This window comes from Eretmochelys imbricata, chromosome 3, assembly GCF_965152235.1.
Source record: "Eretmochelys imbricata isolate rEreImb1 chromosome 3, rEreImb1.hap1, whole genome shotgun sequence".
Taxonomy (NCBI): domain Eukaryota; kingdom Metazoa; phylum Chordata; order Testudines; family Cheloniidae; genus Eretmochelys; species Eretmochelys imbricata.
The window spans coordinates 8,848,165-9,424,880 of record NC_135574.1 but is presented as its reverse complement, the minus strand read 5'-3'; the positions used below and the strand labels follow the sequence as shown (position 1 = coordinate 9,424,880).

The 576,716-nt window shown below is 43.8% G+C and overlaps 2 protein-coding genes across 3 annotated transcripts; both read right to left on the bottom strand.

Moving 5' to 3' along the window:
• Positions 1–79,219: 79,219 nt before the first annotated feature.
• PRSS55 (serine protease 55) lies at positions 79,220–98,535 on the bottom strand. 2 transcript variants are annotated; one of them, XM_077812362.1, is made up of 3 exons: positions 96,260–98,535; positions 89,320–89,462; positions 79,220–79,543 (listed from the first exon to the last, which is right to left on the bottom strand). In XM_077812362.1, exons 1-3 carry the CDS (start codon positions 96,633–96,635, stop codon positions 79,226–79,228), a joined length of 837 nt encoding a protein of 278 aa, XP_077668488.1. In that variant the 5' UTR covers positions 96,636–98,535; the 3' UTR covers positions 79,220–79,225. The 2 variants fall into 2 exon arrangements, with proteins under 2 accessions (XP_077668488.1, XP_077668489.1); XM_077812363.1 differs by having other exon boundaries at positions 79,387–79,543; positions 89,315–89,462.
• A 6,587-nt stretch (positions 98,536–105,122) lies between these two features.
• Positions 105,123–547,344, bottom strand: MSRA (methionine sulfoxide reductase A). Its single transcript, XM_077812365.1, has 6 exons — positions 547,142–547,344; positions 352,670–352,738; positions 314,611–314,730; positions 271,888–271,992; positions 236,629–236,735; positions 105,123–105,640 (listed from the first exon to the last, which is right to left on the bottom strand). Exons 1-6 carry the CDS (start codon positions 547,269–547,271, stop codon positions 105,476–105,478), a joined length of 696 nt encoding a protein of 231 aa, XP_077668491.1. The 5' UTR covers positions 547,272–547,344; the 3' UTR covers positions 105,123–105,475.
• Positions 547,345–576,716: the final 29,372 nt, after the last annotated feature.

Below are 576,716 nucleotides of genomic sequence, written 5' to 3'. Positions count from 1 at the left end.
TCAGGCCATCCGGAAATTTGATCCACTATTACAAGGAGGTGGTGAAACCCCGAGCTTTTAGGCATTTCTGCATAGTCCATCCGTAATCGCTGAAATGGGAAGTTAGCCCAAGGTCTCCCCCCGTAGTGTTGGCATTGAGCCGAGACCGAGCAGAGAAGGCCAGGTAAGTAGAGCAGGAGCCAAGAACTCGTTTCACCGCCGGATAGACATGAGGCGCTGCCCAACGTTTAAGAATAGCAGCTGCAGTGGCCTGAATGCCGGCATGTCCCAAAGAATGAAAATAGTGGGCGGCCGAGAGCAGATAGCGACGGGGGAGAATAGGTTTGTTCCCGATTTGCCAAACCTTATTGATGCCTTCAGAGCCTTCCCAATGTTTCCAGTCCTGGAGCTTGTCAGGCGGCACATCAGCATACAAGTGCGTCCAGTCCATCGGCGGGAAGGACGCATCCAAAAGAAGAGTTGCTGACACCGGGAGGGGCTGAAGGGCAGCAGTCTTTGCGGCTGCATCAGCCAAAGCATTACCTTGAGAGACAGGATTCTCAGACTGCTGGTGAGCATAACAGTGGACAACAGCCAGTTCGAGAGGACCTTGAATGGCGCCCAAAAGTGCAGAGATTAAAGGGCCGTTTGCAATCTTAGTGCCTGAGGAGGTTAGAAACCCTCACTGTTTCCAGAGCTGGCCCGTAGCATGGCAAACCCCGAAGGCATATCTAGAGTCTGTATAACTGGTAACAGATTTCCCAACAGACAACAAGCAAGCCCTAGTAAGAGCGTGCAATTCCGTGCCCTGAGCACTAAAGGAAGGTGGAAGGGGGGCTGCTTCTACATTGGTTGTCTGAGTAGTGACGGAATAGCCGGATACCCGCTGGCCCTCCAAATAGAGGGAGGATCCATCGGTAAAAAGGGACAGGTCCGGGTTTTTCAGAGGAAGGTCGCGTAAATCCGGGTGAGGCTTACCGCTCTCAACGATGACGTCCATACATACATGGTGAGGCGTGCCATCCTCCGGAAGGGGTGTCAGTGTAGCAAGGTTGAGGATGTTGCAGCGCAAAGGGTGATGTTGTCAGCGGCCAGCAGAATCAGCTTGTATTTGTGTGCCCGCTGCGGAGACAACGCCTGCATTGTATGCTGTTTTAAGAGAACCTCAACCTCGTGGGGGACCCAGACAGTCAAAGAGTGCTCCAGAACAATAGGGCGTGACCGTTCCACCATAAGGGCCGCAGCGGCAATGGACCGCACGCAGGAGACTGATTCCCGAATGACAGGGTCTAATTGTATGGAATAGTAAGCTATGCGGTGTGGGCGATCCCCTAGGTACTGCAATAGGACACCGCTGGCCACTCCCCGCTGCACGTGACTGAAGAGAAAAAATGGTTTATCGTAATCCGGGAGTCCCAAGGTGGGTGCAGAGATCAGGGCTTTCTTTGTGGATGTGAAAGCGGCTTCCATCTCCAGGGTCCAGAGAACAGGATCGGGGTTAGAAGTTGTGGTGGCCTGGACTAACGGTTTCACCAATTCCCCGAAGGCCACTATCCAGGGTTGGCAGAACCCCGCAGCACCCAGGAAAGCCCACAACTGTTTTTTTGTAGTCGGGCGCGGGTAATCCTGGATTGCCTGCACCCTATCAGGGGAGAGTAAACGCTCTCCAGGCCGAATCACAAAACCTAAATAGATCACCTGGGTTCGGCACACCTTCAGCTCGGATGGAGATGCACGGTGGCCCTTATTAGCTAATGCAGTAAGCAGAGTAACAGAATCAGCTAAACATGCATTATAATCAGAGCTAGCAATCAACAAATCATCCACATATTGGACTAGAACAGAGATGCTAGGCAAAACAATGTCTTTCAAATCATCGACTAGAATTCAGGAAAAAATAGTGGGGGAGCCTGAGAACCCTTGGGGGAGGCACATCCAAGTTAGCTGCTGACCCTCCCCAAGTGAACTCAAACAGATACTGGGAGTCGGGGTGCAAAGGAATACTGAAAAATGCAGCACACAAGTCTACAACTGTGAAACAAGTAGCTGACTGGGGAATCAGTGTCAGGATAGTACTCGGATCAGGGACCACTGGGTGGGGGGTTATAACATAACTATTTATTGCACGCAGATCTTGAACGAACCGATAAACTGAGCGCCCATCTGGGCCCAGTTTTGGCTTTTTCACAGGAAGGACAGGAGTATTACAAGGAGAACTGCACAGAACCAAGACCTCCTGAGTTAAGTAGCTAGAGATAAGAAGGGAAATACCTTCCTCCGCCTCCTTCGGCAAGGGATATTGTTTTACGGAGGGAGGCGGCCCATCCCTCACCTGCAGACTGACTGGAGCGGCTGATTTAAGGAGGCCCACATCGGTGGAACTCACGCTACACAAATTGGGTGGAATGCTGGACAATTCTGTGGGGAGATCGGGAATCGGAGTAACCGAGACCATAAGAGAAGCAACTGCTGAGTCTGGGACGGACATGCGAAGCCTCTCGGGGGCACAATATATGTGGGCTCCCAGCTTGCTAAGGACGTCCCGCCCAAGAAGGTTAGCAGGGCCTTCTGGCATGACAACAAATCTATGTGACAACTTTAAAGAACCCAGCTCCAGAGGGACGGGGCAGGATAGGGGAGCCAGGCACGGGTTGCCCTCAATACCCTGCACCCAGACCTTGGTAAAAGAAAGAGAGCCCGGAACAAAAGTTAAAGTGGAAAGGGTGGCTCCGGTATCCACCAAAAAGGGCACAAACCGTTCCCCAATTTTCAAGTAAATTTGCGACTGCAATCCAAGATCCCATTCCAACTCTCCCACGGCTCCCAAAATCTCCTCCTCTAGTCACTGGGGATTAGCGAAGTCCTGGGGAGCGTTAGGGGGAAAGGAAAAACCAGTCTTCGGCTGATCCTGCCAAGGAGCCCCTCGTGGAAGCAGGGGGCATTCCCTCTTCCAGTGCCCCGGTTACTTACAATAATTACAGTTCCCATTCCTTGTCCCACCCCAGCCTCCTCCCCGTCCTGTTCCGCGTCCGCGTCCCCTCCCTCTTGTATTCCTGTGTCCCTGCCATTGGTGAGTCCCCAAGGAAACCTGCAGTGCGGCTGCCAACATACTTATTTCCTCCTTCTTTTGCTAATGTTTTTCCTTAGCTTTCTCCTTGTCCCTACCATTAAACACAAAAGTGGCCAGGCGAACTACTTCGCTTAGGAGTTTCCCTGGCCAATCGGGAACATGTTTAGTTAAATACTTCTTTATGTCCGGCGCCGCTCGATCAAAGTGAGAGACCATCATCGTGCAGCTAACCTCGGCTTCTGGCTCCACCCCTCCCCCATACATTCTAACCTGCTTAAACAAGCGGGCCAAAAATGCAGACGGATGCTCATTTAGGTCTTGCTAGCACTCTAATTTTTGACCAATTTGCCATCTTACTACCCGCCCTATGGATGCTCTCCAGGAGCCATTCCCGGGCAGCTGAGAGGCGGGCCCGGCCATCGAGGTCATTAGGATTCCAACCTGGATCGGCTTCGGGCCAATGGGTGCGATTCTCAGTGTCCCCTGCCCAACGCCGATTAGTGTCTAGAATAGAATACCTCTCGTCAGGGGTAAGTAGGGTTTGCAAAATAGCCTGGACGTCTGCCCAGTTGGGGTTAAATGCCGTAAAGACTGAACGGATAGTCTGTGGGACTCTTTCCAGATCGTTGCGCAACCTCAGCATCTGTGACTGCCAGGTTACCAGGTCCCCAGGGCCAAAAGCATGGTGGACCGTGATAGTAGTGACACGGTCAGTGCCCGTCGCAACGGGCTGTTGTATCAGGGGCGCTTGAAGCGCAACAGGGGGTAGGGTTAGAGACGGGTATAGAGGGGCAACAGGAGCAGGAGCAGGGGGAAGAGATGGAGGAGGGAAAGCAGCATAGGGCGGAGCGGAACCCTCAAGCGGCATGCAAACCTTAGATCTGGTACCAGAGCCCGAAGTCGAGGGGTGCCCCTTATCTCGGGTATATGCCCAATTATCCCATACATACCAATAATCCATTTGAGCTGGATGCTTGTCCTCCAGCTGTTGTCTCAGGCAGGTTAATTCATCCTGCCCAAAAGTTCCGTCGGGTGGCCATCCAAAGGGTGTCTGAATAGTCAGTGCTGGCCATTCGACTTTACACAAAATTACAGCTCTCCTTTTACCTAACCCATGGGTGCCAGAAATATTTTTCCAATTCTCGAGAATCTCAGCCAAAGGGGTTCCCTGCTCACGCTCTGCCCAGAGCCCATTCTAGGGCTACCAAAAGAATGCCTAATGTGCCACCTTATCGCCTAAGCGACAGCCCACACTCCCGTTCCTCCAAGTTCTCAAAGGTGAACTCACCCGGTGCCGGCTGGAGTTGTCCGAGGGAAGGAGTGTGGCTTCACTTACAAGGGCGAGCCTAGAGTCCCATCTGGGTCGCCAAAACTGTTACGAATTATTCCAGTTAGGACACGTACAGTTTGTTTCTAAGCTGAGGCAACCAAATAAAGACAGATTGCAGAGTATCTCAAAGTTTGTAGGTTTATTGATGTAAGCAGAGTCAGGATGAGCTCTACCCTGACATCTGGTGGCGAGTCATGGTGGCTTGTGGAAAAGAACTTTAGGGGCTGATCTCATTTGCATAGGCACACCCACCCTGCCTAGATGGTCACTTTGGCTGCTGTAGGAGCCCCAGTTTCTCTGTTATCGGGGCAGGAATAAACTGTTATTATCCTGATTATGTGACTCAAGGACAGTGGAACTGTACTTGGCCTTTTGTTATGATGGAGGGACTCACTATCAACTAATCAGCACTCGCTAGGCAAGGGTCATGGGTTCCAAAACCCAGTGAATGGAGAGCAAGTGAGGACAGGTATTAATATTTGGTGGTATGGGCTTGCTGGTGGGGGTATTACAGACTAATTGCACTGCCTCCTCTCTCCATTGTAGAATATCAGAGCTAATTTTGATTCTATTAGGAGTCTAGTTACAGACTGCTGAGCTGAATTCACTTTAGGCTAATGGTGCACCAGCACTGAGGCTCCCCTACTACAAACTGAAATCACAAAAGAGCTAAACTTACTAAGAGCTGAAATCACTGAGTCTTGTGTTAAGTAGTGGGGGAGCCTGAAGATATATGGCGGAGCAGTTTGTGGGACGGCAAGCAGAGCGGCTGGTGGAGCAGAGCAGTTTGTTGGATGCCTGGAGCAGCTCATGGGGAGGTGGGGCAATCAGCTTTGGACCACATAAGGTGCCCCGTGACACCCCCCACCCCCAATCTCCACCCAGGTTCGGAGGTAAAACTCTGCAGATAAACTTTTGAACTCTGGGGCTGCCCTGACCAGGGACAGAGACTTTTGGGTCGTTGGACTTTTGGGACTTTGGGTGATTTTGGGTTGCTGGACTCAAGAACCAAAGGGAAAGGACATGCCCCAATTTGCTTGGGGTGGGTTTTTTGCTCATGAATTGTATTATGAATCCTGTTGGTGGTGTTTCCCCAACATAATGCCACATTGTTTCTCTCTGTTATTAAAAGGCTTTTTTGCTACACTCAAACTCTGTGCTTGCGAGAGGGGAAGTAGTGCCTCTTGGAGGCGCCCAGCAGGGGTGGTATATAGTTGTCCCAGGTCACTGGGTGGGGGCTCGAGCCAGTTGTGCATTGTGTTCTTGGAATGGAACCCCTAGATACTGAACCCGGCCCTTGTTGCTGCCAACTCTGACGGGCAGAAGGGTTACATTATGCTCGAGCGTGGTGCCGCTCTGTTAAGCAGAACGGGACCCCGATTACAGGTTACACAAAGATTATATACTGTTGGCAAAACATCCTGCCTGTGTGCCTCGGGGGGCCTAAACCAATAAACAGGCCTTCTCCTTATCTAGTACCAATCGCCTGCAGCCACCTTCCCCCTGCAAAAACGCTGAATTAGCAGCTATTTCAGGTTTCAGAGTAGCAGCCGTGTGAGTCTGTATTCGCAAAAAGAAAAGGAGGACTTGTGGCACCTTAGAGACTAACCAATTTATTTTCCACTTTTATGCATCCAGTGAAGTGAGCTGTAGCTCATGAAAGCTTATGCTCAAATAAATTGGTTAGTCTCTAAGGTGCCACAAGTCCTCCTTTTCTTTTTGCAACTATTTCAGGCATGTCGGCTGGTTCCTGTCTCCTTTGTTTCCCTTACATTGAAACTGTCCAGCTGTCCACCCTGAAGGATCCTCCCTTGGTACGTGATGTGCTCGCTTCTAGTTAATGGCCGAGAGGAAACTCAAAATGGAGTCACATATGCGAACTAGGTTGATTTCCCCTAACAAAATATAGCTAAATTTCACATTTCTTTTCTTGTCGGTGGGGCGATTTTGAAATAGAAACAGAACCATTTCCAAGAGGAGGTGACATTGCCTCAGCATGATTTGAAAATATAAATTTTTACACGTCTTTGGGATACACAAAGCCATTTTACCAAAATTCACAGAAAAAAGAAAAATTGGTAAAGTGTGAAAATGCCTTACACAAAATGGATAAAATGTGTGTAGGCAATTTTCTGCAGCTATCTACAAACCACAATAAAATAAGGCCTCAAAGCATCACGTTCAAGATTATTTTCTAAATCAGATACAATTAATTGACTTCAGTGCATGCTTAAAGCTGACTCTGTGCATAAGTGCTTTACTGAATCTGGGCTTAAAAATGTAGAAAAATCAGATAACCCAACCCTCCCCTGTCCCAAAAACAGACTTGCATTTTATAAGAACCCAGTATTACAACAGATGGTCTAAGTTCTTACATCTCAAGTGAATATGGGCCTTGGTCTATGGGGTAAATTACACTCCTGTGCAAGGGTCTATGCATGACAAGTTTATTTAGAGGGCCTAAGTATGAATGAAGTGGTGCATATACGTCATGCTGGGACTCTGCACAGATGTGACTTGCACCCTACATGAATATTGATTAACTGCCGCATGGTAGGAAGTCAAGTTTGAGGTTACATGTCACCAGCAGAAAACACTGGCATGCTGGAACTATGTTGTGACTGCAAAGGTCATGAAATCCAATGCATGGATCTTCCAGGGTCCAAGACTGCACCGTCCCCATTTCTGCTGAGAACTGACGAACACCGCAGTAACTTTATTCCCCGAGGTCATCTCTTTGTAGTAAGTGGGACTATCACATCAGTCATTCACAAGCACGTCTGCTGGCTCGGGCCCAGAGTTTCAAGTCTCAGACTGAGCAAGAGAACTTAAGATAAATAGAGAAGGCTTAGCCTGTACGCTCTCACTTCTACAAGCAGGTTAAAGAAGCACAAAAAGACAGGCATGAGCAATGTCTAGCTATTCCTTCCAGAACTCCTACTTCCCCTTTCCAGATCCTTCAGCCTGCTGCCAATGATCCTGATCCAGCAAGGCACTTAAGCATGTGCTTAACTTTAAGCACATGACTAGTCCCATTAACTACTCACATGGTTAAAGTTAGGCATGCGTTTAAGTGCCTTGCACAGCTGGAGCCAGCAAGCTTGCTTTCTGGGTCAGAGACAAACAGCACATCTCATCGGTCATTTTTCTTACTACTGTGGTGTCCTATGACACACCAACTTTATGATTGTGAATTAACCCCTTGTAACTAGGTAGACAAAAGCAGACATCACATAGCCAGCCAGGAGAACATCCTACATTACAGACAGCTGGGAGAACTTCTTATTAGAGGTGTATTTTTTAAAATGTAACCGTAAAACCACAAAAATTGGCAGGGGGACATGGGATGACAAAATTATTTTTAACTTGTATTTACATTGATGTCAACTTTGTCCCTATGAAAGAGAAAACCTGCACAGATATTTGAATTCTGCACTGTTTGTATATCATCGTAATGCCTAAAGCGTGCACATCCACCCACGTAAGAGCCCAATCCTGTTATGGCCAACTCACACAAACAACCCTGTCAACTTCAGTGGGGCTATTTCCATGAGGAAGTGTTCCAGGATTGGACCCAGAGACTTATGTTGTTGAACCAGATCTTTTTCACTGATTCCCACTCCGGTCTTCTCTCCCTCAAGAGCCCTGAGTTTTTGTGAACGGAAAAAGGATACATTGTGATTATGTTTCTCACCCTTGCTATGCTACAAAAGTTTACATTTCCCTTTGGCTGATATGAATCACTTGCATGTTAAATCTTGCCACTGCCCTCTCCTTTTGCCACAGGGACGCATGCTAATGGCAGATAAAAAGCCCTCACATTCTTGCTGGCTGGGAAGATAACGCATGTCAGCACCCCAGGGGGGATTATAGCTGCTCGCTTTCAGTGCGGAGTTGAGGCTGAGGAATTATGAACAATATGGCATTTCCACAGTTGTGTCAAATGTGTCTGGCTGTACATAGTTGGGTGGTTTTCTTTGCAAGCAGGACAAATTGTCTTTGAACGTTGTTTGGGTTTTTTTAAAAAAAGACTATGTAGTAAAGGGTTAAGTGAAATGATGAAGCATGTGATGGAAAATGAGATTGCAAACCACTGAAATAAAACAAAACTGCTTTCTAACTCTTGGGGTCTTCTCCAGATGTATGCCCATCACAAACCAGTCTCACACGGGGAGCACAGTGATCACACTTGCCTGGTGGTTCCTTTCTCACACAGTGCTCTGTGCAGCTCTGGTCCTTTACATTCCCAGCTGCCTTGCAGGAAGGGAGGGTCCTGTTGTTATTACAGGACCTTATAGTTAGCCAATGGGATTCTGCAGAAGCTGGGAATGGGTGACGGGTTGGATCACTGGATGATTACCTGTCTGGTCATTCCCTCTGAAGCACCTGGAATTGGCCACTATTGGGAGACAAGATACTGGGCTAGATGGACCATTGGTCTGACCCAGTGTGGCCATTCTTATGGTCAGAGCTGGTTCTGCACATTGCACGACTTCTTTAACTTTTCTTGAGTTAAATAGTCACTGGATCAGTGACATTCAGACTGAGGCTTGGGAGCTGCAAGTGGCTCTTTAGTGCGTCTCCTGTGGCTCTTTGCTGCACACGACATTGAAACCCTGTGATTGAATTATTAACCACTCTTTTAGGGAATGTTGGTTGCTAATTTGGCTCCTGGACCACTGAGGTCTGAGTATCACTGTGCTGGCTGTACACAAAATGGCTTGATGGCAGATGTTGTAAAGCCCTCTAGCTACCCTGAGGTTAGGGCGGTGGAGGTAATGGGATAACACAGCTGCCTTGTCACCCAGGGGTGTCCTCACACTACCCAGCTCTCCAGGGCACACTGTATACCAGGCACCTGGAGATGATATTTCCTTCAGTGTCAGCCCCAGAAAGTACAGGACTGCAGCTTTCCCCAGCAGCGACACCAATGGAAGTGGGCTTACTGCATCTGCCACTCAGCGCCTCTGACAAGGCCGTATACTCCTGCAAAGGGGCACCCCGGCTAGCTGAGAGGAAGGATGGTCCCGTGGCTGGGGCCGTCATTTGGGACCTGCCCTCCCCCGGGTACGAGTCCCTGCCCTGTCATAGAATTCCTGTATGACCTTGAGCTTGGGCTTGCTGTGTCTCACTTCCACATCTGTATAATGATAAATGATGAAGGATTCTGACGATAAATCCGTGCAAGGCTGTGAGGTACTTAGCTACTCCAGGGAGGCGAGCTTATAAGTAGAGCCTGGTGACAGTCTTTATCTTGTATACATTTTTGTTTTATTTTTTCAGGAATTGTGTGTGATTTTTATCCATTTTACCCAGAACACCTGGGGTGGGGGTGGGGAGGGAAGCAAGGTTGCGTTCTGCCCCTGGGATTGGGGGATTGGGGGGGGGGCAGCGGCAGGCCTGGCTGGGAGAGAGATCAGGTCTTGTCCCCAAGGGGGAGAAGGGAGGCCCTGGGGGAGTTGGGTCCTGCCCCCTGGAGGGGGTTGGGTCTTGCCCTGAGGGTGTGGGGGTTGGAAGGCCCTGGGCGGGTTGCAGCCATGGCTTCTGTTCCACGGGACTGAGTCCAACTCCCTGCTCTGGATATTGCAACCTGGCACATGAGGCCACAGCAGAGCTCAGGTTTGGCCTGGCTGCCCCCCCTCATGAATTTGAGTGCATGGACGCTGTTCAGTCAAATTTGGCCCTGCGGTGCCCCTGGGTCAGGATGGAGGGGATGGGGGCGGCCAAATCCGAGCAGTGCTGTGACCCTGTGTACAGGTTGCAATGCCCAGGGCAGGGAGCTGGGCCCAGCCCTGAAGGACAGGAGCCACAGGCTCCATGGCGGCGAGTGGGTTTTTCATTTTATTTCACATTTGCAAACAAACACAGGGCTCTACTTACAAGTGCTACAACCAGGAGCAATAATTCTCAGAGGGAGGCGGAGAGGCGATGGGGCCACACTGCTGTCACACACAAGGATCATGTTTTCACAGTACGTAGCACAGTTCATAGTTGAGCCCTGGATAGATGTAAGTGCCAGGATCCCTTCTCTTTCCTTTGTCACACATTGCTATTACACTTATTTTTTCCTCCCATCATTGGAATCACCCTAGTTTTCCATGAGTCCTCAGAAATAATTATGAGTGGTCCACTAAGTTTGTTTGCTAATTCCCTTAATAGTCAAGGGCACATTGTATGGAGAGGCTGATTTGCATATGTTCCTATTCATACAGGAATGATTTCTGGGAAGTTCTCTGGCCTGTGTTGTAGAGATCAGATAGATGATCGCAGTGGCCAATTGATTTTGGTTGTGGGTTTTTTTTTTTAAATCCCTGTTTAAAACGCAAAGGACCAATTCCTGCCCGCTGGCTGCAGGGTCTGGCCCAGCTGAAGTGGTGCAATACGGCTGCAGAAAAGAGAGGGATGGGTAGGAGCTGGGGTTTCTGCTCCAAGTACCCAGGGGAGCTCTGCTGTACAGGGTCTCTCCAACACCCTGCACACAAGGGCAGGGAGCAGGCCAGCTGTAGGTGGATCACTGACTAGGTTGCTCCACAGGCCAGACCCACGTGCAACTGAGCCACAAAAGCCAGCAAGGCTACAGCTTTGTTGCCTCTTTAGCTGTGCTGGACAGGCTGGTGGTTAAGGTGTTCGCCTGGGCAACGGGAGACCTGTGTTCAATGCTCTGGTGTCTCACAGCCTTCCTGTGTGCTCCTGGGCAAGTCATGTAGGCCCATAAGATCCAGGGTATTTAGGTGCCTAATTCCCATAGATTTCAATGGGTGTTAGGCACCTGGATACCTCTGGGGACCTGGGCCTTAGAGAATATGCAATGGGAGAATAAACTAGGATGTGGGGATCAGGTTTAGAGCACACACAGGGGCGTGGGCCTAAATTAGCCAAGATACTGTGAGATCTTGCTTAACGCTTTATCAATAAGACTACCCTTGTATTAGAACAGCCTTGAAACTCACCAATACCGTCCATCTTCAGCCGAACCATTTGACAAACATTTCCCCCGATGTTCACCCGCCGTAAATGGAGGCCAAGCATCTTTGCTTCTCTTGCAAGAGCCGCCGACTTGGCAGCTCCCTGCTTCATTTTACGTACTGGGGGCCAAACCCTGCTCTCAATTGCACTGCACACAACTGGAGTCACTCCAGCAGAGTCACGCTGGATTTTCACCAGGGAAATGGACAGCCGACCTCAGGGATCTGAGAGGGGAGCATAAGTCTTAGTGGAAGCAAGTAGAAGTCAAGCTCCTAAGTCACTTATATGCTTCTGGAGCTGAAAATTCCTAGTGATTTTAGTGCAGGGAGAGGGGGGCTTGCCGCGGTCAGAAGGGCAGAGCTGGGTCTGTTACGCTTGCAGGAGAAATATGTACATGAACGAAGAGCTTGTCAGGTTAAAAAATCCCTTTTGTTTAATTTTGAAAAGGCAGGGATTAGTAATGTGACAGCTCCCCCTGTGGTCTGGGAAGGGGGTAAACTGGAGGGGATGGCTTGGTTTGCTAATCCTCATGTTTCAAACCCTGGGAGTCCGTAGAACCCCAAATCCAGTGAAGTGCTGGAAGCGGCTCCCGGGAGACCCTGGTTCAAATCCCACCACCAGACTAAAGTGAGAGGGACTGAGGTTTCCCTGCTAAAGACAGCACTCCCACTGCCCCCCCGCCCCCAGTTACTGCTAAATCTGCCCCTGCCAGAGACTATTGTTTATGCATCAAGCTCAGCCACACATGGCTGAGGACCAACTTACATTGCTTTATGAACAGATCAGATTGTACTGAATGGCAGGGACATCCCAAAATACCACCTGGAGGAGGACACCCCTTGTTCCATAACATCTTCCTCATGCCCCATTGTTTCTGCAGGATTCACATCACTAGTGCTGTCTAAAACAAATATCTGACGCACGCATGAAGAGAATGGGCTGGCAATGGGCGGGGGGGGGGGGGGGTCCCTGCACAAACAAGTCTGTGCTTTTGTGGAAAAGATGTGCCCAGGCAGGCATAGGATCTTTATTATCTTCCATAGCAGTTGCCTACACTGACCCACACTGACTTAATTACACCGGACGTCTCTTGTGACTGCCAACTAACCGTGGAAAGGTTCCCACTCTAATCTCATCAGCTTCACCTTCCCGTGACATCTCTTGAGCAGAGACAGAGGACTGGGGATCTCTGGCAACATCTTTGAGCCACAGCTGGCAGCATCTGGGGACAAGCCATCAGGCGTACTGTTCGGAGGAGGGGAGGGCAGAGCAGATACTAGAAATGAACCAATAAACCACAAGGCTGCATCTTCTCCATCCCTGGTCTCCCTCTTCTTTCTCCTGCCTCTCTTCTCATCTGTTGATCCTGGTGAAGATTTCCTATCCCGACCGACCCAGCAAGTGCTGCATGTTCTTTTTGCTCACCCTTCCTATGAGCCCTACATCCTGCTGCTCCCTACCAGCTAACCACAGGTCATCCACCAGCATGTGCAAGGAGCAGTGCATGGAGCCTGGACCTGGGGTCGGGGCGGGGAGTGGACGTGACGGATTCGTCTCTTCTCGGACTGACCACGCCAGCCAATCCAAGCCTGGGGCCTGGGCGGGGGGGCAGAAGTGACGGATTTGTCTCTTCCGGCACCGACCGCACCGGCCAATCACACCAGCCCACGGGGGCCCCCAAAGTTCAGGGCTCGGAGTGGTTGCCCCGATTCGCCCTACCCAAGGGACAGCTCTGCATACAGCCATCCCTGGAAGAGTATGTTTACTTCTGGATGCCGTCTCTCCAGACAGCTATGTGAAAACAATGAAGGGCCTAGACAGGGATGTCGTCGAAAGAGAGAACCTGAGACATGAGGCCTGGTATAAGGGGCTTGCTGTAAGGCCTAAGGCCTGAACTAAAGTCAGGCGCTGCGGCTATAAAGCAAAGTTAGCAAGAGTCAAGCTCTGAGCAAAAGTTCTATATTATATATGTTACAAAGCAGATGCCTGCTTGCAGGTTCATGGCTCAATACATGAATTTGGCAAGACCAGGGCTGATGTTGCAAAAACACAAACACTCCTAGGCACCAAATATTCACATAAACACATTCCAGAAGGGTAGCACCACAACACCCCGATACAAGGTTATGGTGTAAACACACTCCCCGAAGACGATACAGGGTCACACTGATCTTTCCTAAGGATAAGAGCAGGATGATTGGGTAGAGATGGCTTGATTGGACCAACAGCTACAAGGTAAAGGGCTACATGTAACTTCTTGTATCAGTGTATAAAAGAGGGGGGTCACAGAGCGGGTGTCTTTGTCTGGCCAGGGTGGGGGAGCAGAGGGTCCGGCTGCTCACTGAGCCGAGTCCGTTGTCACAGGCCTACACGTTTCACTGTACCTGTGTCACGTACACGCAGCCAACAACTGACAACAGCGGGTAACTTATGAGGAAAGATTCGAAGAGCAAAGTAGAACTGAGAGTGGCTAAGAGACAACCAACCTGCTGGCCCTATTCTGCTCTTCTGTTTGCCCATTTAGTGCCATTGACAGCAGGAGCATTACTCCTGATTTAGAGCCGCGTGAGCTCAGTAGCCAGCCCATTAAACCTATAAAGCTTCACAGGGAGTAAAGACCCAGGATGGGAATACTTTGAGTGGGTTTGTTGTGGGGATAGGAATGTGAGGAAACTGACTGGGATTCTAGGGGAAAATTTGTGCCAAGGAAACGGATGATGTTGTAGAATAGTTTCCCAGGGGAGCCCCCATCAGTTGGGCTATTGAACGCTAACCTTGTAAATGTACAAGAGGGAACCAGCCGGCATTGACTGGGAGACAGACCAGATGACTCCCTAGGTCTCTATGCATAGAGCGGTAACAGCTTTCTGGACCTGGAAGCTAATTCCATGAGCATGGCTAGGCAACAAGCAATACTGTCAACAAGGCCAGATGAAAACGATCCTTCTGCCTTGAAAACACTGAAAAACTAAAAATCCTATTGGTAGAAGGGTGGAGGTGGGGTAGGCAGACAAGGATTTTAAAGAAACTAGTTTTAGCTGAGGATGTTTTGGAGGGATGTAGAGGGGAGATACCGTCTGCCCCCATCCATACTAGAGTTGGAGCCAGGCTGGTGGCAACAGAACCGTGGCCACTGATGGCAGAGCTCTAGAATGGTTTTATTGAATCAGTGCAGACAGGGATTGTTTGCTTCTGAAAAAAACACCTTATAAAACCAGGCTGTTCACTACAGCTGTACATGCGTGAACAGCGCCTCGCCCAACGTAATCCCTGTGAATCTCCAACTGAGGCCTCTCGGTGCTTCTGCAGTACAAACAGGGTCAAGGAGGTGTGGTCTCCTAAATCCTTTCTACTGCCTCTATGTGGAAGATGCTCAGATTCTGTGGCGATGGGCAGTGGCCAAAAACCCTGAGATGGTAGAACAGGGCCAGTGTTAGGCAAAGGTCACCTGGAACGCTGAGTTCTTGTCCCGGGGCACCACAGCCTGCTGCCCCACCCCATGCCCCAGCATGACTCTGGCCTGACCATCCCTTTAAGGGTATGTCTGCACTGCAGGTGGGAGCGGTAACGTCCAGGTTGGGCCGACCTACACTCACTAGCTCTTCTCAAGCGAGCATACTAAAAATAGCAGTATCTCTGAAGTGGTGTATATAAACCAATGAAGCAGTGAATTCAAAGGAGCCCTTAGGAGCTGGGCATTATGCACATGGCAAAAGCAAGAAAGTCATCATCATCATCATAAAGAGAGGCTGCACTAATTGCCTCCCAGGAGGGGGAATCCACATGCAGGGCTTGCTATTGGTGGATTTCACCGTTCCCTGGAGACCCAGACTGTCATCCCCTGGAATAACCCATGAGCATGAAGATACATAATAAGGGTAAAGCAAAAAAATCTTCTCTCATCAGGTGGAAAGAAGAAACGTCATGTCTGACCCACAGCCAGGCAAACCCCAGCAGGTTCCGTCCCTGGGGAAGCCACGGACACATCATTTTGCTTTCTGTCTATGCGGGTCTGCAATCCCTGACATTTTGCATTGAGTTTAGGAGTTAGAATCCAAAAAGCTGCTGAGACACCTGGCCGAAACTGGTGCGTTTTCAGTTTTCTTGGTGACTACAATGTTGTGGTCCTTTAAAACCTTTGTTATCTCCCATTGGACCTGATCCAAAGTCTACTGAAATCAAAGGAAAGATTCCCAGTGGCTTTGGATCAAGCCCTATCTGCGGTATTTCCTGGTATGTTCATCTCCATTTTTACTACACAGGGCACTGAGAATAAACCAGATTCTGAGTTTAACGAACTGCAAATACCTGTGCAAAGGCAGATGATTGGGATACCCTTATTCATACTCTGAGCAGCATTACAGTAACAGCTAAAGGCTCTAATGAGCTCAGGCCCCATTCTCTTAAGCACAGAACAAACACATCATAAGAATCGGCCCCCAGCTCCAAAGAGCTTCCAGTCTGCACAGACAAGGGCATGGACAGGTGAAATGACTTGCCCAAGGTCACACATGAGGTCAGTGGTATTCCCTAGAAGGGGGAGCAATAGCTCAGTGGTTTGAGCATTGGCCTGCTAAACCCACGGCTGTGAGCTCAATCCTTGAGGGGGCCATTTAGGGATCTGGGGCAAAAATTGGGGATCGGTCCTGCTTTGAGCAGGGGGTTGGACTAGCTGACCTTCTGAGGTCCTGTCCAACCCTGATATTCTATGAATGCAGATCTCCTGCTTCCTAGTCACTGGACCACACTGCCTTGCCAGGAGTAATACCTTACTCATGTGACCCTAGACAATTCAGATGGGAAATAAGGTGGAAATTTTTAATGGTGAGAGTAATGAGCCACTGGGACAATTTACCAAGGGGCGTGATGGATTTTCCATCACTGCAATTTTTAAATCAGGATAGGATGTTTGTCTAAAAGCGCTGCTCTAGGAATTATTTTGGGGCAGTTCTCTGATCTGTGTTATTCAGGAGGTCAGATTAGGGGAGCCCATTGGCCCCTTGTGGTCTTAGCTGCTATGAAGCTGCTCCATAACTAGGTCCATTAACGTCAGTAAGACCACTAGTGATGTGAGGTAGGAGTTGGCTGCCTATCTATCTGTGAAGAGCTGGGCCCAAACATCTCACCAGCTAGCCCTTCATGATCTAATAAGGCAATTGTCAATATTTCAACATCACTTCCCTCATCCTGTGGTGATAGCATATTAGGCCTGCTAGACGTAGCTTGGGAGACAGACAAACAGGCACATTGCAAAAGGGCCCATCTGAGAGGGTTTAGACTGGGAACCGTCAGCTGATCCCATCGCTCATGAAACCATTGTGCACTTTTGCAGACATTTTAAAGAACCCACAGTGAGTTTGGAATAAAACTGCCACCGAGCCAGGGGCTGTAGATTCAGATTTCATTGCAAACACCCCACTTACTAATTACATTATTATCAATAAACATTTATCATGAAGCATGGTGGGAGCACACAGAGGTGAACCAGGCTGGGGCCCCACTGTGCTGAGTGTTGCAAAGACATTTAGGAAATGCCAGCCCCTGTCCCAATGAGCTTACAATAAAAAAAACAAGACATCATAATAGCTAGCTGTTACATAGCGCTGTTCATCAGCAGATCTGAATGCACTTTATAGTGGAGGTCAGTATTGTTAGTCCCATTTTACAGGTAGGAAAACTGAGTCACAGGATGGTGCAGTGACTACACAGTTGCTGGCTCCAACAGACAGCACTGTAAATGAACCATGTCAATTAGATATGGACGAGACCACTGTAGGATCTTCCAGTCCATCTGAAATGCATCTGAGAGTCTATTCTTCTCTGGTCTACTTTTACATCTCATTGTCTCACTTATTTGTAATTCAAGAGTGCTGTCTAAGTTTTGCTTGGCTGTCCATGCTTGTGTTCAAAGTACAGCAGGTTGGGAAAGAAAGCCCAGATTTATAAAGCTGAAAAATATTATATAAAGAAAAAGAAAGAAAGAGCAATGCAGAGAAATGCAAATAGGCAGCCAGAAGTAGCTGGGGATCAGCTGTAATGGGAAGGTTTCAGTTTGATATATAGTGTCACAGCTATTATTAATGGTTTGCTGGTTTTTACCTTTAAAACTTTGGCTGGATTATTTATTATGTCACCCCAGTGTAGAGATGATCTATGGAAGGGGCAATAATATTTGTTCTTGGCCTCTTGGATTTACTGGGTTTTTACAGACTTTAATTAGGTTTAATTCTGCCCTCCCAACACATAGAAAGAGTATGTGAATGCACATACATACATACACACACGCACATATACCCCACGATTAAATGACAAAACATAAAGTAGAAAAAACAGTTTTAAAAAAATCGTCACATTTTAAAACCCTTTTCACCATAACGAGCAGCTCTGCTGATGGACTTCGCATATTATGGATGGGTCAGAAGGTTTGTTTTCATTTGCAAATGATCAAGAACTCAGGAAATCCAATAGGAGAAGAAACTCCACCAGAACCATGGAGTTGGGATCTTCCCGTTAAATTTGTTGTATTTTCCAAAATCTACAGATTTCATCTGAAAAAGTGTCAAGCCTCTGTGGTTGCCAAGGCAAGAGCCACCTCCTTGAGGTAAATGGATGGAGGAGCTGCTTCTGGGTTCAGGACACAGACTATTCAGTCCTTGCCTCACCGTGTGTTCCTTCCATGTCCCTACACTCCAATCCTTTGGCTCTTTCTACTCTCTTTGCAAGCTTGCCGCTGAATTCCCAGATCCGTTGCAGCTCACTACATTCCCGGACTCCATCCTCAATCCCTTAATGCTGCCCTTCCATCTTTCTAAACTGATGCCTCAATGCCCCCTGCCCATGCTTTGCCAGCTCGCGCTGCTTTCCCCAGTCAGGGATGATGGAGAAAAGAAAAGCAAGCTCAAATAACAGACCAAAATCTTCCTCTCTCAGTTACACCTGTGACTGAGACCTAGGTGACCTGGGTTCAAGTCTCCAGCTCTGCTGCTGCTTTGCTGCGTTACCTTGGGCAAGTCATTTCCCACTCTGTGCCTCAGTATCCCCTTCTGTAAAATGGGGGATAATGATAAAAGACCTCCTTTGTAAAATGCTTGGAAATCCACTAGTAAGAGCTAGGTGTTACTACTGTTTTCCCATACGTTCTGCATTATGATTCTGCATTGGCCACGCAAGTGATTTGTAACCACGGAAAGTGGGGTAACACTGGCATGGGCAGGGCAACAGCTTGCTTGGGCCTACAGAAAGGGATGACAGTGATGAAGGAGGGCAGGCATGAGAGAGGATGATGCTGACCTCCCACTGCCAAGGCTGAGACCGCGTCTAGATTGATCTTCAGTGGAACTATGCTATGGCAGAGACACTTGGCTCCCGTGGGCCCACTGCCCAGTGTGGGACATAACAGCCATGGGGGAGCTGCGTGCTTGTCTGCATGCTGGGTCCAGTGTTGGACGGACTCCGCGGCAGGACACTGGGGAGCCCTCCAAGCAGTGATGGTCAAGACACTTGGCTCCCCTCACCCACATACAGACTGAGACCCTCCTCTACTTCAGCCCCTTCCCCACCCCAACTCTCACACCTGCTTACCTCTTGGCTCCCCGCACGCCCCGATCAACTCCCACCCCTCTGCAAACCATGCAGCAGCTCTGTGGGGCGCTGGTGAATGGCTGTGTAGATGGGGATCAGGGTGAGTAGGGATATGTAGGAGTTGGGCGGGGGTTTTGGATTGGAAAGGGAGCTTTGCTCGGATGAGTCATTTGGGACTCCTCTCACCACTTCTAGTCCCCACTTTACCCTCCATCATCCTTATGCACAACCCAAATTCCCTTGTGATCCCACCCTCCACAGCCTCACTCGGGCTCCCTGCCTCCCTTGCAGGCCCACACACCTCCCGTGGCTCCTTACCCCCGCCACCTCCCTAGAATTTCCACAGGATCGACTGGCACAGCCCTGCCCCATCCGAGCCCCAACGGGAATCCTCGTCACTCGCATCCCCCACACTGCCCTACAGCCTCACACTCCTCAGCACACAAGGGTGGACGTGGCAGAGTGTCCAGCAAATTTCTCCTCCTGCCTCCCCAAGCAGGCTGGGGAATTCCATCAACCAGAAGATCCCTCACGAGCTGCATGGGGCACTTGTGGACGCCAGAGCCACCCACCTGCAAGCCCTGTGGCTCTGCACTGGGTCTTGGCTCATCCCCTTCAGCTCCTTGACAGCACGGCCCTGCAGGAAGTGTCCCACCAACCACCGCCTCAGGAACCCGGGGACTCCATGACCAGCCTTATTTTACCTACTAAATCCCCCAGGGTTTTGGGGGGTAGCAATGCCTTGGAGAGTGGCTACCCCTTTGACTCCATCCCCTATGGCCTGGCTTGCCCCTTTGCAGAGCACAAAGCTGGACACCTGCAGGACCCACAGGCAGAGGGCGTTCTGAAGGCTCCAGGGAGGGATACAGTTTTGTGGGGGAAGCTCTCTATTGAGGTATGTAGCTAGTCCACATCACAATAACACCCCCTGAGGGGATGATATAGACCTTCAGTAGCTCAAGCTTCTTTCTGTGCATGTGTGCGCTCGTACCCAGAGGCGGAGAGATGGCTTGTCTACAGTAGGATCCCGGGGGTGCGACTGCAACTCAGGTAGCCATCCCCAAGCCAGCATTATTCGAGCTAGTTGGGGCCCAGATCAGCAAAGCCGTGGCAATGCAGGCTCCAGCATGGGCTAGCTGCCCAAGTCATTACCCAGCAGCCTGGGGGGCAAAGGGGGGGGGCTGTACAGCCTGCACTGCCGGTCGTGTGGCTATGGCTTAATCCAGCTAGATTAAAACTAGTTGGGCTACTGTCAAGGTTCCTCCCCCACTCTGAACTCTAGGGTACAGATGTGGGGACCTGCATGAAAACCTCCTAAGCTTATTTTTACCAGCTTAGCTTAAAACTTCCCCAAGGTACAAACTATTTTACCCTTTGCCGTTGGACTTCCACTGCCACCACCAAACTTTATCTGGATTCCTGAGAAAACGTTGTTTGGAAACGTCTTTCCCCCCAAAATCCTCCCAACCCTTGCACCCCACTTCCTGGGGAAGGTGTGGTAAAAATCCTCACCAATTTGCATTGGTGACCATAGACCCAAACCCTTGGTTCTTAGAACAATGAAAAAGCATTCAGTTTTCTTACAAGACGACTTTTAAAAGAAGTAAAAAAGAATCACCTCTGTAAAATCAGGATGGTAAATACCTTACAGGGTAATTAGATTCAAAACATAGAGAATCCCTCTAGGCAAAACCTTAAGTTACAAAAAAGACACACAGATAGGAATATTCGTTCTATTCAGCATAGCTATTTTCTCAGCCATTTAAAGAAATCATAATCTAACACATACCTAGCTAGATTACTTACTAAGTTCTAAGACTCCATTCCTGTTCTGTCCCCGACAAAAGCATCACACAGACAGACACAGAGCCTTTTTTTTTTTTTCCCTCCTCCCAGCTTTTGGAAGTACCTTGTCTCCTCATTGGTCATTTTGGTCAGGTGCCAGGGAGGTTACCTTTAGCTTCTTAACCCTTTACAGGTGAAAGGATTTTTTCTCTGGCCAGGAGGGATTTTAAAGGTGATTACCCTTCCCTTTATATTTATGACAGCCACAATTGCAAGGCGATACCTTCAGAGGGGAATAAAGACACAATGGCTACTACTGCAAAAAAGAAATAAATAATAATAATAATAAAGGAACATTTGTACTTTTTCAAACAGGCAAAGGAATACCTGTGAATAACGGCGATACCCCCCAAACCCCCAACATTCCCACTGAGAAACCCACAAGGGTTGCTGATAGAAAGGTTCGCAGCACGGTGAGAATACAACAGCCCTCTGCTCAAAGCAGCCTCTTGCAACATGCCATGTCAGCATTAAAAGGTTAAACAAATGCCTCGACTGACTTTAAAAAAAAAAAACCGCGGCCCTGTTTTATTAGTTGTAAAACAATCTTTTTCTCTTCATCATGAATCATTATTAATAAAATACCAATAGCTGGGGGCCTGCAGCGAAATGTGTTATGGGAATTCTGTTCTATTGCTTTTACTGGCCAAAAGGCCAAAGCCAAAAGCACCCTGGCATCATTTTTCAGTTTCATCTGTTGATGCACCAATTGGGATGATAGAACACCCTCCATAACCTGTCTGTCCTGGGAGAATCTGTATTTACTCAGTACCCTGTCAAGGTGAGAAGTCCAAAATCCCATGGCAGGTCTTGATGGATCATCTATGCTAGATTTCATACATCTCCTGCTTCAGGAGGGGACCTGACACAAATAATTGGTGTCACCGCTGCTGGTGCGATGCCAAATGATGCCCGATGCTGGTCCGATGCTGACAAAACAGTTCAGAATAAGCAGCTCAGCTGGTTTGCCCCGATCGGGTGGGGAAAGCTGCTGGAGAAGGCACAGGATATCATCATGATAAGGCTATGGGGATAAATTCTGCCCTGGGGGGCTTAAACTCAGCTGCCACTTTGGACAATGGATGATTTCAGCATCGTGTGAGGACTGAGTAGGATGACACAGAACTCAGCAGAGCCTGGGTGCAGGCACAACGATGAAGAGGTAGGTCAGGGCCGAGCTGTGGAGGGCTTTGAAGGCAAGGAGGAGAAGCTGGAGCTTTATGCAGAGGAAGAGGATTGGGACCAAAGCACCCGGTGGCCCTCTCAGGGTTGCTATTTCTGAATGCAGGGTGCTGTATATCCCTGCATGGAAGTCTTTCACCCCACTGAGGTAACCTTGTCCCTGGCACCCCTCCGCCTTGTCCTAATAATGTTCTCCTCCCCCTCCTCCTTTAGGGCATGTCTACATTGCACCCTAAACCCGGGCTCTGACACAGGGCGAAGCCCAAGCCCGTTCGATCCACACACAAATGAGTCTGACTTGGGTCAGCAAACCCTCAGGACCCAGATCCTAGGCTCCTACTACTCAGCTGAGATTCGGGTCCAAGCCTTGTCATTCTGCAGTGCAGATGCAGCTCACGCCACAGAGGTGGTCTGCGTAATGCAGTACAGATGTGCTAGCACGGGTGTGAGGCCCAGATCCAGCAAGTGTAAACCCAGGGTTACAATGCAGTGTGGACACTCAAGCACAGGCTTGGAAACACTGATAAGCACGGGTCCCAGACTTGGGTTTACAATGCAGTGTAGACATACCCTCAGACTCACTTCAGCTAAGATACCTGCAGGACACTGACTTTTAATAATGGCTAAGCAGGTAGCATGCTACACTGGGTACACAGCTAGTCCATGCAAAAATATGCTTCTCTCATGGTTAATTACTTCATTACAGTAGTCCTGGGCAGCGGGTAAACTCCCCCTTCAGGGAGGCTAGCCTTCCAGCCCCGCCCCATTTGCCCGAGCCGCCCTTCTCCATCCCCCATGGCCAGAGGAGCCCAGGGCCACGCGCCCTAGCCACCCCAGGCCACCAGCCCCAGCTTTGGGCCGCCAGTCCCAGCTGCTGACCCCAGTGCCAGGCCGGCCCAGGTTGCCCAGCCCCTGGAGGGCCCGAGCTCCGGGCCACTGGCTAGAGCTAAGCCCCCACTAGCTTCAGGGAAGGGAGGGAGGGAGGCGGGATCTGGGGGCAGAACATGGGCGGGGCCACAGCCTGGGTCAGCAGAGGCTTAGCCTGCCCCGGCCTTTGATACCCAGCACCCATGACAGGGCCAACTTTCTGACCGAACAAAACCAAACACCCTTGCCCCACCCCTTCCCTGAGATCCTGCCCCATCCACAGCATCCCCCCTCCCTCACACACTCGCTCATTTTCACCGGGCTGGGAAGGGCCCCTTTTCGACTGGGTGTTCGGTTGAAAACTGGACACCTGGCAACCCTAACCAACAGGCCCCAAAAGAGATCAGGGCCCTATTGGGCCAGCTGCCCTACAGACACATAACTAGACACATTCTCTGCCTTCCAGGGCTTACATCTAAATAGGCAAGTCAAAAGGGAGGAGAGAGAAAGCATTAGCAAAAATAAGTGACTTTCCCAAGATGAGTCTCTGGCTGAGTCAAGAATTGAACCCAGAGCTCCTAAATCCTATTCCAACAGCTTAACCCCAGCACCCTCAATCCCCATGCTGCCACTGGCATATTTTATTCATCACTTTTATCTGGTCATTAACCAGCATTGAGCATTTCAGGGCAGAGACTGCCTTTACTCCAGGTCTGTCCAACACCCAACACAACAGGGCCCCATCCCTGCCTGGGCCCTCTGTGCTATTGGACCACAAGAATAAGGAGGGCTGGAGCACCCAGGAGGGAAGCTGGTCTGACATATGGGTTTGGACAGTACAGCTAAGCCTAGGAGTTTGCAGGGTTTTGAACCTGCTAAAACAGATTATGATGTGAGAAAGTTAGTGATGAATTTGGTTTACACACTAATTCGTCAGCTGCCCACACTCTCCACCTCAGCCAGTAGCACTGTCATTGTCATACAGCCAGCGACTGTCCTGCCAACAGGAACTTTAAGTTACTGTAAAAAAACAAACAAAACAAAAACAGACCCTCCCAAAACCCCCAAAGGGCTCAATTCTCCTCTCACTTGTACTGGTGTGAATCAGGAATACCTCCACGGAAAGCCAGGGAGTTATGCTGGTGTCATGTGATTCAGAATCTGACCCAAAGGTCTCGGGCCCAGAGAGTCAGCTGATAACTACACCCATGTTTCTGTACTTGGAAACCTGGACATGGTGACACATGAATAGTGGGAGGGTATTTTACATGTCCCCAGAGCTTTCAAAGGCTGTTTAATTGTCCTTCATCTATACCACTTTTCCTTTGCTGTATTGTTAACGTTATCGACAATTCCCATGCACTATCCCCCTGCGCAGGAAAATAATTCAGCGCCTGGCACTGGACTCGTATCCTGTCTGAAACGGCTTCAATTGAACAATTAGCTCTGCCCCACACATGGCTGTTCTGGGAAGGAAGCTGGGGGCAATTGGACAATTGATAGGGGAAGCATCAGCCACGCTCGGTGAAATTGTTAGCTGTTGGCAGATTTGTTGTGCACTTCGGACTTCAAGGAACAAGTGTGCATTGGACTCCCTCTGCTGGTTCTATGACAAATGCCGATGTACAGACTCTGTATGGGACACTGCAAAGCAAAAGACAGGCCCTGTCATCGTGACAGTGCAAATAACCCAGTGGGAGCCAAATACAGTAGATCTAGGTTCTGACTCCACCTGCATGGGATGGACAAGGGAAGGAGAGGGGCAGCTGAAGAACCCCCTACCCATGGTGCTGCTGCAAAAGGGCAGCCCCACTCCCACCATTTGTGCTGTCAGTTCAGCAGCTGAGTTGTTAACCCATCACGTCACCTGACAGGGCGTGAGGTGAGGGGATAGCTCTGGCCCTGCTTCTGTACCAGGTGGCAAACCAGGAGGGGGAACAAATGTGACATCTGTGAAGGGCTGTCACAGCTGCTGTTCCTTCATATGCTCCTGCAACAGCCTGTGAGGTAGGGAAGTAGTTTTACACATGGAGAAACTGAGGCACAACATGTCCTCAGAGAATGGAGCCCTGATGCCAGCATATGAGAAACTCCTATTGATAGACAGTGGTGAATAGAGCTCCAGGAGTGCTGACTCCCAGCATCTCTCTTCCCCATTTGGCCAGCGTTACGGTGGCGGAGGGAAGGGTGTCTACAGCTACACAGTCTGAGCACAGGGCCCAGAGATGGGGCCCTATTTTGGAGGGGTTCTGCTCTGTGCAGGGGTCCAATCATCACTTTCCATGTACCTTATTCTGGGTAAATTACATGAAAGGAATCCATGCTTGTAAAACTAAACTGGCTCTTTCCTAAGAGAGCTATTTATGGAGGTGCTAGCTTTCCAGCCATGTGCATTCAAACTGAGTTCATGGCCCCCCTCCAGACTCTTCCCTCCTACAATCTGTGCTCCTCCCTGCACATTCCACGCTGGTTGCTACAGCTTTCCTTTTAACAAATTTTTATTGTCTTTCGGGCCAGCAGTTGCTGACTTGCTGGGGCCAGAGGTTACTAGTACCTAGCCCACCCTCGCAACATGACCTTTACCACCAGCCAGTTGTGGCCTCAGACCTTACAGACCAGCACACTTGCAGGACTTTGCACCAGTCTTCTTTTTGTTTGTGTTATGACTCTTGCTTCCACCCTACTTCTGCCCCCGCAAGCCTGAATTCGCTGGCACATGCCAGTTCCTGGTGTTTCGTTTCTGTGCAGACATAGCCGGTGTTGCTCTCATACCTTGTTTCCTTCTGACCCTCTTACATCAGGCCAGCTGATAGCAGAGGCTCTTTCTAAGTCCTCCTGGTCCTGACCTTGGCCCTGCCTGTTCAGGTATGCCAGCCATCTGCCACTACTCCACATGTCTCTTCAGTTCCTCTCCACTGCTGTCCTGAGTCAGCGGTGTCCCATGCAGCTTGGATCATTGCCATTTGACGTGGCTTTGTGCAGCTTCTGGATGGATGGCCCCGGACCTGCCCATCTGTGTGTAGTGGCCTCAGGTCCTTGGCGCTTCCGTTGTAGCAGGCTGCCTGCTTTTAGCTTGGCATTCGCCTGACAACTCTCCATTATTCCTCTGTTGTGCTGCAGCAGACTACCCTCATGGGAAGCAGAGTCTTGGTTCTCCAACCCACTAGCCTGTGCTAGGCTACTCTCTAGTCCCTACAGGATTGTATCGTGATGGTGTAACATTGCCAGGTAGGGATCCCTTCGTGGCTGTTTTGCCTTTGGCATCAGTTTCTTGGCTGTCTTTACTGCCCACTCTGCCTTCCCATTGCTTTGTGGGTACCCAGGGGAAAGACATCTTCTACTCCAATTCTCATTTGGCACTGAATTGTTTGAATTCTGCTGCAGTGTCCGATGATGTGTCAGGTACGTCCTCACTTGCAAAACGTGCCTCCGGTTCTTGCCTTAGCTGCCTCCAGAGAATCCACCTCCCAGAAACAGGAGCAGCACTCTACTGTGACCACATAGCTCTTGGCATTAAAAGCTAACAGGTCTGCTTGCAGCCTTTTCCCAGGGCGGGGCTGACTGTAGTCTCCTTCCGTTGTCAATTTCACATTGTCCCATGGGTGCTCAACTGGGCCTTCATGCCTGGCCAGGAGATATACCCTCCCTGGCTCGTCTCAGCAAGACCTCTCTCCCCAGCTGTGAACGGTGTATCCATCTCAAAATATCAGCTCCCAATTGGCTGGGATTACTGCCTTGAAACAAGATCCCATCCTGCACACAGCTCCTTTCTCATCTGGGAGTAGGGGGAAAACATCCTGTTCCACTTGTCTCTTAGGATCTAGCCAACCCTGGCGTAGGAATCATTTTACTTCCTGTAGCACCCCATCCTTTTGTGGAATTGCCTGGCGCCTCCCATCACAGTCTGTCTACATGCTACAGTGCCTATCTGTGTGGAAGGTGTCTGGGAGGTACGCCCGGTACAGGTGTAGCTGCCACCAGTAGTGACTTTCCTAGCTGCACCTGACCCACACATCAAAGTGCTGCAGTCTCAGTATCATGCATTTTAGTCACCTGGGTGCACGCAGCAGCTTCTTCATGATGCTTTCTAATGGCTTGTGCTCAGACCGCACATCCACCTTGTGCCCAGAGCTGCTGGAATGTTCCACCCCAGAGATCACGGCCCATAGCTCCCTTTCTAGCTGAGCACATCCCCTTTCAGGGTCTACTGGCACATTCTTTGGGCTGCTGGCTTCACACCAGTGCGGCACCTAGGCCTCCTGAGGCATCCCACTATCGCTCTACCTACTCCACTGGGGCGTTGCACTTCAGGACCAGTGCAGCGCTTATGATTTTCTGTACTCTTTCAAACACCAATTCTTGGATCTCTCCCCATTCCCAGGCTGCATCATTGTGTGGTAACTGTCTCAAGGGTAAACAAGTTTCGGAAAGGTGGGTGCAAAAATCTGGAAAGGTAGTTGGCCATCCTTCCAAATCATTGGACCTCCTCAAGCCCTTTGGTCTTGACATTTCCTTAATGGCTCTCAGTTTCTGTCTAGAATCCTTTAGAAGTCAACAGATGTCCAATATAGGGAACTTCAGTTCTTCTCAGCTTGTCTGCATTCAGCCTAATATTCTACACACAGCCCCTGTTTAGGAGTTGTCTCAGCAGGGTATCATCATCATGGGTTGTCATCTCCTTCTACAATAAGAAGGTCATCAACTACAATCTTGGTTTCTGGGAGTCCCTCTAGTTCCCGGGTCAGCTAATACTGGAAAACCTTGGGGCCAGGCCAATGCCCATAGGCATTAATGCCCTACTATACCTGCCAAAAGATGTGGCAATGGCTGTCAAGGTGGCTTGATGGCTCATCTAGCTTGCTATGCTAGAAGCCATTCTTGACAATGAACGAACAATGAATATTTTTGCCCTGGACAGATCAGGTAGTAGGTCCTCAATTGCTGGTAACAAGTAGTGACTTCTTTACCATGCTGCGTCAAGTGGTTTTGGATCAATGCAGATCCTCCGTTTACTAGTTTCTCTCACCACTACTAAACTGCTGATTCACTCTGTGCTAGTTTCAAACAGGTGTAATGATGCCTCTTCATTTCAGGCTGGACAGTTCCTTCTCCAACGGCTTCACCAGAGCTAACGGAACTCTGCATTTTGGTAACCTCTTGGACTGCACGCTGGGGTCCGTTACTGTTAGAATGCTCCTGGATAGGGCCCACAATGGCTATTCTCCCTCCTATTTCACAATGAGGATAATGGTGGTGCTATACCGCGATCAAATCCATGGCTTGCACTGCCCTGCTGCCCGGCAGTGGGTGCTATTCCTGTCTGTCGTCCACTACAGACTCCAGGCAATGACATCTGGTTTCAGGTCTCAGAATGATTTTACTGTTCATCACCAGCACTTGGCCTCATTTCTCTAGTCTAATACTGCTGCTTCCTAATGTTGCTGGGATTACATGCAGCTGGCTCCACAATCCAGTGGGAATCAAACAGGTTGTGGACCAGATGAATGGCTGGCAGACTTCTTCTGCAGTGTGGATACATTGAGAATCGTGGGATCCGCCCCTTCAATGAAAGGTTTCAGAGTAACAGCCGTGTTAGTCTGTATTCGCAAAAAGTAAAGGAGTACTTGTGGCACCTTAGAGACTAACCAATTTATTTGAGCATGAGCTTTCGTGAGCCACAGCTCACTTCATCAGATGCATACCGTGGAAACTGCAGCAGACTTTATATATACACAGAGAATATGAAAGAAGTTACCTACTACAGGACAGGCCTAACAAAGAAAATAACAGAACGCCACTAGCCGTCACCTTCAGCCCCCAACTAAAACCCCTCCAACGCATTATTAAGGATCTACAACCTATCCTAAAGGATGACCCAACACTCTCACAAATCTTGGAAGACAGGCCAGTCCTTGCCTACAGACAGCCCCGCAACCTGAAGCAAATACTCACCAACAACCACATACCACACAACAGAACCACTAACCCAGGAACCTATCCTTGCAACAAAGCCCGTTGCCAACTGTGCCCACATATCTATTCAGGGGACACCATCACAGGGCCTAATAACATCAGCCACACTATCAGAGGCTCGTTCACCTGCACATCCACCAATGTGATTTATGCCATCATGTGCCAGCAATGCCCCTCTGCCATGTACATTGGTCAAACTGGACAGTCTCTACGTAAAAGAATAAATGGACACAAATCAGATGTCAAGAATTATAACATTCATAAACCAGTCGGAGAACACTTCAATCTCTCTGGTCACGCAATCACAGACATGAAGGTCGCTATCTTAAAACAAAAAAACTTCAAATCCAGACTCCAGCGAGAAACTGCTGAATTGGAATTCATTTGCAAATTGGATACTATTAATTTAGGCTTAAATAGAGACTGGGAGTGGCTAAGTCATTATGCAAGGTAGCCTATTTCCTCTTGTTTTTTCCTACCCCCACCCCAGATGTTCTGGTTTAACTTGGATTTAAACTTGGAGAGTGGTCAGTTTGGATGAGCTATTACCAGCAGGAGAGTGAGTTTGTGTGTGTATGGGGGTGGTTTTTGGAGGGGGATGAGGGAGTGAGAGAACCTGGATTTGTGCAGGAAATGGCCTAACTTGATTATCATGCACATTGTGTAAAGAGTTGTCACTTTGGATGGGCTATCACCAGCAGGAGAGTGAATTTGTGTGGGGGGGTGGAGGATGAGAAAACCTGGATTTGTGCTGGAAATGGCCTAACCTGACGATTACTTTAGATAAGCTATTACCAGCAGGACAGTGGTGTGGGAGGAGGTATTGTTTCATATTCTCTGTGTATATATAAAGTCTGCTGCAGTTTCCACGGTATGCATCTGATGAAGTGAGCTGTGGCTCACGAAAGCTCATGCTCAAATAAATTGGTTAGTCTCTAAGGTGCCACAAGTACTCCTCCCTTCAATGAAAGTCTCTGCATCCTCATCACTGCATGTATTTGTGCTTTTTTCCTCCTAAGGTGGCTGCAGCATTGAGACACAAATTAGTTTTGTTTCTCCCATCCCTTGCACCCCTGCCCATAGACCAACCATTTTTATTTGGGTTTTTTTTGCTGTTTTCCAGAGTGTATTCACTGGATCATGATGCCTGCATTCTCAGTCAGTCTCTGGTCTGCTTCCTGGGTTCCTTTAGCTTGACACTGTGTAATTGTTCTGCACTAGTGCCTGTCATTGTTTTGATCCTGTCTCTGGACAGTTCAGCTACCCTTGCTATTTGGGAGCATTTCTCTGGCCTTAGCTATGTTTCTATCCATGATCTGTCCTGTAAGCTGAAAGCACAGGTCCCACAAATGATTCTGCCTCTACTTTGTCTACAGAGTTACATATGGATGCCAAAGTTCTCAGCTCTGCAATGTAATTATCCATTCCCTCTTCTCTTTATTCATTTTGGGGTGACGGGGCGGGGGGGAGGAGGGGGGAAGATGGGACTTGTTCTCTCTCCAGAGTCTCATGCTGTCTAGGGTCACAATATTCAAACACCTGTATCAGCTGCTCTAGTTTTCAGGCATTATTTTTGGCTACAGTGTCTCACTCACTTCTTGTCCTCACCCACCGACCCCAATCAGATGGAAAAAATAAAGGTAAAGTTTTTCTTACTAGCTTGCCCCTGATGGCCAGCTCTGTATACAGAATCAATTCTTGCTTCCACGCTGGTGTGGAGTATTTTGTCTGGAAATCCAGCATTCCTGGTGGGCTGAGTCCCTCCATGCTGCCTGTTTGCTGTTTCTAGGTGTTCTTTTGTTTGCTTGTTAATCATACTCTGTTCCTTGGTGTGTGTCTCACCAGACTGCCCACTATGACCATGTTTCATGTGCTGAGTAATAACATGAAAGGACACATACTTGTATGACAGAGTGCTGGGCAACAGCACTGTATCGCCAATTAAATCATCCCAGAGTCAATTGGACTGGCAAAACTGTGCCTATTTAGCAGATTAGAATGGGCTGGGGAGAGTTAAAGCACAAATTAGCCTGTTAGCTCCAGGAGTAGAAGATGACACAGGAAGGCAGTGAAGAGGGAAGAGAGCCAGAGTGAGGCAGGCTTTGAGAGACAGAGCAAAGACAGCTCAGAGAGCGATATCTTTTCCCTCTCCTATACTTGGCCTGAGTGGCTGAGGAATAATAGGTTAGAGTAGATATGGTGTGCCACAAATCCATAAGGGTGACTGGGGAAACACTGTAAATAAGCCACACATGATGTTTATTGCAGAGAGTCTCTAAGGGTCTGTGTGTGCAGAGGAAGACAGGAGCAGAGGGGTCCCCTGTCACAGCTTGTAAAACTAGACTGGTCTTTCTTAAGAAAACTATTTACAGAGGTGCTTCAACTGCAGCTAGAATTCTAGCCATATGCATAGAGACTGAGCTCCTGGTGCCTCCTCTAAAAACTCTTCCCTCCTGAAACCTCTGCTCCTCTCTCCAAGTTCCATGCAGGTTGCTATTATCACCGCCTGTAATAACAGCTTGCAGGAGGGAGCAGAAAGGAGGGTCTCTATCTGGCCTGCAATGCCAACAGATCTCAGCCTCACAAGAAGGGGTGAGATCAGATATAAGGAGAGTGGGTCTCAGGAGTTTTGAGGTTTTCAGAGATACGTAATTCTCAAGGGCTTTTAAGACTAAAGTCTCTTAGGTTAAGAAATTCCTATGCTAAGCCTGTGTTCCTTACTCTGCTATGTTATTCTTGATGGAGTTAAATTATTAGCCCAGACAGCCCGCAGTCATGGTGGAACTATGGGGGGCAGGAGCAAATGACCAGGGGGTCTGAGACACTGATTTGGGGGACTAGAGCAGTGGTATCCCCTGTCCCAAGGAAGGGCACCAACAAGAGGTCTGAGCCTGGCAGTTTGCCCTAGACACCCAGAGTCAGAAACAATGACTAGACTCTGCCCTGACCCAACTGGCTTGAAAGTACATGGAACCCAGTGACTGGGTCCCCTTGCAACAAAGTGGTGTCTGTACAGTGGGGTATTAGGCCAGGTTGTAACAATGAGCATCTTCAACTTCGGTCAGTGGGAGCTCAATGCCTCTGAAAAATAAGTGTGTCTGGTTAGGCAACCAAAAGGGAAGGCACCCCAGATCAGTGGATGCTTATGAAAAAGTGTTAATATTTAGTTTTGATGTTGGGAAGTATCGAAACTTGATAGGAGGACAGCTGTATTTCCTGTATCTTAGGCCAAGAGACAACATGCACACGTGTAGCAAGTTTGTGTATCTATACAGAATTTTGCCTTACAAGGAACAAAAGCAACTTGAGTCAAGGGAAGTCACCTAACCAATGCAGTCTGTTTAGATTTTTGCTTTGGAAAATATTGTGCACATGGGAGTTCCTTAATATGGCAAGACAGCCAGCAGCTTCCTGTTATGAAAACAGTCAATCTATGCTCTACACATGATAAACAATACAGATAAAGATCTGCTGTAATCGACACAATAGCAAACAGCCCTATCAATGGGGAGTGTTAGACATGAAATAACCCCTGACAAACTGAATACCATGAACTGTCTCACAAGGTTTATTTAATATTTAAGATCAATAATCTCTCCCCTTCACACACACACTTTCCAAAGGTAAAACTAATCAATGTCAGATAATACTGAAACTGTATGGAGTAGGATCCAAGCTTGAAGCTCTCTTCTTAGTTATAAGTAGGCCTGGAAGGATTACATTTATTGGTAAATGTCAATACACTTCAATTTCACTGTACAGCCACAAAGCAACAAAAAATATTTCTATTGATAATTAAAGTTTACAGATTAGCAGCATTTTTCTTATGTTGCCTGAGATCTTAGAGTTTGACTTAAGGAAATTTACTTTGCATATTTTGACATATGATAGGACAATTTGTGTTTTACTGGTTAAGATTTAACTTTCTGAATCTCAAAATCTATGGTCATTACATAATTCTCTGACCCCACCCACCCCTCTTAATTTCCCACAATTATGAAAATTTAAAAGGATAAGAATAGAAACTCATAATTATGCATAACTGAAAATAGATAAAAATAAAAAATGCTTAAATAAACATAAACATAATCTGTTGAAATGATATAAAAATTGAATTCTGCCAAGCCTAGTTATAACTTAGTGAGACAAAATTAAATCATGAAATAGGGAAATTGTAAATAAACCTCTCCCTTGCCATTTATGGTCCACCCGCCCTTTCAAGACAACAGCTGTTGAACTCATCCAGTCTGTCCCCAAATTAACCTTTTCTATCTGAATTAGACTTTAGAAGCAAAAACAGAAGAGACTGGAATTTTTTCCCCTTCCCTGTCCTTGCTAATGCAAGTTCTTTGCAGCTGTGGATGCCTTTTATTACATGTGCACACAGTGCCTAGCACAAGAGGGCTCTGATCCCTGAAGGGGACCTCCTGGTGCGAATGTAACACAACAAATAATATCAAGAAGAATTCACCACAGGAGGAGACCTGTTGAAAGATGTAGCTCTGCTCTGAAAAGCAACTAGAAGAGGGTCAACACAGGGCTCCCTGTTTATTGACTCCCAGCTACTCCACAGCAAACGTGCTCTGTTTATAAGTTTAAAAGATTGTTTTTCCCCCTAACTACCAGCCCTTAAGCCTCTACCATGAGGTCTGGGAGTTGAGCTGGGTCCTTTCCTTCTCACACTTAACAACATCCCTGCAGGTCAGGTTCTGCCCTCAGCGATGACTGAGCCACCTGCCATCATATTCTGCCCTCTGTGAGGCTTCCACCATCCCACGGCCTTCAAGCCCTCCCAACTCCTTTTGCTCTCCTGAATTTTGCTCTGAGTTTGGGAGGTTTTGCACTGTCAGATGGGAACTTGGGAGAAAGCACACATATTCTTAACTGGAATGGCTCAAGCGCCATTGCATCATCTCTCTTCACCATCTCCCCACGTTCCAACAAGTCACAGACCTCCTCGCTACCTTGAACTAGATTCTAGAGCAGCGAGGACAGATGCATGGGCCTGCTTCCAGTGCCTGTGGGATACAATCAGTGAGCAAGATACTCTGATCTCTAGTTTTTGCCTTCAACCAGAGGGCAAGCTTCCCCACATCCTCTGGGGAAGAAGGTCTTCAAAGGGAGCGTGGATGCCATTCTACAGCATAGGAGAGTCTAAAGGCTCCTCTGAGCACAGCCTGCTCCACACTATTCTAAGGAAAACTGGTCTGGTTTCAGATTGACCCCAACTCTCCCTGAGATTTACCGAAAGGTTCACTGCACCTTGACTAAAGCTTTGCACACCTGGCTGCAGAGTGCTCCTGTGTTCCCCACAGTGGGGTTCACACTGCATTACACATTTCAGTATCTACGAGATGCTCTAAAACAAAGCCAGTGTCCATTCTTGAAATAATGGAAAGGGCAAAGACAGGCCCAGATGGGCTCAAACCAAAACCCTGGACCCAAAGTCTCAAATATTTGAAATCTCTATCCTGATCCAAAGTTTTCAGCTCAAGCCCATGTCCAGATAGAAAACTGCAGGCTAGTTCCAGTCTACGAAAACTGGATTGAAGAGCTGTTCAGCGAGATCCAGCAGAGAAACTTCACACACTAAGCACATCTCTGGGAGCAAGGAGGATAGTGGATGCAGTTACCCTGCAATAAAAAGCCCTACAACAGCAAGTCTTGGGGCCTGGGCCAACTGACTTGGGCTTGAACAGCTCATGCTACAGGGCTAAAAATCGTGTAGGCATTTCCGCTTGGGCTTGGAGACCCACCCCCCTCACCAGGTGCACTGCTGTTTTTACCCCCATAGGGCAAGTCTCATTAGCTCAAGTCTGTAGACCCAGGCTCAGAGACTTGCTGCCACAGGGTTTTCATTTTGCAGCATAGACATACCCACTATGGAAAAGGAGGCGTGCAGCCAGACATCAGCAGCTGGGTGGAGGAAGCATCAAGGCACAGCGAGGGGTCAGTCATCTCTGTTGGAGTCACACTGCAACGTGACCTCTTGCAGATAGAGTGAGGAACACCCTTGCAATGTATTATCACTTCTCACTTAGACCCATGTAAACGCCAGCACTCTGCACATTCATGAATTGTAAGTGCAGGCTAAATGAATGATAATCATACATGAAACGCTGCTTACGAAACACTCGGTAATGGCTAAACCACTGGCCTGCTGCCCCTTACGCTAAGCCATACCATCCATCAGAGGTACTTATATACCCCTCATTAGTGTAGTATCTGAGCACCTCATAACCTTTAAATGCATTAATCTTCACAACACCCCTCTGAGGTAGGGGAGTGCTGTTATCTGCATTTTACAGATGGGAAACTGAGGCAGAGTGACTACGACCTAGACTGTCAAAGGACCATAGTTTGTTCTGGGCTCAGAGTTCATAGAATATGAGGGTTGGAAGAGACCTCAGGAGGTCATCTGGTCCAACCCCCTGCTCAAAGCAGGATCAACACCAACTAAGTCATTCCAGCCAGGGCTTTGTCAAGCCTGGCCTTAAAAACCTCTAAGGAAGGGGATTTCACCACCTCCCTAGGTAACCCATTCCAGTGCTTCACCACCCTCCTAGTGAAAAAGTTTTTCCTAATATCCAACCTAAACCTCCCTCACTGCAACTTGAGACCATTACTCCTTGTCCTGTCATCTGCTATCACTGAGAATAGTCTAGATCCATCCTCTTTGGATCCACCTTTCAGGTAGTTAAAAGCAGCTATCAAATCCTCCCTCATTCTTCTCTTCTGTAGACTAAGCAATCCCAGTTCCCTCAGCCTCTCCTCATAACTCATGTGTTCCAGTCCCCTAATCATTTTTTGTTGCCCTTCGCTGGACTCTCTCCAATTTCTCCACATCCTTCTTGTAGTGGGGGGCCCAAAACTGGACACAGTACTCCAGATGAGGCCTCACCAATGTCAAATAGAGGGGAACGATCACGTCCCTCAATCTGCTGGCAATGCCCTTACTTATACACCCCAAAATGCCATTAGCCTTCTTGGCAACAAGGGCACACTGTTGCCTCATATTCAGCTTCTCGTCCACTGTCACCCCTAGGTCCTTCTCTGCAGAACTGCTGCCGAGCCATTCGGTCCCTAGTCTGTAGCGGTGCATTGGATTCTTCTGTCCTAAGTGCAGGACTCTGCACTTGTCCTTGTTGAACCTCATCAGATTTCTTTTGGCCCAATCCTCCAATTCGTCTAGGTCCCTCTGTATCCTATCCCTGCCCTCCAGCGTATCTACCACTTCTCCCAGTTTAATGTCATCTGCAAACTTGCTGAGGGTGCAATCCACCCCATCCTCCAGATCATTAATGAAGATATTGAACAAAACTGGCCCCAGGACCAACCCTTGGGGCACTCCACTTGACACCGGCTGCCAACTAGACATGGAGCCATTGATCACTACCCGTTGAGCCCGACAATCTAGCCAACTTTCTACCCACCTTGTAGTGCATCCATCCAGCCCATACTTCTTTAACTTGCTGACAAGAATACTGTGGGAGACTGTATCAAAAGCTTTGCTAAAGTCGAGAAACACGTCCACTGCTTTCCCTTCATCCACAGAACCAGTTCTCTCATCATAGAAGGCAATTAGATTAGTCAGGCATGACTTCCCCTTGGTGAATCCATGCTGGCTGTTCCTGATCACTTTCTTCTCGTCAAGTGTTTCAGAACTGATTCCTTGAGGACATGCTCCATGATTTTTCCGGGGACTGAGGTGAGGCTGACTGGTCTGTAGTTCCCAGGATCATCCTTCTTCCCTTTTTTAAAGTGGGCACAACATTAGCCTTTTTCCAATCTTCCAGGACTTCCCCCAATCGCCATGAGTTTTCAGAGATAATGGCCAATGGCTCTGCAATCACATCCGCCAATTCCTTTAGCACTCTTGGATGCAACGCATCTGGCCCCATGGACTTGTGCACGTCCAGTTTTTCTAACTAGAAATAGTTTTTCTAAATAGGGTAGAGCAGCAGGGTGTATATTCAACTACGCTCTGTTAGTTTAGATTAGTACAAGATGTTAAGGAGCACCTATCCAGGGCTCTAGGTGCCTCTGCTATCTATTAACAGCAGTACTAAATATGGCAGCCACTTCAAAAACCCAGCAGGGAAAAGAAAAACCCACTCCAGTCTTGTTGCACAAACCCCAGCTGTCAGCACACACTTCCATCCCCAAAACGCTGAGGAAAGAAGTGAGTTGGGGGGTTTTGATTGTGTGCACACACATGTGTGTACAGGGCAATTTGCCAGGACACTGTCGTCTTCAGGGGGAGGCAGCCATCTTGTGCTTCACTTCAGCGTGGGCTGTCAGACACACGCGCGCATGCTGGGACGCTGCTTTTCTTTCTTGTTTTGGTCTCTTCATCTAAAATAAAGGCCATTCAGACTTTCTGTGTAGGGAGCAACATCACGGTAAGGAGATGAGGAAGAACCCCAAGTCCAGTGGAAACTGGAAGGGAAAGTTAGGAACCAGAGTGTAGTCACCTAAATAGGAATTATTTAACCAGGATTAACAGACTTGTTCTTGCGAAAAGTGGCATGGGATCTCTAGAAGCCCCATGTGATTATTCACTATTATTTGTATTGTGATAGCACCTAGGAGCCCAATCCTGGATCAGGACCCCATTGCACTAGGTGCTGTACAAAACCAGAACAGATGATCCCTCTCCTGAAGAGCTTGCAGTCTAAGTATAAGACAAGATACAACAACCCAGGCAGGGGAGCAGCAAGTAACGATGAGCCAATGCGTATTGGCATGAGATGCTGTGGTCATAGCACCCACAGCTGCCAAGATTTTTGTAGGCATAATGTCAGGTGAGACTTAAGGAAGCATTTGAAGGAGGACCATGAAGTAGCTCTGTGGCTGTTTATGTGGAGCTCCTACCATGCCTAAGGGGGAGGATGGGAGAAAGCACAAAGCATGTTTATGTCCCTGGTTCTCCACTGAACTGCACCTGTGTAGACATTTACACCTTGTAGCAGGGTGGTGACTCACCCCTGCGGCGCCTCCTGCTGGTCATCCAGGGAATTAGCGTTTCCAGCCTCCGGAGCGCCCTCTGCAGGCTAGTGTTCTGCTTGCTGCTGGGCCCCAAGTCCCTCCTGGACCCCGGTGCCTCTTTCACGCCAGGGTACTGCCCCCTGGCCAGTACCCCCACAGATCTGGGTCTCCCCACCCTGGGGAACCCCTCACCTTCTATCCCCACCTCGCCTCAGTCTTTGGCTACTGCCAGTCACCATCTAGCCCCTGCTCCCTGGGCGGACTGCAATATAATGGGCAATCTACTGCTTCTGCCTACCCTTGGGCTGCCCTTTGCAACCCCAGTACCCTTTTCCTAGGCCTTCATCAAGGCCTGCAGCCTGGGGGTTTCTCAGACTGGAGCTCCTCTGGCCTTTCCCCAGCCCTGCTCCACTTTATGTAAACCTGCTCAGCTCCCAGCAGTCAGGCCCCTCCCTCTCAACATCTAGAGAGGGACTGTGTCCTCCTGGCCCACTGCCCTCTTATAAAGGCCAGCTGGGCCCTGATTGTGGCATGGCTGCAGCTGTTTCCCCAGTCAGCTGAGGCTTGCTGCTTTCCCTAGCAGCAGCCGTCCTCTCCCAGGGCTGATTTCAAGCTGGGAGCTGAAGGGCAGGAGCAGGTGACCACCCCATTACACACCTGTTCACAATCGGGTCAAATTCTACCATTCTAACTGGGGAGTGTTTGACACCTAGTTTGCACCAGTGTAAATGACCAGGCAGAACAAATATTTTGGCCCAAATGTGGCCCATGATGCAAATATTTAAGATATAATATAAGTCAAAATATAAGCTCTCCATGGTTTTTTTTTTTTTTTTTTTAAATAGAGAGAGAGAGCGCGCACATATATATTAAATAAGCAAACTCAGAGCCCTCCCAGTGTATTCAGGGTCATTCTCCAGATGAGCCCTTCGCAATCCTGCAGTTGAGCAGAGGAACACTGGGTTTCTCTCTTCGCCCACCTGGGCAGCTCTAGTTACTTTGAAAATGGAAAGACTGCCATGGACTTCAGTGGGGATCAGAGCAGGTGGATGCAAAGCCTATATGAGGCTACACAATAGGAGTTTTTTCTATTTCCTTCAGGGCACTTTGAATTAGCATAGATCACGCCGATTATTTGTCAAAAATAACCTACAGCTGAGGTGGTTTAGGAGCTCTGCTTACCTTCTTTTCTGGTCATTTATTGAAAGGGAGCTTTTGTTAAAGCATGGACAGGATTCACCCTCATGTTCCCCAGCACAAGCCGAGAGAGAGCGAGACACAGGGAGAAAACAAAAAACCACCAAAAATCCTCCAAACAATTGCAACACTTTGCAAATAATTCACCGGGGAATAAAGTTTAAAAATAAAGTTCTGTTGTCCAGGGCTTTTATAAGCTCCGGTTATATTCTCTGGCATATAACTCAAAAGCACAATAGGTTCTCTCATTGTGAAGGAGTGTGAAGTACCACAAAAGGAAAGAGGAAACCCCTAATGTAGTCCTGAATAGACCTGTGAAAAAGGATAATAAAAGTTGTCCTGGATTTCCTTCAGCAGCAGGTGCTTCCTTTGGTGTTTCTATTCATTCATACTTCGGACAGATAGAGGCTGCCAATTTTTTTTTTTTGAAGGCCTAGAGTTCAGCTGATGTGAGAAAAGGTGACTGTTAAAATGGCGGCTCCCCACCACTGCTGTCAGTGACTGCATGAGCACAGGCTCTGCAGGCTTTTGATCTGGATGGGAGCTTCCCAGTACTCGGGGGTGTCTGGGGCCCAAAGTTCTCATTTCAGGCATACTTCCCCTTTCTAACGAACCTCTACTCTAGCCTCAGGAGCAAGACTTCTGCCCGTCTCCCATTCATGTCTCATTCTACATTCCAGTGTAGCTTGGACCATGGTTGGAAGGCTGAGGTTTGGAGTCACCCAGCCTCAGAGAGTACAGAGTTGAGTAGGAGACATTTGGCACTGACCAGTGCAGTCCAGGTCTTAGTCTGCAAAACCCAGATAATTTAGGTAACTTGCCACACAGGTTCCTATCTGACAAGAAGGGGGAATATGCTGATCTGTAATTAAACTTCCATGGCCACAAGGAGGACCAGTGGGACTCTTACCGGAATGTTTTGCCATCAACTCAGACTTCACACAGCCAAACTTAAAGTCCTCGTCTTCCCTCCCAATCCCTTCCCACAGCCTTATTCTTTATCACCATTCCTTCCATCACTGGTTTTTTTGAATCCCTAATTCCTGTTCCGTCACCGTCACATCATCTCTAAATCCTGTTCTTTTCTCTCCAGTCTTCTTTGAAAGCTCTTGTCCAGGACTCCCCTCTTGCCTACTGTAACTGCCTCCTCATTGCTCTACTCCCATCCATACAAAGGCTGCCACTATATGCTCATCTTCCTTGCTGTGACCAGGTTGCCTTTTCTTTGAATACCTCCATTGGCTCCCTGTCTTCCAATGCATCAGGCTCAAGCTTATCAACTTCAATACCTTTCATTACTGTGTCTCCTGCCTTATTCTTCCCCGTTTCTTTTCATCCCCCACCCCTCACTCCACAAATGAGGTCAGCCTTAATGGCCCTTCTGTCAGCTTTTCCACACAAATATCCTTATGTTTTGTTCCTTGTCACCCCCTATGCATGCAGCTCATTCACAAATTCACCAAACTCTCTGCATTCGAGTCCCTCCTGAAGGCCAAATTAGGCCATGATACTAATGGGAATCTAGTTGTCCAATGACGACAAGTCTGAAGAGTCATTGGCAATAGTTTATATACTCCATTTAAATAATAATTACTCTTGACTTCCCATAGTAAGGCCACTCACCACCTTGACCACTTGGCCCTCCCCCTTCCCCTATGTTGGTCTGTCTTTAGAGGAGAGTTCTTTGGGGGTAGGGATCACCCTCTCTTTTCTGGTTGGAAAGAGCTTAACATGTTGTGGATGCTGTTGAAAATAAATCTACTAATAGATTCTAAAGCAAGAAAGGACTATTATGATCCTCTAGTCTGACTTCCTGACTAGCACAGGCCAGAGAATTTCACCCAGTAATCCCTAAACCAAGCTACAGTGTATATTTTAAATGGCCATCCAATCTTAAAGACTTTGGGTTCCACTGTAGAGTGAATCCAGCACCTACCTTGGCAAGCTGATCCAATGGTTAATGACTCAGTTCTCTCGAAGGGAGTGTGTAGTAGCTAAGGTGGAGCTCCTCTTGGGAAGATTTTTGGAAGCCAGGAAACGGAGGGAAACACAGCTTGAAAAGAAATGAGAAGACGAAATCAGCCAAAACCCTGATAACATTCAGCATATAAAAAGCCATTTGCTGCAAAAAGTGTCAGTTCACCTATGGCAGGTGGGTCTGCCCGTTCAAGGGGAGTAGGCAATATTTGCAGAGTATGGCCTGGGGACAAAGTGGGTATATATTCCCCTTGCCATAAGCACCTCTTCATCAGGTCTGTCCCTAAACCACCTCACCAGCTTGTTCCTGTGTCAATGGCACAGAAATGGTAGGAGCACATTCTGAGTCCAAAGCCACTGACAGACTCTCAGAAACAACTATCCGCCTTTGTAGCCTCCAACACACAATTTTCAGACCATAGTAATGATCTCACTGGGAGTCGTCTCCCGTCCCCCCCCCCGAGTAAGAACACCAATATTTGGCCCACTGTTCAAGGAATGGTGTGCACACATCACGGAAAGAACATATTCCCATTGCCAAGTGCAGTTGACTTACAGGACTGCAGTGCCATTGACATCAACGTTGGGGTACACCAGTACTGAATTTAGCCCTTTCTTCATGGTTTTAAATACCATTAGTGGATGAGGTCCTGAGGTTTTCCTGAGTCAGGACTGAATTTAAACTGGGTGAAGACCTCAGGCCGGTGTCAGGAGAAGTTACCCACTGAAAAGAATCAGGTCAAATCTTCCTAAAAAGCTAGCAACTTAGGCAGCTGGTATGCTGTTCCTTTTACTGAGGAAGATAATTAGGATTGGTTCACTGTTTATTTTCTCCTTCCCCCAGTTTGTTTCTTCCATCGGCTGTTGTCTCATCTTAAATATAGATTTGATTTGGAGCATGGACTGTTATTATATGTGCATACAGTGCCTAACACACTGGGCCCTGGATCCCTGGTTGGAATCTGTAGGGATTATCAGGATAGAAATAGTAGTGTGTAAAATAAGGTGCATCCTATAATTTTATCTGGAAAAGTCCTTTTTGGTCACCTAGTTCATTCCCAGGGTCCACTGAAGGATGGTTTGCTACAATACAATCAGTCTCCAGCACTTTGCCCAATCTAGTTTTAGAGGATGCACATGAGGATGTTTCTATCACTTCCTCCTGGAGATTCTTCCTAACGGTGAGGTCTTTGAGGCTGTGGCAGAGTCCCCAGATATTGAGCCTAAATTGTCCTTTGCTCCTTGTTGCATCTTTTGAGGATCATGCCTTCTCTCCAGTTGTTGGTGCTGCGCCCTTGAAAAACTTGGCCCTGAGCAATTTTGAAAAATCTGGCCCTAAATCTTGGCCATATCTACTCCAGATATAACTCCACTGCTGTCAAATGGGTTACAGGGATGAATTGGGCCTATTTAGTTCTTTAATCATTTCTCAGTTTATGAGCATCTTTCTGATGCTGAGACACCCAGAACTGCACCAAGTATTTCAGGAACAATCTCACACAGACAGGGTCTACTGCCTTCCTACCCCCGACTCATCTGAATTGTGGTTCACACAGATATTGTGAGGTAACCTGGGTTATTCTGAAGTTTAGGTAGATGAGGCTGTATTGTATTTTCCAACCCTAAGACAGTAGTAGTAACCAAGGATCAAATATACTGTACTAGGAATTTTAATACAGAACCAACATAACCTACAACTAAATTTCCTCATTCACTTTCAGCCATAGACCAATAAAGGTTTTTAATATATTCAAATAATGAGCTTTCAGATCAACCCTTCTCCCCATTTTTATTTATTTATTTTTTTGGCCAGTTTTCCTCTGACAGTTTCAGTGCAGAGAAAGTTCACCAGGGACTATAGTTCTTTCCCATTTTTATCAGAACCACCAAGGAAACCCAGATGCAATCCATTTATAGCAAGGAGAGAGAAAGCTAGTGCAAGCTATTCCTGGGTTTGGTGCCTGTAACTGGATTAATTTACATAGGTTGTTGGTGCAAGAGCATGCTGGACCTGCTAACACTTTGGCAACTGAATTAAGGATTTGTACAGTGTGTTGGGGGAGGGGGTTCTCCACCTTGAAAGGGTGTTTGTTTTATGCCTATGATAACTTGTCATCAAGCTGTAGATTTCAGTTTTATCTGTTACATTTATTTGCAAAGCATGTTCTGATACTTTCATCCGAGTTTTCCTCCCTCTTGCAGTTCTCAGTTGGGAGAATTCTCTTTTGCTTAATGCAGGAAAAGGTGTGAAACCACATTAATTAGCTCCTCCATCTCTAAATATACTATTTAACTCCCCAGTACTAAGTTCAGGGAAAGGAGTCAAGGGAAAAGTCAATTTAAAAAAAATAGCTAAAAATCCATTCTTTTTAAAAAACAATTGAATTGTAAAAAATGGTTATATTGGCTAACCAATAACAGGAAACTCTGTACATAATCTCTCTGCACTGGTAAGAGGAAAATAAATTAGTTAAGCCCCAACTGAGCTCAAGGCCCCATTGTGCCAGGTGCTGTATTATTTGTATTTCTGTAGCACTTAGGGACTGTAGTCACAGATCATGTCTCCATAGTGCTAGGCACTGTGCAAACAGAGTAAAAGACTCCTGATCTAAGAAGCTCACTGTCTAAATAAAGACAAAGGGTGGGGGTGGGGAAGAGAAGTAGTATTTATCTCAACTGAGGCACAGAAAGATTAAAATGACTGCCCCCAGCTCACACACAGGAAATCTGTGGCAGAGCCAGAAATTGAGCCCAGTTCCCCTGAGCCCCATGCCTTAACCATTTGACATCTTCAGCCACAAAGCACACCTTTCACACAGTGGACCTTATTCAGTCAGCTGCATCATAGTCTGACATTATATGGTCTGTTTTAGATTGAAAAAATATAAACACACAGTGGGAAATTTACTTAAACTTCAAATATAGCAGGACTTTAAACATCTTCCACTTGTTTCAGCCTTTTTAAAAAAAAAAAAAAAAAACCATAAAGACCTTTCTGCAAGAAAGGAAAAATAAAGCCACCCTTCTAATCCATGTGCTAGTCAAACTGCACAATGTGACAATGTTCTAGCAGACCAGAATGAGTACAAAACGCTGAGCAGATTATCCCTCTCAAAAGGTGTTGCTGAAAGATATTCACCCTGTCTGCTGCAGAGTTAATCATTCTCAATTAGAAGCCAGCTGCAATAAGCCGTAGCATGCTGGGAAACCCTCTGCTTCTCTGCACAGCTCCTGACTTATCCGTCTCTGTATCAACCCAGAGGAGGGAGAAAGGAAGCTGGTGAGAACCTAATGTCCTTGACTGTACTGCTTCCGCCCATGGCAAACGCAGTGAGAGGATGATGTGTCAGGGGAAAGGTCTCGTGCTGTTTTCTAGGAAAAGAGATAATAACCTACCACACTCAGACTGACTTAGACACACAAAGACACATACACACAGGGCTTGACTGTCCTCTCACTTTCACCAGCTTAAATCAGGAGTAAACCCTCTTTAAGTCAGTGGAGCTACCAAAGGTAAAAATCAGGGCCCTGTTTACTTCAGGGGCATTGCTCTGGATTTCCACCTACATAGATCAAAGCAGAAAACTCAGGCCACTCACACACCACCTCCCTCTTATACACTTATGCAGAGGGCCCAATTCACTGGTGCGGTGTGGCTATGCTGGCCAAGGGGGCACAGGGCAGGCAGAAGGACCTTACAGCGAATATCCCTGGTGCAGGAAACCACAGTGCCAAGGGCAGAGCTAGCTCTACGAGGATTCTTCCAGGGAGGGCATGGAAGAGAGTAGAAGCATGTCTAGGGCAGGTAGGGGGCATGATTACACATGCAGGGCCAACCCGTGTGGATTCTGCACCCATGTAGTTGCCTATAGGGGCCATTTTTACAAGGGCATAAATTGGGCTAGGCTTAAGCTTGCCAACTTTCTAATGGCACAAAACAGAACACCCTACCCCGCCCCTTCCCCAAGGCCCCACCCCCTGCTCACTACATTCCCTCTCCTTTGATGGCTCGCTCTCCCCTCACTCACTTTCACTGGGCTGGGGTAGAGGCTTGGGGTGCAGGGCGGGGGTGTTGGCTGCAGCTGGGCATGCCAGCTCTGAGGTGGGACCAGGGATGAGGTGTTTGGGGTGCAGGGGGGTGTGGGCTCTGGGGTGGGGCTGTGGATGAGGGTTTTGAGGTGCAGGAGGGGGCTCCAAGTCTGGAGGGACCCAGGGCTGGGGTGCAGGAGAGGGTGTGGGCTCTGGGGTAGGTCTCAGGGCTGGGAGCAGGGTTAGGTGGCTAGGGTTAGGTTAGGTTAGGTTAGCTCAGGTGGCTCCTGGGTCAGTGGTGCAGCAGGGCTAAGGCAGGCTGCCGGTCCTGACACCATGTTGCGTGTGCCCCAAAAGCGGCCAGAAGGTCCAACGCTAGTAGGCGGGGCAGGAGGTGGGGGCAGCGCGTGGAGCCCTGTGACCCCTCCCCACCCCCACCTAGGAGCTGGGCCTACTGGCCGCTTCTGGGGCGCAGGGCAGTGCCACGACAGGTAGGGACTAGCCTGCCTTAGCAGTGCGGACGGGACCTTTAACAGTCTGGTTGGCGGTGCTGACCAGAGCCGCCAGAGTCCCGTTCAAAAACTGGACACCTGGTCACCCTAGCCAGGCCTCAGGGATGGCCTTGCCTGCTCCAGGGGATGATCTGGCCCCTGGCAGGCAAGCCCTGAATAGGGGAAGGGCAAGTCACCTGAGTAAGCCTCCCCAAGCCCAGTACCTATACCTGGTCTGACACACACCCCCACTTCCAGGGCCCAATACCCAGACACCGCAGACAGCTGCCCAGTTCCTTTCCACCCCCAGCGCGCAGACATGCTGCCAGCAGCAGCGCAGGTAGAAAGAGGTACAATCAAGGGACCAGAATGCCCCTGGCGGGGAAGAAGTCCCAGCAGCCTGGGAAGAAAGGAAGCTGATCCCAAGCTCTGGCTGCTGGGAGTTCTTTCCCAAGGTGGGGGATTCGGGTCCCTTGATTGTTTATCCCTGGATTGCAAAGCCCCAGCGAGGCAGGTTGTTGTTGGTTGCCAAGAGGTGATATTTGTTCTGACACATATGAGAAAGCCGGGCCATCCGTGCAGATGTTGCCCAGGGAAGCTGAGGTTCCCACACCGAATAGGAAACAGGGCCTCACAAAGCCTGGACTGGGAGCAAGGAAGTGGCAGTGGGGCTGGATTTGCAGTGGCAGGCTATCCAGGGATGAAGGGAGAAGAGAAGCCGGGCCCTGGTGGGGGGGGGGGAAGAGGGGGGAATCTATTCTTAGAGAAAAAGGGGGGGCAGAGGGGGATTTTATTGTGAGACCTTGTTTACACTGAGAACTGAATGAATCAAATGACCTTGTTTATTGTCAGCCATCTGAATGGACGGCAGAGGGAGAGGGAGGGGTAGTATGGGGAGGCGAGGGGGGGGTCCTCTTTATATTATTGTTAATTTGGCCATTCACAGACTTTTTCCCAGCACACACACGGTGTGTATTGTTGCCAAGATGAAAGAATAAAAGGTGAAACTCTATTCCTTCCTCTCTCTGCCTCCGCAGTATTCTCCAGCTCCCCAGACAGACATCTATTATGATTTCTTAAGTGCCAATCCACACAGCCCCATGCAAGACACAGAGCCTGATTCTGCTCTCATTTAATCCACTTGTTTGGATTTTTAAACCCCAGAGACTTCAGTGGAGTGGCTCCCAGTTGCCAGCAGAGATAGTCACTAATAGATTGGGGCCACACAGTTTCCTCATCTGGTCTGAAAGTTAGCACAGTGACCCCTAACTCTGTGGTAGGATGTGGGTTCATTGCTATCAGGGAAGCCAGACCCCCTTGGCCAAGATTTTCATGTGATGACAAATTTGGGGTGTGCAACTTGAAGCATCTTAAGACGGCCTGATGCTCAGAACAAGCTGAGCACCTGCCCTTTGAGAATGAGGCACTTTTAAGGTGATTCAGGTTTGGGGCCCCGCCCATCATTATAGAACATCTTGGCCCTCGGTCCTAACCATCACTAAGGGTTCTGCATGGTAGTTTCTCATCCAAGGACTGAAAAGGTTAATGCGGTTTAGCTTTACAAAACCAAACAACTTCATTGTCTGAGTTAGCAGACAGGTTACCATTACCATGCAGGGATTGTTGTTCTGATTTAGGTCTCACAGAGCCTGGGATGTGCATGAGGAAGGGGCAGTGAATTAAGTTAGCATAAGCTTCCCCACCCTTTAAGAAAATCCTTACCTGCTTTGGACAGGTTGAGCCAGGAGTGAGGTTTCCCAGCTCTCTTCCCTGCATGGCCCTCAAGTACTGATCACAAGGGCACAGCTCAGTTTCTAATGGGAGTCAGCCCCAGGTGTGACTCACGCAGGAACTCATGACCTCCTGTCTCTCCCTGGAGCCAGTCTCTTGCTGTCTCTGGTTGAATGGCTCAAAGGCATTTCAATTTCAGTAGCATTATGTTCCCAATTCTCAGTGGGAATTAGACCATCTCAGTGAGTGTCACACCTGACTGGATGCAAGACAACCTAGTCTACTTGTGGTCTTACTTAGGGTGACCACATTTCCTTATGTGGAAGGCACCTAGTAAAATTACTCATATTCAAGTGAGTTCAGCTGCAATCAATCCATCAGAACTATGCAGTACAAATGTTCAAACATTAAGTTGACTGAGCCCCTGTTAAAAAGAAATACAGTGTAGCTGGATTCTTTTTATTTACCTTCTTATCTGTAAGGCTTTAGGGTTCACATGGGGAGGGGTGACAAACACATGCCTACTCCCTCCCCCCCCCCCCCCCACACACACACACGGGGAGAGGTCACACACAATCCTGTACACCTCACATGGGGGAAGGGGTGTGACTGACTGCTCTGACCCTCCCTTCCCAGTGCCCTCCACGCTTGGCTGGGCCCCCGGGATGGACCTGCCTCTCCTGGTACCACGTCTTCCAGAGGCAACACATGCAGGGGGGGGAGGGGAAAATGCAGGGTCACATGACTCCCCCTTGCCAGATTTCTGCCAGGGTTCACACCACAACGTGGCCAGCAGCATCCTTTCAGCACTGTGCAGGAGTGAAGGGACAGGAGCTGCTTCCAGCTGCAGGGGAGGAGGAGGTGAGGAAGGGATGACCTGGCCCATGTCTTTGCAGAGCTCATTTCTCCTCCCCCCCGCATCCCTTCCTGAACACACAGCGTCGAAAGACAGGTAACACCTCCAGGCTGCTGCTGGCCACGACATAACCCATCCGCCTCTGGCTACAGCATGGGCAGGAAGGGGGTTAAGCTTTAAGGATGCACTGTGCACCAGGGCCCAGGGAACCTGCCTGCAGGGGCTTCTGTGAACCTGGCCAGAGAGGTGGCTCAGCAGGGGAGGGTACCGTGGGATGGAGCAGCCTCCTGCTCCCTGGGGACAGGACCTGGGGAGGGGGAGAGGTAGGTGAAGAGGGTGCTAAGCCCCTGCCCCAGGGGCTGCTGTGGAGCCTGCAGATTCAGGGTGTGAACAGGCTGGAAAAAAAATAGCTTCCCCTTCCTGCTCCAGAACTTAGCTGAGGGGTGGAGAGGCTCCCCCATGCCAGTGCTATGCAGGGCTTTGGCACATGCTGGGCTCGGCTCCCCCTGGCCAGCACCCTGGGCTGGTGGGTCTTGGGCTTTCCCAGGGCACCAGCCCAGCCAGAGGCAGTGGGGGAAGGAAGGAGCCTGCCAGCCAGGCTGCTGGTGAGCTGGGTGCTCTAACCAGGGGCTGGTTCTCCACACAGTGCTGGGAGCAGGATGTGCCCTGCCGGGGGGATAGGCAGAAGGCAATGGGGCAAAGCAGGGAGAGGACAGTGAGAGGAGGGAGCATGTAAAGGGCCAATGGGTGGGCAGCAGAGGTGACAAGTAACCAGCCACTGCCGGCCCACACCTCACCAGCCATTGCAGCGCGCAGCCCATGTCGGCCAAAAAACAGGGTGGAGTCCTGCTGGCCAAGAGCCAGCATGCAGTGGGGGCTGTGCTGCTGGACCAGCAGCCATCCCTGTGCGCTGTATCTTCGCTCAACCACCAGCCTTACGCACCCACCCCCATTGCTGGCCACTGGACCTCCCCGCTCACCCCTGTTGGGCAAATAGTCCCATATTCTCTGTCTTGGGCAGCCACCTGGCCAAAAGGGATCCAGCCAGCAGCAGGTCCTGCTGGTACGGATCGGGGGGTAGGAGGGGGGTGGGGGTAAGACAGAGAATATGGGACTATTTGCCTGTTTTGAAGAAAAGCTGGGACACCTGCAGGAGGGCTTAAATAAGGGACAGTCTGTTTAAAAATGGGACGTCTGGTCACCCTATGCTGACTCCAGCGGCCTTCCTCACATTCCCATGCATCTTTCACTCCATGAGGGAGTTTTTCCTAACCAGCAACATTGGTGCCATTGGAATGGCTTTAGTTGAAGCAGGAACTGTGGGATTTTGATTCAGAAGCCAGACATCACCCATGGACTCCGTTTGGCTTTTCCTGACTCCTTTCCCAGTTCAGAGGGGCTGGCTTGAAAAGGCCACTCTTGGCTCTTTTCTAGCATTATGCTTGCAATGAAACACAACATCTACTTGTATTGCTCCCATCACCTTACTCAGAGTTGCTCCCAGGTATTCATGGCTTTCTCCTCTCATCACAACTGTGAAGTAGGGAAGTACTTCTCCCCATTTGTAAAATGGGGAAACTGAGGCAGTAGGCTTTTAAGTGACTTGCCCACAGCATAGAATCACTGGAAATTAAACCCAAATTTTCAGAGTCCCAGTCTAGTGCCTCAGCCACAAGAGCATACTTTCTATGTAATTGTTAATTTAACCAAGCTAATATAGAATTATGCTGTTTAGTCCTGTAATGTTGCTAACTGAGGGTTAATACTTAAGTAACTGTTGGTGGTTATCAGTCAGATTCAGAGCTGTTGTGTTCCAAGTACCATCTGATGAAGTATCTTTTCGTTTACTCTTGGTTTCATATTGATTGAACTGTTCTCTGTATAATGAGGAATAGTTTGACTAAAAAGGTTTTGTAGAACTTTAGTGCCAATTAAACATGCCAGCCTGACACCTGTGGAGACTGAGGGTCTCTAGGCAGAGACAGCAAGCTTCCCTACTAACCTGAAACCAGGATACTGAGCTGCAAACAATGGGAGCCGGACCACATGAGAATGCACAAAACATCAGGCATGTTGAGAGGAGCAGGATGGTACAGAGCTGGGAGAGAGAGGGAAATGTCACTCTTCTGTCCTTGTTTCTCTCAGAGGCTGTAGCTGGACAGATACCATCACTCACCACAACTGATCTCCAACCACCTAGTATTTATCCTCCCATTCCTGAGGAAGGCAGCTGAGAATTGCTCCCAGGTCATGTCCAGCTCCACCAGGGTGGTATCAGAATCCTGAACCCCTTTCAGTCAGGCTTCAGGCCAGGGTGGGAACAGCAATAATGCTCTTGGCCCTGATGGAGGAACTCCTTGTGGCCATGGACAAGGGCTGTATGTCCATGCTCATGACTGGACCTCTCCCCTGGATCTGACACATCTGACCATGGACTCCTGCCATTCCTCGTCAGAGATGGAGCAAGCACTAGATGAGATGGGTTCAGCTGTTGCTGTCAGACCCAACCCAGGGAGACAATCACCTGCTTCTCCTCTTCCAGAGCTCTTGCCTGTAGAGTCCCACAGAGATTCATCCTCCTGCCAAGACTGCTACAGTCTCCATGTGGAGTCACCAGGGGAGACTGTGAGAAGACATGGAGGGGACACTCAGCTCCACAGCACCTGCCCATCAGATGCAAGTGACATCATCTCACAGCTGAGGTCAGCAACTGGATCAAGAGCAGCAGGTTGAAGCCTAAGGAGACGTGTGGTGGGGGTGCCCCTTGGTGGTAGTTCATGCCAAACTCCCACCCCTGGCCTTGGGATGGAGACCCCTCCTTGTTGCCCTTGGGTAGGCAGGGATTCACCCAGAAATCACCCCACCACTGTAATCAGCAACAGTCATGTCCATCAGCGCCAAGCAGACCCTCAGTCACAGAGGTGGGGCCTCCTTCTGTCTGATCCTCACAGTCACTGTGGTGCAGGCTCATCAGGGCCCCAGGCTCAGGCTGCTCCCTCAGCCCAGGCCACAGCCCAGAGCTTGGACACCTGGCCTGCTAGCACCCTTCAGCTGCAGCTGTCACTGCACAGGTGCACTCTCAGCAGCCCATACAACTGCAGTTCCTTGCAGGAGAGCTCACAGCAGGAAGTATGAGCAGGATTTCCTGCCTGCTCTCTAGCCCACTGGAGCTCTGTGAGGTTGGATTCTCCTGTTTGAGCAAATCCCGCCAGTCAGGGCTCCCTGGGAGTGGGGGGCTCTGTAATACAGAAATGTTACATAGACACTTCCATCACTAGATCTCAAAGCACTTCAATCTTTAATGTATTTATCCTCACCATGCCGCTGGGAGGCAGGGTAGTGCTGTTTATAGATGGGGAACTGAGGCACGGGATGGCTAAGTGACTTGCCCAAGGTCACAGGAAGGTTGTGGCAGAGAAAGACTTGAACATGGGCCTCTCACATGCTAGTGTCCTAACCACTGGCCCATCCTTCCACCTGCAGTTCACAAGACAACTGTGCCCTGTCTTGGTGGATTTGGACTTGGCTGTGGTGATCATTCGTGACCTCCGGCTCTTATTACTGCACATTATTGGGCTTGACTGTGTTTGCTTCAGGAAAAAAGGAAGTATAATTCCCTCCCTGCAGGACTTGCTGGGTGGAATCCCCTCACCTGTGCTGTGCAGGTGCTCAGACTAGGCAACCATCATGAGCCCTTCAGGCCTTAGCATCTAGGACTCTATTCCTGCAAATGTAGGAATGCAACTGCCAACCTTAATAAAATAAAAAGCTACATCTGGTTCAGATCACTGCAGCAGCACATCTGCTCTGCCCCAGAGCTCACATCACCCCTGTGCTCTGCTCTCTGCACTGGCTCTGCATAGAATACTGGGTCACATTCAAGGTTTTGGTTCTCATCTTCCTTGTCATACATGGGATTGGACCAGCAGGTTCCCCAAAGAACCACCATAGCTCTATTCCACTGTCAGCCTCCAGAGTCAAATTCCCCTGTGCAGGAGGCAGAGCTTCCTCAGCAGCCAGCTGACATACCTGGGACTTGCTCCTGGGAGGCCTTGGGATGACACAAACCTCAGCACCTCCACAGCAAAATGGAAACCCACCTCTATGACACAGTCTTGGGAACCCCATGTCAGAGGTTAAACAAATCCAGAAAGGGGAAGAAAAAAAATGCATAAAACCAGGTCAAAAATGAAATCCTCTGCTGCCCAGAGAAAAAGAACCCTATGCCTCTGGGGGGATGCTCAGATCCTTGGAGGCCATGGAAAAGCCCAAGGAGATGTATCAAGAATATCAGGTTGCATGGAGTAAGGTATTGTACTTTTGGGAGGGCAATTTGAGCCTAGGGTTTCACTTATGGCAAGAAAAGCACCAGCTTTCAAATAAAAAAAAGCTATGTGTCAGGTCCCTACCCCAAGCACTTATAAACAGCTCAGGGCCTTTCTGGGTATGGCGGGCTTTTGCAGAATATAAATCCCAAAGTTTAAACTATGGGCTAAACTGTTATATAACAGCATCAAACAAATCACAACCACTTTCACTGGTCCCCAAAAGCCAACAAGGCATTTAAAAATCTTTAAAAAAGCTAATAAAAGCTCCAGCGCTGGGTCTGCCAAATCTCTAAGCCATTTCAATTGTATAATACATGAACAAAAAGGGGTGGCCCTGAAAGTGCTAACCCAGTTGTTGGGGACCTGGAAAACGTCCTGTGGCTTATTTTTCTAAACAACCTAACCAGGCTGCAAAGGGTTGGCCGGCATGTTTACGGGCGGTCGCGGCTACTGCCCTAGTACTTAAAAAAGCCAAAAAGCTAACATTGGGAGGAGTCATGCAAGTGTATACTCCCCATATGGTCCAAGCACTTCTGGACACCAAGGGTGGCCTCTGGCCCACCCAGGCTCAGATAGCTCGGTATCAGGCTAAGCTGTTCGAGAACCCCCGAGGTCACCCTGCAGTCTTGCCCCACCCTTAACCCAGCCACCCTCTTGTCAGAAAGAGGTACAAAAACACAACTGTTTAAAGATCATAAATGCCCAATACTCCAGCTGCCAAGACTTAAAGAATCAGCTGCTCCCACATGCAAATTATGAGTGGTTCACTAATGGTAGCAGCATTGTCATAAATGGGCAAAGAAGGGCGGGTTATGCTGTCGAGACCCTCCATGATACTGTAAAGGCCGAGGGGTTGCCCACTGGGACCTCTGCCCAGCTGGTTGAGCTAGTAGCCCTGACCAGTGTGCTCAAACTGTCAAAAAAAAAGCGGGTCAACATTTTTACCAATTCAAAATATGCTTTTTGAGTGCTACATGCCCATGCTGGCCTGTAAAAGCCAAGAAAAATGCTAACGGCCCAAGATATCACCAATCTCTGCTGACAAGGCCACCGGTGGTGCTAGTTGTGATTTACCCAGTGGGCAAGTGGCTAATGGAGCCAAACCCCTGAACTCATTTCACCAAGGCACGCCTCAACCTGGGAATGTTGTACTGTGGAACCAACAAATAAGAACCTGTGAGGAAAACAGACAAGTCTGTTTTCATTTCCCAGGCAGAGAAGTGAGATATTTTAAGATGCTTTCAGTTTGAAGAGAAACGCGCACTAGAATTGTATTATCTCCGGCCACATTTTTAAGGGTTCAGAACCTACAACTGGGGCCCAGAGTTTGAAAAGAAAAGGGCACAAAAAGTGGGAGTGTGCTAATAAAGTTTGCAGATGATACAAAGCTGGGAGGTATTGCTAATTTAGAGAAGGACAGGGATACCCTACAGGAGGATCTGGATGACCTTGTAAACTGGAGTAATAGGAATAGGATGAAATTTAATAGTGAGAAGTGTAAGGTCATGCATTTAGGGATTAATAACAAGAATTTTAGTTATAAGCTAGGGACGCATCAACTAGAAGTAACGGAGGAGGAAAAGGACCTTGGAGTATTGGTTGATCATAGGATGACTATGAGCTGCCAATGTGATATGGCTGTGAAAAAAGCTAATGTCGTCTTGGGATGCATCAGGAGAGGTATTTCCAGTAGGGATAAGGAGGTTTTAGTACCGTTATATAAGGCACTGGTGAGACCTCACCTGGAGTACTGTGTGCAGTTCTGGTCTCCCATGTTTAAGAAGGATGAATTCAAACTGGAACAGGTACAGAGAAGGGCTACTAGGATGATCCGAGGAATGGAAAACTTGTCTTATGAAAGGAGACTCAGGGAGCTTGGCTTGTTTAGCCTAACTAAAAGAAGGCTGAGGGGAGATATGATTGCTCTCTATAAATATATCAGAGGGATAAATACCAGAGAGGGAGAGGAATTATTTAAACTCAGTACCAATGTGGACACAAGAACAAATGGATATAAACTGGCCACTAGGAAATTTAGATTAGAAATTAGACGAAGGTTTCTAACCATCAGAGGAGTGAAGTTTTGGAATAGCCTTCCGAGGGAAGTAGTGGGGGCAAAAGATCTATCTTGCTTTAAGATTAAACTCGATAAGTTTATGGAGGAGATGGTATGATGGGATAACATGGTTTTGGTAATTAAATATTCATGGTAAATAGGCCCAATGGCCTGTGATGGGTTTTAGATGGGGTAAGATCTAAGTTACCTGGGAAAGAATTTTCTGTAGTATCTGGCTGATGAATCTTGCCCATATGCTCAGGGTTTAGCTGATCGCCATATTTGGGGTCGGGAAGGAATTTTCCTCCAGGGCAGATTGGAAGAGGCCCTGGAGGTTTTTCGCCTTCCTCTGTAGCATGGGGCACGGGTCACTTGCTGGAGGATTCTCTGCTCCTTGAGGTCTTTAAACTACAATTTGAGGACTTCAATAGCACAGATATAGGTGTGAGGTTTTTTTTGTAGGAGTGGTGGGTGAAATTCTGTGGCCTGCGTTGTGCAGGAGGTCAGACTAGATGATCATAATGGTCCCTTCTGACCTAAATATCTATGAAACCTGCCCCATTGCACTAAGCCCTGTGCAGACAGAGACAGGGACAGTCTCTGCCCGTAAGAATTTACGGTCTAAATGGGGTAAGCAATTTCTGCTATAACCTTGGTTTCAAGATTCTGCACTTGGCCATAATGAAAGTGAGGGGGTCACCAACTGTGGGTGGAATGCAGGGTACTTTGACCCTCATGTAAAGGACACTTGAGATGTGTGCACTAAACCATCACTTGCTAGATTGAACTGGTGAATTAAAGAAGAAAAGACCTCTAACCCCAATAGCAAGTTGCTGAGCCACCTATTCTCAGACTACATAGATCTCAAAAAAGGTATCTTATATCAAACTCCGTTGCAATAAGTTTAGTTCTGTTGAATGGAAGTGAGCAGCTAGAGACAATAAAGCACAAAAGAAGGAAACTCTGCCATCTAGAGGTCATATTCCTCAATTACAAACATTAATTAAAAGGGACACTGTCAGGTGGTTTGCCCTACATTTATGTATTAAAAAAATAAGCGTTTACAAGACATAAGGCCAACAACAATTAAAAAACCAAATAGACTTTTTTTCAAAAGACAAAATAAACAATCCTGGCAACGAGTCTAACCGGAATGTTGTACTGTGGAACCAACAAATAAGAACCTGTGAGGAAAACAGACAAGTCTGTTTTCATTTCCCAGGCAGAGAAGTGAGATATTTTAAGATGCTTTCAGTTTGAAGAGAAACGCGCACTAGAATTGTATTATCTCCGGCCACATTTTTAAGGGTTCAGAACCTACAACTGGGGCCCAGAGTTTGAAAAGAATTCAGCTCCCATTTAAACACCTAAATGAGGGCCAGACTTAGCAAAGTGTTGGTGCACCCCACATCTCCTATTGTGGCATACGATGGCCAGTGTCTCAAAACAGCTCAGCAGCCAATGGGCCTGTGTGGCATCTATGGCCTGCACTAGGCACAAGAGGTCTCTAAGGTGTCACAAGTACTCTTGTTCTTTGTGGATACAGACTAACATGGCTACTACTCTGAAAAAAGATCAAACTGCATGATAATGGTCCCTTCTGCCCTTAAAAAACCACTATGAAAGTAGGAGCCTAGCACTGTTGAATGTCTGGATTCAGTTGTGATTGCTGAGCCCTTCTGAAAAATCAACCTTATTGAGTTAGGGACTTGTGCTCTTAATGAAGATGGAACCGTCATCCTGTAGATCGAGATACAATGCAAAGGATTCCTTTTGTATGTCATACTAAAGGCCACTAACAAAACAAAGTTTCAGCAAGCACTTGTGGACACATGCCACATTGCTCATAAAAATCTCTGGCTGGAATGTGTCTAGCCATGTAACCAGTGCATCAAAAGCTACTGCATGTCATTCTCCTCCCATATCCTATAGACACTAGAGCAGGAATGGTAGATAGGACATTTAGGCCACATACCAGCCAGCACACTATGGTCTTTAATGCTTTACCCAGCATAATTTTAAAAATCTCAGGTGATGGAGTTTCTAGTGTTGCCAGTCTAATAGCTCTCCTCCTTAGAAAGCTTCTTCCTGATATACAATTTGAAGTTACTCGGTCTCAAGGGATGAAATGGCTTTTCATTTTTTTAAAAAAAAAGAAACTGCAATTTGAAGTTAGATCATCCATCTGCTCGGAGAGCAGATTTTCAAGAGCACTTTGGCATCAGATTTTTGAGTGTTCAGCACCCATAATACATGGCTAAAAATCAATAGCTCCCAAAACTGGTAAAAAATTATCAGGGCTGTCATGATGTTCACACATGGCTATCGCAGTGGTCTTGAAAGAAAAAGAAATCACTCCAGGCAGTAGCATTTGTGCTTCACTTGCTGTTAAAAAAGGGTTACAAATGCTTTCTAGCAAGGCCCTTAGCAAAGCTTCTCTGGTCCGAGAGCTGCTAGAATGAGCTCTGGGTCAGAGCTAACACAAAATACATGAGGGACCAAATGACAGATTTAATGGCTGATAACCCTGATCCACCAGAGCAAAAAAGTGAATAGCTGATACCACCTGAGAGCAGAGTATCTGAACTTTCAAGTGGTATAAAGGATTCCACAAGAGGCACTTGATACATCCCTGTATAGTAAGCAATGCTGCTTGCTGCTGCAGCAACCAAGTTATTGGCACCTGTAACCATTCTGCCAGATACAGAGGCCAGCAACAGAAGCCAGGTTCAGTCAATCTAGGGGACCTCTTCTAAATGGAATGAAACATGGCTTGAGCCTCCTCTCAGAGCTGCACTCCCAGGTCTGGCACTAGGAAACCACAAAGCAACCTTGCAACCTCCCCCAGTTACCTTTCCAGTTCAGGAATCCCCTGGAATGTGAAGTCATTTCAAGCCCTTTCTTCGGTAGAACACAGCAAGTGGATATTTACAGAATAAAAATCAGCAAAATCCAACTAAGGTACATGGGTAGGGCCTTGAGTGCCAGGTTTATATAATTTTTGGTGGTGCTGAGAATGGGTCCAAGCAGAGCTGTCCTGTCTGTTGGGCTGACCGGGGCAACTGCCCCAGGCACTGTGCTTTGGAGGCCCCATGCTTCAGGGGGATGCAGGGTCCAGGGTGGCCTGGAGGGTTAGCAGGGGCCTGCAACCGGCAGCAGCAAGCAACCTGGCCCCAGCCTGCCCTGCTCTGCCCCACCGGCATCGCTCGAGGGAGGGGGCAAAAGCCAGAAAGGAGTGGGGCAGAGGCTTGTGGGGGGGCAGGGGCTGGGTTGCTTGCTGCTGCTGGCACTGGACCCCTCTGCTAGCCCCCTAAAGCGCAGGGCCCAGGGTGGTTGCCCTGGTCCTTCCTAGGAACAGGACGACTGATTAAATATAAGCCCAAACATTGGAGCCAGGCCCATATTCCTGCATACTGGTGGAGAAAGGACCCCACTGGGCCATATCATTTGCCGCCTATGGGTAAGGCCCACTATACAAACTCCATCCCACCTACAACCCCTGATTAGATCAAGTGGTGGTCAAGTGGATGGTGGGAGGCAGCTCTCCCAACCTGGGTGCTTTAGTCTAGAGTCCAGCAGCAGTAGATCCCGCTCCACTTCACTAGGGCAGTCTTGCAGAGTCACTACTAGTGTGGCAAAAGAACATCTCACAGGGTTCCAAAGTTCTGGGAAGGAAACCCAGTTCCTAGCATAGCCCAACACAAAGCCTGAATCTCTGAACAGAACCCCCTTGTCTCCCAGATAGAGACTATGGAAGGATTCTGTCTCCTTGAGTTTTGGGCCACTCACTACCTTTTAGAACAGGGTGACCCACTTTTTGCCAGGCTTTAACTTTCATAGCTCTTCCCCCTTTATGTACATAGGGGTGTAGGACTGGAGGAGACCTCGAGAGGTCTTCTAGTCCAGTCCCCTGCACTCTTACGTAACATTTCATATAATTTCCAAAACAGACAACCAATCTCCAAACAGGTTTCAGAGTAACAGCCGTGTTAGTCTGTATTCGCAAAAAGAAAAGGAGTACTTGTGGCACCTTAGAGACTAACCAATTTATTTGAGCATGAGCTTTCGTGAGCTACAGCTCACTTCATGAAGCACTGAGCAGAAGTGTACAGGGATGAAATTACAATATGTAAATTAAGCCTGCCAGAGCTAGCTTTTCCCCTTTCTTCCACAGGGGGAAGTAAAGAGGTCTATCCCTCCAAGCCTTCTTGCTCTGGGGCCTTACACCCTATTAGCCTTTTTTCAGTTTCACTGTCTCTCCTGTATTGACAAGGCTTTTCTATGCCACAACACTCTAGCATGTGAGTGCCAGACAAACACTGATGGGGTTTATCTTCACAGCAGGACTCTAAGATCAGGTCTACACTATAAACTTACATCGGTAAAACTATGTTGCTCAGAGGTGTGAAAAATCCACATGCCTGAGTGACAGAGTTATACCAACCTAAGCCCTGGTTTAGACAGTACTCTGATGGGAGGGTTTCTCCCCTCGACCTAGCAACCACCTCTCATAGAAGTGGATTAACTACGCCAACGGGAGAAGCTCTCACATTGCCATAGGTAACATCTTCACTGAAGGGCTACAGAGGCACAGCTGCATTGGTGTAGCATTTTGAGTGTAGACCTGCCCACAAATAAAGCAGACTTGTTTTCCCCATTTTACAGACTGGGAAGTGAAGCAGAGAGAGATCAAGGCCCATCCAGGAAAGTACTTAAGGATATGGATAACTTTGAGCATATGAGGGGTCTCTTTAGCAAGTCAGTGGGACTATTGTGTTTAAAGCTATACCTGTATAAGTGCTTTGCTGGACCAAGGCCTTAGGCTTGGTCTATAGTCTCAACTTAAGTCAGTATAACAGTCACTCAGAGGGGTGGAAAAATCCACCTGCCCGAGAAACCTAGTTATATGGACCTAACCCCCAGTGTAGACAGCTCTAGGTCAACAGGAGGGCTTCTCCCATTAACATAACCTCTTGGAGGGATGCAGTACCTACACGGATGTAAGCAGCTCTCCTGTTGGCTTGGTAGCCTCTTCACTACACGCTACAGCAGCACCGGTGCAGCACTGAAAGTGTAGATAAGCCCTTAGTTACTTGCCCAAGGGCCTCTGTGCCAGAGGCAGTAAGAGAACCTAGATCTCCAGAGTCCCATTCCAGAGTTACAAGTAAAGCAAAGCTTGTACATATTTCATATTTATAGAAAGGCCCAAAGTGGAGCATCTGCCATACCAGGAATCAGAAGAACAAACCTGATTCTGTTCTCATTGGCAAGGGTTTTATAGTGCTGTGACCACACTGACTTCAGTGGAGGTACTCCGGGTTCACACCAGTATAAGAGAAAAGAGAATCAGACCTAGTGTTCCATCAGGTGGTCACTTATGGAATTGCTGCAGCAGCAGGAGGTAGCAAATAGCTCCTTGCAGAAGCTTCTTGCCAGCTGACCATTCTAATCACCACCTTGTGGCTAATCCAACTCCCCAGAGTTGCTTGAGCAGCTACGATGAGTGTTTAGAGGTTTCCACACACATAGAACATCAAAATGTATGGAGCCGACTTTCACTTGACTGAGGGAAGCTGCCTGCGCAGTCTTCAGCTGTGATAGAATAGCTGCAGCCCTCTCTGCTACATCCCCTGAGCTACAGCTGCAGGTCTGAAAGGTTTCCCAGGGCTGCCACTCACTTACTGGTCCTTTAATATCCTGGGGCTGAGCTTCTCCAGAGTGTACTAGTTTCTCTAGTTACCCAACTGGACTGTCAGGCTGCTATGTTTCTAATGAAACGAGGAACACGCGTGACTCTACTGCCATTAATGTTGGACTGAGAAAATACTGATGAAGTATAAACATTTGACAATTGAATCATAAAAGATTGTTCTTGCCACTAAAGTAGTTTTTATTGTCTGTAACCCTCAACGTGACCAGGAGTGTTTGGTTCATCCCAGCATGAGACAGGCAAACTAGATAAGTTCATGGAGGATAGGTCCATCAATGGCTATTAGCCAGTAAGGGCAGGGATGGTGTCCCTAGCCTCTGTTTGCCAGAAGCTGGCAATGGGTGATAGGGGATGGATCGCTTGATGATTACCTGTTCGGTTCATTCCCCCTGGGGCACCTGGCATTGGCCACTGTCAGAGGACAGGATACTGGGCTAGATGGACCTCTGGTCCGACCCAGTATGGCCGTTCTTATGTTCTAGGTGAGAGCAGTGCTGTGCGGGTAATGGGAGCAAAAGCTGTTGAAGCACAAACAATGGGCTCACAGGAAAATTCTTGCCTTTGGACGTCTACCGCCTTGTGCAAGAAGCCAGCTGCAGAGGAGAAAGGGAGAACTAACTGAGTTGCAGTGGATTGTGTGTGAGGTCTGCAAAACGTCTGTACTGTGCTCACCGCAAGGGTGAAGGGAACAAAGTTGCTGGAGTAGACTGGTAGTTCATCCCCACCCCATTCATCCATACTCATCTCATTGACTGGGCATTGCAGGGGGTCTTGCAGTTGGGTCCGACTGCATCGTCTATTATTTACGATGTACTACTCAGGCATGGCAGGGGCAGCAGCATCAAGGAGCCCTGTGCCAATGGCACCAGTAAGAATGCCCGCTTTGAAAACTTGTATTCCTTCCAACTCCATGCAGCAAAAGGGTGGGCTCCGGTTGATAAGTGGAGCCCTTTGGCTTCCTTCTGCCAAGTGCATGAGGCATCATTTGCCTTTGCCAAAAGTACTCTTTATATAGCACCAGAGCCAGCCTGTGCTCCTCTAATGTGTGATTAAAGTCCATGTTCCTGCTAAGGAGATGTCGTCATGGTGATACACAAGCGCTATTCTTAGCTCCTCAGGGCTGCTCAGTCAAGTTGGCTGCATCTAAAGTTCTGTTTCTTCCTCTCAACTACTATTCTTTGGGGAAACTTGGACACGGGAGGGGGCACAAAAGGATGACCTCTTTTTGGCAGAGGGAATTTGCTGTAGAGACTAGGTTAGTCAACAGCTTGGGGCAGGGGGAGAAGGACTGTTTATCAGCTACAGAGGCCCAGAGACCCTTAAAACTAGCATGAGAAGAGCAGCCTGGTTTTTCTCCTTTCTGTTAATGCATGGGTTTCTTATGCCTTCCTCTGAAGCAGCAGGTGCTGGCTGCTGTCAGAGACAGTATGGAACAAGCGTCAGATCCAGTCTAGCAGTGCCTGTGTTCCTTTCAATATCACAATAGGAAAGCATAACCTTAATTGGGAGGAACAATGCATCAACAGTAGTGATGATGCACGGTCAGGAAAGGCACCAGCCTATATTTCCATTGGAACATATGGGTATGGGACTTAGGGTTGCCAACCCTCCTGGTTTTGCTGGGAATCTCCTACAGGCTACTGAAGCCAAAACCAGGAGATTTTAGGCTTCTAAAATTCCAGCAGCACAGTTGGGCTAAGGCAGGCTCCCTACCTGCCCTGGCCCTGCACTACTCCTGGAAGCGGTCGGACCATCTCTGCTGCCCCTGGGGAAGGAGAGGGTCTCCATGTGCTGCCCCCACCACAAGTGCAGACTCTGCAGCTCCTATTGGCCGGGATCTGTGGCCAATGGGAACTGCAGGGGCAGCGCTTGCAGCAGGGGCAGCGTGCGAAGATCACTGCCATCCCCTGCAGGGGTCACAGAGACGTCCCGGCTGCTTCCGGGAGTGGTGCGGGGCCAGGGCAGGCAGGGAGCCTGAGGCAAGCACCTCCTGGCCAGAGCCTGCACCCCAACCTGCTACCCCATCACAGAGCCCCCTCCTGTACCCAAACTCCCTCCTAGAGCCCACACCCCTCAACCTCTCCTGCACACCAACCCCATGCCTCTGCCCTGAGCCTCCTCCAGCACCTAAACTCCCTCCCACAGCTTGCACCTCAGGCTCAGCCCAGAGCCTCCTTCCATACTCTGAACCCCTTGGCCCCAGCCTAGAGCCCGCACCCTGACTCCCTGCCCCAGCCCAGTGAAAGTGAGTGAGGGTGGGGGGAGAGCAAGCAATGAAGGGAGGGGAGTGAATGACAGGGGACAGATCACTAGATGATTGCCTGTTCTGTTCATTCCCTCTGAAGACAGGATACTGGGCAGATGGACCATTGGTCTGACCCAGTATGGCTGTTTTTATGTTCCCACTGGCCACTCCTTTCCTTGAAGCCACAACTTCCTCAGCCTTTCTACCATCCCCTTTTGCCACTCCAGCTGCTGCACTGTTTTTTGCATGTCCTGCAGTCAGTGCGGATGCTGCTGCTCCAGACAGTGCTAGTTCTGAATTAGTTTTCAACTTGATAGCTTGTGACCCAAGGCAATTAGTGAACCAAGGAAACCAGAGAACACATAGGCCAAGACCCCAGGGTGCCCACCACGGCACTGTTAACCCAGGCTTCCATCAGAAGCCTTGCATACAAAAAACTTCCTTTCTGTCAGGGTCCCAGTCTATCAGTCCTACCTCTCCAGCAGCTTTCTTTAGACTGCTTTAACGTTTAGAGCCTTCCTAATTTCCCAGAAGGCCTGCAGCTAGCCAGAGTGTAAAAAGCAGCCTCCCTCTCTAAAGTTACTCCCCAGCCAGTCTCTTTCTGGTTTCCTTTCCCCTTCCCAGCTGATCAGTGTGGTTCTAGTCCAACAGCAAAGAGTTGCCAGTCCTCTGCTCTAACCACCACAATGTGCAGCTGGCTCCTAGCCCATATGGGAGCAGGCATTAAGGATGGAATGGGGGTGCCATTCAGACCCCTAAGGATAGCCCCTGGATGTCCCAGTCAAGATCAAGGGCCTATTGTATTAGGTGCTGTACAAACACAAACAAGACAGACAAAACACAGGAGAAAGAGAATTATTATTATCACCATTTAACAGATGGAGAACTGAAGCACAGAGAGGCTAAGTGCCAGATTGTGACACAAACACCGCCGCGATACCCACCCTCCTGATAAGGATTTTCTTATGTAAGCTGTCCCATAGACTTCAGTGGGAGTGCTCATGTGAGGAACTGCTCACCAGTGGGAGTAAGAGACTGAGAATCTAGCTGTAAGAGATTTGCCTAAGATCATGCTGGTAGTCCACGCAGAGATAGAAATTGAACTCAGACCTCCTGAGCTGGGGTGTCGTTCCCTGACCACAAAACCATCTGTTCCTCTGCCCACTTTGTGCCCCACCCTAGAGACATCTGCGCTGGCTTGCTTTTGCTTAAGTTGTGCATAATGTCCACAGAGAAGTTTCAGAAACAGCACCAATTTTTAAATTCTTGAGAGAGACATGATTTTTACGATCCAGTTGCATCCTGAAGTTCAGAATCTACTAGAGATGCCAAATGTAATACGTTCCACTGCAACCACCACCTGCTAAATCATTCAGTCAAAGTCCCAGCAGGCTGAAGAGCTCTCGAAACAAATGCGTCACGCAGCAGAGAGAGAGCACAATTGCTAGAGCAGAAGATGCCAGTAAACACAGCCCTCTACCAAGGAACAGTGCTTCACTTAGTCACATTAATGGCTGGTACCGTTAAAACAAAGACAACAAGATATTCAGCCTGAGGAATTCCCCCATGCAGGATGCTGTCAAGCAAAATGCTATGGGCTGAATAATTGTGCAAACCGTAACATTGGTAGTAATGTACACCAATGTTAGAGTAATGGAGAAGCATGGGCTAGTGGATACTGGCCAGAATGTTGATTAAGGACTGTAGCTGGGTGACTATCCCACTCCTGCCCTGAAGGGATTAAAGCATGGGAGAGGGCTGTGAATGGGAAAAGCAGGCTGATTGGGAAAGCAGCCACAGCTGTGGCCAGCTTAATCAGGGTCCAGCTGGCCCTTGTAAGAGGGCTGTGGGCCAGAAGCGAGGAGACACTTGCTCTAGCTTCCTAGAGAGAAGGACCTGGCTGCCTGGGAAGCTAAGAAGGGTACCTAGGGTGGAGCAGTGCTGGGGAAGGGCAGAGGGAGCTGGGAAGCTCCAGCCTAGCAACGCCCCAGGCTGCAGGCCTAGTGAAAGACCGATGAAAGGGTACTGGGGCTGCAGAGGGGCAGCCCAGAGATAGGCAGAGGCAGTTGGTCCAACCCCCCTTGCCAATGATGAGTGGTTCATAGTCTGCAGTCTGCCCCAGGGAGTGGGGACTAGATGGTGACTGGCAGTGGCCACTGAGGCAAGGCGGGAGGGGTAGAGGGTTGGGGGGATCCCCTGGGTGGGGAGACTTGGATTGTGGGTTACTGCAGGGGCAGAACCCTGATGGAGGAGGGCACCAGGGTCTGGGAGAGACACAGGGGCCAGCAGCAGGCGAGACACCGGCCTGCAGAGGGTGCTCCTGGCCGGAAGAGCTAATTCCCAGGACGACCGACAGGAGGCACCTCACTGGCAAGTCATTGCCCTGCGACAAGGGCCTTTCAGATTCTCCCCCCGACTCTGCTACAGATTTACTGAACAGTCTTAGGCAAGTCACTTAAGCTCTGCCTGCTTCAATTGAAAAATGCTAATGCTTTTTTCACAGTGGTGTTTTGAGACTTACTTTGTAACGAATACACAAATTCGGACAAAGCATCTTTGTGCTTTCTACTGCACTGCCCTTCATACCGAACACATTATCCTGCTGCAAATCGCTGTTTAAGACTCTTTGACATGATGCCACCATAAAATTTAACAACACTTCAGCTGCTGGTGTGCAGAGACCATTGCCGATCATGCTGACCAATACTAGCTCACTGTTTACTTGTATTCCCCTCTGTCTGTGTGTATCAATCTACTGGCTCATGGTTCAATTGTAGATTGAAAGCTCCTTGGGACAGGGACTGTCTTTTGTTCTGTTTGTAAGAGCCTAGCACAATGGGATTCTGGTCTATGACCAGGGGTCTTAAGTGCCATATTATTGCAAATGAATAATTTATAATTGTTACAAACTGGTTTGCAACTGTCATCCATAAGGCTCTGTGCAAATTATCAGTCTTAGGGCTAGCCAAAAAATTTCAAATGAAACATTTTCCTCATTGTACAAGGGGGTTTGGTCAAAAATGTTTTGCTTTTGAAAGCTCAATTTGGTGAAATTGTCAATCAAGAAAATCTTAAACATTTAGACAGTTCTGAAGCCAACTTTTTCAGGCATTTTTAAAATTAATAAAAATGTGGCTATTTAATCATTTTTCCCCAATTCAGCCAAAAAACTAATGTTGCAAGAGTGGAATTTCTCCTGGGAGGCCCATTTTGTTTTCCAATGAGTTCTAATTAATATAGATTAGATTTCATGCTTTTGGTTGCAAGGGGGCACTTGTAGGAGCTGTTTATCCCGAGATGTATCATTGCACAACTAATTATAAAAGACATATTGAGCATTTTTGGAGCCTCAGGAATCTATCAATTCTAGGTTATTAGAATAGAACGGCCAGTTGTCTGATCTATGGCAAACCTTTCATTCTCATTTGGGCCTCCCCCTTTCTGCCAAGCTAGCACTAAGCATGAGGCAGATACCAGAAACTAGACTGAAAACTATCAATCTTGCAACAGGCATCATCAGTCTGGGTCCTCATTCAAATTAGCATTCTGGAAGCCTCCTGTCCAGATAGCAGTCTTCTGAGCTACTTCCAATGGTGCTAGCCTCCCTACAGCATGGCAGTGATGTAACTAGACAACCATGACTTATATTATCCTCTCCCAGGAAAGAATGAAGGTGTGCTCAAAGCAACAGCACAGAACACTGGAATCAGAGCGGCATGACTTGAGGATGGCCATGACCATCGTTACAATAAGGACAGCCACCAAGAGAAGTGTTAACGGAAGCCAAGCCACTTCTGTGCCAGAAGGCAAAGCCAACGCACTTGTGCAGTGAAGAATGCCAGGGAAATGCACAGACGCTCCTTACTATTGTGTCTCAGGAAAGATTTATGAATGTGCTTAGCTAGGAATGCTTATCTTCCAAATTATGCTTGGTCCCATGTCTGGATCGCCTCCAGATTTCATCCCATCCTCCTAAGACAATCTTGCCGAGAGACGGGCTGTGATAGTGCACACTCACCTCTCCTGAGCTCCTCCTGGCAGGTGTGTGTGAACCTTCACTCTCTCTGCTCATGGTGCCCCCGCCATCGGCAATTCCCTCATCAGGCAAGTCTTCAGTGGCTCAGCTCTCCAGCCAAGTCACACACAGTCAACATGCGCCAACAAACAAGGTCCAACAGAGCTTGACCCCTGTGTCGTTGGTAATGTCTGCAGCCCTGTCTCTGAGCTCAGTTCTCAGCCCCTCCTAGGCTAACTTTAAGTCTGTCCCTGCCGTGGTTTAGAGCCATGCCCCCAGAGCTTCCTCCCTGGAGACTCTGTCCTCAGCGAGTCTCACTGACCCTGTTTAAACGCAAGCCGAGTGGTTCTCAAACTTTTTGTATTGGTGACCCCTTTCACACAGCAGGCCTCTGAGTGCAACCCTACCCCCTAGGCCTGGCAGGGCTGACAGTGCCCGCTCTGACTCCTGACAGCTCACAATCCCCACATAACCACCTTGTGACCCCTTGAGGGGTCATGACCCCCAATTTGAGAACCCCTGTTCTAGCCCTTTTCCTGGGCTTTTAGTACTGAGTCTTATCCCCTTTTTCAGGCTTTGACAGCTTCCCCAGCGACTGGTGGGGGGACCCAGGCTCACTCACTACTCTGGATCCCAACCCAGGGACCCTACAAACAGGAAGCCACATGCTGCTTCCTTTAATAGTTACTACTGCTGCTATTCCCTGGACCACTTCCCACATAGTCCCTGTCACTCCACCCTTACCTCAGGGCGGAAGTTCTCTGTTGACCAGGTCTCCCACAGGCCACTTCACCTGGAGACTCTCACAATCTGCCTCATCCTTCTGGTCCCAGCCAGCAACTGACCTGGGTACGCCCTGCACCTTCTTTTAACTGAGCCTGCTGCATTCTGATTGGCTGCTTCCCCGCAGCCTTTCTAGGCATGCCTGGAGGACCCAACTTCACTGCTCCTTCTCTGGGGCGGGGTGTGGTAGGACAACAAAGCCTCCAGCGGGGAGCCTCAAAGGACCCAATACACCCCGTCACACTGGCATTCTTCATATTGCCGTGCATTGTTAAATATCTACTGCCCTCTGTCCCGGAAATGGCTTGGCTTCAGTCAGCATTTCTATTTGGTCAATACATCTGGATGATCATCTCAAGAGAAGTGAATGTCTGGCGATGATTCGCATGCTTACAGGTGGGTAAACTGAGGCGCTGAGCTGCTAAATGACTTGCCCGTAAGGTCACTCGGCAAGTCAGCGGGAGACACAGGAATAGAATTTCTCTAGATCTAACCACTAGACCACACTCCCTCTCATTTTGACCTTGGAATATAAATAAAATACATAAAAATAAAGGGCTGCCCTATTAGTTTTAATATATGACCATGTGTCACTTATGATTCAATGACAATATTCTCGCAAACTGATGGGTTTAAAGAGGGTTGGGGCGGGGGAGGCATTTTCCTGCTGGAAAAGAATAAGTGCTCTGATATTTGCGCCTGCTGAAATAAAATGTCTACGCTGTGTTAAATCAGCATAGTTCTTTTGTTTTATTTGAAAGTACAATGGGAAGATGCTGTTTGAAGAAACAGACCGAGCGTGCCGTGGGCTGGCTTTGTGTCTGTGAGGCAGATTAGCACTCAGAGGAACAGAGAGCTATCTGGGAGGGAGGGGGAATTGGAAAAAGACATTTGTACGCAGTCAGGGAAAGAACAGGAGTGTTTCAGTATTTGTTTAAGTGGCTAAGGACCCAAGCCTGCCAGCGCTGAACGCTCGAAGTGACTATTGCAGGAGGTACTCAGTGTTTCATCCTGCTCAGATCCTGAGGCAGGGTCGGATTGTGTCCTGTCCCTGTGTGGATGTGCAGGGCAGGGAAGATGACTACAAGAGGTCTCCCCTCCCCCCTACATTCCCTGCACAAGGACAGGGTACAATCACAGCCGCATGCTCTCTCCTAGAACCCCCAGGGCGCAGGCTACCCAGAATGGGGTAGGGAGGAGATGGGGCCAAACTCCTTTCCCAGTCTGCACTGGCCCACAAAGCTGACCAGATGTGGATAGCCACAGGCGAATTGCCATAGCGGGTCAGGCCATTGGTCCATCCATCCAGTATTGCCATCTCTGGCAGTGTCCATGACCAGCTGCTTCAGAGGTAGGTGGAAGAAACACCACAATGGACAATTCACTTACCTGTAAGGGAGGCTTCTTCTTAACACCTGGAAATTTATGGGCTGGTTAATCCTGAAGCACGACAATTTACATCACTAACAGAAACCTATTACTCCAGCTAACATAATTGTGGCCATTCTCATTACCCACAGAGATGTCCAATCCTTTTTGGAATCATATTAAGTTCTTGGTCTCAATGATATCTTGTGGCGATGAGTTCCATAGGCTAATTATACGATCCGCAAAACAGTATTTTCTTGTCTTTGTTTTTATTTTGTTGCCTTTCAGTTTCATTGCATGTCCTCTTGTTTTTATATTATGAGAAGGAATATAGAGCAGGGCCTGGTTTACCTCCTCTATACTATTAATTATCTTGTATGACTCTATCAAGTCACTTATTTGTCTCTTCTCTAAACTAAACAGTACCATTCCTTTCTAATGGATGTCTCACCAATCCTCTAAACCATTCTCGGCACATGTCTCTAAATCCTCTGTTTCTGCCATCCACTTTCAGGGTATGTCTACACTACGGAATAAGGTCGAATTTATAGAAGTCGGTTTTTTAGAAATCGGTTTTATATATTCGAGTGTTTGTGTCTCCACAGAAAATGCTCTAAGTGCATTAAGTGCATTAACTCGGTGGAGTGCTTCCACAGTACCGAGGCTAGAGTCGACTTCCGGAGCGTTGCACTGTGGGTAGCTATCCCACAGTTCCCGCAGTCTCCGCTGCCCATTGGAATTCTGGGTTGAGATCCCAGTGCCTCATGGGGCTAAAACATTGTCGCGGATGGTTCTGGGTACATATCGTCAGGCCCCCGTTCCCTCCCTCCCTCCGTGAAAGCAAGGGCAGACAATTGTTTCGCGCCTTTTTTCTTGAGTTACCTGTGCAGACGCCATACCACGGCAAACATGGAGCCCGCTCAGGTAACTGTCACCCTATGACTCCTGGGTGCTGGCAGACGCGGTACGGCATTGCTACACAGCAGCAGCAACCCCTTGCCTTGTGGCAGCAGACGGTACAGTACGACTGGTAGCCGTCATCGTCATGTCCGAGGTGCTCCTGGCCACATCGGCCAGGAGCGCCTGGACAGACATGGGCGCAGGGACTAAATTTGGAGTGACTTGACCAGGTCATTCTCTTTAGTCCTGCAGTCAGTCCTATTGAACCGTCTTATGGTGAGCGGGCAGGCGATATGGATTGCTAGCAGTCGTATTGTACCATCTTCTGCCAGGCAGGCAAGAGATGAGGATGGCTAGCAGTCATACTGTACCATCTTCTGCCGAGCAGCCATGAGATGTGGATGGCATGCAGTCCTTCTGCACCGTCTGCTGCCAGCCAAAGATGTAAAAGGTAGATGGAGTGGATCAAAACAAGAAATAGACCAGATTTGTTCTGTATTCATTTGCTTCCCCCCCTCCCCCGTCTAGGGGACTCATTCTTCTAGGTCACACTGCAGTCACTCACAGAGAAGGTGCAGCGAGGTAAATCTAGCCATGTATCAATCAGAGGCCAGGTCAACCTGCTTGTTCCAATAAGAACGATAACTTAGGTGCACCATTTCCTATTGGAACCCTCCGTGAAGTCCTGCCTGAAATACTCCTTGATGTAAAGACACCCCCTTTGTTGATTTTAGCTCCCTGAAGCCAACCCTGTAAGCCGTGTCGTCAGTCGCCCCTCCCACCGTCAGAGCAACGGCAGACAATCGTTCCGCGCCTTTTTTCTGTGCGGACGCCATACCAAGGCAAGCATGGAGGCCGCTCAGCTCACTTTGGCAATTAGGAGCACATTAAACACCACACGCATTATCCAGCAGTATATGCAGCACCGGAACCTGGCAAAGCGATACCGGGCGAGGAGGCGACGTCAGCGCGGTCACGTGAGTGATCAGGACATGGACACAGATTTCTCTCAAAGCATGGGCCCTGCCAATGCATGCATCATGGTGCTAATGGGGCAGGTTCATGCTGTGGAACGCCGATTCTGGGCTCGGGAAACAAGCACAGACTGATGGGACCGCATAGTGTTGCAGGTCTGGGACGATTCCCAGTGGCTGCGAAACTTTCGCATGCGTAAGGACACTTTCATGGAACTTTGTGACTTGCTTTCCCCTGCCCTGAGGCGCATGAATACCAAGATGAGAGCAGCCCTCACAGTTGAGAAGTGAGTGGTGATAGCCCTGTGGAAGCTTGCAACGCCAGACAGCTACCGGTCAGTTGGGAATCAATTTGGAGTGGGCAAATCTACTGTGGGGGCTGCTGTGATGCAAGTAGCCCACGCAATCAAAGATCTGCTGATATCAAGGGTAGTGACCCTGGGAAATGTGCAGGTCATAGTGGATGGCTTTGCTGCAATGGGATTCCCTAACTGTGGTGGGGCCATAGATGGAACCCATATCCCTATCTTGGCACTGGAGCACCAAGCCGCCGAGTACATAAACCGCAAGGGGTACTTTTCGATAGTGCTGCAAGCTCTGGTGGATCACAAGGGATGTTTCACCTACATGAATGTGGGATGGCCGGGAAAGGTGCATGATGCTCGCATCTTCAGGAACTCTGGTCTGTTTCAAAAGCTGCAGGAAGGGACTTTATTCCCAGACCAGAAAATAACTGTTGGGGATGTTGAAATGCCTATATGTATCCTTGGGGACCCAGCCTACCCCTTAATGCCATGGCTCATGAAGCCGTACACAGGCAGCCTGGACAGTAGTCAGGAGCTGTTCAACTACAGGCTGAGCAAGTGCAGAATGGTGGTAGAATGTGCATTTGGACGTTTAAAGGCGCGCTGGCGCAGTTTACTGACTCGCTTAGACCTCAGCAAAACCAATATTCCCACTGTTATTACTGCTTGCTGTGTGCTCCACAATATCTGTGAGAGTAAGGGGGAGACGTTTATGGCGGGGTGGGAGGTTGAGGCAAATCGCCTGGCTGCTGGTTACGCGCAGCCAGACACCAGGGCGGTTAGAAGAGCACAGGAGGGCGCGGTACGCATCAGAGAAGCTTTGAAAACCAGTTTCATGACTGGCCAGGCTACGGTGTGAAAGTTCTGTTTGTTTCTCCTTGATGAAACCCCCCGCCCCTTGGTTCACTCTACTTCCCTGTAAGCTAACCACCCGCCCCTCCTCCCTTCAATCACCGCTTGCAGAGGCAATAAAGTCATTGTTGCTTCACATTCATGCATTCTTTATTCATTCATCACACAAATAGGGAGATGACTACCAAGGTAGCCCACGAGGGGTGGTGGAGGAGGGAAGGAAAATGCCACACAGCACTTTAAGCACAGCACTTTAAAAGTTTACAACTTTAAAATTTATTGAATGACAGCCTTCTTTTTTTTGGGCAATCCTCTGTGGTGGAGTGGCTGGTTGGCCAGAGGCCCCCCCACCGCGTTCTTGGGCGTCTGGGTGTGGAGGCTATGGAACTTGGGGAGGAGGGCGGTTGGTTACACAGGGGCTGTAGTGGCAGTCTGTGCTCCAGCTGCCTTTGCTGCAGCTCAACCATACACTGGAGCACACTGGTTTGGTCCTGCAGCAGCCTCAGCATTGAATCCTGCCTCCTCTCATCACGCTGCCGCCACATTTGAGCTTCAGCCCTGTCTTCAGCCCGCCACTTACTCTCTTCAGCCCGCCACCTCTCCTCCCGGTCATTTTGTGCTTTCCTGCACTCTGACATTATTTGCCTCCACGCATTCGTCTGTGCTCTGTCAGTGTGGGAGGACAGCATGAGCTCGGAGAACATTTCATCGCGAGTGCGTTTTTTTTTTTCTTTCTAAGCTTCACTAGCCTCTGGGAAGGAGAAGATCCTGTGATCATTGAAACACATGCAGCTGGTGGAGAAAAAAAAAGGGACAGCGGTATTTAAAAAGACACATTTTATAAAACAGTGGCTACACTCTTTCAGGGTAAACCTTGCTGTTAACATTACATACATAGCATATGTGCTTTCGTTACAAGGTCGCATTTTGCCTCCCCCCACCGTGTGACTACCCCCTCAACCTTCCCCCCTCCCTGTGGCTAACAGCGGGGAACATTTCTGTTTAGCCACAGGCAAACAGCCCAGCAGGAATGGGCTCCTGAGTGTCCCCTGAAGAAAAGCACTCTATTTCAACCAGGTGACCATGAATTATATCTCACTCTCCTGAGGATAACACAGAGAGATAAAGAACGGATGTTGTTTGAATGCCAGTAAACATACACTGCAATGCTTTGTTCTACAATGATTCCCGAGTACGTGTTACTGGCCTGGAGTGGTAAAGTGTCCTACCATGAAGGACGCAATAAGACTGCTCTCCCCAGAAACCTTTTGCAAAGGCTTTAGGAGTACATCTAGGAGAACCGCGAATGCCAGGGCAAAGTAATCCTTTCACATGCTTGCTTTTAAACCATGTATAGTATTTTAAAAGGTACACTCACCAGAGGTCCCTTCTCCACCTGCTGGGTCCAGGAGGCAGCCTTGGGTGGGTTCGGGGGGTTCTGGCTCCAGGTCCAGGGTGAGAAACAGTTCCTGGCTGTCGGGAAAACCGGTTTCTCCGCTTGCTTGCTGTCAGCTATCTATAACCTCATCATCATCATCATCTTCTTCGTCCCCAAAACCTGCTTCCATATTGCCTCCATCTCCATTGAAGGAGTCAAACAACACGGCTGGGGTAGTGGTGGCTGAATCCCCTAAAATGGCATGCAGCTCATCATAGAAGCAGCAAGTTTGGGGCTCTGACCCGGAGCAGCCGTTCGCCTCTCTGGTTTTCTGGTAGGCTTGCCTCAGCTCCTTCAGTTTCACGCGGCACTGCTTCGGGTCCCTGTTATGGCCTCTGTCCTTCATGCCCTGGGAGATTTTGACAAAGGTTTTGGCATTTCGAAAACTGGAACGGAGTTCTGATAGCACGGATTCCTCTCCCCAAACAGCGATCAGATCCTGTACCTCCCGTTTGGTCCATGCTGGAGCTCTTTTGCGATTCTGGGACTCCATCATGGTCACCTGTGCTGATGAGCTCTGCATGGTCACCTGCAGCTTGCCACGCTGGCCAAACAGGAAATGAGATTCAAAAGTTCGTGGTTCTTTTCCTGTCTACCTGGCCAGTGCATCTGAGCTGAGAGTGCTGTCCACAGCGGTCACAATGGAGCACTCTGGGATAGCTCCCGGAGGCCAATACCATCGAATTGTGTTCACAGTACCCCAAATTCGAGCCAGCAACGTCGATTTAAGCGCTAATCCACTTGTCAGGGGTGGAGTAAGGAAATCGATTTTAAGAGCCCTTTAAGTCGAAATAAAGGGCTTCATTGTGTGGACGGGTGCAGGTTTACATCGATTTAACGCTGCTAAATTCGACCTAAAGTCCTAGTGTAGACCAGGGCTCAGGGATGGGGTGATCAGGATTGAACTTGGTTCCTAGATGGCATGATAATAGAATCATCAAACCATAGGGTTAGAAGGGACCACCAGGGTCATCTAGTCTAACCCCCTCCCACGATGCAGGATTTGTTGTGTCTAAACCAGGGGTAGGCAACCTATGGCATGCATACCAAAGGCACACACGAGCTGATTTTCAGTGACACTCACACTACCCGGGTCCTGGCCACCGGTCCGGGGGGCTCTGCATTTTAATTTTAAATGAAGCTTCTTAAACTCTTTAAAAACCTTATTTACTTTACATACAACAATAGTTTAGTTATATATTATAGACTTATAGAAAGAGACCTTCTAAAAATGTTAACATGTGTTACTGGCGCGCAAAACCTTAGATTAGAGTGAATAGATGAAGACTCAGCCCACCACTTCTGAAAGGTTGCCGACCCCTGGTCTGAACCATCCCAGACAGTTGGCTCCAGACTCCTTTTGAAAATCTCCAGTGAAGGAGCTTCCACAACCCCTCCAGGCAGTCTGTTCCATTGCCCTACTGGTCTTACCGTTAGGAAGTTTTTCCTGAGATTTAATCTAAGTCTGCTATGCTGTAGTTTGACCCCATTGCCTCTTGTCCTGCCCCCTGCGGCAAGAGAGAACAACATCCCTCCATCTTTTTTGTGGCAGCCTTTCAAATATCTGAAGACCACTATCATATCTCCCTTAATCTTCTCTTTTCCAAACTAAACATACCCAGTTCCTTCAGCCTTTGCTCACACGGCTTGCATTCCATCCTTTTGATCCTCTTTGTCGCTCACCTCTGGGTCCTTTCCAGTTTCTCTAGATCCTGTTTATACATTGGTGACCAAAACTGGACACAGTACTCCAGCTGAGGCCTCTCCAGCACTGAGCAGAGCAGCTCTATCACTTCCCATGGCTTGCACGCTGTGCCGCTGTTATGCAACCCAAAATTGCATTTGCTTTTTTCGCAACAGCATCACATTGTTGACTCATGTTGAGGTTGTGATGCACCACATCTCCTGGAACTTCTCAGCAGAGCTGCTGCTAAGCCAATTTTCCCCCAGTCAGGATTCGTGCAGTTGGTTTTTCTTCCCTAAGCAAAGCACCCGACATTTGTCTTTGTTGAATTTCATTTCTACAATTTATCAAGAACCCTCTGAATTTTAGCTCCATCCTCCAAAGTATTGGCAACCACCCACCCCAACCTTTTGCCATCTGCAAACTGGATCAGTGCGCTCTCTATACCTACCTCCAGGTCAGTAATAAAGACGTTAAAAAACACTGGACCCAGAACAGATTCCTGGGGAACCCCACTTGAGATCTCCCTCCAATCCAACAGCATTCCATTAATAGTTACTCTTTGTTTGCAGTTGTTTAATCAATTATGTATCCACTTAATGGTATTCTCTCAAGCCTGCATTTCTCCAGCTTATTTATCAGAATGAAATAGAGGACTGTGTCGAAAGCCTTACTAAAGTGCAGGTATATTATGTCCCCCTCTATCTCCCTATCCACGAAATCAGTTACCCTGTCAAAGAAGGGTAATAACGGCAGGATTGTTCTCCATCCCATTCCTTAGGTACCCTAACTTTCAGGACCGACCGCACCAGCCAATTGCACTGGCCTGCAGGGCCCCCCCAAAGCACGGGGCCCCAAGCAATCACCCCGATTCACTGTCCCCTAGGGACAGCTCTGCCTGTGTGGGCAACACATGATCTGGCTCTTGGCATGCAACCCTGGTAAACATGGGTCCAAACCAAAACGTTGGGTCTGACTCTCCCTCCTCCGCAGACTTTGAATCTACTTAGAACTCAAGTGTGCTGGTAGCACTGTGGAGTGATTTAATTGGCCATCTTAATATTTCACCTGCAGTGACCAAGAAAGAAAAATCAGCATTTGCTAACATTTTAGAGCTGGTCGCGAAAAACCAATTTCAAAGGGAACATCCTTTCGACCCAAACCGTGATGAGAACTCAAAACCTTGAACAATTGTGTGGAGTGGAAATTCTGAAACATTACGTCAGAAACATCAAACTGACCTTATCAAAACGTTTCAGTTTGATAATGCCAACATACAATAATATGTATGCAGAAGATTATAATCTATAGATAGCAATATTACAGGTATTAATCTGATACTAAAATTAATTAGAAGGCAAAACGTTTTAAAAGAATGAAACAGAGTCAAAATGAAATACTCCATTTCTATTTCAAATCAGTAAAAAAAAAAAAAATCCATGGAACATTTTTTGACAACATTGCGTTTTCCCATGGAACTTTTCTGTCGCAATTTTTTCAATCAGTTCTACTTACCACCCAGAGCTATCTGAGATACCCCTGGTATTCCCTGCTCTAACCGTAAGGGAAATCTGTGGTAACTCAGCCACATCTGTTGGTAATGGTGAGCCCTGTGATATCATAGACTGAGAAAAGACACCACGACTTACTACTTAAAAAGCCATTTTCATCTGTGGAGTTTAACATGCATTGCCAAGGGGATGAGTATTATCATCTCCACTTTACAAATAGGGAAACCAAGGCACGGGGAGTTGATGTGACTTTCCCAAGGTCTCTCGATGACTTGGCATCAAAGCCGGGATTAGAACCTTGATTTGCTGTTTCCAAAGGTCCTGCTCTAAACACTGGCTCATACTGCTTTACATCCTTCATTGTTCTTATAGTCTCATAGAATTGTAGATGTTAGAGATGGAAAGATCTACAAGGTTAGCCAATGTCTCCCTGTAAACTCAGGATTCTTCCATGCAGCGTGCTATAGATTAGCACTTTATGGAACCTCTCCATAGCAATGACACAAGTGATAAACCTTCCATCATTTCCCTTGGGGAAACAATTCCACAGCTGATTAGACTGCAGCATTAGGAAACATTGCTTGACAGCCAACCATTGCTACAGCTTCTATAATTGGCTGATATATTATTAATGGGAGGCAAAATAAATACAGGTATTAATGCTAGTGGACATCATTGCGTACGAATAGCTGTTAGAGTAATGTGTTCCCCTTGTTTTTAGTGTCTATTAGTCTTTTTATAGAGTGTTACAAGGCCCTTGTGAATCCATTAGCCAGCCAGCCATGTGAAATTAATGTAGAGCAATTTTCATAAGCGTTACTCAGTACTAATAATAATTAGGCATTATTTTCCCTGCAGATGACACACAAAATAAAGTCTGACTCTTATGCCAAGATGGGTTTGCATTAGCTTAAGGTGGATGAATTAATTCTCATTTACAAGGCTGCTCTGCTAGCTAGCCAGAAAGCACCCAGGTAATTAAAACCAATTTGCTTCCCACAATCCTACTGCAGAGTTTTATCATTGCTGTAAGTCCTTGGGCTTTTATAGTGTTGCACAGGGTGGGATATTGAACAGCCATTACTGCATGACTAAGCATTCTCTTTCAAGACAGCTCAAGAGAATCTAAGAAAGGTCTCAAAATTGAAAGGACCAGAAATCATTTGGCAACATGCCTAGTTGAGAGGTAAGGGACAGATTGTGTGAGGGTTCTGAATGCCTCCGGTCATGTGCTGATTTAACCCACACACCTCTAGGGTGTGGTGTTCTGTCCCATCTAGTAGCACCGAGACACAAGAGAGAGCAAGAGAGAGGTCATGCAGTAGAGACTCATGCACTAAGCTGCAGAGATCTTAAATTCAATCCTGCCTGATGATGACCGTGGTCTGTCAGTTTACACTGAGCACCTTTAACTCTCATTTGTTTTGCTGAGCGAATGTAAATGCGCTCAGGAGAGATCCCTTAATATAAATAAAATGCTATTCACTTTTGCCTTCCTTTGTGCTATGATCTGTTTACTTGAAGTAGTTTATTCAGCCACTAGATGTCTCTCTGTGCTGCACAGAATTCCCAACACGGTGTAATCCCTGGTAAACAAAGGAGACAAAGCTAGAATTCAAGCTTTGTTGTTTGAGCTCTTTCTTTGAACCTGCAGTTAGTAACTATCTTTTTTTAAAAAAAAATACCTCCTGTTTAGAAGGACTGTGTATCGATATTAGCACTTTGTCTAATTACCATAACGGATGCCTTCTTTATACGGTGACTAATGGGCAAATCGCAGAAGGTTCTCTGCTACCTTAATTTTTTCTGGTTTCAGAGTAACAGCCGTGTTAGTCTGTATTCGCAAAAAGAAAAGGAGGACTTGTGGCACCTTAGAGACTAACCAATTTATTTGAGCATGAGCTTTCATGAGCTACATAGGGTATGCATACATCGGGTATGCATCCGATGAAGTGAGCTGTAGCTCACGAAAGCTTATGCTCAAATAAATTGGTTAGTCTCTAAGGTGCCACAAGTACTCCTTTTAATTTTTTCTGTAGCACCTTGTCCCAAGTAAGCCCAACATTCAAAAGCAATGACAGTGGTTAGTCATAGGCCAAATTTGAAATTTCAAAGCATCTTCAGTGGCTGCAATTGAAAGACTATTTACCAGCAACTTTTCCTGCAATGATATCTCAGATACCCCTTGCATAATGACAGGTTTCAGAGTAACAGCCGTGTTAGTCTGTATTCGCAAAAAGAAAAGGAGTACTTGTGGCACCTTAGACGAAAGCTCACGAAAGCTCATGCTCAAATAAATTGGTTAGTCTCTAAGGTGCCACAAGTACTCCTTTTCTTTTTTCAGATACCCCTGTATTTCCTGGAACTGTACTTAGACTAGGAAATAACTGCTTGTTTCTGATGCAACTGTTTGGGAAGTGCTGACTTTTGAAAGGGTCAGGACTTCTGTTTTCCAGATTTTCTATGTTTATTGATTTAGTTTCTGACGGTCTCTCTGCTGTATCTCTAATTCATCATCCATCACATTGTCATTAGCTCATATCATTAACATGGAGCTTCACTGGATGATCCCACACAAAAGCATATTGGTAACTAGTAATTCTCAGCTCCTCCGTACTCCCTGTCTGACCTTAAGCAAGTAACTTAGCCTCCTGATGCCTCAGTTCCCCACCAGGGCTGTAGTGAGGATAAATCCATTAAAGATTGTAAAGGCAGGGGGAGGCGGAGGGATAGCTCAGTGGTTTGAGCTTTGGCCTGCTAAACCCAAGGTTGTGAGCTCAATCCTTGAGGGGGCCATTTAGGGATCTGGGGCAAAAATTCAGGATTGGTCCTGCTTTGAGCAGGGGGGTTGGACTAGGTGACCTCCTGAGGTCTCTTCCAACCCTGATATTCTAAGTGCTTTGAGATCTACTGATGAAGTGTCTCTGTAAGCGATAGGTGTTGTTATGAAGATTTCTATAAAGGAGAGGAGAATCAGGATGGTGAAACTGATTTTTAGTATGATTTGAAAATCATCATGAGCAAAATAGTAAAATAGAAAAACAAAAGGAGCGAAGAAGCAGGAGATGCAGGCTGCTTCCTAGCGCCGGAGCGAAGCCGCTTTGAAATTGTGATGTTATCCAGCCCTTCGGGGATAAAAGGCTTCCCTTCCCTGGCTGTCTCTGCCTGGATCCACTCCAAGTAGTTGAAAATGAAGGTGTACATTCCGGGATGCTGTTTTTCCCCGCAGCCTTCTCTGCCGCTGACTATGCCAAGTGCGAACCACTTCATGACGTCTCCATAGGTGCAAACCAAAGGTCCCCCGTGGTCTCCCTAGGGGTTACAAAGAGAGCACAAGGGGATGATGAACAGCATCTTTTACAGCAGCTGGATCCCAGAGTTAAGCCAGGGCTGGGCCTGAATGGGGAAAATCAAACACAGAGCCCTTCCGAGGGTGAACATTTCACAGAGCAGGCCCACCTCTGTGAGATCTCCCTGGAGCAATTCAGCAGGGAAGGTGTTTTCTCAGTGTAAGATCAGGATGCTGGTCAAGGATCATGGGCAGTAGCAATGCAAGCTGCCGCCACACCACCCCATCAATGTGCTTTAACCTTAAAAGACAACCTCTAGGAGAGAGGGAGAGAGAGAGAGAGAGGGTAGCTCAGTGTATGGGAGAGACCATTCAATGCTTGGGCCTTCCACAGAGACTACTAATGCAGCCAGAGGCAGATTAAGGTTTTGTGGGGCCCTGGGCCAGAGCAAGTGGGGGGCCTCTCCCCACCCCTTCTGCCTGGGTGTGGTTCTGCCCCTTCCACCTGTGGACCCACCCAAGGCCCCACCCCATTCTTACCCTTCTCCCTGTGGCCCCCACCCCTGTTCTACCCACGGTCCTGCCCCATTCCACCCCCACTGGTGCCAGGCAACCCATTTTCTCCTTTCTGCCCCCCTCCTCACTGTGGCCCCAAGACTGAAGAAGCTCTATCTCCCACCACCACCACCACCACGGTCCCAGGGCCGCAGCGGGGAGTGAGAGCTCCCCTAGCCCCGAGGCCGTGGCAGGGAGCGAGAGCTCCTCCAGTCCCGGGGCCACAGCGGGGCTCTGGGCCCTGGGGCTTCCCGCACCCCACCCACCCAGCGCTCCTTCCCCCGCCCTGCTTGCCCAGCGTTTCTGCTGGGGGGCAAGTTGGGGTGCCCATTTTTATGCCCCTCCCAATTGTCCGGGGCCCCTGGGTAGGGGCCCAGTCGGCCCATTGGCTAATCCACCACTGAAGGAGGGGGCCAGCTAGGTGCCAGTCATGGCTGGTGGGGGTGGGGGTTGAGATGACATTTCAGCAGCTCATTAGCAAACTATGAACAATCAATCCCATCAAACCTTTCTGTAACCCACCGAAGGGCACGGAGACCAAGCTCCCATTTACAGAGGAGACCAGCTGATGCACACAAACCTCCACCCTGCATTACTGCCACACTGAAAAGGCAGGTGCCTGCATTTGCTGATGTGGCTTGAAAGAGAATGATTTGTTGAGTTTCCTGTGTGATCTATAAGTACAGATGTAGCCAGGCCCCCCTGTGTAAGAGAGAGGGAACCAACATGCTGTACTGATCAAAAAGCACTCGGGAAGCTACAGCCTCGCTCTTGTAAATTTCAGACGACTTCATTTCAGTCTAAGTGCTTTCAAGGCGGTGCTGTAAATATTCCAGACATATCTCTCTCACCAGGCCCCACCATTTTACTTTCTTGTCTCCAATAATTGATGTGGCATGTAAGGCATGCCATCTAAACACATTTCCAGAGCAAAGCGAAGGCTTTCCTGGGCAGTGCTGTCTCTCACTTTCATCCCCGTTTGAAAACGTCGGCACATGCGGCCTCCTCCATCCATGCAGCTCCCCAGAACCGCTGCCTTGGATTCACTAATGAGCAAGGAAATGGGCTTGCGGCTCCCACCGAAATCTATAGCAGAGATCCTTTTGGCTTCAACCGATGCAGCGTTCAGGCCCACAGGGTGTTCATATATTTTTTTTTTCCTGGTGCCTTTTAACTGCCGGGAAAAATACTGCTAAATGCGGAGTCAATGTTGCATAAACTCATCATGAGTATTATTTATTAACATTCATTTGCAGTAGCACTTTGGAGCCTCAGTCACGGACCAGGCTCCCATCTGAGCTGGGCTCTACACAAACACAGAAGCCAAAGACGGACCTCGTCCCCATTTGAACCCTATAGGTCAATGGGTCATACTGATGCTCTCCTTGCAAAGACCTCTGACTCACGCACTCTAACTAGCCATAGGCACAACGTCCCATTTGAACATACCTCTTCTAAGGCCCACGCTCTTTGAAATCAATGGGTACTTCGCTAGCGACTTCAGCAGACGCAGGATCAGGCCCCACATGCCTTATTCTGTAGCAATGAGGCTGCATGTCATGCATCCTACTGCAGTATGAAAAACAAAGCTCCTAGTGTGGGTGTAATTTACAAGCTGCTGTATATTCTCAGAGGCTGCCTGCTAACAATGGCTTACGCTTATGAAGGGTTTTTTACAAGAGAGCATCAGAATGGCTTGACACAGCTTAGGGGGGTAGGTCCCTCTTTTATAGCTGGGGAAACAGAAGCAGAGAAGTGATCTGGTTTATACAAACTAGTGGGTCAATGGCAGCATGGGGAATAAAACCCAGGAATCCAATATTCAAAGCTCTAGATCACACAGTCAAGGCTGCAGCTCGTCAAGTTTTCATTTTATACAGTCGCTATTTCCCCCCACAACCCCAGTTAACGATGGTGCACGTTTGTCTCTTCCTTTGCACTGTCCGGTGTGCAGCGTGCATTCAGTCAGGGCTTAGGTAAGGGGAGAGAGCTGGCTACAGTGCCTGATACATCAGCAGCAGAGACAGGCACCTGAAAAGCTGCAGTTGGAGAAAGCTAGGCAATGCCCTGCAAACTCACTGGATGGATGCAGATCCATTTTGCCTTATCTCCTTCCTGCAGATCCTACCTCTAATCCCTTTCCCAGTGGAAGAGCCTCAAGGTACCAGATTTTGAAGGCATCTAGGCACCTAAGATGCAGATAGGGACCCAGCAGGATTTTCAAAAGGCCTAAATGCCTACGGTTCCAAGACCCTCCACCTCGGGGCTTTTGAAAACCCCACTAGGCACCTATCTGCCTCTTTAGGTGCCTAAATCCCTTTAAACATCTGTCCCAAGGTGCACCATTCTTATGGGTGTGAGAAGCACAGAGTCCTGCTGAGCAGAACACTGTCCCCAAACCAGGCTCACTGCAACGGGACTAATTCCATCAGCATTTTTCGTGACATCTCTGACCATACCAAACCCAGCTCCATGGGAACTTTCAGCTTCCAGCCTGCTGTGGAGTAACGTGGGTCAGCAATACACACCAGGCATTTGCTGCTGCTAATTAGTTAAAGCATCCAGTCCCAGGGCACTGAGTTAGCTAAAAATAGCCTCTTTGCTTCAAGTGCTCTGCATTCCAGCTTAGGGACAGGTAAAAACAACCACATTAAATCAGATCTCATGCTTAATTCATGCACTCCGTGTGAATCCTCCCATTCGAAAAGGAGATGGGGATGGCATAGTTGCTGGTAAATAATTTTGAGTTTTGGCAGAAACGGCCCTTAAAAAAGGCACCTTACTTCTTGGAGGCATCCAACTATTATCTCCTTTGTCCAATGAGGTCAATGGGCTTCCATGAGGCCCCAAGTCACATTCCCCCTTATTTTTATTTATGCCGGCAACATTGTAATTTATCCAAAGAAACACATTCAGACATCTTTTTAGGTGGGAGAACAACCCACTTGCTGCTTATTGGGTGAATACACAGCCTTTGCAAGTCATAGCTGGTTTCATTTCTGGGTTGGTCTACACATCGACTAAGACCGGCATGTGAACCGATAACATTTGCCATTGGCGGGGAGGGAGGTAAAGGCTTTTGCGAATGGATGACTGTCACAAATAATTTTGTTTCTGAATGCATCATCTCTAGGGAAAGTTGTGGGGAGGGGAAATCGAACCTGCCACACAAATGATATTTTGTAACATGTGGGCAGGAAGGATTGATCTAGTGGTTAGGGCACTAGCCTGGGGCTCATGCGATTGGGGTTCCCGGCTCAGCCACAAGCTCCCTTTGACAGCCTGGACAAGTTGCTTCATCTACCATGTGCCTGAATTCCCCATCTATACAATGGGGATAATAGCACTGCTCTGCTCACAGGGATGTTGTAAGGACAAAATCCATTAGTGACCACAAGGTGCTCAGAGGCAGTGCTTAATTTGTGCCAGGGCTTGCCAGGGCTGAGCCCCGGCACCTCTAGGCTTGGCACTTCTGGGTGTGCTGCATCAGTTATGAATGTAAAAACATTGCTTGAGTCCCAGCACCTAATTGCTTGAATCCCAGTACCTCTTTCATTATAAAGTAAGCACTGCTCAGATGCTACAGTGATGAAGATCATGTAAGCTCCTAGACTAGATTTCACAGAGAACATTTGGAGAAAGAGCTCATCTTTGAGTGCTTTAGTATCTAACAGTGAAAAGGGCTATGTAAGTGCTTGAGAGTAGCTAGATTCCAAGGCCAGAGGGATCGTTTCAATCATCTAGTCTGACCTGCATAACATGCCTCTTATCTGACTTCCCCAAATTAATTCCTGTTTGAACAAGAGCAGATCTTTCAGAACAAACCTCCAGCCTTGATTTGAAAATTTCCAATGATGGAGAATCCACCCCAACCCTTAGTAAGTTGTTCCACTGGTTAATTACCCTCACGGTTAAAAATTTGTGCCTTATTCCCAGTCTGAATTTGTCTAGCTTCAACTTCCAGCCATTGATTCTTGTTATATCTTTGTCTGCAAGACTGAAGAGCCCTCTATTATCAGATTTCTGTTCCCCATGTTGATAGTTGTAGACTGTGATCAAGTTGCCCCTTAATCTTCTCTTAGATAAATTAAATAGATTGTTCTTCTTGAGTCTTCCATGATGAGACATGTTTTCCAATCCCTTTATCTTTCTTGTAGCTTTTCTCTGAACCTCTTCAGTTTTTCAATAGGTATCATTATCATCGGTCATTTGCAGATTTGTTATTTAATGAATATTCCCTCTTTCACAAGGCTTTCTGTTCCATTTATGTGCCAGCTCAGTTTGACGCAAAGTGTTGTGGGTCTTTGCCACTTGTGTGAGGGATTAGCACGCATGACCACCAAGACACAAAGCAGGAATGTTAGCGTTAGACCACCAAGCCACTGAACCGTGTGCTTGTTTGAGAGGGCAGATTAGACTCCACGGGCTGCTCAAATCTGGGCCTCCCTGCTGAGATTGCCAACAGCTGGCCATCTGTGATGATGTTGTTTGGTGAGCTTGCATTCATCACTAGGGTATCTGACTGCCTGGTCCCGGGGAACTGGAGTGAGACCCACCACTTCACATAGACTAGCCACGAGATGGGAACAATGTTTGTTATTATTATTTGTATTTCAGTAGTGTGTAACGGCCCCAATGTGCTAGGCACTGTAGAGTCAGTCCCTGCCCCCCGAGACCTTACACCATAAATCACCAATATAGGAATATTACCCCCATTTACAGATGGCGAACTAAGGTGCAGAGTGGTTTGCCCAGAGTCACACTTGGAGTCAAACAGTGTTGTCCTGTGTCCCAATCCAATGCCTTATCCATAAGATCATCGTTCCTTCAGTTATGATCTGAATAAGATTTTAACTGACGTCAAAGTAAACAACTCTCTGTTCCATTTGCCAAAGCACTGGTCTATCCAGCTCCTCTCGTTTCCAGAAACCTTCCAAAATAAAACCGGGATATTTCCCAAATCTTCAATGAGGGATAAATCCATCAACAATTATTAGCCAGGATGGTCAGGGACACGACCCTATGCTCTGGGTGTCCCTAAGCCTCTGAGTGCCAGAAGCTGGGACTGGACGACAGGGGATGGATCACTCGACAATTGCTTTGTTCTGGTCATTCCCTCTGAAGCACCTGGCACTGTCCACTGTTGGAAGACAGGATACTGGGCTAGATGGACCACTGGTCTGACCCAGTATGGCCATTCTTATGTTCTTATGCTCACTAAATAAGCAAGGAGTTTAGCAAGCATTTTCCCTTAAAGACTTTAATTATTGCTAATGCCTTTCATAGAATCATAGAAGATTAGGGTTGGAAGAGACCTCAGGAGGTCATCTAGTCCAACCCCATGCTCCAAGCAGGACCAACACCAACTAAATCATCCTGGCCAGGGCTTTGTCAAGCTGGGCCTTAAAAACCCCTAAGGATGCAGATTCCACCACCTCCCTAGGTAACCCATTCCAGTGCTTCACCACCCTCCTAGTGAAATAGTTTTTCCTAATATCCAACCTAGACCTCCCCCACTGTAACTTGAGACCATTGCTCCTTGTTCTGTCATCTGCCACCACTGAGAACAGCCAAGCTCCATCCTCTTTGGAACCCCCTTTCAGGTAGTTGAAGGGTGCTATCAAATCCCCCCTCACTCTTCTCTTCTGCAGACTAAATAACCCCAGTTCCCTCAGCCTCTCCTCGTAACTCATGTGCCCCAGCCCCTTAATCATTTTCTTTGCTTCAGAATCTAACAAAGGGTGCTTAAGAAAACAAGGAACTAAACCCAATATGTGATTCAGGGGTCATGGGAGAAAAGGAGCACATATGAACTACACAGGAAATCTGTACAGCCTGTTCTGAAGTGTATGTGTACCTTGATCAGCCTAGTATTTACGGCTAAATAGAGCCAGTCAACTACCGATTCTATTAGCATTCATTCAAAGCCATTCTGTAGACGTCTAAAGAACCTTTAAGTAGCTGGCGTTCAATAGATTTGTTTAATTGAATTGATTTTTTTAAAGGTAAAAAGAGCTGGGACATTCACTACTGAATATTCCTGGTATATTATAGAGACACCATCAATAACCCACAAAATAGTTATGCTTCTGTCACGGCATAACAGATGAGATTCTCTATAGTTTGCCTCAACAAAACCTGTTACAGTCACATACACTTTCTAGCAGTCCAGCATTCGCGGAGGCTCCCTCCTTAAAATGTCATCATTCATGACAGTGATGACTAGTAACAAATCGGCCTGTGATGCATAAGTACTATTATGTTGTAACACAAGATGGAGAGCCAGGGCGGTACACACTTGGGATTATCCATCCAGGGGGAAGCAGTGGCATACAACATCTGGGGAGGCAGACAGAGAAGTGTACCATTTCCTGTGCTGCACCTAAGTGGCTATGTTATGTCAGCAGTAGGTATATCCAGACCTGAACATCCCCAATGTGTGGAGGTGTTTGGATCCAGGATTTTGGTTCCAGACCATCTCTAAATGAGACAGATTAGAGTGCTTCCCTACGGTGCACCTGGACAGCACTCAGAACCCTTTCATGACACTGAGAATGCGTCCATGAAATAACATCCTTTCCCCTCCTCCTTGCTCTAAGTTTACTGGGTCCCATCCGTACTGGGGCTCAAAGAATAAAAACAGGTTTAAACACAAATTCCAGACTAATGAATTCCTACCCCTGTTTGAACAGGGGCGAATCCATGTTACTGCGGTGCTGCTGTCTGCGTCCTGGTTTAGGTTCTTTCTAGAGCGGAGTAGAGAAAGGCAATTCCATTTGGCAGAAGATTTCGATATTTCAAAATTTTCCACAAAAGAGAATGGAGCCTTGCCTCTGGGGCACTCTGCCTCATGGGCTGCCCTGGAGCCAGGGACCTTAGAAGCCCTGGGAACCCAAGGTGCAGAGAAGCCATGAGTCTAGGGTCCGGGGTTCCCAGAGATTCCAGGCTCTCATCTCCCCACTAGCTTACCAGCCAGACAGGCCAGTTGGCAGGAAAACTTCATCGAAACTGAACCACCTCTGCAAAACATTTCATTTTGGACAAATTGGCAAATTACAATTTAAAAGCATTTCATCGGATTTTTTGCCACCAGCTCTAGTTCCTCGCCTAGGATTTTCCCACAATTTCAAGCTACAACACATTTCTCCCTGGCCAAGCCATATTAGTAACTTGCCAAGCTTGTGCTGAAGATGGACAGTAGCAGGAACATTGGGCTCATGTTAATCTCAAGACTCCTGGCATTTCACACACATGAGGGTGGTGAAGCACTGCAATGGGTTACCTAGGGAGGTGGTGGAATCTCCTTCCTTAGATATTTTTAAGATCAGGCTTGACAAAGCCTTGGCTGGGATGATTTAGTTGGGGATTGGTCCTGCTTTGAGCAGGGGGTTGGACTAGATGACCTCCTGAGGTCCCTTCCAACCCTGCTATTCTATGATTCTATGATTCAGGGCATGGGGAACGTTTTCTTGTACGCAGGCCCTTTCTGTTCAGTTCCACATTACTTCCTCATTTCTCACTGTACTCTAGCGTGTTATAGATCAAAATAAAGACCCAGTCAACTTTTTGGCTACATGAGATTCATTATGCTGGTACGGATAGTCTAGCTGTTGCAATAGCATAAATCAAACGTGCAATTTATGGCAAGAATAGACAAGGGCATTATTTAATTATATTAATGCTACTCCATGGCAGTTTTCTTTTTAAAAATTTGAAAGGAATTTCATGTAGGTGAAAGCTGACAGATTAATAGCTCTGGAGACTGCAGTTCTCCGTCTCTCCAAAGACTGATTCCTCAAAGCAAAGCTGAGCCATGCGACTCTTTCAATGTGACTCAGTCCTGAGCTGGAAGCATTGCTTCTACGGATGGCAGAGTCGTCCAGTCTCCAAGGCTCCTTCAGCCTTGATACCTCAAACTGGGATAGCCATCAAGAGGGCGGGGGAGGCTGTCTACTTGCTGCCAGTTCTGCTGGTGTTTCTGTGGTGTCAAAGCCTTGTGCGCTCGGAGCTGGACCGACCTCCCAGTTAGGAAGGGTTGCTGATATTCAGCCTGAACTCTCCTTTATTGAATTTCTTCCCGTTTCTTCTGCTCTTACTCTCCTTCCCCCCTCCCTCCCCTCCGCGGACAAACCTGACCAATCCCCAGCACTTGGTGTTTACACCCTTCTGGGATTTATACACACGTACGTCTTCTGCAGCATTGACCATAGGAGAGGGAGAGGCATTCTCCATTTGTTACCACTGGTGCAGAAGCCAATTCTCCACTCACGCCTCATACGCTGGTTTTCTGTATCACAATAAGAGACCGTCACGTCCTGTCTATGGGAACTGGACTGCGGCCGGGTCTCCACTGCCAAGTTTAGACTTGCTCAGAAACCAACAACAAGAAAAAAGCACCTCTCCTTGGCCGACTTAGCTACGCCACCAAAGCTCCCGACATAGACGCAGCTATGCCGACCCAAGAGTACTTTTGTCAGCAAAGCTAACCTTGTTCAGGCAGGTTGTGTAGATATGCCAGGAGGAGAACTCCTTCTGCCAGCATATGCTGCCTCTACACTAGGGGCTCTGCTGGCATATAGATACACTGGCATACTAACAGGGCCTGAGACCACCACACTCCTTGTCACATCAGTCGCCAACCAGCCAGCAGATAGTAACAACTCTTGGTCTGTACCTACTTTTGGTTTGAGCCAGCTGCTTTGCTACAACAGGCTCCATCTCACCTTCCCAGTCCCCTGAGCTGTCCAAGCTACTCCTCCCCATGTAATATATAGTTCTGGGAAGGGGTAGTCTGAGATCATCTCATTTTTTCCTCCTTTTGGTTCTCCATGCCCCTTCCAACACCCTGCATCAAGTCCACCTGTCTTTTTAGCTGAGGAGGATGAAAACAGCTCCATGAGTTCTGCTCCTGGAGTGACAGATGGGGGGTTGCTTACGAGCAATGCAAGGTGCAGTGTCCTCCGTGGAACTGAGCAGGCTGTTTCCACAGCACTGCGAGCACCTGCTCACCCAGGGAGCCCCGCATCCTGCTGTCCTCTTCAATATCCCTTTTTAACGAGGCAACGAGATATTCTGCCAGTTCCTTGGCTGCACTCTTTGGAGTTTCATGCCCTGAACACATGCGGTGAAACATTAGCAACCCCAGGGAGCTGCGGAAGGGATCAATGTTCATTCCCATAGCAAATCAGCTTCCATTGTGATTTTTTCTGCTGACGTCAGCAGCACAGTGGCCTGCTTACTTTACCTGGCAGGCATCCTTCCCTCCTTCCGCAGAGCCAGCACACAGTGTGTTCTCCGTTAGCTCCGGGACCCACTCGGAGCACTGCTTCTTGCTGATCAGCTTCATCTCCATTTTCTTTAGCCTCTTGGTTAATGTCGTCTTGTCCCCTAGCCGGAGAAAGGGAGGAGAGAGAGAGAGTGTGTAGGGGTTATGGGTGGTTAAGGAACAATCTAAAACCATATAATTCACATATCTGGAGTCGGATCAGAGCCACGGCATATCGACCCTCAGGCTAAACTGTGGGTCTCCAACCCCAACCCTGCAGTGGGGGTGCAGAGGCAATCACTGCAGCAGAAGTCCCTGGAGGTGATAAGCACCCAGATGAGCAGCCCCTTCTATGCCCTTTAACAAGCAGCAGTGTACAGGAGGGTTATCTAGATAGCACTGCTCTGAAGAGGAAGCAAGGGCTATAAGTACCAATTAGACAAATAAAAGCAACGCAGGGAGCAGAACAGGCAATCAGGGGGGCAAATGAATGCCTAGCAAATCTCCATCGACTTAGAAGAATAGTGAGTTCAGCCCAGTAGGTTACTCAGCTGCAAAATTACTGAATTTAGAGCTCCCGACAACTGCAAGCCTCTTTGACCTCCAGCTGAGAGGGACAGGCGAGGTCCCTACCCAAGACACTGTAACTGCAAAGCATGACAGTCCTGGAGAGTGAAGTCCCCTCTTTGTGTGTTTCACGTGTGGGAATGCAATCCAGACCGGTGAGGGGTTGTGTCACCGCCTGCCCTGTAACCCGCACAAAGCTCTACTGCTGTAACTCACTGCCTGGGATGCTCCCAGCCAGCCTCCCAGCATGCAGGTCACAGCCTGAGTGTCTGTGTGTAGACAGCCCTGGTTCAGCAGCTCTGACTCCAGCAGCCTGTCTACAGCCCCACTTTGACTTCCACCAGCCTGGGTTACAACCAGCAAGGTGACCCCAACACACTGCAAGTCCTGAATTTGCCCCAAACCTTGTGCTCTGCAATGTCCAGCCTGCTCCTGGACAGGTCAGGGAAATAGTATGGTTCATTTGTTCATTTAAAGACACAAAAACACATCACAGCTTATTAACTTAACTGGGGTGAATACACCCTTTTCCTTAAACACCACACTAAGCTGGTTTGTAGTAAAATAAAACACAATACGTTAAGTGATGCTAAATAAAAGGAATCAAGTTAGAAAGGGTTACAAGCAAATACAAGTGAAAACAAGCATCTAAAAGGCTACGTCTTGATCTAGGAAGATACAGGTAGTTTCTTTCACCAATCTTCCTTCTTCCCAGCCAGGGCTGACTTTCCCTCAGTCAGGACCTTCCACAAGAATACAGGACGCTTGCTTCCCTTGTCTTCCTAGGTGAAAGATCTTTGCCTAAGCAGGTTTCTCACCTATATTCAGTTCCAGAGTTTTCAACCCTTCCCCCCTTGGTAAGGATCCATCTTTCTCGGCTTGCAAGAGCTCTCTGTTCCCTTGATGGATGCCAAAGGTGGTTTCTTGTCCTCCCTTATATCTCCCAAAGTTCAATGCCTTGCTGCAGGAGGCAGGAAGCTCTCCTGTGTGCTCAGCTTGCTGTGTCCACTGGGAAGCTGGCCTCATGCTGTTCTTCCCATGCTGTGGGCTTCCCCTGCATGTAAACGGGGCTTCCATTGTTTCGATTCTGCCATGCTTAATTCACACAGGAGACAGGTAAATAGCTGCCCCCCTCCTGTCTGGGTGAGAATTGCTCCTTCCTTGGTTTGACCACACACTATCAAACATAGTATAAGTGAGTATTCATAATTCCTCACATAGTGTTAATATGTACATTTCACAGTGATATTAATCACCAGTGTGTCATTAGCTTGCTGAAAAGATCTCACTCTATATATACACCCTGATAAGACAGTAATATTTTATACAGTCAGTTGCTTATCACTTGAGGTTCAGCCCGCTCTGTCTTTGTAGCTCAGAGAAAGAGTCTCTTCCCTGCTGGGGTGTAGTCATGCTGTCTCTTCTCCACACTCCTTAGCTTGATGGGTCTGTTTACGCTCTTTCTATGTAAATTGAGGTAAATACACATTTCTTGGTAGGACAGATCCGTGTAACAACACCCCTGACACATCTTGTTTGCACACACTTTAGTTCTACTTCCAGGAGCTATTCATAACTCTCAGTACCCCCTGCATGCAGACATCACACAAGAATAGTAATGATCAGTGAGCTATTCATTTTCAAATGATACCTCACAAGGCCTAGTGTGTACAAAGATTGTTACAATAGTGTGTAGGGTGTGAATACAGGGATGTGTAGAGTGAAATTCACTCATGTGTAGAGGGTGCAGCACAAGCCTTAAGGCCCACAGGTGTGAATTTCACCCTTTCATTATAAAACAGGGAGGACAGCTTCCCCAAGCCACTCTTCCAATGTTTCCCAGCCCTGAGGATCTCTGGGGAGCTGACATTTCACTCTCTGTTGTCAATTCAGTCTAGGGATTCTTGGGTGAAACCACAAACCAATGGCACTTGTGCTTTGCCTTCTTAGTAGATAATTTAAAATTCTGCTTGTCTTTTTTTTTAGGAACACCAATTTTTCCTGTTTTTGCTGGAGAACGTCTTGGAGGACCAGTGACCTGGAACAGGAGATTTCTCACCGCTCGGTGGAAAGGGTAGAAATGCTGAACTTTTTACAAAGATCCTTTCTTGTTCTTTGTCTTCTTCTTTAGTTATTTGTAGTGCCTTGGAGACCCAGTTGTGGGCCAGGACCGCACTGTGCTAGGCGCTGTACAAACACAGAACAAATTGACTGTCCCTGCCTCGAGGAACTTACAAGCCAAGTATAAGAGACAACAGATTGTATTGCACTTGAGTTAAACAGGGATGAAGGAGAAACAAACCAAAATCCATCCTCTTCTACAAAGACGTTTGAGGCCAAGCTTTTATAAGTGCTCATTATTGTTAGCGACTGTAAGGCTAATTTGAGAAGAGCAGGAGTAAGCACATGATCCTGTGGCGGGGTCTATTGAGGCTGTCTAGATGTTGGCAGGGAGGGTGTTGAACTTCTGCCTCTGATCTGAAGGAAAACCACAACTGCCTTTTCTGAGACTAGGGATCTCCAGAGTAACAGGCCTGGGCCAGCTGCGGTAACGACATAACCCTAGAAAAAACGGGTGATGGTTGGGTAGAATCCTGTGGCTGGCTGCGAACTGGCCATGAGGAAATTCTGGTGTGGTAAGGCTGAAACAAGCCACAGTTCAACTCTGGACTTAGGCATAGAAAAGCCTCTTTTGGCCCTTAGAGGGCCAGTACCCTCTTTTCTTCTTTGTGATGTTCTGCAATGAATTGCACTTGACTGGTTGCTAAGCCCCAGCTCAGCATCTAGAATCTATTGTTGGACTCACCATGGGGCTAAGTGGCAGGTCACAGAATCACAAAATAGCAAAGTAAATTGAATGGTCAATATGTTCTCTGAACAAGAGATGATCAAGGTCTAGACATCAGCCCTGCTTGTCCTTTGGTGCCTTTGCGGCATCTCCAAGACCTTGAAGGACTCATCACCTTTTTCTCTTACTAAGTGGCAAATAGACTTGAAATCCATGTTAGCAAACTGGTCATTTCCCTTTTCAAAAAGAAACCAGAAAGTGTTTGCATGCACCAAATTCCTATGGAGCCATGAAAAGGCCTGAAATATTCATGGCTACAAGAAAAGTACATTCCTTTAAACCACATTCCCCTTCAGAACCCATCAGGAGCAAAGGAAGAGAAAGGCCCTTTGAAGGTGTCACAGTGGGAGGCATGTCAGCTGTAAGGGACTCACGCAGGGCAGGAGACACGTGCCCCTCCTAATTAGCCCTTCCCACGTGCATGCTGGGAGATCTCATAAGTACCTGGTTAAAGTTAAAGTTAGGCCCAAAATTGGCCCTCGGGCTGTGAATCCCTCCTCCCCTCCCCACACAACACATGGACTCAGTGTTGCCGAGGGGCAGTGTGTAGCCCTGAATTTGACCTGGGAGATGTTTCTGCCTGTGCGGTGGATTGTGTATGATGGAAGGGTCTGATTCAGCTCTCACTGATGGTGTGGTAAATCAGAGCTGAAGTCAATGGAGTGACACCAGTGTTAAACCAGACTGAGGAGAGAATTTTGCTGGGGGTCACCACTACGCTGTGGCCATTAGACGCAAAGTGGCTACAAGGCTCCCCAGTGAATGCTTCTTGGCACTGAACACCCCCACCCTCAACCTTGTGCCACTTCCTAGTGCAGGGGGCTGTTTGTGTGGTAGGCTGGTGGTGGAGTGGAGGTGGGGTGAGGATGGAGAGGCTGCTGGGGCAGTTGGACTTGCCCCATGCTGATCCCCTGCTGCTGAAAGCCTCAGAGAGGCTATAGCAGAGGGAAGCACAATGAGGGCACCCCCTAAAGCTGCCGTAGTTTGCACTGAGGGTGATCCAGACCCCACGGTCCCTGAACAGAGGAGATCACCCCCCTTGAGTCCCTGTGCAGTGAGGAACCTGGGTCTCTTTAGGTACTAACATGGCCCTGATCACAGCTCAGCATCTACAGTGCTTCTTCCAAGACAAACCTTGCCTCCCTGTGGGAGGGGTGGGCAAAGTGGTTTGATACCAGCCTTGTGTCCTTCTGATTCCGGGCCGATCTTGGGGCCAAAATAGCTCCTGGCATAATTTCCGCTTCCAAGGGACTCTCCAAAGTTACACCAGCCTCCCCAGGCTGACCTATAGGTGGCAGTACACTGGCAGCACCCAAAGTGCTGGGCACTAGGAGTTGTCCCCAGGAGTTGTCCGTAGGCCATTGTAACTTCAGCTTCTTCACGGACCCCAGGGTGAGCTCAGCGTCCGTATGGGAGCTCAGCTAACGCGGCATTTTGCCAGCCAGACTGTACAGAGGCTGACTAGCACCTGACTAGGAGAAATGAGGCTGAAAACACTGCCCCCCTCTGGCCATTTTGCGAGGCAGCTTATTAAAGACTCGCTGCTGAGGAAACACGTGTACACAAGAACAAAACATTGAGGAAGCCCCTATGCCCAGAAACAACAACTGAATAACCCCCAGGGAAATCACCCCTTCTATTTACTACTTTCTGGGAACCAACTCCCAGAAAACCCCCCCATGTGCCCAACATTCGTCTGCTCCCATGCTTGGCCTTTCTGCTTGTACGCTGCTGTTACCACAAGTAAAATAGGATCATATGGTTTATGGGGGCAAAAGGGATAGCAAGGAAAATACAGCCCCTCTACTATAAAAAGTGGGAGTTCAGAGAGAAGACGTGGCTGAGACAATAGGCTCAAGTAGAGTGTGGGGCTGTTATACACTCTGGGTTGTTGTCACCATCCTACCCAAATGGTCTCCTTTCTTGAGTAAGTCTCAAATATTTACTCAAGATCTCTCTTCAGCACTGTTTAGCTGAGCTAGGAATATTGGGCCAAATTCAGTTCTGGTGTGGATTCTCTTACTTCAGTGGGATTTCACCAGAGAGTAAACTGGGCCATTTCACAGTTTTATCCTGTCCGCCTGTGACATAGTGGGGATTTTCCCTTGTTACGTTGTATGTGAGACTATGTGAGTCTTACTGGTTTGCATGAATGCGGTGCATGCCTCAGTTTCCCTGTGTATTGCACCAATGTCTAGGTGGTGGGAATAAGGGTGTGTGACTTTTGCAGGGGCTGCTCCAGCTGCCTGCATGGATGCTATGGCCATCCCTTCATAACCTGAGACCCAGGAGGGGGATGCAACCAGGTGACTCTTGGCCTGGGAAGCAAGGCAAAAGCCAGAGGAGTAGTAAGGGCAGGGTAGGGGCCAGGCAGCTGGAAGCAAGTCAGTCTCGGCTGGCTTGGGGCGCAGGGGGAGGACTAGAGCCTTGGCTCTGGGCTCCCCTCCCACTCAAGATGGACTTGGCTGAAAGTCACTGACTTCTGCGCTAACAAGTTCCGCCCTACGCTGTGTTCCTGTTGACTAAAATCCTTCTGTTTTACCGGCTGGCTGAGAGTCACATCTGACTGCGGAGTTGGGGCGCAGGACTCCCTGGCTTCTCCAGGAGCCCAGCCTGGGCAGACTTGCTGCGGGAAGCACACGATGTGGAAGGGGATGCTGAATGCTCCGAGGTCAGATCCAGGAAGGTCGAAGCTGTGTAAGCTTCTTGCCCTGGAGACGGTATGTTTAGAGAGAAGAGGCTCCCGCCGAGTGCTGGCTGGCTTCGTATGGAGTAGTTCCAGAGCACTGCCCCAGTGACTCCGTGACACCGCCTAAATCGGTCCCTCCAGCTGGAGAGGAGCGAAGAGGCTGGAATCCACGGGAACAATCAGCCGGTGAACATATTTTCACCCAGGATGGTCCTAGCTCTCAACTCCCATTCATTATGAACCACAGCTCACAATTTAGGCCCAGATTTACCTGCATCTCAGCCAAATCTGTTGTGTGTCTAGCTTTTGGGACTGAAAATTGGGGCCTTCGTGGTCTCCAGTTGGAACTATCTTTTCAAGGTGTGAGGTGTCTCATGTTGGAGGCGGGGAGGGGGCTGCCTCAGACTGAGGGGAGCTGCTGTATGTGAAGGAACCTGGGTGTCATAAATTGGGGAGGGGGCTGCTCTTTGTAAGGGTCAGGCTGGGTGCCTAGCACCTTTCACCTTCATCTCCTCCCTCCCCCACTCCTCCTGACACACCTACCTTGCTATCTCCAGCAGAAGGGAGAGCAGGCTGCCATCACAGCCTCCCTCCCAAACTTACAGGGCCTGTGGGTGCCCACTAGGTCATGTATATTTGGTTTGGGCCTTGCCCCACTGAGAGGAATGGCAGCTGCAGGCTTGCTGAAACCCCAGCTTCTTGCCTGGGCTATATATACCCCTCCCCTGTTTTGCTGTAGGGGGGTTATTTTAAAGTAAGTGAATGCAGACTTCATTGGCAAATAGCCCCCTACCGCCCGCCCCACAGTACAGTACCTGCAACCGGGGCTCCCCAACCAGCAACCCAGCAGCCCTTCCATGTCTGAAGGTCACGAATGAAGGGCAAGCAGATGGGCAGTTTCTGTTCACTGAACTCTATCGGTGAGTCGAGCAGGATCAAGGCTACGTCGTTGTCCATGTTCGCGCTATCGAAGTGCTCATGCAGAATCAGCCTGTCCAGCTTTTTCTTCTCTACTTGGTGGCTTTCCAAGTCGGCTCCCCCAAAGGCTATGTAAAGATCTGGTGGACTTAGTAACAAAATGGAGTCAAAGCGTGAACAAGGGGAGCAAAGTCCTTCTGCAAAGGTGGGGGGGACCCTCCTTCGGAGAGGGAGCTCAGAGCACGCTGCACATCGCAGGGTTGGGATAGCCATAGAGGCCGTGGGTGGAAACCCAACCTCATCGCTAGCGCTGGCAGCATTGCAAAACCATTTTCACAAAAGGCTGGATTCTGCCTCCCTCCCTCACAGGGAGTAGCACCTTATTCCAGGCGGAGCCAGACTGATTTCTTTGGACGTACTTGTGGAGAAAGGGGGTAATTCACCCTTGTTCGAAAATGGGCTTAGTTTTGCTCAAAACGTTTCCGGTTCTGTCACTAGATGTGTATCGTCTGGCCCCCATCACCTCCCAATCTGTAATAGATTTATCCTCACAACACCCCGGTGAGGACAGGACGTGCTGGCATCCCCAGAACACAGATGGGTAAACAAGGCACAGGGCGACTAAGGGGCAGGCCTTGTGCTCATTGACTGTAGTACAGCAGGGCCAGGTATTTAGTGACTTACTCAAGGTCCCAGAGGAAGTTGTGGCAGAAAAGGGAAGTAAACCTGTCTCCCAAGTCCCAGGTTAGCACCTAACCATTGGACCATCCGTTTTCCTGACCTACTGTATGAACTTAGGCCAGGAGCACCCCCTTTTTTATGCCTCTATTTCCCTCCTACCCTTTGTTTTGTCCATCTGGTTGGACGTACTTCGGGGCAAGAACTATCTCTCACTATCTTTGTGCAGCGCCTAGCACACTCCTAATCTGTGTGCAGTTATTTGCATCTTTTTGAACCATTTTTGAGTAAACACCATTGTTCTGGTTTTTGTTGGTGCAAGAGCAGAGCCATGTTTGATTTCTCACCAAAGGGCAAAGACACTTCCATTGGGAAGGCGTCCTAACTTTCGTGCAAAGTTTTTGCCCAGGACCGCACATCATGCACCTCATGTGGAAGCCAGGCAGGCTGCAGGAAGACAGCAGAGCTAATAGTGAAAACAGGGGGTTGGGAGCAAGGAGGTCTACAGGCAGCTCTACCACCGATTTCCTTTATGACCTCGGGCCAGTTCCTGAATGTCCCTTTCCCTACCTGTAAACTGAGAGTGATAGTTGGCTCGTAAAGTGCCTTGAGATCCTTGGATGGAAGGGGCTTTACAAGCACAAAGGGCTATTGAGGAGCACTGTTACTCTAACAGGGGTGATGGGATTTGCGGTGGGTGGAGCTAAAGCACACTAGCTCGTCCTATTGGCAAGAGTTGATAATGAAAAAAGTAGGGATGCGCACAGGGCCACCACTCAGCCGCTTCACTGGTATTTGAGGCCAGGGTACTTGGGTTTCTCCGAATCCCACCCTGGTGTCTTTTTCTCCTCCCTGTTTGGATAAGGTGAGACGCACCAAGAGACCTGCTTCTTCCTCCTCTCAGAAGACGAGAGGCGGCTGGTTGAGGCAGACTCTTCATCCCCGGCCTCCAAAGTGGGGCTGGGAAATGTGTCCTCACCAGACCAGACCAGGGGACAAGGGAGAGGATGGATTCTTCTCTCCCCTCCACTTCCTTGATATGAAACGTCCCTGACCCCTGAAATGCCACCCGCTGGCTAATGCGCTCACTGCAATCTCCCTTGCTTTTGATGGAGGGAGGGGATGTAATTTACACCATCCTATTATTATTACCTAGCGTGATACGTTGCAGGAAAGGGGTGAATCTGGCCTAATAATAGTTGCCCTCTTAGAGCAGCCAGAAGGTAAGGATGCTCACCCAGAGTAGCAAAGGCTTCATGGTTGATTAACATGAGGTCAGCGTGGTCAGAGATGTGGTCTGATTGTGCAGTGAGGCTCTTCTCCATCCCTACATCATGGGGCTGGAGGGGGGTGAAGGCCGGAGGTGTGGAAAGTTTCTATGTGGCATATACTTATTTCCTTGTCTGTCCCTAGCTAATGTGGCTGACTCACCTTATTTGAGGACTGCTCCCTGCCTGGTGTTGCCTCTACACAACAGCTGCAATGAGAAGGATTCCCTGTCCCCCCAGTCCCCCAGTACTCACAGTTCATTTGTGAAACAATGTGCCGCGGATAAAATCCACCAGCTGCTTATAATTGACCCGCTGCAAAAATGCTTCTCTTTGGTCTGGATGCTCACTTGCCAGGGGAACTCACTGGACGTGGCACCCATGCCTCCTACGGTCTTTGACTTTTTCAGCGTGGATGGTTTGTAAGAGGGTCTGAGGCCACATTCTAAAAACAAAAGGCAGTGCACTCTGTGTGTGTGTGTGTCTGGATACAGGTCACTTAAAATCACCCTGCAAAACAGATACAACCACCCGCGGGGCCCCATTCTATGTTCACACCAGTTCTACACTGTTGTCTCTCTCTTGGCCTCAGTGGAGTTTTTCCTGACTTACATCATGTAAGAGGGCATAAAGCCCAGGGTTTATCTTCTGCAGTGACGCACCTAACTTGGAGGGGACAGAATCACTTTGGGTCTTTAGAGGTGGGCACAAGAAACAACCCTTTGGATCGGGATTTCAAGCACCCCAAAGTTAAAAGCAGTAAGGAAGAGGATTTGGATCCTGGGGTTTGATTCAGCCTTTCTAAAGAGACAGGATATTTGCAATGGTGTGAATAATGCCAATACTATGCATTCTGTATTGGGCTCGCTCTCCTTTACCAGACTGCAGTGCATGGATTGATGTTCGCCTGGCTAATAAAAGTAATAAAAGAGAACGGTGTTGTCCTGGTTGTGCCCCGAGGGGTCCACCTTCTGCTGATAACCTGTCTACTGCAATCATTCTTGGGGCTGAACGCTCACACGTTCACCTAGATGTAAACCCTCACCTTGAGGTGGGTAATTGGTTAAAGTAACTCACAGCTATACATACGATTACACATAGTTTAAAAAACACCCTGAACTCTTCCCCCCCCCCCAAAAAAAGTCAGTTGTCTTCAAATGCTATTACAGGGGTGGCCAACCTGAGCCTGAGAAGGAGCCAGAATATACCAGTGTGCATTGCCAAAGAGCCACAGTAATACCTCAGCAGCTCCCCACTTGCCCCCAGTGTCTCCCACCCGCCAGCAACACCGCCGATCAGCACCTAACCCTCCATCCCTGCGCCTCCCATCCGCCGTGATCAGCTGTTTTGTGGTGTGCAGGAGGCTGGGGGGTGGGGCGGAGGAGCAAGGGCGCAGCAGACTCAGGGGAAGGGGCTGGGGCCTTGGGGGAAATAGTGGAGTGGGGCTGGGGCCTAGGGCAGAGCCGGGGGTGGAGCCGTGAGCACCCCCAGGCACATGGGAAAGTTGGCGCCCGTAGCTCCAGTCCCGGAGTCGGTGCCTAGACAACGAGCCGCACATTAACCTCCGAAGAACCGGATGCGGCTCCAGAGCCACAGGTTGGCCACCCCTGGGCTATAAAGTCAGACTTCGGACCCAGTGGCCTTTACTTCGCTGTCTCATTGTGCCTATGGAAATTGCTCAGTTATTGCACCTATTAGGGCTGTGAACACAGATGTCCTAGACTGCACACAAGCAGCTGAAATGCTGTTTCTGGTTGAGGCTGGAGAATGACACTAACGCACTGACAGCCTACGAGGCAGTGCCTAATTCTCCGCTCACTCACGCTGGGGCAAAGCAGACGGAGTTATAACACGAGGGCAGAAGCAGGCTCCCACTGAGGACAGTGCTCAGGGTTTATAATCCACCTACCTGTATGTGTGCTCCTCATTAGGGCAGTTAGAAGCCAGAGGGTAAGGAACAGCATTTTAATCCCATTCTAACTTGATGCTCCTTGTTCATGATCAAAGAGGCGAGGCTGCGGCAGATACCGAGGGGCAACCTCCCCACACCATATTCTAGCTAAAGGCAACAATTCCCTCTGCCTAGAGGTCACCACAATATTCCTCATCATCTGCATGTGACCTCACACAATCTATTCACTTGAGGTGACATCACAATGGGATGCCTGTCTGGGGGGAATCGAAGGAGTTTTCAGCAGGACCAAGGACAGCTAGACCTGAGCTATAGGGTTGGCAACCAGGTGGGAAATTTCCCAAGTCTCATAGTTGGTTCAGCCCATGATAGGGATGGAACAGCTTGGAAATTCGCTTCTGGGTCCTGATCTCAGTTCCGGCTAGGTCTTGGTGTGTTTGACTCCTTTGCTCCAGTTCAGGTCCAGCTCTAGTAATGGGTGCTGTAGTTTTTCCTCATTCCTGTACCATTTTGTCTCTCTGTGTAAGTTTCCAGCTCTGCCTTCCCTGCAACAGTTTTTTCTTTGCCCATGAGAGGAGCTGATCCATTCTTTCAAACCTCGGAAGGACTTTCTCTTCCCTCTCTACACCTTCCATGTCGTCTCTGCAGGAAGTGGAAACTCGTTGCGAAGGTAAGTGCTGTCAAAGAGAAATGTGGCTGTGGTGATGTCCAAACAGCCGACCATCTTCCCCTTGGTGAACTTCAGGCTAAACACAGCTTATACGGCCAAAGCCATCCCTAATGTCACTCCACTGAGCTGAGTTCAGTGAAGTTCCACCAGTAAAGAATTTAGCCCAATTTCCATCTTGCACCTTCAACAACAGCTGGAAAGTTGCAGGGCCAAAATTCACCTCGGGGGTAACTCCACATTGAATTCAGTGGAGCTCAATATTTTTGGGTCAGATCCTAGCTTGTGTAACATCAATGGAAATATGCTGATTTACATCATCTGGAGAATCTGACCCCTTATTTCTATCACAGCAGCCCCCAAGGGCCCCAACTCAGATCAGAGCTGAGCCCTGCCATGCTCCGAGTTGGACAATCACATATGGAGACATTGTCCCAGCCCCAAAGAGATTACAGTCTAATTTGAAACAGGGTGAAAAGAGTAGGAGGAAAGCGAGGAGGGAGGACTGGGTACCAGTGTTAAGAGTGTCTGACGACATGGGCTAACAATGAGCAAGGCTCCAAATCATGTAAATGGTTTTTGTGTTTTACTCTTGAGGATCAAAAATGAAATCATTGCCCCCAGTAAAGAAATTTGCATCTCAACATGACATGGATCAGAGAATCAGAACCTGGTTCTCCTCTTGCACACAGGTGCAGACCAGGAGTCATTCCACTGACTTTATGGAGTTACACTGGGGTAAAAGACAAAGAATTAGAAAGGAGAATCAGAACTTTCATTGTCCTCTCCCCTTTGCTTCCATTTCACCCCATGCCCAGAAAATCAGAGAAAAGTGCCAGTTTCCTTGACAGTGAACAACAAAACAATTCAATGGTGTGATATTTAACAAAATGCAGTCTGTTACTATAGCAACTGGAAATTCCAAGCGGGATGCTGGAGCATATGGGAGCATCTCCAGAAAGAGCTGCACATTACAATCATACCAGGAACAGTCTCTTTTACGCCCCCGCCCCAGCATAAATGCGATGACAAACAAAAGAAATTTCCTCTTGCTTTTGAAACTGGACTGGGATGAGCACAGAACCAGGAGGAAGGAGTTTCTGGGTGCTGATTCCAGTTGTGGCACAGACTCTCCCTGTGGGACCTTGGGCAAATCACTTCTCTCTGTGCCCTAAATCCCCATCCCCTTCTTTCTCTCACCCTAGATCTCTCCTGTCTATTTAGATTGCAAACTCATCTGGGACTGTCTCTTACTATGTATTTGTACAGCACAAGAGGGTTCCAGGCACTTAGGTGCTATTGTGGTATCAAAAAGGTCAGTAATAATTATTTTACAATTCATTAGCTTTTAAAGCCAACCTGAAATCTACTCCACTGTACAAGCATACACAAGAATACAGATGGAACACCAGGTTTTTTTCATTAGCACGTTGCAGCCTTTTATTATGTTTGCGACATTTTTCAGATCTAATCTGTCATATATTTCAGTTCACAAAACACCCGTGATGTGCTCTATCATAGTGCAGGAAGCCAAGCGGAATCTTTTTGTATTTACACACTTTTTGGCCCAGTAGGAAAAAAAAAAAACCCTTACATTATACTTTTCTTTTTTTTAACTAAAATTGTTTCAGGAAATGGGCACTCCAGGTAATAATGTATATTGCTGTGAACGTGGAACTGTGAGAGATTAAATTCCCCACCCCACCAAAGACATCAAAGCGCAGCTACTATTGTTAAAATAACCCCTAGAATACTTTCTAGAAATCAAAGCTCTGCATTTTCATGCTGAAGCCTATCAAGTTCATCAGATTAAGACAACAAACATTAACATGAGTTACAAAAAGCAGCTGGTAGTCCAGGCACACCCCCTATTTACTCTGGCCCTGGCTGGGATGATTTAGTTGGGATAGGTCCTGCTCTGGGCAGGGGGTTGGACTAGATGGCCTCCAGAGGTCCCTTCCAACTCTGTTATTCTGTGATTCTATACTCCTATTACAATACACTGGGCCAAACTTCTGAAAATCTTTCTCCTGAAATTAACAACTGCAAGATTGCATGTATACTTATTTAAGTGCACAAATTGGGCAACTGCATTTCCAGCCATGGCATGAGGCGCAATTTCAGAAACAACTTTGACCTTTCGCAAATGTGAAATCAAGGAACGCCACGCACTCAATGTACAAAATGCTGTTCCTTCATTGGTGCACAAATTTTGGTGTAATAGTGCTGCATTAGTGTAGTATATTCGGTGATGCTCTGTACCTTGGGGGAACACCCTGCACCCCCATGGTCATCTTTATAAAATGACTGTGTGGTATCCAATGCCAAGTTTGTCCTGTTGGGTGTCTTCAGAAGGCTTGTGATGCACTGAATATTGTTGTTATAGTGATGTTATGGTAATTGTTACAGTAATGTTATAGTGAGGTTTATAATTTCATGTATATAGTTATGAGACTGAAAATGTATCCTCATGGCTTAAAGCAAGCCCATGCAAAAACTCTCCAAGAACAGAGGGGCAGTTCACACCTCATCAGGGCATGGATGGGACAAACCCAGCCCAGCCTCACAGGAACAATGGACGCTGGCTTAGGCAGCAACAAAAGAATCTGTTAGACCCTTGAGGGAGTCACCCCTTTCCTTTGGTCAGTTTGGGACTGCGATGAGGTAATGCTCACCTGACTCTGAAAGGGTGGGAGGGTGGGGGCAAAACCAAGCGGAAAGAAAGGACATGATAAAAGGGAGAGACATTTTGCCATGCTCTCTCTCTCTTCCACCTACATCTACAGACACCACCACCATCAAGTGACTGAAGAGCTGATCAAAGGGGAGAGCCTGGCTGAAGAGTAGCCAGCCTGTGGTGAGAAGCATCTAAGTCTGTAAGGACACTGAAAGTGTTAAGATCAGCTTAGAATGCGTTTTGCTTTTATTTCATTTGACCAAATCTGACCTGTTATGCTTTGATTTATAATCACTTAAATCTACCTTTATAGTTAATAAACCTGTTTGTTTATTCCACCTGAAGCAGTGCATTTGGTTTACAGTGTGTCAGAGACTCCACTGGGGAGAACAAGCCTGGTACATATCAATTTCTTTGCTAAATTGATGAACTTATATAAGCTTGCAGCGTCCAGCGGGTATAACTGGACACTGCAAGACAGAGGTTCCCAGGGTGGTGTCTGGGACCAGAGGTATTGGCTAGTGTCATTCGCTTGTAAGTAGCTGGGAGCAGCTGACATGCCAGAGGCTGTGCGTGAACGGACCGGGAGTGGGGGTTCTCACAGCAGAGCAGGGTAGGGCTGGCTTCCAGAGTCAAGGACTGGAGAGGCCTAGCAGATCACTGGTCCAGATAACACCAGAGGGGAACGTCACATACTCCTGTTGGAATTCTGTGCCACTGAGCAATGCAGAATTTGGGCAGAATTAATGTTCTCCGCACAATTTTATTTTTGTCACACAGAATTTGTGATTTCCACCAAAATGCTTCCTTTTTCCAGTTTTGCATGTTTAAAATGTATTAGTTATGTACACACGTAACGTCTTCTATGTGTATTGTAAGGCTTTTGGGTCATACTACTGTAGCGGAAGGGGGTTAGTGAACTAGCGGAGTTTAGTTGTAGTACAGTGGGTGGTTAGCCTGGGGAAGGGAGACTGAGGGTAGAGTGTGTTTGTCTTCACACGCACATGAGCACTCTTCACTTAAACTCCACTCCACATGCATCTGACACTAGTGGTGCTGCCCCCCCCTTATACTCCCTGCCAGCCTGAACCTGCCCTCCTTCGCTCCCAGTTGTCGCCACATCCCGCCAGCGCTCCCACCTGTACCTGGCGGGGGGGCGTGCATACTACCTCTGGAGATGAAGGGGTGTTGTCTGGCAAACTATGTACGTGACCCATCCCACACAAACACAAACCCCCACGCCCCGTATGTAAAAACACACTCGCCCTGACACCCACATTCTACCCTAGGTCTCCCTTCCCCATGCTAACCACCCACTACTCTGCAACTAAACTCTGCTAGCTCACTAACCCCCTCCTGCTACAGTGGTGTGACCCAAAAATCTTACAATACCCATAGAAGCTTGAACTTGGACAAGACATGACAGACAGACAGACACAAAACTGTCCCTAAGGATGCTAGCGCCCGCTTTGGCCAGGTGGTTACAATAATTTGTGTAACATACATTTGTATAATGACTCTTTTTAAATTAAATATATAATTTCACTGAACCAGAATATAACTGTCAACAAAGATACATCAAGTTCTTTATTAATATGCCTAGTAAGGAATCGATTTGTCAAAAAACATTTCCTGAATCTTTTTGTTGTCTGTATTGTTACAGACATACTTGCTGGCAGGTATTTTGAAATAAATTACCAAAATAATTGGAATGGGCGTGAGTATACTGTGTTCTTTTGACAACAAAAATATGCAGAATTTTGCAGAACTGTAAAATATTGTGCAAAGAATTTTTAGTTTTTTGGCAAAGAATTTCCCAGGGAGTAATCATCAGATAACACGTCAAGTTGCTTTACTTTATGTTTCTAGCAGAAACATAATACAATGTTGGTGCAGTAGTGCGTGCACAGATTATTTTTTAATACTAACAGGACAGGATACCCCAGTGCCCCCAAGTCCACAATAGCCACGGGGGTTCTTGCTTAGATACTGTTGATGGTAATCTTCAGCATAATAAAACTCCGGAGCCTCACGGATTTCTGTTGTGATTGTGTCAAAACCACTCTCTGTCAATACCTGTCAAGACATGGTACAGAATTCCATTAGAGGTTTGTTTGCGTCTGTGTGAGAAATAAACCTGATGATAAACCAACATTAGGAAATCTTATTCAAGAGATGCCCTAGACTTTTACAGTTGCTTGTACAACAGTTACAGAACAGCCTTGATTTTACCACGTAGATTAGAAAGACATCCTGCTTCATCTGTGCTTTTATATTATTTGGGCAGCAGACACTCGAGGCATCAGAGTGTGTCTGTGCACGGAGCAGTGTGCGTGTTTTAGCGTACTTCTAACTGGTTACATTTTGAATGGGATGTTCTTGTTTATTAAGTTTTGAGGAGGGGAGGGAGGAGCACCTATGAATCTTAGGGTATGCCTATGCTGCAAATAAACACCCGCAACTGGCCCATGTCAGCTGACTCATGGGGCTTGGGCTATGGGGCTGCTTAATTGAGGTGTAGATGTTCGGTCTTGGGCTGGAGCCTGGGCTCTGGGACCCTCCCCTACACCGATTTATATGCAACAAATTAGTGTGCTTTAGAAATCCCCCTAGTGCACACTGTTGCACCACGTAGAGATGCCCATGAGCTCTGATTAGTTCTATCGACAATGAATTCCTTAAGGTGGAGCTACAGTCCTGGGGTGAAATCCTGGCTAGAAGTCTGCTCGGGCCTAATTTCAAAGTCCAACCTGAACCCAACTAGAACACAGCCAATCTGAAGCCGACCCGAGCCCTGGCATGTCGGCTTGTCCTCAGACCTGACCCAAACCGGACACTTGTAGTCAAATCTCTTTGGGTTGGGTTGGGTTGCCAAGGTCTAGCCACCATCCCGGACACCATTTTCTTTACTTTGTTTCCGCCACATTGCTGCTGAGGCTAATTACTGCCCAAGCTTGGGCCGGCTGGCTGGCCGTTCCCTGGTCCAGCCCAGCACCCGTGCACCAGTTTCCCGGGACTGCTCCTCCTGAATCTGTGTCAGCGTCACCGAGAGAGCCTCGATCCTTGGCCTCTGCGTAGTGGGGCTCCGTGCGCCCCATGTCGACGATCCGCCGCCTGCCAGTGGAGTTGTTGCAGCGATGGCTGGCTGCCTTGCTCCTGCTGCCGCCCGCCACGCTGCATGTGCTGTGGAGTGAGCGGCACCGCGACGCATCGGCACGCTCACTCTGCAGCGCACACAGCGCCCTCTGGTGGTGGCATCTGGCTGGTCACAGTCACCGCTGTGCCCAGCTGATCAGAGACAATCTGATCCTGAGAGCGAGTGCCAGGTTTTTTTCTCACCCAACCCAACCCTGTAGTTGGGTCCCGTTGTGTCGCAAGGCTCTCACCCTAGCCTCACTGAAGTCCAGAGGAATTCTGCTACTGACTTCAATGAGACCTGGATTTCACCTCTGGTGTCTTAACGTACCATCTGTCCTGCTGAAAAGCAGCCTCTCTATAAGAATGTTCAGTCGTTCAAATAAATTCACCCCACAGGGGTTGAAAGTTCTTGCAGGAAAGGAGGAATGTTAGGGTTGCAGTACTGTAGGATAGCACTGATTTTCAACAAACTGACAAAAATGTGTCTATTTCAAAGCATTTTACAAAAGGTAATCAAGCATCATTACCCCTGTTTTACAGCAGGGGAAGCTGAGGCACTGAAACAGTCTGGCACCGTTTTGTAAAAAAGTGGTCACTGATTTAGAGTGTCTTAATTCGCAGGTGCCAAACTTGACTAGAGTCCACTCGCAGTCAATAGGAGCAATGGACACCCAGCACCTCAGCGAATGAACTGCGCCTTTCAGGATTGAGCCTCGAAGCCTGAGCCAAAGAAGTCACTGTTCTCTATTGATATAAAAATGTGAAGGTGGCTGAAAATACATTTGGAAACCTCGTAAAGGTGGAAATACCTGCAGGTATGGCACTATTCTGGATAACACCGTTAACTCTGAGGTATTGTTCGCTGGCAAATAAAATGGCCATCAAGACAATTACTTTGACTAATGTGGAAAATACAGAGATGGCCCCCAGAGATTTGAAGACCACGCTCTAAAAAAAGTTAAGAGCCACATTTGGGTTCCATTCACAGAGCCTCTGGAGTTTCTTCTCCCAAGGCACATAATTCCATTAGGATCAGAAAGATATTTCAAGGCAAATTGTGTACAACTGGACAAGAAGATTTGCCAAAGCCCAGGCCAATGGCAATGGTGCACAGTTCGCAGATCAGGGAGGTGGGTGTAGGGGTGGATATTTTAAATTAGACTTGGAATTCTTCAGGACTGAGCCCCAAAATGAACGTGAAATCCCTCAAAGGCTCCTAAAAGCTGAAAGTTTTTCTTTTTAATATTAAGCTGCCATGCAGTTTTAACTATCACATTTTTCTTTTCTAAGCAAATCGACAAGTGCTGACACTTTGGACCCAATTCTCCTCTGATTCAGGGCTTTATTGTACGCTCATTGAAGTCAATAGCAAAGCTCCAATTGACTTTAATGGTGCAGGATAAGGACCTTAAACTGGTGTAGCACAGGAGTAACTTTGTGAAGGCAAATGGAGTTACACCAGTATAAGACAAGTGTGACAGCAGAATCAAGCCCGAGAACAATGTATGGCTAAGCACTTATCTTACCAGACAAACATGTACTAAGCCTCACAACACTGACAACAAAACTGATAAAAGGAAATTCTTTTTCAAAGACAGCACTAAGGCCAAGGTCTCAGCAGGATTCAATAAGAGGACAGGCCGTTAGAAAGATAAGAATATAAGAACGGCCACACTGGGTCAGATCAATGGTCCATCTAGCCCAGTATCCTGTCATCCGACAGAGGCCTGAGCCAGATGCTTCAGAGGGAATGAACAGAACAGGTAATCATCAAGTGATTTATCCCATCGCCCATTCCCAGCTTCTGGCAAACAGAGGATAGGGACATTTCGGAGCATGGTTTTGCATCCATTGGTGGACCTATCCTCTATGAACTTCAGCTCTTTTTTGAACCCTGTTATAGTCCTGGCCTTCACAACATCCTCTGGCAAAGAGTTCCATAGGTTGACTGTGCGTTGTGTGAAGAAATACTTCCTTTTGCTTGTTTTAAACCTGCTGCCTATTAATTTCATTTGGTGACCCCTAGTTCTTGTGTTATAAGAAAGAGTAAATAACACTTCCTTATTTACTTTCTCCACACCAGTCATGATTTTATAGATCTCTATCATGTCCCCCCCTTAGTCATCTCTTTTCCAGGTTGAAAAGTCCTGGTCTTATTAATCTCTCCTCATATGGAAGCTGTTCTATACTCCTAACCATTTCCCCCCCTTTTCTATATCTTTTCCAAGTCCAATATATCTTTTTTGAGATGGGGCGACCACATCTTCATGCAGTATTCAAGATATGGGTGTACCATGGGTTTCATATAAATGCAATATGATATTTTCTGTCGTATTATCTATCCCTTTCCTAATGATTCCCAACATTCTGTTCACTTTTTTCACTGCTGCTGCACACTGAGTGGATGTTTTCAGAAAACTAGCCACAATGACTCCAAGATCTTTTTCCTGAGTGGTAACAGTTAATTTAGACCCCATCATTTTATACTTATACTTGGGATTATATTTTCCAATGTGCATTACTTTGCATTCATCAACACTGAATTTCATCTGCCATTTTGTTGCCCAATCACCAAGTTTTGTGAGATCACTTTGTAACTCTGTGCAGTCTGCTTTGGACTTAACTACCATTTTGTACCCTCTGCAAATTTTGCCACCTCACTGTTTACCCCTAGAGTTATAATAGTAAAGGTTCAAAATAGAACAGAGAGTTTTGGAAGGAATACAAACCCCTCCTGCTCCAGGCATGAGCCAACATCTATCTAGTGGGGTTGGGAGGAAATTTTCCCTGGGGAAAAGTTATGCCGTAATTACCCACTGCAGGGTTTCTAGCTCCTACCTCTGAAGCAAGTTGTCCTGGCTGCTGTCAGAGACAAGATATTAGGCTGAATGACACACTGGCAGTTTTGTATGTGCCTGGGTATATTACTACTAAACTCATTTTACAGATGGTAAAATGAGGCACGGAGTCAGGTCAGACAGAGTAACATGCCTGAGATCCCAGAAGAAGTCGGTGGCAGATGTCGCACTAGAACTCAGGAATCCCAATTCCCAATTCTAAAATCTAAATACAAGGGAATTAGGAGGAGCCTGGAGGATAATCCTAGCTAACCTGCTAACTCAGTGTGAGGTCCTGGGCAAGTCCCATCATTGCCTTTTGCTTCAGTCAATGTATGTTGGAATACTGGAGGGCTAAAAGGCAAGTTCTCACTGGGAACTGGATGCTGCATCTTAACTGTGCTTTCCTAGGCAAGAACATTTCAAACACGGAAAATGGGTACTCTCTGGGGAAGCAGAAAAACAAATCTGTCAGAATTGTGAGTGAACAGTAGAGAAAGCTGAATGTATATTTCCCCACAGAGCCTGCAATGAGTAACTCGCAGAGTCTGCGTCACACAGCTGAGGAATCAAGCATAATGCACTTTAGAAAGCATTGTTTTGTTTAGTTTCTTGCACTGAGGTGTTCCGAAGAAAGAATTTTTAAAACTGTCTCCACTTCAGAAAGCCTGGCACAAACATTGATCATCATCATGATTATTAATTCATCTAGCACTGTAAATGTACGTGGTACTTCATTACTTCCTGTCTCAGTCAATGGATATACCAGGACTGTATGTAACTATTCTTGTAGCAGATTTCTATCTGGGACGTTTCCATCAATCGCCTAATTTTGTCCATTAGAAAAATCCATCCTGTTCAATATCCTACCACAAGAGGGCATGAGCATCATTTTCCCTTTTTAAAATTACTAACAGGCTATTAAAAGTGGAATAATGCGGAAACTGAGGATCATTCATTACATGGCAACTTCGGTCATTAGTGAAAGATACCAGCACTGTTGTCAGAAATATGAGACATTTTATATTTCTGCACCCTGCCAAACTTTACCTTAAATGGTTTGCTTTCAAACTGTGCAAACATTTCCCTAAGACATACAGTGTTGGTACAGAAACAGCAACGTCACAAGGAAAGATGTGTGGGCTCCTGGAGCCAGATCTTTAGCTGGTGTAAATTAGTGGAGTTCCACCAACTTCACTGCACCCAGTACAGCTACAGTCCAATCAAGATTCTGCTCTAACAGGCTCCCAGAGGGACACTGTGGCCAAAAGGGGTAATGAGATCCTTGAATGTGGTAACAGGGAAATATCAAGTAGGAGTAGAGACGTTAAAGTACCTCTGTATTTGGCACTGATATGACTGCTATTGGAATACTGTGTCCAGTTCTGGTGGCCACAATTAAAGAAGGATGTTGGAAAACTGCAGAGGGTTCAGAGAAGAACCATAAGAATGATTAGAGGATTGGAAAACATGCCTTAGAGTGAAAGACGCAAGGACCTCAATCTATATAGCCTGTCAAAGAGAAAGTTAATGGGTGACTTGCACAGTCTATAAGTACTTACACGGGGAATAGAAATTTGATAATACAAGGCTCTTCTATCCAGCTGACAAAGGTGTAAAAAGACCCAGTGGCTGGAAGTGAAACTGGACAGGTTTAGACTAGAAATGAGGGTACACATTTTTACCAGTGGGGGTAATTATTAACAACTGGAACAACTTACAAAGGACTGTGGTGGACTCTCCATCACTGAACATTATAAAATCAAGATTTGATGTTCGTCTAAGAGATATGCTCTAGTTCAGGGATCGGCAACCTTTGGCACACGGCCCGTCAGGGAAATCTGCTGGCGGGCCAGGACGGTTTGTTTACCTGCAGCGTCTGCAGGTTCGGCTGATCACAGCTCCCACTGGCCGCAGTTCGCTGTTCCAGGCCAATGGGACGAACCATGGCCAGTGGGAGCTGCGATTGGCCAAACCTGCGGATGCTGCAGGTAAATAAACCGTCCTGGCCCGCCAGCGGATTTGCTTGATGGGCTGCGTGCCAAAGGTTGCCGATCCCTGCTCTAGTTCAAACAGAAACTAATTCAAGCAACTCCTAGTGCCTGTGTGTTATGCAGAAGGTCTGACAAGGTAATCACATTGTTTTTTTCAAGACTTATAATCAATTAATCCACCCATATACCCCAGAGTCACTAGCAGATTCTACTGGAGAAAGGTCCAAACTAAACCCTGGATCCAAATACCCCTATGCTGGCCAGTGCCACCTCAAAAGTGGGTGATGGTGGCCAGGGAGGGGGCATGGTGGAGTAGCCAAGGGTTGCACTGATTCAGTGCATCTCCTCAGCAGCCTCTGCCAGCCAGGCTCTTATGGAGACCTCTTCAGCTTGATTCGGAGGCAGGCCGATGGCGGAAACATGGCCTGCCTTTCTCCGAAAGCTCTTGTACTGCTGCACGCCGGGAGGCCATTCCTCCCCGTTGTGACAGACTATACATGTGGCCATCACACTTTACCCTTCTCGTGTGAAGACTGCAAGAGCTGTGGCAATACTGGTATTTGTTATAATGAACTAGAGAAAGGGTTCCATCTGAAGGCCGTGACAAAACCCCAGGTGCCTGTGGTTCCGGTGAACGCTTTCCCTTTGTTTTATATTTGCAGTTCCTTTTGATTTTTCTCCTCCTTTTCGTTTACCTTTCCAGGGGCCTACTGCTTGTGGAGGAGTTCCTATAATCCCATTTGTACCAAGAACTAAATTCCAGCAGCACTATGCAATCCTCTGGTAGTGTTGCCACCTCTGACTTTTCCAGCTTGCAGGACGTTAAGGGGCATCCACATAATGTACAGAGTCTACACAAGGACATCATTCGGTTATGAACTTGCCTTACAGCTTGTTGACTTGGCCTTACAATATGGGTGGACAACATAATGGCATGCAAATGACACACCACACCAGTCTGTCCCTCTGGACAAAGATTCAGAAGTAGTGTCCCTGTTCAGAGTCCAGTTATTCTGGGTGGTATGATCAACAGTTCTTATCAGTTTGAATGTACAGCGCAGTGACATTGAATGAGCTAAGCCAATCAAAACAGAGGGTAGTTCTACAGTTACTCCCAAACTGTAGTTTTCAGTAGTAACTATATCGTATGCAACGTTGCTACACTTTGATTTGCTACTGCCCTCTCAAGTGACAATATGCCCACAATTAACATGGTGGCTTCACCTTCTCTCAAGTACAGAAAAGGTTGTTCCAAGGAGGAGAGAGAAAAAATGTTCTTCTTAACCTCTGAGGATCGGACAAGAAGCAATGGGCTTAAATTGCAACAAGGGCGGTTTAGGTTGGACTTTAGGAAAAACTTCCTGACTGTCAGGGTAGTTAAGTACTGGAATAAATTGCCTAGGGAGATTGTGGAATCTCCATCACTGAAGATTTTTAAGAACAGGTCAGACAAACACCTGCCAGGGATGGTCTAGAGCAGTGCTACTCAAAGTGGTGGTCCGCGAGCCATCGGCTACCAGTCTGCACGCACATTGGGAGAAAAAATTGCCGGTCCCCCACATCAGATAGCTTGAGAAGCAGTGGTCTAGATAATTAGTCCTGCCATGAGTGCAGGGGACTGGACTAGATGACCTCTCGAGGTCCCTTCTAATCCTATGATTCTATGATTCTTGTAGCCAGATGATTTTATTTAGCCAAACGGTGTCAAGATATTTAATCATTTGACATTTCAGCATCAGCACAACAAATTAAAGGTGCTTGTTTACATTTGGATGGGAGTGCTTAATTTTTGGAAAGTGCTTTGAGAAGTTTAGATGAAATATTACGCTTAAGTGAAAAGTATTATCGCCTCGTACCCTCAAAATAATTTTAAAGCATATGAAAGGAATGAGGCAGGATCCTGCCAACCTCTGTAATAAGCCTGGTGGCTATATCTTGGCTAAATAAATGGAAGTTTAGAGGTTGAGGCCACTTTAAAAATGTGTCAACAAAAAGCTTTAAAAATGATTCTATTAAAGCCTTTTCATTTTCCGAGCAGAGGCATTAATAAAGTCAGCAGAGTATTAATTGGTTTCAAGCATTTTGCGGCTTTTAATAAAAATGGCATCAGTGTGCATATGATTCAGTGCACACATTAAAAGCAGACGTACTGCATGTGCTCAGGGCACTGTACGAATCTAACTTGTGTGTTTTGATGAGTTAATCTAAACCATTTCTGATAGAGCAGGCTCCAGGCCTTTGTCTTACTGCTGCTGAAAATACTGAGAAATATCTTTACTCAGAAAATACCTTGTACTTCCACAGCACTGTTTATCCTTGATGTAGAACACGAAGGGCTTGTCTACACTTACAGCGCTGCAGCTGCTTCAGTGCTTAGTAAAGACGCTACCGATGCTGATGGGAGAATGTAGGTACTCCACTTCCCCAAGAGGCAGTAGCTAGAAGCCGTTCTGTCAACACAGCGCTGTCTACACCAGGGGTTCGGTTGTATAACTGTATTGCTCAGGGGTGTGGATTTTCCACACCCCCGGGTGACAGAGTTCTACCAACATGAGTTCGTAGTGTAGACCAGGGCTAAGGAATGAAACCTCACAATGCTCCTCTGAGTGTTCTAGCAAACCAGTGGCTGTTTAGGAACTTCAAGGTTATCACCTTTTTGTATGCCGGGGTTACTTAAAACTCCGTATCAACAGCAGAACTCAGGTCTTTCCATTCCAAAGCACAAGCCCCTACACGGAGAGCTAAAGGAGAATCGCCATTGGTAGCATAGAATCATAGAATCTTAGAAGATCAGGGCTGGAAGAGACCTCAGGAGGTCATCTAGTCCAACCCCCTGCTCAAAGCAGGACCAATCCCCAACTAAATCATCCCAGCCAGGGCTTTGTGTGCTTCATGCACTGGGCCTATGACAAAGAGTTGGGCAGTTCTGATTCTCGTCAGTAAGAGAGCACACATACAGGCTGGCCACCTGATTACAGTGTTATCGCTCCCATTTGATACAATTGGCATACATTAGTCATTGGTGGAGCTGGGAACAGAACTCAGAAAACCAGACAACCCTTCTCATGCTGTAACCGACAGGCAATGCTCTCTCCCACTTAGAAGCTGAGGAAATTTACGTGATTAACATGAGTCATAAAACATGTACAGTTAAGAAGCAATGGCTTTATTTTCTCCTTTCAGCAGCTAAGGCATCATTTAGATGTAATACTGCAGTAAGTCAAGGCAATCTGTATTACAATACATTCGGAACAGCTGCCTACAACTGGATAGTCTGCTTCAGTGATGTGAGAGGTGTTATACTATTATTCTCGTTACATATCAAGATTCTGACTGCTGGTTTAGGGCCTTGCCTTTTCCGTCTTGCTTGTTGATGGTAAAATACATCGTTGGCTTTTCCCATTGGGTTATTGTCAGGGATGGAGAGGTTACTCACCTTGTGCTGTAACTGAAGTTTCTTCGAGAAGTCTGTCCTTGTGGGTTCTCCACTTCAGGTGAACCTGTGCCCTGTGCCTTTGATTGGAGATTTTTGGTAGCAGTTCCCATTTGGCCTGCAGATTCACCCTACACATCCTCATGTACCACATCCAGATTATATGGGGCTGTATGGGAAGACTGCCCTCAGTTCCTTCTCCACTGCAAAGCCCCGCAACGGAGACTCTGAAGCAGAAAGGAAGGAAGGCAGGTAACCATGCACCCAGAGGGACACACATCTTGAAGAACTCCAGTTACTGCTCAAGGTGATAGGTTTCAGAGTGGTAGCCGTGTTAGTCTGTATCAGCAAAAAAACCGAGGAGTACTTGTGGCACCTTAGAGACTAACAAATTTATTTGGGCATAAGGTTTCGTGGGCTAAAACTCACTTCATCGGCTGCATGCAGTGGAAAATACAGTAGGAAGATCTGTATACACAGAGAACATGAAACAACGGGTGTTGCCATACCAACTGTAACGAGACCAATTAATTAAGGTGGGCTATTATCAGCTGGAGAAAAAAAACCTTTCGTAGTGATAATCAGGGTGGCCCATTTCAAACAGTTAACAAGAAGGTGTGAGTAACAGTGTGTGGGGGGAATTAGCATGGGGAAATAGTTTTTACTTTATGTAATGACCCATCCACTCCCAGTCTTCATTCAAGCCTAATTTAATGGTGTCCAGTTTGCAAATTAATTCCAATTCTGCAGTTTCTCATCGGAGTCTGTTTTTGAAGATTTTTTGTTGGAGAATTGCAACTTTTAGTCTGAAATTGAGTGACCAGGGAGGGTGAAGTGTTCTCCGACTGGTTTTTGAATGTTATAATTCTTGATGTCTGATTTGTGTCCGTTTATTCTTTTGAGTAACCACTGCTTCTTCTTCAAACAGTGTCCCGATGGGTGTTTCATTTCAGGTGACTCCCGAGTAGTACCCCCTAAGGCACAGGTGGGCAAACTATGGCCCGCGGGCCACATCCGGCCTGCGGGACCCTCCTGCCCGGCCCCTGAGCTCCTGGCCCGAGGGGCTAGCCCCCGGCCCCTCCCCCACTGTTCTCCCTCCCCCTCAGCCGCAGCTCACTGCGCCGTCGGCGCAATGCTCTGGGCAGCGAGCTCCTGGGGGCAGCACAGCGGCAGAGCCTGGCCTGACCCGGTTCTCTGTGCTGCGCGGTGCATGGCTGGCTCCAGCCTGGCAGCATGGCTATAGCACCTCCAGCCTCCGGTGCTCCAGGCAACGCGGTAAGGTGGCAGGGAGCGGTGGGAAGGGGGGGTTGGATAGAGGGCAGGGGAGTTCGGGGTGGTGGTCAAGGGGTGGGAGTGTGGATGGGGTAGGGGCTGTCAGAGGGCAGGGAACAGGGGGGTTGAATGGGGGCAGGGGTCCCAGGGGGGCAGGCAGGGGCAGGGGTTCAGGGGCGGTCAGGGAGAAGGGGCGGTTGGATGGGGCAGAGGTCCCAGGGGGGCAGTCAGGAATAAGAGGAGGGGTTGGATGGGGCAGCAGGGGGCAGTCAGGGGTGGAGGCAGTCAGGGGACAGGAAGGAGAGGAAGGGTTGGATGGGGTGGCGGGGGGCAGTCAGGGGTGGGGGATCGGGGTGGGTCAGGGGACAGGGAAGTGGGTGGGTGGATGGGGCAGGGGTCCCGGGGGGCCGGCAGGGAACAGGGGGGTTTGGATGGGGCAGGAGTCTGGGGGCCAGAAGCGGGGGGTGGTGGATAGGAGGTGGGTTCCGGGCCACACCCTGCTCTCCTAACCGGCCCTCCATACAATTTCCAAAACCCGATGCGGCCCTCAGGCCAAAAAGTTTGCCCACCCCTGCCCTAAGGAGATGGCAGTTTTGGCGCAGAGTCCAATACGGAAGAGACAACTGCATTGCCCAAAGCCACATCTGATCTTTCAGCTGGCACCAAGACATAACGATTACAAAAGGTATGCCCTGAGGCCAATGTTGCCACTCTACAGAGGTCTGCAATTGACACACCTGTAAGCCAGGCTGTAGAAGAAAAAAATGCTCTAGTGGAACATGCTATCACTCTTAAAGGGGGTTGAAGCTGAGTTCAGTCACAGCAGATCTTAATACATCCAGAGATGTACTTTGATAACCTCTGTTTCAAAATAACCGAACCCTTGTTTCTGTCCGTAATGGATTCAGATAGTCTTGGAGATCTTTTAAAAGGTTTGGCCCTGTCTAGGTAAAAAGCTAATGCTCTCCTGACATTCAGAGTATGGAACATGGCTTTTTGACTGGTGCAATGTGGTTTTGGATGAATGGTTTGATGGATATGAAATTCCAAGGATATCTTAGGTAAAAATCTTGGATGGGCCTGCAGAGAGACTCTCTCTCTGGTAAATAAGGTAAACGAGGAGTCCGCCATCAAAGCCCCCAGTTCTCCAACCCTTTGGGCAGAAGTTATAGCTACTAAGAAGGCTGTCTTCATTTGTAGATCTAACAGAGAACATGTAGCTAGTGGCTCAAAGGGATGCTTCATAAGGCAATTAAGAACTAGGTTCAGGTCCCAGCTAGAAGCAGGGTCTTTGATTTGTGGTAGAGATTTTGAAAAACCTCTTAGGAATCTTTCCATCACTAAGTGAGAGTGAAAACCCCCGTGTGTGTGCATGTGAAAGGCTGTTATTATTGCTAACTGAACCCCAATGGAGTTCATAGAAAAACATGAAGTAGAGAACAGGCACAGTTGTAGACTCCGGGTCAGGTCGAAGGTGGTTGAGAGAAGGAACTGAGGGCAGTTTGCCTGTGTGGTCCCCTATAGCCTTAGAGTGGGGAAAAAGGATGTGTGGGGTGAATGGGCAATCCAAATGGGCACTGCTACCAAAAATCTCTGATCAAAGACACAGGTGCACCAGAAGTGGAGCACCCACAGGGACACTACTCGAAGAACTCTCTGTGATGCTGCAGAAGGGGCTGAAAACCTATTTACTTGGTGAAACCTGCACTCAAAATGATATGGGTGACTTCATCTTGGAAAGTTCTCTGACCTGTGTTATACAGGAGGTCAGACTAGATATTCCCAATAGTCCCTTAGAATCATAGAATATCAGGGTTGGAAGGGAGCTCAGGAGGTCATCTAGTCCAACCCCCTGCTCAAAGCAGGACCAATCCCCAATTAAATCATCCCAGCCAGGGCTTTGTCAAGCCTGACCTTAAAAACCTCAAAGGAAGGCGATTCCACCACCTCCCTAGGTAATCCATTCCAGCGCTTCACCACTCCCAGTGAAAAGGTTTTTCCTAATATCCGACCTAAACCTCCCCCACTGCAACTTGAGACCATTGCTCCTTGTTCTGTCATCTGCTACCACTGAGAACAGTCTAGATCCATCCTCTTTGGAACCCCCTTTCAGGTAGTTGAAAGCAGCTATCAAATCCCACCTCATTTGTCATAAATATAAAGGGAAGGGTAAACCCCTTTGAAATCCTTCCTGGCCAGGGGAAAGCTCCTCTCACCTGTAAAGGGTTAAGAAGCTAAAGGTAACCTCGCTGGCACCTGACCAAAATGACCAATGAGGAGACAAGATACTTTCAAAAGCTGGGAGGAGGGAGAGAAACAAAGGGTCTGTGTGTCTGTCTATATTCTGTCTTTGCCGGGGATAGAACAGGAATGGAGTCTTAGAACTTTTAGTAAGTAATCTAGCTAGGTATGTGTTAGATTATGATTTCTTTAAATGGCTGAGAAAAGAATTGTGCTGAATAGAATAACTATTTCTGTCTGTGTATCTTTTTTGTAACTTAAGGTTTTGCCTAGAGGGGTTCTCTATGTTTTTGAATCTAATTACCCTGCAAGATATCTACCATCCTGATTTTACAGGGGGGATTTCTTCATTTCTATTTACTTCTATTTTATTAAAAGTCTTCTTGTAAGAAACTGAATGCTTTTTCATTGTTCTTAGATCCAAGGGTTTGGGTCTGTGGTCACCTATGCAAATTGGTGAAGCTTTTTACCAAACCTTGTCCAGGAAGTGGGGTGCAAGGTTTTGGGAAGTATTCTGGGGGGAAAGACGCGTCCAAACAGCTCTTCCCCAGTAACCAGTATTAGTTTGGTGGTGGTAGCGGCTAGTCCAAGGACAACGGGTGCAATATTTTGTACCTTGGGGAAGTTTTGACCTAAGCTGGTAAAGATAAGCTTAGGAGGTTTTTCATGCAGGTCCCCACATCTGTACCCTAGAGTTCAGAGTGGGGGAGGAAACTTGACATCATTCTTCTCTTCTGCAGACTAAATAATCCCAGTTCCCTCAGCCTCTCCTCATAAGTGATGTGCTCCAGCCCCCTAATCATTTTTGTTGCCCTTCGCTGGACTCTTTCCAATTTTTCCACATCCTTCTTGTAGTGTGGGGTCCAAAACTGGACACAATACTCCAGATGAGGCCTCACCAATGCCGAATAGAGGGGAATGATCACGTCCCTCAATCTGCTGGCAATGCTCCTACTTATACAGCCCAAAATGTCGTTAGCCTTCGTGGCAACAAGGTCACACTGTTGACTCATATCCAGCTTCTCGTCCACTGTAACCCCTAAGTCCTTTTCTGCAGAACTGCTGCCTAGCCATTCGGTCCCTAGTCTGTAGTCGTGCATGGGATTCTTCCGTCCGAAGTGCAGGACGTTGTACCTGTCCTTGTTGAACCTCATCCGATTTATTTTGGCCCAATCCTTCAATTTGCCTAGGTCCCTCTGTATCCTATCCCTACCCTCCAGCGCATCTACCACTTTTCCCAAACTTGCTGAGGGTGCAATCCACACCATCCTCCAGATCATTAATGAAGATATTGAACAAAACTGACCCCAGGACCGACCCCTGGGGCACTCCACTTGATACCGGCTGCCAACCAGACATGGAGCCATTGATCACTACCCATTGAGTCCGATGATCTAGCCAGCTTTCTATCCACCTTATAGTCCATTCATCCAGCCCATACTTCTTTAACCTTCTGGCCTTGGAATCTATGGATCGATGAAAGGCAGGTCATGCAGTTGTCCCTGACATACTTAGAGGGCAGCATGAACCTGCAAATTGAAACATGGAAGTGAAGGCCAGAAACTGCAGAATTCTAACCCCAGCTCTCATGCTCAATCACCAGCTGGCTTTAGACAAGTCATTTCAATTCTTTGTCTGTTTACCCTTCTATACAATGGGAATAATAACACTGACCTACCTCACATGGGCGTTGTGAAGATTAGTTAGCTAATCAGGACTTTGGAGTGCTATATAACTGTTCATCCTTCCAGACAAGCCGTACATTCTCCTAGCCTACTTTACAGTATGCTTCCTGCCAGCGTGGGCAGGACAGAAGGAGCCTGGTAATAGTTAATTATTATACTGGGCCAAATCCAGCAGAGTTCACACATGTGCACATGTATCTCTGAGGGCAAAATTTGGCCAGCTGATTTTATGACTGACTTTGATCCTTGCTGTGACAGACATGGAGCTGATATGTAATAATTTTATGAACACTGTCTATGACATGATCAGCAAGGGAAAGTTATAGTATAATGAGCTATTGGAACTCCCTGTAGGACTGTACTGCTCCAACTTCATTGGGAGCTGTGGGAAGAGCAATCAGGAAAGCAACGCAATAGATCTAGATAAGGACACCCCAGCAGACACTCTAAAGAAAATGGGGCAAGCGATGCTAGCTTCAGGAATCCTGTCTCTAGTCTCTAACAAGCTGCAAGCCATATTTTGCAAAGTGGGGGGCCTGGAGATCAAAAGACTACTCAAGTGTTAAAAAAGGCTTTCTCACAGATTACCTCTGGAATTGACCCAGAGGGATAAGAATTGCACAGTCTGGACATAAGGCAGACCAGCTGAGGTAAATAAGGGGATTGCAACCTAAGGCCTGGTCTGAGAGTGGGAGAATCATGAGATTCCACTCTGAGGTGGCGGCTAGATGTCTGAGAGCTAGAGAGGGTGCTCTCGGAGAGATCAGAGGTGCAGTTAGTCTAGTAACTGGGACACTTGCTAGTACTGTATCTCCAAACATGCTTCTCCAGGTCTGCCAGCAACAATCTACCCTGGAAGATCAGACTGAACTGACAGAATGTATCTACCAGACAGACTGCACAGCATAGCACTGGGAGAAAAGCAACAATAATTTGTTCTATCTTGTGCTGCCTTACCACGCATGTCCGGCACTGGCTGTGAAGGACAGTCTGCCTGTTGTCAGTGGCACACTGATCCTATAAAAATGCCCAGAGCAGGAAGCCATATTCTGCTCTCTGTCACACCAATATAATTCTGGAGTAACTCTACTGCCTTTTGTACTGTTACTGCTGATGTAGACTGGGGTAGCAAAACAGAATCTGACCCAGTCTTTATCAGTTTGACCCCCAGAAGAGTTTTCTAAACACTCCATCCTGCCTTCTCCTTGAGGGAAAGTGGATGAACAAGAGGGATGACACTAGGGGGCAGTTAGGAGATATGCAATGATAACATTAACAAAGATAAAAGATATTTTGCTTGACCAGTGTCTGGGAACTAATTAGGTGTTGAAGGAGCCATCGAGAGAGATGGAAATTCTGTTTGTCTAGCCAACTTTAACCCAGCCAAACAGCATTTTACAGTACATCCTGCATGGATAATTTATGATGGCTAAGAAAAGATATGGCCAGTTCTGACTTTTAGCAATCTAAAACTAAAATCTATTCAGTGGTTTTAAGCAGCAGACTGCTCTTTGCAGATCACTCTTCCCTTACACTAATGTTCCTGAAATGAAAGTCAGTGAGGTCTAGAGACGAAGAAGCCGGTGGTTGCTAGTTGCTCACATCTGAGACCTGGCCATTCATTTACTATGTGACCATAGGTAATTCACATAACCTCTCTGTGTATCAGTTTCTTCATCAGTAAGACAGGGATGATAATATTGATCTCTCTCGCAGGGGTGTTGAGAGGATAGATTTATTAATGTTTATAACACACTTACAGGACCTGATTGTGATCTGACGCTAGTTCTACACTCGTGTAGTTTCACTGGGGGCATTGCAAGGCTGGCTCACGTGGTCACAGTTACCAATTGGCTTTGGCGTGCCCTCTCCTCAGTAGATGGAGATAGAATGGCAGAAATGCCAAAGCCGAGTGGCGCTGTGATCTAGCACGCAGGGTTACAATGCTTGAAGAGCCGGGCCCAGCCCCGTGGGGCAGGAGCCTCTGCTGCAGAGTGAGCTCGCTCTCCAGCCCCCCTGCTACCCCACCCCCCAGCCCTGGGCCTCCCTTTCTCACTGGGGTAGGCTTGGTTTCCAGGTCCCCTTCCTACTGGGGCCTCCCTTCCTCATTCGGGTGAGCTCACTCTCCAGTCTTCCTTCCACCCTCCAGGATTCCAGTCAGGGCTCCTCCTCCTCACGGCCTGGGTACCAGCAAGGATGCAACCCCCATGCTCAGGGTGACCTTAAAGCTCTGACTACCAGAAGCTGGGGGTGGAAGACCAGGGTGGATCACTACCTAATTGCCCTGTTCTGTACACTTCCCGTGAAGCTGTGGAGACAGGATACTGGGCAAGATGGTGTATGATCTGACCCAGCATGGCAGCTCTTATATTCTTATGAGAGCATCAAGAGAGAGTCTCCTGGCTCCCAGTTCCTGTGCCTCTGCCTGCCGGGAGCAGCAATTTCAGGGGAAGTCCTGCTAAGCCCCTTCAGCCCTGGGCTGGAGCATGTTCAATGCAGACAGAATCTAAGAAGAACTGCCTGCCACATCCAGCTCGCTGGAAAATTGGTCTCCCCACCATTCATGGAATATGTTGACTTTTCCGCAGAATGTTCTGGATTCTAAATGGTGCCTCATGGGCACTGCTGTTTGGTGCCTTAAGCTCACATTCTCCTTTCTGAGCCAGGCAGCCTAGTCCCGCTACCCCTCTCATGATGCATCCCTCTCTCTCCTCTGGGTGAGGTGAAGGGAGTTCCTGGCCATGGAGTGTCACAGCAGTTGTAGTTTCACCAGCAAATGTTTGCCCTGTCCTAAAGCCAAGCACTAAGAGGTGCATACTGAGATTTTCAGAGGCTCATAAAGGGATGGCAAAAGGCACGTGCCAGGCTGACTCCCCTGCCAAACTTAAAGTCGCTGCTCCAAAGTATGGAGGCACTAGAGTTTCTCTGTACGATTTTTTTTAACGTGGTCAAGACAACGTATTTTCCCCTAACCTCACTCTGGGAAATGGCTTAAACCATTTTTTTTTTCTGCAATTGTCCAAGATGGAGAGAGTTTTTCTGATTAAACCCCTATTTGTTAGGTGCTGGACATTGTATTCCAAAGAGGGTTGGTTTTTTATCTGTCCCTCTTCCACTCTGGTGGAAAAGTGGGGGAGGGGCAGAGGGGTAAGAAAAAAATCCCATTTCCCATATTTTCTGCATGTATATACGAAGCCAATGAAAACGTGAGTATATGCACCCCTACTATCCATGTAAGAGCAAGACTGAAACTTGTCCCACCTGCCCACATAGCAAGGGAATATTGCCCCAAAGTGCATCGCCAGTCTGAGAGGATGGTGGAAAAGGAAAGGACAGATGATCTGGGAGCACTACTCCCCCTCTCTCATGCAGATGGGCATGGAGTGGGAAATGGGTGAAGCCTTTACTCCACCCCCAGAATGCACTAGCCAGCATAGATGAGTCAGCATGGAGGAGGCAGTAATCTGCTATTAGCACGGACTAGTAGTAGATTACTTCCTGCCCTGCCCTCCAGCAAGGAGCAAAACAGGGAAGGAATTGTGACTCTCCGTTATGCGCTGTCCCTACTCAGGGATAGATGCAGACCACAATATAGGTCATTGTATTTCAGAGGAGATGTAATACCAAGGTCCTCAGCACTTGTTCCCACTAGACGATCCTGCAACATCCGTCACAAATGTGAAGCTCTAGTGTCCTTGTTCAGTTGCAACTCTGCTAATTATGTCCTGCTTAATGACATTCCCTACGTAGCTAGAAATTGATACACAATTTTTCTTCACTTCCTAACCCATTGTGGAGCATTGTTGTGTGCTGCCAAACAGCTGGTGCATTTCACACTAGAGGAGACTGTGTTTCAGTAGTGGGTTAAGTGATTTCTGTCCATGTATCGGGCCAAATTCTGCCTCCATCTACACCAGTTTAAATGCCCTGTAACTCCATTGATGTCTGTGGAATTACACTGGAATTTTACCAGTGTAACTGAGATCAGAATCAGGTTCATAGCTTTAAAGCACTTTGGGATCCTTCATGACAATCGATCATATATTTATATAGTATAGCAAACAGTTATAATTGTTGGAATTATATTTAAAGTAGTAGCTAGGAATTATCACTTTGCACTCTACCAAGTCAACAGATAATGGCTAGACCATTTTTTAAAATCAGAGAACTGAGAGATCCCAGCTTCTAAAAGTAGAAGTGGCTAGAATAATGTATCCAGTAAGCAGAAAATGTGTTAGAAGAGTAAAATTCTACAGTGTTTTGGCTTCTGGCTTCATAAGGTAGTGAGTATAAGATAGTGTGAAATAAAAAGAAGCCTTTGTTGTTTACATCTGAAATTTAAAAGCGACACAGTGTGAATAAACAAAGGATGTTCCATGAAACGCTGTGTCAGTGATATACTCTCTCAGTGTGAGTTCCAGAAACTGCATGGTAAATAGATGCTTTGCTTTCTAGTTTTAGGAAAGAAGAGGCTAAACTTTTAAGCCTGCCTCCCAGAAGCTCTCTCATTTACCCAGATCTTCAGGTTTTCGGTGCACTTTCAAGTGGTGGAAAAAAAAGAGCTCGATGAGACTGGAGAGGTCTGGATTGTTCAAGAGTTTACTTTCAGGTTGGTTAAGCTCCTTAGTAATGATAAGCAGCCATACTGTGATCTTGGATACCTGCATTATGACACTGCTATTCCTGACCTTAAACTGTTCAGCTGTCCCCTCAGTAACTGGATGACAGAAACCCATCTCTCTCTCTCATAAAGAGACAGCTGAAACTGAGATTTTTGCAGGAGAATGCAGCATGACAGTGTGTAAAGTGAAAGAACCCAAGACAATGATATCTTAGGCCCATTAAGCAAGATGCTTAAAACACATGCCTAACTTTAAGCTTTAATTTTAACACATGAGTAGTCACATTGATTTCAGTGGGACTACCCATGTGATTAAAGATAGGCATTTGTTAAGGCATCTTCACTCCTAACATAGAACCTTTCATCTCAAAGGGTCTCAAAACATTTTACAGAGCAGGTCCCGAATCCTGATTTCAGTTGCATCAGGACAGACACTGTGTAATTGCCAGTTAAGGGATTTGTTCTGAATTGACACTGGTGTATCTGAGATCCAACTCTGTCTCTATGGGACAAATTCCCCACTGGCATAAGTGCATCCAACTTCACTGACTTCAGTGGAGTTGTGCCCACTTATGTCTTTGGATGAATTTGGACCTGTGGAAACAGAGAAGACTTCCCTCATCATTGCAGCCACTTCTGGGGTGGAATGCAACAGCCATTCTGTACTAGCAATGCTACAAAACACATTTTATTTATTATTATTTGTATTACAGCTGTGCCTACAGACCTCAGCACAAACCAGGGCTCCATTGTGCTAGGTGCTGTATAAAAATAAGCTAAGAGACTATCCCTGCCCTGAAGTGCTAACACTCCAAACAGACAAGACAGACAAAGGGTTAAGGGGGAAGGGATATAACTGGACTCAGAGAGAAGACTGCCACCTACTGAATCCAACACTGCTTATTGTAGCATCCTGGGTTTTCCTTGGGCAGACTCTTATCCAAATACAACATTGGTTGAAAACTGCTTCACATACGAGAGCTGAGATCAGGTTATTGGTGTGAAATTAACCCACCTAACATTTGGCAATGGAATGGGAATTTGGTAGCAGAGTTCCTTCCAAACCCTTTCATTACCTGTGCCACAGACTGTTACGGACCATCAGAAGAGCACAGCTGTACAACATTTTGGGTACATCTACATGGGGATGAAAGCCCCAGGACACAACCGCAGCTGGCCCGGGGCAGCTGACTTGGGCTTACGGGGCTCGGGCCCTGGGGCTAAAAATTGCTTGCGTAGATATTTTGGCTCAGGCTGGAGCCTGAGCTTTGGGATCCTCTCACCCCACAAGGTCCCAGAGCTCGGGCTTCAGCTGAGCCCAGACGTTTTCTACACAGCAACTTTTCAGCCCCAGGAGCCCAAGTCCCGCAAGCCCGTCTTAGCTGACCTGGGCCTGCTGCAAATTTTTTAGCCTCGTATAGAAATATCCGTATAGCCACCTCTTACAATCCAGTTTTGCCTGAGTGTGCACTGTGGAATACGGGCCTTAGTTTTAATAACTCGGCATTTACAATGTGTGTCAATGCCCTAGACCAGCAGTTCTCAACCAGGGGTCTGGGGCCCTTTATGGTGGCTGTGAGTAGGTTTCAGGGGGTCCACCAAAGTAAAGCAGAGAGCAGGGGCCGGAGTTAGACTCACTGGGGCCCAGGGCAGAAAGCCGAAGCCCGAGCGATTTAGCTTTGCAGGGCTCCCTGTGGTGTGGCCCTGGGCAATTGCTCTGCTTGGTACCCCCTAAGGCCAGCCCTAGCTTTTAATCAACTGAAAAACAGTTGTGGCACCGGGGGGAGGGGGGGGGCTCAGAAGGAAAAAGGTCTAGAACCTCTGACCTAGACAATCTAAAATGTTTGGCTTTTTTTTTTCAAAATCGAATGTCCACTTGCTTTGAGTGATCTAGTAAAGCTGGTGGCTTCCGGAGCCCAGAGCCCAAAACATCAATGATACTTCTGGAATTCAAGATGACTGAATTGCACTATGAATGGTGTCCTCAAAAGCACAATTATTAACTGTTCACTTTGCAAATTCAGTTCATTTCAACAACCCAAGCTTCAGCTGCTTCTCCCCACACTCAGTTTTTTTCCTTCCGAAACAATTTTGAAAACTGGTTCCTTGTAGAAATCCTTTACTAGAGGGGGTGGAAAAATCCATACAGCAATACTGCCAGCTTCAGAAACATAGTTATTTGTTCATACCATCTTCCAGCTGCCAAAAATGCAGGGAAGAGCCTACAGTACCACACAGGGAGGATTGCAAATAAAAATATAGAGTAGGGAAACAGTGGAAGTCCTATGGACTCAGCTCCTAGGTGTTCAGTCAGAACTAGATACCCTTACTTTAGCAATGCTCAAATGGTTTCTGAACAGTGCCTTCATCAGGACTGCAAAGAGCTACACAACTCCTTATGCTCCATCTATACACCCATATACTATTCATATATTTCTTTCACAAGCTAGCCCCATGTTTATTTAGGATGTTCATAAGACATCAGCCACCACAGAACCTAGATGCAAAATGCTCTCACCACAAGCACTTTCCATATACTTAGTTTCAATGCTTTGAGTGAAGGTAGACAATAGTGGTTAGCTTTCGACAAGTTAATCTTGTAATAATCTGTGAGAATACAAGGCCATTTTAGACTTTAGGAGTCAAATTCCACTCTCACAGTATAAATGCACGAGCATCAGTCGAGTTACGCTGGGTTTATGCTGGTATACATGAGAGGCAAATTTGGCCCTTAGCAAAACAAAAAGGCAAATTGAATGTGGTTGGCCTAGATGCCAGACAGAGAAAGAAAAGAAAGTGTAGGGAATGCAGTTTATATTTTAGAAAGAACCTGGCATTTGCAACATATCTTCTTCCTGCCAGCTACGGAACAGCAGTGACTTGGCAACATTTACAGAGCCAGATGTCATCCTCATCTGGTTGTCTTGGCTCCGGTTGTTTATTTGAAATGAACAGCAAAACAGAGTGAGTGTGGGGTCTTCCTGGTGCTACTCACGTGAGAAGAAATAGCGCTAGCAAAGATCTTTTGGTCAATGCCTTAATCTTCTGAACCTTGCATCACTTTGCATTGTCTTGTCAAAGTTTATGAAACTCACCAGGCAAAATCCACAGGATGAAATCAAGGTTAACAGGAGAAGAATTTAAAAAAGGAAATAAGGATTTGTTTGACAGCTGTCTCTCTTCAGGTGAGGAGTACGGAATAAGATGATCCCTAGCACATTCCACTGCAGGCACTTTGAACGCCGTTAGCTATCTGGAATGCTGAATAAATGTATTGGCTGCAGTTGTAGTTGTAATTTATTTGCTCAAACATGTTGCTACTTCTTGCTTCAACTGTTTCATTAACTAGTTAATTCGTGTCGTGCAATATGAAACTGATGGCAAGGAGAAAAGCACCGAGTCAAACATTACACCGGTAGATCTCAACATTGCCATGCAGAATGGTGCTGTGTTTCTAGTGTAAAGCTACTGACAGTTATTAAGGATGCGCAGGTAAATATGGAGCTATGCAGTCAAGCATAATGCATTCCTACAACCGGATGTTCTTTAAGATGCAGTTAAGGAGTTGAATTCATGGGCAAGTGTTTGCCAGGTTTTTGATGTGGCAGCTAAGTCATAAATGCCTTTAGACCCAGGGAACAACAAACAACAAAAGAATCGTTCTGTTTAGGACCCCGTGTGACTGACCTTATATCAGAAGTAGAATTACTTTGCAACCAAAAGCCTGATAGCGTGTGTGTATGTTTGTATACACATCAATATGTGTGATAAGAAGGCTGCTTTGTGGAGGAACCTGCCAACAAACCCATTTTTGTCACCATCTGCTATGAAGAGAGCAAGCACCTGTTAGGAGCAGCTGCTGAATGCAGAATGTAGGTAAGAGAAAAATCAGTTTCGTTCGCGAGTTGGCCTGCTGCAGGTAGCACATGGCTCACACCAACAGGAATGCCAACTGTTCCTTTTTAAGCTTGTCCTAATTAGGAAATGGATAGGGTTATGAAATCTCAAAACTGTTCATTTAGGTTATTACAGGAAGTTTAGAGAGAAACGAGGGTGCCCCCCTCCTCCTCTTCACACACTTCCCCAGTGTCAGATTCAGTTGTCACTTTTGGAAAGCAGAGGTGTGGGGAAAGCTAACAGAGCATTCAAACCCTTTCACACGTCGAACTGCACCTCTCCCCAGCCCAGCAGAATTCATCGGTGCTGTCCCTCCGAGGAAGAGCTGTGTAAACAACCCCCGCTCTCGCCTTTCACTTACGAAACAACAGTTTCTATTTTGCTGCTTCTATAGGTTCTGTTCACTATGGCTTATCTGTGGATCCTACTGGGAAAAACAAACACACAACTAGTTCTGAAGAGAGTGTGTGTGTTCGTTATCATCACTGCCATGTGCACCAGGGCAAAAATGCCAACTTCATGCTGTGCAATCATTTCCGCAAGAGAAGAGGTTGATGGGAGGGGGGCATTTAAAAACTGGGCTGGACAAAAGCAGTAAAGAATATATTGTCCTGCTATTACGGCATCACAGACACAGAATGAGAGGGGAAACAGAGAAGTGTAGAGATTTGCTCAAGATCACACAGTAGATCAGAGGCTGTGAGGAAGAAAACCCAGATTTCCTAAATCCCAGTCCAATACCCAATCCAATAGACCATGCTGCCTTTCTAAGCGTGCCCTCTGTTACAGAATAGAAGAAAGGTCAAAGCATGAGTGTTCAGGTTCTTATATCAGGCCCACCACACTGGTTTCTCAATCTCGAATGGGTCAGTGGACGAGCTGGCTCTTCTAGTTTTTTCCCACCTCTGTCTCCTTGAATCTTGTGTCCACGGAGAGTTCTCACATGGTTTTCTTCAGCTGCATGATGTAGTCGTTGTGCTCCTGCAGCCACCCCTATTGTTTCACATGTCACACCTGGCATAACTGAGATAAAGTTACCTTCTTCCAAGTATTTAGGCAACTGTTTGTCCTCTGAGTTGGAGCCTGTTTATGTGATGGGAATCTGGGATTTGAAAATTGACAAACGCACAACTGTTTTTCATAATCACCTTTATAACACAATACCTAATAACAGGAGACTCTAGCCCAGGAATCATGATTCTGACAAAGATTGGGCTGGGGGGGGGGGGAGGTCATGGTGAATAATCAGCTGAACATGAACTCCCAGTGTGACATTGGGGCCAAAAGGGACCCTTACATGCATAAACAGGGGGATCCCGAGTTGGAGCAGAGAGGTCATTTACCTCTGTACTTGGCCCTGGTGCAACTGCTGTTGGAATACCATGTCCCATTCTGGTGTCCACAATTCAAGAAGAATGTTGAGAAATTGAAGATGGCTCAGAGAAGAGCCACTTGAATTATTAAGGGATTAGAAAACCTGCCATATAGTGATAGCCTTCTCTTTGATAAGCTAAATAGATTAAGCTCCCAGAGCCTAAGGGGTGATTAATCACAGTTTGTAAGTACCGACATGGGGAACACATATTAGATAATGGGCTCTTCAATCTACAGAGAAAGGTGTAACATGATTCAATGGCTGGATGTTGAAGCTAGGCACATTTTTAACAGTGAGAGTAATTAACCATTGGAACAATTTACCGAGGGCCGCGTTAGATTCTACATCACTGGCAATTTTTAAATCAAGATTGGATGTTTTTCAACAAGATCTGCTCTAAGAATTGTTTTGGGGAAGTTCTCTGGCCTGTGTTATACAGGGGTCAGACTAGATGACTACAACAGTCCCCCCTGGCCTTCTAATATATGAATTAATTGTTTGGAGAAGGCAGAGCAACATTACAAGGAGCTTCCTTCTCAGTTTTGTAAAAAGCTGGCATCTGCTGCTATGTAAGAGCAGTGGATGAACTGAAATTATTTTCCTTTGTGCTGGAATGATTTGTTACAGAAACGGCAAGGTGATGCTCAAGACTATTCATTAAATGCGTGTGTGTGTGTGTGGGGGGGTACTTTTGGCCCAGGCTTTTCCCATTGCTCCAGTTTCTCTTTCTCCTCCCTTCCCTGCTTCCTCTTGTTCTCCTGTGGTCTCCACTTTTGGTTCCTTCCCAACCCCCTCTCCTCCTTTTGCTCATCTATGCCTCCTCCCACTCCTATTGCTCTCCTGTCTAACAAAGGCAAGGACAGGATGATTTGGCTCACACCAAGTACTTTTAAAATAGCACACAGTTCAGATACAGACTGGTGTTTTTCTTAAAGTTTAGGATAAAATTGCTCTGAGTGCAATAGCATGCTCCAGGTGAACATGCATCAGGAAATACACACACATTCCTGTTATGTTAGACTCGAGGCATACACCCAAAGCCAACTGATGTGTTTTAGAGGCTTAAACCTCAATTGCACCTTAACTACACCTATAATACACCTCAGCTGGATCAGGATTACTGGTAGTAAGGCACGAACATGAAAGAACACAGTTTGAATCATAGATCTCAGGTGGAGTATTCAGGAATGGCAGAAAAATAACATCTCGTTTGCTTGTAAGGTGAGTAAATTTGATTGGGAGTCAGTTAGACAAATATGGAACCCCACAAAGTCATTCTTAACTGAGTGACTTCTCAGAGCAGAACCACACCGGAACCCGTCTAGTTTATAACAAATACCTTTGGTCAAGAACATTTTTTAAAATGCAGAGTTGTCTCTAGATTTAGGCCTCCTGGGGCATACTTAATGAGCTTTGAATTCACTCCGGCTTTGTAGAGGCTTGGCAGTAATACATGGGAACTGAATGGGGTCCATCAATGCTGAATGCTTTTTCATTTGGAATTTAAATGCGTAAACTGGGCGGATGGGTTATATTCCCATGAGAAACGAGGCAAGGCAAGACGAGGCAAGAGCTATGGCCTGCAGATTCAGTGATGCAAAAACATTCAAGGACAGCACAAGCTAATTAATGTTACCCTTTGCCCTCTAAATTAGCTATATATTTCTCTAAGTGCTTCCTCTCCACTCCTAGGTGGAGGGCAAGGCAGAGCTGTTTGACAGGCATCAAGGCAGGAGCACATACAGCTGAAACAGTGGTCCCTGACTTCCTTTTTGGGCAACAAAGTCAGTTTGCCCAGCTAAGGCGGGCGATGTCCTCTGCCTCTCATTTAGTTTTGTAGAACTCTACCCCACAATGGAGCCTGGCCTGTCAGTCGGGAGACTGAGGTTTGGAATAGTCCCATATTTACCAAACAGCGGGTCCGGAGTCACCAGTGGGTTACGGGAAGGGTCGAGGGGGTCACCTGTCACTGCCCCCTCAGCACTGCCTGGGGCAGGCACCTGCCCCGTTAGCTCCGCCCACTGCCTCTCATTTCCCCTGGGCAGGGGCAGCAGGCAGCAGCTTGGGACGTGCAGTCCGGGCAGAAGCAGCAGCACAGAGGATATTGGCTGGAGCCAGTAGTGGACAATCAGCAGCCCGGCAACAACCAAAGGGGTCAGCTGGGGCTGCAGGAGTAGAAGGGCTGGGAGAGTGAGAGCAAGGGGACTGGGGGGAGCCAAGCAGGTGGGTTGGGAAGGGGAGGAGAGGAGGGGTGCTTGCCTCATCTTGATGCAGTGGAAGACAGGCCCCCTTGATGGGAGGGGGATCTGTGTTGTTTTGGAGGTCTGTTTCAGTTAGATCCCCCTAAAGCACAGAAGGGTCTTTGAGAGGCCAATTCTCTCCCAGGACAGCCAGATCTGGAGGGTTGTTCTGTGTGTCCTTTGGTTGTGTTGTGGCCTGTCTGCCACTCTCACTTGAAGGAGCAATGAGCTCAAACTACAGGGGTGGAGCAGAAGCCCTGTTAGAGCTCTCTATCCACAGGAGGGGCAGGGCTGTGATAGTGAGAGCAAGGGGGTTGGGGGGAGCCAAGCAGGGGGCTTGGGGCTGGGCCACACTGAGGAGGGGAGGAGAGGGGGAATGGGATCTGGAGGACCCCCACTTTAATTGGTACTTCACAGGCCTGTATGACAGCCCCCTAGAAAGCAACATATCTTCTTTACAGGTTCTCTCCTACTGTAATGTATATGGACATGTGCAACGTGTGTATATATATGTATATATGTAATGATGGGTCCCGCAAAAAGACAAAATGAAGTTGGGTGGGTCGCCTAAGTAAACAGTTTGGGCACTCCTGGAATAGTCCATCCTCCATCCTGGGTTACACAGAGCCTGTGAAGGAGAGGCTGCAGGTAGCAGAGGTGTACCGATGTCCAGCATGCCAGTTCATCAGGGTAGGAATCTAATGTACCAGGCTCAGAGCCTTGGAAACCTGGTACTGGGAATACACTCCCAGGAGCAGAAACCACAACCCTGTGAGCATTGGAAATATGGGCCAAATTCATCCTTGATGGAAGCCCAGAAAGTCAATGGAGTTACATCAGGGATGAATTCTGCCCGATGGATACTAAAATATTAAAATATGTTTTAATATTTTTTTAGCCTCCCCCCCTCCATGCACAGAGCAGAAAGCATTTTTACTACTGGGAACAGATCACTTTTTGATACAATACGGTGGAAAATCCTAACTAATGCTTTTTCTTTTTTTTTTAATTCCAGCTGAATTGAAAAATCCTCACACATGCTGTTACAGTTTAGGGACTGCTGGCATCTCTGCCTCTGAGAGGAAGAAAAGCAGTGAGCTGAATGTTCTGCAGCTGAGAGCGGCTTGTTGGAAGCGGCATGCCTGAGCAGATGGCAGAATGATTACTGACACTAAATGTTATAGTCTTCTTTTTTAAAAAAAACCCCTTCAATTCTAACAACGGGAGAAAAAATAATTACAAAGAGTACAGGAAAGTAGCTTGATTTTAAAAACAGGGTGTGCATCTTGTTCATTTCTGATACCTAATGGTGGGGGGGAAATTAACACTCGCTGAGTCTGTTAGAGAAAAATTTAACAGCAGGCACATTGTATTAGAGAGTTTAACAATATTATTGTTCTTCCAGAGCTAATTATTCACGGTGAGTTGGTGTATACTACATGCTTTCACTCAACATTAAAAATGAAATGCAGAAGAGAAAAAGGATCCCAGCTCTACATATTGTACCCAGCAATGTCCGCCTATTCATAGACAATGGGCCGGACTGTGAAACCCTCACTCATACTGGGTATTGTTTTACTTAGAATCATAGAATATCAGGGTTGGAAGGGACCCCTGAAGGTCATCTAGTCCAACCCCCTGCTCGAAGCAGGACCAATTCCCAGTTAAATCATCCCAGCCAGGGCTTTGTCAAGCCTGACCTTAAAAACCTCTAAGGAAGGAGATTCAACCACCTCCCTAGGTAACGCATTCCAGTGTTTCACCACCCTCTTAGTGAAAAAGTTTTTCCTAATATCCAATCTAAACCTCCCCCACTGCAACTTGAGACCATTACTCCTCGTTCTGTCATCTGCTACCATTGAGAACAGTCTAGAGCCATCCTCTTTGGAACCCCCTTTCAGGTAGTTGAAAGCAGCTATCAAATCCCCCCTCATTCTTCTCTTCTGCAGGCTAAACAATCCCAGTTCCCTCAGCCTCTCCTCATAAGTCATGTGTTCTAGACCCCTAATCATTTTTGTTGCCCTTCGCTGGACTCTCTCCAATTTATCCACATCCTTCTTGTAGTGTGGGGCCCAAAACTGGACACAGTACTCCAGATGAGGCCTCACCAATGTCGAATAGAGGGGAACGATCACGTCCCTCGATCTGCTCGCTATGCCCCTACTTATACATCCCAAAATGCCATTGGCCTTCTTGGCAACAAGGGCACACTGCTGACTCATATCCAGCTTCTCGTCCACTGTCACCCCTAGGTCCTTTTCCGCAGAACTGCTGCCTAGCCATTCGGTCCCTAGTCTGTAGCGGTGCTTCATGTGGAGTCCCATCCACATTCATGTGGACTTCATGTGGAGTCTCATCATTTCAATGGGACTATTCCCAGAGTAACGTACTTGGCGTGACCAAAGGTATCAAAATCTGGCCCTATGTGATCTGCACAAAAAGTCCTGCCCATGGTCTTGCCTGGCCTACACAAGAGCAGATTGCTTGTGCCTTTCTTCTGCTGGGGAACAAGTCACCTGGAAAAGGGGGTGGGGGGGAGAAGGAGGAGGGACCATCATCCAAACCAGTGTCTACACCAATACATAGGGCAGGCTCGACACACTGAGGTGACCAATCTGTGCAGTCCTTATGGCTGCTGGAGAGTACCAATCCCTGTGTGTGCTGAGCAGCCCCAAATAGGAAGTGTACAGAGGCATAATACCGCTGGGTGGTCCCCTGCGGGTGGGTATCATTCTACAACCCACCTCCTACATAGGGGTTGTGCATACACCAGAGTCTAGCTTTATGTGGTCCCTAAGGGGACACTGTCAACAGTGGAGAAATACTATGTGATCATGTCATTAAAGACTGTAGCATAATGCATGCACACAAGGGGTGGAATTAAGCTTGCACAGAAACTTAATTCCATCATTTCCTAACTTTAGAGTACTTGACTTTGCAAAGTTAATAATGTTCTTTTAATGTATTTGTGTGTGTAATTTCCTAGCTTTTTAAAAAGCAAACTGAACAGACAGATATTCCATCTTGAGGCATCATATTGACACGCACATGCCTCATGAGCGGGGTTGGAACCTTTAGATCCGCCACACTGACCTCTGCCACTGGCACTAACAGGACAACCACTAGGAACAGTAGGTTGTCATCCTTTATGTGTTACCTGCACTAGAGGCGGATGAGACACAAACTTTGCCAGTAGGTTTCACAGATAGTTGCTGACATCAGAGGAATGGTGAGACTCGGGAATCTTAGGTTCCATACCAGACTCTGGAGGGCAGGATGCTCCAGGGCTCACAGATCATCTGCCTGCTCCCCGCAAGCTTGACCCCTTCTGTCTCATTCCTTCCAACTTCTCCTTGGCCCCGTCTTCCCTCTTCTCTATCCCTAGTTCATCATTCCAGCCTAAGTTCTCCCTGCCTACTGTTGTGATAATTGGGCCTACATATTTACCCTAATTGTGAGTTCAAATGTAAAAAGCGAGTGAGAGTTCATAAGATGTCACAATATCCTTTGATAACAAATATAGGTTGGGAAAGGTACAAAAGGGAGACAGAAGGACTGAATGAGTCCAAACAAAAAGGCCTCCTGATAGAACTCAAAGATCAGGCCTGGTAAATAAGAACAGTCTGAGACTGAAAAATCAATTAACCAAAATTGGTGTGTGGATATTAGACCAAATTGGTGGACAAAATAATGAAGGGATGGGCTATTCCATCCATCACTCCCTTTGGGGGCCCTCAAAGAAAGAAACAATGGGGGAGAAATTTGGCAACTGGAGTGAGCTTCTCTATCACAGCTGACACCCCCACTCTCTCCTCAGATCCCAGACCTTCTTTGGCCCAGTCCTGAAAGATTTCCTGACCAGACTGGGCTAGAGAAAGGGACCCAGACAACATTGCCACCTCTAACTCCCCTCCACTGGCTCCTTGTCTCAGCCCTGCCAGTACCCGTTCTCTGCCGACACATCAGCTCCTCATCAGGTCTGTCTCCCCGATTCCCAGGCTGTTCCAAGTCCCCTTGTCCACCCAGTCTCAGTCACCTCATCCCACCTGATCTCAGTGTTCCCCTCCCACATTGCCAACTACCTCCCAGTCCTGCGTCCCCTGTTCCTCACTGCCTACCAGTCCTCATCTCTTCCCCAGGAACCTGTCCTCAGGAACCTATCCTTGCAAAAGGATACCAGTCTCTTCTTCCCCCATTCAGATCCAAATCCCCGTCTCCCTGTGCAACCAACCCCAGGCTCCACTTCCTCCTCTTAGCTCCCAGTTCCAGTGGCCCCAAACAACTCCCAGTCACAGTTTCTCTCTTCCTGCCCCCCCGCCCCCTGCCCCGCAGTCCCAGTCTCACGAGGCTCCTTGTACTGATCTGCTCCTTGCCTTCCTCCTGGTCTGGCTTTTGTGCCCTCTGCATTCAGGTCAGGCAGCTCCCTCTTCCATGTTGCCTGGGTGCCAACAGGGTGGTTCACTGAGAGCACAGGAGACAGGCAGGCGGGACCCAGCCCCTCTCCAGCCCAGAGATAGGTGCTGTACCGAGGGGTGCTGGGGGTGCAGCAGCACCCCCTGGTTTGAAGTGGTTTCCATCAGGGTTTACAGTTTTGTTCAATGGCTTTCAGCACCCCCACTATAAAAACTGTTCCAGCACCTATGGCTCAGAGCAGGCACGAGCTGAAACTGCAGGGTAGCCGGGGAATGAAGCATGATCAGTTGCTCTGTGGAGGCGGCGCATGTGCAGTCTGGTCACATGTGCGAGCCGTGAGGGGACAGAGCATGCCTACTTGCTCTGTAGAGAGAGTGCATGAGCAGTCTGGTGAGCACGAGAGGGAGTGGTTATGTGTTGGACCACGCCCAGGGTGGACGGAATCTTTGGAGATTTTAGCTGCAAAATTCTTAGAAGTCTCTTCTGAGCACGTGCAAACCTAGAGTTTTTGAAGGTTTATATAAAGTGGCCAGACTTGGAGGGATTTTCACAAGAACAGCACAAGACTCATCCCTGACACACAGGCCACCCCCGCTGCCAAATTTCAAGTTCCTGCTCCAAAGCCTGGGGGTACTTGATCTTCTCAAAGAAAAGGCTGTCAGTATTTTTTTAACATTGCAAAACGATGTATTTTTCTCTAGCTTTGTTCTCAGAAGCAGCTGAACTGTTTTGGTTGAAGCTTTTAAACAGTGAAATTTACCCGGAGGCAGACACCCAGCATGGAAAATTTCAGCCCAAATGGTTAAAGTTTGGTAAAGTTATAAGCAACAGAAAAATAACCTTATACTGGGAAGTGCCAGGCACCCTTAATAATAGGCAGTGCTACCAGCCTTGCCTACAACATGTGAGTAGGAAGTAGCCTCAAGGAAGCTTACACTGCAATTAAAAAAGCCACCGCTGGCCCATGTCAGTTGATTCAGTCTCAGAGGGCTCAGGCTCCAGGTCTGAAAAATGGTGGTGTAAACATTCGGGCTTGGGCTAGAAGCCGAGGCTGGGTCCCCACGAGTGGGGAGGGTCCAGAGCCCAGGCTCCAGTCCAAGCCCAAATGTCTGCACCATCATTTTACAACCCTGCAGCCTGAGCCCCACAAGCCTGAGACAGCTGACATAGGCCAGCCCCAGGTGTTTAATTGCAGTGTAGACATAGACTCAGGGGCAGGTATAGTACCTGAGAGTATCTGCCAGGTTTTATAGTTTCACAATCACACTAATTTTTTTAAACGCTTTTCACTCCCACATTGCTACGTGAAACACCCCCACAAAACACAGGAAACTGACTGAGGGTATGTCTACACTGCATTTTCAAATCTGTGGCAGCGAGTCTGACTTGGACTCGTATTATGGCGCTAAAAAACAACAGCATGGACATGCAGACTCAGGTTTTGAGGCCTGGGGAGGAGGGCAGGATTCTGAGCCCAAGCTCTAGCACAAGCCACAACGTCTACACTGCTGTTTTTAACACAGTAGCGTGAGCCTGAGTCTATAGACCTGAGCTCCGAGACTCACTGCTGTGGGCTAAAAATGCAGTGTAAACACACCCTGAGCCTACAGGGGAAACTGGTTATACACAAAGTGCTGCCCAATGCACAAAATAAAGAAACTGGGAAAACCAGGTAAAAAAATTCTCCAGTTTCAGACTAACACAGCTGCTACTCTGAAACTCTTCAATTCTAATGATCTTCGGTGCCATTTGTATCAATAGCATGTGAAATTTCAGACAGAAGGGTGAATTTTATGTCCATGGTTCCATAGATTAATAGATATTAAGGTCTGAAGGGATCATTATGATCATCTAGTCTGACCTCCTGCACAACGCAGGCCACAGAATCTCACCCACCCACTCCTGCGAAAAACCTCTTACCTATGTCTGAGCTACTGAAGTCCTCAAATCGTGGTTTAAAGACTTCAAGGAGCAGAGAATCCTCCAGCAAGTGACCCGTGCCCCATGCTACAGAGGAAGGCGAAAAACCTCCAAGGCCTCTTCCAATCTGCCCTGGAGGAAAATTCCTTCCCGACCCCAAATATGGCGATCAGCTAAACCCTGAGCATATGGGCAAGACTCACCAGCCAGATACCCAGGAAAGAATTCTCTGTAGTAACTCAGATCCCACCCCATCTAACATCCCATCACAGACCATTGGGCCTATTTAGCTTGAATATTTAAAGATTAATTAATTGCCAAAATCATGTTATCCCATCATACCATCTCCTCCATAAACTTATCGAGTTTAATCTTAAAGCCGGATAGGTCTTTTGCCCCCACTGCTTCCCTTGGAAGGCTATTCCAAAACTTCATTCCTCAGATGGTTAGAAACCTTTGTCTAATTTCAAGTCTAAACTTCCCAATGACCAGTTTATATCCATTTGTTCTTGTGTCCACATTGGTACTGAATTTAAATAATTCCTCTCCCTCTCCGGTATTTATCCCTCTGATATATTTATAGAGAGCAATCATATCTCCCCTCAACCTTCTTTTAGTTAGGCTAAACAAGCCAAGCTCCTTGAGTCTCCTTTCATAAGACAGGTTTTCCATTCCTCGGATCATCCTAGTAGCCCTTCTCTGTACCTGTTCCAGTTTGAATTCATCCTTCTTAAACATGGGAGACCAGAACTGCACACAGCATTCCAGGTGAGGTCTCACCAGTGCCTTGTATAACGGTACTAAAACCTCCTTATCTCTACAGGAAATACCTCGCCTGATGCATCCCAAGACCGCATTAGCTTTTTTCACAGCCATATCACATTGTCAGCTCATAGTATTCCTATGATCAACCAATAGTCAAAGGTCCTGCTCCTCCTCCATTACTTCTAATTGATGCATCCCCAGCTTATAAATAAAATTCTTGTTATTAATCCCTAAATGCATAACCTTACACTTCTCACTATTAAATTTCATCCTATTACTATTACTCTAGTTTACAAGGTCATCCAAATCTTCCTGTATGATATCCCGGTCTCTCTCTAAATTAGCAATACCTCCCAGCTTTGTATCATCTGCAAACTTATTAGCACTCTCCCACTTTTTGTGCCGAGGTTCCATATAATCTACGTAAGCTAGGAAAAGATATTGTTTTTTGTAGTTAAAGGATTCAGATGATTTCCACAATTTTCTGCTACCTGACCTCAAGAAAGTTTGTTCTTTGAGGGTCAGAGGTTCTAAACCCGCAGTCCCTGAACTGAAGCAAGGAGGAAAGAAGGAAAGAATAGGAGAGCTTCTATTAAGTGAAAAGAAAAGGAGTACTTGGGGCACCTTAGAGACTAACAAATTTTCTTTTTGTATGATGTCCGTCTGTTTGCATTTGGAAAGGAAGATGATGTCTGTCTGTATCTGTACGAGTTTTTTCATGAAGTTGATAGATTTCCACTCCATACGGCTAAATTCAGTGCCTTGCATAATGACAGGTTTCAGAGTAGCAGCCGTGTTAGTCTGTATCTGCAAAAAGAAAAGGAGGACTTGTGGCACCTTGGCGACTACTCCTTTTCTTTTTGCAAATACAGACTAACTCGGCTGCTACTCTGAAATCTATTAAGTGAGTATCTTTTTAGTAAATGTTGGTGATGTAGAGAAAAGATAACTTAGCATAGCCAGTGGTAAGAACAGAGGAGGATCCACATCAGCAAAATGTTTTCTCTATAAGCCTTGTGCCCTTAAAGCTTAACGAATGGTCAAGATCTGCAATCCTCTCAAAGATTTTTGACAGCCATGAAACTCTTTGGCCGAAGTCATATAGGAATTCTGAAGTCAAATCCTTAACAGTAATAAAAGAATCAGATTTTAATTTCATCTGTAATAATTGAGCCTTTGAGGTGGTATTTTTGTCTATAATCAAAGCTCTTATCACTCGATAGCATCCACAGAAGAAAAAAGAGAGGAGTAATTGAAATGTTACATCTTCATTCAGAGACTCCACCACTTAACAAGCAATAATAAAATGAAGGGTGCAAAGAATATCAACGTTGGACTATTAGATGAATAGTTCTCTCCTTGAGATACAGGCACTTGTATCAAGGACATATATCATCAATAATGACAACAGGCAGCCTTTGTCTCTGCAATTTCACTGGATTCAGAGCCTGTTACTTAAATTGTAATAACATAAATGAAGGCTGATAGATACTAGTCCCTGTAGTTAGGAGATACTAGCCTCTGAGATCAAAGGCGGAGGATCATACTGTATGTAAGCAGAGTCAGGATGAGCTCCACCCTGACATCTGGTGGCGAGTCATGGTGGGTTGTAGAAAAGAACTTCAGGGGCTGGTCTCATTTGCATAGGCACACCCACTCCGCCTAGATGGTCACTTTGGCTGCTGTAGGAGCCCCAGTTTCTCTGTTATTGGTGCAGGAATAAACTGTTATTATCCTGATTATGTGACTCAAGGACAGTGGAACTGTACTTGGCCTTTTGTTATGATGGAGGGACTCACCATCAACTAAGTAGCACTCGCTAGGCAAGGGACATGAGTTCTAAAACTCTGTGAATGGAGAGAGATTGGAGACAGGAATTAGTACTTGGTGGCATGGGCCCCTTGATGAGGGCCTTACCTGCTAATTGCACTTCCTTCTCTCTCCGCTGTAGAATATCAGAGCTAATCCTGATTCCATTAGGAGTCTAATTACAGGCTGCTGAGCTCACTTTGGGCTAATGGTGCCCTAGCACTGAGGCTCCCTTACTACAAGCTGAATTCACCTAAGAGCTGAAATCACTGAGCGTTGTGTTAAATAGTGGGGGAGCCTGAAGATATATTGTGGAGCAGTTTGCAGGATGGCTGGAGTGCCTTGTGGACAGGCTGGTAGAGCAGTTCATAGGACGGCGGGAGCTGCTTGTGGGATGCAGAGCAGTTCGTGGGACGGCGGGAGCTGTGGGGCAGTCAGCTTCAGAGCATGTAAGGTGCCCCTTACCTCTTCCCCCTGCCCCCCCCGATCTCCACCCAGGTTGGGAGGTAAAGCTCTGCAGATAAACTTTTGAACTCTGGGGCTGCCCTGACCAGGGACAGAGACTTTTGGGTCATTGGACTTTTGGGACTTTGGGTGATTTCAGGTTGCTGGACTCAAGAACCAAAGAGAAAGGACACGACCCAATTTGCTTGGGGTGGGTTTTTGCTCATGGGTTGTGTTATGAATCCTGTTGGTGGTGTATCCCCAAAATAATGCCACATTGTTTCTCTCTATTATTAAAAGGCTTTTTGCCACACTCAGACTCTGTGCTTGCGAGAGGGGAAGTATGGTCTCTTGGAGGCGCCCAGCGGAGGTAGTATATATTTGTCCCAGGTCACTGGATGGGGGCTCGAGCCGGTTTTGCATTGTGTTATTGGAATGGATCCCCTAGATATTGAACCCGGCCCTTGTTGCTGCCAACTCTGATGGGCAGAAGGGTTACATGTATAATAAACAATAGCATTACATATGTATTGTATTGAAAAGTAAATATCCCTCTACAAACCATGGTCACACATACACACAGAGCTTGAACCCGGCTTTCGCACTCCCATGTACTACATCAATTTGACTTGAACAAAAACACTTGCGAGATGCCACTTTTAACTTAAGTTACTCGGGAAAAGGATACATTTTGGTTTGTTTTTTTCCTTGTTGTTTCAGATAATCGATGACACTCGTCTTTAAAATAAACAGTGTAGAGACAGATGTCATGGGAAGAGTTTAATTTTACCTCTAAAAGAAAAGGAGTACTTGTGGCACCTTAGAGACTAACCAATTTATTTGAGCATAAGCTTTCGTGAGCTACAGCTCACTTCATCGGATGCATAAAACCTCTGTTATCAAGTACTTTAACATTTCTCAGTGAACATGGAAAGTAAAAACAGTAAAAGTTCAGTGGAATGTGGAGTTGGTTTTATTTGATTTGGAGAATGTGTGTTTTTAGGGTAATTTCCACATTCATTGTCCTTCCCAAGGTCACCAGAATATTCACTGTGCATGAATGGACCTGGTCTCATGTAGATCCTATGGGATCCAAGTTACCCTTGGACCCTGTGACCTGTTACCACAGTGGGATCCTGCCTCTTCCTTGGCATCTGGCCCACAGATATTAACTATCCAGCATACAAGAGCTTTGTCCTAATTACAGGCTATACTGAACCATGGCTTTCATTGAAATCAGTGGGAAGTTCTGCTTAGAAATCCACGGCATGACGTGGAGCTACATTTTTGATAATTTAAAAAAAAAAAAAAAAAGAGAAAGGATTTACCTTCACTGTTTTTCTTCTCCATACAATGTACTATGAGTATTTCATCTGCCTCTTTGCAAAGAACTCTGAGATACCTTGGGTCTGACAGAGGCTATGTAAATCCAAATTTTATTCTAACCTGAACTCTAACTAAGAAATACAATTATCAGGGAGTAGCCATGTTAGTCTGTATCCACAAAAAAAATGAGGAGTCCGGTGGTTAGTCTTTAAGAAGCCACTGGACTCCTCATTTTTTTAAGAAATACAATATTTGTTGAGTTTGACACACCTGCTTAACTGGACATTTGGGTAAGTTTTCTTGGTGGAGCTGGGTCAGGAATTGTCTGGTGCTAACCGAGGGGAAACGTCATCTATAGATCTAACATCCAAACAACTCTCCTAGTCACAAAATATCATCGATTACCAAGTTTGAGTCATTTTCAACCCACAGTGAGTGCACATAGTTCTAACAGATAATTTAGATAATGCAAACAAAAAATAAATAAATAATCAGTTGCATAGCACAAAATCTGTGTCTAATAATGATTAGTCAAAATCCAGATTAAAAAAAAAATCAATAAAACTGCCTCTGCTATTGGGTTGCTGTGCAAAATTGTGCACTTACAGCTGACCCAAATCCTACTGAAGTCAATCAGAATTTGTCAATTGACTGCAATGGGAGTTTGGCTCAGGCTCATAGTTCTTCTGTGCCTCAGTTTATCCATTTGTAAAATGGGGATATTGCTACTTACTGTACCTACCTGATAGAGACACTGTAAGGTGTAAGAGAGGTAACATATGGACATTGTTCAACACAGTGAATGTCACGGTGTACCACCACTTGGGAATGTCTCCTTAGATTGCTGAACAATCGGAAATGCAGACAACCCAGTTTCTCTGCCAGACTGAGTGACCTTGTCCATGCTAAATTCCTATTTACTCCATTTATGGTACTCATTATGGCACTCTTTTGGTAGAGTCTGCAATTCAGAGTGTTTGGGATTTTAAGAAGGGGGTAATCCTGTTTAATCCACAGCAATAATTTTTAAGCAGCAGCCATAGAATCTCCTCTTTTTCGCTGGCTCTTTTGGGACCTTAAAGAAGCTGTTCATTTATAGCAAAAGTTTTGCAGTTCACCTTTAACTAGTTCGTGCTTGTGAAACGCACCAAGAGCCTGGAATGAAAGGTACTATATAAAGCCTTATTTAATTTCACATTGGCCTACTCTATCTGATGGAATTCCGCTACCATCAACAGATTACAGCTGCCCCACCTCCCGGCTCCGCCCCTCAGAAAAGATCAATTGAGGAAAAATGGCCATGACGAGAAAGAAGGAGAGACTGATTAAATATTTAAAGTGTTACTGTAAATGAATAAGATGCACAAGCCAGTTCAGTAATGAGCTTCCCTCTAAGCCACTGGAAATTTACAGTAATGCTGCACTTGACTCCTTCAGGTCTCTCCCACATGCCAGCAAAACTCCCTCTGGTTGCCAACCAGCCACAATGCATAATGCATGTGTATGTGCTAGGCATTTAGCTACCGCACGTTCCATGCAATAAAATATCCATGGGCCCAAAATAACAAAATGGTCAGAAAAGTGGTCAGAAAAGTCCCGGGAGAAGTTTGGTTCTTGGCATGACTTATAGCAACAAGATCACCACATTAAGTTAAAGGATTCCATTAAATATAGTTCAGTAAAAATAAATATGGTAAAACATTTCTTGTGTGGGTAACTCGCCTCCCACCTTCTCCCAAGGAGGAAGGAAAAGAGAGGAAGACAGATATAGGAACCAGCACTATCCAGTTTTTACTATATTTTTCCAGTGAACTGTAATAGAGGGCCTATCACTTGTGGGTCTCTGTTATAGATCTCATATACTGTACATAAAGTTTTTCTCTCTGACTCGTAGTGTGGCTATCTTTACAGTTTTTCTCTATAGTCTATATTCCGCACTTGCAAGACCTTCAGAGTTTCCACAGAGATGTCTGTGGAAGTCCCACCCATGGTACACATACAGAATTAATAAAACCCAGCTCATGTATGGTACTTTTTCATCAGTAGATGCCAAAGCTCTTTACAAAGGAGGTCAGTATTATCCCTGTCTTAGAATCATAGAATATCAGGGTTGGAAGGGACCTCAGGAGGTCATCTAGTCCAACCCCCTGCTCAAAGCAGAACCGATCCCCAATTAAATCATATATTAAGTCTTATATTTTGGGAAACTGAAGCACAAAGAGGTGAAATGCCTTGCCCCCAGTCGTGCAGCAGGCTGAATTGGGAATAGAACCCAAGTCTTTCGAGTCCCAGCCCACTGCTCTATCCACTACACCATAAGAGAATTAACTACTACAGCCTGGAGAGCAGATTGGATTCTGTATACAAAAGTAGAATTTCAGTGAATTAACCAAAATTTCAGGAATTTCCTATTATTATTGTGCTGAACCCTGAAGTCCCAACTCGGAAGAATGTCCTTAGGCTTCAGTAGGAGATTGCCTTTATAAAGACTGAGTGAAAACTGAAAAACCACCTCACAATTTGCCACATTAGTATTTACATTGAAAGTTCCTTATTTAAGGACGGATCTCACATGTTGGTGAGCATCTCCTTCAACAAGCGGAGTTCCTGCAACTCCCTGGAGTCTATACTCTCTTTCTACTCCATCTATGACAGTTGTGCTGAGTAAAAACAGAGCAAGGGCTTCTAGATTTGGCCCACTGGTTTCAGTCGGAGTTAAAGGCACTCAGCAGCTGGCAGGAAGGTGCTCAGCATCTTGCTTTGTAGGTTCCTTGGAACAGGGCAGGACCAGCTCTAGGCACCAGCAAAGCAAGCATGTGCTTGGGGTGGCACAATTCCAGGGGCGGCGTTCCGGCCACCCCTTTTTTTTTTCCCCTTTGCTTGGGCAATTGCGCTCTCAGTTGCGCTCTTGGGGCGGCAAATATTTTGCTTGGGGCAGCAAAAAACCTAGAGCCGGCCCTGGAACGGGGTCTATATCTCTGGTACATCTACATCAGTTGCTATCACCAGTGAAGTTGAAAAAATGTTAGCAACAAATGGGCATATTTCCCTAAGGCAGCCAAGCCTGTTGTGCCCTCTTTTCCTATTACCGTGTGGGCATGAAAAATAAAGCACTCATTGGTAGAAGTAAAACATTTTGCTCTAACTCTGACATGCATAAGGAACTTTTTTTTCCCATTTGCAGCAGTTCAGAGAGCTCTTCAATGTGATAAATTCTGCTAACCTACATCATCTATGGTATGTGTCTGCCATCCACCAGATGAAAAGACTGCTAGTCAAAAGGAAAACTGCACTATGTCCTGCATGAAATGTCAGCTGGGGATGGGAGAAGGTAATGTAGTGGCAAATATTAGATCTAACTCTGCGTCAAAAAAAATTCATATTTATAAACAGAGGAATGGAGACTATTTTAATGGAACTGCACTTGTGAGAGCGACATTGGCCTACTCACCTGTAATTACCTTGAGAATGTTGGTGTATCTTTTGGCATTGTCCGTGTCAACAAGACATTCTATACATCTTTTTTTTAGCAAGGGGTATAAGTTAGCTTGCATCACTATTTAGATTTTTAATGAACAACAAGTCCATGTGTCAAACTGATAATATAATAGGATACTAGTTATTCAACATACTATATTTAGAATTTATACTTAGTGAAGCATCAGAATATCAGTAGTTCAACTTTGAGAATGCTAGGAGCGTTTCTGAATTTTTTTGTAAAATACAAAGAAAAAGTTGTTGGCGGCAGCAATAAGGTCCAGGGACAAAAGGTAAAATAGTTTGTACCTTGGGGAAGTTTTAACCTAAGCTGGTAAAAATAAGTGTAGGGGTTTTTTTCATGCAGGTCCCCACATCTGTACCCTAGAGTTCAGAGTGGGGAAGGAACCTTGACATGGTGGCAGAGCGGTGGGATTAACTTGAAATCATTTTGAGATCAATTTGAGATTTTTTGAACCAGAAGCACAGATTTTAAAAAAGGAATTTTTTTTTCCTTTGGGCTGCTGGGAAGCAGGTTTTAAGCTGAAAGCTGTTAGAGTTTTTCTTTTGTCTCTGCTTGGACGCCAGCTGGTCAGGAACGTGGACTTTTGCAGTCTATGATGATTATCCCATCCCCACGCTGTTGGGGGACGACTTGGCCAATCATGTGAAGCTAGCCAAGAGGGTGGGAATGGTCACCTGCAGCCAGGCTAAGCAAGCCTAGCTCTGTTCTGGAAACTTCTACCAGGACCCGGTCAGAGGTGATGGACCCGGACCCCATGCCAACATCTGCAACAGCAGTAGTGGATCCAGTCCCAGAGACCTAGACAAAGCCAGTCCCAGAACCAGAACCGGAAGAACAACCAGCACCAGACCCATTGCCCACACTGAATGCAGTACTTGCAACCCCAAAACCAGAGGGCCCCACCGAACCTGAACCAGCAGCAGCCGATAACCCTACACAAGAGACTCAGCAGGAGCCTGAAACCCAACATAGTGCACGAACAGAGAGCAGTTCACAGTCAACGGAAACAGCCCCATGACCTACATTGCTTCCAGAGGGATCAAGGCCTAGGTCCACAATCCAATGAGGAACTGACACAGGAAGACTGGCATCCTGGGAGACAGTTGGTAGTTCCAACTAAGTACCAGGTCAAGCTCTTGAGCTTAGCCCACGATCATCCTAGTGGCCATGCTGGGGTGAACAGGACCAAAAACCGTTTGGGGAGGTCATTCCACTGGGAGGGAATGGGCAAGGATGTTTCTACCTAAGTCCGGTCTTGTGAGGTATGCCAAAGAGTGGAAAAACCCCAAGACCAGGTCAAAGCCCCTCTCCAGCCACTCCCCATCATTGAAGTTCCATTTCAGCGAGTAGCTGTGGATATTCTGGGTCCTTTTCCGAAAAAGACACCCAGAAGAAAGCAGTAGATACTGACTCTGCACCTTGCAGCACTGGACGACTCTGAAATTCTTTTTTGCTTTAGATTTACCTCACTCAAATAAGAGGTGTAGAAAAGTCTGACCTTGTCATATGGGAGGAATTCTGAAAAAGAAATATGGATTGTTAAAAGGTCATCACAGGTTCCTTCTGTGCACTTGGTTCAGATGAAGCCCCAGAAACCCCAAAACAGAACAATGAAAGTTGTTGGGGTTTGCTGGGCATAACACAGCATCCAAATGCTCTTTCCTAGTTTTTCCTGACTGTCCGAGAACTCCATCGAAGTTCAAAAAAACATGAAGGAGATTGGGATGAATTCCCCAGAAGTAACCAAGCACCATCTAAACTTGTCATAAATATAAAGGGAAGGGTAAACACCTTTAAATCCCTCCTGGCCAGAGGAAAAACCCTTTCACCTGTAAAGGGTTAAGAAGCTAGGATAACCTCGCTGGCACCTGACCGAAAGGACCAATGAGGAGACAAGATACTTTCAAAGCTGGAGGTGGGGGGGAACAAAGGTTCTCTCTGACTGTGTGTTGCTTTGCCAGGACCAGAGCAGGAATGCAGGTCAGAACTCCTGTAAAGAGCTAATAAGCAATCTAGTTAGATTCTGTTTTGTTTAAATGACTGACAAAATAGGTTGTGCTGAATGGACTGTATATTCCTGTTTTTGTGTCTTTTTGTATCTTAAGGTTTTGCCTAGAGGGATTCTCTATGTTTTGAATCTGATTACCCTGTAAGGTATTTACCATCCTGATTTTACAGAGGTGATTATTTTACTTTTTCTTTAATTAAAATTCTTCTTTTAAGAACCTGATTGCTTTTTCATTGTTCTTAAGATCCAAGGGTTTGGCTCTGTGTTCACTTATGCAAATTGGTGAGGATTTTTATCAAGCCTTCCCCAGGAAAGGGGGTGTAGGGTTTGGCGGGATTTTTGGGGGGGAAGATGTTTCCAAGCAGGCTCGTTCCCTGTTATATATTTGTTAGAAGCTTGGTGGTGGCAGCAATAAAGTCCAAGGGGAAAAGGCAAAATAGTTTGTATCTTGGGGAAGTTTTAACCTAAGCTGGTAAAAATAAGCTTAGGGGGTTTTTCATGCAGGTCCCCACATCTGTACCCTAGAGTTCAGAGTGGGGAAGGAACCTTGACAGAACTAATTAGATGTTGTTAAATGCCAACAAGGGGCAATTTTAAAGCTACAGGATGAGCTTACTGTCACTGGCAACTCATTCACATATGATGGCCCAGAGCACATTAGTATCATGATGAAAGCAGTCTTCAGTGATCACACAGCTAAAGGTTCTATTGAATGGATACTTGGGTCATGACTTGTATGATGCCTTGAGGACCCAAACAATTATCCAAAGCTCTGTCAATCTATGGGTTCCAGTCATGAAGAACAGTGTCAACCTGTGCTCGAATACAAAGAAGAGTAAGAATCTGAGTGATGGTGACAAGGACAATTACAGAGCGAACTGCAGACAGTTCATTGTTTGCTCATCTCCTGGTCTTATTCAGATCTCAGCAGGATTCTGGTCTATGTGAGACTTTGGGAAAGTTTGAGTTCTCCGTGGTACCACGATCGATATTCAAATGCACCAGAACAATGCATATGTGCCAGATGAAAGGCAAACGAATATAGATCTTATATGGTATTTCCAAGCCAGCACCTATGACAACATGACCGATACCTTATGCTAGTAGAGGCCTTTCAGTACAGCTATCATAGGTGCTATGGTTAAGGTACAAGCTCTCAATAAACAAGAAACTTCATACCTGCCAAGATTTGGTGGATCAATTCATTATGAGGCTAGAGAAAAAATACTGAACTATGACAAAGTCTACCACGTGTTTGCCACATATGCATAGGAATCAGTTAAAAATATTACCAGAAAGAAGAGACTCCATGGTATTGCACCTGTCCAATACAAAATCACTGATTCCATGAACATCTCCAATGTCACGACACTACTGTCTCATACTCACACAAAGGACAAGTGAACTGCATACCTTGCAGGAAAAATGCTCCAGCATGTGAAGAATTGCTCAAAGAATTTTGTTGTCTTATGGCGTAATGAAGTTTCTGCCTTGCGCTGTTCAGTGAAGTTTCTTCGTAGTTCCCAGGAGGAGGCTGACACTAAAATTATTTTACATGCCATCAGTGCTGCAGAGCAAGGGTTCTCAAACTTCATTGCACCGTGACCCGCTTCTGGCAACAAAAAATTACTACATGACCCTGGGATGGGGGGCTGAAGCCTGAGCTTGCCTTAGCACGCACAGGGGGGGCCAAAGCCCTCTGTCTTCAGGAACAAGGTCAGCTCCCAGACTACTACACCGGACAACACAGCATGGGGAGGAGGTGACCAGCCCTCTGTGGAGAAAGAAGTTGTTTGGGACTATTTAGAAAAGCTGGACGAGCCCAAGTCCATGGGGCCGGATGCGCTGCATCCGAGAGTGCTAAAGGAGTTGGCGGATGTGATTGCAAAGCCATTGGCCATTATCTTTGAAAACTCATGGCGACCGGGAGAGGTCCCAGATGACTGGAAAAAGGCTAATGTAGTGCCCATCTTTAAAAAAGGGAAGAAGGAGGACCCGGGGAATTACAGGCCAGCCAGCCTCACCTCAGTCCCTGGAAAAATCATGAAGCAGGCCCTCAAGGAATCAATTCTGAAGCACTTAGAGGAGAGAAAAGTAATCAGGAACAGTCAGCATGGATTCACCAAGGGCAAGTCATGCAAGACAAATCTAATTGCCTTCTATGATGAGACAACCGGCTCTGTGGATGAGGGGAAAGCAGTGGACGTGGTATTCCTTGACTTTAGCAAAGACTTTTGACACAGTCTCCCACAGTATTCTTGCCAGCAAGTTAAGGAAATATGGGCTGGATGAATGGACTATAACGTGGACAGAAAGCTGGCTAGATTGTCGGGCTCAACGGGTAGCAATCAATGGCTCCATGTCTAGTTGACAGCCGATATCAAGCAGAGTGCCCCAAGGGTCGGTCCTGGGGCTGGTTTTGTTCAATATCTTCATTAATGATCTGGAGGATGGCATGGATTGCACCTTCAGCAAGTTTGCAGATGACATTAAACTGGGAGGAGAGGTAGATACACTGGAGGGTAGGGATAGGATACAGAGGGACCTAGACAAATTGGAGGATTGGGCCAAAAGAAATCTGATGAGATTCAACAAGGACAAGTGCAGAGTCCTGCACTTAGGACAGAAGAATCCCATGCACGGCTACAGACTAGGGACTGAATGGCTAGGCAACAGTTCTGCAGAAAAGGACCTAGGGGCTACAGTGGACGAGAAGCTGGATATGAGTCAACAGTGTGCCCTTGTTGCCAAGAAGGCTAACGGCATTTTGGGCTGCATAAGTAGGGGCATTGCCAGCAGATTGAGGGACGTGATCATTCCCCTCTATTCGACATTGGTGAGGCCTCATCTGGAGTACTGTGTCCAGTTTTGGGCCCCACACTACAAGAAGGATGTGGAAAAACTGGAAATCGTCCAGCGGAGGGCAACAAAAATGATTAGGGGACTGGAACACATGACTTATGAGGAGAGGCTGAGGGAACTGGGATTGTTTAGTCTGCAGAAGAGAAGAATGAAGGGCGATTTGATAGCTGCTTTCAGCTACCTGAAATGGGGTTCCAAAGAGGATGGATCTAGACTGTTCTCAGTGGTAGCAGATGACAGAACAAGGAGTAATGGTCTCAAGTTGCAGTGGGGGAGGTTTAGGTTGGATATTAGGAAAAACTTTTTCACTAGGAGGGTGGTGAAGCAGTGGAATGGGTTACCTAGGGAGGTGGTGAAATCTTCTTCCTTTGAGGTTTTTAAGGTCAGGCTTGACAAAGCCCTGGTTGGGATGATTTAGTTGGGGATTGGTCCTGCTTTGAGCAGGGGGTTGGACTAGATGACCTCCTGCGGTCCCTTCCAACCCTGATATTCTATGATTCGATGAAAGCCAAATCCCAAGCTTCACTGCCCTGGGTGGGGGAGACAAAGCCTGAACCTCACTGCCCCCCGGGGGGGATGGGCTGGGGGGACACACCAGAGTTGAAGCTCCAGGGCTTCAGCCCCAGGTGGGGGGCCTGTAACCTGAGCCCTGCCACCAGGGCCAAAGCCCTCGGACGCTTTGGCTTCAGCCCTGGGCCACAGAAAATCTAATGCCAGCTCTGGTGACCCCATTAAAATTGGGTTGCGACCCACTTTGGGGTCCCGACCCACAGTTTGAGAACAGCGGCCGCAGAGCATTGGTGCTACTTGACTCTGGATTTTCACACAAGACACACATGTTCTAGTGCTCACTATGAGCTACTACCCAAGACTTCCACAAGTCTTGTGCCTGCTGCTGCAGAGCAGAGTCATTTTATATCCCTCAGAGATATGTTCCTATCACTCAGACCATTAAAATCCACCACACTGCCAGCTCTCCACACTCTTTCAGGAAACGACATTACAGGAAGGTTGACAGGAAAGACCAAATTATCTTACTGAATGCGATTTAGTTTAATTCACTTTAAAATAAACCAAATTAAGGCCACTTTAATTCTGAATGAGTGTGTCCACACAGGGGTTTAATGCAGTTTAACTAGTCAACTAAAGGTGTGAATTTAAAGTGAATTCAGACTAATTTTCCAGAGCACCCTTTGTAGACAAGCCCTAAGAGTTCCAGGTGTTCTGGGTCCCTCAGATAATTGTGGTTGCACTGCACACATCCCAAGAAACACACATGCATGCTATGTCAGACCTGGTTTATACTAGGAAATTAGGTCCGTATACATTGGTCAGAGGTGTGAAGAATCCAGATCTGAGTGATGCAGTTAGACCAACTCAATCCCTCGTGTAGACAGTGCTGTCTACAGAGGGTATGGCCTCTTGCACAGGTGGAGTACCTACAGTGACAGGAGAACCCTTCCCAAGGGTGTTGGTAATGTCTTCACTGAAATGCTACAGCAGCTGTGTTGCTGTGGCCTTTTAAGACAAGCCCTCAGTCTTTAAGTGCGTTACAAGTAACCTTCTACAGCACTTCCAAACATTCATAGCATTGCTGCTGGAGATTAAATAAACCCCTGGGAGCATCAAGGTCATTTGTCCAGGAAGCTCCTTCCACACTATGATGCAAAGCAAGGACTGCAAACTAGGACTACTTACTTGCAGCCTGGGAGGTTTCAGAGTATGACTATTTTTGAGTTATCCCTCCAAAAAATAAAAGTAATTGTTAATTATCTTAGCATTACACTCTCTGTGTTGACATGAGTGTAAGATTTAAACTGTTTTTCAGCTTCAGTCTATAGCAGTAGCTACCAGCACGACAACTATAGTAATCTGAAGGTACCATAGTGTTCTCTTGGATCTAAGTGTCTGTGTACTCATACTTTCTTCTCTGAGGCCCAACAGTGTTCTCTGTGTGACTCCCTTTCTACTGGTGTGTTATATGGCTCCCAGGGTGAGGCCTCTGAGTTGCCTTCATAGCTCAGTTAGATTTGTCTTTTCCCTTGAGACAAATCCATTAGACCCTCTGCAGACATGCTTCCAAGGGCATATAAAGACCTACCCATTCAATGCTCATCATCTGTTTCTTTTCAGTCTAATAAGGTCTAGACCTATTAGTATTAACAAATCCTAGCTCTAAAGAACATGGAGGATGGTGAATCTGAATCCACAGACAATACAACTGTCAGAGAACTGAAATTATAAGTAAGCACTTTCCCTTTCAATAATAGCACATATGCATAATGTGCCTCACTCTAGGAGATTAATAAGCCAGAGGGATGTGTCTATCAGACTCCATATTAAGTAACAGTATAAAGCACTTAGCTGGCAATAAAATACAGGTACTACATGAAAAAACAGTTCCCTTTGGAAATACTATATATAAGGGCTGTCAAGCGATTAAAAAAAATTAATCACGATTAATCACACAATTAATTTTGCTGTTAAACAATAATAGAATATCATTTATTCAAATATTTTGGATGTTTTCTACATTTTCAAATATATTGACTTCAATTACAACACAGAATACAAAGTATACAGTGCTCACTTTATATTTATTTATTACAAATCTTTGCACTGTAAAAAACAAAAGAAATAGTCTTTATCGTTAAAGTTGAACTTACAAATGTAGATTTATGTACAAAAAACCTGCATTAAAAACAAAACAATGTAAAATTTTAGAACCTACAAGTCCACGCAGTCCTACTTCAGCCAGTTGCTCAGACAAACAAGTTTGGTTACAATTTGCAGGAGATAATGCTGCCCGCTTCTTGTTTATAATGTCACCTGAAAGTGAGAACAGGTGTTCGGATGGCACTTTTGTAGCCGGTGTCACAAGTTATTTATGTGCTAGATGCACTAAAGATTCACATGTCCCTTCATGCTCCAGCCACCATTCCAGAGAACACGAGTCCATGCCAATGACGGGTTCTGCTCAATAACTATCCAAAGTAGAGCGGACCGACATATGTTCATTTTCATCATCTGAGTCAGATGCCACCAGCAGAAGGTTGATTTTCTTTTTTGGTGGTTCAGGTTCTGTAGTTTCCACATTTGAGTGTTGCTCTTTTAGACTTCTGAAAGCATGCTCGACACCTCGTCCCTCAGATTTTGGAAGACACTTCAGATTCTTAAACCTTGGGTCGAGTGCTGTAGCTATGTTTAGAAATCTCACATTGGTGCCTTCTTTGCATTTTGTCATATCTGCTGTGAAAGTGTTCTTAAAACAAACATGTGCTGGGTCATCATCTGAGACTGTTATAACATGAAATATATGGTAGAATGCAGGTAAAACAGAACAGGAGACATACAATTCTCCCCCAAGGAGTTCAGTCACAAATTTAATTAACGCATTATTTTTTTAACGAGCATCATCAGCATAGAAGCATGTCTTCTGGAATGGTGGCCAGAGCATGAAGGGGCATATGGATGTTTAGCATACCTGGCACATAAATACCTTGCAACACCGGCTACAAAAGTGCCATACGAACGCCTGCTCTCACTTTCAGGTGACATTGTAAATAAGAAGTAGGCAGCAGTATCTCCCATAAATATAAACAAACTTGTTTGTCTTAGCAATTGCCTGAACAAGAAGTAGTACCAAGTGGACTTGTAGGCTCTAAAGTTTTATATTGTTTTGTTTTTGAGTGCAGTTATGTAATAAAAATAAATCTACATTTGTAAGTTACACTTTCACGATAAAGAGATTGCACTACAGTACGTGCATGAGGTGAACAGAAAAATACTATTTCTTTTGTTTATCATTTTTACAGTGCAAATATTTGTAATAAAAATAATATAAAGTGAGCAATGTACACTTTGTATATGGTGGTGTAATAGAAATCAATAGATTTGAAAATGTTGAAAAACATCCAAAAATATTTAATACATTTCAATTGGTATCTCTCTCTCTCTAGGTTTAGGGACACCAGAGCACGGGGTTGCATCTCCGATTCTCTTGGCGAATAGCTATTGATTGACCTATCCTCCATGAACTCATCTTATTCTTTTTGAACCCAGTTCTATTTTTGGCCTTCTTAACATCCCATGACAGGTTGACTGTGTGTCATGAAGAGGAAGATAGAGAGGAAAGTATGGATCATAATGTATGCACCTCTCCACATATGTGGCAAAGAGAACACCTGAATGGCCCAAATCCCATGGAAGGGTTAGGGAGCTTCACAGAGGGGGAAGGCAGTAGAATGGTCTACATCCCACTATGTAGACACTTCTTTCCCCTCAGTGCACAATACAACATAGACTTGAAAAACAGAAGCACTCAGATACCATGGGAATGGGCAGCAGAATAAAACCCAAAGATGAAATAAAGCCTCACTTCAGTGTCTCCAGTAAAGTAGGAGGCAGCAGTCCAGGCGCTGCAGATCTGTCCTCCCATTCAATGCATCTGAAGGGGAGAACTCAGCTCTAAAGCAGAGATGTGAAGAAAGAGCAGGCTGTTCACATGTTAAAAAATAAACCTTTAAAATACAGTTATTTTATTTCTGACCCACCCTCAATAACGTCAAATAAAAATTCCAGGACAGATGGGAACGTAACATTTTCCCTACAGGCTCAGACCACAGACCCACCAAGTACAGCATCCTGCTCCTTGCAATGGCTAATAGCCTTTGCTTTGGAAGACAATTAAATAAAAGACAAACCAACTCTGAATACACCTAGTCAGTGACGTCTACTGCACATGGGGAAAAATTACCAAACACTGCTAATTTGTAAATGGCTTGTTTTTTTGCATAAGAGGCCTGATCCTGTAAATCTTTATGCACAAGCTCCCCCCATAGGAGCTAATCAGGTAAGGAAGGTTTTGCATGATCTCAAAGACCTTGTGTTCATATTGTACAGAAGTGTGATCCTGCAGCCCTTGCCTTGTGAGTATTTCTACTGGCAACACAAAAAGAAGTTCTGCTAATTTGGGATAAATCCACAGTTATTAACAGAGGACCAAAACCGGCTTCCTTATTCCTCCAGTTTGTCAAGCCTGCTCTCTGGGATAATGCAGAGGAAGGCACAGCCTGCATGTCTTCCCCCTCTCCTACCCACCACACGCCTACATGCAGGGCTAAGAGTATAACTGGCTTGCATGCAGGGGAAAGAGTAGAGTAAGTTCACTGAACTCCCCCCATGCACCAGTTCCCAGGCTAGTCATAAACTGGACCTTAATATTAATAAAGCACATTGACAGCACTGGAAGAAAGGTGACAGAGATAGAGCTGAGTGAAAAACTGGGTGGGAGGTGGTGGTGGTACCCAGCTTAGAACTTTTAGTCTAATGGTTAAGGCACTCACCTGGGATGGGGGGACCCAGTTTCAAGTACTCAAATCACTACTCTGGAGAAGAGATTTTAATGCCGGACTCCCCGCTCCCAGGTGAGCCCTAAATGGGCTAAAAGTTGCGGGGGGGGGGGACTCTCCATGTGGGGTGGGTCTCCTTCCATCTCTCCTGTTGAAGCTGTTTCACTTTGTACAAAATGCATGAATCGTCATTGGGCCAGTGGGAGAGAAAATGACTCTATAGCCAGGGGTTAGGGTGCTCACGGGGTGGGGAAAAACCCAAGTTCAAGGCCCTTCTCTAATGAATATTTAATTATTTATACAAAATGAAACAGTTTCAACAGGAGAGACCTCAACCCCAGAATTGCCGATAGTCTGATGATTAGTGTACTCACCTTACTGCTCTGGAGTAGGGATTCAAACGTGGGTCTCCCGGGTCCCAGGTGAATAGACCAGTCTAAATGTTAAAGGGTGACACTACCATCACCTCCTTTCCTAACTCCCCCTTTTTGTGGCACTAACATGATTTTTTTCCATGGGCTGAAGTTTTCCACAAATACACAAATCATTCCGGGTCAACTGAAGCTGCATTTTTCGGTGAATAAAGTAACGATCCAAAAATTTCACCCAACTCTAGACAGAGAAGTGCTAAGTATCTTGTATTTGTTATTATATAAAGTACTAAATGATGAGGCTCACTAGCTGCAGGTGAGAACTCCTTGGTAGATGATTATGGCATGGAAGCTATGTAGGCTTGAGATGGATGAAGTACTTCTCAATCTTTAATGAAAGAGACAGAAAGCCAATCCATCCGCAAATTGGAAGAGGAAAGAACGATATGGTCTTGGCAGTCCCAGTGGGAATGCAGCAAATCAAAATGCCAGAGTGTTATAGGTAATCAGCTTTAGCGTTCCTCAGAAAGGTTCCTTAAAGTCCTAGACACTTGAACACATTTTACAGCTTTTTGGAAGGAGGGCTCATCCATAGCATATGCACAAAAATGTCTACCTACCTCTTGTGTGCCTCAGTTACAACATTTTGAGATGCTAATTTGTGCTGCATTCACAGTTGTTTTAGACCAGTGTTTCCCAAACTTGGGACACCGCTTGTTCAGGGAAAGCCCCTGGCGGGCCGGGCCGGTTTGTTTACCAGCTGCGTCCACAGGTTCGGCCGATTGCAGCTCCCACTGGCCACGGTTCACCGCTCCAGGCCAATGGGGGCTGTGGCGGCGAACCGCGATCCGCCGAACCTGCAGACATGGCAGGTAAACAAACCAGCCCGGCCCGCCAGGGGCTTTCCCTGAACAATCAGTGTCCCAAGTTTGGAAAACCCTGTTTTAGACGTGTTAATGCAATTATATACCGACAAAAACCCTTCCATTAATAGATCATTAAAACAAATCAATTAAAGAATGGCAGCCTTAACTCAACCCATTGTATCTGAGAATTTCAGCACACATGGTATATCAGACAACTCATTTTGCTGATAAAGAACTAGACTACGGTACAGTTGCTATTAGGCACAAAGGTGAAGTCATCATTTTGTTTTATGATTAAGCATATTGCATTTTGTAATATTCAGTACCACACATGAATATCATTAGCTACAAATCTTTATCTACAAATTGAGTTTTTCGTACAGATATGGAATTAGCTGTCCACTTTTCATGTAACAATAGGTGCAGAAAAAGATTTCTAAGGACATTACTCACTTTGCTACACAGTGGGCCTGATTCCTCTTCCACCGAAGTCAGAGGGAGTCTGGGACTGTGATAAATGAAGGGTGGCGGGGTAGCTCCCTTTTATGGACATCCAGCCAGCCAGTTAGCTATAAAATCTCTGTTAGTAGCTGTTCTCTACTTGCTTTACCTGTAAAGGGTTAAAAAGTCCATAGGTAAAAGGAAGGGAGTGATCACCTGACCAAAAGAGTCAATGGGAAGGAAAGAACTTTTTAAAATTGAAACAAGACTCCCCTTTTGTCTGTCTGTGTTGTTCTCCCAGAGAGCTGGGACAGGGCTGGAACTATGCTGTAAGAGCTTGTGCCAGGTATGAAAAATCATCAGATCATACCTAGAAACTACTCATTTGAAACCCCAGATATGTAAGTAGATCAGGGAATGTCTAGGAAGACGCGAGTAGGTTTATCTCTTATTTCTTTAAGGCTTGTGGACTCCTCTGTGCTAATCCCAGGTGCTTTTGTTTTGCTTGTAACCTTTAAGCTGGACCTCAAAAGAGCTATTCTTGGTGCTTAATCCTTGTAATTGTTTTTTTTTTAATCTAGAAAAAAGCCTAAATTTCAGAAGTATTTTCTTTATTTTGTTTTTAATAAAATTACCTTTTTTAAGAACTGGATTGGATTTTTGTGTCCGAAGAGGTTTGTGCATATGTTGTTTAATTAGCTGGTGGCTGATTTTCTTTGTTTTCTTTCTCAGCTCTTTCCCGGAGGGGGTGAGTGAAAGGGCTTGAGGGTACCCCACAGGTAGGAATTCCCAAGTGTGCCTTCCTGGGTTCTCAAAGGGGTTTTTTGCACTTGGGTGGTGGCAGCATCTACCCATCCAAGGTCAGAGAGACGCTGTAACCTTGGGAGTTAAAACAAGCCTTGAGTGGCCAGTATTAATTTTTAGAATCCTTGCGGGCCCCCACCTTCTGCACTCGAAGTACCAGAGTGGGGAATCAGCCTTGACAGGGACTGACCTCAGTGGGAACAAAACTATTCCCTACAATAATTCCAGTTGGAGAATCTGTAACTAAAGTAGACAGAGCAAATAGGACTCTGAGTTCTTTCACCTCTAGTTCTCTTTCAATTAGGTAACTGAAGAATAAACTGGGTCAAGAAAACACCTGCCTCACCAACTTGTGCTGAACTTGAAGGTGTCATCAGGCATTACTTCCATTCCAGCTACTTATCACTTCCTTCTCTTAAGCACCAGACCTTGTCAAAAGTACGGGTTATTTTTTGTAAATTATAAATGAACAAGACTGTTCCACTGGTGCTAGGAATGTCTGACAACATCTGGAGGGCCAGGGTGAGGTCAAAAGCAGTTTGAAATTCAGAATATTATTCCCCAAAAGAAAAGGCTACTGCACATTCTTTACAATTTTTAGAACCCTTAGGCCTGAGATGGATTTTGCTTCAGTTAAGGTGACTTGTCATATGCCTGATTTTAAACAAGTGCAGATATGTGCAGAACATTAACTCCATTTTGGTGTGCTTTCAATGAGTTTCAAACCACGTTGACAACACAACATGTTATATACAGGATTATTATTTGTATAGCGTCATGGGTGTGCAAGTCCATCACAGAGCAATAATGAAGGACAGGTCCCTGCCCCAAGAAGCCTACTGTCTAAACTAGGCACAATGCAGCAAGAGATGGGAATCACAAAGGGTGGTGAAAGAAGTATGAGAGAATGTGGGAAATAGCAATCGAGGCATCAAGCATTCTCAATGATTATTTTAAAAACTCAGCCAAACAAAAACACCATGTACAGTAGCAATGTTTGATCTTACGGGGCATGATGGGGAAAAAGTTACTGACCCCATCAAAACAATATTCCTCAAGCAATATCCCTCTCCCCAAAACCCAACATAAAAAGATGAGCCTCACAGCACGTCCTGAAAGGCAGTAAAGGGGAATGCTCCGTCCGCAAAAACCTTCCTTTTAAGTTAAGGGAACTCCACTCAAAATCCTCCACTGACCTCCACTGTGACAGCAAGGCACAGACAGAAAGGTGTCCTTTTGCGTGGGCAAGTCCCAGGCCATTTAGCTAATCAATATCTAATAGCAGCAGAGATCCTTGAATGAACCAAATCTGAAGTAACAACAGTCTATTGTTCACTGTCCAACACAGGAGTATTTTCACATCTGGCATTATCCAGAGCATAGACTCGAGCATCCACACAAAGGTTTGATTTCTGTTTCCATTTCATACGAAATATTTCTTTTCCCATTTATTCAGAGTACAAAGCACAGCAATTACCCACTCCAACTGCAACCAAAATAAAATTCATGCTAATTCACATCATCAAGGCAATTCTTCTAATAATAAGTTTACAGCAAGGAACTATTACAAGACATCCTCACACCTTGGGGCAATCACAGCCTTTGTATTCACTAATACCCACATTTCATGCAAACATGTAGGGGTCCAATACTAGCTTCTGTTGGGTTTTTCTGATATGTTAATGCATGGAACATCCAGGATGTTACAGATAATGTTATCTCCATCCTTCTGGGTCCTGCTTATTCCAAGGTTTTCCTATAATATCTTCAGACAAATGAAATGTTATGACCAGAAAGGAGGAAGGTGAGATTAAAGCAGTTTAGAGCCTTGGCTATTGCTGTGAAATTGTTGGGGCTCTCATTTCTGCATGTTTCACCTTTCAATTTCTATGGAGTCTATCTGCTCGTCTGCTGTGAGGCTCTCCATTTTGGAGACCACTTTCAGTTCAAGATGGCTGCTTTCACGGTGCGCACACATGTACTGTGCTCTCCCATGGAGACTTAATACTTGTCCTTTCTTGTTGAGTTCTTTTTCTTTAATCTAAAATAAAAGTCCTTCATACTGAAATTTGCTCTTTGTATCTGGACAGACATAACAGCTATGTAAGGCGCTCAACCGGAAGTTACGGGCTTGATTCAGGAATGACATAGTGAATTTCTAGGGGTTGTGTTGTATATTAGGACAGACTAGCTGATTATAAAGATCCCTTCTGACCTTCAAATCTAGGGACTTATAAAGAACTTGTTGGTTTCCTTGCTGGTCTTTTTCATTAATGAGAACAACAAAACACAGTTTTCCACAGAAGCCGGTGATGGCATTTATGAAATCAAAATTGAGTAAAACTTTATATGCCCTTCTTTACTTTTTGTAACCATTTTAAAACCCCGCACTGTAGTGAGCATCACAACGTTTACAGTCAGATCTGCACAGCTCTTAAAGCTTCCAGCCTGTGCTGCACTAAACCCTAATATATTTTACTGCACTGCAGGTGCAATTTGAAAAAAAAACACAGGGTGATTCAAAACACATATCCAGTGATGCAGCTTAACAGTCTTAAGAGGGAGACTCAGAGTATGAAGTTTCAAAATAGCTTCTTGATTCATTAGGAACAACAGAAAGGTTGACGCATTCCCACATCTCCTTCCACCCATAGATTCATTATAGACAGAAGAGAGATGCACGCTCAGTAGAACTGAATTCCTCCCCCCGCCACCCACCCCCACTACTCTCCATCAGGCCCCTGAGTGGATTTTATCTGTAACTTTAGCAACAATCTGAATTATTGTATAGTTTGACAGGGTGATTTATTGTAGCTTGTTGAATTTCTCTCAGAGCATCCCTAGCAGATGATCTTATGATAAAGAGGAAAAGAATAAAGATGTAACCATTGTACACGACAAAAGCTCATTATTAGAGATCTCAAAAAGAAAATGCTGATTTGGGACAGATAATGACATCTCATGCTGAAGACATACAAGAAACAGAAAAATAGGTGACTGAAGAGATTGTCCATGCAGTCATAATAATTCATTGTGCTAAGTAATCCTTTGCAGGCACATCAGTGGAACTATGAAAAGTCACACGCTGTGCCATAACTGCTGATTAAACTAGATTTAAGCAGGAAGAAATAGCTTGCCATATTGTAAAGAAATTTAAAAAAAAACCATCCTTGATGATGTAGAAAATGCTGACTGCATGTATTCTTACATGTGTCTGTATTGTCATTCTAGCCTCTTCTCAGGTTGTACTGAGCAGGCTTGTGAAGGGACAGCATATGTGAATGTCTTCTTACATTGGGCAGCTGCGACAATTCAAGCTAATATTAATGAACAACAGGATTTTCAATACAAGATAAAAATGTATTGTGCTTTTCATGGAAATGCATCCAGAGGGGCTTTACCAAAAAAAACAAAAAAACCACCCACGCAAAACATAACACAAGAGTGCCAAAAATGTACTTAGCAAGAAAGAATAAGTTTGGAGGAAAAGGTAAGACCTGAGCTTAGATCCAAATGGGTCAATTTATTCAGTATTTCAGACATTGGTATGAGAGAAAGTTCCATCTTTAGCTCTAAGACCCGGTACAGAGTACGATGCCCTTGATATTATGACCCTGCCAGATATCTGAAACAAGCCTGAATCTATCATTTATGAAAACCCACAACATTACATAGCCTCCTAAGAAGAACCACTTTAAAAACTGTAAAGCAGGAAAGTGGTAAGGTGACCTGAAATGCCTTCTTTTGTCAACTTTTTCGTTTTCTTTTCTATTTTCCGAGCCAACAGCAAGTTCAAGTGAAAAAGAAAAACCCCACACCTTAACTGAACCACAAAGATATGCATATGCCTGAAGAGAAAAGTTCACCATTGTGTAGCAGGCTACCACAAGGTGATGCAACACTGAAGTCCCACGTAAAGCCCCCAACATAAAAGGTTATTCCAAGGAGGAGGGAGAAAAAATTTTTTCTTCTTACCTCCGAGGATTGGACAAGAAGCAAGGAGCTTAAATTGCAGCATGGGAGGTTTAGGTTGGACATTAGGAAAAACTTGCTAACTGTCAGCGTGGTTAAGCACTAGAACAAATGACGTAGGGAGGTTGTGGAATCTCCATTGTTAGAGATTTGTAAGAGCAGGTTAGACAAACATCTGTCAGTGATGGTCCAGATAATACTTAGTCCTGCCATGAGTGCAGGGGACAGGAGTAGATGACCTCTTGAGGTCCCTTCCAGTCCTATGATTCTATGAACAAGGTCTACATACTTCAGATCACTATGGGATGAAGTGGGACTTCAGTGTGCACAAAGCTTGTTGTGGGCTTGACCCTAAGACCCCCTTTATGCCAAATGGCAAAGAGCGCATCCAACACACTGTTAGAATATTCAGCCAAGCAGTGTCTTTTAAGGCATCATACAAAAACTGGTAACACATTGGTCATGAATATTATTGTGTGATGTATGAACAGTTAGAGTGTAAATAATTATGTTTGTGTGGGGACCAAGCAATCGGAGCAGAGAGGATAAACACATTTGTCATTGATGAAGGAATGTTGTTTCACTTGTTTGTGTGTGTCTCCAATGTAAATCGAGCAAGGTGAGACCAGAGACATTGGAAGTACATTTACATACAAGGAAAACAAAGCGATTAAGCCAATCAAAAAGAAAATTGACCAGAGAATGAGGAAGACAGTATACCGTCTATATCCCTGTAGGGGAGAGTTACTGTGTCTGAGTTTACTTCTCAAAGAGTACATTTCATGGACCATAAAAAGAAGGGGAGAGAATCACTTTTGGGGGCAGAGGGGACAGCATCATCTAATTTGATGAACATTGGATTCTCTTGCGAGAAGGGCTGGAGATGTTAATGGCTTGACATAAGTAAGAATGCTGAATAGACAAAGACTGTAGCTTGCTAAAGTTAAGTCTTAGACACTGGAAAGCATGTTTTTTTGTATGTAACCATTTTCTGCTTTTGTTATCTCTGCTTACTAACACATTTCTGTTCTTTGTTCATAAATTTATTTTTAGTTTTACTGTAAACCATCTCAGTGCTGTTATATTGAATTAAATAAAAGAGTCCTCTGTTAAACCAACTGACTGGTGTGCACACTCTCCTTGGAGGAAGCAAACTTAATATTTTCTGTGAGCATCCAGGGGGAAGGACTGGACACTGCAGGACATGTGTCTGGGGAACTCAGGAACTGGGGTTCACTGATTGTTACCTGCCAGACAAGGTAAAGACTGGCAAAGTCATTGTATGTATTTCATGAGTTTAACCTGCTCGTGAAGCAGACAGACTGGTGTGGCAGGAAGCTGACACAGCCTAATTCCCAGCAAAGCTCACTCTTGCTAAGGCAGAGGGGTAATACAGTGACTTACAGTTCTGGGCTGCCCTGAGGAGAGCATCACAGGGCTTAAGTGACACATAACCCTTGTGTTGGCCTCCTACACCGGGATTAATTCAATCCAAGGCGAGCAACTGCATGATCGTGTTGTTGTAATCCCCATTCTTCCTCTGCCCATGCCCTCATTGTGTCATGTCTAAAATGCAGGTTATAAAATCTTTGGGGTAGGGACCACGTCCTTCTATGTCTTCTTTGAAGCACCTGGCATGTTTTTGGCCACTGCTTGTCATAAAATGATGGTTTTTTATGATGATGATGGTTATCACGATGTGAAGATGCCTCAACATCTTATATGATGCAAAAGTTGTTTGTCAGATGGAATAATATAGAAACTAGAAGTGATCCAGTGAGGGATCTGGATCCTAATCAGGGTTAAAATGGTGGTTGGGTTTGGATTTGAGACTAAGTCAAAGTTATTTTTTGCACTAATGCACACGTATGTCAGAAACAGAAAGACAGACAATGAGCTTGATTCTCCACTACACAAATTTGTTGGTCGTGTACCTTCCTTATAGTCAGTGCGATTGCACTGGTGTAAAATGTAATGTGATGGAGTCAGAATGTAGGACCAGAATGTTAATAGTGCATGACTATGGTCATCTCACCCATATACATAAGTGCAGATTACAATTATAGGGAAGGCCAAATCCTGCAAACTTTCCTTAGGCATAGTAACCATTGCAATCAATCAATAGGAATTTTTCAGAGCAAGTACTGCAGGGGTGTGATCAGGTGCACAGATCAAAAAGAAACCTGTTTTGTTGTCCACGTACAGTGCGCTAGCTCCAATGCACAAAACCTACCTCACCTGGTACACGTTATTCTTCAGAGGAGAAACCACTGTTGTCAGCCATCGAGAGAGAAAGAGAGCACGCAGGCCATTACTCTTCTAGGAGAGTGCAGGAAAACGAACTCTGATACCCTAAACAAGGACTTACATCTAATGCTATAGGTGACACTGCAGATACTTGAGTAAAAAGCACATTGCAGTTTTCTAAGGTTAATTTCTTTTTCTCAAATCACAGAACTTACAAAGCAGAAACTTACAAAACTATTTCTTTTATTGCATGAGCAACCTCAAAAGGAAAGAAACTAATCAAGGGTTTGGAGTCAGAGGCATTTTTTACTCACTGCCCAGAGAGGTATTGTAAGATACTGTAACAGGGATGTAGGAGAATTTTTTTGCTCTGGATGAAGCAAATAATTGTTAAAAGTTTTTTTAAATGCTGAATTTAATACAGGATAGTCCACCTCATTTTCTTCTCCTACCTTTTACCTTCATTTCCCTAGGACATTTTACACCAGAATGGGTCTTTCAGCTAGACCTGGAGTTTGTGTACTACTGTACTACTACTGTGTGAATCTAAGATAACACAACACCAAAAGTACCTGGTGTTCCTGGAATTTATGTAGTCCACCCATCCCATGAAACAGAACAGCCATCTACCCACTGGCTTCTGCCCTGTCTGCCAAGCCGAGTGGGCATACCCTAAACCAGACTTAGCTGCTTTGCAGAATTCCCCCATCCTGTGGCTGGACTCCTGGGTGTGACTCACATGCACACTGCTGCAGTCAAAGCTCCAGCTGGGATCCTGATGGTTTGCAATCCTCCGTTCTACCAAGGAAGACTCTCTTTGGCTGAACCAGATGGATACCAGAATACCACTTTGGTATTCATGACCATTTTTGTGAAAATGGTTTACCAGCATGTGGTGACTATGTTAAACTTAATTAAAGCCTCTGAGTGCAAAGCAGCATTCTTTCTAACCTCGCTGTAATGCAGAAGCATCCTGAAAATATCTGGTGGTATACGTGACTTATGATGACTTTGTTTTCTCCATACTGAACCTTTACATTTCTACAGTACTTGCCTGTTAGTTGTGCACGCTTCACATTTTTCAGGCAAAGTTGATGCAGCATGCAACAGGTAACACACCCAAACACAGCATGCTGACTCTCCTGGGGACTTTACTTTTGTTCTTCTTTGTTCCTTGTTTCCCTTACCCTAAAACAGAAGTCATTCCAACTAAAAAGTCTATGGCTGCTCTTGTACCTGTAAAAAACATGTTTGACTCAGAAATACAAGAACACACAGTACACAGCACCTGCATCTCGCCAAGATGCTAATATTCTTAGGTCTTCCCCCTTCTTAGCTTTGTGTAATTTGGTGCCTAATCATTTTTTAGTAGAAACTCAACCAAAAGATCTTAATAACAAAATGTGTGCCTGAATAAAAATACCAATACCCTCTTCCCTGCAAAAAATGATTAATGAAAAAGCCAGAAGGAACTGTTGTCCTCTAATGAGTTAGTTCATTAATAAGGTAATACATTCTCACAAAGTTCTCTCAGGGCTTATGAGAGATGGGGAGATGTCGCTAGAGGGACCGAAAGGATCTTATGCTCAGTGAGTCAAACAGTGTTTCTAGCTTTAGGCACCTGCTGGACTGTAGAAGAAATATATTTCAAAGTGGGTTTCAAATCATCTTCAGGTTTGGGATAAAGAAAGTTGCCCATTCTTTATGTAATAAACATGCAGAATAATCACACTGGGCCAAACACTAGCTTTGCACAAGTAAACATCACTTGTTTCAGTGGAGTTTCTCCTGATTCACACTGATTGATGTCAGATCAGAATTAGGCCCACTGTTCTTCCCTTATGGTCACACAGAAATGGAACATGAAGAATTATTCAGAAAAACTTTCTTACTGTACTTGCATCTGCTTATCAAAGGGTTCTCTATAGTGACCATTACCATAGTATACAAGCATTAAACCTGGTTGAAATATATGTTTAAAACTATTTTTAAATTACAAAAAGGGTACCTTTTCCAAAAATGGAAACTTTTGTGAAAAGCCTTCAGTTCTAAGGATATTTTTTCAGTTTTTCCAAAGAAATTTTGTAATTTCATTTCTGGGGGAGGGATTCGTTGATCTCTTCCCTCCCCTCCCCCTTTTCCCTCTGTATACAATAGAATGAACAATGTCCAGAGTTGTTTTGTTGTTTTTCCTTCCTTTTTCCATTTTCTCTCTTTAAAACAAAACAAACAAACAAACAAAAACCCAGTTGTTTTTGCTATTCTAATTTTTCAAAATGTCCACACATTTTGAAAAATGACAGAGTGGCAAAAAGAATTATGATGCTGACCTTGGCTCCTTGTAATTTTTCAAAAATTGAGGATATTTCAAAAAGTTAGAAAGTAGAAAAGAAAAAAAATGAAAAAAAATGTGGGCAAAACCCTAGACACCGTCATTCTATTACATTCAGTGGCAAAAAGGAAAAAAAGGGTGCGGGGGAAAAGGGGAAAATGAAAGCCCCCATATTTGAATTTTTTGGGAAAAGCGTTTAATGGAAATGGTTCCACTACAGAAAGAAAATAACTTATAAATGTCAATATTTCAGCAAAATTGTTTTTTCCTTTTTTCAAGCAGCTTTGCTAAACACTGATGTGACTATAAACCTCTTTGCCACATTTTCTATACTGAATTGACCCAGATATCTTAATCGCCCCAGTTTCTGGTTGTTTGTTTCACTTTAAACGATGTAGTCATCATGAGAGGTGAACACACCAGTAATGGTTGCCCGACTTTTTCGCAGAAAAGCTATAGCAGAGACAGTGGGGAAGCTACCCCACATTCTCTTCCCAATGTGCCTCAACCCTGACCTGGAGGGGCCATCTCAAGAAAGCCGCAGTTGCATTGGTGATTGCTGAGACACATCTCACACCTTACCCCTAAGGGCTGACCATTGGGTTATAGGCTGTGGATGTGCGCTGGGAAATATCTGCCAAGATTTACAGAACAGAGGCCAAGTTAATGCTTATCGATGTGTGATTTTTGTGTATAATTTATTCTCATTTTTCAAGAAAATGCTGTAGAGAGCAACATGTTCCCTGACTTCTCCCTCTCATGCACAGCTAGACACACACACCGCATGCTTCCTCATCCTACATACAAGTGTCAATATAGGTGTGGTCCCTCACACAATTTGTTTGCAATTCCTAATCTGTGGTTCCATTTGCAGAGCAGGGGAAAACGGGGCCATGGTACTTACTGTGCAATTACCTCACCCTTTTGGGATACTTACCATGTGATTAAGTGGTGACCAGTTGAAGTCTGGATTCATGCTATATTTATCAACTGAAGTAGTGTTAAAAGCATTTTAATATTTCCCCTATATTTCAACTGAAATAAAAATTACATCATTTGTCACTACCAGTAAGAGAAATGTGCAGCTCCTCATACATGCCAACAATCACTATTCACAAGGCAAGGATCGAACAAATGGAAGAAAGGTGAAATTTATAGTAGTGAAAATAAATCAGAAGCTAGAAATTGTAGAAAATTGATAAGAGAAGCAAGGGCATATGAGGAGAAATCTATGGCCAGCAGAGTTAAGGACAATAAAAAGGAATTTTTAAAAGTAAATTAGGAACAAAAACGTCTGAACAATGGTATTGGACCATACAAAATGGAAATGGTAGAAATATCAATAATAATTCAGAAAAGGTAGAGGTGTCCAATAAATATTTCTGTTCTGTATCTCGTGGAAAACCAGATGAGGTAGTTATATCATATGATACCACTCTTGTCATTTCACTTGTATCTCAGGAGGATGTTAAACAGCAGTTATTAAAGTTAGACTTTTTAAATCAGCAGGACCAGAGAAAATGTAGCCAAGAGTTTTAAAAGAGCTGGCTGAGGAGTTCACTGGACTATTAATGTTTATTTTTTATAAGTTTTGGAACACTGGGAAAGTTCCTGAAGACTGGACAAAAGCTAATGTTGTGCCAGTATTTTAAGGGGGTAAATGGGATGACTGAGGTAAATATAGGCCTATCAGTCTGAATTCAATCCTAGGCAAGATAATGGAGCAGCTGATATGACACTCAATTAATAAAGAATTAAAGGAGGGCAATGTAATTAATGCAAATCAACATGGGTTTACGGCAAATAGATCACGTAAAACACAATCTTTGATGAGATTACGTTTGGTTGATAAAGCTAATAGTGTTGATGTAACATACTTTGACTTGGTACTGCACAACTTTTCGATTAAAAACTAGAATGATATAAAATTAACATCACACATTAAATAGATTAAAAACTGGCTACCTGACAGATCTAAAAATACAATTGTAAATGGGGAATCATCAAATGGATGTGTTTCTAGTGGGATTCTGAAGGAATCAGTTCTTGGCCCTATGCTATTTAACATTTTTATCAATGACTTGGAAGAAAACATAAAATCATCACTAATAAACTTTCCAGGTGACACAAAAATTGGAAGAGTTGTAAATAATGAAGAGGACAGGTCTGGATCACTTGGTAAACTGGGGTTAAGCAAACAATATACATTTTAATATGGCTAAATGTAAATGTATACATTTAGGAACAAAGAATATAGGCCATACATACAGGAAGGGGTAGTCTATTCTGGGAAGCAATGACTCTGAAAGAGATTTGGAGGTCGTGTGGATAATCAGCTGAACATGAGCTCTCAGTCTGATGCTGTGGCTCAAAGAGCTAATGTGATCCTGGATGCATAAACAGGAGAATCTTGAGTAGGAGTAGAGAGATTATTTTACCTATGTATTTGGCACTGGTGCAATTACTGCTGAAATAATGTGTCTTGTTCTGGTGCCCACAATTCAAGAGGGATGTTGACAAATTGGAGCAGGTTCAGAGAAGAGCCACAAGAATGATTAAAGGATTAGAAAATATGCCTTATAGTGACAGACTCGAGGAGCTCAATCTATTTATTTTAACAAAGAAACGAGTAAGGGGTGACTTGATTAGAATCTATATACATATTACATGGAGAACAAATATGTAGTAATGAGCTCTTCAGCCTAGCAGAGAAAGGTATAACCGGATCTAATAACTGGAACTTGAAGCTATACAAATTCAGATCTGAAATAAGGCCTACATTTTTAACAGAGAGGGTAATTAACATTGGAACAATTTACCAAGAGATGGCAATTTTAAAATTAAGACTGTAGGTTTTTCTAAAGGATCTGCTCTCGGAATTATTTTGGGAAAGTTCTATCGCCTGTGTTATGTCAGCAATCAGATTAGATTATCACAATGGTCCCTTCTGACCTTGGAATCTATCAATGTATTTGTTATGATATACACCATGTGCAACCCTACAACATCAGTGGCAATGCAAGTCAAGGTGGATTTTAGCCCACAGACTTCATTTTTGGAGCAAGAATTATGTATTTTCTGAACCCAGTCCCCTGTACAGATTGCATCGTGTTCAATGCCTCTCAAGAGAGAGCTAAAGAAGCATCCTTTCTTCCTCTCTAAAACATCCCTCTCAATACATGAGCACTGTATGAGGACATGGCAGTGATATCCATTTCTGAGGCTATGTCTACACTACTGCCAGATCGATTCTCTGGCGATGGATGCACCAGGGGTTGATTTAGTGGGTCTAGTGAAGACCCACTAAATCAACAGAAGAGCATTCTCTGGTCAATCCCGGTACTCCACCAGGAATGAGAAGAGTAAGGTAAGTTGACGGGAGAGTTGTCTCCCGTTGACCGAGGGCGGTGTGTACACCGCAGTAAATCAACCTAATCTACATTGACTCCAGCTACGTTATTCACATAGCTGGAATTGTGTAACTTAGGTTGACTTACTGCCGTAGTGTAGACATAGCCTGAAATCTGTTTAGGATCAAAAAGGGAAGCAGTTTTTCACCAGCTGTGAAAATGGACTCAGAGAAAGTTGTAGCACTGAGCTCCATGAGGTACGGTGTGTGGGCTGTTGTCACATGACAACAGTAAAGAATCATGGAGTTACTTTCTCCTAACACTGAACAAAGAAGTTTATTAGAATAAATTGAACTGTGTTATTCCTAAAGCAATTGTGTCACTCACTGCTTTTCCCACACACTTCTTTCCCTGGTTTCACACTATCCTCTCAAGGGTGAGAAATGTATAGCTTCACAGATCTCCCAACTGAGACCTACTTCTCCTTTATTACACAACTATCACATTCTGGGGTGCAAACTAAACCAGTAAGGGGTTGCGTCACCATCTGCCCTGCAACCTTGGGAGCCTCACAATGCTTTGCTGCTGTAGCTCTCAACCTGGGCCCCTCACAAGCAGCCAAAAAGGTTTCTGCGGAAAAGGACCTAGGGGTGACAGTGGACGAGAAGCTGGATATGAGTCAGCAGTGTGCCCTTGTTGCCAAGAAGGCCAATGGCATTTTGGGATGTATAAGTAGGGGCATAGCGAGCAGATCGAGGGACGTGATCGTTCCCCTCTATTCGACATTGGTGAGGCCTCATCTGGAGTACTGTGTCCAGTTTTGGGCCCCACACTACAAGAAGGATGTGGATAAACTGGAGAGAGTCCAGCGAAGGGCAACAAAAATGATTAGGGGTCTAGAACACATGACTTATGAGGAGAGGCTGAGGGAGCTGGGATTGTATAGTCTGCAGAAGAGAAGAATGAGGGGGGATTTGATAGCTGCTTTCAACTACCTGAAAGGGGGTTCCAAAGAGGATGGCTCTAGACTGTTCTCAATGGTAGCAGATGACAGAACGAGGAGTAATGGTCTCAAGTTGCAGTGGGGGAGGTTTAGATTGGATATTAGGAAAAACTTTTTCACTAAGAGGGTGGTGAAACACTGGAATGCGTTACCTAGGGAGGTGGTAGAATCTCCTTCCTTAGAGGTTTTTAAGGTCAGGCTTGACAAAGCCCTGGCTGGGATGATTTAACTGGGAATTGGTCCTGCTTCGAGCAGGGGGTTGGACTAGATGACCTTCAGGGGTCCCTTCCAACCCTGATATTCTATGATTCTATGATTCAAACAGCATGCAGGTCACACCTTGTGTGGCTGACAGGCTGCAGATCTACAGAGACACTCGTCAGTCACACTCTGGCTTCCACCAGCTTTGGCTACTCCTTGCAGGGTGACCCCAATACACTCCTACTCAAGAATTTCCCCCCAAAACTGTGTGTTCTGTACTGTCCAGCCCACTCCTGGGGAGTCCAGATATATTGGGGCTGTTGCACCTCTAAGGGGATCGATATACAACAGTTTGCTGCCCTCACTGGAGTTACCCACGCAGTTCACCACACTGGATTGGTTTTAATTACAGAATAAAACTAGTTTAATTAACTACAAGGAGATAGGTTTTAAGTCAGTACAAGTATAAGCCATTAAACATGAAGATAAAACATTTCCTAGTACTAAAACATTACAAACTAGACATGGTTCAAGATGAATTACCTTACCACATGTTTCCAGTAACATTGCTGACCAAATTGTCAGGCCAGCATCTGCTCCCAAAGTCCAATGGCTATTTCTTTAGTCTTCTTAGGTGAAAGAGAGAGAGAAGGATAGGAGAGATAACTTGGCCTGCTTTTGCCCCTCACTTTTGTAGTTGAGTCACCCTTTGAAATGCATTTTCCTGAGGGTTACCCCTAGATAAAGTTCATTCCTGCTGTGAGGATAGAGACAAGGAGTTTGGTGGTGAAAGAGGCTCCATGATGTTGTTAGCTAGGATGCAGATCTGTTTGTTCCTGCCCCCGCCCCCCATTCCTTGCCAAAGAGTGGCAGGCGATCGTCTTTGAGAAACAGGTTTACTCACTCCCCAGACTTGTCTGGTGAACATACTTCAGTCATGATTTCAGCTTATGTTCATAACTTTACATATGATGTTGCTACATACATTTCACCATGATATTATGAAGCATTAGTTTTCAAATGATACCTTACAAGGCATATTTTGTACAAAGATTATTACAATGTGTGGGAAGTGTGAATATAGGGATGCACGCAACAACCCAGCCTCTTGTTCGTAAAACGCCTAGCAACAGGATGTTGTCTAGCACTCCCATCTGATGGACCACTGTGTTGTTGTAATGATCTCAGTTCAATTCAGGTAGAAATGCACACTACTCCTATTAACTTCTGAGTTGAATTGTGACAGGGCTGAATTTGGTCCTAAGTTTTCTGATGTGCATAGACACTGCGATAGTGGAAGACAGAGCAGGGAAAGAGATTCTAGCTCATCAAGTTCAATCCCTTGTACCAATTGCAGGTTTAGCCTTTAAATTTTTCCTTTGAGGGTCTTATATAAATCTTTTAGTGAATCTTTCTATTGACAGTGCCTTAGTAACCGCACTGCCCCTTTGTCTAAATGTAACCTCAGTAATCTCACCATTCTTTAGTGCAAGTATATATCTATTTTGGTCTTATAATTGAATATAAAGGTCTTGGATTAATGCAGATATTTTTTCTACCACATAAAATGAAAGAATCCATTTAATTCAGGATAGGAATGCTCTCCCTTATCATTTCACTCCTTTGCAGCACTTTTCTTAAGCATGATAGAAGGTGGACTGTACTTTTAGCCATGACTGGTTCTTTTATGAATTAACTGGGGTCTAACACTGAGCACAGTATATGTTTACTTAGTTTGTCTTTTTCCTTAAAAAGGTGGGTTTGGAGTTCAGCCCATGGGCTACTTCAGTATTTCTTGGCTTCCCATGATTCCTATCTATTTCATTGTTACCACAGAGATATATAGGAGATGTGTGGGTTTGACAACTTACATCACAAGCATTTGTGTTTATTTGTATTTGTATTTACATTATTCTTGTTTTTTTCATAAAGTTTAAGGCCAGAAGGAACTATTAGATCATCAAGTCCAACCTCTTGTACATCACAGGCCATTACATTTTACCCAGGTATCCCTACACTGAGCCCTTTCATTAGACTAACACATTTCAGTCCTCCGGAGATTAAACTGTACGCCTCAGGAGAGACCAAGTGATCACTTCATTTTTGGAGCAATGCCGGAGGCCCCTGCCATGGCAGGGACATGATTAGGTGAGATATGTCCAAATGACCTATTCCATGCTGCAGAGGAAGCCAAAAAACACTTCCAAGGGCCCTGAAAATCTGAACCGGGGAAATATTCCTCCCCATCGCCAAATCTGTTTATTAGCATGAATGACCCTGAGCATGTGGGCAAGACACATCAGCCAGGCTTCTTGAAAAAGGAGTCACTCTAGCACCTCACAGCACTGATCCACCCCATCCTTTGTCCTGAGTCCAGCGGTGGCAATCACTGATGCTTCAGAGGAAGTAAAAAGAAAAATCAAATCAAAAGTCCCCCAGAACACATCTAGTCAATGGTGCCACAGGGAAAAAAAACCCTTCCTGACCGCTGCCTGTGACCAGCTGAAGCCTCAATCATGAGATTTCATTATAGTCACGGTCTTAGTGCAGAGCTGCAGTTGTTATGAACTTCTGGAGGAAAAGGCAGGCAATCCCATTCTCCCCAGGTCCCATGCATCAGAACCAGTTTTGGGACTGAAAAAAACCTGACCACTGGGCTTCTGATGGTATTTTTACCCCTGAAGGATGGAAATATCATGAAAACACTGAATCTTATATTATTTCAGCCCCATAAATGTTTCCCTAAAGCAAGAAAATGAGAATACTCTAAAAATAAAGCACACATTTGGGTTTGTCTTGTTTTACACAAATACCAAGAGATCTGGGTCCCTATGGAACCTGAATGCACAGCTTGAGAAAGAAGAAGCCACAGAAAGCCTAGATCGTTTAAGCGGCCAGAAGAGAGTAATTTTGGATGTGAGATAGTCTGTACTGCTCCTCCTGCCTCTGTAGTAAGGTTACATAATGTCTGGAATACTCAGCTTTTCCCTGCTCACCTGAGAATATCACAGTGCCTTTGGCAAAGATTAATGAATTAGATAATGACAACAGATTACAAGAGTTGCACCTGTTAACGGTAACTGCAAATCACAGCACAAAGTCTAATGCTACATGATTGGATTTTCTAAAAGGAATAATGATTGCAATGGTTTCTGTAGGAATACAAGAATAGATGGGTTTCAAGATGCAAGAAAAATCTTACTGACTTCCTCTGCATTCTGGATATGTTTTCCTGCTCAAATTGTAGAAACAAAGCTGCCAGGTGAAGGGACTTCAGAGGATCTGATCTTCCCTCTGTGAGAAGAGGAGATCTGGCACTAGTGCCAGCAGGAAGCATGACTGGAGGTTTTGCAGCGAGATGAAGGGCATGTCTATATGATGATTTACTGTCTGGCAAGCTGGGGTTTAAATCTACAGTGCTCCAGCGTGCCACACACTAACTCTCCATGTGGACCCTGCTGCTGCACAGTGAGAGTTCCCTAGTGCACCTTGTGTACAGCTGTTCGGGTGGTATTAAGCCCAAAGAACTGTCAGCAGTCTGATGCTAGCTGTAGCTGAATTATCGTTATTAGTTGTTAGGATATCTATTTGATAGCAAACAACAGAATGTGTTTCTTAATTTTGGTAGGCTTATAATTTATCTCTTGACCAGTAGGTGAGTCATGCAAGTTAAATTCAAGTAACTAATCTCTTCTGACACTACCATTAGCTCGTATTTTATCTACAGTTAACTGTTGCAGTCATGAAAGGTGTGTACATCTGAGATGTAGAGTTTACCATACCCAAGATATTCAAAGCATTCTATACGCATTCATCAAATCTCACCCAGACCCATATGACATACGTGGATAAAGTGAGGCTCAGAGTTTAAGTGACTCATTGCAGAGTGGCAAAGCAGTCCTGATTGCCTGTCCCCTACTTTAATCTCGAGACCAAAATCCTATAGGCATTAAGTAGATTCCATTTGCAGGACTAAAATAACAATGTTACTGTTTTAATACAAGATCAGGTAGGGAGCAGAGAAGGGGGAAAAAAGTTACCTCTCAAACTTTTTCCTTCAGTGTTTCTCTTCTAGGCACATTTGGTATTTGTTTTTCATTCTGGCCAATGTTCAGCTCTAAAAGCCCGATGCACAGAGTTACTTTATATTCTGAAGGCGTTATTTTAAGACGAAACAATGTAAATTCTGATTTGGATGGCAGATGGCTGGCAGTTCACTGTTTGGCAAACCAACTGGTATGGTATGTTAGAAAGTCAGAGCAGCAGGTAGTACAGCTCAATTTGAAACGACCACAGATGCTAGGAAAGGAGCGGGGGAGGGGCACAAGCTGGTCAGGAAATTAAGAACAGTAGTCAGAGCTCAAAGGGAAAAAAAAAAGATTGTAATTAGCTGAAAAGTTTTTTTTCTTCCAATCAGCACTTTTTGGATGCAAGTTCTCCGAGAACTTAGAAGGCCTGTTAAAACTGACTTAGCTTGAAACAATTTGTTTGCCTTTAAAATTGCCCCTTGGATGGTACAATTGTCCATGTGGCCTGCACTGGACCGATACTTCAAAGGTATAACAGTTAGATAGAGGTTGAAATTTACCCTTGTGAAGAGGGCTAGCTCAAAGCCTATGCACCACTTCAGTCCCTTTTTGAGGGATGAATTTCATCCTCAGTCACTAAGCGGGGAAAGGCTTAGAGTAGAAATGGGCCCAAGCTAAAATTCTAGACACAAAACGCCTAAAAGTATATAGAAGTTGGAATTAAATCTGGATGTCGTGGCTTACTTCCATCTCTTTAATGTGGCAGATGTAATCACCAGAGTCAAAACACTTCAGACCTTGGATATGGATCCAAATTTTCCCACTCATGCCCATCTCCAGCTGGAAGTCTCTCTCCCCTGATATTTATGAAATCGTTAATAAAATACCAACTAAGCCCATTCAAACAAAATGTGTTTTAATGAAGCTAAATGCAGTTATACATCTAGGAACGATGAATACAGGCCACACCTACAGAAAGGGGGACTGTATCCTGGGAAGCAGTGCCTCTTAAAAGGAGCTATGAGTCATAGTGGACCACCCACTCCACATGATCTCCTTGTGAGAAGCTGTGGTAAAAAGGTTAATACAACCCTTAGATGTAAAACAGGGGAGCAGTTGGCAGGAGCAGTAGGGAGGTGATTTTTAGCTCTGTTTATGGCATTGGTGAGAGCAGAAGAGAAGGTTATTCACCTTGTGCAGTAACAGGTTCTTTGAAATGATGCCTCATCTAGCACACACACTCCCAGACCCTGTCAGTTCCTTCTCTACCATGGAGTGTTCAGCTCATACTGCGAAGTAGAGGGGAGGAGGGTGGGTAGTGGAGCACCCACAGAGACACACATCTCAAGAACCTCAGTTACTGTACAAGGTAACTTTCTCTTTTTCTTCAAGTGCAGTCCCTCTGGATTTTCCACTTCAGGTGAATGTAGAACAGTGCCCTCATGAGGATGGAAGGGACTTTAGAGTTGAGCTCGTTGTGGAGGCTAGTACAGTGAGGCCTAGTCTTATGTCTGAACTTGAACCGAGAGTAATTGTGTAGTGGTTCGTGAGTGTGTGTTCAGAGGCCCAGGTGGCCGCCCTGCAGAGGTCTAGGATGGGCACATTGTGTAGGAATGCTATGGAGGTAGATAAAGCTCTTGTTGAGTGGGTTCTGATGCCCAGAGGGGCTTCAGAGTTGTGTAGCGAACAGCACATATAGATACAGCTGGATATCCGTTAGATAATCTTTGCGTAGATATGGCAGAGCCCTTCAATCATTTTGCTGTTGACACACAAAGTCGAGGTGATTTTCAGAAGGGCTTCGTTCTGTCCAGATAAAATGCTAAGGCTTGGCGCACATCCATTGTGTGCAGGGCCACCTCTTGAGCATTAGTGTGTGGTTTGGGATGAAATGTAGGTAAGTGAATCAGTTGGTTGAGGTGGAACGAAGACGGTATTTTGGGCATAAATTTAGGATGTGTTCTAAGTGTCACTTTATCTTTGAATAATATTGTGTATGGGGAGTGAGCCATGAGAGCTGACTCTTCTTGCCAATGTAATGGCGACCAGGAATGCCACTTTCATAGATAAGGGAAGTAATGATCATGCGGCTAAGGGTTTGAATAGAGCTCTGGTTAGGCTTCTGAGCATGAGATTTAAGTCTCATGCTGGTGTGGGTTCTCAGATGTCTGGGTACATGTTCTGTATGCCCGTTAGAAATTGCTTAGTGATGGAAAGCTGTGCTGGCAGCGAGATGAATTCTAAGTGAGCTCATAGCATGCCCTGAGTTCTTTAGGGATAATAAATATTCCAGAATTAGTAGAAGCAGTGTCTGGCTTGCAGATATTTGTTTGTTCTGGTACCACAGGAAGAATCTTTTCCACTTTTAGAGGTAAGTACGCATGTTGTGTTTCCTGCTGTTTATTAATACTTGATTTACTTGTTCTGAGCAGGTTAGTTTGTCGGAGAGGAGCCATGAAGGACCCATGCGTGTCAGGTAAGGGAACCAAGTCTGACTGGGCCATGTCAGTACTATGAGTACTATTTTGGCCCTGTCGGTTCGTATTTTGAGTATTACTCTGGAGATTAGAGGTATCGGTGGGAATGTGTATAGAAGAGGAGCTTTCCATTTGATGAGAAAAGCATCTCCTAGGGTTCGTGCTCCCAGTCTTGCTCATAAGCAAAACTTTGGGCATTTTTAGTTTACTAATGCCACAAACAGATCTATGTGTGGGGATCCCCACATGTGAAATATGCATTGCATTATTTCGTTGTTCATTTCCCATTCATGCTGTTGGGAAAACTGTCTGCTTAAAGTGTCCACCATTATGTTCAGTATGTATGCTGTATGTTCAGAGGTTTGCTGCTGTAATAGTGATGTTGTATTTTATGCACCGGTTCCATAGTTTTAAGGCCTCTGTGCATCAGGAGTGGGAACATGCCCCACCCTATTGGTTTATATAGAACATACATACAATGTTGCCCATCAGGACCCTTATCGTTTTGCCTCGTATAATAGGGAGGAAATGTAGGCATGCTTTGCGGACTGCGCATAATTCAAACAGGTTGATGTGTAAATGTGTTTCTGTGGGAGACCACTTGCCTTGGATTGTATGTTGGTTTAGGTGAGCTCCCCATCCGATCAGTGAGGCATCTGTTGTGATTTGTATGGATGGTGGATCCTGTTGAAACTGGATGCCTGAACAAATGTTGATTGAGTTTGTCCAGCATTGTAGTGAATGTAGAACCTCTGGGGTTGGTGTGAGTTTTGTTTCGGCTGTGCTTTTGTGGAATATGTACGAGCTCAGCCATCCTTAAAGACAGTGCATGTGAAGTCTGGCGTGTTTTACAACAAGTGGGGATATAAGGTGGCCACAAGAGTTGTAGGCAGGTGCGTGCAGACACCCATGGGCTGTCTGAGACCACCGATATGAGGGAGGTCATTGTTGTGAATCGGGGCATCGGTAGTGATGCTTTGGCCTCCACTGAGTCCAGGTGCTCTCCTATGAAGTCCAATTGTTGTACTGGAGTTAGGGTAGATTTGTTTTCGTTGATTTGTAGCCTTAGGGAGTGAAAAAGAGAGATGGTTTGTCAAGTAATGTGTACTGTTTCTGGCAGGGTAGGGCCTTTTAGCAGGCAATCCTCTAAGTATGGGAATATCAATATTCCCTGTCTGTGCAAATGAGCAGCTACCACCGCTAGGATTTTGGTAAAGACTCGTGGAGCCATTGACAGTCTGAATGGTAGTACTCTGTATTGGAAGTGATCTTGTCCCGCTGTGAATTGTAGGAATCGTCTGTGAGTGGGATGGATGGTAATGTGAAAATATGCATCTTGTAGGTTGAGGGCTGGGAACTTATCCCCCTCTTCCAGCACAGGGATGACAGAGTTCAGTGTGACCATTTTGAATCTGTGGGTACGGACAAATTTGTAGAGTTTTCTGAGATCTAGTATGGGTCTCCAACCTCTGTTTTTCTTTTGTGTCAGGAAATAATGGGAATAAAATCCCTTCCCTCTGTGTTGTGTTGGACCTTGTTCCATGGCCCCTAATTGTAGAAGGTGATGTACTTCTTGTCTCAATAGGTGCTCGTTAGAAGGGTCCCAGAAGAGAGACAGGGAAGGGGGGTGGGTAAATGGGATGGAGGTAAAGGGGATGGTATAATAACCTGTTTGAATGATCTCTAAAACCCAGTGGTCCATGGTGATAGAGGCCCACATATAGTAAGATGGTCAAAGCAGATGACCAAAGATTTGGATTGTTCATTCCATTGGTTGGGGGCAGTCGGTCAGACCCTCGGCCAATGTTTCAAAATTGTGGCTTGTTTGGTGGTGCTTGGGACGTCGCAGTGTGAGATTGGTTAGGGCGATGTCTCTGTGGTCTGTGCCTTTGTCATATGGACTCTGCTGGCATTGCGATGTGCTGTCTCTGTTCCAATTGTAAGACTGGTATTCGTCTCCTGTTAGGGTGTGCGTAGATCCCTAGGATCCCCAGTGTGGCTCTAGAGTCCTTCATGGAATGGAGGACCTCATCCGTCTTAGTGTCCTCTACTTTGGTCTGGAGTTCCCTTGGGATACCAGATGAGTGTAACCAGGATGCTCTGTGCATGATGATGGCTTTTGTGGTCATGCATGCTGCTGTGTCCACCATGTCAAGGGATGCCTGGAGTGCTAGCAATAAGTTGTCCCTCATCGACGATGGCAAAGAATTGGTCTCTTTTTCCCCTCTGCAAATTCCTGGATGAAATCATTCATTTTTGTATAATTGTCATGGTCATAGTTAGCGAGTAATGCTGTGTGATTGGCCATGCAGAATTGAAGGGTCTCATAAGAATAAACTTTTCACTACAGGAGGTCTAGTCTCTTCCAATCCTTGTCTTGTGGCATGGATTTGAATTGAGGTTGTTTGCCCAGTTGGTTGACCGCATCCACCACTAAGAAGTTAGATAGTGGGTAAGAAAAAAGGAAGTCCATGCCTTTATTTGGCACATAGTATTTCCTGTCTGCATGCTTATTGGTTGGAGGGATGGTGGCAGGTGTTTGCCACACCGTTTCTGCAGGTTTCATCAGAGCATCATTTATAGGCAAAGCTATTTTGTCGTGGACGAAGTACATAGGATCTTGAGGAGTTGGTGTTGTGTCTGTGGCACCTCCTCAAGAGGAATATTTTGGCTCCGTGCCATCCACTGGAATGATTCTTGAAAGTGTTTGAAGTCATCCATAGTAGTAGGAGTTGGGGGCATTACTGCCTCGTCAGTCCACGGAGGATGCACCTGAGGAGTCCCTTGTCACGGGTTGTCCGGAGTCTGATGTAGGAGTGAGGGATTTCTCCATTAGAATAAGTTTCAGTTGAAGATCCCTATCTCTCCTTGCTCTAGCTTTGAGATTGTTGGAGTGAGCGCACTTCTGTGGTATGTGCGACTCACCTAAGCATCAGACTCATAAGGAGTGGCCATCAGAAACTGATATTGCATCCTTACATGAAGTACATCTTTTAATGTCTGGGGAGCCAGGAATATTGAAAGCGTTCCTTCTGGTGGGAAAAAAAAAACGGTGGCTGGGAAAACAAAAGGGGTATTTTAAATGGCTATTTAAATGGCTATTTCACTAAGTTTAACTAACGCTAACTATAACTATACTAATAAAAGTAACAAATTACTGATAACTAAGATATCTAACATAATCTAATTTTATTTGAAGGTTTTTAGAGACACCGCTAATGGACTCCACGAGACTTCTACTGCGCACGCGTGCTCTGACCAGACACTGCGACCGAAAATCTCCGATCAACAGCGCAGGGATGAACCAACACCTGAAGTGGAGCATCCACAGGGACAGCACTCAAAGAAGAACGGCAATATTGCATACTGAGCTGGTGCCCACATTTTTAAAAGGATGCCAAAAAAAATTGGAGAGGCTGCAGAAAAGAGGAAGAAAAATGATGCAAGGCTTGGAGAAAACCTTTCGTTACGTGACTTAAAGAGCTGTTTAGTTTATCAAAAAGAAGATTGGGAGGGGACTTGATCAGAGTGCTTAAGTATCTTCATGGGGAGAAAACACCAGGTACTAAAGAGCTTTATAATTCAGTGGAGAAAGGCATAACAAGAACCAAAGGCTGGAAGTTGACAGTTAAACTTAGAAATTAGGCACATATTGGTACCAGTGAGTGTAATTAACCATTGGAACAAATTACCAAGGGAAGTGGTGAATTCTCCATCTCTTGATGTCTTTGAATCAAGACTGGATGTCTTTGGGGAACATATGCTTTAACCAAACACAGACACAAGCTATAGGGCTCAATACAGGGGTAAGTGGGTGAAACTGAATTGGCTGTGATATACAGAAGATAAGACTAGATGATCTAATGATCCCTTCTGGCCTTAATCTCTACGTATCTGTGAGACACAGCCTCTCATTAAACATCTCAGTGGATAACCATGTGGGAGTTCTGGGTCTGGAGGCCAAGTTTGGGGTTTTCATGCAGCACGTCAGAAAGGGCAGGGTGAATGAAGAAACAAAGGGGTAGTCCATTACCTGGAGATATAGATATTAGGTTGCAAACTGCTTCATAACATTATAAAATCCAGAGGGCTATTGACTTTTAAATCAAGTACTGATTAAAGAAATATGCTATATTATTGTTGCAAATAACTAGTCTGATATGTGGGAGGTCTGAAACAAGCTTCGTGGATCACCAGAAAGTATCTTCCCCCTGCCCCGCTTTATGATTTTTACTGATGGTAAAATGTGACAGCCTGATAATCCTGAAAATCAATGCTGTCTATTCAGTCCCCGCACTGCACAAAACACAACATGGCAAGCAGCTGTGCAGTCTTCTCCACACTGGCAGCCAATATGCCTCACCCCTAGTTGGAGAGACCCCCCTCCTAGAAATATGAAGGTGGTTCAGTCTCTACAACCCATTCGTTCCTGGCATCTCTTGCTGGCACTGTGAAGAATACCAATTAGTGCCAACAGTAGCAATGTTTTTGGTATGTGGACACTGGTCATAAGAATACAGGATTCGCTAACCTGCATCACACCATTGCTTATCAAGACCCATACCCTACATCTGTCAGCAACAATGCTTTACAGAATAAAAAAAACCAAACAATCGATAACTCATCTAGGCATTTTTATGATAGGTAAAGAGATGTTTGGGGGAGGGGAGAAGAGATTCTTTCTTTACTAATATGTCATACTGAGATATTCTCAACAATCAAGTGACCTGGGATTATTCACACTAGGAATTACCCCAGAGACTTCCAACTCATTTCACATAGCCTACCAGACAGATTTTAGAGGGCAATGATTTTTTATCTCTATTGACCTGATCCCTATTGGAACAAGTGACCTAGAGGTGACTCATCTCTCTTTACCAACCCCAGGAGAAATCCAGGACCCAAAATCTCATTTTAATAGCCCATTGGGCTATTAACTACTAAACCTTTGGTTTGTTCACTCCTGGACGAACTGCACAATAACATTCTGGTTCTTTGCCTCTTGAAAAATCTCATAAATACAGCCTATGCCTAGATTGTTGCCTTATCTTTTAAAAATGCAGCTAGTAATATCATGCAGCTTTAGAGAGAACTTTAATTAGTGAAATCTCATGCTTTTCACACCATCCCCTTCATTAGAAGAAAATGAAAAAAAGCTCTGTAGCTGAAAAAGAGTTGAAGGAAAACATACACAATAGTCACAGCTCAGCAATATTATGTTTACTCTTCAAAGAGCAATACTTTCCAGCCGGCCACAAAAAGAATGCTAAGGTGGATTCATGTTTATAGATTGGTATGTCTGAAATCTCCAAAAGATTACAATAGGACTTGTGTGTTTTTAAAACCGCCGTACTCGGCGCTGGTTAAACCTCAGCTGGTATCACTCTACCCAGTACTGGCTAGGCCTCAACTGGAGTACCGTGTCCAATTTTGGTCACCAATATATAGAAAGGATGTGGAGAAACTGGACAGTTCCCAGAGGCGAGCAACAAAGATGATCAAATGGATGGAATGCAAGCCATGTGAGCAAAGGCTGAAGGAACTGGGTATGTTTAGTTTGGAAAAGAGGAGATTAAGGGGGGATATGATAGCGGTTTTCACATACCTGAAAGGCTGTCATAAAAAAAGGTGGAGAAAAAGTTGTTCTCTTTTGCCACAGAGGGCAGGACAAGAGGCAATGGGGTCAAACTCCAGCATAGCGTATTTAGATTAAATCTTAGGAAAAACTTCTTAATGGTAAGGACAATGGAACAGACTGACTCAGGAGGTTGTGGAAGCTCCTTCACTGGAGGTTCTCAAAAGGAGCCTGGATAGCACCTGTCTGGATTGGTTTAGACACAACAAATCCAGCATCTTGGCAAGAGGTTAAAGGAGATGACCCTTGCGGTCCCTTCTAACCCTATGATTCTATGTAATTCAAATATGCCAAGCAGCGTATGAATAATTATTCCAGTTAAAAGGGTAAAATGAATACAATATAGGGCTGGGGTTCTCCAACTTTATTACATGGACCTCATCTTAACAGCAAGATTGTCTCACAGGCCATCTCTCCCCCCATTAACCTTCACGTAGACCACCTTCCCTCTGTTCCTGATAATATAACATCTACAGCAATTACTTACATGGAAAAGTAATAGGAAAATATTTAGTTATTTAGTAGCTGGAAACGAGGACAACTAGTAAGAAAAAAAAAACAGCCAACTTTCCGAGGACTACCAGCCAGTGGTCCATGGACCACAGTTTGTGAACCTGTGATATAGACAATAAACCAAATTCTGCTCTAATATGCCTCAGAGTGAATCCAGAGTACCTTTGCTGACACACTCTGATTTAACTGTGGGCAGAATACAGTATGTCCCAGTGTCTTCAATGACAGCTTTGCCTGAATAATAAGGGAGTAAGAAATTCAGGATTTTGTGGAATATATACCGTACAATATAAGCAACATATATATAAGACATAAGCATTTTTATAAAACAGGCATTATAAAAATAAATTATTTGATGTAGGTTCCCCAGTACTGCAAGTACAGTACTTCATGTAGTCACGCAGATTGGAAATCAGGCTTATTGTTATTATTAAAGGAAATTTGTTCTCATCTGTTAATTTGTTTTATCTGCTGACAGCACAGGTGGATATGCAGTGCACACATGGAGATTGGAGGCAGTCTACAAGCTGAAAACAAGACAGCCTGAAGCACAAGTCATAACACATCTGGATTGTGTGGCCATATGATCTCTTGTAAGGCTTAGTCTGGGTCCAGATTTGAACATCTGGAGTATAATGCAACAATTAACAAGGGAAAAGCAAAACTTAACTACTGACTTGTGACGATGCAATGTGCTGATGAGAGACTTTGATGGAGCTCAGGAATATTGCAAAGGGAAAACATACGTTCATGAAGAGACGTTCAGTTTTTTGACTGAATTCCATAATATCCTGAAGAAACTGCAGAATATCAGAAATGTTACCATTCACGGGGCCAATATGCACATTGTGCTTGCACCTCCATTTCTCCAGTCTCAGCATAAACCCTCATAATGGAGAGCTTTCTAGGCGGCTAGGTGCCCTGTCCAAATATCCCATTCTTTTTAAGGCATTCCTGTCAAAAGACATGTACTTGGGTTCTGTGATGCTGGATTCATAGAATCATAGAATATCAGAGTTGGAAGGGACCTCAGGAGGTCATCTAGTCCAACCCCCTGCTCAAAGCAGGACCGATCCCCAGTGTTTGCCCCAGATCCCTAAATGGCCCCCTCAAGGATTGAACTCACAACCCTGGGTTTAGCAGGCCAATGCTCAAACCACTGAGCTATCCCTCCCCCCCTCCAAACACATTGTGGATTGTGGTGAAGGAAAGGACACTGGACCAAAAGACCGTGACTTGATCCCAGAGAGAGAGAGAGGGCAATACACAGCAAGCTTGGCAAAAAAATAAATACCATGCACATCTTGGCCAGTTTGGGGCTGAAAGAACCAATCAGATCTTACCTTCTGAGGGTCTCTTGATAGTTGGAATATGTCGGGGGAATGTGTAAAGAAACCCTTCAGACAGAGTATCGACTGCCTGGGCTCTTGGGTAATATATATCATCCTTACTTCATAATTTCCTACAGAGGCAAACAGGCAGTGGCACTAGTTGTGGGGGGAGGGAACCCTTCCCCCACTCAAGGTTTTTGCGCTTGCTCAAAGTTCCACAGGCTGCAGAGCCGGGGCTGCCATGTCCTGACCACTTTTTCACAGAAGTCTTGTACTAAATCAGTATGACTCCTGCTGGAGCGATCTGGAGCGTTGCTCCAGCTGCGTGGTCTCAGTGTCACTGAAATTTGACCGAGCTGCCCCTCTGTACAGACAGAGTGGTAGCTGGGCCAAATTTCAGTGAGCGGCATTGCAACCTAGACACACCCCTGGAACCACGACCTGGGGTATTCTATCTGCTACCCAAGATCCATAAACCTGAAAATCCTGGACGCCCCATCATCTCAGGCATTGGCACCCTGACAGCAGGATTGTCTGGCTATGTAGACTCCCTCCTTGGGCCCTACGCTACCAGCACTCCCAGCTATCTTCGAGACCCCACTGACTTCCTGAGGAAATTACAATCCATCAGTGATCTTCCTGAAAATACCATCCTGGCCACTATGGATGTAGAAACCCTCTACACCAACATTCCACACAAAGATGGACGACAAGCCGTCAGGAACAGTATCCCTGATAATGTCATGGCAAACCTCGTGGCTGAACTTTGTGACTTTGTCCTCACCCATAACTATTTCACATATGGGGACAATGTATACCTTCAAATCAGCAGCACTGCTATGGGTACCCGCATGGCCCCACAGTATGCCAACATTTTTATGGCTGACTTAGAACAACGCTTCCTCAGCTCTCGTCCCCTAATGCCCCTACTCTACTTGCGCTATATTGATGACATCTTCATCCTCTGGACCCATGGAAAAGAAGCCCTTGAGGAATTCCACCATGATTTCAACAATTTCCATCCCACCATCAACCTCAGCCTGGACCAGTCCACACAAGAGATCCACTTCCTGGACACTACAGTGCTAATAAACAATGGTCACATAAACACAATCCTAAACCTGAAACCTACTGACTGCTATGCCTACCTACATGCCTCCAGCTTTCATCCAGACCACACCACATGATCCATTGTCTACAGCCAAGCTCTACGATGCAACCACATTTGCTCCAACCCCTCAGACAGAGACAAACACCTACAAGATCTCTATCAAGCATTCTTACAACTACAATACCCACCTGCTGAAGTGAAGAAACAGATTGATAGAGCCAAAAGAGTACCCAGAAGTCACCTACTACAGGACAGGCCCAACAAAGAAAATAACAGAACGCCACTAGCGATCACCTTCAGCCCCCAACTAAAACCTCTCCAATGCATCATCAAGGATCTACAACCTATCCTGAAGGATGACCCATCACTCTCACAGATCTTGGGAGACAGGCCAGTCCTTGCTTACAGAACCCCCCCCAACCTGAAGCAAATACCAGCAACCACACACCACACAACAGAACCACTAACCCAGGAGCTATCCTTGCAACAAAGCCTGATGCCAACTCTGTCCACATATTTATTCAAGTGACACTATCATAGGGACCTAATCACATTAGCCACACCATCAGGGGCTCATTCACCTGCACATCTACCAATGTGATATATGCCATCATGTGTCAGCAATGCCCCTCTGCCATGTACATTGGCCAAACTGGACCGTCTCTATGCAAAAGAATAAATGGACACAAATCTGACATCAGGAATCATAACATTCAAAAACCAGTAAGAGAACACTTCAATCTCTTTGGTCACTCGATTACAGACCTAAAAGTTGCAATTCTTCAACAAAAAAACTTCAAAAACAGGCTCCAACCAGAGACTGCTGAATTGGAATTAATTTGCAAACTGGATACAATTAATGTAGGCTTGAATAAAGACTGGGAGTGTACGGGTCATTACACAAAGTAAAACTATTTCCCCATGTTTATTCCACTCCCCCCCCCCCGCCCACTGTCCCTCAGACGTTCTTGTCAACTGCTGGAAATGGCCCACCTTGATCATCACTACAAAAGGTCCCCCCCCACTCCCGCTCTCCTGCTGGTAATAGCTCACCTTAAGTGATCACTCTCGTTACAGTATGTATGGTAACACCCATTGTTTCATGTTCTCTATGTATATAAATCTCCACACTGTATTTTCCACTGCATGCATCCGATGAAGTGAGCTATAGCTCACGAAAGCTTATGCTCAAATAAATTTGTTAGTCTCTAAGGTGCCACAAGTACTCCTTTTCTTTTTCGTTAGTAAAGAGTTCTGATTCTATTGTGGGCTACTGGAAGAAATTGAAGTTATATGGATGAATATAATAAGAATGCTTTTAAAAGCATGGATCTGAAACAGCTGAAAGGTTATTCGTTTATAAACCGGACTCGCTTCTTAGTAGCTATGTCAGTCCTATGGCTAGTAGCTACACTCATAATGCTGTCACTAGCAACATGAAATCTCCATTCACCTGAGTGGGATTCAGCATGTCTGTGCAAGCCATGGAGATATTATGATATGAAAAAGAAATGCAACAATTTCAGTGTAAATCTGCAGAGACATTATCACATTGTACCATACACAATGAAATTGCTGGTCAGCACAGATCTAGTAAGGTGATGTTAAGATGCCCAGGGTGATGCTGAGCTGACATGAAGTGAACATAATACAAGTGTATGGAGATCACATTCTGATTGCCAGAAAAAGGCAAGATTATGTCAGCATAAATCTATAGTAAACAGGATGAACATGCAAGAGCCTAATTTAATAACAATGAACTAAAATCTGTCACACAACCTCAAGAAAAACTAAGTTTGAAAAACAGGAAATTTGTAGCTTCTAACAGTTAAAACAATATTCTCAAAATCATAAGAACTGGAAAAATTTAAACTATATCTATCCACAGTAGAACACTATCAAAGGAAATGATAAGTTAATCAGATCTCTGGGTTCGGGGGGGAAATAAATCCATATATTGTACACTTTTTTTTTTTTTTATAGACTACAGGGCAATATTGACAATGTGAGAATAGTTTGGGAAAAGGAAATTAACTAATATATCTCTCCAGAGGACTGGAAAGATATAATGCTAAATCACTATGAATAGTACAAGTTCTTCCTCACTGAGAGAATATCAATGGAAAATTATGATTAGATATTTCTGCACACTAGTCTTGCAAAACAAAGCAGACACAAAATTCATAATCAAATTCTGGAGGGAAAGTCATGTCCCAAGTTCAAAGACTTTTGGTCTGGTGTCAGGAAATCAAAGTAAGAGTTATTTCAGTAACCTCTAGCCCTTAATAACCCTATTATTATGGTGTTAAGGAAGTGTCCTGAATAACTGAAATTAAACAGAGACAGATACTTACACACCTTGTGAATGAAGACAATAAATTGTTTCACTGCTATGGTTACCAAACCAAATACCCTCTATATGAATGTGGTTCATAAGAATAAAGGAATGAAGAGAAATGGAATGACTTACTCCCTCTATTAGTGTATTGAGGAAAGATGAAGCAAATGGGACCAACAGCTTAAAAAACAATTAATTGAAAGAACTTGTCTAATAATACTGTGCATACTGATTGTAACCTATAACCTGTACCTTGTACGCATAGCTGTATTCTCTTTGCTTTTAAATCTGTGGTCTTCTTTATTACTGTATATGTAAGAAACAAGCTCATACCACCAATAATTCTATTTACCTTTGATTTAAAATATTAGCAAATAAATCATAGAATCATAGAATATCAGGGTTGGAAGGGACCTCAGGAGGTCATCTAGTCCAACCCCCTGCTCAAAGCAGGACCAATACCCAATTAAATCATCCCAGCCAGGGCTTTGTCAAGCCTGACCTTAAAAACTTCTAAGGAAGGAGATTCTACCATCTCCTTAGGTAATGCATTCCAGTGTTTTACCACCCTCCTAGTGAAGAAGTTTTTTCTAATATCCAACCTAAACCTCCCCCACTGCAACTTGAGACCATTACTCCTTGTCCTGTCCTCTTCTACCACTGAGAATAGTCTAGAACCATCCTCTTTGGAACCACCTCTCAGGTAGTTGAAAGCAGCTATCAAATCCCCCCTCATTCTTCTCTTCTGCAGACTAAACAATCCCAGTTCCCTCAGCCTCTCCTCATAAGTCATGTGTTCCAGACCCCTAATCATTTTTGTTGCCCTTCGCTGGACTCTCTCCAATTTATCCACATCCTTCTTGTAGTGTGGGGCCCAAAACTGGACACAGTACTCCAGATGAGGCCTCACCAATGTCGAATAGAGGGGGACGATCATGTCCCTCGATCTGCTGGCAATGCACTTACTTATACATCCCAAAATGCCATTGGCCTTCTTGGCAACAAGGGCACACTGTTGACTCATATCCAGATTCTCGTCCACTGTCAGGTCCTTTTCCGCAGAACTGCTGCCTAGCCATTCGGTCCCTAGTCTGTAGCGGTGCATTGGATTCTTCCGTCCTAAGTGCAGGATCCTGCACTTATCCTTGTTGAACCTCATCAGATTTCTTTTGGCCCAATCCTCCAATTTGTCTAAGTCTCTCTGTATCCTATCCCTACCTGCCACCGTATCTACCACTCCTCCTAGCTTAGTATCATCTGCAAATTTGCTGAGAGTGCAATCCACACCATCCACACCATAAAATTAAACATCAACAGCAATCTACGTTTGGATGATGTTATGATTAAAAGATATTCTAGCCTGGCAACTCCTCCACAACTGCAGGGCTCCCTTGGTGTAGAACTAGGGCAGTTTTGCCCTGGAAGGCAAGGGCCATATGCACAGGGACTATATAGGGGGTGCTGACCACCAGTATGGAGTGGAGCTCCACAAGAGACATGTAGAGGAAGAAGTGGGGAGGGGCAGGGCATAGACACTCCAGAGCTGGAAATAAGTAAGGGGTGGAGGGTATGTAAAGGCTCACAGGGCCTACATCAGCCACTGGACTGGAATAGATGCTGAGGAGTGGCTTTACAGCCACTCTACAAGCCTAGGTGAGGTTCTTTTCGCCTCCCACACATTGAGCCAGCACCCTATTGGGATACTTGGGCCAAGTGATTGGCAGAAGATGTGCCCAGATGATGGGCAGAGACAGCAGGTGAGGCGTATGATTAGCAAATGCCAATCTCACATGTTTGAGAATTGCCTGAGGGTCACGTAATCTTTCAGAAGTGATTTTTGATACCCTCTCGGTGGCATTGGGTAGAAGCTTCTGTTCTTAATACCTGCATTTCTTCATTTATCATAACTGCAGGCAACAGCTAAATCCCACCTGGCATTTCAGTTCTGCACTATTCCTCACCAGGTCACTGAGGTGATCAAAAAATATAATAGTCAAGAGAACATCCAACAGAAACACGTGCACCACAAGTACCAATGCCTGGAAATGGACTAGTAGGGATCTTGATAGACTACATTCTTCCTTTACAAAGGGTTCAAACAGGCATTGTTTAAACAGGCTATCTGACTGAAAACAAGAAAGCCAATAGCAGACTATAAATCTCTCTTTTCAGTCATTTCAGTCAATAGTATAATTCTAATCAATCATATGGAAATAGCTCTGACCAGAGATGCCAATCTTATTAAACAGCTAGCAGAAATGGGATCCAGGGTCTATGTTAGTGCTCTGTTCTCTAGTCCCATAAAAGGAAAGAAGCAGTCACAGTCTCATGGTTCCTTCTGAGACCCTTTTTCAATCCCCTAAATGCACCCTTTGAAATGACAGCCCTGCGCCTACACATCTCTTGGGATGGGAACCTGTGATCCAGCCATGCTCCAAGTCTCCAGGTTACACCTCCCTAGTTGCCAACTGTGATACCCAACAGGCCCAACAGGCTTGGCACGTCCAAGAGATTCTCTTTGGACAGTAACAGTCTGCAGTGACACAGAAGCAGCTTCTCTCAAACAAACTATGATTTATTTTGCCACTAGATACACAGCACTCAGAGAAATTAATTTAAAATAACAGAGGCCAATGTACACAGTGTCTTACCTACACTTGGCATAGGTGCGCATGATTTAGTCTTGGTGTTCCCCTGTTCTCCTGGGGTGCCAGCTCAACCATGCTTGCTGCAGACCCCTGACTCTCAGCCAGTCTCTGTGTCAGCCTGCAGCAGCTTAAAAGCCTTTGCGCTTTCCCTCTCTGTCTTCTTCTTCAGCTATCCCTAGATGCAAGGGGATTTGTTGGTGGGTGTTTAAGTGGCTGAGGAGCCCAATTCATGCTCTGTAGGACAATTCCCTCTCTGTAGGACAGATCTTTTAACAGATCGGTGTCTTTTGATCTCCCTCTTCTCAGCTGGGGGCAAAACAGCCCTGTCACCAGCCTTGGAGTTAAGGACTTCCTCTTCATGGCTCTAAACATGGCTATTGTGTTTGAATGGCTCCTTGTCGAGGCCATTGTTTTACCTTTCCTGCCTGGTTTCTTTAACAACCCCTTTTGCTCTACCTGAGCATTCAAGGAGGGTAATCACACAGATACATGAAGGGGCACCTAATATTTATAAAAATATACACAGGGGTTCTTCAGCTGTTTTAAATATCTAATTCCCCAACTGTTGGTGTTAAGGAGGCAGTGGTTTTGTAACCTACTGACTCTTCTGTCTGGCTCCTCAAGCTCAAGGAACATAAATTCCACCCAAGAGCTGTAAACATCAAACTTCAGTAGACCTTATTATGTTCAAACCTGCTGCCCTTAATCTGGGGGTGCATTCATACTCTGCAAGGGTGCACTGCAATTCAACAATGCACCAAACTGGGTTCACACAAGCCTCAGAGCTATTCAAAATTCAGCTATTAAAAATGCTGGAGACAAAATCCTGGGCAAAGCTAAACTTCTGGCCAGAGACATTGGGATGACACAGTGAAGTAAGATGTACAAAAAGAAAGATTAATCCACATGACAGTCTGCTACAGCCTCCTGAATGCAAAGCCAAAGAAATTCAATGCAACGTTTTTTAAAACAGCCCCTGTCATATTAATGCACAGCCAAATGTTTACCCCCTTTTTATACTTTGTATCTGTGTGTACTTGGAAGTAGTTAAATAGGAACCTATTAGAGAGTCCAGCGGAGGGCAACGAAAATGATTTGGGGGCTGGGACACATGACTTATGAGGAGAGGCTGAGGGAACTGGGGTTATTTAGTCTGCAGAAGAGAAGAGTGAGGGGGCATTTGATAGCAGCCTTCAACTACCCGAAAGGGGGTTCCAAAGAGGATGGAGCTCGGCTGTTCTCAGTGGTGGCAGATGACAGAACATAGAGCAATGATCTCAAGTTGCAGTGGGGGAGGTCTAGGTTGGATATTAGGAAAAACTATTTCACTAGGAGGGTGGTGAAGTACTGGAATGGGTTACCTAGGGAGGTGGTGGAGTCTCCTTCCTTAGAAGTTTTTAAGGCCAGGCTTGACAAAGCCCTTGCTGGGATGATTTAGTGGGTGTTGGTCCTGCTTGGAGCAGGGGGTTGGACAAGATGACCCCCTAAGGTCTCTTCCAACCCTAATCTTTTATGAGTCTATGATTTGCTTGCAATGCTTTTTTGGCTGAGAAAAAAAAATTGATTCCTTACCTAATGTAACCGGAATTCTCCAAATACAGTGCCTCCAAAAATGCACCGTTTGGGGATCATAGGCTAGTGCCAAGTAGACCCAGATGGGTGACAAGCATTTCAAACAGTAATGTGCCCACATGCCTTGGTGAGAGTACACCACAATGCTGAGGTCACATTGATAAGCATGTTGGTCAAGGGAGCCATGCTGGCTCGAATCCATCTGATATTTTGTGGTAGCACTTCCTGATTTTCAATGGGACTTTGGATCTGAAGCGACCACAGTGCTTTTGCAAATTTTACCCCCAGTTTAAAAAAGATACAACAGAATAGGCAGATGAGACTTAGAGGTGGAGAGGGGAAAGAAGCAGTAACAATAATGATAGGGTGCTTCAGCACAGAATAAACTCTCTTGCCATTGTTCTCTTGTACAGAATAAAATTTCTGAAGGAAGGTTGGGAGAGGAGGAAGGCAGTGTGGTTCTACAGAAATAACCTGGTTTTATTCATCATAACTATAACCCCAGAGGTCTCTGGTTCTGAAGACTAGAAACCAGTAAACCTTTCTTCTGAAAGAGCAAGGCTGAAAAATAAATCTAACAAAAACAAACCAAGAGAGGAAAAAACCCACCACAGATATCAAAAGTCTGAAACCACCTTTAACAACAATATCGGATGGGAATGACGAATCATCTTTCCTGTCTATAGGAAAATAAGGAATTAGAGCCTGAAGCTCACATGCCCACCTTGTTCAAGTGGTCGTAAAAACATATTCCTCTTTCTAGGAGAGTAAGTGGAAAGAATTCCAGGAGCAGCTGAAAGGAAGGATCAACACATTTACGGAGGACTTTGTTAAGATACCAGTGCCCTGCACTGAAGAGGCAACAGGAAGGTAAACTTGGTTTCACAAGGGGGATGAGTGAGTAGTTATTTTCCCTCCACAGGCAGAATCAAAGCAGAGGTGAGCTTTCAAAGATGCCCTTCATAAAACCACATTTAATAAGAGAGCAGAACAACTGGAGCCATGCAGGAAATGGAGAGAGACAGCGCAGGGACTCAGTCAATTTGATGAGAAGGCTCAAAGAGAGGAGGAAAGGGAGCAAGGGGTTTGAAGAGCCAGCATTGCTGTTTCCTTTGACTGGACCCTGTTAATACAAAGAGTCATTTTAAAGAGCTGCTAAACTACTGGGAATTTTTGAAAAAGATTCTGTTAAGCACAATTCTGTCTGCATTTCAGATTTCCTGATTCTCTTCTCATACATGTCAAAGTAACCAGCACTACAGAAAAAGCTATGCTAAATGGATTCTATAGTAATAAGGATATTGGCATGGAAACATGATCTTTGCTCCTCAGAGTTTATCTACTCCTGCTTCTTATGTAATTACAGACGTCTGTTCATGGGAGCACAACTGACTGCAGGAGAAATGATTGGGCCTGATTCTCCTCATGTTTAGTTCAGTGGAATTACTCCTGGGTTTCCATGGGCACCATTTATTATTAATTATTATTAATTAATAATGCCCAGACTGCTGCGCTGGGCATCACAAAATGGGGAAGAGATGGCCAGCCCTCTGTGGAGATAGAGGTGGTTAGGGACTATTTAGAAAAGCTGGACGTGCACAAGTCCATGGGGCCGGACGAGTTGCATCCGAGAGTGCTGAAGGAATTGGCAGCTGTGATTGCAGAGCCATTGGCCATTATCTTTGAAAACTCGTGGCGAACCGGGGAAGTCCCGGATGCCTGGAAAAAGGCTAATGTAGTGCCAATCTTTAAAAAAGGGAAGAAGGAGGATCCTGGGAACTACAGGCCAGTCAGCCTCACCTCAGTCCCGGGAAAAATCATGGAGCAGGTCCTCAAAGAATCAATCCTGATGCACTTGCATGAGAGGAAAGTGATCAGGAACAGCCAGCATGGATTCACCAAGGGAAGGTCATGCCTGACTAATCTAATCGCCTTTTATGATGAGATTACTGGTTCTGTGGATGAAGGGAAAGCAGTGGATGTATTGTTTCTTGACTTTAGCAAAGCTTTTGACACGGTCTCCCACAGTATTCTTGTCAGCAAGTTAAGGAAGTATGGGCTGGATGAATGCACTATAAGGTGGGTAGAAAGCTGGCTAGATTGTCGGGCTCAACGGGTAGTGATCAATGGCTCCATGTCTAGTTGGCAGCCGGTATCAAGTGGAGTGCCCCAAGGGTCGGTCCTGGGGCCGGTTTTGTTCAATATCTTCATAAATGATCTGGAGGATGGTGTGGATTGCACTCTCAGCAAATTTGCGGATGATACTAAACTGGGAGGAGTGGTAGATACGCTGGAGGGGAGGGATAGGATACAGAAGGACCTAGACCAATTGGAGGATTGGGCCAAAAGGAATCTGATGAGGTTCAATAAGGATAAGTGCAGGGTCCTGCACTTAGGATGGAAGAATCCAATGCACCGCTACAGACTAGGGACCGAATGGCTAGGCAGCTCTGGTCAGCACCACTGACAGGGCCGTTAGAAGTCTGGTCAGTGGCACAGCGGGGCTAAGGCAGGCTTCCTGCCTACCTTGGCTCCGCGCGGCTCCTGGAAGTGGCCAGTATGTCTGGCTCCTAGGCGCAGGGGCAGCCAGGGGGGCTCCGCGCACTGCCCCAGCCCTGAGCAGCGGCTCCACAGCTCCCATTGGCCAGGAACCATGGCCAATGGAAGCTCTGGGGGCAGCACCTGCAGTGAGGGCAGTGCATATAGTCCCCTGGCCCCTGTGCCTAGGAGCCAGAGGGACATACTGGCCGCTTCCTGGGAGTCGCCTGAGGTAAGCGCCGCCCAGAGTCCGCACCCAAACCCTCTGCCCCAGCCCTGAGCCACCTCCCGCACCCCGAACCCCTGCCTCAGGTCGGAACCCCCTCCTGCACCCTATCTCCCTCCCAGAGCCCACACCCCTCAACCCAACTCCCTGCCCCAGCCCTGAGCCCCCTCCTGCACTCCAAATCCCTCGGCCCCAGCCCAGAGCCCCCTTCTGCACCCCAAACCCCCCATCCCCAGCTCAGAGCCCGCACCCCCAGCCAGAGCCCTCACCTTCTCCTGCACCCTAATCCTCAGCCCCAGCCTGGAGCCCGCTCCTGCACCATGAACCCCTCATTTCTGACTCCACCCCTGATTCTGCACCCCCAGCTGGAGCCCTCACCACTCCTACACCCCGACCCCCAGCCCCAGCCCGGTAAAAGTGAGTGAAGGTGGGGGAGAGCAGCGACAGAGGGAGGGGGGATGGAGTGAGTAGGTGTGGGGCCTCGGGAAGGGGCGGGGGCTTGGGGAAGGGGGCAGGGCAGGGGTGTTTGGTTTTGTGTGATTAGAAAGTTGGCAGCCCTAAGGCAGATATGGTTCCTGGCCCGACAAGCTCAAAATCTAATCTGAAATGAGATGCAACCAAAGAGTGTGACAAATGGAAGGGAGAATTATCATAATGAAGATAAGATAACCTAACAGTTATACAGGATAGCTACTGTACAGCTTGATGGTTCTAAGTCATAGAATCATAGAATATCAGGGTTGGAAGAGACCTTAGGGGGTCATCTCGTCCAACCCCCTGCTCCAAGCAGGACCAACACCCACTAAATCATCCCAGCAAGGGCTTTGTCAAGCCAGGCCTTAAAAACCTCTAAGGAAAAAGACTCCACCACCTCCCTAGGTAACCCATTCCAGTGCTTCACCACCCTCCTAGTGAAATAGTTTTTCCTAATATCCAACCTAGACCTCCCCCACTGCAACTTGAGACCATTGCTCCTTGTTCTGTCATCTGCCACCACTGAGAACAGCCGAGCCCCATCCTCTTTGGAACCCCCTTTCAGGTAGTTGAAGGCTGCTATCAAATCCCCCCTCACTCTTCTCTTCTGCAGACTAAATAACCCCAGTTCCCTCAGCCTCTCCTCATAAGTCATGTGTCCCAGCCCCCTAATCATTTTTGTTGCCCTCCGCTGGACTCTTTCCAATTTTTCCACATCCTTCTTGTAGTGTGGTGCCCAAAACTGGACACAGTACTCCAGATGAGGTCTCACCAGTGTCCAATAGAGGGGAAAGATCACGTCCCTCCATCTGCTGGCAATGCCCCTGCTTATACATCCCAAAATGCCATTGGCCTTCTTGGCAACAAGGGCACACTGTTGACTCATATCCAGATTCTCGTCCGCTGTAACCTCTAGGTCCTTTTCTGCAGAACTGCTGCTGAGCCATTCGGTCCCTAGTCTGTAGCGGTGCATTGGATTCTTCCATCCTAAGTGCAGGACTCTGCAATTGTCCTTGTTGAACCTCATCAGATTTCTTTTGGCCCAATCCTCCAATTTGTCTAGGTCCCTCTGTATCCTATCCCTACCCTCCAGCATATCTACCTCTCTTCCCAGTTTAATGTCATCTGCAAACTTGCTGAGGGTGCAATCCACCCCATCCTCCAGATCATTTATGAAGATATTGAACAAAACCGGCCCCAGGACCGACCCTTGGGGCACTCCACTTGATACCAGCTGCCAACTAGACATGGAGCCATTGATCACGACCCGTTGAGCCCGACAATCTATCCAGCTTTCTATCCACATTATAGTCCATTCATCCAGCCCATATTTCTTCAACTTGCTGGCAAGAATACTGTGGGAGACCGTGTCAAAAGCTTTGCTAAAGTCAAGGAACAACACGTCCACCGCTTTCCCCTCATCCACAGAACCAGTTATCTTGTCATAGAAGGCAATTAGATTAGTCAGGCATGACTTGCCCGTGGTGAATCCATGCTGACTGTTCCTGATCACTTTCCTCTCCTGTAAGTGCTTCAGAATTGATTCCTTGAGGATCTGCTCCATGATTTTTCCCGGGACTGAGGTGAGGCTGACTGGCCTGTAGTTCCCAGGATCCTCCTTCTTCCCTTTTTTAAAGATGGGCACTACATTAGCCTTTTTCTGTAGAAATCATAGCAGAAGTGGGCCTTGAGGAGTTGAAGGTAGAGGCCTAACAAATGAATTCAGGAAGGATATTCCCTGTAGAAGGAGCAGTGTGAAGAAACCGTGGAGATGTTTGTGTGAGAAGCAGACAAATAGTCGCTGCAGGCGGGTGAGTGAGAAAAGATTTCGGATGCATCAGCAGGAGCAGGTGGACTCACACAAAAATATTTTCATGGAGAGAATATTCATGAAGAGAGATGTAGATCTACAGGCAGGATTGTTTCTAGCCCTGATTCAGGAAAGTTTTAAGTAAGTGCTTCTAAAGAGAAACTTAATTCCCTTTAACGCCAATGGAGCTTAAACACATATTTAATTTGTTTGCTGACCCTGGCCTCTAAGGAAAATGATTTTTTTTTAAGTTTTCCAAAAGACGTCAATGGGTCTTTAACGTCTTCGCACCATTTTCTGATCCCATTGCACCAATGCCAATACTAACTCTGTTCAATTACATCAGTGTAAATCCAGGGGAATTGAGATCAGAACCTAGCTGGTTAGATTTATCTTTCTGAATTTGCATGTGTATGTCAGTACTGTCAACCTGCATTATTTGAAAACTGACAGAAATCAAATATTATTTAGTCATCATATTCATAAAATAGAGGTGATACCATGTAAAATTACTTCTGTGGGAGATGAGTGTCTGGAACGTTACTCAGATGGTCACTGACGAGATTGCAATGTGGTTTTGCAGTAGAGCTGCACTAAATCCTCAAATATACTGCACGGCAGAGTTAATGGGGGGCGGGGGGGAGATATAGTCAACTCCTCTCTTCTCCCTCTTGCCTCCCACCAAACACTGGGTCTGGCGGTTACTCTGATCCCTGGAGTTTGATGCATGTTTGATTCACAGACTGCAACATGTCTGCACCAGATGGCCCTGAGTTAATGAACACAAACTCATCACTTTTACTCACCAGGGAAATGTGCAGCTCAATCTGATTTGTACTCGACAACTAAAAATATTTCAGAATTTTTTGTGAGCATTTTAGTTACAAAATGGCACTTGAGAAAAGCATTAAAAGAACACAGTCTACCTGATAAATGTACTTCAACAAATTAAGAATAGTGCCTCAGAGCCTTTCCCACCTCTTCTCAGAGCTAAAGTTAACACCTTATCAAACCTTAAATTACGAAGCCAGTGTATAACCAGAACTACAAAACCTGGGGCCTGCTAATGCTTCCACTAAGCAAGTGCAGAACTTCCACTGACTTCAGTGGAAGCAGGATCGGGCTTCTAGTTAGTTATTATTACAGTGGGAAGATTCCGGAAAACTTAACTTTTAAACATGTATGGGCCAGATCCTCAGCTATGTACAACAGTGTAAATCCACTGAAATAATTGGCCCTATGCTTATTTATGGCAGCTAAGGATCTGCCCCATATAGGTGTATGTATTTGGTTGAAGCAGCACAAAGGTTTAATTATGGGAGGATGAACAACCGAATTTTACTAAACCACAATGTATGGAATTTTATTCTCCAGGAATAAACCAGAAGTATTAGCTAAAACTAAAATCACCAAATCACAACCCAAAAGGGACTTAATTGCTCGGCAAAACAGCTCCTTGGAGGCAGAGAGGACAACAGATCTGGGAAGAGGATTCTGAAAATACAGCATGACCCACATCCTCAGAATTTAGTGAAAGCTTGATTTCACTGTTGTCAGAATGTTGCTTGGGTGGGCTTTAAAAAAAAACAACAAACCCACACCAAAAACAAATGTAATACTGGCCTTTGCATGCAACTTCCTGATTACTCAAAAAGACTACCCATGCTTGAGTGTGATACACAGTACACCCTCATGAGACTCAGCTCTAAAGCAGCTGTACACAGTTAGCTGGAACCATACAAGACAGATCACATATTAGGGTAAATGCTCAATACGACTAGATGCTCCCTTCATGGTATGGTTCATAGAAATTTTTGCTGTTGCTTCTCAATTATTGAAATGAAGTTTCTACCCAGGGTTCCAAGATCACAGTGAAGAAAACAGGTCAAAAACACCACAAAAGGAAGTAGCACAGCTAAATATGACTTTACATCAGACTTAGAGAGGTGGCACCAGCAAAGGCAGGTCATATAAGAATTAAGTCCCAGATGCCACTGACATAGTAGATGAATCAGGGCTGGGCATCTGGGTCTTGCTGCTGCCAAAGTCGCACCAGCAATTGGCACCTCCCAAACCAATATACTGTAGGCAGAACACATTTTACATTACTTCTATCAGCCAGACACAGTGCCAGAAGAGTATTTTTATAAAATGACTTACCTTCCATACTAATATTCCCAAACGAAGTATGTGCAGAAAACATACTGCTTAACTTCATTTCTATAACAGTCCATTTACCTTTGGAATTATGCTGCTAGTGTTGATCCTGCCAACTATCTCTACACATTGTTAGCATATATATTAGGTATAGGTATTATGGCAAAATATATAAGGCAAATTAATAGGTATTACGGGCACAAAATTAATATGATATATATATGATGTGCTGGAAAGTAACGCTAATGGAATGGTATTATGCTTTTCCCACAAAGCTGTTCACTCATGTCAAGATATACATATACCTCAGTACCCTGCAAAGCTAAGGTCAGCTTTGGCACTGGAAAATACGAAATGTATCAAAAGACAATCTGCCCTGGTACAAGGTTGGTACCTTCACGGGCTGATCATACTTGGAACAAAACAAAAGCTAAGAAAAGGTACATGACTGGTACGAACTGGTGGGTTAGAACTCAGGGACATATAGAAAGCCCTATAACTTGTAAACAGATTTAGTACATACAGAGGTGGTTCTGAATGCATATTTTGAAGCACACCTTCTATGTAAGGTGAACTGGTGCTGAGAGAGTCGCTTCCCAAGAAGATTGGTATGGTATTAACTCTTTCCTTTTGCTATTGTACTACTTTGTCTTTAGACAATAAATTGGCTAAGCTTGGTTATTTGATCTCGAACATTTTTAATATTGAACAGCACGTGTAGTCAGTCAATTGGTTCTACTTTTAGCAATAACATGTTTCAGAATTACAATACAGATATTAATTTTCTGTCAAGTGAGTGTTGATATAGAAACTCTAGATACAAAAACCATTGTGTAGAGTGGCCTATTCCAATTAAGAGCTACTATAAAAGCTACAGCAGAACTGTTGAACCCTGATACACCAATGCTGTCCTCTAGATAATGGATGGAGAAAATTAACCTGAGTGAGAAGTGGATTGGAGAACTGCATCTTGCTCCTGCAGGGGACAGGTTCATCTGATCTAACTGCTATATCATCAGTAATTAGTCTCTGTTTCCTATGCTTTATACAGTCTGCAATTCAATTAGCCAACTTCTTTCCTTTTCCCTGGCTCTTCATTTTGCTGTACATATGCTAAATAAGTCTGAATACACAAAAATATTTTAATAGACGTTTAGTTCAGTTAATAGTCCATGTACAGAATGCAAGAGATCAAACACTGTCGGTTTATTATATTTCTACTACATTGTGAAACATATTTTACATATAGAAAAGGAGTACCTGTGGCACCTTACAGACGAACAAGTACTCCTTTTCTTTTTGTGGATACAGACTAACACGGCTGCTACTCTGAAACCTGTCATATTTTACATATATGTGCCTTGCTTTTTATTAAACAAATACCTGAAAGCCTTGAAACCTCAGGTAATTGAATTCCCCCAGTAGTTTCAACTGGATACGATATCGGTCTTCACTAAACTATTATGTAATATTACTATGTGCTATCAAACAGCTGTTGGGTTTCACCTCAAAAATGACTGCAGCTCAGTAATGGGTGAAGTGATTCTTAGATATAGTTGTCATACTGTAAAGCATTTAAAATCCTTCAGGATGAAACACACTAACATTTTGTTAATACATACATTATTATTAATCGTGACAGAGACAAGGTAGGTGAGGTAATATCTTTTATTGGGCCAATATGATATTACCTCACCTGCCTTACCTCTCACATATCCTGTGACGAACATGGCTACAACAACACTACAAACAACTCGTGATCAATCATGTTCATTGCGGTAGTGCCTAATGAACAACCACAAATGGGGACCCATTGTGCTGGATGCTGCACAAATGCAGAGCAGAGGATGGTCCCTGCCCCCAAAGAATGTATGATCTCAATAGCCTAGACAGTCACGGGGTGGGGAACAGGACAGAACATGCAAGCAAAGTGTACAATGTGATGGCAGCAAATGTCATGTTAGTGCCACAATTTTTTTTTTTGGAGGGGGGGATTGCTGAGGAGGGGATCAGCTAAATGGAAAGAAAAGGTAGGGGGAGAGGCAGGATGACAGGGCAAGTGTTGAGTGAAGCTGAGATAAAGAGACTATGAGGATGGGGGAGGGGGAGCAAACAGCTAAGCTGCACAGGGCACAGTAAATCCAGGCAAAACTGTAGAAAGTTCTTGGAATGTCTGAAGGTGCCAACTTTGGCTGCTTCCGCAGCTGCTGCTCCTTCCAGCTGGAGTCTCTATCTGCCTGTCTCCTCTTTGCAGTTTTCCCCCAAAACCACTTGGTGGGATTGAGCGTGGGATGGGGTGTGCTCCCCACACCGGCCCTGGGAGAGCTGAATTAGGCCAGGTGGGCCCAATCAGCCAATTAAGCTGCAAACAGGGGAGATATAGTTTTAAACCTTTGAACCTCATTGTAAGATTGTATTGTGTTAGCAAGCAGCTTTGCAACACTAACTATGCCATTAACTCACATGGAAATATTTTGGACAGTCTCGATTGCATCTATCATGCAAGTACTGTATAATATACAGACACTGTAAGGAACATTTGAGAAAGGATGGTCTTTTGGTTAACGCAATAAGACTTAATAAGACTAGTTCTGCCACAGATGTACTGACTCGGACAACTCATTTAGGGCTATATTCACAAAGGGTCTTTGGCGCTGACACAAGAGAGTCCTGTTCTCACCTGTTACGGAGCATTACTGTAATACAAATAGGGATACCAAAAAAAAAAAAAAAGAGAGAGAGAGAGAACTTTTTAAACAACGAATGTTGGAAAAAGTTTTTAATCTTATGACGATACCATGGCTTGTCTTGCTCTCATGACACTGCTGCTTGTTCATTGCTTCACCTCGTATCTGACAGCACACTGAAAGCAAAGCAACATGCTCTAATTCCCATATTCCATCAGACTGCTAATCTAGTTGGAGAAATAGAAACACAATGGCAGTTTGCCATGAGAGACCGGTCAGATAATTTACAATTAAGGAGATGGTGAAAGTGGAACTTGGGGTGGAAATCTGTTTTGTTTAAAGCCGCTAAGGGGAGGCAGTGTCAAAACAGAACTTAAAATGGAAAACTAGCTACAACCTTCACTATGGAGTCATTCCTATTTATACACAGACCTAATATTTGAAAAGCTATAAACAACTGGAGCTCCAATCGAATCATGCCACCAACATGCACTCATTCTAGAAATGTTGGAATTCAGACCCATTTAAGCATATGGTTGGCTGCAGCAGCAGCTATCAGAAGTGTGTTTTAATCTTCAAGCACAAGCTTTCTGATTTGCAAACAATTCCAAACCCACATCGCTTGTAACCGAGTATAAACAATACATATGCTATGGATTTGATCAGGGACACAAGGCCATCTATCACACTAGACAAGACAACAGACTAGGGGAAGTCATACCTTCCTTTCACCTAATGCTCAAAATTGTTATTGTCAAAATAATTGGGGGGAAATGTGCATATTTCTTTAATGCTGGGGATTGGGAAGGAAAATGCTCAGTAACTCAAAGAAAGCTGCTTTTGTTTTACTTCTGCAAAGCTAATAAATAAATCCTTTTAATTGGCTTGAACCTAAAAGGTCTGCTGTCTGTGCAGAAGATATGCCCTAGGCTTACTGCAGTTTTGATAGTGATGGTTAGGAAGGTACTATGGGTTAACTCTTACCTCTAAGAGCCATTTAGAGCTTGGTTCAATGGAGCTGCGGAGCACCTACAGCTACCGTGGGCCACAACGGGAGCCGAGAGTGGCCAGCACCTCAGAGGAGGCATTCAAGATGCAGCTTAAAGCCCAAACATTGTCAAAACAAAGCAGTTTAGTTTTTTAAAAAGCATCATGCCATTCATCTAATGCCAATGAAAACAGATTTGAATAACTAAAAGTTAGGGGTGGGCTGTGTTCACGTTGGGCAAGACCGCTGTGAGGCATAGCCTTGCTCCCTGGGTGGGCTACCCACATCTTGGGTCACAGCATGGAAGGGCGGAAGGTCATCCATGGAGAGGCTAGTTCCCCTCCCAGGCAGGTGAGCAGGAGTGGTGGCCAGGGGTGAGAAAAATGTAAAGCCAAGATCCATCCCCCTATGCTCTTGCCAACAGAGCCAAGACAATGTGGAGAGGGCAACCAAGAAAGGAATTGGGACCCCTCTATCTAATTTCCTTGCTCTGGGGAACCCCTCTAGTTTGCACTGAAATGGCATGGTAGGTGAGCCTCTCAATTTTAGGTTTTATGGTAGCAATGGTGTTTTTGGAAATGAACTCAAAGTGCACCTATCTAAGCCTGCATGGAAATAATATTCCAGCTTTGAATTTTGGTTTTCTCTAGTTTTATGAGGGTGGTTCTGTCTTTTGCAGCTGTGTAATCAGCAAACCAGCAACAACTAATGTAAAACTGACCTACCAATGTGACAGCAAAAGCATTTGATACAGATTGATTGGTACAGCTGCCCTTTCTCTCTTTACTCACAATCATCCTAAAGTTAAGAAACCAGGAGAACAAATAATATTGTAGTCTGTGCCTGCACTGTTAAAAGTAGACATTCAGTGTTTTCCATGCATAATTTATCCCCCCTGTACTTCCAGTCAAGATCTCTCTACTTTGCAAGTGTAAAGTGACAGTTCTTGCAGATTTGGGAAATAATCTCTTATGCCTGTTGCCAGCCAGAAGATACCATTTGGCAAGTGTTACCATAGTCCAGAGCATCAGGGTTCAACAAGAATACAATTTTTTGTTTGGTCAAAAGCTTACCTGAATTATAAGGTCATTTTTAAAAATATCACGTTGAAAGCTCATTCTCTAGAAATATCATATTTTCCTAAACACTTGTCTCGTTTTCCTATGTTCTTCAGCATCTGCTTGTTCCTCAGACCTCTCCTTTGGATCTGTATTCTTTCTCTGGATTTTTTTTTAACATTCTTTTTATTATTTATTAACTCTAACTTTTTTCTCCAGCCATCTTTCATTGGTAAACTCATGTCATGTTTAGAATAAACTTAATTTCCCTTTCTAACCAGGTCTTTTCCCACCTGTCTGGGGTCTCTCACTATATCTGGCCAGTTTCTCTCTCTCCCTCTCCCCTCCAACCCCCACTTTTCCAGCTACTAAATTCATTCTGCCTATCCCCACCTCAATATCCTGTCTACCTAATTTAGCTCTCTACTTTTAAGTCTTGCATCAGAAGCGCACAGACTAATGCTGTCATAACAAAGAGAGGCAGAGTATGTAGGCCCACTTACATAGTGATTTAGCAGGAAGCAGGGCACCTTGTTGCATACTAATGATGATTTAATAATGCTACCATAACACCCTTGTGATTTTGTTAACAGTATGCAGATTCTGAATAACCATGGAATGCAATTTGTGTACACATGATGAGTTAAGATAATGGGTAAATGTACAATTCCACCAAACAAGTTTGCCATAAACAATATTCCTGACACTAGAGTCTTTTCTCTTTGTTTTATTTAGTTGTTTTCTCAGCTCCCTTTCATACTACTGTCCTTTTATTTCTATGCTTCCATTAAACAACCCTTCCTTTTCGCATGCTTCGGTTATTCCAATTGAAGATATTTTACTACCAGTATATTTAATATTTACATTTTGAGATGCTACGTATGCATCTCTAGATAACTGCTCTATAATTAAAATACACTGTCAAGGTTGGTAGGTTTAAAATTTGGCCTTGTTTTTATATCTGCTTGCAAAGATGCTCAGGCATTTCTCTGTGTTTGTTTTTGTTTCCCCAGAACCAACGGTTTGGGGCCCAATCCTGCAATACTTACTGACGTGAGTAATCCCGTTATGTTCAGTAAGTACTACTTGCTTGAGTAAAGGTTACAGAATTTGCTGTTAATGGTGTTTTTATGTACAATAAACAGCCTAACCCTAATCATGAGCATCCCTGCAATAACATAACAGTAACTAATAAATCCTCCCATAGCAAACCAGTGACTGCATATGAAAGAATGTGTGTGTGGGGGGGAAATAAACTTTTGTAAGAGAAGAAATTGCTGCTTCAGGTTTCCAAGGGGGAGTATAAAAAATTAGACTTGGGGGGAGGGATAGCTCAATGGTTTGAGCATTGGCCTAACAAACCCAGGGTTGTGAGTTCAATCCTTGAGGGGGCCATTTAGGGATCGGGGCAAAAATTGGAGATTGGTCCTGCTTTGAGCAGGGGGTTGGACTAGATTACCTCCTGAGGTCCCTTCCAACCCTGAAATTCTAGGATTACAGTATTTTGTGGGGGAGGGATAGCTCAGTGGTTTGAGCATTGGCCTGCTAAACCCAGGGTTGTGAGTTCAATCCTTGAGGGGGCCATTTAGGGATGGGGCAAAAATTGGGGACTGGTCCTGCTTTGAGCAGGGGGTTGGACTAGATGACCTCCTGAGGTCCCTTCCAACCCTGATATTCTATGATTCTATGACTTAATAAAGATTACCAGAACTAGGGAATAAACATTGACAACATCTTCCTTTTACCTGGAAACTTGAAATATTGGATTAAGTGTATTGATTTTTCTATTTGCTGCTTTGATGGGGATTTAATTGAAGAGCTCTGTAACACGGCTTCACTGAAGTTTATCCATACAGGATGTTCTGTAGCGGGATTGTGAAAAATCGAAAGGGCTTCTTCTGGTTGACTGGAAGAGATGGTGACAAGGTATTTTTCACCCATTTTACAATCTAGCTGTTTATAATCATCTCTTGAAAGCTGAAATCTTTTTCAACCCATTTACTGCATGTGGACAGACACTGGTTGGTTGTGGCAAGTAGCTCATAATGAAAGCAAGGCTGCTGGCAATGGATATGATTTTGTGTGTTTCAAACACATCTCGAGAGTCTCATGAGCTCTGAAAACAGATCTAAAAAATGCATCCGATGAAGTGAGCTGTAGCTCATGAAAGCTTATGCTCAAATAAATTTGTTAGTCTCTAAGGTGCCACAAGTCCTCCTTTTCTTTTTGAGAATACAGACTAACACAGCTGCTACTCTGAAACCTGTCATTATGCAAGGCACTGAATTTAGCCGTATGGAGTGGAAATCTATCAACTTCACGAAAAAACTCATACAGATACAGACAGACATCATCTTCCTTTCCAAATGCAAACAGATGGACATCATACCAAAAGGACTGAAGGTAAAGGAATGCATCTGATGACGTGAGCTGTAGCTCACAAAAGCTTATGCTCAAATAAATTTGTTAGTCTCTAAGGTGCCACAAGTACTCCTTTTCCTTTTTAGATCTAAAAAAGGAGATAACACTATGGGCCTCCGAACCAGAATGACTGCTTCACCTTAACTCTCTTCGTTAGCTTAATTTTAACTTCTTTGATATCTTGCAATATTTCCAGCCTTTAGGAAATCTTAAGAGCCTGAGTTCCAGCTCCCAGTATGCTTTATTGTTTCTAAATCACAGAAGGGAGAGTTAAAAAGGATGAGAAGAGATGGAGCAGAGAAATTGGGTAGTACAGCTTAGAGTCCTGGGGATATCTTTCCATCTGCCAGTGGATAAGAGTGGAATGTCCTGCACTCAGGGCTGTATTTCCAACTAGGCACAATAGGTACATGCCTAGGGGCACCTGTGTTCTAGGGGCACCTTACCTCTCTAAAACTGTGTGCAACACGAAGGTCACCTATAGGTAGTGCTGAAGATGCTGTGCCTAGGGGTCCATAAGGTATAAATCTGGCCCTGCCTACACTACCCTTTGCCCTAGTTCTGATTTTAAATACCACTAAGGAGCTTTAACAGTGTCTCTGAATTAATTTGCCAATAGCCTTGTATTAATTTGCCAGTTGCCCTGTATTAACTTTTTGCTGTCAAAGATGATCCCTGTATCTGGCAGTGGTCAAGAATGTGGGGTTCCCCCCCACTCCATCTGCACGTGTCAAGAAGCTTCCAACCTTTCTTTTCAGATGCAGACCTAATCACAATTCTGGAAGTCTTTATCACCTTGGGATTGAATTAGTGCAATGTGCTCTGTTTGGGATTATACAAGACAATTCAGAAACTTCAGCTAGGGTAGACTGTAGCTGCCCATTTAGAAAATGGTACATCAACATATCTGTGCTGTATTGTCTGCACTGGCTTCCTACTGATTTTATGCAAAATTTAGAAGTCCCATTTTGATCTATAAAACCTTAAATGGAATGGGTGATGGCTACCTGAGAAACCACATCTCTTTTGATGTAGTATGGCAGCAAATGATCATGTAATCAGCTGCAGAGCTGACCTAAAAGCCTCTCAGTTTAAATGACAGGAGACTAGTGCTAATATGTTTTGAGGAAAGGATCCTTGATTCTCATCTCATCAGACCTTCTCTTGGTCTGACAACATCCAGATTTGTTGGCCGACAGGACAAGGGCCTGTTTTCACAAGGTCTCTCTTAATTTCCAATGCAGCAAACTTTTCAAGACATGTTTAACTTTAAGCACAGGGTAATCCAATTTATTTCAATTGGTGGATATTTTATCTACAAATGTTTGCATGTATTTTTCTAAAAGATATACAACTTCTAGATCTAAATAGGTACTCTAATTTTATTTCCCATTTAATAAAACTATATATGTTGTTTTATTAAATGGGAAATAAAATTAGCAGTCAGTGTATATATATATATACATACATACACACACACACACCCACCCACACACACACACACACACACACACCCACACAAGAGACAATGACCTCAGTTAGAGATGCCACCTTTTGAAGTTTGTTCCCCAGGTCAAAGCTGTCTGCATCACAATATCATGATGTAAGGTCTTAAAGTCCACAACGTAATATGACATCCTGAAAATGAACTGCATCAAATTGAAAAATTGTAATAGCACAAATGTCATCATACGACAGGATGTTCCGACACGACAACACTTTGCCTGCCAGATATTAATTTTGGGGACAGTAAACACTGGACACACGGTTCAGAGGAAATCCCAAAGCCCAGATAAAGTCGTGGGACGGCTGGCAATCCTAGCTTTGTGCTCAAAAAATGTAATATAATTAGGGATGTCAATCAATCACAATTAACTCATGCAGTTAAGTGTGATTAAAAATATTAATTGTGATTAATCACACTGTTAAACAATAGAATACCAATTGAAATGTATTAAATATTTTTGGATGTTTTTCCTACATTTTCAAATACATTGATTTCTATTACAACACAGAATACAAAGTGTACAGTGCTCACTTTATATTATTTTTATTACAAATATTTGCCCTGTAAAAATGATAAAAAGAAAAGAAATAGTATTTTTCAATTCACCTCATACAAGTACTGTACTGCAATCTCTTTATTGTGAAAATTTAACTTACAAATGTAGATTTTTTTGTATTACATAACTGCACTCAAAAACAAAACAATGTAAAACTTTAGAGACTACAAGTCCACTCAGTCCTACTTCTTGTTCAGCCAATTGCTAAGACAAACAAGTTTGTTTACATTTACGGGAGATACTGCTGACTGCTTCATATTTACAATGTCACCTGAAAGTGAGAACAGGTGTTCGCATGGCACTTTTGTAGCTGGTGTTGCAAGGTATTTACGTGCCAGATATGCTAAACATTCACATGCCCCTTCATGCTCCAGCCACCATTCCAGAGGACATGCTTCCATGCGGATGATGCTTGTTAAAAAAATAATGCGTTAATTAAATTTGTGACTGAACTCCTTGGGGGAGAATTGTATGTCTCCTGTTCTGTTTTACCCACATTCTGCCATATATTTCATGTTATAGCAGTCTGAGATGATGACTCAGCTCATATTCATTTTAAGAACACTTTCACAGCAGATCTGACAAAACGCAAAGAAGGTACCAATGTGAGATTTCTAAGGATAGATACAACACTCGCCCCAAGGTTCAAGAATCTGAAGTGCCTTCCAAAATCTGAGAGGGACGAGGTGTGGAGCATGCTTTCCGATGTCTTAAAAGAGCAACACTCTGATGCGGAAACTACAGAACCCGAACCACCAAAAAAGAAAATCAACCTTCTGCTGGTGGCATCTGACTCAGATGATGAAAATGAACATGCATCGGTCCGCTCTGCTTTGGATAGTTATCGAGCAGAACCTGTCATCAGCATGGACGTATGTCTTCTGGAATGGTGGTTGAAGCATGAAGGGACATATGAATCTTTAGCGCATCTGCATGTAAATATCTTGCGACGCCGGCTACAACAGTGCCATGCAAATGCCTGTTCTCATTTTCAGGTGACATTGTAAACCAGACATGGGCAGGATTATCTCCTGCAAATTGTAACCAAACTTTTTTGTCTCAGTGACTGGCTGAAGTAGGACTGAGTGGACTTGTAGGTTCTAAAGTTTTACATTGTTTTAATTTTGAATGCAATTTTTTTGTACATAATTCTACATTTGTAAGTTCAACTTTCATGATAAAGAGATTGCACTGAAGTACTTGTATTAGGTGAAATGAAATATACTATTTCTTTTGTTTTATACAGTGCAAATATTTGTAATCAAAAATAAATATAAAGTGAGCACTGTACACTTTGTATTCTGTGTTGTAATTGAAATCAATATATTTGAAAATGTAGAAAATATGAAAAAATATTTAAATAAATGATATTCTATTATTAACAGTGTGATTAATCATGTGATTAATCACGATTAATTTTTTTTAATTGCTTGACAGCCCTAAATATAACTAATAGTATTCAAAAATCTGACCATAGTTCCAGCTAGGTCTCCATATCTGGACCAGGCTGCATGATGCAGTGGTTACCCACGCTGCTTACTGATCAGATGAAATACAGGATGGTATTTTATGGAAGACTGGTAACTTAGCAGAAAGTATGAACAAGGAGTGTTTCGTGCTTCGTTTCTAATTCTGCTGAACAGTTCCTTGGTCCTTGTTCAGACGCATCCCTGAAATTGGAAATGGGGATTTGTACAACAGACAAAAGAAGAACATTTACTGCTACAGTGTTACGCCCTGATAAGGCAGTCGATAGAGTTGATCCAATTATTCTTTGTGAACAATTTACCCAATGAAATTAGCCCTTTCTTCTGTTCATGAATTATTCATAAACAGATCTTTTTTTTTTCTTCTACAAATGTGTTTTAGCTGCATTTATTCAACAGATAATTTGTGTGAACAAGTTTCAATCTCTGATTTGTTAGCGAACTGGATGGTTGCTATGACTATTTCATATTCCTGCCATATGACTGGTTGCCTAAATCACATGGTATTGTTTCTATTTTCTAATTGGATGACCTAAGTTTTATAAACCCCTTTCCTGATTTCAAGTTTTATTTGCAAGAATATTAGCAAATTCTTTTCATGTGCCCAACACCACCAGTCAATGACCTGTGTCTACACTGACTGAAATTTTACTTGTGTTTGATTGGATTTGTTTCTCAGCTTTTGGGGACTCTCTCTCTGTCTCTTATATCCTAAGTGATCCAATGTTGTTAATGTACATGACGTGGATCAAAATGGGAATAGAAATGATAAAAGATGTGAAGCAGTGACAGATGTGTCAGTCCATATTTAGTAAAGAGAAGAAAGCCATCAAACAATGTGATTACTGTGCAAAGAGAGATGCATTAAACCTTCTCTCTGTTCTTCATTGCTTCTCATTAATATGATTAGGCTCTTACAGTTCTGTAGTCAGTATAACAGATATTCATAGGTAACTTTAGTTAATGCTGAAGCATTTTTATGGCAACGGTGACAGCCAGTCACCTGCAATTTTCCTGGCTGTCACCTGTATGACTCTAATGATCCTAGCTCTTCACAATTCTATAAACAATCAAATCATTCTCTGGACACAGAATTACAAAATTCACTGTCAATAACGGAAAGACACAAAGTGGATGTAATGTAGGGTCCAAGACATTGTGTGTAGAGGAGCAGATTTATGGGTTTCTTTTTCCACTGAATTTATAAATGCATTGAAAAAGCATACCACAAGATGGATCATGATGCCATAACGTACCTTGTAAAGGAGCATGCTACCCCTTTAAGGAACAGCCTGGCCTGTAATCAGGGAGGCCCTGCCTGCCCTAGGGCTGGCTTATTTAAACAGGAAGCTGAGCAAGACAGAGGAGAATAGAAGCTATGCAAGCTAAAGTAGGTGATGGTTTCTCTCTCAGGCTTCTGAAGACCAGCCTAACCAGGAAAAAAACCCTATGTTTTGTGGATTTTACATCTGGGAACTCCAAACCTGGGTCCTGAGGCAAGGATCTTCCAAACTGATCCTTATAATTGCTCCTGGCCTGAAACATTATTAAAAGGAGACGTGCTGTTTTGTTAGTGTGTGTGTGGGCTTCTTCTTGCCCAAGGCTGTTAAAGGAAACCTACTGCTGCTCCAGTTGGGGGAAAGTATGGGGCAAACCAGTAGCACCACACCTTTACACACCCCTACTGAAATAATACAAATGGGGTTAGATAGGTCAAACTTCATAAGAAAAATACTTTGTACTTATCATTTGAGAATCTCAAACCATTTCAAATATTCATTCAGTAAGCTTCACAATACCCTTGCGTAGGTTTTATTAAGAATCTCAACCATTTTACAGATAGGTGAACCAAGGCACAGAGAAGTTATGTGAATTAACTAAGATTACAGTGGAAGAGAAACAGAAGTTTAGGTTCACTTCACTCCTGCCCTAACCACTAGACACAATCCCTCAAGAGTAGAGATATCATTCCAATACCTAGTAGGCTTTGCTGAGATCACAAAACCAATTCACAGTTTGGTACTATTGGGAGTCTATGTTCAAGAAAGCCTAGTTCAAAAGATTTCAAGAAAAATAAGTACGTCATCAGAGAAATCACAGGGTCCCAGAAATGTACAGCTGGAATAGATCTTAAGAGGTCATCTAGTCCATTCCCCTGTACCAAGGCAATCCATCTGCCCACTCTCAGGCAGAATTAAGTATACCTAGAACATCCCTGACATGTGTTTGTTGGACGTTTAAGAACAGGTTAGACAACAGGTTTCCTGTTCTTTAACCTCCCTCCTTAACGGGGCATTGTAATAGGGTATCAGGTTCTAGGATATTGTCTAGAGATGCAGAACTCTCCTGCTATCTGACCCTGGTGTCAGTTTCAGGAGCCCCACATAGATCTGTAATTTAAATCACACCTTCAGCAAGACCAGAGAAGTCCTAGTAGTTCTATCCCAGGATGTAAAAGGGATTGAGGCAGAGGGAACTAGAGACAGAGAGGGTTCCTGCAAAAAGCAACTCTAGAGATAGCCCAACACAGGAGCAAAGTCTGCCAAGAAGGTTATGTTTATTATTATTTAACTTAATAAAGGAAACCTCAGGAAAGGGATAATTTTGGACCCACTCCAGCATGTGCATAAATGTGTTAGGAGCATGGTGGGAATGCCACCTGCTTACAGGCATGCATTTTATACTCACAATAAAGAATGATTTTATCAATGTCTTTTCTTTTTAGGCTGGAATCCAAGTTACCAAGCTAGGAATTGGGAAGGGTGAGAAAACACTTGGTATGATTTTTATACAATTATATTAAATAGCAGGCACTAATAAACATTTCAAAGCTTTTTAAGGAGAAGACTTTCCCCACACCCCAATGTGCTACCTGGTAATCTTCCTTGTATTTTGTTTCCTGCTGTCATCATAAAACATGAAGTATTGGCAGGCATACAACAGGCTAGGTGATAAAATTGTAACACTGACATCACAACCCAACCTGCTCCACACAGTCACCGAGAAAGGAATCCAGCATTTTAGGTTTGCAATGCTAGCTATGTTTTGTCTTTGATTTGTTTTTCCTTTCTGTCCATTAACTTCCAACAGGACTTTTTGAGTCAATGGGCAGAATTTTGGAGCTCTTGAGACCCTGTACAATACCATGTCTCATTTGAAAAAGAGAGAGAAAGCTGGTGGTGTTCGTGTTCAATTTTTGTGCCACTAACTAAATCTTAGCATTGGAATATTTTAAATGGGTTATTTTAATTGAGCAAATTAAATTCATGATGGCTTCTTCTGAATAACGACTTAAATGTAAAATACCATTGCTACATGCTAATCTCATGTTTATATTATTGTCTTTATACATTGGCCAATAAACATACTATAGACTGATCAATCCACATTGCCATTGGTAACAACAGAATTCTGCACAAAGGAGAGGGCAGCATGTTGGCCAGCCAACTTGCCAACCAACTGGACCATAAAACTGTGTATTGTACATGCAGCATAGAAAAAAAGTAACAATAATTACAGAGTCGATCTAGAACAGGCACATACTTATCAGGTTAACATAGATCACAATCATGAATTAAAGAAAAACATGCTTTACTATTAATTATTACTGTTAAATATTTGTACTGAGTGTGGAGTCTAGAGCCTGCAATCAGGGAGCAGGGCCACGGTGTGCTAGGCATTCTACAAATATATAACGAAAAGCCAGCCCTGCCCAAAAAGTTTGGAATCTAACCTATGTAAATCTTAAATCTATATGTTTTTGTAACCACACCTCAGAACATTTTGGTCTTTAGCCTTTTTTCACGCCCACACTGACCACAGCCAGTTTATTTGCAGCCCCTATTGTCGAGGGGATTGCAAACACTTTTTTGATCAAGTGCTCAGCTATAACCTCTCTCCTGACTCATCCTCTTCTATGATCAGGGTATAGGTTTCTTTTCTCCAGAGTAGAACAACAGTGATTGCTACCATAAAGGACCTGATAGTACAAAGTATTGAGTGCTCTTAATTTCCAGTGAAGTCAACAAGAGAGGTGGGCATCAATACCTAAAAGCAACTAACAATGAAGTGGATTTGAGACCTCTCAGGATGTGACAGTCCCTCCCAGGACTGGGCCCTAACCAGCTACAAAACAATTCCAGTGAATTTGTTTAAAATAAAAATATTGCAAAATAAAAGCTGTAGAATATAACCATAGCTGGATAAAAACACGATGGAAAACGCAGCTAGCTAGCTCCGAACTCTTAGCTACAAAATACTGACTACATAAGCTGAAAAAAAGTACATTATGACATTATAAATTTTATGGAAATGCAATGCATTATTTCTCTTAATGGAAGAAAAAAATCAAGCTTTTGGAGAACACAACAAAACAAGTTGGTTTGTTCATCAACAAGAGAAAGATCAAATATATGGCTATCAGTATTCCAAATGCAACCATCAGAGTAACCATCAGAGAGACACTAGAAAAAGTAAGTCATTTTACTTATCTGGGAAGCGTGATCTGCTATCATGGTGACACCATGCTACCTGTCAAGTAATGAATATCAAAAGCAGCAAACAACTTTATAAGCTTGCAAAGATTTGGAATAGTAGCACGAACATCACTGATACAAACATATGAATTTTTAACACTGGCATCATGTCTGTCCTACTCTGCAGAGCACAGTCATGGAAATCCACAACAGCAATTGATAAAAAGATCACAATTGTTTGGAAAGAAGATGATACGAATACGAAGATTTTCAGAGTCCACTGAAGAAAAAGTTTATTACTACATCCAAAATTCTAAGTAGAGCATACCAACGTCACACATCAAACATGGCAAAAAGACAATGCCGAACATATATTAAGGATGCCACCAACACAACTTCCACATGGAGTGATAAAATGGATACCAAAAGAGAAAAACAGGGTGACCTAGACAAACGTTATGTAGAATAATAGAGATAGAAGCCCAATCCCTCAACATGACACTTGGAAGCTTGAACAGACCAGCACAAGATTGAAATAAATGGTGAAAACTGGTGGATGCCCTATGCTCCGAAGAGCATGGAAGGACAAAGACAAAGAAAAGCTTTAAAGGGATAGAAGGAAGACGAAAAACAGGGAATGAACTGGACTCATCCACGCATGCACTGCAATAAAACCAGCCCTCATTTATCTAAACTACATCCAATACAGGGCCCACCGTCACACACCAAGAACCTAGTCTCCAAAAGGAATGCTAAATCATAACCATGTATATGATCGCTGAGACTTTGGTGAAGGAAGGGGACATATAAGCCCCTAGCTATATTAGACACAGGATATGCAAGTGATATTAATCAATGGTGACCACTCCTCTCATATTTTCCAAGCTTATATTAATTTTACCAGGGTGATCCTGTGTCCTGCAAGACTAACTTGCTGAATATGAACTTTTCCAAATAATTCCCAGACCCTTGGAATATCACCCCATTATGACACTGCTTCAGAAGATTGTGAAATGTTATGCAACATGCAATGCATCACAGCTAGATGTGGAGATGTAAATAGTGATATTGCAATGTAAATGTCAGTGCATACGAGTTTGTCCCAAAGGAGAAACTCAAACCATTTTATTACTCTATTAGTCAAAGAATAACAAATTAATTAACAAGAAAAAGTTCTCGTTATACTTTTTATTTGACTGACTAAAAATAAGATGAGCTAGCTGAGAATCAGGACATTTTCATTTGGAAGTGGAGAAACCAGAACGAGGAACAGCCCCAGATATTGTGGCAGGATGTTAATTCAGGCCTCATAATGAAATTCAGAGATAGAACAGATCAAAGGAGGACTGTCTTTACAGTAAAAATCCAGTACAGGTGTAGTTTCTGAAATGGAATGATCCTCTCCTGTTTTAAAAGTGACATGGTAATTCTAATGACAAATTGTGTTATAAATAGACTTGAATTATAATATCGTAAATCCGGCACATGTATTTTCTGTTTGAATGGCAGAAGCAAAAGACCATTTGCTACCAAATTTGCAGCGGAAACAACACAAAAGAAAATATGGAGTGAAGTTCAACAAAACACACAATCTGCCACTCTTCTCGCTTTCCACTTGATTATTGTCCTTCATCCACATCACACTTGAGGATAAAGCTAATGACATTGACCTTGAGGTCCTCCCACTGACACCCTAGCAGTGTACGCAGCTGGCAGTTAGAGTGACCTTCTGAACTCTACCCCTTTTGACATACTCCATTAATGTATCCTGGACTAAGAGCTGATTGAAAACAGTGGCAGTCAGGCACTACGCACATGACCCCTGACACTGCAGGCCTTTTCTTCCTCCTCACAGTCGGCAGCCAATAGGCGCGCTCCCTTGGTTGGCTACCATAGTAACCAAACTGCTGCTCTGCAGCATACGGAACAGATGTCACATGAACCAAGATGAATGCGATGGAGGGAGGGGGCGGATAGGAGAGGAGGAGGGAAGAGAGGCATCACACATTCAGAATTAAATGTTCCCACCAGAGGGAGTGAGTCATTTTTAAAGTGCAAAGCTGTATTTTTTTTTAAGTTCTAAACACACACACATATATAAAGAAGTCTGCTTTCATCTCTTTTGCACAGGTGCTTGAGTTCCACAAGCTCTCGCCACAAAATGAAAGCTATGATTTTCCTCTAAAGTCTAACTGAATGCCTGATCTATTTCAGAAATCCAAGCCAGCATTCTGCCAGCATTTCAGAAATGCCCTCTAAAGCATTTTTTCTCTCCCCTTCCCTCCCCCAGCTCTCCTTCCAGGATATTACAGCAATTCAGTACTGCATTAAGTTAAACTATATTACATAGGCATTTTATGGCAAAATTGCACCCAATTTTAAGATTATCAAGAAACCATATTTCATTTTGAGAGCTATAAAGAAAATAACTGACATGGGGTTGTGTTTGGTTGTCCCCAACCTTACCATTAAAAATTAGTCTATCCTGAGGGGTAATTTTTAAATACATTCATAATGGAGCTGGATTGTTATTAATGTGAACGCTTGAATAACACAAGAATTATTCCCCCCTTGTCCTAGCCCCAGGGAGTGTGCTATAAATAATGAATCCACCATATTTAAAATATGTTCTTGACAAATATTTCCAAAGATTACCTTTCTCTGAAATTAACAAGTAAATCTATGCTCCTTACATTTGCAAAATAAGGACTGGATCCCATTGACTGCAATGAGGCTTCACTGTAGTCTATCTCTGATCACTCCTAAGGGCCAATCCTGCAAAGTGCTGAGTGCCCTTGACTTCTACGGATGTCAGTGGGGCTGAGGATGCTCAGTACCTTGCAGGATTAAGCTTTTCGTGATCACGGTCAGAGCTTTTTTACAAAAGTCCTGATCCTGCATCTGAATCCACACAGGAAAGGGATTTGTCTTTGCCGATCCAACTACAGGATCTGGCCCACAGATTAAACTAGAACACTCAGATAAATGGAAAAAAAATTTTGCTATCCCCTCCCTTGTTTGGAATGTGTGATGAATTCACAATTGTATAGAGCAACAGCAGCGAATTTTGCTTTATAATTTTTTTAAAAAATGCTGCATATGTTCGTAGTTCATATATTATTAGATTGTTGGCTATTATACCCAAGTATGCAGCATGAAATACATTTGATAAACCATGTTTACACACACACCCACCCCTCCCCCCTCTTCCATAGTGAAAGAAGAAAAAGAATACAGGAATGAAAATTTAACTTTAATCCTTTATCGTCTTCCTCACTCACATGCAGCAATAGAATCATTTAGCTTTATTTCATGGTTAAGCAGTGCTCCAGGTCATTCAGAGAGGCTGAGAAATAAATCAACTTTAGCAAAGTAAAATGACAGAGAAAACTGGATTCTTTGCACTATGCACAGAGATGACTACTGTATTTAACTGTATTGCAGGCACATTACAAGACCACTAGAGGGCAATAAAATAAACAAGGTTTTGCCTTGGTCACCACACTAAATTCACTACGGTGGCCCACGAAAGCTTATGCTCTAATAAATTGGTTAGTCTCTAAGGTGCCACAAGTACTCCTGTTCTTTCTGCGGATACAGCCTAACACGGCTGCTCCTCTGAAACCTGTACTTCGAGTATATAAATCTATTACGGCAGTTTTTCCCTCCTTGCTATATTAAAATGCCATGTAATAATGTGGAAATCTATTTGCTATGACTGTTAATACATAAAGTAGCTATTTGTGTATTTTATATATATAATGACAAGAAGTTTGGAGGAAAAAAAATCACCCAAGATACAATTAACCAATTGAAACAATAAAGAAATTATTTCACAAAGATTAACATGAGATAACCAATGTTAAGTGTGTGCATATATATTTTAGATGGGGCTAAAAGTCCCACCTATTCAAGTTGTCTACACTTCTAATTATAAGACCCTGCATTCAGTTGCTCATAACTTTGTCAAAACTTGAACCATTTGGGTTGAAATTTTCCATGCCAAGTGCCAGCCTCAAGTTGATTTTTTATTTTAGCAAAAATGATTTAGCTGTTTGAGACTAGGGGAATATACATTGTTTTGTCCATGTTAAAAAGTTTTTGTACCCATTCTTTGAAGAGCTCTAGCCCCCTCCTCCCCTGCCTTGGAGCAGGGATTTGAAATTAGGCAGGGGGGTGACTTTTGTGTCAAGGATGTGCCACTCTGCCCAAATTTGGCCAAGTTGTATGGCTTTCAAAAACTGAAGTTTGCACATGCTCAGCAGAGACTTCTTAGATTTTAGCAGCTAAACTCCTCAAGGATTCCAGCCACACTGAGCAAGCTTGAGACAAGGAACCTGGGATAGGGAGAATGGGACTGGAAGCTGGCAGAGCGGGATTAGGAGTCACGGTGTGGTAGAGCTGGAACTGGCTAGACAAGGAGACTGGGAGACAGGTAGGACACTGGGACAGGAAACTTGATCTGCGACCAGAGGATACTGTGACTGGCTGAGCAGAGAGACTGGAAGCCGAGGAGAGAAATGATGTGAGGATGGGACTGGGAGTTGTAGGTGGGGGAGACACTAAGAGAGATAGGGACCTAGGAGAGTAGACTTGGACTAAGAATCATTGAGGCAGTTAGGAGGAGGTGAAAGCGCAGGAGAGGGAAGGGATTTAGTTAGGTAAGTTGACTGCACTGAAGAACTCAAGGATCTGAATGTGGAGGAGTTACTTAAAGTCAAAGTTGCAGAAACTATCTGGAGCCTGCATTCCAAGCAAGGGGAAAAAATTCATAGGGAAGGGTTGCAGACCAAACTGGACGAACAATCATCTCAAACAGGTTATTAAGAGAAAGCAGAAAGGCTATCAGGAATGGAAAAAGGAATGGATCAGCAGGAAAACCTACCTCTTGAGATCATAAAGTGTAGGGAAAGAGTGAGAACCACCGAAAGCCAACCAGAGCTGGACCTTGCAAAGGAAATTAAAATCAGTAATAAAAGGTTCTTTAGCCATGTAAGTAAAAAGAAAACAAGAAAAGAAGAGGTGGGACCTCCAAGTGTTGAGAACAGGGTGGACATTAAAGATAATCTAGGTATGGCCAATGTCCAAACAAATACTTTGCCTCAGTTTTGTTACATCCTAGAACAGCAATCCCCAGAACAAAACAAAAATGAAGCAAGACACGCGGGCAGATTGTCAATCAAAACATATACTAACCATGAGCCAGTTAGGACAGCAATAGCCCAAACAGCAGGTATGTAGCAGCAGGCCCTGAGTAGCTGCACATACCCCATACTATGCATGTGTAACACTGACAGACCCCTGTCGTCAGCAGGCAGGATCAAACCTGGGATCTCTGGAGCCAAATGCATGACCTCTACTGCATGAGCTAAAAGCCATATGTTAGCAAAGGCTGTAAAGCAGACTCATGAATCTCTCTTCTCTCTAAGTGGTCTCAGTGCCACTAGATGGGACAGAGCACCACACACAGGAGGTGTGTGGGTTACACATGCACACACACGCTGAGTTCAGGGAGCAGGAACCACGAAACAAACAGGAAGAGGGAGCAGGAATCAGGAAGGGATATGCACACACACTAGTCATCACAATTTCCTTCTTTTCTACCCAAAAGTTCAGGAGTGCCTTGAGGGAGCAGTAGGTTATAGCTCTGATTCAGCACAGAGAGTGGATGCAAAACTTCCTCAACTGGCCAAATGACATCGTCATAAGCAGAAAGTTTCCTCTTTCTATCTATTCTTTCAGTAGGCAGTAGATTTTGCTCATTATCAACACATTCTCCATGTTCTCAATGCACCCTCCATGCTCTGTACCTTGCAACCCACAAGATCATGCCCCAAGTATCGAAAACACTTACAGACCCTCATCTTTTGTCCAGGATAGAATGCATGGAGTCTTGCATGAATACCTTTGTTGAAACTTGCATACTTCCTAGTCTCATTAGTCATGTTTAAGGATGATGAAGTGATAGGATGAACTTTTTCCAACGGCATAAACAATTTGGTCCTCATAGGTCAGCTGAAGAGCCAACAGAACAGGGTTTCTCCAGTACTTTCATGAGGTGTATTCTGAATAGCATATAAAGCATGACTCAAGCAATAGGGAAGGTTGTATCGCAACGTTCTTCCAGTATGCGAGGTACACACTTCTTAAAAGCCCCATGCAATTTCTTCACTATCTCATTTCCTTGTGGATGGTACACAGCAGATTTATAATGTAGTGTATCAATATTCGTCAGAAAGCCTTCAAACTTTTTGATACAGACGGTGTCCCATTATTAGAAACAAGGCTCTCTGGTAGGCCAAACCCTGCAATTAAAGTCGTTCGGCAAGAAATGAGCTCCTTTGAGGTGCCTTGTGAAATTATGAATGCAAAGGGGTACCATGAGTAATGGTCTATATCAGTCAACAGTGTGTAACCACACAGTGCAGTTGAGGGGTTTCCAAGGGACTACTGGTTTCCAAGGCCAGAAGAGCACTAGTTCTATGCACTGTAGAGGCTGAGTATGCCTTTACACAATAGTCAATGTTTGGGTGCAGCCCTGGCCACCAAACATAACTACACAGAAGTTCCTTCACTGTCTTAACTCCCAAATGTCCTCCATGAGCCACATCCAAGACTGCTTGTCACACTGCTGCTGGGACTGTCACCAGGGCTCCTCTGCATACGATATGTCAAATAGCACGTCTTCACCATGAGCATGGAACAAATTTTGTAGAATGTAAACAGTGTTCTCTTAAGGACTGAGTCTATCCGATCTGCTTGTACTATCACCTTGCACAGTTCAGATCTTGAAGAGTGGTGTCAGTGGTTTGCCTCAAGTTAACTATCATAACTTTCAGTAAAAAGCATATGGTGCATTCTGCCATTTCTGCATTTGAGGGTGCCAACCCAGCAGAATTTCTTGAAAGAGCATCGGCAAGCAAATTATGTCTTCCTTTGAGATGTACCAAATTAAAGTCCTTCTGTTGCAACTGAATAATCCACTGCTGTAGGTCAATAGCCTTGCAACAGAGGCCCAGAATAGGCAAATGATCAGTTTCTAAGGTAAAAATGTCCTCCCACTAAGTATACTTTGAAGTATACAATATCAAAATCCATCACCAATGACTAGCTCAGTCCAGGAATATTTTGCTTCCATTGGGGTAAGAGTATAGTACACACATATAACCGGCCATCCCTCCTGGAGCGGAACTTCTTCCTGATCCTCTTTGCATACATCAGTGTGAATCACTACAGGCATGCTTGGATCAAAATAAACACGGAATTGGATCTATCAGAGAGCTTGACACAGGGTTTCAATAGTCTGTTTTCTTTCTTTATTCCAAACCAACTGTACCTGGCCCTGGGTTAAATCCCACAGCAGCTTGGCAAAGGTACTAAAATGGGGCAGCGCATGGTCACCTGTGTATTGAGCTGGGCCAGTGACTGAATGTAAACTGCTATGATCAGTGGGTAATAGTAGCAAAGCATAAGCCTGTATCAGTTCACGTGTCAGTTTCACACCATCAGCTGACGGACAATGTCCTAGAAACTCTACAGCATCTTTTGCAAAACTGCACTTGGCCACATTCAACTTTATGCCATTCAACTTTATGTTGGAGCAGGGTTAGCACCTGGTCTAGAATAGTATTATTTTCAGGAAGAGTCTTCGCAAAGATGAGAATATCATCCAAATAGCAATATGCACCCTGGATATTATCAAGGAGCTGAAAGGCCACTCTCTGAATTACTTCAGGGGCAAAGACTAAAGCAAAAGGGAGCTATTGATAGTGGATACCTCCCCAATGGCATGCTGAAAGTCAATAACAGCTGCAAACTGTCAGCAACAAATATTTGCCAGTAACTGGATTGGTGATCCAACACAGAGAAAATCCAAGATCCACATACCCGGCATGTTACCTCATTGAAGACTGGCAATTGAAACTGCTTGTCTTTCACATGTTTATTGAGTGGCCTAAAATCTGCACACAGTCCGAATGTCACCAACTCCAATCCACAGGCCCTTCTACCTTCTGAACAATAACATTATCTCTCAGGCACTGCAGTTCTCCTCAAGATCTTGTCCATAATTGCAGAAGGGGTATGATCTATGGGCGGTGCAAAAGGCTTGACGTTCAAATCCAATCACAGAGTATGCATATCCCATGGACAGAACACCATCACCATTAAATCAATCATGCTGTCTCTGAATGATACATTGGGTATCCCCTTCTATTCTAGGCAACATAACCGCACCGGAGGTATCCTGCATGAGTTCATGCATAATACCACGCTGTAAGCACAGATCATAGGATAATAATGGAACAGCATTTGCAGCAGTGTCTTTAACAGTGTAGAACTTTCTAGTCAAGGCTATGCCTTTGTAGACCACAGAGCACACAACTTCACTCACACTCTGCAAAGCACACAAATTCCAAGCCTTTAAAACAACTGCAGTCAGACAAATGTCCAGACTGTGAACTTAACCAGAGGGGAGAACATTGACTTCAGCACCAGTATCCACCATGCACTTCAGCTGGGTACCATTAGCAAATATGTCAGGCGACCAGCTTGTCTTAACAGAGAAATCTTCTGTGAGCTTAAACACAAAAAGGAAGCTTATAAGAAGTGGAAACTTGGACAGATGACTAGGGAGAAGTATAAAGATATTACTCTAGCATGCAGGAGTTTAATCAGGAAGACCAAGCACAATTGGAGTTGCAACTAGCAAAGGATGTGAAGGGTAACAAGAAGGGTTTCTACAGGTATGTTAGCAACAAGAAGATGATCAGGGAAAGTGTGGGACCCTTACTGAATGGGGGAGGCAATCTAGAGACAGATGATATGGAAAAAGCTGAAGTACTCAATACTTTTTTTGCCTTGGTCTTCACAGACAAGGTCAGCTCCCAGGCTGCTGCACTGGGCAGCAAGTATGGAGAGGAGGTGAGAAGCCCTCAGTGGTGAAAGAACAGGTTACGGACTATTTAGAAAAGCTGGACATACACAAGTCCCTGGGGCTGGATCTAATGCATCCAAGGGTGCTGAGGGTGTAGGCTGATGTGATTGCAGAGCCATTGGCCATTATCTTTGAAAACTCAGGGGGATCGGGGGAGGTCCTCGAAGATTGGAAAAAGGCAAATATAGTGCCCATCTTTAAAAAAGGGAAGGAGGAGAATCCAGGGAAATATAGACCGGTCAGCCTCACCTCAGTCCCTGGAGAAATCATGGAGCAGGTCCTCAAGGAAACCATTTTGAAGCACTTGGAGGAGAGGAAGGTGATCAGGAACAACAGCATGGACTCACCAATGGGAAGTCATGCCTGACCAATCTGATTGCCACAGAGCCAGATAACGGTGGACGTGGTATATCTTGATTTTAGCAAAGCTTTTGATATGGTCTCCCACAGTATCCTTGCCAGCAAGTTAAAAAAGTATGGATTGGATGAATGGACTATAAGGTGGATAGAAAGCTGGCTAGATCGTCGGGCTCAACAGGTAGTGATCAAAGGCTTGAGGTCTAGTTGGCAGCCGATATCAAGTGGAGTGCCCCAAGGGTCTGTCCTTTGAAAAGGTAAACAAGTTCTCCTGCTTTTTCAGCTCTCAATTAGTTTCTTTACTTTAAATAAACTAGTCATTGAACTGAACTAGTTGAACAAACTGAAATGAAGAAAATACTCTCTCTGCACCTGCAGAAAAAGCCACCACTACCAAAGCTGGCTTAGCATTTTAGCAAACTGGCTCCAGGTGCTTAGCCTGTGACTTCCAACAGTTCAGTGGTTTGACTTGCTTTAAAACTTGGCAGCAAATATGCACTGCTTAATATTATTTTCATTATTAAATTTCAATGACTGTAGTAGGTTATAGCAAGTGTAGGCCTTAACATAGCTTGTCAATTTCAAACAACTTTAAATAGGTTTATTTTAAAAAATATTTATTTTAAAAAATAAACCTCTTTTTAATTTAAATATTTAAAAAATCAGATTTTTTTAAAAAGTATCAATTTATTTTCTCTGGAGGTTGGAACCATTAGAGCAAAGAGAAAGTCTTGGGGGGAAATGGGACAGAAAGCAGGAGAACAAAATTAGAGGGAGATACAAAGACAGAGAAGAATTGATTTTGCTACATACTCACAATAGAAAGCTGTAATTTTACGATGAGTCCTGATTCCTGCCCAATCACATTGTTACATATGACTTCAGGTACCAGTAAACTATTGGCTGGTATGTCACTATTCAGCTTGGAGCCCAGAAATATACAACATAATTACTAGCTACAGTTCTAGAGCACCAGAGACTCCAGGCAGTAGGAGCTATTGCAGACAGCAGCCAAAGCAGGACTTTCGGGCATTCAGAGATCTTTCTACATTTTGACCGGACTTTCTCTGCCCTGTGCTGATTGGCTGTTTGTGTCAACCCTCTCTCTCCTCCTCCTTCACAATCCCTTTACCTCAGTTTCTCTCCACATATGCACCTCTTACCCTCTTTGCCCCAGCCTGTCCCCCCCTCTCCCTGTCCTTTCCATTCAGCTTAACCCCTCCCCCACAAAGATCATGGTCCCATTGTTCATTCTGCTGGTGTGTTATACCCGTTCCCCACTCCATGTCTGCCTTGTCTACTTAGAACGTAAGCTCCTTAGGGCAGGGAGTGTCTCCTACTCCAGTGGTCCTCAGCCTTCCCAGACTACTCTACCCCTTTCAGGAGTCTGATTTGTCTTGGTACCCCAAGTTTCACTTCACTTAAAAACTACTGGCTTACAAAATCAGACATAAAAATACTAAAAAGTGTCACAGCACACTATGACTGAAAAATTCCTGACTTTCTCATTTTTACCATATCATTATAAAATAAATCGATTGGAATATAAATATTGTACTTACGTTTCAATGTATGGTATATATAGCAGTATAAATAAGTCATTGTATGAAATTTTAGTTTGTACTGCCTTCGCTAGTGCTTTTAATAAAGCCTATTGTAAAACTAGGCAAATATCTAGATGAGCTGATGTACCCCCTGGAAGACCTCTGCATACCCCCAGAGGTACATATACACCTAGTTGAGAACCACTGTCCTACTCTATGTTTGTACCATGTTTTGCACTCATTCTTGGTTGATCCTTAGGCACTACCATACTAAAGTAAACATGATTAATAAACAATACTCATGAAGTGGATGTGGACACTGCATCCCAGCCTAACTCTGAGACTCAGACACAAATGAACCTTGCTGGTTTGAAATTCGTGCTCTCTTTGGTGCTGGTTTTATACATTTTTTACTCCATCAGTGAAAAACAGGCAGCTGTCAAACTTCACATTGCTCTTCTGGGTACTCTTTTTCCCTCCCTCTTTCTCCTTTTTTGGTTTATATTTTTTAAATAACGATTTCCCCACATATTACACTGTATATTAAAGACTGCACATACCAGAATGATCCCATGGACGTAAAAGAGAAAACTTCTACGGTGATCTACACTATCACACAAACCATGACCAGTACTGAGGTAGATGGACAAATGTTTGAGCAAAGATTGGAGATTTTGACTATGGGCCTGATCCTGCAAAGTGCTGAGCACATTTAAGAGTTGGCAATGCTGACCACCTCCCAGAAAGCATTTAGCATCTACCAGGATCAAACCATATGGGTCCAACTCTGAATTTCCTGTGTGCCCGAAACTCCCACTGAACTCACTAGAAGTTTTGGGCATGCAACGAATGCAGAACCAGATGTTTTGGTTTTATATTTTAAGGCTGGGTAAATAATGGAACAAATTCCATGGGCAGTTGCTTGATTTTTTTGTGCACGGTTTGTGCCCCATTTTTGTCACAAACACAAAAACTGAGGTTTGGACAATAAACACCTGTTTGAATAACAATGTAGCATTAGGAATAAACAAACTGGTTTGGATCGAGTAAGAGTTGTTCTGAATAGGGTGACCAGATGTCCCGATTTTACAGGGACAGTCCTGATTTTGGGGTCTTTTTCTTATATAGGCTCCTATTACACCCCATCCCCGTCCTGATTTTTCACACTTGCTGTCTGGTCACCCTAGTTCTGCAGTTTCACCACCAAGCACATTCACATATGTTTAAACAATTGAAAAAACCCAAAACTTCGGTTTCATTTTTTAGCATTGCTGCATCTGAGGTTTCTCCCAGGCTAAAAAAGCTTTTTTTTTAAAAAAAAAAAAAGAGTAGAAATGGCAGGAGGTCCACCAGAAAATGCCTCTTGGGAAGAATTCTTCCACATGTCCTCATCTCACCCCTAACAAGGCAGGCTATGATTTAAAAGCCACTGTACTTATACAATAATAAAATTTAACTTTTTTAAATGTAAAAAGAGGGCAGCTAAATCCTCAGATCCTGTCTTACTTTTTACTTTACTCCAGTAATGGGAGTTTGCTTGAATCAGGTTTTGGGTAAGGAGTCAAGGTTTTGAAGATTTAACCCAAATTGAATGAAATAAAAGCGAGTTATAAGATCCTAAGTTGTTGTAACCCTTACCTTTCTTTATCTCAGACTCCTCTATTTTCTCTCATCGCCACTTGTTATATAATGCTGAACTTAAACAAAGCTCACTGGGAGTAGGAACTGTGTCTATCTGTAAAGCACCATGCTCACTTATGGCACTCTGTAAACAATCATGAATTCAATTATTGAATTTATGTTCGTGGCATTTAATATGCTTATGAAAATTGTAAACTCTGATATAACAAATGTATAACCAAGGGAAGGAAATCTAAAATAATCAACTAGAAGCGAATCAGGATGGTCCACATGACTGGCCTAGCACTACAGAACACATGGTTTGACAGATTACATATGAGGGGCATCTAGTTTCTGTCAATGTTAATGCATGTCTTAATGCTCATAATTTCACTCCCAGGGTCAATCATGGAACTTTAACTTGAAGACTAACTTAATAATCATCTGCCTAAAATGTATAAAAGCATGACGTTTGTATAATGGAGTTGGAATCTTTTCATAAGTTGAAATGTGTAAAGAGCAAGGGAGGAATAAAGTTCCACCAGAAACACATATTCTTAAGGTAAGTTTATTTGATATTTACATTCATTTATACAAGGTCTAGTTTCTAAAAATGGTTTAATGCTCTGTTCAAGTGTTAGCTTGATGCAGTGGCTGGGGACATGTTCACAATGCAATAAAATTAAAAGGCATCTTTGCCAACCTCAGTGACCTTCAACCTAAGCGGATGATTGCAAAAAGAGAAGGTACGGTTTAATATTCTTCATAATCACTAGTCCAAATGCATAACAATAATGGGATATAAAAGTGACTGAATACTCACAAAGGGCTAAGTAAAGGGCCTGGCCCTTACGTAGATGCACAGTGTGTGTACCTGGGGGAAGGGCCAAACAGCAATCTCCCTATGTGCAGCCTGCCTGAGAGCAAGCAACATTTGCAGTCTGCAGTCAGTGGAACAGAATCCGTATGCAATGCATGCTGCACCCAATCCAGGGATGTAGCAACTCTACCTGTGTTCCAGTAAGCTCTGAGAAGCATTTTGATGACTTCCAATGCTCTTCCTGGACCTCCATATTGTCCTCAGTGCCTTTAAGGTACAACTGACCCTACTGTTTAAGCCTGGTTTCAGAGTAAAATCAACTTTATAGTAATAAAAAAAGTTTTTTCCCCACATGTGAGATCCTACAGTGTAGTGATGTAGGGAAGCTTATTAAGAAGTGTAAATCAGATGGATGATGACTGTAGTGCATTTTGTGAGCAATGAAGATACATGTGATATCCTTAATGAAGCTCACATAGCTGCTGGTCATGTGATGACGAAATGCCAAAATAATTGGTGAAAAAAAATATACATCTCACAAGGAAGTCTGGAAGTTGTCAAATTCTTGTGGATAGAATTTCAGCATAGATGAAACCAACAAAGCACAAATGTGGTCTTATTCAGCCAGGACTAGTCATCTCACGGACATGTTTATCTTATTGCTATGAAGTCAATTCCAGGAGACTCATACAAATGCATCATGATATGCCAGGTTCATCCAATTAAAGGTTTTATCCTGGTCCCACAGTCATGTAGAAGTGCAACTAGGAGTGCTATACCAGTTGCTAGTTATCTTTTTACTGGAAGGCGACCATATATTCTGGAAGTGACAATGAAGCCAAGTTTTCTGCTCGTCAGGGTAATATGAGAAGAATTAAGGATTGTTCATTGTAAGCCTTGTCATCCACAGACTCAAATATCTGTGGAATGCACAAACATAGCTATAAAGGGGATATTTATATCAAAGATAAATGGCAAAATAAAATAAAAAAAGCAGCATTTGGGGGATCAAGTTCACTCATTTTCACAAAACTATTTTTGAACGTTGAGTAACCACCGCTGTTCACTTCAGTATTGATGCAAAGATGGGACAAATATTTTCATCTCTGATACTTGAACTTCTGAAGAGGAGTTATCAGATGCTTATGCAACTACTGAAATTCAGAAGCCTTATTAAAAACAATCTTCTACATCCTAAGAAACCTGTAAACAGCCACCTTCTGCCAAGACCAATGTGAACAACCTTCTCCCAGTCATAATACATGATTTGAATCTTTAGAAGACTGTCTGTGTGAAACGATACTCATCAATAATCTCCCTCTAGCTGTCAATGATTTATCACATATAACTGCTCTGAGTAGAAGAAGTGTAAAACCAACTGGTGTAAATTCTTCCAAAAGAAGCAGGAAGACAACCAATGTCACTCAAGCTTCAGGTAGTGATACCAAACAACAGGGCATCTGCTCTAATTGGTTGATGGATGCCCTCCTATGCTGAATATGATAGTATATAAGAAAACATAAAATTCATCCCTGGTGTAATTCTATTAGCTCTTATGGAATTACACCAAGGATGAATTTGGTCCAGTATATTCTTTTTGCTGTTAATTCAATGAGAAATTTTAGACATTTCATTAAATGCTTGGTCTTCAGCTCTAGTCATCTGTCAAAATACTCAAAAACATTAGGCATTTGATGAAATGCCAAGTGAAGTGATAATTTGATCAATGAAAGTTTCAATCATTTACGTGAATGGCTGGTTTGAGAATACCTTAAAATCAAATTTCACCCTAGTCTTCTTTCTTTCATGGAATCCTAGCTATTATGATGGCGGGTGGGGGGTGGGAACACTTACAATGTCATTTAGTCCATCCTCCAGCTAGGGTAGGATGTTTTTCTTCAGTACATCTTTTCTAATGCTTTGCATGTCTACTGTAGTTTTAAGCCTCTCCAGCGATGAAGTTTCAACCACTTTCCTCCAGAGACTGATCTATAGACTAATAGCTCTGGCCATTAGGAAGGTTTTCCCTGATATTCATTCTAAATGTTCATTTGTTTAATTTAATTCCATTACTCCTGGTTATACCGTTGTTTGGTTTTATCTTCTCAGATCAACTTATTGGCTAAGTCACTGAAACCTACATCAGTTTAGGAAGCATATTACATACATAAAGTAACCCCAGCATGTCTTCCACTGTTCTTTCGCAATTAACTTCAGTGGATTCCTGGAAGCCTGCAAACCTGATGCGTGCAGCCTGATTGAACCTAGTAAGATTGCAATTTTGAGGAAAAAAAATCTCTCTCTCCCCACCCTAATTCTGCATCTGGATTATTGCCTAGATAATTCATTTGACAACCAGATCCAAACTCGCAACTGTCTTGAAAATTAAATAACCTTAGGTTCAACTGTATTAAAAAAAAAACCAAACACCTCAGCTTCAGACAAAATGGATTGAAGAGCTAACTCACAGCACATTCATCAAGCTCTGGCCCCCATTTTCTGTTTTTATAATTACACTTACACCTTTGTTACAATTCACTAACAGTGGAACTGTATTATAATACATATTACCATTCACTGACTACCACTGTATGCACTCAATTTCAAAAACAGTCAAAGATGCTTGGCCCCACTACTTATTAATTCCTGGTTGCTGTATTGCCATTTCTCAGCTGTTAAACAGCTGCATGAATCAGCAACAAATGTCACAGCTTAAAATAGATGTGTATATGAGGGACGCTCAGGTTCAACGCACAACCTCATTCTTGCCCCCTGGACTAGTCAAATGTAGACATGTTGCGTACTTAGTATGCTCAAGTTCTGGGAGGAGATCTTCATACTAGTGGACTGTTGAGCAGACTATTAAGCAGAGACTTTGAAGGGCACAGAAGAGCACACTTCTGCAGCTACTGTGTCTTCTGTGCCTTGGAAGGATAATGATTCTGTGCCACCTTATAGGAAATGTGTGTAATTTGAAATGTTGGGTTCTTCGGGACTCGGACAGGGATGCAGAAGGCCTACAGGAAAAATATAGTCTTCTCCCACTTTAAAGCCGGTGTTTTTCAGCATTAAGATAGCAAAATGATGCATAACTTTACTGTTTCACAGGGATAAGAATTGTCATTCACAGGTGTAGCAGTCCCTCTTAAACAGGAGCCTGTCTCTAATGCCTCCACCAGCTGCTTTAGAGAAGTGTAAGAAACCTCATAGTGAGTTGTTGTGGGACATCCCATACTTAAAGGAAGTTTCTTCCTAACTCCCATGAGTTAATGGTTGCCTTACGTCCTGAAGCAGGAGGATTTCTATCCCCAATAAAACCAAAAAAATTTCCTTCAGTGTAACAACATATACAAGATAACATAATGTATACTTGATCCTACATCAGCACAGGCGGCTGGACTAGATAACCGTCCAAGGTTCCATCCAGCCCTACATTTCTACAATTCTGTGGCTCCCTGAAACAATCCACTGTTAATTCTTTTCAAGGTCTCAGCTGGAAAAAAAAAAAAGACAAAAAAAAGGACAGCTAACTGGCCTGAGAACATGTTCCATTATGCAGGGAGATAACAAACAAGACAACTTGGCTTTAATTTAATTACAGTGCCAGCAAATCATGGGTACCACTCACACATATATTGTTGGTACTATACGTTTAGCGTAGTGCAGGATGTGGGGTGCGTCAATGCAGACCTTGGAAAACCAAGCAGTATGCTACACGTAAATGCCCTTTATCTGACTTGATAACGTTTATGGAGATCCATCTGACATAGGCAAAAGTGGCTCAAGCATTGTTGCGCATTTATTGTTCGTAGAACATGAATGTATAAGGAAGTTTACTGTATATATTTACCTTAAAAATAATGCAATGCCAATCAAAGGGAAAAAAGGTTGCTACAAAATATCGGAACGGGTCATGGCTCTCTGAACGACAAGAGATTTACCATAACTACAGTGCGACTGTAGGTGATGTGACAGGCGCTCTGGTAACTGCAGTACATGTTTGTTGAGTAGCAGAGTAATTGACTGAATAGTCCCCTTTTTTAAAGTCACCTTCCCAGTTCAGAAACAAACTATGAAGGATATCAGTTTCATATCTGTGCCTAATTATATTAACACCTGTCAAGGTTCCTCCCCCACTCTGAACTCTAGGGTACAGATGTGGGGACCTGCATGAAAAACCTCCTAAGCTTATCTTTACCAGCTTAGGTCAAAACTTCCCCATGGTACAAAATATTCCACCCTTTGTCCTTGGATTGGCCGCTACCACCACCAAACTAATACTGGTTACTGGGGAAGAGCTGTTTGGACACGTCTTCCCCCCAAAATATTTCCCAAAACCTTGCACCCCACTTCCTGGACAAGGTTTGGTAAAAAGCCTCACCAATTTGCCTAGGTGACTACAGACCCAGACCCTTGGATCTTAAGAACAATGAAAAAGCATTCAGTTTTCTTACAAGAAGACTTTTAATAAAAATAGAAGTAAATAGAAATAAAGAAATCCCCCCTGTAAAATCAGGATGGTAGATACCTTAGAGGGTAATTAGATTCAAAACACAGAGAACCCCTCTAGGCAAAACCTTAAGTTACAAAAAAGATACACAGACAGAAATAGTTATTCTATTCAGCACAGTTCTTTTCTCAGCCATTTAAAGAAATCATAATCTAACACGTACCTAGCTAGATTACTTACTAAAAGTTCTAAGACTCCATTCCTGGTCTATCCCCGGCAAAGACAGAATATAGACAGACACACAGACCCTTTGTTTCTCTCCCTCCTCCCCGCTTTTGAAAGTGTCTTGTCTCCTCATTGGTCATTTTGGTCAGGTGCCAGCAAGGTTACCTTTAGCTTCTTAACCCTTTACAGGTGAGAGGACTTTTCCTCTGGCCAGGAGGGATTTCAAAGGGGTTTACCCTTCCCTTTATATTTATGACAACACCCTAATTAGACTGATTTTTATAAACTGTGCCATTAGGAAATTCTACTATAGAGATGTCAGTTCACATAGCATTATGTTATATTGTTTCGTATAGGGGTCTTGGTTTCAGATTAGTATCCGTTTGGTGAGACTCACAGCTTTGGGAGAGCAAACAGAAAGTTGTAAGACTCATACTGTGATATGGCTCCACTGCTGTGAGCAGAAGAGAAAAGAAAGTAAGTTGGAAAAGGCCTGGGTCCAAAGTAACAATAAGTAGCATGAAGTTCTGTAAGGTATAGATGAAGAATGAAACTTCAGCAGCCACTTTGTCCACAGAGAGAGAACCTCAAGCGGCTTCAGAGCTATACTTACGTGGGTGCCACTATTACAAAAATATAGAAGCAATTGTACACAATTTGCATGCACAGTTACTAAGGTGCTAGCAGCCATTTGGAAATTGGTTATTTGCATGTTCAAAGCAGTGATTTTCATATCAGACCATGGCAATTGCATATGCAAAGTAGTCAATTGTATGCATAATTTTGGGCACAAAATTAGTATATGCAGAGTTATAAAAATCAGACCCACTACATATAGCTCAATAGCTACAGCCTCCCATTCAGACTAGCATATACTTCTGATTTGTCTTTTATTCCTTAATACTTCAGCTCCCTACTGTATTTATACTAAATATTCTTGAAGGACTTCTGTCTTTCTATTTTATCTACCAGCACCTCTAAAACACCTATCACCATAATACCTAAGTACTAGTTCTCCAATATTCTTGTTCTTTAACATAATCATCCTCTAGTGAGTGCCCTGTGTAAGTGACATGATCTTTCTTCCTGGAGGGGAAATGCGAAAGGTGCCATTCTCTTAGCACCACTTGCTAGCTAATCTGCAATTGCATTATGTCATAACTGCTTAATAGCAGATTACTCCATAATTGCCCATTACAGGAATTTAGATACCCTCCTCTGCAGCCTCTGGTTCTGGTCACTATCAAACACCAGATATTGTACTGGCTAGATGTCTAGGCTGATCTGGTAGCAATTCCTGTGTTCCTACATCACAAGAAGCTGTATGTTCTAGACAGAGATGTTGAGTGATGTTCTAAATGCTGTCACAGTGGAGAAATACTGTATGGAGGAAAACTGGAGAGAGAGAAACCTAAAACATTAATATCATTCTACAGTGATATCTTGTACCATTAATTGCAACACTTGGATTGTGAACTTAGCTTTCATAGTAGGACACCATTTAGGTCAACTGTTCAAAAGGACACATACACAGTCAACATTTTTCCAAAAAAAAAAAATCTGGATCTTGAAAGAAAAAGATTGTCAGACCCTTCGTAGCTTTTTCTAAGATATAGTAATTCTGCTGCCTTTTGTCGATCTGAGTCCTATAGGATCTCTTATGATAGGCAAAGCCAGAACCCAAATGTCATTAATTCATATGGGAACGTTCACTGGAGCTGCTGAAGTTGAAAGAGTCTATAGTCTTTCTCTCTACCTCTCACATTAAACAAATCGTGTGTTGTCTAATGTCAACACAGAGCGTCTCCCTAAGTCGTACGATAGACTGTAAGTCTCCCTCAAGTCATACCTGGTCTAAGCAGGTATGGAATAGACTGCCGAGTACACTACAGATACATTTTAAAGATTGAAAAACACACAATTAGAGATGACCCTGAGAGGCAGAGTTCTAATCTGGATCCAAACTAACCCAAATTCCATGAGTGCTTGGATTTGAGATTTGCTTTGAACCATTACAGGAATAGGGGCCAACTGCAAAGTTGAGATTTGGACAGCCCTGTGGTCCCTGGGTTTTGTTTTGGCACATCCACATAGTCTGTATTTTAAGACTAAAACATTGATATTTTCTACCAGAACAAGTAGCTAAACAATTCAGCACAAAGCCACCAAGATGATTCACAAAAACTTTTATAACAATTCAAACTTAAACCTTAAAATCAACACAACATCCAGTGAATAGTGAAAGGAACAATACACAGCAAACACACAGAACATGAGCTCACCTTCTGTGCTCATTCCCAATTTCCCTTCACCTTTGACCATGCACAGGCTAATTCCACACCCTATTCAATATTACCTTTTGATAATCCTCTTTAGATCTCAGAGCAGCTTCCATCTGTTCCTGAGAGAACGTGTAGATGGCTGAGCGATACTGTGTGCCAAAGTCATTACCTTGCCGCATTCCTGGGGAGAGAGGAAGCACACTGAGCCATTAGGATCATGCTTCTTATCTAATAGGATTGCAGTGTAAAGATTCAATAGACCTAATTTTAACAGATTCCATGCATCTGGACTAGCTGATTCTCTATTTCTCCACAGTCTTTTGTGGGCCTATACAATTGGTATTTTTAGCAACTCCATTCCTTTCTTGCTTAAATAGACATGAAGTGATTCTATTTTGAGATCTCCATTTAAATGGGATCTACATTAAATATAAGCATATTATGTTTTGGTAAATCACATAAGCAGTCAAATACAGATGTAAAGCCTTAAAAACATCACTGAGCTAGGGACATATTATGTGCTTAGTTCATTTTACTGCAATCAAGATACTCCTAAAATACTTATTTTGCATCACGCAAACAACTCAAAGCTTTTTTGTTTTGACAAGTGCTCAAAAATTTCCCTCAAATGAAGGATTAAATTTTGCTGAGGAAAAAGTTTTCAATGCACTGGAAGAGGCTGGCAACCTGGTTTAAAAAATGTTGATCATCTTGTAAAAAAACGTTCAGTGTATTTTGCTGAGTCATAGCTACAGCCCGCTCATTGCCTTACCCGGAAGTAAGGGAGATGGGAATGACCCTTGAGAGAGGAAGAATCTAGTATGTGGGCTGAGCAAACCCTTGAGGTGGAATCCTGTAAGGAGTAAAGCCTGGCGAGAAGGCTTGGCTGGATTTTGTGCTGTTTCATATTGAATTCCTTTTGGGAATAAAACCAAGCACTCAGCATCTTATCGCTCAAATCGCCATTAATTGGGACCTGACTGAAAGACAGGCAGTTGGAAGAGGGTGTCAATTAACTGAGTAGAGATACATCTGAGGGGCTAATTGGGTGGAAGTAACCTCCCCTCCCCCAGCAGCTGGGACTATATAAACAGACAAGAAGGAAGTGCTTGGAAGGAGAGTAGGAAGCCTGAAGGGAGAAAGCAGTAGCAAGCCTGGCAACTGTACCCTTCTCCCAGTGCAAGTGGGGGAAGCTGGCTCCTAATTGTAAATAGGATGTAAATAATGCTCTAGGCTGTGGCCTGCTGAAGGGATATAACAAAGCACAGTGGTGTTTCATGAGACCTGGAGTTGTGGTGGTTAGTTACTGATGCTGGAAAGGCCTAGTATTTAAGATTTTGTATTAGAGCAAGTAGGGAAAGGCACAAACACCAAGGTATTCAAGAGGTCTCCACAGTAAGAGTACCTTTGCAACGTACATGCATTAATTTGACAAAGAATATCGGCAAAGTAAAGGACACTTAATGCTAATATAAGACCAAATCCCAGTGGTAGATAGTCAATAGCTTCAAGGATTTGGCCTTCAGAGGCTCAATCCTGTAAATGTGTACATACACGAACAATTTTATTCAGTGGAATAGTCCCTTTACTCTTTCACACGAGTAGCCCATTCCATGGGGCTAGTTGTGTGAGTAGAGTGACTCATATACATGTTTGCAGGATCAAGGTTAGCTTCTGTCTGCTAAATTTAAAAATAATGGGCTGAATCCTAATATCCTTTGTCATAAATATAAAGGGAAGGGTAAACCCCTTTGAAATCCCTCCTGGCCAGGGGAAAGCTCCTCTCACCTGTAAAGGGTTAAGAAGCTAAAGGTAACCTCGCTGGCACCTGACCAAAATGACCAATGAGGAGACAAGATACTTTCAAAAGCTGGGAGGAGGGAGAGAAACAAAGGGTCTGTGTCAGTCTGTATGCTGGTCTTGGCCAGGGATAGACCAGGAATGGAGTCTTAGAACTTTTAGTAAGTAATCTAGCTAGGTATGTGTTAGATTATGATTTCTTTAAATGGCTGAGAAAAGAATTGTGCTGAATAGAATAACTATTTCTGTCTGTGTATCTTTTTTGTAACTTAAGGTTTTGCCTAGAGGGGTTCTCTATGTTTTTGAATCTAATTACCCTGTAAGATATCTACCATCCTGATTTTACAGGGGGGATTTCTTTATTTCTATTTACTTCTATTTTTTATTAAAAGTCTTCTTGTAAAAACTGAATGCTTTTTCATTGTTCTCAGATCCAAGGGTTTGGGTCTGTGGTCACCTATGCAAATTGGTGAGGCTTTTTATCCAACATTTCCCAGGAAAGGGGGGGTGCAAGTGTTGGGAGGATTGTTCATTGTTCTTAAGATCCAAGGGTCTGGGTCTGTAGTCACCTAGGCAAATTGGTGAGGCTTTTTACCAAACCTTGCCCAGGAAGTGGGGTGCAGGGTTTTGGGAAGTATTTTGGGGGGAAAGACGCGTCCAAACAGCTCTTCCCCAGTAACCAGTATTAGTTTGGTGGTGGTAGCGGCCAGTCCAAGGACAACGGGTGGGAATATTTTGTACCTTGGGGAAGTTTTGACCTAAGCTGGTAAAGATAAGCTTAGGAGGTTTTTTCATGCAGGTCCCCACATCTGTACCCTAGAGTTCAGAGTGGGGGAGGAACCTTGACATCCTTTCATAGAATCATAGGACTGGAAGGGACCTCGAGAGGTCTTCTAGTCCAGTCTCCTGCACTCAAGGCCGGACTACGTATTATCTTCTAGACCATCCCTGGCAGGTGTTTGTCTAACCTGCTTTTAAAAATCTCCAATGACAGAGATTCCACAACCTCCCTAGGCAAGTTATTCCAGTGCTTAATTACCTTGACAGGAAGTTTTTCCTAATGTCCAACCTAAACACCCTTGCTGCAATTTAAGCCCACTGCTTCTTGTCCTATCCTCAGAGGTTAAAGAGAACAATTTTTCTTTCTCCTCCTTGTAACAACCATTTATGTACTTGAAAACTGTTATCATGTTCCACCATCCGTCTTCTCTTTGCCAGACTAAACAAACCCAATCTTCCCTCATAGATCATGTTTCCTAGACCTTTAATAATTTTTTTTGCCCTTATCTGAACTGTCCCCAGTTTGTCCACATCTTTCCTGAAATGTGGCACCCAGAATTCTAGTTGAGACCTAAATAACACAGAGCAGAGCGGAAGAATTACTTTTATTGTCTTGCTTACAACACTCCTGCTAATACATCTCAGATTGATGTTTGGTTTTTTGCAACGGTATTACACTGTTGACTCATAGTTAGTCACTTATCACCTCCAGATCCCTCCAGTCATAGTTAGTCACTGTCACCTCCAGTCACTATCACTAGTTACACTATCACCTCCAGATCCCTTTCTACAGTACTCCTTCCTTAGCAGTCCTTTCCCAGTGTGTAGATGTAGCAACGGATTGTTCCTTCCTAAGAGGACTACTTTGCATTTCTCCTTATTAAAGTTCATCCCATTTACTTCAGACCATTTCTCCAGTTTGTCCAGATTATTTTGAATTTTAATCCTATCTTCCAAAGTACTTGAAACCTCTCCCATCTTGGTATTGTCCACAAACTTTATAAATGTACTCTCTATTCCAGTGATTCTCCAACTGTGGGTCGGGACCCTGATGTGAGTCGTGACCCAGTTTTAATGGGGTGGCCAGGGCTGGCATTCGATTTGCTGGGGCCAGGGCTGAAGCCCAAGCCCCACCACCTGGGGCCAAAGCCCGAGCTCCACTGCCAAGGGCCAAAGCTCAAGACCAAGCCCCTCCGCCTGAGGACAAAGCCTGAGCCCCACTGCCAAGGGCCAAAGCTCAAGACCAAGCCCCGCTGCCTGCTGCTGAAGCTTGAAGGCTTCAGCCCTCGGTGGCAGGACTCAGGTTACAGGCCCAACACCTGGGGCTGAAGCCCTTGGGTTTTGGTTCTGATCCCCCTGATCCTCGGAGCAGTGAGGTTCGGGCTTTGGCTCTCCTGCCCAGGGCGGCAGGACTCAAGCTTCAGCTTTGGCCCTCCCGCCCAGGGCAGTGGGACTCAGGTGGGCTCAGTCTTCAATCCCGCCTCCTCGGGTCTTGTAGTAATTTTTGTGTCAGAAGGGGGTCACAGTGCAAGGAAGTTTGAGAACCCCTGCTCTATGTGATTGTCTAAATCATTGAAGAAGATATTGAACAGAACCAGAACTAATCCCTGTGGGACCCGACTTGATATGTCCTTCTAGCTTAACTGTGAACCACTGATGATTACTCTCTGGGAATGGTTTTCCAACAAGTTTTGCACCCACCTCATTGTAGCTCCATCTAGGTTGCATTTCCCTAGTTTGTTTATGAGACGGTCACATGGGACAGTATCAAAAGCCTTACTAAACTCAAGATATACCACACATCTACCGCTTTCCCCCATCCACAAGGCTTGTTACCCTGTCAAAGAAAGCTGTCAGGTTGGTTTGACACAATTTGTTCTTGAGAAATTCATGCTGACTGTTACTTATCACCTTATTATCTTTGAGGTGCCTGCAAATGTATTGCTTAATTATTTGCTCCATTATTTTTCCAGGTACTGTGCACTGAAGTTAAGCTGACTGGTCTGTAATTCCCCAGGTTGTCCTTATTCCCCTTTTTATAGATGGGCACAATATTTGCCCTTTTCCAGTCTCTGGAATCTCACACATCTTCCATGACTTTTTGAAGATAATCACTAATGGCTCAGCTGCCTCCTCAGTCATCTCCTTGAGTATTCTAGGATGCATTTCATCAGGCCCTGGTGACTTGAAAACATCTAACTTGTCTAAGTAATTTTTAATTTGTTCTTTCCCTATTTTAGCCTCTGATCCTACCTCATTCTCACTGGCATTCATTAAGTGAGAGGTCCAATTGCTACTAAACATTCTGGTGAAAACTGAAACAAAAGTCACTTAGCACTTCTGCCATTTCCTCATTTTCTGTTATTTCCCCCCTCCTCATTTTCTCAGTCCTTACTCAGTAAAATCTGAATAAAGACTTAAGGATTTGACCTAATACAAATTACTACTTATAATTAATTATTAATAAACTACAATAAGGCTGTTCATCATATATTAAAATATATTCCCATTTTAACTCCCTTATTCCTGCTAAGAAGCAGAACAAAATCTTTAAAAAGCAGTACAATTACAAATATCAGATACAGTCTGGCTAAAATATTTCACGAACTAACAGAGGTAGTGCCATTTTAAAGGCTGCCTCTGGATGGTGACAGCAAGTATAAAGGCAAAGGCTTGAAAAAAGTCATGTTTTCAGTTTTTGTTTTTTAAGTGGTGGGGGGAAACTGATATAATTATAGTCTTCATAGACTGCTTAATAGTATATTCTAATAGATAGTGCATATGTTGCTCAGTTAATTGGCAAAGTTATGTGTGTGAGGATGTCTTAAAAATACGGTGCTGATGAAAGTGGCAATGGTTCAACTCAGGCATAGTACAGATACATGCTGGGCAAGTTTCCTCATGCAGCCAGCTTTGCCAATATAACTAATTCCCATGTGACACTCAGATAAAGAAGTCAGCACTATACAAAAATCAGTGCAACCCATGTAAAAATGGATTCAAAACTGGCTAAGTGGTAGATCACAAACAATTAATATAAATGGGGAATTGTCATCCAATGGAGTTGTTTCTAGACGCATCAACAGGGATATGTTCTTGACTCAGTGCTATTCAATAACTTTATCAATGATCTACAAGAAAATAAAATCACTGGTCAAATTTGCAGGTAACACAATAATTTGTGTAGTGGTAAATACTTATGGGACTGGTCAGTTATACCATCTAACCTGGTTTGCTTGGAAGTGGGGGCTCATTTGAACAACATACATTTTAACACAGTCTAATGCAAGGTCATATATCTAGGAGGAAAAAGAATGTAGGTCAAACTTATAAGATAGGGAACTGTGACCTAGAAAGCAAAAGGACTTAAGGGATCGTTGAACATGAGCACTGAACGCATCCAATGAAGTGAGCTGTAGCTCACGAAAGCTTATGCTCAAATAAATTTGTTAGTCTCTACGGTGCCACAAGTACTCCTTTTCTTTTTGCAGTTAGGTACTGTAACTAAGAAGGCAAATGAGCTCCCTGAATGTATAAATAGGGTAATATTAACGAGGGTGGTGTTATAAACTACTTATACAACTTTAGTGAGACCATTACTAGTTATACCACGTTCTGTTCAGGCATTCACATTTCAGAAAGGATGTTCAAAAATTGGAAAGTGTTCAGAAAAGAGCTACAAAAATAATTCGAGGACTAAAAGACATGCTTTATTGTGAGAGACTGAAGAAGCTCAATCAATTGAGTTGATCAAAGAGAAGGTTAAGAAATGTCTTGATCACAGTCTACAAGTACCTGCATGGGGAAGAGATTTCTGATAGCAAACAGGTCTTTAATCTAGCAGAAAAGGGCATAGAAAGATCCAGTGGTTGAAAGCTGAAGCTAGACAAATTCAGATGACAAATAAGGCATACATTTTAACAGTGGGGCTAATTAACCTCTGGCACAACCTACCTATGGATATGGTGTGTTTTCCATTACCTGAAGTCTTTAAATCAAGACAGAGTGTCTTCCTAAAGATATACCATAGTTCAAACAGAAGTTATGGGCTTGATGCAGAAATTATTGGATGAGGGGTTTTGGTTTGTATTGTGCAGAAGGTCAGAGTAGGTGACCACAATGGTCCCTTCTCACCTTGAAATCTATGAACTCAGCTTGCCTTGTACCGCCACCTGCTAGCACAGACAAGGGCCTCTCCTGAACAGGAATTGTCAGTCATACTAGTAGCTTTGTAATGTGACCAATTACCCACTAAGTTCTAGACAACTTATTTTCTCCTGTAAGTTAAATAGATTTGTACCTAGGTCTCCAGAGGTGAAAAGCTAATGCATTAGTGTAGCGGGGTGGACACCCAATTGGGCCCAGAGGGGTTTAAGATAGCCCTGGGAGAGGGCTGGGGCAGTGGAAGAGCTGGGCTGATTGGCAGAGCAGCTGTAGCTGGGGGCCACGCCCCAAACAGACCCAGCGGGCCTTATAAAAGCCAGGAGCAGAAGAGCACTCTCTTGCTAGCTCTGAGAGGGAGGGAGCTGGCTGTAGAGACCCAAATAGAGGATCTAGTTTGGAGTAGGGCTGGGGAAAGGCCAAGGGAGCTGGGGAGCTCTGGCCTAGGAAAGACCCAGACTGCAGGCCTGGGGTGGTCTATTAGGTACAGGGGTTGCAGGGGCAGCCATGGGTAGGCAGAGACAGCAGGTCCAAACCCAACCTTGCCTGTGATGAGTGGCTCATACTGCAATCTGCCCCAGGGTGTGGGGGCTAGCTGGTGACTGGCAGGAGCCTATGACTGAGGCGAGGTAGGGATAGTGGGTGGGGGATTCCCCTGGGAGTGGAAGACCTAGAACTGTGGGGTACTGCTAGGGGGCAGCACCCAGTGAAAGGGGCACTGAGCTCCTGGGCGGGATATGGGAGCCAGCAGCAAGGTGAGACACTGGCCTGAAGAGGGTGCTCTTGAGGCTGGAATGCTAATTCCCTGAGACGACCAGCAGGAGGTGCTGCTGGTGAGTCTGCGCTGTTACAATTAGCCAACTGTGCCCTGTAGATGACCTAATTCTAAGGTATAACACAGATTCTGTGTAGAGATCCATATATCTCTCACGGGTTGCTGCTGATATTGTTATTTCTAATGTATTTTATATGTGCAACCTTTGTTGTCAAGGGAGCATCACTGATTTTTAAAGCCCTTTGGCAACTATTACTTGTTGAAATCCATTAATTCACTGTGTAACAAACAAGGCAAGAAATTCAATTTACTAAACAACTGCTGTAGGATGATTGAGCTTAATAATCCTGTCTTTGCTTAAGAGAAGATATACTAAATCAAAAAATAATGTGAAATGTGCTATTTAAGTATACCACAATGTCATCTGTGGTTAACTCTGCTCTCTTTTCTGAGCAGAGTCTTAATTGCTTTGTCCATTATGACATTACAGCTCTCACTCTTTCTGTCAACATAATAATATACTGTGTATATGTAAGACTTCAGATATGAATTCAAAAATATCAACAATTAATCTAATAGAAATGCTAACACTATTGGAAGAGACTTTGTCCTGGTAATTCCAAAGCAGGTCTTATTTTAGCTTTTTTTTAACTCTGCCATTGATTCTAGCAAAACCAATGCTTTATACATGTGACATTTAAAATGAAGTTTTGGTTAAGGTAATCACAAACTGAACATAAGTCAACAATGCGAAAAAAAACTAATACCATTCCAGGGTGTATTAACAGGAGTGTCATATTTAAGACACGGGAGGTAATTGTTCTACTTGGCACTGGTAAGGCCTCAGTGTGAATACTATGTCCAATTTTGGGCACCGCATTTTAGGAAAGATATGGACAAATTGGGGAGAGTTCAGAGGAGAGCAACAGCAATGATAAAAGGTTCAGAAAACATGACCCATGAGGAAAGGTTTTAAAAAGCTGCGTATGTTCAATCTTGAGAAAAGCAGACTGAGGGGAAAAAAGTGTTCCTCTTTATAATAGACCTTAACATATTTCAAGGTGATTGATTGTTCTCCATATCCACTGAAGATAGGACAAGAAATAATGGTCTTAATCTACAGCAAGAGATTTAGATTAGATATTAAGTAAAAGAGCATAAACCAACCAAATCATTGAAAATCATTGTACCACTTGTGCCTTTTCCTTATTTTAGTGGCTGACCATACAAATAGAACTTCTTTCACCTATCTGAAACATGTCATAGAACAAACTGTCAGAGGGGTAGCCATGTTAGTCTGTATCCACAAAAACAATGAGGAGTCTGGTGGCACTTAAAAGACTAACAGATTTATTTGGGCATAAGCTTTTGTGGGTAAAAAACCACTTCAGATGCATGGAGTGAAAATTACAGATACAAGCATAAATACACTGGCACATGACGAGAAGTTACCTTACAAATGGAGAACCAGTGATGACCAGGCCAATTCAATCACGGGGGATGTGGTCCACTCCCAATAACTGAGGAGGAGGTGTCCAAAACAAATCAGTGTTCTTTGACTGGATGGAATTTTATACTATATCTGAGATGAATACTCTCCAAAACTCATCTGTATGACAGGTTAATGCTTCTAAAATCATTTTAGATTCTTCCTGGCTTCAGAGAAACCATATAGCCCATAATACCTAATTGCCTTCTCTGATAACTGGCTCTGTGGACAAGGGGAAAGCAGTGGACGTGTTATTCCTTGACTTTAGCAAAGCTTTTGACGCAGTCTCCCACAGTATTCTTGCCAGCAAGTTAAAGTAGTATGGGCTGGATGAACAGACTATAAGGTGGATAGAAAGCTGGCTAGATTGTCAGGCTCAATGGGTAGTGATCAATGGTTCCATGTCTAGTTGGCAGTTGGTATCAAGTGGACTGCCCCAAGGGTCGGTTCTCGGGCTGGTTTTGTTCAATATCTTCATTAATGATCTGGAGGATGGTGTGGACTGCACCCTCAGCAAGTTTACAGATGACACTAAACTGGGAGGAGAGGTAGATACGCTGGAGGGTAGGGATAGGATACAGAGGAACCTAGACAAATTGGAGGATTGGGCCAAAGAAATCTGATGAGGTTCAAGAAGGACAAGTGCAGAGTCCTGCACTTGGGATGGAAGAATCCCATGCACTGCTACAGGCTGGGGACTGAGTGGCTAGGAAGCAGTTCTGCAGAAAAGGACCTGGGGTTATGGTGGACGAGATGCTGGATATGAGTCAACAGCGTGCCCTTGTTGCCAAGAAGGCCAATGGCATTTTGGGCTGTATAAGTAGGAGCATTGCCAGCAGATCGTGGGACATGATCGTTCCCTTCTATTCGGCATTGATGAGACCTCATCTGGAGTACTGTGTCCAGTTTTGGGCCCCACACTACAAGAAGGATGTGGAAAAAATGGTGAGAGCCCAGCAGACGGCAACAAAAATTATTAGGGTGGCTGGAGCACATGACTTATGAGCACATGACTTACGACTGAAGGAACTGGGATTGTTTAGTCTGCAGAAGAGAAGAATGAGGGGGGATTTGATAGCTGCTTTCAACTATCTGAAAGGGGGTTCCAAAGACGATGGATCTAGACTGTTCTCAGTGGTATCAGGTGATAGAACAAGGAGTAATGGTCTCAAGTTGCAGTGGGGGAGGTTTAGGTTGGATATTAAGAAAAACTTTTTCACTAGGAGGGTGGTGAAGCACTGGAATGGGTTACCTAGGGAGGTGGTAGCATCTCTTTTGAGGTTTTTAAGGTCAGGCTTGACAAAGCCCTGGCTAGGATGATTTAGTTGGGGATTAGGTTCCACTTTGAGCAGGGGGTTGGACTAGATAACCTCCTGAGGTCCTTTCCAACCCTGATATTCTATGATAAATGGATACTATTTTGCGGTCCCATTTTCACAGGAAAATGAACACAACTTGATATTTTGGGATCTACTGGAGGGGAAAAAAATTAATAGCTATTGGCTGTAACAGACTGCACGTTATGTTTCATTTTCCTTAGAAATCTTCTAGAAACTCATCTTTGAGAATTATGCCTCTGGCAAGGTTTTCTTCACCTGTGGCAAACTGTAAGAAAAAAATCTTCACCAAATAAAAACGCTCTGTAAATGGCATGCTGATCTGAGATTCTGCAGAAATCTGTCCCCTAGAACTGAATACTTAGATAACCCTGATTCACTGGCTGAATCTTGTATCAGAGCAAAATATGATGCATCTCTTAAAGGAGGTTGTCTTCTCCCCAACCACTCCCTGTCCCTGATATATTATCCCTACTTATAAACAGCTCTGCTTTGTGCTTTGGGTATCTGGAGTTTGCGTTTGCGCGCACACACTTGGGTATATACATTTGGCCTGTGGATCTGATTATAATCTGGATAACTAAGCCAAAGAAAATAAAATATTCTGAAGTTGAAGGGCCAGATCCTCAGCTCATGTAAATCACATAGTTCCATCTAAATCAATGGAGCTATGCTGATTTACACCAGCTAACGATCTGGTTTGAAACTTCCAAAATGAAAAATGGTTATCCAAGAAATATTTTTTTACTGTAAAGTGCCTACCACAATGGGGCCCTGACTCTAATCAGGGCCATTGGCCACTATCCTGATAAAATACAAATAATGATAAAGACCAGCACCTAGATATCATAGCTCACTGCGCCTGCGATCCTGCAATTGGATTTACCCAGAGGCGTGCCCAAGGGCATCCAGTTGCAGGATCTAGACCTGAAAAAAACCACAGGCAGACAGATGAGTACAAACTCAAAAGTTTCATTCTGAGATACGTTACTGGTTCCAGTCCTGTTCCCCATTTGAAAAATGGAGAATTTCTTTAAAATCAGCAAAATCTAAGTGCAACAACTCTACAAGGATAAGGCAGAGCAGGCTTTTTTTATTGGCCAAACCAAGGATTTCTTTCAAGAGTCAAGCTGTATCTTGTGATTTGGAAGGAATACTCCTACACCACTCCTTATCGTCTTCCCATAAAGAAAAATCTAACGGCACCGTTCTTCACTATTTCAATTCTCAAAGGATCCCCAGTGTAATGGAGACAAATGACTAAGGTCTGTGACTCTCTTCAGTGCAGCTCAGTGAAACTTTAAAGAGTAGTTCATAGCTCTTATTTTCATTATGAAATTTTCTCTGATTTATAGTTTTCTGGAGCGGTCACTTATTGCCTTATATGCACAGAAAACTGATATATCGATTGGTCATTTTCCCTTCCCGAATCAATACCTGCTGAGTTAAGACTAATAAAATTCCTTCCTGCAGCTCATCATATAATTTTAGCAAGAATCATTTGCACCATGTCACCCATGACTTGATGTCATCACTCACTATAATTACATCTACACAGTTTAAAAGTTGCCAAGGGAAACTAAAACTCTAAAGGAGGAAAATGGTAACAGGAAGAGAGTTGGGTTACAATGTGGGACTGAGGGTTCCTGATGGACTCCTAGGTTCTGGGTTGCAGGGAGGATACATGAAACACAAAGTAGCCTCATCAGTGTGTTACAGTACATTTAATGAGCTGGCACGCATTTACACTAGATTCTCACACAGTTAGTACTATACAGGGCTTACCAAGCTTTTAATTCATGTGTCTTTCGGTGTCAAAGAAGATGTAGGACCAGAGTTTAGGAGCTGGAATATGATGGAAGAGAAACAAATAATTCAATTTCAGCCTCATGATTGCACAGGGGATTCCCTATCCGAGGGTATAATTCTCCACTTCCTTGCCCAGTCTGTAGTCATTTACACATGTAAAGGGAGAGCAGTGCAGGTGTAGAATGTTACCAAATCAGAATTGTCCAATCACACCAGGAGAGTATGTGTTTTACACCCACTTTGCACTCAGATAAATGACTACACAAGGTGTAAAGCACTGGAGAATTGGGCCCTTAAATTCTTCCACTTAGCACTGCAGTAGCGCTAGCTATTTAACCACACTATCCTCTCATGGTGGAGAGTTCAAATTACTAAATTTATTTGCTTATTTTAGAAAGTAAACGCTCAGTTGTTTTGAACAGTTTATTTAATTCAGCCACTCCGATAACCTCGAGAAGCAACGTTCTTGCATGAATGCTGTGTAGATTCTTGATCAAGCTTTAAGATTTCTTGGCTCCTGATGAAATATTAAAGCAAAATCACTGGGGCCTGAGATTGCCAACTGACTATGTAAATTAATGTTCCTGATGAGTCAGTGCGGTGCTCACTGTACAGAACACCAATAGCCACTTTTAATATAGGGAAGCTTGTTAAATTAACCCTTTGCATAAAGCCACAGACACGTCCATAAGGGAAGATGGAGGCAAGGCAGAACATGTACCCTTCATGTTTGCTCTTCCCTCTTGTGTGCGGAGACTAGGAGGAAGTGATCCAGGGAGGCAGCCGCATAGCACTCCATGGTTCAGGAGTTAGGGCATTGGATTGGAACCTATTGGAGAGGGTGGGCCTGAGTTCCTCTACATACCCTGATGGAGCTGGAGAGGAAAAGTCTATCCCTGACACCAGAGACCCAGGACATGGAAGATCCCAGAGTCCTGACTCTGCAACTTTGGCTGCATGAAGTCTGAAGCCCCTTGCTCAACAGTGGAACTAGCCTTTGGTGGAATCTTTATGCACACTGGAAGGGTTGGACAGAACTTATGGCCCAACCAGAGGGTCAAGTCACAGAAGGGGACAGACCACTGAATGGCAGGGATGGTGTCAACAGAGGGCGACAAGCCAAAAGAGTACTTTCTACTCCTTTGTCTCTCCATTATGTGGCATGGACCCCTTCACAGGCAGGTAAACTATGAAGTGAATGAGCTGTACTGGAGGGGGGGAGCTTCGAAGAGGGCTTTGCTGGGAAAAAGCTTAACTGGTTATATTTTCTCTGATTGCTATTTACTTTGTTTTGGTTTTGCCTATATTGAGTATACTAGGGAAATGGGGTCTAGATGAAATTCCTATAACGTGGGTGCACAACTGGTTGAAAGACCATACTCAGAGTAGTTATCAATTGTTTGCTGTCAAACTGGGAGGATGTATCTAATGAGGTCCCACTGGGTCAGTCCTGGGTTGTGTTCTAGTCAGTATTTTCATTAATGCCTCGGATAATGGAGTGAAAAGTTCGCTTATAAAATATGCAGCTGACACCAAGCTTCAAGGCATTGCAAGTACTTTGAGAGACAGGATTAGAATTCAAACTGACCTTGATAAATTGGAGAATTGATCTGAATTCAGTAAGATGAAAGTCAACAAAGATGAGTGCAAAGTACTTCACTTATGAAGGAAAAATCAAATGTACAACTGCAAAATGGGGAATAGGCTAGGTGGTAGCACTGCTAAGAAGGATCTGAGGGTTACAGTGGATCACAAATTGAATGAGTCAACAATATGATGCAGTTGTGAAGAAGGCTAATAATGAAAGAGGCTAACAATGTTTTAGGGTGTATTAACTGGAGTGTCGTAGGTAAGACATGGGAGGGAATTGTCCCATTCTAGTCAGCACTGGTGAGGTCTCACTTAGAGTACTGTATCCAACTCTGAATGCCTCTTTAGGAAAGATGTGGACAAATTGGAGAGAATCCAGAGGACAGCGACAATAAAAAGATTTAGAAAATCTATGTGGAAAGGTGTTTTTTAAAAATGTGGCACGTTTGATCTTGAGACAAGACAATTGAGCAGGGATGGCTGCTATTAAGAGGATGGTGATCAATTGTTCTCCATTTTCACTGAAAGTGGGAAAAGAAGTAATGGGCTTAATCTACAGTAAGGGAGATTTAGGTTAGATATTAGCAAAATCCTTCTAACTATAAGGATAGTTAAGCTCTGGAATAGGCTTTCAAAGGAGGTTGTGAAATCCCCATCATTGGAGGTTTTTAAGAACAAGTTAGACACCTGTCAGGTTTACTGTCTCAGCACAGGGGGCTGGACTTGATGACTTCTGAAGGTTCCTTCTGGCCCTAGGATTCTATGATTTCATCATTGTCTTTAGTTCATTTGTTGATAAATGTTGCCATCAGCTTTGAGGGTTTTAGTTTTAATGTTGCTATGGAACAAGCAATGGCAGATATTGTGTATGATGCACTTTTTTCACCTGAACTTGCCATTGGAAACTCTGACAGGACAAATCTGTGATACAACCAGCAAAATATTGGAAAAGTAGAAGTAGTAGGAAGGAGCCTCGTGGTGTACCCGTGCACTGTTTAATGAAGTGTAGGAACTCTGGAGCTCAGGAAGCAGTGGAAGCATCAGCTGCAATTCACGATGTTGCTGGAGTGGTGAGTGATGTGGTAATACTCTGTGGTTGGTTAGCTAAAAAAACTGCCCCTACAGTCTGCAAAACAAGAGGACCAGGATCATCTACATGTTTCTAACGGACATAAGGAAAAACTGGACATTACTGATTCTTCGACAGTAAGGGAATTTGTCCAAAAATGTAGTCCATTGTTTTACTTTTGGAAGTGCTTAGTTAGAATTTCAGAGCATTAGTGCAATATTATGTACAATTACTAAATGTTTTTGCACAGTTTTTACTTTTAGTGCTGTATCAATATAAACTCTTGAAATATCAGCCTGAATGACTGCACATAATTTGATATGGTAAAACAAATGCAAATTTACAAGCCACTCTACATATAACCTCCTTGTAAGCCTTTATGGTGTAAGGATGTTCATTGCTATTCCAAACAACTGTACCTTCAAACACCTTCTCTGTGAGCTTGTTTGGCACAGGATTGGTTATCACTACAGCAAAGGCTAACTTTGATGCAATTTCCTTGTAAGCTGGCACAGTCCCATGTAGGTCTCATACACCCTTCACATGCACATCCCTAGAGTCCCTCCTTGTGGGCTGGTACAAGGCTAGATTGTACACAGTTGGGATTTTGTAAAGTTACTGACAGTGACTTTGTGAAACTGAAGATACAGAATGGGATTTTCAGTATTGGTCTAACTCTGTCCCCATTGAAATCAGAGGCTTACCACTGACCACACTGGAAGCAGAATTAGGCCAGCACTGAATGCTTTTGAAAATCCCATCTATTAGTTGTTTTTAAACTCCAATAATGGATCATTTAGTCTAGAATGCAGCATTTTAGGAGAACTGTTTAGTTCTTAAAATGTAGGACTCATTTTTCTTTATGGTAGGTTTTAAACCTAATCTAGAAAACTGGCCCTTCTGCCACCTCTCCCCCAACTTTTAATCTGTAGTTGCCAATATGATTACTAAAATGCAAGAGGAGGTGGGGGGCAGGGAGAGGCACAGTACTACAGGTATCTCTCCTTGGCTATTACCTAAGTATTGGACCTTCACTGCACAAAGCCAGCCCTGCCTTGTATGTCAAGGACTGTGTGAGTTTTCCCAACCCCTCCACCTGCACCAAGCTCTGCACTGGATTTGGGGCAAGGAGAATCAGCAGGGACCAATGGAAAGTAATCCTTCCCCAATCCCAGAATGACAGCAATGGAGGCTGCAGCTCTGATGTTCAATGATCATTCAAAGCATAAGGTGCTTGAAAGCAATCTACTTTGTTCTGTAACCAGTTGCAGGGAGGGTGGAACTTTGCTGTGAATGGGGGAGTGAGGGTAGTTACTGAAATAGGACGAGTGGGTAGGGTAGCATGCTTCAGGCTGTGAAGGGAGGTTCTGACAGTTCCTACCCAATCCTGGGCTGAGGTAGGTACTCAGCAACTCTGGGTCCCGCTCTCACTTCTGCACCCACCACCCTACCACGCAAATAAAAGTTTTATGCAGGGGCAGAGCCCCCACAATATATCCATTGTGGGGGTGCTAGCCCCCACTGCCTACCCCTCCCCATTTCCACCACCCTGACTGGTTCCAATTCACTGTGTATAACATGAGCTTCTGCTACACCCCATGCAGGCTCTCCATCTGGGAAGCTCAGCTTTGAAAGGTATAGTCCCCAGTCAACAGCCGTTGTATATGTGGGTCGTGAATGGGAACAAGATGAGTGCCCCATGAAGCCATGTAGTGTTGAATCCACACTATCCTAACTCTTCTGGCATATCCAGGCCCCCCTTTCCATTGTCCGCAATGCAGGGATATGCTGGGAGCCTCCTAGAGGCATGGGTCCACTGCACATAAGTGATGTCCCCCTGTACGAGCTCTAGAAGCTTGTTTCCTTCATGACTGCACAGCAGAGGGAAGAACTTTGTCCCAACAAAGGAGATGGGGGTGGGGGCTTTGTTTATAGGTATGTGAGGAGTGTCTGAGTAGCTGCTGGTGGGGTTTGTATTATTATTTTAAGTAGCTCAGTTTCCTTAAGAAGAGGTGCTAATCTCCAGCTGATGCTCTCCGCTTAGGCTGCTGGAATTAATTTCCACTGAAAAAATACCTTATGTTTAAACATTCTATGGCTGCTAAGGTGGAATGCATTGAATTGCTTCTTAAGACAGTAAAAATATCTGATCATAAAACTGGGAAGACTGAACGGAGACTTTCTTTGAAGAGTTCTCCACTTCTGCTTTATTATGTATTAATTCACATAGATAGAACATTGCTTAAGTGTATTTTTGCACTCTTTGACCTTTGCGTGAAGTGTATGAATATATTTGAGCCCACAGAAATCTACTGGTTAGTCATTCACAAGATTGGCAGAGCATGCCTATTGAACATTTCTGGCAGGCAGGATTTCACAATCCCCTTTTAAATCCTAATTCATAATGCCTTTCATCCAGGAGTAGACTGAATAGAATGATGAATAAATAAAAGGGGTCATCTATACTGGTATCTAAACTTGTGGCCTCTACGCAGAGTGGAATGAACTATTTTAAAAGTAGATGTTAATGCAGCCACACCACCTTGAACTATGAGCCTATCAGAGAGTGACAGCTAAACAGGGATGGGTAGGGAGATTATTGGGATGAGACCTCTAATTATGAGTCCTCAAATGATCTGGGAAAAGGGGTAAACAGTGAGGTGGCAAAATTTGCAGATGATATGAAACTACTCAAGATAAGTCCCAGGCAGACTGCGAAGAGCTACAAAAGGATCTCACAAAACTAGGTGACTGGGCAACAAAATGGCAGATGAAATTCAATGTTAAAGGCAAAGTAATGCACATTGGAAAACACAATCCCAGCTATACATATAAAATGATGGGGGTCTTCTATACTGGTATCTAAACCTGTGGCCTCTAAATTAGCTGTTACCACTCAGGAAAGAGATCTTGCAGTCATTGTGGCTAGTTCTCTGAAAACATCCCCTCAATGTGCAGCAGCAGTCAAAAAAGTGAACAGAATGTTGGGAATCATTAAGAAAGGGATAGATAATAAGACAGAAAATATCCTATTGCCTCTCTGTAAATCCATGGTATGCCCACGTCTTGAATACTGAGCGCAGATGTGGTCACCCCATCTCAAAAAAGATATACTGGAATGGGAAAGGTACAGCAAAGGGCAACAAATTATTAGGGGCATGGAATGGCTGCCATATGAGGAGAGATTAATAAGACTGGGACTTTTCAGATTGGAGAAGAGATGAATACGGGTGGGATATGATAGAGGTCTATAAAATCATGACTGGTGTGGAGAAAGCAAATAAGGAAATGTTGTTTACTCCTTCTCATAACACAAGAACTAGTGGTCACCAAATGAAATTAATAGGCAGCAGGCTTGAAACAAACAAGGCACCATTTCTCCACACAACACACAGTCAACTTGTGGAACTCTTGGTCAGAGGATCTTGTGAAGGCCAAGACTATAACAGGGTTCAAAAAAGAACTAGATAAATTCATGGAGGAAAGATCAATGGTTATTAGCCAGGATGGGCAGGAATGGTGTCCCTAGCCTTTGTTTGCCAAAAGCTGGGAATGGGCGACAGGATGGATCACTTGATGATTACCTGCTCTGCTCATTCCCTCTGAGGCACCTGGCATTGGCCACTGTTGGAAGACAGGATACTGGGCTAGATGGACCTTTGGTCTGACCCAGGATGGCCGTTCTTATGACTAACTAAGAAGTAGTATTGATGTACAATTAGGTGGCACTCTGGTCCCTAAGTCAGTACTAAACCAATGTCCTAGCACAGTGCCAGGGGTACTGTGCTGCTTTCAGATGTAATCTAAAAACTGAAATCTTAATGTTTTGCATTGCAGTTTTCATAAGAGTAAGGGTTTTAGCGCAGGTTCCCTTGCCAAGCTCCAACTTGGGTAATTACATTATTTCTACCTATATTCCTGATGAAGTTCAATTTAATAAGTGCAGTGTTATCCATTCTTATTCTAATCCATTCTTGCTGTGCCTAGCATTTGTATTTCATCTCTTCCCCCACCACAGAAGTGTGAAGTGACCCCTATGTATAATTCATGTATTAGCTTATAAAGTGCTTGAGATGCTTCAGAATGAAAGGTGCTATATAAATGCAAAACTTAGTAATATGAACTTTCAACTATAAAATCACTGGTAATTACACTAATCTATGGTCCATTGTAAATGGAGTTACTTTGTATTTATTTTGAACTTACTTTGAATTCATAACTCTGTAGATGGGTCCAAATGAACCCTGTAGGCATTCTAAAATCCTCAATGAAGACCGCACATGCAAAATATCCTTTAGTGCGTCTTTTACCAGAAAGGACCAATGACATGTAATTTCAGATGTCTAGTCGGCTGAGATGTAATTCTGAAATCTTATCACATCAGGCCCCACATCTTTGCTCCTCCAATAATGCCAGTCTCACCCACCAGCCTGCCTCTCAACTGTCCCTCGCTGTTACTACTATCTATTATTTGTATTACAGTAGCACCTAAAGATCTCAAACGTTGGGGCCCCATTTACTAGGGATCGTAGAAACATTTAGTGAGAGACATTCCCTGCCCCAAACAGTTTACAGTCTAAAGAGACAAGACAGACAAAGGGAGAGAGGAGAAATCAAGACACTTTCCATCTCTGTGCCTTGCTTAAAGTCACAGAGCAGGTCAATGGTAGAGCCAGGAGCAGAACCATGGTTCCCTGTCTCTCAGCATAGTGCCCTAGCAACTAGACCAGCTGCCCTCCTGTGCTCCCAAAGTTAACTACATTCACCTACATTTGGTGTTCCTGAAATTGGGGGTTACAGAGAGTTAATTACAGTAAAGGAAGGAGTCCCACAGCATTTAAGTTTCCTGCACTAATAATTTTTGTGTCCCTGTGACAGGGTATCCGCCTCACACTGGCCTATAAAGGGTTAATGGAGCCCTAGGGAGTCTGTGCAGAAAGCAGCCCATGGGAGAGGGGTGGCAAGGAGCAGCCCAGCTGGGTTAGGCTGGCCTATGTAAGGGCTGCAGAGCTGCTTCAGTTCCTCCCTGGAGCTTGAGGAGGGAGGACTGGCTGCTTTGCAGCCTGAAGGCAGCAAGTCACCCTGGACAGAGCAGTGCTGCAAGTAGAGACCTGGGGAGCTAAAGGCAGCTCCTGGCGGGCCACAGGGATCTGCAGGCTGAGGCCCTGAAGCAAGGACAAAGAGGGTGTGGGGAAGAGGCCCAGGGGTATCCACTGAGGATTTTGAGGGGATGCAGCAGGTTGGGGCCAGCTACCGGGTTCCTGGGCCAGGACCCAGAGTAGTGGACGGGCCCAGGTCCCCCCACCCCATTGCCACTGAGGAAGCCAAATAATTTCCTGCCATTGCCACTGAAGGAAGTGGCTGGACAGCAGACTGCAGTTAGCCCAGCAGGGGGAAGAAACGAGCATGACACAGCTGGAGGGCTGTGTGATTAAGAGGATTTGTGGTCTTTGGAGCGACACGGAACCAGGAGCAGAGGTAAGTGGGTGAGACATCACCAGAAGAGGGGGCAGAGCTAATTCCCAAGACAGCCAGTAGGAGGTGACACAGTGGTGAGTCCCACCCTGTCAGTCCCTCATTATAGGTCTTTCTCACACATTGTTAAAAGAGGCCACACTGGGTCACACCAAAGGTCCATCTAGCCCAGTATCCTGTCTTCTGACAGTGGCCAGTGCCAAGTGCCCCAGAGGAAATGAACAAAACAGGGCAATTATTGAGTGAGCCATCCCCTGTCATCCAGTCCCAGCTTCTGGCAGTCAGAGGCTTAGCAACACCCAGAGCTTGGTGTCTTCCATTTGGGCCTTGGCAAGTTGAGAAGTGTAACTGTCATTTTCTATGCTTCTCATACTATCTTTACGCTTTCTGCCATGCCATTCCTTATGCCCGGAATGTCTTCACTGAACTAGTGCTCCACCCACCCCCTCACCTTCATATACCTTCTGCAGACCAGCTCTACTGTGATACCTACAAGAAATCAGCCAACTGATCAGGTATGGGATATAATTTAAAAATGTAGTGCTCAGAGCTAGCCTATGAGACCATGCAAACTTGTCACTAGTACCTTTCTCCTGCCTCTTCCCTCTCTTATTGTTTTGTCTTGTCTAGAATTAGACAGGGACTGTGTCTAGGTGTGTGTTAGCACAATGGGCCCAGCCCTGATTTGATCCATTAGGTGCTCCTGTAGTAATTAATAATGAGTTGTTATTTGCCTTTAGTTGAAGATAAACTCTTGAGACACTGCTCTGAAACAAGACAAGTACTCCCTTAAAAAATGCTAGGGAAAATTGCAGGTAGGGGTAAAGGTCATTTTGTTGAAAATATTCTTGTTTATAAGAGTCAGCAGCTTTGACCTCTTGTACCTAATTATACACAAAAACAAAGATTAAAAGCTTACTAACAATTACTGTAAATTATGATTAATGGTGCCATGCCTCATTGCTTCAGATTTCTAGACCCAAGTACAGTTAATTCACAAGTGAGTTGTCTGAGGAATCAGAGTAACAGCCGTGTTAGTCTGTATTCGCAAAAAGAAAAGGAGTACTTGTGGCACCTTAGAGACTAACCAATTTGTTTGAGCATAAGCTTTCGTGAGCTACAGCTCACTTCATCGGATGCATACTGTGGAAAGTGTAGAAGATCTTTTTGTACACAAAGCATGAAAAAATACCTCCCCCCCCACCCCACTCTCCTGCTGGTAATAGCTTATCCAAAGTGACCACTCTCCCTACAATGTGCATGACAATCAAGGTGGGCCACCTCCAGCACAAATCCAGGGTTTAACAAGAACGTCTGGGGGGAGAGGGGGGATAGGTTACCTTGCATAATGACTTAGCCAGTCCCAGTCTCTATAGAGTGGCTACAATTAACTTAGGTTACCTTGCATAATGACTTAGCCACTTCCAGTCTCTATTCAAGCCTAAGTTAATTGTAGCCACTCTATAGAGACTGGGACTGGCTAAGTCATTATGCAAGGTAATCTATTTCCTCTTGTTTTTTCCTACCCCCCTCCCCACCTCCTCAGACGTTCTTGTTAAACCCTGGATTTGTGCTGGAGGTGGCCCACCTTGATTATCATGCACATTGTAAGGAGATGATCACTTTGGATAAGCTATTACCAGCAGGAGAGTGGGGTGGGGGGAGGTATTCTTTTCATGCTTTGCGTGTATAAAAAGATCTTCTGCAGTTTCCACAGTATGCATCCGATGAAGTGAGCTGTAGCTCACGAAAGCTTATGCTCAAATAAATTGGTTAGTCTCTAAGGTGCCACAAGTACTTCTTTTCTTTTTGTCTGAGGAAGAAAAGGATGTCCAGGATTTTCTTGTAACTTTGTCTAATGCTGTGGATTATGAACAGCCCATCCAAAAATGCTACAAGGAAAGACTTATTTTAGGTTCTTATCTCTAGTTCACACATATAGGGCCAAATCCAGCTATCATTATTTACTCAACACCCATTGACTCCATGAAAGCTACTGAAGACAATTAAGCATTAAAAAGCCCAGATTTGCCTTTGGAGACTAAAGCAATAAGCCTGAACAATGTAGATGTTCCCCCTCTTCTCCCTGTGCACAGCATTGCAGGAATTTAAACAAGCCCAAATGACCCTGGCGTCACTTGTGATAGAACAAAGGCATTTTCCGTGCACTAGTTCTCAGTGGTTATGGAAATCCTAAACAAAGAACAATTCCTCCAGGTGAGTAGCAGGTGCATGCTACCCCGCAATGTTGGAGTCACAGCATCATCTTCCATCGATGACCATGATGGATGCCCAGATTTTTCTCTTCTCCAGGGCTGCATTTTGCTCATTCTGGAGATACGAACAGATAAAGCTAACTGTCAGCAGCCCAGGAAGATTGGATAACACGTCATTGTCACATATAAAATAAACTACAATGGCTTAAAAAGCAAAAAGAAATCACAACCCAATTGGACTTTTGCCCTTGAGCCAGAATTGATTCAGCATAGCTTACTTTATAATGCAAACTATCCAGCCATCTTATCAACCACTGCGCTTGCTAACACTCTACTTCATTAAAAAGATGCAGAGTCAAATATCAGCTTCTTGCTGTGATATGAAGAAAAACAGCCCCTGAACTGGAAATATAGGTCAGAAAAAGTCTAGTCTAATTTATTTAAATAAAGAGTCTAATATGCAAATTACACCATGACAGCTGAAATTCATGAGGCAGGAAAAACAATCAAGTATTTACTTTTTGTGGTATATTCAGGGTTTGAGAGAATAGGGGTGGGAAGAAAAGCACATAATTCAGGCATGCTGGGATAAGCATCTCAGTTCGCTTTGGAAACAAAGTTGGATTCTCAAAGTCATGCAGGAACTCGGCATCAAAGAGCAGCTACTCCCTGTCCAATCCCCACTGACAAAGAATATGCTTGCTACTTTGCAACAATGTCAGGAAAATAAATACCTCCTGGATCTGTGATCTCTTCTCCAGGACGTGATGATGATGTACAGGAGACTACAAGACAGGTTGGCTGTGGGGTTTGCCAGTCACCAGCTAATGGCCGCATATCACCGCAATTTAATTGCCAGGGGAAGGAGCTAGAGGAGCATGGAGACAGCAGGAAAACTTGTGTATGTTTTAAGATTCATAAGCTTTGCATCTTGGTAGTCCCTGAGATCTCCAGGCAGTGCTGGAAGTAATGACAATGGCTCCCTCCTGCCCGCAGTCTGTCATTCCTGAAGGTAAGCTGGGAAGGACCACTAGGTTTAAAGGCAGGTTTCACAGTGGTAGCCATGTTAGTCTGTATCAGCAAAAACAATGAGGAGTCGTTGTGCTCTAAGGTGCCACAAGAAATTTATTTGGGCATAAGCTTTCATGGGCTAAAACCCACCAAATAAATTTGTTAGTCTCTAAGGTTCCACAAGAACTCCTCGCTGTTTTCAGGTTTAAAAAGTGGCACGTCTGAGGAGGCCTAAGCTCCCCTTCTGCGGTACTTTTAAACCTGAAGGAAAGCCTACATTTCTGAACAAGGATTGTAGGACTCTATCTTATGTTCTGAATATACCATAAAAAGTAAATACTTGATTGTTTTTCCTTCCTCGTGAATTTCAGCTGTCATGGCCTAACTTGCATATTAGGTTTTTTTAATTTAAATAGGGTCTTACAGTGTATAGTGATCATCTGCATTCTTGTTTGCTTTTCATAAGTCTTTTGGCATCTCGTGTTTTCACAGACTCCAGGAATCCCGCTAGTGAATGCATTGTGGTAGGACCACTTCCATTATACCTAAACCATCCCTAATAGGTGCTCTCCTCTCAACTTCCTAGCTAGTTATCCTGTTTTATATCTGTACTGCTGATTATTCATCCTTACATGAACCAATACTTGTTTCTTTATTGTATCTCTTCATATTGATTTCAGCCCATTTCTCTAATTTCTCCACACTGTTGTATTTTATTCCTATCCTCGAAAAGCCTCCCAGCTTTGTGTTTACCAGAGATTTAATTAGCCTACTCGTCACTCCATCCTTCAAGTCATTAATGAAACTATTGAATAGTACTGGACCAAGAACGGACCCCTAAGGAGTCAGAATTTCTATTTTGAATAATGTTCAATATATCTGGTGACAATAGCTTTTGCTTCTTTGCTGCTTTTTTTTGTTTTTGTTTTTTGTTTTACACCTTGTAATGCTGGAAGCATCAGAGTCTCACAATAACACTTGAAATACAAGACAAAGGTGCTAGATGCTTTCACCTGGAGAGTTGCCAGACTCTGTGTAAGGTATGGAGGAAACAGAAGCACAGAAATGTGGAAAAAATATCAGAATTGGTTACATTTTATATAGTTTAAAGATTATTTTTCCCTGTCCTTAAAATCCTAAATGAAATTGTAGGTCTGTAGCAGAATACATAATGCTGGTTTAGGGTCATTTTTAGCATTTTATATGTGTACAGCTGTTCTTCCACTGGTATATGTAAACACATCTGCTCATTAGCAATACAATGTAATTTCTAGTGTCTAATTCTAATTATTTGCAAATGATAGATTCCATATGCAGTGTCTAAAAAAAGTACAGGCCTTCAAAACTGGTGGCAAATAAATATGTACTATACCCTGCAAATTAAATGGGTCAGCACACTGAAGACCAGATATTAATCTGCAGAATTGATGTATCAGCATTGGGGCTTGATGCCAAACAGTTTGGAGGATCACAGAGAGGAGAAATGGTTTGTAGGTCTACTAATGACTCTGACAAATACAGGAGGTTAAACCTCTGCCACGTCCTGATAATTGTGACATACACCTCTACCCCAATAGAACGCTGTCCTCAGGAGTCAAAAAATATTACCGCATTATAGGTGAAATCGCTTTATATCAAACTTGCTTAGATTCACTAGAGTGCGCAGCCTCACGCCCCTCCCACCGCCCCCCACACTCCCCCAGAGCGCTGCTTTAGCGCGTTATATCCAAATTCGTGCTATATTGGGTCGTGTTATATTGGGGTAGAGGTGTACAGTGCATTTTACATGGACAGTCTTTGGACCATGATAGACTCCTCTCATGTCAACCCCATTTCCCCAAGGGTTTGGGGAACTTGAAGACTAGTTTTGGCTGCATACAAACAGTGACAAAGTTCTCTGACTATGTAAAGTATGATATCTGGCTCCCTGAATATAAGTGAGGCTCGGGGACATAGAGACACTAGTGGTCTAAAAAGACAAAGTGCTTTAGACCGTTGTGACAGAATGGCATCTTCATAGAAAAAGTACAGAGAAGAATCTGACCTATGAGCTTTACGAGGCTAAAATGACAATCCCTTAGTGCATGCTAGAAGGGGATATACCTAAAGTAAGACAAATGAAGCATTAGGTTAATTAAATTGACTTAAAGCCACTTTAATTTTGAATGTGTGTCCACATAGGGGTTTAATGCAGTTTAACTTATGAATTTTGAATTCACACCTTTAGTTAGTTTTCTGAGTGTCCCTATACAGACAAGCCCTCATTCTCCTTTTCTTCAGCTCTTGCAGCACAGTAACTACCCCAGGCAGCTCTGAGGTTCACAAAACAACCCTTTCATGAGCGAGACCAGATTATTCCAAGGTGAGGAAAGGTTGTCCATTTGTGTATCAGAGGTAGGAACAGAGATGACAACCAAATATCTCTGTAGAAATCAAAGAATTTTTGGTTTGTTCTGTTTAGTATTCCATGTGTAGTCAATAGTCTAAGATAACAGTCAAGGGCTTTATTAGGTCCCCCCCCATTTAGGAGCTGCTCAGATGGGGAATCTTTCAAATCATAGATGAGCTTAGCAAAATTCTATTTTCATTTTCCCCCTAATTTTGGCTTATCATATCAATACTTATATTTAAGCATTTTTCAATGTATCAGTTTAACTTTTCACAGTTGCAGGAAATTAGGGAGACAATAATAATTCAATGACAGATGCTGAGATTCAAAAAATTAAAGGTTGATAACTGTTAAAACACAAGCTGTCAACATCACATGTCAAAATATACAAAGTAAATATCCTTAAATCAAACTCGAAGTTCTCAAGCAGCATTTCTTCCTTTGTCTATCTGTATATTTCAATTATCATCAATGGAAAAATTTTCATTGGTTTGTGTGTGCAGTGAAATTGACTTTTACCAATAAAAATCTAATCCAGGGGTCAGCAACCTTTAGCACACAGCCCATCAGGGTAATCCACCGGCAGGCCACGAGACATTTTGTTGACCATCCGCTGGTGCAGGCCCTGGCAGCTACCACTGGCTGGGAATGGTGAACCGCAGTCACTGGGAGCTGCAGGTGGCCGTGGCTGCTGATGGTCAGTGTAAACAAACTGTCTTGCGGCCTGCCAGCAGATTACCTTGAGGGGCCACGTGACAAAGGTTGTCGACCCCAATTTAATCCTTCCATACCTAATAATGGAGTAAATTTGACTGATCAAAGATTCCCACTTTTCAACAGGATCTTTTAGTCTTCAGCATAACACTCATAATTAAGAATCCCAGCAATCCCAAATTAGGCTTTTGACCAGAGAAATTTAGAACCCAAGTAGAGACTCCCACTTCATTTTGGAGGCAGAAGACCCAGTAGCTTGGAAAGCAGGACTTTGTGAATATTAATATTGTACATGATGCTGAATGACAAAATTCCCAATCTTTCACCATCGCTATTGACAGCAACTTGGTACCAACTAGACCAACATTCAAAAGCCCTCTCACTTGACTAGAACCAGGGGCAACATGTAGAGAAGTTCCTATCCTTGATTCAGGGAAGAACTACAATATTGATGTTAGAATTTGCTTGTCCTTGGATCAGAGTCATAGATAAGCCTGGTTTTCCTGTTAGGGGGAAAAATAACTAATATTTACCTCATTTTTTTGGAAAAAAGATATCAGATGGCAGCCATGACAGAGACCTTTATTGTTGGCTAGAAACTCTGCTTAAAAAGTTTGCCAACATATCATCTTTCCCCGGAAGATGAGACACTGGATCTATACAATTAGGATACTGAACTTTATGAATAGGAAACTTTCCTGACCCATCTGGCTACAAGAAAACCCTTCTCTGGTATTCTGTGTAATGTATTCCTGTAATATTCTCAATCAGAATTTAACCAGATAAAGAAGAGACATTTGGGAGTGGATAGAGATCAATGTGAAGAATCCTTTCTACCCACTAGCACTATTACTGCAGATGTCAGGAAAATGGTAAGTACCTGGAGGGCATGTTCTTCCCCTGCCTTACAAAATAAGGCATCTGTAAAGTACTAGGACATTGTGGCTCAAATCTTTCTAGTCAAAGACCTCAGACATCACCTGGTGTTAAAGCTATCATGTAAACTGCACCAGTCATAAACAATATTCCCTCTAAATTTGTTTACATCCATGTGCAGAATGAATTTTGTTATGTGCACCAATATGGAGGGGATGTGTGGCGGGGGTGGGGCTAAGGGGTTCGGAGTATGGGAGGGGGCTCAGGGTTGGAGTGCAGGGGGGTGAGAGCTCTGGCTGGGGGTGCAGGCTCTGGGATGGGGGCAGGGATGAGGGGTTTGGAGTGTGGGAGGGGGCTCAGGGCTAGGGGCAGAGAGTTGGGGTGGGATCTGGGGGGGGCAGGAATGAAGGGTTTGGGGTGCAGGCTGTCTCAGGGCTGTGGCAGGGAAAGAGGATTCCCCCCAGCCCCCTCTCACCATGGCAGCCCCGGGGCTGGGGCCAGGAGAGAGGTGCCTCTCCCCACCTGCGCAGCCCTCGATAGCCTGCTGTGCAGCCATGCAGCTTAGAGGGAACTTAGGTAAGAAACATTCCACTGCAAAAAAGTTGCAGCATCTGGAATATACCAAGCCCTCAGTGCCTCACATGTAAATTCATGTATTCATTTCTGAATATCGGTGACATCATAGCAGAATTTTCTGAAGCCTTCATAATACAGCATTAACTTCGAGCACTCAGCTGTTGACCTGCCAGTGATCTGCCACACACCATCCATCCATACCCTCTCTGGTTGTCCCATACTGGAATGACCCTCCACCATTCCTTCCATAATAACTTTCTCCATGTTATTTCCATCTCTATGCCTAACATGAGCAAAGTACATCTGTTTTCCAACGTCCGGGTCTGCTTCTCTGCAATAATATTTCTAACATAGGCATTCATCTTTTTCCATCAAAGAGATACCCAGGAGTCTTCACCAGAACCATATTTCAAAAGCTTCAATTTTCTTATTGTCAGCAGTATTAACTTGTCACAATTCACATCCATTAAATCGCTATGGAAAAAATTAGGCTGGTCGTCAATCACGTTTTTGTACATTTCAGGATGCTACAATTTTCCACACTTTCTTAAGGGACACAGCTGAGTGAGCCATCCCTAGTCATCTTCTGATTTTTTTGGAATAACCTCCTTGACTGGATAATTAAATTCATCTACTGCCTCGACAGCTCTTCTAGTAATAATGGTGTCCATTTCTATCTTGGTTTTTGTTAGTCATGTTAACATACATGCATTTTGTTTTCGTTGCATTCAGGAATGGTCCATATTCGTCACTAACTGGTTTTAGAGACTCCAACCTTCATTGCGTTATATTAGGGGCGGTACCAAAGAGTGTTATCTCAGCAACATATCTGAAGTCAGGTAAAAGGGGGTCCACCAATGGAAATCCCAGCTCCTTCCACTTTGTCAAAATCTTCCAAGGCTTGTCTCATAATTTCTGCATGTACGTTAGGCAGGTTTCAGGACCAAATACATCCTTGTCTCACATCTTGCTCAGTGGAAAACTCCTCATTGGAGCCTACTGCTGGTCGCTCTGTGGTCTATTGTTGGTTGTAGAGACTTGTAATGAGATGCTTTGGAATCCCCATGTCTGCCAGTATCCTCCAAAGGCTGCCCTGTCAGACAGTATAAAACACTCGGGAGTAGTCAGTGAAGCACATGATCAATGGCTGATTGTACTCACTGCATTTTTCAGGGATGTGATAGATATTTGCGATTTGGGCATACATGCCTTGGCACTCTTTGAAACCAGCTTGTAGCAGTAGTTCTAATTCTATCCTTAGTTTCATGCATTCCTGGATTATATAGAGTAGAACTTTGTTCATGTGCAGTATCACAATAGTTACCACACTCTAAGTTTCCCTTCTTTGGTAAAGGCAGAAAAATTCCTTTCATCCAATCCTCCAGCCAATTTCTGGTCATTACAGATTTTCCACATAATATCAGTACTGCATTTGCCAATCACTTAACAATTTCTGTGGGCGTGATATCCATCCCTGGTGCTTTCACAGGCTTCATTTTTCACAATACTGTACCACATACCACTTCCACTTGCAGGATTGATAGCTCCAGCTCCGCACTCTTTTCTGTTGTCCTGTTGTGTTGTGGTGAGGCATACAGAATGGACCAATAATCTCTCCACCTATGTTTAATACCATCACCATCAGTAAGACTCTACCATCATGATCTGATCTTGTTTGATTGCAGGAAAATCCTTTAGGTAAGAAGTCTGACCACTGTGAATATACCTTTTTGTATTATTACTCTTTATAGTTCTCAAACGCCATACATTTTGCTCTTATATTTGCTCTGGTCTTGTCTAGTCTGCCTTGAATCTATCTGCTCAGTTCCTTATATTCTCTTACGTTTTTCCATCTCAAAGCTATTCTCCTGCACTCTGCATCACTTCTCAAACTCCTTCTCAGTTAACCATAGTGCGGAATAGCAGAATTCAACTAAATGCTTCCTTCTCATTTTGTGAACCTAGACCATTGTTTCCCATTACTCTAAGAGAGCTTAAAGCTCCCACTTTCACATTCAAGTCACCAATTATAAGGGTGACATTTTTATTTGATGTTTTAGTGAGTTAGTAAGTGGTGCTTAGGCAAGTCATTCTTACAGCTCATCAATCACATCGTCATCGGTGGTTGAAGGGCATAAACTTGTATGATTGACATATTCCCTGGCTTCACTCAAAGGCAAATTGTAATGATTCTATCACTGATTGGATTATATCCAAGCACATACTTTGTCTCCTTGAATAAGATAAGGAGAAAAAATGGGTGTGCATTTTTCTCATACCCTGAGTATTACACTGTATCCATCCAACATCATGAAATGACCCCCCTATCCTTCCAATGCAGCTCTCAGATTCCATATATTTCTATCTTACATCTTTCCAATTCTTTGATCACAAAAGTGAGGTCCCCTTCATACACATTCCTCACATTTCATGTTCCTACTCTGATTTGTTTATGAAGGGTCAGGTCCTTCTTTTTCTTGATGCAAACATCAGGCACTGTTCTTCCTGAACGATTGGTACAGCACCAACATAACCACATTCTGCATGCTCTCCTCTCCAGTATAATGTGTCAACTTTTTCTGGCCTGGGGTTCTCACCATCCAGTGCCATATGTGGAATGCTTTGCCTTTGCTCTGCCATAATACATCTTCTAAGTGAGTGTGAAAATATCCTTGTTTGTACCAACTCTTAGGGAAGAATCATCTGGGCTCTCAGAGTCAAGCCTATATATAGGCAGACACCCAAACACTCAGGGAGAATAGTCATAATAGCCAGGCATTTAATGAAACACTGCTGCTATGGGTACAGTTTTATTTATAGAGGTCTTCCTTGACTCCTATCAGAGGTATGTGCAGAGAGACCGATATATGTAGCTATAAAGCGATTTTTTTGAGAATATCTGTCTGATAATGTTTGCTGCTTGCAGTTTGATGCAACCATGGGAGGGAGGGGAGTACCTCTGAAACAGTTCTAGAAATTAGTTCTCTGTCTGAAATCCAGAGGTGAATATGAAGTTCCACAGGTTGTTCAGATTCATAGCTAAGGCCAGAAAGAACCACTATGATCACCTAGTCTGACCTCCTGTATCATACAGGCCCTAGGACTTCCTTGAAGTAATTCTTGTTTGAACTACAGTATCTTTTAGAGAGAACATCCAATCTTAATTTTAAAATTGTCACTGAGGGGGAATCAACCACAACCCTTAACAAGTTGTTCCAATGGTTAATTACCCTCACCGTAAAAAATTTGCATCTTCTTTCCAGTGTGAATTTGTCTAGCTTCAACTTCTAGCCATGGGATCTTATCTTTATCTACTAGACTGAAAAGTCCTCTATCAAATTTTCCCTGTGTAGATACTGACAGACTGAGTTCAAGTCACCCTTAACCTTGTGTTAGCACAACTGAAAAGTTAAAATATCATTTCTATTCTGCAAAGAAACAAACCTCATGCACCATTAAGTATATGTGATGGATGTCTCAACCCTTAAATGTGACTTTCTTCCAAGATGGGAGGAACCTATACTTGGTTTACAGAGACCTTCTAAAATGCTGGGCCAACTGCCCCACTGGACTTCAGTGCTCTACTGGATCCAACAAAAGCTTGATAAAGCTAATGAAAGCTCCTAGGTATTTCTATTTAATCATATGGGGGGGTGTACTGTGCAATGGTTCCACCATGGAACCAGACCTAAAAATTCTCCCTTCTGACTTGTAATCAGGAGCTAGTTACAACTAGGTCAGTAGCCCAGGGCCCAATAATGTGTTAATAAAATTCTCTTCTGAGAGGTCAGACTTACAGAACTGTAAGTCGCAAAAAGAAAAGGAGTACTTGTGGCACCTTAGAGACTAGCCAATTTATTTGAGCATAAGCTTTTGTGAGCTACAGCTCACTTCAGCGGATGCATCCGATGAAGTGAGCTATAGCTCACAAAAGCTTATGCTCAAATAAATTGGCTAGTCTCTAAGGTGCCACAAGTACTCCTTTTCTTTTTGCAACTACAGACTGACACAGCTGCTACTCTGAGAACTGTAAGTATATTTATGATGTCAGATCCAGGGGATATCAGAGTGGGTCTCAATGGTCACTTATATACTGATCCAAATCTTTAGCTGTACACAAAATCTGCATCTTCTCTGTGGAGTGTTGGCAATGCATCTATTAATTCCTTGGAGAAGAAAAATGGTGTGGGTGTGTGTCTGTCTTTGACTGTAAGCGTACAGAGAAGCACTGAAGCTTACAGGCAGTTCTTTCTGGAGCATCAAACAGATCCTCTGGCACTAGAACCTGTTTGTCCTACAACAACTACCCAGCAGCAAGATCTTGGGATCCATGAAACCCCAGAATCAATAGATAGTACCCTCACATTGTCAAGAAGCTTGTGATCCAGGTGTCAGTTCTTCTCAACCTGTCAAAGCCTCAGAAGGTATCTAATCACAAACCCATCCTACATGGCTGAATTCCTGCTAGACAACTTAGCAGTTAGGGATGGTCCAGGAGGCCAAGAGATCCAGGAAACTTGCATCCTAGAGTTTTTTAAAATAACTGTATGAGGAGCTTGCTGGACCATTAATTTAATTTTCAATAAATCTTGGATCACCTGGAAAGGTCAAGAAGACTGGAAGAAAGCTAATGCTGTGCCAATATTTAAAAAGGGTAAACTAGATGACCTGGGTCCATCTGTCTGACCCACCTGTCAATCTGACCTTGACCCAGGCAAGATAATGAAGTGGCTGTTATGAGAGATGATTACTAAAGAATTAAAGGAGGGTAATATAATTAATGCTAATCAACATGGATTTACAGACAATAGATCCTATCAAACTAACTTCATCCTTTTTTGACAAGATTACAAGTTTGGCTGATAAAGGAAATAGTGTTGATGTAATATACCTAAACTTCTGTACCGCTAATATTCAGGGGTGTATTAACAGGAGTGTTTTATACATTAGACAGGGGAGGTAATTGCCCTGCTCTGCTGAGCAGTAGTGAGGCCTCAGATGAAAAACTGTTCCCACATTAAGAAAGACATAGACAAACTGGAGGGAGTCCAAAGGAAAGCTACAAAAATGAGAAGGTTTAGAAAGCCTGTTCCGTGAAGAAAAGTTTTAAAACTGGGCATGTTTAGTATTCCCTGAGAAGACTGAAGGATGCCCTAATAAGTCTTCAAGTATGTCAAAGATTTTTATAAAGAGGATGGTGATCAATTGCTTTCCTTGTCCTCTGAAGATAGGACGAGTAATCAGCAGCAAGGAAAGTTCGGTTAGAAAATATTTCCTAATATCTAACCATAAGAATAATTAAGTACTGGAAGAAGTTACCACAGGAGGTTGTAGAATCCCTATCATTGGAGGTTTTTAAGAATAGGTTACACAAATGTGGTCTAGATAACCTCTTGAGGCCCCTTCCGGCTCTACATGTCTATGATTCTATGCACTGTGGGAAGCTGCTTCAAAATATTCAGACAGCCAGCTTGGCAGAAACCTTTTTCTCACTATCTTGAACAAAAACTGTATCTGATGTTTAAAGTTAATGCCTGTGAAAACTGCTAGACCAGAGGTTCTGAACCTTTTTCACAGCATGGGCTGCATTTACATACCACAAGCATCTTGTGAATACCACCCCTTCCACTCGCTGTTTTGTGAATCATGTTCATGCCTGTTCGTGGTCTCATTATACCCCTGTGGCAACTACAGCAATTGCTGACAAAGGAAAGTAATTTTAGGAATTCTTTAATGGGATTTGGCTGCTGGGGGGGGGGGAGAGGAGTCATCACCATGTGACCAGCCATCTCTCTGTGCATCACCAGAACAGTTTGGGGAACCTCTGCTCTAGAAGAAGTTCTGTATTAATACATAAAACAGCCACCACAGACAGGGGCAGTACAAACTTTCCCACATTTCTCCATCAACATGCCACAACCCTGACTTAAGTAGAATACTACTAGGAGTGAGACGTTAACTTAGCCTCCATGCTATTCAATCCATGAGCTCACTGATGAGACTGTCAACTAGATGGCCGACTGTTGCCAACTGCGGTGGTATTTTTTCTGTTGTAAGCTTATTCCTAATGCATTGAACGTTGGTGTGTTCCAGCCTCTATCCTGTAATGCAAAAAGAAACCTTACAATATAAGGACCTGACCCTGTGTACTCTAATTCACAGGTATAGCTCCTTCTCACACAAATAGTCCCATTTGAAGATAATGGTTCTGCACAGGGGACTACTCCTGTGAGTAGAGGTTTTAAGGATCAGCGTATAAATGAAATAGACACACATGGATCAGAAATAAAAGTTAACAGGTGACCAGAAGAAGGTTCAACCTGAAAAGGGTGCCAGTTTTTTAAAATTTTCTTTGTCTACTGTGAACTGGACTGAAACCCCAAGGAAGCAGATCTCCAAATATTCAATAGATGTCTCCCACATCTCCTGATAAAGGGACTTTTTCCTTCTTGCCTCCACTCCAGTTACTAAAGCCGAGGTCTCCAGAAGGTCATAAGAGAAGAAAACATACACCCCTCTTAAGATTGTCCTTTTTAATATTAACCAGATAGGTAAATGTAAGACAACAGTAGTGACAAGGTTGAGAAAGTAGAAATGAATTATTTTTATGTAGTATTTCAGGGCATCATATTGGAGTTGATGTTTGTTGAAACTATTCACACACACACCCTTGAAATGTTTTCTCAGTACAATTCTTCATTTCCATTTGAGCAGATATGCATAACAGCATCATGTTGCTACTTCCAAGGAGGATAAATTAAACCAAAATGCTTGAATAAGGCAAGAAGCGAATACGTTGCTGCTGATGGTACCTCTGAGCATCCTGTCTTACTTCCTTTTGCTCATTTTCTCTAATCAGAAAAGAAACCCATAGTAATTTAAAAAGGATGAAAAATGTAAAACTTATGGAGGGTAAAGTTTCCATGCATGAATAAAATTGCCAACTCTGAAGCTGCCAAGAAATATGCTTTAATTTAGGAGACAAAAGATAGCATTAAGAAAAATTGTCATAATGAAAGGTGAAAGGATTTTCTATTGTCTAGTCCCTCTCTCTGTGGGAATTTTCTCAGCACAGACAGCTGTAACAGGGGAGGGGTATTGTGAGCTTCTATATCCTCATTCTCGCTCTCTGTCAATAAATGTCTGCAATCATATTCTTGAGCTCCCATGTGATTTCAAGGTTCATCTCTTCCATGCAGCTCAAACACTAATTATCCCAGCTGTAATTAGTAAGATAATTAAATACTGGCTCACTCATCATTCTACCTTGTGTCGGGTCATGATTCTCCCAGAAGACCTTGAGCAGTTTCTGAAATCTGATGTTTTCTGGCTGATACACTACTCGCACCGCTTCTGTATGGCCAGTTTTCCCTAAAAAGACAATACAAAACTCGACAGTATTAGTAACAATCAAGCAAGGCATATCCAAGACATGAAGCACAATATTTTTGCTTTCCAAAATACAAAAAGGTAATGTACTTGTGTTTTCACCTAACAATTTTTAGCCCCAGCTTCCCTTACACATTCTTTTATGACAGTATCCACAGTCAGACAATTGCTAGTTTGGATAAGGCCCATAATGGACTAAACTAACTGGAAGCAAAACTGAGAAGAATAAGACCAACCATATCATAGGAGTTCAGCAACTTTCTGAAAAATGTAAATGCAAATTCTGGGTAAATATTCCTTAAAATATATGAAATGAGTGAAGTAATGAAAGCAAAAAACAAATTCCACGTGCCTGTTATACAGTATTAAACACATGACTACAAACGATCCTGTGTTGCCCACACCACAGAATACCAATGGGCTTCAATGAAAGGCTCTAAGTGCGTGACTGAGCACTATGAGAGCAAATGAAATTCAAGGAAGGTAAGTGCAGGGCATTGCACACTGAAAGAGATTATTTCCTATTTTTGGCTACTTTATGTGCCCTATCGTGCAGCCCTTACACACCCAAGCTCCCACTGATTGTATTGAAAGTGCTAGCTTCACAAAGCCTGCAGAATCAGGCCAGTTAACTTCTTTTCTTATAATTATTTAATATTTATATTACCATAATGCACATACTCCTCACTCAGGATCAGGCCCCCATTGTGCGAGGTATTGTACAAGCATATACAAAGAGTTTTCAAATGAAGAAATATTTTCCTTTATTAGTGTAAACTTTCCATAAGTAAAAAAATACATATTCTATTCTTTGGCGAAATCTACATTTTCAACATCAATAAAAGGCACTGGAAATATTAACAAGGAAAAAGAACAGCCAGTTATACATTTTGTTGGGGAGGGGCGTGCACTGCTTGAACACACAGAGCTAGACTTTGATCTCAGACACCAGTGTAAATCTAGATTAATTCAATTCACTTCAGTGGAATTGATCTGGATTTACAGCAGTGAAGCAGACAGAAGAATCTGGCCTGCTGATGGGGTTCTGAATTAGCTGCTACTGTTCTAAGTGTCATTGGGGAGGACTCTGTGAAGACATTGGCTTAATGCACAGCAGAACTGAAAAAAAGTCAAAAGGACAGAGAATACAGAAAACAGAGAAGGGAAAGGAAATGAGAAGCAACGTAAGGCAAAGGGAAGAGTACAGGTTAGACACAAGAAAAGATTTAAAATATCAGGATTAAATTTAATCTGGAAGGTAGAAAAGTAAAAAGGGATATGACAGAGGTGCACTATATACAATCATAAAAATTATAGAACCCAGTTGGATTTCACTATGTGTCCTGTCTCATAACACAACCAAGAGACACTCATTAAGATTAGTAGCAAGTAAAAGGAAATTATTTTATACATAGCATATAAACCAAGCTATCCTCCTCTGCAGGACATTAATCAGACAAATACAGTGATGGCCCAATTCCACCTTCACCAGTGCAACTCCTATTGAAAGCAATGGGAGTTACTCATATGTCTGAAGGCAGAAGTTGACGCTAGGTTAACAGAGAAGGATTAGACATTTACATGAATACAAATAATTTGCAGTCTAACTTGGTTATAAAGTGACATGGGCCTCTCCCATAGAGTATAAACTGAGAGCTAAAGGGGGTCAGCAAGGAGATTTTCACCCTAAAGAATATCATTACATAATTGGCCACAAGCATTATGGGGGCTTTCACCTTCCTTGATGCACAGATATAGGGTCATGACACTGCCTAGACTAGAGGAGCAGACTAAATGGATGGTGGTCTATTCCAATATGGCAATTATGACTTCTCTGTGTATAGTGGCTAATAATGAAAGCTAAGGGAATAGTTGCTAACATCAACATATATTTCTTCTTTTCTTTAACTCAGTGTGAACTTTACAAAAGGGTTTTATCTCACCGACAGGAGTAAATAGCACGTCTAAGCTGACCAGTTTTATATCAGAAGACAGTCTCTCAAAGAACTTCAAAACAACAGAGTTTCCACCCTTCCTCACAACTGGAGCAGCAATTACATCTTGTCAACATACTTTCTTTGAGTTCCTAGATTAGTCAGAACAATCAACTTTCTACTTTTCCTCTGAACAAGAAAATCACTGTGTTGCTTTGAGAACTATGGTCTGACCCTCAAGGAAAAAAAACTTGTGATGTGTGGCTACAGAACAGTGTGGGTTGTTAGAACTTAAGCATGTCTAAAACCAATATCCCTCCTCAGACGAAAAACAGGGGGATGATGTCTGTTGGCCTTCTCAGATTCACCTTTAATTTTCCTCAAAGCCTTTACACAATAAATTCCGCTCTGAACCCAGTGGATTTTCTTTCATAACATAGCATGAAAGTTACTGCTACTCACAGCGTGATTAACTGCCATTCCACACTCAGAGCACTTATGGGCAAGGTGCTGAGCTGTTTCATTTCCCACTGACTTTGATGGATACCTCAGCAATGATTTTGCTATACATAAGCAGACAAGCAGGAGGCATCATGCAGGATTGGGTGCTTTGAGCTGCACTGGAAGGAGCACACAGAGCAGGTGGGGCAGGGGAACCAATGGAAACAGGGCTCCTGAGGGTATGTCTGCACTCCAACTAGGAGTGAGCCTCCAAGCCAAGGTAGACAGACTTGTATTAGTGGGGCTCAAACTATCATGCTAGAAATAGCAGTGGGATGTTGCAGCTTGGGCTGGAGCTAAGGCTCTCAAGCCTAGGGGGTCGGGGAGCTGGAAAACCCATGCTGGAAACCAAACTGGAAAGTCCATGCTGCTATTTTTAGCAGGCTAGCTCGAGTAAGCAGTTCAGTGTTCTCAGTTCATTTATTCCTCTTGATTAACTGGTTTTTAATAATCACCATAAGGTCTAATACTCTATTCAGAACCAAGCTTCACTTTAATTTCCAAGAGGAAGTTTTAACAAATATGAATATTTTTATGAACCTTCCCGAAAAACGCAACAAAGTTAAAATCAGTTTTTAAAGTAGTTTTCTGTATCACTGAATATAATTTAATTTGGTGTTAAATGGGCAAACAGAAATCCTTTATTTATAGGAGCTATTATCTGATCCCCTACTTTCCACAGACAACTCTCCTTCAACTTCAAAACTGCTATCGGAGAACTTAGCCGTAGATTGTAAGACTTTATTATACTGTTCATGAGAGGACTGTTTGCCAATGGCTGATTGTCTGTTTAGCCTATATCCATTTGCTACTTGGAAAACATAGCCAGTGTCCAAGGATTAGCAGCAGTGTGCTCTTTCAATGGAGAGTCAAACTCTGGCAAAAAAAGCTCCATAACAGAGCAATGGAAAAAGACATCTGTATCTGTGTGACATCTCAGTGCTTCTTGTCAACTTTTCCTTTATAACAGTGTTTTGATTCTCACCTTTTTAACTATTTTTGATAACCTTTGGTTTTTTTAAAAAAAACTATGTATTAGGGTTGCCAACTTTCTATTTGCAGAAAACGGAACATCCTTGACCCACCCCCCCTGCCCTGCCCCTTCTCTGAGGTCACGCCCACACTCCTCACTCCATCCCCCTCCCTCCATCACTCGCTCTCCCCCACCCTCACTCACTCGCTCATTTTCACCGGGCTGGGGCAGGGGGTTGGGGTGTGAGAGGGGGTGAGAGCTCCGGCTGTGGGCTCTGGGATGGGGCCAGAGATGAGGGGTTTGGGGTGCAGGAGAGGACTGCAGGCTGCGGTAGGGGTGTGGGAGGAGGTAAGGGCTCCAGCTGGGGGTGGGGCTCTGTGGTGGGGCCAGGGATGAGAGGTTTGGGGCACAGGAGAGTGCTCCGGGCTGGGGCAGGGGGTTGGGGTGCGGGAGGGGGTACAGGCTCTGGGCTGGGGGTGCGGGCTCTGGGGATGAGGGGTTTGGCGTGCAGGAGAGGACTCTGGGCTGCGGCAGGGGTTTGGGAGGAGGTATGGGCTCTGGGCTGGGGCTGCAGGCTCTGGAGTAGGGCTAGGGATGAGGGGTTCAGGGTGCAGGAGGGGGATCTGGGCTGGGGAAGGCAGTTGGGATGCAGGGTACAGTGAGGGCTCCAGGTGGGGGTGACAGCTCTGGGGTGAGGCTCGGGTTTGGGGTGCAGGAGGGGGCTCAGGGCTAGGGCAGGGTGTTGGGACATGGCAGGGGGGTTGGGTTGCAGGCTCCAGGTGGCACTTACCTCAGGCGGCTTCCGGGAAGCAGTGACATCTCTCTCCAGCTTCTAGACAGAGGTGTGACCATATGCCCCTGCGCGCTGCCCACACCTGGAGGCACCGCCCCCTCGGCTCCCATTGGCAGTGGTTCCTGTCCAATGGGAGCTGCTGAGCTGACTCTGGGGGTGTGAGCAGCGCACAGAGCCCCCATGGCTGTCCCTCTGCCTAGGATCCAGAGGGAGATGCCAGCAGCTTCCTGGGAGTCACACAGAGCTGGGTAGGGAGCCTGCCTGCACCACTGATCAGACTTTTAATGTTCCAGTCAGCGGTGCTGACCGGAGACCCCAGGATCCCTTGTCAACCGGGCATTCCAGTCGAAAACCAGATACCTGGCAACCCTACTATGTATACATAGATTAGAATTGCTCTTTGTGACAACTGCATTATGGACTCAAAACGGTTATCTCATTCTGTTTTCTTATGTGCATACCCATATGAAAAACTCCCAGATTTACAACTAGCTTAATTTTTCCCTCTATCCTAAGTAATTTCCCTTTACCGGCGGCGCTATGTGTTTGTTTTACTGACAATTCTACCCCTATTTTTAGTATAGGAGTGTCAGAATACTGGATCAAAAACCTAAGAGCTTGAGTGGCAACGTCAATGATAGCTGAGGGTGATCAATATATCAGACCACTAGCCCCTGTATCTCAATTTCCCCCTCTGTACAGGAGGAAATTTACCTACTGCATAGCATGTTGTGAGGCTTAACTAAGAGCAAGTCCAGTCTCCCCATGCCAAGGTCAAATATGGGGAAGTGGTGCAGGGAATTTAATAAGGGGTAGGGTATCTTTTCCAATGTGATGAATTAAGAAAATTCAGTGTTCAGTTGCTACTAAAAATTGTATTGATATTTCCACCTCTGGGGTGGTCTAACATAAAACGGTCTTGCAATATAAAACACAGAGTTATGTTCCCTGGTTTATTTGCTGAAAGCTAATGCAAGTAATTCCCAAGCAAGGGAATCATACCACTAGCTTGGAATGTAGACATAGCCTTAGTTGAGCTCCTGAATAACATAAACCATAGAATTTCCTGTATCAAGTTCGGAATTTCTGTTTGAGCTAGTATCTCTCTTAAAATTGCATCCATTCTTGATCTAAAGAACTCAAGTGATGCAAAATCCACCAGATCCCTAGGTAAGTTGTTCTGTGGTTAATAAACACTGTCGATTATGCCTTATTTCTAGTCTGAATTTGTCTAGCTTCAAGTTGCAGCCACTGAATCTTGTTATGTCTTTGTCTTCCAGACCAGTGTTTCTCAACCTTTTTGATAGCAGGGACCAGCTTGTTGCCTTCCAAAAAAGTCAGGGAGATCTCAGGGACCGGCACCAGTCTCCAGACCAGTCGTTAAGAAATACTAGATTAAAGGGCTCTCTATTATTAGAAAGAAAAGGAGTACTAGGGGCATCTTAGAGACTAACCAATTTATTTGAGCATAAGCTTTCGTGAGCTGTAGCTCACAAAAGCTTATGCTCAAATAAATTGGTTAGTCTCTAAGGTGCCACTAGTACTCCTTTTCTTTCTGCGAATACAGACTAACACGGCTGCTACTCTGAAACCTGTCTATTATTAGAAATATTTTCCCCACATAGATACTTATAGACCATGATCAAGTCATCTCTTAACCTTCTCTTGGATAAACCAAATAGATCGAGCTCCCTTAGTTTTCACTGTAGGCAGATTTTCCAAACCTTGAATCATTCTTGGGACTCATTTTTTAACCTTTCCAATCTGTCAACATCCTTTTTAAAGTGTGGACGCCAGAACTGTACATAATGTTCCAGTGATCTTGTAAGTTAGACTTGCTTACATTCTTTGTTCCTACGTGCATGACTTTGAATTTGGCTATTTTAAATGCACAACAAATGCATATAGCACTGTCCACAAGATACTAGAGTTTGTCAGCATTGGCCTAATCCTGCAGCTGTTATTCAAACAAAGGTCCCACTGAAATCCATTGGAGTTTTGCTTGAATAAAGGCTGCAAGATATGGTGCCTGCTCCACAAAAGTCAATGGTATCCAACAGACATTGCATCAGGCCTTTCATGCATATTACCAAGGAGAGATCTTTCTAAAATTTAATATTTGTTTTAGTAGAGGACTACTACATTGTGGTGTACAATGAACATTTAGCAAAATGATAAAAAGTCACCGTGACAGACTGACAATATCCTGTAATATTCTGAATGAACCTTACTGAATTAGGGTTAATAGCTTTGGGATACAACGTATTAGAAGTGCAAAGGTTTATGTACTATTGTGAGTTTGTATGGATCTTCTTGAGCAGGAAGACAAAGTTAATGCAATTTCTGGAAGGTATAAGGAAGTTCAAAAGTCTTTTTGGAACAATACTTGTGAAGTGGTTTCCTAGGAAGTACCTTGAGGTGAGGGGAATGCAACTTCTCCCCTCCGAAGCAAACCTTCTGAAGGTATGCCATGGGGAGAGAGGCCCATTAAATACTAAATAACTGCTTCTGGAAACTCCAAACCAAACACCCCTTATCTGTATAAAAGGGTGGACAAACCTTGTCATGAGTGTACTTGTTCTGAGCTGAAGCTGTGATGAACTTGTAACCACAAGGAAACCCCTAGGCTGGGGTGTTGAAAGACTGCTCTTGCCAGAACTCATGTTAGAGTTGGAATGAACTCTGGTAACCTTATTATCGTGCATGTTTTTAATATATTTCTCTGTAATGCTTTTTACTAGGACTGTTAAGTGATTAAAAAAATTAATCATGATTAATCGCGTGATTAAGGGCGCTTTTAAATAATAGAATACCATTACTTTAAATATTTTTGGATGTTTTCTACATTTTCAAATATACAGATTTCAGTTACAACTCAGGATACAAGGTGTACAGGGCTCACTTTATATTTATTTTTATTACAAATATTTGCACTCTAAAAAACAGTAGAAATACTATTTTTCAATTCACCTAATACAAGTACTGTCGTGCAATCTCTATCATGAAAATTGAACTTACAAATGTAGAATTATGTACACAAAAATAACTGCATTCAAAATAAAACAATGTAAAACTTTAGAGCCTACAAGTCCACTCAGTCCTACTTCTTGTTCAGACAGTCACTCAGACAAACAAGTTTTGTTACAGTTTGCAGGAGATAATGCTGCCTGCTTCTTGTTTACAATGTCACCTAAGAGTGAGAACAGGTATTTGCATGGCTCTGTTGTAGCTGGAGTCTCAAGATATTTACGTGCCAGATGCACTAAAGATTCATATGTCCTTTCATGCTTCAACCACCATTCCAGAGGACATGTGTCCATGCTGATGATGGGTTCTGCTCAATGACGATCTAAAGCAGAGTGGACAGACATATGTTCATTTTCATCGTCTGAGTCAGATGCCACCAACAGAAGGTTGATTTTCTTTTTTGGTGGTTCGGGTTCTATAATTTCCACATCTTAGTGTTGCTTCTGAAAGCATGTTCCACACCTTGTCCTTCTCAGATTTTGGACGGCACTTCAGATTCTGAAACCTTGGGTCAAGTCCTATAGCTATTTTTAGAAATCTCACATTGGTACCTTCTTTGCATTTTGTCAGATCCTCTGTGAAAGTGTTCTTAAAACAAACGTGCTGGGTCATCATTCGAGACAGCTATAACATGAAATATATGGCAGAATGAAGGTAAAACAAAGCCGGAGACATACAATTCTCCTGCAAGGAGTTCAGTCACAAATTTAATTAACGCATTTTTTTTTAACAAGCGTCATCAGCACAGAAGCATGTCCTCTGGAATAGTGGCCGAAGCATGAAGGGGCATATGAATGTTCAGCATATCTGGCACGTAAATACCTTGCAACACTGGATACAAAAGTGCCATATGAATGCCTGCTCTCACTTTCAGGTGACACTGTAAATAAGAATTAGCAGTATCTCCCGTAAATGTAACCAAACTTGTTTGTCTTAGCAATTCGCTGAACAAGAAGTAGTACCAAGAGGACTTGTAGGCTCTAAAGTTTTACATTGTTTCGGTTTTGAGTGCAGTTATGTAACAAAAAAAAAATCTACATTTGTAAGTTACACTTTCACGATAAAGAGATTGCAGTACAGTACTTGTACGAGGTGAATTGAAAAATACTATTTCTTTTGTTTATCATTTTTATAGTGCATATATTTGTAATAAAAATATAAGGTGAACACTGTATACTTTTTATTCTGTGTTGTAACAGAAATCAATATATTTGAAAATGTAGAAAAGCATCCAAAATATTGAATAGATTTCAATTGGTATTCTATTGTTTAACAGTGCGATTAATTTTTTTTAATTAATCATGTGCGTTAACTGCGATTAATCAACAGCCCTACTTTTTACCTTAAGAATAAGGTAGGCTTGCTTAGAAAGAGTTGTGTGGTAACTTTTATCTGTAGCAATCACGCTGTTGTCAGTCTTTAAGAGAAAGCAAGCAGCTCTGTTTAGGCAGATTGTCTTTGCTGAGAGCAACATGGTGAAGACAGGGAATGGTTCAGCCTGGACATACACTGATCAGAAGGGTCTCCACCCAAGAGAGGCAACAGCTGGGGAGCTGGAAGCCTGAGATTGGGTTCCCTTGCTGAACCACTGACGGAAATACATGTGCAGTTATCCTAATCTATGACGTATATGGTGGACGCGTGTCTAGTCTGTATATATGTATTTTACTGTAGCAGTTCTAGTAGGTTGAATATTATTACCTTTAGACTCCATTGTTTAAGCAAATATTTTAAAGGACCTGGTCTGGAAAATACATGGTATACGTGCTATCAATAAGTTTAGATTTTTAAAAAATGTTTCACTTTTAGTAATGTAATGCTCATGCCACCCATTTCTTTACTTTTTACATTTCACACATTTTTTATAACAAAACCAGAAAATTGATTTTGCTTTTTTTATAGTTTGTTCACTTTCTTCTTCTCACAATATAAACAAGGAATGAGAACATATGATTACAATATCCATAGTCAGGCTTGATTACCTAGAATATTTGGAGCTGAAGTTTGTGCCATGCGTCACTGGAAAAGTAACCTACCATAAAAAGAAAAGGAGTACTTGTGGCACCTTAGAGACTAACCAATTTATTTGAGCATGAGCTTTCGTGAGCTACAGCTCACTTCATCGGATACATACCGTGGAAACTGCAGCAGACATTATATACACACAGAGATCATGAAACAACACCTCCTCCCACCCCACTGTCCTGCTGGTCATGCTCAAATAAATTGATACCAGCAGGACAGTGGGGTGGGAGGAGGTATTGTTTCATGATCTCTGTGTGTATATAATGTCTGCTGCAGTTTCCACGGTATGCATCCGATGAAGTGAGCTGTAGCTCACGAAAGCTCATGCTCAAATAAATTGGTTAGTCTCTAAGGTGCCACAAGTACTCCTTTTCTTTTTGCGAATACAGACTAACACGGCTGTTACTCTGTAACCTACCATACGTTTACAGTTAGGACTCAGCTTCAAGTTATTAACTTGATATCATGATAATTTGGCTATTCGTATTCTACCATTCCTTGAACAGGTATCTCTACTAAAAAATTAATAAATGAGATGCTGAAATTTAATGCCAGTTTATTTAATTGTAAAATCTATGGGCATGAGCTTAAGACATCTGAGTTCAAATTCTGGCCCAGCCACAGACTTCCTGTGTGTCTCTGGGCAAGTCACCTAGTCTGCATCAGGATCCTACATGTACAACGGGGAGAACATGTCCATACCTCACAGAGGCCTTGTGAGGAAAAAAAATCCATTAATAATTGTGAGGTGTGTAAATAATACAGTGATGAGGGCCATGTCAGTGCCTAGATATGTTGTACAAGTGCCATGTCATAACTGGCAAAATTATGTTCGGCAAATTGGGCTAAATTAATCTGCAGAGTAACTCTACCCCATTGAAATCAGTGGATTTAAATGGTACAGGTTAAATCTGGGTTGAATATGTGCTGTTTTGTTTATATCCAATCATAAATCAGCAAATTGCTGTTTCATCAAAATATTAGGTTTGTACTCTTCTTCCATATCGGTTGTTATAGTTTTGATTATACATATGTGCAGCTGTATGCATGTGCAGCAGTCCATTTCTTTCTACTTTACCCTTGACAGTGGAAATATTTTTAGACTCAGTACATAACAAGCCATTCAATCTTTTCATTTCTACTTAGAAGGAAATATAATAGAGTTTTTACTTAAAATACCCCACTACTCAGGGAAAACACTACAATGTTTGATTTCAAGGGCCCTGTCCTGCAGTCATTCCAGGCATGGAACTCTTTTGAAGTCAATCGGAGTAATAGATGTAGAGGGACAGCAGAAGTATGAGGAATGTGTCATGAATTCAGAACAACTTTAATTCAGATTCAGAAAGGAACAACAGGGATAAATGGATGTAATGCTAGTATCTGAAGGCGTCTCTATCGAAAATTTGAAGACAGGAGATTGAAAATATTACATAGCCTGAAAGATAAAAAGAAGAGGCGAGAGCAAGGTAATCCAATTTCTATGTTTTTCAGTTAGAATGCCAGAAAGTGGAGCTTTATCCTTTCGTCATTAGTGTGATTTCAACAAGAGGCTGCTATCTTGAGGAGATAACTGAACAGAATGTTAGGTGTCAGCAGACATGCCAACTCTCACAATTTGTGAGTCTGAAAACAGTGTTTCCTTTAGAACAAAATCATGTACATTTCAGTCATTACTATTTGAGACATACTGGTTGGAACCAGATGAGAATAATGATATTGGTATTAAGACAAATTCTGTTTAATGTCTACTCTGCATTTCAAAAATTTAAACCTTCTAACAGAGATATATATAATATATACATAATTATGTTGTTTGCCCAACAGATTATGATTCCACTGAAAGAAAAATGCAAAGAGTAAAATAGGCAATATGGCTTCACAAGAGAATAAAAAACAACCAGTACTGGGACAGAGATAGGAGAGGGAAACCTAGTAAAGATATACAGCTATTTAGAAGGTTTGCAGGGAAAAGATAAAGGCAACAAAAAGGCAGAATGAATCCATGCTAAACAAAGGTATTAGAGAAATAAGATGGGATTTTTAAAAGCAGTCTGTAGCAAGTGTCATTTTAAAAATGTTTATGAGATATTGAGGAAATAATGAAAATTTTGACAATTTATCTTCTGACAAAAAATCAGCTAAGGGAATGCTTGGAAAAACTGAGGACATACATATCAGCATGCTTTAGTCTCTTCCATTTTAAAAAAATTCCTCCCTTAACCCCACTTGCCTCTCCAGCTACTGCCCCATCTTCTCTCTCTCTTTCATCTCTAAGATAACTGAATATGCGGTTTATAGTCACTGGCGTCCCTCTCCTCAAATTCCATTTTAGAAATTCTCTAATCCGGGTTCCACCCCTTGTACTCCCCTGAAAATGCTCATGACAAATTTTGTAATGACCTCTTCCTAGCCAACTCTCAGGAACAGTGCTCCATCCTCCTGGGCCTATCCGCCAACTTTGACACCTTCAACCATGCCCTTCTTGAAATCTTGGCCCTCCTTGGTTTCATAGAGGATCAGGGTTGGAAGGGACCTCAGGAGGTCATCTAGTCCAACCTCCTGCTCAAAGCAGGACCAATCTCCAACTAAATCATCCCTGCCAGGGCTTTGTCAAGCCTGACCTTAGAAACCTCTAAGGAAGGAGATTCCACCACCTCCCTAGGTAACCCACTCCTTTGCTTCACCACCCTCCTAGTGAAAAGGTTTTTCCTAATATCCAACTTAAACCTCTTCCACTGCAACTTGAGACCATTACTCCTTGTTCTCTCACCTGGTACCACTGAGAAAAGTCTAGATCCATCTTCTTTGGAACCCCCTTTCAGGTAGTTGAAAGCAGCTATCAAATCACCCCTCATTCTTCTCTTTTGCACACTAAATCCCAGTTCCTTCAGCCTCTCCTCATAAATCATGTGCTCCAGACCCCTAATCATTTTTGTTGCCCTCTGCTGGACACTTTCCAATTTTTCCACATCCTTCTTGTAGTGGTGGGCCCAAAATTGGACACAGTATTCCAGATGAGGTCTCACCAATGCCAAATAGAGGGGAATGATCACATCCCTCAATCTGCTGGCAATGCTCCTACTTATACAGCCCAAAATGCCGTTAGCCTTCTTGGCAACAAGGGCACACTGTTGACTCATATTCAGATTCTCATCCACTGTAACCCCTAGGTCCTTTTCTGCAGAACTGCTGCCTAGCCATTCGGTCCCTAGTCTGTAGCAGTTCATGGGATTCTTCCGTCCTAAGTGCAGGACTCTGCACTTGTCCTTGTTGAACCTCATTTGATTTCTTTTGGCCCAATCCTCTAATTTGTCTAGGTCCCTCTGTATCCTATCCACTCCTCCCAGTTTAGTGTTATCTGAAACGTGCTGAGGGTGCAATCCACGGCATCCTCTAGATCATTAATGGAGATATTGAAGAAAACTGGCCCCAGGACCGACCCTTGGGGCACTCCGCTTGATAGCGGCTGCCAACTAGACATCGAGCCATTGATCACTACCTATTGAGCCCGACAATCTAGCCAGCTTTCTAGCCACCTTATAGTCCATTCATCTAGCCCATAATTCTTTAACTTGCTGGCAAGAATACTGTGGGAGACCATATCAAAAGCTTTGCTAAAGTCAAGGAATAACATGTCCACTGCTTTCCCCTCATCCACAGAGCCTGTTATCTCATCATAGAAGGCAATTAGGTTAGTCAGACATGACTTGCCCTTTGTGAATCCATGCTGATTGTTCCTGATCACTTTCCTCTCATTTAAGTGCTTCAGAATTGATTCCTTGAGGGCCTGCTCCATGATTTTTCCAGGGACTGAGGTGAGGCTGGTTGGCCTGTAGTTCCCTGGATCCTCCTCCTTCCCTTTTTTAAAGATGGGCACTACATTAGCCTTTTTCCTTAAATTAAAATAAATGGAAGATTACATAACCCCTTCAATGCCACCTTCATTCAACTACATTCGCACATTTTAAAGTTGTGGCCATGTAAATGGCTCTCTCATGGCATGGTGTATGACATCTACCCCATCCCCTGATCAAAAGTACTATTTTTGAAGACTCATGTACTAACTATGTCGCTGGAACTGTTGGAGTAGTATTTTTAAAAAATTAGACAAAAATAAAAGTTATTTTAAAAGTCAGGGAATATGAAATCTTCAAATCAAAAGCACAGAAAACTTCATGTAGTTAGGCATTTAGCTGTGAGTGGGTTGACAAAGTAGCAAGATTGCCCTTATAGCTTTAAAGCAGTGAACATGATGGATCATTAAAGAAGCCGTCAGGCAAGTCATTTAGTCGATATAAGTTTTTTTTTAAACAGTAAGGCAAGAAAGAGCCTAAGATCTAATATACAGTACAAGGTGGGAGTTAAACATGCCTGGAAGGGTGAGAAAAAGCCACTCAAATGAGGAAGGAAGGAAGGTAAGGGGTGCAGAGGGGCCACACTGCAGTTTGAATTCCTCCTGTGGGCTTCAGAAGTACATTGGAGCATGGCTCACCACATTTAGAGAAGGTGCAGCATGCAGTCCCTTTCAAGCCTCACCTGTCCAATATTATTATATATTTGTAGTACAGTAGTACCGAGATGCCCCAATCAGGATCAGGGCCCCACTGCACAAGGCACTATACAAATACAGAAAAAGAGAAAGTTTATGTCCCAAAGAAGCTACAACCTAGTACAACTTGTCCCGTGCTGAAAGCGTTAACAAGCCTAGGACCATAATGTAAAACCACCCCCTTGCATGACTTCTGCACAGAAGACTAAATAGTGGTGAGGCTCCTTGTTTCCCTCTGCCCTTATGTAATACCCACAGACCCTGGTCAATGGCAGCTGGGATCAAAGCTGAGACCTCTAGAGTTTCATACATGAGCCTGAACTAAAACGTACATCTCTCTTAATGAAGGTTGTAGCAGGTTCAGCAATCTCTAGCTGGTCTAGCTCCACTAGAGGGGGACAGAGTGCCACATCAAGCAGGCATGGGTTACATACTCTCCCTGGCTGGAGAAACATGTCCTGAGCTTCAAAGACTTCTGTCATAAATATAAAGGGAAGGGTAAACCCCTTTAAAATCCCTCCTGGCCAGAGGAAAAATCCTCTCACCTGTAAAGGGTTAAGAAGCTAAAGGTAACCTCGCTGGCACCTGACCAAAATGACCAATGAGGAGACAAGATACTTTCAAAAGCTGGGAGGAGGGAGAGAAACAAAGGGTCTGTGTCTGTCTGTATGCTGCTTTTGCCGGGGATAGAACAGGAATGGAGTCTTAGAACTTTTAGTAAGTAATCTAGCTAGGTATGTGTTAGATTATGATTTCTTTAAATGGCTGAGAAAAGAACTTTGCTGAATAGAATGACTATTCCTGTCTGTGTACCTTTTTTGTAACTTAAGGTTTTGCCTAGAGGGATTCTCTATGTTTTGAATCTAATTACCCTGTAAGGTATCTACCATCCTGATTTTACAGAGGTGATTCCTTTACTTCTATTAAGAGTCTTCTTGTAAGAAAACTGAATGCTTTTTCATTGTTCTCAGATCCAAGGGTTTGGGTCGGTGGTCACCTATGCAAATTGGTGAGGATTTTTACCAAACCTTCCCCAGGAAGTGGGGTGGAAGGGTTGGGAGGATTTTGGGGGGAAAGATGTGTCCAAACTACGTTTCCCAGTAAACCCAGTTAAAGTTTGGTGGTGGCAGTGGAGATCCAGGGTCAAAGGATAAAATTAATTTTGTACCTTGGGGAAGTTTTAACCTAAGCTGGTGAAAGTAAGCTTAGGAGGTTTTCATGCAGGTCCCCACATCTGTACCCTAGAGTTCAGAGTGGGGGAGGAACCTTGACAACTTCCCAGCTGAAATCACAGATGAGCCCCCACTTGTAATGTAAGGCTGACAGACCCCTGGTCATCAGCAGCAGGGATCAAACCTGGGACTTCTGGAGCTTAATGCATGAGCCTCCATTGCCTGAGCTAAAATACATATGTCTCTTAGCCAAGGCTGTAGCAGACTCATCAATCTCTAGCTGTATAACCGTCACTAAAGGGGGACAGAGTGCCACACCAAAGAGGCATGGGTTACATATGCACCCCCACACAGGCTGGCAGTAGTCTAACCTTGAATAAGGATTTCAGTATTTCTCTATCCTGATGAGAATAAGTGAAATTATTCATTCCTAGAGACTCAGTCTACCCATAATACACCAGTTACTGATGACTTTTAAGAATACAATGAAAAATATGCCAGACTAGTGTCATAGGTTTCACAGAGACCATTAACCAGTGGGAACTGATCAAACACCAGCCAGTGTATTTCTACAGCTGCCTGACCCAGATTCAAGCTCAAGTTTAAAAAATAAAGGACTAGTAGATCAATCTTAATTAGCCCCTTAATAAATCTTAATCTACTTAGCCCCTTAATAAATCTTACCAGATATTTAACTTTTTTTGCGGCAAACCTTTTAGACATTATTAATTCTCACCCTATTTTTAATAAATTACTATGTCCATGTTTAAGGTCAGGAAGCCACATATAATGAATTATTGCTGATTATTAATTATGTTAAGAGACCATAAGACCAACTTGGGTTTCAGTCATACAGGGAATTAATTAAAATTGGCTTCAGTAAACAGTTTGCTATTTACATTGCCACTTACAGACACTAAAAGGATCCCTTTTTCCATTTACTACAGTTTCACTTTCCATCAGACCAATGAAAGTGTCCACATCCTATTAGGACCTACTGAACATTCATTGCATTTGACTATCCATCATTCCATATTCAACTATTTGCAAATGAAGAGTCTGAATCCAGAGGTCACTTGTATCCCATAAAAAAATCCCCCTTTTACATAGCAATGTGACTAGATATGATTCTAATTCAAGTGAAACCAGTATTCTCCCACATTAACTTTGTTAGTCCTTAATAAAGCACTTTGTTATGCCCAAAAGTGTTAAGACCTAAAAATCTTGAAGTGAGCAAGTACACAGCCAACTCAGTCCAAACATCAAGCTCAGGGGTCAGCAACCTTTCATAAGTGGTGGGCCGAGTCTTCACTTATTCACTCTAATTTAAGGTTTCACGTGCCAGTCATACATTTTAACGTTTTTAGAAGGTCTCTTTCTATAAGTCTATAATATATAACTAAACTATTGTTGAATGTAAAGTAAATAAGGTTTTTAAAATGTTTAAGAAGCTTCATTTAAAATTAAATTAAAATGCAGAGCCCCCCGGACAGGTGGCCAGGACCCGGGCAGTGTGAGTACCACTGAAAATCAGCTTGCGTGCTGCCTTTGGCATGCGTGCCATAGGTTGCCTACCCCGATCTAGCTCATGCCTGTTGGTTCCTTTATTTGGCATACAACAAAACTACGCTGAGTTAATCAGACTCCAGCATAGGGGGTAGGTATAGGGTGTACCACACATCCAAAGTTACACAGAAATCTCTCCCTCTGTATACATTTACACATTTCATTGCATTACACATTTTGGAATTGGCTTGCTTACTTTGTAGAAACCAATCTCTGTCCAGCATGCTCAGTCCATGCACTGTCCATGTTCGACGTACTCTTTACCACAGCTTACATTCCAGGCTTATCTAGTCCATTGTTATCTTGTTCTTTGTAGATGGTTCCCTGTGTGTCCCCCCTTATCTTAACTAGTTTAGGCATTTTGTCTCTTAGCTCACTGACCCATTTACCTACCTCATTAAGTACAAAGTTTCTGTTTTCAGCCTGCTGATCTATTTACCTCCCTAACCCTGTCTTCCAAGAAATAAGGCCTCCCTCATTTTTACTTATTCATCTCAAGCCAGGCCTATAATGCCTAAGCCTCAATGGCATCTTTAGACTAGGTGTTCTCCTGCCTATCTCACCTCTGCGGCCCAATTCAGTCGGTGCTCTCAGAGGCTGCCTACTGGACCAGGCCCTGCACAGAACTCCAGAGGAGGAATTGTTGATATTGGAACCTTTAGCTCAGCAGATAGAGCATTCATCAAGGAGATGGGAGTCTAAGTTCAAGTCCATCCTCTACTTGATGTTGAGCAGAGACTAGAACTTGGGTCTCCCCCAGAGAGCCCCAACTACTGGGCTATAGAGTATTATTAGGCAGGTCTTTCTCAGTCTCTCCTAGTGACATTTTTCCAAGGTGTACAAGTAATTAAATATTCATTGGGCCAGTCAGAGAGTGAGAATAACTCTGCAACCCAGTGGTTAGGTCACTGACCTAGGAGGTGGTAAACTCTGCATCCAGTCCCACATCCTGGCTGAGTTCTCCAACTGTAGGGCTAAAGGTTATAAGAGCTGTAGCGTGTCTGGTGAAGAGCGGAGCGCTCTCCCTTCAGCTTAATTACTCCACCTCAATGAAAGGCAAAAGCGATGTCATGGTGTAGACACCACTTTAAGACTATGTAACTTATATCACTCAGGGAGGGGGCTCTTTTACACCCCCTGAGCAACGTAAGTTACATTGACAAGCCCTTAGGCAGCTCCCTATTCAGTGCACTGGCTTTTATGGATCTCATTCTTAGGCACCTAACTCTCCCAATATATTGTATAGGAAACCTATGTGCCTAACACAGGGATTATACTAGATGACAGGGGGCCTAAATGTTAGGCATTGCAATGCTGAGTCTAAGACCCTTTTGTGTATTGTGACAAAGTTCCTCCTCTGCCTTGGTGGGTCCTGCGCTTATTGGCGGATTTGCTTGTCTCAGAGATTCACAGCCACCCTCAGTTTGGCCACTTTTGCTAGTAGCTCAAACCTGCCATTCACTCAGCTAACCTCATCACTGGCCAGCATGAGGAAAGGGAGGAGAACAATCCCCACAGTCTCTGCTGATCCAGCTAGTGGGTCAGGGGATAGGCCAGGGACCTTCCCCTCTGGTGGGACCCACAGTCCAGGTCACCTCCTCTCATTTCAAATAGGGAGTTGAGGGGGCTGGGGGGAACCCAGGCCCACCCTCTACTCTGGGTTCCAGCCCAGGGCCCTGTGGATTGCAACTGTCTACAGTACCCCTTGTGACAGCTGCGTGACACCTACAACTCCCTGGGCTACTTCCCCATGGCCTCCTCCCAACACCTTCTTTACCCTCACCCCAGGATCTTCCTCCTGGGGCCTGATCACGCTTGTACTCCTCAGTCCTCCAACAGCACACCTTCTCACTCCCTGCTCCTTACACCCCCTTCCCTAACTGATGGGAGGTCCTTTTTAAACCAGGTGTCCTGATTAGTCTGCCTGCCATAATTGACTCTAGTATGTTCTTAATTGGCTCCAGGTGTCTTAATTAGCTCGCCTGTCTTAATTGGTTCTAGCAGGTTCTTGATTGCTCTAGTGCCTCCCCTGCTCTGGTCACTCAGGGATCAGAAAACTGTTCATCCAGTGGCCAGTATATTTGCCTTCGACCAGACTCCTGTACCCCACTGGTCTGGGTCTGTCACAGTATCTAGCCCCAGTGCTATATTGGTCAACCAAAACTTCACAAAGCAGCACACTTCATCAGATATTCCTTTCACATTGTATTTTGTTAGTAACTTGCTATTGTCATCACCATAATACACTATGAAAAAACTGCACTGCGGATAGTTAATATACCTTGCAGAAACAACTGGAAGAGATATTCAGGTGTGAGAAGGGACTGCAGTTTTATTGTTCTTTGGGCTGTTACTCCAGCATTATAAAATATGTATACTGAGAGAAACATAATGACAACAAGATAGCACCACATAGACTAATGTGCCTAATTTACAAAGGTTCTCCATGTTTCAGCTTACAAGTTTTTCTGTTCATAAAAATGATCAAATATTGATCTTGCAGTAGCAGTGCAAAGTCTCAGTTAGGGTCAGGTCCCCATTTTCTTACATGCTGCCAAAAACATACAAAGAGCATGGAAGAGCTTGCAATCTAAGGGTTTGATCCAGCACTCGCTGAAGCCAATGGAACAATGGTTTGACTTCAGGAGGTGCTGGATCAGGCTTTAAGAACTGTAAAAGGAATCTGAAAATGGGATTCCATGTGGTAATAACTGTAATGCTGTATGAAATCTGGGGAACACTTGAGGATATTATGAATATTAATATTGTAAAATTGTAATGAGTTATGCCAGATATGCCATTTTGCAAGTATCTGCAAAAATGTCATAACTTGCCAGATACGATAATCTCATTTATGTATTTGTGTCACCTTTGTATTATGAGTTATAGATACGTATGTCTGTATTTCAAACTTGTGCTATGCTTCTGGGTGTCACCCCCGGACAGTTTGGGCACCAGATCTGCCTAGCCTGCTTGATGCCCATTAAGGACCATCAGCTATACAACTGACCCATTGAGAGAAGGCAGATACACCTTGTGCCTCAGCAAGGCATGCAGGGGCGTGCCTCAGCAAGGCATGCAGGGGCATGCCTATGGACAGAACTCTAAGGCCTCCAAGCCATGTGCTGGGCAGCTTTTTGTTTGAAACAAAGGATGCACAGACTGCATGGCAAAAGGCATCCTGCATCTTCTCCATTTTACTTCAGTCCTGCTTCTTACCTCTGTAGGAACTCTGCTACAAACTGAAGCTCTGAACAAGGACTGAATGACCCATCCATGCTGTGGATATGTTCCAGAGGGACTTTCAAGCTAGCAAACTCACCAGTACTGCTAGGAACCTGATATATGGACTTTGAAGTCTTTGTATGCACGTGACGGTTTTACCATTTAACATCTTTGTTCTTGTTCTTTCTTTTTTCTTTATAATAAACGTTTAGTTTTAAACACTAAAGGATTGGCTGGTAGCGTGGTATTTTGCGAAAGATCCAAAACTATACTGACCTAGTAATATGGCTGACCCTTTGGGGTCAGAAGAACATTTTGTATATGTGAGCAGAGTTTAAAATAACTTCTCATTGTACTGGACATAGCTGCTGATTGGGAGCCAGAGAATTGGAATGCAATAAAGGGGCCTGTGTGATTTCTTCTTTTTTTTTTTTTTTTGGCTTCTTGATAACCAGTGTGGGGAATCAGAAGCACAGTTTGTGACTGGTTGAGGAGAATAACTTCAGTGTTACACCCCAGTCTTGGAGTATCTGCTCTCCCTTTTGCAGCCTGCCCTGACCTCGGCATTTCCAGTGAGGGCTGACAACTTCTACTCCTGAGGGAATTCTGCACCAAAAAAATAAATATTCTGCGAACAATATTTTAAAATTCTGTAAAATTCTGCATATTTTATTTGTCAAAATAACACAATATAATCACAGCATTTTCAATTATTTGCTGACAAGTATTTTGAAATAAATTACCAAAATAATTGAAAATGGTACGATTATATTCTTATTGTGTTTCTGTGTTATTTTGACAATTAAAATATGCAGAACTTTGCAGAATTTTTAATTTTTTGGTGCAGAATTCCCTTAAGAGTACCAGGGTTCTGTGTGACATAGTTTGGATGCAGGGAGCTGGGTGGGGGTCTGGGTGCAGGGTGGGAATCTGGATGCACAGGGTTTTGGTGCAGGGGGGATGGGAGGGGAGCCCAGGTGAAGGTGATTAGGGCTCAGTGGTGAGGGCAGGGACTGGGGCTTGATGGGATTGGGGGATCAGAGTGAAGCTGCTTGGGGCTCAGTGGGGTGGGAGTCCAGGTATGACGGGTCCAGGTATGAGGGGTATCACCAGCCTCCTGATGCAGGGGGTGAGGCTCAGTGGGGTGGGGTTAGGGGTGCTCAGTAGAGGGGTTCTGGGTGTGGGGGGTTCCTGATATGGAGGGGGCTCAGTACGGATGTTCCAGGTGTGTGGGTGGGGGGAAGGGTCCCTATACAAAGAGCTGCTCCCTCTGGCCGCCCAACCCCCTTGCACCCGGACCCCCCCACACATCCCTCCCGCTGAGCCTCACCCACCTGCACCCAGACCCCCACACGCACACACAAGATGCAGAGCTTCCTGCAGCCAAGGGAAGTTTCTGGGGCTTGATCTGACCCAGCTATGGCTGCTCCGTGCAGGGAAGGGGGAGGGGGAACTCCATCCTCCCCCACACCAGCTGGGACTAACATCCCTGGATGACCAGGGATTCTTCCCCCCGCCCTCACCTGAACAGACACGTGTCCCAGGGAGGGGTGAGTGAGTACTGATGCAGCTTCTCTTTGCTTCCAAACAGAAACCATTTTCTGCAAGGAAGCAAAGGGAAACTGCAGAGGGCATTTTTCTGCTGTGCTGCGGTTATGCACAATTTCCCCAGGAGTAAACCCCACAGAGGACAATGAACTGCCCATATATGGGCCATTGCAATCTACAAAACTCCTGCTTAGCTGCCTCCTAACCCTGTAGGCGCTTAAACTCCCTCAGTGCCTACATTTTTGCAGAAAAAGGTCCCTAGGTCCATTTGGTTCTGCCTCCGATCATATCTGCCGCTACCTCACTCTAGGCACCCTGATGCCTATCACTTGTCTAAGCCCCAGAATGATCCAAAAACTGCGGTAAGATAGGTGCTCCTCCACCTAAGTTGTGTGCAGAGCACAGTCTGGTAGGTCTGATCAGAGGCCTACTCTGACCACTGGTCTATGGGATAATCTAATTCGGGGCTCCCGCAATCTCTCCTTTTGAAGTTGTTCTACTTTAGTTAAGTCATGGAATAATTAAATATTAACTGGGCCAGAGAGAGTGAGAATGACTCTGTACCCCAACAGTTAGCACTCACCTGAGAGGAAGCAGATCCCTGTTCAAATCCCTTCATCTCATGAGGCAGAGGGGGGACTTGAACCAGAGATCACTCACACCCATGGGAGAACTCTAACCCCTGAAGTAAGGAATACAAGGGAGGTCACCCTCTTCTTCCCTCGCTCCCCAAAGCTCTTGTGTGTGGAGTTAGGTGGCCTCTGAGCACACCTACAAGACTGGGCCCTGGACGCAAATTAGGTGGAAGAGCACCTATCTTCCCCCGGCTCATGGATTGCTCAAAGAGAGAGTCCACCTCCCTGCAGCCTGGACTTGAGCGCTTATCTCAGAGAGAGGAGAGGAGCTTAGGACACACTCTGCTCACTGGCATCTCCCATTGGCTAGTTTAGGCAGCTCCCGCCCACGACAGTGTCCTGAGTTTTGCGGATCACATTCTAAGGCACCTATCTCTCCCCATCCATTGTTTAAGGAGCCTACGCACCTAACTCAGACTTTGTAGATCAGTGTTGTTCCAGAGATTTTCTAGGTAACTAAAAGATAAGCGTTGCAATGGTGAGCATCACAACATGTAAAACCCTTTGTGGATGCAGGCCTAAAGATACAGATAGGTACCTAATGGGATTCACAAAGACTCCTAAGTGGGTCATATGCCTAAATCCCATTTACTCCAATGAGAGTTATGCACTAAACCTGTTTAGGCACTTCTGTTAATCCCACTAGGTACCTATCTGTAGGTGCCTAAATATTTTGGAAAACTGATCCTCAGTGCTTACAGAGAAACTTCTCCTCACCTTCCCCCATCCCTGCCCCTGCTGGGCTACCATCAAAACTGACCAGACTTGTCAGAATGGGAAGAAGGAGTGGCCAAGCCAGGCATGCTCTAGGGAGGTTGTTGCACCACTTTTTAGATCATAAAATCGGTATCTGAAAGGCTATTTGGTAGAAATTGAATATTATAATTTTTAGCTTTAGAATAGGTCATCTGTTCAAATCCATGGTATGTTGCTAGTGCCCCAAACATTGTGACAGTCCATTTGGCTGTGTAGTGGTCCATGGAAAATGAGAGTTTGGGAGTTTCACTCTGTTTCTCCAGGGAAAAGCACTCACCTCATTGACACAGCATTATAAACTCATCACTTGCTAAACTCCAATGCTTATATCAAATGTTTTATTTGCTTAAAAGAGCAACTTTGTTGGGTTTTTTTAACGTGTTTTGTTTGTTCTCGGAAATGGCCACACCAAATGGTAACATGCTCACACACACACGCATGCACAGAGATATTGAGATGAGTAATGCATGATGGCCTAATTACACACCCCTGAAAAATGGAGTTTATAATATGCTGCTGATGTACCCTTGCTGGTAAGGGGCTTTATACATTTTTTATTATTATTGGGACATGAGACTCAATTATTAAAAATATGTATTACGGCTATAACACAACCAAAACAGAGCTATTTATAATACTCATAATGGTTGTAAGAGCACAATTACGTGTCTATGTAAAAAAAAAAAAAAAAAAAAAAAAAATGAAGCCCCTATGAGTTTTACCTTTTCATAAGCCTGAAGGATCACTCCACTAGGCTCTGCACCAGCTGTTATAATTCATGAGAGAGAGACTATTTCCTTTATTACTAAAAGGGTGATGTAAATCAAATGCAGACCTTAGGAAAAAAAGACTTTCATTTATTAAGTTTACATAAAAAAATTAAGAGATGTTAATAAATACTGTGTCTATTAGCAGGTCTAAATCTATCTCAAATGCCCCACAGTGAAGTCTTACATCAGTTGTTATTGAGACATTAAATGCTTTTCTTACAGGCTTAGTGCAATCAATTTAAACTTACAGTCATCTTGTACCCATATGTGCGGCTCCCGTTGATGAGATGGCTATTAATAAAGGAATAGATGGCTGTGAATTAAAGCAAGCTCTACTTAATCACATTAATCCAGAGTATGTTAAAGGCTTCAATTTTCTAAATAATTTTGGGCTTAATGCCTCCAAGATGGGCAGACTGTTCTATTGATGCAGCATCTGGTCCAATTTAAACTGCATTGTGAGAGAGGAATTGTCAGGCCTTTGCAAAAATAAGGAAGACTGACAGTTTTAGGATGCACCCAAAACTGCTACAGCTGAGACAAAAGATACGGCAAGATATTGAAAAAGACCTACAACAATTAGAAGACAGCCCACTGCTCAGCAAATGCAACTCTACTGTTCAATGAATTGTATATGATTAACTTACTCTTGCTGATGGGATGAGTACTCCACACACTTAACCATTACTGTGTTTTCCAGTCATTGAACATCCAACAGCTGCTGCTGTGAAGTATATTCACTTACCCATTACTTTGGGTTACCAATTAGAGAAAATTATTTGAAAAGAAATGGTGTAACCACTATCACCACCCTCCTATTAACCACATTTCCTGGCTTCAAACCTTTTTCCTGTCCTTCTAAAGGTTTTGGTTTTTGTTAAGTGAAAGTAAGAGTTGTACCATGAACTCCAACACCAAGGCTTATCTTGGCTCGTGGTGTCAAAATCTTGCTGCTTCCAAGGAAAGGGACACAGAAATAATGTTTTCAATAGTGTTAGGAGACTTCAGAGAACAAAACCTTTTCTAAGGGACTTGGTTGTTTTAGTACAATTCTGCAGCAGGAGGAATTTTATTTATTTATTTAGCGGCCAACCTTTACAGAGATTCTTTATTGCAGGTGGACACTGAATATTTTAAAATCTCCCACAGGGCAAAATATAATGTTTCCTATTCTATTTCTCTTACATTTGAAGTGTCAGAATTGCTTAAAGTCTCGGGGAAAGCAATGAGCACAGGGCCAGATTCTGCTCTGTTACACAAGTGCAAGTTAGTAGTAACTCCAATGAAATCAATGCTGTTACACTGGTCGTAAGGCATTGTGTATAAGAAAAGAATCAGGTCCATATTTTTGAGGACACTGTTACATACCTGAAGAAAACTTTGTATGAGAGCTGCTTTTAATTTCAAGGGAAGTTTTTACAGAATGTTGAAAGCTGATTCTGAATGGAGATATACCATAGTATGGACCAAACTGCCTCCCAAAACAAGCCCTACTGCAAAGAGCTGACAATGTAAGCGAGCATGAAAAGAGGCTGAGGAAGATAACACGTAAAAGGGATGAAGGCAAACAAGAATAAATGCACAGAATTAGGTTATGGGGTTGCTTGAGTGGCAGAGCGTGCATCATATTAGTCTCTAACTTTGCTTGATTGGAACTTTTTCATATAATTACATTTTTTTCAATATAATTCAAAAGAAATTAGAACATCATTTCTTGTTGGATTGGAAGAGGGATTTGAAGGAGGAAAGGAAGGCTACAAGGCACACAGAATCACACAGGCCATTCTAAGCATAGGTGGCAGCATGGGAGAAACCATGAGGGATGCTACTGAGAGAGGAGAAAAAAAAAAGGGGGCCCTGAAGGAAGGGTTATCATCTCTTCTTTTGAAAGAGTTCCATCAGATCTTTGTTTTTTAACTTCCACCTGGAAAGTCATCAGAACAACGACAGTGATGCTGGTATAATGTCTCATATATAAAATGGCACCTCTAATAGGGCAGCAATCCAAGGCCCTGTTGGCTACAGTTGTGGGCCAAAGACATTGTAAAGGCCTGTGATCAATAAATTGTAAAGTAAGAGGGCTACCATCTGAGCCATACTGGCTAATCTGCATGGATGGACAAGCCATTCTTAAAAAAAATTATGATATCATTTGCATTATGGCAACACCTACAGGCCGCAGTCGGGTTCAGGCCCCCATTGTGCTAGGCGTTGTAAACATAGAGAGTAAGAAATCTGAAGAGTTTGAAGTTGAAATAGACAAGACAAAGGGTGGAAGGATTACTTCTAAAAGTTTACAAAATACTATGGAAGCAACGGTTCTACCAGGTAAATTTTCCATTTAAATTTTCCCCCCTTCACAATCCATTCTGAATATGGAAACAATTTTCTCATCCCCTCTGGGGAGAATAACTCGAGACTTGTCTACAAAGGGAAGTTAGTGCACAACAAGGTAGGGAGCAAATTTACAACACACTACTACGCTGAAAGAATTCCCCATGTGGACACTCTGACTGCTCAATAAAAGTGTCATTGTGTGCTTTAGCTTAAAACACTCTAAAGTGTATTAAAATAAACTGCCCGAGGACACTTTTAGTGTGCAGCAAGAGTGTCCATACAGGGAATTAGTGCAGATTATTCTACTGCAGGGTAGCTGGCGTGCTAAAAGTGCATACCCTAGTGTTAGGATATAGATATTCAGGCCTGTCTGTAAAGGCCTGTACTCTAAGAATTTAGGTGTATTCTTATCACTTGGCTAGATATAGAGGTATAAAAGAAACAATCAAAATCACTGTCTGCCAGTGTAAGGTCCTTCTCTTACTGTGACAGTCTGAGGCCCTGTTCTTAGGCTAAGGCCTTTGGCTAAGCAACAGAGGCAGCCATAAGCTGGGAAGCGACCAGTCACATCCTCCCATTCCAAACTAGTCACATTGAAAGAAGGTGCTATTGGGCTGTTAGGAATACAATCCTGTCCTGATAGTGCCTATCATCTCCAGAGAAAGGGAAGTGCCTAGAAGATGTAAAAGGAAACTTAGTTTGATAGCATCCTGTCTGGCAAGAACTCACTTATCAATACTGGGATGTGAAATCCTCACTTTTGTATTGTTTTGTCATTATAGTTCCCACTTTGCTATTGTTTGTCTGAATAATCTCTGTCTGGTTCTGTGATTGTTTCTGTCTGCTGTATAATTAATTTTGCTGGGTGTAAACTAATTAACGTGGTGGGATATAATTGGTTACATAATCATGTTACAATATGTTAGGATTGGTTAGTTAAATTTCAGGAAAATGATTGGTTAAGGTATAGCTAAGCAGAACTCAAGTTTTACTATATAGTCTGCAGTCAATCAGGGAGTGCGTGTGGGTGTGGGAAGGGGAAATGGGAACAGGGAATGAGGGTGGGGAAATTGGAATCATGTTTGGCTAAATGGGGAAATGGGAACAGGGAATGGGGGTAAGGAAACTGGAATCATGTTTGGCTAAGGGCAGGAATGGGAACAGAGACACAGGTGTAAGGCTCTGTGGTGTCAGAGCTGGGAAGGGGGACACTAAGGAAGGAAACTGGAATCATGCTTGCTGGAAGTTCACCCCAATAAACATCGAATTGTTTGCACATTTGGACTTTGGGTATTGTTGCTCTCTGTTCATGCGAGAAGGACCAGGGAAGTAAGTGGGTGAAGGAATAAGGCCCCTAACATCTAGCTAGCTGTGCATTAACTTCCCCATACAGACAAGCCCTCGTATTCCTCATGCAAGCAAGTCTCACTGACATCAATGGGAGTTTAGTCCACGCTTGGAGGTCACGCCTTGATGCGTGTAACTTTTTCAGTAAGATCTTTCTCTCGGGAAAGCTGGAGAAATCAATAGAGCATTTATTATCCAACCTGTCAAATGCTGCAGAAATTAGGATCTTTTAAGTGACTATAACTCCAAATTGACAGCAATAGCTCATATCACTGGTATGAAATATATTTATTTCTGAGTATAATACTATGAAACTTGCCTTTTGTAAGAGACTCTGACACAGGAGCGGAACTACTCATAAGCAATTCAACTGAGTAAAGATACAAAAAGGAGGAAAGAGCCTCTAAGAGATATCAGTGCTCTTAGCTCCATCGTTCTGATGAGTTCTGCCCTTCCGTATTATATGAATACGTCATGTATATTCAAATTCCACTTCATGATAACAATGAATCTGCCTAGATAAAACTATTATCACCCTGCAAATAAAAGCATTGGAGAAGAATTCAAGGCCATAAAGAGATAAATATGCAACAAGACACATGGCTTTATGATAAATCGCTCTGCAGCGCTTGCCTTCCGCATTTGTTGTGACATTATTCTTCATTTCTGCACCTTTTGTGGGAGATTCAAAATACTTTTACAGCAGGAGCATCTGCTGTAGCTAAAGTTATAAAAACATTTCAAAAAGGTATGGGACAGTGAAAAGAGGGATTTAAAATGGAAATGTTTGCGCTTGTTTAGTATAGAAGCTTCTGTTGCTTTTTTAAAACTTAAAATTGGAACTCATTTGTGTGAATATATGTTTACCTGCTTTAACTCTGTACATAACTATCATTTCCTTTTCCTATATAATAAATCTTTAGATAGTTTACTATAGGACTGGCTAGAAGCGTTTGTCTTTGATGTGGGATCTAAAGTGCAGTTGACCTGGATTAAGTGACTGGTCCTTTGGGCTTGGAAGTTACCTGAATAATGCTGTGATACTCAGTGTCAGGCACCATCACAAAGGTAGGCTTGCCTAGGTAACAGGACAGATCAGAGCATCCAAGAGGACTGTCTGTGGTCCACGGTTTGGTTGTTACAGTGCCTGAGGAGTTTACACTTGATACTTGATTGGTGAAATCTAAGTCTAGAACTCACGGCCAGTTTGGGGTTTGTGCCCTGCTTCTTAACAGTCTGCCCTGAGGTTGGCACTCACACTCTTGAGCCCCTACAAGACAGCTTGTATCTGTCACCAGCAGAAGTTGGTCCAATAAAAGATATTACCTCACCCACCCTGTCTCTCGCCTTTCAAACTGACATTTTACTTCTCAGGCACAGTTTGCCTATACAGAGTTACTTACACCTGTGGTGCAGTGTAAATGATGTGATAATAATTAAAAGACTGCATTTGACAGATTTAATTCTGCCCCCAATTACACTTGTCTAAGTACCATTGCATGGCTCTAAGAGGGGACAGATTATGATTATATGTTGCTTGCAGTATATGTTTTGGTCCCTTGGACTTTTCTGCCCTTTGGGGGAACTAATCTACTGAAACATGCATATGACTGGGTGGCAGGAGACTGGCTTTTATTCCTGATCCTTCCGCTGACTTCCTGAGTGACGTTGGTCAAGTCTCTTACCTTCCAGATTTTATAATACTTACTGCACACACTCTGCAAAGCACTTTGAGATCATCATATGAAGAATGCTAGATAAATACAAACTACCATTTTTCTCTTGGGTCCAGCTCTCTGGTGTGGAGGCATCAGAAGGTAAGCCCCTCTGCTGCTCTCCTGCCTTCAGACCTCTCTAGTCCTCCAGCCCAGGCTCCTTGGCTTGGGGAAGTCATCTGGCAAACCTCTCTTCCTGTTCTCCTTGCCTTCAGCCTTCCCGCAGGAAATATCTTCTGTCTCTGGCAGCTTTCATCCACCCTTCCTGACTGACTTTGGCAGCCCTGACTCACCAGGCCTTTCACCAGCTCTCTCTCCCCTCTAGAGCATAGGTGCCCTCTTTTAAGTCCCACTGGAATGAGCTGATGAGGGACAGTTACACTGGTCGTGCTCCCTCTTAATGGGCCACTGTGACTCTGTGTGACAGCCTCAGAAAGACCAACTTCAACCTTTTGTTGCTAGAATCTGTATGGATACAAATTCCAGGTCATAAACATAAAATATAATAGGGTGTGCTACCAGCTTCTGGATCAGCGCAGTGATGGAGAATACTAAAGAAAATATTGCAACGTACATTCATATTATTTTTAATGTTAAAATAGAGAAGGGGAGAGGACACTGCAATATAGAACTCCACAGGTCATGCTTCTGGGGACAGATGTGCAGTTGCCTGTGATGCCCCGGGGACAGCCAGAAGAAAATCCTGAACAATCTGAGCATGCTTCCTCTTACCCCTGATATTTCTCTGAGACAACCCAACATCTCCTCATGACTGATGTGGTCACATGCTCAAGAGAAATCTAGATGAGTATGATTTTTCACCGTTTTTCATGACTGTGAGGAGATCATCTACAAGCAAGACTTATGTAGTCTGTGCCACATTCCAATCTAAAACCTGGCCGGGAATTGGGATATCTAGCATCCCGGCCTACGTGGGTATAGTTAGAGGTGGCTCTTCACTAACTTATTGCCTTGCTCAGAAATGTAAAATTAGAAACATTAATATACTCTTTATTATGCCGATACAGTACATTAGCAGAAAGTGAAACTGTATACACTTTATGGAAATGTGACATTAGAACAGAATCCCTGGAAGGCATTTCAGCCACAATTAACATTTTATATACTTTGGAAAGAAAATAAAATTAATTTATAATTTTATTGCTTCACTGAATAAACAGTGGCTGGGCCAATTGAGTAGTGGGTAGACAAAGAAAGGAAAGTTGCACCAAGTGAGTATTATGAAATTTTCCATAAAGGATTTCTTATGTTTTCCCCCCACCTTCCAAAGGCCCTTAACTATGACTTTGAGATCTTCTGTTGGAAGATGCTATAGAAATACAGAGGGTCATTATATAAACAAATTCTTATTGCTAAGGCATGGTTCATTGATTTGATAGACGCTATTCTTACTCTCACATACTACTCACTCTCACGTATACTAGTATTTAGATGCCACGAAGCACCTTTAACAAAAGCCAGCACACTAAGCAAACTACAGCAAAGTCTCCTTAAAAATGTCCTCCACAAATTCAATGGCACAAAGTGTAAATGAAACCACATTGTTCCTCTTACATTTCAACTTTTCAAACAGCTTGCATTTATTTTCACTTACTTTCTTTCTGAGCACTAAACCTGTATCTGCCTGGAAAGACTATACGGCCTGGTCTACACCTAAAACTTTCACTGACCTAACAGTGCTGTGAAATATTTTGCAACCTGAGCACCATAGTCAGGTCGACCTAACCCCCGGTGTAGAGACAGGTTGATGGAAGGATTCTTCCGTCAACCTAGCCACCACCTATAAGAGAAGTGAACTACCTACATCGATGGAAAAACACCTTCTGTTGATGTAGGAAGTGTCTACACTACAACAGCACAGCTGTAGCTGTGCCTCTGTAGTGGCTGTAATGTAGACCTGCCAAAAGTAAGAAGGAGATTCAAGCCCACATCCTCAAAGGTGAGGGTCTTGGCTTCAGTTTCTAAGTTCTATTAAACATCTAAAGAAAAACTAGAGCTATATATTTAGCTGATCCACTTCACTTTAAAGAGGGAAACTGAAACAGGAATGCATTGAGGCCACAAGGGCCCCAAAGGATCTGTATCACCTTCTCACAGGACCAAACTCTGCTCAGTTATGCCCTGAGCAACCTCCTTTGAAGTCAGGGTGTTTTAAAGTGTATAACTCAGCAGAATTTGGCCTAATACTTTCAGTTTTATAAACAAAAAAATTATAGTCTTATCAAGAAAGCTAGATAAAAAATAGAATTTTAAGCTCTTAAAAACAGATTTTTCCCATCATTTATATGAGATACATGCTACCCAGGCTCCCATTTAAAATTACTGAGAATTATTATCCTGCTGTGAATGAGATTGTGTGCAACTTGTAGACTTTCAGACATAAGCACAGGAGCGTGTATCTCGTAAAGGGGTTGGTAAAAGTTGGTTATAATGATTACACGCAGTAATTACAGTATTATCTCAATATCAGGAAGAGATAAGATGCTCCTGAAAACATTAATCATCATCTCCACAGCACCTTAGTGTTGTGTCACCAAAGGAATTAAGATTTCAATTTGGGAAATAAGCACCTAGGAGTAGTAAAATAAAACAAATCCACTGCAACAAACAATTAATGTATGAACAGCCCAAACTGCTTATACCATCTGTTTTCCTTGCAGAAAGATGGTCTCCCAACAGCTGTAGTCCCTTCCTGTTTTTCACTCTTCCTTACCCACTATGTTCAGTGCTCCTTATTTTTTATTTTATTTTTATTTAATTTTTTGTTACATGTCTAACATTTGAAAATATACTGCAAATATTTACTACCAGCTATAGTTCTTACCACCATGAGTAGCCCCATTTGAATTCAGTACAGCTACTACCTGTAGTAATCACTACTTCCAGAAGAAAGGGTTTGCAGAATTGATCCTTTAGATTGTAAATCCCTAGAGGCAAGGATTGCCTTCTGACTTGTCTGTAAAGCATTATGCACACTAATAGCCCTGTGGAAAAATAAAATAATTAATAGCAGCAATAAAGGTAATATGGAAGGTGAACTCCTAGGGACTCTCATCCCATATTCACAAATATTAACACAACCATAAAGATGCTTAAATTCCTAAAATGAGCAATCCCTTCCTCCCATACCCTGTTGTGTCAGCAGCACTGTTGGGGCCAGTAGATCCTGTCCTAGCATCCAAATCTTGAGAGACTCATGAGGGGGCAGCTATCCAGCAAAGCATTCCATTGCAGCTACATCTGAATTGCCCTCAGAACACAAAGATTATGCCAATGTTTGTGAAAAGAGCAATGAGGAAACCCTGCCTCCACACTGGGACTATAGAGCTGCAGCCAGGAGCAAATATACCCTTTGAACAAATTTATGCCATGTCAGGACCTGAGCTGATGGTGCTCTGGTTTACCTGGCCTGAGGGTTTATCTTCAAGTCAACCTTGCCAGCTGCCACAGCAGTCCATTTCATTAAGAAGAAAGATAGCAGTCTCTGACTCCGCATTGATTACCATGCAGTAAATCAGATAACTATCAGGAACTATTACCCGCTACCCCCGATTCCTGAGTTGCTAGATCACATGGGGGCTGCCCACATATTCACTAAGCTGGGGAGGGAGGAGGCATACAACCTTGAGCAAATCAAGGAAGGGGATGAGTGAAAGACTGCCTTCCAAACATGGTATGGCCGCTACGTATGCCCTTTGGGTTGACCAATGCCCTGGTCACCTTCCAACATTTTATAAATGATGTATTCCCAGACATATTTGACCAGTACATAGTAGTCTACCCAGATGACGTATTGGTCTTTTCCGACGACCCTCAACAGCATACCACTCATATCTGAAAGGTTCTGGAATGCTTATGACAGCATGGCCTTTATGCCAAGCTCAAGAAGTATTCCTTTGATCAGGTCTCCACAGAGTTCTTGCTCTTCACCTTATCCCAGAAAGGATCCAGATGGAACCATGCAAGGTCCAAGATGTCCAAGACTGGGCAAATCCCCACACAGTACATGGCCTGCAACACTTCCTGGGGTTTGCTCTTTTGTTTTTTAAATGGAAAATTCAGGATGAATTGTCAATAAACAAACTGAGCTCCTCGCTGCTCTCCGCCAGAAAAATGCCCAGTTCCATTGTTCTCCTGAGGTTCAATATACATTCAATCAGCTGAAACTCTCCTTTACTGCTGCATCCATATTGGCTATCATAACATCATGACATCGATGTCATGTAAACCTTCATTGTAGGAGCTGACAAATATACTCAATTGGGGCTGGCCTCTCCCAATGACTTGGTCCTGAACAAGTGTTACACTAATGCATTTATTGCTTGAGGTAGCTCCCCGTGCAGAGCTAAACTACGAAATACTTGATAAGGAACTCCTGATCACAAAAAAACACCTTTGTGGCATGGTGGCACTACCTGGAAGGTATTCACTGGTCATAAAAATCTGGAATATCTTTTTAGGGCAAAAGCCTTAAACAAATGGCAGCTTTGGTGGGTCCTGTTTTTCTCATGATTTGACTTCATCATCACATGTCACCCCGGATCCAAAAACAGCAAGGCTGACACCTTGTCCCACAGATATAGTACGAACCCATGAGGCCCCAGCCAGGAACCAACCCTTATTCTCAAATCTTGTAACTTTCTCAGTACAGCTTGTCACCAGGATATATTCACATAGATACACTCTGCCTCAGGATTTCTGACTAACAAACAAGCTGTTAGCAACAATTAACTGCGTGACTCCCAGGAAGGGATCATGTATATAAGGGACCATGTCTATGTTCCCCCAGAACCTGCAAGAATTGCTTTCCTGTAACTGGTTTCAGAGTAGCAGCCTATAACTGTGCCACGACTCTCCCCTAACAGGACAGTTGGGGCACTTTGAGGCCCAACAATTAATATCCTGCTCCTTTTGGTGGCCAAGAATGTGCCCCATAATGTGCTGGAAATGGCCTAACCTGAAGATTACTTTAGATAAGCTATTACCAGCAGGACAGTGGGGTGGGAGGAGGTATTGTTTCATATTCTCTGTGTATATATAAAGTCTGCTGCAGTTTCCACGGTATGCATCTGATGAAGTGAGCTGTAACTCACGAAAGCTCATGCTCAAATAAATTGGTTAGTCTCTAAGGTGCCACAAGTACTCCTTTTCTTTTTCCCCATGATAAGGTCATTCATTGCTTCCTGCAATGTTTGTGCCCCTGCCAAGACACCATGCCATAAGCCCTGAGGTCTCCTCTAGCTCTTGGACACCCCCTCTCAACCCAGAGTGGCCATCACTGTAGACTTCACTGTAGAATTACAAAAGTCCAACAAATTTGCAACAATTTTGACAGTAGTGGAGCACTTTACCAAAATGGCCCACTTCATACCTTGCACAGGCCTCCCCTCCACTCAGGAGACAGCCCACCTATGGATTAGCCATATAGTTCACCTCCATGGCCTTCCAGAATGCATCACAGGGTCTCAGTTCACAGCCCGGTTCTGGTGTGAGGCAATGCACCTGTTGGAGGTCCACACATCTCTTTCCTCTGCTTACCATCCCCAGTCTAATGGCCAAAAAGAAAGGGCCAACCAAATTCTCAAAAGCATCTGCAATGATACATCACTAATCACCAGGATGACTAGTCCTCCCTTCTCCCTTACATGGAGTTTGCATACAACAATGCAGATCATGCGCCTATGGGTCAAAGCTCCCATCTTTTTATATATCAACTATGGGTTCCATCTTCAATTACTTGTGTCCTCTCCCAATCTGGCCACCTCAGACCTAGTGCAGAGGATTCATCAGGCCCAGGAAGAAGTGAAGGACCACCTGGAAAAAGCAAGAGCAGACTATAAATGGTATATGAACCAACATTGACAGCAAGGTCCCACCTACTCACTAGGACAAAATGTATGGCTCTCCATAGAGCATCTCCACATCATCAGACCTATTTGCCAGCTGAATTTTCGGTTCCTTGGCCCTTTAAAGATCCTGCAACACGTCTAGTCACTTTTGAATTGCAATCTCTGAAGATTCACCCGGTGTTTTGTGTGTCACTTTTGAAGCCCTACATGGAAAACCCTTTCCTTCACAGTACCCAGCCACCTTCTCCACCATTCCAGGTACAGGGCCAAGAGGAATACGTGGTTCACAAGATCCTGGATTTTAAGCACAAACATGGCAGACTCTGGTATCTTGTTGACTGGGAGGGGTACGATCCTGAGGAGCACATCTGGGAGCTGGCGGAAAATGTACATGGCCCCACACGCATACAAACATTTCCCAAGAATCACCCTGAAAAGCCTGGTCCCATGCCACCCTGAGAACATGCCTTAGAGGGACCATGGGTATCAAACACTGGTTCACGGGGCTCTTAGGAGTCAGTAAGTTCCAGCTGGCTCCTCAGCAGCTACAAACATCCATTGTGGATATTCTGGTTACCAATAAGCTTTCATGCTGTCCTTTATTTTTAAATGATAATATCCAAAATTCTTGTTTATTTCCTGGTGCACAGTGGTACACTGGTTGACCCTGCAGACTCTGGTCAGCAAAGGTAACTAAATAACTCTGAATATACACAGGAAGAAGCTCTTCTAAATAAAAGGTGCCATTCTTTCCATAACAGTTTTCTAGGTAAAATTTTAGCTGGTAACTGAAATTCAATGCATCCCTTTGACTTCTTTTTGCCAAGGTCGTAATATTTCAGCAGCATCTTCTATCATATGACAAGATGGTTTCTGAAGTGAAAATGGTTGTGATCCTGTTACTCTATTACTTTAGCAACTTCCTGAAAAGAGATTACAGTGAATTTCTCATGATTTTGTCTGCACATTTAGGACCATGGGACTATAATCTCAAGCCTATATAGAGATCATCTATTTCTAAAAGTGGCGTGGCTATAACAATAGATATAATGATATGGAATGCTAATATCTAATGTACTCTATAAAAGTATTAATACATGAAACCAACTTTGATCTCTTCAGTATTTTGTACTTTGATTGGTTGACCTTTACACCCTTTCTCACAGGTGAGTGAGGCTAAAAAAAAGTGGGGAAAGGTGGAATGGGTAACCAATCATGCTGAAGAATATTGAACAGATCAAAGTTGTGCAGAGCACTGATATTCTTCACAGAATCTATACGTCATTAAAATTCTTACACCCCATTCTTATAAGAGAAGCTGTAAGGAGGCCAGACAAAGGCACAACAGGAATCTATTCTCTTGACAATGACTTTCACAATAAAAGAAAATGTTCTGAACTATTCCCATTACTGTCTGAAGACTTTAATCTTCTGGACTTCAGCTTCTGTTCTTAAAATCCTTCAGGTCCCTTTAGAAGTTATAAAAAGTGAGGTTAATGCTTGTAGTTTGATTATGCATTTAAACATTTTGGAGAGTAAGACACACACTTGGAAAGATGTTGTGATGTCCCAGTTTTATTCCCAAGGAAGTGCTGGGCTTTTAAAGTCATAGCCCACAATCTCAATATTCTGATAATTTTTGATAGAAAATTAAACTATACTGGGTAGGCGACAGGGAACACTGGGAAGAGTAAAGAGAAATCTTTCCCCATGCTGATTGTTCCTTCCTTACCAATGAGTGCGATGGGCAACCCATAGCACTGGCCTGTGACACAGATTTCCCTTTGTTGTGCCACCCACATCTGTGATCATGCTATTTACATGCAAGCATATAAAACAAGCACCAGGTCACTGAAGCAAGCCTTTTGCATTCCCTCTCTTAAAATGAAGACATATCAACTAACAGTGAATGTGAAAAGCAACCTTGCCTCCTGTTTGATGTATAATTAAGATGAAGCTAACTTTGAAAATCACCAATTGACCAAAGGGATAGGAGGTAACAGAGCAAGAAATTAATTTTGTGTTTCTCCACCTTCTTTTCCAGCTACGGAGAAATCTTCAGGGTGACCTTTGGATGCTTAGAAACTTTAAAGGCAAGTGGAACACTTAGACATAAAAAGCACTCCCTGACACCACCTGCTATGCAAGATGCACTGGTATCCATCAATAAAATATGTACATGCTGCATTTATAAAACAATTTCACATCTGAATATTGCATGAACACTGCGCCCCACATAGATGCTTCCTTTACATCCTGTTATTAATTTTAAGGATTACTCATTCGTACAAAAGACACAGAAAATTTTAAGACAAAGTATTGGGGATTGCCTGGGTTATGAACAGGGATAGTTAGTACATTTCTGAATATCTCCCCATAGCCATAATAAATATGTAATAAATAAATAATAAGAATGTATATTTCCTGTGCAATGTATGATCCCTGAAGTGTATTTTTATAGAATAAAATGACCTGCTTTGGTGTTCACAGGTTCCTCTTCCCGGAAGTCTGAAAAATGTTCTGGGTTTCAGAAAATGGTCGTAAGCTTCAGCTTTTATATAGTAATTGCGCCAGGTCATGAAGGACAGCAGCATCATTTTTTTCGCTTCTGACTTCAGTGCCACTGGAGTTATCCGGATTTCAAAAAACGTATGACTACACTGACAAACACAGAATTGTTCTGAACAAAAATACGAGGAGAATTTCACAGTAAGGAAGAGCCTGGTCTGTGTAACGCTTGCCAAATATGCTGTCTTTATGCATTGGTCTAATGCAGTGGTCTCCAAAGTGGGGTGCGCAAGACGATCGATTGGGGGGCGCAGCAGGAGGAGCAAAAAAGGGGAGAGGCTGGGGGGGGGTGGCCCTGAGTCCTCCGGCCCGTGTAGGAGCAGGGGCAACTGCACAACTAGCGCCCGGAAAGAAGCGGCACTTTCCCCTTCAAAGCCGGCTGGAGAGAAGCTGCCTCTGCTCCTCCTGAGTCCGGCCCGTGCTCTCAGGGCTGCATTCCGAAAGGGGTTTAAGAGCTGCAGGCCAGGGCCCCGGGGCCCCCTTAGCCCAGGGCCCTGAAGCCCCTAAAGCCCCTGTGTTCCGGGTGGCCCTGCCTGCTGTGGGCGGAGGGGGGCAGCTCCCAGAATCTCGGCTCCCAGAATTGTGGCCATGGGGGTGGTGCTGCGCTGCTCGGAGCCACCTGCACACTCCCTGCACCAAACAGGAGCTGCCCCAGGTAAGTGCTCTGCACCTCCTGCCTGCCCCAGCCTCGAGCGCCCTCCCGCACCCCAACTCCCTCCCAGACCCCGCACCCCCACCCTGAGCGCCCTCCCGCACCCCAACTCCCTCCCAGACCCCGCACCCCCACCCTGAGCGCCCTCCCGCACCCCAACTCCCTCCCAGACCCCGCACCCCCACCCTGAGCGCCCTCCCGCACCCCAACTCCCTCCCAGACCCCGCACCCCCACCCTGAGCGCCCTCCCGCACCCCAACTCCCTCTCAGACCCCGCACCCCCACCCTGAGCGCCCTCCCGCACCCCAACTCCCTCCCAGACCCCGCACCCCCACCCTGAGCGCCCTCCCGCACCCCAACTCCCTCCCAGACCCCGCACCCCCACCCTGAGCGCCCTCCCGCACCCCAACTCCCTCCCAGACCCCGCACCCCCACCCTGAGCGCCCTCCCGCACCCCAACTCCCTCCCAGACCCCGCACCCCCACCCTGAGCGCCTGCTGTATCACAAAGTGTTAAACCAAGATTTTCAAAAATAATAAAGCATATTCAATCACACTGCTCCCACTAAAAATATTATTAATAATAATTTTTTAGTGAGAGTAAGTTTTTTTGTACCGTTAATAAATAAAAAAATTTTAAAAATATTGTTTATTTCATTATCTCATCTTTTTAATTTCTATTTTTTGTGTATGTTTTATAATTTACACAATATATTAGTACAGTAGTACATGTATACAATTTATACATAAATAAATATACATATATTGGGGGTGCGTGCTCAAAAAATTTTTACTGATAGGGGTGCGCAATCAAAAAAGTTTGGAGACCACTGGTCTAATGCACTGAAAATAGCTCAGAATGCTTCTCCACTGCAGAATGGCTTTTCATATTTTCATCTGTACAGTAGTTACTATGAAATGTAAAAATAATTTTCTATCAGTGTATTCATAAGCTTCACAAGAGCTTGATTATCTCTAAACATCAATTTAACAAGGCAACACCATACCAATTGATAGGACGATCTGTAGAACAACAGTTTATGCTCTGTATAGTATGACACTGGTCTGACCTCTATTTCTTGCAAGCAGAAATCATGGCTCTTCCACCTTCCCACCAGCTAGAATCCAGTGAACTTTCAAAATGCCTTGGACAGAGCTCTACACAAGAACAGCTATATTGACAAATCCCTTCTAGTGTAAACAAAGCTTAAGGTTTTGAGTGGTGAGGTTTATTCTGAGGCAACAATAACTGTCACTAAATGACATTTCTGTGTTTGTTTTACAGAAAAATGATACATTCAGTGTTTTAACTATGGTTTAGAAATGGCCATTTTCCATTTTTTAAAAATCCCCACTGTTTTCCACCATGTGACAAGAGAAGGTGTGACACTCCTTCCCAAGACCTCCCCCACTTTGGGCACAATATGCTGCTCTTAGCTTTCCACACAGGTGATCACTATGCAAACGGTACCATTGTGGCCTTTGTATGCAAAAGTAGGGCTAGGAGGCACAACTAATTTATAAAGTGCTCTGAGACCCTTGGGTAAAAGGCACACACACACACGTGCAAGTTAGAGTTATTGGTATTGTAATGCTCTATTTTTGCAGTGCACCTTCAAGGCATGTGAACCTGACCTATCTTTTGTTAGACCACCTCTCACCTGAGATAGCCAATTGCAGATCGGGTTCTATGGTTCCCCCCTGCCCTTTATTCCAGGAGCATACATTAATTCATTATTATGCCATATTTATGCATGAAAAGACATGGTACATGCTCCAAAAAGCTCACAGTCAAAATCAAATAGACAAATACAGTATACAAGTGTAACAGGGTTGGACATCCCCTATGCGCCCCCTCGTGGCCAGGGGTGTCTGTGCAGTGCCCTGCTAATAATTTCTCTCTCAAAGGGCTCCTTACAGACTCCACATGCTCTTCCTGAGCTCAGAATACCCATCTTTGGGGTCTGCGGTTTAGTCACAGAAAATAACTCAAAATAAAACTCCAAGTCCCAAATTAAAGTCTCACAAACAAATATTTCTCTTCCTAATCCCAAGATCCTCTGCCTGGAGAGCTTCTGCACTCTTTCCCTTGCCTGCTCAGGGTCCCTCCTGCATTAGCAGGTTACTCCCAACCTTTCCTGGCTGTAGTGTTAGACCCAGATCCCAGGACTCTGCTGGAGCCTACTCACTCCTAGCAATCTCTGTTCTTCTGAAGCAATACCCACACCTGCAGCTTCCAGCTGCTCTTTATAGGAGAATCACCTGATCCCTCTCAAGTGGGGCTCATCTGGTACTCTGGGCTGGATTAGCCCCAGGCTCTTCAGCCCAAGGACCCTGTTACAACAGGATATTACCCTCTCTCTCTATGGAGCTATTCTGGAGCCCAGCAGGAGGACTGAAGCCAGTCTACAATGCAAGTATTCAAGAGAGCTTACACTCTCAGCATACAGGTTTCAGAATAGCAGCCACATTAGTCTGTATCCGCAAAAAGAAAAGGAGGACTTGTGGTACCTTAGAGACTAACAAATTTATTTGAGCATAAGCTTTTGTGAGCTACAGCTCACTTCATCGGATGCATTCAGTGGAAAATACAGTGGGGAGATTTATATACACAAAGAACATGAAACAATGGGTGTTACCATACACACTGTAACGAGAGTGATCAGGTAAGGTGAGCTTTTACCATCGGGGGAGGGGGAAAACCTTTTGTAGTGATAATCAAGGTGGGCCATTTCCAGCGTTGACAAGAACGTGTGAGGAACGTGGGAGGTGGAAGGGGGAATAAACACGGGGAAATAGTTTTACTTTGTGTAATGACCCATCCACTCCCAGTCTTTATTCAAGCCTAAATTAATTGTATCCCGTTTGCAAATTAATTCCAATTCAACAGTCTCTCGTAGGAGTCTGTTTCTGAAGTTTTTTTGTTGAAGAATTGCCACTTTTAGGTCTGTAATCAGTATACTTCACTGTCTCTCCCAGCCCATCCCCTGTTCCAGCCTCTGTTCACACCTTCCCTGGCCAGCAGCCAGCACTTAGCAACTTTAGAGGGACCCTCAAAATTCTACCATAAATCTCAGCATACCAGGACTGTGTGTGTGTGTTGGGATGGAGGAAATTGTAACATACTTCACTATCCAACATAAAAGGTCTGATACTCAGGGGAATTATGGTCACATTTTGTGGGCCTTTTACCAGCTAATGGTCAGGCTGTTGAAGAGAATGAACTGAAAGTGCCAGATGGCTAGAGGACTACACACAATCGTAAACACTGCACATGGAGCACTGAAGTGGAGAACCAGGCCCAACGTGTAATATAGTGGAAGTTAAGCTTTCAGAAAGGAGGTAATGGATGAGCTAGACAAATGAGAAAGACATGGCTGATCGGCTGCGCTGTTTTCTTAACGTGTGATGACTCTCCTTGTGTCTGTGCTCTCCAGCTGCCTGCAGGTGCCCCAGCCTAAGGTATAGCCTGCAACTGCCCAGGCATCAGTTAATGCCAAAGGTACCCTCTCCCAGTATTCTAGTTTGGCGGGGCGGGGGGTTAAGTTCATTTCCACTCAGTCCTTCCTTTCAGGAACACTTTGGCTGTTAGTTGTCACTAGTGAAAGATTACCTCTGTGCCTATGTAAAAATAGCTCCCATCATTTTTGTTTTCTAGAGTAATTTCCTGTAAGTGTTTCATTTCTTGCTTAATAAAGACACAACGTCACTTTTCACCATCTTGCTTATTTACAGGTGGTTTCTGTTTCCTTGGGTACTCTGCAGCAATTCTCTTTGGCTGATGTGACATCTACTAATTGCTAGGACTGCCAAACTTTTTCCACTATTTTATGTCATCCCTAGGTGCCCGGTAATAAACAAAAGTGGTAGAGCAGCCTCAGCAGTTGGCATGAAAAGTGTTGACAAGAGAACAAAAGCAAAGTGAAACCTCAAAGCTATCATCTACTAAAGACTGTGTAGGAGAGCAAGCCGGAAGAACTATGCCCAGCATGGGTACACTTTCAGAGCAGCACTAATCAGTGTAAAATAGCTGTAAAGGATTATGGGATTTGAATTACCGGTAAAAACAATGGAAGGTTTTTGGTTGTAGTAGGGTGGAAGGACTGGTGAGAGCATGGACAAATCCTGGAGTTTTGTTTTGGACTGGTGGGATGGTGGCTGTTGGGTGTATATAAAAGATAAAGTATTGAAAATAATTCAGGAGAGAGATGATATTTAAACTTATCACCATAAGACAGCCTAGGGACAAAAAGAAAGACTGAGCTGATTCCTGACTTCTGTCAGTACTAAAGGAATAGTTTGAATTGTACATTATCGGTTTTCCAAAGAAGAAATATACGGTAGTTATAATTTCCTGAGAGCATACAGGAAAACCTAACAGACTAAAACAATGTAAACCTGTTTCTTTTCATCCTTAGTGTATTTGTATGCACCCCAGCTAATTAGATACTGGGGGATGATGGTTGCTTGTAAATATCTTAGATTATATTAACATTTAGATTGGTTCAGTAGATATCAGTGTTCATTATGGATCCAACCCTGAGAGGTTCTGATCACCCTCCACTCCCATTAAAATAGATCATAATCTTGTAGGATCAGGTCCATGATCTGTGAAATCAAAGGAAACAGACATACCTGAACAAACCTCTTCATAGGTGGGATTTGGGGTACACCCTCCTGCATAACCCACTTGAGTGGAGTAGACTCCTTTCTGTGTCCAAAACTTTCTCTCTGCTCCCCAGAAACATCCCATACCTGTATAATGTGTAAAGTATACAACAAGATGTCAAGATCTAATCAATATTAAATCAATCACTTGCACATTAATTAAGACTCTCTGTACTGGAAACGACTGATGCAACTGGCACATGACAGTCAAATGTCCACCAAGATTAGCTATGGATTTACGATTCTGTACAAATCCATTCCCCTTCATGAAGCAAGCACAGACAAAACGTCTGATTCGTCTGAATATCAGCATATTATAGATAGCAAAATTTAGAATAACCTATATGATTTTCAAAGGCACACATTTTAATGACATGAATCCCCACCCACCTAAAAAAAACCATTGCTTAAATGGCAATTGTACATATTTCTGTAGCCGCATTTTCCTTTAGTTGATTAGCAAGCTGTCAAAACACATTAATTTGTATTAATGGCAAACATTTATTTAATGTTCTGCTTCCTGGCACATGCAATCTTTAAAGGTGGAAGAGTAATAATTAACTAAATTATAGATCATAGAGGAGAAAAAAACTCTCAGGCTTAGTTAATTTATGCATGCAAATATCTGATGTGCATGCAAAAATCAGGTATTCGTTCACCCACATGGCCAGTTATCAAAAGAGACCAGATTGTCGGATGATTTAAAATGGGCAAAATTCCACTGAGTTCAATGGAGCCTCATCAATGTATACCACCTGAAGAGGTTATTGAGTGAGGACCTGATTTGCACATGCACATCAATTTTTGTACTCATAATTTCAGTTAGTGCAAACTGATGCATGCAATTCTACATGCCTTATTTTAAAAATATGGCCCTAAACTAATGTTATTTTCCATGGAAAGTTGTTCCCATACGTTTATTAAATCCCTCCTAGGCCATTCTGAATTATGTTCATTATTTCCATGACCTATTGGGCCAGATTCTCTGCTAGTATAATCTGCATAGTTCAATTGACTTCAATGGAGCTGCGCCAATTTGCCCCACATGCAGATCTGGCCACTTGTGCCTGTCATTGGAATGGGGTGCCTTAACTGATTGCTAATGACTGGGAACCAACATGACTAATAGTCAGGATTCTTTGAACATTTTATCTAGTTAAGAAGAATGAATTACTTATTGTTTGTGAAGCGCTCCAAAAATGAAAAGTGTCATGTAAATGCTATTATTATCTAACTAATCTATGATTACAGATGGCAATGTATTTCTTGTGTGAACTTTTGAATAGTTTTTTTTAATCTCTTCTCCTACTAAAGCGCTGGAAATAAAGGGTTGTGTAACATACAATAAATTCCAATTACAGTCGGAAAACAGTGAACAGTTGTAGGTTTTGCAATGATAATACTTTTGAAATTTCAGGTTAAAAATATTACCTAAAGTTTCCATTAAAGCACAGCTAAAAGAACAAAACAGGGCCTTCCATAAAATACAAATTGTTCACAAAGGCATATCCTTCCTTTGAAACTTCAGAAATCAACTTCAAACTCAAGTAACTCATTCTGATCAACTCTTATCTTTGTTTTCAGTTGTAATGCACTAAATATACAGGCGCAATGTCACTGCCATTTTAGAATACCTGTTGTCAATTACAACCAGCCTGTTGTCCAGCGTTAATGCTACCATTATATAGTCAGCTGAGCCTGGAACTGGGAGTCTACTGGTGTGGGTTTTACACTCAGCTCTGCCTGTGATTTGCTGGCTTTTGGCAGGTGACAGGTAAATTTTCAGCACACACAAAGCGTGTGTGGACACACTTGTGCCAGGACCTTGCAGGTGCAAAAATCTACACACATGTGTGCAAATTCTAACACCTGAGCACACGCTTTAATAGTCCAAAATCTGCATACGCGAGTGTCAGAAGCAGCAACCACAAAATCCACAGGGACCACTCAAACACAGAGTGCATGCAAGTGCTAGACTATTTAAGAAGCGTACACAAGCGTTAGCAAAGTTCAGACGCAAATACGCGTGTATACAATTTTGTGTATGCAAAAGGGAAACTGGCCTTTAAAAAAATCCAGGACTTCAGCATCCAGAATTGTCAATCTTCTAGGTGGCGTCTACTGACTTTCTTGAAGCAGTGGGCGTTTACCGGGGTTGTCTATGTAGTGTCCCTCTCTGGATCTCTTGATTTGACCCTGTGGCCTGCACCGCCATCCCCAGCTTTTTCATTCTTGTTCCCCATAATCAGCTGATTTCTGAGCTCAGTGGCGTCCTCCCACATTTAAGGAGGTGGGCCTTTTGTTGTTCTAGTGCAGGGATTCTCACAGCAAAATGTTTGGTGGCCACAGACTGTGGCTACCAACTCTTGCTGGTGGCCACTCTGACAAATTTTCCTAAAATACTTAATTAACATTAGGAAAAACAATTGTAATTTATTGATGTGGGGTTTTTTTCTTTTGCAGACTCAATAATAACAATAATGTACAATTGTATTTTGGTGCCCCTGGACCTCGCTGCCTACCGCAGCCCCCCACCCATCGCCTCTGGCCCCTGCTGCCCCCTCCATCCATCTCCTCTAGTCTCCGCTGCCTACCCTGGCCTGTCACTGCCCTCCTGGGCTCCCCATCACCCCCTGAGCCCCACTGCTTCCCCTACATTGCCCCAAGCTCCATTCCGCAGCCTCACACCCCAGGCTTATGCCACTCCTTGCCTCTTGACCACAGCACTCAGTAAGGCTGGCCTTCTTGAAGCCCTGCTGCCATGGGCTGAAGCCCAGAGCGGAAGCCCCACGGCTGGAGCAGGTGTGGGGAGGCTGAAGTCCGGAGCCGCACCACCTCAGGGGACTGAAGACCAGAGCCTGCTGTCAGAGCCCCAAGGCTGAAGTGGGGGGTGCTGAAGCCAGTCCCCAGAGTCCCATGGTTGAAGCCAAGGCGGGGGAGCGGGGGTAGGTTGAAGCCTGCCGCCAGAGCGTCTGGCTGAAAATGGGGGATCACTCCCTCCCCATCTCTACCCAGGAGACTATTGAGGCTGCAGGAAAAACTCCTGGTGGCCACATGCGGCCACAGTGGCCACATTTGAGAAATGCTGCAGTGAACTCTGCGCACTATCCCATTTATCAAATAGGCCAGCACCTTCACAAGCAGTAAATCCTCACACCCATGAAATCAAATAGCAAAGCCGTGTTAAATTATGTTATAGCCTATCAATACATTCAATAGCTGATATCTCTCTGCTAAAGTGTTGGCATGTTCAGGGGCGGGGGGGAAGAACTGTCATAAAGTGACATTCTACTAATAGAAGAGACATCAGCACATGCCTGAATTGCAACATATCAAACAATGGGGATTGTGGAAATAAACAGATCTCTGCAGGGCAGTGACTTTCTCTTACTAGGTAAACTCTGAGCAGTTACTAGCGCAATGTACTCCTGATCTTAGGGCTTGTCTACGTGGCGCGCTGAAGCACTGTAGATTTATACTCCTGTTTGCCATGCACTAAATCATTGTTTATACATGTCCTGAGTGAAGGAATGTTGATGCTATTATATTAAAATTAATTGCTATTTATAATTAATTAGTCAACTATAGATGTTTTTAATCATTTGATATCATTTTGAGGAACAGCAATACGGAAAATTGTGCAGGGAGAGAGGGAGGGAAGCACCTATAATGTAAATTTGATTGTAGAACCACTAATCTGATTTCAGCCCATCCACACAGTAACTTATTGATCCCCACACTTGATCAGTTGGGCTGCAGCATTAGAGATGGGCAGATAGCGAAGATGCATCTGGAGTAAAAATACTGGAGAAAATATTCTACTACCCTAGAAAAGCATAGTTTGAACATTGCTGGATTTGCAGCAGAGCACGTAAGCATTAAAGATATTTGTCACTTTGTAATCACCAATTTGTAAAACATAAACAATTGTTTTAGCGATACGCTTGAATTTCGAAAGACACTTTGAAACTATACGCTTTTGAACTTCACAATCAATCTGATTGAAACTTGAACCTTTTAAGGCTAGTCTACCCCTAGAAATAACATTAATCACACAGTCTGGGAATGAATGCTAATGCTTAAATTCCTTTTTCGGATTCTGTTGCCATTTTCTCAAGCTGTACGCTCAAGGTTTACATCATTTGAACAACCTCTTAATTAACTCATAACCTTGTATTCAACTGAAGAGCATGTGTTTCTATGAGCAACAGGAGTCATTGGCAAGACTGTACAAAATATTAGGGAACTCTAGTTATTTAAGAAAAACACCTTAAAGCAAGCAGTTACTCCATTAAAATGGATGAGAATCTACTAGTGTAAAAACAGAACAATGATACCTTAATTCCTCTTACCTATAATAGCTATTGAAATATTACATGTAGATTAACCAAAGATATAAACTGAACCATAGGTGTTTTATGCTGCCGCACCCCCTCGCTTGAAGTGGTTTCCATCATATATAGGGTTAACAGTTTGTTTCAATGGCTCTCAGCACCCCCACTTTACAAATTGTTCCAGCCCTCTGAACTGAAAACTACAGCTTTGCAAAGAATTGATTTCTCAGTTCTCAAGTCAAACTAAAAATTGGGGAGGAAAAAAGTTTTGTATGGACCCAAAACAAAAATTCTGTTTTCACAGAAAGCAAAGAACTGTGAAAAAACTAATTTGGGGCATTTTAACTGCTTTTTTATTAAAAGCAAAGGACATTCGGCAATGCCATTTACAAAGCCACTGGAGGAGGATCTTCCCCCACTTTATAGGCCTGTGGTTAGAGTACTCGCCTGGGATGTGGGAGATGTCGGTTCAAGAACCCAATTTGGAGCAGAGAGTTGAAGTCGCATCTCCCTCTTTACGGGTAAGTGCCCTAACTACTGGGCTATTGGGTATTCTGGTATGGCGGCTCTCTCAGGGCTTTACCGGGATCAATTTAGTGGGTCTTCAATAGACCTGATGGCAGAGCGCTCTCTGGTTGACCCCGGTACTCCAGCTTTACGATAAGAGTAAGGGAAGTCGATCGGAGAGTGTCTCCTGTCGACTCAGCACCATGAAAACACCAGGGTAAGTCGACCTAAGCTATGTGGACTCCAGCTATGTTATTTACGTACCAGGAGTAGCGTAACTTAGGTCACTTACCCCTGTAGTGAAGACAAGCCCCTAAGGTCTCTTTTGTTGGAACTGTTCCACTTTGTATAAAGTGCTTAAATAGTCCTTAGAAAAAGGACCTGAATTTGAGTCTCCCACCATAACCCAGATGAGTGCTTTAACCATGGGGCTATAGGATATAAAAGGGAAGGTCTACTCCTGGTCCTCTGCTTTTAGGAATGGTGCCTATGTCCTATGGTGAATCTATCTGGGGAAAAAACCTAGAGGGACGAAATTATTCAGCAAGTTTGTGTTGAATTCACAAATAGTTTTGGTCAACCCAAAACTCCATTTTTCAGTGAATAAACTATTTTTCCAAAACATTTTACCTAGTTCTACCGAACAAATGATAAAGTGTCTGGGAGGCATACACAGAAAGTCACTACTCGTAAAGTTCAGTCTTATTTATCCTCATAAAATGTTTCTCACTTTGTAATATTATTTTTGTTTTGTTAGCAATTCACTGTATACAAATAAAAAGCAATCAGAATTTTAGAATAATAGACTAAAAAAGATCATTAAAAAATTATGAAGTTTTCAAGATGCTCACATTACTGATGAAAGCATCTGCATGAACTTATTGTTGTTACTTTTGTTCTCCCTCCTGCTCTCCCATTCCCATTCCAATATTTGTTTCCATCCTTTGTCACAACAATACTCAGATCATATATAGCACTTTTCATTCACAGAGCTCAATGCATTTTAGAAAAGCAGGTAAGAGTCATTATCCTCAATTTGCAGAAGGAAAACTGAAGCATAAAGCCCAACGTCAAACAGCAGCAGAGCTCAGAGTAGAACCCAGGTCTCCTGACACCCAGTCCTGTGCTTAATCCACTGGATTGCTTTGTTATCTGAGCACATGCTAACTTTGGGCCCACATCTGTGAGGTGATGAGTTCTGAGGGAGCATCACATCTCATGGGATCTGGTCTTTGCATTGTATGTTCTTCAGGGCAGAAATGTTGATTTTACATGTCTGTAAAGTGGCATGCCTATTTAGGGTACTATTTAAACCAGGGGTCGGCAACCTTCAGCATGCGGCCCATCAGGGTAATCTGCTGGTGGGCCGCGAGACATTTTGGCCAGGAACAATGAACCGCAGCCACTGGGAGCTGCGGGGGGCGATGCCTGCGGACAGTCAACGTAAACAAAATGTCTCGCGGCCCACCGGTGGATTACCCTGATGGGCTGTGTGCCGACCTCTGATCTAAACAAATCAAAATCCTCATCTGTTCTTTTAATGCCTATTCAATTTCAGTTGGGACTGATGTTTTCACTATAATATACATATGTGTAAGGTGTTTTCATTTGGGGCTTTTTACTTTCAATGCAGTTTTTCCTTTGTGTGATTTCCTCCCATGCCCTTTTCCTTTTGTTTTATCCTCCTCCAGTGAGAGCACGGTACAGTCACTTCCACCCATGCTGCCAGAATTACACACAAATGCACACACACACTATTCCCCATCCCTCCCGACAGTCCAGTAAACACCAAAGCAGAAGATTCCCTCTCTCATCCTCTGGGGGATGAATGCATTATTTCTGTGACATGCCAAATCTCTGCTGGCCTGCAGCATGAAATCCCTACACTATCCTCAAAGGCACTTTTCCATGGGGCAGATGAAGAAGTTTTATCAATGGTGCTAGGACATCAATGCTTCATTACGGAAGATGGAATTACGAAGGACACACATCCTGCTCATCTTGCTGTTGGCAGAGTTTAAAGGTCTAAATGTATTCAATATAGGAAGAAGGCTTTCATTTTAAAATACACATTTGGGAAGACAGGATGCACCGGTATGCTGAGGGGGGTGGCAGGCAGAGAATACTGGAATTCTCTTCCCCCTCTCCAAAACCTGCATAAGCAGCAGGGCAGGATCTATCCAAAGTTCAAGAGAGCACTAGGCAGGGGTCCAGCTCCTATAAGAACTGCCATACTCCATCAAACCAATGGTCTATCTAAACCAGAATCTTGTCTCCACCAGTCACCTATACCAGAGCTTCAGAGGACATGTACAAAACAGGGCAATTTTGAAGAAATCCACCCTTCTTCCCCTCCCAGTTTCTGTCAGTCAAAGGTTGAGGGGTGCCCCGAGCATGGGGTTGCATCCCTGACCATCTTGACTAATAGCCATTGCTAGACTTATCCTCCCATTGATGGATATATCCTATGCCAGCCCGTGCAGAGAAACCCTTAGACGGAACGATTCTGCTTGCCAGCTGAAATGCTGCAGTACGCAGCCAACACTAGATGGGGGCACAGGCTGCTCCTATACAGTGTAGCTGTAAAGGGCAGCCAACAATACGTCCCCAAGGTCCACCTCATGGAATCCTGCCCAGGCTAACAGGACTCCTGGAGCAGAGGATGCATCTGCCCATATCTCTGTTCCCCCTAGCAATGTTGGCCAGAGCTGAATTTGGCCCGGCATTTGAATATAATTTATTTAGTTGCTTTTACAAAATTACCCACATTTTCAAATGCCTCAGAGAACCCTAGAAATCATGCATCTGCCTTAATGTTAATTTTCTTTTTTCAGTTGGAGGGGTAAAATGAACCATGCATATATTATTTTGTATATAAATGTAATAATGCCAGATGCCTACACTGCCACCAAAATACCAACTGTACAAGATTGTTCACTTTGCCTTTAAAGACATTGTTCAGTAGTGCAGCTGGTGCAGAATGGCTATCATGGTCCACCCAACTAGTGATGTTGCTCAGTGTTGAGCTGAAGAGATCCTTATATATGTAGTATCCTTGATTACTGGGATCTTCTTGAGTGTATGTAATTCCAGAGCTCCTGGAGTCCTGAGACCTAAATTCTAGTTTCTGTAGCCATGCTTCACTGAGAACTTGGTACACGCATCTAGGAGCAGCAGTGGAATTTAGTCTCATTATTAAAGTTTCCACTTTGTTAAACACATCCACACTTCACACAATACAGCATTTACTAGGGGCCTGAGCCTTCACCAACTGAAGTCAATGGAACCAGGATCAGATCCTAAAATTCCCAAAGTCCTGTCGCAGTATGCACCAAGACCAATGTAAAAATCTGGGATCAGTCATCTAGGAGATGTCTTTTTGGTTGTTCCAAAATCGTGGTTAGGAATCTGAAAGGAATCTCCACAGGATACTGCGATCTGTAAAGCACATTGGGGAACCTTCTAAACGAAAATGCTGCATACAGAGTTAATGTTATCCACCAGGATTTCAGACAAAATTGTATTACTGATGCGCTAAGGTGGTTAACACAACGCAACCACAGAGACTACAAAATGTTCAGGACCACTGGAAAACAAACAGCTAGTAAATGGTTGGGAGAAACTTAAAAGAATAAATATGGAGCACCAGCTCAATTGCAGTAAATAAAACTCCTGATGACAGATGGCATTAAGCAGATGATCATGCTAGCTAAGTGTTAGCTATAATGCTACAATAGGGCTTGATAAATATGTTGAACAGCTTGCCTGGGGCAAGTAAAACAAAGCCCTCGGCAAGAAATTTAAAATGCAGTTTGCCTAACAGAGCAACTAAAGAGGAATTTCTGGCTCATCATTTTGCCAAAATGTGTTCTGTTCACAGAGAGGTTTGTTGGCTATGTTTCTTTTTCCATAGGAGTAGCAAGAGCTTCATATTCATTTAAATTAACAAATACCCATGAAATTTAGCAGTTTACCAGTACAGCAGATGTGGAAATTTGAAGCATATATTATATGTGCAGAGTGGATTATGATGACTGGAAGATCATGAGGGGAATGTGATGATAGAGAACGTGAATATAGCTGCTGAGAAAACTGCCTTCGTTTTCACTAAGATAAATGTGCACAGTGTGCCATAAGGAGACATATGATTGTAGGAAGAGAGAACAAGAAATTACTGCAATGGAGAGTTTTCCACCAAAATAGAATAAAAAGGGATGTATTTATCTTATGATTCATAAAATGTGTTTATCCAACAAACTCTAAATTCATGTTACAAAGTTATGACCAGTATGCGACTCATTAATATTGTGACAAATCTGTGGCCCTGTAGGAACTTCACAGTTGTCACCATGGTGCACACCATAGTCATACTTAATCGCACATCGACTAGAACTCAGAACCTTCTGTTCCGAAGGCAATTCTGATCTTATCCAGTAGAGGGAAGTGACATGCACATACACACACGCCTGTGAGTTCTTTAAAATATAAATGATCTTCCTTTTCAAGAGTACTTCCTTCTCTCTACCTCAATACTGCCGCCCCACCTCTCAGGCAAAAGGCTAAATGAATAGATAAGCCTTACAGGCCAAGGTCAACAAACTCGAACTCTGATGGACCAACTGAGCGAGAAAATTCCAGAGCTGAGGATATACGACTGAGAACATGTTGTCTCTAGTTCTCAAACATTTAAAGCAAGAAACTGTTTGCAAAAGCATCTGTGCTGTTCTCAACTGTTGTAAAGGTACATGATGAAAGAGTGTACCTAGAATCCAAGCCATCAAAATGAACACCATGAATGGCACCCAGATGTGAACAGGAAGCAAATGCAACTTATAGAAAACAGGAGTAATTCAGAGTAACTAAAACAGAAACCATTTTAAGACTAGAGGGTCTGAATCATTAAGTTAGCAGAAGAAGGGAGAGCTGTGGAGAACCAGGGGTCACACAAGAACCAGAGGTCACCCAATTAAATTAATAGGTAGCAGGTTTAAAACAAGAATAAAGAAGTACTTCTTCACACCATGCACAGTCAACCTGTGGAACTCATTGCCAGGGGATATTGTGAAGGCCAAAAGTATAACTGGGCTCAGAAAAGAACCAGATAAGTTCACGTAGGACAGATCCATCACATCAATGGCTATTAGCTAAGATGGTCAGGGACAAAACCCTATGCTCTGGGTTTCCTTAAACCTCTGACTGCCAGAAACAGAGACTGGATGACAGAAGATGGATCACTCGATAATTGCCCTGTTCTGTTCATTCCCTCTAAACCATTTGGCATTGGCCACTGTCACAAGACAGGTTTCAGAGTAGCAGCCGTGTTAGTCTGCATCCGTAAAAAGACAAGGAGTACTTGTGGCACCTTAGAGACTAACAAATTTATTAGAGCATAAGCTTTCGTGAACTACAGCTCACTTCACCAGATGCATACAGTGGAAAATATAGTGGGGAGATTTTATATACACAGAGAACATGAAACAATGGCTGTTGCCATACACACTGTAATGAGAGTGATCAGGTAAGGTGAGCTATTACCAGCAGGAGAGTGGAGGGGGAACCTTTTGTAGTGATAATCAAGGTGGGCCATTTCCAGCAGTTCACAAGAACAGTAGGAGGGAAAATAAACAAGGGGAAATAGTTTTACTTTGTGTAATCACACATCCACTCCCGGTCTTTATTCAAACCTAAGTTAATTGTATCCAGTTTGCAAATTAATTCCAATTCAGCAGGCTCTTGCTGGAGTCTGTTAAAGAAGTTTTTTTGTTGAAGAATTGCAACTTTTAGGTCTGTAATCGAGTGACCAAAGAGATTGAAGTCTTCTCCGACTGGTTTTTGAATGCTATAATTCTTGACGTCTGATTTGTGTCCATTTATTTTTTTACGTAGAGACTGTCCAGTTTGGCCAATGTACGTGACAGAGGGGCATTGCTGGCACACGATGGCATATATCACATTGGTAGATGTGCAGGTGAACGGCCTCTGATAGTGTGGCTGATGTGATTAGGCCCTATGATGGTGTCCCCTCAATAGATATGTGGGCACAGTTGGCAACTGGCTTTGTTGCAAGGATAGGTTCCTGGGTTAGTGTTTTTGTTGTGTGGTGTGTGGTTGCTGGTGAGTATTTGCTTCAGGTTGGGGGGCTGTCTGTAAGCAAGGACTGGCCTGTCTCCCAAGATCTGTGAGACTGATGGGTCATCCTTCAGGATAGGTTGTAAATCCTTGATGATCCGTTGGAGAGGTTATAGTTGGGGGCTGAAGGAGATGGCTAGTGGAGTTCTGTTATTTTCCAATGCATCATCGCCCCCGCGCTCTCCTGCTGGTAATAGCTCACCTTTCCTGATCACTCTTGTTACAGCCCGCATGGTAACACCCATTGTTTCATGTTCTCTGTGTATATAAAATCTTCCCACTATATTTTCCACTGTTTGCATCTGATGAAGTGAGCTGTAGCTCATGAAAGCTTATGCTCTAATAAATTTGTTAGTCTCTAAGGTGCCACAAATACTCCTGTTCTTGTCACAAGACAGGATACTGAGCTAGGTGGACCATTGATCTGACCCAGTAGGGCCATTCTTATGTTCTTATGAAGGTGCCTGGATTCCTCCACCATTGCATATGCAATTATAGAGCAAGGGTGTGATCCTTAGAGAGAAGAGGAGGGTTGAAAGTACAGGGACTGTCATGAATTATCAGGTCCACACAAACATACATGGATCATAAGCTCTAGCTCCTGGTTCCCAAATGGGCACTGATAAGGGAATATGCCACAGGAGGAAGGCTGCAAAGCAGCAGTTTGGAGTTGGAGAATCAAACTTCCTTCCTCCCATAAAAACATCTAGAAGAGAAGATAATAATTTGCATTTGTCTAGCACCATTCATCTAAAAATCTCAAAGTATTTTGCAAATATTAATTAAGTCTCACAACTGTGAGTATTATTATAAATTATTATAACTATTCGACAGCTGCCAGAACCAACATACCCTCAGTTATGGAGGGAATCACTGTCAGAGCTGAGAGCAGAGCCCAAGAATCTGACTCAGAAGTGCCTGCTCTAACCATCAGACTACATCATCTCCTCTTCAGACTGCAAATACCAGGTGGGTAGATACACTGGACCTTTTTGATAGAATGATACAGATTTAAAGTGCTTGCCCTCCTCTAGTTTGGCTCATTTTTATTGCGCAAGAGGTGGGTAAGTAGCAGCATCCTTCCAAAGCTAGCACCAGTAAGAAACCTGTATACAGAGTAACACTAAAAGGGAAACAAAATAAAGAGTTCAGCTTCTGGAAAGAGAGAGAAAATGTTAAAATATTAGGATTACCTTTAAAATGTCCCACCAAATAGTGCCCATTGATGATCTCGATATCTACTAGGCTGAGGATTAATCCAGCCAAGGATCGGCCTTGGTGAAGGAGAGATCAGCAATTTTTAATAGCAAACAGGAGATTGTCCTAAAAAGTGGTTTCATGTCTTATTTCAATAGAGTCTCCTCTTCTTATAAAAACTCCATTTTATTCCTTGAACTAGCATCACATAATGAGCCTGATTCTGGTCTCTCTGACATCAGTGTATAAATTACATTTAGAAAGTATTAAATTGTTAAAAATGGGATCAGAATCAGGTCTCTGGAATTCAGATAAGAAGAGATTCTCTCTCCAATTATTATTATTATTTATATTACCATAACACCTAGGAGCCCTAGTCATTGGCCAGGACTCCATTGTGGTAAGTACTGTACAAACACAGAACAAAAAGATGGTCCCTGCCCCAAAGAGCTTACCAGTGTATTCAAGGGGCAATTTACATGGGTGTCTTATAAACTACAATACGGGTTTACACAAATTGTTAGAGCTGAGTTAAACAAGTGATTATTAAGAACTATCCTGTGGACAGAATATGTGTTTTAACTCTACTCAGAAAGCAAACTCACTTTCTGGATGGAGGAACTTTCTATTTTATTTTAAAAAGGCTTAAAGTATGTTTCAGACATGAAAGATGATGAAGCTAAGAAGCCATAAAAGGCTAGACTTTTGTCATGCCTGTCACTTGGGGGAGATTTTGTCATTATTCTGGACTTTTAAAAAAAAAACATGATTTTTAGTGGTTGAGGAGCCGAGTGAGGGGTTGAGATGATGGGAAACAGTTGCACAAAAATTTCACTGAAATTTCACGAGTGCTTGCAAAATTAACCACTGAGTCACATGGACAGTTAAGCAGAATCAGTTCAGCAGCAACACTGCAGCCAAAAAATGATCTGACCCATGACTCAAGAGAGGAGGAGAGGCACTGTCCAAGGGGCAATAATCAGTATTTCAATGCAAAATGCTTTGGATGAACTATCAGTCCTCAGTGTCCTGTGTTTTAAGGATAGCACTGAAAGGTACCGAAAACAGTTACCTCCAGTTTTCCTTGGCCAGAAGGATGATGACTGGGATACTGCATGGGCCATGAAGGGGAATTCTGGGGGGAAAGGGAATGGTCAGGGGTTAAAGGTCACAATCTGACATCTTTAATTTTTGGCTCTTTTCTATTTCTTATAAAACAGCTGGTTGGAACAATGCAGAACAAATTTATTCTTCAAACTTATTTGATAAATACAAATAGATGCTGTGAATGAATAAAAATGATAGCTGCTCCCTTGAATATCTTTGAAGTTTCCAAAAATTGACCCAAGGCACAACCAGAGTCACTGTAGCAGAATTTCCAAGGAAAGAATCTGTACGGGGCAAGTTATGCCACCTAGCGCACAAATAACTGCAACCAAGACTCTCTTCTGCCCTACAACTCTACCACCCTGTAAGTAGGGGCTAAACTCTTAATTTGAGGGCTCTCACAGGGATGCAGAGAACCCCCAACAATACATGAGAAAAAGGGGATGAGGAAGAGAGATGAGGTTCTACAATCAAACTGATGATTTTCTTCATTGCAAAGGATCACTTTTTTTTAGTTCAGTCATTGATTTGAGGCTTTCAAATCATTTCATGATCTTCCTTTGATCCCAGAAGTCCAACACTTCGCACCAGAGATTCATTTTTAGATCACGCTCAGTCATTTGGCATGCTTTAAGGGTCCACATCTCGAGTGGAACTGGATGTACATATTGAATATGAGATGTCATCTGGGCTGTGTAATCTTTTTGATGCCATTGAAGTTGCTTGTTTCATTTAACTAATCTCTTCAATAAAAGTGATGCCTTAGCCTTGTCTCTTGAAGATCTCCATAATTTATCAGTGACCTTAGGGCTTTTGAAACACGCAGATGCAAAATAAAACATGTTCTACAACTACCAAGGCAGAGCACCACAAACATTACTTATCGTGGACAAAACAAGAAGTATTTCTAGGGCTATGCTGCAGAAAATAATATGTTACCGCAAAGAGTAGAAATCCTATCTTTTCTTTCTAATTCTCTCTGAATTAAATGAAATCTAAATTAAGTGTCACAAATACATGCATAGGAAGCAGCCTCACAGTATTTATTTTATTAATATCTTTAGATATAAATCACAATAAAAATGTCCATACAAAAAGCTCTAGGCACCCTAACAATTAATTAAACTTACAATCATAAATGATAACTACCCACCAGCAAAAAATAACCATACACAAATAATGAATTGACTCAGTGAACCCATAAATCAAAGCAGCAAACAGCTACTTTAGCTTCTCCCCTTCCCAGCCTCCACAGGCACACCCCTTCAACCCTTCTCCAATAAATCCCTGTCCAATAAATGGCTTTTACAGTGTGCCCGAAGATCAAGTTCAGACTAATTTGGACCAAGGGGGTCTGTAGTTGAAATACAGGACTTCCAAGAGTGAATTACTCATCTGTTAGTAGCCAATAGCCTTTTGGCAGCTTCTCAGTGGAAAAGGGAAAACCTCTCGTGAAAAGAGAGGAATAACTCAAACAAAGAAAAGAAAAACACAGGAGAAAATTGTTATAAAAAAATTAATGCAGCAAAACAAAGAGAATAGCACATATTTGAATACCCCATTTCTCCTATACTCACAGTGCATTCACCCACATAAAAAGTGGCATTTGACCATTTAAAAATAATAATAACCACACCAGATTTACTATAGTCTGTTAAAGAGTAAAGGCAGAATTGTTTTTCAGATTAAGAAAATCCCTAGAAACAATAGGGACTGGATGATGCAAGGAGGCTCACCTTCTATCTTGGTAATAGCCTTACCTACAGATAAACTTGACTATGTCACTGCACAAAATCTCTTTCAAACCAAATGAGATAAACTTATTTTTGTAATTGTTAATACAGCATTTTTGGTTCTTGGTACTTGTGGAACTTGTGTGGTAATGATTTATAAATTTGCTTATATTTTCTAAATAAACAGTTATTAAAATAGAGAAATATGGCAGTCCCTTGGTACCTATGTATAGTAGCCCCACACAATGGAATGCCCATTGGCACTATTTACATTCTATGGAAGTATGCTCCATAAAAGACCCCCATCACCTGGTGCAGCGGATAGTGTTGTGTGCTGGATGTCGGAACCAGTGGATCTGTAATTATTGATCCTATTGCCCTTTCAATAGCCTACCCACAACCCTGTGCTCTGCATTCCCACCCCGTGTCTGGCACAGTGACAGAAGACAGGGGGAATCAATGTCTCCTAAGGGTAAATAGGAGTCATCTCTTTCTCGTCTCTGCACCTTTATCTTATCCCCCTGTAAGCTAAGCATCTCGATCTCTTCAATCTCTCCTGGTACAGAAATCTTTACTTGCCTCTGATCATCTTCGTTGCCCATCTGTGGACCACTCTGTTTCTGATATCTTTTTTCAGAAGGGGAGAACAGAACAGAACACAGCACTCAGTCTAAAAATTATTTCACACAAATTCTCAGAGATGTCAGGAACTTACGACGTTTTTGTTTGGGGACCAAAATCTAGCTGAGGCCAGCACTGTCTAAACTGCTGGTGGCATTATTCTGATACTAATTATTTTCAGATAACAACGAGTAGCTGTTAACCTCATGGCAGTTGGTGGGTTGTATCTGTGCCTGTGCTGAGCCAGAGTGACTGCTGAAATGGAAGGGAAATTAGCATGGCCTGGTCAGGGTGCCCTGGGTGGCTGCTTTTAACTAGATGCCTCTAGTTCATTGCTTATCATGAAAGGGGCGAAGTGCAATTCTTTCACTTTAATTTTCACAAAAAACCTCTTGCAATCGGTAGTTAATGAGGGTTATGACTCGCCCTCTAGATGCTATATCCTACATTTTCAATGCCTCACAAAGTTTTTAGCCTTGTGACTTCCAATAACCTTAATTAGTTAATGCTATTAAGAGTCACATTGCGAACTAGGATCGAGGGGTAGCCGTGAAGTGGGTATTCACCCGCGGAAGCTTATGCTCCAATACGTCTGTTAGTCTATAAGGTGCCACAGGACGCATTGCTAACTAGATTATTATAACCAGACATGGGCCTAAACCAAGAGTCCATGTACTTAGTCGCTTGATCTTATTGTTTAAATAACTAGCGGACTAAATAGAAAAGGAGAGCATGGCTCTAACTGATAAATAGGTTTCCAGCACCATTCCTGGCTTACAGTACTTATAAATATTTGTAACTTATTAGTCACTGATAATTAAACATGCCCTTCACGAAAGTATCTGCCATATAAGAATGTTGCAGTTGCTTTTAAAATGTAATTTTAAGTATCATGTGAATAACATTATATAATATTTATATAGTGCCTTCCATCCCAAAGTGCTTCACAAACTCTGTCAATACAGCATGATACCCTGAAAAGAGAGGCTATTTAACTGCAACTATAGTCCCTTAAGAGATGCCTCTCAGCGCTGGATTAGAGTATAGGCATTGTGGCCCAGAGCCACAGAGGCCTTGGTGCCTAAACCCCAGATTTAGGCTCCTAAATCTCAGTTTTAGGCTCCACTGTGATCCACAAAACCCTCTGTACCTGCCACTTAACGCTTTAGGCCCTTAAATGCTCTCTGGACCCAAATTTCTGCTTTAAAAGTTCCTTAGGCACCTTAAGTTTCTGCCTCTGTATTTGTACACAGCTGCCAAGAGTGAGGCAGCAATCTCCTGCCTAAACCCCAGTGCAATCCACAAATACCTATCTTGCCTGCAGGTCCCAATCCGGAAGGCTGCCTCGGAGCACTCTTACTGGATCCAATCCCTTTCAAAATCTGACCAGTCACTGGAGCAGGGAAACTGGGTCCCCCACCACTCAGATGGGTGCCCTATCTGCCATGCTACAGAGTAATTCTCACTCTCTCCGTGGCCCAGTTACAGCTTCAAAAGGTAAGACTGAGAGAGGCCCACATTAGAATGTCCCGTAGCCCGGGGGCTAGAGCACCCTCCTAAGAGAAGGGAGACCTTGGTTCAATTCCTTCTCCCCCTCCTCTTCCAGCCCCCCATCAGGCAGGGAGTGGAATTAAACCCGGTCTCCCACATCCCGTGTGAGTGCTCTAATCACTGAGCTTATAAGGTTGGCAGCTCTTCCTCCTCCAGCCATTGTTTCAGAGAGTTAGGCAGGCACCTAAGCCATTCTTGCAATGAACAGCTTAGGCACCTTAAACTGCCTGATTCCAGGAGTGGGGCTCCCGGCTGTGGATCCCAAGTGGAGATCGACACTTCCCTGCAGCCCAAACTTCAGCACCAAACTCCCTGAGAGGGGCAGGGCTTAGGTTGTACCCCTTTCATTGGCATCTCCATTGGCTAGCTTAGGCAGCTCCCAACCTGCTGAGCTGGCTTTTGTGGATACCATTCTTAGGCACCTATCTCTCCCCATTCATTGTATCGAGAACCTAGGCACCTAATCCAGGCTTTGTGGATCCCATATCGTTCAAGTGATTTTCTAGGTGACTAAAAGTTAGGCGTTTCCACATTGAGTATGGCAACATCCAAGGCCCTTTGTGGATCTGGATCTATAGGCCTATGCCTCAGGCCCCAGATCATGGAGTCTTATGATAAGATCAGAATCTGTGCTGTCATATAAAAAAAATAACGTTCTAGTCCTATGGGGTATGTCTATACTAGACATTTTAACCTCAAGTTAATTGATTGCTAATTAACTCATTGTCAAGACTGGCCTGGACACTCCCTAAATACTTGCTCCAGACTAAAACTGGGCTTGGAAGCATTCCATTTTTCTCAATAAATGTTGGTAAATGTTCATTTCAACATACACACCCAAACCGACAAAAAATATTTCCATCAATAATAATAGAAATTTACAGATAGGCAAAAAAAAATGCTGCTTGAGAACTTAGTAGATTTTGATTTAAAGATATTTACTTTGTATTTTTTGACATATAATGTTGACAATTTGTGTTTTAACAGTTATAAATCTTTAACTTAGTAAATATCAGCATTTATTCTCATTAAATAATTATTGTCTGAATCCCTTTATTGCTTCCCCCTCTCCATAATTTCCTACATTTGTGAAAATGTAAATAGATACAAATCGGAAAGAATGACAAACACTGATATTATCCATTGAAATTATAAAAAAAAATGAAAATCGAATTCTGCCAAGCCTAACTGTAATGGCTGATCCAAGAGTGGTGCACAAACATTTAGCAATATTGTTAACCTATCCAACTATACTCTCAGCCCAGCAGAAGCAGCTGTCCTATCTCGGGGCCTCTCCTTCTGCCCCTCCACCTCCACGAACATGATACAGTTCTGTGGTGACCTAGAATCCTATTTTCGACGTCTCCGACTCAAGGAATATTTCCAAAATACCTCTGAACAACATACTAATCCACAGAGGCCTCCCTACCAACACTACAGAAAGAAGGATTCTAGGTGGACTCCTCCTGAAGGTCGAAACAGCAGACTGGACTTCTACATAGAGTGCTTCCGCCGACATGCACGGGCTGAAATTGTGGAAAAGCAGCATCACTTGCCCCATAACCTCAGCCATGCGGAACGCAATGCCATCCACAACCTCAGAAACAACTCTGACATCATAATCAAAAAGGCTGACAAAGGAGGTGCTGTTGTCATCATGAATAGGTCGGAATATGAACAAGAGGCTGCTCGGCAGCTCTCCAACACCACTTTCTACAAGCCATTACCCTATGATCTCACTGAGAGTTACCAAAAGCAACTACAGCATTTGCTCAAGAAACTTCCTGAAAAAGCACAAGATCAAATCCGCACAGACACACCCCTGGAACCCCGACCTGGGATATTCTATCTACTACCCAAGATCCATAAACCTGGAAATCCTGGGCACCCCATCATCTCAGGCATTGGCACCCTGACAGCAGGATTGTCTGGCTATGTAGACTCCCTCCTCAGGCCCTACGCTACCAGCACTCCCAGCTACCTTCGAGACACCACTGACTTCCTGAGGAAACTTCAATCCATCGGTGATCTTCCTGATAACACCATCCTGGCCACTATGGATGTAGAAGCCCTCTACACTAACATTCCACACAAAGATGGACTACAAGGTGTCAAGAACACTATCCCCGATAATGTCACGGCTAACCTGGTGGCTGAACTTTGTGACTTTGTCCTTACCCATAACTATTTTACATTTGGGGACAATGTATACCTTCAGATCAGCGGCACTGCTATGGGTACCCGCATGGCCCCACAGTATGCCAACATTTTTATGGCTGATTTAGAACAACGCTTCCTCAGCTCTCGTCCCCTAAAGCCCCTACTCTACTTGCGCTATATTGATGACATCTTCATCATCTGGACCCATGGAAAAGAAGCCCTTGAGGAATTCCACCATGATTTCAACAACTTCCATCCCACCATCAACCTCAGCCTGGTCCAGTCCACACAAGAGATCCACTTCCTGGACACTACAGTGCTAATAAACAATGGTCACATAAACACCACCCTATACCGGAAACCTACTGACCGCTATTCCTACCTACATGCCTCCAGCTTTCACCCTGACCACACCACACGATCCATCGTCTACAGCCAAGCTCTGCGATACAACCGCATTTGCTCCAACCCCTCAGACAGAGACAAACACCTACAAGATCTCTGTCAAGCTTTCTTACAACTACAATACCCACCTGCGGAAGTGAAGAAACAGATTGATAGAGCCAGAAGAGTTCCCAGAAGTTACCTACTACAGGACAGGCCTAACAAAGAAAATAACAGAACACCACTAGTCATCACCTTCAGCCCCGAACTAAAACCCCTCCAACGCATTATTAAGGATCTACAACCTATCCTAAAGGATGACCCAACACTCTCACAAATCTTGGGAGACAGGCCAGTCCTTGCCTACAGACAGCCCCGCAACCTGAAGCAAATACTCACCAGCAACCACATACCACACAACAGAACCACTAACCCAGGAACCTATCCTTGCAACAAAGCCCGTTGCCAACTGTGCCCACATATCTATTCAGGGGACACCATCACAGGGCCTAATAACATCAGCCACACTATCAGAGGCTCGTTCACCTGCACATCCACCAATGTGATATATACCATCATGTGCCAGCAATGCCCCTCTGCCATGTACATTGGTCAAACTGGACAGTCTCTACGTAAAAGAATAAATGGACACAAATCAGATGTCAAGAATTATAACATTCATAAACCAGTCGGAGAACACTTCAATCTCTCTGGTCACGCAATCACAGACATGAAGGTCGCTATCTTAAAACAAAAAATCTTCAAATCCAGACTCCAGCGAGAAACTGCTGAATTGGAATTCATTTGCAAATTGGATACTATTAATTTAGGCTTAAATAGAGACTGGGAGTGGCTAAGTCATTATGCAAGGTAGCCTATTTCCCCTTGTTTTTTCCTACCCCCCCCCAGACGTTCTGGTTAAACTTGGATTTAAACTTGGAGAGTGGTCAGTTTGGATGAGCTATTGCCAGCAGGAGAGTGAGTTTGTGTGTGTGTGTGTGTCCCCGGAAAAAAAAGGAGGGGGGGGGTGAGAAAGCCTGGATTTGTGCTAGACATGGCCCACCTTGATTACCATGCACATTGTAGGGAGAGTGGTCACTTTGGATGAGCTATTACCAGCAGGAGAGTGAGTTTGTGTGTGTATGGGGGTGGGGGGGGTGAGAAAACCTGGATTTGTGCTGGAAATGGCCCACCTTGATTATCATGCACATTGTAGGGAGAGTGGTCACTTTGGATGAGCTATTACCAGCAGGATAGTGAGTTTGTGTGTGTGTTTTTTGGAGGGGGGTGAGAGAACCTGGATTTGTGCAGGAAATGGCCCAACTTGACTGTCATGCACATTGTGTAGAGAGTTGTCACTTTGGATGGGCTATTGCCAGCAGGAGAGTGAGTTTGTGTGTGGGGGGGTGGAGGGTGAGAAAACCTGGATTTGTGCTGGAAATGGCCCAACTTGATGATCACTTTAGATAAGCTATTACCAGCAGGACAGTGGGGTGGGAGGAGGTATTGTTTCATGTTCTCTGTGTGTATATAAAGTCTGCTGCAGTTTCCACGGTATGCATCCGATGAAGTGAGCTGTAGCTCACGAAAGCTCATGCTCAAATAAATTGGTTAGTCTCTAAGGTGCCACAAGTACTCCTTTCCTTTTGGCCAACACTGTGGGTTTAATCCAGCCTCATTGCCTCTGCACACACACTTGTCTTAGGGATTCGAGGAACCTGTGCTATGAGGCTCCAGAACCTTTTGGAAAGCCATGCTCATTAGGATTTGCACAACCACTAGGTTGGTCAGAGCCTGAGGCTATGTAAGAGTGGTGCTAGCCCTAACCATCTAAATTCCTATCTGACCACATCTACTGTGGAATCAAGGAACCTCGCTGCTGACTCTTTCAGACGGATTTTGGCCCCAAACTGTCTTTTGGTACATAGTTTAACGATTAAGATAATATTAGTGTAGTTAGAGCTGACTCTTTTTCATTTTACCACTGTCCCGATGAACCCCATTAGTGGGAATATGAAGAGGAACTGCAGACACTTATGGCCAAACAGCACACTACACTATGGAGAGGGACAATTTTGATCAGTGACACCAAGGCAAATTCTGTTCTCCTGAAGGGTGCTGACAGATCTTTAATGTCCTCACACAGTGGAATGGGCCTTGATTTTTAAGGTCTTATTCAAAAGGCTTCCACACAGTGAAATGGTTAGATTGTACTCGCTTTGTCTGCCTCAGGATAAAGGGCTGAAATGATCCTGTGGGGATTTGAACTTTGACTCTGAAGAGTCTGCCTTTACCAACCTGATGCTTAGACCTCTAAGGTTATGACTGCACTGCACTACATCTCAAAGCCTGTGTCAATTGACTTGGGTTTGCGCGGTTTGAGCTGTGGGGCTAAAAATAAAGGTATAGACGTACCCGCTGAGGCTGGAGCCCCTTCCCCACTCGCTGGGTTTCAGAGCCCAGGCTGCAGCCTGAGCAAGAATGTCTACACTGCTATTTTTAGCTGCTCAGCCCAAGCCCCACAAGCCTGAGTCAATTAACTCGGGCTCTAAGAATTGACGCTGCAGGCTTTTCTTTGTAGTATAGACATATCCTGACCTAAGTTGTACCATAAGACTGTAAAATACTACCTGTCCTACAGGGTGAATTCCATTGAATATCATGGAGTTCCTGCAAAAAGACGCTCCCCTTCTTGAAGGGCAGTGGGCATTTTAGGCTCCAGGATGACATACAAATATTGTAGCTAATTATAAATACATTTCAATATTTCATCCACGTTACATCTTTTTTTGCTTGCATGGCTGACTGCTACTACATAATTCACAACATAATCCTCAATAATTTTCAGTCAAGGTTCAAGCAGAAATGTGTCACACCAGGATTATATTATTTATTATTATAATGTAGGATTTAAGACAATATATTTTATCTCAAAGCCTGACATGTTGCACGCAGTTTTCTTGGCTGGCAAATAAATAACTGTGGCTGTTTCAAGATTACCTATAGGTTCAATTCAAATCAGAATTTACTGCGTTTGGTTCTTCTTATCTTATTTGAAACATTGATCATTTTCTTTCTTTTAGATTTTCATGTGTTTTTTCTTCCACACTACAGTTAAGGCACTGTCTTGCATTGAGGACAATGCAGAGCCACACTACCCAAACATCACCCCTGCCTCATTCTCCTAAAGGGTGACGTTTGCAAACCCCCCACCTTCTAAAGCCAGGGACATGGCCCTATTGCCTCCCTACCCCTTTGCACAGGCTGCCACCAGCAGTGAACTTAATCATGTAGAATTCTTGTGCTTCTTGACTGTAAGGCTCTTAATGTGCTCTGCACCTGTGAAGGAATAGATGGCAGGGACAGTGGGGGTTCTTGACCCCGTCCCTCCCTTGAACAGTTGTGCAGGGAGCGGGCACAATTTGACCCTGAACCTCTACAGAGCTGCACATATGAGGCTCTCCTTTATGATTATTTATAGGCATTTCCACGGCACTCTTCTTAGTTTAGGGGTAAGCCACAAACATTCAGAGCCTGGTACAGACATTCAGGGACCATCCAGACTAGCCTTTACAAAGGAGTGAACTAACCCAAGTTAACTGGCGATCAATTAACTCAGGGTAAAAACTTTAATGAAAACAAGCCCTCAGCACATATTCACAGGTTATGGTGCCAGTGGCTTGCAGTGCTGCCAGCATTGTACCTCCATTTATACATGCATCGCTTTGTTTTTAAAGGAGAACTGAAGGTTTTCATTTGTAAAGGACCACATACTAGAGGAAGAGTTGCATGCACCATCCAGAAACATTGCACTCTTGCATTTCAGTTCCCCAGGTTTGCTGAATCTATTTTGGGATTCCCTTATCCCCTAATGACTTAATATAAAAATTATCAAAGCTCTCAGAAAACAGTCCCTACAGGCCCCATAACCCATTTCCACACAAAGGCTCCCAAAGTATTTTACAGACATTCCTATACAGGAATCATATCATCCATCTCTAATATGCCAGGCAGAGATTAGCAAATAGTTATCTTTAATGGTACATAAGCATTTAAGACAGAAACTAAAAAAGAAGGGAAGTTAGGTAGGCAGAATGAAATTTAACCAGCACCCCGGAGTTAATGTGCCCCATATCTTGTGTAAAGTCTTATGCCACCTTCCTATGCAACAACTAGTCAGGATTCAGTTTTACATCTCGTCTGAAAAACGTGACCCTATAGGCACCTCCAGCAGCAACACTGGTCCCCAAGCACCAATCTGGGGTAGGCAAATCAGGACGATATTATCTTTCAGTTCATTCAAAAAAAATCACACCATTTATTGTATAATTTATTCAGCCAGCTACGATACCGTCTGTGCTGGAAATGGCCCTGGCATTTCAAACATTGTTTTTGTAGACCTTAATTAAAAGTATAATTATTTACCCAGAATTTTACAAAGCTTGTCAAGTTTTATACTGAAAAAATTGGCCTCTCTACCCATTTTTATAATCTCATGGAGAAACTCCACTGGATTTTAAATAGCTAAATGTTAAAAACAAAACAAAATTAACCCTACTATGGCACAAAAAGGAAGGATTATTTTCTGGCTAAATTCTGCATTTGGTAGCAGGAAAACTGGTTTCTATTCCTGGCTCTGATACAGATTTCCTATATGACAACTGGGAGTTAGGTGCTTAGATACCTTTAAATAATCTGACCCTAAGTCACTTTTAAAAATGGTACTGTGGGCTTTTAAAAATGTGACCCTTAGGGCCTGTTCCAAAGCCCAATGAAGTCAATGGAAAGATTCCCATTGACTCCAATGAGCATTGGGTTAAGATGCTGAAGCAAGATTTATTTGTTTTTTTTTTTTTAAGTATCCACTGATTTTGGATGCCCAACTTAGGAGACATCTAAGGACCTGATTTTCTGAGGTACTGAGCACTGATGGTTCTAACACTCCTCACCCCCCCCCCGACACACACAGTGGTGTATGAGGGTAAATCCGTTAATGTGTGAGGTGCTCAGATAATACAGAGACGAATGCTATAGAAAAGTCTAAAATTATCAATTTTTAAATCCTGACAAGCATAAAATAAACAATGTTCTTCTATGTGAGATTCCAATTTCCCCCCAAAAACTCCACATCTTTGTTCTCCTGTGATGACTCTATTGTAAGTCAATTAACATCAGTTTGGCTAGCCACTTTAGGCATAATTCTCTTCTCACTTACACCAGTGAAAATTAGGAGTAAACACCACTGAACTCAATGGAGTAACAGCAGTGTGAGTAAGAGAATTAGCCCAATCTGTGATACATTTTTACTTTTTAGCCTCATGAAAATTCTGGCACCCTAAATTCTTCTTTAGGGTCAATATCTGCTAATGCAGACTGCTGAGCGGGGGCCCCAATCCAATGCCTGTTGAAATCAATGACACTTCTTCCACTGACATCAAGAGGTGTTGGATCAGGCTCCAAATGCATAATTATAAGGGGTTTTTTGAGGTGGCTAATATTGATTTGAAGTTGCAATCTGAGTAGATGAAAAAAATGGAATGTCGTATTTTATATACAATGCACGCTATTAAATGGACATTCACACAGAGCTAATTTTCTGCTAGCTCAGGAATTATAAAATAAAAAGAGGGCATAAACAGCCTCTGTGAGTTTCTGAAGGACACAGAACACACTGCTTCCAAAGCCTCATTACTTTTGTTTTCAGGAGCAAAAGGAAAGACATGTGATCCTTTGAAATACAAGAATGTTACAAAGACTTCTGCCAATCAAGGACAGCTTTTTCTTTGCATTAGAGATTTTATTATCCCCTTATTAATGCATAGTGTACCTAAGGAATTGTCCTTGGTAAAGACCCAGTGAAATGCAGCATTTTGTAAATATCTGGGGCCTTATTCCCCATTACTCTGCACCTTGTTCAGTCACTTTCACAGTTCATGGCAACTGCACCTGTATTCCCTCTCTATGGTCCACCCACTCTTAGGCCTCCAGCTCCCGAGCCGTAACCTCTCTTGGGCAGTGACCCATCTTTCACCCTCCTGACCAGGGTATTTCCAGGCTAAACCGTTCCGTGCCTACATTGCGTTATTCCCCAGCAAGGCAGACCACTTAAACAGACCTGCATTTGCATTTTGCTTACTCTTTGAGAGCTTTAAATGCTGTAATTGCCACAGTTATACATTACCACATAGCTCTTTCTAAGCAAGCACATTTAGTCTTAAGGTCAAAGCGTTACAGAGAAAACATTAAAAACAATAAAAGAACCTTCACACATGCTATTAACCTTAGCAGAGTTCGCCCCAACTTCAACAAAAGCTCTGGCCAGTGAACAATCCATCAAACCCCCACCAAGAGGTTTTTCTGCGGTCACAAGTTCATAACAGCTGTTAGCTCAGAACAAGCACATTGACTGGGCCAGGTCCTTCCAATCCTTCCCAAGAAGAATTGAGGCTCCCCTTGGAAAGAAGGTTTGTTGGATCAGAAAGAAGGCCCTGACTCAGTTTTAATGCAGGCTATTTAACCAAAATTCCTTTATTTGTCTGTTGCTCCCTGGAGAATGCAGTTTGAACCAGTATATGCAAGCCTCTCTCAGGGGGTTGTAGTTCTGTGGAGATGTTACGTGAGACAATTTGCTTAACCGCACCCTCCTGCACTGTTTGTAGTTCCTGTATGACTGTGGTCCCCCTAGACATGGAATTACATACAATCCCTGGCTCACAATGATGCATAAACTTAATCCAGTAGAGTTTAACTTTGTTCATTAATGTTTGTCCAAGATATTGCAGGAAATTGCCATGTCTGTCACAGTCATTGACACCAATGCAAAATAGGTATGAAATGCTACCATATCCGAATAGTAGCATTTTACACCCACTTTGCACTGGTGTCAATGATGACACAATGGAGGGCAACACAGAATCAGGTTCCTAGACTTTATTTTAAGGTTTTTATGACTACTCTAATATGACTAACCTGATATTCTTCTTTGAGAAAAGAACTGATCTTTTAGATAAGGGAAATAAGGTAGATCTAATACACTTGGACTTCAATAAAGCATTTGACACAGTACCACATGGGAAATTATTAGTTAAATTGGGTAAACTGGGAATTAGTACAAGAATTGTAAGATAGGTAAGGAACTGGATAAAGGCAAGAAGGCAATGGTGAATTATCCAGACTGGGGGACGGTATCGAGTTGAGTTCCTTAAGGATCAGTCTTGGGACCAATCTTATTTAATATTTTTACTAATGACCTTGGCACAAGGAGGAGTGTGCTAATGAAATGTGCTGATGATTCAAAGTGGGAGGCATCATCGATACAGAGGGAAATTGGAATATTATAAGGAAGAAATGGATGACCTTGAAGACTGGAGTGACAGAAATGGAATGAAATTTAATAGTACAAAGTACAAGGTCATGCACTTAGGATCTAATAATAAGAATTTCTGCTATAAACTGTGGGCTCATCAGTTGGAAGTGATAGAGGAGGAGAGAGACGAGTGGGTTGATCACAGGATGATGCTGAGCCACCAATGTAATGCAGCTGTAAAAATGGCAAATGCAATCCTAGGATGTCTCTGGCAAGGCATTTTAAGCAGAGACAAAGTATCAATGCCTTTGTACAAGGCAGTATTCATAATCTGGAATACTGTGTACTATTCTGGTCACCCATGTTCAAGGAAAATGAATTCAAACTAGAACATGTGCAGAGAAGAGCTACTAGGATGACTGGGGGAGAGAGGGCCTATCTCATAAGAGGAAATTAAGAATTTGCTGGTTCATCCTAGCAAAACAAAGGCTGAGAGGAGATAAAATTGATCTCTACAAATACCTCAGGGAGGTAAATGCCAGGGAGGAAGAATCTAAAGGACAATGTTGGCACCAGAGCAAATGGGTAAAAACTGGCCATGAACAAATTCAGGCTGGAAATTAAAAGAAGGTTTCTCATTAACAGAAGAGCCGGGGCCTGACAAGAGATGCAGGAGCTGACCTGGAGTGCTGTGGTGTGGCAAGGGATGCCGGGGCTGTATTTGATGTAATGTCTGGATACGGCTGAGGAACTTGGCGTTTGGACTTGTTTTCTTACAGTTTACGTGCCCAGGACTTTTGGAATAAATTAGCCCAATAAGAGCTATTGGCACTAAGAAAGACAGATGGGACTGTTCGAGGGGCTTCTGAAAGGGGGAACTGCAGTAGGCATACTTGTCGTGCTCTGGCCTGCTGGCGGAGGGCACTCCAGGCAGGGCTGGCCCATGACAATTATGGGGAAGAATATGGGCACCTGGTCTGGCACAGGGAAGCGTGACATGCTTTAATCCCAGGAGCGAGCCACCTCATAACAGTGTCTCACCGGCCTCAGAGGGGAACCCACGGCTTATTCCCTGAATGGCGTTTCTGCTGTTACTTTTCATAATTTCGCATTGCAACTCGTCATATCATAAACATTCTGCTAACAAGCAGCTTACGTCATTCATCAATCTGTTCAGATTTGTCTGACAACCAGCCCATATAATTTCTCTTTAAAACCTATGGGGTGGATCTGTAGGAGGAGCTCTCCGATGCCCCCTTTTGCCCCTGTCATCCCAAAACCTTTGGATATAAATTTGATATCTGGTCCTGCAACTCCCAATTCCCATCCAGTTTCTAGGGAGTGTGTATGGTGCCCCTTTGTCCTTCAAGGTGTCGGCTGCCCTGGCAGTAGGCTGAGGTTCCCTTCCCCACACTTGGAGCATTCCAGGAAGCAACTCGGGACAAAAGGGAGAAATAAGGCAAGGCTGGCTCCCTGTGAAACAGCTCTCAACCATGCACTGCTTTTAACCACAGAGGGGTTGGGCAAGCAGTCCCTTTGGCCTAACCACAGCTTCTTGGGGATATGGGGGAAGAGTATTGATCCCCCGACACTGAGTCCAGGTGAGCAGTAGTTCTTCCCCCACCAGGCTCAAGGTCCTTTACATTACCACACACCATCAGACAAAGTTCCCACTTCTTCCTGGCTATAGTTACCACTGTCATCTCCCAAGCAGCTGTCGCGCACATTATCTGGGCATTTCGCACCTTTGGGTGGGTGCCATAGACTTGGCAGGGCATAGAAACTGCCTCACTGTTCCTGGTGTTGGCTGAACACACCATCATCACCGTGCTCTCTGCTGCCTTTGGAGCCTGCGGTTTGGGACCTTGCCAGCCTGCAGGGTCCTAGAGCCTGCGCTCCAGCCTGAACCCAGAGTCCACCCAGCAATGAAACAGCCCCGCAGCCTGAGCCCCACAAGCCTGGGTCGGCTGGCCCAGGCCAGTCGTGGGTTTTTCTTTGCTATGGAGACACACCCAGAGACTTTCCTTTCAGGTCAGTATGACTCCTTGATCCCATGGAGCAGGAAGTTGTCTCACTCCCCCACGCAGACACCCCCACCCCAGTCTCAGGTATTTGTCTGCATACACTGTGAAGGTAACTTGCTCTCAACTCTGTTTCCTCTCGGATACTGAATGGTGGGATCTACATGGTCGCTTGGGAAGCTTTTTGAAATACTTTTGCTCGGGTTTACACTTTCGCTCTTAAGTTGAAAGCCAGGAGCAGGTCTGTTAGTTTGTCTTGGTAAAGTTAGTTAGTTAGCAAGTATGCTAATGAGCAACTCAAGAAAGAGCAGCTGCTGAGCTGGTGTGGGCAGCAAGATTTGTCTGCTGCTGGTCAGAAGAAATTGGAGCTGGTGGCCATGCTGGGCTCATGTGCCTTGAGGAAGGATGGGGCACCTGCTCCAAACCAAGGGCCAGAAGGGGTCCCTTTTCCTTCTACAGGGCATGCAGGTGACCAGTGGGATGGTCCCACAGATGGCCCAGCACATGCAGTGGCTAGGGCGAGAGGTCCAGAGCTGTGGAGGCTGGCATGGAAAAGACTGCTTGTGCAGGAGTGACAGATGGAGCTGGAGCCAGGCACCAGAGTGAGGAGACAGAGCTGAGGCAATAGAAGGTTGCTGACCAGGACAAACACAGGCAGCCTGAACAGGAGGAGAGGGCCAAGCCATGCTCCGGGAATCCAGGCAGAAGGATATAAGGGTTTGCCTGATCAGGGGCTGGCAAGCAAACAGATGGGGGTATGATGGACTTCATTGCCCTGCTTGTAGCCTGAGTAAATACGAATACCAAAAAAGGTTCTCAAAAAGAAAAAGAGGACTTGTGGCACCTTAGAGACTAACAAATTTATCTGAGCATAAGCTTTCGTGAGCTACAGCTCACTTCATCAGATGCATTCAGTGGAAAAGAAGTTTCTGAGATTCTGACTGAGAGATTGTGGGAAGTTATTTTTCCTCATGTGTTATTTTGTGTAATGAGGTGACAGGGTTAAACCCTCAGATCTCAGCTGTGAACCAATCTAGGCCAGCTTCAGTAGCCATGCTCACTGTCTACCCTCACTGGGGAATCTGAGTCAGTGCTGAGTGTGTCTCTGGCCAAGAGTCCTGCTCAACTGGTGAGACACTGACACAGCTAGAAGATGCTGCAGGCCAGAACTCTGCTGGGAGCAGGGATGACTGTGGCACAGTAATATGACAATTTGGGAGTTCTAGCAGTAACACTTCCGAATTGTGGATTATTTCATGAAACTATGTCATGAAGTTACTGTGTCATGGAAAGCTACATGTATGTAGATCAACCATGAGTTAGCATGGTTGTCTCATGTCTCTGCCGGGCCAGAGACAATAGGGTGATCATCACTCAACCATCGTGTGCTCAGAGTAAAACACTTTGGGACAAAAGGTTTGCTCCAGCTAGGAGAGGACACTTTCTCCAATTGTCTGAAGGGAGGGGGTGGGAGAAGGGGAAAGGTACCAAAAGACAGAAGAAAAGAAGCAGGTGACACCAGCTGGAGTCTATAAAGGAATTCACGGGGGAGAGCCATTTTGCACCAGATCAAGATGAGGGAAGCTGCTGCAAGGACAGCATATGCAAGGGGATAGAGGAGTCTGCCTGCCTGCTGGAACACAGATGAGCCCACTACCAAGGGACTAATGAAGGACTTTGTATTTAGGATGGTCAGTTCTTTCCTGTGCTTTATCTGTTACATAAATAGCAATGTGCTAGGATTGGTGCAAAGCCTTTCTTCCAGCACATGTTAAGCATTCACAACTACACATTGCCCCTGAGCGAGTTATACTGTAACCCAGAAGCTGCACACCTTTGGGATGGAGTCCTGGGAGAGGAACGTGTTTAGGTACTGGGAAGCCTGAAGGGTTAGTGCTGTGCCTAAATATGCAGGGCGGGGATGGCAGACAGGCTCCAGAAGCTGCACACACAGCCTTGGGGATCCAGAACACACAGGCTTGGTTTCCACTCACAGCATTGTTAGTAGAATGGCCAGGAGGGAGCACTAGCTAGGATCTGTGATAGACTGGATCTCTGGGCCCCACCTCCACTTATCTCACCCATGTTAACTTGACATGCCCAGCCGGGTTTGATGCCTGCAAGCCCTTTTCCTTCAGGAGCCTGTCACAGAATAAAGTTTGCAGTGACACAGAAGCAGCATCTTCAAAACAAAGCATTTATTTTTCCTTCATCCAAACATATGTAGCACATGGAGCAAAGGTATTTCACATTTCATCTTACCTGCCCCTTCATCTTTCCTTGCCAGCTTTTGTAAGCTCTGATTCACAGGGCATGTGACACTATTTCACAGAGTATGTCTCAGAAACTCCCCTCGGGATGCTATTGACTCCCCACTCAACACCCCCATCTTCTCTAGGCCAGCATCTTTAAGGTTTTAGCATCTCCTATGATCCTAGGTTTAGGTCTGGAAGCAGTATACTTTGCTAGACTAGAGGGTGCCAGGACAGGGGTTCTTTCCCACTTAATAGCTTCCCCAAAAATCCAGTGTATTTCCTATGATAGCACCTTATCTTTGTGATGGTTTTGTTTCCTGTTGGTTTTCCCGTTACAGGCTCCTTTGATTTAATTCTGTCCTTTCAGGATAACACCACACTGGTAAACTGAGGTGCATATAAGTATAAAAAATAATACCTGTAACCCCCTTTTTCTCCACACCTCCTTCATCATAAAATTCCAAATGACATGGTATGCGGATTAGTGACAACCATGATTTTCTTATATGGCCACAGATTTGTTACACTGCTTCCAAAATTGCAAGAATATTAACATACTCATGAAAACAATTAACTTACTACATTCTTAACTTGAATATAACTTTGCAAAATACTACACAATAGGCAAAAGCTTTATACAAAGAATTAGGAGGGTAAGAGCCCCTGACATTTTTCAGTTAAAGTGTGGCCACTAATTTCCAGACTGGAACTTAGAAGGGTGTTTCTAACCATGAAAGGAGTGAGGTTCTGGAATAGCTGCCCAATCAATGTTGTGGGAGCAACAACTTAATTAATTTTGGGAGAGAGCTGGACAAATTTATTAGTGCAATTGTATGACAGAGTTGTTTGTGATAGTAGGGGACAGGGATCAGCAGCCCTTGAGATATATACCGGAAATGAGCCCATGTTTCTAGAAGCTCATGCTTCAGGGTTTTAAGCAAGTCACCTGCAGCTTTCAGGAAGGGTTTCAGAGTAACAGCCATGTTAGTCTGTATTCGCAAAAAGAAAAGGAGTACTTGTGGCACCTTAGAGACTAACCAATTTATTTGAGCATAAGCTTTCGTGAGTGATCACTTTAGATAAGCTATCACCAGCAGGAGAGTGGGGTAGGGGGAGAGAAAACCTTTTGTAGTGGTAAACACCCATTTTTTCATGCTTTGTATGTATAAGAACATCTTCTGTATTTTCCACAGTATGCATCCAATGAAGTGAGCTGTAGCTCACGAAAGCTTATGCTCAAATAAATTGGTTAGTCTCTAAGGTGCCACAAGTACTCCTTTTCTTTTTTCAGGAAGGGGTTTCACCCCCACCCCTCCAAGTGTATTCTGTTTGTTTGTTTTTCCTTTCCTCTCCTTCCTCTGAAGCATCAGGAATGGCCACCACTGAAGATGGGACATTGGACAGGATGGGCCAGGGTTCTAAAGTGGCATTCTCTCTTTCAGGTGCTTGGCTGCCTGGTTCTAGCTCACATGCTCATGGTCTAACTGAGCACCATCTGTAAAGTCAGGAAGGAATTTTACCTGAGGTCAGATTTGCAGTGACTTTTTTTTTTTTAACTTTTTCTGAAGCATGTGGGTCTGGGTCACCTGCCAGGATTATCAGGGTACAGCTCAATCACTTCCCTGCCATTGCAGGGGCCTCAGGCATTGGTGTACCTCGGCCCCTCCTATTCTCTGATGGTGACACATGATAGGCTAGTCTCCTGAGGGCTGTAATATTTTAGTCTAGTTTCGGTTGTTGAGTTTAGTGGGCAGCTGCTGGGTGGTGTTGGTGACCTGTGACATACAGGAAATCAGACTCCATGATCTGGTGCTCCCTTCTGGCCCTAAGCTCTATGCCTGCATGATTCTATTACTTCCTTATTCTAAGGATTAGTGTAACAGGCTGAGAGTTATAGTTTGGAAGCGGAGAGCGAAAAGAAATGGAAATCATGTATCTCTTTAATAAACATGCCTTTAATAAACAAGTTTCAGAGTGGCAGCTGTGCCCACGAAAGCTTATACTCTAATGAATTTGTTAGTCTCTAAGGTGCCGCAAGTACTCCTGTTCTTTTTATTAAAAAAGGCTCCTTGCCTTCTACAATGTCTTTACAGATTAATTTCCTCCTTCCAGGTTTATAGAGAGATGAGTGTCCATTTTTACAGTGTCTTATGACTATATGACAAATTGACCATCTAGCTGCTTCACAGATGTGCTCAGCTAGGGCATCATTCACCTGCCCAAGATGTTGGAGAGTAATGAGCATTAATTCCTTCTGGAGGGATATTCTCTCTGGTGCGCTATGCTTCCAAAATATGCTTCTTGCAACATCTGGCAATTTTGCTTTAGATATTTCCTCTAAAATTTAGGTCACAGCACATGCACCTGGTACAACATTCTGAAGTCTTATGAACTCTTCAGCTACAGATTTAAATGTCTCCTGACATATAAAAGTATGGCTAAGATGTTTCTTTTGCTCAGGATGTGGATAGTAATATGTTAGAAAGCATATTTTCTACAGACCATAAAAAAATAAATCTTATGGGTGAACTGTAGTTCTTGGAACTTCATTTTCTTGGTGAAAAGTGCGTAATTCATCATTAATAGAGCTTTCACTTGTTATATTCACCTGACAGTAGTGATGGCCATCAGGAATGCCACTGCCTTGATCAAAAAGTACAGCAAAAATTCACTGATTCTCAGGAAGAGGTTAGAAAGTTGTGTTGAGGCAGCAATTGCTAAAGCAGAAATATGTCGTCTTAAATTCAGATCTTGGTAGTAAATAAAGGAGAAAATCTGACAAATATTTCTGGCCCCAGTATAGCAATGCACTTAAACATGTGTGTAACTTTGAACAAGTGAACAGGCCCACTGAAGTTACATGTGCTTTGCTGGCTCAAGGCCTTTACTTGTAATTTTTAAAACTATAACTATATCCTCTTGCTGATTTGGGGTCCTAACATACTTTTTTTCAAATTTTTGTACCCCTTTAAATATTGTCTTTGTTCAGATATTTTTGTTAAAAATAGCCCAGTTTGTAAAGTTTTTCCCCCCACAGGCAAAATGTTTCAATCATTGAAAACTTTTATTGCCAGATAAACAGGGAAATTGCTTGGACAGCAACTTAATGGAGGAGTTCTGCTCTACCATGCATGACACCTAGGTTTGATTCCCAATGCTTCATTTGCTTGAGCAGCAGGAGCTGGGAACACTTCTCCATCTCACTTCAAGTGTCATAATGATTTCATTATATGAGTCCATAGTAACCCCTGTGAGATTGTGTGCAGTAACTATGCACCTACTGTGTGTTATCATTCTAGGTGTTCTTTGATTGGTTGATGCAAGATGGGTCAACAGGTCACTAGTTGGTTAGTGTTAATGCATTTGCCACTAGTGTGCCACATTTGAAATCTAGACTCCCACAGTGGTAAAAAATAAGGAAGTATTTCCTTATTGTAATGAACAGCATGTATATCATGTAATGCAGCTGAGCCATGGTAAATAGAGTAACTGTTTTAAGTGAATTGGAATAATCTGAGGACAGCTTAATCTCTCAGCTGTGATGTTCTCTCATAATGGGAAAACCTGCAGGAATAATTACAGCGCGCACACACCCTCTAAGTACCTGGATCAAAACAGGAAGTCATATCAAAGTAAATGACATAGAATCGGCATTGGCATCAGTGAGGCTGCTTCTCAGAAACTAGAGCTATATAACGAGCTGTATTACACACATTGGGAAAAGGGTTATCTTTTGCATCTCCATGTAGACCTGACATTAAACATAATACTATTTTACAAATAAATCTAAACATATCTGAGTACTGGGAATATTTACTGAAAGCAGGTTACACTTCTAAAATCATATGTTTACTGATACATTTCCTTTTAGATATTAATAAAGAGGTTACTTCTAGTAATTACTATTCTTCAAGAGTTGCCTCTAAGCATTCACATTTATAGGATTTGGCACCTCTAGTGTCAAGCTGAGGAACTGTATGACAAAGCCATGTCCACTGGTGGAGTGCAAGAGTGCTGTCAGGCTAGATGACATCATTGGCTCTGTCTATATAAGGTAGCACATCCTGTCTCCGACCTACTCAGTTCCTTCTTCCTAGCCCACAGAGTCCTAAAATACAAAGAACTCCAAGGCAGAGAGAAGGCAGGTGGATACTAGGAAGACACTGATGCAACTCTCAAAGAACAAATAATTTACATGTCAGTAATCCCTCTTTCTTTTTTGAGGACTTCTGTGCGTTCCCACTTCTGGCAGATTAGCAAGGACTGTCTCCAACAGAGGATGGTGGGCAAAGATTTCTAGGCAAAAATGGACTGTAGCTTCACCTTACCAAAGTGAACATTGGATTTGGTTGTCAAGTCCAATGAATAATGCTTATCAAAAGGAAGAATTGAACTGCATGTTGCTGCTTTGAAAAACTCTACAATAGTAGAGTAGACCAGTGACGTGTTTTTAAGCCAAGTACTACTGGTTTTGGAGCTAAAATATAACAATGGTTAGAACAAGTTTTGAAAGAGAGCAGTTAAGGACACAGAGGTAAACAATAATGGTAATAAAATACAACATGGTGTTACAAAAGGTAAGTCATGCCAGTCCAACCTGATCTCTTTCTTTGAGAAGATTATTGCATTTCCTTTGTCTAGAAAATCGGTTGATCTAATCCACTTGGTACTCCTGAGGGCGTTCTGCACCAAAAAATTAAAAATTCTGGGCCATTTTTTTTAAAATTCTGCACACAATATTTTAAAATTCTGCAAGTTTTATTTGTCAATAAATAAAGGCAGAAGCTCCAGCATGGTCATGGGGAACAGAGGCTACTGGCTCCACAAAGGTGTGAGGTCACCCTGAAGCTTCCCCACCCCTCCACCCCGGGGACACAACTCAGTGATGAGGCTGCACGTGACCCTGACATAGCACAAGGCCTGGGCCTGCCCCAGAAACACCCTGGGGCCCTGTCCCTCTGTGCCAGGCACACCAGGCGTGGGGCAGGCAGGTTCAACCAGGCAGGATCCAAGTGTGGAGGGGCTCAGTGTAGGGGATCCAGGTGTGGGGTGAGAGGGTTCTGTGTAGGACAGTCTTGGTGCAGGCAGCTCAGTGGAGGTCTAGGTGTGGGGGGATCTGGATACACAGAGGCTCGTTGCGGGAGTTCCAGGGGCAATGGGACTCTGCAGGGGCTTGCAGGAGACTTGCCTCACCATGACAACCTGAGTCTCTCTTGATTTTCGGTAGGACCTTGCTGATGAGTGGAATCGGAGGAAACCTGTACATCAGGCTTCCTGCCAATGGCAAGAGGAAGGCATCGGAGAAGGAGCCCGTGCCCAGACCCCATTTGGAGCAAAACCTGTGGCACCTCCTGTTCTGCCTGGTGGCGAACAAATCCACTCGGGGAGTTCCCCACCTCTGGAAGATCGTTCTGGCTACATGCGGGTGGAGCACCCACTCGTGGTGACAGGATGAGTCCCTGCTTAGGTGATCTGCTAGTGTGTACTTGGCACCTGGAAGGTGATCCGCTTCTAGATGAATTCTGTGGTCGATGCAGAAGTCCCAAAGATGGAGTTCCTCTTGGCAGAGGGCCGAGGATCATGCTCCCCCTTGTCTGTTGATGTAGAACACTGAAGCTATCTTGTCCATCAAGACTCTGACCATTCTGCCCGACAGGTGAGGTAGGAAGCCCGCAAGCCCTGCGCACCACCCTGAGATCTTTGACATTTATGTGTAGCGTCATTTCCTCTGGAGACTACATTCCCTGGGTCTGGAGAGTGCTGAGGAGCACTCTACAGCCAAAGTCCAAGGCGTCCGAAACCAACTTGACTGAGGAGGAGTGCTGACAAAAGGAACTCCTTCCAGGACTTACCCAGGGTTGGTCCACCATCACAGCGAGGTAAGTATCGTCACTGGAATGGTAACAACCTTTTCCAGGTGGTCCCTTGACAGGGAGTAGACTGTCACCAGCCATTGCTGGAGAGGTCGCATCTGGAGCCTGGTGTGTGTGGCGCACCACATATGTGCACCTGTCATGTGACCTAGGCGACGCAGGCAAACCCTGGTCATGGTCAGGGGAAACATGAAGACTTCCGCGATTGTCCAGGTAAGGATAAATATGTCCTTTCATCTGAGATGTGCTACAACTACCGGGAGGTATTTTGTGAAGACCCTTGGGGCAGTGAGAAGACCAAATGGGAGGACATCAAATTGGAAGGGTCACCTGTCAACCAATGAGAAGTCAATGGGCTTACACAGTAATAGTGACTAATTTTGTGAGTGAGTAAAGGTATCAGAATCTGTCCTTTAGGCAGAAAGGAAGGAAGAAACGAGTCAACTGAGAAAGCTATGCAAATAAACTAGATAAAACTTTCACCACAAATATTTGACTGTAGTGGAGGTCTAGGGTCATAAATCACTTCCAGAATTTTGTATAACGCACTGAGCTATGTCACAGGGCCTATCATACGCAAATAACTGCTACTCCGTATTTATACAAAACACTTAAAATAAAGGATTAAACATACTGTTTGTCAAACTAAGGAAAAATACTTGCAATACCCACTTTTTTGGTCATACACTTCACCAAAAACCCAACTGTTTTTTGTTGGTTATGATGATTAAAAAATGGCTATAACAGTCCAGATTGTGAAACCCTAAGGAGTGTTGCTGAAATCAAGAAGTTTGGCATGCATTCTCTCCATACAGTTTAGTGTTTTTCTTTTAGACATGATATCTTACCAAATAAAACCATCTGTGTTCCCTCTGGGAAAGGTTCCACTGTTCTGTTTCCATTGACATGGTGTTTAGCTAAAAGACAAGAAGAAAAGAAAAGTGTAGTAAAATATCGATTGCTATGGAAACACAAATACTCTTTTCAAAATGGCTCTAGGAGAGCCTGAAATTTGAGTGGTCAATAACTATGGCACAGGTGTACGTTAAGTTTTGCTTACTAATCTGTATGTCAAAAATATATCAGGTTTCAGAGTGGTAGCCGTGTTAGTCTGTATCAGCAAAAAGAACGAAGAGTACTTGTGGCACCTTAGAGACTAACAAATGTATTTGAGCATAAGCTTTCGTGGGCTAAAGCCCACTTCATCAGATACACTGATGAAATGGGTTTTAGCCCACGAAAGCTTATGCTAAAATACATTTGTTAGTCTCTAAGATGCCACAAGTACTCTTCGTTCTTTTAAAAAAATATATCAATTCACCTCTCAGTGTGGGCTGTTATCCCATAAGAAGACCTGTATAACCCTAGTGATGTCTGAATTTAAGTAAGAAGGGCCTGTTTTTCCAGAGGTTCTAAACCCCACAGTTCCCTTGGACAAACTGGAGTTCCACTTCGGTTTTATATTTCGGACAACTTGTCTATTTCTAACATGACATAGAGTAAGCATTATATAAACATGAATAATCATCATCATCACAGTCACAAGTGAAGCATTCTTAAAAGTGGAATTCTGACCTGTACAGAGGAAGCAGGAAAAATGTAATCTTGTATTGTTACTGCTGTTACTACCTTTTGACATGACCACACATGTGAATTTTGACTTTTTTCCATGCTGCCTATCAGTAAGCTAAGTTAAAAATTCATGCATCATATTCTAATGTCACATTAATTCAATAAATATCACTTCAATAATAGGCAATGGTGTATATAGTTCATTCTGTTTCTACTTTACAGATTACCCATACTTTATACTGTTATAAGATTACTACATTATTTCCATCATTGGAAGCTATACAATGGATCAGATGTGACTACTACTTCAGTTTACTAAAGCTTAACCTGGGAGGGAGAATGCCGGGGGCCAGGAGAGGGAAAACAACAAGTCTGATTTTCACTGGCTCCATTCACTGTACAATTCAAAATCGATAGCAGTTCCACCCAAGCATTGACGTGCAATTGTTTTTAATCCTCAAATGCCTGCCACCCAATTATCTTCCACCTCCAAGCATGTCTCTGAAACTGAAACACTTTTCACACAAAAGTATATTTAGTCTCCACTGTAATCAAATTCCAACCCTTTTTCCACTCGGTTCCTAGAAGAATTGATGCACTAGACTGAATTCAACAAAACTGCACCACTTCTTTTGCTCCACTTGAGTTTTAATTAAATTAAGTTGTCTTTTTGTATTTTCCCCACTATGTGACTGTCCATTTTATGTTCAATTTCCAATCCCTCTCTTGACAGGACAACAGCGATTCTGTGGATCTGATATTCTGTGGTAGCAGAGGGACATATGCCATCGGCTACAATTTTAGGGCTCCACAAGTGTATTAGAAGAGAGAGAGAGAGGACATAGGGAGTCCTTCCTCTGCCCCAGTGAATCTGCACACGTGTCAGGCATAACATGAGGTTTGTGGCACTGCAGAGTGTAATGTGCACGGGGAGGAGGCAGGAGCTAACATTCTCGCAATGCTAATTCATAGAGGGGGAATTTTTATGCAAGACAAGAGTCCTCTCTCCACTATCTCTGTGTGCCAGGGCGGCTGCGCTGGGCTGAAAACAGAGACAGTTGCAAAACATATTCTGTATTATATCTAGTGCCTACCTCGAATACACTGCTTCCAGCATAAGGGAAAATCTACTAATTTGGACCCATATAGTTACTGTGGGATGAAACAGACTATGCTAAAGCTGAATGAAATATCTGAGCTTTAAGCAAAATGCAACATGCAAGATCTGATCCCAGAATATTCCTCAGGCCCTTCACTGATATCGGTTGTCTGACCATATACTTCCAAGAGAGTTAGTCCTGATAGCAACAGAAAGGGATCAAAGAGCACGAACCCAAGACAACGTGGCTGCTGTAGCTCTCCGTTCTGTAATCGCTTTCCAGATTGAGGTCCCACAGGACCTCGTCATATTGATTATCACGCTTTATATATAGTGTAAAACCTTACTGTGAGCAAACCAGGTTGAACTGGGGTATTGTATTGTTTTAGGAATGCTCTAAAATGAATGTTTTCCATTAGCAGTCAGGTGTATTGCAGAAATAATCCCAGCTTGGGTCAAACATTTATAGACAGATGCTGAGGGGGGAAAGTCAGAATGATCTGCAACTGGAGTGAGGGAAATTATAATGTGAATTGTAGGAAAATTGAAAGCCCTGGACAATGAGGGCAGAGAGATGGTTAAATATTGGAAGGGGGTGGAGGGGTTAGCTCCACGTTAGGGTAATATAGTGGTTTACAATAAATAAGACAAGAACTGTTATTGCAAAGCGGAAGGGTGTGAGAAAAATTGGGTTTATCATGGGAAAATAGCTTCAACCTTAACAATGGAGCACCTGTGGGTTTCTCCATAGTAACTGTGCACCAGTACAGGTTAAATCCCCAGGTGTGCCAGAATAGCACTCAGTGCCTCTGTGGAAAAGTCACATATATCCAGTTGCAGGATTGCGACCCTAGACTGCAAGCTTTTTGGAGCAGGAAGCTGGCAAGCTTTATCTGTAAAGCTCCCTGCACACCTATATTACTGTATAAATAAGGCATACACTGTAAAAATCAATACATTGCAAGATGTTGATCATAAAGTTTTTTAAAAAAATACTTTCTTTCAAAGAAGTCTGGGTGAACTCAATTCACTTCATTTATTTTTAAGATAATTTACTGTGCTGCTATTATATACAAGCACAGCGAAAAATTAGTGCTCCATTAAATTTAAAAAAAAATCTATTAAGTTAGATTCCTGATAAAGGCATTTACTGGACCTATTAATTTAACAGAATATGTTCTCTATTGATTCAAGATTAAAGTCTTTTTTTTTAAAGATTAAAGATTAAAAACTGTTTACTGTGGTACATCCATTCAGTTGCAGCCACGAATTCTTTCGGTACTACTTCTGGCCAAATGAAAGTTACACCAAGAGCAAAATTTACAGTGCATTATGCATCACTTAAGAATGCAAAATTAAATTTAATGGATCTCAAGACTAAGATTTTCAAAAGTGACTAATGCTGTTGGGGGCCTCTGTTTGAGGCCCCCCAACCCACTGGAAATGCCTTAGACATACCTGAGTTTCAGAAAATGCTGAGCACTCACCCTTTAAAAATTGTGCCCTGTATGGTGCCTCAGTAGTGCCAACCCCAAACAATCATGAATCATAGAATATTAGGGTTGGAAAGACCTCAGGATGTCATCTAATCCAATCCCCTGCTCAAAGCAGGACCAACCCCAACTAAATCATCCCAGCTAGGGCTTCGTCAAGCCAGGCCTTAAAAACCTCTAAGGATGGAGATTCCACCACCTCCCTAGGTAACCCATTCCAGTGCTTCACCACCCTCCTAGTGAAACAGTATTTCCTAATATCCAACCTAGATCTCCCCCCACTACAACTTGAGACCACTGCTTCTCGTTCTGTCATCTGCCACCACTGAGAACAGCCAAGCTCCATCCTCTTTGGAACCCCCCTTTGGATAGTTGAAGGCTGCTAGCAAATCCCCCCTCACTCTTCTCTTCTGCAGTCTAAATAACCCCAGTTCCCTCAGCCTCTCCTCATATATATATATATATAGAGAGAGAGAGAGAGAGAGAGAGAGAGCGCTCAGGCATTCAGGAATGAAATCAGGAAGGTCAAATCACACTTGGAGTTGCAGCTAGCAAGGGATGTTAAAAGTAACAAGAAGAGTTTCTACAGGTACGTTAGCAACAAGAAGAAGGTCAAGGAAAATATGGGCCCCTTACCTAATGGGGGAGGCAACCTAGTGACAGAGGATGTGGAAAAAGCTAATGTACTCAATGCTTTTTTGCCTCTGTCATTACGAACAAAGTCAGCTCCCAGACTACTGTACTGGGCAGCACAGTATGGAGAGGAGATGATCAGCCTTCTGTGGAGAAAGAAGTGGTTCAGGACTATTTAGAAAAGCTGGACAAGCACAAGTCCATGGGGCCAGATGCACTGCATCCGAGGGTGCTAAAGGAGTTGGCGGATGTGATTGCAGAGCCATTGGCCATTATCTTTGAAAACATGGTGATTGTGGGACGTCCCAGATGATTGGGAAAAGGCTAATGTAGTGCCCATCTTTTAAAAAGGGAAGGAGGAGGATCCAGGGAACTACAGGCCAGTCAGCCTCAACTCAGTCCCTGGAAAAATCATGGAGGAGATCCTCAAGAAATCAACTGCTGCCTAGACACTCAGTCCCTAGTCTGTAGCAGTGCATGGGATTCTTCCGTCCTAAGTGCAGGACTCTGCACTTGTCCTTGTTGAACCTCATCAGATTTCTTTTGGCCCAATTCTCCAATTTGTCTAGGTCACTCTGGACCTTATCGCTACCCCCCAGCGTATCTACCTCTCCCCACAGCTTAGTGTCATCTGCGAACTTGCTGAGGATGCAATTCATCCCATCATCCAAATCATTAATAAAGATGTTGAACAAAACTGGCCCCAGGACCAACCCTGGGGCACTCCGCTTGATACCAGCTGCCAACTAGACATTGAGCCATTGATCACTACCCATTGAGCCCAATGATCTAGCCAGCTCTCTATCCACCTTATAGTCCATTTATCCAGCCCATACTTCTTTAACTTGCTGGCAAGCATACTGTGGGAGACCGGATCAAAAGCTTTGCTAAAGTCAAGGAATAACACATCCGCTGCTTTCCCCTCATCCACAGAGCCAGTTATCTCATCATAGAAGGCAATTAAGTTAGTCAGGAATGACTTGCCCTTGGTGAATCCATGCTGACTGTTCCTGATCACTTTCCTCTCCTCCAAGTTCTTCAAAATGGATTCCTTGAGGACCTGCTCCATGATTTTGCCGGGAACTGAAGTGAGGCTAAGCGGTCTGTAGTTCCCCGGGTTCTTTAACTTTGGTTTAAAATCATGAAAGCATTTTGAGTTCTTTTTATATGCCTTCTAGTGTTTGAGCCATTAGGGTACACTCAGACAATGTTTTCAAGCTTATCTCTGCAACCGTGTGGGCTAGAAACTTACTACTACTTTAAATGAAAACTAAGATTCTCACTGACCCAAATGAATCCAGTAGCTGGAGCTTTTTTTAAAAAAAACACAGCTATTAAGATTCACAAGGTGTTGACGCTACTTACATAAAACAGAGGCAAAGAGGGATGTGTGCATAGGTTTGGTGCTGGTCCTGAGCAAATGGGTGAATTTCACCCTTTGCTAGTAAAACAGGAGCAAGGGAGACTGCCTGATTTAATAAAGCTTCCTGATCTGCAACTGGTATATTCTTTTATTTGCATTTATTTAATTCCAAATTTAATATGAGGGTCTGATTTTGTATATTTCGGGGGGGGAAGAAAAGGAAAATGATGCAACAGGAAAGTGTCAGATTCATTCCTTCTGTGACGGCTGACAAAGTTTAGAAGAAGAGAATTATGAGCAGTCTGAAAACTGAGGTAGCAACAAAGTAACCTGTGAACTGCTTTGTGAGAAAGTGAGGCATCCACAAAAAAGTTCCTCGTGGTATGATTGGTAACCCACTGTGAGACACACAGGCTATCAGGCCTGATCATTCCCTACTGCTATTTCATATAACACTTTTTACTGCTGTGCACCATCAATATACAGTACATAATTGAAGGGCAGTGGTGTTCCTCTGAGTCTTGTAAAAAAGAAGGTCTTCAATCTTAATTTCCAATGAAAGACTACAACCTTTAGAAAAAATGCTAGTTTGTCAGTGTAATGAGTGTAATGTTATCATTTAGTGTCTAATGACTAAAGTGTCTGAAAATGTCAGCAAAGAGAAGCCCCAAGTCAGAGGAGAAAACTAAGCAGCAAAAACAGAAAAAGGACACCAGTGCCTTTGGGTAAAATTTCAGCACCGATCACACATCAAAACTCAGTGCCAAAGAAATGAAAATAGTCTCATTTGTCATTTCTTTCTATTCAGATAATTCCTTCCTAAACCATTCAATCATCTATATTTCAGCAGCAAACAAGCTACATGCTTCTTTATCTTTTCTGCTACTTGTACTCTACTAATGTAAGCACACTGAACACAGACTGCATGATGTGTTGAATTAAATGGTGGTAACAAATACATTGTTCAAGTTTCCATGTATCCATTTGTCGTATTTTCCTGAAACCAAAACTCTGTGAATACATGTTCTTCAGTTCAGTTTATTTACAGACTGAATGAGAAGAATAGCTGCAAATATTACAGGAGGCTTTAAACGCTTTAGAGTTCTGCTTCCTTGAGCTGTCTCTTAGGCTTAGAAACCATGAACAAGATTTTCAAAAATGGGTGCCTAAACTTAGACACCTGAGTAAATGACCTGATTTCCAAAGTTCTGATCAGTCCCTACTGCTATTTCATATAACAGGTTTTTTTTTCCCAGCTTCTATTCACTTCAATGAGAGCTGCAGTTGTTCGGCACTTCTGAAAATCAGGCCACTTATTTATGTGCCTACATGTGGTCTTGGAAGCTTAACTCTAGGCACCCATTTCTAAAAATCTAGGGCCACGTATGTAAGGAAAGTCAGAGAATTTAGGGAGTCAGTCTCCAATTCAGGAAACCACTTTTAAGCTTATGCTTAAACCCATCCCTACTCAGGAGAGCATTTAAGAATATGCTTAACTTTAGACATGTTCTTAATTACTGTACTTAATTACTGTACTTCACTGGGACTTAAGTACTGGCGTAATTGCTCTCCTGAACAGGGATGCATTCCTGAATCCAGGACCAGAATGAGAAAAGCGGATAGCGGGAAGCAGTAGTGAAGCATCAGTGAGACAGCTAGAACCCAATGACTTGGGAACGCTTTTACATTTGGACTTGCATACGGAAAATCATTTGGAGACAGATAAAGTCATGAGGATGTGCATAAGGTTGTCAGTAAAGGATCTTAAGTGGAGCTGGAGTCTGACTCATGGAGTTTAACTCCATGATCTTACTTCTGTTTATTTTATTTTTTCTTCCCTGTTTTAACATGTGTCAATCCTAATCCACTTCATTCTTTACAAAACTTTAAGGGCCAATCCATTTTATCCTCCACACTCACACACCCTCTATCCCTCCAAGTCCCTGTTTGAGGTCACCAGCTTCCCAGCCAAAGAAGCGGAGAAAAAAACCTCTTTGAAGCTCATCAGCTGCACTATACCCGTTGGCCATAGGGTTTACTGTTGGGTGATGAGGGGCACTTATTTCCCCCAGCATCTGCAGATGTTGCCACTGCAAGGGTGCTTACTCCCACTGTCCTGAAGGATGAGCAAACAGAACCCACCAGAAAGTCCATCTGGATTATAAAACCATCAGGTCAACCCTGCAATATTATCTTCCCTTTTTCTTTTTCACTCTGTCAGGATTTTTAAGCATTTTACCTGTGGTTGCCAATAAAGTGTCAACTTTTACTAACACGTGTTGCTCCACGTTATCTCAGATACCACAGATGTTCCGTCCCATAAGTATAAGGAAATTCTGTAATATCTTAGCTACCATTTTATGGTAACTTGGTAAATGCTGACTTTTTAAATGGCAACTGCTATACATTAGTAATTAGGACACTCACATCCAGTGGCAGATTAGCTGCTGGGCAAACAGGACCTGTGCCCAGGGGCCCCAGTCATTTGGGGGAATCCAGAAAAATGGGCGACCCCGCACCCTGATCCACTCCTCCCGCCCAGTGCGCCTGCCAGGGAGCAGTGTCAGGGCACGGGGGCTTGCCCCGCTGCACCTGTCTGACGCTCCTGTTGGGGAATAGGGGAAGCCCCTGCGCCCCGACACCGCTCCCTGGCAGGAGCACGGGTGGGTAGGAAAGCACAGGAGGAAGGGGTGGGGAGGGGCCTCCACTTGCTCTGACCCAGGGCTTTGAGCAGGGGATTGGACTAGATGACCTCCTGAGACCTCTTCCAACCCTGATGGGAGATAGCAATAAAATGTATGGTCAGAAAAAGTTGCCAACGCCAAAGCAAGTGTGTTTCTAGTTAGGGAAAGTAAGATTTAAAGGGTTGCTTAGACAGTTGACTTTTTTTTTTTTTTTGAGAAAGAGAGAGAGAGTGCACGTGCGCGAGAGAAAATATTTCACACACACAAGACCTTGGAAATAGGAAGTTATTTGTAAAGGTTAAATTTTCTGTGGAGAGCCTGGGATTGAATGTGCACTGCTGTCATAGAGTGCTGACTCTCTGAACTTTCACCCCAGAGACTCCTACCCAAGCCGCTCACTCTCAAGGTTTCTTCCCTACAGTCATCCCTCCAGTCTGGTTCTCCCCAGGCTGGATCCTTATTCACAGTGCACTTCCAGGCCATCTGCCTGCAGGCTGGTCTTTTCATGAACCTGCCACAGAAACCTCCATCTCCCCTACCATCCATCCTCTTCAGGCCATTCATAGCAGACAGCCTCCATCTCACAACTCTCTTCCCCAGCAGAGCTCTTCCAACCCTTCATGGAAGCCACCCAATTCCTCTGCAGCTGGGTCTGACAATTGCCTGGGGATCAGGTGGCTCGATTCAATCAGGCTCAGCTGTGGGGGCAGCAGTAGCTGATCTGCCACAGGCAAGGCTGAACTTGACTGCCCTCAAAAGACAAGCCACCCTATGACACAGCCAAGGATTTTATTAGCTCATCTCTAGGACTACAGACATTTAAGAGATATTAAAAGATTCTAAACTCAAAACAAGCAAAAAGTGACAAAAGGATTTAAGTAAACATACTACAAAGCTTGTCAGATGTTTTTAAATGTCTCCAAGCTGTGATTATGGTCTGTGATGGGCAATGCTCATTGGCAGCATTACCTTGTGGCTAAGATGCTAGGTCTCTACTCGCTCCACCTCCAATGTCTGTCACTGGCCACTAACATGCCCTGTGGCCATCTGCCTTTTGGTGGGTGTTGACTTACCACTCCACTCAGGTGACCAGGTAGCCTCGTCCCCCTTTGGGGTAAGGAAAATATTTGGCCCCACACCCTCACAACCAGGGAGACAACCTTCAGTCCATTTATTGACCCCTGCTTGTGTCCAGACCCAGTCAGGGAGTTTTCACAGGCTTTAGCCTCCCCTTGCTTCCCCAAGGGGGAGTATGGAAGTGAGGGATTTGTGCTCTTCATAACAAGGCTTGCTGGTAAGAGAACCTGGGATCTCCCAATCCATTGGGCTCCAGCCCAGTTCCCCGTAAGAGGCAATAATGTCTGGCACCCAGGACTGTCTTAACGCTGCCACTCTGATGAGCCACTTCCGGCCATTTACCTCCCCACCAAAGTCGCACTGTTTGACACAAAGTGATAGAGAAGAGGAGAATAATTGAATCTTCAGTCCCTCTAGGTGCATCAGGCAGGCTCTTCCTCCAAGGGAAAGGCTTCTACAGCACTTCTTTTAGGAGCTTCTAGGGTAGGGCCCTGCTCTGTCAGCCCCTTTTCTGAGCTGTCTGGATCTCTTTTAGGCTCCACCTCCAATGGGAACATGTTCTGCAGGTGGGGTCATCCGAACCCAGAGCTGCTCTTTAACTTCTTCAGTTCCAGTGTGGAGTTTACACACCGCATCACATGGACAGATAACGTACTGCATGCAATGGCCTGTGTAAAAATGGCTTTGTCTTACTCAGCAGATCTGCTCATTGTGTGTTCTCGGAGTCAGAGTGGATAATTTTAATGACAAAAATAAATTTTATAATAGATTACACCCTTAATCCCTGCAAAGCTAGCACAGCTGCTGGATCCTGTTCCAGCTCTGCAGCACCAGAATTATTAATTAAGGACCAGAGCATCATGTCTGCATGCAGGAGGAGAAAGATTGTCACCTCAGCTGTATTTTCCCCCTTCCCCAGACCTTGTGAGAAGCAGCTCTGTGGGTCTATGGGTGAGGAGAAGGAAAGCCAGGAGGCAGCATGGTTGAAGGGGTAGGTATTGTCTGCTTCTCCCCTGACCAAGTTAGTGCTGTAAGTTTCCAGCCTGAGTTAGTGCTGCCTAAGACAGCCACGCGTCACTGCCCTCTGTTGTTCAACCACTCCTGCCTCACCCACGCTGGGAGTTCCAAAAAGACCACCGGATGAGAGTTGCTGAAAGCATGACCTTGGCCAAGGCTATCATGGGGCCAGACAGGACCACAAGAAGCAGAGACCACATTTGGTAGTACAGAGCCTCTGTGCAGATGATTCTAGCCTCTATGGATCTGCAAGAGCTGCACAAGTATAATTTATGGCAGAATTTGGCCCACAGATTCTTTATTACTGATGATAAAGCACAAGTCACAAAGAGCTTAGCTTGACTTTCACACCCAGGCTGGATTTATAGGGCTGGCAGTTAGAAAAAAAACTTAACTTGTAAAGGGAGCAAATCTGATGTAGAGTCAGAGAAATAAACACAGAATCCCATGATGCCATGTTTAGAATCACTTTTTCTATACAAAAATATGTTTTCTGCTTGGTGTCCCACCATAGCTGCTTTTGCCTCCAGATTCCACTGGTCATTTTTGACAGAGGGATGGAAGAACTGACCTAATGGGTCTCTTTCATATCTCATTCCTGAAGTTCTATCATTCTGCTTCCTGGGGTACACCATATTTGTTGACTCACTACCAAATAAAAATTCAGTTCAGGTATCTAATGGCAGTTCGTTTCCTATAACTTTTTTCTGGTATTATGTTATTTTACTCACAGTACGAGTCTTAACTGCTTTCAAACTACTATGATAAAGTATCATGAAAATCATTTACATTAAAAATGTTGTTTAAAAATAACATTTTTCTTATTAACACTGGTCACAATAAAGGACATGATGGTAGTTGAAAATAGTTTTTGAAAATTTGTTTTAGAGTTGATGTATCACAATGTGACACACTACATTCCGTTTCATCCATTACATCAAATAACATTACTGTATACAACCTGATTGATGCTACAAAATGTGATGCATCTCAGAATAATATGTCAGTTCATAATCCAAAAACATGTGGACTCCTCAAAAAGCCAAGTTTGTTTTTAAACAAAAGCACTAGATAATTACACAAGAATTTTGTTGTGTATTTGTTACTGGGAACATTATAGATAGAATAAAGAGAAAGTAAATATATCAAAATGAAAAATCTTTACATTTTTAGAAGGGGCAGAACACAAGTAGAGCCTTATAATCAATGATATCATCTGACTGTTTCTCAATATTTATTTGGTTCCTTCCCATCTCAATTCTCATTTTCTTACTCTAAATTCTTTTTTCTTTACCATTATATCATTGAGGAGTCACAGTGGCTTCTTCTTGTTCCTTGCAGTTTTCTTTTTTGGTGGGAATTATATGCAGTTTTACCTTACTTATATTGTTTTGTAAATGCTTCAGTCTTCTACCATGCTTGTAGATTTTAATACTTCCTCTTATTCCATCCTGCTCACTAGATTACTTAATTTCTGAAAAGTATGCTCTCTTGTTGAGCATCCTCAACTCATCTTTTCCTCCATGCCACTACATAAGTAAAGACTGTCTTCCATTTCGCATAGAACCCTCTCCCTTAAATAATTTATAAGTCCACTACCCGCTCATCATTCAAATCCCTCCAAGACCCATTTCCTCTGAGAGCACTTCAAGAAATTTGACACCTAAAAGAAAGTTCCAGGGGCAGTCAGGTTAGTATTTATTTGTTTAAAAAAATATTAGTACATATAATGAATATAAAAATGCACATTTTGTCTGCATTCATACAACCCACCTTTTGTGTATTGCCTGTTTTCTTAGGCCCATTCCCGTAAAAAGTTACTCGTGCTTAACTTTAAGCACATGAGCAGTTCTGCTGAAGTCAAGTTAAAAACATGAACAAGTGTCTGCAACATCAGAGCACCAGACTGAAAACTTTTCAGAGCAAGGATTGCATCTCCCTATGTATCTGTACAGACTCCTACCACATGAGGCCATTATCCTGAATGGTGACTATGCCCCTCCCATTATAAATAAATAATAATAAAAGATAAAGTAAAAATGATACCACAGGACAAAGTTAGCCTACCTACAGCAGCTGCTAATGCCAGATTTTGTCGCTGTGCTGCAGTCACAGACATGCTGCTTACAATGAGGTAAGCGCTTCAGAAGGATACGGTGTTGCCAAGTCATGTGATATGATTGTGAGTCTTGGTGTTTTTCTTAAAGACCCAGCTCCAGGGGTGCTGGAACAATTTTTATAGTGGGGGTTCTGGGAGCCATTGAACCAAACTGTAAACCCTGTATATAATGGAAACCACTTCAATCCAGGAAGTGTGCAAGCACGCCCAGTTCTTACACCTATGCCCAGCTCTTGAAGTCATGCCCACATGCTCAGGGTCTAACCGATCGCCATATTTGGGGTCGGGAAGGAATTTTCCCCGGGGTCAGATTGGCTAAGACCCTGAGAGGGGTTTTGCCTTTCTCTGCAGCATGGGTGATGGGTGCCTTGCAGGTTTAATCTAGTGTAAATGGTTAATTCTCTGTAACTTTCAGAGTAACAGCCGTGTTAGTCTGTATTCGCAAAAAGAAAAGGAGTACCTGTGGCACCTTAGAGACTAACCAATTTATTTGAGCATAAGCTTTCGTGAGCTACAGCTCACTTCATCGGATGCATACTGTGGAAAGTGTAGAAGATCTTTTTATATACACACAAAGCATGAAAAAAATACCTCCTCCCACCCCACTCTCCTGCTGGTAATAGCATATCTAAAGTGATCACTCTCCTTACAATGTGTATGATAATCAAGGTAGGCCATTTCCAGCACAAATCCAGGGTTTAACAAGAACGTCGGGGGGGGGGTAGGAAAAAACAAGAGGAAATAGGTTACCTTGCATAATGACTTAGGCTTGAATAGAGACTGGGAGTGAGAAAACCTGGATTTGTGCTGGAAATGGCCCAACTTGATTATCATACACATTGTAAGGAGAGTGATCACTTTAGATAAGCTATTACCAGCAGGAGAGTGGGGTGGGAGGAGGTATTTTTTCATGCTTTGTGTGTATATAAAAAGATCTTCTACACTTTCCACAGTACGCATCCGATGAAGTGAGCTGTAGCTCACGAAAGCTTATGCTCAAATAAATTGGTTAGTCTCTAAGGTGCCACAAGTGCTCCTTCTCTGTAACTTGAAGTCTTTAATCCATGATTTGAGGACTTCAGTAACTCAGCCAGAGGTTAGGGATCTATTACAGGAGTGGATGGGTGAGGTTCTGTGCAGGAGGTCAGACTAGAAAGATGATCACAATAGTCTCTTCCGACCTTAAAGCCTATGAGTCCAATTATGTAAGAACATCAGCTTTCATTTTAAAAAAATAGCCCTCATGGTTGCAAAGAAAAGCTGGGAAACGTGAATGCTAAAGACTCAAAAAACCAATAGCAAATAAAAAACACAAAATGTATTATTGTCATCTTCAACTCAGACCTCTCTCTAGGTCCTCACAACTGATCTACATTAATCTTGCCGATTCTTTCTGTATCACATTTCTGAGCTATGGCCTGTGCTATCCATTCACACAGCTAAAACTCTCATCCAAGCTCCCCTCATCTCACAACTCGATTACCAGCATCTTTTTCTCTTGCCTTCACAAATGTACTCTTGCCCTGCTCATATCCATTCAGAATGCTGCCGTCAAGATCATTATTCTAGCCCATCACTTCGACCATGTCGCTCCTCTGTTTGCATCTCTCCACTGGCTACTGCTTCTTTATCATAGCAAACATAAGTGCCTTGTTTTCACTTGGAAGGCCCTTCATGGCCTCTCCCCACCCTACCCAACATCTCTCAGTACTGAAATGTCAACTCCCACCTCAGTCACCCACTTGTTACATTTTCAAATGAGCAACTTTCTGCTTTCTGCTGTGCTATCCCTCAGGTTTGGGAGGAGTGCCTCATAAACATCTCCAAAGCTACTTCGTTATCCTCCTTTAAATCTTTCTGTCCAATATGGTTTAATTCAGTGGTTCTGAGCCAGGAGTACGTGTACGTGTACCCCTGGGACTACACAAAGGTTTTCTAGGAGGTACATCAACTCATCTAGAGATTTGCCTCATTTTACAAAAGTCTACATAAAAAGCACTAGCGAAGTCAGTACAAACTAAAATTTCATACAATGAATTGTTTATGCTGCTCTATATGCTATACACTGAAATGTAAGTACAATATTTATATTCTAATTGATTTATCATATAATTATTTGTTAAAAATGAGAAAGTCAGCAATTTTTCAGTAAGAGTGTGCTGTGACACTTTTGTATTTTTATGTCTAATTTTGTATGCAAGGAGTTTTTAAGTGAGGTGAAACTTGGGGTATGCAAGACAAATCAGACTCCTAACAGGGGTACAGTAGTCTGGAAAGGTTGAGAACCACTGGTTTAATTGTTTCCTTGTATTCCCCTGTAAATGAGTCCACTAGTTGTTAGCCACCCCCTCATGGCCAGGAGTGGTGCAGCGGCTTCTCTCCCAGCGACTTGGCCCTCCACCCATTCCAGGGTCACAACTGTCCAAACTAAAAGTTTCAACAATGTCTTAACAGAAACAAAATTCTTCCTCACCTCACTGGGGCTATTCTTTAGCCTGTAGCTCCCTTGATGGGCTCAATAACTCTGTGTGGGTTTGTATGCCCCCTTCCTTGGGGCTGGTAGAGGAACCCACTCACCCCCTCTACTCTGAACTCTGGGCCATGGCCTGAACTAAGCAACTAGGTCTGCTCCTTTACCTGTGCTGCAGTTTCTCTTGGGCCACTTCCTACCCAGCCTCTTAAGTTCTCCTCTGGTTCTCTCCATCTCTTCCCTGCTCAATCAGGATCTCTCACAGGCCTCCTTGCCTGGAAAGTTTTTTTTTACTTTCTGAGCTTCCTACCTGGCTCTCTCCAGCCCTTTCTGCAGCTAGGCTTTATCACTACTTAAGCCTGGTCCTCATTCCCCTTACTGCAGCCACCTTCTGCTTTTTAGGGGAATTTGCCTGATGCCCCTCAGGTGGGGCTCATTCTGTAATCAGGTTGGCTTAGCCCCATGCTCTCCAGCCCTCTGGATATTCCCCAGATTGTCTGTTTCCATCTGTTGTCTCTTTGTTTTACGCTTAGATCGTCCAGTATTTGGGCCAATCTTTGTTTTGTGTTTGTACAGCATCTAGAACAGTGGGATCCTGGCCCATGACTAGGGCTCCTAGGCACCATAGTAATACCTATAATAATAATAATGTATATTAAGCCAATCTCATGATTTTGGGGGTCTGTCTCATGACTGTTGAATGGCTTGGGGTTGGCAATACTGAGTATATTTCTCTGAATTTCCTTCTCTGCAAGAATAGGGCAGCAGGCCAGTACTGGGGGTGTATAGTGGCAACCCCATCCTTTTCCTGATACATCCCCAGAGCAGAAGCAGTATGCAGCACTGGTCATCCATGTGCTACAGACTATCCATGCAATTTCTACAGTTTGGCATATCAGAGAGTGTCAGCAGCGTTCAGTCGCTGGTGTAGGAAGGGAATGCAGTTGATGTAATATAACTGAACTATAATAAAGAATTTGATCTAATGCCTTTCAAAAATCTTAGCTGAAGCCTTAATTCCAATTAACTTGACTAGGAGCACTGTCACGTGGACTGAAGAGTGGTTGGTGAACTGAGAACAAAGGTTGATGATAAAAACTGTGTAAGTGAACTGGGAGGAGATGTCCAGCAGGGCATGGCAGGGCTGATTATTAATCTTAGGTTTATTTAACATCTATCTTAATTATTTCAAATAATCATTTCAAAAACACATTAATAAAAATATGCAGTTGGGAGGAAGTGTGTACACAATGAAAAATAACAACGTTCTAGGCAGAAACTCTATAATAAAGCACAGAGACTTTTGAGACTGTAGCTCACGAAAGCTGATGCTCAAATAAATTTGTTAGTCTCTAAGGTGCCACAAGTCCTCCTGTTCTTTTTGCAGATACAGACTAACACAGCTGCTACTCTGAAACTTAGCTTTAGGAATAATACTGTTTTCCTTATTATGGAGGGACTTCCCAACCCCGATACCTCCTGGGGAGAAAATTTCCCCAAAGTGTAGAGATTATAGCTGCAGTGGGGCTGGCAGATCCTGCAGGGAAACAATCTGTACTATCCTAATGGTTGGTGCAGAGTGTGCAACCCCACATAGGGGCCGTCTCCATGGGTATGCCGGGGCTGGAGCACCCACAGGAAAAAATAGTGGGTGCTCAGCACAGGTCCTGAGGGAGAAGTCTGTGTAGATCTAAAGTTTGTGTCTCTCTCACCATCAAAAGATGGTCCAATCAAAAATATTACATCATCCACCTTGTCTCTTTAAAAATCTGGGCCTCAATGAACAAACATTCATCAGACCTCACAATATCCCAGTCAGGTATTATTATACATATTTTAAAATTTGGCAAATTGAGGCACAGACGTGTCAAGTACCTTGCCAACGTTCAGAAAGCCACGGTGAAGCATGTCTTGTTCTAGCTCTCTTCCAACTCCTTTCCAATGGCTTAAAACATTCTGTTTATTGAACTAATAAAGCAGAATGGTGGGAATTCAGGAGTCACTTTCTATTAATGAGTTAACTTCACTCAATCATCTACAATTTCATTTTTCTAAGGACTGAAATTTTAATTTGTGTAATACTTCTATTAATTACAATGCCTAATAACAATGTCTAACTCAGACATCTGTTAAAAGTATGTAAAGTTAATTTATTGGAAAATTTCCAGCAGAGCTCAATTAAAATCTTCCTCACTTAAGTTAATGCATGCAATTTATAATGAATATCTAAATTAGATATTGTTAATAACAACAACTAATTAAAATATAATTTAAAACATTAAAAACTTGCATTTAATATTGAAAAATATAAAATACAGAATTCTTTGCAAGATTGTAGAGCAAAAACTTTTTCAATAGGTTATTCCCATATCCTATATTGATTTAACAAAGTCTGTATTTCAGACCATTGTAATGCATTAGTGCCTATTGAAACTATTTGTTGTACAAAGTACTGCAGGCAAATATTATCATTCATTACTTAATAGATTTTTGTTGTCCTAGTTATACTTTATCTTCATAAGAAATTTTTAGTGTCTCTGTGAACTCCCTTGCAGCCTTATATTTGTCAAAGTGGGTTTTGCTGTATTTAAATAATTACAGTATTTTGCAGCATATCTGCAGTCTTGTGAATTAAACAAATAAATGAAACAAACAGTGGTGTTTTCTCATCTGGTCATTGTCATCATATTATCATTGCTGAGCCTGACTGCATGTCTCTACTATGCCGATAATCTGTTTTTAAAAATGGATCTACATGAAGCCATGGAAATGAGGTACAGCACAGTAATGCTTTAGTGAAGCATTACAGTAAACCACAGTCCCTTAAAGCACAGCTGACATTTCTTTTTTCTTGTGAAGATGTCAGTAGCTTTAAGCAGGAAGCAGCATGCAGACTGTGATACAGTATCTCTCTAGTACACATTCCCCCTTGATGGCAGATTATCTGCCTGGAGGTTGCATTAGGCTTCAGTCAGCTGTCAGTCAGCAGATGAGCAGGAACGGTCCAGTGCCTCTTCGCCCTACTCCCATCTGACAGTGATAAATGATCAGGCCTAATGCTCAGCTAAGCTTGACGGGTCCAGGCCTCCCCTTACAATCTGTTACAGACTGACATCAACCTTTTTTCTTTAATATCCCCTGTCGGCACAGCAAAGCAGGATCATTGGGGTGTTAAGGTTAGGCCTATTGGCTTTTTTCTTCCAAAAAAGGGAATTACTACTTTATTCCTTTGAAGAAGCTCATAATCTGATGGGGGGAAATAAAGCAAGATGAGCACGTATGGTGTTATAAAACTGCATAGTGAACATGCCTTGGTTATCTAGCTCCCTAAAAAAACAAATACCTCTGATCAAAAGCTTCAGAAACATACATCAGCCTTACATACATCTTGTCTGAAGTACTCTCCTACTTAAGAAACAATGACAAGTTATTGCTCTTTGTTGTTGTTTGGGGTCAGGAGTGGGAAGGGGATTTTAAAAAAGACCAAAAGAGGGCAGGTTAAATAGGTTCAGGGTGACCAGATGTTCCGATTTTATAGGAACAGTGCCGATATTTGGAGCTTTTTCTTATATAGGTGTCTATTTCCCCCCCGCCTCTTGTCCTCATTTTTCATACTTGCTATCTGGTAACCCTAATTAGCTGTTAGCTTACTATAAGATTTTTTTCAGCTCAGCCTCTGTCATGTAGTTTCAGTTGCCCTTCTGCTTCTTAGTACATATATTTTTACATGCTCAGTTTGTTCTCCCTGGCAAATATATCTTGTGATTGGCCCAGGAAGTTAGGCCCTACCCATGGAACCCTTACTGAGCTGGTGAGCACTTACTCATGTGAGTAATCCTATTAACAACAATGGAACAGTATGCAGTAAGAGTTCCACAATCAAGTCCTTATTTCATATGTTGTGTTTTTTCTGTCTAATGACATATACACAAAGGGTAACATTTTCAAAAGCTCATAAGTGATTTAGGACGAGTCGAATTTACAAGAGTGCCTAAGCAGGTTAGGCATTTAACTGTCACTGAAAGTCATGAGAGTTAGACATCTAACCTGCTGAGGTGCTTTTGGAAAACCTTCTAGGTTCCTATCTGCATCTTTAGGCACACTTGTAAATCTGGCCCTTAGAAATCTAGGTCCCATTTTCAAAAATGACTTAGGCACTTAGGAGCCTAAGTCCCAAATCAAACTCCTAAGTGCCTATGTCTCTTTTCTAAGTCATTTATACACCTTTGAAAATTTTACCCATAAACCAATTGCAGAAACTTATTAAAATGTAACTTCAAGACTTGGCTCAGCAAATTTCAAAAGTGAAACTATGTATAGTGGTCTCAACCTGGCCATAGAGAGCATTTGTCCACTTCAATAAACCACCACACAACCTGGCACAATTATATATGATTAGTACTCAACATTCAAGAGAGGCCCGTAGACAAGATAGAATAGAATGAGTGGTGGGGGCCAGGTCGCAGGAGCAGGAGCAGAGCTGTGAAGAAAGGATGCACGACAGGTTAGGATGGATGTGCATTCATGCAGCACTTAAACAAAAATATGACAAAGTAATTTCACACAAACACAACATTAGCAAGGGTTTTGTGGGTATACTGGGTCTGAATTACAAATAGCAGCACAATTTGGGATCTGTTCACTAGGTTAATAGAAAACACTGGATTTTTCCTCCATCTAATGAAAATAGATTCCAAAGCCAGAAGGGACCATTATGATCATCTAGTCTGTTGGCCTGTCACTCTTTAATCCTCAGAAAATCTGTGCTCGTAGGACAACTGGGAGTTCTATGGGCACTGCCGAAACTGCTGTTTATGGTAGGAGGCATCTGCTACCTCTCTCACTGCCTGGAGGATGAACAGGCTTCTCCCCAAAATGCCCACAATACATGATGGACTGGAGGGGAAAACAGAGGCACTGCCTGCAAAGGATGACGTGGAACAGCTATCCAGAACCCTCAGAAGACAATGTGAGGAGTGACAAGGGCTTGGATGATGGGGCAAGGGAGCCAGTCCAAGTAATAATAAGTAATAGTAGTTGTGCACCTACGTTACTGTAAGTTAATCCATACATTTTCCTAGTTTGCTTATGAGAATGTCATGTGGGACTGTTAAAGGTCTTACTAAAATCAAGATATATCATGACTCCTGCTCTTCCCCGCCCCCCGCCATCCACTGGGCTACTTACCCTATCAAAGAAAGAAATTCTTAGTTTGATAAGATTTGTTCTTAATAAATTCATGCCGACTAGTATTTATCACCCTACTATACTCTAGGTGCTCACAAGCTGATTAATAATTTGCTCCAATATCTTTCCAGATATCAAAGTTAAGTATGAAGTATATTTAGTTTCAACCACTTTAATTATAAAAGCCAAACATGCCAGGATGAGGTAACTTTTGGCTTTATACAAATTATGAGTTGGAGCAGGTGGAGGACTCTGGTAACTTTTGATCTCTACTGAGCTAGGGCAAATTCAAATGGGTTACCTAGAAGTGAAAGACTCTGTATACCATTACCAGCCTCCTGAACTGTCCAGTTACCCATTGTGAACAAATCTGTATTTAATGTTTCCATGTCATTCTCACATTAAGAATCTTGCAGTTTAAATAGCTATAAAAGTACTAATTATGTTTTTCCTCAACACTTTATAGCAAAATATCCCTCTAAGGAAGGTAATACTGTATCATATTGCTGTAGATCCATAACCCATTCTAGACCTAGTTTCACAATCAGTGAGGGAATAATGAAATGACAATTGCTGCCTATGTGTAAGCGGGGGAATAGTCCCGCTATTGTGGGGAACTTTCCTGGCTTCTGCACTACCCCGGTGAAGTGGGCTAGCAAAAGGATCTGAGTCCACGCTCCCACTTCCTTTACCCAGTGGCCTCCCTGCCCTTGAGGGCTCCCCTTCCACTCTCCTGTCTGGCAGAGTCCTCATAACCAACAAGGCTGGGACCAGGATTCCTGGGGGGCTTTACCCCCAACCCCGCTGTGGTCACCTAGGACAGGGGCTAGGGTGTCCCCACTCCAGGGTACGCTCTCTGCCTTGGGCACTTCTCTGACCCACTGACCATTACATACAATTTAAAGCAAATGCAAGTTATTTAATCAACAATTAATTTTAAAAAGAATAAGGAAAAATGGGAAAGGTTAAAGGAAACACATCAACCCGCTCTGCAGCAGGGAACATCACAAACAGTGTCTCTGGAATGTCAGGGTCGCTCACAGTCCGTTCCTTGTAAATCCCAGGTCTTCTTCTCAGGGTCTGGTTGTGCTGCAGGGATGCTGTGGGTTGGACACTTGCTCTGCTGGTGGCCACTCACTCTCAGGCTCTAAGTGGTAGGACCCTTCTTTCCAGTGTCACCCCCACCCTGTCGGGGTTACGATCCAAGCCTGGCCTGCAAAACCTCTTGGCTGAGCTGTCTCCCTGTGCTGGGCCCGCTGCCTAGGGTCCGCCTCGCTCTCCCCAGCTGCTCACCGCACCCAGCTCCGCACTGCTCCAGCCCCAGCTGCACCACTCTGTCTCTGCTGCTCTGCCTCCAGCTCCCTGGGCTGCTTCTTTGGCCCCTCTGGCTCTGGTTGCTGCAGCTCTGCTCCCAGGACAGGTCTGCTCTGCAGGCTGCTTCTGTGACTCTGCTCCCAGCACTGACCTGCTTCGTGGGCTCCTTTTCTGGCCCCTCTGGCTCTGGTTGCTGCAGCTCTCCTCCCAGGACAAGTCTCCTCTCTCTGGGCTGTGCCTCTGGCTTTGGGGCTGCAGCTCTGCTCTCAGGACAGGGGCTGCTCTCTCTGGATCTGGCACAGCTCTGCATCCCAGGTCAGCTTGGGCCCCTGCTTTCTCCTTAGCTCAGCGCCACTCTGTCTGACCCAGGCAATTCCAGCTCACACGGGGGACAGGATCTCCCTGGCCTCCTGACTCCCTGATTAGCCTTTCCACCCTGTCATTCAGGCTGACCTATAGCATTGGCCTCTCCCCATTGTTCCTGGGGGCTATCAGTCTCAGGGTCCTGATTTCCCATAGACCCTTCCCCTTTTAGTACTGGGAGCTAGCCAACCAAAACACCTCCACTGAATGTTAGTAAGGGGGCAACAGTCCCCTTACATATGCAAAACAGGGATTACTGCTGAACTATATTTGGTGTTTGATAATGGGAAACCAAAGCTGTATTTGAATATAGAAGATAACATCCGTAAGGGTATACAAGGTAGTCTGCTGTAGGTTTACTTTATGAAATTATTTTGAAGTTGCTTCTGTCGGATTTCAAGTTTCTATTTAGCAGTTAACACGTCGGGCCACCGACAGGGGTGGGGGGCAAAAGGGGCAGTTACCCCGGGGCCGGCAATTTAAAAGAGAGCCCCAGGCCTCTTTAAATCACCGCCTGAGCCCCGGGCAGCGCAGGCCAGGTAGCGCAAATGGGCCAGGGAGCGCGAATGGGCTGGCTAGGGGAAGCCACTCCGGGCCCCCGTACAGGTAAGAATTTTATATTACTTTCACGCCTGATGGCAAGTAAGGATCTCCTGAATGAAAACCTCAGAAATCTTCTCCATAGCCATTCATAGGGAGTCATAAATCTCATCCTTCACAGTCAGCATGCAGGAGCTCCCATATGGCAGAACTAATGCAAGATCTCTCACCTGTCAATCATAATAGCTTGTGCCAATTCTAAGTGAGAATTCAAGATTCCAATGGCAATCAGAGACAATAGAGTTCAAAATTTCTGATATTTACTATCACTTCTACTTCTTGCATAGAAGGTTATAAAACATGCATTTTTATTAGGAAAAAAATAAAACAAATATGTATTCAGATCTTGTTTAATTGAATGTGTAACATATACTTGACTCAATACGTAGTTTAGGTTCCATGCTATGCTTACTTTCATATGTATACCATAATATCCATGACTATACTTGCTCCGGGGGTCTATTGGATAAATAAATATCATAACAAACCTATAGCCTGTAGTGTTTCAGGGCACACACTGCTGTACATGTTGGCCACCTGAACTTCACAGCAGCAGAGGGGATAGGACTCCTGTTCCAAAACCAAAAGCTAAAAATACTTGGAGCTAAATACAGGCCCAGCTGAAATCAATGGCAAAACTCCTATTGGCTTCATTGGGGACAGGATTTTAGTCTCCAGCTAAAGAAGAATCTTGACCTTCATCCCACATGGTACCTAATTAAGCACAAGAGACGTTCCAGTGAAGTAAATGGGACTACTCACCTACTTAAAGTTAGGCAATTGTTTAAGTCCCTTGCTGAATTGGGGCCCTTTTTAGCACGTAGTAGGACACAGCCTATTATTACACATAGCTGAGAAGTTCTGATTCTGTCCAATAGAGGGTAGTATTGTGCATACATGCACATGCACCCACACCCCCATTAATTACAATATAGTCCCATATACATTCTTTTTAAATTAGCATATTATCTATTATAGACAGTAATGGTTCCATCTTATAAATCTGTAGGTAGGCACTTTTTCAAAAATAGGATTTCTAATTCAATCGCTTGGAGTCCCTACAATGAGTAACACTTTGTCTCAATTCTCAAGTCAGCTGTCACTGCTTTTATAAAGCACTCACAATATGCTGTAGAAGACACAAGGGAAAAAGTTGCTGTGTACATTTTTTTCAGCTAGATGAGCTTAAAGAGTTTATGTTGTGAGGCAGAGATATTGCCTAACATCCTTCTGACCCATTCTGAAGCTGATGAGACAGATCTTGACCTAAAGTTCAAACTGTTCACGCCTGCTGTGTCGAAGTTTTTGCAAATTTATAATGAAGTTGTAAACATGAGATACAGATTATTAGGTATTTACATGCCATACAGTATGCACACCACTAGCCTATGAAACTACATGTTCTTATTACTTTTACTCACCTCCTTCTTCTTATCTTCCCTCCTATTCTTTGTTGTACTCAAGAGTTATGTCTACTCTTAAACTAGGTTGTAAGCTTTTGGGGGCAAGAACAATGTCACCCTAGGTGTTTGTAGATTACAGAGCACAACAGAACCCCAATCCCCAACTGGGGACTTTGAGATCTACTACAATACAAATAAATAATCATAATGATTATAGGCCCTTTAATAAGCATCAAGGCACTATTCAGAATTATGAACTAGGGAATCACTTCACTGGCTACTGAACTGCAGTAACTCTCTGGTGCAACATAATAATGATCGATTGTGTCTACAACACTACACAGCAGTTTAAAGACTGGAGGTAAAAGAATATCCTAGCTGAACACACAATTAATAATGACTATGAGTAGTCAGGGCTTCCGTTTTATGTCTCACCCAAAAGACAGCACCATGCCTCCTGATGTTACAATATGGTTACTGACTCAAAAGGAAGGAGATTACTATAATAATCAACACCACTTCTTATAGCTTATGTATTTTTCCCTAGAATTCTTTGTCCGAGTACTGAGCATCCTGACTCTGGTAGTTAAATACAACAAGATCTCAGCCCAAGGTGATATGGCCACAGATATGAAGCTCAGTACTGTACCTTAAGAATAGAAATCTCTCACACCTCTGAAGGAGGATGACGACTACTGGGATACTTAGTAGTCGCTGTAGAAATTATATGAGTTTGGTGTGAATGACAAGAGTGCACCTTCCTTGACAGTAACATGAACAATTTCCTTAGCATTTTGCAATATAGCAAAGGCTGCATCAGAAAAAAATTCATTTAAATGTTTTGATAGAAAAGCCCCAAATCAGGGCATTTTCTGCATGTTACTTTCCAGAACAGTTCTCTTTTGATAACATGATTCACGTCATTAATTTTAAAAGTTTATATAACAATGTTTTAACTTACTGCAGAGAGAAATCGATAAATTCAGGTACTTTTGTTTCACACATGCTTAAAATTTCTGCATTAAACACAGATTTCCATTATTACTGATCTAATAAGTCCTATTCTCATCTGAGCTATCAGCAACTCAATAAGTAATTACCATTCACCTTAGGCTGTTCCAGTCCATTAGACCAATACTGATGACTCAGGAGAGGCAATAAATGAAGAGCACAACGCTAATAAAAGAACAGAAAATGATGTGAGAAAATGCTGTGGCTGTAACTCACACCCCTTTGCTATGTCTATGGAGAAGTGTGCAAAGAATATAAAATTCATGTGATCAAATGTAAAGATTTATTTTAAGTTCAGTGGTTTAGTGGTTTAAGTTGTTCAGACTGAAATTGAAAATTGAAAAGATCTGGATGTATTACCAGTCTATACATATTATTATTTGTATTAACATTGTATTAACATGGCGTTTAGGAGCCCTAGTCATGGGTTGGAACTCCATTGTACTTTGCGCTGTACACACAAAAAAGACAGTCTTTGCCCCACAGAGCTTACAATCTAAGTATAATATGCAGCCATTGGAAAAAATAGCAAAGCCTTATCTGTGCATTAATAGAATGGACATTATGGGCTCAATTTTGTTTTAGGAGCCAGAGCATTACTGGGGGGTGGGCGCTAAGCAGTAGTATAAGTTATGGGCCTGATTCAGCTTTCACCAAGACCAGTAAAAATCAAGATTTCCTCCATAGAAGTCCAAAGGGTTATACCAGTGTAAGTGTGATCAGCATCAGGCACAAGGTTGCTGTAGGAAGGACCGCAATAGGCACCTCTTAATACACTTTTTAAAAGGCTGTAGCCAGTATCCCTCCCAGCACAGGGAGTAGAGCAGTGTTATCACCTGATCTAGACATGCAATCCACTGAGAGGCTAGCTTCCCAGACCCACAACAAAATTATGTCTACCTGCAGGTTTATCAGGAAGGGGGAAAAGTAAATCATAGACTCATAGAAGATTAGGGTTGGAAGAGACCTCAGGAGGTCATCTAGTCCAACCCCGTCCTCAAAGCAGGATCAACCCCAACTAAATCATCCCAGCCAGGGCTTTGTCACATCAGGCCTTAAAAACCTCTAAGGATGGAGATTCCACCACTTCACTAGTTGAACTAGATTCCACCACCTCCTAAAGAACTCCCTGCACCTGTTTTTCCAGCACACCTTAGTTGGAAGGTGATAATTTTGCCCTAGGAAAAGAGCAAGCTTAGTGAGTAACAGATGAAGATTGTGTGGGTATCCAGTATAACTGCATAGGTCAGGCTAAATGACAAAATAAAATGGTTAAAATATGATAAACTTCACACAGAGCTCCAGCTACATCTCTTGGACTTCATGCCTCAGAGCACACCTGAAGCATGTGACTCAGTGATATGACCTCTGGTCTGGTCACACTTTGTTGCTTATATCAGGGAACCAAAACTACTTATCTAGTAGCCAACAATCCAGACAGAAAAGATTCAGATGATTATTGTCAGTTTGAGTAACAGCATGATAAATATTTCCAGATAAGTTTCATGTTTAAGTGAAATATCAAACTTTGTAATACATTTTCAGGGAGCTGTAACACAAAGCTTCCTTTGGAAAATGTACATTTCACTTGTGTTTGCTAAGAGGGAATACTTTTATATTTGATACCTCCAATCAAGTTAACTCGATAATTTAAGTGGAAGGAAAAGGAGTACTTGTGGCACCTTAGAGACTAACAAATTTAAGTGGAAGGAGGTGTCATTTAGCTTACTGGGCTGAGCATCTTCAAATCAAAATGACACTTCTATCAACTATGCTTACCCTAGAGTTATATTTTTTCTAGAACTGCCCAAACTATTAAAAGTGGGATATTTCTACATGGTAGTAATAATTAGAACAGGTCAGAAAATAGAAATATTTTTGGAATTTTTCAGAACGTTTTGTTTTCCATCAGAATTTCATTTTCGATAAATTTTTCTGACCAGCTCAAATAGCAAAATCCCCTGTACATTTCTGTAGCAGATTATTTCAAGTTGCTTCATAAACATTATTTAAAACTCACAAATGATGCTTGTTGAATTATTCATTGTGAATAACATTCAATGTGCACTTAGCTGTCTGTCTTCTTTGCAGATCATTCACAAGCGCATCTTATTGTATGCCTGCAGGTTGGAAACTATCTGCACAGACAAACTCCTCTTCATTTCAGGTGGTATGCATGTGTTACAGTTTGCAAGATTAGGCCCTGTGTTAGCAGACTGGCCTTAAAACTGGGATCCTTCAATTATATATCATTATTCTCTGCGAAAAAGCAGAACTATCCATAATGATGAAAGTATTAAACCAGTGACTTTTTTTTTAAAGTTTTGACCATTCAATATTATAGGCATAGATGTTATTGCCACATATGATTAAGGTTGCCTCACACTTTTTATTATAAGAACCTATTTTCAGTTGCTTATACATTGCCAAACTTTAATCACTTGGGTTGAAATTGTCTATGATGGGTATCTGCCGCAGGTGAAATGCTTTTAATAAGTTTCAGCTAAACCCATTTAGCCATTTTTCAGAACAAGCTTAGGGAAAAATACCAAGGTTTTGCCCATGTTAATTTGTTTTTTAAACCCATTCATTGATTCCAAGGCCATAAGGGACCACTGTGATCATCCTAGACTAACCTACTATATAACATAGGCCATAGAACTTCCCCAAATGAATTCCTGTGAACTAGACCATATCTTATAAAAATAATATATAATTTAGATTTTAAAATGGCCAATGTTGGAAAATTTACCACAACCTCTGGTAAATTGTTCCAGTGGTTAATTACCCTCACTGTTAAAAATGTATCCCTTACTTCCAGTCTGAATTTGTCTAGCTTCAACTTCCAATGACTGGCTCTTTATACCTTTGTCTGAAGAGGTTATTATCACATATTTCTTCCCCATATAAGTACGTATAGACTGCGATCAAGTCATCACTTCACCTTCTCTTTGTCAAGCTAAATAGATAGACCCAAGGAGCTCAATCACAATAAGGTATGTTTTATAATCCTCTAATCATTCTCATGGCTCTTCTGTGAACCCTCTCCAGTTTATCAACATCCTTCCTGAATTGTGGCCACCAGAACTGGACACAGCGGTCCAGCAGCAGTTGCACCAGCGCCAAATATAGAGGTAAAATAACGTCTCTACTCCCGCTCAAGATTCCCATTTATGCTTCCAAGGAGCTCATTAGTCACAGTGTAGCAAGGGAGCTCACATGCAGTTTTTTATCCGCCATGACCCCGGAATCTTTTTCACAGTCAATGCATCCCAGGATAGAGTCCCTCTGGCTCCTACTGGCTGCCAAGAACTGCTGCGGTACTGGGCACAGGAATGGAGAGAAGAGAGTCTTTCTTATTCGCTCAATGGTCCCATTGCTAGTGCCTAGGTAGAGGGGGAAGGATGGAGGAGCTGGGGAGATGGATGAAAGTAAAAAGAGCGGGGACCAGAGCCAAGGGGGAAAGATAGCAGAAGAGATAGAGGGAGGGAAGAGCTGGAGGGGGAAGGATAGGAGCAGAAGGGGAGGGGGCAGGAGCCATGGGAAGTGGTGGGGTTGGATAGGAGCAGAGGGGGACAGAGACAGATGGGGTCACAGGGGCAGAATAGTCTATAATACTCCCCTGCAAAACCTGGAATTGAAACCAGGAGTCCCAACTCTCTACATTCCTCTGCTGTGAGCAAACAGACATGAAACTTACTGGCCCAGTGTGTGTCTTACCCAGCTCCAGTGACTGGTCCATATACATGAAAACAGCCTATTACTGCTACCAGTTACTTCATTAGCTCAAGTGGCAGAGGTCTGTACAGTAGATTTAAAGGTCCAAACCCTGAAATTGGGTTGCCAGTATGGTTCCACAGGATAGAATATCTGTTTGTTTTTCAGTTTATCTGGGCTTTTAATTAGAAAGCTACATCTAAAAAACTCTGGTTAAAAAACGGTTAAGGTTTCAAAGTCAAGCATGGAAAAGTTAGGAAAGGCCAGAATTAATATACCCATGCAACCTTTCATTCTGCCTCTTTGTGTGAAGGGCAGCAATATATTATTTTGTATTAAGAAGTTAAATGTTTATTGAAATATTAAATGACTAATATTTATTTAATCCACATATTTTTTTCTGCAGGATCCTGCCTCATTCAGTGCACCGGATGGGTGGTGCTCAGCGAATGAACCAGATGGGTGTCGTGAATGAGCCTGTTGTCAGTAGGACCGCTGCCTCATTTGTTGCAGAAGTTGGAAGTGAGTGAGGCGGGGGACTGCAATCAGAGGGAGTAGAGCCTCACGGCTAAGGCAGCTGAGTGCCACCCTAGAGAATTGTATTCCATTATCCCTGCCTCTGACAGAGATTTTACATGATGATAGGCAAGACACTTAAACCAAAATTTTCATAGCTGGGTACTTAATTGTATCTTCCTCATTTTCTGGGTATCTTGGGACATCTGGGACCAGATTTGCAGAAGTGCTCAGCCCTCCCAATTGCATCTGAAACCAATTGGCGCTGTGCTTTTAACATACAAATAGGTTTGGCAGAACTCAATTTTGATTGTTTTATAATTTCAACAATTATTTTTAAGCTTATTTAAATTTTTATTGATTTAAATGTTCACAGTCACAGGAAATTATTGGAGAGTCAGACAATAAATTATTTAATGACAGCAGACATTGAGATTCAAAAAGTTAAAGCGCTACAAAAATTGTCAACATCGCATGTCAAAATATACAATATTCTTAAATCAAATTCTAGTAAGTTCTCAAGCAGCATTTTTCTAACTTTGCCTCTCTGTAAATTTGATGATTACTGATGGAAATATTTGTAGTCAGTTTCTGTGTATAGGGTAAAATCATAGAATCATAGAATCATAGAATATCAGGGTTGGAAGGGACCTCAGGAGGTCAACTAGTCCAACCCCCTGCTCAAAGCAGGACCAATCCCCAATTAAATCATCCCAGCCAGGGCTTTGTCAAGCCTGACCTTAAAAACTTCTAAGGAAGGAGATTCTATCACCTCCCTAGGTAACGCATTCCAGTGTTTCACCACCCTCCTAGTGAAGAAGTTTTTCCTAATATCCAATCTAAACCTCCCCCACTGCAACTTGAGACCATTACTCCTTGTCCTGTCCTCTTCTACCACTGAGAATAGTCTAGAACCATCCTCTCTAGAACCACCTCTCAGGTAGTTGAAAGCAGCTATCAAATCCCCCCTCATTCTTCTCTTCTGCAGACTAAACAATCCCAGTTCCCTCAGCCTCTCCTCATAAGTCATGTGTTCCAGACCCCTAATCATTTTTGTTGCCCTTCGCTGGACTCTTTCCAATTTATCCACATCCTTCTTGTAGTGTGGGACCCAAAACTGGACACAGTACTCCAGATGAGGCCTCACCAATGTCGAATAGAGGGGGACGATCACGTCCCTCGATCTCCTGGCTATGCCCCTACTTATACATCCCAAAATGCCATTGGCCTTCTTGGCAACAAGGGCACACTGCTGACTCATATCCAGCTTCTCGTCCACTGTTACCCCTAGGTCCTTTTCCGCAGAACTGCTGCCTAGCCATTCGGTCCCTAGTCTGTAGCTGTGCATTGGGTTCTTCCGTCCTAAGTGCAGGACCCTGCACTTATCCTTATTGAACCTCATCAGATTTCTTTTGGCCCAATCCTCCAATTTGTCTAGGTGCCTCTGTATCCTATCCCTGCCCTCCAACATATCTACCACTCCTCACAGTTTAGTATCATCCACAAATTTGCTGAGAGTGCAATCCACACCATCCTCCAGATCATTTATGAAGATATTGAACAAAACCGGCCCCAGGACCGACCCCTGGGGCACTCCACTTGACACCGGCTGCCAACTAGACATGGAGCCATTGATCACTACCCGTTCAGCCCGACAGTCTAGCCAACTTTCTACCCACCTTATAGTGCATTCATCCAGCCCATACTTCTTTAACTTGCTGACAAGAATACTGTGGGAGACCGTGTCAAAAGCTTTACTAAAGTCAAGAAACAATACATCCACTGCTTTCCCTTCATCCACAGAACCAGTAATCTCATCATAGAAGGTGATTAGATTAGTCAGGCATGACCTTCCCTTGGTGAATCCATGCTGACTTTCTCCTGATCACTTTCCTCTCATGTAAGTGCTTCAGGATTGATTCTTTGAGGACCTGCTCCATGATTTTTCCGGGGACTGAGGTGAGGCTGACTGGCCTGTAGTTCCCAGGATCCTCCTTCTTCCCTTTTTTAAAGATTGGCACTACATTAGCCTTTTTCCAGTCATCCGGGACTTCCCCTGTTCGCCACGAGTTTTCAAAGATAATGGCCAATGGCTCTGCAATCACAGCCGCCGATTCCTTTAGCACTCTCGGATGCAACTCGTCCGGCCCCATGGACTTGTGCACGTCCACCTTTTCTAAATAGTCCCTAACCACCTCTTTCTCCACAGAGGGCTGGCCATCTATTCCCCATGTTGTGATGCCCAGCGCAGCAGTCTGGGAGCTGACCTTGCTCGTGAAGACAGAGGCAAAAAAAGCATTGAGTACATTAGCTTTTTCCACATCCTCTGTCACTAGGTTGCCTCCCTTATTCATTAAGGAGCCCACACTTTCCTTGGCTTTCTTCTTCAAATCGACAGTTACAGTACTTAACGTTTACCGATAAAAATCTAATCCTTCCAAGCCTACATATAAAATGCTACAAACATGCTAAATACACTGAAAAATCAAGGTCTAGGTGTCACAAGCTGGGCCCCCAAAATTACTGGACAATTTTGGCCTTGATATACATCTCTGTGCTTCAGTTTCCCAGCTATAAAATATGGATAATAATGCTACCTAACCTCAGAAGGCTGTTGCAAAGGCAAACTCATTATTGTTTGTGAAGCACCATAGAAACACCCATGAGGAAATTAATAATTTTGAATTCAGTGCAGGGTTTGGATGCTGTGTGTTAAATAAGGCCTAGGGTCACACATTGAATGAGAAGGGCAAAAAGAAATAACGAGTAAGTACCCATTCATTAAATAGCACAGAGGTCCTGTGGAAAAAACAGTGTGTGATAATGTAATTAAAGCCTGTATCATATTGAGTACATACAGATGGCTGAATTATGGTAACATGGGCAGCCTTAATTCTGACATTTCCTCACTCTGAGTACTTGATTTTGCAACCTTATCATTCTTTCAATGTACTTTTTGGATGTAAGCGACAAATATTTCAAGAATTCAGGTAGCTATCTAAAAAGGAATAAGAACTAATTGCTGCACTTTTGCTTTAACTCTTCCTGTTTTAAAAGAAAAAAATGACATTTATTTTCTATTATATCATATGTCTTCATTTTTAAGCATTCCTATCTTTCTGTGAAGCTGCATTTTTGAATCATTCATTTTCCTTACTAAAAAGGATATTCTTAGGTCTTATCCAGACTGAGAGTTAAGGTGTGATATTAGCATGTCAGTTAGTAACACATTTTTAAAAAGTCTACTGAAGACAATTCACATTACCTTAATCACATGATAAATTGGTAGGACTGAAGTCTAGAGGAAGCCTAGGCTTTAACATCACCAGTTTTAGCATGTAGCTCAGACAGTCTTTCTAAATGTGTTAGCACGTGTTAGCTAATATGATAATATCACACCTTAAATCCTAATCTAGACCAGGCTTTACACAGGTAAAATTCCTATTCAACTGAAGTCAAATGAGCTTTCAATTTAAGCCAATGGGAGTTTTGCCTGAGTAAGGACTGCATAATCAAGTGCAAAAGTAATTATTTTAAATATTTTACCAGCACAGTTTGGTCTTGACAACACGACAGTTTTCCTAAATTATTTTCCAAAAAGAAAAAAAATATTGGCTGCACAGTTTACAGCTGCAATAAAGGCTGCCCTGATGGGGGGGCACTTGTGAAAAGGTTCAACTCTTTTTATACTGTAAATCAAATTAAGCCCTGCCTGGGGACTCATCATCCCAAGCATCTAATGAAGAAAATACATCAGGGCTGCTGCAAGTTTATTGAAGAATTCCTGCAAAAAGGAAACAACAAAACAGCCAAGAAGAACCGGGACTTAATGGGGAAACAGATTATATTTAATTAAATAAATATACTCAGCAGTGCTCCAAGGAATGAAATTATTTGCATGCTGGACAGCCACATATTGAACCACACTGCTGAGAAAATTTATACTGCATTGCTCATTTTTTATTAGCACAAATACATACTGTACTTAGAAATTAGGTGTCAGAAAGTATGGCAATATCACATTTTCAGGAACTAATGCTGCATTAAGAGTTCCCTGAAAAATATTCCACTTTTATTAACTTGGTATTTGTTTAATTTTTGTTATTATTTTCTGTAATTACATCAAAAGAATTAGCTAAGTTAATTATTGCCACACTAATGCTGTCTTAATTACTACTATTGAAAGTAGTGTGTAAGTGAAATTTAAGCCTTATTTATTTGGAACTCAAGTGAAGAATTATTTGAATAATAGAAGAGGAATTTGTCTTCATTTTTTCCAGAAGATGCCTGTGAGAACAGAAGACACCACAAAGGCAGGCTATCATTCTGGTGTAGGCGCTACACTGAGAGGTGGAGGGGTTCAATGGAGAGGAGTTTGCCTCTCTATTGTATGACTATGGCTCAGATCCTGCACTTGATAGCCCATAGGTGGTCTGCTGAACATATGCAAAGCCCCACTGAAACCCAACTGCACAGTATCAGTTGCAGTTCTAAGGCCCATATTTGTTCTTATTGGTATCCATATTGTTCTCTCATAGTCCGTAACATAGGCGCTGACTCCATGGGTCCCCCAGCGCCTCCCGCTTGCCAGCAGTCCCGCCTATCAACTCCTCCCTCTCCCTCCCAGTGCCTCTCACCTGCTGTGGACCAGCTGTTCCGTGGTGTGCAGGAGGCACTAGGGAAGAGGGGGAGAAGCGAGGATGGGGTGCGCTCATGGGAGGGGGCAGAACTGGGCAGAAAGAGGGTGGAGCAGGGGCAGGATGGAGGCTTGGGTGAAAGGGTGGGGTGGGGGCAGGTCCTGGAGTGGAGCAGGGGTGGAAAGACGCAGGGCCGGGGTGGGGGCTTAGAGAAGGGGTTGGGTGGCAGTGGGGCCTGGAGCAGAGTGGGGGGTTGAGCAGCCTTGGGGCCTGGAGGAAGACAGCATCTGTGCTCAGTAATAAGGTGGCAGAACCTGGAACTGGGGCCTCAGAAAGGAAACAGAACATCCAGCACTGTTGGTAAGGGGGGGGGGGGCAGAGATTTTGATTTTTTTTTTTGTACCTGAACCGTTCTTGCTGCAATTTAAGACTATTGCTTCTTGTCCTATCCTCAGAGGTTAAGGAGAACATTTTTTCTCCCTCCTCATTGAAACAACCTTTTATGTATTTGACAACTGTTATCATGTCCCCTCTCACTCTTCTCTTCTCCAGACTAAACAAACCCAAATATTTTCAATCTTCCATCATAGGTCATGTTTTCTAGACCTTTAATCATTTTTGTTGCTCTTCTCTGGACTTTCTCCAATTTGTCCACATCTTTCCTGAAATGTGGTATCCAGAACTGGACACAATACTCCAGCTCAGACCTAAACAGCGCAGAGTACAGAGGAAGCATTACTTCTCGTATCTTACTTATAACACTTCGCTAATACATCCCAGAATGATGTTTGCTTTTTTTTTTTTTTTTTTTTTGCAAGAGTGTTACACTGTTGACTCATATTTAGCTTGTGATCCACTATGACCCCCAGATCTCTTTCCGCAGTACTCCTTCCTAGGGAGTCATTTCCCATTTTGTACCTGTGCGCACTGATTGTTCCTTTCTAAGTGGAGTACTTTGCATTTGTCCTCATTGAATTTCATCCTATTTACTTCAGACCATTTCTCCAGTTTGACCAGATCATTTTGAATTTTAATCCTATTCTCCAAAGCACTTGCAACCCCTCCCAGCTTGGTATTGTCTGCAAACGTTATACGTATACTTTCTTTGCCATTATCTAAATCATTGATGAAGATATTGAACAGAACCGGACCTAGAACTGATCCCTGCGGGATTCCGCTTGGTATGCCATTCCACTTTGACTGTGAACCACTGATAACTATTCTCTGGGAACAGTTTTCCAACAAGTTATGCACCTCCCTCCTCATAGTAGCTCCATCTAGGTTGTATTTCGCTGGTTTGTTTATGAGAAGGTCATGCGAGACAGTAACTAAAGTCAAGATATACCACATCTACCGCTGCCCCACATTCACAAGCCTTGTTACCCTGTCAAAGTTGGGGATTGGTCTTGCTTTGAGCAGGGGGTTGGACTAGATGACCTCCTGAGGTCCCTTCCAACCCTGATATTCTATGATTCTATCAGGTTGGTTTGACATGATTTGTTCCTGACAAATCCATGCTGTTACTTATTGCCTTATTATCTCCTAGGTGTCTGCAAACTGATTGCTTATTTATTTGCTCCATTAATCTTTCCAGGTATTGAAGTTAAACTGACTGGTCTGTAATTCCCTGGGTTGTCCTTATTCCCCTTTTTATAGATTGGCACTATATTTGCCCTTTTCCAGTCCTCTGGAATCTGCCCTGTCTTCCATGACTTTTCAAAGATAATTGCTAATGGCTCAGATATCTCTTCAGTCAGCTCCTTGAATAGTCTAGGATGCATTTCATCAGGCTCTGGGGATATGAAGACATCTAACCTGTCTAAGTAATTTTAGTTTGTGCTTTCCCTATTTTAGCCTCTGATCCTACCTCATTTTCACTGGCATTCACTATGTTAGACGTCCAATCGCTACTAACTTTTTTGGTGAAAATCGAAACCAAAAGTCATTTAGCACTTCTGTCATTTCCACATTTTCTGTTAACATCCCCCTTGTTTTTTACCCCTTTTATCCTTACCCAGAAACATTCGACAAGGCTGTCTCCTATTTTCACCTCAAGCTCAGTGCAAGTGTATACATTTTTAATATCTAAAGCAACCCCTTCTTCCTTTTTCCCCTGCCTGTCATATCAGCAACCAGGCATTTTCAATGCATTTAATATTTCAGGAAATCTTCAAAGATTTGTAGAAGGTCGTTTTAATCACACTTCTTCATATGCGCCTTATATAAAAGCCACTTTTTATAGTAACTCATTCGGAATGAATTACTTTATAAACCGAATAAACCAAACAATAAGTAGCATGCATGTGAAATTTTTCAAATCACATGTTCAACATATTAAACATATGCTTCCTGCTTATCATCATTCATATAGTTCCTAATTTATATTAGCAAATCTGTGGCTTCTTAGGACTTCATTAGTTACTATGCTGCACACTATGGCCACTAGGAACTTCACAAAGACAACAGGGATAGAACTCTAATCCTCTTTCTCCTAATACATAAACCCATAACACTTGAGCTAAAAAAGAATCTCCATTAGCTGCACACTACCCTATTAATGAAAAATACAAATCTAATTATTTTAGTTTTCTCATAACATTTTTGTTGTAGGTTTTGGTCTTCAGAAACTTAACCTTGATCCATCTACCTACTAGTATTTCAGCACCAAATTTATTTTTTTCATAGTTTCCAAAGCCAGAAATTTATAAACTTATGGAAAATGTCATATTTCTTAATCATGACCAGTTTTAGTCATTTACAGTTGGACAGCTGAAAGAGAAGTTGAACACACAAATATATTCTGAAGATTTCATTTGCATGCCTAAATTCATAGTAGGGCTGTCGATTAATTGCAGTTAATTCATGCAATTAACTCAAAAAAATTAACTGACATTTAAAAAATTAATTGCAATAAATCACACTGTTAAACAAAAAGAAAAGGAGTAATTGTGGCACCTTAGAGACTAACAAATTTATTTGAGCGTAAGCTTTCGTGAGCTACAGCTCACTTCATCAGATGCATTCAGTGGAAAATACGGTGGGGAGATTTATACACATAGAGAACATGAAACAATGGGTGTTACCATACACACTGTAACCAGAGTGATCACTTAACGTGAGCTATTACCAGTAGGAGAGCGGGGGGGAGGGGGGAACCTTTTGTAGTGATAATCAAGGTGGGCCATTTCCAGCAGTTCACAAGAATGTGTGAGGAACAGTAGCAGGGGCAGGGAGAATAAACATGCGGAAATAGTTTTACTTTGTGTGATGACCCATCCACTCCCAGTCTCTATTCAAGCCTAAGTTAATTGTATCCAGTTTGCAAATTAATTCCAATTTAGCAGTTTCTCGTTGGAGTCTGTTTTTGAAGTTTTTTTGTTGAAGAATTGCAACTTTTAGGTCTGTAATCGAGTGATCAGAGAGATTGAAGTGTTCTCCAACTGGTTTTTGAATGTTATATTTCTTGACATCTGATTTGTGTCCATTTATTCTTTTACGTAGAGACTGTCCAGTTTGACCAATGTACATGGCAGAGGGGCATTGCTGGCACATGATGGCATATATCACATTGGTAGATGTGCAGGTGAACGAGCCTCTGATAGTGTGGCTGATGTGATTAGGCCCTATGATGGTGTCCCCTGAATAGATATGTGGACACAGTTGGCAACGGGCTTTGTTGCAAGGATAGGTTCCCGGGTTAGTGGTTCTATTGTGTGGTGTGTGGTTGCTAGTGAGTATTTGCTTCAGGTTGGGGGGCTGTCTGTAAGCAAGGACTGGCCTGTCTCCCAAGATCTGTGAAAGTGATGGGTCGTCCTTCAGGATAGGTTGTAGATCCTTGATGATGCGTTGGAGAGGTTTTAGTTGGGGGCTGAAGGTGAGGGCTAGTGGCGTTCTGTTATTTTCTTTGTTGGGCCTGTCCTGTAGTAGGTGACTTCTGAGTACTTTTCTGGCTCTGTCAATCTGTTTCTTCACTTCAGCAGATGGGTATTGTAGCTGTAAGAATGCTTGATAGAGATCTTGTAGGTGTTTGTCTCTGTCTGAAGGGTTGGAGAAAATGCAGTTGTATCGTAGAGGTTGGCTTTAGACAATGGATCGTGTGGTGTGGTCTGGATGAAAGCTGGAGGCATGTAGGTAGGAATAGCGGTCAGTAGGTTTCCGGTATAGGATGGTGTTTATGTGACCATTGCTTATTAGCACTGTAGTGTCCAGGAAGTGGATCTCTTGTGTGGACTGGTCCAGGCTGAGGTTGATGGTGAAATGGAAATTGTTGAAATCATGGTGGAATTCCTCAAGGGCTTCTTTTCCATGGGTCCAGAGGATGAAGATGTCATCAAGTAGAGTAGGGGCGTTAGGGGACGAGAGCTGAGGAAGCGTTGTTCTAAGTCAGCCAAAAAAATGTTGGCATACTGTGGGGCTATGTGGGTACCCATAGCAGTGCCGCTGATTTAAAGGTATACATTGTCCCCAAATGTGAAATAGTTATGGGTGAGGACAAAGTCACAAAGTTCAGCCACCAGGTTTGCCGTGGCATTATCAGGGATACTGTTCCTGATGTCTTGTAGTCCATCTTTGGGTAGAATGTTGGTGTAGAGGGCTTCTACATCCATAGTGGCTAGGATGGTGTTTTCAGGAAGATCACCAATGGACTGTAGTTTCCTCAGGAAGTCAGTGGTGTCTTGAAGATAGCTGGGAGTGCTGGTAGCGTAGGGCCTGAGGAGGGAGTCTACATAGCCAGACAATCCTGCTGTCAGGGTGCCAATGCCTGAGATGATGGGGCGTCCAGTATTTCCTGGTTTATGGATCTTGGGTGGCAGATAGAATACCCCAGGTTGGGGTTCCGGGGGTGTGTCTGTGCAGATTTGTTTTTGCGCTTTTTCAGGGAGTTTCTTGAGCAAATGATGTAGTTTCTTTTGGTATCCCTCAGTGGGATCAGAGGATAATGGCTAGTAGAAAGTGGTGTTGGAGAGCTTCCTAGCAGCCTCTTGTTCATATTCCGACCTATTCATGAGGACGACAGCACCTCCTTTGTCAGCCTTTTTGATTATGATGTCAGAGTTGTTTCTGAGGCTCTAGATGGCATTGTGTTCTGCACGGCTGAGGTTATGGGGCAAGTGATGCTGCTTTTCCACAATTTCAGCCTGTGCACATCGGCGGAAGCACTCTATGTAGAAGTCCAGTCTGTTGTTCCGACCTTCAGGAGGAGTCCACCCAGAATCCTTCTTTCTGTAGTGTTGGTAGGAAGTGGGTTTGTGGGTTAGTATGTTGTTAAGAGGTGTGTTGGAAATATTCCTTGAGTCGGAGATGTCGAAAATAGGATTCTAGGTCACCACAGAACTGTATCATGTTCGTGGGGGTGGAGGGGCAGAAGGAGAGGCCCTGAGATAGGACAGATTCTTCTGCTGTGCTAAGAGTATAGGTGGATAGATTAACAAAGTAAAACTATTTCCCCATGTTTATTCCCCCCCTTCACCCCTCACTGTTCCTCAGACATTCTTGTCAATTGCTGGAAATGTCCCACCTTGATTATCACTACAAAAGGTTCTTCACCACCCCCCACCCCCTGCTCTCCGGCTGGTAATAGCTCACCTTAAGTGATCACTCTGGTTACAGTATGTATGGTAACACCCATTGTTTCAAGTTCTCTATGTATATAAATCTCCACACTGTATTTTCCACTGAATGCATCCGATGAAGTGAGCTGTAGCTCACAAAAGCTTATGCTCAAATAAATTTGTTAGTCTCTAAGGTGCCACAAGTACTCCTTTTCTTTTTGCGAACACAGATTAACACGACTGCTACTCTGGACACTGTTAAACAATAGAATACAAATTGAAATGTATTAAATATTTTTGATGTTTTTCTACCATTTCAAACATTGATTTCTATTACAACACAGAATACAAAGTGTACAGTGCTCACTTTACATTATTATTTTTATTACTAATATTTGCACTGTAAAAATGATAAAAGAAATAGTATTTTTCAGTTGACCTCATAGAATCATAGAATCATAGAATATCAGGGTTGGAAGGGACCCCTGAAGGTCATCTAGTCCAACCCCCTGCTCGAAGCAGGACCAATTCCCAGTTAAATCATCCCAGCCAGGGCTTTGTCAAGCCTGACCTTAAAAACTTCCAAGGAAGGAGATTCCACCACCTCCCTAGGCAACGCATTCCAGTGTTTCACCACCCTCTTAGTGAAAAAGTTTTTCCTAATATCCAATCTAAACCTCCCCCACTGCTACTTGAGGCCATTACTCCTCGTTCTGTCATCTGCTACCATTGAGAACAGTCTAGAGCCATCCTCTTTGGAACCCCCTTTCAGGTAGTTGAAAGCAGCTATCAAATCCCCCCTCATTCTTCTCTTCTGCAGGCTAAACAATCCCAGCTCCCTCAGCCTCTCCTCATAAGTCATGTGTTCTAGACCCCTAATCATTTTTGTTGCCCTTTGCTGGACTCTCTCCAATTTATCCACATCCTTCTTGTAGTGTGGGGCCCAAAACTGGACGCAGTACTCCAGATGAGGCCTCACCAATGTCGAATAGAGGGGGACGATCACGTCCCTCGATCTGCTCGCTATGCCCCTACTTATACATCCCAAAATGCCATTGGCCTTCTTGGCAACAAGGGCACACTGCTGACTCATATCCAGCTTCTCGTCCACTGTCACCCCTAGGTCCTTTTCCGCAGAACTGCTGCCTAGCCATTCGGTCCCTAGTCTGTAGCGGTGCATTGGATTCTTCCGTCCTAAGTGCAGGACCCTGCACTTATCCTTATTGAACCTCATCAGATTTCTTTTGGCCCAATCCTCCAATTTGTCTAGGTCCTTCTGTATCCTATCCCTCCCCTCCAGCGTATCTACCACTCCTCCCAGTTTAGTATCGTCCGCAAATTTGCTGAGAGTGCAATCCACACCATCCTCCAGATCATTTATGAAGATATTGAACAAAACCGGCCCCAGGACTGACCCCTGGGGCACTCCACTTGACACCGGCTGCCAACTAGACATGGAGCCATTGATCACTACCCGTTGAGCCCGACAATCTAGCCAGCTTTCTACCCACCCTATAGTGCATCCATCCAGCCCATACTTCCTTAACTTGCTGACAAGAATACTGTGGGAGACCGTGTCAAAAGCTTTGCTAAAGTCAAGAAACAATACATCCACTGCTTTCCCTTCATCCACAGAACCAGTAATCTCATGATAAAAGGCGATTAGATTAGTCAGGCATGACCTTCCCTTGGTGAATCCATGCTGGCTGTTCCTGATCACTTTCCTCTCATGCAAGTACTTCAAGATTGATTCTTTGAGGACCAGCTCCATGATTTTTCCAGGGACTGAGGTGAGGCTGACTGGCCTGTAGTTCCCAGGATCCTCCTTCTTCCCTTTTTTAAAGATTGGCACTGCATTAGCCTTTTTCCAGTCATCCGGGACTTCCCCGGTTCGCCACGAGTTTTCAAAGATAATGGCCAATGGCTCTGCAATCACAGCCGCCAATTCCTTCAGCACTCTCGGATGCAACTCGTCCGGCCCCATGGACTTGTGCACGTCCAGCTTTTCTAAATAGTCCCTAACCACCTCTATCTCCACAGAGGGCTGGCCATCTCTTCCCCATTTTGTGATGCCCAGCGTAGCAGTCTGGGAGCTGACCTTGTTAGTGAAAACAGAGGCAAAAAAAGCATTGAGTACATTAGATTTTTCCACATCCTCTGTCACTAGGTTGCCTCCCTCATTCAGTAAGGGGCCCACACTTTCCTTGGCTTTCTTCTTGTTGCCAACATACCTGAAGAAACCCTTCTTGTTACTCTTGACATCTCTCGCTAGCTGCAGCTCCAGGTGCGATTTGGCCCTCCTGATTTCATTCCTACATGCCCGAGCAATATTTTTATACTTTTCCCTGGTCATATGTCCAACCTTCCACTTCTTGTAAGCTTCTTTTTTATGTTTAAGATCCGCTAGGATTTCACCGTTAAGCCAAGCTGGTCGCCTGCCATATTTACTATTCTTTCGACTCATTGGGATGGTTTGTCCCTGTAACCTCAACAGGGATTCCTTGAAATACAGCCAGCTCTCCTGGACTCCTTTCCCCTTCAAGTTAGTCCCCCAGGGGATCCTGGCCATCCGTTCCCTGAGGGAGTCGAAGTCTGCTTTCCTGAAGTCCAGGGTCCGTATCCTGCTGCTTACCTTTCTTCCCTGCGTCAGGATCCTGAACTCAACCAACTCATGGTCACTGCCTCCCAGATTCCCATCCACTTTTGCTTCCCCCACTAATTCTACCCGGTTTGTGAGCAGCAGGTCAAGAAAAGCACCCCCCCTAGTTGGCTCCTCTAGCACTTGCACCAGGAAATTGTCCCCTACGCTTTCCAAAAACTTCCTGGATTGTCTATGCACCGCAGTATTGCTTTCCCAGCAGATATCCGGAAAATTAAAGTCACCCATGAGAATCAGGGCATGCGATCTAGTAGTACTCATACATGCGATCTAGTAGTACTCATACAAGTACTGTAGTGTAATCTCTTTATCGTGTAAGTGTAACTTACAAATGTAGATTTTTTTTGTTACATAACGGCACTCAAAAACAAAACAATGTATAACTTTAGAGCCTACAAGTCCATTCAGTCCTACTTTTCGTTCAGCAAATCGCTAAGACAAACAAGTTTGTTTACATTTACGGGAGATACTGCTGACTGCTTCTTATTTACAATGTTACTTGAAAGTGAGAACAGGCATTCACATGGCACTTTTGTAGCTGGTGTTGCAAGGTATTTACATGCCAGATATGCTAAACATTCATATGCGCCTTCATGCTTCGGCCACCATTCCAGAGGACATGCTTCCATGCGGATGATTCTTGTTAAAAAAAATGTGTTAATTAAATTTGTGACTGAACTCCTTGGGGGAGAATTGTATGTCTCCTGTTCTGTTTTACCCACCTTCTGCCATATATTTCATGTTATAGCAGTCTCAGATGATGACCCAGCACGTGGTCATTTTAAGAACACTTTCACAGCAGATTTGACAAAACACAAAGAAGGTACCAATGTGAGATATCTAAGGATAGATACAGCACTCAACCGAAGGTTTAAGAATCTGAGGTGCCTTCCAAAATCTGAGAGGGATGAGGTGGGGAGCATGCTTTCAGATTTCTTAAAAGAGAAATATGCAGATGAGGAAATTACAGAACCCAAACCACCAAAAAAGAAAATCAACCTTCTGTTGGTGGCATCTGACTCAGATGATGAAAATGAACATGCATTGGTCCGCTCTGCTTTGGATTGTTATCAAGCAGAACCCGTCATCAACATGGATGCATGTCCTCTGGAATCGTGGTCTAAGCATGAAGGGACATATGAATCTTTAGTGTATCTGGCACATAAATATCTTGTGATGCTGGCTACAACAGTGCCATGTGAACTTCTGCTCTCACTTTCAGGTGACATTGTAAACAAGAAGCGGGCAGCATTATCTCCTGCAAATTGTAACCAAACGTGTTTGTGTGAGTGATTGGCTGAAGTAGGACTGAGTGGACTTGTAGGCTCTAAAGTTTTACATTGTTTTATTTTTTAATGCAGTTATTTTTTGTACATAATTCTACATTTGTAAGTGAACTTTCATGATAAAGAGAATGCATTACAGTACTTGTATTAGGTGAATTGAAATATACTATATCTTTTGTTTTTTACAATGCAAATATTTGTAATCAAAAATACAAAGTGAGCACTGTACACTTCATATTCTGTGTTGTAATTGAAATCAATATATTTGAAAATGTAGAAAAATCCAGAAATACTTAAATAAATGATATTCTATTATTGTTTAACAGTGCCATTAATCACAATTAATTTTTAATTGCGCGATTAATCGGGATTAATTTTTTTAATCGCTTGACAGCCCTAATTCATAGTTTTCTCTGTCCATTTTTCTGAGATGCCCGTTTATCCACACAATACTGTGTGGATATAACAGTACCCTTTTAACATTCACTTTATCCCAAATTCCTTACATGTCAACTGGAAAATTCACATAGGAGTACTAATCAGGGTTTTTAAGCAAGCAAATAGAGACTATAATTTGATAGTTAGTCTACATGTAATATATAGTTATATTCCACAAGCTAGATGAACATCACAAAGAAGCTACAGTGGAGAGCATACTTAATTAGTCTTAGCAGAAAGAATAGGAGAAAATATCAGATAGGAATAATACATTAATAAAAATTATTACATTTACAGGCAAACACTATTAGAGTCTATATTTTCAAAAGTGCAAACCTGCTGTTCTTTTAAGTCCTATCAAATAGCATCAATGGTCAGAAATACATTATTTTATGTAATGGCTTAATCTTTGGCATCACTATATCTGCATGAATTTCTTCAAAGAAATTATCACTCTTTGGAACTTTAGAGGACATTTAAAATGTTTATATTTCTGGTTTATTGGTAATGTTTTTGCATGTCCCTAAATTCATGATAAACCTGACTCCTACTTTGGCCTAAATTATCACTTTATCCCTCTTTCTTCTGGGATCATATTTCTTTAGACTACAGAGTCAGAAGGAAGTGAGCTGCAGTTCACAGTGCCGCTGGGACTTTTTACTACATCAATACTGCGCTACAGAAATAAATTGTTTGTACACAGAGTGAATAAAACCACTGTTGTCTTTAATAGTGTTTTCAGGCAACTATCTAACAAATTGCAACTTCATGTTTCTAGTATTAATTACAGAAGGTTCCATCCTACAATGTGCTGAGCACTCTGGCCCTGATCCATTTAAGCACATCCAACCACCTGCCTCAACGGGTGGGGAAACTTGATGGGGCCAGCAGCAAATGGGGACGGGGCCAGCAGCAAGAGAGGGAGACGCCTGCTGAGGGCACCAGTTAGCGACTCCCAACCCTTTAGTGTCTCTGGCACCCACTGGCCAGTCGGGAGGGGTACTGAGTCACAGATTCCAAGGCCAGAAGGGACCATTGTGGTCATCTAGTCTGACCTCCTGTATAACACAGGCCACAGAATTTCCCCCAAATAATTCCTAGAGCAGCTCTTTTAGAAAAACATCCAATCTTGAGTTAAAAATTGTCAATAATGCAGAATCTACCACGACCCTTGATAAATTGTTCCATTGGCTAATTACTCTCACCATTAAAAATGTACACATTGTTTCCAATCTGAATATGTCAGGCTTCAACTTCCATCCATTGGATTGTGTTATACCTTTTCCTGCAAGACTGAAGAGCCCATAATTAAATATTTGTTACCCATGTAGATATTTATAGACTAATTGAGTCACCCCTTACCCTTCTCTTTGTTAAGCTAGTCTGTTAAATCTACCACTGTGATTGGCATGCATCCCCCAGCTCCAAGATTTAATCCGAATCATAGGACATATGGAGCTTTTTTCAGCTCCATTCCAGCAGCCCCCACCACCAACACTGAACTAGGCATGGGAGTCAAACTGGCAGACTCTGCAGGTCTAACTGATTACACATTTGGAGACTAGGAAGGAGTTTTTCTCCAGTAGAGCCAATTGGCAGATGCCCAGAGCATTTTTCACCTTTTTTGCAGCCCCTTTGAGTTACACTACATTAGGTAGGAATACACTTAGTACCTAACTGAGGTACTTGGTAGAGTTGTTAATTTATCGCTACTTGAAGTGAGCTGTAGCTCACGAAAGCTCATGCTCAAATAAATTGGTTAGTCTCTAAGGTGCCACAAGTACTCCTTTTCTTTTTACTTGTATCCAGTTTCCTGTGCAGTTAAACAGCTCCCAGAGGTAAAAGACCTGGGATTCTGCTGAAGGGCTTTAGGCTCATGGGATAGGGTGAGATCTTATGGCCCACACCGGCAGAGGTCAGGCATTGTGGGTCAGGATCCCCACCCTTCTGCACCCTCTGCCCCCCTCATGGGGGGTGATGGTACAACTCAGAGTAAGCTGAGTCCCAAAGGGTAGGCTGAGGAGAAAATATCTTGAGTTATAGGTTATATGGGAGGAACCCTGTAATCGCTGCTCTGGAACTGCCAGTATAGGAGAATATGGGTGATGGGCAGGTACTGCCCCTCTCTGTGTTTAATTTTCATGTAAATTGCAGCCTGCCAATTGAAATGTATCCATTTGTCTGTCCTCACTTCACCACTGTGTCCAGACCAATGGGACATGCTTGAAGTTAAGCTTATGCTCAAGTGCTTTACTAGACAGAGACCAAGTGCTCACTCAGCACTTTGCAAAGTTGAGTTCAGAGAACTCACAGTACACCAAATGCTTTACACGCAAGTATAAAGATGGTATCCCTGCTCCCAATTCTTCTGCAAATTGAAATAAAATACAGATTTTTAGATATTTCTGTTACTCATAAGATTAGCTTGATTTAAGCACACTGACTGGTAGATAATACATGTGTGTCCAACAGAAAAGAAAGATGTAACAATTAGAATCAAAATATTATGAGGGGATAATAATAACCATCCTATAAAATTATGCTCTAAATTCATCCCTGATGTGTCTCCAGTGAAAATCAAGAGTTACACCAGAGATGAAGTTAACCTGTGTATGGTTTTGTTTTTTAAATGGATGTTGTTAGACTTCAGGTTGTAAAGCTTTTGGAAACTTCCATTTAAAAGCTTTTATGAACTGCTGTTCCAGTTTCCATAGAAACAGCAGATCATAATCTCTATGAGAATATAAAACCTTTTTCAACACGTTTGGTAGTAATTTTCAAAATGACCTCCAGATAATTAATGTGATGATTTGACCCATACTTTAACATTATTTTCTAAGAAACAAGTAGAACTGCTCCGTTAAAAATGTGAAATCATTGTTTGAGCAAAGCAAAACAGCCTTGAAACCTTGTGATCTTCTCTAAAAAGGGTTTCTATATGTGGCCTGCTCATGTTTCTGCTTCTACTAGCACATTTTCTCTAACCTTGTGGAAAATTACACATATTTATGACCTTGTGTCTTTGCAAAATTAGCAGTCAGAAACCTGCCATGCTAAACCAAATAAATACTGAGTTGTCCAGTCTGTGTACATCCTATTGTAAGAATTTGAACTTCCTTCTTTCTCAAAACTTACGGACACATTTGCTTAATCCAAATGCGATACAAATACTTTTCATGCAGTTATTGGGTCTATTCTGTTCTCTCTTTGATGCTCACATGTAACTTCTATTTGTGTTAATGGGAGTTCTGTCTGCAGTGAACAGAGAGGTGAGGATTATTTTTCCTGAATGATAAGAAAATGCAGTCAGAGAAGATCTTACTTTAACCACCCTTAAGTTTACTCTAAATAAATCATTTTTGTCTCCCTCCAGGATCCACCAATCCCCACTTCTCCCTCATTCTGCTTCTAGGGACCCAGTTCAGCAATGGATTAATAATGATCCAGGCCCTGCACTCTGGAGAAAGCCTTTCCTCTGCATATGTGATTTGCCTCTCTTCACCTCTTTTACAAGCCCTTCCTCCTTCCACTTCTTTTTATGATATAATCACATCCATGAGTGGATTTACTACACTGCATTTTCTGTGGACCTTGGCCAAGATATTCAAAGATAAAGCCTAAAGTTAGGCTTCTAAATCAATATTTAATGATAATATTTCAACAATAGGAGCTTAAAGTTAAGCATCTAAATAAGTGACTTGATTTTTCAAGTGTGCTGTGCACTCTGCAGCTTCCATTAATTTCAATGGGAGCTGTTGGATGCTGAATATTTTTGAAAATCAGATCACATATTTCGGACCCTAACTTTAAGCTGGTATTGTTGAAAATCTTAGTCCTTAGTTACGTTTAACCTTAATCCATACCTTACCCAATTTCCTTTGTCAAATTTCAGGGGTTTATTGTTCTTTCTGATAATTTTTAGTACCTTAACTTATTTTCTCTTTACTTTCAGCGCTTCTTTTCCACACTCTCATTCCGTCTGTCTTTTTCTAGGGCCCCTCCTTTTAGGGCCACATCTCCTTTTCTTACTACCTGTTCCCTATTTTATGGTCTATATATCAGTCTTCGGGGATCTGTTTCCCTAGTTGTCTGCTTCTGTCGTGCTTTGTTGATGTCACACAGCATGATCACTGTCCCCAAAAAAATGGATAAATGCAAACCACTTACAGGATACGTACTGCTACCTGTACCTTCATGAACACTCTTGGTGCTGTCCAAAGACCACAGGGGAAGAATGTTGTATTAGCGATGAACAACTTATACAGCTGGGATGAATTGCTGCATATAGCTATGCACATAGGAAACCTACAAGACATCAGGAAGCCTCCTGCTAAAGTGTACCTCTGTGATGCTATAGGGATACAACCTCCCTTTCACTGGGGGACTGTGGCCAGGCAGTGCAGCCCCAAGAGCAGGCAAGGGAAAGAGACATAGCCAAGACAGCCAGGGAATCTGCTAAGTCACCCAGCTGATGACTGTTGTATCAGGTCTTTTGTGGAATTTTCAGCAGAGATTAGAGCTGCCCTCCCATGGCAAAACCTAAGAGTAAGGGAGAAGGCTAATACAGAATGAAAAGAAAATTCTGATACCTTGAAAGTTGCTGCAAAATAAAATTGTCTTTCCCTAGTCAGACATACTTAACTGGCCTTACTTCTTTCAGCGCAGAATTCTATATAAAAATTGCTCCCAAAAATATGCAGCGGCTATTGAGCACATGCGTAAATGCAGCTAATGAAGCTGTTAAGGTTCCTTCCCCACTTTGAATTCTAGGGTACAAATGTGGGGATGTGCATGAAAGACCCCCTAAGCTTATTCTTACCAGCTTAGGTTAAATGCTGCCACCACCAAAGTGTCTAACAATAATAACAGGGGAAGTGCCCACTTGGAAACGTCTCCCCCCAAAAAAATATCCCACCAAGCCCTACACCCCCTTTCCTGGGGAAGGCTGGATAAAAATCCTCACCAATTTGCATAGGTGAACATAGACCCAAACCCTTGGATCTTAAGAACAATGAAAAAGCAAAAAGGTTTTTAAAAGAGAATTTTAATTAAAGAAAAAGTAAAAGAATCACCACTGTTAAATCAGGATGGTAAATACCTTACAGGGTAATCAGATTCAAAACATAGAGAATCCCTCCAGGCTAAAACTTAAGTTACAAAAAGACTCAAAAACAGGAATATACATTCCATTCAGCACCGCTTATTTTATCAGCCATTTAAACAAAATAGAATCTAACACATATTTAACTAGATTGCTTACTAATTCTTTACAGGAGTTCTGACATGCATTCCTGCACTGGTCCCGGCAAAAACATCACACAGACAGAGAGAACTTTTGTTTCTCCTCCCCCCCCTCCCCAGCTTTGAAAGTATCTTGTCTCCTCATTGGTCATTTTGGTCAGATGCCAGCAAGGTTATCTTAGCTTCTTAACCCTTTACAGGTGAAAGGGTTTTTCCTCTGGCCAGGAGGGATTTAAAGGTGGTTAGCCTTCCCTTTATATTTATGACAGAAGCCTCCAAGGATCTCTTAAAAATGCCTCTATTATCATGCCTGTCTTCTTTCACAGGGAAATGACACCCATTCTTTAGGAGGAAAGATCAGAGCTGCATTTACCACAGATAAAAAAACATGGGCTGCCTTTTCCTCCTGTACCCTACATAGTCTTCTAATGTGCAACCTTCTGATCTTGTTAGGAAGCTCCCAATCATTTAGAATTTTGAAGGAAATATTTGCCACATTCTTTGATCTCTTCCTATTTCACCTGAATACTCACAAACTCATAGACTTTAAGGTCAGAAGGAACCATCACGATCATCTAGTCCACAGGTTCTCAAACTTCATTGCACCATGATCCCCTTCTGACAACAAAAATTACTACATGACTCCAGGAGAGGGGGGCCAAAGCCTGAGCCCACCCAAGTCCCACCACCCCAGGTGGGCAGGGGACAAAGCCCGAGCCCCACCACCCTGGGTGGGGGGAGGGGCAAAGATGAAGCACCAGGGCTTTAGTCGTAACTTGAGCGTCAACACCCATAGCTGAAGCCCTTGGGCGTCAGCTTCAGCCCCAGGTGGTGGGACTCAGGCTTCAGCTTCAGCCCCAGAAAGTTTGAGGAAGTCTGAGCCAGCCCACTTTGGGGTCCCGACCCACAGTATGAGAACCACTGATCTAGTCTGACCTCCTGCACATTGCAGGCCTCAGAACCTCACCCATCCACTCCCGTAATAGACCCCTAACCTCTGGGTGAGTTACTGAATTCCTCATATCATGATTTAAAGACTTCAAGTTAAAGGGAGTCCACCATTTACACTAGTTCAAACCTGCAAGTGACCCCCTGACCCATGCTGCTGAGGAAGGTGAAAAACCCCCAGGGCACCTGCCAATCTGACCCAGGGGAAAATTCCTTCCCAGCCCCACATATGACAATCAGTTTAAACCCTGAGCATGTGGGCAAGACCCACCAGCCAGACATCTGAGAAAGAATTCTCTGTAGTAACTCAGAGCCCTCCCCATCTAGTGTTCCATCACAGGCCATTGTCTCAATTGCTTCTTCCTAACACACTGAATATTCTGAAACAATGTTTACTCTTTCCTGGGAATCCACATCCCAGGATGGAGTAACCATAATCTAATAATTTTCTGAATCTGATAGCTCGCTATCTTCCAAAATACTTTTAAAAAATCACTGTCTTATGACATATTATCTTATGTTTCTTGGGTATCTTATATTGAAGTTTCACTTTCTTTTTTGGTTCCTGCTTCTGTGAGTCAGAAGAACTACTAATTTCTCCTAAATTTGGTTTTCTTACCATATTTAGATGTTCTTTTTATCAAGCTTTCTACGCTATGACTATCATTCTCAGGTGGAGTAAGACAGAGTCCCGATTCTAATCTTCTTTACTCCAATATTCGGGAAATCAGAATCAGGCCTGAAAGCTCCTGTATCTTCATGTCATTAATTCACAGAATGCTGCACTACTGGGCTTGAAATTCTAGCAGATGGGATAGTATTTTCAGTAATACCAGCTTCCTGGCCCAAAGTAAAAGAAGATGTGTAACTAAGACATGTGTTTGATGTAGTGAATTTGTCAGGTCTGAGAGGAGAGTTGTTTGCAAAGAACAGCGGACCCTTTGCCAAGGAGCTCCTGTCACAGGGAGGTAAGGTTCAAGCCTCAGTGTCAGCAAGTGTTCAACACATTTGTCACAGGTAGGAAGGTGATACAAAGCAAGGCAGCAGAGAACCTGTACAGCTGGAAATGGATCAACCACCCATTGCCCTATTAAATGAAGAAGATGCAGGGGTATTGAAACTGTTGTTTTCTGAGATGAGGGTGCAGGTGTGCATTCCACTCTGGTGTTCGCATGCCCAGTGCACTGAAACCAGAAAACTCTGCCTAGCAGTACCCATAGGGGCGGCACTCACACCATGTGGCTCCAGCGCCTCCATTGCCTATTCAAGGGCATCAAAACCCCAACCCCCCTCACTTCTTTCACACCAAATGCCATAAGCCGAGGGGATGAAGGAGTGATAGTGGAATACACATCTGCATCCTCTTCTTGAAGACCAAGTTACACTACAGGTACGTAACCATCTTTTCTTCTTCGAGTGGTTACCGATGTGTATTTCACTCAGATAACTCACATGCAGTACTTGTGGGAGGTTTGGTTCGGCATCTACTTAAACAATGGCTGTAGAACTGCCTTCCCGAAGTTTGCATTTGATGTAGACACCGTGGTAATCACATAGTGCCTGAGAAACGTAAGTATAGAAGACAAGGTAGCAACTCTGCAATTGTTCAAACATCATTGAGGAATGCTATTTATATCACTTCGCTTGGGCCCTCGTTGAATGAGCCCACAATCTCTAAGGAAGTATGCTACTTCCTATGCTGATATGATGCATGAAGCTATCCATCTGGAATTCATCTGCACAGAGACTGCCTGACCCTTCATTCAATCTGCATATGAGACAAACAAATGAGGTGATACCTCAAAAGGCTTACTTCTGCTTGACAGAACGCCAAGCATAATCTCACATCAAACTTGTGAAGTCACTGTTCATCCACATTAGAGTTCAGTGTAGGAAAGAACACCGGTAAATAATTTGGTTAAGGTGAAACTGTGAAACCACTTCCAACAAAAATTATCAATGCAGGCGTAGGGCAACTCTGTTCTTAAAAAAAAAACTATATGTAAGGGGGCTCTGTCTTTAAGGCCTTTAGATTGCATACTCTCCTTGCAGATGGAAGAGCCACAAGGAAAACCGTTGGCTGGCACAAAGAACAGGTTGCCAGGGGATCAAATGGAGGCCTCATAATGGCCACCAAGGCAGTATTAAGGTCCCACAAGGGAGCAGGCTCTCTCACAGGCCAGTGGAGAAGAATAACTCCTCTTACAAATCTCATCACCAGGGGTTCAAGATGGTGGATGAAATGCCAATATTACTGCTAAATGAACCCTCAATGAACTGAGTAAGAGACTAAAAGACTGAAGGTGTAATAGGTACTCCAAAACATCCTGAATACAGATCAACACTGGCTGAATTCCATGAGCATGCAACTAAACTGAAAATCAGTTTCACTTGGCAAAATAAGTCGCCCAAATACAGAGCTTCCTGCTGTTAATCAACACTGTCAAATGGTTTCTGAACATTGTTCCTCCTCATCAACAAGCCATGCAGCACCCATGCTGTGAGATGCAGAGTGTTGAATGCTGAAGGCAAAATACTCAGCCGTGGTGCTGAGTCAGTAGGTCAGGAAGAAGAGGAAGAGATATGGGAAGCCAAACAAATAGTCGGAGTAGGTCAGAGAACCAAAATTGCCTCAGACAAGTGAGAGCAATAAGAATCATTTTGGCATGATCCAACTTCAGATTGAGGATTACCTGTGGAATGATTGGGATTGGAGGAAAGGCATACATCAGTGCTGATACCCAATTGAGGTAGAAGACATCAGTTAAGGAGCCTGGACTGAGATGAGCTTGAGAGCAAAATTGATGGCTCTTCTTATTGTCTCTCATTGCAAACAAACAGCACACTCCTTTAATTTACACACAGGATCCTCCACACAGATATCCCCAATGGTTGGTGAAGGAATGCTCGATGAGCTGAGTTACTACAAAAAATTCTTTCCCGGGTGTCTGGCTGGTGATCTTGCCCACATGCTCAGGATCTAACGGATCGCCATATCTGGGGTCAGAAAGGAATTTCCCCCCCATCAGATTGGCAGAGACTTGTGGAAGGTGTGGGGTTGCCTTCCTCTGCAGCCTGGGCACAGGTCACTTGCTGGTTTAAATTAGTGTAAATTGTGGATTTTCTGTAACTTGAAGTCTTAGTGGGGGTGGGTGAGGTTCTGTGGCCTGCAATGTGCAGTAGGTCAGACTAGATGATCATGATGGTCCCTTCTGGCCTTAAAGTCTATGAGTCTAAATGAACTCAGTCTATATGACTCATTCTCAGCTCACAGGGTAAAGCTTCTTCAGCACTGATAGTCTATATCATGTTAAAATATTTGATTTTACTTTGCAGGCTGGAGAGGGTATAGATATAATATTGATATTACAGTATGCCTAGAGGGCCTAACCAAGACTGGGGCACCACTGGGCTGAGCACTGTAAAAAAAAAAAAAGAAGAAACACACACATAGCAAGAGATACTCTCTACACTGCAAAGCTTACAATGTAAATAAACAAGACAGAGAAGAGATAGGAGAAAGCATTGCTTCTTGACAGTATATTTTACAGTTTCTTGGATGCAAACACAATACAATAGCAATCTAAGTACATAAATTAATACAAAACCATAGGTAAATGATACCCAGTGAATCAGAATCCCATACATTACTTAATTACTACATATTGCAGAGCATTACATGATGTTTTTCTGAATCTTTGGAAATGAGTTAACATATCAACACATTAATTGAAATTTGGGTCACAATTAGCATGTATTAAGTTGCTGATTAGTTGTTTGCATTTAAAACATTTTAATTGGTTTGTTTCTATTGATATAATGTAATTTGTTTTTAAATGGTGTCATTTAGAGGTGTGCATTTAATTATCATTGATTAGATAATCAATAGTATTGTAGCATGTGCACATAATTACTATGGTAATCTCTGAAACTCACATTTTTCAAAAAATAAGAGAGATCAACTCTCTCTCTAGTTTCTTGTGCAGCATTTACCTCTTCAACAAAAAAGTTATATGCAGGTGCCCACTGTCTCCTGCCTTGTTTTTTATTAAAGCAATCAAAATACCTTGGGTGTGATTCTCTCTCATTAACACAAGTTTCACACCAATGTATTTCTGCTGACTTTATTTGAATTAATCCTGATTTACTCCAGTGATAGTGAGAAAAGACAGGCCCACATATGCTGTAATTCTCTTCTGTTTTACTTTTTTAGTAGAAGACTGCGGTACCCTCACTCACAGTGGGTAAAATCCTGTCCCTACTGAATTCAATTGTAAAACTCCTGTTGAATCCATGAGGCCAGGATTTCACCTCTTGAATACAGACTTGTTTTCAAGTAGTTCCACTGATTTCAGTGGAACTAATCACAGTATAACACGCTATTTAACATGAATAAAGTATTAAAATCAAATCATGGAGCAGGTCCTCAAGGAATCCATTTTGAAGCACTTGGAGGAGAGGAAGGTGATCAGGAACAGTCAACATGGATTCACCAAGGACAAGTCATGCCCAACTAACCTGATTGCCTTCTATGATGAGATAACTGGCCCTGTGGATATGGGGAAGCAGTGGACGTGATATATCTTGACTTTAGCAAAGCTTTTGATACGGTCTCCCATAGTATTCTTGCCAACAAGTTAAAAAAGTATGGATTGGACAAATGGACTACAAGGTGGACAGAAAGCGGGCTAGATTGTTAGGCTCAATGGGTAGTGATCAACAGCTCAATGTCTAGTTGGCAGCCGGTATCAATCAGAGTGCCCCAGGGGTCAGTCCTGGGGCTGGTTTTGTTCAACATCTTCATTAATGATCTGGATGATGGGATGGATTGCACCCTCAGCAAGTTTACGGATGACACTAAGCTGGGGGGAGAGATAGATACGCTGGAGGGTAAGGATAGGGTTCAGAGTGACCTAGACGAATTGGAGGATTGGACCAAAAGAAATCTGGTGAGGTTCAACAAAGAGAAGTGCAGAGTCCTGCACTTAGGATGGAAGAATTCCATGCACTGCTGCAGGTTGGGGACTGACTGGCTACAGTGGCAGTTCTGAAGAAAAGGACCTGAGGATTACAGTGGACAAGAAGCTGGATATGAGTCAACAGGGTGCCCTTTTTTCCAAGGAGGCTAATGGAATATTGGGCTGCATTAGTAGGAGCATTGCCAGCAGATCAAAGGGAGGTGGTGGAATCTCTATCCTTAGAGGTTTGTAAGCCCTGGCTGGGATGATTTAGTTGGGGTTTGTCTTGCTTTGAGCAGGGGGTTAAACTAGATGACCTCCTGAGGTCTCTTCCAACCTAATCTTCTATGATTCTATGAACACACAGAATGATGCTACGGCCAAAAGGGCTAATGGGATCCTTGGATGCATAAACAAGGGGATCTCCAGTAGGTGCAGAGAGGTTATTTTACTTCTTTATTTGGCACTGGTGTAACCACCGCTGGAACACTGTATCCAGTTCTGGACACAATTCAAGAAGGATGTTGATAAAATGGAGAGGGTTCAGAGAAGAGCTAGGAGAATGATGAAAGGATTAGAAAACATCCCTGATAGTGATAGACTCAGAACAAAATCTGTTTGGCTTAACAAAGAGAAGGTTATGGGGTGACTTCATGAAAATTTAGAAATACTTATATGGGGAATAAATATGTGATAATGGGCTCTTCAATCTAGCAGAGAAAGGTATCACACGATCCAATGCCTGAAGTTGAAGTTAGATAAATTTAGACTGGAAATAAGGCATAAATTTTAGTTGGTGAGGGCGACTAACCGTTAGAACAGTGGTTCCCAAACTTGTTCTGCCGCTTGTGCAGTGAAAGCCCCTGGCGGGCCGGGCTGGTTTGTTTACCTGCCGTGTCCGCAGGTTCAGCCGATCCCCGCTCCCAGTGGCCGCGGTTTGCTGCTCCAGGCCAATGGAAGCTGCTGGAAGCGATGCGGGCCAAGGGACGTACTGGCCGCCACTTCCAGCAGTTCCCATTGGCCTGGAGCAGAGAACCATGGCCACTGGGAGCCGTGATTGGCCGAAACTGCGGACACAGCAGGTAAACAAACCGGCCCGGCCTGCCAGGGCCTTTCCCTGCACAAGCGGCGCAGAAAGTTCTAAGGTCTCTGTTATACAGGAGGTCAGACTAGATGATCACAATGGTCCCTTCTGGCCTTGGAATATATATCTTCTATATTTTCACTTTCTCTGTATTCAATACTCTATTTGAAAGTTATTAATAAAAACTCATTTTCGATATCATTGACAAAAAGTTTCCTGAGTGTTGCATGTTGGTATTAGAGAAAGCAGCAAAAACATTGCTTATTATTTTTATATTATAAACTTTCTAAATTGCTATTACCATAGTATCAAGGTGCAAATGACTAAGCTCAATGAAGCAGAAACATACTATATTTAGTAATTGCTAAGGTAGGTTCTGTTTAAAATTGAATTAAATAAACATACAGGATTCTTCAAAAACTTACATCAGTTTTTAGAATTTGGGGACCTTGTGTAGGATTTTTAAGATTTTATATAGATTGTTTTTAGAGTCTAACAAAACTGTTAAACATATTTTTAATTCTTTTCTTTCCTATCATAGCCTCTTAAAAATCTGAAACTGTTTTTCCTCGCTGATTTTGTCCTTCTCTGTTTGACAAAAATTGATTTTTTTCATCTGATTTTAATGAAACTGAAAATTAATGTGGATGTTTTTGTATAATAACTTTGATTTAGATAGCGCTGTATCATGCCAAGACATCTTTGTGTACCAGCATCATCAGTGATGGGAGGCTAACTACGGGAGATTCATTTCTTAGTTGACTGATGCAGAGAAAAGAAAATATTGTGATTTTGTCAGCTTCTACAAAAATAGCATTATTGGTCCAGATTCTCTGGTATCTCTCATTCACTTGGCAGGCCTCAGGCTCAATGCAGAATCAAAGTTATGAAAGGTGTATTTTTAGAAAAAAGAAAAGGAGGACTTGTGGCACCTTAGAGACTAACAAATTTATTTGAGCATGAGCTTTTGAGAGCTACAGCTCACTTCATCGGATGCATGCCATGGAAAATACAGTGGGGAGATTTATATACACAGAGAACATGAAACAATGGGTGTTACCATACACATTGTAACAAGAGTGATCAGGTAAGGTGAGCTATTACCAGCAGGAGAGCAGGGGGGCAAAAACCTTTTGTAGTGATAATCAAGGTGGGCCATTTCCAGTAGTTGACAAGAAAGTGTGAGGAACAGTAGCAGGGGCAGGGAGAATAAACATGCAGAAATAGTTTTACTTTGTGTAATGACACATCCACTCCCAGTCTTTATTCAAGCCTAAGTTAATTGTATCCAGTTTGCAAATTAATTCCAATTTAGCAGTCTCTCGTTGGAGTCTGTTTTTGAAGTTTTTTGTTGAAGAATTGCAACTTTTAGGTCTGTAATCGAGTGATCAGAGAGATTGAAGTGTTCTCCAACTGGTTTTTGAATGTTATAATTCTTGACATCTGATTTGTGTCCATTTATTCTTCTACGTAGAACTGTCCAGTTAGACCAATCTACATGGCAGAGGGGCATTGCTGACACATGATGGCATATATCACATTGGTAGATGTGCAGGTGAACGAGCCTCTGATAGTGTGGCTGATGTGATTAGGCCCTATGATGGTGTCCCCTGAATAGATATGTGGACACAGTTGGCAACGGGCTTTGTTGCAAGGATAGGTTCCTGGGTTAGTGGTTTTGTTGTGTGGTTGCTGGTGCGTATTTGCTTCAGGTTGTGGGGCTGTCTGTAAGCAAGGACTGGCCTGTCTCCCAAGATCTGTGAGAGTGATGGGTGGTCCTTCAGGAAAGGTTGTAGATCCTTGATGATGCGTTGGAGAGGTTTTAGTTGGGGGCTGAAGGTGATGGCTAGTGGCGTTCTTTTATTTTCTTTGTTGGGCCTGTCCTGTAGTAGGTAACTTCTGGGTACTCTTCTGGCTCTGTCAATCTGCTTCTTCACTTCAACAGGTGGGTACTGTAGTTGTAAGAATGCTTGATAGAGATCCTGTAGGTGTTTGTCTCTGTCTGAGGGATTGGAGCAAATGCGGTTGTATCGAAGAGCTTGGCTGTAGACAATGGATTGTGTGGTGTGGTCTGGATGAAAGCTGGAGGCATGTAGGTAAGCATAGTGGTCAGTAGGTTTCTGGTATAGGGTGGTGTTTATGTGACCTTCACTTATTAGCACTGTAGTGTCCAGGAAGTGGATCTCTTGTGTGGACTGATCCAGGCTGAGGTTGATGGTGAAATGGAAATTGTTGAAATCATGGTGGAATTCCTCAAGGGCTTCTTTTCCATGGGTCCAGAGGATGAAGATGTCATCAAGTAGAGTAGGGGCGTTAGGGGACGAGAGCTGAGGAAGCGTTGTTCTAAGTCAGCCATAAAAATGTTAGCATACTGTGGGGCCATGCGGGTACCCACAGCAGTGCCGCTGATTTGAAGGTATACATTGTCCCCAAATGTGAAATAGTTATGGGTGAGGACAAAGTCACAAAGTTCAGCCACCAGGTTTGCCGTGACATTATCGGGGATAGTGTTCTTGACGCCTTGTAGTCCATCTTTGTGTGGAATGTTGGTGTAGAGGGCTTCTACATCCATAGTGGCTAGGATGGTGTTTTCAGGAAGATCACGATGGATTGTAGTTTCCTCAGGAAGTCAGTGGAGTCTCGAAGTTAGCTGGGAGTGCTGGTAACGTAGTACCTGAGGAGGGAGTCTACATAGCCAGACAATCCTGCTGTCAGGGTGCCAATGCCTGAGATGATGGGACGTCCAGGATTTCCAGGTTTATGGATCTTGGGAAGCAGATAGAATATCCCAGGTCAGGGTTCCAGGGTGTGTCTGTGCGGATTTGTTCTTGTGCTTTTTCAGGGAGTTTCTTGACCAAATGGTGTAGTTTCTTTTGGTAACCCTCAGTGGGATCAGGGGGTAATGGCTTGTAGAAAGTGGTGTTGGAGAGCTGTCTAGCAGCCTCTTGTTCATATTCCGACCTATTCATGATGACGACAGCACCTCCTTTGTCAGCCTTTCTGATTATGATGTCAGAGTTGTTTCTGAGGCTCTAGATGGCATTGTGTTCTGAATGGCTGAGGTTATGGGGCAAGTGATGCTGCTTTTCCACAATTTCAGCCTGTGCACATCGGCGGAAGCACTCTATGTAGAAGTCCAGTCTGTTGTTCCGACCTTCAGGAGGAGTCCACCCAGAATCCTTCTTTCTGTAGTCTTGGTAGGAAGTGGGTTTGTGGGTTAGTATGTTGTTAAGAGGTGTGTTGGAAATATTCCTTGAGTCGGAGACTTCAAAAATAGGATTCTAGGTCACCACAGAACTATATCATGTATTATGGGGGTGGAGGGGCAGAAGGAGAGGCCCCGAGATAGGACAGATTCTTCTGCTGGGCGAAGGGTATAGTTGGATAGATTAACAATATTGCTGGGTGGGTTAAGGGAACCACTGTTGTGGCCCCTTGTGGCATGTAATAGTTTAGATAGTTTAGGGTCCTTTTTCTTTGGTAGAGAAGCAAAGTGTGTGTTTTAAATGGCTTGTCTAGTTTTTGTAAAGTCCAGCCACGAGGAAGTTTGTGTGGAAGGTTGTTTTTTTATGTGAGTATCCAGTTTTGAGAGCTCATTCTTAATCTTTCCCTGTTTGCTGTAGAGGATGTTGTTCAGGTGGTTCCGCAATTTCTTTGAGAGCGTGTGGCACAAGCTGTCAGAGTAGTCTGTGTGGTATGTAGACTGTAATGGATTATTTACCTTCAGCCCTTTTGGTATGATGTCCATTTGTTTGCATTTGCAAAGGAAGATGATGTCTGTCTGTATCTGTACGAGTTTTTTCATGAAGTTGATAGATTTCCACTCCATACGGCTAAATACAGTGCCTTGCATAATGACAGGTTTCAGAGTAGCAACTGTCTTAGTCTGTATCCTCAAAAAGAAAAGGAGGACTTGTGGCACCTCAGTGGCTAACAAATTTATTTGAGCATAAGGTTTCGTGAGCTACAGCTCACTTCATCGGATGCATTCAGTGGAAAATACAGTGGGGAGATTTATATACACAGAGAACATGAAACAATGGGTGTTACCATACGCACTGTAACAAGAGTGATCAGGTAAGGTGAGCTATTACGAGCAGGAGAGTGGGGCGTGGGAAAACCTTTTGAATCAAGGTGGGCCATTTCCAGCAGTTGACAAGAACATGTGAGGAACAGGAGCAGGCAGGGGAGGGATAAACATGGGGAAATAGTTTTACTTTGCGTAATGATACATCCACTCCTAGTCTTTATTCAAGCCTAAGTTAATTGTATCCGGTAGGCAAATTAATTCCAATTCAGCAGTCTCTGCTTGGAGTCTGCTGAATTGGAAAACCAAACAGAGAACACTTCAATCTCTTTGGTCACTCGATTACAGACGTAAAAGTGGCAATTCTTCAACAAAAAACTTCAAAAACAGATTCCAACGAGAGACTGCTGAATTGGAATTTTAATTTGCAAACTGGATACAATTAACTTAGGTTTGAATAAAGACTGGGAGTAGATGTGTCATTACACAAAGTAAAACTATTTCCACATGTATATTCTCCCACCCCCCGCCCACTACTGTTCCTAACATGTTCTTGTTAACTACTGGAAATGGCCCACCTTGATTATCACTACAAAAGGTTTTTTCCCACCCCGCTCTCCTGCTGGTAATAGCTCACCTTACCTGATCACTCTTGTTACAATGTGTATGGTAACACCCATTGTTTCATGTTCTCTGTGTATATAAATCTCCCCACTGTATTTTCCACTGCATGCATCCGATGAAGTGAGCTGTAGCTCACAAAAGCTTATGCTCAAATAAATTGGTTAGTCTCTAAGGTGCCACAAGTCCTCCTTTTCTTTTTGCGGATACAGACTAACACAGCTGCTATTCTGAAACCTGTATTTTTAGAGAAGACTTTAAACTGAAATCTGGACTGCTTGTTATCATTAAAGATTATATGAGAATGTTCCGGTATTAACCCCAGTGTTTTGGCCTCCTTTTGTGGCACTGCAAACCAAAATGGCTTAGTAGCAATTAGAGCCCCAAAAGCACTCTTTTGTGTGGTGCTGCAGGGGTCTTGTCTGTCAACTCTATTGACTATTGGCCATTGCGGAGAAATTAAATGAATTCTTTGCATCGGTCTTCACGGCTGAGGATGTGAGGGAGATTCCCAACCGGAGCCTTTCTTTTTAGGTGACAAATCTGAGGAACTGTCCCAGATTAAGGTGCCATTAGAGGAGGTTTTGCAACAAACTGATAAACTAAACAGTAATAAGTCACCAGGACCAGATGGTATTCACCCAAGAGTTCTGAAGGAACTCAAATGTGAAATTGCAGAACTACTAACTGTAGTCTGTAACCTAGCATTTAAATCAGCTTCTGTACAAAATGACTGAAGAATAGTTAATGTCATGCCAATTTTTAAAAAGGGCTCCAGAGGTGATCCCAGCAATTACAGGCAGGTTATCCTGACTTCAGTACCGGGCAAACTGGTTGAAACTATAGTAAAGAACAAAAGTGTCAGACACATAGATGAACATAATTGGCTGGGAAGGAGTTAACATGGTTTTTGTAAAGGGAAATCATGCTCTCACCAATCTATTAGAATTCTTTGTGGGGGTCAACAAGCATGTGGTCCAGAGGGATCAAGTGGATATAGTGTACTTAGATTTTCAGAATGCCTTTGACAAGGTCCCTCACCAAAGGCTCTTAAGCAAAGTAAGCCATCATGGGATAATATGGAAGGTCCTCTCATGGATTGGTAACTGGTTAAAAGATAGAAAACAAAGGGTAGAAATAAATGGTCAGTTTTAAGAATGGAGAAAGGTAAATAAGGGCGTCCCCCAGGGAAATATCATATTTCCTCTATATAAATCCATGGTGCGCCCACATCTTGAATACTGTGTGCAGATGTGGTCACCCCATCTCAAAAAAGATATATAGGAATTGGAAATGGTTCAGAAAAGGGCAACAAAAATGAGTAGGGGTATGAGATAGCTGCCATATAAGGAGAGATTAATAAGACTGGGACTTTTCAGCTTGGAAAAGAGACGACTAAGGGGGATATGATAGAGGTCTATAAAATCATGACTGGTGTACAGAAAGTAAATAAGGAAGAGTTATTTATTCCTTCTCATAAAATAAGAACTAGGGGCCACCAAATGAAATTAATAGGCAGCAGGTTTGAAACAAACAAAAGGAAGTCTTTTTTTTACACAACGCACAGTCAATCTGTGAATTCATAGATTCATAGATAGCAAGGTCAGACGGGACCATTATGATCATCTAGTCCGACCTCCTGCACAACACAGGCCACAGAATCTCACCCACCCACTCCTGCGATAAATCTCTCATCTATGTCTGAACTATTGAAGTCCTCAAATCATGGTTTAAAGACTTCAAGGTACAGAGAATTCTCCAGCAAGTGACCTATGCCCCATGCTACAGAGGAAGGCGAAAAACCCCCAGGGCCTCTTCCAATCTGCCCTGGAGGAAAATTCCTTCCCGACCCCAAATATGGCGATCAGCTGAACCCTGAGCATATGGGCAAGATTCACCAGCCAGATACCCAGGAAATAATTCTCTGTAGTAACTCAGATCCCACCCCATCTAACATCCCATCACAGGCTATTGGGACTATTTACCATGAATATTTAAAGATCAATTAATTGCCAAAATCATGTTATCCCATGTTACTCCTTGCCAGAGCATGTTTTGAAGGTCAAGACTATAACAGGGTTCAAAAAAGAATTAAATTAATGGAGGATAGGTCCATCAGTGGCTATTAGCCAAGATGGGCAGGGATGGTGCCCCTAGCCTCTGTTTGCCAGAATGGGAATGGGCAACAGGGGAAGTATCACTTGATGATTACCTGTTCTGTTCATTCCCCCTGGGGCACCTGGCATAGGCCACTGTCGGAAGACAGGATACTGGGCTAGATGGATCTTTGGTCTGACCTTTGGATCAGCCTTTATGGCACATTGGAATAAATATCTATTTTTCTTGATTGGGTTGTTGTGGGGAGGGGATGGGGGGGAATGGAAGTGAGGGAGGGAGAGATTTTCAGGTTTGGAGGGCTAGGATATTTGCCAGGATGTCTTCTACCAACTTACCTGTTAGCAGGTGCAGGAACCCTGAATATAAATGGTAACTGATTCCTGCTGATTTGCTCTGACAAAAGCAGCTAAGTAACCCCCCACTCCCCCACCCTCCGGCTATCAGAATGGCTCTCTGGGCACAGATTTCTCCACATGGGAAACACAGGGAAAGGCCACACTTGGAAATAAGCTTGGGCCAAGGTTTACAATTTAGTTCTTGATATCTGAGCTATCAATACAGCCAAACCACAGGTGAATGGTAAATTTGAGCTAAAGTGCAGAGTGGGCAATATTTAATTCTGCACCAATGGCAGGTATATGGTCTGATAACTTGTAACCCATCAAGGGTAGAAAGCAGAGCTTTATACCATTGAAAAGCGGGAATTCCCAACCTTCCAGTAACAAAAACAGTACTTGCTTTGAGACAAACATTTTTTTTACATCAGATTTTATTTTTCACATTTTTATGGAATGGCTGTGATTGCAGAGCCATTGGCCATTATCTTTGAAAACTCGTGGCGAACGGGGGAAGTCCCAGATGACTGGAAAAAGGCTAATATAGTGCCAATCTTTAAAAAAGGGAAGAAGAAGGATCCTGGGAACTACAGGCCAGTCAGCCTCACCTCAGTCCCCAGAAAAATCATGGATTTTTTTGTACAAAAGCTAATGTACTCAATGCTTTTTTTGCCTCTGTCTTCACGAACAAGGTCAGCTCCCAGACTGCTGCACTGGGCATCACAACATGGGGAATAGATGGCCAGCCCTCTGTGGAGAAAGAGGTGGTTAGGGACTATTTAGAAAAGCTGGACGTGCACAAGTCCATGGGGCCGGATGAGTTGCATCCGAGAGTGCTAAAGGAACTGGCGGCTGTGATTGCAGAGCCATTGGCCATTATCTTTGAAAACTCGTGGCGAACGGGGGAAGTCCCGGATGACTGGAAAAAGGCTAATGTAGTGCCAATCTTTAAAAAAGGGAAGAAGGAGGATCCTGGGAACTACAGGCCAGTCAGCCTCACTTCAGTCCCTGGAAAAATCATGGAGCAGGTCCTCAAAGAATCAATCCTGAAGCACTTACATGAGAGGAAAGTGATCAGGAACAGTCAGCATGGATTCACCAAGGGAAGGTCATGCCTGACTAATCTAATCGCCTTCTATGATGAGATTACTGGTTCTGTGGATGAAGGGAAAGCAGTGGATGTATTGTTTCTTGACTTTAGCAAAGCTTTTGACACGGTCTCCCACAGTATTCTTGTCAGCAAGTTAAAGAAGTATGGGCTGGATGAATGCACTATAAGGTGGGTAGAAAGCTGGCTAGATTGTCAGGCTGAACGGGTAGTGATCAATGGCTCCATGTCTAGTTGGCAGCCGGTGTCAAGTGGAGTGCCCCAGAGGTCGGTCCTGGGGCCGGTTTTGTTCAATATCTTCATAAATGATCTGGAGGATGGTGTGGATTGCACTCTCAGCAAATCTGTGGATGATACTAAACTGGGAGGAGTGGTTGATACGCTGGAGGGCAGGGATAGGATACAGAAGGACCTAGACAAATTGGAGGATTGGGCCAAAAGAAATCTGATGAGGTTCAATAAGGATAAGTGCAGGGTCCTGCACTTAGGACGGAAGAACCCAATGCACAGCTACAGACTAGGGACCGAATGGCTAGGCAGCAGTTCTGCGGAAAAGGACCTAGGGGTGACAGTGGACGAGAAGCTGGATATGAGTCAGCAGTGTGCCCTTGTTGCCAAGAAGGCCAATAGCATTTTGGGATGTATAAGTAGGGGCATAGCCAGCAGATCGAGGGACGTTATCGTCCCCCTCTATTCGAAATTGGTGAGGCCTCATCTGGAGTACTGTGTCCAGTTTTGGGCCCCACACTACAAGAAGGATGTGGATAAATTGGAGAGAGTCCAGTGAAGGGCAACAAAAATGATTAGGGGTCTGGAACACATGACTTATGAGGAGAGGCTGAGGGAACTGGGATTGTTTAGTCTGCAGAAGAGAAGAATGAGAGGGGATTTGATAGCTGCTTTCAACTACCTGAAAGGGGGTTCCAGAGAGGATGGTTTTAGACTATTCTCAGCGGTAGAAGAGGACAGGACAAGGAGTAATGGTCTCAAGTTGCAGTGGGGGAGGATTAGGTTGGATATTAGGAAAAACTTCTTCACTAGGAGGGTGGTGAAACACTGGAATGCATTACCTAGGGAGGTGGTAGAATCTCCTTCCTTAGAAGTTTTTAAGGTCAGGCTTGACAAAGCCCTGGCTGGGATGATTTAATTGGGGATTGGTCCTGCTTTGAGCAGGGGGTTGGACTAGATAACCTCCTGAAGTCCCTTCCAACCCTGATATTCTATGATTCTATGATTCTATGTATAAAATAGGTACTTTTGGTTCACTTTTAGAGATTTTTAAATTTATTAGTTATAATTTTTCTGTTCTTCTGAGGCCTATGCAGTGAAACTCACGATAATAAGGTCGCCTGATTTTACAAGAAGAATACAATTTAAAAAAAATTCTCTACAGATTTTCTCTAAAATAGATGTTGCATAGAGCCAATTTATGACATAGTTTAAAAGCTTCATCAGCACTTGGTTAGGATGACATGTATAGCTCACTCACCGCTTTGCCAGTCACAGATAATGTGACCAACCCGAACTCTTGCCAATAAAACCTTTATGCCACATTGTACCATCATGTATTCCTTACTCTCTCTCTCTCTCCGTATTTTTTCAGCTAACCCAGTAGAACAAAATGAATACTGAATCTTTCCAAACCCTAATTTGCTTATTTTAAGAATAATAGCAGTCAAAATAATAATGTCTGTGTGTATTAACTATTTGATATGTCAAAGTTTCACTTATTTTTTTAATTTCAACCACATTGGAGCAGAGGTTCTTACCATAGTACTCATGTGACTAACAAACCTGCCATCTTATGAGTTACTAAAAACATGTAAAGGTAGCACACTCCCAGAATACAAAATTAAAGATTTTCAAAGTAAACAGGCAATGTGTTCGCATCATCAGGAATTGTAAAACAACAAAAACACAACAAGGGCACTTGCCCTACAGATTAGATGATAATAAGCATGCATCATCAGAGGACACATGTGAGTGGAAAACTGGCAGTGTGATATGAATTATGCAAAAAAGCTAGTATATTTTCAGCTATGAAACACAAATGCAGTAAGTGAACTAGATGCTTCATTAAAATGAATTAAATACACACCAATTTTCTTTTGCTGTACCTTCAGTAATTTCACAAGAACAACATTTAACCCAAATGTTTTGTGCTGTAATCTACCAACTTGTCTTCACCTTCCAGCTAATCATATACTAGAGCATAATGTATTTATTTATTTCATTGTTTGTTTTAAATGGCTGTAAACTGAAACAAACTACAGAAGCAACAAAGCCCGTTGCCAACTGTGTCCACATATCTATTCAGGGGACACCATCATAGGGCCTAATCACATCAGCCACACTATCAGAGGCTCGTTCACCTGCGCATCTACCAATGTGATATATGCCATACTGTGCCAGCAATGCCCCTCTGCCATGTAGATTGGTCTAACTGGACAGTTCTACGTAAACGAATAAATGGACACAAATCAGACGTCAAGAATTATAACATTCAAAAACCAGTCGGAGAACACTTCAATCTCTTTGGTCACTCGATTACAGACTTAAAAGTTGCAATTCTTCAACAAAAAAACTTCAAAAACAGACTCCAACGAGAGACTGCTGAACTGGAATTAATTTGCAAACTGGATACAATTAACTTAGGCTTGAATAGAGACTGGGAGTGGATGGGTCATTACACAAAGTAAAACTATTTCCCCATGTTTATTCCCCCCACCAACCCCCCACTGTTCCTCACACGTTCTTGTCAACTGCTGAAAATGGCCCACCTTGATTATCACTCCAAAAGGTTTTTTCCGCCCCGCTCTCCTGCTGGTAATAGCTCACCTTAAGTAATCACTCTCCTTACAGTGTGTATGGTAACACCCATTGTTTCATGTTCTCTCTGTATATAAATCTCCCCACTGTATTTTCCACTGCATGCATCCGATGAAGTGAGCTGTATCTCACAAAACCTTATGCTCAAATAAATTGGTTAGTCTCTAAGGTGCCACAGGTCCTCCTTTTCTTTTTTAGACTACAGAAGAGTTGAGCACATTACATCATTCATTTCTGAGGGTCCCCTCCCCCTCTGCATAATCTGATTTTTGACTGAGCTAAAGCACTGAAAAATTAGACTTCATTTCAGTATGCTAATAGCAATCTATTCAAAACAATGTAATCAAGGCCTTATGTACTCCTATAATTTCATTCTTGACATAAGCCTGACAGCTATTTATTGTTGGAAGGTGTTGGAGGGGAGGTAGAGAGACAAAATTCTTGTAATTTCCCCTCCCCCAACAAACACAACAGCTTTACAGTTTAAAGCAGTATCTTTGTGAAATACACAAAATAGCAATAATCACAGGGTTTACATATGTCTTGTCTTAAGCAATCAAAGCAGAGAGTTAACAGAGACACATATTCAGATGTGCCAATCCCCAAACTGGCCACCTCTGATGAGCCAGCTGTGAGCTGCAATTGTCACATTATAATTTCGGCAAAAGGAGGGGTTGGGGGGGGAAGGCATCAGGATCCACACTGGATGAACATAATTATTCACAGCAGGATGCTGCAGAATTAATTTAGCCAATCAGAATTATAGTTGGGGGCTGGGTATATGCTACCGTGAACATGAAGAAAGAGAAAGAAAATCGTGAAGAAGAGATCAGAAAAATGTTGCTAACACCTTGATAATATTTTGATTATTCATCACTCAGAATATTTAGAATACAATGAAATGAAAACATAACTGTTACACAGAGGTTTTTGGCTCTAATAGGATTTGATTTGGAATTAGAGAAACTGTGAATTTTGTGGGTCAATAAGACGCTAACAGTCTGAACATCATTATCAAGGCATTGTATAATCTACAACGAGATGAATCTAAATTCTGCAGCAACATTTCGAGATTCTGCATCACTCTAGTGAAGCATATTAGAAATTCTGCAACAGCTCCATTTAAATTAAATAATGGAGTAAATATGAAAATGTATAATAAAACCAGCACAGTAGATCATGTACTTTTTTATTTTAAGTATAAATTCAATTTATTTTATGATGTCCCCACACTTTCAGTTTCCAGTCTGCCACAAATGTTTACACTGACAACACATAATTGCATTCTAGAAGTTGTAAAGGGGAAGCTGGAGTTTTTGGCAGCGAGTGAGGGACAGTTGGAGTCTTTGGCATCTGGGGCAGTGGTTTTGGGACTGTTGGATAAACATATTGATTTGATGTTTCTTCTAAAATTGTTCAACAGTGAAAAATTTAACAATATTGACATATAAATGATCCTCATTAAGTTTCAAAGTTCGCACCCCATTGAGATGAATGGGACAGTTGGCCGTTCTCAGTGATATTATTTCAAGTTCTCTGAATACTCTTAAAGGCAACACCACATCAGTTTACAGCTGGCCCATGTTTTCAAGGTTCTCATGATAAGCATGAATGCCTATGATGCTATGCTCTGGTACCAGGAGGAATTAGAAAGGAAAGCAAGAAAACCACCCCAAAAAAGTATGTTAGTTATTCAGATCCAAATGTTGTGTCCAGACTAAGTACCACAACTGGACTCTTTGGAGCACCAAGAGAGAAGAATAAGGGAGGAATCATTCCATTCCCCACCCACAACCTCTGCTATGCTACAGCCACTCTGCAGAGGATACTCCAACCTAATGACTAGAGAAGCCTCTATGGCCCTAGCATCATTCTTTTGCAGGAGGAAAGGACCACAGAATCAACACAGCATCAGAACTTCTGTCCCTATCCCTGCCCTGTTGCTGACACCATCTGTGCATACATAGCCACAGATTGCAGCTTTCCCTTTAAATCAAAAATATATGGAGTGATTGTACTGTAAAGCAGCAGCCTTTCCTTCCTTTCCTGAAATTTTGCAGGACCCTTGAGTTCCTATAGAAGTTAAACTTAAGCTTGTGTTCCCTGATTCTGGTAATGGTGAGTAAAATGACAGGACGGTTGGCAGGATTTTATTTCTGCCAATAATTTTTGATCTATGCCACTCTCAATGAGAACCATTACTTAATTCATAATGATATAGAGTCTTGTGATGAAAGTGGTATAACTACAAATTCTGATTAACAGTCACTGCAACAGTAAAATGGTTTCCCATAGCAACGAGACTGAAATTATACAACAAATGGCAATGCCACATCAGATAAATTATTCCATGAAACGTCCCTTTTCGGAAACCATTTGGCTTTCTACTACCTTTATATTTAAAAAGATGGGGGAGCAGGTGAAGTAATATCTTTTATTGGACCTACGTGTGTTGATGAAAGAGACAAGCTTTCAAGCTCACACAGAGCTCTTCTTCAAGTCTGGGAAAGGTACTCAGTGTCACAGCTGCATAAAAGGTAGAACATATTGTTTAGCATAAGGAGTTAACATGTAGTACGGGTCCATTCAAGGTGAAGTGGGCAGCTAACACATCTGTAGTCATAGGACAAAGGAGGGTTACTGGATTATATAGATTGTTGTAATGAGCCATAAATCCAGTGTCTTTACTGAGTTCATGATTTTTGGTGTATAACAAAGTTATGATTTTAAGCTCCCAGGCTCATCTTTAGAAGGTGTTGGGAAGGTTTCCTTTGAGGAGAAGGACTGAGAAGTCAGATATGGAGTGATCATTTTGTGAAAGGTGTTTATCCACAAGCGATATGATGTTTTTGACTTTTATCATTTTTCTGTGTGAGTTCATCCAAGACCATAGTAATTGTCTCGTTTCACTCACATGGGGCATTTAGTGCACTGGATGAGGTACCCCACATGTTGTGACAGGAATGTGTAGGCACCATAGATCTTGAAAGATGTGTTGTGGGGGATACTGATCACTGTGCCAGTGAAGATATGTCTGAAGGTTTTTCATCTGTGGTCATGGCAGGGTCTGGTCCTGGTGGAAATCTGTGAGGGAGTTTAGGGCATCTGTCCGGAGGATGAAAATATCATTGACGTATATCATGTATATCACTGGTTTCATCTTGCATTTGTCCAGAAATTATCTCTCAAGGTGGCCCATGGGAAGGTTAGCATGATTTGCACAAAATGTTTCCTGTTGAATGTAAAGTTGTTATGGGTGAGGATGAAATGGATGAGTTTGGCAATGTGTTTGAGGTGGATATCTGAGTGTTGTCCACTGTCTTGTAGATATTTGAGGCACGCATCAATGCCATCATCATGAGCGATGCTGGTGTATAGGGAGATGACATCTATGGTGACAAGGAGGAAAATGGTCCTTTCTCTGGTGGATGGTTTCTAAGCGTCCCAGTATTCCTTAAGTAGGAGTGCCATGGCCAGACATGATGGGACTGCCTCAGTTCCCTCGTTAGTGTATCTTGGGAAGCATGTAGAAGGTCCATGAGGAGAGTTGTGGGGGTGAGGTTGTACAGCTTCTCTCAGAGTTGTTTCAGGAAGGAGTTGATGATATCCTTAAATTCCTGGGTGAATTATGGTGTGGGGTCTTCTTTGAGTTCTTCATAGTAGGTGGTGTCAGAGAGTTGTCAGCTGGCCTCAGTGACATTATCGCCATTTTGGGGATCATGATGAGGCCCCCTTTGTCTGTTGGTCTGATCACTATCTAATGATTGGATTTCCAGGACTGTACAGCAGTCCTCTTGGCAGAGGAGAGATTGTGGTGGATGTGATGTTTGTTAAGGAATTGATGTAATGATCAAGTGTGTGGTTTCATCCACTGTGTGACGTCCAGTCAGATGATTCTTTTCTTATGACTGTTCGGGGAAGGGGGGTGTAGCTGTGGGTGGTGTCATCTTTGTCGTGAAATAGTTCTTTGAGGTGGAATCAGTGAAAGAATTTTTCTCAGTTCTAAGATCCTGCGAGGTGGGAGGGTCCCAGAGCTCAGGCTCCAGCCTAAACCCAGAAGTCTATACAGCAATGAAACAGCCCTGCAGCATGACCCTCACAAGACCGAGTCGGCTGGCAGGTGTCTAGTTGCTATGTAGACATACCCTTAATCTCCTTGAGATAAAAAGACTTAAGACTTCACACTTGTCCAGTAAAGTTGTATGAGCTTACTGGAATGGGTCTGAGTGTGAGAGGGAGACTTGTGCACGAGAAATGCCTTTATTGTATCCCATTTTGAGGATCAGTATCTGGATCTGAAACTCCCTCGCTCCACTGTGCAAGCTTATTATTAAAAGGAATAAATCTCTCCAAAACCTTGGAACACATAAGTACTCACAGGTAGTCCAAAGGAAGTGTTCATTAGTTTAGTGAGGATCATCTTGAAAGCCATGACATAGGGTTTCAACAAAACATACTTCAATTCAAAGACCAGGATGTAGCAGAGTATTATCTTCTCTTCATTCTTCCTAATACAAATCAAGCGAGTAAACTCTATGACGTTAGTAATTCAGATCAACATGGATGTGGGCTGAATCAACATAGTTCATATTAGTTTATTTGCCAGTCTATGAAAAATGTCCCTGTTGAAATCAGAAACATTTGCCCTGGGAGAGTATGTGAGTCTCATGAAATTTAGACATGCTTCAGTCGCCTCCACTCTTGACTATTTTGCCCCTTTCTCCCATTACAAGATCCACCCTGCCTATCTCCAACCCTGGTTCACCTCCAACATCCACTTCCTCTGTTCTTGCTCTCATACTATGGAGCAACTTTGGTGGAAATCCCATCATCAGGCTGACTTCTTCCACTATGAGTTCATTCTCTACTCCTTCAGGTCTGCCATCTTCCTTGCTAAATAACTCTACTTCTAAACTTGACTGAAACTCATGCCCACCATCCCAGCTGCCTTTTCACTACCTTCGACTCACTCATTAAACCATCCATTCCTGCTTCCACTTCTCTCTCTGCACAGGATCTTGTCAATTTCTCCCAAGAGAAAAATGATTTTAAAAAACACCCTTCTTCCTCACCTTGGCTCATCTTCCCTTCTGCCTTTTCCTCCTACAACTCTCACTCCCTTCTCCCTTGTCACAGATACAAATGTTTCACATCTGTTCTCCTTTTCCAATCCCTCCACTTGCCCCAGTGATCCCATCCCATCCTATCTCCTGATCTCCCTTTTGACCACTTTCATATCCTCCCTTACTCTTCGCCTTAGCCCTCACTCTCCTCTGGCTCCTTCCCCTCACAATACAAGCATGCTTTGTCTCTCCCATCTTTAAAAAAACCTACTTTTGATCCTACTTGCCCTCAACTACTAGTACATCTCCCTTTCATCTCTAAGGACATGAAATATGTTCTCTACAATTGCTTTCAGGAGTTCATCTCCTGCAATTCCATCCTACTCCCTCTCCAATCTGGCTTCCACCTCTTGCACTCCACTGAAACCACTCTTGCCAAAGTCTCTAATGACCTCTTTCCAACTAAAACTCAAAATCAGTACTCCATCCTCATCCTTCTTGACCTGCCAGCCATCGCTGATGCTATCAAACAGCGTCATTTTGTCCTCCCTTGGCTTCTGTGGCTCTGTCATCTCCTGGTTCTCCTCCTACCTTTCTAATTGCTTCTTCAGAGGATCCTCCTCTCATCCACCCTCCAACTTTCTGTGGGTGTTCCACAGGGCTCTGTCCTTAGTCACTGTCAGGATCCTAACAAGGGCAGTTGGGTCCAACGAGAGTCAAACCTGGGGCTGGAAGTAAATGGAGGAGTTCATAGGTTCCAGGCCAGGGTCGATATCAAGGGCCAGAGGCCGAGTTGGATTTCAGGATCTATGTCAGGAGGTGAAGTCCAAAGCAAACTGAGTTTGAAGCCAGGAGCAGGAACAATCATAGCAGCTACAGGAGACCCACACAATTGTCTGGATGCTTCCTGGAATGCCTCTTGGGTTTATATAGGGTGGGAAGCAAATCAGGAACTGTGAGGCTGCTGCCTGTCAGATCCCTTGAGGCAGACTTCCTATAGTCTGTGTCCACTGTGTCGTGGGAGTGGAGCACAAGCTGGTTACAGGTGCTACTGGGTGGCAGCATGGAGATGTCAGATGCCTTGTAGCTCTGCAGGCTGGGATCCTAGACCTGTGGAGCCTTATAGTCCCCTTATATTCTCCCTCTACACTTGTATCTCTAAGTAATCTCACCCACAAACACAAATTCAGCTACCGTCTCTATGCTGACCACGCAGAGATCTCTCTCTGTCTATTTCAGACCTGTCTCCTTCTGTCCAACTAAAAATCTCAGCCTGTCTCTTACATCTCCTCATGGACGTCAAGCTGTCAGCTCCAGCTCAACATGCCTGAAAAATAATTCCAAATTTTCCCCCCAAATCTCTCCCCACTTTTTCTTCTCTCAATTACTGTGGACAACACCACTATCCTGCCTGTCACTCTGGCCTAAAACCTGGGCATCATTTTAAACTCAGACATCTAAGTCCTCACATCTAGGCTATCTCTAAATCTTGCCAATTTTTTCTGCTAACAACTCTACGATACAGCCTTTCTTATCCAATCACACAGCTAAAACTCTCATCCAAGTTCTCATTAGCTCATGTCTCAATTACTGCAACATCCTTCTCTCAGGCCTTGACTAATGCAATCTTGCCCATTCAGAAAGTTGCTTCAGAGATCACTGAATTCAATGGTACTAGGCTGATTTACACCAGCTGAGGATCTGCCTTGCCTTTCTTTTAATTTAGCCTGCCATCATACTGGTGTATCTGAAGAATGAAATACGAATCTGAAGACCCCTGTTTACACTGAAAAGCATGCAGTATCAATGTAGATAACACCAACCTGTCTTTCATTCAGGCATACAACCTTGTGGTTATCTTCAACTCCTACCCACCCTCTCTTTTCACAGTCATTCCTTGTCCACATCTTGGTGCTCTTTCTCCAAAACATTTCTATTATCTAACCTATTCTTTATGTGACTGCTAAACCACTCAACCTGGCCCACATCATCTCCTACTTTGAATATTGTAACTCCTACTTCTCAGGCCTCTTTAATACACACATTGCTCCCTGCCAGCCCATGGAAAATACAGCTGCTGAGATAAACCTACTTGCCTATCACTATGACTATGTTATGCTCCTCTCTGAATCCGTTATTGGGTCCTCCTTTAGACATCACAACAAGCTTCCTATCCTTATCCTTAACACCCTTCACAATTCTCACCTTCCTTACCCATTAGCTCTGATGTCCTACCACTTCACTACCAGTCTTGATACCCCCATTCTTCTGCTTTTCCTATACTCTTCTTTATGTTTTCTTCCATGCTGACCCTTACATGTAGAACTTCTTGGTCCTTAAGGTTCTTTTGTGTCTTCAAATACCTTCTTAAAACCAACTTCTATCACAATGCTCACAAGCAATTAACCAACTACTAAAGGTTAGGTAAAGGGACAGCATGGGGGAAATAAAAATAAAACCCAATCAAGAAATTCAATACATGTTTTACCCCTTATCCTTCCCCACCACCCTTTGTCTGTTGCTTGTCTTATTAGAACATATGGCCTTTTGGACAGAGATTATTTCTTCTCCGATGTATGTACAACACCCAGGTAGGACATTCTGGGTATGACAGCAATACCAATAAATAATAACAATTCACTTATGAGCATTCTTTTAGAGCTGACATTTGAAGAAAGAACATAAGAACGGCCATACTGGGTCAGACCAAAGGTCCATCTAGCCCACTATCCTGTCTTCTGACAGTGCCCAATGCCAGGTGTCCCAGAGGGAATGAACAGAACAGGTAATCATCAAGTGATCCATTCCTTGTCACTTTTTTCCCAGACTCTGGCAAACAGAGGCTAGGGACACCATCCCTGCCCATCCTGGCTAATAGCCATTGATGAACCTATCCTCCATGAATTTATCTAGTTCTTTTTTGGACCCTGTTATAGTCTTGGCCTTCACAACATCCTCTGGCAAAGAGTTCCACAGGTTGACTGTGCGTTGTGTGAACAAATACTTCCTTTTGTTTGTTTCAAACCTGCTGCCTATTAATTTCATTTGGTGACCCCTAGTTCTTGTGTTATGAGAAGGAGCAAGTGACACTTCCTTATTTACTTTCTCCACACTAGTCATGATTTTATAGACCTCTATCATATCCCCCCTTAGTCACCTCTTTTCCAAGCTGAAAAGTCCCAGTCTTATTAATCTCTCCTCATATGGCAGCCATTCCATACCCCTAATCATTTTGTTGCCCTTTTCTGTACCTTTCCAATTCCAATATATCTATTTTCTGAGATGGGGCAACCATATCTGCATGCAGTATTCAAGATGTGGGCCTACCATGTATTTATATAAGGGCAATATGATATTTTCTGCCTTATTATCTATCCCTTTCTTAATGATTCCCTACATTCTGTTTGCTTTTTTGACTGCCTCTGCACATTGAATGGATGTTTTCAGAGAACTATCCACAATGACTCCAAGGTCTCTTTCTTGAGTAGTAACAGATAATTTAGATCCCATCATTTTATATGTATAGTTGGGATTATGTTTTCCAATATGCATTACTTTGCATTTATCAATATTGAATTTCATCTGCCATTTTGTTGCCAAGTCACCCAATTTTGAGAGATCCTTTTGTAGCTCTTCACATTCTGCCTGGGACTTAACTATCTTGAGTAGTTTATATCATCTGCAAATTTTGCCACCTCACTGTTTACCCCCTTTTCCAGATCATTTATGAATATGTTGAACAGGACTGGTCCCAGTACAGACCCCTGGGGGACACCACTATTTACCTCTCGCCATTCTGAAAACTGACCATTTATTCCTACCCTTTGTTTCCTAACTTTTAACTAGTTACCAGTTCATCAGAGGACCTTCCTTCTTATCCCATTACAGCTTACTTTGCTTAAGAGCCTTTGGTGAGGGACCTTGTCAAAGGCTTTCTAAGAAAGAAGGAAGGAAGGAAGGAAAACATACCAAAAAAATCGATTTCTAAAAAAGATACAAAGCTGTGTCTATTTGTCCACAATTTTCAGGCTATTTGCTCTGCTCAAATTTACTACAGCATTTCAATTTTTCCCCTCTATGTTGGAATTGTACAGTTACTGCAGACAACGGCAATCACTGAAGCAAATGAAAATATTCTTCCTTGATATCTACTGTGAAAAATCACCATCAAGTTGCAAACAGTCCTTTAAAGTATTTACTTCAACATAAATCTAAATAGGAGTTATTTAGAAGTCTGACACTTTTTATATAAAAATACTAAAAATGAAAATAACAACTGTACACATTAGGCAATGCAGTGGCAATAATCTATATCCCAAGTCCCTTTTTCTAAATCTTCACTATCACCACCACCCTTAGGAAACACAAAACAGCTTTATATTTATTTATTTATTTATACTTAAACAAAAGAAAAAGAGCACCTATTCAGACACTCCTAGTGCTCTTAATGCAACTTAAAATAGAACACATGTCAAAAGGTCCCTTCATTATGGCTCCAAATCACTCTCTTCGCAAAATTAATAAATCTGCTATAATCATGTGTTCATGTACTTCCTGAGCAACTAATGCAACTAAATAATTGAAATCCGCAAATTACCATATTTGAAGGAGGCCAACAAGTAAAGGCTGAATTCTGCTCCCATTGAAGTTAACACCAAAACTTACATTGACTTTGTGAGAGTAGGATTGAGACCTAACTTTTTTTAATGTAATAAACACTGTCGTCGTCGTCGGAGGGATTTATCCTGCTCCCTTTTAAGTCACTGGGAGTGTTTAAGTCACTGATGGACCTGGATTTCTTAAAGAAAAAAAATGTTAACAAGTTTAAACCTTATGGACTGAGAAACTAATAATTCTGAGACTTTGGGGGCAAGGCCTAAACCACAGTGAAGCAGAAGATGAGGCCAAAAGTGAATATTCATAGCTGGCAGGGTTAAAAAAAAAAAGCAGGTTACTTTACAGATATAGTTGAATATTTATGCCCAGTTGACACTTGAGAGGAGAAAGTTGACACATTTGAATGCCTATCCAACTAAAATGAGAAAATGCAATACCATACAATCACATTTTTACTCATATGTGATTATGGGATTAATAAGGAAATTGAGGATATTAGAAAAGGGGTTTTGTAACCAAATTCTCAAAATGTGCAGCATAATGTAAAACCCCCGAGGAAAATAGGAATTTCCCCTTGAAAGTGAAAAAAAATTACTTCCTAAAGATATCTTCCAGAGAAACAAAAATTAACATTCTGTGCAGAGTAGCTAAGAGCAAAGGTTAAGTATCATGTAAGGAGTCTAATTTAATTGTTTTTTCTAATGAAAGTGAAAAAATAGTGTTCAGAACATAACAGACCTGGAATACAGATGCCTACAATGAAATAATATAATTTTTCACATATATAGAACTTGTTCATTTTGCTGCCCACAATTATTTTGGTAAAATAAACAAAAAGCACAGCACAAAAAGAAAGGTGACGTAACCACATCTCATCAGGGAAGAAAACATAACTGCACTAGGTCAGTTCACAGGAGAGTGGTACAGATCAACCATGCCCTGGTTATGGAAAGCTGCAATATTGTGTTTAAATGTACTTTTTCCTACAACTATCATGGCATAAACAGCAGAAAAACCAAAAGGTTAATATTAAAAAATTTAGATCACCATGAGTAAAGAGACTGCCTGAAGATATCTAATTCATAAAAGATATTTCCCAAATAAATTCCTCTCAGGATTGTGGGAGTGAAGAATTGAGATAATCATGCACTCAACAAAACAGGGCATGCTTACTGGTAAAGGCAATGTAATTCTTACTATAAAACAAATTTGGTCTTTTATAAACATCTACATCTCCAAAAGTCATTGAAAACTGAAAGATAAAAAACCAAGAGCAGAGGGAATACTATAAAAGCAGTTGAAAGATGGAGAACATTTTCTATGCACAAGAAAGTTAAGTAGAAAATTACAGTCTCTCATTAGCAAAAGGCACAAGATAATCTTCCCAGAATTAAAACGAAATCCTATAATATGATGCACCAGAGCTACATCTTCACTTGGAGCTAGGGGCGTGATTCCCAGCCCATGTAGGCATATTCATACTAGTTCTCATCAAGCTAGCACACTAAAAATAGTAGTGTAGCCACAGTAGCAAGGGCAGTGGTGAAAGGCAGCATGGTCTAGATGCCCCAAGTACAAACCCGCCTGGACTCCATGGGTTTGGTACTCGAAGTGGCCAGGGCCTATGCTACCATGACTACACTATTTGTAGCATGCTAGCTTCCCCTCAAGTTGGGAATCACACTCTTAGCTCCAAATGTAGCCTAAATTTCATCACAGGTCACTTTTCCTCAGATTTAGTGTTACAAACCTACAAGAATTCACAACTGGTGTAAGCAAGAGCAGAATCAGACTTCTAAGAGTATGTCTACACTGAAACTAAGCCTGGATCTGTGGGACCCGGGCTCATAGACTCAGCGTTTCCCAGCCCAGGCTTGAGCATCTACACTGCATTGTGAACCTGGTACATGTAAATCTAGGTTTACAATTGCTGGACCTGGGTCTCAGAGCCTTACTAATGTGTCCATGTTGTACTACGCAGACCTTCTGACTTGGGTCTTAGGCTTGATCTGTGATCACACTGCGAAACAAGGTTTGGACCTGAGTCACAGTGGGGCTTAGGCTCTCACCCACCCCCCAAATTGTGACCTAGGAGTGCTTGCTATACTGATTCAGACTGATTTGTGTGTGTATACAGAAGTGGGGCTTGGGCTCAAACATGAGTCAGAGCTTAATGTGCTGTGTAGAGCCAAATCTTGAACATCAGACTCAGTATTTACTCGCGTCCTAATGCTCACTGAAGACCATAGGTTATTTATTATGTTAGAACTTGCAGATATAGGGCATTATTCTCTGTCTTAAATGTGTGTAAATCAAGACTAATTCCACTGAAGCTACACCAGTGTAAACCTGTGTGAGAGGAGAATTGAGCCCATCTTCTGAATATCCCACTTAGTTGCAAATTTTTTACTTCTGATAACCACATGCTTGTGATCTCACATCTCAATATATGCAATACTATCTACACTGGTCTTTAAAAATCCTCTCTTTGACCAGCCCAACAAGTCCAAAACTATGCAAACACACCTAGGACCAAATTGTGTTCTTAACTGCTTTTATTACAGCAGTAACCTATGAGTTTTCTTCCTATGACAACTCATTCCTCTATTGCTGTTTCAAAATACTATGTGCTTCCTCTTCTGATCCCAAGTTCTTGGAACACTTTTTTAATTCTCTTCATATTTTGACTCTGTCATTTTAAATACCAAGTCAAAAACCTTATTCTTTTTCTCTTCTTAGTGAAAATTTCTCTGATGATCAGATGCCTCTTTTCTTCTAGTAAACACAGAGCCTGATTCATTGCTGCATTACTCCAGTTTTATGACACATCATTCCATTAAAACTCCAATGCTAAGAGGAATCTTTATATTTAGTTCAATGGAAGCTCAAACAAACCATGATAGCATATTGTAGAAATTTTAACTTTTAGAAAGGAACTCAGTCTTTGTAGTGATTTGTATCATTTAACTACTGCTATGTACAATTTCCTAGATTTGGCATCGTTGAATAGGAAATGTCTGTTTTATCGTACCCCTGCAACATGACTTCTTAACGGTGTTAGTTATAATTTTTTATTACAGTACAGATACCAGACACACCAGTAACAATAGAAAGAAACTTTAGTCGGGCTTCTTTACACACACAAAAAGACTACCGTAAACTGATACCTTTACAGAGAATCATTGCACAACTCTTTTGTTATTGCATAAAGAAACTGACAGTGCAGATAACAGCACAAACACATATCTTGCAATGCCTTTGAAAGCTCAAAGAAAAACTGTCAGTTCCAGAAGTACCATAGAAAATCTTCCACTAGTTTTAAAAGCATGGTATCAATACACCCACAAAAATACAATAAAATGTCTTGAAAAACCTTTGAAGGCGCAGAGAACTAGCAATAACAACAAAAAGAAACAATTTTTTGACTGCTTTGCAGGTGACATACACAAAATCCAATGGTGCAGAAGTCAAAATATGACAACAACTTATAGTACCATGGAGAACCCACAGGCTGCTTGCATTAGCACAACAAAACTTTACATATATTGTAAACTTCTACTCTGTGAAGAATATGAAGTTACAAAAGGTGCCAAAACTACTGTGAAGACAATTGTGATGATGCCTTTGATGGCACAAAGAAACAAATTCTTGGCCAACATTTTTCTATCCTATTCATGTCACAGAAAATTTGTATGAGAATAGTAAAGCTATTACGTAATTGACAGAGGACAAATCTTTTCCAGTGATTTGGATCATGTAGATTAATAGCAATAATCTCATTTATAAAGCATTCCTGTGCCCCACTCCCTTTGGTCTGAGTGCTACACTGAAATTTCAATATGATGATGAAACCACAATAGAAACCACATATGTAAAACTACAGACAAACGGAGGAGAGTCTTCAAGAGAAAAACAAGAAAAAAGAAAGGATTCTAAATATAGTGTGTTGTGCTGAAGCCTCCTCTTCATTCTTAAATTAGCCAAAGTAAGTGAAAAATATCAGGTGTCATTTTAGTCTAGAAATGTCGGGGCTAATTCTCCTCTCACATACTATACACAGATGCACATTGGCTGAGATTTTCAAAGCAGACTATGGGTTTAAGACACAGACCGGCCATTAAAATTAATGGAAGGTCTGTGTTTAAATTGACTAGACAGCTTTGAAACTATCAACCATTGACTTCATTTGAGTTACCCCGGATTTATACTACATTTTACATCCAAAAAACTACATTAAAACAGCATTTAGGTTACAAAGCCAAGCACTCAAAAGTTAGGCAATTCCAGAATTAAGATCGCTTAACGCAATCTTAATTTCCCCCCTTTGTGCAGAGGGTTTATGAAACCGTATTTAATTACTTGATCACCTACTATTTTTATTCATAGGATTCCTGACCCATTCAATGAGTGGGTAGTTATCTGATATTTATTTTTATTCTCATTCATTGTGTGGCCCCAGGCCACATTAAACATACACCATCCAAACCCTGCACTGCACACAAAATTATTAATTTCCTCATGGGCATCTCTATGGTGCTCAGCACTATATTATTTGAGTGTTTCACAAACAATAATTAATTTACCTTCACAACCCATAAAATATAAGATCCACTCCTGCCTCCCTCCCCATTCATCCCACAGCTTCTGCACCCATCTCCCTCTGCTCCTATCCAGCCCCCCCAACATCTTGTACTTGTCAGGGGTCTTAAATGCTGGTCCTCAGGGTTCTTTGGCACTAGCAGGTTCCAACCTGCCATCCAGGGACCCACCAACTACTGTCAGAATATGAGCTGAACTCAGACAAAAGACCCCAGTCCTGGGAACTGATTGGCAGAATCCTGGGGACCCTGACTGGTCCACTGCCCTATTTAAACCGAACACAGGAACCGGGGATATAGCTGGGATCCACCCTGCTCTAGACTGCATGCCTTGTGCTTCCTGTTCTCCTGACCTGACCTGATCTGTGGTTCTGCATGCAAGTTTATCTCCTGCCTCTGATCTCATGACCCTGTCTGCCTCCTGACACTTGACTCTCAGTTTGCCTTCTGGCCTTCCTTGGGCTCTGACCTCCCGGAATCTGTCTTGGCCTGAGTCCCAACACCTGCTTTGACCACTAGGTCAGACTGTCTGTGTCCCGGCTGTGACAACATTTCCCCTTCTCTGGTTACCCACTCCACCCCACCCCAACTGCTGCCCTTCCCCCTCTGCAACCATCCAAACCCCTCTGTTTTATGCATATATGCCCTCCCGCCTCAATATCATCTCTGCTCCTTTCCACCCTCCACCAACTCTTGTTCTCTCTCCATCTCCTCAAACTCTGCTGCCTCCCACAACCCCCTAGCTCCTGCCCTCCACCTCCATGTTCCTCCCCAACCTCTGACTCCTGTAATGCCTTCTTCCTCCTTTCCCCTAATTCTTGATCTCTCTCCTGCCTGAGTGCCAGCAGGGCAAGAACTGAGAGACAGTCTGCCTGCTCTGTTATGGTGCCCTGTGCCACAGTAGCCCTCAGCAGCCAGGAGCAGCAAATGCAGAGAAAGGTCTGATCACTCCCTGCATCCATGGGCTGCAACATGCTCAGGGCAGACAATCTTCAGAGAAGTTAGCTGACAAACTCTATCAAGTCTCTACTGAGCATGTGCAAACTGAGAGGTTCATAAGTTGGCCACATTTGGATGTGTTTTCATAGTGATGAGAAAAGGCACGTCCCTAACACCAAGGGTAACCACCCACCCAAATTTCAAGCCCTTGCTCCAAAGCATGGACATGATAGAGCTTCTCGGCAAAATGGTTGTAAGACTTTTTTTAACATGGGCAAGGCAATATATTTTCCCTTAATTTCATTCTTAGAAACAGTTGAGTAATTTTAGCTGAAGAGATCCACTTCCTCGACACTACAGTGCAAATAAGCGATGGTCACATAAACACCAGCCTATACTGGAAAACTACTGACAGCTATACTTACCTACATGCCTCCAGCTTTCATCCAGACCACATCACACAATTCATTGTCTACAGCCAAGCTCTAAGATACAACCGCATTTGCTCCAGTCCCTCAGACAGAGACAAACACCTACAAGATCTCTATCAAGCATTCTTAAACCTACAGTACCCACCTGGTGAAATGAAGAAACAGATTGACAGAGCCAGAAGGGTACCCAGAAGTCATCTACTACAGGACAGGCCCAACAAAGAAAGTAACAGACGCCACTAGCCGTCAACTATAGCCCCCAACTAAAACCTCTCCAGTGCATCATCAAGGATCTACAACCTATCCTGAAGGGCAATCTCTCACTCTTACAGACCTTGGGAGACAGGCCAGTCCTCGCTTACAGACAGCGCCCCAACCTGAAGCAAATACTCACCAGCAACTACACACCACACAACAAAAACACTAACCCAAGAACCAAATCCCTGCAACAAACCCCGTTGCCAACTCTGTCTGCATATCTATTCAAGGGACACCATCATAGGACCTAACCACAACAGACACACCATCATGGGCTCATTCACCTGCACATCTACCAATGTGATATATGCCATCATGTGCCAGCAATGCCCCTCTGCCATGTACATTGGCTAAACCAGACAGTCTCTAGAATAAATGGACACAAATCAGATATCAAGAATTGTAACATTCAAAAACCAGTAGGAGAACACTTCAATCTCCCTGGACACTCAACAACACACTTAAAAGTGGCAATTCTTCAACAAAAAACCTTCAAAAACAGACTCAAGAAGTTGCAGAACTGGAATTAATTTGCAAACTGGACACCATCAAATTAGGCCTGAATAAAGACTGGGAGTGGATGGGACACTACAAAAAGTAATTTTCCCTCTGCTGATACTCACACCTTCTTGTCAACTGTTGGAAATGGGCAACGTCCACCTTAATTGAATTGGCCTCATTAGGACTGACACCTCCCCCCACATACACACACACACACACACACACACACACACACTTGGTAAGGCAACTCCCATCTTTTCATGTGCTGTAATACATATTCTGCTTACTGTATTTTTCACTCCATGCATCTGATGAAGTGGGTTTTAGCCCACAAAAGCTTATGCCCAAATATATTTGTTAGTCTCTAAGGTGCCTCAAAGACTCCTCATTGTTTTTTCCCAAAAATATTGAGCCTAGGACAGACAGTTGGTATGGAAAATTTCAGTCTGGTTAAAGAGTGGCAAAGTTATGTGATCTCAACCTCTTTGCACTGAAACTGCTGATGAGGCATTATCAGGTGAGGCTACAGTTTTAATAGGCCCTGGTTGCCACACCATTTGGACATCTCTTTTCCGAGTTGCACTTGAGGATATGGGGAGAAGCAGCAGCACCATTACCTACCATCATCAGCATCATCATGGTTGTCACAGTCACTCCATGACGGAACTGAGGAATTTACCACCACACATTTGAGCCTTTTTTACTGATCCTTGAAAGAATATCTGACCAGACAAAATGAGAAAAGGAATCAAACAATATTGCCATTTACAGGGCTGCAACACCTGAGATATGCTGTTCACCTCGAATATGCAATTTCCATCCCCACCTTATTCCCAGCTGTTTGCCTTATGCTTAATAAGTATCTTCCTTAGGGAAGTCTTGCAAGGTTCGATTTGTGCAAGCTGGCTGAGACCAATGAAGAACAATATCCAAGCAGTAAAAATGGTGACTCCCACGAACTGCCAAGAGGAAAATCAGGTCAGCTCAGCCAAATATTCTCCAGCACCAAAGGAGTAACACTGCAGTCCAGGAACAGTTAGTTGGGTTGTGTGGCATGTGCTGCACCTGTGATCACCGAACAATTGAACTGCAAGCAACAGGTAGAAAATACATTCCAACTTGCTAATGGCTTGAAAAATATATCCAGGATCTACCAGCCCAAGGGCGAAGCACACTAGCCAGGGTGAAAAAAATATCTGTCACCCCACCAAAGCCATGACCACTGCAATTTAAAGGAATAAACCAGTTTTGTACTGTTTATTGTAAGATGCATTTATTTGTAATTGGGAAGTTGGCCCTGCATGACTTATCCTCAGTTCATAGTTGGAAGTTTTTTTCTTTGAAACTAAAAAGCCTAGAGACTCTTGTGTTAAAATAAGAGCTTAATTTCTGCAAAAGATGATGGCTCTCACCCAGGAAAACTTTCCACTCCATGTGGAAGAGTGGGTGAGTGGATTTTTCATGATGTTAGTAAGAAGAAGCAGAGCCACTTGGCTGTGGATTGTCCAACAGCTCATTACTGGAGAGCTGCACATTAGCTCTTGCATGCCAATGTTCAGGCAGCTTCCAACCTAATCTGCAGGAAAGTAACGTTTTAAAGGCTGGCATCCACTACATCAGTCTTGAAATGAGCATTCCCAAAACAGCATTTAGGGCTATCAGGGGTGTATGCACTAGAGTGGGGGTAGGCAACCTCTGGCACACGTGCCAAAGGCAGCACATGAGCTGATTTTCAGTGGCACTCACACTGCCCGGGTCTTGGCCACCAGTCCGGGGGGCTCTGCATTTTAATTTAATTTTAAATGGAGCTTCTTAAACATTTCAAAAACCTTATTTACTTTACATACAACAATAGTTTAGTTATATATTAAAGACTTACAGAAAGAGACCTTCTAAAAAAGTTCATATGTATGACTGGCACGCAAAACCTTAAATTAGAGTGAATAAATGAAGACTCGGCACACCACTTCTGAAAGTTGCCGACCCCTGCACTAGAGAATAATACTCAGCTGCAAGTAGCAGAGGGTGTTTGCTGAACTGTTGCACGGGATGCTGTCACTGACAGCCCGGGTAAAGTTCCCTCTGCTGGCCACTCACCAGGCTGCTGTGTTGGGTCCTAAAATGCTCGACCCCTGTGTTGGATCCCAACATGGTAGATTCATGTGCTCTTAAACTTCCCTGGATCTCAGTAGGCTGTCTCTCCCCTTGACCTCTCCGGCATACTTCACTGGTATAGACTCTGTCTGCTACCTTTTCACAGAAATGAGATAATGCAGGTCAGCTGCCTCAGGGTCAGAATCAGTGTTGACCCTCCAAGTTTTCACAATAGTTTACATTCATCTTTTCCCAGAGCTCCAATCTTGTGAGCACTTTCGGTTTACAGATTAACTCTTCAGAGGCAAATGATACATAAAGCAAACAGATACACATATAGGCTTTGTAAACATTTCTAAACATAATTACTCTTTACTTAGATAGCAGGGAAGATGTATGGATTCAGTAGTAATAAAAGCCACATTCATTTCCCTGCATGGGTTTTTCTCATTACTCTGGAGCATTCTCAACATGTATCATAGAATCATAGAATATCAGGGTTGGAAGGGACCTTAGTAGGTCATCTAGTCCAACCCCCTGCTCAAAAGCAGGATCCATCCCCAATTAAATCATCCCAGCCAGGGCTTTGTCAAGCCTCACCTTAAAAACTTCTAAGGAAGGAGATTCCACCACCTCCCTAGGCAACGCATTCCAGTGTTTCACCACCCTCCTAGTGAAAAAGTTTTTCCTAATATCCAACCTAAACCTCCCCCACTGCAACTTGAGACCATTACTCCTTGTCCTGTCCTCTTCCACCACTGAGAATAGTCTAGAACCATCCTCTCTGGAACCACCTCTCAGGTAGTTGAAAGCAGCTATCAAATCCCCCCTCATTCTTCTCTTCCGCAGACTAAACAATCCCAGTTCCCTCAGCCTCTTCTCATAAGTCATGTGTTCCAGACCCCTAATCATTTTTGTTGCCCTTCGCTGGACTCTTTCCAATTTATCCACATCCTTCTTGTAGTGTGGGGCCCAAAACTGGACACAGTACTCCAGATGAGGCCTCACCAATGTCGAATAGAGGGGGACGATCACGTCCCTCGATCTGCTGGCTATGCCCCTACTTATACATCCCAAAATGCCATTGGCCTTCTTGGCAACAAGGGCACACTGTTGACTCATATCCAGCTTCTCGTCCACTGTCACCCCTAGGTCCTTTTCCGCAGAACTGCTGCCTAGCCATTCGGTCCCTAGTCTGTAGCTGTGCATTGGGTTCTTCCGTCGTAAGTACAGGACCCTGCATTTATCCTTATTGAACCTCATCAGATTTCTTTTGGCCCAATCCTCCAATTTGTCTAGGTCCCTCTGTATCCTATCCCTGCCCTCCAGCGTATCTACCACTCCTCCCAGTTTAGTATCATCCGCAAATTTGCTGAGAGTGCAATCCACACCATCCTCCAGATCATTTATGAAGATATTGAACAAAACCGGCCCAGGACCGACCTCTGAGGCACTCCACTTGACACTGGCTGCCAACTAGACATGGAGCCATTGATCACTACCCGTTCAGCCCGACAATCTAGCCAACTTTCTACCCACCTTATAGTGCAATCATCCAGCCCATACTTCTTTAACTTGCTGACAAGAATACTGTGGGAGACCGTGTCAAAAGCTTTGCTAAAGTCAAGATACAATACATCCACTGCTTTCCCTTCATCCACAGAACCAGTAATCTCATCATAGAAGGCGATTAGATTAGTCAGGCATGACCTTCCCTTGGTGAATCCATGCTGACTGTTCCTGATCACTTTCCTCTCATGTAAGTGCTTCAGGATTGATTCTTTGAGGACCTGCTCCATGATTTTTCCAGGGACTGAAGTGAGGCTGACTGGCCTGTAGTTCCCAGGATCCTCCTTCTTCCCTTTTTTAAAGATTGGCACTACATTAGCCTTTTTCCAGTCATCCGGGACTTCCCCCGTTCGCCACGAGTTTTCAAAGATAATGGCCAATGGCTCTGCAATCACAGCCGCCAGTTCCTTTAGCACTCTCGGATGCAACTCATCCGGCCCCATGGACTTGTGCACGTCCAGCTTTTCTAAATAGTCCCTAACCACCTCTTTCTCCACAGAGGGCTGGCCATCTATTCCCCGTGTTGTGATGCCCAGTGCAGCAGTCTGGGAGCTGACCTTGTTCGTAAAGACAGAGGCAAAAAAAGCATTGAGTACATTAGCTTTTTCCACATCCTCTGTCACTAGGTTGCCTCCTTCATCCATTAAGGGGCCCACACTTTCCTTGGCTTTCTTCTTGTTGCCAACATACCTGAAGAAACCCTTCTTGTTACTCTTAACATCTCTCGCTAGCTGCAGCTCCAGGTGCGATTTGGCCCTCCTAATTTCATTCCTACATGCCCAAGCAATATTTTTATACTCTTCCCTGGTCATATGTCCAACCTTCCACTTCTTGTAAGCTTCTTTTTTATGCTTAAGATCCGCTAGGATTTCACCGTTAAGCCAAGCTGGTCGCCTACCATATTTACTATTCTTTCGACACATCGGGATGGTTTGTCCCTGTAACCTCAACAGGGATTCCTTGAAATACAGCCAGCTCTCCTGGACTCCTTTCCCCTTCATGTTAGTCCCCCAGGGGATCCTACCCATCCGTTCCCTGAGGGAGTCGAAGTCTGCTTTCCTGAAGTCCAGGGTCCGTATCCTGCTGCTTACCTTTCTTCCCTGTGTCAGGATCCTGAACTCAACCAACTCATGGTCACTGCCTCCCAGATTCCCATCCACTTTTGCTTCCCCTACTAATTCTTCCCGGTTTGTGAGCAGCAGGTCAAGAAAAGCTCCCCCCCTAGTTGGCTCCTCTAGCACTTGCACCAGGAAATTGTCCCCTACGCTTTCCAAAAACTTCCTGGATTGTCTATGCACCGCTGTATTGCTCTCCCAGCAGATATCAGGAAAATTAAAGTCACCCATGAGAACCAGGGCATGCGATCTAGTAGCTTCCGCGAGCTGCCGGAAGAAAGCCTCATCCACCTCATCCCCCTGGTCCGGTGGTCTATAGCAGACTCCCACCACTACATCACTCCTGTTGCTCACACTTCTAAACTTAATCCAGAGACACTCAGGTTTTTCTGCAGTTTCGTACCGGAGCTCTGAGCAGTCATACTGCTCCCTTACATACAGTGCTACTCCCCCACCTTTGTCAGTATGTCAGTCCACTGGAAAGTCAAGGATACTCCCCTTCTGCACATGGCTTCTCCTCTGAATTGTGGAATCTCTGGCTTTGATGTTGGCTGGTCACACAGTTAAACAGGATCCCTCTGCTACAAAAGCATGCTCTTCTCTATTTCTCTCTTGACCAATGCTTCCTGAGTGTCTCTATGAGTCTTCTTCACCACCCAATCTTGATAGTTTAAAGGCTATCCTCAACACCATGGTTCTTTGTCCTCCTGTTTGGGGACTGTCTACTTTCCAAACCCTAGCCCTCTCCAGAGAAGTTGGAAATAACTGATTTCCCCTAGTATGCAGTTACTATTTTGTTCTCCCCAGGTAAAATCTATTCATGTGCTGATAGTTCTTAACAATCAGCCAATTCAGAAGTAGATATGTCAGCTGTCAAACTGTGAGGACATATGTATTTGGGTCCCACAGTGGTCTGTCCTGGGTACAGTACTAGTCAACATTTTCATTAATGACTTTGATAATGGAGTAGAGAGTGTGGTTATAAAATCTGTGGATAATGCCAAGTTGGTAGGGATTGCTAGCACTTTGGAGAACAGGATTAGAATTCAAAATAACCTTGGGGAATTGGTCTGAAATCCACAAGATGAAATTCAGTAAGGACAAGTGCAAAGTACTACCCTTAGGAAGGAAAAATCAAATGCCCAACTACAAAATGGGGAATAACTGGTCAGGTGGTAGTACTGCTGAAAAGAATTTTGGGGCTATAGTGGATCAAAAATTGAACATGAGCCAACAAGCTGATGCAGCTGCATAAAAGGCTAATATCGTTCTGGGGTGTATTAACGGGAGTATTGTATGTAAGACACAGTAGAATAATTACCTCCCCTACTCGGCACTGGTGAGGCCTCAGCTGGCATATTGCATCCAGTTTGGGTGCCCCAATTTAGGAAAGATGTGGACAAATTGGAGAAAGTCCAAAGGAGAACAATAAAAAAGTATAAGATTTAGAAAACCTGACCTATGAAAAGGATTATAAAACTGGGCATGTTTAGTGTTGAGGAAAAGACTGATTGGGGGATCTTATCATAGTCTTCAAATATGTTAAGGGCTGTTATAAAGAGGATGGTGATGAAGGTAGAACAAGAAGTAATTGGCTCAATCTAAAATAAGCAAGATTTAGGATAGATATAAGGGAAACTTTCTAGCTATAAGGATAGCTAAGCTATGGAACAGGCTTCCAAATCAGATTGTGGAATCCCCATCACTGGAGGTTTTCAAGAACAGGTTAGATGAACGTCTGTCGGGGATGGTCCTGCTTCAGCACTGGGGGACTGGACTTAATGACCTCTTGAGGTCTCTTCCTGCCCTACTCTTCCGTGATTCTATGGTTTTATGTCCGTGCCAACGCTCTGTCTCCTTACCACAGACAGTTCATAAAATCATACTGGAATTCATAAGCTGTACATCGATTCAGATTCTCCAAATCATCACAGGTGATCAAGAACTTTCCAGCTATGCATAAAACTAGGACCAAATGGTGCTATTTTGGCACTGACTTGCACTGGGGCTGGTCCAGAATTGCATCACCACGGCAGGAGCTCAGAGAGAGGTTGTCGGTCAAAATTGTGATTCGGGCCTTGAGAAGATTCCCTCCCTGAGCAATTTGTGCACAGCACTGTGTGGAACTTGCCTGTCCATTACAATGGTACAAAGTGCTTCTGCTGCTATATTGAGCTCTCAGAGTGAGCCAGGCCATGACTCTATCCCCTCCACAATCCCTTTAGGTTGATGGAGTAATGGTCTCAAGTTGCAGTGGGGGAGGTTTAGGTTGGATATTAGGAAAAACTTTTTCACTGGGAGGGTGGCGAAACACTGGAATGCGTTACCTAGGGAGGTGGTAGAATCTCCTTCCTTAGAAGTTTTTAAGGTCAGGCTTGACAAAGCCCTGGCTGGGATGATTTAATTGGGGATTGGTCCTGCTTTGAGCAGGGGGTTGGACTAGATGACCTCCTGAGGTCCCTTCCAACCCTGATATTCTATGATTCTATGATGTGAAGACCCAGCAGCAACTGACATGAGTAGTGTCTGTGCTCCCTCAAACGTGAGGTACAGAAATGATTATAAAAACCCTGTGCATCGGATTGTAAACAAATAATAAAAGCAAGTGTTATGGGATCAAGCCTGATCTTACATGTGGAGGTACACACATTGCCAACTATCAGATTAAAATCGGCTACTTCAGATGTTTATGCCTTGCTGTAAGGTAGGTGATTTTAAAAGCTACACAGCAATGTACCTGCCTGTAGCTCAGGGTTGATTTTTAAATTAACTTGTCATTTTTAAAGAAACTACAAATGCTAGTTTATTCCGTTATTTTAGCATGTAGTGAATGGTGTATCAAAACAAATGTTCACTTCCTGTCTAAATAACAAAAATGGTATTTTCCTATCACATAAATCTACTGCCTTATTTTTACATTGCCACTTCTCAAAATTACATGTTATGAATTATTCATGAAGTCCAATTTAATTAATTTACTTTTACTGAAGTTACATCTGATCCAGAAAGGGTTTGGTGTTTGTTTGTGTTAAAGAATGTAACATATCCCACAAAAAAAAAAATTTCTTCTGTACAATTGAACACAAGACTGTGATGCATGGATGTTATTCTGTCAACAAGTGATGTTAGAGTAGAATAACACTAAGTAAGAATTATTAAAAACATAAGAGTTCCGTCTTTTTAAAGGCAGACAATGAGCTGGATTCAGGATGACACCTCCAAGCAGGATAATTAATGTGCAGAACGCATGCTTGTTAGGCTGGAAAAACATGCAGATAGTCCTTGGAGTTGAGGATGTTTATTTGGAAATAAGATGTGAAATTGGGCTGCGTCCCCCTTCCAAAGCCTTTTTACACTGTAAAAGTAGCACAGGAGAAACAGGAACCAAACCATTTGTCCAAGGCAGCAAGTGCAGTTCAAATGGATTTCGGAAACATACAATGGACATTTCATAAGAGAATGTCATATCCTCCTGGACTAGTACATTTAGGAAAATATCTTTGTGGCAAGGCCTTGTTGGGGGAGAGAGAAAAGAAATATAAAAGTATAACCAAGGGACCCCAAGTTGATAAGAAGCAGGCGAAAGGATGACTAGAGGCACCTGATACCAGAGAATATCTGCAACATACAGCCCTGTCAGGTCAGGACAAGCCTGGGCCGGGGAGGGAAAGATGTGTTCTGTAGAAATGGAAGACTTTGCTTTTTCCCTCTAACTAACCCAAATGGTACCTATCTAAATTAACTTTTATAGAGTTTAAGACTATTATATTATGCAGACCATTTATTTCATTGTTTGATTTTGGCTTTATATGTTAAATAAATCTCATTTCATTGCAAGCCAGGTGGTAATGGACTGTTTGTGAATTGCACTCAGATCAGCCCGAAGAGGTGAAATACCCTTCAGCCTGTGTAATAGTGTCTTTGGTGGTTTACATGGCCTAATGGTTAGCACACCTTGTACCCCCTCCCGGCAGGTTGATCTGACTGTCTTGGTCCTCCTCTAATCAAAGGTGCAGTGAGGCAGACAAGTAGTTCAAGTCCCTCCTGTCATGGGAGCAATGGTAGGGGAGCCTGGGCCCACCCACTCCATCAGGCTCTGATCCTAGGAGGCCCTAGGAGGGTCAATAGTGTCTGGCCCCCAAGACGCCTTCTGAGTTACCCTGCCTGGGTCACTTCCCAGCGCTGCTTTTCTCTGCCTGCCTTCAGTCCCAGATAAGGTGAAAAGAAAAGGTATCTAAACTGTCAGCCCTAATCGGGCTCAGCATACAGGCTGATTCCCTCAGGGAGGCTTCTCCGGCACTCTTGTCAAGAGTCTTCAGGGTAGGTCTGTCCTCCTCACCAGCTTCCTCCCTTCTGAGCTGGGTTGCTCCATTTTCAACACCTTCACACATTTTTGAAACATGACTGTAGTTTTAAAAAGTCCATTCAAGAAATACGTCTTTGGTTTGCACTTGTAAAGATCCAGAGACCAACTATCTTATTTTAAGTCTCAGTCCCACAACTCCCATTGACTTCAATAAGCCCCTGGGCATCCAAACCTATAGTCCTTACTCAGGCAAAATTTCCACTGAAGTTATTGGGAGTTTTGCCTGAATAGGCCCTGTAGGATTGGGCCCATGAGAGTGAAAGGAGTTGTACAGATAAATTATTGTGTGTATGAAGCAAAAGGATCTGGATCTATACAATACAGCTTTCCTTAAAAAAATTAATTAAAAAAGATCGGTAAACACTCTTTTAGAGCAGTTTTTCAACATAAAGAAGCCACATTTCAAAGAGCAATTAAGATTAGAGAAATGCTGCTTTTTAAAGATATTCCAGGACTGGATAGTATTAAAAAAATATCTTGTGGTTGGAACCCCCTGGCTTTCTGACATTCCAGATACCTTTTAAATTATTATTTTTTCTTTTAAACTTCCCTTTTATTTCTAAATATAAACCTGAACATCACCTAGAACTATGGGACACAGTAAAAAAGATTTGTTGATTTGTTTTGTCAGTCTAAAGTAGTGCACTGTGAGTATAATTGCACCAGAGAAACTCTGAGTCACGGTCAGTAAAGAGCACCTTGTCACAAATAGAAACAAAGATACTGTTATCAGCTTGCCTGAGCAGGGGGTGTCACACAAGTGAGCTCACCTAGTTTTCAACAGTCCAACCAATGTCTAACTCAGACTGGCCTGCGTTGGCCTTACACTCACACAAAGTAACTCAAAAGGTCTCTCAGTGACTTAAACACAAAGTGTGGTCAACAATAGGCCATGACCTGGGTTATGGTAGAGGGAAGAGCAAGCCTGCCTCTCTGCCTCCACCCACTTTACCCAGAAACTGCCATTTGAGACAGGCAGCCAGCCCTTTTTATGTGACCTTCTGTGTCTTGACTGGCTACTGCCCGCTCCCAATCCTGCTAGCCACTGGAGGACCAAGTCTCACTTGTTCCATCAGTCGCTGACCCAGGGAGGCCCATTAAGCAACCCCTGAGGGCAAAACTCACTGCTCTCTTCTTAAAGGCAGCACCGTTCTTAGGCATACATAGCATACGCAACTGTGTAGGGCACCCGAGAATTTGGGGCACCACTGGAACAGCAGGTAAGAGCGGGTCGGCCCCCGTAACCCAGCACGCACTGCAGTCTCCTTAGGCAGGAGCCGTATCCACAGAGCCAAATGTGCTGGCACATTCTGCATGAGGGAGAGGATACGGAGGTCTCTGCGGGGAACTGTAACTCTCCGCCGCCATGCGGCAGGCCGGGTGGCTTGGTATCCTTTGTTGCCTCATCCCTCTCACCACCCTCGGGCTGTGACTGCTACTTCTTTAGTGCAAGTATAGTCCATCAGCACTAGAGTCTGCTTAATTTGTTTAAACTGTTTTTAATAAAGTGCATGTGGCAAGTTTTCCAGTGCTGTAAGCTTATGTTTGTTTTGCTAAGAGCAAGTCGGGCATAGGGGCACCAGTTTAATAATACCCATAAATCCTAAGGACCGCCCTGCTTAAAAGGCTGCTTCCTGGGCCAGGGTACATCAAGACAGTGGAGTCTCTGGCAACCTCATTTGGACCCTGAGTGTTTCAGCAAGACCCAACAGTCAGACATCAGGAAAGAATTGTCTTTAGTAAGTCAGAGCCTTCCACATCTGGACTCCCATCACCAGCCATTGGAGATATTTCCTACTAGCAGTCACAGATCGCCTACATATCATCGTGGGCAGTCACATACCATCCCCCCCATAGATTTATCAAGCTCAATCTTGAAGCCAGATTCCTCCACCTGCCCCCGCCCCCAACTCCTGACAGAAGGGCTGCTTTGCACCTCTAGAGCAAAGCAACTGGCATACACCAGAGAACCCTGTGCATTATTTTTATTTTGTCAGTGTCCCTTTAATACTGCAATTGTGAGAGATATTTTATTTATATTTATGGCTGTTTAAGGCACAACTTCTAAAATAGTTGCTGTGTATCTAAGATGCAGTGTAGCAGGCATCTGCCTGGTGGGTCTTGCCCAAATGCTCAGGGTCTAACTGATCGCCATATTTGGGGTCAGAAAGCAATTTTCTCCCAGGCCAGATTGGCAGAGACTCGGGGGGGGAGGTTGCCTTCCTTTGTAGCATGGGGTATGAGTCACTTGCAGATTTGAACTAGTATAAATGGTGGATTCTCTGTAACTTGAAGTCTTTAAATCATGATTTGATGACTTCAGTAACTCCACCAGAGGTTAGAGGTCTGTTACAGGAGTGGCTGGGAGAGATTCTGTGGCCTATAATGTGCAGGCGGTCAGATTAGATGATCATGATGGTCCCTTCTGGCCTTGAAGTCTGTGAGTCTGTGACATCTGGTCACAACATATGGAGAGTTCTTCAAGGGGCAGAGAGCCAATGTCATGTCAAAATGTGCCCTCCATCAAAATATATCTGTCCACCATCTTGACTTCTGGCAGAGTAATGTATGATTGCATATTCTGATGGGTTTAAGAACCGCCCTCATGATTTTCAGCCCTGGCCTCAAAGAGGGCACAGACAGCTTCAGCTGCAGTGGTCCTTACAAAATACTTGGAAATCTGGAAATTTAGAAAGTAGACAGAACTTATTTTTGCTGTTTTATTACTTACCGTAGATTAATAAACAAAAATGTGCCAGTTAAGGTTGGTCTATATGTCACATACCTAACAAAAAACCTAAAATAACAAGGAAATGAAAAGTTAAGGCAACCCACGTTTTCCAAGATTAAGGGCTACCATTGGGTTTGTGTCCCATGCCCCTCAATATGTGCCCTTCTTGGGGCAATGGTAAAAACTAATTAATGGGAATATTTTGATGGGCTTCCACTAACCAGCAAAATGTGACCTCCTCTGGATCAGGGTAAAAATGAATTATTGCCATATTTTGATGAGTTCCCCTGACTTGTCAAAGTGTGACTTCCGGGGCCATGAGCTGGACAAATTTTGATAGATTCCCCATACACTTCAAAGTGTGCATGCCTAAGTTCTGGGAATGAAAATGGGGGGAAGGCACATTTTGATAGGCTCCCCAAGTCCCTATACTTGCCAAAATGTTCCATCCTCAGGGCCAGGCATAAAATATATATGTGGGGGATACATTTTGATGGTATTCCAGTGTCCTTCAAAATGTTCCCATTGTGGCCATTGACCAGCGGTATAAATTAGAGAAGCCTTCAGGCTAGGACTATCTCACTCTTTCTCTAAGGTACATGCAGTATGTCAGCATTTTCAATTTTAAGGCATACTTTATTAAATCTTTTCCCCCTTGTCTCTTTTGTCCGTATTTCTTGCCATGCCTCAGATTTAATTAGTTCAGTTTTAATTAGATTTTTAAATTCCTGTTTACTTACTTACTTTCTCTGTCAATGTTTTCATTTTTACTTTTTCAGCCATTTCGTTTCCTGCTATCCCAACATGAACTGGGATCCATGCTATTCCAGTGTTTACTCCCATCTGTACGATTGTGTTGTTAGCAATATTTAATTAATTATATCATTTCTGCTATCTGAATTCCCATTTTGATAGCCAGATCCCAATAGTGAATTAGATAAGATGTCTACAGAGCTAGGTCACACATCCAGCATAAAGCCAACATTATTCCTTCTAGTTTGTCTGTCATAACAGCTACAAATTTTATATTCTTATGGATTTTTTATTCCAAGTGTTGGGACACAGAATGCAGTCCCCATTCTCCCATTTTTTTCATCTTAAGACCCATCCATAAATATTTAGAAATGTTTGCCCCATTTAGCACATTTATATCAATTTGCTAAAATGAATACGTTTAGCTCTTCTCCCCTATTAATTTCATTATATAGTTCCACATTTATATTAGTGGACATGATTTTCCACCCATAATTCATTTTCACATATGTGATGCTATATGATTGAAACATGACTATTTACATAATGAATATTGCCACTGTTAGACAATTGTAACAAATCTTTTACAAAGTGTATCATGTAAGGTGTCAATGAAAAAGTTATGATTTGCTAAGCATGATTATCCTGTTTATATGCATGTATCATCAACATACATGAAGTTATGAATATGGGCTATATAGATGTGTATTTCAAATATGTTTGCTCCTGGGATAACACCCACAAGTAATGTACATCCAGTCTGGCCAGCAGATTGTGAATGAACAATTCAAGTTGATGGCCCATTAAAGAACACTTAACTCTCTCTATGGGCCATAGAAGAACCTTGTCCCTGCCCAGTGAACTTTCCTATGGACATCTTAGCCAGAATATGGGTAATAGCTGCTCCAGTGAGTTATCAAAGCATGCAAGGACATGTGACTGCTCATGTGACCCTGGACTCCATCTTGTGCCTGTAATTTTCCAGGAATAAGACTAAGAGCATTCCCTCCACATGGGAGAAAATATAAAAGACTCCGGAAGCATCTCCATTTTGCCCCTTTCCTGCACTGATCTGTGGACTATGGATTTAACACTAAAAGGAAAATTCCAACCAATTGACAGAGGAACTTCCAATCTTTTGGAAGTTACCAGAGACTTTACAAACCAGAAGTTTAGTCCATCACTACTAAAAACCTAATACAAGAACTTTGCAACAATTGTAGGTATATGATCTATTAACCCTTTTTAATTCTATTTCTGTATTTCTTATATATACATCTTTAGATTTTAGATATAAAAAGATTGGCAGCAGCATGATTATTGGTTAAGTTCTGAGTTATATATTGACCTAATTATGTGGCTGATCTCTTGGGATTAGCGGACCCTATATGTGATGAAATTGGATTTCAGTAACCAGTCATCATAAAGTCTAGTGTCTGGACGGTGAAATAAGTTCTGGAATACCTAAGGAGACTGCATTCTGACTTCTTGTTAACCAGTGTGGTGAAACATAAGTTTACTTTTGTTACTGGCTTGGTATATCTAATGGAAGAATAACCACCAGTTTGGGGTAAGTCTGCCTTATTTCTCAGCAGTTTGTCGTGAATCTGGTATTCTCAGCTGTGACCCACTGAGGCAGGGTGACATCCTGGCTATATACGCTAATTTCTTTTAGGTCTTTCTTTTCTCTTAGTTCCTTAATCCACACTTTAATCCTATTGACATGAGGCATTTTTTGGTTCCCCCCGTCCTGCATTTTGTCCACTGAATTCCCAGCATTCTTCATTTATTTGTTTTGTGTTTCCGTCTTCTCCATTTCCCATAACTTTTCCCCCAAAGGTTAAGTCCAGTAAATTTCACCAGCAACTATCTGCATTACACACAAAGGTGTCATTAGCACTGAAATAAGCCAAGTTCTCTCCTTTTTATTTCCCCTACAAGCTTGGCTGCAGATATAGCAGGGCAGAGCTAGCTGGGTCCATTGGCTCTCTTTAACCCTTTCTCTGCTGGTGTGTGGCCTTGCTGCTCCATCACAGGCAAATTCAAAACTAATTAAAGGAAATATTTGTTCACATAGTACATAATTGGACTGTGGAACTCATTGCCACAAGACAACGAGTACAACAGTTTAGCAGGACGCAAAAAGGGATTAGACAGCTATATGCATAGCAAGAATATCCAGACTTATCCAGTAAATATTGAAACACAAGAGTTTTTGAAGGGATATAAATCTCGTGCTCCAGGGCATAAACCAACTTCTATCTATTAAGGATTACAATTCAATTTCCCTGAGGGTAGGATATCCCACAACTACAAGTTGCAGGAATAGGTCCTTTGTCAGTACTTTTTAAGGGCCAGAATCTGATCACCATTTTCGGCAGAAAGTCCAGATGGGGTCGTAGTTGAATTTTGTCCTTGTAGAACACTGTATATGGCGGCTCCAATATCAGGGCTTTAATCTCCGATACTCATCTCGCTGAAAGTGACCTTCCATGACAGGTGGGAAAGGGAGCAGAAGCCCATAGGCTCAAAAGCCGGGCCTGTGAGCCTAGAAAGAACCAAGTTAAGGTCCCACTATGGGACAGGAGCCCAGACCAACAGGATGAGCCTCTCAAGGCCTCTCAGGAATCTGACTGACATGTCACACAAGAACACCATCTGAAATTGGATTGGCGGGTGGAAAGAGGAGATAGCCACAAGATGCACCCTGATGGAAGAAAGGGCCAGCCCCTGGTTCTTAAAATGAAGCAGGTAATCTAAGGTAGATTGTAAGAAGGAGCATGATGGAGAGAAGCTATGCTCAGACGCCCAGTGGGAGAACCTTGTCCACTTGGCCAGGTAAGATGCTCTAGTCGAAGGCTTCCTGCTTTCCACGAGTACTTGTGGACCTCATTAGAGCACCTCTAGAACCTCCTCCAGGTTCAAGCAGGCAGCATCCACACCGTGAGGTGGAGGGAGGTGAGGTTGGGGTGTAGGAGGCACCCATGATCTTGCAAAATCAGATCTGGTCGGTCAAGAAGGGGCCAGGGAGCAGTCGCCACCAGGTCCATCAGCATGCCGAACCAATGTTGGTGCGGCCACACTGGGTTGACCATGATGACTTGGGCCTTGTCTCTCTTGATCTTTCACAGGACTCTGCTCATGAGCAGGATCGGCAGGAACGCATACATCAGACCCCGCAACCATGACAGGAGGAAGGCATCAGAGAGAGAGTCCTTGCCCACACCCTGCAGGGAACAGAACTGATGACATTTCCTGTTCTATTTGGTGGTGAACCGGTCTACTTGGGGAGTTCCCCATCTCTGGAAGAGCATTCAAGCTACCTTCAGATGGAGCAACCACTCGTAGTGAGAGGAAAAGGTCCTGCTGATGTGATCTGCCAGCGTGTTCCTGACACCGGGGAGGTGACAGGCCTCCAGGAGGATCACATGCTTGATGCAGAAATCCCACAATCAGAGGGCCTCTTGACAGAGAGTCGACAAGCATGCTCCCCCTTCCCTCTTAATGTAGAACATCGATGCCATATTGTCCATCAACACTCTCACCACCTTGCCTGACGGATGCAGTAGGAAGACCCTGCAGGCCAAATGTACCACTCTGAGCTCCTTGACGTTTATGTGCAATATCATTTCCTCTGGGGACCACATCCCTTGGGTCTATAACTCGCCTAGATGCTCTCTCCAACTGATGTCCGAAGTGTCCGATATCAGTTCGACCAAGTGGCGCGGGTTGTCGAACACAACTCTTTCCAGGACAGCCTTGGGGTCGGTCCACCATTGCAGGGAGATAAGTGTCACCCCAGTAGGATGGTAATGACTTTGTCAAGGTGATCTATGGACTGGGAATAGACTGTCACCAGCCACTGCTGAAAGGGTCACATTTTGAGCCTTGCATGGTGGACGACATACGAACATGCTGCCATGTGGCCCAGCAAACGAAAGACATACCTGGGCTGTGGTTAGAGGGAACCCAGAGACCCCTGCAATGAGGTCCACCATGATCTGGAACCTCTCCTGTGGCAGAAAAGCTCTGGCACAGGTGGAGTCAAGCACCGCTCCGATGAACTCTATCCTCTGCACAACTTCCCTTTGGACTTGGGATCTGGAGCGACCTTTGACCAGCCAGTCATCGAGATTCAGATATATTTGAATACCCCGACATCTGAGCTAAGCTGATACCACTGACATGCAATTGGTAAACACCTTTGGCTCTGTTGCTAGGCTGAAAGGGAGGACTGAAAATTGGTAGTGGTCTGATCCCACCATGAAGTGTAGGAAGTGTCTGTGTCCTTGGAAGATCGCTACATGAAAGTATGCATCCTTCAAGTCAAGGGCAGCATACCGGTCTCCTGGATCGAGGGAGGGGATGATGGAGGCCAGGGAGATCATGCAGAACTTCAACTTCTTTAGGTATTTGTTGAGGTCTCACAGGTCCAGGATGGGTCATAGACCACCCTCGGCCTTTGGGATTAGAAAGTACCGGGAGTAGAACCCCTTGTTCCTGTACTCACAAGGAACTTCTTCCACCACTCCCAGCTGCAGCAGGCCCTTCACCTCCTGCATGAGGAGACTTTCATGAGAAGGGTCCCTAAAGAGGGACAGGGAAGGGGGGTAAAAGATGGGGTGGGGGGGTAGAAAGAAACTGGAGGGTATAGCCCTGGGCCACTATGTTGCAGATTCAATGGTCTGAAGTTATCGCGGTCCATGCAGGAAAGAAAAAAGAAAGGCAGTTGGAGAAACGTAGGGAGGATGGATACAGGGTACAGTCTGGTAGGTTACCCTTGGGCGCACCCTCAAAATGCCCACTTGCCACCCTGCATGCTGCGGGTGGCCCGTGACTGGGTAGAGGGCAGAGGTTGGTGGCTCTGGCAATGTTTGTAGCCTCTGCTCTTCTTATGAGCCGTCTCCTGCCTGGTTTTGCTCCCTTGAGCCTGTGGCTGTTGCAGCTTGAAGCGCTTATGGGCCAGACCTGGGTCATAGAGCCCTAGAGTTTTCAATGTAGTACAGGAGTCCTTCAACCAGTGTAGTTTATTGTCTGTCTGCTCAGCAAACAGCACCTGGCCATCGAAAGGAAGGTCCTGTATCGACTGCTGGGCTTCCATCAATAAGTCCGAGAGAAGAAGCTAGGACGCCCTCTGCATGGAGATGGCCGAGGCCATGGTGCGGAGTCCACTGCATCCAAGGCTGCTTGAAGGGCCGCCCTGGAACTCCTTCCTGGTGTCCACGGGAAACAAATCTTCAAACTTGGCCATGGCTTGCCACATATTAAAGTCATAGCAGCCAAGGAGGGCTTTGTGGTTAGCCACCCTCAACTGGAGGCTGGAGGATGAATAAATTTTGCATCATCTTTGAGTCTTTATTCTTAGGTGTAGCTCCCAGTTGGCCTTGCCTCTCCCGCTCATTAACAGCCGCTACTACCAGGGAGCTTGGGGACGGGTGGGTATAAAGGTACTCATGACCCTTAGCCAGCACAAAGTACTTTCTTTCTGCCCTCTTGGAGATGCGGGGCATGGATGAGGGGCTCTGCCACAGGGCATTTGTCATCTTTGACACCCCCTCATGCAGGGGCAGTGCCACCCTGGCCAGTGCCATCGAGCAGAGGACATCAAATAGGGAGTCCAACGGCTCCTCTAGCTTCTCCGCCTGGAGTCCCATGTTAGAGGCAACTCTTTTCAACAGCTCCTGATGAGCCTTGGCATCATCCTGAGGAACTGGGTGGGGGGGACCCGCAATCACCTCATCAGGTGAAAATGAGAAAGAAGCCGACACCATGGGGTCTGCCACATCCATTGGTGGTCCAACCAGCTGTTCCCCGGGGTCCGTGTGAGCCTGAAGGATACTCCCTTCAGGGATATCTGCCTCCAGAGAAGAGTGGGATACCAAGACCGATAGTTTGTCCGAGGCCCCCATCACTGACCTAAGCTCTTGTGAAGGCTGGATACAGCCTCAGAGGTTCCACGGGTACCAGGCAGCCAGCCACTGGCCCTGGGACCATGGAGCAGTTGGCAGTACCACCAATGTTGATGGTGCCACTGGTCCCGGGGTTTGGCCCACCAGGAACGACTTCTGCCTGGTGCCGGAGCTCAAGGATGAGTGGTTGCTCTCAGGTGACCACGAGCAGGTGGACTGGTGACCCCAATTCATAGAATATCAGGGTTGGAAGGGACCTCAGGAGGTCATCTAGTCCAACCCCCTGCTCAAAGCAGGGCCAATCCCCAATTTTTGCCCCAGATCCCTAAATGGCCCCCTCAAGGATTGAACTCACAACCCTGGGTTTAGCAGGCCAATGCTCAAACCACTGAGCTATCCCTCCCTCCTTGCTGCGGTGCCGATTGCTGTGCCTTGATGGGGAGCTTTCTGCTCGGGATGAGTCCCCTCTGCAGGTCCTCAGAGACTGGCAGTGTTTGGCGGATTGGTGACAGCATTCCGTGATCTGTGCCTCACGCTGCTCGACCAGTACCAGGATCTGGAGTGGGACCGGGAGCTGGAGCGGGTTGGTCGCCAGGAAGACCTTCTTCCCAACTGAAGGGATTCGTGTTGTGGCAGCGTGTACCAGAGAACCGATGACCAGCGATTCCGCTTCTGGGATCGACTGTGTTGGGTCCACGATTGGTGCCAAGCCAACGGTGAAGCGCTGGGCCAGTCTCGGTGGTGTTGATGCCAGGAGGGGCACACCTCTACGGGCCTGTTCCAGGTCACCAGTGAAACATGTCTCGAGCCATGTGGGCGGTGCCCTGAGTCTGGAGACCGACAAGGGCTTCGCCAAGCCTGCCTCCCTGCATTCAAGGCCTGGTGGCTCTGCGTGGCCAAGCACTAGCGGGACGTCCCTAGCGAGGGGGAGCAGTACTACTGAGATGGGGACTTACAAAAAGGTACCAAGGTGGGTTTACCCTTGGATCAGGGTACCGCTGTAGCCAGTGTATGTGACACCAGTAGCGCTCAGATATCATGCACTGCTGGCAGGGCCTCAGGCATCAACAGGACCTCTAACTGACAAAGGCCCGTGTCACTGCCTGGCATTGCAGGCATGGGTCGGGGTGGGCTAGACCACTCATCCTGAGCCGGAGGCCAACTCCTGGTTGGAGGTACTGAGCCACCCTCCTCGGGACTTGGCTCCCCTCCTGCCCTCTCCTTCCCCTTGCAGGATGTAGGAGATCTTCCTCTCCCGGTCTTCTTTTGCCGCTTGGCAGGTGCTGGAGAGAGGGATCAGTGCCAGTGGAATGCTCCACACCAACGCTGCGGTGCTCAGGGCAGAGTCGGACCTCGACTGCTCTGGTGCCGGAATTAGAGCCGAATCCATTAGGAGCGCTTTGAAACAGATGTCTCGCTACTTCTTTGTCCGAGGTTTGAAGGACTTGCAGATATGGCACTTGTTGCTTATATGCAACTTGTCCAGACACCTTAAACAACTGTTTTGCGGATCACGAATGGGCATTGGTTTTTTGCAGCGATCGCAGGGCTTAAAGCCTGGGGACCGGGGTATGTCCCATCCCTAGGCTAAGTCCCAGTTGGGACTAAGCAAGTAAAACACACTAACACCAAGACACTAAGGGTAACTGTTAACTATGTACAACTATTTTACAAGAAAAGTTCGTAACACTGAACAAAGCGAAAAAGGCTGGCCAAAGCAGCAAATGTTCCAGCACCGTCACTGGCAGCAAGAAAGAATTGAGAGCAGGGGGGAGCCGGCAGTGCCCTTATACTGCGGCATGTGCGCGCCACTCCAGAGGGCACCAGAGCCAGTCCCCTACAGATACCACTGAGGGAAAAGCATCCGGCACCAATGCGTGTGGCGAGCACACACACCTAATATGGAATTGACATGAGCAAGCACTCGAATAAGAATTATGTGGTATTGTACTCATTCCTCCACCTCCGAGGTCTCTCCCCTTCCAGCCTCCACCCACACACTGGCCAGTGTAACACAACCAGTACAGTATTCCTTCTTATTTATGCTATTACATTTAAATTTACACACAAAAGATTTTTATATTGAAAATGCATAAACTTCGTTGTAAAAGGAAAGCTGTAACTTTTGACACCTGAACAAAGGATACTTGCGGCTTTTGGACACCCAGGAATGTAGGGGAGTCAGTTTTGGATTTTGGCAATCGGGATGCATCTAAGGTTTTTCTTACTGGGAAAGGGATGTGTCTCTACTTTCCTTCTCCCTTTTGGGCAAGGGCAGAGGAGATTAAATTTGGAGAGATGAGAGGTTTGAACTCTTCATTCACCACCTGAGAGCAACTTGCTGTTCTACTCCATCCCACTCCATCATCTGCTGTTATAGCCAAAAACAATGGAGAAGCTTAAAGTTTCTGCTAAAATGATCAGTTATATAGTTAGCAATTTTAAAGTGTTCTGTTTACATTTAAAGTAGCATTTTTAGGCTTCAGAGTTAATAACTTCTGACTTCTCAAAGCTATTGTTTTCTGCTGCCTGCAGACTTAGGCAGACATCATTGCATTAGTTACATTTGATTCACATTTTAAAATCATGCTTTGACAACTATAAGGACAAGAGCTTTATTTTTTTTAATAAAATCAAATCCTGGAGCACAATTATGCAGAAAATTAAAAAAGGACAATCATGCAGCAAATTACATGATTGTATAATTGCATTATATACAGGGCCATGATTACAACACCCCAGACAGAATAATATTATGAATTAGCATGCTCTGCTTTACACAGGACATGCTGTTCTCTGAGCTGATCATCTCTTCACGCTGTGCATGTCATGTAAGCTCCGTGATGCAGCAGCATGATAGATGATTGTGCCTGTTTTGTGGGTTCAATATTCTTGTGTGTTTTTAACTGTGTGAAATTTGATGTGAGGTAACTTGGCAGAAAGACCCCCTTAGGGCTGAGAATTCATTAGCATACTAAAGCAACTTGCTCAAACAAAGATGTTAACCCAGAAGCCCATGGGAATAGGGAAGGATTCTTTCAAATGTCTCACATTGCTCCTTTTGAAGTGGAGGAAAGACTTTTGAAATGGTCATATAAACAGGAGGAATTGAAAGACTGAATCTCCTATCACTTACCCTAGTTTTGTAACAGTATAGCTCAGTTGACTTCATTGGAATTACTCTTGATTTATACCAATACATACATTAATTTACAGAGGAAGAATCAGGCTGTCTGTATTTGTATAAATGCACTTACAAGAACATAAGAATGGTCACAGTTGGTCAGACCAAAGGTCCATCTAGCCCAGTATCCTGTCTTCTGACAGTGGCCAATGCCAGGTGCCCCAGAGGGAATGAACAGAACAGGTAATCATCAAAAAGAAAAGGAGTACTTGTGGCACCTTAGAGATTAACCAATTTATCTGAGCATGAGCTTCGTGAGCTACAGCTCACTTCATCGGATGCATACCGTGGAAACTGCAGAAGACATTATATACACACAGAGACCATGAAACAATACCTCCTCCCACCCCACTGTCCTGCTGGTAATAGCTTATCTAAAGTGATCATCAAGTTGGGCCATTTCCAGCACAAATCCAGGTTTTCTCACCCTCCGCCCCCCCCCCACACACACACACAAACTCACTCTCCTGCTGGTAATAGCCCATCCAAAGTGACCACTCTCTTCACAATGTGTGTGATAATCAAGATGGGCCATTTCTGCACAAATCCAGGTTCTCTCACTCCCTCACCCCCCTCCAAAAACCACACACACAAACTCACTCTCCTGCTGGTAATAGCTTATCCAAAGTGACCACTCGCCCTACAATGTGCATGATAATCAAGGTGGGCCACTGAAGGACCCAACACTCTCACAAATCTTGGGAGACAGGCCAGTCCTTGCCTACAGACAGCCCCGCAACCTGAAGCAAATACTCACCAACAACCACATACCACACAACAGAACCACTAACCCAGGAACCTATCCTTGCAACAAAGCCCATTGCCAACTGTGCCCACATATCTATTCAGGGGACACCATCACAGGGCCTAATAACATCAGCCACACTATCAGAGGCTCGTTCACCTGCACATCCACCAATGTGATATATGCCATCATGTGCCAGCAATGCCCCTCTGCCATGTACATTGGTCAAACTGGACAGTCTCTACGTAAAAGAATAAATGGACACAAATCAGATGTCAAGAATTATAACATTCATAAACCAGTCGGAGAACACTTCAATCTCTCTGGTCACGCAATTACAGATATGAAGGTCGCTATCTTACAACAAAAAAACTTCAAATCCAGACTCCAGCGAGAAACTGCTGAATTGGAATTCATTTGCAAATTGGATACTATTAATTTAGGCTTAAATAGAGACTGGGAGTGGCTAAGTCATTATGCAAGGTAGCCTATTTCCCCCTGTTTTTTCCTACCCCCCCCCAACGTTCTGGTTAAACTTGGATTTAAACTTAGAGAGTGGTCAGTTTGGATGAGCTATTGCCAGCAGGAGAATGAGTTTGTGTGTGTGTGTGTGTTTCCCCGGGGGGGGGGGGAGTGAGAAAGCCTGGATTTGTGCTGGAAATGGCCCACCTTGATTATCATGCACATTGTAGGGAGAGTGGTCACTTTGGATAAGCTATTACCAGCAGGAGAGTGAGTTTGTGTGTGTGGTTTTTGGAGGGGGGTGAGGGAGTGAGAGAACCTGGATTTGTGCAGAAATGGCCCATCTTGATTATCACACACATTGTGAAGAGAGTGGTCACTTTGGATGGGCTATTACCAGCAGGAGAGTGAGTTTGTGTGGGGGGGGGGGGGGGGCGGAGGGTGAGAAAACCTGGATTTGTGCTGGAAATGGCCCAACTTGATGATCACTTTAGATAAGCTATTACCAGCAGGACAGTGGGGTGGGAGGAGGTATTGTTTCATGGTCTCTGTGTGTATATAATGTCTTCTGCAGTTTCCACGGTATGCATCCGATGAAGTGAGCTGTAGCTCACGAAAGCTCATGCTCAAATAAATTGGTTAGTCTCTAAGGTGCCACAAGTACTCCTTTTCTTTTTGCGAAGACAGACTAACACGGCTGTTACTCTGAAAGGTAATCATCAAGTGATCCATCCCCTCTTGCCCATTCCCAGCTTTTGGCAAACAGAGGCTAGGGACACCATCCCTGTCCATCCTGGCTAATAGACATTGATGGACTTATCCTCCATGAATTTATCTAGTTCTTTTTTGAACCTGTTATAGTCTTGGCCTTCACAACATCCTCTGGCAGGGAATTCCACACATTGACTATGTGTTGTGTGAAAAAAATACTTCCTTTTGTTTGTTTTAAACTGCTGCCTTTTAATTTAATTTGATGACCCCTAGTTCTTGTGTTATGAGGAGCAAATAACACATCCTTACTTTCTCCACACCAGTCATGATTTTATAGACCTCTGTCATATCCCCCCATGTACTAATGACAGTCATGTCCCAAAATGCTAATGAAAATGCTGTCCCCTCACTCTGGGGGGCCTCACTGACAAAGCAGAACAGAAGTCCTTTATGCAGAAAAATCTGCACAGAAAAAAGAAGAGTGACACTAGAAGCTCATTTAAACCACCCACCCGTAGGCTATGAACTACAGAATGACCTATTGGAGATGGGACTCAGTGCCAGGCATGCTCTGTTGTAACAGCCTGTGAGACCATGATACTGCTACTAATATACAAGGATTACAGCTATCAAACTTTAACCTTTTAATTAAGTCTCATAGTCATAGCCCATACTAGCATGAGTTTTCATAACCTACATCTAGATGACAAAATGTAAATGCTCTTCATTGTTTTCATGGTGGGGGGGTTTCTATCTAGTTCTAAAGCTGTATTTGGTTTAAGTGCAAGTTTAATTTAGTTTTTATTGTTAATGTTGACCAGTTGAGAGAATCTGTATCAGCAAGGAAACAAGAGAAACCTGGTAGGGCTAGTTGGTCCAGAGGTATTCAAGGTCTAAGGCGGCAAATGGGGGGCTATGGTCTCTGCCCATACATATGCCACAGATAAATGACAGGTCCATATTGGCACAAAGTGAGTCCACAGACCTTAGGAATGCTGGAACATTGTTACCCACTGATTGTTATAAAAGGTTATTCAGAATACTTCTTAAACATCTTTTCCCTTTTAAATATACTCAGGCACAAGGTTTTAACATTCTGTATTTTTCATTACTTTATTGGAGTAAAGTAAAATTACATTAATTGGCCCTAAGAAATAGCAAGCTGAGCTCTAGATACATATACAAGTAGAAAAACTATCAACATTTAGTAAGGCACTTTCAATCCAGATGCTTATTCCCAATCACTCATAACTTTCTCAAAAATGCCTTGAGACTCAAATTTCTCAGGCTTAATCTCAGTCCAGAAGGAAATTCATTTGTAAAACTTTTTAAAACTCTATTAATCTATTATGAATGTTCAGCCCTGGAAAAGAGCAGGCTTTCTCATTTAGAGGGCTTCTTTTTCATTTCCACCTAGGCTACAAACGCTAGCTTCTCTTGGGGGTAGCATGTTAGGAGATAAGGCACTGAACTGGGAGTCAGGATACCTGAGTTATATTCCCAGCTGGGCTGCTGTGTGACTTTAGGCAAGTCATTTGATCTCTCTGTGGTTGTTTCTCCTCCCACCCTTTGTCTCTCTTGTCTATTTAGATTCTAAATTCTTTAGAACAAGCACTGTCTTGTTATCTGTTTGTACAGTGCCTAAAACAAATCCGTCCCAACCAAGATTCATGACTCCAGGCTTTACTGCAATACAGATAAATAAGTGAAAATGAATAATAATAGCCAGGAAAATTTGGTGGGATTTTGGCTGGCCCAACTGATCACATTAGTCTTATAATGTTAACCCTATAAGCCTGCCACTTTTACTAGTCTGTCCTCCAGAAAATTTCAAATGGAGTTGCGGTTTAGATTGTATCTCTTAGCAGATTTACATCTGTAATCGTTTGTGCTGCATGCAGTGCTGCAAGGGTAATAAGTTTCATTTAATTTACCTCTCTGTTCTGTATTAATATTCAGTACAAGGAGGAAGAAAATTCTTTTGGTGGCATATAAATTAACAATTTGTTGGATGTCAATTCTACAAAGGGCCTTCTATGTATACCTAACGGGATTAAAACTGTGACTGTCCGATTGTTTTTCAATTATTTATGTTTGTGTTTTTCTCTATTAAAAATGTATTTGGCTTTGTGGTTTGGCAAAAAAAAAGAAAGAAAAGAAACACAGCCTTGCCAGGGCAGGCATGTCAGAGTTCAAGAATCAGATTTGAACCAAATCTAGTGGGGGCTGAGAGGTCTGTAGAGACAAATACCCATATTTGCAAAAGCAGCAATTTATTTTGAATGCTTCATTTTTGCGTGTCCTACTTGAAGAAATGAAGGTCTTAATTTTCAGAGATGCTCAGCACATTCAGCTCCCATTGACTTAATTTAGAATTGTGGGCCTCCTCTATAGGCTAGGATCCCTCGTTAGACTACATCTCCCATCATGCACCTGTCTCACCTTTTGCTGAGCCTGCCACCATGAGGCATCTGGAAGTCCCTGGCCATGGTGCATAAAGGGTGCTGTAGTCTGGCTGGAGAACCCAGTCCACAGAAGAGAAGGAGGCATGAATCTGTCATGGCAGCAATTCCAAATACCAATTATTCAGTTATCAACCAAAAACTTCAGTTTTGGGCTGTTTGGTTTTTTGACAAAAAGTTGACATTCTCTGCAGGAAGCAGACACTTTTCACAAAAAGCTTTATTTACTCAAAATCGTAATTTTATGTTGGAAAACTGTTTCAACAGCCACTATGACCATCAAGTTTGACCTCTTGTATAACACAAGCCAAAGAATTTCACCATTAATTTCCTCATCAACCCCATATCTTGTGGATAAGCTAGAGCATATATTTTATCTAGAAAAGCTGATAGGAAATTCTATTAATGAAGAATGGGAATATAATTAATGCCAGTCAATACATCAACATACTATTGCTGAAAATACATCAAGTCAAGCAAACATGATTTCATTCATTGATGAGATTACAAATTTGGCTGATAAACATAAAGGTGGATGAAATACACTTAGCTTTTTGTAAGGTGTTTCACGTAATACTGCACAACTTTCTAATTTTAAAAACAGCAATATCAATAAAATACACATTAAATGAATCAAGAACTGGCTAACTGCAGATCTCAAGAAGTATTTGCCAGTAAGGAACCCTCATTGAATGGGGGCATTTCCGCCATGATCCGTAAATCCTTTGCAGTCACTGCTTTCCAGGATACAGTCCCCAATCCTGTAAGTGTGACCCATGTGTATGTCCTGGCATTTGGCTGTACTAAAATGCATGTTGTTCAAATGACCCCAGCTTAACAAGCAATCCACATTGCTCTGTGAAACAGACCTGTCCTTATCATTATTACCACACCATCGATTTTTGTCATATGTAAACTTGACCTAAAATAATTTTATATTTTCTTTCTGAAAAAGATATTGACCAGCACTGAGCAAAAATAGATGCCTGGAGAACCCCACTAGAAACATCACCTTTGTATCATGATTTCCCATTCACAATTAGCTGTTGAGATCTATCAGCCAGGTTTTTATCCATTTAATATATGCTACACTGATTTTGAATAATGTTAATTTTTAATAAGTGTCATGCTGTGATGATTTGGGGATTCTGTCTCTACAACTTATGAGTTGTGGTTGGTATGATGAAACTATTAGGTAGTTGTAACAGGCATGGCAATTTTCTGCAGTATCTTTGTGAGACCTTATTTAATTTAGTTTAAGTATATTTGGGGTCCATTTTATTAAGTGAATGGTTTAGGTATTATTGTGGGCCGGGATTGTAGGTAACCTCTCTCTAGTGGGGAGGTGGTATGTGAACCCTGGGAAGTGTTATGATCTTCAAAGGACTGTACCGAATAGTGTAGCAGACAAAAATGTTCTTTTGGGACAATGTCAAGTGGTTTTCCTGCGGAGTCTCTAGGGGAAGGTGAATGCAGATTCCCAAGTTCTGGTTATGCAAAAATCAAGTCTTTTGAAGCTACACCCTGAGGAGGGGACTATTGTCTGTTGATAACCTGTTCCCAGAGACAAGATCAAAGTCTCAAGTTGTATAAAGAAACGGATGAATTGTCCAGCTGGTAGTTGTGGTTCTGAGCTAAGGCTGTTATGAATTTATAACCACAGAAAAAATCCTTTGTGGGATTTGAAGGACTGACTTAACAGAATCATAGAATATCAGGGTTGGAAGGGACCTCAGGAGGTCATCTAGTCCAACCCCCTGCTCAAAGCAGGACCAATCCACAACTAAATCATCCCAGACAGGGCTTTGTCAAGCCTGACCTTAAAAACTTCTAAGGAAGGAGATTCCACCACCTCCCTAGGTAACGCATTCCAGTGTTTCACCACCCTCCTAGTGAAAAAGTTTTTCCTAATATCCAACCTAAACCTCCCCCACTGCAACTTGAGACCATTACTCCTCGTTCTGTCATCTGCTGCCACTGAGAACAGTCTAGATCCATCCACTTTGGAACCCCCTTTCAGGTAGTTGAAAGCAGCTATCAAATCCCCCCTCAATCTCCTCTTCCGCAGACTAAAAAATCCCAGTTCCCTCAGCCTCTCCTCATAAGTCAGGTGTTCCAGTCCCCTAATCATTTTTGTTGCCCTCCACTGGACATTTTCCAATTTTTCCACATCCTTCTTATAGTGTGGGGCCCAAAACTGGACACAGTACTCCAGATGAGGCCTCACTAATGTCGAATAGAGAGGAACGATCACGTGCCTCGATCTGCTGGCAATGCCCCTACTTATACATCCAAAATGCCATTGGCCTTCTTGGCAACAACGGCACACTGTTGACTCATATCCAGCTTCTCGTCCACTGTCACCCCTAGGTCCTTTTCCGCAGAACTGCTGCCTAGCCATTCGGTCCCTAGTCTGTAGCGGTGCATGGGATTCTTCCGTCCTAAGTGCAGGACTCTGCACTTGTCCTTGTTGAACCTCATCAGATTTCTTTTGGCCCAATCCTCTAATTTGTCTAGGGCCCTCTGTATCCTATCCCTACCCTCCAACATATCTACCTCTCCTCCCAGTTTAGTGTCATCTGCAGACTTGCTGAGGGTGCAATCCACACCATCCTCCAGATCATTAATGAAGATACTGAACAAAACCAGCCCGAGAACCGACCCTTGGGGCACTCTGCTTGATACCGGCTGCCAACTGGACATGGAGCCATTGATCACTACCTGTTGAGCACGACAATCTAGCCAACTTTCTAGCCACCTTATAGTGCATTCATCCAGCCCATACTTCTTTAACTTACTGGCAAGAATACTGTGGGAGACCGTGTCAAAAGCTTTGCTAAAGTCAAGGAACGACACGTCCACTGCTTTCCCCTCATCCACAGAGCCAGTTATCTCATCATAGAAGACAATTAGATTAGTCAGGCATGACTCGCCCTTGGTGAATCCATGCTGACTGTTCCTGATCACTTTCCTCTTCTCTAAGTGCTTCAGAATTGATTCCTTGAGGATCTGCTCCATGATTTTTCAAGGGGTGAGGTGAGGCTGACTGGCCTGTAGTTCCCAGGATCCTCCTTCTTCCCTTTTTTAAAGATGGGCACTACATTAGACTTCAACCAGAGCTGAGTGGTAACTCATAAATGCTGGCATTATGCTTTTCATAAGCCTTTCAAGAGAAAGCACAGCACAGACGCTGGCCTGTTTAGATGTTCTCACTTGCTGGGAATATCACAGTGTAGGTAGGGAACCGTGCAGCCTTAAAAAAAACCCAGTCAGGAGAAAGAGAGATGTAGGTCTCCACCTAAGAGAGGTGATGGCTGAGAAGCTGGGAGCCTAGAGATTATGTCTTTGAGGAACCACAAAGGGGGAACACCAGTACAGTTGCCCTGAACTGGGACAGTCATCATGAAATTGCTGTATCATGGAAAGCCTCTGTATGTGTATCCATCATGTGCTCACATGGACCAGTCAACAGATATGCTGAAGGAGTTTGCTGGGAGAAGACACTGCCTCCTCTGGTCTAAGGAGAGGGGAGTTTTTGGAGCACTGGAACGTTACCAAAAGAGAGAATAAAGAAAGCCAGATGTTGGAAGGAGTGGGGGAGGTGGTGCGTAATCAGGGGATCTGACAAAGAGAAAAAGGAATTTTGGGCAGGAGGAAGGAATAGCATGGAACAGCCAAGAACAGAGAAGGTAAGCTGGACAGAAAGTCTCAGAGGGCATGTCTACACTGCAATAAAAAAACCCAAGGCTGGCCCAGAACAGCTGCTATAAGATTAGTGTAGATGTTCGGGCTCAGGCTAGAGCCCAGGCTCTGGGACCCCCCCTCCATGCAGAGTCCCTGAGCTTATGCTCCAGCTTAGGCCCGAACATCTACACTGCAATTTTATATCCCTGTAGTCCGAGCCCAAGTGTGTTTTATTGCATTGTAGACATACCCCAAGAGGGAGAAGCAAACCAAGAAGTGATGCCTGATGAGGCAGGGGACACAGATGGTCCCCCAAGGACTTCCAAGCAAAGAGCGAGCTAGTGTGGGGCATGTTAGGATGTTTGTTGTGTTTTATATGACCTGTACTCTCTTGTGCTTTATCAGTTAAGTAAAAAGAGTGATGGAGTTAGAATCTGTGCAAAGTATCTGTGTGTGTTATATGCTTCACAATTATCACGTGCCTCCTAAGAGATTTAAAGAGTAACCCAGAAGGCCTTGGGTGAGTTTAATCAATGGAAGAGTCTGAAGGTCAGTACTGAGCCCAGGGTTCTAGGCAGTTAAACAACGGGTTCCAGCTCTCAGGACGGAGTGCTAGAGACAGGGTCTGCACCCTGAGAGTATGCCTAGGGACCCCAACAACTGGGGCAGTGGCTGAGTCCCTGAACAGCAGTCTAGTAAGTGGCCAACAGGGGCACACAACTGAGATATGTGACTTATGCAGTACTAAGCTAACTCCCTTGCAGACGTCTAAGTATATTATTTTAACAGTTACCTTTATCAACCAAACTTACAATCTCATAAAAAAATGATATCTAATATGTTTGACAGGATCTATTTTCCAAAAGACATGCTGCTTGGCATTAATTGTGCTACCCTCCTTTCATTCTTTAACGAGTTCATCCCATATCAGCCTTTGCATTATTTTGCCTGGGTCTAATGCATCCCTTTAGCCTTTTTAAAATATTGCCTCTGTGACAGATGCCAGATTTCAGAGTAACAGCCGTGTTAGTCTGTATTCGCAAAAAGAAAAGGAGTGCTTGTGGCACCTTAGAGACTAACCAATTTATTTGAGCATAAGCTTTCGTGAGCTACAGCTCACTTCATCGGATGCATACTGTGGAAACTGCAGAAGACATTATATACACACAGAGGCTGTAGTTCACGAAAGCTTATGCTCAAATAAATTGGTTAGTCTCTAAGGTGCCACAAGTACTCCTTTTCTTTTTGTGACAGATGGGAAATTGCTATATAATAATCTGTGAATACTGAGATGTAATAATATTATGAACACTGTACATAACCTAGCTATTGAATAGACTATATAGGGTGACCAGACAGCAAATGTGAAAAATCGGGAGGGGGTGGGGGGAATAGGAGACTATATAAGAAAAAGACCCAAAAATTGGGACTGTCCCTATAAAATCGGGACATCAGGTCACCCTAAGACTATATAACATACTGGGATAGTGGAATATTTATTAAATACGTATATTGCTTTAATTCAATGGGAGCTGTGGGAAGAACAAACAGGAAGGCAACACAATAGGACCCCAGATAACAACATCTCAGCACACACTTAAAAAACACTGGGGGAAGCTATTAGCTTCAAGGATCCTATCTCTAACCCGCAGTGACACAGCTGTTTGGGCAATGCTGGGAACTAACTGATCAAAGGGCTATAAACAGCAAACAAAAAAGAGACAAGTAACAGAGTCAGTCTGTATCCACAAAAACAACGAGGAGTGCGGTGGCACCTTAAAGACTAACAGATTTATTTGGCCATAAGCTTTCGTGGGTAAAAAACCCCACTTCTTCAGATGCATCTATTTTTTACCCACGAAAGCTTATGGCCAAATAAATCTGTTAAAAAAAAGACAGTGTCTGGGACGGAAGGTGATCAAATAGACTGAACAACTTTCAGAGTGGGCTTGCTGTAAAGCAGGTGCTGGGGTGGGGGAATAGTTTGTGAGTTAAGGGAACAGACCTATGGGCCTCAGGGGTTCTATAGGAAGCTTAAACTTACCCAGGCCTGTATCTGGATGATGGGTAGATACCTGGTAAGACAGCATGTGCATATACTGATTTATTGTTTTAAGGTAAGTTTTTCTCTGAAATGCTTTTGTTCTAAACAAATAATCCTCTGCTTTAAGAAGGCTCTTTGGTTACTGAATACAGTACATGTATTACTGTCATAGCTCCTGCATGGACAGAGCTGCAGGTTATTGAAGATAAGTTAGGAACGCTGAGGTAATCACAGGGGACTGCAGCCCAGGGCCTGGTCTGAGCACGGGAGAATAATGTGATTCTACCCCAGGAGAGCAGTGACAGCTTGAAGTCTGAGATCTGAGGGGGTCAATGGTGCAGTGAGCCCAGTAACTGTAACATATTTGGTGGCAGCATGGTGGAATGGTGACAGTGATGAATGTCCAATAAGTGCCAACAGCAGTAAAAGCAAGTATTAAAGCAGGAAAAAGTGTCTCATAATCCTTTTGGGAATGTATAAGAAAAGACAAGAAACATTAATTATGAGAAACTAAAAAAAAGTCGGCAGGTGGATCTATTCAGAGAGAGAGCTAAATTCTCAAAAGCTAATAAAGGCACAGCAGCTTAATTTGCTCTCTCTGTGGACCAGAAAAAAACCCTGCTGTTCCAGTGCCATGAGGAGATTCGAGAAGACTACCCATCTTGAAAGTTGGGATACCAGAAGTCAAGGGTGACAGAGGCCAGAAAAGCACCAGCGGGACTGGGAGATCTCAGGGACAACCTCCTTAAGAGGAACGGAAAAGAGGAAGCAGCAACTGGGCTCCATCCAGACTTGAGTTCACCATTTCAACAACAGCTGGAGAGGCTGCAGACTGAGAGAAAACTGCAGTTTGAAAGAGAAAAGTTGCACTTGGAAGCCACACGACTTGCTGACCAGGAGCTAAAAAGAGCAGACCAAAGAAAAAGCAACAACATGAACTGGGATTGGAGAAAATATGCCAACAGCGTCCTGATCTGATAGGTGGGGGTAGATCTTGTATGCTTGGTTCCTCGGGTGGCAAATATTCTGAATTGTTAGATAATAATATAGCAGCTCCCCATCCATCAGAGGCATACATTTAACTATTCAGGTTTTTAATTTTCTATAAGAACATTTTTGAGCTACCTTGAAACTTTTCAGGTTGCACCCTAAAATCAGATAAAAATGGGAATGTGTTTCTTTTATCCTTGGCTTTCCAGTATACAGCCTTTAGATAAAAGGAACGAGGAGTACTTGTGGCACCTTAGAGACTAACAAATTCATTTGGGCATAAGCTTTCATGGGCTAAAACCCACGTCATCAGATGCATGAAGTGGAAAATACATTAGGAAGATATATATATACACAGAGAACATGAAAAGATGGGGGTTGCCTTACCAACTCTAAGGAGACAAATCAATTAAAGTGGGCTATTATCAGCAGGAGGAAAAATCACGTTTATAGTGGTAATCAGGGTGGCCAATTTCAAACAGTTGACAAGAAGGTGTGAGTAACAATGGGGGGGGAATTAGCATGGGGAAATAGTTTTTCGTTTGTGTAAGGACCCATCCACTCCCAGTCTTTATTCAGGCCTAATTTGATGGTGTCCAGTTTGCAAATTAATTCCAGTTCTGCTGTTTCTCATTGGAGTCTGTTTTTGAAGTTTTGATGTCATTATCAATTCTCTACCAATACAAAACTGTTTTAAATGGTTTAACTTTCTGCATTTCCTCCTAATATTTTTGGCTAATTAGGGATAATTAAGCTAAAAGTAACACTAATGAGCACCCTCCCCCCTCCATCTTCTTATGACCTGTCACCATAAAAGAAAGAAACAATATTGAAAATATAGCAAGGACAATATAGTAAGGACATTTTAAATTTACATTTCTTTAAAAAATATGATGCAAATATATATAAATGTATGAAAATTTGCACTCTAATTTTGTCTGATGTTGGAAGGTTTGTAATTATATATTCTCTGCCCTTTTGGGGACTATACACCAGGTTGTTATCAAAAGAGTTGGACAGAGAAACCATTCTTTCACTGCTTAGTCCTTTAGTTATCTAACACAAATTACATAGTGCACTTCCTCACAATACTTGAATATCTAAAATATTAGCCAAGAAATGCTGTGTATCGCAAAGCACAATTGAATCTTTTGCCTTAAATTTTCAGAGAGTTGCACAGGGACTTATGCACATAACTATCATTTAAGTCAATGGCAGTTTTGTGGCTAAATCCCTTTGTAAGACTTTCAAAAAGTAGGGGTTAGTGTTTACCAACTGCTACATTCATTGAACAGAAAATCTATCTCATACAGTTCACATGAGGTGGGTAAACACTGCAGTAATGCGCTCACATTGTCAAACCTCTGTTTTCCTTTTGGTTTGAATAGTACCATAAAGATGCCAGCATGCAGAGAGGAATTGTTTGACTATGAGCTAGAATAAATAATCCTCTTTCAGGATTGCTGTTTTAATAACATTTCTTTCTCAAAAAGGTTTATAAATAAGTACAAAGTAGCTTCAAGTGATTTTTCCCCACCCCCATGCACTGAATATTTTAAATCTGTAGAAGGAAAACAACACTTGAACACAATTAAAGCTGTTCCTATTAGAAAACTTAGGACAAAACTTTAAAAACCAGCCAGTTACATGACCTTTTCCTGTAAGTAAACTCAAATATAATCCCCACAGTTTAGAGAAAAGGTAGGAAAGATGAGAGGAAGGAGGACTGTGAGTGTTTTGGGAAGAGTGAGAGAGTGAGGGGATTTTGGAAGGAACGAATGATTGGGCCGAAGGTTTTATGGAAGAGGTAGGAGAGAAAAGTGATTTTGGCAGTGAGGGAGGAGTAAAGGCAGCTGCTGTCAAAGTCTTGAGAAGCATAGGCAGGGAAACAATTGAGAAAGGAGTAAACAACATCCAACAACATGTGACATTAGCCAGCATCCTGGATGCATGAGAGTCAGGGTTCAGATCAGGGTACAGCACAGCCCTAGCAGCCCTAGGGGACCTAAAAAAGGACCTCTTTATGACCAAGGACACAGTCAAGATCTTCATGTTGAAACTATTTGGACCTCTCTGCATCTTTTGAAATAGTAGACCACAGGGTTTTGCTAACTCACCTTATGAAAAGGTCAGTGGTGTCCTGATACTCAACACAATTAATATTAACAACAAGAGGGAAGGAACACAAGCCAAAATAGGGAAAGGTCAAGTTAAAGAATATTTAGATAAGTTAAGTGTATTCAAGTCATCAGGGCCTGATGAAATTCATTCTAGATTACTTATGGAACTAGATGAAGCAATCTTGGAACTGCTAGCAGTTATCTTTGAGAACTCACAGAGGACTGCTGAGGTTCCAGAAGACAGGTGAAGGGAAAACATAGCACCTGTCTTTTAAAAGAGAAATAAAAAGAGGACCCAGGGAATTATAGACCAGTCAGCCTAATTTCAATACCTGGAAAGATACTGGAACAAATTATTAATCTATCAATTAGTAAGCACCTAGAGTGTAATAGGGATATCAAATAATAGCCAACAGGTCAAGAAGAAAGCATACCAAACCAACCTAATTTCCTTCTTTGACAGGGTTACTGGCCTTGTGGATGGGGGAAACAGTAGATGTGACAAATCTTGCTTTTAACACAACTTTTGACATTATCCCACGTAACATTCTGATTAGCAAACTAGGGAAATATGATTTAGATGGAATGACTATAATGTGGTTGCACAACTGGTTGAAAGATTGTACACAAAGACTAGTTATCAATGTTTGCCGTCAAACTGGGAGGGCATATATAGTGAGGTCTCTCACGGGTCAGTTCTAGGTCTGGTACTTTTCAATATTTTCATTAATTACTTCGATAATGGAGTGGAAAGTATACTTACAAAATTTGCAGATGACTTCAAGATGGGAGGAGTTGCAAGCACTTTGGGGGACAGGATAAGAATTCAAGACCACATTGACAAATTAGAGAATTGGTCTGAATTCAGCAAGATGAAATGAAGTAAAGACAAGAGCAAAGTGCTTCATTTAGGAAGGAAAAATCAAATGCACAACTATAAAATGAGAATAAGTAGCAAGGTGGTAGAACTTCTGAAAAGGATCTGTGGGTTATAGTGGATCACAAACAGAATATAAGTCAACAATGTAACACAGTTGAGAAGAAGGCTAATATTATTCTCGGATGTATTAACAGGGGTGTCATATGTAACACACAGGAAGTAGTTGTCCCACTCCACACAGCACTGGTGAGACCTCAGCTGGAACACTGTGTTCTGTTGTGGGCACCGCACTTCGGGGAGATGTGGACAAATTGGAGAAAGTCCAGAGGAGAGCAAAAAAAATTTTTTTTAATGGTTTAGAAAACATGATCTATGAGAAAAGGGCTGAAAAACTGGGCATGTTTAGTCTTGAGAAAAGACTAAAGACTGAAGGGGACCTGAAAACAGTCTTCAAATATGTTAAGGGTTGTTACATTTCCCTCCATAGGCACATAGCAGAAGTGGTGTGCTGTAGTTCCTCTATAGGTGGCTGGGGCAGGATGTTGTGGGAAGCCTCCAGAGGGGGCACAGATCTCCTGTGGACTGCGAAATTGGAGGCAGGGCCACTTAGTCACAGAACCACTCGTAAAACTTCCCTTTTGACTGTTACAGCTACAGGGAATACTGCAGCTCAGACTCTCCTGAACATCCTCTGTAGATCTCCAACACAGAGACAGTTTACTCAAATGGTGTGCTAGGATCAGCTTTGGCTCCAAATCTACACATGTTGTAGTAATCTGGTTGGTAAAGGAAAAACTGATGTAACTATAGCACATATCTGGTTGGGATGGATTCAAGTGATAGTTGCTTCTGTGGTTTTGTTCACTGTGTCCTTCAGAGCCTCACTGAAACCTTGCAGTAGCTTGATTAAAAACAAAAAAAAAACCAAAACAATAAAAGCTTTAAAATACACTCCTCCAAGGTAGTAGTTCAGTGGGAGGCTCAGTGTAAAGAGCCATAAGATCATTTTCCATCCAGCAGCTATAATATGTCACTTTACACTCTTCAAAAACTACACTAAAAACCTGCTGTTGGAATTTTCTCTCATTAATTGAGCTAAATAAGTCCCTGAAAAGCCTTTGGTAAAACAGAGACTAGATTACATTAATTAATCATTTAATTTTCTTCTGATTTTTCTTCCACTGCCACAGGCAATCCTGCCTCTTCAAAGACAGCTACATTGCAAGAGCAAGAGCTACAGTTCACTAGGGCAGCATCAGAACTCAAGGAGAGTCACACGAGGTGAAAACTGGAGCCTATTTAATGGGATCATATCTCACAGCAATAATGACAGGTTTCAGAGTAGCAGCCGAGTTAGTCTGTATTCACAAAAAGAAAAGGAGTACTTGTGGCACCTTAGAAACTAACGAATTTATTTGAGCATAAGCTTTTGTGAGCTACAGCTCAGTTCATCGGATGCTGTCATAAATATAAAGGGAAGGGTAGACACCTTTAAAATCCCTCCTGGCCAGAGGAAAAACCCTTTCACCTGTAAAGGGCTAAGAAGCTAGGATAACCTCGCTGGCACCTGACCAAAATGACCAATGAGGAGACAAGATACTTTCAAAAGCTGGAGGGGGGGAGAAACAAAGCATCTCTCTCTGTCTGTGGGATGCTTTTGCTGGGGACAGAACAGGAATGGAGTCTTAGAACTTAGTAAGTAATCTAGCTAGATATGTGTTAGATTCTGATTTCTTTAAATGGCTGAGAAAATAAGCTGTGCTGAATGGAATGGATATTCCTGTTTTTGTGTCTTTTTGTAACTTAAGGTTTTGCCTAGAGGGATCCTCTATGTTTTGAATCTAATTACCCTGTAAGGTATTTACCATCCTGATTTTACAGAGGTGATTCTTTTTACTTTTTTTTCTATTAAAATTCTTCTTTTAAGAAACTGAATGCTTTTTCATTGTTCTTAAGATCCAAGGGTTTGGGTTTGTGGTTACCTATGCAAACTGGTGAGGATTTTTATCAAACCTTCCCCAGGAAAGGGGGTGTAAGATTTGGGAGGATTTTGGGGGGAAAGACGTTTCCAAATGGACTCGTTCCCAGTAACCTGTGTTAGACGTTTGGTGGTGGCAGTGAAAGTCCAAGGGCAAAAGGTAAAATAGTTTGTACTTTGGGGAAGTTTTAACCTAAGCTGGTAAAAGTAAGCTTACGAGGTTTTCATGCAGGTCCCCACATCTGTACCCTAGAGTTCAGAGTGGGGAAGGAACCTTGACAGATGCAATAATGCAGCTGGAAGTAGAATTAAAATGCACTTCTGCTGTGATTTCATTTGTGCAAAATCAAGTCATAACGAGGTCTTTTGTATTGATTTGGTTTTATTTTTAAGAAACAAAACATCTTTTGAGTCCAAGCAAGGGAAAATTGTTTATTAATCTGTTTCCTGAACAATCTGCTGGGTAATAGAACATCAGAGTCCTCCATGTTTCTAAATCTCAGCTGACTCTTTTTTAAGAGAGGTGCTGAAAGTGCAGCTAGAATTCCAGCCATGTGCACACACTTGGCTTCCTTGCATATCCTCTAAACTCTTCTCTCCTGCAACCTGTATTCCATCCCCCAAGTTCCATGCATGTTGCTACATAATCTGTGTTTCACACTGAAATACATTTTTCCATTTTCGTCCTAGTTCCCACACGGGGTAAAAGTAAAGATGTGTATTTCCATATAGATAGTCATTTATTAATAATCATATTAAAATAAGAATAAAGTACTTAATATAGTGTTGTTCATTGGAGGATTTTACATATCATAAAATATCCTTGTGATGTAGTTAATATGTTATCAATTATACAAATGGGTAAACAGAGTCACAGTGCGATTTTATTTATTCGTCCAATTCTTCTCTGAGAATGCCAGCCATCTGTGACCAACTCATCTAAATCGGGAAACTGTGAAATTTAAGTGGTTTGGCTGATCACAACTGTTACCATTTCAAACAAAGAGAGAAACAGGCGCTCATGCAGTAAGGATCCAAATCGTTTAAGTCTTTAAAAAATGGGTTAAAATCAACACCTTAACATTTATCCAGAAATCAATTTGGTAGCCACTATACATCATCAAGCAAACGTGTAATGTGCCCTTTGAGTGAAACACCACTTAATAAGCAGGCAACTGCACTCTACCTTAGCATCAATTTCCACATGGTCTTTAAGGTATAGCCCCATATAAAGCTCACTGCAGTAATCAAAACTCAAGTTGATAAAAGCATGAATAAGGCATGGCAAAGTACACATCAGAAAGAGCAGCTCCCAACCTTTTTGCCAAGCACAAATGATAAAAAGCATGTCAGAATACACGCATTCAGTAATTGCAGAGTGAGCAAACATGGCAACATCCATCTGAAAATAATGATTACATCGTTTGTAAGAACATGTATGAATCCAAATAGCAAATATGCAATAAGAACAAATGTCATGCTACTCAGAACTCTTCTTCGGAACTCAAAGTACAAGTGATGTTAAAGTTCCATAATTTGTCAAATCTGCCCTTTTCTCCAACTTGCATCCTCAATACCAGTGCTCCCAGCCTCACTCCCCTGCCAGATTCCCTGTTTTTCAGAAAACTTCATGCCGAGCAATTGTGCCCAGTAGGTATTTTCCTCACTGTGGACAGGTGTCTAGTCTGTTGAAATTGCAGACATTTATAGGACATTTCTCCCCACCTGCAGAGAGTCCCAGGAAGAGAACCATGGCTAAGGACCAGACTAAAGCAGGAGTAGGCAAACTTTTTGGCCCGGGATGGCAGCAATGGGAGCTGCGAGGGCAGCGCTTGGGGCGAGAGCCCCATACAGAGCCCCCTGGCTGCCCCTACACATAGGAGCCGGAGGGGAGACATGCTGCTGCTTCCAGGAGCTGCCCGGAGTGGGTCAAACCCCTGACTCCACTCTCCAACTGGAGCACCGGAGCGGGGCAAGCCCTGGACCCTGCTCCCCGGCGGAAGCTCAAGGGCTGGATTAAAACATCTGGAGGGCCAGATGCAGCCCCCGGGACGTAGTTTGCCCACCCCTGTCCTAAAGAGAGCCTGCTAAGGTCAGCTGAGTGCCAAATCTCTCTCTCTCACACACACACACACCATGCACTTCTCTAATAATTTCACAAATCAAAGAATAGGAGTACTTGTGGCACCTTAGAGACTAACCAATTTATTTGAGCATGAGCTTTTGTGAGCTACAGCTCACTTCATCGGATGCATACTGTGGAAACTGCAGAAGACATGTGTGTTTACCTCATTTTACCTCATTTTTTTCAAGTAGTATACAGGGTCAGCAAGGACAGCAGGGGGAAGAGATGGAAGGAGACTGAGTAAATCTGCATTTCAGCAAACACTAGGTGCGGGAGAAAGAGCATGGAGCCACTGTTTGAATAAATTTTGCTTTGAGGAGTAATCTTCAGAAAAATCCACTTCAAAGGTTCACTGGACTATCAAAGAAAGGGGCAAAAAACCCCAAGTTCTCCTAGTTGAAAGAGAGATGACAAAGGCACCGGCAGAGATCCTGACCAAGGAAAGGGTCAGTCACCATCTTGCTGGAAGACTGTTGGTAAAAAAGGTCATCTTAAACAAACCCTTGAATCAAAACTTGCTAGATTAAGTTTTAGATTTTTAGATGAGTGTTTTCACTAGTATTTGCTTGGAACCACTTTTAACTTTATCTCTTATACTTGAAATCACATAAAATACTATCTTCTGTTGTTAATAAACTTGGGTTTTTTTAATCTAAACCAATCCAGTATGGTCAAACTGAACTGTTTGGTAACTCTAGTTGAGAGCAAACTGTTGAATTTGACTCCTTACAGGGGCAACAGATCTTAAAATCTGAACTGTCCAGGAGAGGGCTGGACAGTGCAGAACACACATTTTGGGGGAAATTCAGGACCAGGAGTGTGTTGGGGTCACCCTGCAAGGAGTAACTGAGACTGGTGGAGGCCAGTGTTGCTGACAGGCTGGTGGGGTCAGAGCTGCTGGACCAGGACTGCAGCTATGCACAGACATTCAGGGTGTGACTTACATGCTGGTAGGCTGTTTGTGAGTGGCCCACAGGTTCGGAGCTACAACAGCAAAGCATTGTGACACACACATGGTTGCAGGGCAAGGAGTGACACAACCTCTCACTGGTCTGGACTTCACCCTAGAATGTGACATGCACTTATAAAGAAACTCTCAAAATGGAACAATGAGCATATCACAAGCCAGTCGTGACTACCGTTTCTATTTGGAAACTACCTGAGTCCAGCACAGTGCCACAGGCATGAAATATATAGAAATGTTGTGGAATGAAGAGGGTTGGATGACTAGTGATAGGCAAAGATTTATAATTAATCAACAACAATAGCAGCACACTATTTTACAAGGCAATAATCCAACCCAGTTCCCTAAGGTAAAGACTAGGGGACTGAAGGCCAAGCAGTTTATTCAAACAAAGGAACTGGATTATTGCCTCATAAAATAGCATGGCACTCTGATTATTACCTTTGTGCTACAAGCCCTTTTAAAACGATATTTCCCCATAAATGTTTAAAACTTAACAAGCAGCAGGGCAGAAAAAGGGAAAAGAGAATATGGGGGAGAAGGGAACACACTTAGTTTCTGCCACCTTCTTGAAAAATGTAAAGAGACTTTGACATTTTAAATGGAACGCTTCTTCAACCAGGTTTATTATAAGTATTAATAATAAATCCTATTAATAACTAGTGTACTCATAGTCTACACCATCTCATTCGTCTCACCTTTGTTTCCTCCTCCCACTTGTAGCTTTGTCCTTTTATTGTACTATCCCCCAAACCTAGAAAGGTCTCCTTCCTCCTGCTTAGCTAGAATCTTTCATAACCCTGCGAAATCTCACTTATTACATCTTTGTCATCACACTGGTGCTCCCCAGATTTCACTAACTCCCAAGAAAGGGGTGAAGCCATAGCTATCTCAGAGACTGCCTGTCTTTCAGCAGCCCATCATGCCATCTATGATTAGTGAAATTACAGAAGCTGAAAAAATTTCTTAGGACCCAAGAATGTGGCATTTTCAGTTGAAGGCCAGCAGCTAAAAAACTTCCCATGTCCAGAGATCAAACCCTTCTTGCCATCCTTCAATGCAAAATGTAAGAGACATTTCTTTGTTCAGGCTTCCCTAGATAACAATGCCTATTCTACCCATGAGGGAAAGGTTGTAGTCATGGGGCCAAATACTGATCTCACTTACAGCCATGCAGAGGCTGTTAAAGGCAATCTGCTGTCCTAAGCAAAACTTCGCTGACTCCCTTCTACCCAGGCCCTGGGCATGCACAGATAGATCGCATCGTGCGGCGGTGGGGATGGGGACATGTCATAGCTGCGTATGCACTGACAATTCAAGAGATTACGTTTTCCCAGCATCCCCTTACCTGGTCCTTGTGCATGCACAGAGCACAGTGTGTGGCAGCAGGGAGGGGGCACAGTCATATCTGTGCAGGCACTGACATAAGAACATAAGAATAGTCACAGTAGGTCAGACCAATGATCCAGCTGGCCCCTTATCCTGTCTTCTGACTGTGGCCAATGCCAGGTGCCCCAGAGGGAATGAACAGAACAAGCAATCATCGAGTGATCCATCCGCTGTCGTCCACTCCCAGCTTCTCGCAAACAGAGTGTAGGGTCACTCAGAGCATATCCAATGGCTAATAGCCATTGATGGACTTATCCTGCATTAACTTATCTAATTCTTTTTTGAACCCAGTTATACTTTTGACCTTCAAAACATCCCCTGGCAATGAGTTCCACAGGTTGACTGTGCATTCTCTGAAAAAGTACTTACTTTTGTTCGTTTTAAACTTGCTGCATATTAATTTCATTGGGTGACCCCTTGTTCTTGTGTTATGTGAAGGGGCATATAAACTTCCTTATTCACTTTCTCCACACCAGTCATGATTTTATAGACCTCTGTCATATCCCCCCTTAGTTGCCTCTTGCCCATCTGAACAATCCCAGTCTTTCTAATCTCTTCTCATATGGAAGCTGTTCCATATCCCTATATCATTTTGTTGCCCTTCTCAGTACCTTTTCCAATTCTAATATATCTTTTTTGAGATGGGGCAACCAGAGCTGAATGCAGTATTCAAGTTGTGGGCATTCATGAATGTATATAGTGGCATTATGATATTGTCTGTTTTGTTATCTATTCCTTTCCTAATGGTTCCTAACATTCTGTTAGCTTTTTCAACTGCCGCTGCACATTGAGTGGATGTTTTAAGACAACTATCTACAATGACCCCAAGATCTCTTTCTTGAGTGGTAATAGCTAATTTAGGCCCCATCCTTTTGTATGGATAATCTCAACTATGTTTTCCAACATGCATTACTTTGCATTTGGGGGAATGGATAAGTGTTCACATCGTGCTCCCCGTCAGTACCTGGCTCAGACAGCTAAGGATCCAACCAGAGGACCAAATTCGTTGATGAATCCTGGTCACATGCCACTTGAGGCATGTTGCGCATATGCTAAAAAGAAGATTACTTTGTATTTATCAACATTGAATTTCATCTGCCATTTTATTGCTAAGTAACCCAGTTTATTGAGATCCCTTTGTAACTCCTCACAGTCTGTTTTGGACTTAACTATCTTGAGTAATTTTACCACCTCACTGTTTACCTCTTTTCCAAGGTCATTTACGAATATGCTGAACTGCACTGGTCCCAGTACAGTTTCCTAAGGGACCCCACCATTTATCTCTCTCCACTGTAAAAACTGACCATTTATTCCTACCCTTTGTTTCCTGTCTTTTAACCAGTTACTGATCCATGAGAGGATGTCCCCTCTTATCCCATGACAGCTTCCTTTTCTTAAGAGAGACGAGGTGGGTAAGAGGTAATATATTTTATTGGACCAACTTCTGTTGGTGAGAGAGAGAAGCTTTTGAGCCAATATATAGCTCATCTTCAGGTCTGGGAAAGAAACTCCCATTATCACAGCAAAATGCAAGGTGGAACAGATTATTTAGCATAAGTATGCTAAGCATACTAAGTATATTGCAATTCTGGGGATTTCTTTCCCAGACCTGAAGAAGAGCTCTGTGTGGCTCAAAAGATTGTTTCTCTCACTAATAGAAATTGGTCCAATAAAAGATATTATCTCACCCACCTTGTCTCTCTAATATCCTGGGACTGATTGGGCTACAACTACACGGCACACTTCGCTTAAGATTCTTTGGTAAGAGACCTTGTCAAAGGCCTTCTGAAAGTCCAAGTACACTATATATACTGGATCAGTACTGTCCACATGTTTGTTGATCCCCTCAAAGAATTCTAATAGATTGATGAGGCATGATTTTTCTTTACAAAAGCCATGCTGACCTTTCTCCAACAAATCGTGTTCATCAATGTGTCTGACCATTCTTTTTTCTGTAGTTTCAGCCAATTTGCCTGGTACTGAAGTTATGCTTACCAGCCTGTAATTGCTAGGATTGCCTCTGGAGCCTTTTTAAAAATATGATGTTTGTGACCGGGGTCCCAGGGGAGCCATGCTGAGATTGCTTAATTAGGGCAAACTGAAAGAATGGGGCAGACACTCCACAAAATTGGTGGTTATTCTAATATTTAGATCCACTAAGCTAGCAACAAAACAGCTTCTACAATATTTTACTCATTACCCAGATGCCAAAAACACAGTTCCCTTAAAGCAACCCAGCCATGGGCTTCCCCCCAGACAGCCAAGTCAACTATGATGATGATTATTGAAAATTCTGTCCATCATATAAAAAGTCCTGCCAATCCCAAAGGATCGGACACATTACACACCAAGTTAATGAATATTTCAGATCTTACTCAAATACACGCTTACAGCCAATTCTTATTAACTAAATTAACATTTATTTAAAAAGAAAAGAGTGAGAGTATTGGTTAAAAGATCATTATACATAGAGACATGAATATAGTTTTTAGGTCAGTTTCATAGTAGGAATGGTGAGCTCTAGAGTTGCAAAGAGTTCTTTCAGAACTAATCCATAGGTTCAGTCCAATGTTCAATATCAGGGCAATCCATCATGAGATCTCATTCTTGTGCCTCAAGCTGCCCGTGATGAAGCATAAGCAGATTTGAGTTGAAAGGATCAGGTCTCAAAAGCCCTTTAAACATTTTTCGGGCATCCTCTTGACCCATACAGTCCGTGGGTGAACAATAGTGTCTTTGAAGTAACTTCCTATTTCCTAAACATCACTGGTAATTAGCTACATGGATTAACATAAGGCAATTGCCTATCTCCCACCATTTGCAGATAATTTATCACAAACTTCAAACAGAAATTAAGACAATAATAGACAGGAACTATCTGGTGTGACAGACTCAGACCAGAAGGATATAAGAGAGTAGTAGAAGGTAGGTATATCAGCCTCAGAATGAGCAGGTCCCTGTTTCCTGGCTAGCCAAACAAAGGCTAGGGCAGGACAATCAAGACACCTGACGCCAATTAACCAGTTAAGATCGTTAGGCTGATGTGGTCACCTGACCCCAATTAACTGGCAAAGGGTCAGTTAAGGCCGTTAGGCTAATGGAGACAGCTGGAACCAATCAAGGTCTCACTCATACTGCTTAAAAGCTCTCCTTTCCAGTTCCCTTAGGGGAGCCCAGGTGAAAGGAGCTGGAGGAGGGGAAGCATTCCTGTATCCTGAGGTAAGGGTGAAGCTAGGGAAAAGGGGACCATGGGGAAGCGTCCCAGGGAATCAAAGCAGCTTCAATGGTGAAGGGAAATCCACCAACAGCTGCCACCATTAGAGTCCCCGGGCTGGAACCCGGAGTAGATGGGGGGCCTGGGTTCTCCCCCCACCCCACAATGCTCTACAGAGATCCCCTTGAGAGGGAAAGCAGGCCTTGGTCCAGTCAGGAGGCTGAACTGTGCCTACTGAGCGCTATGGAGCAACAACAACTGTGGGGTATTTCCCCTTCCCATCTCCCATACTGTCCTGTGATGAAAGTAACTCAGTAGTTGTGACTCTTGCCACTACACTGTGAAAGGAAGGTCACACTGGGGCCTTAGTGAGTTTCTGAGGCCACTGAATCTGCATGGAAGTGCAGGACCCACCAATACAGGCTAGGAACTTTGTCACATTGGTTACAAATTAACCTCTAAAAATACATATGTAAACACAGAAAAACACAAACATTATCTACTAATGTCTCTAAAGGTTGAATTTGGGTCATTGGGCCTGCAAGTTGCTTAACCCTTTCTGGCCCTGTTTCACAATGTCACATTAGCTATCCTCAAGTCATCTGGTACAGAGGCTCATTTAAGTGATAGGTTACATACCACACTTAAAAAGAAAAGGAGTACTTGTGGCACCTTAGAGCCTAACAAATTTATGTGAGCATAAGCTTGCGTGAGCTACAGCTCACTTCATTGGCTGCATTCAGCGGAAAATACAGTGGGGAGATTTATATACATAGAGAACATGAAACAATGGGTGTTACCATACACACTGTAATGAGAGTGATCACTTAAGGTTAGCTCACCTTAAGTGATCACTCCATACAGTGTGTATGGTAACACCCATTGTTTCATGTTCTCTATGTATATAAATCTCCCCACTGTATTTTCCGCTGAATGCATCTGATGAAGTGAGCTGTAGCTCACGCAAGCTTATGCTCACATAAATTTGTTAGGCTCTAAGGTGCCACAAGTACTCCTTTTCTTTTTTTTTTTTTTGAATACAGACTCACACGGCTGCTACTCTGAAACATACCACACTTAGTAGTTCTTCGATTTCATGTTTGAGTTCCTTCAGAACTGTTGGGTGAATACCATAGAATTATCAAATCACAGAACTGGAAGAGAGCTTGAGAGGTCATCTAGTCCAGTCCCCTGCACTCATGGCAGGACTAATTATCTACACTATTCCTGACAGGTGTCTAACATGCTCTTAAAAATGATGGAGATTGCACAACCTTCCTAGGCAATTTACTCCAGTGCTTAAACCACCCTGACAGTTAGGAAGTTTTTCCTCATATCCAACCTAAACCTCCCTTGCTGCAATTTAAGCCCATTGTTTCTTGTCCTATCCTCAGAGGTTCAGAAAAAAGTCTTCCTCCTCCTTGTAACAACCTTTTACATACTTGAAAACTGTTATCATGTCCCCTCTCAGTCTTCTCTTTTCCAGACTAAACAAACCCAATTTTTTCAATCTCAGAGGTCATGTTTTCTAGACCTTTAACCATTTTTGTTGCTCTTCTCTGGACTCCAATTTATCCACATCTTTCATGAAATGTGGCACCTAGAACTGGACACAATACTCCAGTTGAGGCCTAATCAGAGCAGAGTACAGCAGAAGAATTACTTCTCGTATCTTGCTTACAACACACCAAATACCAGAATGATGTTCACTTTTTTTGCAACAGCATTAGACTGTTGACGCATATTTAGCTTGCGGTCATTATGACCCCCAGATCCCTTTCTGCAGTACTCCTTCCTAGACAGTCATTTCCCATTTTGTATGTGTGCTACTGATTGTTCCTTCCTAAATGGAGTACTTTGCATTTGTCCTTATTGAATTTCATCTTATTTACTTCAGACCATTTCCCCAGTTTGTCCAGATTATTTTGAATTTTAATCCTATCCTGCAAAGCACTTGCAACCCCTCCCAGCTTGGTATCATCTGCAAACTTTATAAGTGTACTCTGTATGCCATTATCTAAATCATTGATAAAGATATTGAACAGAACCGGACCCAGAACTGATCCCTGCAGGACCGAACTCATTATGCCATTCTAGCCTGACTGTGAACCACTGATAACTACTCTCTGGGAATGGTTTTCCAACCAGTTTTGCACCCAACTTATATTAGTTCCATCTAGGTTGCATTTTTTAAAAGTTTCCATGCACTTTGCAGGCATTTCACTCTTGTGATGGTTCCTTTTAATTTCTGTTTAAATAGCTTCCTCATTTTTATGTAGTTCCCCTTTTTGAAGTTAAATGCTACTGTGGTATTTTCTCACCCACAAGGATGTTAAATTTAAGTACATTATGGTCACTATTACAAAGTAGTTCAGCTATATTCACCTCTTGGACCAGATCCTGTGTGCTCCTTTGGACTAATTGTCTCTCCCCGTGTGAGTTCCAGGACTAGTTGCTCCAAGAAACAGTCATTAATGTGTCTAGACATTTTAAATCTGCATCCCCGCCTGAGCTGACATGTTCCCAGTCAGTATGGGGATAGTTGAAATCCTGCATTATTATTGAGTTTTTTTATTTTTATAGCTTCTCTAATCTCCCTGCGCATTTTATAATCACCATCATCATCCTGATCAGGTGGTTGGTAGAATATTCCTATTGCTGCACTCTTATTATTCAAGCATGGAATTTCTATCCATAGAGATCCTATGGTACAGTTTGATAATTTAAGATTTTTACGTTATTTGACTCTGCTTTCTTTCACATATAGTGCCACTCCCCCACCAACACAACCTGCTCTGTCATTCCTATATGACCTCTCAGAGACTACATTTCATAGCATTCATTATCAACTAGAATTTCACTTGTGGTTAAGCATTTTTTTTAAATCGCTTCTCCCAGAAATCAGCCACCCCTAAGCAGCTGCCATGCCGAGGAAGCTGCTGCCCTAGGCAGCTAACTAATTTCTCTATAGCTAGAGCAGCCTCCACAGCCATGTAAATCTGGAGTAATTCAATTTTTTCCAGTAGTTACTCCAAAATTATACTGGAGCTCAGTAGAGCTATGACAATTTAGAGCAGGTCAGAACCTGGCCCTTCATCAAGCTGCCTATGACACCCATGAGGGCTGAATGAAGCACTCCTACTGTTATCTTATACCATACTGTCAGTTGCTTTTCCTCCTACAACCGTGCCCCTCCTTTGCCTCATCATATCTTACACCGACTTACAGTCTGACATGCAGCCCACTGGTACCCTCTGCATCTCTTTATTTTTAATTATTGTGATTATTATTTATTATGTCTATTGCCATTAGCACCTACCAAGACCTAATCATGGACCATAGTCTGAACCAGTGTGGAAAGTGGGGGAGAAGGAGAGGCCTCTGTAAGAGGGGGCAGCTGCAGAGGCAGTGAATTCCTGGCTTTGATCTTGGCTTGATCTGGATTTTGCCTCCTGACTATGGCTGCCAACCCTACAGGATTGGTCTGGAGTCTCCAGGATTTAAAGATTAATCTTTAAGTAAAGGTTATGGCATGTGATGAAATCGCCAGGAATACATCCAACCAAAATTGGCAACCCTACTCCTGATTTGGACCCTGAAACCTGCCTTGGACTCTGACTCTTGGTATCGACCCTGGCCTGGAACCTGACTATAAACTCCTCTGCTACTCTCAGACTCAGCTTTGCCCCTGCTCTGACCATTGGCTCTGACTGCCATTTTTGGAATCCTGACACAGTAAAGTTTATTGCACTTTAGAGACTACTGCACTGAATGTTACCCAAGCAATTTCCACACAATACTTATGTTGTGAGGTGTTCTTTAATTCCCAACAAAACCGTTTTTGGTGTCAATAAATTTTGCGTGTGTGTGTACATTGGAGTGGTTATGGGTTAAAAGGGTTACAAGTGATTAGGAGTATCCTGGAGTATGGGCACCCTTGTCTCTGCCTGAGTTGTCTATGGGGAGACTGGGATAAACACCTCTGGGCTCAGTCCTCCCTGCGTGAGGTGAGTCCTGTTCACACAGAGCCAGGAGGGAACTCAAGGTGGGCAGATATCGAGGTAAAGTGAAATTGAGGTGGGGACTCACATCCTTTTGTAACTTTGTTCAGCTGGGGTACTGTGACAGGGTCAGGCCAGGTGGCTACACGAGAGTGATAGAAGGTAGATATATTAGCCCCAGATTAAGCAGATCCCTCTTCCCTGAGTAAGATAATGGGCTGTTCCACAACAATCAGGAAGTTGCTGGAACCAATTAAGGCAGGCTAATTAGGACACCTGGAGCCAATTAAGAAGCTACCAGAATCAGTTAGGACAGGCAAGCTAATCAGGGCACCTAGTTTTAAAAAGGACCTCACTTCAGTTAGTGAGGTGCGTGCAAGGAGCTGGGAGCAAAAAGCACGCAAGAAGCTGAGAGTGAGTAGGCTGCTGCTGGAGGACTGAGAAGTACAAGTGTTATCAGACGTCAGGAGGAAGGTCCAGTGGTGAGGAAAAAGAAGGTGTTGGGAGTTGTAGCTGTCACACAGCTGTCACAGGATACACTATAGACAGCTGCAATTCACAGGGCCCTGGGCTGGAACCCAGAGTAGAGGGCGGGCCTGGATTCCCCCCATACCCCCAACTCCCTGTTGGATATAAGAGGAGTTGATCTGGACTGTGGGTCCCACCAGAGGGGAAGGTCTCTGGCCTGTCCCCCGACCCATTAGGTGGGCCAGCAGAGACTGTGGGCTCCTTTTCTGCTCCTTTTCCCCATGCTGGCCAGTGATGAGATTAGCTGAGTGAACGGCAGGTTTGTGCCCCTAACAAAAGGAGCCAAACTGAGGACTGCCCTAAACCTCTGAGGCGAGCAAATCCACCAGAAAGCACAGAACCCACTAAGGCAGAGGAGGAACTTTGTCACAGTACATAGAGAAATTCCTGTACTATGGTGGGGCAAAACTTGAAAAACAAAAACAAACACTCTCAAAGATAGATAAAGAGAGGAAGGCAGAGTGCAAAATGCAATCAAGGTGATCAGAATGAAGGTAGGCACACAGCTTCTCAGGTATGTAACTATTGATGATCTTTTGCTACTATTAAGGATGTGGGGTGGTTACTAGATAATTCACCATGCAGCATATTGGGTTTTTTTAAAGTGTACTTGTAAAATTAAGTAAATAAGCAAGAAGTTAAAACAATAATTCTTAAGGATAAGGAATGTAGGCCATACCTACAGAATGGGGGACTATATCCTGGAAAGCAGTGGCTCTGAAAAGGACTTAGAGGTCATAGTGGACAAGCAACTCAACGTCAATTCCCAGTGTGATGCTGTGGCAAAAAGGGATAATGAGATCTTTGGATGTATAAACAGGGGAGTAGTCAGTGGGAATAAGGAGGTGATTTTTACCTCTGACACCAATACTAGAATAGTGTGCCCATATCTGGTGTTCATATTTTCAAACAAATGATGAAAAATTGGGGATGGTGCACAAAAGAGCCACAAAAATAATTTGACAGCTGGAGAAAATGCCTTACAGTCAGAGACTTAAAGAGGGTTTAGCTTATCAGAAAGAACATTGTATAAGTTCTCTTAGGGGAGAAAACACTGAGTATTAAAGGGCTCTTTAACTGGGCACAGAAAGGCATAACAAAAATCAGCAGCTGGAAGCTGAAGCTAGACAAACTCAAATTAGATATTAGGCACAAATTTCTAACAGTGAAGGTGATTAACTATTGAAATAAGCTACCAAGGGAAGTGGTAGATTCTTCATCTCTTGATGTCTATAAATCAAGACTGGATGCCTTTCTTTAAGATATGCTACAGTCAAAAACAAGTTATTGGGGTCAACACAGGGGTAACAGGGTGACATTTAATGGCCTGTGGTGTATAAGAGGTCAGACTAGATGATCTGATGGTCTCTTCTGCCCTTAAACTCCATGAATCTATGAAAATACTATGAAATAGATGGCTTTTGCTGCATTGGCAAATCATTTAACTTTTCTGAGTTCTAATGTCTATCTATAAAATGGAGTTAAAAATACTTCACTTTTATAATGCACTTTGTGATCTACAAAAATTTTGAGTAGTGTCACTTTCATTATTAATACCAAGGACACATCTGGAGGCAGGCAGATGTGAGGTCTTCCATAATGAGTCTGCATGACAAAGAGAAACCACTGTGACAGGAGAGAACTTAGCCCTTCATGGGCCCCTGCTGGAGGCCCTGCAGTCCTACTACACCCCACCCTAGGAAGGAGAAATGAAGGCAGGTCCTCCAGGCCTGCCTAGAGAAGCCCTGTGGAAGCAGTCAGTCAGAGCTAGGGTTGCCAACTCTGACTGAAACTATTCTGGGAGATTTTTTTCCCCAACATGATGTAATGTCATGTCATGATGTAATGTCATTTGAATAGGTATCCTATTAAAATTTTCTGGATTGCTTTCAATCATCACCGGGAGATAGATGCCAAATCCGACTCCAGGCCAATCCTGGAGGGTTGGCAACCCTAATCTGAACCCAGCAGGCTCAGCTAAAAGGAACTGTATGGCCTCAGTAGGTCAGGTCCTGGCCAGGACTGGAGGGACGAGGAAGGGTGTTCCTCTCTGGCCAAAGGAGCTTGACTGGCTGTATCTACTGCACCTGGGAGAGAGAGGACCTGAGAACTTTAAACCATAAGGTAGCAGGTGGAGGTAAAGGGACCAGGTGGGAAGAGGCCCAGGGAATGTAGCAGTAACTAATAAAAGGAAATGGTATGTAACTGCTGTTTATAAGGTCCCTGGGTTGGAATCTGGAGTATTGGGCAGGCTTGGGCTTCCCCACTGGCGACTAGTCAAATGGCCTAAGTCCTGGGAAGGAGACAAGGCTCCTTTAGAATCCCGAGAAAAGGGCATGATTTAAAGGGCCCAGAGGTGGGGCTGACGATCCTGGTGATGGCAGACAGACAGCTTGTTGAACTCTTCGCTGCCCCAGGAGGGGTCCAATTTTGATTGTGTGACCTAGCCAGAATGATGACCCATTGAAGACCCACCTATTGAGGTTGACAACCTATAGGGGGTGCCAGGAGTGAGAGAGAGTGCAGTACCACACCCAACCACTAGGAGGCCCTCAAGCGGTGAGTTTCCCTGTTCGGCCCACTAAGCAACTTTAAACTTTACTAATGGTACCAACTATATTTTGGTATATATTGTATACCAAATTATAATGAAAATTTACCAGCTCAGACACAAAACTTGCTTGTTCACCTGCTAGCTATGACTGATGGAAAAAAGCTATAATATTTACTCAACCCAGCTGAATGGCAAGTAGAATTTTATACGGCTGCTATACACTCAATACTTCCTAAAAAAAATCCTCTACATTAAGATAGAGTTAAGTCTGACAGTACATATCAGTAACGTAAGTGTCAAAAAGCATTATAGGGATGTTGTAATTACAGTAAAACCTCAGAGTTATGAACATCACAGTTATGAACTGACCAGTCAACCACACACCTCCTTTGAACCAGAAGTATGCAATCAGGCAGCAGCAGAAACAAAAAAAAAAAAGCAAATACAGTACAGTACTGTGTTATTTGACAAGGTAAGGAAACTGTTTCTATGCTTGCTTCATTTAAATTAAGGTGGTTAAAAGCAGCATTCTTCTGCATAGTAAAGTTTCAAAGCTGTATTAAGTCTGTGTTCAGTTATAAACTTTTGAAGGAACAGCCATAACATTTTGTTCAGAGTTATGAACATTTCAGAGTTACAAACAACCTCCATTCCTAATGGCAGGTTTCAGAGTAACAGCCGTGTTAGTCTGTATTCGCAAAAAGAAAAGGAGTACTTGTGGCACCTTAGAGACTAACCAATTTATTTGAGCATAAGCTTTCGTGAGCTACAGCTCACTTCATCTTCCTGATAACACCAACCTGGCCACTATGGATGTAGAAGCCCTCTACACCAACATTCCACACAAAGATGGACTACAAGCCGTCAGGAACACTATCCCCGATAATGTCACGGCTAACCTGGTGGCTGAACTTTGTGACTTTGTCCTTACCCATAACTATTTTACATTTGGGGACAATGTATACCTTCAGATCAGCGGCACTGCTATGGGTACCCGCATGGCCCCACAGTATGCCAACATTTTTATGGCTGATTTAGAACAACGCTTCCTCAGCTCTCGTCCCCTAACGCCCCTACTCTACTTGCGCTATATTGATGACATCTTCATCATCTGGACCCATGGAAAAGAAGCCCTTGAGGAATTTCACCATGATTTCAACAATTTCCATCCCACCATCAACCTCAGCCTGGTCCAGTCCACACAAGAGATCCACTTCCTGGACACTACAGTGCTAATAAACGATGGTCACATAAACACCACCCTATACCGGAAACCTACTGACCGCTATTCCTACCTACATGCCTCCAGCTTTCACCCTGACCACACCACACAATCCAGGCTCTGCGATACAACCGCATTTGCTCCAACCCCTCAGACAGAGACAAACACCTACAAGATCTCTATCAAGCATTCTTACAACTACAATACCCACCTGCGGAAGTGAAGAAACAGATTGATAGAGCCAGAAGAGTTCCCAGAAGTCACCTACTACAGGACAGGCCTAACAAAGAAAATAACAGAACGCCACTAGCTGTCACCTTCAGCCCCCAACTAAACCCCCCCCCCAACGCATTATTAAGGATCTACAACCTATCCTGAAGGATGACCCAACGCTCTCACAAATCTTGGGAGACAGGCCAGTCCTTGCCTACAAACAGCCCTCCAACCTGAAGCAAATACTCACCAGCAACCACATACCACACAACAGAACCACTAACCCAGGAACCTATCCTTGCAACAAAGCCCGTTGCCAACTGTGCCCACATATCTATTCAGGGGACACCATCACAGGGCCTAATAACATCAGTCACACTATCAGAGGCTCGTTCACCTGCACATCCACCAATGTGATATATGCCATCATGTGCCAGCAATGCCCCTCTGCCATGTACATTGGTCAAACTAGACAGTCTCTACGTAAAAGAATAAATGGACACAAATCAGATGTCAAGAATTATAACATTCATAAACCAGTCGGAGAACACTTCAATCTCTCTGGTCACGCGATTACAGACATGAAAGTTGCGATATTACAACAAAAAAACTTCAAAACCAGACTCCAGCGAGAGACTGTTGAATTGGAATTCATTTGCAAATTGGATACAATTAACTTAGAATTGAATAGAGACTGGGAGTGGCTAAGTTATTATGCAAGGTAACCTATTTCCCCTTGTTTTTTCCTACCCCCCCCCCCAGATGTTCTTGTTAAACCCTGGATTTGTGCTGGAAATGGCCCACCTTGATTATTATACACATTGTAAGGAGAGTGATCACTTTAGATAAGCTATTACCAACAGGAGAGTGGGTTTGTGTGTGGGGAGGCGGGGGGGGGGGCAGAGAAAACCTGGATTTGTGCTGGAAATGGCCCAACTTGATTATCATACACATTGTAAGGAGAGTGATCACTTTAGATAAGCTATTACCAGCAGGAGAGTGGGGTGGGGGGCAGAGAAAACCTTTTGTAGTGGTAAACACCCATTTTTTCATGCTTTGTGTGTATAAAAAGATCTTCTATACTTTCCACAGTATGCATCCGATGAAGTGAGCTGTAGCTCACGAAAGCTAAAGCTCAAATAAATTGGTTAGTCTCTAAGGTGCCACAAGTTCTCCATTCCTAAGGTGTTCAAAACTCTGAGGTTCTATTGTATCCCCAAACCAGGTAGCACAAACCAAAGAAAATCAAAGTAAAATTAAACTTCAAAGAAACCCGAACATGTTAAGGAACTGCACTGGCCAGGTACCTAAACAACCTTAACTCTGACCTGTAGTGAGGTTATGCAATAACCATACAAGTATGATTAATCCACTTCAGTGTGTGGTTCCACATTGGATTAATTCTTAAAGACATATTAGGATTTTTTCATATCTTCCCTTTATAGCATCACTACAGGACAGATCTTTAGATAAGGTAAAAACACTTTTTCACAGTGAACAAAAGGGCTTGACCCTGCACTATGTGAATGTGGCATGCAAGGGAATTTGATTCTGTATTAGTGAGCTGCTGTGCAGCCAACAAATTACTGTTCCTAGTACCAGTAGCAAGACCAATGAAGAGAGCATATATCTAAGCACCTCACTAGTGTTGCACTTGAAAGTCACGTGTAAAACCATGTTCTCCTCAAACAGCCATTATTCAACTTTACCCTTTTTTTTTTTTTACCATGTGCTTTTGAGCAAACAGGTGCACAAGGCGCTTGAGCCTTTCACTCAGTGCAAAGTACTTACACTCATAAGCAGCCTTTGATCACCACTGTGCTGAAATACAAAAACCTTGCAAACCCTGCTGCACACCACTCAAGTATTGGCATGATCAAGGTCAATAGAGCAGCTGTTGAAAGTCTCTAGAGTAAGTCGCTCCTTATAGAATTTTCACTAACAAAGACGCAGTCTTTTTAGCATAAGGAGGAGGTTGTGAAAAAGAAATGCCTCAACCCTGTCTGCTATTGATGATTCTGACAGTGCCAGCTCTGATGTCCTAAAATCTTCTACTCTCACATCTTCTAGCGTGGAAGGGATTGTGCAGGATTTTTGGTAAGGGACTCAACTGAGGTTTTTTTTTCATAACCTGAGAATATGGAAATCAATTTCCATTTTAAAAAGACAAAAGGTCACTAATCACCAGCACGTGTTCTAAGACACAGCTTCTTTAAAGGGGGATTCACAAAGGAAACATGAGTTTGGAAAAGGGCCCTCTACCATTATAGGTCAGAGTAATATTTTAATAACGTTTAATATTTTCCAATAACATTTTGCATAATCCTTCCCACTGGGATTTAGCATGTTTGGTGACAAAAATATAGAACCTTACATAGGGGGCGGAGAAACAACATTTGCAAAACTCACGGTCTGCAAAATATAACTTACAAACAAATATATATGCAATCAGAACCACTGCTGAGAATACCTGTTATAAGAAGAGTGATTGTTAGCTATGTACAAGAATTTCTAGAGTGTGAACACTAAGGAGGGTGAAGTAATCACCATGTCTGAAAGGCAGTATGACTAGGAGCACTGGGGTGAAAGCAGGTAAATGAAAATAAATTTTAGGCAGAATATTAGGAAATATTTCCTACAGTGAGATCTGTTAGAATAGGGAATAGTTTCCCAAAGAAAATCACAGAAATCCTATCATTTGATACAATTAAAGCTAGTTTGGACAAAGTTCTCAAGAATATGTAATGAACAATGCCGCATAAGCAAATGGGATGGATTACATGATCTAATAAGTCTATTCTTTTCTAACACGTTACATTATACTATAGCACTGGCCTGGAATACTGAAAGAGGGATATATGAAGAATACTAAAGAGAAATATAGAATGAGGTTTCCTTTGTAGTGGATACAACAAATAGGCATTTCCCAGCACAAAACAACTGTGGAAAATATTCTGCATACATTACATTGAAGTACACTACACTGTGAATGCCCAATATACGGACAAAATTGTTGAAGAACAGTTCACCAAAATGGCACTATTACCCCTGTAATGCCAACAAAATCTGTTTCAGAGTAACAGCCGTGTTAGTCTGTATTCGCAAAAAGAAAAGGAGTACTTGTGGCACCTTAGAGACTAACCAATTTATTTGAGCATAAGCTTTCATGAGCTACAGCTCACTTCATCGGATGCATACTGTGGAAACTGCAGAAGACATTATATACACAGAGACCATGAAATATGGTCTCTGTGTGTATATAACGTCTTCTGCAGTTTCCACAGTATGCATCCGATGAAGACGTTATATACACACAGAGACCATATTTCATGGTCTCTGTGTATATAATGTCTTCTGCAGTTTCCACAGTATGCATCCGATGAAGTGAGCTGTAGCTCATGAAAGCTTATGCTCAAATAAATTGGTTAGTCTCTAAGGTGCCACAAGTACTCCTTTTCTTTTAACAAAATCTGTGTCATCTTGGATAATCTTCCACATACTGGTAGACTGAAACAGAATAAAATAGGGGCTAAGCCAGAATGTGGATTGTAGTTTTAGAAATGTTTCATGTTTTTGTTACAAACAAATAAGGAAAGTCAGTTTGATTTTTAGTACCACCCCAGTTTCCTGACTATCTATTTGAATCAGTCTCACATCTCTCTGACCTTAGGTATATTTATCTTGAAGTTATATATGATTTGAACTCCAATGCCCCCCTCCCACCAAGTTGAACCCCACTGCTCGGGTGACGGCACAAATTACAGAGGGAATGCTCATTCGATCATCAGATGAAATAATGGACTTTAATTTGTGGCAACTCATTTCTAGTCCTTCCTGGAAGACAGATTCAATACTTATTACAGCTTATTGTCAACCTCAAGCTACTGGGGGCAGAGAGGAATCATAAGATTAAATAAGACTATGAAGGAAGATCTCTTGAACTACTTAAACAAGAACAATCCAGCATACTGGGAGACGGAGGAGTCTGCCACAGGATGTTATAGTAAAAACTGATGTCCTTCAGCTGGTACAGAATACATCCTCACTGCTCTCTTGGATGGAAAGGGAAAGAGCCAAATATCTTGGGTTGAGAAGGCAGGCCAGTTTTTCTCTGTTCTGTGTCTGTAATATGTCAAACAGGGGCTCAGAGATCTGCAGTGCCATGGCCTCTGTTTGCAGCTGGAGAGTGTTTGGTATTTTCCCCAACAGCTTCTGAAACGCTTTCTGTAAATCAGCAAGAGAAATAAATATAGCAATAATTTGATCTTCTGGTGAGGCGCTATCTGTTGGTTCTTCCAAAGGGAACTGAAATAGTTTCTCTGAAGGAGTCTCATCCTATTCCTCTGATATAAGCTGATCCTCCTGTAGATCTGCAGTATCCTGTGCTGGTGTCAGTGTCTGTGAAGAAGGTTGCATCACTGCCAGGTGAGGAATAGTCTGTAAGAGCACCGGTGCCAAGGGACAGCACAGTCAGAAAAGGTATCACAGCTGGTGCAGAGGTCAGGGCTGAGGTCAGCGTTGGGGTAGTTCTCACAGCCTTCAGCAGGGCTTTCATGGAGTTTTGTAGGACCACATTACCAGTTCAAGAGAACAATGCATGATATCCTTCTATGATGTGGGAAAAGGCCTGGAGTCTGAAGACCAAGTCATAGGGCCGCCATGTTCACCTCCAAAGGAGTCAAAGGTGCTTTGAGGCAGTTCTGGATCAGAACCAGAGAAGTTGGTGCCTACACAATCAAGCAGTGGGAAAGCATGCAGTGGGGTGGCTAGTAGTTTTGATGGTGGACCCCCACTCAGACATGGAGAGAGAGAAGAGGTTACAGGGATCTGAACAAGTGAAGAGTCAACATTAGTCAATGCCAGGATGTCTGGTTCTACAGGAGCATGAAGGAGAGATGATAGTCATCCCTGGGAGCCTTCAAGGTCCTCATGGGTTGGAATGTATGAAAGATGAGGGGGTATGGAGCTTTTTCCTTTTTCTTTTCCCTGTGCCCCTCTTGTGGCGAGATGGGCTTCTTGTCTTTTCTTTTGCCCGAAGGAGTTTGTGCTGTTGAGACTGAGACATTGGTGCTGGATGACAGGTCCAGGATTGGTGCACAGGGCAACAGTGCCAAATGCAGAGTAGGTTTAGAGGTTTCTACCTCTTGCATTGGTGCCAAGCTATTGAGGTCTTAGTAAGCCGTGCCCAAATTGTCTTGAGTGACACTTTACGTTTAATTGGTGCCAGCGGTGCTGAGTGAGGGATTCGTTCAGAGTACAGAGATGAGGAGATTCCAATCTCAAGCCCATGGTAGAAAGCAGAGTTAAGGCTGGAGCAGCAGAATGCGTCATGGGACCTCTGTCAGGGAACCTCATCACAGAGGATGGCCTCAGTACGCTTGACATGTCTGTTGGGTATCACACTGTAGGTATTAAGAAGCCACATGAGCCTCTCCCATCTGGTGTGGAGAGTGAAGGCAAGTAAACAGTGCCTTGTTTTAATAAATAGGCTTCCTCCAAGCATAGGAGGCACCAGACATGAATGTCAGTCTCTGGTATAATTCCCAGACAAGAGGCAAATCTCTTGAAATCCAGCATGGATTCACCAAGGGAAGGTCATGCCTGACTAATCTAATCGCCTTTTATCATGAGATTACTGGTTCTGTGGATGAAGGGAAAGCAGTGGATGTATTGTTTCTTGACTTTAGCAAAGCTTTTGACACGGTCTCCCACAGTATTCTTGTCAGCAAGTTAAGGAAGTATGGGCTGGATGAATGCACTATAAGGTGGGCAGAAAGCTGGCTAGATTGTCGGGCTCAACGGGTAGTGATCAATGGCTCCATGTCTAGTTGGCAGCCGGTGTCAAGTGGAGTGCCCCAGGGGTCGGTCCTGGGGCCGGTTTTGTTCAATATCTTCATAAATGATCTGGAGGATGGTGTGGATTGCACTCTCAGCAAATTTGCGGACGATACTAAACTGGGAGGAGTAGTAGATACGCTGGAGGGGAGGGATAGGATACAGAAGGACCTAGACAAATTGGAGGATTGGGCCAAAAGAAATCTGATGAGGTTCAATAAGGATAAGTGCAGGGTCCTGCACTTAGGACGGAAGAATCCAATGCACCGCTACAGACTAGGGACCGAATGGCTAGGCAGCAGTTCTGCGGAAAAGGACCTAGGGGTGACAGTGGACGAGAAGCTGGATATGAGTCAGCAGTGTGCCCTTGTTGCCAAGAAGGCCAATGGCATTTTGGGATGTATAAGTAGGGGCATAGCGAGCAGATCGAGGGACGTGATCGTCCCCCTCTATTCGATATTGGTGAGGCCTCATCTGGAGTACTGCGTCCAGTTTTGGGCCCCACACTACAAGAAGGATGTGGATAAATAGGAGAGAGTCCAGCGAAGGGCAACAAAAATGATTAGGGGTCTAGAACACATGACTTATGAGGAGAGGCTGAGGGAGCTGGGATTGTTTAGCCTGCAGAAGAGAAGAATGAGGGGGGACTTGATAGCTGCTTTCAACTACCTGAAAGGGGGTTCCAAAGAGGATGGCTCTAGACTGTTCTCAATGGTAGCAGATGACAGAACAAGGAGTAATGGTCTCAAGTTGCAGTGGGGGAGGTTTAGATTGGATATTAGGAAAAACTTTTTCACTAAGAGGGTGGTGAAACACTGGAATGCGTTGCCTAGGGAGGTGGTGGAATCTCCTTCCTTGGAAGTTTTTAAGGTCAGGCTTGACAAAGCCCTGGCTGGGATGATTTAACTGGGAATTGGTCCTGCTTCGAGCAGGGGCTTGGACTAGATGACCTTCAGGGGTCCCTTCCAACCCTGATATTCTATGATTCTATGATTCTATGAAAGCCCTTGCTGACTTCAGGGACCAACATAGACACAATAAGGGACAGGAAAGGGCTAGTTAACCTATTTTATACAACATTTAAAAAGAAACCTTAAGCTAGGTTAAGGGAGGCGCTAGATGAGGACAAAAAGGCAAGTTGGCAAGTTCTGTTCACTCTCTACCTCACTAGCAAACGAACTGAGGTGGTTTAAGGAGGGCACTCCCTTATATAGAGTAGGACAATGATGCCACCAATCAGCAGACAGAGCTTTTTAAAGCAGTTCTGCACCTTGATTCCATCAGTGCCATATCCTACAAGTGGAAATGTATGGAGGCCCTAGGAAAAGAAGCTTTCTTTTTCACTAATTTTTTCAAATGGAACCAAGTGGGGGTTCTCCTTTTCAACAAGAGAAGTTAGACTACTAAACATAGAGGGAAAGCACCTTCAAGCTGACAGGAAAAGATAACTGAAAAGGGTATTAGCTAAATTAACTGGGATGCTTACGTAGTAATCAGGGAACATATACTCTGCAATTCTAACCATGAAACAAAATGTGGAAAAACTGCTACAGCAAGTTGGAGAAAGTTATAGATATTGAGGGTAGTTTGACCATGGATGAGCAAAAGGAACATCCAACATCATTTTTATGATGATTTCCACAAGATTAACACTTTCAAAGCCCTAAACGATGAGTGAATTTACTGATTAGGACAGGTCTGGTATCACTTTGTTATATCTAAGCAAATGGGATGGCCAGCTACCTCTGATGAAAGAATTAAAGGAACATAATGCATCCTGTTCACTTTTCAATTTACCTCTTCACTAGATGCTATGCAAACTTCACACTACACCATCAATTTGTTAGATGGATTATTCACTAAATCAGGGTTTCTCAAACTTAATTGCACCGCAACCCCCTTCTGACAAGAAAAATTAGTACACGACTCCAGGAAGGGGGGACCAAAGACTGAGCCCCTTTGCCCTAGGGAGAGGGGCCAAAACCAAAGCCTGAGACCCACTCCCCCCCCCCGGGGAGGGGGGAAGCAAAGCCAAACTTGAGGGCTTCAGCCCTGGGTGGGTGGGGGCTGTAACCTGAGCCCCGCCACCCGGGGCTGATGCTCTGAGGCTTCGGGATCCACCTGTGTGCGGTGGGGCTCGGACTTTTGGCTTCAGCCTCAGATCCCAGCAAGTCTAACGCCAGCCCTGGCAACCCCATTAGAACAGGGTCATGACCCACTTTGGGGCCCCAACCCACAGTTTGAGAATCGCTGCACTAAATGGATGCAAGGATTATTCATTCATATACATATACACTGACATTGCGGTTAAGAACTACTGTGAGCACTTTCTCATCTGTTTATCATTTTGTTTTCCTCTTCCTCCAGCTGTACAACCAAAAAGAGAGAAAACCTTACTGCAGTGAAGCAAGAACATGTGTGGAAAATTATCAAAATACAGTTGTGGGGAAAATAATTTTAATTATCTTATTTACAGATAATCCCTGGCTGGCTCAGGTCTTCTCCAGGAAAAAAGACGTACTTCTCTTTGAAAACTGTTTTTCCTACAATATGAATGCTACCATAATCCTGTGATCGATCTTGTATACCCAGTATTTGGCAACTTGTTCATAGCTGCTTAGGTTTAAAAGAAATACTTGTGTAATTAAATGTATACATGACCAGATTCAGTTTTACTATGATTCCGTTAAGCCCTCTTTACACTGCCAGAAGGGTGCAAAGTGACGGTTAATGTAATTTACTCCCATTGTAATGACGCTTTATGTTATCAGTCTTGTCTCTATAGGATATATGATTGGTTCACCCTTATCCAAATGTACTGACCTTCAGATCACTCTGCAATGTCTGTTTTCCTAAGGGAAGAGATGAATACCGAGGAGGGGTGACGGAATAGCTTTAATTTTGAATGGATGGAGAGGTTTTAGATTTAGACATTGGTACTATTTACTACTGGATTGATAACCAGCCATGGGCTAGACCTTCAGGTGATGTAAACTGATGTCATTTCACTGAAGTTAATGCAGTGTTGCCAGTTTAAGCTCTGTACAGGATCTGGCCCTGTACATGCACCCAAAGCACTGGATGAATGATTATTACTAAAATGAAAGAAAGAAATAAAGTCTGTACCTGTTTCCATGAACCATTTGGGAATAAATATTATTTCTTCATGTTTCAGAGTAACAGCCGTGTTAGTCTGTATTCGCAAAAAGAAAAGGAGTACTTGTGGCACCTTAGAGACTAACCAATTTATCTGAGCATAAGCTTTCGTGAGCTCACGAAAGTTTATGCTCAGATAAATTGGTTAGTCTCTAAGGTGCCACAAGTACTCCTTTTCTTATTTCTTCATGTGTTACCTGAAAACTGTCACTGAGACTATTACCACCACCTATGAAGCCCTGCATAGCCTGCAAAACCTAATATTTTGTTTTAGTGCTTTTCTGTGCAGTGAGTGTTGGTACTTCTAATTCACGGGCCCTAATTAATGGAACTGGCAGCAAAGTGTGACAGGGTTGGGCCAGATGGCTATAGCAGAGTAATAGAAGGCAGATATATTATCCCCAGGCTAAGTAGGTCCCTTTTCCCTGGGTAAGGTAACAGGGAAGGTTCCAGAACAATCAGTAACCTTCTGGAGACAATTAAGACAGGCTGATTAGAACACCTGCAGCCAATCAAGAAGCCGCTAGAATCAATTAAGGCAGGCTAATCAGGGCACCTGGGTTTTAAAAAGGAGCTCACTTCAGTTTGTGGTGGTGTGTGTGAGGAGCTGGGAGCAAGAGGCACTAGGAGCTGACAATGAGAACGCAGACTGTTGGAGGACTGAGGTGTACAAGCATTATCAGACACCAGGAGGAAGATCCTGTGGTGAGGATAAAGAAGGTGTTGGGAGGAGGCCATGGGGAAGTAGCCCAGGGAGTTGTAGTTGTCGCACAGCTGTTCCAAGAGGCACTCTAGACAGCTGCATTTCACAGGGCCTGGGCTGGAACCTGGAGTAGAGGGCAGGCCTGGGTTCCCCCCAAATCCTCCCAACTCTGGTCAAACACAGGAGGAGTCGACCTGGACTGCGAATTCAGAAAAAAGGCCAAGCTGAGGGCTGCCATGAAGCTCCAAGGCAAGCAAATCCACCAATAAGCGCAAGACCCACCAAGGTAGAGCAGGAACTTTGTCACAAAAGGTAAAAAGCTAACTCCACTGGATTTAGAGCCAATGATGGTATGGTATAGCTTGAAAAGAAACTGGGGGAAAATCATAATGCTTGCCCCTCACCCCTTGGGAAGACTGGATGAGACTTTTACCTGAAGTGTTAGGGAAGAGATTATGGTTTTATAAACTTGGGGAAAGAATAAAGGATATATGGCAAAACTTATATGGAATAATTAAAATGATGACAGCAATCCCAAAATATGCTATAAACAGAGGACACATCTTGCTCTGTAGCATGCTATTAAAAGGAGAAACAGTTTCTCAAGGAAAAAATTGAAAGTGTAAAGAACCTTTCACTAAGAATCTTTATTTAAAAAAATATTGGCAGTGGAAAATGAGATGGCCTCAGCAATGGCAGAATCTGGAGCAGCAACATAAGTAGAATATGTTGAGGCACTCCTCAGCACTTCCCCTGGATCCATGTAATTTTCATTACAGTATCTACTGGCGGGCTCTTTGTGGTAAAAAATCATGCAAAATGTACATAAATTGTTTTATAACTCATATTATTTTCTTACATAATCATGTTTTAAAGGAATCTCCAGGATCATACTGGAAATTTTCAGTTTTCTATGTATCTGTCTAAATCCCATAAATGAGTCACTACAGAGTGTGTTCCCTTTCATTCATCGAAGAGATCAGAAAAGGGCAATAAAATGATTAGGGAACAGCTTCCGTATGAGGAGATTTTAATAAGACTGGAACTTTTCAGCTTGGGAAAGAGACAACTGAAGGAGATATGATTGAGATCTATGAAATCACGACTGGTGTGAAGAAAGTAAATAAGGAAAACACGGTTACTCATCTTCTCGTAACTGTTGTTCGAGATGTGTTGTTCATGTCAATTCCAATCAGGTGACTCCCAAGCCAAAGGTTTGGAGGCAGGGTCGGAGCTTAGGTATCCACTGACTGGAGCACTGCTCTGCCAAAGGCCGCGTCATCTCTGGCCTGCTAAGTGATAGCATAATGCAGTGTAAAAGTATGTATTGAAGACCATGTCGCTGCTCTGCATATTTCCCGGGTGGGAACCTGCACCAGGAATGCTGCTGAAGAAGCCTGCGCCCTGGTGAGGTGCACTCTGAGTGGAGGGGCAGGCACCTCTGCCAGGCTGTCGCACTCCCAGATGCAGGACGTGATCCATGATGAAATTCATTGAGAGGAGACTGGAAGACCTTTCATCCTGTCTGCCACAGCCACAAACAGTTGAATGGACTTCCAGAACAGTTTCGTTCGCTCAATGTAAAAGGCTAGTGCTCTGCGGACATCAATGAGTGAAGCCTCTGTTCCCAACTGCTTTAGTGCGACTTAGGATAGAACACTGGGTGGAAGATGTCCCGGTTGATGTGAAATTGGGAGACAACCTTCAGGAGGAAAGCTGGATGTGGCCTGAGCTGATCCTTGTCCTTATAGAACACGGTTTAGGGGGGCGCTGATGTTAGGACCTTGAACTCAGACACCTCCTGGCTGAGGTTATCACTACCAGAAATGCTGCCTTGTATGACAGGTAGAACAGGGAACAAGTTGCCAGTGGTTCGAAGGGCGGCCCCTTCAGTCTGGAAAGGACCAGATTGAGGTCCCAGGTCAGGACCGGTTGTTGGACGTGTGGATATAGCCCATCGAGACCTTTCAGGAAACGGCTGACCACAGGATTGGCGAAGACGGACCGGCCCTCTGCACCCATTGATGGAAGGTGGAAACGGCAGCCAAGTGAACCCTTATTGACAACACAGACAGTCCCTGCTGCTTGAGATGGAGAAGGTAGTCCAGTATAAGTGGTATAGAGGCGAGCATCAGGGACAAATGATGCTGCGCTGACCAGATTGCAAATCTCTTCCACTTGGCAAGGTAGGTAGTCCTGGTGGAGAGTTTCCTACTGCCAAGCAGAACTTGTCTAACCAGGTCCGAGCAGAAAAGCTCCATTGGGTTCAGCCATGGAGCTTCCAAACTGTGAGGTGCAACAACTCGAGGTTCAGGTGCTGGAGAAGGCCATGATCCTGAGTTATTAAGTCCGGGAGGAGCAGCAAGGTGACTGGGGCTTCCACACACATTTCCAGGAGTGATGTGTACCAGTCTTGGTGGGGCCGGGCTGGAGCTATCAATATCACTGAAGCTTGTTCCCTGTGTATCTTGAGGAGCACCTTGTGAATAAGAGGGATAGGCGGAAATGTGTATAGGAGATGGCCTCCCCATGGGAGGAGGAAAGCATCGCAATGAAGCCCGGACTGTGATTCAGGAAGGAGCAAATTTGGCACTTCCTGTTGCGTCGTGTAGCGAAGAGCTCTACTTGGGGAACGCCCCACCGTTGGAAGATGTAGTTCGCAACATCTGGGCATAGGGACCACTCATTGACATGGAATGACCTGCTGAGACAGTCCGCCAACTAGTTCTGTAATTCAGGGAGGTACGATGCTTGTAGGTGTATTGAGTGTTCTACGCAAAAGTCCCACAGCCCGAGGGCTTCCTGGCACAGAGGAGAGGAGCGTGCACCCTCCTGTTTGTTGATATAAAACATCGCCATGGTGTTGTCTGTCATAACTGATACACATCTCCCTGTCAAGTGGGCTTGGAAAGTCTGGCATGCCAGGCGCACCACTCTCAGCTCTCTGACATTGATGTGGAAAGCGAGTTCCGCCTGAGACCAGAGGCCTTGTGTTCTGAGGTCTCCCAGATGTGCTCCCCAGCCCAAGGCTGACACGTCCGTCACTAGTGAGAGGGATGGCTGAGGACTGGTAAAGGGGACCCCTGCACACACTACCTGCAGATTGAGCCACCACGGGAGGGATTCGAGGACCGGGCAAGACAGAGTCATGACCCTGTCCAAACTGTCCCAAGCCAGCCAATACACTGAGGCTAGCCACTATTGGAGAGGCTGGAGTCTGAACCTGGCGTCTTGCACCACATGGGCACAAGCGGCCATGTGTCCTAAAAGTTTCAGGCAATTCCCTGTGGTGGTGGTGGGAAACTGCCTGAGACTTCAAATGATGTCGCTGAGGGCCCGAAACATCGCTTCTGGGAGGTATTCCCTGCCCTGTGTTGAGTCCAGTACCGCCCCTATGAACTCTATCCGCTGAACACGGGACACAGTCGATTTCCCAACGTTCAGGAGAAGGCCCAGTTCATCGAACATCATTCTTATGAAGTCGACTTGTGCCCCCATTTGAGCCTTGGAGCGGTCCTTGATCAGACAGTAGTCAAGGTACGGGAAAACCTGTACCTCCTGCTGCATAGGAATGTGGCCACAACTGCCATGCACTCAGTAAACACACGAGGTGCCACTGACAGGCTGAATGGGAGGACTATGAACTGGTAATAGTTGTTGCTCACCACAAGTCTGAGGTACTTTCTGTGGGGCGGTGTACATCGCTATATGAAAGTACGCATCCTTCAAGTCGAGGGTGGCATACCAATCCCCTGGATCCAAGGAAGGGATGATGGAGGCCGAAGAGACGATACGGAACTTGAGTTTCTTCATGAACTTGTTGAGCTCTCACAGGTCTAGGATGGGCCTGAGCCCGCCTTTGGCTTTCAGTATTAGGAAATACGAGAAATAGAAGCCCTTGCCCTTCAGCTTCTGAGGAACTTCTTCCACTGCTCTCAGCGATAGGGGCGAGTGCACCTCCTGTATGAAGAATTGCTCGTGAGAAGGGTCCCTGAAGAGTGACAGGGAAGGGGGGTGCAAGGGCGGGAGGGCCAAGAATTGGAGGGAGTATCCCCTTTCTACCGTGCAATGTGATATGGGACCAAGCAGGGTAGAAAGGGGATAGTCAGGACGAGAAGGTAAGGCGGGTTGGATCCAGTCCATGCACTAGTGCGCCGTCCTCAAGCACGCCTTCAAAAGGCCTGCTTCTGGCCCAAAGACAGCTTATATTGGCCAGAGCCCTGGCCTGAATATGGGTGCAATCTCTTCCTGCCGCTCTTGTTCCTCCTCCGGGAACCATCCCATCAGTTCTGAGTTGGTAGAACCACAGAGGAGGTTACGCCCTAAAGTGCTTCCACTGTGTAGGAGTATGGAGGCCCAGGGACTTGAGGATGGCTCTCAAGTCTTTTAGGCTATGTAGCCTTTTATCCGTCTTTTCGGAGAAGAGATCCAAACCCTCAAAGGGGAGGTCCTGAATAGTCTGCTGGACTTTGTACGGCAGCCCCTTCTCATGGTTACCCCCATAGCCATAACCTGAGTAGTCTCATCAGCTCCGTCCAGCGCGGCCTGCAGTGAAGCTTGGGAAACGAGCTTGCCCTCCTCCACCAGGGCCAAAAACTCAGCACAGGAGTCCTGAGGCAGCAGCTCTACAAATTTAGCCATTGCCTCGCACATATTATAGCAGTACCTTCTGACAATGGATTGCTGATTAGACATGCGGAACTGCAAGCCACCAGTGGAATAGACCTTTCTCCCGAAAAGGTTGAGTCATTTCACCTCTCAATTCTTTGGGGAGGGACCCTGGTAGCCCTGGTGCTTGCGCTGGCTGGAGCATCCATAACCAGGGAATCTGATGGAGGGTGGGAATATAAGTGCTCGTAGCCCCTGGACAGCACAAAATAGCATCTTTCATTGCACTTAGCTGTAGGGAGCAACAAGGCTGTGGTCTGCCACAAAGTTTTTGTGGTGTCTGCAATGGATTTTCTGAGAGGCCAGGCAATACGTGCAGGCCCGGAGGAGGTGAGGATATTCACCACTGGATCTGCGTCCTCCACTACCTCCTCCACCTGAATGCCCAGGCCCTGGGCAACCCACCGCAGCAATTGCTGAAGAACCCTGTTGTCCTCCAGGGCTGGGGCTACAGAAGTGCCCGCCAGCGCCTCATCTGGAGAGGAAGAGGAAGAGACGCCCATAAGGAGTGCCTGCTCCCTTCTCTCCATGCCCAAGGAGTCCCGTGGGGCCTGCGGTTCCCGAGCTGGTGCCATGCCCTTCAGTGCTGAGAGTGTCTGTGCCAGGGATGAAGGTGCCGAGGTTGTCGATGCTTCTACCACTGGGGCTGGTGTAGCTGTGCCGGTTGGGATGGCGGCATAAGGGAGAGATGGAGCTACTCCCGATCCTGCCAATGCTGACAGTACTGGAGAGGGTATGAATGTGGCCAAGGCCATCGATGTCACTCTGGAATGAGACCCTTGGCTCCGCCCTTGGCTTTGGTGAAAAGCCCAAGGTGTCCAAAAATGCCACTGTGCCAGGGGCTGCCATTGCGTGGGCCACACTGCTGGGTAAGGTTGCCAGTCTCGTGTTGACCTAGACCGTCTACTCCTGCTCCTAAGAGAACGATAGGAGTGCGACTCCGAGGTCTCTGAAAAGGAGGACCACAAAGGAGCGGTACATCGAGGCACTGACAGTCCATGCCGAGGGCTCGGGGACCGATGTGGCTACTGGATCTCTTCTGGTGCCGGGGCGTGACACACCGGGGATGGAGACCGCCGGGGCAACATGGCGGGCTTTCCCCTGGACAGTGCCGGGGGAGCAACTGGTGCTGACAACCTATCCCATCTAGGTGGGGAGAACAGTGCCAGGAAATGGAGCAAGTCCTTGGCTGCCTCGAACACCTCCAGGGTTGATGGGAGGTGCAGCTCTCAACTTGGCCTCAGAGAGAAAGGATGGTCTGGACTCAACCGCTCTTCCACAAGGACAGGAGTTGACATGACCATCAGGCCGAGCTAGTGTGGCCCAACTCAGGTCTCACAACAGCTGGCTCCTTGGACCTAGCCGGGGGAGAACAACCCCTCTGCGGCCTCTTCTTCTTCTGTGGCACCAGCGATTGAGACCAGTGCCTGCCTGCGGCATGTGAGCCGCAAGTGGAGCCAAGGTGGTGCCGAGAGTCCTTGGTCAAGTCCTTACGCGGCACCAATCCCTGTGCGATGGTGCCGTGGCACTTTGTACCGAGGAGGCGGTACTCGGCGCAGGGTCCACCGACCCTGGGTCAGACTGGGAGTGGAGTGCAGTTTCCATTAGTAGGATCTTCGGGTGCCAATCCCCATCTTTTAATGTCCTGGAACAAAACCCCCTACAGATCCTACAGCGATCCTTTTGATGGCTCTTCCCCCAACTTTTCAAACATGAAGTGTGAGGATCGCAGACTTGCCACAGACTTCACAGGCTTTGAAGCCTGGAGACCACAGCATGCCCCAGTGTTGGGAGAGCGCTGGAGGGGGAAATCCCCCCAAAGGAAACTTAAGAACTAAACCTAAGTACCTACTAACTACTTAACTAACACTAGAACTACAAAAAGACTAATGAGTAACAATATACAGACTGTCAAATGCGCTTGTCAAGACAAGAGCAAGGGGAAGTTCCAGCTAACCATCACTGGCGGAAAGAAAGAACTGAGGGGGTGGAGGGTCAGCAAGGCCCTATACTGAGCGTCATGAAGACACAACTCCAGGGGATGCCCAGACTGACCCAACAGATGCTGATCGGGGAAAAATCTTCCAGCTGCCATGCACGCACACACACACCTGATTGGAATTGACATGAGCAAGCACTGGAAGAAAAACTGTTATTTACTCCTTCTCATAACACAAGAACTAGCTCAGGGGTGGGCAAACTTTTTGGCCCAAGGGCCCCACTTGCGTATGGAAATTGTATGGCGGGCCATGAATGCTCAAGAAATTGGGGGTTGGGGTTTGGGAGGGGATGAGGGCTCTGGCTGGGACTACAGGTTCTGGGATGGGGCCAGAAATGAGGAGTTCAGGGTGCAGGAGGGGGCCCCAGGCTGGGGCAAGGGGGGGGGGGAGGTGAGGGCTCCTGCTTGGGGGGACAGGCTCTGGGATGGGACTGGGTATGACAGGTTGGGGGTGCAGGAGGGTACTCCGGGCTGGGACCGAGGGGTTTGGAGGGCGATCAGGGCTGGGAGAGGGGGTTGGGGCACGAGAGGAGGTCGGGGTGCAAGCTCCGGGCGGCGCTTACCTCAAGCAGCTCCTGGAAGCAGCGGCATGTCCACCCTCTGGCTCCTACACGGAGGCACAGCCAGGTGGCTCTTCACGCTGCCCCGTCCACAGATGCCATCCCTGCAGCTCCCATTGGCCTCGGTTCCCAGCAAAGTTGGGAGTTGAGGGGCAGTGCTTGGAGCAGGAGCAGTGTGTGGAGCCCCGTCTGCCCCTATATGTAGGATGTGGAGGGAGGACATGCCGCTGCTTCCGGGAGCCGCACGGAGCCACGGCACATGCAGAGCGGAGCAAGCCCCCGACCCTGCTCCCTAGCTGGAGCACCAGAGAGAGGCAAGCCCCAGATTCCGCTTCCCGGCAGGAGCTCAAGGGCCGGCTTTTAAAAAATGAAGAGCTGGATGTGGCCCCCGGGCCATAGTTTTCCCACCCCTAAACCAGGAGGCACCAAATGAAATCAATAGGCAGCAACTTTAAAACAATCAAAAGGAAGTATTTCTTCACACAATGCACAGTCAGTATGTGGAACTCTTTGGCAGAGGATGTTGTGAAGGCCAAGACTATAACAGGGTTCAAAAAAGAACTAGAGAAGTTCATGGAGGAGAGGTCCATCAATGGCTATTAGCCAGGATGGGCAGGGATGGTGTCCCTAGCCCCTGTTTTCCAGAAGCTGGGAATGGATGACAGGAGATGGATCACTTGATGATTACCTGTTCTGTTCATTCCCTCTGGGCACCTGGCATTGGCCACTGTCAGAAGACAGGATACTGGGCTACATGGACCTTTGGTCTGACCCAGCATGGCCACTCTTATGTTCTTATCAGTGTGGAAATGGTACATGCATATGCAAATTTTAAAAAATCAGAATCAGGCCTTTATGGCCCAGTTCTGCTCTCATACCACTTTTACTATAGGGCAGTTCCATTGACTTCAAAGGAGTTACTCTTGGTTTAACTCGTATATATAAGTGAGATCAGATTCATGCCCTTTACAGTATAACAGGTGACCATGTTGTATGGAATATTATGAGTGTCTCTGCTTGTAATTTAATAACAGAAATCAAATCCTACTTAAACCCTAATTCCCACCTCCATCCCTTAAGAGTTTTACGTCGAGGAATTATGCAGTTCAAGATACAATATATATTGAGAGAGTCAAATTAAATACAAGCTGTTCATTTAAAATCAAGTTATTAAAAGTCATGCAACTAATAATTAAATAAGAGGTTTTAGATATCTACTACTATAGTGAAATTATACAGAAGGCTCTAAATTATAGTGTAGAATTAAAATAAAATCTAAAAGTGATGAAGCATGTCAAACTCCTAACACAATTTTAATTTTCATGCAAAACCATCAGTTTTACAAGAACAGCCATTTCCTTCTTTGTACCGCTTGTAAGTTAGGCTGATCAAGTTATGGACGTGAGGGCAGGCTGTTTGTGTTTTGTTCTTACAAGAACTTATATAAAGTATTTAGAGAGAAGTGTTTTTATATGAGACAAAATTCCCCATTTATTTTTTAAATAAAACTTAGGTAGACAATAAGAAAGCTACAATGGTGCATATCTCATTTTGAGAACACAAATGTATTTACTAAAGATCATAAAGATAAATAATGTTTTTCTAAACTACAGCAAACACTTTGAAAAGTATAACCCGCCTATTAATAAACGTTAACCTTTGCAAAAATATTTTTAATGGATTGTGACAGGACCACATAATGTAAGGCCTGAGGTATCCATTTGTGAAATTGTATAAGCATTTAGAAGTTGAACAAGGTTATTCTTCTAATACTCAGCGCTTCCTCTGAAAAAAACTGATAGAAGGGTTTTAAAAAAAAAAATCTTGTACAGGGTATGTACCAAAAAGTTTACATTTTAAAATACAATAAATGATGAAACAGGAAAATATTTGAGACTGCATACTATTTCTAAGAAATACAAGGAGAAATGTAGGTCAGTATATGATGTATGACAGTTAAACTTAAGGTGTTTCTCCAATTGTAAACTTACATGCTGAGACATCTTTGTTTCCATAATCACATCACATGTTACTGTTTGCACAGGAATGAACAATGTACTGTCTTACTACACCACAAGCAAAACAGAACTCATGCAAACATTTCCTTTCTAATGAATGTCAGTTTGTCATCTATGGCCGGACACACATTTTAATAAATATCTGTTGAGTACAACATGTTTAATAATCTATAATGGCGAGGTTGTTATTTTTATAATCCCAAGAAACCAACGGATGGAAATACTTATTTAGAAGAACATTAATATACAAAGTAAAAGGGGTCCGTAAAACTTATTTTAATTTACCAGCATCTAATTGTTGTTTATCTTTAATATCTTTTAATAAGATCCATTTGTGTAATAAATCCTTGACACAGCTTGCTATGAAACCATTTTTAATGTACTAGTCAATAACCTAAATTCTTCTATATATATACAAAATCTAATTTTCAGCATCTTAAATTCACAAGCCCGAGTGCACCTTTAAAACAAAAAGCACAGATCCTGTTAAAATCTTTCACAGAGATTGCAATGTCTAGTGCTCACATGAATGTGACTTTTGGATTTTTACTTCCCCCCAAAATATATACAAAGAAAAGGGAAAATTACTCTTATAGAATGTCAGAATATGTGAATCTTACAGATTGAACAATCTTTCTTTAAAGACAGCAAAATACTTACTATAAATGAAGATGATCCATAAAAATCTATGGTTTACAGTTACTCTCTGAAACAATGCTGATTGTCAGAGCAGAAGTAGTATAATCCAACCATGTCCAGGCCTAATAGGCAATATATCAGTATTTGTTGCTATCAAATTATAAAAAGGTGTCTGTCTCACTGAAAATCCAGGTACTTTTTGAGAGAACAAACAAATGATTTTCAAGTCTTTAAATTTATTGAAATCGTAAGGGATCCCGGCTTCAGTCATCAATTAATTGTTTAATCCGATCATAAGAAAAGGACTAAATTTTTTTCACAAGTTATCAAACATAAATATTTTAACTACAAACCAAAGTTTGCTTATCCAGTGTAATCAGTTCAAATTCAATTCTCTATCATCCTCAAACCATTCCTCAATTGACAGAAGTGAATTCTTCTCCATCTCTTATCATTTCTTCCTTGTGTAGAGAATTCACTAATCTCGCACATCCTTTATTAATATACACTAAAATGTTGTAGAGCAACAACAAAATGACCATGCTCACATTTCTTGCTTGCCCTTCAGGAGTAGTCTGGGTGTCTTCAGCTTGCCCTGCTGGTCTTCAGTGTTGTCACTAATTGCTGGGAGATGTAGTTAGGACAGCATGAAGCAGCAGAAATGAATGCTGTTGCTTTAAGAGCACATTTTCTTTTACACTAAGATAAAACAACTTTGTCTCTACTCTTACTTCACTGCTGGGTCAGATGAAATCTTAAAGAAGGCTCCTTTAAAAGTTAATGTCTGTAGCATATATGAAAAAGGCTGAAATTTCCATTCTGAATGAATTCCGAAGGAGGTCAGATTTGGTTTTAAAGCAGATTTATGTTCATGACAACTTTTTTGCAAAAAATTAAAAATTATTCCTTTTATTTAGAAATTCCTTTTATAATCTTCCAAATTACTCCTGTCTCCCTTACAATTTAATTCTACATACAAAAATCAGATACCATATTTCCCATATGTATAGACAGACATTGTGAAGGCATCATTAAAAAAGGCTTTTATTTCCCTTAACACTGGTGACTGAACATCATTTAATGTACCACCACTTCCAAATAGCCCAACAGACTTAAAAGCCTTCTGAGTTTGAAAACCAGAAACTTCTGAGTTTTTCTGTACCCCAGGACGGTTTTCTTTCTTGAAGCTCAAGCCGAGAAAGCAGACAAAAGAAGCTGATTTGACTGAGCTGTGCCAAGTCTTGCCTTATTTTTCTTTCCTCAGCTCTCGCTCTCTCTCGCTCTCAGCATGGCAACCTTCCCAAGCAGCCTTGGCGGCGCTCCAGCTTGTGCCAGTCTGTCTGAGTTCTTGTTTCCAAAAGATGCCCTTTGCAGATCAATTAATATATTTAAAAACAGGAAACTGTGGATCAGCAACCAAATCCTGGCATCAGCAACCACTTCATCTGCCAAATCGCCTTATAGATTTCATGGTTTCTTACCTTTTCAAATGGTTATAAACATTTCTACTCAGCGATCGTGGAGTACTGGAAGCCATTCACTGTTCAGTGATAAGAAATCTGTTCTCTAAAAATGTCTGCATGCGACACATGAACAACCTGCAGTAAATCAAGATTCTTTTGAAGGAGGGTGTTTGTACATTTTCAATAAGTGCCAAATACTACTTGGGCTTTCCTTTTCTGCTACCGAGACTCATGGGAAGATTTCAAGAATGGGAGCATACAGATTTAAAATAAGACCTGTGTGCCCAAGTCACTCACTCACATTTTAACTTTCTAAAATTTCACTGTGAAAGCTAGTGGCTCTTACCAGTAGACCCATTTTTAGGAATCAGCTGAAAATTAAAATTAAATCTGTTCCCAATTGTCTACCACAAGACAAAGAGGTTTAGCAAACTGCACACATTTCAAGATGGGAGGGAAAAGTAACTTTTTAACTTAAAACTTTAAGTTCCTGTTATAGGATTCATAAGAGAAACTACTGAGTATTCAAAAACAACAAGGAGTCCAGTGGCACCTTAAAGACTAACAGATTTATTTGGGCATAAGCCCAGTGGTTTTTTACCCACGAAAGCTTATGCCCAAATAAATCTTTTAGTCTTTAAGGTGCCACCGGACGCCTTGTTGTTTTTGTGGATACAGACTAACACAGCTACCCCCTGATACTTGAGTATTCAAAGTTCATTTGAATGGAAAATTTATCCATATATTGCAATCCTTTTTAAAATTTAACAAGTTCCATTAGGAGCTATAAACAATAGGAGTTTGTTTACTTGAGAAAATCACAGCAATAGTCTTCTCTCTCATTTATAACCTATCTGCCAAAGCAAAAAGTGAACTGTTTTTTTTTAAATAGGTACTTACCTTAATGAACACAGTAAATTTATGCAGAAAATATGCTTTCCTAAATGTATCAACGATAAACTATGCTCACTAGCTCAACGGATGCAACTTTCTCTTTTTCTTAAGAAAGAGCGCCGGTCCCAAGTCCTAAACATTTTGTGACCTAGTTACTTGAGAAACGTCACTCCCTATGCAATATTTCCAAAGCTGTGATTAGTGGAGGCAATTCAACAGGAGACCCTTTGGTTCAAAAAGGAAGGATTTGTTGACAGGACATTAGTCCTTCAGGCCATTCACTCTAAGGGACAAATCAGGTTCCAAGGTTATGTCTACACTGCAGCTGGGAGTTAGCCTCACAGCCCGGGTAGACAGAGTCACACTAGCCGAGCTCAAGCTGGCACATTGAAAATAACAATGTGGACGTTCCAGCTTGGGCTCTGAAGCCTAAGGAGGGTGGGTGGGCTTGAGAGACTGAGCTTTTGCCCAAGGCAGAATATTCATATTGCTATTTTAGCATGCTACCTTGAGCCCCTCTAGTGCAAGTCTGCCTACCTGAACTGGAAGACTCATTTGCAGCTGCAGTGCACACATGCCCTTAGTTTGCTAAAACCCAGATTTCTTTAACCTTTCAGCCATGCTGCAGAGCTCACCTCTTCTCAGAGACCTTTTGGGAGAGGGTAGGTTGATGGGCTGGTGAGAAGGATGTGGAGGACTGAGGTGGAAGTTTTACAAGGTAACTTCATGTGCAACTTTTTAGAACTTTGTACCAGATTTTTTTATTTTTAAATTTGTGAAGCTCCAAAACAATACAGATCATAGAATCATAGAAATGTAGGACTGGAGGGACCTCAAGAGGTCATCAAGTCTAGCATCCTGGGCTGAGGCAGGACCAAGTAAACCTAGACCTTCCCTGACAGGTGTTTGTCCAGACTTTTCTTAAAAATCTCCAATGATGGGGATTCCACAATCTCCCTTGGAAGCTTATTCCAAAACTTAACCATCCTTATGGTTAAAAAGCTTCTGCTAATATCTAACCTAAATCTCCCTTGCTGCAGATTAATCCAGTTACTTCATGTTCTACCTTCAATGAACACAGAAAACAATTGATCCTCATCCTCTTTATAATAGCCTTTAACAATTGATTTTTTTTAAAATCAGGTCCCCTCTTAGGCTTCTTTTCTCAAGACTAAACTTTCCAAGTTTCTTTAACCTTTCCTCTTAGGTCTGGTTTTCTTTAAATCGCTATAATTTTTACATTTCTCCTCTGGATTCTCTCCACTTTGTCCACATCTTTCCTAAAGTGCGGCACCCAAAATTGGACACAATACTCCAGCTGAAGCCTCACCAGTGCTGCACAGAGTGGAACAGTTACCTCTTGTGTCTTATATACAACACTTCTGTTCATATATCCCAGAACGATATTAGCCTTTTTTACAACTGCATCACACTGAATCAAATTCAATTTATGACGCCACTATAACCCTCAGATCCTTTTCAGCAATATTACACATCTAGCCAGTTATTCTCTATTTTGTAGTTGTGCATTTGATTTTTCCTTCCTATCGTTATTGAATTTAAACTTTGTTGATATCACATCAATCATCCAATTTGTCAAGGTCGTTTTGAATTCTAATCTTGTCCTCCAAATGCTAACAACCTCTCCCAGGTTGGTGTCACCTGCAAATTTAATAAGCATACTCTCCACTCCATTACCAAGTCACTGATGAAAATATTGAATAGTACCAGGCCCAGGACTGATCTCTGAGGAACCCCACTAGATAGGCCTTCCCAGTTTGACAGAGAACTATCGATAACTACTCTGAGTATGGTCTTTCAACCAGTTGTGAGCTCACTTTATAGTAATTTCATCTAGACCACATTTCCCTCGTTTACTTAAGAGAATGTCATATAGGACTGTCAAAAGCATTACTAAAATCAAAATCTATCACATCTACTATTTCCCCCCCATTCACTAGGCCAGTAACCCTGGCAAAGAAGGAAATTAATTTGGATTGGCATGATTTCTTCTTGACAAATCCATGCTGGCTGCTCTTAATAATCCTATCCTTCTCCACGTGCTTACAAACTGATTGTTTAATAATTTGTTCAAGTATTTTTCCAGGCATCAAAGTTAGGCTGACTGGTCTATAATTCCCTGGGTCCTCTTTGTTCCCCTTTTTAAAGATATGTACTACAGTTGCCCTTCTGCAGTCATCTGGGACCAAGCCTGTCCTCCAAGAGTTCACAAAGGTAATTGCTAATGCATTCAAGATTGCTTCAGCTACTGCCTTAAGTATCCCAGGATGAATTTCATCAGGCCCTGCTGAATTGAATACATCTAACTTATCTAAATATTCTTTAACTTGTTCTTTCCTTATTGTGGCTTGTGTACCTTCCTCCTTGTATTTAATATTAATTGTGTTGAGTATCTTGTCACCATCAACCCTTCCAGTGAAGACTGAAGCAAAATAGGCATTAAACACCTCAGCCATCTTGATGTCTCTCCCTCCATTAAGTAGGGGGCCTATACTTTCCTCTGTCTTTCTCCTGCTCCTAAATATTTAAAGAATATTTTCATATTGCCTTTTATGTCTCTTGCTAGGGGTAGGTCAATTGGTGTGCTGACACTTCTACTTAGTTAACTAACTGGGATTGTTTCATTCTTTATGTTATGCTCCTTGCCCACCATTTATGTCTTATCCACAAGTTCTCATCTCATTGTATGTATAGGTTGTAAGATCTTTTGGAAAGGAACTATTTTTATTGTATGTGTGTACAGTGCCAAGCACAAAGATCTACTGATCTGATCCTCCAGGTGCAACCATAGTAACAAACAGCAATAACTTGAGAATGAAGCTATAAAATATAAAGAAGTAATAATTAAATACTATATAGAATCTTTTTTTAGAAACCCAAAACTCTCCAGTGGGAAAAAATAAAATTATACAGCAACTAAAACAATATGGAGGGATCAGTTTCCTGAAAATGTCTCCCAGATCTCTTGCCTTTTCTTTCATAGAAGATAAGAACATAAGAACATAAGAATGGCCATACTGGGTCAGACCAAAGGTCTATCCAGCCCAGTATCTTGTCTACTGACAGTGGCCAACACCAGGTACCCCAGAGGGAGTGAACCTAACAGGTAATGATCCATCCATCTCCACCCTCTGACAAACAGAGGCTAGGGACACCATTCCTTACCCATCTTGGATAATAGCCATTAATGGACATAAATTCATGGAGGTTATCTCATTCTCTTTTAAACCCTGTTATAGTCCTAGCCTTCACAACCTCCTCAGGCACGGAATTCCACAGGTTGACTGTGCGCTGTGTGAAGAAGAACTTCTTTTTATTTGTTTTAAACCTGCTGCCCATTAATTTCATTTGGTGGCCCCTACTTCTTATATTATGGGAACAAGTAAATAACTTTTCCTTATTCACTTTCTCCACACCACTCATGATTTTACATACCTCCATCATATCCCCCCCCTTAGTCTCCTCTTTTCCAAGCTGAAAAGTCCTAGCCTCTTTAATCTCTCCTCATATGGGACCCATTCCAAACCCCTAATCATTTTAGTTGCCCTTCTCTGAACCTTTTCTAATGCCAGTATATCTTTTTTGAGATGAGAAGATCACATCTGTACGCAGTATTCAAGATGTGTGTGTACCATGGATTTATATAAGGGCAATAAAATATTCTCCATCTTATTCTCTATCCCTTTTTTAATGATTCCCAATATCCTGTTTCCTTTTTTGACTGTCGATCTCTTTCCTGATTAGTTGTAGCTAAATTAGCCCCCATCATATTGTATGTATAGTTGGGATGATTTTTTCCAATGTGCGTTACTTTACATTTATCCACATTAAATTTCATTTGCCATTTTGTTGCCCAATCACTTAGTTTTGTGAGATCTTTTTGAAGTTCTTCACAGTCTGCTTTGGTCTTAACTATCTTGAGAAGTTTAGTATCATCTTTATGTATAAGCTTTATGTTTGCAATGAAGAAATTGATAGTGCTAAAAAATTAAGTCCCTTATATATCAACAAGCCAGGGAATGTAGCTTATGAAAGCAACAGATGTTTAACTATCGGCGTTTAAAACATGTAGAGTTCAGGCCAAGATTTGAAGAGGCAATAGTAGAACTTCCCAATGCTTTTCCAAACAGCCCTCCAACAACTTTAAAATACATTTCTATCTGGAAATTTTGTACATTCTATGATTACAAATAACACCTAAGATCACTATAACTGGAACAAGTTAGAAAAATATATTTTTTCTTTCTTATTTTCACTTTCTTTACTTTGTACACTTGACAGCACTTTGAATATAGTAAGTCAGTTTTCCCCTTGCTGAAAAGGCCCTCAGAAATATCAGTGGGGAGTAAAAAGATGTCATATAAAAAATTGCTAATGGAATTATTTTTTAAAAGGTCACACTGCTTAAAGGATGCTCCATAAGAAACTGATATTTTTTAAGTAGTCAATTTCAAAAAATTCAAACTGACAACATACTTTTCATGTGCATGCCATACGTTAATATTTTATGGCAGAGATTAACAATTCTATGCTTTATTATGCTTTCTGAAAGCAAGGAAAAGTCCTCTAAGTGTATAACTTAGCAGAAAAATGCTTTGCTAAAATGTTAAACTATGCTCCTTGCTCTGTCGGCTTAAAGACTATCTCTGGCTTTTATGGTAATATTTTATATCCAAAGATGTATTGCTATAAATGTAATGGACCCAGTCTGCAAAAGTCACTTCTTTTTGTGTATGCACAAATTTTCACATGCAGTTTTCAAGCAACAGGTCCTACTACAAGCAGGTGATAACTGATTCCAGTATCCTGTGTGTACAGGGATTAATTTTTTTAAAGTGCACATGCAAAAGGAGTCGAGTTGAGGTCCTTCAAAAAATCAAGATTATTAAGTACTATATTTTGAGCTAGACAAAAAAAAGATAGGTGTGTGCCTAATGCTCACAAGCCAAACAGATTAAACTGTGCATGTGCAGACAGAGTGCTCAAGAGAGGTACTAGCTAGCCATGTCTCTGAGGACCTACATAGCTCATGGGGACGAGTTATAGCCATTGAACCTGAGCAACACCCAGGCACTGTAAATTTGAACCCTTGACAGAAAGCTGAAAGTGAAACCTAGACATGTTGCTACAATCTGTCTCTGTCAAAGGTTATTTTTATTTTATTTTAGGGAAATGAAATCTGAGTACAGCAGAAAAATTCAGAAGGCATTCAAACTTTTTTCTAAAAATAAAATAAAATAAAAAGGGGAATCCTTCCTGGGAAGGAAGGGGAAGTTAGGGGGAAGAGAAGAGGAGAGAGGTTAGAGCGGCAGCAAGAAGAAAGAGGGGACAGGTGGTATGGGAAGGGCAGAGGACAACTCAGATCAGAGGGAGATGATAAGGATTAGAGTGAATGGAGGGACTGGACTCCGGAGGGTTGACCTGGAGGTGGCTGGCAGGGCAAAATGGAGAGGATTGGGGGCAGGGGACATCTCACCTTCTCCTCTCTCATGAGTGTGCCAGATCTGGGGGGGAACTGCCTCACGGGGGGTGTCTGAGCCTTTCTCCCTGCCCCTCCGCATGTGATCTGGGTGGCCCTGTCTCCCTAGGGGTGTCTGAGCCCCTCTCCCTGCCCCCTCATCCTGTGCATGTGCCAGGCCTTCTCCCTCTCTGCTTCCCATGTGAACCAGGATCTAGGGAAGACCTGCTCTTCTGGGTGGGGAGCTAGGAACAGGCATGCTGGGAGCGTGCACAAAGAACACACTGCTGGGGCTGGTGAGAGGAGTTGAGAACACCCACTGAGATGAATTTCAGCAGTTCACATGTCTCACTGCTATGTTTCAGGCTGTATTCTTCTCCATGGGGTGTTCTCGTTCAGTTGAGAAAATCATCTTGAGATGAGTGGACTACTTCACACCTCTCAGAGCCTCCTGTGCTTTCAGAATTGTTCTGTGCTGAGGATCTGGTTATAGCAAACCAGGTGCTGATGATTAATTTCATACAATGTTATAGTGGCACACCAGCTCTACTACAGTTAAAATTGAAAACACTTTGCTGTCTAAAGGTTGATTTTTCAAAGTGCTCTAAAATCCATCAGATTGTCTTGAAATTTGCTGTCCCTCATGGGGTGCTAGGGCTAGTGAGCCAAACATGTGGTCACTTGAACAAGAGGTTCCCAAGATACAGCCTCTCTCCAGCTTTTCTTATTAGTTCATAGATTCTATCAACTGTTTTGCACACATGTGGCTTCTAAAGTGCTGATGGTTAGTGGGACAGAAAGGAAAGGGTGAGGTGAAAATGGTGGTGGTAGGGAGCTATATGTTGCAGGGGATGATGTGGGAGGTGTGGAAAAGGAGAGAGGCACACCAGTCTTTTCTCACATGCTTCAATTATTGTAACCAATATGTAATAAAACTGTCAAATGTTTGGGACACAGATCATGTTGGAGATTTTCTCACTGGCCCTATTAGCAACTACACACACCAAACATTTCAAAGCATGACAAAGTTGGGAGGTATTGTCAATACAGAGAAGGACCGGAATATTATACAGGAAGATCTGGATGACCTTGTAAACTGGAGTAATAGAAATAAGATGAAATTTAATAGTGAAAAGTGCAAGGTCATGAATTTAGGGATTAATAACAAGAATTTTTGTTATAAACTGAGGATGCATCATTCGGAAGTAACAGAGGAGGAGAAGGACCTCGGAGTGTCAGTTGATCACAGGATGACTATGAGCGGCCAATGTGATATGGCTGTGAAAAAAGCTAATATGGTCTTGGGGTGCATCAGGCGAGGTATTTCCAGTAGAGATAACGAGGTGTTAGTCCTGTTATATAAGGCATGGTGAGACCTCATCTGGAATATTGTGTGTAGTTCTAGTCTCCCATGTTTAAGAAAGATGAATTCAAACTGAAACAGGTATGGAGAAGGGCTACTAGGATGATTCGAGGCATGGAAAACCTATCTTATGAAAGGAGTCTCAAAGAGCTTGGCTTGTGTAGCCTAACCAAAAAAAGGCTGAGAGGAGATATGATTGCTCTCTATAAATATATCAGAGGGATAAATACCATGGAGGGAGAAGAATTATTTAAGCTCAGTACCAATGTGGACACAAGAACAAATGGATATAAACTGGCCATTAGGAAGTTTAGACTTGAAATTAGATGAAAATTTCTAACCACCAGAGGAGTGAAGTTCTGGAACAGCCTTCCAAGGGAAACAGTGGGGGCAAAAGACATATCTGGCTTCAAGACTAAGCTTGATAAGTTTATGGAAGGAATGATATGATGGGATAACCTAATTTTGGCAATTAACTGATTTTCGACTATTAGCGGTAGATATACCCAGTGGCCTGTGATGGGATGTTAGCTGGGATTGGATCTGAGTTACTACAAAGAATTCTTTCCTGGGTGTCTTTGACTGGTGAATCTTGCCCACATGCTCAGGGTTTAGCTGACAGCCATATTTGGAGTCGGGAAGGAATTTTCCTCCAGGACACATTGGCAGAGGCCCTGGGGGGGTTTCACCTTCTTCTGCAGCATGGGGCAGGGGTCACTTGCTGGAGGATTCTCTGCACCTTGAAGTCTTTAAACCATGATTTGAGGACTTTAGTACTCAGACATAGGTCAGGGGTTTGTTACAGAAGTGGGTGGGTGAGATTCTGTGGCCTGTATTGTGCAGGAGGTCAGACTAGACGATCATAATGGTCCCTTCTGACCTTAAAGTCTATTATTCTCATGGTACACGTCCCCTTTTCCTTTGATTACACACATGGGAATCAGAGAGAGAGGATCACACACAACTCCAGAGGGGCACAGCCCCCCTAGATCACCTCATATCACAATCACAGGTCTGCCAAGTTTCTCCAGCTAATTCCTCCACCATTCAATACAGCTAGACCTCAGATAGTGAGTGCAGCTGGAGTGCATGCAAATAATTTCCAGTGGCCACTGCCAGCTCCGGGAGGGGGTGGGGGGGGCAAGATTAAGTTTGCTTTGATGTTCACCTGAACTCTTCATTTCATGGTTTTCAGATAGAGTTTTGCTAAACTCAACATTCTGGAAAGGCACGAGATACCACTGGGCAACTTGAACTCTTACTTACAAAAAACATTGTTAGTAGTATATTCAAACTATTACACCAAGATCTATGGGATCCCCCTCAATCCATCTTCTTCTAGCTCTTGGCTTCTCTCTCTTTGTCCCTCTTCTGCTCCCTCTCGCCTATATTCACACACTTTTTCATATAACTCCTTTCCCCTCAGCCTTCAAACATTCTCTGATATGCCACCTGCCTTGATTACACTTGCATCTCCAATTTCTGCCCTTCTCCCTCTTCCTCTCCCCCTGCAAACTCCTTAACCATTTAGTCTATTTAATTTTTCTTGATTTCCACTCCTCTCTGAAATCCTCTGCAATTTTATTTTTGCCCCCTTCACTTCACTGAAACTGTTCTTATCAACGTCACCAGTGATCTCCTACAAGTCCAAAGACATCTTCTCTATCTTCATGCTCTTTGATCTATTCGTATCTTTCAACACAACTGATCTCTCCACTGTCCTGTATCGGAACATAGGAGTTGCCATACCAGATCACACCAGTGTTTCATAAGGCCCAGTATCTTGTCTCCTCCAGTACTGAGTGTGGTGTACTGAAAAATTTGTTTAAAATTGGAAGCTCTCTTTATATATCAGGAGGTTTTCCTGGTAATGTTTGCAGGCTAGAGGGGTCCATAGGAAAGTGTGTGATCTGGGCCTACCAGCAGCCAGTCAGTAGACAGCTAGAATAAATACTTACTCCTGGAGGAATTCTTCACCACTATGCAATGCAGAAAATTGCAGAAATTAATGTTGTGTGCGCAGAATTTCCCTTTTTTCCCCACAGAAATGGACTGCAGAGATGTTGGCTGCCAGTAGGGGTCACTGGACCCATCAGAGTTCAGCTCACAAATGGAAAACAAGGCCAGTGGGAGGGAAAAGGAAGGTTCCCAGCAGTTGCAATTCCCAGCATGCCCTGAAGGAAGCGCACAGACCCTGCCGACAGCACGCAGACCCAGCATTAGGCTGTTTCTCCCTCTGGATCCCTGGGCTCTAGTAGGGTAGGATCTCTGAGGGCTTGTCTACATTACCTGCAGGATCGAGGGGCAGCGATCAATCCAGCGGGGGTCGATTTATCGCATCTAGTCTAGACAGGATAAATCAACCGCCAAGCGCTCTCCCGTCGAGCATCTCCACTAGAGCAAGAGGCACAGGCGGAGTTGACGGGGGAGCGTCAGCTGTCGACTCACCACAGTGAAGACACCACGGTAAGTAGATGGACTTATTCACGTAGCTGAAGTTGCGTAACTTAGATCGATCCCCGCCCCCCCAGTGTAGACCAGGCTTGAGTTTCTGTGCCAGGGGGAGGTGGGGGCGGCACCTGGCCTCTGCAGAGTAAGGGTGGGGGAGTGAGTGTCTGGGTCAGGGGGCCCTGTGACTGGGCTCTGGAGGGGACGAGGTGTGAGTGTCTGGGCCGGGGGACACCACAGCTGGCGTCTGAGGAGTAGGGGGTGTGAGTGTCTGGGCTGGGGAGGCAGCGGCTGGGCTCTGGGGGGGAGGAGTTGTGGGTGTCTGGCCCCCCAGCTCGGCTCTGTGGGGGAAGGGGCAGAGAAGCAGGGTTGTCATAGGGGTTTCTTAACTCTCTGCTCCTGGGGGACATTTTTTGTGTGCTTGTATTGTTACAAACAGTTGCTGACAGGTATTTTGAAATAAATTACAAAAATAATTGGTGTGATTATATAGTGTTATTTTGACAAATAAAATTTTCAGAATTTTAAAATATTGTGTGCAGAATTTTTAAATTTTTGGTATAGAATTTTTTTTTGCACAGAAGGTGTTGGGAGGAGGCCATAGGGAAGTAGCCCAGGGAGTTGTAGCTGTCGCACAGCTGTTCCAGGAGGCACTCTAGACAGCTACATTTCACAGGGCCCTGGGCTGGCACCTGGAATAGAGGGTGGGCCCGGGTTCCCTCCAAATCCTCCCAACTCCTGGTCAAACACAGGAGGAGTCGACCTGGACTGTGAATTCAGAAAAATGGACAAGCTGAGGGCTGCTGTGAAGTTCCAAGGCGAGCAAATCTGCCAATAAGCGCAAGACCCACCAAGGTAGAGGACGAACTTTGTCACAGAAGTTAGACAGAAATATAAAATACTCTTGCTGGAAGTTTGCAGCGTAACACTACTCTATTTCTTAGAATTCAGAAATTTAACACACAAGAACCCCCAAACAGATTGACAGAGCCAGAAAAGTACCCTACTACAGGACAGGCCCAACAAAGAAAATAACAGAACTCCACTAGCCATCACCTTCAGTCCCCAACTAAAACCTCTCCAGCGCATCATCAAAGACCTACAACCTAGCCTGAAAAATGATCCCTCACTCTCACAGATCCTGGGAGACAGACCAGTCCTCGCTTACAGACAGCCCCCCAACCTGAAGCAAATACACTCCAGAAACCACACAACAAACCACTAACCCAGGAACTATTCTTGCAACAAATCCTAATGCCAACTCTGTCCACATATTTACTCAAGTGACACCATCATAAGACCTAATCACATTAGCCACGCCATCAGGGGCTCATTCACCTGCACATCTATCAATGTGATATATGCCATCATGTGCCAGCAATGCCCCTCTGCCATGTACATTGGCCAGGCTGGACAGTCTCTATGCAAAAGAATAAATGGACACAAATCTGACATCAGGAATCATAACATTCAAAAACCGGTAGGAGAACACTTCAACCTCCCTGGCCACTCAGTAACAGATTTAAAGGTGGCAATTTTGCAACAGAAAAGCTTCAAAAACAGACTCCAACAAGAAACTGCTGAGCTTGAATTAATATGCAAACTAGATACCATTAACTTGGGTTTGAATAGAGACTGGGAGTGGCTGGGTCATTACACATATTGAATCTATTTCCCCAGGTTAAGTGTCCTCACACCTTTTTGTCAACTGTCTAAATGGGCCATCTTGATTATCACTACAAAAGTTTTTTTCTCCTGCTGATAATAGCTCATCTTAATTAATTAGCCTCTTACAGTTGGTATCGCTACTTCCACCTTTTCATGTTCTCTGTATGTGTATATATATATATATCTTCTTACTATATGTTCCATTCTATGCATCTGATGTAGCCCACGAAAGCTTATGCTCAAATAAATTTGTTAGTCTCTAAGGTGCCACAAGTTTCTTTTTGCGGATACAGATTAACACGGCTGCTACTCTGAAACCTGTCATTAGAATATTGTGCATAAGAAGGAATTGCTACTAGAGGGAGACTGCTCTGTTTGAATCCACAGTGAAAAATGTGCCAACATTTCAAAGATAAATTTGAAATTTGTGAAAGCCAGTGGAAAATCAAACAGTGAAAAACCTATAACATAAACCTCCCAAATTTTTCTACCCAGGGAAGACAGTATGGGTGCAAAATTACAGGAGACGGATTAAGTGGCAAAATGGTGTGGTAATGCAGATATTGGGACCAGTGACATATTTTGCAGAGGTAAAAGGGGAGATAATGAAGAGGCACACTGATCAACAGTTACCAGATAAAAGCTCATTATGGTTACAGGATGCAGCACCTGAAGTTAATAAAGATTGGTTGAAGGTTTTATTGCCCAGAAAAGGAAGAGGAGGTGGTGCAAGAAGATGATGGCCAAGACAGAGAGCACAAAAGTGCTCCCACTTGGGGTAATCCAAACCACATCAGAGAATACCAGATTCTTCAGAGAAAAATTCAAGAGTATCTTCCCTTCCTGGGCTTTTGTGACCCTGTGCTCTCCCTCTCTCTCCAACTGCTCCTTCAGGGACTCCTCCCACTCTTTTCTCCCCTTATCTGTCTATGACCCTTAAGGATCTGTGTTCGGTTTCCTTTTTTTGCCTTCCAATTTATCCTAATCATGGATGACCTGATCCACTCTCACGGTTTCCACTACTACCTCTATACTGATTCCTAAATCTACTTTTCCATCCCTATTTTTTTCTGTTGAATACTTACATCTCTAGCTAACTCTGATACTTCATTGCTATTTGATCTCCCGCTACCAACCCAAACTTAACACGGTGAAAACTGAATTTCTTATCTTCCTCCGCAAATACTCCATCATATATCTGTTAAAAATTCCACTATCTTCTTCACTGTCACTCAGACTCACAACTTCAGTGTCAAGTTCAATTCTGCCCTCTCCATTAGCCACCACAGCCAAAGTGTCACAAAAATCCCATATTTTCTTTCCTTCACAACGTCTTTAAAATCCTTCCTTTCTTCTGTGCATCTACTTAAAAAGCTTGCCCATTCCTGGTCATCTCTCACCTTGACTACTGGAAACTGTTCTCTCTAGCTTTTACACATTACTTCTTACACATTACCTACTGTGATATACCAGGGTGCAGTCCAGACCAGTGGTGGGGCTGTGTCAGCCTTGCCTTGCAACCGGGGTAGCGTGCAATGCTCTACTGTTGTAGCTCCCAACCTGGACCACTCACAAACAGTTTGCCAGCATGCAGGTCACTCCCAGATGTGTTTCTGTAGCTGAAACCTGACAGTCACGCTATGGCAGTGACCAGCGTTAGTTAGACCTCAGCGTGACCGCAACAAACTCCCAGTCCCATATTTTCCCTCACAAATGTATGTCTTGTACTGCCCAGCCCTCTCCTGGGCAGTCCAAATATATTAAGTTCATTATTCCTTTAAAGAAATAATACAGACACAACTTGCTACCCTAAATCGAGTTACGCAGACACTTCAACTTAAACACACTGGATTAGCGGAAACAATAAAACAAAATCTCTCTCTTTGTAGTTAATACACTTAAGTGAGTACAAGCAATGAGGCATAAGAGTCAGAAATGGTTACAAAAAAAATAAAGATAAAACTCTTTCTAGTGCATAACTTAAACTATATTAGATTTAAAGCACAGTTTTTCACCACATGCTTCCAACAGCATTACTGACCAAACTCTTCAGGTCAGGAACCCTCCTCCAGAGTCCAACAGCCACTCCTTTTGTCTTCTCTGGTGCAAAGAGTGAGACGGACAGGGAAAGGAAGGAGGGGTGGGTCTTGAGGAGTGTGTCCCTCTTTTTATAGTTACAGTCCCTTTTCGAAAAGCATTTCCAGCTGAAAATCAAGAGACACATGGGGTCTGCTGGAGGAAGGAGACCTCATTCTGTTTCTTTGCTAAGATGCCGATCTTTTTGTTTTCTATCCCTTTTATCCTTACCCAGAGACTTTCAACATGTCTGCCTACCACTTCTATCTCAACCTTATTGCAAGTGTATACATCTTTGGTATACAAGGCAACACTTCCTCCCTTTTTTCCCTAACTGTCCTTTCTAAACTAGCTGTAATCTTCTATACCAATATGCCAGCCATAAGTCTCTGATGCCCATTATGTTTGTGATTATTCACTAGTATTTCTAGTTCTTCCTGTTTATTCCCATACTTTTTGCATTAGCATACAGACATCTACGATGGCAATTAGATCATAGAATCATAGGATCATAGAAGATTAGGGGTGGAAGAGCCCTCAGGAGGTCATCTAGTCCAACCACCTGCTCACACAACTAAATCATCCCAACCAGGGCTTTGTCAAGCCAGGCCTTAAAAACCTCTAAGGATGGAGATTCCACCACCTCCCTCAGTGCTTCACCACCCTCCTAGTGAAATAGTTTTTCCTAATATCCAACCTAAACCTCCCCCACTGCAACTTGAGACCATTGCTCCTTGTTCTGTCATCTGCCACCACTGAGAAGAGCCTAGCTCCATCCTCTTTGGAACCCCCTTCAGGTAGTTGAAGGCTGCTATCAAATCCCTACTCACTCTTCTGCAGACTAAATAAGCCCAGTTCCCTCAGCCTCTCCTCACAAGTCATGTGCCCCAGACCCCTAATCATTTTTCTTGCCCTCCGCTGGACTCTCTCCAATTTGTCCACATCCTTTCTGTAGCGGAGGGCCCAAAACTAGATGCAGTGCTCCAGATGTGGCCTCACCAGCGCCGAATAGAGGAGAATAATCACTTCCCTGATCTTCTGGCAATGCTCCTACTAATGCAGCCCAATATGCCATTAGCCTTTGTGGCAATAAGGGCACACTGTTGACATATATCCAGCTTCTTCTCCACTGTAATCCCCACGTCCTTTTCTGCAGAACTGCTGCTTAGCCAGTCGGTCCCAGCCTGTAGCGGTGAATAGGATTCTTCCGTCCTAAGTCCAGGACTCTGCACTTGTCCTTGTTGAACCTCATCGGATTTCTTTTGACCCAATCCTCCAATTTGTCTAGGTCACTCTGGACCCTATCCCTACCCTCCAGTGTATCTACCTCTCCCCCACATCTTAGTGTCATCCACAAACTTGCTGAGGGTGCAATCCATCCCATCAATCAGATCATTAATGAAGATGTTGAACAGAACCGGCCCCAGTGCCAACCCCTGGGACACTCCGCTTCATACTGGGTGCCAACTAGACATCGAGCTGTTCATCACTACCCATTGAGCCTGATGATCTAGCCAGCTTTCTATCCACCTTATAGTCCATTCATCCAAACCATACTTTTTTTAATTGCTGGCAAGAATACTGTGGGAGACCGTATCGAAAGCTTTGCTAAAGTCAAGGTATTATCATGTCCACTGCTTTCCCCATATCCACAGCACCAGTTATCTCATCATAGAAGGCAATCAGGTTGGTCAGGCATGACTTGTCCATGGTGAATCCATGTTGACTGTTCCTGAGCACCTTACTCTCCTCCAAATGCTTCAAAATGGATTCCCTGAGGACCTGCTCCATGATTTTTCCAGGGACTGAGGTAAGATTGACCAGTCTGTATTTCCCCAGATTCTCCTTCTTCCCTTTTTTAAAGATGGGCACTATATTCGCCTTTTTCCAATCATCCGGGACCACCCCTGATCACCACTAGTTTTCAAAAATAATGGCCAATGGCTCTGCAATCACATCAGCCAGCACCCTCAGATGCATTGCATCTGGCCCCATGGACTTGTGCATGTCCAGCTTTTCTAAATAGCTTTCCCCTCTATTTTCCCTCTGCCATGTCTGGCATGTTACTCATCTTTCTTCTTGTCTGCCTTGAAAAGTGCTTACGTAATACAAATCCATGAAAATAATGAATCATTTTATTTTGGATGTTTGATTATGGGACTATTGCTCAGACAGGAACATTCTCTTTATTCTTAAGAAATTATTTTACTATCCTGACATGTTTTGTCATTTTGAGGTTAAGTTAAGCAGTCTCTCACCTATTATATTCCTGTTGTCAGTTCTTAGCATTCATAATAAAGAGCACCCACCTATGGAACCTACTGCCCCTAATAGCTTTCCAAAGCTTGTTTGGGAGCTTGTTTTTTTGAACCATTCATTTTTGTGATTTCTTTTATTACTGGGTATAGGTCCCTTAAGTGGTAGGAAAAAATCAGCAATAGTTACTTGCTACACAAACCTGGAAACCCCGGATACCCTATCACCTCAGGCATCGGCAATCTTACAGCAGGATTATCTGGCTATTTGGACTCTCTCCTCAGACCCTACGCTACCAGCACTCCTAAGTATCTTTGAGACACTGCCGACTTCCTGAGGAAACTACAATGCATTGGTGATCTTCCTGAAAACACCATCCTTGCCACCATGGACGTAGAAACTCTTTACACCAATATTTCACATGAGGATGGACTACAAGGTGTCAAGAACAGTATCCCTGATGAGGCCACAGCACACCTGGTGGCTGAGCTTTGCGACTTTGTCCTCACCCACAACCATTTCAGATTTGGGGACAACTTATACCTTCAAGTCAATGGCACTGCTATGGGTACCCGCATGGCCCCACAGTATGCCAACGCTTTTATGGCTGACTTAGAACAACACTTCCTCAGCTCTCGTCCCCTAGTGCCCCTCCTCTCCTTGCGCTACACTGATGACACCCTCATCATATGGACCCACGGGAAGGAGGCCCTTGAAGAATTCCACCTGGATTTCAACAATTTCCACCCCTCCATCTACCTCAGCCTGGACCAGTCCACACAAGAGATCCACTTCCTGGACACTACATGCAAATAACTGATGGTCACATAAACACCACCCTATACCGGAAACCTACTGACCACTATACTTACCTACATGCCTCCAGCTTCCATCCAGGACACAACACACGATCCATTGTCTACAGCCAAGCCCTAAGATACAACTGAATTTTCTCCAATCCCTCAGACAGAGACAAACACCAACAAGATCTTTATCAAGCATTCTTAAAACTACAATACCCACATGGGGAAGTGAGGAAACAGACTGACAGAGCAAGACGGATACCCAGAAGTCACCTACTACAGGACAGGCCCAACAAGGAAAATAACAGAACACATACAGCCCGCAGCTAAAACCTCTCCACACATCATCAGCGATCTACAACCTATCCTGGAAAACGATCCCTCACTCTCACAGACCTTGGGAGGCAGGCCAGTCATCGCTTACAGACAGCCCCCCAACCTGAAACAAATACTCACCAGCAACTACACACCACACCACAGAAACACTAACCAAGGAACCACTCCCTGTAACAAACCTCATTGCCTACTCTGTCCCCATATCTACTCTAGTGACACCATCAGAGGACCCAACCACATGAGCTACACCATCAGGGACTCATTCACCTGCACTAATGTTATATATGCCATCATGTGCCAGCAATGCCCCTCTACCATGTATATTGGCCAAACCAGACAGTCTCTACATAAAAGAATAAATGGACACAAATCGGACATCAGGAATGGTAACATACAAAAGCCAGTAGGAAAACACTTCAATCTTCCTGGACATTCTATAAGAGATTTAAAAGTAGCCATACTTGAACAAAAAAACTTCAGAAACAGCCTTCAAAGAGAAACTGCAGAACTAAAATTCATTTGCAAATTTAACACCATTAATTTGGCCTTGAATAGGGACTGGGAGTAGCTGGCTCACTACAAAAGCAGCTTTGCCTCTCCTGGAATTGACACCTCCTCATCAATTATTGGGAGTGGACTACATCCACCCTGCTCGAATTGGCCCTGTCAACACTGGTTCTCCACTTGTGAGGTAACTCCCTTCTCTTCATGTGTAAGTATAATAATGCCTGTATCTGTAATTTGCACTCCATGCATCTGAAGAAGTGGGTTTTTTACCCATGAAAGCTTACACCCAAATAAATCGGTTAGTCTTTAAGATGCCACTGGACTCCTTGCTGTTTTTGTGGATACAGACTAACAGGGCTACCCCCTGATACTTAAGCAATAGTTACTGAAGTATTCGTATTCAGAAGGATAAAGGGAGACTCATGGATCCCATATTTGTCTTATTTTAATTTATTCTTAAGCACCCAAATATTATGATGATGCTGTAAAAATGCTTAAATAAGAGAATAAGGCTAAAATATATGAGTAATTATGGGCATCTCAGTTTTAATTTATAAAAATAAGTACTTTATTTTCAGTCACGGCTTTTCCAGTAATATTTGTCTATACAACTTCCTTGTTTTAAGATTGCATTTGTGCACCTAGATGTCATCTAGTCATTTTTTGAGAAGGCTGAACTAGTCATGTAATACTGTTGGAAAGGATTAGCACGAGAAGTAGGAAGTTCCAACGAAAGTCCAGTTCAGATAAAAGCTGCTAAGTCTGCTGAATGCAAATCTGAACTGTCACAGCTCAAGGCTTTTAAAGTCAGCATGTCCAGACGTCAGTCAAGTGGAGTTCTCTATCACTTAACTGCAGACAAATAGCAAGAGAGGGGCTGCTACAGAGGGAAGCAGTTGGTCCTTTCCTATGCCTTCCATCATGGGGATATATTTCAAAAACTTGTGCTCTTCTGATTTGACACCACAATGTGATGTTACAACGTAAACAACTTGACAACATGACGCCACGTATGCTACATTTGACTCTCATGATCATCAGATTTTGCTTGGCTGACTCAAACAGGGCTTGCTTGAACATGCTCAGAGGTTTTCCCTATCTGCTTGCCCAGTCCTTATTAGAACCTTTTCTGAAAATTCATTACACATCAAAGTCCTTGCACTAAAGTTTAAACACAGTTGTGCTCTTAGATATCTTTCACTTTCCTACCAGTTCTTGTGGGCAAAACATAGCTACCTGAAAATAATAGTATATCAGTACCTAAAATTCACAGACTTTTGTGGCTGTTATTCAGAGAAACTTTATTATACCGTACACTTTGGGAAACGTGTGTACCACTTGAGGTAGAATTGGCTAGGCATTGGCGAACCTATTTATAGTTAGCTTGGATTACAGCCAAACTCCACTAATAGTGAAGTGGATTGAAAGTCTCAAATTTCGTAAGTGACGATGAGAAAGGATAGCATAGAAAAAACAAAAAGAATCTAAGATACGGACTTTGCCCAAACTGGGATCATACTATGTCATTTCACGTGTGTGGAAGAAGAACATGTTCTTCGTTATATGCTGAACAAGAGCTTTGTTTTAAAATTCAAATGACAAATGCTTCAACTTGCACCCCACATCAGACCATGAATTGCTAATCAAACAATTAGGTTTATACACATTGAATATTTTTAATTGGTTCTGCACAGGTTAATATCTCAATCCCTCATTTGCATTTCAGCTAGCAGTCTATAAAGAATAAATTTTTACTCATGGTTTCTCATTTGTCCATTTTAGATTTGCACTCTACTGAATAAAATGTACTACAGTTGCCTTAGTTTATTATATTAGCACCCACTGCCACTTACATATATATAACAGTCCATATTGTTAACTCTCACAGGTTGCTATCCTTAATGCACCTCATTGTCCATAGATATTAAAGGGGCTGGCAAATGGTGACGAGAGAGCACCACTAGCATCCTTCAGAACCACAGAAAGCAAAGACTTGGTTCTTCCATCTCCCACTGTTGTAAGGTGGGCTCTACGCTGATTGAAATTCTACTAGCTGGATGAAATTTATCTCTGTGTGGATGGGCCCATACAAAGCCCACCATGTATATTTCACTTAAGCACCATGTTAAGCATTTAAGTAGGACTTAAGAATTGTATAGGCCAGGGGACTCAACACAAGAGTAAATTACACTTGGTGAGTGGAATGGAGAGTTCTACTATAATAGGAGAAAACTGCCTTCAGCACCTTGTGATAAAGCAATCCATGAAAAACACTGGCAGTAGAGGCCAAATAAACCACACAGAAAGGACTATAGAAGACATAAGATATGCATTAATCCACAGAGTGGTTTAAAACAGCCACAGAGAACTGATTTTTTTAAAAGCATCATCCATAAAAATCAGACTTTTATTCTCCTTATACTGTTTTGGTGCACATCAGCTACGATACTACAGAAGGGCTACAGGCAGCACTACACAGGTCAGTCAGCTGTTACATGAAAGCTCCATCTTTTAAAGGGTTACAATTTGGTCAAATTTCAGAGTAACAGCCGTGTTAGTCTGTCTTCGCAAAAAGAAAAGGAGTACTTGTGGCACCTTAGAGACTAACCAATTTATTTGAGTATAAGCTTTCGTGAGCTACAGCTCACTTCAAATCATACACTGGCATTCTAAGTTGGCAATACAACTTGGCAATACAAAATCTAAATCCATGAGTGAACTGCTTTTAATATTGCCAAATTTGTTTCCAATCAGTTTTGACAGATATAAGTTAGAAAAGGGCAAAAATAATAGAAACCGTGGGATTTCAAATGATTTTAAATGCTCTTATTACTCAAAACCAAATCTCTAATCTAAAAGCAGCCAGATACAGTATCATGCATGGGATCTAAATTCAGGTCCCAAGCAGAGTCTCCTTCATCCTATAGCAGCAGAGGATGAATTCTTTTCAGAAGCAGCATAGTTAGCCTGTGAGGAAAGGAATTGTCTGCATGGGTATTCAGTGATCCTTCTGGTCACCTGAAGAAGTGGCATCAATGGGCTCCAGAGCAACTAAATCCAACTTCCTTTCCTTACGAAAGGATTTAAGGGGAAAATGACAGGGAAAATGGAGGAGAGCCATAAAGTCCTTGGGAGAATGAAGTAAAGAACTATGTCAGGTGAATTCTGAAAATAAGGTCTACAAGAAAAATCAGATGTAAAGTCACTGACTTTTCCCTTAAGACTTCTTAATATGTTTTACATAAGAAACCACATTTGGATGTTGGATTGCTTGCCAATTTCTTCTCTGTCTTGAGCCTTCCCTTTTTGTGGACAGTAATTTAGAAAGTGATAGCCTTTCATCTTCAGCAGTTCCTTAACACCTATGATATCCTGGGAGTTTCCCCTGAGAATTCTAGCCTACTTTTGGGGGTCAAACCATGTTAGAAGGGCTCAAGAGCAATCTCCAGCTGGTTTAATTAGCCATTTTGGTCATGCTAGACCTCTCTAATCTCTAGTAAATTTTCAAGACTATTGACTATGGCTTGCTGCATTGGAGACTACTGATGTGTCGGAAAAATCCCTCCATTTACTTCTAGAATATGTAAATGAAGCTTTCAAATTGGATGGGGATGAGAATTGAGCAGCAACATTGAGAAATTTGAAATGCAACTTCTCCCAAGCTTCTCTCCTATATCCCATTTTGCTCAATGTATATAAAACCACTTATCAAGATCATTTCTGAATACAGTAAAGTATCATTAGCATGTTGATGAAACACAACTATACACCTCTTCCTCTCTGGATCTCAATAACTCAGTCTCCACTCTGGAGGCCTGTTCGGATGACATTGATGACTGCATGAGCCAAACATGCACAATTTTCAATTCTGGAAAGATAGAAATCTTGCTAATGGATAAAAGTCATTGTTTCAAAGGGGATTTCTTTCCCTTCGAGTGCCCACTTATTCAGGAGCCAACAGAGAAGCCAGCTTAGTTATAGGCAGCTAGCCATTTGACATGAAAGAGTTCGTGGCACCCTTAGTGCCACCAACTGCCTCACGCAGATATCTGAGATCCTGCCCCCTCCAAAACTGAGAGACACAAAGCCATTGGTTTCATGGGGCCAAAAACTAGCCGTCAGTTAACTACAGGAGGTAGGTATTATGAATAATATATGACTAATAAGAAGAAAGTACTATACTGTACTTTCAATCCTAGTGACTGTTTTACATCTTCCTGTTTGTTTTTTGACATATTTCTCAATGCTAAATCAGAGTTATTATTGCTACTTATTTGCATTTAAAAATTAAAATTGGAGGATAGCCTTGACATTTATAAAGGCTAAAGGTGCCCATCAAAGAAAGCACTGAGGGCCCAAACACCAGTTCTGGCAACCAGTAAAAAAAATATTAAAAAACTGCTGACTCACTTTACTGAATGTGTGTAACCATATTATACCCACCCTATGTTCCTTACATTTGCTGACTATAAAGTGACAGACTGTGTAGAAAGCCAATTGTTAACACTATTTAGATTTTAAATGTTATTCTTTTGTTTTTGATTGAATTGCATTGCATATTAACTGCTTGTTCATCACTCTGACCACTATTACAGGGAGCATGTATACAATTAAAAGTATTTATTTATCAGCAGCTTAACTTACTTTAAAAATTGTTTGAGTGGAGTCTGTTTCAGAACAGGCTGCAGTTCCATTCACAGCCCCACACATCAGGACAGCACTGATAACTGTAATAGAAGTGAGTTTCTACAGCTGTGTACTAGATAGGAGGGGGCACCCACAAGAGAATATAAATGAAAGAAGCAAACCCAATAACCCCTGCAGACGACATATATATTATAATGTTATCTCTGGTGCAGTTATTTTGCTCCTGATAACCTTAAAAAAGCTCTTAGTGTAGTTTGTTAAGCCATATCAGAAAATCATCCATTGATTACAGAACATGAAACACACTTTTTATTTATTTATTTTTAAATGGAAGTCCAACCTTTGGGAAACTGCACATAACTGCAGATCCTTTCAAGATATTTTCCTGTGACACACAGCCATTTCATTCACAGATTAATGTTGTTTACTACATGTTTGTAAAATGCAATTCCTAATGCAAATATTAAACACATGTAGGACTCAGTCTTGCCCTGTAATTACTTGGTGTACATGAGCTGGGAAATCAGCCACTTGGGCACACACATTCTCTAGCTGATCTTCGAAGATACTCGGGGCATATTTGTATATCTATTTGTTGGGGCACAAATGTGCTTGTATTACGGAATATAAAATTTTCTTTTTCAATATTCAGTGAAAGATTATAAAGGTACATTATTTCATACTACCTTGCCTGCACTGCTCAACTGGAAAATAAGACCTCAAATTTAAAACTATGGGCCAATGCTTATGCAAGGGGTGAATTGCAACTAATAAATCTGAAACTGTATAATTGGAATAAACCTTATTATACAGTTCCCTGTTTTATACCTCATTTTAAACAAGGAATTATTCGTGCTTAGGATTTCATTCAAAGTGGAAATTTAAACGCCAGTTCCTATATACTAATAAAGGTTTGAAAAAAAATAAAAAAGGGGTTAAGAGGTGCAAACTTATCATAGCACTGTAATTCTATACATAAATAAAATAACAGATCAAGACAATAACACTTTCTTATATGCTGCAGAAAAACTTTAATATTCGCAGTTTACCATTGTTCAACATATATCTTGTGACGGGGGCTTGGAGGTTCGGGTAGCCTAGTGGTTAGTGCACCTGACTGCCAATCCCTTATCGCTTTGTCAGGGAGGAAGTGGTAGTAGTGCCTAGTTCCTGACTCCAGGATGGGAGTGTTTGGGCCTCCCCACTGTGTCTGGGCCTTTGCCTTTAAGTAGCACATGGTAAATCGACCCAGGCCCTCTCTCTCCACCGGGTCCCAGGGCCCTGTGTGAAATAACACTGGCAGGGTCCTCCCTGCAGAGATTCTAAGTCCACTGCCCTGGGCTACTTCCTACCTAAGTGCCCCTTCAAGACCTGCTAGTTCTTGAAGTGGGTGGTGGTTAGAGAAGACACTCCCTGGGGGCCCTAGCCACTCTGTGATCCCCTCTCAGGCTGCACCTTTTGCCTGGCTTCCTGCCAAAGGATTCTTTTTTCCAGTAGCCTGTCCACCACTCCTTGCCTGGGCTTCTGAGCTCCATTTAACACACTGCTCCAACTGAAAAGTGCTCAACAGGCCTACCTGGGCCCAATATTGCCTTTTAATCCTTTTGGGCCAAGTGTGGGGTTTGTGTACCCCATCACATACCTCATCAAGCCAAACAGGTTTTTCCAAGATACTACACAGTCCTAGACAAAACTACATGAAACCGGCATTAAGGCTGAGTACATATCTGTAACTTAATGTTAAAATTATGACAAGAAATGTTGTAATTAACCCCAAAACAAGTATTACAAACCCAGGAAATTCAGAGTTCAGGTTAAATGGCACAGGAATCCGAACAGGGTAAGATATGGAAATGCACAGCTAACCCACTCAAAGGACCTTAACTCTGCACTGCAGTAACACCACGCAGTGACCATACAACCAGTATTAGTGCATATATGTTTGTAGTCCCAGAGTGATTAAACTGATTTTTAAAGACACATCACTTTTATTTTATTTTATTTTTGCTCCTGTTGTCACTACAGTGCAGAGCTAATGTTTGGATCCCTTAACTGTGCATTGCCATAACTTAGCCTGTTTGAATTTCTTGAAGTTTAATCTAACTCTGAATCTCCTGGGTTTGTAATGTTTGTTATAGGGTAATTACAACATAACTGCAATGTTTTTACCCTTAAGCTGCTTCTATGTACATAACCTTAACTCCAGTTTAATACAGCTTTTACCTGTGAATTTTTTATTACACTTTTCATACATGAACATTAAACCCAAAGATAATAAAGTGGTTGAATTCCTGCTTTAAGCACAAAAAACTCAGCTCAATCTTAACCTGGGAACTGTAACCAGAATTTCCATCATATTTCTAAAAATGGTTTTGCACAATTTACTATGCAGAAACCCAGATATTGCTTCTTAGAAAGAGAAAGCACGAGATATTAATGGGATAAGTTAGGAAACAAAATACATAGAAAGATTTCTGGGGAAGAAGTGAGGGGGAAAAGGAGAGAGAAAAAATATAGGAGAGGCAGTACCAAACACAATGTAGGGAGAAGGAAAGAAAGAGAAGATATGTGGGACAGAGAAAGAAAAGAGGGAACACACCTCTGAAGACAACTTAGGAAAAGTTACATTATGTGTATTACAGGAAAGAAAGAAAAGACCAGTACAAAGCAGTAAGGAAAAGAGGATATGACAAAAGAGAGTTGTAGGTTGGTCAAATAGTATTTGAGGAATGTATGATTTGATGAATTTCCCCAGTATTCATTTAATAATCTATTCAACACATTTATGGTAGTATTCAATTAGCTGGTCAGATAATATTGCTGAATATGTTATTCAGCTAACACCAGAGAAAAATCAATGAAAAAATATACTCAATTTATATTTTTCCTGCTATTTAACCTTTCTTAGCAGTAAGTTAATTTTTTTAATACATTAAAAACACTGATGCTCTTCAGAACAAAAACTGTGTCTCCCTCTGTATTTGGATAGCGCCAAGTACATTCTGAGCAATTCCATAAATAAAATAACAACAGTTGACTGGCAACACAACAGTTAAACACAAATAGTACACAACTGCTTCATTTATTTTGGCTCCGATTCAGCATTGATTTTTTAAAGGAACTACTCATGGGCTAAAAGTTAGGCACATGCTTAAATACCTTGCTGGATCAGGGCCTTAAATTGCAGGGAACTTAGTCTTGTTAGGGGAAGGGGGTGGAGAAACAGCTAATTTTGACCTTGACAGGTTGGTCCTTGGGCTAGAAGATATCACACAAACTTTTCAAGCCCTGACACTGAATGCAAAGCATAGTACTAAATTGTGAGATAATGATCTGCCCTAAATAAGAGGCAGTGTGCTGTTGCTCTGTCCCAGGAGTAGCCAAAGAAGAGTGAGGGCTGGTCTATACTGAAAACATACACTGGCATAGCTACATCTCTCATGGGTGTGAAAAATCTACCCCCCTAATAGCTGTATATATGCCAACATAACCCCCCGTGCAGATATTGCTGGATCGATGGGAGAATTCTTCCATCAACCTAGCTATGAACTCCCGGGGAGGTGGATTAACTACAGTGACAGGAGAACGCCTCCTGTCACTGTAGTGAGTGTTTACACTGAGGTGCTACAGCAGCACAGCTGAAGATGTGCCGCTGTAGTGGCTTAAGTGTAGACATGGCCTGAATTCAGTCACAATTGTGACTAGACTGGGTCACAATCTCCCTCTCAGTACCCTGTTGTTTTGAGAAAGGAACAAACTGTTTTAGGTCTATACCTACCACCACGTATGTTGCCCAGTACCTTTTGGAGGGGTGAGACCAAAGCTATGCCCACTCCCCATCCCAACCTACCTAGAAGAAACGTACTACAACGTGGAGCCTACTTTCTCTACTATACTGTTATCTGTGATATGGATCGCCAACACAGAGGCATAAGGACCCCTGTGCTGCCATGTTAACCAGGACACAATTTAACCTATAATGTAGTTTTCCTTTACTGTATCAGCACTTACTAGTACTTGTGTATTTGTAATAGCCCATCATCTTAACTTGTATGTTATATGTTAGGCCTGATCCTCAACTACATTACAACAGTTGTATGCACATATGATTCTAGTGAAGTCAGTGGAGTAGCTCTGCTGCTATAAACCGATGCAGTGGAGAATCAGACCCTATTATATTTAAGGCATTCCAATGAAGGAGTTGCCAAGTAGTGGGTGATTTATATACTATGGTCCAGATTCTCACCTAATCTACCCTTGTACAATGTCACTAACGTCAATTAAGTTACATGGGTATAACTGAAAGTATAATTGAACTCCATATGTCCTGCACTAGTTAGGCACAACAGGGCTTACGTGACAGCAAGTGGAGGCACTCAGCTTCTCCACTATAGTCTTTTGCTTTCTGAGAGTTTGTTACACTCACAGACTTACCTAAATAAATGTAGGGTCAAATTCGTCACTATAACTTCTTTGAAGGCAAAATGGAGTTAAAACCATCAGCAAAATGGACCACATTCATCCCAGGTCTATTATACAGTAATATGAAATATTATCCTTTGAAATAAAAAAATCCTGTGTAAATGTAATTCCTGGGTTTACTTCTCGTCCTGACAGGTTATGTTTATCAATGCAAGTGTTTGGCCCTTACGTGTTAGATACACGTCTTTCCAAAACCACTGTCACAAGCAGCTATTTAATCTTGCTTATCAAGCCACTACCTTTCACTAGAAATAATTTATCCCCCTTTATTCCACAATTTGGAATAAATCTTCAGAGCAACATATATAAATAATCCTCTGAATAAAGGTCCTTTTGAAATCTTTTTTATTTTATAAAGTTAGGGTTTCTGCTTTCTGAGTCTCCTTCAAGCCTTATTTGCATTCAAGAGGCTGCCAGTTGGGTAAAGTTTCTACTCCTTAAGTAATGCTGTTTCCCAGCAACCTGCATTCTGTTGCCAGGGAGAAACCCTGTGGAGAGCTACCTCAGTTATCAGGCCCGCCACAGTCCTGAGGGGGTATGGCTTTGTGCAGGGTTGCTTCATGCCAGTGCACACATTTGAGTGTGAGAAGAATGCTAAGTAGTCTACATAAAACTCCAGAGACTGGAATAAGGGGATTGGTGGGCTTTTTGTTTGGTTGGGTTTTTTACATTTATTTTGGTTTGGTTTGGTCTTGCCAAGGACTTATTAATGAATGACTTAGCTCTTTGTGGTATGCTGTATTTAGAGGTGACAAGGAAGTGAAAGTTTTTCAGCAATGCAGTGTTACCTTGAGAGCTGCATTTGACAGCTGGTTATGCAGTTCTGCAAACAGATACTTTGTAAGTTATTGATCTATCAATGACTGTTTGTTCCTGGTTTTGATTTTTTTTTTTGTCTCTTTTGCAGACGTCAAATGCAAAATTCACACAAAATTAGATTTTCATATCTTCTGCAATGTCTTCTAAAACGGAAAGGTAAGAGTTAGCTAAAGAGTCATTCCTTTTTGCCAAAGTCAGTCCAATTTTTAATAATTCTTCAGTTACATGTTTAGCCTGATAAGAATTATTTAATGTTTAGGTACACTTGCCAAAAGCAAAAAAACACAAACATAAAAATGTAAAAGGGAGAGGATGCATGACATACATATTTCTATTGCCACCACTATTTTCAAAAGAAAATATTTCATGCATAATCTTAAGAGACATTGCAACCATTCAAAAATTTCAGAAGTCACGTCTTTCAAATACTAAACAATTTCTAAAAACAAGGTGCCATAGCAAAATGTAATGTCACTTTATATCCTTTCTCATCTGGATCTCAGCATGCTTGATTAAACTATAATGAAAATGTAATAAACGTATAGAAATCAATGGATCAAAAATGCAATAAATGAGGGTCATTCTTTAAAATGAAGAGATAAGCAATTCCCTCTTCTGATGAACTGGAAAGGAAAATTGAAACTTGAGAAATACAATACACAGAGTCTATTAACTTGATACTCGTCATACCTCTGAATTGTCCCTCCTGTGGGGATATCCCTTCTTTTTTACCTATATTTAGTACAACCCCTTATAAAAATGGGATGTCAGTTAACAATTTATTTACATGAAAATATTGAATCAAGAAACTGAAGCTATAGAAAATGTTAAAGAAATTAATTTTACTAAATCTTAAACTTCCTTCATTATTGTTTCTCTTCCATGCCTGATTCTGAAGCATAATTTCACACTGGAACCTACATTTGGGTCATGACAGGTTGCAAAGTTACAGTATGGTAATACTGAATCAGGATTTTTTTAATCATCTTAGGAAAAAAATATCAATCATTTTTCTTTTTCCTTTTATTGCTCACATTACGAAAGACCATCAGATATATTCACAGACTTCATTCAACAGTTCCATTATAAAATCTTACTTTTTATATAATTTAGCAAATTCTCAGAATTGTTATGTTGACACATTTTACTGATGTTATGAAAAACCATTAGATTTATTCATATTTAATTCAGCAGTTCCATTACAACATCTCACTTTTTTATATAACAAATTGTCAGAATTGCTATGTTGACACATTCCCCAAACTAGCAAAATGATATAAATCTTTACGCACTAGATAAGAATTAGGGGCCAGATCTACTCTACACTATGGCCTCTTTGAAGGCCCAAAACAGTAAAGCTGCCTTAAATGGGCAGCTGGAGATTCCCCTGACATGTTGGAAATTCCAAATGTCATAAAGCCAGCATATCCATCACAACACCATACTCTCACTCTTTATAGGAAAGTATTGGAGATTTAAGGGACATGGTCAGAGTTCACTGAGCTCCAGTGTTTCCTGCCAGTGTAATGGCCCCTATGCCATTACAAGCCAGTGTAAATTAAAGCAGCCCTGAGGACTCAGGTATACTCATCTTTACATTCCTCTCTTCTCAGACGCAGTGAGCAGAGTTCTGGCCTTTATACTTCAAAACAGATAGGCAATCTTTTGGGGCAAACTGATTGCCTATTAACGCAGAAGGAAAAGACATGAAATGACCTAAGTCTAAGGAAATGAGTTGTTAAAGAAAATGATATTAAGAAAATTATGTCCTCTTAGGAATATCATTCCTCTGATATCTGATTCATTTCTAGTGATATATGTTGCTAAAACTCATTTGAACCTTCATAGCTTCTAAACATGGCATAAGGTAAATCAATGGCTCAAAAGTAGAATTAACCTTTTCAAATGTAGTGGAATTTGTTTAGTTTTTTACCCACTTTTTATAACAGATTTCCCTCTCCCATTTACTTTTCTTTTGCAGTCTCAAAATATATACTATATTAGCTTGCTGATTGGTTGAGTTTGAACTAATCTTTTTGTTGGCAACTGTAAAGGCGTTAAGTAGGGGATTTGGATATCCTGTCAGACACCCACATTTGATAACTGGGCTTTCTGCATTTTCAGCTGCAGGCTTACTTGTAGCATCTCTCTCTTGCTTTCTGATTATACTATCTACAAAGTACAAAAAGTCTCTTTCACATGAAGGGGTTGAAGAGATAATGCAAAAATTGCCAATCTTTAAATAATAGCATTAAACCAATATAGCATACTGACCACTTTTTACAGCTGCCAGCAAAAAAAGAAGTTATTCAAACTCAAGCAATCAACAAGCTAATGTGGTACATATTTTGAGATGGTAAAAGAAATATTAACGGGAGAGGAAAATCTGTTATAACAAATAGGTAAAAGAGCAAAACAAATGCCACTACATTTTAACAGATTAGTTCTATTTTTGTTCCATTAATTTACCTTACAGCGTGTTCACAAGCTATGAAGGTTCAAATGACTTTCATCAACATGTATCATAGAAATTAGCCAGCTATTGGAGGAGTGATATTCCTAAGAGAACATATCATTTTCTTTAAAAATTCTATATGAAATGAACCAAATCTAAGGAAATTAGTATCTTTTCCTTTCTGCATTAAAATGGAATAAATTTGTCCCAAAAGTTTAGCTACCTGTACTAATGACATCAATGGAATTTACATTGAAACACATGTGCAAAGTTCTAGCAGAAGAGGCAAAAGAGAGTAACCATGTCCAGCTTCAGTCCCAAGCCAAATTCCCACTACTTCTCCAGGGCTAGATGCTAAGGGACCTGCAAGCCAGGAATTCAATCCACAAATCTGTGGGATCTTTGTTTATAATCTGATATTGCTTAGAGCGTTCTTGGAAAGCCTCCAAATCTTGGGGCCTCCTTAGAAATTTCCCTGTAGCCCTGTCCAAACTTATACCCACAGGATTGGAAGCCTTTCTCAAAAAAAAAAAAAAAAAAAAAAATCATCAAAACAATTTAATGTCATTGTCTCTTGAGTTTAGCAAATCAGATTGAGAAATTAATTCTAAGCATAATTAGAATTCAGTGAGAATTCATTTGATGCACTAAATTCATGTAACACTTCTGAAACAGCAATAAAGGGACAGTCAACTTTAAATCTAGTTAATTTAAAAAGAGTGAAAAGTAAATTCAGGTACTATGCCTATCCATGAGTCTCCCTCCCAATTTCTGTGGTCTGGAAATAACATTTTCCTTTTTTTTTAAATGCTTTTCTCTCCACTGTTGCTTCATGAAAGACTCATAGAAACAATAGAAAACTAAATAATTAATGACAATACAGAGCAGCAAAACTGCCCATACTAAGTGATGTCAAATCCACAAAGTAAACAAAAGTGGGGAGGGGGGGATGAAAAACATTGTCTCTAATTTATACCAGTGGTTCTCAGCCTTTCCAGACTATTGTACCGCTTTCAGAAGTCTTATTTCTCTTGCGTACCCCAAGCTTCATCTCACTTAAAAACTACTTGCTTACAAAATCACACATAAAAATATAGAAGTGTCCCAGCACACTCCTACTGAAAAATTGCTGACTTTCTCATTTTTACCATATAATTATAAAATAAATTGACTGGAATATAAATATTGTTCTTACATTTCAGTGTGTAGTATATAGAGAGCAGTATAAACAAGTCACTGTCTGCATGAAATTTTCATTTGTACTGACTTTGCTAGTGACTTTACGTAGCCTATTGTAAAACTAGGCAAATATCTAGATGAGTTCATGTTCCCCCCGGAAGACCTCTGCGTACCTCCAAGGGTACGTGGACCCCTGGTTGAGAACTACTGATTTTTACTAATCTTATATGTTACTTGTAACAATAGGTAAATATTTCTGGACAAATTTGTAATTTTTAAGTTGGTTGTGTCCCTTTAAACATTTTATTTCAAATATTTGAAAACAGGGTCAAAATGTGTTGCTGATCAGAACCGTAACTGTAAAATTATATCTTGTTACTACATACTTCTGCTCACGATGGGGTCTATTATCCTTTCAGTGAACACAGTTCATCCCCGGCATAGTTCCATAAGGCTAGAGTCTCTGTTAAAATATGCCATCATAAATCAAGAGTACGTTCACTGGCTTCAGTGGAATTACCCCAGATTTACATCACTGTCACTAAGAGAATCTGGAACTATGGAGTTACACTAGGGATGAATTTGGCCTACTGTGTGCATATCTGGGTATTTTTATTGTTGTTATTAACTTGTATTATAGTATTGGCTAGAGACTGCCTAGAAATCGGAGAATGGATCACCATTCTTCTCTAAGATTAAAACTGGGAAATCCAGCTGCTGAAATTTAAATGTTGACAGTGAGGAAAAAGTTTTCAAATATTTTTAAATTACAACTGAATCGTTTAATAGCAAATAGAATCAGAACTGCACCACCATCCATCCTTTTTGTTAGGAAAATACTAAGGTGGTTGCCTTTACCAAAAGATGGATTTGCTGCACATGAAAGATACTAGCCTGAAAACAATAGAGACTAGAATCCTGTATATCCCTGGAACAGATTCAGACAAGCATCACTGCAAGATTCCCCAGACCATCAAGCTAATATATCTTAATCCTAAACTTTTAATCCAGTAAAATGTAGAGAATGTCCTTGCTTCAGAGATTGTTCAATTTAGTCTCCATGTCCATTTAATTCTTGGCCTCTCTAGTGAGATAGCCAAATATGTCTTGGTTGAGAGGAGATATGATTGCTCTCTATAAATATATCAGAGGGATAAATACCGGAGAGGGAGATGAATTATTTAAGATCAGTACCAATGTGGACACAAGAACAAATGGATATAAACTGGTCATTGGGAAGTTTAGACTTGAAATTAGACAAAGGTTTCTAACCATCGGAGGAGCGAAGTTTTGGAATAGCCTTCCAAGGGAAGCAGTGGGGGCAAAAGACCTATCTGGCTTTAAGATTAGACTCGATAAGTTTATGGAGGAGATGGTATGATGGGATAACATGATTTTGGCAATTAATTGATCTTTAAATATTCATGGTAAATAGGCCTAATAGCCTGTGATGGGATGTTAGATGAGATGGGATCTGAGTTACTACAGAAAATTCTTTCCTAGGTATCTGGCTGGTGAATCTTGCCCATATGCTCAGGGTTTAGCTGATTGCCATATTTGGGGTCGGGAAGGAATTGGAAGAGGCCCTGGAGGTTTTTCACCTTCCTCTGTGGCATGGGGCACGGGTCACTTGCTGGAGGATTCTCTGCTCCTTGAAGTCTTTAAACCACGATTTGAGGACTTCAGTAGCTCAGACATAGGGTGAGAGGTTTTTCGCAGGAGTGGGTAGGTGAGATTCTGTGGCCTGCATTGTGCAGGAGGTCAGACTAGATGATCATCATGGTCCCTTCTGATCTTAATATCTATGAAATCTATGTCCATAAACTAGTTAGATGGCTCAACAAAAGTAAAACCACAGAAATCAGTAGGATTTTTCAGCATGAACAAATCAGAATAAGTTACCGTACGCAAAACAAAAAATATGCATAACAGAAGTTTCCCTAAATTGGGGTTCATCATGTTTGGCACCGCAATGGGAAGTTCCCTCTTTTCTTTCTCTCCAGCAGCTCCTCTCAGGACTCTTCCATTGAGCACATGCGCAAAGGAAGAAGTAAATGAAGTTGATATTAATGTCTTGATATACTACTGGCAATGAAGAAGTAGTGCCCCTGCATCCTATATCATATAAAGCCAAGTGAGATGGCTGTTTCTGTGATGCGAATCTCTCTACTAGGAACAGGACTGAGACCACAAACAAATGACTAACTAAAAATTATTTCCAGCATTACCTACCTGAACTGATCAGACTAACGGAGCAAGAGTCCTACATCCTACCATTTCACAAAATCGAACACTAAACGTATTTATAATTGGGGTGTATGTAAGTGTGTGTATATAGTGTCAATTAAAGTATAAACCTCTAATCTACATATATCAACATTTGATACAATATAGCAACTGAAGATGATTTAATAACTAAACTTTGGTTAGTGAGGATAGCAGAAAGCGATATTTAATTTTACTGCAGGGCATGACATTACACTCTAACACATTGTAAAAATCATGCTTAAAGCACTAATTTTCAAGTATGAATTTCAGTTTCTCTACTGTAGTGAAGGAAAACAGCAAAACGTCTGCAAGTACCAAGACTGAGAAAAATTGCTTTAGGCCAAATAAATGCAAGTAGATTACCAGAAAACAGTACTTCATAGAAATTAACAAAGATTCCCATGAAAGAAGAAGGAGAAACTTCAGAAATATATAAGATATCAATTACAGTATGATGATTTCATAAGCCTGTCACAGTCTATGCAGTTTTTAAAAGAGAAAGAAATCTGAAGCAGAACTCCTTTCCTTTTGATTTCTGCATACATTATGACAAAACAGAACCAAGCTGAACATAATTAAAACATCATAGTTATCTCCAGGTCCTCGTAACTTCTGCAAACCAAACCATTTGTACATTCCTCTTGTAATATATTTTGTCACAAGAACCTTATAATAAAAATACATCCTTATATACCTGGCTGTCAGTAACTTTAGAGAAATTAATATACTGTACTGATTAAAGTCTTGATCCTGCATGTTGCTAAGCTTCAACACCTTATAATATCAGGGCCTAAATTAGTAATATCCTTAAGATAAAAAGAAAAACAATGTCACAGACAGGGTCAGTTCTCATCCAGTCCTCATAATGAAGGGCCACGGAGTTAAAGAGGAAGAAAATATGGGGTGGATTCTCACCTATTAATGAGGAAGGAGACCACTGGTGGATGAATGGGGAGAGAGAAAGAGACACTGACTGTCAAAATGTACAGAATTTACTCATCAAAAAACCAACACAACTTAGCTTACAGTAGAACCTGGTAAAATGCAACTTTCAATGAAAAATCAGCTAGTTAATAGATTGCCTTAAAATATGGAAAACAAGGCATTTTAAACTGCCAGTCATATTTTACACTCAGCTACTTCCATGCATAGAAATCTGGCCCAAGTAAACTTTATACTAAATTTTAAAATTTAATTTGCACCTAATTTCTAATCGCATTTACCTTGTTGTAACTTTTACAGTTCCTTGTAGGTCAATGCTGTTATTAAGCACACAGGTACCCAGAATAGATTGATTTAAATCACCAAATGGAAAGCCTTGATTTAAACCATTGATTTTAATCAACTTTTCCATTGGTACTTCAGTTATTTTCAAAAGAAAGGTGCATTTTCCTTGGTTGATATAACCATTAAAGCATGTTGATTTACAACCAAATAGAGCCTTTACACTAAATATGGTAAATATTTTTGATACCTAGGATACGCTATAACTATATACATTTATTTAAGCAATTACGTAGCGTATTTTCAGCTTCTTGTTAAGTGTACATTTTTGTAGATAAGAAAATGTTGAATGATATATTCCTTATTTATTAATTTTGTACATATTTGTGTCAAGCTGCATTAACTGTACAGTAACTGAAATTTAATTAACACACAAAATACCACATAACATTTATTTTTATTAAAAAATCCTTTCATGTTTTGAATACATAAATTTCTCTTATCAAAACATGTTTCACATGCACAACTAAATGATTTATTAAACCAAGGGATTAACCGCAGACAGTGAATTAAGCTGATTATTTCAGGTCAGTCTTTCAAATATGCCTAAGTGAAAGCGACTGCCGCTTATGTTCCTCTTTGCCTAAGTCTCTTGAAAATGAGAAGGAGTCTCCTAAATTACTCAGGCTGTCCTTCAAACTTTTAAAACTAGTCGAGCTCATCCCCGGCCTCATTTTCATTCATAAACTGGAAGAGAAGGACAAGTTTTCCTGCATTTTCAACGTCCTATCGATTTCTCATCTTTGAATGAATTACTCCAAAGGAAGAAAACGTGCTTTCTGTGCCCGCAGAAGAGGCTACTGCTCTCCAGGGCTGGTATAGCACGCCAACAAACTCTGGTTCTTGCTGCTTAGCTAGTGACTTCCGCCAGTTCGGTGGTGTGACTCTCTTTAAACTCTCACCAGCGAGCAGATATTGCTTGAACGGTTCGCCACGCGCCCCGTCCAAGGGAGACCCCCGAGCCGCCTCTATCCGGAGCGAGGAGGCCTTGGGCGCCTGCCCCCGCGCCCCCTGTCCGCCCCACTTCTCTGAGGCGAGCCAGGGACGGGGCGTCCAACTGCGCATGCGCTAAGGAGCGCTGCCGCCCCCCCCCTCACCACACTTCAAAGGGAGGGAGGGAAAGCGCTTCAAGCGCATGCGCTCCAGCGACAGACGGCAAGGAGGAGAGCGCCCGCAGTAAGGCAGGATCAGTGCGCGTGGGCGCTTGTATAACTCAGGGAAGAGGGAGCACGGTGCGCCTGCGCTGACGCCGAGGACGGGTGGGTCAGTGCGCGCTGCGCATGTGCGAGGGTCCACGTTCCTCCTCGAGTCGCCTCTCCCCCGCCCCCCACAGAGATCGTCATCTCGGCGGGCCTGGGTGGGCTCAGTCAGGCGCCTCACCCACCAGCGCGGGGATGAGCCCGGGGACGGGAACCGCCCTACCTGAGACCCGGATGCTCTGGCTCCGGCCGGGCAGGGCCTCCGCTCTGCTGGGCAGCCGGGAGGCCGAGTCTCCCATCGCGGAAGGCGAGCCGAGGAGAGTACGGAGGAGGCGGCGTGGCGCCACGGTCATCGCCCCCGCGAGCGTCGGGAGCCCGCGAACAGCCGGCCGGCGCGCGCGAGCCGTTGGTGGGTGGGGGGGGGCGCGAGAGACCCGCCTCCTGCCGGCGGCTGCGTGGCTTGCACGAGAGGCGTCGCGGTGCCCAGCTTACATAAAAGCGTTGGCTGAGCGCTGAGAGTGTGCGGCTCCCGGGCTCTGCCCGCGGCGGGGGTGTCAGCATGTTCACACACCCCCCCCCCCAGCTCTGCCCACGGCTGTGGTGTGAGCACCCCACACACCCCCCCCCCCAGCTCTGCCCACGGCTGTGGTGTGAGCACCCCACACACACACACACACCTTCCCAGTTCTGCCCGCAGCTGAGGTGTGAGCACACACACACACCTCCCCACGGCTCAGGTGTGAACCCACACATCCACCCCTCTCTCTGGCTCTGCCTGAGGCTGGGTGTCAGCACCCTGCCCCACACACACACACACCCCTTCCCAGCTCTGCCTGAGGCTGGGTGTCAGCACCCTGCCACACACACACACACACACACACCCCTTCCCAGCTCTGCCTGCGGCTCGGGTGTCAGCACACGCACACCCCCTGCTCCCCAGCTCTGCCTGCAGCTGGGGTGTGAGCACCCCACACACACACCCTTCTCTGGGCTCTGCCTATGCTGGGTAAGGTCGCCAACCCTCCACAGAATCATAGATTTTAAGGTCGGAAGGGACCATGATGATCATAGAATCTCAGGGTTGGAAGGGACCTCAGGAGGTCATCTAGTCCAACCCCCTGCTCAAAGCAGGACCAATCCCCAATTAAATCATCCCAGCCAGGGCTTTGTCAAGCCTGACCTTAAAAACTTGTAAGGAAGGAGATTGTACCACCTCCCTAGGTAACGCATTCCAGTGTTTCACCACCCTTCTAGTGAAAAAGTTTTTCCTAATAGCCAACCTAAACCTCCCCCACTGCAACTTGAGACCATTACTCCTTGTCCTGTCCTCTTCTACCACTGAGAATAGTCTAGAACCATCCTCTCTGGAACCACCTTTCAGGTAGTTGAAAGCAGCTATCAAATACCCCCTCATTCTTCTCTTCTGCAGACTAAACAATCCCAGTTCCCTCAGCCTCTCCTCATAAGTCATGTGTTCCAGTCCCCTAATCATTTTTGTTGCCCTTCGCTGGACTCCCTCCAGTTTATCCACATCCTTCTTGTAGTGTGGGGCCCAAAACTGGACACAGTACTCCAGATGAGGCCTCACCAATGTCGAATAGAGGGGAACGATCACGTCCCTCGATCTGCTGGCTATGCCCCTACTTATACATCCCAAAATGCCATTGGCCTTCTTGGCAACAAGGGCACCCTGCTGACTCATATCCAGCTTCTCGTCCACTGTCACCCCTAGGTCCTTTTCCGCAGAACTGCTGCCTAGCCATTCGGTCCCTAGTCTGTAGCTGTGCATTGGGTTCTTCCGTCCTAAGTGCAGGATGCTGCACTTATCCTTATTGAACCTCATCAGATTTCTTTTGGCCCAATCCTCCAATTTGTCTAGGTCCCTCTGTATCCTATCCCTGCCCTCCAACGTATCTACCACTCCTCCCAGTTTAGTATCATCCGCAAATTTGCTGAGTGCAATCCACACCATCCTCCAGATCATTTATGATTATCTAGTCTGACCTCCTGCACAACGCAGGCCACAGAATCTCACCCACCCACTCCTGTAACAAACCCCTGACTTATGTCTGAGCTATTGAAGTCCTCAAATCATGGTTTAAAGACTTCAAGGTGTAGAGAATCCTCCAGCAATTGACCTGTGCCCCGTGCTGCAGAGGAATGTGAAAAACCCCCATTGCCTCTGCCAGTCTGCCCTGGAGGAAAATTCATTCCCGACCCCAAATATGGCCATCAGCTAAACCCTGAACATGTGGGCAAGACTCACCAGCCAGACACCCAGGAAAGAATTCTCCATAGTAACTCAGATCCCACCTCATCTAACATCCCATCAGAGGCCATTGGACATATCTACCGCTAATAGTCAAAGATCTGTTAATTGCCAAAATTAGGCTATTGCATCATATCATCTCCTCCCCACAGGTTTGGCCTGGAGTCTCCAGGAATTAAAGATGAATCTTTAATTAAATATTGTCATGTGATAAAACCTCCAGGAATATGTCTGACTAGAATTGGCAACCCTAGTCCTCCAACAGGTATACCCAGCCAATAAACACACACACACCCATCCCTGGGCTCTGCCTGTCCTAGGATTGGTATACACCCCCACACACACACGCACACCCTTTCCCAGGCTCTGCCTATACTGCAACGGGTATACCCAACACCCCACACACACTCCCCTCCCCAAGCTCTGCATGTCCTGGGGTGGGTATTCACACACACACGCCCCTCCCTGGTCTCTGCCTACCCCGGGGCAGGTATACCCACCATACAATGCACACAAACTCCCTTCCCTGGTCTCTGCCTGTCCTGGGGGGAGTATACCCAACACTGCCCCCCCACGCTTCCCTCCCTGGCTCTGCCTGCCTTGGGGCAGGTGTACCCACCTAAGTTCCCTGTAAGCTGCCCAGCAACCTATTTAGCACCTCGCAGGCACCCAGGGAACCTGCCAGGGGAGGGGTGCCCCTCCCTCAGCCCCCACCTAGCCTAGCCTCCAACCTGCCACTGCCGGGGTGCCCAGAGGGGGCCGGCCCCAGGTGCAGCTGGAGCAGCCTGGCCTCAAGCGTGGCCAGGGCAGTACAGCCCAGGCCGACCCTAGCCAGAGTGGCCCAGACCCAGATGCGGCCAGAGCGGCTCGGCCCCAGGGGCGGCCCTCCCCCGGCCTGGACCTGTTGGGGCTGAGCGAGGGATGCCTATTTTGCAGCCGCAGAGCTACCACCCCACCCCCAGTCCAGGTGCTGCTGCGGGGAGAGAGAGCTGGGGGGAGTTCTCTCTCCCTGCCGTAGCCCTGGAGCACCCTCCTGCACCCCAAAGCCCTCACCCCATGCACCCAACCCTCTGCCCTATCCCTGAGCCCCTCATCCCCAGCCCCACCCCAAAGCTCACACCCCAGCTGGAGCCCTCATCCCCTGCACCCAACCCTCTGCCCCATCCCTGAGCCCCCTCCCATACTCCGAACCCTTTGGTCCCACCCCCACCACATAAATTTTGTTATGTGCACCAATATGAAGGTGATGTGTCACACATCACTGCCATATTGGTGTACACAACAAAATTAATTCTGCACATGGGTGGAAAAATTAGAGGGAACACTGATACCCACCACCCCATGCACACCCATTCCCCTCCCTGGTCTCTGCCTGTCCTGGGGCAAGTATACCCAACACCACACACACACACACACTCCCCTCCCCAGGCTCTACCTGTCCTGGAATGGGTATACCGAACCACACACAGACCTCTCCCTGGACTCTGCCCATACTGGGGTGTGAGTACCCAACCCTCCCCCATACACCGCCCTCATCGAGGCTCTGCCTGTTCCGGGGCAGGTATACCCAACCAACTCCCCCCACAAACATACTGGCTTTGCTTGTCCAACTCCACACAGACTCCCCTCCCAGGCTCTGCCTCCACACACCCATACTTCCCTGGGCTCTGCCTACCCTGCAGTGTGATGCCTAACTGTGCCCCCAACTCTCTGCCCCTGGCTGTGCCAGCCCTGGGGTAAGAGCACCCCTCTTCCCACCGGACAGACAGCTACCTCCCCAGGCTCTGTGCATCCCTACCCCACACACCCCACCCTGAGTTCTGCACTGGGGTCTGCATAAACCTGGGCTCTGCCTGCCCTGGAGTTTGCACACACTTACCATATTTACATTGGGCTGATGTGCATACCCCACTTGGCTGTGTGTGCACTGGGTTATGCACACACAACTGTGGAAGCAAACCTGCTACAGCATGGAGAGTTTGTATGTGCGCTATGGTGTAACTCCTTCTTTACTGTGCTGAGATATGGACATGCACCCAGTTAGTGCTTACATCCAAACTAATTCAGTGCTTGTGCCATAACATTACATCTGCTCACAAAGTAGATGTACCAGTAGGTATTAGGGCAGCGGTCTCCAAAGTGGGGTGCGCATGTAGAACTGATCAATGAAATTGTTTTTAATTGTTCACTTTATTAATATAACTTCATAAGTCAAGTTTTATGAATGAAACTATGTTCATTCATAAAACCAGGTACCCCAATAATTGGCTAATTGAGTTTCACTTGCAATCCAATTGTTGCTTAAATCACTGAAATTTACACTGTTTCAACATTCTGCTCACGAAAGCTTATGCTCAAATAAATGTGTTAGTCTCTAAGGTGCCACAAGTACTCCTTTTCTTTTTGTGAATACAGACTAACACGGTTGCTACTCTGAAAATTGTAACTTCTGTTCACTGTTTGCCGTTCCTTACACTTGTCCATATTGTAACTCAAACTCCATTTTAACTTGTCCCAAACTCCATTTTAAAATGCTCACTCTGTTTTGTAAAAGCTTGCTGCAACCTTCATATTTACAAAAATTTTAATAGTTTAGATGTGTGAATGAGGTTTGTATGGATGATGGGATCAACCTGCAGCCCCAGGCTGTCCTGATGAAATAAAATGTAAAAACCCAACGGCTGAAGATGCAGACAACAGCCCTGACAAAGTAAGAGGAGTCCACCCTCAGAAGAACAAAAGTACAATTGAAGAAACATCAAAGCCAGGTCCTAGGCTGAAAGTCATGTTTGCAACTGACAGGTGATCAACCACACTGAACCCAGAGGCAGCGTGACACAGGAAGACCGATAGACTCTGGATTCAAACTCAACCCTACAAAAAGGATGGGGGAGATGGAAGACTTTGAAGGGTAACATTCTGCTGCCAACATGGAAGGGCATCGGTGCATGCCCAACAGAGACCCAGCTTTTCCTTGTGCCCGGCTTTCCTGGCCAGTTAGCTGCCACAAGCTACGAACCCAGGCCACAAACTCAAGCTACATTCAGGACTGGTAACTATACAGCAGCTGCAGAACCTGTGTGTGTGTATGAATGAATGTGTGAATGTATGAAATGTTATAGCTACTATGATTCTTTTTGTAGTCACAATAAATGTGACATTTTGTCTTATCCCCTTTAATAAGATCCTGCTGGTTATTTTATTGGTATAACGTGCACCCCAGGGGGTGCGCAAGATGATCAATCGGGGGGCGCAGCAGGAGGAGCGCCGCCAGAGCAAAAGGGCGGTGTGGCAGGAGGAACACCACCTATTGGGGAAAAAAGGAAAGAGCAGGGTGGGCCTGACTCCTCCGGCCCGTGGTGGAGCAGTGGCAGCCACGCAGCCAGCGGCCGGAAAGAAGCAGGACTTTCCCCTTCAAAGCCGGCTGGAGAGAAGCGGCGCTTTGAAGGGGAAAGCACCGCTTCTCTCCAGCCGCTGGCTGCGCGGCTGCCCCTGCTCCTCCTGAGTCCTCCAGCCCGTGCTCGCAGGGCCGCATTCCGAAAGGGGCTTTAGAGCTGAAGGCCAGCGCCCCCTTAGCCCAGGGCCCTGAAGCTCCTAAAGCCCCTGTGTTCCGGGTGGCCCTGCCTGCCGTGGGTGGGGGTGCAGCTCCCAGAATCGTGGCTCCCAGAATCGTGACCACGGGGTTGGCGCTGCGCAGAGCCACCTGCACACCCCCTGCACCAAACAGGAGCTGCCCCAGGTAAGCGCTCTGCACCTCCTGCCTGCCCCAGCCCTGAGCACCCTCCCACACCCTAACTCCCTCCCAGACCCCGCACCCCACCCTGAGCGCCCTCCCGCACCCCAACTCCCTCCCAGACCCCGCACCCCCACCCTGAGCGCCCTCCCGCACCCCAACTCCCTCCCAGACCCCGCACCCCCACCCTGAGCGCCCTCCCGCACCCCAACTCCCTCCCAGACCCCGCACCCCCACCCTGAGCGCCCTCCCGCACCCTAACTCCCTCCCAGACCCCGCACCCCACCCTGAGCGCCTGCTGTATCACAAAGTGTTAAACCAAGATTTTCAAAAATAACAAAGCATATTCAATCACACTGCTCTCACTAAAAATATTAATATTTTTAATGAGAGCAAAAACGTTTTTAGTACCGATAATAAAATAAAATAAAAATTTAAAAAAATAGTGTTTATTTCATCTTTTATCACATTGTTTTCAATTTCTATTTTTTGGGTATGTTTTATTTACATAATATATTAGTATAGTAGTACATGCATATAATTTATACATAAATATACATATATTAGGAGTGTGTGCTCAAAAAATTTTACTGATAGGGGTGCGCGGTCAAAAAAGTTTGGAGACCAACATACTAGGGCATCAGAGCACTCATCAGTATGTATTGAGTATGTAGAGAAAACATGCATACATAGTATGCTCTGATTACATGCAGGCTAATGTTATGCAGGACTCACACGCTTTTCACACTAAAGATGAGACAACAGAGACATACAGTCTGTGAACAGGACCCATTGCATTGTGTCATTATATGTGATCAACAAGTGTCCTGTTCATGAGGGGGAATAAAAAATAATTTCATAAGCCCCTATTTGGAAAGATGGTCCACAAACTATTCATAGGTCCACACAGAAGAATTCAAGGTTACATAAAGAATATTGAAAGAGTTAAAAGGACTTCTTAGAAAGATAATAAGAATGATTCAGGGCAACATTTACATGGAGGGAGATTGAAAAGGTTGGGATTGTTTACCTTAATAAAGAGCTGAATACGAGGGGACTTGATAAAAGTACATAAAATAATGACTGGTTTAGAGAAAATAGATCAGGAGCTTCTATCTCAAGAACAAGGGGACAGGCAATAAAATAGAAAGCAAATTAAAAACTAATACAAAGAAATACTTTTCCACTCACCATATAAATTGACTGGAACCCTTTGCCACATGATGTTGTTGAGGCCAATAATTTAGTAAGATTCAGAGAGGGATTGAATATAGGGATATCAAGAATATCCAGAGTGAGAGTAGTTGGTGCAAAAATAATCTGGAAAAGATAAGAACCTCGTGCTTCACAATTTAAGGCAGTTGCTAACTCTTAGAAGTTCAGATGAGACCTAATGTGTGGGGACCAGATTATTCCACATCTGTGTAATGTTGGGTTCTTGCACCTTCCTCTGAAACATCTGGTGCAGACCATTGTTGGAGATATGATACCGTACAAAATGGAATTTGGGTTTGATTTAATCTGGCAATTCGGGTGTTCCCAAGGAGAACAATGTGCACTTTGACTCATTCACTATCAATTGTAGGCAATTCTGCCATTTCAAATTTTGTATAATTTTATTAATAATAATCATTTAGGCTGGCATGTATAGCATTTCATTGAAGTGAACACAGTATAAGAACCTATAGAATTCCATAACTCATAGTAATGAACTAATGTTCTCATTCAGTCTGGTACAGTAAATAAATTACTAAATTACAGTAAATAAATTACTAGGAATCAGAAGTGCTGAATAGCAAAGCAAGAATTTCATTTAAAACATACACCCACCTAATTAAATGTTTAAATGTTTTCTCATCATTTGCCGTCTTTTCTGAGCTGACATTTCCTATCTCTTATTTGCCTTTTATTCAGTGAAGAAGCCCCTGAAGATTGGTCAGAATTTTCAAACACATTTGCCATCATGCTGATCAGCATTGTCTCTTTGTTTCCTTGTGCTCAGCCATTGGACTGTATCCATCTGTTGTCTCTGGACTCATACTTAGATTGTAAGCTCTTTGCAGCAGGAACTGTCTTTTTGTAGACATTGTAGCTATAGAATAGGTTCTTTCATCCATTCCACGGACTGAAATTTGATGGAGGGGTCTAAAAATTGTAGTTCTAAATTTAAGTATAATTTCTGGGCATAGATATGTAATTTAACTGATAGCCATAATCACGTTATCTTTTATTAATTAATAACCTTTTTCTCCCTTTTTTCTTATGATGCGCCAAACAACTTCTATGTGCTAACTTATAAAACAAATACAAATGTCCTGTACATCAGAAAAGGCCAACATACTTATACAATGCTTGGATTACTGCATTTTTGTCATGGTATTCCGAGCACACAGATTTTTATGGTACGTATCAACAACAAGGAAATCAGTCAAGAGGAAAACGGGCTAAGGGGTAGGGATCCATCTCCTGCCTTTCATCCAGGCCACCTGTAAGGAACTTTAGTCAACCAGTTCTAAGAAACTCCCAAATTTACTTAAAATGTTCTACTGTTTGCCATCTATTGCATGTGATTCCTTCCTTCCCAGCCAGGTCTGCCAGGCCTTTTTGTCAGGGTGTTGGATTTACTTTTCCAAGGTAGTAAAATGTGATGTCTTACAACCAGTAGAGCTCAATGTCGCCATCCCCTTTGGTATAATGATAGCCTCCATGTATTTTTATATGACCCAGTATGCAGGTATCAGCTTTAAGGTTGAGTGAGTCTTTAGGATCATGCAGTAGTTGTACCTGTGTCGGTCCCAGGATATTAGAATGACAAGGTGGCTGAGGTAATATCAGGTCTGAAGAAGAACTCTGTGTGGCACAAAATCTTGTCGTTCTCACCAACAGAAGGTGGTTCAATAAAATATATTACCTCACCCAACTTATCTCTCCCTAGAGTCACGTTAATTCTAATTTAATACCATCCCAGAAGCTTGAAACAATAGGGCATGGTCGAAATATACATGCACACCTCCAACACTGATCACTGGGGCAGCTTTAATTTTGTAAGTTCCTTGTGGGGACCAATGCACCCTCAAGACATTCTTTTGTTGAATGAGCTGTAATTGGTCAAGGGCTCTTTAATCTCATATTGCTCTAGTTTACTGTCGGGTTGAGATATTTATTGCCAATTCTTTGTTCCATTTTTGCCTCATTTCATCTATATTTACTCATTAGTGGGTCATTAGGAACTCATAGTGTAGCAGGCAGTCTGGGGAAATAGTACACAATTGGAAGAGTTCTATGCACGTTTTTCCATACCAAATTCTGAGATGAGCAAGTGACAGAGTTGAATGTTGAATAGTGCAGTAATTGGTAGTTTGTATTGTAGTTGGAGAGACATAAATGATGTGATCTGGCCTTCAGTTATTTTTATATATATAAGTTTGTCTCCTTCCATTCAGTTTTTCCTTATTAATCTGGATAGCGTGTTCATTTTTATAAGTTTTATTTTTCCCCAGAGTCAAAGGGGGATAGCTTTCCATTTACCCAGTTCATTTGTGATTTCTGTAGTAATTGGGTCTAAATTGATTATAACTATTTGCTTTAAATCTTTGGGGATCAGTGTTCTTAGGTATTTTAATGCCATCGACTGCATTAAAAATCCCACTGACTAAGCAAAGCCCGGTATGTGTATTAAATTAGTCCTAATGTTTGGACTTGCTTCACGTAGTCTTATATCAGGACAAAAGGCCTGAAACATGCAATGAGTTCTAATTGGGTATCAAACTATGTTAGGGTACGAATGTAGAACCAGTGCATCAGCCACATATAACATAATTTTTTGTCCTATCTAACCGTCTTAATATCCGTTATATCTTTCTAGTGCTATAAAACTGTAGTTGTATTGCTGAATTGCTGGAGATTGACTGACCCACTAGGTAAATCCAACCTAATTTACATGTACAATTTGAATAATAATTTTCCAGCCTATAAACAAGGGCTTTGGCAAGAATCTTTGCATCACAGTTTATCAGTGAAATGGGCCTGTAACTTGAGTGGTTAGTGAGATCTTTCCATGGCTTGGGTATAACAAATATAATTGCTTCTTGCACTAGGGGATTTAGGGAGCCACTTTTTTTGTCCTTGTTGAACATACAAAGGAATCTGTGGGATATATAGGATTTTTATTAAACTAAATTGGAAATTCCTCATTGTCCAGGGACTTACCACACTCCATTTCTTCCCCATTTATGTCTATTTCCCTATAGGATGAACAAGGTGTCTAAGAACTCCTTCTGGTCTTCTGAGGTGCCTGGCAAAGAAACAGTCAAGGAGTTTATTCAAGGCCATCATAGGAACTGGTGGGAGGATCTGCTTTGTGTAATTCTAAATAAAAGAGCCAAAATTGGTTGTTATTGTCTGTGTCATGCATGTTTTTCTTTCAGTATCATGTATTAGGGTGTTTTACCTGTTGGATTTTTGTTTCAGCCTAAATGCTAGGAGTTTGCCTGCCCTCTCCTCTGACTCCCAATAATCTTGTTTAAGGTGAAACTTAACAAATTCTGTTCTTTGTATAATGTGTTTGTTTAAGTTAAATCTCATTTGTACTGGGAAATTTAGGTTGTCAGGCTTGGGTTCTTTGGCATAGTCTTGGTCTAAATCTTTTTTTTAAACAAGGGTTTCATAGCCAGATTATCTCATGTAGTGAGCAGTGATGCCTATATATATCTAACACTCACAAAAATACAACTCAAGCACTCAAAAGTTAAAAAATGGTAGAAGTAGGGTTGGCTATGCAACCTTAATGTTGCCTCCTTGTGCATGTACATTATGATACAGTAAGCACATGTTCACGTTATTTTTTCCACAGGTCGCCTGTCTTATTCAGTGCACAGAATGGACAGTGCTCATTTAATGACCAGCATTCAGTATTTTGTTTTCTCATTCTTATCTACCACAGATCCTTCAAATCCTTTTCTGAATGCAGAATTATTAATTTCTTCGTGGCCTTTCTCTGGCGCTCATCAATATGGTAAATTACTTGTTTTCACAACACCCTTGTGAGTGATGATATCTTCCCCGTTTTACAGATGGGGAACTGGGTTGTGGCAGATGTGGAGCTGTTACATAATAATTTTACAAATACTGTGATTTAGTTGGTGGAATAGTCACTGGATAGGTATATTGGGTTGTTGGAATTTCGTGTATAAATGTGTACAATAGCACTAGATAAACAGCCTCCCAGCAAACACTTCAGGGCAATTACAAAACAATGGCTGAGCTATTTGCAGTAAAGATGATACTTCCAGACTCCAGCCAAAGATACAGCCCATTTTACTAAGGCTTGGCAACTAGAAATCAAGTGGTTTAAAAGATTCTGGAGAGAAAGACTGGAAGTTGCCAATGAGCTGTCTGTAGTAGGAACAGATCGATATGGACACCAACAGAGATCCTACTGGAAGCAGTTGGGGTTTTCCCAAGCTTCAAGGAGATGGTAGACCTTAAGAAAGACAGGCATGTGTATAGGCTGTTTATTGTTTTAAAATCTCTTGCTATGAAATTATGTGGTTATAAATAAACAATGCTTTGCTTTAAGAAGGCTGTCTGGTGATTGGATGCCACTGATCATAGCTCCCATGAGCAGAACTGCAGGTACTGAACCTAAGTCAGGCTTGCTGAGGAAATTGTGGTTAGTAGGAGGGGCAGTCAGGGAGCAGTTGGATGGGGCAGAGATTCTTGGGGGGGCAGTCAGGGAATAGGGAATGGAGAGGTGTTAGATAGGTGTGGGAGTCCCGGGGGGGGGGGGCCTGTCAGGGGGCAGGGGTGTGGGTAGGGGTCAGGGCAGTCAGGGGAGAAGGAGTGGGGGGGTTCAATAGGGAGTGGAATCCTGGAGGGGGCAGTTAGGGGTGGGGGGGTCCCAGGAGGGGGCAGTCAGGGGACAAGGAGCAGGGGGGGGTAGGATGTGTGATGGGCTCTGAGGGGGGCAATCAGGGGGCAGGAAGAGGGAGGGGGTGGGGACCAGGCTGTTTGGGGAGGCACAGCCTTCCCTAGCCGGCCCTCCATACAGTTTCGGAACCCCGATGTGGCCCTCAGGCCAAAGAGTTTGCCCACCCCTGTTCTAGAGCTTCTCAATGAAATGGTTATAAGAATTTGTAACATGGCAAAACAATGTATTTTTCCCTAATTTTGTTTTAAGAAATATATTAACCATTTCTGCTTAAACTTCCCAAAACTGTTCAACCGGAGGCAGACACCTGGCATGGAAAATTTGAGCTTGAACAGTTAAAGTTTGGCAAACTTATAAGCAACTAGGGGAAAAAATGTTACAATGAAAGTGTCAGGCTAGCAGAGCCACCTATAATATGTGTAGCTCATGTTACAGCTTGCCTCTAACGGACCATAGAATTATGCCTTGCATCACCAATCAGAAAGACCCATTGCCCCTCCAAAGTTAAATAGTGGCATTAACAAATTGTAAAGAGAATCTCCAGTCAAGGGGGCAAGAGAATTTTATCAGCCATAAATTCCAGCTGTTGTCAGCCCTAGAACAGAACTGAACTCCATCTGCAATTGTGGTGTATGTTACCCCAGAAGAATTACAAAAATAGATACAATACAATTATCTACACCATCCATTTTCTGGGGAAGGAAGAAAAGTTTAACCAGTCACGCATTTCCCCTTGGTATTTGTGATCTAGATGAGCATTGAGACACAGATAAAGCTATATAAATTGTACAAAAAATTGAGTGACCCAGGGAAAAAAAGCACTTGTTCTTCTCCGATGGGTATTCACTGGGTGCAGTATTGTACAATACAGCCGTATAATTATTCAGTATAGTGCAGTGAATTGGGATTTACAGGGGGATGTCAAAAACAATGGGCAATATAATAGAGTCTCTACTGTACGTGTGAGGACTGTTTTATCTTGAAAAATGTAATGGGAAGTTAGACACAGTGGAAAGCAACATCAAGTATGAAGCATATACGGAGAGATGTGTTAGAGTGAAAAATTGTCAACAGAAGGTTGTAAAAAGACATATGCCCTCTCTCACAGCTCCAGAGTTAGCTGTATCTTTGACTCCTCACGCAGTCCTTCCATAAAAACCCCTTTCAAGAGACAGGCCCAGCACATGCACGTCTTCTCTCAGAGTGGCATTGTAGCGAAGCAAGGTCGAAGACTCACTGGCGCGGCACCTCCTGCTGGTTGTCTGGGAATTAGCTCTTTCCAGCTTCAGAGCACCCTCCGCTGGCCAATGTCCTTCCTGGACCCTGTGCCCCTTTACCTTGGGGTGCTGCCCCCTGGCAGTGCCCCCACACTCTAGGTCTCCCCTCCCAGGGGAACTCCAACCCTTTAACCCCACCTTGCCACAGTGGCTACTGCCAGTCGTCATCTAGCCCCCTCTCACTGGAGCAAACTACAGTCCATAATGGCCACTCATCATCATAGAATATCAGGGTTGGAAGGGACCTCAGGAGGTCATCTAGTCCAACCCCCTGCTCAAAGCAAGACCAATCCCCAACTAAACCATCTAAGCCAGGACTTTGTCAAGCTTGACCTTAAAAATCTCTAATGAAGGAGATTCCACCACCTCCCTAGGTAACCCATTCCAGTGCTTCACCGCCCTCCTCCTAGTGAAAAAGTTTTTCCTAATATCCAACCTAAACCTCCCCAACTGCAACTTGAGACCATTACTCAATGTATAATTATTCAGTATAGTGCTCCTACTAATGCAGCCCAATACGCCATTAGCCTTCTTGGCAACAAGGGCACATGGGCCCCTACCCCGTATATCCCAACAAACCCCTCACCCTTTCACTACATGCAGCCGGTCAGCTTCCAAATCGTGCCACGGAAATATTTATACACACTCACGCTTCACACCCTTCACGCCCACACCCTGGTGTCCCGCCCTGATACAAAGTGGCGTGACCTCCTGCCATCTTTGGAGGGTGAGCAACCTCGGTGGGCCAGCCTGTATTCCACCTTGGTCCCGAGGCCCGTCGGGGATATTAGTTGGCGGCTCCTTCATGGAGCTGTGAGCACAGGCGTGTTTTTGACATGGTTCACCCCCATCCCGGATACTTGCCCTTTTTGCAATGTGAGGGAAACCCTGGCGCACATATATTTAGAGTGTGCCAGATTGCAGCCCCTTTTCCGGCTCCTCACGAATATTTTATTACGCTTTTTGGCTCCACTTTTCCCCTCACCTTTTTATCTACACACTCCCCATCCGTGGCCCCATAAAATCGCGAGATCTCCTGGTTAACCTCCTCCTAGCCCTAGCTAAAACAGCCATTTATAAAACCAGAGAGGGGAGGTTGGCTAATGAAGCGTCCTGCGATTGTAGGGCCGTTTTCCGATCCTCAGTACATTCACGTATCTGGGCAGAGTTCCTCTGGGCGGCGTCCACCGACTCCCTTGACACCTTCGAGGAGCAGTGGGCGCTGTCCGAGGTTCTCTGCTCGGTGACCCCATCCGGTTCCCTCCATCTGACCCTTTGATTGAGGGGAAGAGCAAGAGACCCCAGCCCCAGCCATTGCCGCTGTGGATACCATCATCATTGTCACCTAGGAGGGGTCCTATAACAAGTGGGTGTAATCCCTCCCCAACCCCAAACCGCCCACCCCGCAGCCATGCCCATCTTGTTGGGCACTCTCAGGAGAGGAATAATCGGTGACACTGGGCGTGGCACTAGGTAACTCGAGGGGGTGGAAGACCACGAGTGTCGAGGAAGCCCCCCCGCTCTAGGCCACCAGGTAACTCAGGAGGGTGGAAGACCACGAGTGTCGAGGAAGCCCCCCCGCTCTGGACCCAGGCTAGCCTGAACACTTCTCCCTCCTGAAGGCTGCTGTCTTATACCTTCTGTTTGCTCTTGTTTTGTTGCATAGTTTTGCTTTATCCTCTTTGGTGATTCTTTGTAAGTGTTACAAAAATAAAATTCTTTTCTGCTTAAAAAAAAAACAAAACACCAAGGGCACACTGTTGACTCATATCCAGCTTCTTGTCCATGTAACCCCTCGGTCCTTTTCTGCAGAACTGCTACCTAGCCAATCGGTCCCTAGTCTGTAGCAGTGCATGGGATTCTTCCTTCTGAAGTGCACGACTCTGCACTTCTCCTTGGTTGAACCTCACTAGATTTCTTTTGGCCCAATCCTCTAATTTGTCTAGGTTCCTCTGTATCCTATCTACCACTCCTCCCAGTTTAGTGTCATCTGCAAACTTGCTAAAGATGCAGTCCACGCCATCTTCCAGATCATTAATGAAGATATTGAACAAAACAGGCCCTAGGACTGACCCCAGGGCACTCCGCTTGATACCAGCTGCCAACTAGACATGGAGCCATTGATCACTACCCGTTGAGCCCGATGATTTAGCCAGCTTTCTATCCGCCTTATAGTCCATTTATCCAACCCATACTTCTTTAACTTGCCGGCAAGAATACTGTGGGAGACCATATCAAAAGCTTTGCTAAAGTCAAGGTATATCACGCCCACCGCTTTCCCAATATCCACAGAACCAGTTATAGAAGGCAATTAGGTTAGTCAGGCATGACTTGCCCTTGGTGAATCCATGCTGACTGTTCCTGATCACTTTCCTCTCCTCTACGTGCTTCAGAATTGATTCTTTGAGGACCTGCTCCATGATTTTTCCAGGGACTGAGGTGAGGCTGACTGGCCCGTAGTTCCCAGGATCCTCCTTCTTCCATTTTTAAAGATGGGCACTACATTAGCCTTTTTCCAGTCATCCAGGACCTCCCCCGATCTCCATGAGTTTTCAAAGATAATGGCCCTGCAATCACATCCGCCAACTCCTTTAGCACTCTCCGATGCAGTGCATCATGCCCCATGGACTTGTGCTCATCCAGCTTTTCTAAATAGTCCTGAACCACTTCTTTCTCCACAGAGGGCTGGTCACCTCCTCCCCATGCTGTGCTGCCCAGTGCAGCAGTCTGGGAACTGACCTAGTTCAGTAAGACAGAGGGAAAAAAAAGCATTGAGTACATTAGCTTTTTCCACATCGTCTGTCTCTAGGTTGCCTCCCTCATTCAGTAAAGGGCCCACACTTTACTTGACTTTCCTCAGCAAGGGGGTAGGACCTGCTGCTTTTGCCTATCCATGAGTGCCCCTCTGCAGCCCCCAGTACCTTTCTTGGGCCTGTAACAAGGCCTGGAGCCTGGGGAGTTGCCAGGCTGGAGCTCCCCAGCCCTATTCCACTTCAGGTACCGTTTTCTTCCAGGCAGCTAGGTCCTTCTCCCTCCAAAGCTGGAGAGAGAGTGAGACTGACCCAGCTCCTCCCTAGGCCCTTATAACAGGGCCAGGTACAGCCTGACTGGGGCGTGGCCCAGCTGTGGCTGCTTCGCCAATCAGCCTACCCTATTGGCTCCCCAGGGCAGCCGTTTCCCAGGGCTGTTTTAACTCCTTCAGGGCCAGCAATTCACCTCACTTTTAGACTGTATCTCCTGGTTATAGCACCCCTGTTTGCCAACCTCAGCAGGTTAATACAACCATGATGGATAAAGCATGTCATCTGGAAGCTTCTGATAAAATTATCAGCAGTGAAATAATTGTGTTGACATTTATATTGTAATCATTATATGTCAGAATCAGCACCCCACTGGGATTAACTGGAGAGCTCACTTCTTTCTCAAATCTATTGATTCAGCCTGTCAGGAGGATACCTTATAATTGGGTCACATTTTGGAAGATTTTCTTCAAAACCAAGAAGGTTAGATAAATAGATATTTAATGAAAGCTTAAATTCTGCAGAAAACACTGGAGATGCTCAAACTCTGCAAATAGATCCTTATTCTAAATCACAGTTCAAGAATTTCAGAGTGAGTGTTTCCCATTGCCTTACCCATAAGATAATGGTCCTCTCCTTGGACCGTTACCTTGTTGTGGTGGAGAGGCTTGTGTGTCCCAATGACCCTCAGAACTATGTTGTCCGGAGTCTTGTACTCCTGGTAGGGTCACCGTTGGTGAACAGTTCTGAGGTGAGGTTCCGGACAAAGCGCAATCCAAACTTCCTAATGGCAGGACAGGTGTATTTGAGGATTTGTCCGTTCTCTAGGGATGAGGGCTGCAGCAGGATGGAGACTTACAGTTGTCTTGGACTCCCCTGCCACCAGGTCCAGGGCTCCTTCCTGTCAAGTTTTGTGAGGTTGCTGCCTGCGCACCAGCTCCCCCATCTTAAAAAATTTTCACGCATAGGTCTCTGTCAAGGGTGTAACATCTCCTCTCCTGGCAGACATTGTCCTCGTATTGAGGGATAGCTGATGACCCATAAGATATTGGATGTTGGGAAATACGCTGTGTGTTGCTTAATGTGTATAATTGTATTGTTTTTCTCCGTGCTCCCCTAAGGTGCGTAGACATAAACCTGATAAAGGAGCATGGAATTCTTTGAGATGCTGTTCTCATTTAGAAGCGAAGCCACAAAATAAAAACAAGCTGGTGGAATCATTAAGAAATTCTTATGGGAAATTCTGTCAGAGGAAGATTGCAACTGCTGCATTGATCACATCCATGAGATACTCCCAGTGGTTATTCAGAACAAAACAGAGGCCTTTGGAATATGGATGTGGGCTGCCAGTATTTTGTGAATGCATTTTGCAGTCTCAAGGAAATTCTTTGGCTTTGTCAGTCAATGCTAGCTTGTATGAAATGGTGGTAAGGATTTTATCAAAACAAATGACAGTGCTGTACACACTTGACTACTAAGGGAAATAATCATTTTAAACAGCACTGGTTTTCTATACAGGGCTGAAAATACCCTGTAATAAGTTTTCTATAAATATCCACATGTGGTGCTCAGTAGAGCCTGCTATGCTGGTGCTGTAAAACTGAAACTGGAGTTTCATAAGGTTTAACAGCTATGGTATATTCCTGCATGGCAACAGTTACTCTTATTAGTAAAGTTTATAAGGGTATGTCTACACTATGAAATTAGGTTGAATTTATAGAAGTCAGTTTTGTAGAAAGCATTTTTATACAGTTGATTGTGTGTGTCCCCACACAAATGCTCTAAGTGCATGTAGTCGGCGGAGTGTGTCCACAGTACCGAGGCAACCGTCAACTTCCGGAGCGTTGCACTGTGGGTAGCTATCCCACAGTTCCTGGAGTCTCCGCTGCCCATTTGAATTCTGGGTAGAAATCCCAGTGCCTGATGGGGCTAAAACATAGTCGCAGGTGGTTCTGGGTATATATCGTCAGGCCCCTGCTCCCTCCCTCCCTCTGTGAAAGCAAGGGCAGACAATCGTTTTGTGCCTTTTTTCCTGAGTTACCTGTGCAGACGCCATACCACGGCAAACATGGATCCTGCTCAGCTCACTGTCACCGTACGTCTCCTGGGTGCTGGCAGACGTGGTACTGCATTGCTACACAGCAGCAGCAACCCATTGCCTTGTGGCAGCAGACAGTACAATAGGCCTGAAAACCATCCTCATCGTGTCCGAGGTGATCCTGGCCGCCTTGGTAAGCTCAGTCAGGAGTGCTTGGGCAGATATTGGTGCAGGGACTAGAGTGACTCAACCAGGTCATTCTCTTTAGTCCTGCAGGCAGTCCTATTGTACCATCTTATGATGAGCAGGCAGGAGAGGTGGATGGCTAGCAGTCCTATTGCACCATCTTCTGCCGGGCAGACATGAGATGAGGATGGCTAGCAGTCCTTCTGCACCGTCTGCTGCCAGCCAAAGATGTAAAAGATAGATGGAGTGGATCAAAACAAGAAATAGACCAGATTTGTTTTGTATTCATTTGCTCCCCCCTCCCTCCCTCCCTCCCTCCACGAAGTCCTGCCTGAAATACCAGAGGGAGGGATAGCTTAGTGGGTTGAGCATTGGCCTGCTAAACCCAGGGGTTTGTGTTCAATCCTTGAGGGGGCCATTCTATGTGACAGGTGTTTTTGTTTCTCCTTGATGTAAAGCCACCCCCTTTGTTGATTTTAATTCCCTGTAAGCCAACCCTGTCAGCCATGACGTCAGTCACCCCTCCCTCCCTCAGGGCAACGGCAGACAATCGTTCCGTGCCTTTTTTCTGTGCGGACACCATACCAAGGCAAGCATGGAGGCCGCTCAGCTCACTTTGGCAATTAGGAGCACATTAAACACCACACGCATTATCCAGCAGTATATGCAGCACCAGAACCTGGCAGAGCGATACTGGGTGAGGAGGCGAGGTCAGCGCGGTCACGTGAGTGATCAGGACATGGACACAGATTTCTCTCAAAGCATGGGCCCTGCCAATGCATGCATCATGATGCTAATGGGGCAGGTTCATGCTGTGGAACGCCGATTCTGGGCTCGGGAAACAAGCACAGACTGGTGGGACCGCATAGTGTTGCAGGTCTGGGACGATTCCCAGTGGTTGCGAAACTTTCGCATGCGTAAGGGCACTTTCATGGAACTTTGTGACTTGCTTTCCCCTGCCCTGAAGCGCATGAATACCAAGATGAGAGCAGCCCTCACAGTTGAGAAGCGAGTGGCAATAGCCCTGTGGAAACTTGCAACGCCAGACCGGTCATTTGGGAATCAATTTGGAGTGGGCAAATCTACTGTGGGGGCTGCTGTGATGCAAGTAGCCAACGCAATCAAAGATCAAAGAATGAGGGGGGATTTGATAGCTGCTTTCAACTACCTGAAAGGGGGTTCCAAAGAGGATGGCTCTAGACTGTTCTCAATGGTAGCAGATGACAGAACGAGGAGTAATGGTCTCAAGTTGCAATGGGGGAGGTTTAGATTGGATATTAGGAAAAACTTTTTCACTAAGAGGGTGGTGAAACACTGGAATGCGTTACCTAGGGAGGTGGTGGAATCTCCTTCCTTAGAGGTTTTTAAGGTCAGGCTTGACAAAGCCCTGGCTGGGATGATTAAACTGGGAATTGGTCCTGCTTCGAGCAGGGAGTTGGACTAGATGACCTTCAGGGGTCCCTTCCAACCCTGATATTCTATGATTCTATGATTCTATGATCTGCTGATATCAAGGGTAGTGACCCTGGGAAATGTGCAGGTCATAGTGGATGGCTTTGCTGCAATGGAATTCCCTAACTGTGGTGGGGCCATAAATGGAACCCATATCCCTATTTTGGCACCGGAGCACCAAGCCGGCGAGTACATAAACCGCAAGGGGTACTTTTCAATAGTGCTGCAAGCTCTAGTGGATCACAAGGGACGTTTCACCAACATCAATGTGGGATGGCCGGGAAAGGTACATGATGCTCGCAACTTCAGGAACTCTGGTCTGTTTCAAAAGCTGCGGGAAGGGACTTTATTCCCAGACCAGAAAATAACTGTTGGGGATGTTGAAATGCCTATAGTTATCCTTGGGGACCCAGCCTACCCCTTAATGCCATGGCTCATGAAGCCGTACACAGGCAGCCTGGATAGTAGTCAGGAGATGTTCAACTACGGGCTGAGCAAATGCAGAATGGTGGAAGAATGTGCATTTGGACGTTTAAAAGCGCGCTGGCGCAGTTTTCTGACTCAGTTAGACCTCAGCGAAACCAATATTCCCAATGTTATTACTGCTTGCTGTGCGCTCCACAATATCCGTGAGAGTAAGGGTGGGAGGTTGAGGCAAATCGCCTGGCGACAGCAGGGCAGTTAGAAGGGCACAGGAGGGCGCGGTGCGCATCAGAGAAGCTTTGAAAACCAGTTTCATGACTGGCCGGGCTATGGTGTGAAAGTTCTGTTTGTTTCTTCTTGATGAAACCCCCCCACCCCTTGGTTCACTCTGCTTCCCTGTGAGCTAACCACAGTCCCCTCCACCCTTCGATCACCACTTGCAGAGGCAATAAAGTCATTGTTGTTTCACATTCATACATTCTTTATTAATTCATCACACAAATAGGGGGATAACTGCCAAGGTAGCCCGGGAGGGGTGGTGGAGGATAGAAGCACCAGGAGGGGTGGTGGAGGAGGGAAAGACAAGGCCACACAGCACTTTAAAAGTTTAAAACTTTAAAACTTATTGAATGCCAGCCTTCTGTTGCTTGGGCAATCCTCTGGGGTGGAGTGGCTGGGTGGCCGGAGGCCCCTGCACCGCGTTCTTGGGCATCTGGGTGAGGAGGCTATGGAACTTGGGGAGGAGGGCAGTTGGTTACAGAGGGGCTGTAGTGGCGGTCTGTACTCCTGCTGCCTTTCCTGCAGCTCAACCATATGCTGGAGCGTATTAGTTTGATCCTCCAGCAGCCTCAGCATTGAATCCTGCCTCCTCTCATCATGCTGCCACCACCTTTCAGCTTCAGCCCTCTCTTCAGCCCCCCACTTACTCTCCTCAGCCTGCCACCTCTCCTCCTGGTCATTTTGTGCTTTCCTGCACTCTGACATTGTCTGCCTCCATGCATTCGTCTGTGCTCTGTCAGTGTGGGAGGACAGCATGAGCTCAGAGAACATTTCATCATGAGTGCATTTTTTTCACCTTCTAATCTTCACTAGCCTCTGGAAAGGAGAAGATCCTGTGATCCTTGAAACATATGCAGCTGGTGGAGAAAAAAAAAGGGACAGTGGTATTAAAAAAGACACATTTTATAGAACAATGGGTACACTCTTTCACGGTAAACTTTGCTGTTAACATTACATACATAGCACAAGTGCTTTCGTTCCAAGGTCACATTTTGCCTCCCACAACCATGTGGCTAGCCCCTCACACCTCACCCCTCCCCGTGGCTAACAGCAGGGAACATTTCTGTTCAGCCACAGGCAAACTACCCAGAAAGAATGGGCACCTCTGAATGTCCCCTTAAGAAAAGCACCCTATTTCAATCAGGTGACCATGAATGATATCACTCTCCTAAGGATAACACAGAGAGATAAAGAACAGATGTTTTTTGAATGCCAGCAAACATACACTGCAATGCTTTGTTCTACAATAATTCCCGAGTATATGCTACTGGCCTGGTGTGGTAAAGTGTCCTACCATGGTGGATGGAATAAGGCTGCCCTCCCCAGAAACCTTTTGCAAAGGCTTTGGGAGTACATCCAGGAGAGCTGCAAATGCCAGGGCAAATTAATCATTAAACATGCTTGCTTTTAAACCATGTATAGTATTTTAAAAGGTACACTCACCAGAGGTCCCTTCTCCTCCTGGTGGGTCCGGGAGGCAGCCTTGGGTGGGTTTGGGGGGTACTGGCTCCAGGTCCAGGGTGAGAAACAGTTCCTGGCTGTCAGGAAAACCGGTTTCTCCCCTTGCTTGCTGTGAGCTATCTACAACTTCATCATCATCACCTTCCTTGTCCCCAAAACCTGATTCCATGTTGCCTCCATCTCCATTGAAGGAGTCAAACAACACGGCTGGGGAAGTGGTGGCTGAACCCCCTAAAATGGCATGCAGCTCATCATAGAAGCGGCATGTTTGGGGCTCTGACCCGGAGCGGCCGTTCACCTCTCTGGTTTTCTGGTAGGCTTGCCTCAGTTCCTTAAGTTTCACGCGGCACTGCTTTGGGTCCCTATTATGGCCTCTGTCCTTCATGCCCTGGGAGATTTTGACAAATGTTTTGGCATTTCGAAAACTGGCACGGAGTTCTGATAGCACGGATTCCTCTCCCCATACAGTGATCAGATCCCGTACCTCCCGTTCGGTCCATGCTGGAGCTCTTTTGCGATCTGGAACTCCATCATGGTCACCTCGGCTGATGAGCTCTGCACTCACCTGCAGCTTGCCACGCTGGCCAAACAGGAAATTGAAATTCAAAAGTTCGCAGGCCTTTTCCTGTCTACCTGGCCAGTGCATCTGAGTTGGGAGTGCTGTCCAGAGCGGTCACAATGGAGCACTCTGGGATAGCTCCCGGAGGCCAACACCGTCTAATTGCATCCACAATACCCAAATTCAACCTGGCAAGGTCGATTTCAGTGCTAATCTCCTTGTCGGGGGTGGAGTAAGGAAATCGATTTTAAGAGCCCTTTAAGTCGAAAAAAAGGGCTTCGTCGTGTGGACGGTGCAGGGTTAAATCGATTTAACGCTGCTAAATTCAACCTCAACTCCTAGTGTAGACCAGGGCTAAGAAACACAAGTAAAGGATTGAAAGTACATGTACATAGTAATAAAGGCTCATGTTGCTTGGATTACTTGTTTGTTTACTCTATACTAGGTATTTTAATTACATTGAATAGACAATTTGCTCCACTGGGCTTGCTTCCCTACTCCCTCCTCTTCCATCCCTCCCCACAACATCTTCCCAGGCTACAGTAGCTACCTGGTTGCCTTAGTAATAAAATTCATTTCCTTAAGCCATCTGGTGGATTTAATCTGTAATTGCAGCATGAAAGTCCATTGCTGCTACAAATAAGTGGCTTAAAATGCCTTGATGAGATGATATTTAAGAAATTAACCTGCTTTCTCGGTTCTAGCTAGAAGAAGCGCTTGTGAAAGTGGGACAAAAACAATTTCTCATTAAAATCAATGGGAACTTTTCATGTTTTGACACCAGATTTCTTACTTTGCTATAGAGTCATGCAGCAATTATTGAATGGCAACAAAGCAAAACTCTTCTGAAACTAGGACTGTAACACAAACTAACACTTCTTGGCAAAAAGCATTCATATGGCAATATATATGGATATTATAAAGTTTGCATATGTGGGATAGATGTGATACAAATGTCATCATAAAATGGATGAAGAGCATCTTACATTTAAAAAAAAACATTGTGAAAGTCTGGCACAATGTCCAAAGGCATTTGCATCTACAAATAAGATTAAAAATCAGACAATAATAATAATTAATAATAAATAATCTCTATCTGAATAGCAGTAAATGAACAGCACATATAAAATATATCTACCTGGCTACTAAGTATTCCTCATCCTGGCTGACGCTTGCTAGATTTGAATTATTTTACAATATACAGAAGACTCAGTTCCTGCCCCATGTATCTTACATTGTAAATTAGACAATGTAGTTTGTTTTTATTATAAGTTTGTATTCCTTTTTGCATTTAGGAGCCCTAGTCATGTGTGGACCAGGACCCTACTGTGGTAGACACTGTACAAACACAGAACAAAAGGACAATCCTTGCCCCAAGGAGTTTACAATCTAAGTATAAGACAAGAGGCAACAGATAGATATAGAAAGATGCAGGGTACATGGGAACAATGAGACATTATTGGTCAGCATGATTGGCAGCGGTCTCTGCACACCAGAAGCCTAACTGTTGTCATGTTATTGTAGGCATCATGACAAAGAAGAGTTTTGAGAAGGGCTATGAAAATAGATAATGAGGTGGCTTTTCAGATGTTTGTGGGAGGTACCTCCCAAGCGTGAGGGCAGCATGGGAGAAAGCACGAAGCATCCTGTTTGGAAATCTAACAAGTGGGCTGTGGAGGCTGGTGTCATGGGCTGATCAGAGGTGAGCACTGGCAGCTCAACAGCAAATGAGAAATGGTAGCTAGAGTGGGGATTGACCATGAAGCTGCTGGAAAGTGAGTACAAGCAGCTTATGTTTGATGGGCTAGAGAAGGGGGAACCAATGGAGTGATGCAAAGACAGGGGTGATATGGTCAAAGTGACCAGCTAGGGAAATTATCTTTGCAGCAGCATTATTCTGAATGGGTATGGGTCATGCAAACCTGCATTTGTCAAGGCCAGAGAAAAGAATGGTGCAGAACCACAATGGAGCCAATATAAAGAGAAAAATGGTGCAGATATTTTTTCTAAATGCATTTCTTCCTTGGTGGAGTAAAGGTGTTACGTTATGTGGCAGCTGTGTGGTTTAAGAAAGGATTCAAGTAACGAGGTGAGGGCACAGGTGCCGACTCCGTGGCTGCTCCGGGCTGGAGCAGCCACGGGAAAAAAATAGTGGGTGCTCAGCACCCACCAGTGGCCCTGCCGATCAGATCCTCCCACTTCCCCCAAGCGCCTTCGCCCTCCAGTGGGCCGCACCAATCAGCTCTTCCCTCTCCCCCCGGTGCCACCTGCCCACCAGTGATCAGCTGTTCAGCAGCATACAGGAGGCTCAGGGGTGGGAGGGGAATGGGAGGAACGGTGGCAGGAAGAGGCGGAGCAAGGGCAGGGCATCCTCTGGGAGGGGCGGAACAGGGCAGGAATGGGTCAGGGGGTGTGGAGGAAGGGGTGGAGTGGGGGTGGGGCCTGGGGCGTAGCGGGGGTTGAGCACCCCCAAGGAAACCAGAAAGGCAGCACCTCTGGATGATGGCATATAGCAAAGCAATTTGGAAGGAGTACAGACAATAGAAGGGGAGTTAGGAAGATTAAGGAGCTGCTCTGGATGCAGGAAACCAGGCCCCCTTGCCTCTGCTGGGCATGCTCCCAGTAGCAGGAGCATTCCAAAGAGAGAGCAATTCGGTGCAGCAGCTCTTGCCAGGAAGTCACTGAGAGTCCAAGCTGCTGGGACTGAGCCTCATAGGCAAGCTGCTGGAAGCCCCTCTACCACGGGAACTGAAGGTGAGTTCTCACTGTCACCAGGAGAAGGAGCTCCGGAGACAAACCTAGGAGGAAACCAGGAGGGATCCCAAGACAGAGCTGTAACTATGATGGAAGTACAGAAACAAGGGTAGGAAGTCACCCACAGAACATGGGTAAGAGTTCTGGACCCTGGACCCTTACTGTTTTGAAGGGTTCTGGGTGGGAACCTGATGGAGTAGGATGGGCCCAGGTTCCTCTATCTCACTCCTTTGATGGTAGCCGCTAAGCAGAGTGGCCTTTGGGCTCTTGTCACTGGGCGACGCTACCACTGACTGCTGTAGAGTGGGCCTTGGACTTGCCATCAGGCAACAGAGTCGGGAGCATCATCATTAGGCGGTAGTGCCAGGCTACGGCACATGGTCAATCCCCAACACACAGTAACTGCCGTACCATGGGAGATTCTATTCTGAGCATAGGGAGATACTACAATTATTGCTGAAGATTCAACATTTGCTATCAGACTTCTTGGTCTCCACTAGTCATCTTTGTGCTACTTATCATGTTCTTATTTTTATTGGCCTGATCATCCTTTCCGCATGAAGTCAGTGGGAATTTTATCACGGATTTCAATAGAAATCAATTGAAATAGAAGTTTGGATCCTTATTTTGTATGCAGGATAAAGAGAAATGTCTTCCCCCATACTAATTAAAAAACAAAAGAAAGCAACGCTAGTACAATGTGATATAAATTATTACCTGCCTTTGGGAAGTGCACCTTGTATTAGACGTCGTGTGAGTAGTACAGATCTGAGAACTACAGACTGAGGTTGAGTAGTTCTGGCACTTACACTAAGAGAAAACACAACTATTCCTGAGATAAACCCCCCCAACATAAGTAATAATAATAATAATATATAATATACATAATAATATACATCATGCCATCTGCTCTCAGATATGTGCAAGCTGCTTCCAAAGAAATCAATGGGAAATGCATATGTTTATTTATTTATTTTTATAAAAGCATCCCAAACTCTGGGGGCCTGATATAATTTAATTTCACAAAAATTATACAAAAATCAGCTGTCCCCAGTGTAAAATAAATCCCTACGAGTAGATAAAAAACAACCACCACAGGCACCCAAACCTGTCCTCCCTCACCCCCTACAAAGTCTTGGGTGATAGGCTTTGCAGAATGCTCTGAGAGTTAATAGATCCACACTCTGGCAGACCAGGAAGGAGAGTGAATTCCAAAGCTAAGGAACCCTCATGGGGAATACTCTGCTATAGCTCCCTCCTGTTTTAACAAAGCTGTTCTAGCTTGAACACCTTCATTAATCTCGGTAGTATGGCATGGGGGACAGAGATGATCTCCCAGGTAACGAGGTACCAAAACATTTAGGGCTTTAGGCTCTGCTCCTCAAAGGATTTTGATGAGGTAGGCGCCTAAATGCCCTTGAGGATCTGGGCTTTAGAGATTAAAACCAACACCTTGAATTCCACTTGGAAATGTATTGGCAGCCACTGCAGATCCTTGAGTACAGGAGTGGGATTTTCAAAAGAGCCTAAGTGATCTGAAGTATAAATCCCATTGAAAGTCAATTTAGTAACTTCGCTGCCACGTTTTTCACTGGCTTTGGTTAATCTTAGTGTGTAGCCGCATGCAAAGCACATGACAGTGGTTTCTGTTGACACTGAAATAATGTCTGAAAAGTTTCAAATGTTAGGAGCTGATGTTGATAGTTCTAAAGTTCTTTCAGGTGTTCTAATGAAAGACAATGCTCTGCTCCATCACAAGACGGAGACCTTAGAGAACATTAGTAAAATGGTCAATTTGCATGTTTTGGGTTTAATTGAGGAAATCTCCAGAGGAAAATCTTGCCTCTGCAGAAAATTGTGAAAGCTTTTCACATTCATGTATCAAGCCATGAGAAAATGTGGGATTCTTTAACAAAATAGGAGGGATGCAAATTTTCTCAGATATTACCTTGGCCACACAAGGAGGAAGGAAAACAGAAATTTCTGTTTGCAAACTGATTTCTTCTCAAGTTAGTAATGGACAGCTACCTTATTTCATATCAAATTCCATGTTATTTCTAATTGGTGAAAAGACTTGTGGTATGTACTCAATGCTTTTTTTGCCTCTGTCTTCACGAACAAGGTCAGCTCCCAGACTGCTGCGCTGGGCATCACAACATGGGGAATAGATGGCCAGCCCTCTGTGGAGAAAGAGGTGGTCAGGGACTATTTAGAAAAGCTGGATGTGCACAAGTCCATGGGGCCGGACGAGTTGCATCCGAGAGTGCTAAAGGAATTGGCGGCTGTGATTGCAGAGCCATTGGCCATTATCTTTGAAAATTCGTCGCGAACGGGGGAAGTCCCGGATGACTGGAAAAAGGCTAATGTAGTGCCAATCTTTAAAAAAGGGAAGAAGGAGGATCCTGGGAACTACAGGCCAGTCAGCCTCACCTCAGTCTCCGGAAAAATCATGGAGCAGGTCCTCAAAGAATCAATCCTGAAGCACTTATATGAGAGGAAAGTGATCAGGAACAGTCAGCATGGATTCACCAAGGGAAGGTCATGCCTGACTAATCTAATCGCCTTCTATGATGAGATTACTGGTTCTGTGGATGAAGGGAAAGCAGTGGATGTATTGTATCTTGACTTTAGCAAAGCTTCTTTAGCAAAGCTTTTGACACGGTCTCCCACAGTATTCTTGTCAGCAAGTTAAAGAAGTATGGGCTGGATGAATGCACTATAAGGTGGGTAGAAAGTTGGCTAGATTGTCGGGCTCAACGGGTAGTGATCAATGGCTCCATGTCTAGTTGGCAGCCGGTGTCAAGTGGAGTGCCCCAGGGGTCGGTCCTGGGGCCAGTTTTGTTCAATATCTTCATAAATGATCTGGAGGATGGTGTGGATTGCACCCTCAGCAAATTTGCGGATGATACTAAACTGAGAGGAGTGGTAGATACGCTGGAGGGCAGGGATAGGATACAGAGGGACCTAGACAAATTGGAGGATTGGGCCAAAAGAAATCTGATGAGGTTCAATAAGGATAAGTGCAGGGTCCTGCACTTAGGACAGAAGAACCCAATGCACAGCTACAGACTAGGGACCGAATGGCTAGGCAGCAGTTCTGCGGAAAAGGACCTAGGGGTGACAGTGGACGAGAAGCTGCATATGAGTCAGCAGTGTGCCCTTGTTGCCAAAAAGGCCAATGGCATTTTGGGATGTATAAGTAGGGGCATAGCAAGCAGATCGAGGGACGTGATTGTTCCCCTCTATTCGACATTGGTGAGGCCTCATCTGGAGTACTGTGTCCAGTTTTGGGCCCCACACTAGAAGAAGGATGTGGATAAATTGGAGAGAGTCCAGCGAAGGGCAACAAAAATGATTAGGGGTCTGGAACACATGACTTATGAGGAGAGGCTGAGGGAACTGGGATTGTTTAGTCTGCAGAAGAGAAGAATGAGGGGGGATTTGATAGCTGCTTTCAACTACCTGAGAGGTGGTTCCAGAGAGGATGGTTCTAGACTATTCTCAGTGGTGGAAGAGGACAGGACAAGGAGTAATGGTCTCAAGTTGCAGTGGGGGAGGTTTAGGTTGGCTATTAGGAAAAACTTTTTCACTAGGAGGGTGGTGAAACACTGGAAAGCGTTACCTAGGGAGCTGGTGGAATCTCCTTCCTTAGAAGTTTTTAAGGTCAGGCTTGACAAAGCCCTGGCTGGGATGATTTAATTGGGGATTGGTCCTGCTTTGAGCAGGGGGTTGGACTAGATGACCTCCTGAGGTCCCTTCCAACCCTGATATTCTATGATTCTATGTGGGGGGGTGCGTGATTTAACTGTGATGATACTAGACAATTTCAAATGAGAGAATTGGGAGAGCATAAAAGAGAGGAATTAGTTAACTCATTGTATTCTGATGATGAACTAATGAGGATTTTTATTATCCCAGAATTTTAATGTGTTGTTTCATAATCTATTCGTTAGGGGGGACTTCTTTGCTGCTATAACTGCTTTATTATGTTCAGAGACAAGATTGTCACTTATGTTACAAACCATGGCTAGAAATGTCATTACTTTTGGATTAAATTGTAAATGCTGTATGATTCTCTGATTGATTATTTGGTCAAGTGTTTGGCGATTTTGAAATATGTAAATTGCTTGCTCCATTTTACATCTACCTATTTAATTCTTTTTACTGAGTCACCTAATTTTCCAAGGTCTTTATGGAAATTAGAGGGGAGGATTATAGGTTTGATACTCATTTTATATCAACAATCATTTTCTTTTCAGGCCTTAGCTTCTTCCTCTTTGAACTGTAGCTGTACAGGCATCGCTTTTGTGTTCATTGCTGAAACTGCTGTTGTGTAATGGAACAAGATGACAAAAACTATTTAAAAAGACAAAAAAGAAAATACACACTTGAGGGCCAAATTTTGCTCTGTCAGATTC

Excerpts from the sequence above, each read along its gene's own strand:
- PRSS55 (XM_077812362.1), bottom strand. The coding sequence starts at position 96,635 with ATGGCTATCCCAACCCTGCGATGTGCAGCGTGCTCTGAGCTCCCTCTC. Across the intron at positions 89,463-96,259 it reads TTGGGGAGCCCCGGTTGCAG|GGGACAAGACGACATTAACC; the intron begins GTACTGTACTGT and ends TTCTCCGGCTAG. Across the intron at positions 79,544-89,319 it reads GAGGGAAGGATGCCTGCCAG|GGAGACCACGGGGGACCTTT; the intron begins GTAAAGTAAGCA and ends TGTAACCCCTAG.
- MSRA (XM_077812365.1), bottom strand. The coding sequence starts at position 547,271 with ATGACCGTGGCGCCACGCCGCCTCCTCCGTACTCTCCTCGGCTCGCCT. Across the intron at positions 352,739-547,141 it reads CCAGAGCATCCGGGTCTCAG|CTAAACACCATGTCAATGGA; the intron begins GTAGGGCGGTTC and ends CTTGTCTTTTAG. Across the intron at positions 314,731-352,669 it reads AACACAGATGGTTTTATTTG|GTATGGGATGTTTCTGGGGA; the intron begins GTAAGATATCAT and ends CACATTATACAG.